The 432,036-nt window shown below is 36.1% G+C and overlaps 21 protein-coding genes and 3 long non-coding RNA genes across 53 annotated transcripts; 9 read left to right on the forward strand and 15 right to left on the reverse strand.

Moving 5' to 3' along the window:
* The first annotated feature begins 3,452 nt into the window (after positions 1 to 3,452).
* ier3 (immediate early response 3) lies at positions 3,453 to 5,050 on the forward strand. Its single transcript, XM_051895179.1, has one exon. It carries the CDS (start codon positions 3,536 to 3,538, stop codon positions 4,145 to 4,147), a length of 612 nt encoding a protein of 203 aa, XP_051751139.1. The 5' UTR covers positions 3,453 to 3,535; the 3' UTR covers positions 4,148 to 5,050.
* Positions 5,051 to 21,157: 16,107 nt separating this feature from the next.
* Positions 21,158 to 60,415, forward strand: ddr2l (discoidin domain receptor family, member 2, like). The gene is made up of 17 exons (XM_051894119.1): positions 21,158 to 21,323; positions 35,326 to 35,433; positions 35,526 to 35,628; positions 37,004 to 37,232; positions 39,228 to 39,375; positions 40,354 to 40,459; positions 42,769 to 42,955; positions 44,168 to 44,414; positions 45,115 to 45,207; positions 45,512 to 45,660; positions 48,086 to 48,290; positions 51,337 to 51,581; positions 52,558 to 52,685; positions 54,079 to 54,276; positions 55,281 to 55,515; positions 55,866 to 56,015; positions 58,294 to 60,415. The coding sequence occupies exons 2-17, from the start codon at positions 35,373 to 35,375 to the stop codon at positions 58,429 to 58,431; spliced, it is 2,622 nt and encodes an 873-aa protein (XP_051750079.1). The 5' UTR covers positions 21,158 to 21,323; positions 35,326 to 35,372; the 3' UTR covers positions 58,432 to 60,415.
* Positions 60,416 to 61,374: 959 nt separating this feature from the next.
* On the forward strand, positions 61,375 to 66,383 carry pheta1 (PH domain containing endocytic trafficking adaptor 1). Of its 4 annotated transcripts, none has more exons than XM_051894868.1 (3): positions 61,375 to 61,469; positions 62,668 to 62,768; positions 64,821 to 66,383. In XM_051894868.1, the coding sequence occupies exon 3, from the start codon at positions 64,841 to 64,843 to the stop codon at positions 65,627 to 65,629; it is 789 nt and encodes a 262-aa protein (XP_051750828.1). In that variant the 5' UTR covers positions 61,375 to 61,469; positions 62,668 to 62,768; positions 64,821 to 64,840; the 3' UTR covers positions 65,630 to 66,383. The 4 variants fall into 4 exon arrangements, with proteins under 4 accessions (XP_051750828.1, XP_051750827.1, XP_051750829.1 ...); XM_051894867.1 differs by having other exon boundaries at positions 61,387 to 61,454; XM_051894869.1 differs by having other exon boundaries at positions 61,387 to 61,454; positions 62,673 to 62,768.
* A 3,884-nt stretch (positions 66,384 to 70,267) lies between these two features.
* On the forward strand, positions 70,268 to 121,234 carry sh2b3 (SH2B adaptor protein 3). The gene is made up of 8 exons (XM_051894839.1): positions 70,268 to 70,380; positions 87,102 to 88,091; positions 105,032 to 105,136; positions 106,278 to 106,372; positions 109,074 to 109,159; positions 109,553 to 109,767; positions 112,429 to 112,600; positions 117,056 to 121,234. Exons 2-8 carry the CDS (start codon positions 87,129 to 87,131, stop codon positions 117,406 to 117,408), a joined length of 1,989 nt encoding a protein of 662 aa, XP_051750799.1. The 5' UTR covers positions 70,268 to 70,380; positions 87,102 to 87,128; the 3' UTR covers positions 117,409 to 121,234.
* Positions 121,235 to 125,070: 3,836 nt separating this feature from the next.
* On the forward strand, positions 125,071 to 176,826 carry gak (cyclin G associated kinase). Of its 5 annotated transcripts, none has more exons than XM_051894828.1 (29): positions 125,072 to 125,428; positions 130,078 to 130,139; positions 130,820 to 130,879; positions 131,740 to 131,854; positions 133,760 to 133,902; positions 134,479 to 134,604; positions 135,523 to 135,612; positions 136,779 to 136,914; positions 137,041 to 137,153; positions 137,616 to 137,666; positions 142,637 to 142,712; positions 148,020 to 148,140; positions 151,657 to 151,706; positions 151,804 to 151,952; positions 153,753 to 153,875; positions 156,398 to 156,531; positions 159,127 to 159,321; positions 159,433 to 159,550; positions 160,921 to 161,000; positions 161,107 to 161,300; positions 163,435 to 163,599; positions 166,963 to 167,388; positions 168,157 to 168,291; positions 168,833 to 168,973; positions 170,125 to 170,211; positions 170,298 to 170,570; positions 172,875 to 173,041; positions 173,123 to 173,299; positions 174,764 to 176,826. In XM_051894828.1, exons 1-29 carry the CDS (start codon positions 125,284 to 125,286, stop codon positions 174,863 to 174,865), a joined length of 3,954 nt encoding a protein of 1,317 aa, XP_051750788.1. In that variant the 5' UTR covers positions 125,072 to 125,283; the 3' UTR covers positions 174,866 to 176,826. The 5 variants fall into 5 exon arrangements, with proteins under 5 accessions (XP_051750792.1, XP_051750788.1, XP_051750790.1 ...); XM_051894829.1 differs by having other exon boundaries at positions 125,073 to 125,428; positions 172,893 to 173,041; XM_051894832.1 differs by lacking the exon at positions 168,833 to 168,973 and having other exon boundaries at positions 125,071 to 125,428.
* Positions 176,827 to 179,871: 3,045 nt separating this feature from the next.
* Positions 179,872 to 195,490, reverse strand: LOC127513199 (UDP-glucuronosyltransferase 2B15-like). 3 transcript variants are annotated; one of them, XM_051894844.1, is made up of 8 exons: positions 193,399 to 194,340; positions 189,254 to 189,255; positions 186,099 to 186,723; positions 182,030 to 182,178; positions 181,437 to 181,568; positions 181,143 to 181,230; positions 180,723 to 180,945; positions 179,872 to 180,572 (listed from the first exon to the last, which is right to left on the reverse strand). In XM_051894844.1, the coding sequence occupies exons 1-8, from the start codon at positions 194,105 to 194,107 to the stop codon at positions 180,290 to 180,292; spliced, it is 2,211 nt and encodes a 736-aa protein (XP_051750804.1). In that variant the 5' UTR covers positions 194,108 to 194,340; the 3' UTR covers positions 179,872 to 180,289. The 3 variants fall into 3 exon arrangements, with proteins under 3 accessions (XP_051750804.1, XP_051750803.1, XP_051750802.1); XM_051894843.1 differs by lacking the exons at positions 179,872 to 180,572; positions 180,723 to 180,945; positions 181,143 to 181,230; ... (3 more) ...; positions 189,254 to 189,255; positions 193,399 to 194,340 and adding exons at positions 190,394 to 190,871; positions 190,950 to 191,172; positions 191,550 to 191,637; ... (3 more) ...; positions 195,180 to 195,283; positions 195,445 to 195,490; XM_051894842.1 differs by lacking the exons at positions 179,872 to 180,572; positions 180,723 to 180,945; positions 181,143 to 181,230; ... (2 more) ...; positions 186,099 to 186,723; positions 189,254 to 189,255 and adding exons at positions 190,394 to 190,871; positions 190,950 to 191,172; positions 191,550 to 191,637; positions 192,282 to 192,413; positions 192,753 to 192,901 and having other exon boundaries at positions 193,399 to 194,317.
* LOC127513198 (UDP-glucuronosyltransferase 2C1-like) lies at positions 194,655 to 199,488 on the reverse strand. Of its 2 annotated transcripts, XM_051894841.1 has the most exons (7): positions 199,351 to 199,484; positions 198,434 to 199,217; positions 198,203 to 198,351; positions 196,165 to 196,296; positions 195,889 to 195,976; positions 195,445 to 195,664; positions 194,655 to 195,283 (listed from the first exon to the last, which is right to left on the reverse strand). In XM_051894841.1, the coding sequence occupies exons 2-7, from the start codon at positions 199,140 to 199,142 to the stop codon at positions 194,995 to 194,997; spliced, it is 1,587 nt and encodes a 528-aa protein (XP_051750801.1). In that variant the 5' UTR covers positions 199,143 to 199,217; positions 199,351 to 199,484; the 3' UTR covers positions 194,655 to 194,994. The 2 variants fall into 2 exon arrangements, with proteins under 2 accessions (XP_051750801.1, XP_051750800.1); XM_051894840.1 differs by having other exon boundaries at positions 198,434 to 199,488.
* Positions 199,489 to 203,553: 4,065 nt separating this feature from the next.
* On the reverse strand, positions 203,554 to 204,792 carry tal2 (T-cell acute lymphocytic leukemia 2). The gene is made up of 2 exons (XM_051894847.1): positions 204,539 to 204,792; positions 203,554 to 204,441 (listed from the first exon to the last, which is right to left on the reverse strand). The coding sequence occupies exon 2, from the start codon at positions 204,424 to 204,426 to the stop codon at positions 204,097 to 204,099; it is 330 nt and encodes a 109-aa protein (XP_051750807.1). The 5' UTR covers positions 204,427 to 204,441; positions 204,539 to 204,792; the 3' UTR covers positions 203,554 to 204,096.
* Positions 204,793 to 205,229: 437 nt separating this feature from the next.
* LOC127513194 (protein shortage in chiasmata 1 ortholog) lies at positions 205,230 to 228,391 on the reverse strand. 8 transcript variants are annotated; one of them, XM_051894823.1, is made up of 29 exons: positions 227,208 to 228,391; positions 226,808 to 226,928; positions 225,449 to 225,539; positions 225,116 to 225,306; positions 224,691 to 224,850; positions 223,682 to 223,787; positions 223,429 to 223,573; positions 222,953 to 223,048; positions 222,719 to 222,851; positions 222,271 to 222,365; positions 221,922 to 222,173; positions 221,731 to 221,760; positions 220,560 to 221,096; positions 219,889 to 220,056; positions 219,164 to 219,334; positions 218,940 to 219,032; positions 218,583 to 218,758; positions 218,280 to 218,343; positions 218,130 to 218,199; positions 217,860 to 218,035; positions 217,373 to 217,487; positions 215,014 to 215,122; positions 214,802 to 214,929; positions 213,925 to 214,012; positions 213,615 to 213,746; positions 212,452 to 212,601; positions 211,470 to 211,653; positions 210,651 to 211,031; positions 205,230 to 206,521 (listed from the first exon to the last, which is right to left on the reverse strand). In XM_051894823.1, the coding sequence occupies exons 1-29, from the start codon at positions 227,301 to 227,303 to the stop codon at positions 206,370 to 206,372; spliced, it is 4,410 nt and encodes a 1,469-aa protein (XP_051750783.1). In that variant the 5' UTR covers positions 227,304 to 228,391; the 3' UTR covers positions 205,230 to 206,369. The 8 variants fall into 8 exon arrangements, with proteins under 8 accessions (XP_051750783.1, XP_051750782.1, XP_051750780.1 ...); XM_051894822.1 differs by having other exon boundaries at positions 219,889 to 220,053; positions 220,560 to 221,126; XM_051894820.1 differs by having other exon boundaries at positions 217,373 to 217,484; positions 220,560 to 221,126.
* A 121-nt stretch (positions 228,392 to 228,512) lies between these two features.
* susd1 (sushi domain containing 1) lies at positions 228,513 to 244,021 on the reverse strand. 5 transcript variants are annotated; one of them, XM_051894833.1, is made up of 20 exons: positions 243,755 to 244,021; positions 243,181 to 243,338; positions 242,218 to 242,361; positions 241,889 to 242,038; positions 239,906 to 240,058; positions 237,303 to 237,482; positions 236,941 to 237,120; positions 236,675 to 236,854; positions 235,421 to 235,600; positions 235,127 to 235,306; positions 233,634 to 233,813; positions 233,260 to 233,439; positions 231,866 to 232,030; positions 231,669 to 231,760; positions 231,386 to 231,572; positions 230,530 to 230,623; positions 229,812 to 230,067; positions 228,909 to 228,948; positions 228,709 to 228,802; positions 228,513 to 228,613 (listed from the first exon to the last, which is right to left on the reverse strand). In XM_051894833.1, the coding sequence occupies exons 2-20, from the start codon at positions 243,233 to 243,235 to the stop codon at positions 228,568 to 228,570; spliced, it is 2,736 nt and encodes a 911-aa protein (XP_051750793.1). In that variant the 5' UTR covers positions 243,236 to 243,338; positions 243,755 to 244,021; the 3' UTR covers positions 228,513 to 228,567. The 5 variants fall into 5 exon arrangements, with proteins under 5 accessions (XP_051750793.1, XP_051750797.1, XP_051750795.1 ...); XM_051894837.1 differs by lacking the exon at positions 233,260 to 233,439; XM_051894835.1 differs by lacking the exon at positions 243,181 to 243,338 and having other exon boundaries at positions 243,755 to 244,014.
* A 170-nt stretch (positions 244,022 to 244,191) lies between these two features.
* Positions 244,192 to 250,158, reverse strand: si:ch211-12e13.12 (uncharacterized). The gene is made up of 2 exons (XM_051894846.1): positions 249,302 to 250,158; positions 244,192 to 247,552 (listed from the first exon to the last, which is right to left on the reverse strand). The coding sequence occupies exons 1-2, from the start codon at positions 249,327 to 249,329 to the stop codon at positions 246,900 to 246,902; spliced, it is 681 nt and encodes a 226-aa protein (XP_051750806.1). The 5' UTR covers positions 249,330 to 250,158; the 3' UTR covers positions 244,192 to 246,899.
* Positions 250,159 to 252,639: 2,481 nt separating this feature from the next.
* On the reverse strand, positions 252,640 to 257,663 carry si:ch211-12e13.1 (uncharacterized). Its single transcript, XM_051893516.1, has 5 exons — positions 257,278 to 257,663; positions 256,610 to 256,773; positions 254,810 to 255,049; positions 254,495 to 254,674; positions 252,640 to 254,222 (listed from the first exon to the last, which is right to left on the reverse strand). The coding sequence occupies exons 1-5, from the start codon at positions 257,523 to 257,525 to the stop codon at positions 254,020 to 254,022; spliced, it is 1,035 nt and encodes a 344-aa protein (XP_051749476.1). The 5' UTR covers positions 257,526 to 257,663; the 3' UTR covers positions 252,640 to 254,019.
* A 570-nt stretch (positions 257,664 to 258,233) lies between these two features.
* Positions 258,234 to 281,746, forward strand: lrp13 (low-density lipoprotein receptor related-protein 13). 2 transcript variants are annotated; one of them, XM_051893512.1, is made up of 21 exons: positions 258,234 to 258,369; positions 259,519 to 259,692; positions 260,082 to 260,294; positions 263,707 to 263,937; positions 264,054 to 264,260; positions 265,014 to 265,243; positions 265,350 to 265,479; positions 267,329 to 267,516; positions 267,904 to 268,087; positions 268,448 to 268,660; positions 269,142 to 269,325; positions 270,799 to 271,000; positions 272,190 to 272,354; positions 272,501 to 272,701; positions 274,935 to 275,478; positions 275,916 to 276,035; positions 276,139 to 276,246; positions 277,147 to 277,380; positions 278,576 to 278,897; positions 278,973 to 279,081; positions 280,403 to 281,744. In XM_051893512.1, the coding sequence occupies exons 1-21, from the start codon at positions 258,315 to 258,317 to the stop codon at positions 280,427 to 280,429; spliced, it is 4,041 nt and encodes a 1,346-aa protein (XP_051749472.1). In that variant the 5' UTR covers positions 258,234 to 258,314; the 3' UTR covers positions 280,430 to 281,744. The 2 variants fall into 2 exon arrangements, with proteins under 2 accessions (XP_051749472.1, XP_051749473.1); XM_051893513.1 differs by lacking the exons at positions 263,707 to 263,937; positions 264,054 to 264,260 and having other exon boundaries at positions 280,403 to 281,746.
* A 7,484-nt stretch (positions 281,747 to 289,230) lies between these two features.
* rchy1 (ring finger and CHY zinc finger domain containing 1) lies at positions 289,231 to 295,625 on the reverse strand. Its single transcript, XM_051893518.1, has 8 exons — positions 295,529 to 295,625; positions 294,992 to 295,111; positions 293,385 to 293,500; positions 293,145 to 293,223; positions 292,964 to 293,067; positions 291,768 to 291,797; positions 291,402 to 291,522; positions 289,231 to 289,950 (listed from the first exon to the last, which is right to left on the reverse strand). The coding sequence occupies exons 1-8, from the start codon at positions 295,580 to 295,582 to the stop codon at positions 289,765 to 289,767; spliced, it is 810 nt and encodes a 269-aa protein (XP_051749478.1). The 5' UTR covers positions 295,583 to 295,625; the 3' UTR covers positions 289,231 to 289,764.
* Positions 295,626 to 296,120: 495 nt separating this feature from the next.
* Positions 296,121 to 301,732, forward strand: kcnv2b (potassium channel, subfamily V, member 2b). The gene is made up of 2 exons (XM_051893520.1): positions 296,121 to 300,302; positions 301,293 to 301,732. Exons 1-2 carry the CDS (start codon positions 298,995 to 298,997, stop codon positions 301,563 to 301,565), a joined length of 1,581 nt encoding a protein of 526 aa, XP_051749480.1. The 5' UTR covers positions 296,121 to 298,994; the 3' UTR covers positions 301,566 to 301,732.
* LOC127512539 (uncharacterized) lies at positions 300,184 to 302,666 on the reverse strand. Its single transcript, XR_007930209.1, has 3 exons — positions 302,585 to 302,666; positions 301,743 to 301,830; positions 300,184 to 300,300 (listed from the first exon to the last, which is right to left on the reverse strand). It is a non-coding gene; the product is annotated as an uncharacterized LOC127512539 (long non-coding RNA).
* On the forward strand, positions 302,641 to 303,987 carry LOC127512538 (uncharacterized). Its single transcript, XR_007930208.1, has 4 exons — positions 302,641 to 302,774; positions 302,989 to 303,043; positions 303,379 to 303,477; positions 303,601 to 303,987. It is a non-coding gene; the product is annotated as an uncharacterized LOC127512538 (long non-coding RNA).
* Positions 303,988 to 304,775: 788 nt separating this feature from the next.
* idua (alpha-L-iduronidase) lies at positions 304,776 to 316,726 on the reverse strand. Of its 2 annotated transcripts, XM_051893514.1 has the most exons (14): positions 316,407 to 316,726; positions 315,799 to 315,939; positions 314,549 to 314,631; positions 314,202 to 314,309; positions 313,946 to 314,041; positions 311,402 to 311,604; positions 310,916 to 311,095; positions 309,791 to 310,007; positions 308,680 to 308,889; positions 307,653 to 307,774; positions 306,324 to 306,449; positions 305,786 to 305,862; positions 305,607 to 305,707; positions 304,776 to 305,525 (listed from the first exon to the last, which is right to left on the reverse strand). In XM_051893514.1, the coding sequence occupies exons 1-14, from the start codon at positions 316,565 to 316,567 to the stop codon at positions 305,425 to 305,427; spliced, it is 1,926 nt and encodes a 641-aa protein (XP_051749474.1). In that variant the 5' UTR covers positions 316,568 to 316,726; the 3' UTR covers positions 304,776 to 305,424. The 2 variants fall into 2 exon arrangements, with proteins under 2 accessions (XP_051749474.1, XP_051749475.1); XM_051893515.1 differs by lacking the exon at positions 316,407 to 316,726 and having other exon boundaries at positions 314,426 to 314,631; positions 315,799 to 315,918.
* A 531-nt stretch (positions 316,727 to 317,257) lies between these two features.
* si:ch211-155m12.1 (uncharacterized protein LOC567653 homolog) lies at positions 317,258 to 319,031 on the reverse strand. The gene is made up of 3 exons (XM_051893519.1): positions 318,978 to 319,031; positions 318,850 to 318,897; positions 317,258 to 317,929 (listed from the first exon to the last, which is right to left on the reverse strand). The coding sequence occupies exons 1-3, from the start codon at positions 319,029 to 319,031 to the stop codon at positions 317,258 to 317,260; spliced, it is 774 nt and encodes a 257-aa protein (XP_051749479.1).
* A 5,225-nt stretch (positions 319,032 to 324,256) lies between these two features.
* tnksb (tankyrase, TRF1-interacting ankyrin-related ADP-ribose polymerase b) lies at positions 324,257 to 349,764 on the reverse strand. 7 transcript variants are annotated; one of them, XM_051894254.1, is made up of 29 exons: positions 349,257 to 349,764; positions 347,931 to 348,155; positions 346,225 to 346,320; positions 345,577 to 345,613; positions 343,988 to 344,063; positions 341,899 to 341,919; positions 338,787 to 338,881; positions 338,190 to 338,243; positions 337,615 to 337,681; positions 337,298 to 337,484; positions 337,100 to 337,218; positions 336,921 to 337,012; positions 336,763 to 336,841; positions 335,754 to 335,925; positions 335,557 to 335,636; positions 333,799 to 333,944; positions 333,536 to 333,701; positions 332,700 to 332,919; positions 332,510 to 332,619; positions 331,558 to 331,746; positions 330,506 to 330,743; positions 329,653 to 329,732; positions 329,437 to 329,557; positions 329,244 to 329,341; positions 329,080 to 329,154; positions 328,274 to 328,379; positions 326,761 to 326,947; positions 326,513 to 326,669; positions 324,257 to 324,681 (listed from the first exon to the last, which is right to left on the reverse strand). In XM_051894254.1, the coding sequence occupies exons 1-29, from the start codon at positions 349,753 to 349,755 to the stop codon at positions 324,595 to 324,597; spliced, it is 3,879 nt and encodes a 1,292-aa protein (XP_051750214.1). In that variant the 5' UTR covers positions 349,756 to 349,764; the 3' UTR covers positions 324,257 to 324,594. The 7 variants fall into 7 exon arrangements, with proteins under 7 accessions (XP_051750214.1, XP_051750212.1, XP_051750213.1 ...); XM_051894252.1 differs by having other exon boundaries at positions 336,733 to 336,841; XM_051894253.1 differs by lacking the exon at positions 341,899 to 341,919 and having other exon boundaries at positions 336,733 to 336,841.
* A 2,839-nt stretch (positions 349,765 to 352,603) lies between these two features.
* LOC127513162 (uncharacterized) lies at positions 352,604 to 357,096 on the reverse strand. The gene is made up of 3 exons (XR_007930355.1): positions 355,377 to 357,096; positions 353,607 to 353,824; positions 352,604 to 353,192 (listed from the first exon to the last, which is right to left on the reverse strand). It is a non-coding gene; the product is annotated as an uncharacterized LOC127513162 (long non-coding RNA).
* Positions 357,097 to 358,013: 917 nt separating this feature from the next.
* On the reverse strand, positions 358,014 to 364,540 carry LOC127512899 (uncharacterized). The gene is made up of 15 exons (XM_051894259.1): positions 364,411 to 364,540; positions 362,829 to 363,884; positions 362,385 to 362,479; positions 362,075 to 362,122; positions 361,510 to 361,885; positions 361,190 to 361,366; positions 360,927 to 361,015; positions 360,619 to 360,655; positions 360,359 to 360,453; positions 360,029 to 360,076; positions 359,462 to 359,840; positions 359,147 to 359,326; positions 358,893 to 358,981; positions 358,457 to 358,611; positions 358,014 to 358,338 (listed from the first exon to the last, which is right to left on the reverse strand). The coding sequence occupies exons 1-15, from the start codon at positions 364,538 to 364,540 to the stop codon at positions 358,014 to 358,016; spliced, it is 3,279 nt and encodes a 1,092-aa protein (XP_051750219.1).
* Positions 364,541 to 366,934: 2,394 nt separating this feature from the next.
* Positions 366,935 to 382,099, reverse strand: agpat9l (1-acylglycerol-3-phosphate O-acyltransferase 9, like). The gene is made up of 13 exons (XM_051894926.1): positions 381,931 to 382,099; positions 381,509 to 381,692; positions 380,265 to 380,331; positions 378,007 to 378,301; positions 376,552 to 376,626; positions 375,609 to 375,698; positions 373,879 to 373,972; positions 372,120 to 372,235; positions 371,354 to 371,409; positions 371,145 to 371,230; positions 368,628 to 368,756; positions 368,418 to 368,497; positions 366,935 to 367,371 (listed from the first exon to the last, which is right to left on the reverse strand). Exons 2-13 carry the CDS (start codon positions 381,650 to 381,652, stop codon positions 367,272 to 367,274), a joined length of 1,332 nt encoding a protein of 443 aa, XP_051750886.1. The 5' UTR covers positions 381,653 to 381,692; positions 381,931 to 382,099; the 3' UTR covers positions 366,935 to 367,271.
* Positions 382,100 to 384,272: 2,173 nt separating this feature from the next.
* adamts12 (ADAM metallopeptidase with thrombospondin type 1 motif, 12) lies at positions 384,273 to 424,267 on the forward strand. The gene is made up of 24 exons (XM_051894925.1): positions 384,273 to 384,921; positions 385,519 to 385,877; positions 395,630 to 395,810; positions 395,940 to 396,187; positions 396,307 to 396,390; positions 396,580 to 396,704; positions 397,895 to 398,044; positions 399,554 to 399,697; positions 399,831 to 399,975; positions 402,135 to 402,227; positions 402,312 to 402,457; positions 404,559 to 404,728; positions 406,502 to 406,635; positions 408,613 to 408,733; positions 408,906 to 409,150; positions 409,856 to 409,997; positions 410,178 to 410,304; positions 411,887 to 412,097; positions 412,397 to 413,311; positions 414,779 to 414,931; positions 415,005 to 415,178; positions 416,914 to 417,060; positions 417,607 to 417,760; positions 421,336 to 424,267. The coding sequence occupies exons 1-24, from the start codon at positions 384,810 to 384,812 to the stop codon at positions 421,449 to 421,451; spliced, it is 4,596 nt and encodes a 1,531-aa protein (XP_051750885.1). The 5' UTR covers positions 384,273 to 384,809; the 3' UTR covers positions 421,452 to 424,267.
* The last annotated feature ends 7,769 nt before the right edge of the window (positions 424,268 to 432,036 follow it).

Raw genomic sequence — 432,036 nt, forward strand, 5'->3', positions numbered from 1 at the left:
CGTCAATGTCCTCATAGACAATCATGGCACATTGGACAAAGACACCGCATGCCAATTTTCAAGCCAATCAGACTAACAGTAAAGTAGTTAGAGTCATTTTCATGTTTTTTTTTCCTGTTATAGCACCATCAAGTGGCCAGTCGCCACGTGCTTTTTCACACGACCACAGAATGAGCTCTTACATATGTGCGCTGAGTTTGGTAAAAAATATCTCACTCCGTTTATGAGTTATAGCCATTTTAGTAAAAGTGGCTCCACCCACTTTGAATGTTTTGGCGGCCCTTAGGGACCGTAAATCGAAATTTCAACTTTTTTTTGATAATTACTGACTCAGACTCCGGAGGATCTTGCTGCGCTGGTTTGGTTTCAATCAGCCCAAAAACCTAGGAATAGTTTGCAAAAGTAGGTTTTTCAAAAAATCCAAAATACCCCGAAAATTTCGCCATAACGACGAGAAATGAATTTTGTCCGTCTTGAGCCAAGGATTCTAATGAAATAAGACATTTGAGCCTACGTCTAACAGTTTGGGAGTTATGAGCGATTTTGACCGCTGTAGCACCCCCTTCAGGTCGATTGGGGCGAGCCTTGGTGACATTGTGGACGGTGTGAGTACTACCATCCCTTAAAGTTTCAAAAAAAAAGTTTTTCCACAAAAAAAAAAAGTCTTGAGAAATCTTACAATGCATTACATGCTGTAACTAGCATACAGGAAACAAGACAACCGGGTGAAAATCAGGTGAAGCAAGTTTGATCATAAAAAGATTTGCCAAACTCTTACTTTTAAGTGCTGTGTAAAGTATTGACTCATAATCACGTCAAACATATTACTGTCGAAGTAATAAAAGTCTTGTTGTGGTGAATATTCTTAGGAACACTAACTGTATAATATTCAGAAAACAGTGAGTATAAATGCACTCTTCTGCAAGTGAAGTCTTTGAAACAACTCTTACTCATAAATTGCTAATAAATTTTACAAATAATTACAAAGAAACAACATGTGACACATTGACTTAAAGGGATTGCTCACCAAAAAATAAAAATTCCGTTGTCATTTACTCACCCTCATTTTTTTTCCAAACATGTATGAATTTCGTTCTTCTGTTAAACACAAAAGAAGATATTTTGAAAAATGTTGGTAACCAAACCCCATTGACTTCCATAGTATGAAAAAAAAAATACCAGAATGGGGATCAGAAACAGTTTGGTTAGCGACATTCTTCAAAGTATCTTCTTTTGTGTTCAACAGAACAAAGAAACTCATACAGGTTTGGAACAACTTGAGGTTGTCAGTGATGACAGAATTTAGATTTATAGGTGAACTATCCCTTTAAATGTGAAGTTTTGAAGTAGAAAGATTGAATTTGTATTTTCTTGTAAAACAATTTAATTTTTTTTTACAATGTACATGCTACAAGAAACAACTTATACGGTACTAATAAGGTTTATGAGAAGAGCCGCTCTTCAGATAAACCTTATTAGTACTGTGTGAGTTGTTTCTTTCTGCCTGTGTTTTTCAGAATATGCTGACGTTTAAAAATACACTAATATGCTGTTGGACATGCTGCTTTTATATTAATTATACTGAATGAGAGGTTATTAAAAGAAATTATTTCACTCATCATCTACAACTGTTAAAAGACTAATTAATCAGGTGAATTGAATGATTAAATAAAATTGCTTTTAATTTATGTTGAATTAAATACAATAATGCCAAATTGAATGGATCAATCAATTGAAATATGAATATTTTGACATCACAATTGTTCATTTTAAGTCAGCTGTTCATATTAAACTGTGTGCATATGTGGCTGAATGATGTGATGCTCTATTAAATGCAATTTGTACATATTTATTTAATACACCTCTTCTATGATTGACATGTTTTCAAATTAAAACTCATTTTGATATTCTTTATGGGATCTAAAAGTCAAGGTGTTGTAACTGTACAGACAAAAAATAATAAATAAATAAAGAAGAGGGAAGGCTGAAATTAGCTGCTGGAAAAGTCTTGTTCTAAAAAATATTATTTTTATTATTTATTTTTATTTTTTTGCTCTTGGTTTTTATTTTGAATAAGTAATTATTTCGCGACCACTTAAGTATATTCTATATAGTATAATTGTGAATGTAATCTGGATGTACTATTCGCCATGTTGTCACTGTCATGTGACCTATCAGCCTCAGTTGCGTCGCTTCACTGCCCTTCACAAGTCCTCTCCCGTGGCCTCATGGGATAGTAAAGTAAAGGCTGCATCCGAATTAGCATACTTCCCTACTATATAGTAAGCTATAGGCGAAAAACAGTATGTGACAAAAGAATTATATGTCCGAATTCACAGTACTCATAAAAAAGTAAGCAAAAAGTCCCCGGATGACCTACTACTTCCGGCGAGATTCTGAAGTGTGCATACGATGGACACTTTACTATCCCATGAGGCTACAGGAGAAGATTTGTGAATGGCGGTGAAGCGACACAACTGATGCTAGGTATAATTGATAATGACAGCATGGCGAAAGTAGTACATTCGGATTACATTCATACTACACACTTTCATACTATATAGAACATATTTTTTTATGGTTGTAAAGTAATTACAGACATTCTACTTTTGTCACATATACTGTTTTTCACCTTTTATATAGCAGGGAAGTACGTTTTCGGATGCAGCCAATGTTGTCATTTGACGAGAAATGGCTTCCTTCCCCTGAAATGAACCAACTTAAATTAAAAAATTAAAAATACATATTTATTCATGCAGGTAGGCATGGGTTTTTAAATGTCTCAGTAACTATAAAGATTCGATTATAAGTGCGATAAATAATAGCGAGCAAAAGTGTTCGCCTGATGAGGTAACTTTTCCCGCTTAATGAAAAAAAAAAAAAAGTATGAAAAAAGTAGCTAGTATATAGTCTTAAGTATGGTGTCAGATGACAGTTTTCGCTACGCAGACGATTGTCAAAAGATTGTAGCATGAAATGTAGCCTACCTATACATTACATATTTAACAGATGCTTATAAATAAACAAATAAATAAACAGAACTTATTAAAAGTCGACACTCATTGTATAATTCACACATTTAAAGAATAGGGGTTTAAAATAAATAAATCAAATTACTTTGTGGAACAAATGATCCTATGATTTTTGTTTGTTTTTTTATTTAAAATATAATTTGAAAAGTGTAGCTATCTTGTTTTTTTTATATAGGCTATATAATCTTTTTTTTTTTCTTTTTCTTTTTTTTTACTGAACTATCATTTTTTACTGAACTATCTGAAGTCAAGCATACTTGGCTCCCCCGAGAAGCTGTTGTCATATGCTGAGCTCATATCTTAAGCTAAAACCTGGGAATTTTTGGTTAAAAGCATGTAGCATATTTTCCGTCTTCAGAAAACCCTCATGAAGGGTGTGGCCATTTCTATGGGCGTCTCTTAAAAGCAAAATATATAAACATCACGCTGAAGTTAGAGAAGTCACTTTTGAGAACCAGAGACACAGAGCAAGTAACGCATACTGGAACTGACCTGAACTAACAATGTACACCAGATCAGACAGCCTGGTCCTCTCATTACCGAGAAACACTTTCTTCCAGCCGCAGTCGCAGTTCGATTTCAGACCGGCGACGATGCAGCGCAACACCGAGCCGGAGATCTTCACTTTCGAGCAGATCCCGGAGCCGCAGTCATTCTCTCACCGCGGAGCTCCGCTGCGCCCGCGCAAAAGAAACACCCGCGTCATGTACCCCTCCAAAGTGCGCAAATATCTGCCACCGGCCGAGAAGAGCCCAGCCAAACGCTGGCTGCTCGCGCTGTGCCTGGTGGTTTTCCTGCAGATCTACACGGAGGAGGGATCCGTTGAGACGACGCAGAGCGAAGGACCAACCTTCACCGATGCCACAGCGTACAATGTTCTCCCTTTCCAGTCTGCTGAGGAGCAAGCCAGACAAATGATGGGCAATTGTCCTGAGGGCTTCAGCCAGTCTAGCAGCGAGGGGGAGAAGAAGGAGAATTCTTGGTTCCTGAACACTACATGCCCGAGCTCAAGCCTGGAGGAAGACTTCACTACTCTCTACCAGCAGAGCCGGAGGAACGGATACGTGGTGGCCCTTCTCTACCCTGTATATCATAGACTCGGCACAGAGAACTAAATGAACTCTGAATCAAGTTTGTGGACTAACCAAGACGAGTTAATGACTTTGAACCTTCTTGGAGAAGAGAAATAGGCTCCTGTGGTTCCTAGTGATGACTGGAGAACTCATCTGCTCCAGCTGGGCGAAGTGATGAAAAACACAATCTGAGGAGACATTTGATGGACATGAATGATGAACAAACTTATAATGGAATGAAACTTGAATGGCTCATTTAGATTTACTTGAAAATGTTTCACTTGAAGTGTATAGATTTACATTGTAGCCTCACAAGTAGACCTGTTATATGTCTAAACTAATGAGAGTGTCACAATGATTATTTGTGTTGCTGAACGCTGCGCTCGCAGAAATACTTGAATCTCACATTGATCATTTTATTTTATCATGTTATATATGAAGAACTATTTGTTGTAGCTATTTATTTAATGTTATTTATTTATTGTTATTGATTTATTTATTTCCTATTGCCTTGTGAAAATAAATTGACATTTGCATCTTCAATTCTTATTTACTTTTTTCATTGTCTTCTCGTAATATTATTAGTTCATAAACTTGGTTCAAAATACAGTTGTTTCTCTGTGCCAACTCTGAGAGTACAATACTCAAACAAGAGATATAGAAAAATATATGATTTATAACATATGTTGTACATTACACTTATAAGTGCATGAACAATAATGCTGATATGGCTCTTTAAAAAAAATATGTTTGTGGATTTGATTGAAATATTAGAACAGATATACTTTGCTAACTACTCTACAATTTTGAGTTTATTGTTCAAGTCCTAGAGATAATCATTGTAATATTAACACCAGTACTAAATAATACGATCATTTATGAGCAGTATAAAGATTCAAATGTATGATGTTCATATAATGAATAAAGTTACAATGATCACTATAATACTTTGTGTTCTGCAGTTTCATTACATGAGCATATTCAGATCATGTGTTTCATGATTATTTAAAATGACTGAACTACTCTAGCTTCATTAGGGTTACACTATTGAATGGGATTTTAAAGGGACCAGATCATTCATAAATAGCTCCTTAAACTGAATATGTTACATTTTTAGAATGTATTTTTAGCAAAACCTCACTGGCACATTCTAAAAGATTACGTAATGAGTGAGTTTTAAGAGAAAATACAGTGTTTTGTCACTCTAATGCCTCATCTTAATATGGAGATGGGTATTAGAGTGGAAATGAATAAGGGAAATGACCAGATTAGTCCTGCAAAATGAGGTCAGCAGAAACATTGTTCTACATTTCTACTTTTACTATTACAATCTTTACTGCAAAAATTGCAATACTATAAGAATATATATATAAAAAAAAATAATGTGATACACTGTGGTACACTGTAGAGTACACTGTAAAAAAAAAAAAAAAAAAAAAAATTTTTGGCAGCTGTGGTTGCCAGAACTTTTATGTTTCAGGCATAATATCACTTCATTTAAATGGCTTATTATAAACCTATATATATACCATATATATACTGTAAATATGTTAGATTATATATATCAACATCTGAAGTGGATCAAAACCTTTCATCAAAGTTGTCCTAAAACCTAGTTCTTAGGACAACTTTGATGAACTGTTTTGATCCACTTCTACAGTATGTATATATATACACACACACATACATACATACATACATACCGTATATTAAAAATTCTCTCTCTCTCTCTATATATATATAAATATATATATATATATATATATACAGACATTTTTCATATTTTTGATATATTTTTACTAGTGGGTGCAGGACACTATAGTTCATTTCTGTAAGTGAGGATAGCAAAATAAAGTAAACTGTGACATATTATACCCAAAAATTCTTCATACAGTGGACTACCAGTGAAACTGATAAAAATTTGGAACCAAAAATTATTCAGACACTTTGACCTGACTATGTTTTGCTTAAGTGTTATCTGACATAATTAAGATTCATTTTTTCTGACACAGTTTAACTCTGAGATCTTGTCATATTTTATTACCATTTTTAAAACTATAGTGAATAAACTGTATTAATGAATGAAATGTTCAAGGTGTCTGAATACATTTTGGTTTGACTGTAGTGTCATTATGAGAGAATCTGCAAAATGTGCTCTCTGATTTTGTCCATTTAGGATCGGGGGTCAACACTCTTAACAAATATGCAGTTCATTTACTCTGCGTTGTCTGAAATATTACTCTAATATGACCTGGTCTCACAGACAGGGCTTAGATTAAGCCAGGATTAGGCCTTAGTTCAATTAGGATATTTAAGTAGCCTATCTTTTATAAACATGCATTAGAAAAAAACATTACTGATGTGCATCTTGAGACAAAACAATGACACTGATATATTTTAAGATATGTCAGTGCAAGTTGCTTTCAGTTAAAACAGCTCAAACATGCATTTTAGTCTAGGACTAGCTTAAGCCTTGTCTGTTAAACTGGGGATATATATTTTATTATTTTAAAGTTGCATCTTTGCATGCTTTAAAGACTAAATTATGTTGAAAATCTGCGAGCCTTACATGTTTCTGTTACTCTTAGAATGACACGATGCAACAGTTCTTTGAATTGCAGTAAATGGACTATATGACAGCAAGTATCATCAGACATATTTGTGTTTACAAATATGTGACTTGTCGGAAGTTGTGGCCAGCAGCCCACGAGGAAGCCTTTCGGGAGATTCCCCGATACACTTCCTCTCCTGTGCAACCACTTACTTTCCACAGCCGCAAATTCAAATGCACGATGTGGTTTACATTTCAACTCCCCCGGACCAAACACACACTCTCCCTGTGCACGCAAACCTCCTGGTTTTTCCTTGTTTTGTCCTTTAATCTCTGCCCTGTCTCTCTCACTGTATGCCTCTGTGAGCTGGCATTCCAGAGCCGTGAGTCAGATGACATCACATGCTCTGAATGAATCCCGCCTACTGCCCTGAAACCAGAGAGCTAAGCTGTATGAGAAAAATACTGTGAAGAAAAGAAGAATTCCTCACATGGCCAAGGTGTGTTCAGCCTGTTGGGGCTTGATCAAAGAGAGAGTGCACAAAAAGTCTATATCCTGACAAGCACCTGTTTGCTCACGCAAGAACACACTCTGGCTGTAGAGAGGCCTGAGGTGTTCTTCCAGAAAACTGAGTATGAATTAAGTGCACGTGTTTGCTTCAACTTTGTGAAAAGTTGTCATTTCCTGCTTGCCCAAAAAGACCTCAGTGCGAACTCGAGAGTGTAGAGATACTTTGGAGTGCATAAACAAATGCTTAGTTTAAGAGGTTTTTTTATATAAATAAAATACATCTCATCTCATTCATCCATCCATTATCCAAACTGTTTTGTCCTAGGGTCGCAGGGGGCTGAAGCCTAACCCAGCAGCTTGGGCCACAGGTGGGGAAACACCCTGAATGGAAGGCCAGTATATTCCATGGCTTACACACAGACACATTCACAGATTTAGTGTCCCCAACTGATCTGTGCTGCATGTCTTTGGATTGTGTGGGAAACTGCAGCACAGAGGAGGTTGAGCCAGAACTCGAACTAGGGACCTTCTTGCTATGAGGCAACAGTCCTACCCACTGAGCCACTGTGACATCGAAGCGCAATTTTAGTCAGTCATGGGCCATGAATATAAGCACAGGAATGGGTTTGTTAACATAAAACTCAAATAATGGTCATTCACAATCATAAATTCATTATTTCAGAGTGAATCATGCTCTCAGATCGTCTAGCTTTGTAAGTCAAACAGTATAGGGCATTCTGTAAGTGATACCTTGTTTGTGGGTTCAAATCCCACAGAATCCATGATAAAAAGTTGCTTTGGATAAAAGTGGCTGTTAAATGCATAAATATAAATCATTTAAAAATATAAATAATAAAAAAAAAACCTTTCGTATACAGCTATTCACTGAATGGAATGTATTTTTGTAATGATTTTAAAGGTTTATGATTGTATTGTCGAATAAAATTCTTTACTAAACTAAAATTATAATAATTTTTATTAAGTTGGAATGGATATAGTGAAAGAAAATCAGTAAAATCAGTCAAAGAAATGTTTTTTGAGCAGCAATTCTGCATATTAGAATGATTTCTGAAGGATCATGTGACACTGAAGACTGGAGTAATGATGCTGAAAATTCAGCTTTGATCACAGGAATAAATTACATGAATAAAACGGTTAGTTCCTGTCCTTGATTCTGATTGGCCAATAGCCAATAGATAAAACACGGCTATGACCGCTTCACCCAACAGTTCTGTGTATCACTACACAACACCCTTAGCAACCACTCTTAGCAACGTAAACTGTTTGTTCTCAGTCGATATTGTTCATTGAAGCTAACTGTATTATGTAGATGAGTATTGTGAGAAAAAGATAGAGTGAGCAAGTTTATTACCTGCATTCAGATTTAGCATTTTCCTTCAGGTCAGTCCTGTGTTCACAATAAAAAATCAGTTTAAATGTCCGATGTATTATCTTGTCCTTTTAACATTTAAGGGGTTTTCCCATGACTGACAGCGCTAGTCAAAGCATTTGTCAGTTGCGTCTTGTTCCGTGTTCACGACAATTCAGTCTTTTCAATATAAAAGTCTTCGCTACTGACTGACTCACTCATAAAGACAGTCTTTGCCATCATCTAATGCCGTAATAATGTAACTTCTGTTGCTGTTCACTGTCAGGTACTATTTTTACCGGTAAAAGGAAAGTTTTTAGTTAAAGTTTAGTTCTTGAAAGTTGAAAGTTGCATTGATACATATTTCTGGCTTTAATATTTTTGTGTGGTAACCGTTTTATAAAAGCAAGGTACTCGAGGCTAGTGCTGTATCGTGAGTAAGTCACGGCTGAAGGGGTTACTCCGCTTCGCGTCATGCCTAACAACGCCCTTCAGCCGTGACTTTTTCATGATACAGCATAGTCTGTATTACGATAGAATACAGTTATTTTACATTTTAATAATATTTCACAATATTACTGTTTTACTTGGTCAAATAAATGCAGCCTTGATGAGCGTAAGAGACTTCTTTCAAAAACAGTAAAATTTGAAGGTTTTTTATAGACTTTATGTCTATATAGGCTAATTAAACATAAAAATGAATGTGAGTTTATGAGTAATTTTGATTGACTATTATTTAGGTTTTATGTTACCAACTATTGTTCTAGAAATATTACAAATCTAGAAATGATAAGAATCTGTTCAAAAGGGAGGGGTCTGAGTAACCTGTGAACCAAATGAGTGAAATCATTCCAGATGAATGACAATTATGTCATGACAAACTTAGTCTGTGAAAGGTGTGAGAGAATTTCTGTCATTCATTTGCCACTCTCACTCACTCTCACCCACTCTCTCTCGCTCTCTCTCTCTCTCTCTCTCTCTCTCTCTCTCTCTCTCTCTCTCTTTTTTTTTTTGGAATATCAACTGGGAAATGTGCATCATGTGCATCTCTGTATGTGAGAGAACAAGAAAGACATTTAAACAGAAAAATAAGCCAATGAAATATACACGCAAAATTATGAAAGCCCATTTCTGCCACATAAGAAAAAAAAGTGCTCTTGTAAGTCATAATTATGACATAATTCATTGATTTAAATGATTTGAAATTGAGATAAAAGTCAAAATGATGACGTTAAAAGTCATAATTATAAGTTGAAAAGTTGAAATGATGACTTAAGTCAAAATTATGACCTAAAAAGTCGAAATTATACCAGCAAAATTATGATAATTATGATTACACCTGTCAAAATTATAAAATAAAAAGTCGAAATAGTGACATAGTGTCATAATTTCGACTTTTAATCTCATAATTATGGCTTGTGTCATAATAATGTCAGAACATGATTTGTTTTCTTATATGGTGGAAATTTGCTTCCATACAAAATATATTTGAGGTTATGAGTAATTTCGATTGACTGTTGTTTCTTATAAATTATTAGACGTTCTGCTGCTTGTCCTGAAGTCGCTGCCGTGTGAATTGTGCTGTTAATGCATGATTTGGTGTTGTAATTTGTACCTGCATACTCATGGTAGTTTCAGATGCATGATGTATGGCATTTTTTAAATGACTCATGAGGCTCTGAGGTCTGAAGATGGCCGCTTAAGGAGAAGGATGAGAATACTGTTTCACGCTGATGGAATGGTAAATATGCAGCGAACGGTTTCCGTATACTGGAGCAACAGTGTGAACTGATACAACACAGCTTTTATGAATGTAACTACTGTTCTATACAAATGTAAAGAATTAGAAAACTTTAGGAAATGATAAGAATCTGTTAGGAAGGTGAGTTGAGTCTGAATAAGCTGTGAACTGAATGAGCGAAATCATTCCGGATGAACGCCAATTATGACATGACAAATTTAAAGAATGAGGCGAGTCCCGTGATTGCATTTAATGAGTTTCATTTTGATCAATCAACAGAGCCCATAGGAAGGAAACTGATGTAATCATGACTTTTCATAGTTACACTGCCTTTCATAATTTCTTGTGTCATCATGCTGTACAGTTGTAAAACCACTGAAGCTAAACGTACAACCGCAACCTGAGTTTCAAGTGTAGCATAAAGGCCTGAAATCATCCGTGAAAGGTGTGTGTGAGAATGTATGTTATGCTTTCATTCACCGCCATCTCTCTCTCTCCCACACAGGTTACTGCAGGAATGTTAGAGAGATTTTTGTTGCTGTTGAGCTGCTGTACAGCTGAAACAAACTTTGTCTGCATAATTTATCTGTAATCACTAAAGCTACTTTGAAACAATCTGCATTGTAACAAGCACTATATAAATAAAGGTGACTTGACTTGACTTGTAATATCAACAGGGAAATGAGAAGATAGGCCTACATTCGCATCTGTGTAGGAATGTGAGAGAACAATGAAGCTCATTTTCGGCCCGAGCTCAAGTTCCTCCTCAGATAACTTTCCCGATCTCGTCCCTCTCTCTCTCCCCTACTTCTCTTCCTGTCAGTTCTTTTATCCTATATCAAGGATACTGGCAAAATGTCAAAAAATAAATAGGTCAAGCTATGAAAAAGAGAGAGAACAAGAAAAAGATTTAAACAGGAAAATAAGCAAATGAAAAGAGGTATAAGGCAGAGCCAGCATGCTAGTTATTCTGAAGAAAATATTAATGCTGTTTGTCTATGCAAAATTCACAGCCATGATTTCCAGGGTGTTCTAGATGGTTGCTAGGATGTTCAATAATTAGAAATGGCCAAATTGTCCCCCCAATAGGCTATTTGCTATTCTTAATGCTGCTCTGCTGAGCTTCATTACGCATAGCTCTGTTTGTTGTTTAGGATGACAAAACGTTTTAAAAAGGTGCAATGTGTAAATTTTAGAGAATCTACTGATAGAAATGCAATATGTAAGCAATAAGGTACTCGAGGCTGTGCTGTATCGTGAATAAGTCACGGCTAAAGGGCGTTGTTAGGCACGAAACGAAGCGGAGTGCCTGCAACCCCTTCAGCCGTGACTTATTCACAATAGAGCACTAGCCTCGAGTACCTTATTGCTTTTATAAAACGGTTACCACACAATACAAATATTAAAGCCAAAAAAAAAATATGTATAAATGCAACTTTCATGAAGTAAAATCACTAAAAACCTTCCTTCCGCCGGAAAAAAAAGTCCCTGCCCGTGAACAGCAACAGAAGTTACATTATTACACCATTAGATGGCGGCAAACACTGTCTTTATGAGTGTGTCAGTCAGTAGTGAAGACTTTTACATTGAAAAGACTGAATTGCTGTGAACACGGAACAAGACGCAACTGACAAATGCTTTGACTAGCGCTGTCAGTCACAGGAAAACCCCTTAACTGAAAGGACAAGTTTCAGTTTTTGGCCGTTCATTTACACGACAACAGCGTTTTGGTGGCCTGAAAACGCAAACTTTTGAAAACAATACCATTATCATATCCTTGTAAACTGCAAAAACGCGAATCTGTAAAACGGTGACGCATACACATGCGTATTACATGTTTAATCTATCCACCTTATTTTTCAGCGCAGAAATAAGGTGTTTTTAGCCGTTTGCATGGATCCGTATGAACAGGGTTTTGATAACGTTGTCATCTGTACAAAGAAAAAAAGTTTCGGTTTTTAGTACATGGTTTTTGTGTAAACGTACCCTCAGTTTCCGGTTACTCATCTATTGCCATGGACACTAACTCAATCACAGCTGTTCATCCTTTAGTTCACCATTGTGTATTTAAGTTCCTCCCTGTGCACTCTTCAGTTGTCTGGTCATGTTAATGCTGGTATTGTGTTTGCTCGCCTGCCTTTTGTTGTTTGCTCATGTGGATTACTGAAGACTTTCTGAACCTATTCTTCTTCATCATGTATTCTTGCAACCCAGCATGACAGAATGTGTGCATATTTTAAAATATTATTTGCAAATAGTTTAAATTGATTAGGCTACTTTGTGACTACAATAGACCTGGAACATTTACCACTCTTATTTCTTTTTCTTTATTCCCTTAAGTGGATAGTTCACCGAAAAATGAAAATTACCCCATGATTTACTCACCCTCAAGCCATCCTAGGTGTATATGACTTTCTTCTTTCAGACGAATACAATCAGAGTTATATTAAATAATATCCTAGCTCTTCCAAGCTTTATAATGGCAGTGAATAAAGGATGAATTTTTGAAGCCAAAAAAAGTGCATCCATCCATCATAAAAGTAATCCATACGGCTCTAGGGGGTTAATAAAGGCCTTCTGAAGCGATGCATTTGTGTAAGAAAAATATAAATTTTTGAAATTTCGATATAAGAGAAGAGGAGCTTGAGTTTGTTGTCCAGCTCTATTTGTTTGAACAGCGAGAGGCGTCAAAGCTTACGCTACTCCTACATCGCCTCGGGTTACTCTTGGCGTAAGTCGACGTGCTTACGGCCAGCTAGTTATTTTAGTTTAAAGTTTTAAATATATATTTTTCTTACACAAACACATCGCTTCGCTTCAGAAGGCCTTTATTAACCCCCTGGAGCTGTGTGGATATCTTTTATGTTGGATGGTTACACTTTTTTGGGCTTCAAAATCTCATGCTCTATTCACTGCCATTATAAAGCTTGGAAGAGTTAGGACATTATTTAATATAACTCCGACTGTATTCATCTGCAAAAAGAAACTCATATACACCTAGTATGGCATGAGGGTGATTAAATCATGGGGTAATTTTCATTTTTGGGTGAACTATCTCTTTAAATCCCCTCTAATCCATAACCCTGCATGATTCTGGCCTTACAGTATACACTCATGGCATGTATATCCTGAAAATCTACTTCATCAGCTGGAGGCAGAGCAGGAATAAACTGGTTTGGCAGATGTATGTCCTGTCGGGATGTTTCCATATGCAGGCATGAACCAGCAGGGATTAAATGAGGGTGAATGTGTCTTCCTGGGCATGTCTGAACCCATAGGAATCGTTGTTTCTGGGTAGGAGAGAGCGATCTAGAAAGAGGGAATGGCATCTAGGAGTGGGTGGCAAAGAGGAAACCTCCTTACATCATACACCCGTAACATTGTCATTGATTACATATTGTATATCTGATAACATGCTCATGGGCCCGTCAGGACTGTTGCCATGGACACAAAACACTGAACCAAGACATATAAGATCTCTGTTATAATGATGTCATAGTGATCACTTTGTTGAGTAAAAAAGAATTTTTTTTTTTTTTTTTTTTGGTCATATTAGTCAGATAGAACCATAAAAATATATATTATAATAATAATAAAAAAAAAAATATATATATATATATATATAGATAAATAAAACTATACATGTCTGAGTTGTAAAGATTCTTACAACTGTACTGGATTGTGATGTAATTTCCTGTATGTTGTAAAGGTATGACACATTACATGATATTGTATCACCACACTGACATCACCACATTGACTTTGACCATTTATAGTATTATTTAAAACATTATTTATAATATTATTAATATTTTATATGTTATATGATTGATAATAGTATAGTATTTATAATAATAATAATTATTATTATCTTTACACCAACTAGTCAATCAACTAGGACTCATATCATAATTCATAATATACATTTTAATGTACTTTTAAACATGTTTATCATAGAACGTTTATTCAAGTCATTGTCTGAATTTGTATTTTTGTATACACTTATAAATCTAAATAATTAAAAATATCATCAATCCATAAATAATCATCAATCCTTTTCACATTTCAGAATGAGTCCTTTTCATTTAAATATTAAACCTTCTGTTATGAGCAAACCAGTGGAAACAGATCATCTGAGAGAAGCCTGTAAAGGTTTTTACTGAAAACTAGTTTTTTTATGTAAAAGACCTTTACATTGAGCTTGTTGCACATTTACGCAGTCTTTATAATCATCACATCTATCATATCTCATCTTGGTCCTAAAAAAAACACAATCTTGTACCTAAAAGAGAGTAACGATCACACTCCAGGAACTGTAGATCACTGTCTGGTGGCAGATATCTGGCGGCGGACCCAAAATGTCAGGCTAAATATAGAATGATAGTGATCTTGTTTTATTTGTTTCTTTAGAAGAATGAATGACAGAAGGAAGTTTACCGGTTAATAGTGTAAACTGAACCGTAGTAAGGAAAATCTTTGCTGCTTTTAGTATATCCGCAGGAAAATCGCACGTGCATCTCCGCCTCTCTGTCGCATCAGTGCTGTTGGAGAAATAGTTTCTGAAGAAAGCTACTGAATTGTGATTATCATGGAATGTTTGACTCCTATAAAATTGTCATGAAATGAGTGTAAATATTAGATATTTATAAAAAAAATTAAGTGTGTATTTAAATGTCATTAATAAACATTAAATATAAAAATTTGCCATGATAAAATGTTTTTCATTGAATTGATTAATCACATTTAGCCTAAATAAAAAACATACATTTAATAAAACAGGATATATTTTTAAAAACAATTCCATTTCATTCATTTAGCTAGATTAAGAAACCACAATACAGCTTTTTAAAGGGTTAGTTCACCCAAAAATTAAAATTCTGTCATTTATTACTCACCCTCATGTCGTTCCACACCTGTAAGCCCTTCGTTCATCTTCAGAACACAAATTAAGATATTTTTGATAAAATCCGATGGCTCAGTGAGGCCTGCATAGCCAGCAATAACACTCCCTTTTTCAATGCCCAGAAAGCTACTAAAAACATATTTAAAACAGTTCATGTGACTACAGTGATTCAACCTTAATGTTATGAAGCGACGAGAATACTTCTTGTGCACCAAAAAAACAAAATAACGACTTTATTCAACAATATCTAGTGATGGGCGATTTCAAAACACTGCTTCATGAAGCTTCGAAGCTTAACGAATCATTTGTTTCGAATCAGTGGTTCGGACAAACAAAACAAGCAAACAAAATCATATTTTGCTAAATAATTGTATTATTATTCATTTTGTCATGAATTGTTTTGGGTTCTATAATTGTTATACTGTCTAGCCATTATGACAATTTATCTCATAGGCTACAGTGTGACAACATGCCCCACAAGTGGGTTGTTTTCCTGGGCAATGAAGACCCGTTCACACCTAGAGCGATAACTATAACGATAACAATAAAGATATAGTTCTAAAATCGTTCTATAATTGCAGAGTCCACACCACAACTAAAATAACTGCACAGAGAAATGAAATCATAATAACTTTCAGAACGATTTTTCCCATTTCCAGTTGATGAACGGTAAAAACAAAGTGACAGACAATCAGAATCCATTCTTGAGCATTTAAAGCAGCAGACGACAAAACTGCACGAAATCGTCCGCTGGTGTGGACGCTAATATAGCTAGTTATTGTTATATTTATATTTATAGTTAACGTTTTTGGTGTGAACGGGCCTTTAGGATATGTGTGTCAATACAAACATTAACATTTAATTTATCTTAAACAAAAATGTATCTTTCCAAATGCAAATTGAAAACTCACAAATCATTTCAAATTGTGAATCAATTTAAATATTACAGAAAAGTGAACAATCCCCACTCAACCCTCAGTGTGTTTTCCAAACTTCCTCTCCAAGATCACTCCCTCTCTGTATTTCCTGTGTTTCTCACATGGCTCCTCAGCTGCCCGAGGGTTTATTTTCCTCTGCTTCTCTCTCTCTGGCCAGCAGAGGAGAGGAAATTGTTACATCACTCAAGTGTTGTTTAATGGAGGCCTTTCCGAAATACTTCATCACTTTCACGTGTCACAGTAATGGTCATCCAGCCAAGCCACTCATGACCGGTTGCTTTGAATGTGAAGAGGCCAATATGCCACAATGACAAAGCACTTCCTGTCAGCGGTGATGTTTTATAAGTGTGATAGATTTTGCCGGTTGTGAAAGCATTACAACTCAATTCATGTCTGGAAATTTGTATTCAATTTCCCCCCTTTTTTTTTGCTATAATGATTAGCTGACTGTATGTACATATATGAAACATATATTCCATATGGATTTAAAAAAAAAAAAAAAAACTTGTATACATACAATAAGTTTGTACTGCTGTCTGATTTAACCATTATGGTTAAAATTATGGTTATGTGGAAATTAATTGAACTAACTTTATATATGTTAAAATAGCCTATATTGAAGTACTTTAATATATTTACTTTTAATATATTAAAGTACAAAATACCGCATTACAGAATAGAAAACCATTTTAATAATGAAACATAATAATGAAACATTTAAAAATGAAACTCAATAATTAAACATTTTGTATAATGAAACAATAATGACACTGTTTTAATAATGAAACATTTATTAAAGTAGCCTATATATATTGAAGTACTTTAATATATTTACTTTTAATTAAAGTACAAAATACGCATTACAGAATGGAAAACCGTTTTAATAATGAAACATTTTGTTGACATTAATTGGAGTCTTCCTGGCACGACCCAAGAAGTCATATTTCCCCAGAATGCCAGTAAGCCATGCTGTATCACTCCTTCCTAAATGCAAAAAATGGAGACAAATTTTCAGGAATTTGCTGAAACAGCTGAGGCACCGCTGTTGTCAGAGAGGCCAAAAAATGAGTCTGTGCTGTCCCCTGATGGGCCAAATGGGCAACTACGGTAACTGCCTTAAATAAAGGATCTTTAAGTAGCCTATTGCAGACATAAATTAAGTAATAAAATAAATAATAAAATAGAAAATAGAATAAAAAGGTAGGCTAATACTCATATTTAATACTCAGAGTAAAGTAAAATCTATTTATGAAACATTTTCATCAATTTCATCAGAAGTTTCTTTCTCAACCCATAAATCATGTCTTGTCTAGCTTTATTTTCACCAGCCCATCGTCTAATTGCACAACTAGCTCATCTACACTCTAAAAAATAATGTGTTGGCTCAACAAAAAAAAAAAAACATTTTGCATCAATTTTTTTGAGTTATGACAACTCTGAGTGAATTTACATGCAACCAACAAGCTACGCTGAGTTAGAGGAACTTTGTAGCATAAACACATTTTTAAGTTGATTACTCAAAAGAAATTAAGTTGCTCCAACTACTAGAGTTGTACCTGGAACCAATTAATCTCATCTATTTCAGTTCAAACCCACAGCTATCAAAGCATAACATAACTTATTTAACATATTTAATGAACAAGTATGATATTAGCACAGTCATTGTTTATAGAGTCAATAGTGTGTGTATCTACTCTTCAGCACAATGGTAACCTCAAAAACTTCAACATTACAGAAACTTTTAAATGTCAAACATAACAGCATTAAACTCTAACAGGTCTTTCCTTCACTAAAAACAAATAAATTACCACTTAATTTCAACATTTATTCTTCCTTATCCAGTCCTATGCAAAGCATGCTGGGAACTAGAAATCCACTGCCTAATTTCCGAAGTTATCAAGACGATTTCATTAAGTTACTACAACCTATTTTTTTTTTATTTTTTTTTTTTTTAAAGACAGTTAACACAGAAATGTGAGCTTAAATTACAGATATTTAAGTTGATGTAATGATCAACATTATTATCTCAACAGAACTCGAATAATGTTTGCAACTTAAAAGGTTTAAATAAAACAATAAATTTGAATTTTTAACTTGCAACCATGCATTTATTTAAGTTGTGATAACATGTCCCCTGAATTACTTTTTAGAGTGTACTTGTCAGTCAGATCCAGCATCTACCTCACTTCTTAAACCTGATCAGCTGCTCTATTTCCTCTGGGTCTGTCCCTCTATCATTACTGTTACTCCTATTTTGAAGAAATCAGGACTAGTTTCTTCTGCTATGAATAATTTCAAACCTATATCCAATCTACCTTTCATTTCTAACCTGCTCGAAAAAGTTGTTGCCTTTCAGCTACAATCTCATCTTTCTGTTAACAACCTTCTTGATCCCTATCAATCTGGTTTTTGATCAGACCATAGCACTGAAACTGCACTGCTAAAAAATTACCAATGACCTTCTCAATGATCTGCTGATTCTGGCTGTCGTTCTCATCATGATTGATTTAACAGCCGCTTTTAACACTGTATCACAACATGTACTCATCTCTCGACTTTCAGCTATAGGCATCACTGTTAGTGCTCTTTCTTGCCTTGGTTTACATCCTATCTCACTGACAGACAATTCTTCATCGCTGTCCATAACTTAAATTCTTCCATTGTTCTCTCTCTCAAGGTGTTCCTCAAGGCTCTGTTCTTGGACCTCTTCTTTTCAGTATTTATTTGTTACATTTTGATCATATTATCAAATGTCATGTTTTTGCCATCATTGTTATGCTGATGACCTGCAGATTTACATATCTGCTTGCTCCGTTTCTGGTCTTCCTTTTGACTCATTCAATGCCGACTTTAAATTGCTGACATTAAAATTTTGTGGCATTGCAATTTTCTGAAATTTAATAATGATAAAACCGATGTTATTGTATTTGGTCCAACATCCCCTTTAAAAAAGTCTGAACTGAGTTTTTCAATTGATGGGGCTCTATTAATTCCATCTCAAACTTCACTTACATTTCAATCTCATATAAACTCTATTTCCAAGACTGCATTTTAGCCCCAAAGGCTTTGATAGTCTTGCATAACTCGCTTCTTATTGGACTGCCCACTAAAAAAATTGCTAGATTACAATGTTCAAAATTCTTCTGCCAGAGTCATTTCTCAAGTCAAGAAGTCTAAACACATTACCCCTTTGCTCTGTAATCTACATTGGTTGCCTATTTCTCTCCCTATTCATTATTAAATTCTCCTTTCAACCTTTAAATGCCTTCATGATCTTGCTCCCCATTATCTGTCTGAACTGTTATTATTCACCCCCTCACTCTCTTCGGTCGTCTGACTTAAAACTGCTTACTGTACCTCGCTTTCGCCTCTCATCAATGGGTGGTATCAGTGCGATGGCACCGAAACTCTGGAATTCACTTCCTAACTCTTCGAGGCACCTCTGCTATATCCTCATTCAAATCAAAACTAAATCTATCTTTTCTCAAAGTATTTTCAGCCTACCTCTGTCTAGTGTTTTACTGTGTTTAGTTACTGTGTGTATATGTACTGTATACTGTATATGTATGTATGCTTGTAGATATGTCTTTATGTTGTTGATGCCATGTTTACTTCATTATATCCCTGTACAGCGACCTTGAGCTTGAGAAAGGTGCTTTATAAATAAAGCTCATTATTATTATTCATATTTATGCTATTATAGTTTATATTAAAGCTGCAGTCTGTAAGTTTTGCCTCTTTGTCGCCATCTCTGTTTGAAACCTGCAATTGCAGTTACTTGAGGAATTATCATCTTTACGTGGGTTGTGCATCAGCATGGCTCCTCAGCGCGATTAATCTAATGTTTGCTGTCAGCCATCGCATCGGTGTGGATACTGTACTTGGGAATCACGTGAAAATGTCATCTGAACAAGTAAGTAACATGTCTGCCACTTTTGTTCTGACCAACTGAGAAAAAAAGCATTACAATATTTTGCGCTGCCAATGGTGATTAAATCTAACGATCGTTTAGCTCGGATCACGTCAAACCGTGCAAATTATTATTATTGTTATACTTTGTTCTCAAATTGTTAATGTTAACAACATCAGCATTGCGTGACTATGTGTATTTAGTGTGTATAAGCATTACCTGTAGATTTCTGTAGCCACTCCGCAGTTGAAGTCTTGACTACGGGTGAATCTCCAGTTGTCACTGATGATTGTCATTTGGACCTTTCTGGATTACAGTCCGCCATCAAAATGATAAGTTTAATTATTCCTGCTGGTGTGAGAAAGGCTGTACCAGCAGCATCCTCACATATAGCTAGCTGGGACTATTTCTTTCTGTTTACAGACGTGACGCAAAGACGAACGGCTGCATGCTTGAATTTCCCGCAGAAACCCACCAGTACCGATTTTATTATAAAACATTATTACAAGCTTACCTTAAGTTAAGGAGAAAGTTTTGAACACTGGCTGGTTACATACTTGCTCAAAAATTGATTTTGAATAATTTTTAACCAAAATAAGTTACAGACTGCAGCTTTAATGTTGAATTCGCATTCATTTTTATATTTTTAGTTTAATTTTTAGTATTTTTGCTGTGTGCTTTTTCCATTTTTATTAGTTTTGTTTTTATATTATTATTTAGGTTTACTTTATTACTTGATATTAGCCTAATCTTTTATTTTTTATATTTAAAATTAATATTTTTACTTTAAATATTTTTATTTTTCGTTAAATAATTTTAGTTTACTTTAAGTTTTAATGTTAATTAACAAAAAAAGTTTTAATAGTTTTAGTTTTATTTACCGATAATTACCCTAATTTGGACTTAAAAACAGTTAGTGAGAAATAGCCCTTGGGAAAACTTGCCTGTGTGAAAGCCAGTCTCCCTTATACATCTTGTTTTACAGCATATTTTAGTTAGCATATAATATAATATAATATAATATAATATAATATAATATATCTATTTTAAGTGTATTCCTTCATTTGTTCAGTGTTACATTCATTGCTCTCCTTCTTCAAGTGGCCGGAAGAGGGATGTGATGTAAAAATCACATTGAACCGTTTTTTTTTCTTCCCCTGTGCAGCAGATCTTCCGATGCATTGTAACAGTGTTGAAGAACATAAACTCCTGAACACAATGCCTCGACATCTGTAATGGCGTGCTGACTTTCGGATGTGACTTCGGAGAAACGATTGTCAGGATCCCGAAAACAGGTAATTTGTCAGTTTAAAGCGAAAGATAGAAAAGTTTCTGAAGACAAACTGAAGTTTTTGATTTTTCTGGACTCTTTTGTTGCGATTGAGAAACACTCTTGCGTTCAGACAGATCAGATGTGTGTTGCTGATGAACTCGAGGTGATTCACAGATGCTTGAAACGTTGTTTTGTCAACTTTGGACGCTTTTTTAGACGTCAGCACAGGTTTATCCTCTTTCAATTACAGTCGATTGTGTGGAAAGTTTTGAATACATTGACAGTATCATCCACATGGTCCTTTTTGTTGTTTGATGGGTATATCGGTAGAATGGTGAAATTTTTTGTGACTGTTATTTCACTTTATTATCTTGATGAGTTTGTTTCTGTATGAAGAAGTTGCTGCTTTGTGTTTTCATTTGTCTCCTTGACGATCAGCTTTATAAACCAGGCCGCAGTGCGCATGTCCAACTTTTACCTATAGTAACTGATCGCCGTTACCATGACTACCCCTAAAAAGATCTGTTAAATGTTTTACCTTACGGATTCTGCACGAGGAATGTCGAGGAATCGTTTTTCGAGTCGGTTCACAAACAAACCGGTCTGAACGATTCGTTCACGAATCGGACTGAATCAGTCCAAACGGTTATATGGAGTGCAAAAGTGTCCGCCCCCTTTTTCAGCGGCGCTGGTTCCTTAAGTTTTTTATTTTTCATTCATTTTTCCCATTGGGATTTTAAAGAGTCTTCGTTAAAGTCTTCATTAAAGAGTTGAATCCCATGAAGCATTGCAAATAACATCATCGAATTAAAAACGATTTAGAAATATAAAAATACTCATTTACAATGTTGAATATATATATATATTCAACATTGTAAATGAGTATTTTTATATTTCTAATATATATATATATATATATATATAGGCCTATACACAAATATTTAAGTATTTTGAGACTAGAGACTCGATTGTGTCATTTGCAGTGCTTCATGGTAGTGGGCGGAGTAAACAAGATCTTTTGGCGCGTGTTGCTTTTTTCAACTCTCTGATTGATGTAATTTTCTGTATCATTGTGTAATTTTCAGCATCATGGGTAATGTAGTTTTTCATCAGGAATTCTGCTGTTAAACACTATTTTAAAAAATAAGCTGAAATAATGTGTTCAACAGAAGGAAATATTATCAGTTAACAACCTAGCTCACAGTAGGCCTGTCTTTAAAGGTTTATAAGTTATAGTTAAAAATCAATTTCCCTATGGAAAATAAATTGAGTTTTTACCAGAACCTGACTGTTGCAACTTGTTAACTTGGTAAACTGAGAGTCGAATCTTTCCAACATGTCCGATTCATAATTGAGAACAATTTATTAATCACAACTCTTTTATTAAAAACAGTGGTTTCATGTTTTTGTTACATTTTCAATGTTTGATGTTTCATGAAATGTTTTGTGTTTTTTCATAAATGTTTTACTGTTTAAATTGTGCAGAAAAGCCTAAAATAGACTATTTAACTTACTTATTATTTAACTTACTCCTTTAAATGTACCCTGCTATTGAATTGGTTTTAAGAAGTATGCTAAACTTACTCTGAGAAATATTCACTAGAGTAAGTGTGACGACTAGCCCCAGTGTATTAATAGGAGCGTATATCAGAAACTTTCATAAAAGAAGTACAAGAACAACACAGCTCATTGGATTACTGTCAGTGTCTATTGATTATTAGGAATTGGTGATGGATTGATATGTTGCTGCATTGAAAAGTGAAAAGTCTTCATCAAGTTCACCTGTTGCATGTGAGTTGACAGGTTATTGATATTTATTAACGATAAAGCATTTGTAACTGAGAATCCGAGGCATTTCATCTCTGAGTTTAATCTTCATAAACCCGGTTAGAACAGCGATTTCCTCTGTGTTTTTTATTAAGCGCCTCATGTGCTGTTTTTCTTTCTCCTGTGATGCAAGAAAGTGTTGTGTGCCAGAGCAGAGGTCAGATGTTGCCTAACAAATGAAACATGCCTCAAGCGTAAATTCTCATAAATTCGCTCATGCTCACAGCTCTTGTTTCTGTCTGTGTCTGATTATCAGGCTCTCTGTTCAACGTTTATCTGTGAAAGTTACTGCAGACCTTAACGCTTGGCACTATCAGCAATAACCCGATTGCTGAAGCCATTTTAGGTTGATGAAGAAAGGGTTTTGGTTATGTCATAATGGGGATGCAAGAGAGGATGTGTTTGTTATAGAGCCAATATGAATTTGATGAGAGGGGTTGAGTGATGTTTAAAGGGTTAGTTCACCCAAAAATGAAAATTCTGTCATTAATTACTCACCCTCATGTCTTTCCAAACCCGTAAGACTTTCATTCATTTTCGGAACACAAAAGAAGATATTTTTGATGAATTCCGAGGGTTTCTGAACCACACATAGGCAGCAACGTCATTGCATCTTTTGAGGTCCAGAAAGGTATTAAAGACGTCGTTAAAATAGTCCACATGACTACAGTGGTTCAACCTTAATGTTATGAAGGGACGAGAATACTTTTTGTGTGCAAAAACAAAAATAACAAAGCGCTGCACTGCGTTTACTACGTCAACATCTCTGTCTGACAGGGGAGAAAAGAAATTGTTGAATAAAGTCATTATTTTTTTTTTTTGTTTTTGAGCACAAAAAGTATTCTTGTCGCTTCATAACATTAAGGTTGAACCACTGCAGTCACATGGACTATTTTAATGATGTCTTTAATTTCTTTCTGGACCTCAAAAGGTGCAATGTCGTTTCTGCCTGTGTGGTTCAGAAACCCTCGGATTTCATCAAAAATATCTTAATTTGTGTTCTGAAGATGAACGAAGGTCTTACGGGTTTGGAACGACATGAGGGTGAGTAATTAATGACAGAATTTTCATTTTTGGGTGAACTAACCCTTTAAGTACCACAGTAGATGTAATGAAGCACAGAGAAGACTTATTCTTATATATAGCCTGCATAAACTACTGTACATAGAGTTCAAGAAAAAGCTCATTATTTACAATTTTGTTCTTACCCAAGTGATTTCCCAGAAGTAAGAACAAAATATATTTCCTGATGGACTGTAGGAGTCTGGGAGATGGATAGGCTTTGCAAGCTGATGTCGTCTTTTTGCAAAATTTCTGAATTTCATTTTTTAAAAAGAAATTAATACTTTTATTTAGAAAATAATATGTATTAAATTGATCAAAAGTGATAGTAAAGATATTTGCAAAATATTTCTATTTTAAATAAATGCTGTAAACTTTCATCAAAGCATCCTGAAAAAAAAAAAAGTATTACGGTTTCCACAAAAATATTAAGCAGCACAACTGTTTTCAGCATTGATAATAATAATAATAATAATAATAAATGTTTCTTGAGCAGCAAATCAGCATATTAGAATGATTTCTGAAGGATCATGTGACACTGAAGACTGGAGTAATGATGCTGAAAATTCAGCTTTGCGTCACAGGAATAAATTACATTTTAAAATATATTCAACTAGAAAACAGTTATATTAAATTGTAATAATATTTCATATTTTTACTGTTTTTACTATATTTTTGATCAAATAAATGCAGCCTTGGTGAGCATAAGAGGCTCTTTCAAAAACATAAAAAACAAACTTTTGAACTGTAGTGTATATGTTAAAACTGCACACTTGTTAGCACAAGTTTCTCATTTAATAGCAGCAATAATAGTAGTGATACAAACATCAGTCCAAGCTATTAAAAAAATGTGAGAAACTGTGACACTGATTCATTGCTGTTGTGATAAGTTATCTTGAGTTTACCAATCCTCTCAGCTATTCTCAGTCTTGATAAGTGCAAGAACATGAAACAAAAGGCTGTTCAAGGTCAATATTGTGCAGATACACATTTTATTCGACTTATTCCTTAACTGAATTCAGAATTAGTCTGGAAGAAGTTTGTATTAAAGCTCAGGAGAAATAATGGCATTCTCAATGTTTTGTTTAAATCAACTTTTTTCTCTTATGTTTTTTTCCTTCACACTCTTTGAAATAACATTAGAAACAAATGAAATAACAATAGAAAAAAATGTACATAGGCTAATACAATCTATATAAAAAATCAGAAGAATTCAAAGAGAAAAGTTTGAGTTCATATTGAGACCTCTGGTTTGTTCATTTGTTCATTTTATGCATTTTACCCAAAGCAACTTATATTGCATACAAGGTATACGTTTTATCGGTTCATGCATTCAGAATATTCTGAGTTAGAGACTTCTAAACATTAATATCTATATTTGCTTGCCATATTCAAAAGATCTCAGTTGTGTTTTTTCCCATGGGTTCTTTCCATGCTCAGAAAATATATAGGTCTTGGCATGAACTCCTGATTAAGGACTTGAAGTTTTCTTCAACTACAATTGTGTGGCCAGTGGCCACAGGAAGTTTGTCCTTGAGGCAACAGCATTTGGCTTTGGATACATTGAGACTTCTCAGTTTTTAGTATCCTGTTTTATCCCCCCTGTGTGGTGTATCTGAAGTACATTTGAGGTCTATCTAACCTAACTAACTGACTGTTTAATGAGATTATTTACAACATTAATGACTGTGGTTTTGTTCAGTCTCTCTCTATCTCTCTGGTGAGCTGCCAGCGACTCTTTCTCGGTTTTGCTCAGCACATTGTTTATTGTGTTGCATAATTTGAGATGTTTGGCAGTAAGACTCATCAGAGGCCGTTGAGTGAACTGTACTACATTTCCCTAACACCAGGATGTAGGAATGTGAGTGTGAAACATATGTTTGTGTGTGCGAAACGTGTAGATGAGAGTAAACAGTACGGGTTCCTGTCTCTCTTGGTCCTTTAATTCTAGCTCAGTAGGACAAACACGTTCCTGCATGCTTGCAGAGGGTTCACATGTTTGTCAGCATGCATGCATGTACATGCTAGGTGTAAGAGTCTGGAATTTGGGAAGGTTAGACTTTCTCTCATGAAACAGCCTGTTCGTTGTTTGCACCACTGTGTAGATACAACATCTTTTTTAGGAAAGGTGCGGTGCAAATGCAACATAATGTTGCTTAATTCACTGATTTACTGTATGTATGGCCTACTGAAAAAAATGGTGTACACTCACTGTAAAAAAAAATATTTTTCGAAGTTGTAAATAAAACAATAATCATTGGAGTAGGTTTTTTCCACTTCAGAATTTCATGTTTAATCCTGGCTGTTTCTTTGTAATTGTTTCTGAAATTTACGAGCAGTTTCTGAATGAAAATTTCTTTCTGTGCACTATAAAAAATTATTTTTCTACTATTTCAGTCTTTCTACTTCAAAATTTAATTAAACGTCTACTTCAAAGTTTAATTCAGTCTGTTACTTGCCATTTCTTGGTAATTATTTGTGAAATTTACTAGCATTTTCGAAGTAAAACCAAGTAAAACCAAGTAAATCTTGGTGAGTAAATGGTTTCATAGTCAACTTTAGCTTAAATAATTATTTTTAAGCTCATGTGTTATATAGTTTCATCAGTGTAAAAAAATCCGTAACATGTTAGTGGAATTGTATGCTGCATTTTGGGCAATTTTCCCATATAAAAATTGGGTAATTTTGAAATATAGTGGTGTCAAAAGTTCAGTTACTTCGGCTTCAATTTGGTTCTAATTAAAGCACATTACTTGGTTGACAAATACTATTTATTTGCTAATAATTATATTAATATTAAACCTCAATCAAGGAATGTGTTCAGTAGCATATTAATTTTTGCTGTGGCGCTCTAGGCTAGTTTTTAACCACACGCTCAAATGCTCATGAAGAAGAGCGCCTGTGCATTCAGCTGAGTCTGAGAATGTATTTGCACCTCAGAATGCTTTTGTGATGTGAGATTAATGTAAACAGCCCACTGCAGACACCCTTGTAATTCACCTCGAACTTTATAAATGATTATTTTATAGAAGGTTCAAGTGGTGTGTGTAAGGAACTAGAAGCAAGCAGAGTACGGCTGTTTCTAAAGCACGCATTGCCATCTGCTGTTAAAAACTAAGCTCAGAATCGATTTGAGAGATTCGTGATGCATTTGGAAAATCTTGATGATTTATTGGCCCAGCCCTAGTATTGACTACTGAAGTTTTGGGTAGACTACTAAAGTTTACCTAAGGTTTATTGACTACTGAAGTTTTGGGTTAAAGTAATTGTGGCAACCCTAACCCAGCAAATATTGGTCTGACGGCAACGTCGTGTCCCTGGCCAAAAATAGTCGTGGTAGGACGGCATAAATCTGTAAAAATATGTAACAAAACATTTCCTAAAAATGCAGTCTACTACAATTCTCTGGGGTTGCATGTATAATTGTTACTTTGACTTTTAGCTACATGTAGTTCAATATATAATGCTTAATTAATTAATTACATTTCATTTTGGAACTATTTTTCAACCATGATGGGACGTGTCGGAGGGATGTCTTTTTCAACAGTCATTAAACGTCCAAATGTTTGCTGGGAATATATCATGTAAATTGTAAACTATTTACGCGTTATGGTAGGTTTGTCATACTTCCTTTAATTTAGGCTGAATTTAAAGAAAATAGATTGTATTGCATGGTTTTTATTTTATTATTTTTTTTTTTTAGATTCTCCCTGTTAGCAAAGGGTCTGTTAGTGCTGTTAATGTTTTGTTGCTTTGCTGTGTTTCCCAGTCGGTCACATGAGGCCCCTTAGAAAGATGAGCAAGAAGGCTGGAATCCCGGCACTGGACAGGCCTTTACATGAGCCAAACATTACATAAACCATCTGCAACCTCCATCCTCTCCCTCTACCTCTCTCTCTTCTTCCTTTAGTATGCACATTATATCTGCGGCCCCCTATCATGCAATAGCAAAAAAGTATCACACAATTTTCTTTAAAAAAGTTTTATTTGCACTCCAGAAATTTTAGTTCGATTATGTGTGTGCGTGTGTTTTTGTTCACTGTAAAATACAAGTTGGGAGGAATATGTTCCGTTCCTGCAAATTATGTAATGGCTCATGGGGTATTCTCATCAACACACTGAGAACATGCTGTATGATAAACACATGAACCTTCACAAATCATGATTGTGTTTACAAGCTGTAATGATCAAAAGCATGTTAATACACTACCGTTTGAAAGTTTGTTTGTAAGATTTGTTTAAAATGCCCCTATTATGCTATTTTAAAAATTCTTACTTTTGTTTTAGAGGTCTCCTACAATAGGTTTACATGCATCAAAGGTCAAAAAACACTTTAAATTTCTCGTAATAGCTATACATTACATCATCACCCGTTTTCTCACAGTGTCAGAAACGGTTTAAAAAAGAATTTGGTCTCTCTAAACCCCTCCTTTCCGTGAGACTACTCTGCTCTGATTGGTCAGATGGCCTAGTCTGTTCTGATTGGGTTACCGATTACAGTGCATGTCGGAAACAAAAAGCACATTGCCATATCTGAATTTCAGCTCTTCCTGAGAACTTGTACACACAGTGATACGAACAGTATCATCGGCGTCAGTTTTTTTGTGTTATAGAGTTATAGACATATGTATGAACACATAAAAATTACCCACACCTGACATTGATTGCATTTTTTTGCCACTTACTATCAAAATTTTGACATTTAGCTATTAGCGTTTAGTCAATGACCCATGTTTCCGATTTTTCTACAGTGGTTTCGTCTTGATCTGACTAATGGTTTCTAAGATATTCGCGAATGTTGTTTAAACGCTAAATCACAATTTTGCACTAACCATAAGGCGAAACCTAGTATGTTTGGTATCGTTGGACTCGGCAAGGTTTCAGGATAACTCCCGTGACAATAAGTCAACCACATCCAAAGTTATAAGCATGTAAATAATTTTTTACCACTAGGTGGCGCTGGTCTGAAACTTCTCAGACTCCTTCAGGGCATTGTGCTGATGACCCCAGTGCTTCCCACAGGTTTGAAATATACTTGCGGTGGTAGCCGGGTGAAAAATCCTCCTATACCCACGGCACAAAAATGGTCTACTACATGTGACAAACAACAAATAATGTGTGATTTTTAACAGTATTTTTATTTATTGAAATTAATTTTAATTACATAGCATACTATTACATTTAATTACATACTAATATTATGCATTATTATGCATTGTAAATTATGCAAAATTACAGCATTTAAATGGTTATCCTTTTCCTATGTTCTCCTTGCTATGTCATATAGTGTCTCTCTCAGTGAATGGGACATAGATTTTACAAGTAAAATTTATATAATGAATATACGGGTCAAATAATGTTCTTAGTCTTTTCTTCCTGTGGTGGAGACTACAATAATTTACTATGAATTAAATGGAAATCAAATTAAATACAATTTATTGTGTAACCAAAATACCAATAATGCCCAGAAGAAGAAAAAAAAAACTTAGCGTGTGACTTTTAGTTATAAACAAGCCTGAAATACACCAGGACTCTTATTTTGAAATGTCTACACAATTGCAGGCTGATCCTTCAGATTCTTACAACCGTCTAAAACATATTATATAAAGGCCATAAAGTAGACATTGTCATAATTCATCAACTTGAGTTCATTAGCAATCGTTGCGTGAGCCTGTAGAAGTGTAGAACGCGCAACAGCGCCGCCTTGTGACTTTGCAACATGCAGCACTCTTTGTGAAATATCCACCGTGCTGCAGCGCACGTGGCAATTAGCGGGAGTAAACAGTTCTCGCGCACAGAACGAGCAGGTATGAAACGCGTAGGGCCAGGGGAGATTTTCCACTAGTTAATCGATCGCGGATGGTTTCATTATCTTGGGCCGATACAAAAGTATAAGAAGATAAAAATAATAAAAGCATAAATGTGTCTCCAAATATACTTGGGCAGCCATTAATATACCTGGGCGGCCCGCCCAAGTAAAGTCTATTGCTGTGTCCGAGATCGCCCCCTATACCCTCATTCACTATTCCCTACATTACTTCACTAATATAGTCCACTTGAAGGAGTGAATGAAACGAGTGAGTGAATTCGGACACTGAGTGCGCCGAAAGGGCTGCCATTTTCGCATAGTTTGTGCTTGCTGTATAATAATAATTTGAAACATAGCAAACTGGCAGCTCCAGTAGTAATGAATATTTATGTTGAACTCTGCCATGGAAACTAGCATGTACAAACCTTAATTAAACGATTTAATGATCAATTTAAAAAATAATTTATACTATGTTGGACCAGCGCGGTTTGGAAAATGAATGGATGATTGATTCAGCTGCGGGCGCCATCTCCTGGCGAGACGCGGGAATTCATTCAGCGCGCGACTCTCACCGTGCATTATGGGTATTCTCAAGCCGTTGAGCGTGCATCAGCTGTACACTCGTTATTGCGGTGCATTGTGGGATTGAATGAGTGCACTCAACATTGTCCACTATGGTTTTGGACACCACTACAAATGGCTGTCCCTTCAAATAGTGCCCTATTTAAGGGTATAGGGGGCAATTTCAGACACAGCCTATGTGTGGGAAGCACTGGACCCATACTGAGTGGGTGGAAAATTTTTATTACTGAAAATTATGTCATAGAAAATAAAGTCTCAGAGTACAGGAGGAGCCAAACCATATAAAATTGTGTATACAAGACATAAATTTAAACAAAAAAAAGTCTAAAATTGTTAAAACTCAAAAGATTGTTTCTCCAAAATTGAGGGTGGGTCATAGTAGATGTTTGCAGACAGCCAATGAAGATCATAGGCTGGCATTATGCAAATTTGTTTCAAAGTTTTGTGCAGGAAGTAAGACTAGAATTACTGACGACTCGTTTCAGACAGTTCAGAATCAGTTCTTTCTTTTAGGAGACAATAACTCGATTTGTCGTGCACTTTGATCTTTGAAACTTTGCAGACCTTTTACACTTTTTTCACAAACAGCTGTATTACACACTACATGAAAGGTGATATCCGAAAAAGCATAATGGGGGCACTTTAAATCAGATCTCTCGGATAATCAACAGCACAAGCAAAATTATTTGAAGTACAGTGTCATTAAAGTCTGTAGCACAAATAATCTGAGTAATCAGCCGTGATCGGTTGTCTGTGATGTTGTTTTGTAACGACCAAACTCACTGAACTTGTCATAGTTGTAAGTAATGGCTGATGATGGTTTGTGTGTAATTGTCTCTGGGGTAATGGCTGGGGCGTGATACAGTCATGAAATCAGACACATTCCTGTGGTCTGAGGTTTGGGGAAAAGAGAGAGACCCTCCACAGTAATCGCACTGCAGTCAACACAGTTTCAAACATGAAGTGCACACTGTCTGTCCTAACAACAACACTAACATTTATCTCAGTCTTTCCAGCGCTGATACTCACTGCTCTCAGAGGGGCCCTCAGGATCCCAGCTCCAGAGAAGAGCGGTGAAGTCTGGCTCAGGCTTTTGATGAAAGTTTTGTTAGGCTTTGTTCTTCAAAACACTGATTTGTCATAATATGTTCAGTTTCTTGCAAGTCTGTTTGGTTATAATGTGTCTGCAGGCACATAAATGCATGTAAACTAGATTCAGAGGAAGGTGTGAGTGGTGTTTGCCCATGCAGAACACTGCACCAATGCTAGGATGGTTGTTAGGATGTTGCCATGTTGGTAATATATGATAAATAATGTGATTTTGAAAAGTTTTTTATGCTCCGGGTTTGATGTGCCCTTTTGTAGGTTTGCACAATTTTGCTCAAAAGTTTGAGAATATATAATAATATGACTATAGAATGATTATTATTATTATTATTATTATTACTAATAATAATGTATAAGACTGTTGTAAATATTAAACTGTTGTACTATTTCATTGTAAAATTAAAAAATATTAAGTATTTAAGAAAAATAATAATAATAATTATTATTATAACAAAAACAACAATAATAGTTGTTGTCATTTTTATTACTACTACTACCAAAAAAAAAAAAATTAAACTATTGTACCATTTCACTCTTAAATAAAAAAATCAATATATACTCTGATATATAGCGGCGTTGCGCTTCGAGGGACCCGAGTTCGAGTCCCGGCTCATGGACCTTTCCCGATCCCGTCCCCCTCTCCCTTTCCCACTTTGCTTCTTGTCTACATACTGTCCTATCATAATAAAAGGCAAAAATGCCAAAAATAAATTTTATTTTATATATATATATATATATATATATATACAGTATCTCACAGAAGTGAGTACACCCCTCACATTTTTGTAAATATTTTATTATATCTTTTCATGTGACAACACTGAAGAAATGACACTTTGCTACAATGTAAAGTAGTGAGTGTACAGCTTGTATAACAGTGTAAATTTGCTGTCCCCTGAAAATAACTCAACACACAGCCATTAATGTCTAAACCACTGGCCACAAAAGTGAGTACACCCCTAAGTGAAAATGTCCAAATTGGGCCCAAAGTGTCAATATTTTGTGTGGCCACCATTATTTTTCAGCACTGCCTTAACCCTCTTGGGCATGGAGTTCACCAGAGCTTCACAGGTTGCCACTGGAGTCCTCTTCCACTCCTCCATGACGACATCATTATGTTAGAGACCTTGCGCTCCTCCACCTTCCGTTTGAGGATGCCCCACAGATGCTCAATAGGGATTAGGTCTGGAGACAGTCATGCAGCCCCAGACCATGACACTCCCACCACCATGCTTGACTGTAGGCAAGACACACTTGTCTTTGTACTCCTCACCTGGTTGCCGCCACACACGCTTGACACCATCTGAACCAAATAAGTTTATCTTGGTCTCATCAGACCACAGGACCAGTAATCCATGTCCTTAGTCTGCTTGTCTTCAGCAAACTGTTTGCGGGCTTTCTTGTGCATCATCTTCAGAAGAGGCTTCCTTCTGGGATGACAGCCATGCAGACCAATTTGATGCAGTGTGTGGCGTATGGTCTGATCACTGACAGGCTGACCCCCCACCCCTTCAACCTCTGCAGCAATGCTGGCTGCACTCATATGTCTATTTCCCAAACACAACCTCTGGATATGACGCTGAGCACGTTCACTCAACTTCCTTGGTCAACCATGGCAAGGCCTGTTCTGAGTGGAACCTGTCCTGTTAAACCGCTGTATGGTCTTGGCCACCGTGCTGCAGCTCAGTTTCAGGGTCTTGGCAATCTTCTTATAGCCTACGCCATCTTTATGTAGAGCAACAATTCTTTTTTTCTGATCCTCAGAGAGTTCTTTGCCATGAGGTGCCAAGATATATTCACAAAAATGTGAGGGGTGTACTCACTTCTGTGAGATACTGTGTGTGTGTGTATATATATATATATATATATATATATATATATGTATAGTAATAATTATAATAATTTTATTTTACTCTACAATAAAATTACCATATTATTATTAATTGCTGTCCTAATTTCTTAAAAAAAACAAAACATTAAACCATCAAGATTTTATTTTGGTGGAAAACCACTGGGAGCGCTTCTCATTACAAGTTTGGGAAGATGGTTGTTGCATGTTGCGTTCCCAAATGCACGTTATAATGCACCCAATTTGATAATCACACCAGGTCATATTGTGATTTCAATTTTATTTTCCTTTAACGCAGGTCCAAGTGCTTAGAAAAGTAATAGGAAAACTCCTTTACTCAATAAGCTTTATGATTTGAGGAATCATTCATGTCTGGGACAAGTTTCAGAACAATTTTTTCCAGCTGATGAACAATAAAGACCTTGACAGGCAATCAGAATCCACCCTGCTTTAAAGAGCTCCAGCATTTAAAGCTGCAAACGACAAAACTGCAGCGCGTGCTTAGAATAAACAGAACAATATCATCGACTAATATAGTTATCTTTATAGTTCTCCTTCTGTGGTGTGAACGGGCCTTAAAGGTTAGTTTTCACGAATTAAGAATTTGTTCTCATGACTTATTAATTAATTTCCTTCTTTTTAGTAAATTGTCCATGTGCGGGGCTCCATAAGAGAGCTTTAAAAAAAAAAAAATTTATTAGGTGATCATGTCACAGAGTTCATGTTAATCAAACCAACTTTTATTCATAAAGTGCACAGTAATATGGCATGCATGAGTAACTGCTGGCAATAAAACATTATTGTTCACATGCAAATAATGACATGGTATTTTATGTAACAATACTTGTTTTTACAATTAGAGTCTCAATGAGACTGTGCGTTTTAAGAAAGAGCCTCTTTTATTCATCATTATTGAGAATCCTGCCCTGAATGAACTGGAATTCTCAGTCATTCCCGGCCACATCTGCTCTGGCATAGTTTGCATAGCTAGCATAGAAGTGATGCTAATATGACCTGTGGGTTCCCACAGGACTCGGAAAACCCAGAGGATTGTGCAGCTGCGGCCTGCATGAAAGCATCAGGGTGCTGATTTGTGTTGCATTTACAGTCGGTTCTCTGACACGTTTTCTTCAATGTTTGACAGTGAGTGCAAATTGTGTTCCAGTTAAAACACAAGCATCCTTTTAATAAAGCACAGAAAATCAGTGTCTCATGCTCACCAAGGCTTTGTTTATTTGATCAAAAATACAGTAAAAAGAGTAAAATTGTGAAATATTATTACAATTTAAAATAACTGTTTTCTATTTTATTTTGTGTAAAAGTTTAATTTATTCCTGTGATGCAAAGCTGAATTTTCAGCATCTTTACTCCAGTTTTCAGTCACATGATCCTTCAGAAATCATTCTAATATGCTGATTTTCTGCTCAAGAAACATTTCTTATTATTATCAATGTTCGAAACAGTTGTGCTGCTTCATATTTTTAAGGAAAGTCTTTGAGTAGGAAGAACAGCATTTATTTGAAATCGAAATCTGTTGTAACATTATGAATAATAACAACAACAACAAATGTCTTTTCAATTAATGAACTGAATGTGTCCTTGCTGAATAAAAGTATTAATTTCTTTAAAATAAAAAAAATGACCCCAAACTTTTGAATGGTAGTGTTTATTTAAAGAATAGAGTCTAGTATTTTATTTTTCATTTTTAAATATTTTGGTTTACAAAAGGGGTATCTGACTGGAAAATTAGTAGATGCTGCATTACTGTTGTTTCTTTGTGTTTTTCAGAGATGTAGTCTGCACTCTGGTCTGTTGGCAGACTCTTAGGTCTCACTATGCTGCTTTATCTGCTGCTGGCCATCTTACTAACGAACATCAATGGCCAGATAGACCCAGGTAACGCTACATGCACATTGCACACCTACACAACACATATGCATCCATACAGACAGGGCCAAAAACATTCACTGTCTCATTTTGTCCTTCAGCTCACTGTCGTTATCCTCTCGGTATGGAGGATGGGAGGATCAAAAACGACGACATCACTGCCTCCAGCCAGTGGTATGAAACCACAGGCCCTCAGTATGCAAGGTAATGTACATATGACAGACCACACTGAAGTCCAGAAGTGTAGTAGATAGGGCTGCATGATATATATATATATCAAAATAAAATCGATATGGCTTAGCCTTAGTGTGATTGTCAGGCTGCAATTTAATTAAGTGAATATATATATATGTTTTAGAGTGAAGTGCATCATTTACACACGTGTAGTTCATGATACAGAGTCTCAGAACAGCTTGTTTCAGCTTACTGTGAATCAAGTTGTTCTGAGATGCTGTGAGCTGAACGCGTGTAAATGAACAGTGCCTTCACTGTGAAACTGTAGGCAAAAACTGGCAGTACATTTATTTATTTGCCAGCAAATATAATAAAATTTTAAAAAATAAAATAAAAGCTTGATAGACCATTTGAAAATGAAAAAATTAAAACTTAAATATTAGTACTGTTAAAAATAAAATTAATTTTATAGCTGTATTTATTTATTTTTTACTGTACAATAGTATTATTACTGGCATGAGGGCGGGACAACCTGTCACTCACATGAGATCGACCAATGGCAAACCACAACCATCCAACAATCCGTACAATTCCCCATCGACAAAATCAAGTCCCGCCCTACTTTTTTTTTCTTGTATAAGAAGCCGTTTCACTCAGATATGTCACAATAAGGGGAAAAAAAAACATCACGACTTCTGTTTCATTCCGATTTTTTAAAAAAAGTAAATTTGCGGCTCTTTTTTTTTTTTTTTTTGCTGTCATAATAAAATCACCCCACTCACTCTAGAATGATTAATTCTGTCCAAATAGAGTTATTTAAGTCATCTGGTGAAACTTCCTGTTGTTTTTCTAGTGCTGTCAAATGATTAAACGTGATTAATTGCATCCAAAATTAAAGTTTGTGTTTACATGATGTATGTGTGTGTACTGTGTATATTTATTATGTATATATAAATACACACATGCATGTATATATTTAACAAAAATATATTTATATATAAAATATAAACTATATGTAAATATAAAAATGTCTATATATATATATATATATATATACGTAAATATTTCTTAAATATATACATGCATGTGTGTGTATTTATATATACATAATAAATATACACAGTACACACACATACATCATGTAAACACAAACTTTAATTTTGGATGCAATTAATCGCGATTAATCGTTTGACAGCACTATCGCATTATATATTAAAATATCTCAATATCAGTTTTTTTCGAATATCGTGCAGCTCTAGTAGTAGATAAAGCTTGGGAGTGTTTTTATAGTGCATCAAGCTCTATAATTTCATTCCTCATGATCTGACCTGTTTAAATAAAGCTGTAGGCCTCTTAGAGTGTGTAATGACCGTTTATAATTTGCATCTGTCTGTTGTTGCATCAGGTTAAACCATGAGGAGGGGGACGGCGCCTGGTGTCCTGCTGGTCAACTGCAGCCCTCAGATGTTCAGTATCTTCAGCTTGACCTTCGTCAGCTCATCTTTCTCACAGTGGTTGCAACGCAGGGTCGCTATGCACGCAACTCCGGCAACGAGTATGCACGCAAGTACCGTCTGGAGTACAGTCGTGATGGACGCCGCTGGATCTCCTGGAGAAACCGTCTTGGCAGTGAGGTAGGAAAGACAAGGGTGTATTTTATAGATACTATAATGAGGTACTATATGATCAGATTTTAAATAAATGACCTGAATGAACTAAAGTTTTGGTATTAAGCTATTATTAGTAAATGTGTAGTTATATCTGAAAGCAATTATGCTATACACTACTGTTCAAAAGTTTGGGGTTATTGAGATTTTCTTTTAATGTTTTTGAAAGAAGTCTCTCATGCTCACCAAGGCTGCATTTATTTGATGAAAAATACAGTAAAAACAGTAATATTGTAAGATATTATTTAAATTTAAAACAACTGTTTTCTATTTTAATATGTTTTAAAATGCAATTTATTCCTGTAATAACAAAGCTGATTTTTCAGCAGCAATTATTTGGGGAAACTGTGATTATTATTTTTTTCAAGATTCTTTGATAGAAATGATTCTTTGATTTGATTCTTTGATTCTATTCAAGATACAGAAAGAATCTTTTGTAACATTATAATTAACTTTACTGTCACTTTTGATTAAAATAATGCATCCTTCCAGAATAAAAGTATTAATTTCATAAAAAACCAAATCAAACTTTTGAACAGTAGTTTATATATTGCATTATACTGTATGTGCAGCATATAGTTACAGTAGTTGCAACTATAATGCTTCATCATAGAAACCAATAATAGTTGTCGACCGATATTGTTTTTTTGTTTTTTTTGATTGCTGATGCCAATATCCTAGAGAGCAGGGTGGCCGATATATACACTGCCGTTCATAATTTTGGGATCAGTAAGATTTTTAATGTTTTTAAAAGAAGTCTCTTATGCTCATCAAGGCTTTATTTATTTGATTAAAAATACAAAAAAAACAACAACAGTAATATTGTGAAATATTATTACAATTTAAAATAATAATAAGAAAATATTTTAAAATGTAATTTATTCTTGTAATGGCAAAGCTGAATTTTCAGCATCATTACTCCAGTCTTCAGTGTCACATGATCCTTCAGAAATCATTCTAATATGATGATTTGCTGCTCAAGAATCATTTATTGTGTACAATTGTACAAAATATTTGTGTATAACTATAAAAATAAAAATATTAAAAAAAAATTAGGATTCTTTGATGAATAGAAAGTTCAAAATAACAGCGTTTATTTGAAATATAATCTTTTGTAACATTATAAATGTCTTTACTGTCACATTCGATTTCTTTAATTTCTTAAAAAAAATAATAATAAAAAAATCTTACTGACCCCAAACTTTTGAACAGTAGTGTATAATGTTACAAAAGCTTTGTATTTCAGATAAATGCTGTTCTTCTGAACTTTCTATTTCATCAAGGAATCCTGAAAAAAAAAAAAAAAAAAAGTACAAAACTGTTCTCAACATTGTAATAATAAGAAAATCAGCATATTAGAATGATTTCTGACACTGAAGACTGGAGTATTGATGCTGAAATTTCAGCTTTGCATCACAGGAATAAATTTCTTTGTAAAATATTTTCAAATAGAAAACAGTTATTTTAAATTGTAATAATATTTCACAATATTACTGTTTTTACTGTATTTTTAATTAAATAAATGCAGCCTTGGTTAGCAGATGAAACTTCTTCTAAAAACATGAAAAATCTTACAGATCCCAAACTTTTGAACGGTAGTGTATATACTTTATGTGAATTAATATTTAATAAATTAAAAAAAAAAATAAATTGAGAATTTAATTCAAAAATATATCTCTAAATTAAACACACTTACTTTAGATGGCAACTTCTTGATTCTGTAATCGTCCGATTTTCAATACTGGCAGGAAACTGGGTGCTGCAGCAAAATGGCTGCCCACTGCTCTGGGTGTGTGTGTCCACGGTTTGCTGTGTGTGTGTGTGTGTGTTCACTACTCATTGCTCCTCATTGCACTAACTTGGGTTAAATTCTGAATATGGGTTACCATACTTGGCCTTCAAGACATGTCACTTTAGAATATCTTGTATCTTATTGTTTAACGAACTTCCTCTGCACTTCAGATTATAATGGGCAATATAAACACCTACGACTCAGTGGTGAGAGACCTCCATCCTCCCATCATCACTCGGTTCTTGCGCTTGATTCCTGTCACCGATGCTGTACACACTGTGTGTATGAGAGTAGAGCTGTTTGGATGCGCCTGGCAGGGTGAGTCATGACAATTACCCATAATTAATGATTTTTTTTTATTTATTATTATTATTATTTATGAGTAAAATAAAGCCTGTGGTAAACATAACTTGACAATACTTTGATGTTTTGTTCTAGAACGTGAACTGCACAGACTGTCTTATCTCGTTATTTATTAGAAATATACGTTTTCAAAAATAAACATAACTGCTTCAAAATTTGCGGTATGTTTTCGGTCGATTCGTATGGATTTATTTCATGATCTCTTTATGAATGTTTAAACTGTCAGAGTTTTGTGTGAATAGACTTTCAGTGGAGGGGCAGAAATCTCACAGATTTCATAAAAAATATCTTTATTAGTCTGCGCCAGTAGCCTTGTGGCCAGCACCGACATATAGCGCAGTTGCTCTTCGGGCGTCCCAAGTTCGAGTCCCGGCTCGTGGACCTTTCCCGATCCCGTCCCCCCTCTCTCTCCAACTTTGCTTCCTGTCAACTTACTGTCCTTTCATAATAAAGGCAAAAATACACCAAAAAAATCTTCATTTGTATTCCAAAGATGAATGAAAGTCTTATGGATCTGGAATGACATGAGGGTGAGTAAATGATGACAGAAATGTCATTTTTGGGTGAACTAACCCTTTAAGCTGCCGAATGGCAACATTTATAAATGTTGACTTGACAAGCTATTACAATCAGATTGTGCACAAGCTTATAGACATGTGAGTTATGCATGATCTCATGCGGTTCATGCTAATTCAGTTTCATACTTACATATGGGATACAGACTGAAGCCGATCGTTTTGGCAGTCACATTCGAGCAGCTGTGGTCTGTGTAGATTTGCCCCCTAGTGTCTGATTTGCTGCGAGTTAGTTTCATTTGACCTCAATTACTCCAGTGCCTTAAACATGAGCCAAGAGAAATGAGTAATTACATTCTGGAGCTAAAACAATATTAAAGTTTGGGACCTTTCTGTTTCTCTTTCTCCTGGAGTGCAGATGGCCTGACGGCGTACAGCTCTCCAGAGGGCCAGACCATGATGGCTCCTGGATATCCCATCACACCTCTCAATGACTCCACGTATGACGGGGCCCTGGAACGCAGGTGAAAGTCTAATCTAATGCTGAAGGATTCAAAGAATATGTTTAGCTTTTAGGGATGCACTGATGCTAAAATTCTGTCCGATACTGATTAGCGCAAAATTATGATCACACTTTAAATCCAATTCTTACTATTAACTAACTGTTAACTACGACTTTTGCCTCAATAAACTCCTAATTACTGCTTATTAATAGTTAATGTAGTTGTTAAGTTTAGGTATTGGGTAGGAATAAGGGATGTAGAATATGATCATGCAGAATAAGGCATTAATATGTGCTTTATAAGTACTAATAAACAGCTAATATCCTAGTAACATGCATGCTAATAAGCAACTAGTTAATAGTGAGAACTGGACCCTAAACTACAGTGTTACCATAATTATTTATGTCATAGTATATCTGATATTCTTAAACATATCTCACAAAAGTTAGTGTTTATTAAGTTTACTGTCTTTACCGGTTAAGTTAAATATTCTATATAACTTGGCACAGACAAGGTCAGCATGATGTAAGCACTTTCATCACATAGTCTCATGTAAACACAGACTTTTAGCCGATAATTATTTATTATCATGTTATGGCTGATAATCAATAAATAAAATAATTATTTTAAAATAAGTTGATTTTAAAACTCTATACTATTTTGTCTAAATTAAAATCATTAAAACATGAAAAACTAAAATCAGTCACTTTAAATGACTGTAAAGTACATTTAGGCATCACAGCATTGTAATGTTCAAATTTAAAATGAAAAATTAAAATTCATTATGAGATTTCCTAAAGATTAACAGTGTTGTTAAACTATTAGTATTTTTAAAGATTAATTTTAAGTGTGTTTTAGATGATGGGAAAAGTAATCGAAGTATAAAAATAATACAAATAAGAAAGATACCATTAAGAAGTTTGCGGTTAGTACATTTTATCTTTGTTTTTGAAAGAAAATATGTTTATTCAGCAAGAATGCATTAAATTGATCAAAATGACAGTAATGTTACAAAAGATTTTTTCAAATAAATTCTGTTTTTTTATTCATCAGAGAATCATAGAAAAAATGTATCATAGTTTACACAAAAATATTAAGCAGTACAACTGTTTTCAGCTGATAATAAAAAGAAATAATAATAATTCTTATAATAATAAGAAATGTTTCTTGAGCGACAAATCATCATATTAAAATGATTTCTGAAGGATCATGTGACACTAAAGACTGGAGTAATGATGCTAAAAATTCAGTTTTGATCACAGGAATAAATTACATACTCGAATAAAAAAGTTATTTTAAATTTGTATTAATATTTCACAATATTACTGTTTTTTACTATATTGTTGTTCAAATAAATGCAGCCTTGGTGAGCAGAAGAAATTTCTTTCAAAGACATTAAAAGTCTTACCAACCACAAACTTTTGAACAGTAAAATGTGTACAATTAAATATCTAATATTGGTTGATACTAGAGATGCACTGATACTAAATTTCTCCACCGATGCCTATAGCCGATTATTCAGAGTGATATCTGCCGATGCCGATACCGATAACTATAGTTTGGGGGTTTTGCCATTTATACCTTCTTTTAAATTAATGATAATTTCATTATAATTAATAATAATTAATTATTTTTAATTATTATATTTTGAAAGAAATGCAAATAAAAAGTTTATTCTCTTCATTTAATCAACTTTCAGCGTTTCAGAATAACTGGTATCAGTTATAAACCAACACATTACTCAAATTAATATTAACACACATTAACTAAATTCTGAAGATTAAATTAATATTTCTTAACTTTCTGAATGTTATTAATTCATATAATTACTATTAATATTGAACATCAAACTGGTTTCTTAGCATTTTCTTTACACAAAGCCCAAATACCGTACATTTTCCTGCCCTCTTTTGATTGACAGGATATATCAGCCCTGACTATCGGCTGTTTTTAAACTATCGGCCGATACCGATTATTGGTCGATTTATCGGTGCATCTATACCATTTAAATAATAATAAAAAAAACTTGAATGATTTGAAGAAAGAAAGTTGTACAGGTTTGGAATGACATGAGTAAATGCTGACAAAAAATTTTTGGGTGAACGATCACTTTAAATAGGCTTTATATGTAGTTTGCAGGTTGTCTGTTTCTTCACATTGATTCTACATCCTCTTTTTCCTGTCTTGCCGGTTCTAGCCGACTTTGGAATTGTGGAGTTTTCACGGTCATTCTGTGGCAGAACAATCAAGATTGTATTTAAGTTCTAGAATGAATGCTAATCACTCCTCGCCCAAAGCTGAGTGCTTCCTGTCTGTCTCTGTTCCCACAGGAAGCTGTCTGGGGGGCTGGGTCAGCTGACGGATGGTGTGATTGGTCAGGATGACTTTGTACAGAGAAGGCAGTACCGGTTGTGGCCCGGATATGACTACGTGGGCTGGAGGAACGACAGCTTGGGCCCTGGATATGTAGAGATGGAGTTCCAGTTTGACAGACAACGAAACTTCACCTCTATGAAGGTGAGAGTGGAGGAAGAGCTGTGTGTGATTACAGTGAGGCACTAATGAAGTAAACAGGACCAGCGGTTTAATAGGGTTGGATGATTAATTGAAAAGTAATCGAAAACGAAATTCAGAACCTCTAACCAACGTAATTTTCCCATGCCGATTATTTAGGTTTTTTTAATCTTGTTAATACTTTCCTCTTAAAAACATACTACCGCATATGTAGTCACGTGACTCTAAAATTCTTTAGTGTTACTTTTGATCAATTTAATGCATCCTTCATTGAAAAAAATCCTACTGACCCTAAACTTTTGAATAGTAGTGTGTATAATATTTATCATCTCATTTTGATACTCTTGAAACTCTGTGGGAACAATGTTATTCATTTATGACCATAATTATTTTCTATTGTAATTGACATTCAGCCAATAACACTGTCGATAGAACTTGTACCAAACCTAAAATATTCCTATAACCATGTGCATGTGTTCTGGGTATCATCTGTAATGTGCATAATTTGAAGTTGATGTGCTTTGAAGTGTTTGTTGAATGACAGCTTTAATGTAGCACTAATTATACACCATATTTCACACATAATAACACATAATTATATGTTGGAGCAAGATTGTTTGCCATAATAACGATGCTTATTGTGTCTGTATATAATCATGTCAGTGTCTGTGGATTGGGTGGTTTAGGTGCTTAATCTTGAAGTAATGATTTTATATTAGAAATCACATGTTTATTAAAGCTTGGGCACTTTGTTTTAGTTGCTTTGTATCTTAAAGTCAGCATGAAATCCGAGTATAAGTCTCTTATGCTGTGTTTATACATTTTTATATGTGATACATTTTTTTCAGGGATTTTTTGATGAATAGAAAGTTCAAAAGAATAGCTTTCATTTAAAATTGAGACATTTTGTAACATTATAAATGTCTTTACTGTGACTTTTGATCAATTTAATGTGCCCCTCAATAAAAGGATTCAACATGCCTACTGTTCACAACACAATACAATCAATTCCCAATGGGTAAAGTCTTTTCCATTTCTTTTTCATTGAACATCCTGTTTCACTTGAGATATATCACTTTATGAAAGAAAAATTATAGTTATAAATGTCATTCATGACTTTAAATGGTGCAGATTATACTACAAAGAAGCTCGATTTATAGTGAACACAGAAAGGCTTCAAATGTTAATGATGCTTATTTATCCTCTTTTTAACAGGTTCACAGTAATAACATGTTCTCTCGGGGTGTGAAGATCTTCTCGTCCGTGTTCTGTGTGTTTAAATTGCATCTCATTTCTGAGTGGGAAGCAGAGCCGGTGGAGTTTCACACCGTTCTAGACGACCGGAACCCAAGCGCTCGTTATGTGACCGTCCCGTTAAAGCACAGATCGGCCACGGCTCTGCGCTGTCGCTTCTACTTTGCTGACACTTGGATGATGTTCAGCGAGATCTCATTTCAGTCTGGTATGAAATAAGAACAGCTCACCTCTCCCTCCCACTGGTATTCCCAGTATTTCCTCATTAAAATGCAGACAGAATTGTGAAATGCTTTTCATATCGTAATTCCTAATTTCTTAATTTCCACTTACACTATCATTAAAAAATTTGGGGTAGGTGAGATATTTTAATGTTTTTAGTCTTTTATCCTCTCCAAGGCTGCATTTATTTGATCAAAAATACAGTAAAAATAGTAATATTGTGAAATATTATTACAAATTAAAAGAACTGTTTTCTATTTGAATATATGTTAAAATGTATTTTATTCTTGTGATCAAGGCTGAATTTTCAGCATCATTACTCCAGTCTTCAGTGTCACATGATCCTTCAGAAATAATTTTAATATGCTGATTTGCTGCTCAAGAAACATTTCTGATTATTATCAATGTTGAAAACAGTTGTGCTGCTCAATGTTTTTGTGGAAGTCATGATAACAACATTTATTTGACATAGAAATCTTGTGTAACATTATAAATGTCTTTACTGGCAGTTTAGATCACTTTAATATTTTTATTCAGCAAGGATGCATTAATTTCTTTCAAAAGCATGTTATGGAAATGCATGTGAGACCAATTGCTTATTCACATTTAGAGTGATAAATGTATTTTAAAGTGGGTGTTATTTGAGGTTTAGTGATTTCCTGTGTTTTAATTATTTTCCATTGCAGCAACTAATGTGCTTCCTACCCAGAGGCCTCCAGTGTTGACCCCTCCTTCATATGAAGTTAACAGCAAAGTACCAGAAACTACACAAAAAACAGGTAAGGAGTTGCAGTGTTTTTATTGTCAAATTGAAACCAAATTTGATAGAATTTTAAACTTTTACTTTCTTAATACATGTTATTCCATAGAAAATGAAATGTTTGTCCAAACGAATCATATAGAGACTGTTTTTCGTGATTTAGTCAGTTTCCGATTAATACAAATGGAGGAAATGTGTCACATCATGGAAATAAAATGGGTTGCATACATAATTTCCTGTTGACTTAAAATGAATACACCTAACTACTGTACTAACTTGCATTCTACACACTTGAACTTTAATAAACCGTCTGTGTTTGACAGAGGACCAGACGACGCCATCAAAGACGGGCTCACCTGAAGAGGGCAGTACATCGATTCTGATTGGCTGTTTAGTGACTATTATTCTCCTGCTGGTGGTGATCATCTTCCTGATTCTGTGGTGCCAATATGTGTGCAAAGTCATGGAGAAGGTGCGTGTGTGTGTATATTGTGTTTGTATTGATGCAACGGCTTATAAAGCTGTTCAACAATAGATGAAATATTTGGGATGTGCGTATGTGCATTTACATGTACTTACAGTGTACTTAGCTAAGAAAGTACTGGGTAATATAAGGTAACTACATGGGTTAAGGTTAGTTTTAGGAGTAGGTTCAGGGTTTGTACTTAGTTTTTATTACCCAGTTATTGTAATTACTGTAATAGTACATAGTATGTAAATGGGGAACAGGACTGCAAAATAAAGTGCTACCAATATTTGAGTAGTGTAAAGTACCTTGGTCTACCTTACTGAAAAGATGAGCATAGCTGAATTTGAAGATGTGACGTCTATGAGAAGTTGCCTCTGAATTTAACCCTTTGAAAGCAAAAAAAAAAAAGTTTGCTAAAAATATATTAGCCCTCCCACCAAAATAAAAAATATAATGGTTTTCCGGCATAGAAGTAGCATTTTTTTTTTTATCCCCTGAAACGTGCTGCGGTTCATATTTCAAAGTGACTTACATAATCGAGTTAACGTCAAGCACGCTAAACATGCTCAAAGCAGCCACATTTGGATTTGTGATGAATGAGAGAGATACGTGCGCTCAATTTTATTTGTATAGCGTATTTCCCACACAACTGTAGTTTCATTTTCACTTTATATCTATCTGTTTATTTTTACATGCTGATTGCTTGAGTTCTCGCAGTATTTTGATTGGTTGACTCCACGCAGCATTTTATTTCAACCACTGTCTGTTGTGGTGCGTGCAGTACGAGTTGTTTGCAATTCAAATCAATAATAGAGTTTCAGGCTTTATGAAGCTTAAATACGGAGGACGAAATCCAGCGGGAACTGGAAAGTTGCGTGCAGTCCTACGTCACCGGACTATCTTCTGTGGAGTTAATATTGTGCCATAATTAAACAAACAAATCCAGCATTTTGCAAACAAACACGATCTGCTTTGCAAAGGAAAACTCGACTTGCAAACAAACAAAGTGATGTGCAAATACAAAGGTCAGTTTGAGCGAAAACAAATATATGTATTGTTTTACAAATATAAATAAATGAGCCAAATAAATACAAACCATCCTACAAATGGCATGTAACCTTTGAACAAATACCAAATCTAGTGCATACAAACACACACCTGTCTGTTACGATTGTAAGACACTTGCCTTTTTATGAGATCTCTTGGCTTGATTTTCTCACAGATGTGTGCAGGTAGATTTTCTCACAAATGCAGTTGAGCAACTTCCTCTTTCAAACAGCAGATGGCGCTTTGCCATGGGTCAATTTACGCTAGTCTCCCGAGAGAAGCCCCAAAACATGCGTTTATAATAATAATAATAATAAACTTTATTTTATAGCACCTTTAAAAGTTGCATCTCAAAGCACTTTACAAGAACATACAAATATATATAGTCTTGAAATGTGTTTTGATGCATGTTTCTATCTTTTATTTCCCCTATTCCATTATATTTGTATGTTCTTGTAAAGCGCTTTGAGATGCAACTTTTAAAGGCACTATAAAATAAAGGTTTTTTTTTAAATTATTATTATTATAAACGCATGTTTCAGGGCTTCTCTCGGGAGACTAGTGTAAATTGACCCAAAGCAAAGCGCCATCTGCTGTTTTGGAAGAGGAAGTTGCTCAGCTGCATTTGTGAGAAAATCTGCCTGCACACATCTGTGAGAAAATCAAGCCAAGAGATCTCATAAAAAGGCAAGTGTCTTACAATCGTAACAGACAGGTGTGTGTTTGTATGCACTAGATTTGGTATTTGTTCAAAGGTTACATGCCATTTGTAGGATGGTTTGTTTTTATTTGTGTAGGCTCATTTATTTGTATTTGTAAAACAAAATACATACATTTGTTACTCCTCTGCGTTTTCACTCAAACTGACCTTTGTATTTGCACATCACTTTCTGTTTGTTTGCGAGTCAAGTTTTCCTTTGCAAAGCAGATCGTGTTTATTTGCAAAATGCTGGATTTGTTTGCTTAATTATGGCACAATGTTAACTCCATAATCTTCACGGTACTTTAGACTGCGATGGAAACGCAGACAGCAATAGATCTGGGGGAAAAAGTTCCTGGGACAAATTGTTCTGGGTAATTTTGATGGAAAAGCAGCTTAATTTGTGTGTTTTATCCCTTTTTTCATTCCTGTTCTTTTATGGATACTGTTAAATTTAAAGGATTTGTTGTAAAGTGAGAGAAACTAAAATACATATTTATAGTGTTTATAATGTTTGTAAATGTTTCATTAATTTACCTGTATTTTACATTATTTCTGAATGTAGTGACTTGTACAATGATTCAATTTATTTCTTTTTTCTCAACAATGCAATTTTGACCCAGTGCAACTTATTTTTGGAGATATGGTAATACAAAAAGTCTCTCTCTATTTCTGTCTTAGGCTCCCAGGCGTATTTTGGAGGAGGAGGTGACCGTGCGTTTGTCCTCTAGCAGTGACACTATAATCCTGCAGACTCCCCCGGTGCCCCCGCGTGTCTCCCTCGACCCCCCTTATGAGAGGATCTTCCTTCTGGACCCCCAGTATCAGGATCCCGCTGCGCTCAGGAACAAACTTCCAGAGCTGTCTCAAAGCGCAGAGGATTCTGGTACCATTCATTAAACACAAACACACACATTAGCTCAGTCTCAAATCCTAGTGAGCTGCCTCACTTTTTTTTTCATCCGTAAATACACTACTGATCGCTTGAAACATTTTTAATTATGTAATTATTTATGTAAATTATGTAAGGAAAGCCAAATATAAAACTATTGCAATAAAAAAGTATATTTTACATTTATTTGTGAAATAATCAGATATATGTTAATATATACACTACTGTTCAAAAGTTTAGGGTCAGTAAGTTTTTTTTTATTTTTTTTTTTTATGTCTCTTTTGTTCTCTTCAAAACTGAATCTATGTAAAAACAGCAATATTGTGTGTTCTATTGTAATATATTTTTTTATTACTTTGTTATTACTATTTATTACAATTTAATTTATTCCTGTGATGCAAAGCTGAAATGTCAGCATCATTACTCAAGTCTTCAGTGTCACATGATCCTTCAGAAATCATTCTAATATGCTGATTTGCTGCTCAAGAAACATTTCTGATTATTATCAATGTTGAAAACAGTTGTGCTGCTCAATGTTTTTTATTGACACCATGATACATTTTTCAGGATTCTTTGACGAATAGAAAGTGTAAAAGAACAGCATTTATTTGAAATAGAAATATTTTGTAACATAACAAATTGCCACTTTTGATGAATTTAATGCATCCTTGCTAAATACAAATACTTAAAAAAAACAAAAAAACAATTGTATTCACCCCAAACTTTTGAACAGTAGTGTAAGTACCTGTACCTGTAAGGAAAAAGACTCATTTGCATAACTAGATGTTAGTGTTAATTTTGCAAAGCATTCTGGGATTGTCTAGGATGCATGCAAAGCTGCCTTATAGTTTGAATAAAAATTATGCATCTTATAAGACTATAAGCATAATTTTGTTGCCTATTGGAGCAGCCTTCATGTCAGGAGCTCAACTTCGAATCCTAAAAATAATGCCTAGGTAGGTAGCCTGCTAGGTTTTGGACCAGAGCTACTGTACTGAATATACCTCTTTATGATGTCCTTTTTAAAACTAACCTCTTGTTCTTTCTCTCAATTCTATCTTTCACCCTTTTAAAATGAACTAGGTTTCATTGACACTTGTTTCCTCAGTAGTTTGCATGCTGCCTGCCAATGCACTTTTTCCTTTCTTCCTCCTCTAGTCTAGCGTTCTTTAGCCTTTCCTCGCAGTCTATGAACTCCATCTGACCTTGTTACCAGACAGACGGACTGTGCAAGGGTAAGAATTGATGCTAGATTTTCCTTTGCTCTTATTTGACACCCTGCAGTTTCTTGCACCCGGTCACCTCAGTGTTTTGGTTGAAATAAAATAACTGAAGTTGACATTTTCCTCTCTTCTCATCTTCTGCTTTTTCTGTCTCTTTCTTCCTCTTTCTCTTACTCTCAGAGTCAACAAAGCTTTAGTGAAATGATTGTCAGCATGTGAAATATTGCAAATAGATGATAAATAAGAATATAAATAGGGTGACCTACGTAAATAATGTGTGAAATGAAGGATATACCAAAATGGTAGCACTTTAAAATAAAGTAATGCAGTGAACTGCATTAGTTAACATGAATTAGCAATGAAAAGTAATTTTTATTAAAGATAATGAAATTTTAAATGTTCCTAATTGTGTTTTGTTTTCTACAATAGGTTTACATGCATCCAGGGCCAAAAACCACTTTAATTTTCTCATAATATACATTGCAGCATCATCTCTTTTCTCACAGTGTCTGAAACTGTTTGATAAAGGATTCTGTCTCTCTAAACTCCTCCCTTCTGAGAGCATACTCTGCTCTGATGGGTCAGATGGCCCAGTCTGTTGTGATTGGTCTACTGCTTACAGCACATGTTAGAAACGTGAACCAAATGAACCAAACGTTGTTCGCGGGCAGCCGATGAAGACTATAGGCTGGCATTGTGCAAATTTGATTTAAACCTACATAGATTTGTGCAGGAAGTAAGACTGGAATTACCGACAACTCATTTCAGGCAGTTCAGAATCGGTTCTTTCTTTTAGGAGACAGTAACTTCATTTATCCTGCACTTCTATTCTTTGAAACTTTGCAGACCTTTTACATTCACAAACAGCTGTATTACACACTACATGAAAGGTGATATCCGGAAAAGCATAATAGAGGCACTTTAATGGATTTGAGCTAACACGAACAAACAATGAACAATTGTGTTTTTTTTAACTAATATTAACAAAGATTAATAAATACTGTAAAAAAAAGTATTGATCATTGTTAGTTAATGCATTAACTAATGTTCACCGAGTCCTTATTGTAAAGTGTTAGCATTAAAGTATTAGCTCACTTCAGAATTAAACCCCCATGTCATCCAAGATGTTTATGTCTTTCTTTCTTTAGTCGAAAAGAAATTAAGGTTTTTGAGGAAAACATTCCAGGATTTTTCTCCATATAGTGGACTTCAACAGGGTTCAACGGGTTGAAGGTCCAAATGTCAGTTTCAGTGCAGCTTCAAAGGGCTCTACATGATCCCAGACGAGGAATAAGAGTCTTATCTAGCGAAACGATCGAAACACTTGCTCGGTACTTCCGCCTACGTCACGCGTGACCTTTCCAACGTAATTACGTAATGTTTGGCGCATCCCAGAGCAGTGCAAAATGAGCATTTGTGTTTAAAAAGTATTTTTTTTTATTGATTTATTTTTTTAGAAAATAACCGAACGTTTCGCTAGATAAGACCCTTATTCCTCATCTGGGATCATGTAGAGCCCTTTAAAGCTGCACTGAAACTGACATTTGGACCTTCAACCTGTTGAACCCTGTTGAAGTCCACTATATGGAGAAAAATCCTGGAATGTTTTCCTCAAAAACCTTAACTTCTTTTTGACTGAAGAAAAAAAGACATGAACATCTTGGATGACATGGGGGTGAGTAAATTATCAGGAAATTTTCATTCTGAAGTGAACTAATCCTTTAAAATAAAATAAAATAAAAATGAAAAACAATGGGTTGATATAAATTACAATTAGTCATGTGTACTGACATGCTGCCATCTCTTTCTTTCTGTAGCCTGTAGTGGAGGATATGCCGAACCCGACGTTACCCTTTGCACCCCACACCAGTGTTTTCAGAGCAGCGTGCCGCACTATGCTGAAACTGACATCATTAGCCTGCAGGGCGTCACCGGCAGCAACATGTACGCCGTTCCGGCCCTCACCGTAGATTCCCTGACACGGAAAGACATCTCGGTGGCCGAGTTCCCTCGAGAGAGACTGCTGTTCAGAGAGAAACTGGGAGAAGGCCAGTTTGGTGAGGTGAGTCTGGATAAACCACAGTGGGGGGTTTATTGCCGCTTCTGTTGTTGTTTCATATACTCACTTCTGGATGTTCTTGGGTTGTCTTTTATTCTGAGTTAGTTGGGATCTTTTTACACACTGTTTTCGCTTTGTTTTATGCAAACAGTGCTGCAAAGCCTGAGTGTTTGAGTGTTTTCCAGAAAACCCTGTTATTAGTGACCACACATGACTGTTATGTATGACTTTATTAAGAAAAACATTGGAAATCTAGAGTGAGAGCCAAGGATTTTTTTTGCAATAGTGTTACTAATACTTTTTAGCTCAGTTGACCCTCATTGTGTTACAATGGCCACACCATGGTAGCAGATAATAATACCATAGTGCTGTGATATACACAGTACTACCATTCAAAAGTTTTGGTTTGGCAAAAATACAGTAAAAACAGTAATATTGAGAAATATTATTACAATTTAAAATAACTGTTTTCTATTTGAATATGTTTAAAAATGTAATTTATTCCTGTGATCAAAGCTGAATTTTCAGCATCATTACTCCAGTCTTCAGTGTCACATGATCCTTCAGAAATCATTCTAATAGGCTGATTTGCTGCTCAAGAAACATTTCTGATTATTGTCAATGTTGAAAACAGTTGTGCCGCTTTATATTTTGTGGAAACTGTGATAATTCAGGATTCTTTGATGAATCTTTTGTAACATAAATGTCTTTATTATCACTTTTGATCAATTTAATGCATCCTTGCTAATTTGAAATATTAAAAAAAAAAAACATACTGACTCCAAACTTTTGAAAGGTAGTTTATATGCTGTTACTGTGACACATTTTGCAATCAAAATATAGCATGATAATACAATAGCACGTTATGGTATTTTTGTTGTTAGCGGAGCCCATGCAAGTGTGTTTGTGTTCTCATGCTGTTTAAGTTTGATGGTTCACACATGTTCATACTCTTGTCTGCTGGCGTTGCTGTTTTCAGGTACATTTGTGTGAAGCCGAGGGTTTGGCAGAGTTTCTGGGAGAGGGTGCACCGTTACCAGAGCAGGATGGCAGGCCGGTGCTGGTAGCAGTTAAACAACTCAGAGCGGATGCCACCAGTAATGCCAGGTTTGAGAAACAAACAAACAAACAAAAACCCACTAACATTTGATTGAAAAGTTGCATCATGGATGAGGCTGCCTTAAGTATTTCTGGGAAGTTCCTGCTTAAAAGTTCAGAAGTGGTTATGTAATTAGGATGTTTTGTGTTTGGTTGGAATAAAATTGATTGGCACATGCATCAGCCAATCACATGGCAGCAACTTAGGCATGTAGACACGGTCAAGATGATTTGCTGAAGTTCAAACTGAGCATCAGAATGGGCAAGAAAGGTGATTTAAGTGACTTTGTACGTGGCGTGGTTGTTGTTGCCAGACGGGCTGTCTGAGTATTTCAGAAACTGCTGATCTACTGGGATTTTCACGCACAACCATCTCTAGAGTTTACAGAGAATGGTCTGAAAAAGAGAAAATATCCAGTGAGTGACAGTTCTGTGAGCGAAAATGTCTTGTTGATGCCAGAGGTCAGACAAGAATGACTGGTTCAGCTGATAAGAAAGGCAACAGTAACTCAAATAACCACTTGTTACAACCAATCTGCAGAAGAGCATCTCTGAACACACAACACATCCAATCTTGAAGCAGATGAAGACACACCGGCGCCACTCCTGTCAGCCTAGAACAGCAAACTGAGGCCACAATTCAAAGACTCAGCAAAACTGGACAATAGAAGATTGGATTGGTCTGATGAGTCTTGATTTCTGCTGCGACATTCAGATGTTAGGGTCAGAATTTGGTGTAAACAACATGAAAGCATGGATCCATCCTGCCTTATATCAGCAGTTCAGGCAGGTGCTAGTGGTGTAATGGTGTGGGGTTATTTTCTTGGCACACTTTTGGACCCTTAGTACCAATTGTTAATTGTTTAAAGGCCACAGCCTTCCTGAGTAATGTTGCTGACCACGTCCGTCCCTTTATGACCACAGTGTACCCATCTTCTGATGGCTACTTCCAGCAGGATAACGTGTCATGTCACAAAGTTCAAATAATCTTAAACTGAATATTTCACTAAACTCAAATGGCCTCAGAGTCACCAGATCTCAATCCAATATAGCTCCTTTGGGATGTGGTGGAACAGGAGATTCACATCATGGATGTGCAGCCGACAAATCTGCAGCAACTGTGTGATGCTATCAAGTAAATATGAATCAGAATCTCTGAGGAATGTTTCCAACACCTTGTTGAATCTATGCCATGAAGAATTAAGGCAAAAGGGGTTCAAACCCAGTCCTAGAAAGGTGTACCTAATAAGTCCTCCATAAAATGTCTAAAATTGTTTCAGAATACATAGTCATCAGTCATTTTCACTATTCAGTATTATTTCCACATCAATATTTAGTGATGGATGCTAACCTTTAATCTTTCACCTAATCCCATGATAACTTCTGATTTTTGTCTGTGTAGAAATGACTTCTTGAAGGAGATAAAGATCATGTCACGTCTGAATAACCCGAACATCATTCAGCTGCTGTGCGTGTGCGTGAGCTCCGACCCGCTCTGCATGGTGACGGAGTACATGGAGAACGGAGACCTCAACATGTTCCTGTCCCAGAGAGAGATGGAGAGCACACTCACACATGCCAACAACATTCCGTCTGTCAGGTGTGTGTCCATCATTATGAAGAACCCTGACAAGTACAGACTTTCATCTCCAGACAGGGGTCAATATCGCTATTCTACAAGTCAGAGTCAAGCTTAACATTCTTAACCTTTGAATTCTTCAACTTAACCTTCAAGTTTCAAGTCAGCTCTCAGTTTATGATGGAAATGTTTCAGATTACAGGGTTCAGTGAAGCCAAGTTTTCAAGCGAGACCTCTCGAGTCTTCAAAATCGTAATAATAATGTATGAATAATATGTGATTTTTATCTGTTCTTTTTTGAAAAACCAAAATAAAAACCTACTTTTTAAAATGAGAACTTGTAATAAGATTTTAAAAACCAAATACTAGCCCAAAAGGGAAAACTTTTGTATCTTTTACTCACCCTCATGTTGCTCCAAACCTGTTCTTTTTTTGTTGTTGTTTAACGCCAGTGTTATTTTAGTATTTTTATTACTATTAATATTACAGTATTTATTAATATTTTGCATTTGATTTTATTTGTATATTTTCATGTCTATTTTTTATGTCTATTTAGCTTTTATTTATTTTTTTCAGTTTTACAGTAGATTTAGTGATTTTAGCACTTCAGTTTCGGGGTTTTTTTAGGTTTAAATTCTAATTCTAATATTTTATTTCAGCTTTATTGCAAATAACGAAAACCATTTTAATAGTTTTAGATAACAATAACAACACAGTTTCACACAAAATACATTTTTTGAAATTGAATGTTATGGGGCTGTTGAGCTCCAAAACGGACAAGAAAGCACCATAAATAAGATCCATATGAATTGTACATTATTTCAAAGTCTTCTGAAGCCAGATGATATGGAAAAAAGATCAAAATTTAAATAATTCGCTGAAAATGTCCCTCTCCCTGGTAGCTTTCAAATTCTTTTGTGCTTGCACACATTCAGAAGTGGTGCCAGTTGAATTTGATACTGATTCAAAGTCATGTTTTAGTCCACATCTTTAGTCATGACTCTTTTATTTCCGTTTCTTTGCAGCATTGCTGACTTGTTGCACATGTCGGTGCAGATCTCTTCTGGGATGAAGTACTTGGCTTCTCTGAACTTTGTGCATCGTGATCTGGCCACACGGAACTGCCTCCTGGACCGCCATCTCACCATAAAGATCTCTGATTTTGGCATGAGCAGAAACTTGTACAGTAGCGATTACTATCGTATACAGGGGCGCGCTGTGCTGCCCATACGCTGGATGGCCTGGGAGAGCATCCTACTGGTGAGGGAAAGAGAAGCTGTTTATAAAAGCAAAGGCACATGCATGTACATTACCGTTCAAACATTTGGTGTCAGTAAGATTTTCTTTTTTAAAGAAACGAATAGTTTTATTCAGCAAGGATGCATTAAATTGATCAAAAGTGAAAGTAGAGACATTCATAATGTTACAAAAGATTTCTATTTCAAGTAAATGCTGTTCTTTTGAACTGTATTAATCAAAGAATTGAACGGTAGTGTATGAATTGTTTCAAAGCCATTTCTTTTGACTTAACAGTTGGGTGGAGACATCTGCCTGCAGTGTGTTCTTTCTTTGTATCGGAGCATTATGGGATACATGTGTGTGTTTTCTAGGGGAAGTTCACAACAGCTAGTGATGTGTGGGCATTTGGAGTAACTCTGTGGGAGATCTTCACTTTATGCAAGGAGCAGCCCTACAGCCTGCTGTCTGATGAACAGGTCATCGAGAACACCGGCGAGTTCTTCAGAAACCAGGGGAGACAGGTACACACATGGCAAAGTTCAACTTATTGTATTGTTCCGAATATAAGACAATGTTTTTTTCTTAGAAATACATCTGAAAAATACGGGTTTGTTTTATATTCACAGTAGCCCCTCACTGCAGAACACACAAGATCCAGTGGGTGCAGGTTAAGGGATATGTAAAGTGGGAGGAGTTGGATCTAGATCCAGGGGGTGGAGACGGGTAGGTTTAGATCCAGGGGGCGGAGACAGGTAGGTTTAGGGATATGTAAAGTGGGAGGGGTTGGATCTAGATCCAGTGGGTGGAGATGGGTAGGTTTAGATCCAGGGGGCGGAGACAGGTAGGTTTAGGGGTATGTAAAGTGGGAGGGGTTGGATCTAGATCCCCCTGGATCTCATGTTCTGCAGTGAGGACCATCTCCCAAATACACGTAAAAAGAGTGTGCCAAGAAATACGGTGTGTCAGAGTGTAATGTTAGAAGATCAGGAGCGCAAAAAGACAGTTAAAAACGCTAACAGTCAAAGAAAAGCTTAATAAAAGAAAAGCTTTGTGTGCCTCGCTGATGGGACCAAACTTCCCACGTACATGATTTTAAAACGTAAGACGGTACCCAGACTTCAAAACTAAAATAAGATTTCAATTTTACTTTTAATGAAATTTTAGTAGGCTACATGGTTTTCACTATGAGATGGATAGCCTAATTGTTATATAATTCAGATGGGCTACAGGTTATTTTTAAATGTGATCGTTGGTACATTTTATCAGTATTTACTAGGGGTATGACGAGACAGCTTACAAGATGAGACAAGACACGAGATTGAGTTCACGAGACAAGATTTTTACACAGTATTTTTAAGAAGTCCTCAATGACGAAATACATGAGTAGAAAAATAGCCTGCAGGTACATTTGAAATGTTTTAACTAATCATCTTGTAATGAATGTCATTTAAGTTCTACTTTCTGAGTATGAATTATCATATGCAGTCAGTGAAAGACAACAATACTCAAGCACTGAAAAAGGTTTTGCCACAAACACAACTGACTGGCTTCTCTCCTGTATGATTTCATATGAATCACTTTACTGTACATGAATTATGAGCTTCTACAATGTTTGACTTCCTAACTGACCCCCTTTCCACAAAAATAAAAACTTAGTCTTAAGTGCAAACAATAAGTTCAACCATAATCAAAGTACTCTCTCAATATGCAAAGGGCAAAGAGAGACCAAATTTTTCTTCAAGCATGATACAGAGCTGAGAGATGGTTACAACTACACAGCCCAGCCTAAGTCATTTCGGTCATTTCGCAAACGACTTTGAAATGCAACTGGTTTATTTTTGCCGCGGTGGCTTTGTCGCGGCGGGTAACTCGGAGGTAATAGGCATTCTGGTTGACTACCATGTGTAGCTTTCATATTGGGAGTTATTGGCATGCATCAGGGAGCCGCTTTTAAAATGGGAGGTATTGAAATCGCGTTTGAATGCGCATTCACGTTTTACTTTCGCTTTCGTGATTGCACGTACTCTGTGAATTTTACAAGATAAGACATTTTGTCAGACGCTTAGGCTCTGTTGTGCAACGAATCCTCCGCCATGGTCTTGTCAGTCATCTCGTCACTTGATCAGTGAACTCCTGATCCTGGCTGCACTATGTACGACTCTGCAGCTCGTGTTGGATTAGCTGGATGGGATTGAAGCGACCATTATCCAACTGAATTAAGTTAATTAAATTTTATTTATATAAAAAGCAAAATGACAGTGGAAGCATAATGTAAACGCAGCGGTGGCATATTCTATCCTAAGATCACCTTCACACTCTGTCATGGCAATATCGCAAGACAGCTTTTCACCTCGACGAGACATTCTCGTCATATTTTAATCTCGATCTCGTGGCACGAGATCTTGTCACACATTCCTGGTATTTACTTTCAATACAAAAATGTAAATAGGAAAAATATGCAATATGAAAATTTTAAAATAAAAGCATTTTCTTTATAAAAATTTTCTTTATAAAACACAAGATTTAGTCTTCAAAAAGCCTTTTTCCAAAAGGTCGTCTTATAATCAGGGTCGTCTTATATTCTGAACAATACGGTACTTTGATTTTGGTTGTGATTTGATTTTGAAGTAAATGAGTCCCAAATAAAGTGATTAATTTTTCCTGCAAACTACAGAGAGTTTGAATGAATGCATACTGTTGCAGGATGAAAACCTTCACATGAAATGCATAAAGTACATTATTTCTGTGGAGGTTTCATCTAAAAAGACATCTGACCTTCTTATTTTTCACTCTCCCTAGATCTTTCTCTCCGCCCCACCACTCTGTCCATCCTCTCTGTTCGAGCTGATGATGCGCTGCTGGAGTCGTGACATCGCAGACCGGCCCTCTTTTCACAGATTGTATCAGGCCCTGCGAACTTTTGCGCCCCACTCATGACCGATACAACCTGGAGCAGAACTGTTAAATAAGTACTCTGACTGCTTGCCAGTCAGGGAAGTAGAGCGGAAACATTATAGCCATAATGTAGCGTCATCAGAAATCCAATGGAGGAGAGATCTAGAGATGAGATTTCACAAAAGGCATTGATTCATTCATTCATTCACTCACTCATATATTCATCTCCATTGGGACTCAAAGAGCTTCTTTCCAATCCATAGACACTTGAGATTTTTTTTTTTTGTACTTTTCGTTGTTAATATTTCCTTTTAGTACAATCATCTTACTTTTCTTCATCATAAATGTTACTTCTGTTTGTTGTTTTCCCAGAAGAACAGTGACTCTTAAGCCTACTGTGTATTCTAGGCAGAAAGAACCAACTGGACGAATGTCGTATTTGTCAAAACTGTGGTCGTGTATCGTTAAGCACTGCTGTCTTTGGTTATTATTTCATTTTTGTCCTATTTTTGTTCCTTATTTACCCCCACACTGGAGTTACTGTGTCTTGTTATGATATTAAGTGTTGTTTTGCTCTCTGAATATGAATGTTTTTACAGGTTCTTTGGATATAGCCGGGTCAGAGACTTGCTCTGTCTGGATCTAGCAGAACTACTGTTATAGTTAGATTTAAAAACCCTTTCGGAGGGGAGATGGAGAGGGTTATAGAGCCAACAATGGACTGACGTGCAATTGCATGCACTGTTTCCTCCCCCAACTTGTAACAGGCCACTTTAAAGTCAACATGAGATCAGAATGGACTCTGTTTGCTTTCTTCAAACTCGTTTCTGGTCTCAGTGAATGACTCATCAGTGCAAATTTCCAAAGAAGACAATGTTTGTTATTGTAATTTCATCACAATGTAGTAACTTGTTTCTGGTTTAATGTTAAAAGGACAAGAAGCATTTCAGTCTAGATGCATCAAAATGTTCTTTACACCTTCATTTTCTGCATGCAAGTGTCAAATTATGGGAGTAAAATGGGTTGTTAACGCCATTTCATGTTGGCTTTAATATCCAGCAAAAAAACGCAATATTGCACCATCACAGCCAACTCAAATTGCAAAGTTAAACACTACAACTCTGCAATCTCAGAACTATATGCCAATATTACATTGTTGTTGAATTAAGTCTGGCTGAGGATGACGTATAGGACCAATAATATCAATATTATAGAGATCCATATCTTCGATCTCGGTAAAAGGCACATGGTTTTAGGGGATTATGTATGTAAGATTAAAAATTATTCAAAGCACATTTTTCTTTCTCTCTTTTAACCTACTTTAATGTTTTATACAAGTTCTTTAATGTCATTTAATGCTTTTAGTAAGTGTTTGTGAATGAGTTGCATCATTCTAAAAAATGATTTGGTGGACTACAGTGTAATCAAAATCTAGTATTTCTGTCTTTGTACTAGTTTCTACAGCATTCCTTTTGTGTAGTTTGTGTTTACTGTATTTCAGAAATTGTCATCAAATGTACAGGAGACGTTTTATTGTTTGGCTGCTGAAAGGTTTGGCTATGCAGGACGTTTGAAGAGTCCTCCGATAGCACTGGGATTTCGGTTGAATGTTGGTGGTAGGAAAGCTAGGAGCTCGACGCGGTTCATCGAGAAGGGCAACCACTAAAACTCAATTTCCCAGAAGCCTTTGCTGAAGTGAGCCTGAGGCAATTTCTGTTATTACTGATTGGTTTTTTTTTTTTTTTTTTTTCACTACATATTTAGAGACCAAGAATGCATGTCTGTGTGAATGCGAGATACTGCGAGTGTGGTTTTGTTTCAAGTGAAATTAAATTGACCTTCTTTAGCATTTAGTACTCAATAACAGTCTTTCATTCAAACCTTTTAACTCTCTGTATATGTCCTTCATGTACATTACATAAGCAGAGAAGATACTGTATGTATAGTAATATATTGGGGACTAAGTAAGATCTTTTTCTTTCATCTTCTTTCTTATTTTGCATAATAAATATCGATTTTGCTGTAACCAGTGTTTAGTGTGTTTTTACTTATTCTGAATACTTTATTTTTCTGAATATCTTGAGTAGTATGATTTTATGTAATCATTATAATTATTATCATTATTATTTTAATGTGACATTGATCCCTGGTTTCACAGACAAAGCTTAAGCCTAAAATGCATGTTTGAGCTGTTTTAACTGAAAGCAACTTACACTGACATCTGTTTTGTCGTCAGATGCACACCAGTAATGTTTTTTCCTAAGGCACATTTATAAAAACTACTTAAATGATCTAACTGAACTAAGGCCTAATCCTAGTTTAATCTGTGAAACTAGGCCTTTATATTTGACTTTGGTTTGACTATAAACTTGGTCACTGCAGTCCAAAGAAATGGATGATATATTAATGTGTGCTGGGCCTACGCACACTCCAAATGTCTACCTTGGCAAACAATAACACTTTGACTACAATAATCTGAGCAAGGCCATTTGTCAATGCCTTTGTGTTAGTTTGTGCTTACTGAATGTATTTGACACCCTATACTTCTCGCATAACTAGCAAATACAAGTGTACCATGGTACTCTCATATTCTTTGAACATGTACAGTGGTAGGGTATTGTGACTTATTGTAAATACTATGGTATATTTCAAAACACCAGCATTACTACTTACAAAACCACCTATAAAAACTAACCAGTACCCTATTAATGCTATGTTGCTTCGGATATGTACCGTACCATGGTATTACCGTCTGATACCGTCACCGTGCTACTACCACAGTACCAAAAAGAGCAGATAATTTTGACAAAACGAAATAAATATAATCTAAATTCACATAAAATCATGTATCCGTTTTTAAGATTAAGTTTAAATATGTGAGAAGCGCGTGGGACTCATTATGATCTTTATAATAACCGATTGTGTGAGTATATTATTGCACACATGAGCGCGCGCAGCTCTGCTGTTACTAGAGAGATTCCTGCAGGGACACGTGATCATCAGTCAGGAAAGGAAGAATGAAGGGAGGAAAGCAGTCTGCTGGCGTCCAATAACACACTCAGAAGGCAAGTTAAACATCGGTAAATGCTCGAAACGACGCACCAGTTCTCTTAAACCTTTCTCTTCACGAGTTTTTCTATCTTTATAAACCGGCTTTAGCAGTTTTACGCTAGTAACAAGGCTGCATTTGATGGTTTAATGTCAAGCAAACTGCTCGAGCTTAGTCGAGAATGACAAAGACTGTATTATAAGTCATCATGTTGACTTCATTTCCACATGCTGTGCTTATGATGATTGATGATTTCCTGTTTTTACGAGTGTAAATGAGTTTGATACGGTTATATTATCTTTTGTTAACACCGCATTGGTCGTGGTTGTGTGTTGCAGATGTGATCTGACAGTATATTTCTGCAGCATTCCGATGCTCACTTGAAATGTAGTGTATATATCATTTACAGTTTCGCATTGGTATAAAACTGCTGTCTGGATCACTAAAACTTTTGTAGTAGGCTGGATTAACGAGTTGTGCCACTAATAACCCTGTTTTGTTTACTGCGGCAGTACCATGGAACAGTATCAGATGGAAATACCATGGTATTTTGATGTATACATGATACTGAAATGCATGTATCATGGTGTTTACGTGATATTAAAATCAACTTCCAAGAACACCATGAAATATGTCTAGAACATGAGACTACCATGGTGCTCATTGGTTGCTACTTTGTAAATGTAACCTTAAAAAACAAAAAAACAAACAAGTGATCAGATATCAAAGGGTAATGCTATGATACTTTAAAATGGATGTACTATGGTATTTACCATAGTAAATGTCCTAAGTATTACTTTTTTTGTATATAAGGTATTTAAGAAAATATGTTTTGTATTATCCTTATAAAAAGTGTTGTGGTGGTACTATTGTAAAGTGATGGTATCAGATGGAATATCCATGGAAAACATGGAAACAGTAAGGATATTTGGTTACTTTCAGGGCTGGAAAAGTCATGAACATGAGTCATGAATATTTATATATAAAAACAAAGAAAAGAAAGAAAAAAAAAAGATTTTTTTTTTTTTTTTTGTCATTTGGTTTTGATGCTAGGTCTGATTCATGTATAGTTTAGTCACTTCACACAGACCTTTATTTATGGCACTTGTTTTAAGAAAGAGGAATTTGCTTGTTTTAAACCAGGTCAGATGTATGAAGTGGAATGTTCCTGTATTTATGACACCTCAGTCGTTGACTTCGCTGTGTGTGGCTGTTTCTATATTTTTTAGAGCAGAAATGGGATGGAGATGTTCTACATGTGCTGGTGTTTTGATTGACGGTTGGAAGCAGGCCACACGTGAAGGGTTCGCAGAAGAGCTTTGAAAGAACGGTGAATTTAGATCTGTTACTGTTCAAAAGTTTGGGGTCGGTATGATTTTTTTTTAAAAAAGAAATTAATACTTTTATTCAGCAAGGATGCATTAAATTGATCAAAAGTGACAGTAAAGACTTTTATAATGTTACAAAAGATTTCTTTTTCAAACAAATGCTGTTCTTTTGAACTTTCTATTCGTCAAAGAATCCTGAAAAAAATCGTGGTTCCCACAAAAATATTAAGCAGCACAACTGTTTTTGGCATTGATAATCAGAAATGTTTCTTGAGCAGCCAATCAGCATATTAGAATGATTTCTGAATGATCATGTGACACTGAAGACTGGAGTAATGATGCTGAAAATTAATGATGTTTTATTGTAGTAACATTTCACAAAATTACTGTTTTTACTGTAAAACAGACCCCAAACTTTTGAACAATAGTGTGTTTTCATTCTTTCACAATGTTTAATATATTTCTTAATCTTCATGTGTTTGTTCAGGAATCATCACTGTGAAATCATACAGCCTTTGTAGCCTAGTACAGTAGTAGCTAGGTGTTTTAAGAAGTAAAACACCTATAAAAATAATAATCAAAGCACTATTTTAAGTTTTTAATGAATGTAAGGGGAAAAAATAATCTTTTATCAATGCATGAATATGACAAAATAAGCAGCATTTTTACCTACATATATTTTATTAAATCTTTTTAATACATAAAAAAAATTTCACACTTCCTTGAACATTACATATTGACCTTAATTAATTGCTGAATCAGTTTAGAATTGATTCATTGGAACATACATATTCAACTAATCAACAGAAATTATCTTTAACTCTTTATCATCTTTGTAATATTGGATTGCAAAACAAATCTAATTACACAGTCTTTAAAGGGTTAGTTCACCCAAAAATGATAATTATGTCATTAATTACTCACCCTCATGTCGTTCCACACCCTTAAGACCTTCGTTCATCTTCGGAACACAATTAAAGATATTTTTGATAAAATCCGATGGCTCAGTGAGGCCTGCATCGCCAGCAATAACACTCCCTTTTTCAATGCCCAGAAAGTTACTAAAAACATATTTAAAACAGTTCATGTGACTACAGTGGTTCAACCTTAATGTTATGAAGCGACGAGAATACTTTTTGTGCACCAAAAATAACAAAATAACGACTTTATATCTAGTGATGGGCGATTTCAAAACACTGCTTCATGAAGCTTCGAATCTTTACAAATCATTTGTTTCGAATCAGTGGTTCAGAGCGCCAAAATCACATGATTTCAGTAAACAAGGATTCGTTACGTCATAAGAGTTTTGAAACTATAATAGTTCACGTGACTTTGGCAGTTTGATACGCGACCCGAACCACTGAATCGAAACAAATGATTTGTAAAGATTTGTAAAGATTCGAAGCTTCATGAAGCAGTGTTTTGAAATCGCCCATCACTAGATATTGTGGAATAAAGTCGCTATTTTGTTATTTTATATTTCGCTTTATAATATTAAGGTTGAATCACTGTAGTCACGTGAACTGTTTTAAATATGTTTTTAATAGCTTTCTGTACAATGTAAGTGTTAATTATTTTGCTGTCAATGCAGGCCTCACTGAGCCATCAGTGAAAATCAAAAATATCTTAATTTGTGTTCTGTAGATGAATGAAGGTCTTACGGTGTGGAACGACATGAGGGTGAGTAATTAATGACATAATTTTCATTTTTGGGTGAACTAACCCTTTAAGAAAGCTAATAGCCAAATAAAAAGTGCATTTAAATCATTGCAAAAATCGGTGTTGAATAACATTACACATTGGCTGATAACTGATATGCAGAACACATTTTTATTGTATTATTTTTTCTATTTGCCATTGTAAAAAAAAAAAAAAAAAAAAAATTACATTTAGATTGGGTTCTCTTTAGAGATTATTTATAGACCCAATGACAAATAGAAAATTGGGTTAAATCAATATTAATAAAAATTGCTGAGTTAAATACTATCAGTCTGTCTCTAATGTTAACTGTAAATGTGTGTACTGTAAACTCATTTTACTGATTTCTGTTTCAGAGACGGGTGTCCTCGCCATCATGAAGTTGAATGAGAGGAGTGTGGCGCATTATGCCACATGCAACTCTCCTCCAGACAAGACAGGCTTCCTCTTTAAGAAAGGGGAACGAAACACGGCGTACCATCGCCGCTGGTTTATTCTGAAGGGCAACATGCTGTTCTACTTCGAGGAGAGGGAAAGTCGAGAGCCCATTGGCGTCATCGTCCTGGAAGGCTGTACGGTGGAGCTCTGCGAGTCTGAGTCCGAAGAGTTCGCCTTCGCCGTTAAATTCGACTGCGTCAAAGCGAGGGTGTACAAGATGGCTGCGGAGAGCCAGGCCGCTATGGAATCGTGGGTCAAGGCTCTGTCACGAGCCAGTTTCGACTACATGCGACTGGTTGTGAAGGAGCTGGAGAGGCAGCTGGAGGAGGTACAAGGAGAGAGATTGTTACAAGCGAAAAACAAGGCGAAGAAACACCAGTCGCAAGTGCAGGGAGCAGAAGCGGGCCTCCGAACCGCCGCCCCGTCCCTACAGAATGCCGCCATAACGGGGCCTTTGCAGGAGGGGCTGTCTAGCAGAGAAAACGGGGTGTCTTGGAGTAAAAACAGTGGTGTGGCAAATGGTGTCAGCGAGGGCTGCGCCTGGGACGGGGACTGCAGCGCAAAGGCAGAAGGAGTCAGACCACCTCCGGTACCTCCGCGGAGGAAGACCAATGGCGGGTCACTCGAGAGCCCCGTTTCTCCTGGCACAGGCTGCTTCTCCAAACTTCATGACTGGTACGGCAAAGAAGTGGCTGAACTGAGAATAGAATGGCTGCAGAGCAAATGAATGAAGCTGGACATCTGGAAGAGACTCTGAATATACATCCGCACTCGTACCGTGTTTAGTGTGACCTCGGTTTTTAAGACATAATAGGTCAAATTCATCTAAAAACGGAGAGAGCATCAGAAATCAGAAAGATAATCGCTTGTCCACTGTTACTGATTTTTTTTATGTGACCATTTTTTTAAAGGAACATTCTGCCATCATTTACTCACCCTCATGTCATGTTCCAAAACTGTGAAAAATCTTTTTTTTTTTTTTTTTTTTTAAATACAGCAAGTGACCAAAGTTAGAAAAAAATCATTTATTAATTATATATGCAGCAATATTACAAAATAACCACAATATTTACTTGCATATATTTTTACTAATACATGAAAAACATTGCATTTCCTTGAACTGTTTAGGGTGGACCTAAATGAATCTTTGAATCAGTTCATTGGATCACACAGTTTGAACTGATGCACAAAAACTAATTTGAACTCTTTACGCAATTTTTACTATTGAAGTTTAATTCAGAAATGCTATTAAAATCATCCTAACATTCCTGTACTCACAAGTAGTGAGACAAGGATGACAGTCTTAATTTTCAAATAAAAAGTGCATTAAAGTCATCGCAATAATCACAGTAGAAAAATATTATACATTGTCAGAAAAGTCATTGCAATATTGGTATATCGTCCAACCCTAATGATTACAGATTACTAGAGATTTACTGATACAGATGATTATTTTTTTGTTTAAATTTTCTATTTACCAATGTAAACGAAGGCCTAAATTATGATTACATTTAGATCCTGTTCTTTACATTTATTTGTAAACCCAATATGACATAACCGCTGTGAAATATGAAAATATCCCATAATTTACTCACCCTCAAGCCACCCTAGGTGTATATGACTTTCTTCTTTCAGCCAAAAACAATCGGAGTTATATTTAAAAATATCCTGGCTCTTCCAAGCTTTATAATAGGAGTGAATAGGGCTCGAGATTTTGAAGGCCAAAAAAGCGCATCCATCCATCATAAAAGTAATCCATACGGCTCCACAGGGTTAATAAAGGCCTTCTGGAGCAAAGCAGTGGGTTTTTGTAAGAAATATATCCATATTTAATCTGTATTGACGAACTCGTAAGATAGAGCAAAACAAAACACCGGTCTCAAATTAGAAGTCTAAACGACAATTTTTAAAGAGAAATGTTGGAGGATTTTGATTTAAAGGGATAGTTCACCCAAAAATGAAAACTCTGTCATCATTTATTCACCCTCAAGTTGTTCCAAACCTGTATACATTTCTTTGTTCTGCTGTACACAAAGGAAGATATTTGGAAGTATGGTTGCAACCAAGCAGATCTCTCCCCCCATTGACTTCCATAGTAGGAAAAAAAAACATTTTGAAAGTAAATAGGGGGAGAGATCTGCTTGGTTACAATCATAATTTTTAAATATCTTCCTTTGTGTACAGCAAAACAATGAAATTTATACAGGTTTGGAACAACTTGAGGGTGAGTAAATGATGACAGAATTTTCATTTTTGGGTGAACTATCCCTTTAAAAGAAGAAGATCTTTAGCTTGTTACCCAGCCCTATTTGTTTGAACAGTGAGAGGCGTCTACTCTCACCTAAGCTTACGCTACTCCTACATCCTACGTCATGTGTCAGGTCAGAGTTCACTCTTCTGCTGGAACTCGTTACTGAAAGCCAGTGATTATAGTTTATAAAGTTTTAAATATGGATATTGTTCTTACAAAAACCCATCACTTCACTCCAGAAGGCCTTTATTAACCCACTAGAGCCGTATGGATTACTTTTATGATGGATGGATGCATTTTTGGGGGGGTTCAAAATCTCAGGTACCATTATAAAGCTTGGAAGAGCCAGGATATTTTTTAATATAACTCCGTTTGTGTTCGTCTGAAAGAAGAAATTCATATACACCTAGGATTCACCTCGGGTGAACTATCCCTTTAAGTATATACGTGTGAATATGAGTTAAAACAATGTTATTAAATATTGCTAAGTTAAACATGAGTCTACAGTGCTCTTTTCCATATTACAATTAAATAAATGGACACTGGGGCTCAAAAATGACAAAAAGCACCATAAAATATCATAAAAATAGTCTAAACAATTTGTGTGAAAAAATTTTAAGTTCAAATGAGAACTTTAAGAAAAGCACAAGGTTTGGCGTTGTGATGTCAAACATTGGTTCTCATGTTTCGTCGTTAACATAACTTGCGTCATGTGTCTTGATGCACTGTTTTTAAAGATTTCTGAGATTTTCAGTTAAAAAACAAAAAAAAAGACAATATGTGGTGCACAAAAATGTGACTTCAATTCGGTGCACAGGTTGTACAGACTACATTTATGGAGCTTTTTTTAAGCTTGACAGCCCCAGTCTTCAATGGGAAAAAGAGCATTCAGGACGTTCTGCCAAACTTCTTCGTTTGTGTTCATGGAAGTAGGAATGTGATGTGGGTTTGGAACGACATGAGAATGAGTAAATGATGACTGCGTTTTCTTTTTTAGATGAACTATTCCTGTAAAGTCCCGTACTTAGCTTCATGTTTTGATTTTCCTAGAAACTCATGTTGAAGTGGCTTGCCATTTCCTTCTCATTTTTTTTTTTTAAATTGACGTCTTACTTGCATAACAACACTGTGAATCCTTTTTCACAATGTTGGACTTGATAAAAAATAGAATAGCGGTACAATATCTGTGTTTTCAGAATCAAAAACACCTGGAATGTTAAACATTACAGTGCCAAAGCTGGTCTATGGTCATTTGTAATCATTTTTTTTTTTTTTTTTAAATACTGTAGCAACAAAATATTGATTAGATGCATCAAAACAATAATACATCTAACCTGAGAAGTGATTTCACTGCAAACGTCTTGGTGGTGAATTTTATGCTGAATTTTAGGATATCTACAATCGAACCTGCCAAAAACATAATTGCCAAAATGATTTCTAACTTTCAAATGCATGTAAAAGTGTCTGAGACCATCTAACTAGCCAGCTAACATATAATCTTCGGTTAATGGATCTTTTTTTCTAAGCAGCTCTAATACAAGATGTTATTCATTTTTAGGCTAAGCTTTGCTATGCTTGATTATATATTATCATACTTGCCATTAAGCATGTCAATGCTTTGCCTTGCCTTTTCAAACTGACCAATTATAGTAATCATACTGTGACCAACATGTAATGCATTATAGAATAGTATATACAGACAGCTCTTGAATTTATTTATGGCATTTTTAATGGTACAAATTGTGTGCAATCCTGTAATCATATCTGGGGAGATATTACCTACAGTTGGGTTAGACACTAAATCAACCAACCGCAGTGCCTTCAGATTTCATAATAAACACTGTGTTAGACTGCACAATAAAATAGGGATTAAGAGATGAATGTGTTTTTAATCCTAACAGCTTGAGTATTAACCACTGATCGTAAAATGACAAAAACTGCAATAGAATTTACTTGTTGTAAAGGCAATAACCAGTGTGTCATACCAGGCACTAAAATTACATTGTGTAAAATATTTCATTTGAAGGAAACAAGAATGTAAGTTGAACGTTTTTTTAATGAGTCAAATAAAGATGATCATCAGGATAAAATATGTATTAAGAAGTTGTGTTTTGTTCTTCAAAATGTGAACTTGCACAATCTCACCACAAGGTGGCTCAGCATTCCTTTGTATTGCGAGTAGTTTCATTTGATTAAAGACTGAGGGGTTCATTCACAGATCGCGTGTCATTGCATTAGTTAGATATGTCCATGTATGGATTGGAGATGCATTGAATTTTTATTTGATGGTTTCTAAAATTCAATGATCTTGACATTTCTGTACATTTCTCTTCTCTAGCGATGTGCATAATAAAAAATACACTATGAAACATACACTTTTTACATTTTTATACGCCCTTCATGGCCTTTTCAAGGACATGGCAGTAAATATTAAGTTTTGAGGGGATTGTTACTACTGTGAAACGTCTTTTCTACACTGAATATTTCATTGCTTTTTCATAACACAACCTGACAATTTCATATTTCTCACAGCTAGTAACACGCTTTTAATAGACGGCACACATTTGACAGCGGAAACTACAAAATTTATCATGTGAAGCCACAAAAAAAGCACTGAACTGAAGCTGTTTTCAAAATAAAAGTCCCAAAGCGCCAAAGTTGACATGACGTCAAATAGTTACAGCATATAGAATTGTCCAGTGTGACATACTATACTTCCAACTATTTTAAACATTATTGTTTACAATTATTATTATAATAAATTATTATTATTATTATTATACATGCAGTTTGTGTGACTTAATATTTATTGATATATATTGATATATATATATATATATGTGTGTGTGTGTGTTTATATATATATAATATTAATATTTCAAAACAAGGAAATTATGTATAAAATTTTTTATTATTTATTGCTTTATTATATATATATATCAAGAACCTCTTGAATGTTTCTCGGAATAAAGCATTTTTAAGTATTATTAATATTATATATATTGATGTAATTGTATGAGAAGGTTACAAAAACTACACTGGGGCTTTTATTTTGCCGGAAACTCAGTGTGTCTCGCCACATCAAGGATTTTTCGTCGCTTGTTGTCGCCGTGTCCATGGAAAGTTTTTTTTTTTTTTTTTTTTTTTTCCTTCCTGAAAGTTTACGCAGGACTGTTGTTGCGCGCATCCAACATGACAGAGAAAGTAACGGACATCACGGCTGGCAGGCAAGTCATGTTTAAACATTACCATAGCTCTCTCTTGTTGTAACTTAAGATGTTTAATAGGATTCAGCAAAATATTAACTGTTCGTGATATATATCCCGACACTTTGGGCCAGAAGTTTCTTGGTCAGTGAAGATAACGCAGAACGTGAGAGTTTGAGTCGAGAGGGGGGGTCTCCCGTTTCTGCTCCCCTGCAGTTATGACACCGCAGTAATTATTATGAAAGTTTCATATAACTCATATATTGGCTGTTGAGGTTTTGCGCTGCTATCTTCCCTCTCAAAGTTTATTGCAAAGTTATAATGAACTTGACACTCGCACGCGAGGCGCAGAAGAATGTTTAAAGGGATCACGCAGTTTCACAGCGCGTGCCTGGCTCGGTCCGAAAGATACGTGAATTACGTACGGATTCTTAGAATTTGCGTCATTTCGAATGGGCAATTAAAGAAAGCATCGCAAAATTATTATAATAATTTGAAAAGATTAAACTGCACGTGCTCGTGCGTTCACACCCGCTTACAAGTTTCTTAATAGCATCGAATTAAGGCCGGTGATTACGTAATTTTTGTTACACAACATAAACATTATTATTATTATTGTTATTATTATTATTATTATTAATTATAATATTGTGACCCGAGCTAATTTGCATACTCATGCGAAACGGGCTCGTGAACGTGTATACAAATCCGAATTTATGGCAAACTCCACCTTTACTTTAGTTTATGATGTTTTTTATTATTAAAAATAATAACGAGCTCACTTGCATACACATGTGAAATGGGCTCGTGAATATGTGTATACATACAAATGAGTTTATGCCAGATGTGCTTTTCATTATCTAGACCAAGCGACCGGAAACCCTTCTTTTAATACTTCTTGATGTATTTTAATAATAATAATAATAATAATAATATGCCATGCTCATTTGCATACACATATGAAATGGGCTCGTGAACACGTTTATGCAAATGAGTTCATGCCTTAATCATCTTGGCATCTGGATCAATTTGTGATGTTTATGTCAGACAGATGTTATAGCCCTGCAGCTGGAATACAAATCGTAAATTGTGAAGTATTTAGGTAGCATCTATTGAGTGTGTGACTCGTCTTAGTTCATGTTGTTTGACTTGGGAATATAAATTTGACTTTTTATAAATCGATATTAGGGGACCTGAATGTTCTTGCAGTGGTGAAATTATGTTCAAGAGTTTCTTAACAGTAAAGAAGAAAATAATTCATTTATTTTGACCAATATTTATTAAAATGCATTAAAATATATATATTTTTAAATGTGCATTATCTATTAATAAAGGTCAGTATTTTTTTTTAACTATCACTTCTAGTAGTGGTAGTTCAACACACACACAGTCAGGCAACAATGCAAATCATTGGCCTCAGCATGACCAAATATACTCATATCTCTAGTCATTATAGATCATTAACACATAATCCACGTCTAAAAGGCGAAATAAATCACTCATAACCTACCTTTCACTAAACTGCAAAAGTCTAGTCCATAATTCAGCTTATTCTGCAGTCACCTGGACGAGAAGATCATGTAAAGTGACCCACCACAGATCGTTTTGTTTTTTACATTTTATTTAGAGGTGGGTTCATCGGAGATATAAATAGGTTAGATTATACCTCAGTGATCAAAACAAATCAAACTTTGTCAAGTACATTGATTAGCCTTAACATGACAAGAAAAAAACAATTTATGTAAAATTAGCCAGTCAGATTTGAGTTTAGTGGAACAAGAAAGTCAGAAAGGCCTCAGTTGCACTAATTTTGATGCAAAATGTGAATGTGTTTCATTGGCTAACTTTTTATTGTACTTTTTTATGTTTTGTACGTTTTATTGGTGTGGTCAGGGTCCAAAATGAACTGTTTGCCACACCTGGCCTGTAGGCTATTAGCTTTCTGAAAATATTTCTTATAGCCCACAAAACTGTATTTTGCATATATTTGTGTCCCTGTGACAATGGAGCCATTTAGTTTCCTTAAAGGTGCAATGTGTAAAATTTGGGAGGATCTATTGACAGAAATGCAGTGTAATATTCATAACTATGTTTTCAGTGGTGTATAAAGACCTTACATAATGAACCCTTATTTTTTTTTATTACCTTAGAACGAGCCATTTCTATCTCATACACCGCGGGTCCCCCCTCCATGTTAAGACGTCATTTTGCGCCGGCATGTTTCTACAGAAGCCCTATGTTGTTCTTATTCTAAATCGCTCAAATTTTTAGAGGCAGCTTGCATCATCACTACGTTGAATATGCACGAAGAAGTAGTAGTAGTAGTTGTCGTCATCTGGTTTATTAGAAGCAGAGACCGTTCTTTTATAGAAGTAAGAAGAAACCTCATTGCTTGACTGGCTAACGTACTGTCTGCTGTCTCAGACGACGACATCTTTGACTTGTGTCGGCCGGGCGGCCACCGTAGCTTCTCTGTTTTGCTTCGAAAAGGAGGGGTGAGCTGCTGTTAGTTGCAGTTCACAAACTCACCGCTAGATGCTGCTACAATTTACACACTGCACCTTTAAAAAGACCTGAAACAGCAGATAAATAAATAATAGAGATGCACCGATCGTCCGGCCAGGGATCGGAACTGGCCCGGATCGGTGACCGGCTGGTCAGTCTCACTTCTTTCCATCAGCTTTCCATCAGTAACGTCAGCTGCACGTTTTCGCTCTCTTCTCTCCGACGGCGAAGTGACACACAGTCGCCTCCTCTGGCCCTGTCCCAAATGGCACCCTAAACCCTCACGGTCTTCCTCTGAGTCCGCACTTTCACGACGTAATGCCGCTTTGACTGCCGGGTAAAGTCCTCTGTGTAGCTCACAGTCTTGTGGGCTCAGCAGAAGTGCGCATCGAGGGCGCATAGCAGCCGCAAAGGGGGCGCTCACGAGCACTTTTCTTTAAGCTTAAATGACGAATGGGACACCCTGTGGTCTTAACGGACATGCGCACGTAGCGGCCATTGTAAGTCCACAAGACCGAAAGTGCACATAAAGTGTGCCATTTGGGACAGGGCCTTCCTCTCACTCATCTCATTCGCTCCGGTTAAATAGTTCTTGTATTGCGCAAAAAAATAGTAATTCTCGCAGGTTTCGCGCTCACACCAAAAGCGCGCGCAGCTGCACACCACTGATCTATATTAGAGGAGCGCACAAACTGCCTCTCAGTCTCAAACAGCGACAAGTAGGCTACCAAAGTGAGTGGCTTACTGGTTGAACGGTCAAATACATACAAAAAAACATACGTCTTGGCGAGTATTTAGTTAAACACAGTCCGTTTTGGAACATTAAATAGTTACGTAAGCAAGTTGTGTAACAGTATTTTGGGTCCATGCATAAACTCTTAAAGTGACAGGAGTCCAATATTCCTGCTGCTGTCTGTCATGTTAATCAAAGAACAAAAGACAAAGAAAATCACTTTCTGCTCTTGACTGAATAAGTTTAATAACTTTAATTGTAAACATTATCCTGTATTTAATTTTTACAATGAAGACTATCCAGTGTTATTTTACATTTGAATACTTTAATTTCTGTAGTACTTCTTACCTGAATAAAAACCTACTTAAAGGGTTAGTTCACCCAAAAATGAAAATAATGTCATTTATTACTCACCCTCATTCCGTTCCACACCCGTAAGACCTTCGTTATTCTTCAGAACGCAAATTAAGATATTTTTGTTGAAATCCGATGGCTCAGTGAGGCCTGCATAGCCAGCAATGACGTTTCCTCTCTCAAGACCCATAAATGTACTAAAAACATATTTAAATAAGTTCATGTGAGTACAGTGGTTCAATATTAATATTATAAAGCGACGAGAATATTTTTGGTGCGCCAAAAAAACAAAATAACGACTTATATAGTGATGGCCGATTTCAAAACACTGCTTCACGAAGCTTCAGAGTGTAATGAATCAGCGTGTCGAATCAGCGGTTCGGAGCGCCAAAGTCACGTGATTTCAGCAGTTTGGCGGTTTGACACGCGATCCGAATCATGATTCAGTACGCTGATTCATAACGCTCCGAAGTTTCATGAAGCAGTGTTTTGAAATCGGCCATCACTATATAAGTCGTCATTTTGTTTTTTGGCGCGCCAAAATGTTCTCGTCGCTTTATAATATTAATATTGAACCACTGTACTCACATGAACTGATTTAAATATGTTTTAGTACATTAATGGATCTTGAGAGAGGAAATGTCATTGCTGGCTATGCAGGCCTCACTGAGCCATCGGATTTCAACAAAAATATCTTAATTTGTGTTCCGAAGATGAACGAAGGTCTCACGGGTGTGGAACGGCATGAGGGTGAGTAATAAATGACATTATTTTCATTTTTGGGTGAACTAACCCTTTAACCTGAAAAAATAAAGGCCTGGTTTCACAGACAGGGCTTAGCCTAAACAAGGATAAGGCCTTAGATATGTCAAGGCAAGTTATTTTCAGTTAAAACAGCTCAAACATGCATTTTAGTCTAGGACTATCTGAAGCCTAGTCTGTGAAACCGGGGGATAGTTTCATAGCTCTTTTTATTTTATTGCAATTATTTGTGCTGCTATTTGCAATTTGGCCAAGAAAATTGCAATCGGTGCATCTCTAATAAATAACAAAATGAACATGCAATGCGTTATATTTTCTAATGTTTATTTCTATAAAATGCTCTTACTCTCGTATGGACTTTGGCAAGTGTTAAATTTTGACCTTGTTGGGTTTGATATTTATAACATTCATCAGTACAGTTTCGGTTTTCTGTGTATTATATGGATACGAATTTCACACATATGTCAGAGCACATCTGAAAACCTTTAAATGTATGAATGTAGAGAAGCACTGAGGCCGACATGTGCATGTTCTCGTACAGAACAGGGGATTCCGCTGCATCATGCGTTCGTCTCAAGCTGTAAGAATCCCCCCGTTCCCACACTCGCTGGCCCTTGATCTCCCACCCCTACATGGGGGAACAGTGTGTCGCGATGTGACTCTGTGATATGGTCGAAGGAGCCTTAAATGCTCAAAGCAGCGCGCTACTTGTGTGGTGTGTGTGTGCACGCATGTGTGTACATGCACTTCCTTTTGATCAACCTCCTCAGGCTGTGCAGTCTCATAAAAGGGCGCAAAGCTGTACTTTAATGTGTGTTTTCTGCCCCGGCATCAGTGTTTCTGTCTGGTTTTTGTGCATGCTAGTGTCAGGGAGAGAAAGAACTACTATTGAATGGGCTTGTGCAAACAGGACAGGGGAACATTACAAGGTAGCATTGTATCTTGCTTGCGGTCGAGTCAAGAATGCTGTCATTGTGTGTTTGGAGATGCAGAATATTTGTCTAGCAGATGCACAGACGTCCTTGAGTGCCACTGAGGTGTTGTAATGTGTTTTTGCTCATTTGAAGGCACACTTTGGAATGCCTCCCACAAAGTATGTATAATTAGTGCTCTGTGCTAAAGCAAGTGTCACTAGCAGTATTGCTCACGCTTAGAATTAGGGGTTTGTTCACAGATTTGGTGCCTAGCTTATGGGAGTTTGTGCTACGAACCTCAAATCAATTCTAAGCAATCAGAATTACATTTTTTACATGGAAGGAGGAACCTGAGCCATATTTAGGGACCAATTCATGAAAATCTTCTTAAGATTCTTAAGAAATAGTAAGAATTTTTTTGAAAAATTCTGAAAAAATATTGTGTGGTTAATATATCTTTTTTGTCGAATATGAAATATTCTTAACTTTATACTTAAGTTAGGAAAAAAATGGCAGTTAAGAAGAATTTTGTGTTTTGTGTTGTGAATCCGGCCCCAGAATATTGTAGACTTGATTTGGGCCAGCAAGCAACCACTCAGAACACCCCAGTAACCACCTAGCAACTGCATGCACAGGCAAACGTTACTTATATTCTATTAGAAAATGTAATATTTTGCTGTTTAGAGCGGGGTAATCCTGAGTGTTGTTGATGCCGGAGAGAGGAGGGCAACCAGCATTTCATGTCTTATGGCAATGTTCAGATGTCCAGTATTTTTGGAGATAGGTGCATGATTATATTTTAAGGATATCACAGACCCAGTATGATCTCTGTCCTAGTTTATACATTCTTTGTGACCCTTGGCCTTTAAGTCATTTAAAAAAAATCACAGTGGATACAGATTCTGCCACGGAATAAAAAAAATTAAAAGATAATTGCGACTTTTAATCTCACAATTCTGTTTTTTTTTTTCTTCTCACAATTACAAATTTACATCTCGCAATTCTGACTTTTTTCTTGCAATTGCGAGTTTTCTCAGAATTGTGAAAAGTATAAACTCGCAATTCTGACTCTTTTTTTTGTAATTGCAAGTTTTTATCTCGCAATTGCGAGTTTATATTGCAATTCTGACTTTAGAACTCGCAATAGTTTATATTAAAGTTTATATCACGCAATTCTGAGAAAAAAAGTCAGAATTGCGAGAAAAAAAGTCAGAATTGTGAGATTAGCCTATTTTTATTCAGTGGCAGAAACAAGCTTCCATAGAGCTGCATCATGTTGGGCAAATGTGTGATTGTGAAAATCTTCCGGAAGGCCTCAGATTTTTGAGTGGCTTTCAGATCTAGGGCAGGTGGCAGCCCTCAAAACTCTCTTATAGTCTGCATGGGAAGATTGATATTTATTTTTATAAATGGGGAAAACATTTGCATTTCTGTAATCCACACTAGTAGCAGGCTTGTGGGACGAGACTAAAATAATTGTCGTGGTAAATATGATATAGTTCCTAAGAACTTATGGTGTTGGAAACAACCCTGCCCCCCTTTTTTAGTTTACTTTTACTATTTTTTTTTTTTTTTACTTATTACTTATATTGTTACCATTTTATTGACTAACTTTTTTTTTGTTTTTTTGTTTTAGTGATTAGTTTATGTCAAGTAGGCCTACATGATTGTTTATATTTCTTGTTTGTGAATTAAAAAAAAAAATCAATGAAGTACAAATCCTTAAAAAAATAATGATTTTCATTTATCTTTTTAAACTTCTCTGAAATTAAATGAAAAAAATATATATTTTTCTGTATTTCTGAGCTCAGTGTGTGTGGGAATGCACGAAATGGTGGGCATAAACAATATCTGGACCATGTGGTCAGCTAGGTCACCGGAAATGTGACATGAACGCACACATACGCAATGGAGGCAAAGGGGAAAACAATCCCAAGAGCCCCTTCTTTTTTGTATCCTGCTGCTCTGGCTGTTTGAAAACCATTCCTCCCAGTCCCATGTTGATTACTTTGATTTAACGTGATATGCTGATGAATTAATCAAACAAATCACAATTAATCGCATACATCAACATTTAATGTGAAAAACCATGATTAGGCATCATCGCGGTAGCAGTAGACTAAATAATCACTGAATAGATATTAGAAAAAGTGTCTTTAGAAGTCAGTATATTGTTTGTTTTATTTCATATTAGGGCTGAAACAAACAATTATTTTGATAATCGATTAATCCACATATTATTAGAATGATTAATCGAACAATCACCGATTATTTGATTGATTATTCAGCTTATGCAGTTAGTTAAAATGTTGAGTTATATGTATTCTAACTTATAAATAAAACAAGGAAACCACTTCAGCTTTTGAAAATGTCTTTTTAATGAACTTCGGATATAGATAAATCAATTCAATATTGATTAATTTGTATATATATCAGGTACAGTACATAGGTTTTCTCAAGGAAAAAACTTTTAAAATGATGTAAACTCTACAGGGAACTGGTACATTACCATAATATTAAAGATTAAAATTAACAACTTATCTGCATACAATTGCATATAATGCTATTACGTTTTAATAATAATTAGTAATAACTCTTAATAATAAATAGTAATAATGTTTAAATAATAACTTTTTAATGAGAGTAAAAAAATGAATGTAATATTGTGCATATTTTTGAGTCTAGAGTTCATTTTCTAACTAACTATCGAGTTTATGGTCATTGAATGGAGGTAAATGTAACAATATGTGACATTGTTTACAAACTGTTTTACTGACGTCTTTCTGCGGTTGAAACTGTGACTGAGCGATTACATGAGACATGATACTTTTCAGTAAGTTGTACAGTATCTTTCAACATAACTTCTGATGGTCATTCATGTTTATTTCATGCTGCAACTAGCAGTAAAGAGGAAGAGGATAATTATGAGAAGAGGTTTATTTCATAAGGAAATTTATTGTTTGAATTTTATAGTAAAAATGACAGAATTTAAAAGCTGAAACTTCTTCATATTAATAGTAACCTGCTCTGTCTTGTCTGTCAGCACATTGTCAGTGTCCTCCGCAATATATTTTTCACTGCATGAGAAAATGGACATGTGGCATGAGAACAGCATCAGTCTGTATGCGTGAGAGTTGGCAGCCCTGCATATGGCAGCTTTTTTTAAAACATTTTATGTAGTTATGCTTAATTTTCCCACACTCTATTGGTTCGGCTTCATTTGCACTCTGATGTGCTGTGTCTTCTTCTATTGTATTTCATCCGGGAGGGCAGCATTACAGTATTGCGCTACAGTGCCCCATTAGTCACACTGCATTATTGCAGGCCCTATTCAGCCCTATTTCATGTCATTGAACTTAAGCTGATCACTGGCCTACAGTCCACATCGTTCCATTTTACAGTCGAGTTTGTCAGTCTGTTCCAGTTGACATTTAACACTGGACGCGTTCATGCATCTTTGGCTATTGAGTTGCGTCTCGCTGTTTTTCAGCATCTCGCGCCATGAGTGTTTTGTTATTAAGTAGTTAAAAGCAGTTAACTTAGAAAAATGTGTCTCGCTCTGTTGCAGTTGGTTTGATTACGGTATTTAGCCTACGTTTGTAAGAAAGTGGTGATACTTGTTAAATTTGGTGAGGTTAGTTGCGTGCGGACTCTCAAAAAGATGAAGGTGACACTTCAAACTGAATTGCTCCAATGAACAGTTTTGGAAGGCATATATTTAGTATGGAGTTATGTATGAATCAGGGGGCATTATAAATTAAGGCCCCGTTTACACTTGTGTGTTTTCGTTTTAAAACACATAACTTTTGCTACATTTACAGCTGTCGTTTACAATACGACCCTTAAAAACGGAGACTTTCGAAAACGCTGCAGAGCCTGTTTTAGTTTGAAAACGCCGGGGTTGCGTTTCAGACCCTGTATATTAGTGCGTCCCCTCATCTATACTGGCGTTTCCACTGTGTTTGAGAAACAATCTCCATTTTGGTCTGTTTACACACAGTGTGCATGAATGGTCATGTGACATGCATTTTCGGTCGTGTAATGTAGGCGGAGATCGTTTCTGAAACGCTGTGGAAACACCAGTGTAGACGAGGATTGTTTTCATTTTAAAACACCGTTTTAAAACGAAGACGCACTAGTGTAAATAAGGCCTGAGTAAATGTTTTATTGTTGATATTTCTTGTAATAATTTAATTGCATTAAATGGAATGGAGTTTAAAAGTAAACACATGGCCTTTTTCTTTGGAGATTTTGTCATGTGACATCATCCCCTTCTTGACATCATATTTAAGTTTTGCTTTAGCTAGCATACCTGTCACGGCTAAAATTTTGAAGTCAAAGTTCATATCTGCATGTGAACGGTGTGTGTATGCGTGTGTGTGTATAAGTAAGTGGTCACTAAGGCAGGGCAGGGTTTCCTGTCTCTGTGAATAAGCCCACGGCCTGTCTGCTTCCCGCACTCTTTATTTTTGAGTCGTTATAAAGAAGTTCTCATGCTTATGCGAAGTGTTTGTTCCTTGTTGTCTGCACGCTCATTGAGTCATAAGGAGGAAGCAGGCATGAGGTTTGCAATTTCTCTGATTCAGCAAAATTACGTGTATGAAATCAGTTTCTGAGACTCTGTATCATCTGGGCACTGCTTTTATTATCACGACCCTACAGTACAGGAAACTCGCTGTGTGTCGAGCTTCCAAAGACCCCAGCCGGGGAATTAGAGGTTGCAAATGTAATGGACTTAAAGTTGAATTGGAATACAAAGCACGGAAATTACACCAGTGCACCGAGCTGAAGAAGTGCTTGGCTTGAATGATGATTTTGAACTGTGTGTGTTTGATTTGGTTAATGTTAATAAAGCAGTTGATTTATAGCAGTTTCTTCAGTCCATAATATCTGATAAACTTACAAATACATCAGCTCGTATTTAATATAAAAAATTAAACTGATTTTTGATTTAAATTAATTTTCATTAGTGATTTTTCATCAGAATTTTTTTTTTTAAATGAATTTTTGTGAAATGATTACTGTGGAATTGATACTGTTGTTTATTTTCTCCATATTATAAGAGTAAGGTTACAAATCATGGTAAATTTCTGATTTTTTTATACACAAACTAATTAACCCCACATTTACTTTTATGCTGAAAAGTTGTGTTTATGAAATACTAGCAAGTATTTTAGGTAACGTTAACAGTAGGCATTGCACGATTAGATTTAAACCTTTTAAACACCATAGCAACTACATTGCAACAACTAAAAATCAGGACACCTTATCAACCACATAGCAATGACGTGGAAAACAACCACAGCTGCCAATCATGGTTGTGACTCTCATCGTTCACATTCAGGTGCTAGATAGTATACATCGGTTTTTGAATGCTGTTTTTGAGTCATTTGATTTTAACTCAAGTCATGTATAGTGTGAAGATGCATTTGTTCTGATGCAAGACTTATTGACTGTTCACACATAACACATTTTTGCATTCCACTGCACTGCTTTTCCATTGTTTTTCTATGTAAACAACACTACATGGACATCTTTGACCGTTGCACTTACATCTTTTGCAGCCTCTTGCTCTTGACACAGCGTTCTAAAAATGTTACAAGTAAAAGTCTGTAAAAGTTACAAGTTGTTTGTCATTTTAAATGCAAAAATGCATTTTGTGTGAACACTCCTGCTCATTTGCTCTGAATAATCTTGTCTTTTGATATGCATCCATTAAGTTCCAAATACAAATGGAAAATAATCAAATGAATTGTCATTTTTATTGGTAAAATATTTAATCCAATGGATTATCAAAATTTGGCTTTACTACATGGTTATTTAATATCTAAAAAAATTCATTTATATACATATATATGGGGGAAATGGTGGCCTAATTCGAGTCTTAGTACCGGCAGGAATACCGGTTCGAGTCGTAATACTGGCAAGACCTGGAGCAAGGTGCCCTTGAACTATTGCTCCCCGGGCGCCACAGCAAAATGGCTGTGGTATATATATATATATATATATATATATATATATATATACTCACCGGGCACTTTATTAGGTACACCTTGCTAGTACCGGGTTGGACGCCCCTTTTGCCTTCAGAACTGCCTTAATTCTTTATGGCATAGATTCAACAAGGTGCTGGAAACATTCCTCAGAGATTTTTGTCATGATAGCATCACGCAGTTGCTACAGATCTGTCGTCTGCGCATCTATGATGTGAATGTCCCGTTCCACCACATCCCAAAGCTGCTCTATTGGATTGAGATCTGGTGACTGTGGAGGCCAAAAGTGTGGCAAGAAAATATCCCTCACACCATTACACCACCAGGCACCAGCAACAGCCTGAACCATTGATACAAGGCATGATGGATCCGTGCTTTCATGTTGTTTACGCCAAATTCTGACCCTACCATTTGAATGTTGCAGCAGTTATTGAGACTCATCAGGCCAGGCAATATTTTTCCAATCTTTTATTGTCTAATTTTGGTGAGTCCGTGTGAATTGTAGCCTCAGTTTGCTGTTCTCAGCTGACAGGAGTGGCAGTGGTGTCTTCTGCTGCTGTAGTCCATCTGCTTCAAGGTTTGATGTGTTGTGTGTTCAGAGATGCTCTTCTACAGATCTCGGTTGTAACAAGTGGTTATTTGAGTTCTCCTCTGACCTCTGGCATCAACAAGGCATTTTTGCTCACAGAACTGCCACTTGCTGGATATTTTCTCTTTTTCGGACCATTCTCTATAAACCCTAGAGATGGTTGTGCGTGAAAATCCCAGTAGATCAGCAGTTTCTGAAATACTCAGACCAGCTCGTCTGGCAACAACAACCATGCCACGTTCCAAGTCACTTAATTCACCTTTCTTGCCCATTCTGATGCCCAGTTTAAATTCAGCAGATCGTCACTCTTGAACATGTCTAAATGCATCGAGTTGCTGCCATGTGATTGGCTGATTAGATATTTGCATTAAGCAGTTGAACAGGTGTACCTAATAAAGTGGCCTGTGTGTGTGTATTTTTTTATATATATATATATATATATATATATATATATATACTGTATATGTATTTTTTTAAACAAAAATATATGCAAATTAAATCATACTGTGATTTAAGACTTTGGTCATACCGCCCAACTCTAATGCCAGAAAGAGCGTTATCAGAGTAGTAAAGGCTACAAAGTGCGAAGTATATGGAGAGGGGAAAAGACAAGTGAGGAAAATGAAAATGCTAATGGTGTGAAACAGGAAATGGGTTAAAGTGGCTATGTGGGTATGTGGAGGTTTGAAGATGGAGAAGTAGGGCAGTTAGGATGAAAAGAAAACACGATGGAGGTATTGCAAGAACGGGAATTTAACATGCACGCATGTGAAGGATGAGGAAGGGGAGAATGATGGGGAGAGAGAGACGGCCGGAGAGGAAGTGATGTTAGTCTGTTTGGAGGTTGCTGAGTCATGAGTGGGCCGGATGATCACTGATAGAACGAGCAACCGGGGGCCAGCGCAGGGGGCGGGACTACGTCACGCGGCATGTGCGCTGAACAACAGCACGCGCTGTGCAGGACGGGCCGTGCTGTAAACACGACGTATGTCTTGAATTCTGCTGAAAATATCAGCTTATGACTTTCCAGGCTGGTTAGGTGCTAGTCTGGTGCTGGTTGACTGAGAAAGTCTCTTGCTGGTTGTAGAAATAGTTCACCCTAAAATGAACATCATTGCGTGACTTTCCAAACCTGTATGATGTACTTTCTTCTGTGGAACACAAAAGTGGCATTTTGAACCATACGGGTTTGCTGTGACAAGAGGGTATATAAATAATGCCAAAATCTTCTTAAGAAAATGTTTTTCTATTATACTGCGTCTGGCGTTTTTAAATGCAGAAATGCATTTTGTGTGAACATTCCTACTCATTTGCTCTGAATAATCTTGTCTTTTGGTTTGCATCCAAAAAGTTCCAGATACATCTGGAAAATAACCAAATAAGCTGTCATTTTTATTTGTCAAATATTCAATCATGGATTATCATAAGAAAATGGCTTTGCAACATGCTTATTTAATAGATAAAACAATTTGGGTTTGATGTCCATCAAAAATATCCAATGGACCCTTTTTATAGACTGTGATGACACGTTTCCACAGTTATTAACTTTGCAAATCTAGCAAAGTTTTGTATATTTTCATTTTTAAAAAATGTAATGTACATTTATAACACTATATTTTGTGTTATATTACGTTGACATTAAATTACATTCTTCTGACCAACATAATCTCTCTATATTTTTTCCTGCCTTTTGTAAAGTCATATAAATGCTATATGTGTATTTTTTTCTTTTGCTGTTGTAAATGAAAATAAATCATACTGTCATTTAAAACTTAAAAACTACCAGAGTTTGCATTTTTGAGCAAACCATTTCTTTAAGCAAGTTAGGAAGCCTTGTGTGCAAACCACCAAACCATCAACACATCTTAAAGACGTTCGTGACCAGCTTTGCTCGTCTTGTCAGAAAGGACTTTGCACACCAAAGAAAACAGCTATACGTGTGATGGGTGTTCCTCTCCCTGTGTAGGTTAATGCTTCCTGTCACCCAATAAAAGAGCAGAGCGCATGGTGCCATCTATAGAATGGCCCCCTTCTCTTTCTTTCTCGCTTACTATGCGAGTGTTGTGGTTTTTCTGATCTGTTGCTCTCTTCATGTGCTAAACCTTCATTTTGTCATGCTTCAGGGCTTCCAACGGAACTTTAAGAACAGTCCTCTAAAAAAAGAGCAGCCGCGTTTACTTCTCACGCAGAGTTAAATACTCACAGGCGTCCGAGAAGGCTGTGTGCTTGTGAATGAGGATGTGGGGAACGAGAATGGGGAGATTGGCTCCAGTTGTGTCGCAACGCGTCTGGTGCAGCACAGCACCCATGTGCAGATTTTTTTTTAGCCTCAAAAGAAAATTTCCCCAGCTGCAAATGGCGACTGTGATCTGATTCCGAAGGTGGTTTGCACCACGTGTGGAGGGACTGTGCACATTCACAAGCGAATTCCGCATCGAGAACCGCGGGCCCGTCAGGGACTGGTATCAGATGTTTCTGACACTTTCAACTTCCTCAGTCTTCCTCTTCACATCAAAGATGGCCTCAGATATTTCTGCGTTTGACCTGTGGCGCATTTTAAAGTGGCATGAGCGATATTAGTCACTCTCTTCCTGTACTGGAGAGCTGAATGAGTGAGTGAGTAAAAGTGAAGAATCTGTATTGTGCCAGCTGAGTTCAGAAGACTGCGTCAGCCCTGCAGTGATGAGCTAAACTGATACACTTTGTTAGCGTTCATTGAAAGTTTGATTCATTGAACAGAACAGTTTCCGTACAGAGATTGCTAAATCAGTAGATGTGTAGCGTAAACAAAGAGACCTTATATAATATGATATTAAAACACAATCTCTCACAAAACACGTTCACCTAGTGGCAGATCTTTATTTCCGTATTGTGACACAAGTGAAACGGATTATTGAAAAGACAAACTCTTGGGTGGGACTTAGTTCAATTTATTGGTTGTTGGTTGAATGAAAGCAGATCTTAGGACCTGTTTACTCCTGGTATTAAGATGTATTGTGGTCGCTCGGATCACAAGTGGACGACGCTAAATACAGGTCTAAACAGGGTCTAAAACATTTTGAGCTTGTCTACGTTCGGCCACTTCCAGAGGTAGTCGAAAACACGGATTGCTTTCGTAGTGTAGACGCCCATGTGGTCGAATGTGGTCAAACAGTGCAAAAGACCGCCTACTCTCTGCCTGCTTGACCTAATGCGTAAACATTATGGGAAGCGCGCTAGCCAGATGGGTTTTAAACTTTGTTGGCTGGAGACCCAAGTTTGGTTTAAAGATGAAAAACGTACCAATCACAATGTTCTCTCACCATTCCTGATTTCTAACATGCACTCACAGAGCAGAAATGAAAGCTGATGCTCTGCGTATGTTTCTCCATCGTCTCCAGTCATGTTCATATGTAAATTGCACAAGCTTATTTTGTTCATTAGATCGTAAGATCTGAAAAAACCCATACATTTACCTGCCCATAGACCCTCCCTTCGAAGAAATGCGGACAGAATTGGTTGAAAGTGGTCAAAAGAGACGCAGGTACCGATAGCCTTGTGGGCAGCGCCGACATATAGTGCCGTTACGCTTCGGGCGACCCAAGTTCAAATCACGGCTTGAGGACCTTTCCCGATCCCGCCCCCCTCTCTCTCTATCTGACTTCGCTTCCTGTCTACAAACTGTCCTATCATAATAAAAGATAAAAACAGCAAAAATAAATCTTAAAAAAAATACCTGGTGTAAACAGGAATGTTTCTCCCCGATCTTACTTGTGATGCGATCGACCAAAAATACCAGGTGTAAACAAGGCCTTAATGTGAACTTGCAGTTGATTTTAAGAAAGGGGTGGGGTTTAAGCAGACTAAATGATTGGAGAAGTCCGGCATACATCACCAGAGAGAAGTCTGTCTTTTTCACCGGAAAATTGACTTCAGAATTTGTATTTCCATTTCTTGCCACTTTGAGCGATCACACTGACCTGTTTATATGCACTTATGAAATCACTGTCGAAAGTCTGATTGGTAGTCCGTAAATGTTGCTGCTTTATTTGCATAAAGTTGCACTCTGCTCAACTTTGTTGAATTGTGTTCAATGATCTTTGACACTCGAATCAGTGGAGATCAGCAGTTTTATTAGGTATATTTATCTGTTGTTTCAAAGGTTTGTTTAAATATACCACAAACTTTGCAGTCACATTCGTTTATGTGTGCATTACATCTGTTCTGAGCAAAATTTCTGCGTAAGCAGAGCCCAGTCGCCACAATCAGAAACAAAAAAAGCCAGCACGAGAATGTCACCAGAGCTACCGTGAGCATAAATATACGCACATTTGCAAGACGTAATATGTATATAAACACACATCAAAACACCGCATGTGCACAACACATTTTTTAAGCAGTTTGAGAAAGCAGTCAGATTAAAAGATTTACAAGGCTAAAATTTTCCTGTTAAACAGATTAAGATCTTCACCACCCCTCAATTGGTTAGAAATTTCATTTGAAATTTGAGCTCATTCAAATCGATTGAGGTGTTTACATGAAGATTTTTCAGTCCAATTTAGCCATCAGTCCGATTATAAATGAATTATTAGTTTGCATATAGTAAATGAAGCTTATGAAAATGAATCATATTTGGTTGCCTTTCTATATTAATATGCAGCACATAGAGTCTGGAGACCTTAGCTTACATGTACTGAAGTAGCTTCACAAAATAAAGCTTAAATGAAATGTGTACTTGATATTTTTTATTATGCAGTAAGCGTTTTAAAAAAGCAATTTGAGGCGGTGTTATATTTCAAATCCAGTCATACACAATACTGTTTAGCAATAATACTCTATCACAATATAGCACAGCCTCATAATTTCTTGTGCATGGATGCAATATTGTGATGTTGTTCATCTGTTTTTCACAGTGATTTCCTGCTGTGCTGGTTACTGCAATGAATGGTAACACTGTCCAGCAGACCACAAGCACTGCACCATCCGTAGCACCACCTTGTGGATGGAGGGAGTTCTGCGAGTTGCATGCCAGCACCACGGCCCGAGAACTTGCCCAGCACTACCGGCGCTTCATCAAAGAGCGGCCGGTACAGGATGTGGTCCCGCCGGAAAGTTTCTCAAAGCAGTTCAGTGCCCTGTTCCAGCACCACTTCAGCTGTGAGGTGGCTAAAGATGCAGAACCCGCCTTGCGGCCCCCGCCGCCACCGCCCTTACTACCCATGACTGGCCGCTTACGCATCACTTCCTTCTCAGGGGTGCTGGATTACCGGGAGACCGTGCGGCCGGGAGTGGCTCCGCTAGTTGCCGTGTTTGCGCCCAAACCAGATGCCAGTGGCATCCCTAGGGAACAGGAGCAGTTGCAGCGCTGCTCTCCTACAGACACTACACGCAGAACGCGGCCACATAGCCAGGAAGATGAACACCCGGAGCGGAGGACTGGGTCAGAACGATACACGCCCCCTGCGTTTCCCTTCCCTTCCCGTAGTGAGGTAACCCACATTTCCTTCAGGCGCATTCGAGAAACCGTATGCCAAGTCTTTAAGAAATCTCCACAACTTGATGAATCTTCAAGTGGTTACCCAAGGGACGATTCAGTCCAGGTGGGCGGACCATCTGCGACTGTTGAATGCACCTCTCAAACCCCACCTCAGACTGCGCAGGTACCCGCCCATCGCACCTCAAAGAGGGCTATACTGTGGGAACGTTGGAATCCATTGCGAACTGTGAGACGGAGACAAGAGACAGGAAGTGTTTGTAAAGAGGGGCAGCTGCGGTACCTGGAGGTGGATGACACTATCTCAGACACAGCCCCGCATTGGCTGCGCTGCCGCCTGCAGGTCAGGAGGACCAATGAACCCACTGCTAGCGAGAGGTACCAGCTAGAGCTCTATGACCCACCCAAGGTAAGGAGACCGGTCGAAATGCATTTTTCAAGAGTGACTACTGTCATGTGTTTATTTTTTTCCTAATTTGTCAATTGTATCTCTCAGAGTTTGTAGTTGTTGCTGGCTAACTGTAACTTGATAAATTGGTCAGATCTTTTAAGGCGCTTTTCCACTGCGTGGTACGACTCAGCTCGGCTCGCTTTACTTTGGCTTGGTTTGCTTTTCCACTGCAGTTTAGTACCGCTTCAAAGTCTTGTTTTGCAAATCCAATGACGCTGGTAGTGATGATTCTCTCTGAGCAATCAGTGATCTGCAGTGTTTACACGTCACATTTTAGTATCGGTACGGCTTGCTTGGAACCTCAACCGAGGTGGTACTAAAAAAAGTACCAGGTACTAAGTACTGTACACAGTGGAAACCGCCCAAAAGTGAGCCGTACCGAGCCATACTATGCAGTGGAAAAGAAATTTTAAGGTATATTTCATGGAAATTTGTTAAATTGTCATCATTTACTTGCCTTTACAGTATGTTGCACAAAACATATGAATTTCTTCCATGAAACACAAAATGAGTTTAGCAGAATGTCCTGGCTTATTTGCATTCATGTAATGAGATTGTGAATGAGATTTGAGAGATACGTCGTATTTTATTTAATAAAAATGTAAATTTTATTCACACATAGGATTTTCAGTAAATAACAACTTTTAAAATAAGTTTAGAAAAGTAGTTCTTGTAGCTCTTACGTTCTGCTAAATTTATCCTGCTACATTGAAGAATTCAGATGGGTTTGAAACATCACGAGGGTGAGTAAATGATGAAAATGGTTTTGTTTTTTTTGCTTTAAGTCAAAACCAATGATAGGCATGATTCATCTAGTAAGTGATATGTTCATAGTAACACTAATTTAACCTAATTATCCACCCGCATGCAAGACAAACAGCCTATTTGAAACAGGGTATGATTGATGCTATCGTACGGAATGAAACTACTAAGGACACAATTATTGTTTTGTCTGCATTTTTCTCCGCCTCACTCCATTTCTCCTGGTCACACAGCATGATAGCCTAATTGGTAGTTTTGTTAGTTCATTCAAGCAGCAAATGACGTCTGCTCACTTGAGAGGTTACGGCACGGCTATATCAAGGCACTGATTGGCTGCTGAGGAATCTTGGCAGAGATGTGAGGACTTGCTCTGAATGTCTATATAAGGGAACGACAACGTAGACCAAGAAAGTTCAAACACTTAAAGTTTATACACTCCAATAAATGTCAGAAGCATGCACACACATTTTAGCTTCAAATTAGCAGCGCATTAATTGGTTCTTTATTTTGACATTTTTTAGTTTCATCATTTTGAAGGGAGAGAAATGTAAATGCTTTTTGTGAGCATGCATCATACTTTATTTCACAGTATCTAATGTACTGTATGTGTGTGCTTGTGAGCATTGGTGTGTGAGCTTCGAGGCTGCATCACAGAGCACATACTAGTCCATGCCTTGATTCTGTAATTGTACGCTCTATGTTTGGTGTGTTCGCTACAATAGCAGCAGCGAGGGCAGCTATGCTAAGAGAGGAAGCTGCAGGGTAGCTGATAATTTCTTTGCGTGAGAAACTTTGTTTCAGGGAAGTCCTAACTTTAAAACCAGCCTGTGCACAGCAGATAAATTTGTTTGATTATCTGCTTTCAGATTTCACAGAAGTGTTGTATTATTATCAAGTTAAATGACAAGATAGGCCAGAGACAAAGTGCTAGAATATATGTATAAATATATGTTTACTTGTGTATCTAGGGCTCAACATCAAGCTTTTCCAAGTCTTTTAGAAAAGTAAAACTGATATAGTTGTAAAGTGCATGAAATAAGTGCATAACTCACTGAAGCTGCTAGATGAATCATAATTGCTGGATCTTCATGAAGTATGTTCATTTTAGCTTAAACAGATTATTAGTTACGGGTTTCTACGTAAAAATTGTCATCCATCCATCCTAAATATTTTACTCTGGAAAGCCACGACTGGCCAATCAAAATCAAGCATTTCAAAGAGAGCCTTGCAATATATGGGGTCAAAATCTGCTAAGGGGTGATTAAATGTAACTTTTATTCGAAAATGAAACATTTTATCAAACTTTGATAATTGCCTTTAATCTTTTAAACAACTAAGAAAGTGATCAAACTACAATTTATACAAATCACCTGTCAAGTTCCAAGAGTCAAAATGGACGACTGCAGGGACTCATCTCAAGATCACTCATTTAACATTTCATCTATTGCCAAAATTATGTGAAAAAAAAAAAAGATAAGTAAAGAATAGAAAATTATTGAAAATGTTCAAATCAGGTGCGTCAAAATCAGAATGCTTGGTTCATGCATAAAAAATGTCTGTCAAAGTATAACATACAACATGTTGAACAATGTTCACTAACCCTAGGTTTTCAATTGGACTGGCGTTTATTCTCTGTAGCATGCGGTGTGAAGTATTTCACTCCGTTCCCTGATCATTCCGATTCAATTTCAGCAAGTGAAGAACAAATTTATACGCATGTTTGTTATGTATAAGGGACATTATCATCTCTGACAGACACTAGGTTGAAGCTGCTCAAACCGCCATTTTCTCACTCTTCTTGGAAAGCGATGATGTAGTCAAAGTATCTGGTAGTGTGGTTTTTCTAAGTACTCTGCTTGTAAATACTACTGTTTATTGTGCACATTATTTTTGGACAGACATCAATGTTGTGATATTCAAGTGATGTGGATATGGAAACAGATTGTGAGGTAATAATTATTTATTTCTTAGCCGGCAAGTATTTAGTTAAGTGACTAATGCCCATGAGTGTGTTATGTTGATGTTTTTAGTTTTAATATTTCAACCAACAGCAAGCCTAAGTTTTTGACAGACATGATAACATGCATAAGGGGTGAACTGTTTGATTTTTGGGTAATTATAAAACATTCTGGAGATGTTCGAAATGCTTTTTGCGTAGTTCATTATACTTATTTTACGGAATTAAGTTTATTTTGTGACTTAAATAACATGTTACTCAGAGACTAACACGTTTGGCTTGTCAAAAATTCATTCAGCTGTCGCAAATTTGTTGACTTTAGAAAATCAAGTTAAATTTTTTTACTAGAAAAGGAGTGGTTTTGATGTGCAAAATTATTGTATTGTCTCTTATAACAAAAATATTTTATTAAAACCCATGAAAATGCAGATCCTGTTGCAAATAATAGTGAAAAGTCAGTTTTGTTCCATTATTACCCCTCATTACCTTGAGATTTTGACTCAAATATGTGTAGCAAAACTGGCCTGTTTCTTGCTTGTTTATGTGTATGTGATGTTGTTTGGAAGGCTTAAGAAACATCTGTTTTGGGCCTCAAATGGTAGTGTTCATTAAACAGGGCTTCGAGGGCTGGAGACCACAGACCTTTAATTGCTGATGTAGTCTGAACAAGTTTGGTCAAGCTGTGCTTAGAAACATTAAATCGGAAAGAAGACATACTCTGACTCTTATATACGGATGCCAGCATAGCCAGCAGTGTGCAATGCATTTGATCCAATGGGTATGGATTAGATAAGACCTTGTGTTTGTGTTGTATGTTGATGTCTTCTGATGTGGCTTTTTGGTGTGCAAGCAAGCGAGAAAGAAGACATGCTATAATAAAGTTAGAGTTCAGATTTTGTAATATGTGTTGGAGGTGTAATCGTGTCTTGTTTTTCTAGTATTATTTGCTGTACAGCAATCGCATCCAGTGCTGTGGAAAATATTTCTAATTCTAGAAAACCGCATCCTCCCATCTGGAGCGTGTTAGAGCTTCACGGTGACCTTATGCACATGCAGATGCTCACACAACTACATCCAGAGTCGTTTCAACTCTTTAACAAGCCACTAACAACCAAATCAGATCAACAACACAATATTTAGTGTAAAAACACTGCAACAGTCTGCACAGATTTACACAGAACCTAATATCAAATTGCAAAAAGTATACTATGATAGTTGTTTATGTTTATTATGTTTTATGCTAGCATTTTTTTCCGAGTGAAATCTTGATGGCTAATTTTTTTTTTTAGCAGCCTTAGTTCTGGAAGTGTTTTCGCCTATTTATTTTCTCCATAGGGATTTTAGAAAAATTTGATAAATGAAGCAATGAAGCAAACCAGCCAACTTTGAGATGAATCACAACATTTGCAAACTTTTATTTTAAGCAAAACAGTTAAAAAAAAAAACAGTAAAAAGACAATTTTCTATGAAGAAAATGAATGGGATTTTGAACTATTGGGCTCTATTCATGTGCCCTCATTTGTTTTTCATTTGCTTTTTGAAGAAACGGTTTGAAACTTGACTGAAACCCAGTCTGACTCAAAGTTTCATTTCTTAACGTGATCAAGCAGCTTTGACCTTGTACCCAGGTTTATCAATATAAAAATCTGCAGATTGATAAGTAGGCCACAGTCATCAGTCATAACGAAATCAGACATGTCCCTGTTTCTCCGAAAGCATAACACTTGACAATTTAAAACCAAGAATTATATCACACACAGAGATGCACACAGCAGCAATACAAGCTGATGCATTTTCAAAGATGTACACACACACACATACAGTTGCAGACCGTGCACTGGTTCACATCAGAAGTGCAAGTAATAATTTTCTACTTGTCAGTTTGTTTGTTTTTTTATAATTTGCAAAACTAATTTATTGATTTATTGCATGCATTGTTTTAAATGCATCCGGTTTTTTTTTCTGTTTTGTCATTTGGAAATGCATTATTTGAAATTGTATTTTCATGTCACATATGTACAGTATTTAAGCGTTTCTCAACCGGTCTTGGTAATTATTTTGCATATTTTTGGGCCTGCATAGTTCATGATAATATTAATATATTTCATGCCTGACTTGTTATTAGTTTTTTTACATTAATAAAACGTTCGGTCCTGATTCAAAACCACCTGAGAACCAATGCTCTATACAGTTACGGAAAAATAAATGATTACTGATAAAATCAGTGAAGATTAATCAATACAAGTTCTAAAAATAGTTGTAATTTTGGAGACATTATAATTCGAATAGCCTAAAATAATGTTAACGTCAAACACCATTAGATTTTTTTAAGGACATGAATTTGTAATGCATACCTTATTTATTTATTTTTAAAATAAATAAATGAAATAATAAATTAATTAATTATTTGGGGATTTTAAAAATCTGTTTTATATATTTATTTATTTTGGGATATCTGAGCACATTGTTTGGCCTATTTAATAATTTAGTGTTTTTACACCGCACGGTTTCCATTAACTGACTGGTTTGTTTTGCTAGGTTTGTTTTGTCTGTTAGCTTCTACTTTATTTATTTACTGATGTAGTTCAATCATTAGTAGTAAAGCAAATCTGTCAACATTCACACTGGCACAGACTGTCCAAAGCCTCCGCATCTGCAGCATCAGGACTGATATAAGATCCATTGTGTGCTTTGCATATGACAGTTCCTCATCTTTGGGTGGTTGTGTTTTTTTGTGTAAAACACATTCACCCAATACCTCTGAGAACTGTGCGCTCAGAGGACAAACATGCCATGTGGGTGGTGGGTGTGAAACAGCCCCTGCTCAAAATATTGACTGTGTAACACTGCAGCGTCGCCTGTAATTCAACAGTACAGCCCCATGACGCCTGTGTTATGCATCATTGAGTGCTTATTTTTTTGGACCCAACCACTGTTGAAGGCCCCCAGTGTGAATATTCACAACAGCTGTGCAGTGTGTGAAATATACAATGAGTTTTGGGTGAATTTCTTTAGGACTTTTTACTCAAAACTGGTCCTAACTACACATTAAAACCTTTTTAAAAGCTCTTTTTGAAACACCTTTGAATGTTTTTAATTAAATGATTGTGTCTCTTTCGCAATCGCTTCAAATTGTCCTAAACATCCAGTCAGCGAGTGAGTGAGTGTAAATTCAGTAACTGACAGATTCAGCGAGTGACTCATACCGATGAGTTTGAGAGTGCTTTTGACTGATTCATTCAGAGAACTGGCTCACGTGAGTCATTTGTTCCTGAATTGGACGTGCTATACATTTGTTGTTGTGTGCAGCCAACGAAGATTCAGCGTGTAATTCGTTACTTTGTTTTAGACCGATAACTTGTGAGTTTGATAGATTTATTGCTATCAAAAATTAAACTTTTTAAGTTGTAAATTGCTGTCAGTGTGAACGCCTCTTTTAAGTCTTTTAAAAGTATTTTTGTAATCTTTGATTTACAAATCTATTCTAAAATGATAATTTATGACAGTACTTTGTTTTGGTGTCAGTCGATCCTATCAAAAATCAAGCGACCTACTGTTGTTTTGCTCACTGAAATGTAATTTGAAAACACTTTTGAACCAATTTATGAAATAAGCAGTATAAAAACTTTGTACTGTGTACTAGATAAACTGTGTAGTAGACATACTTTTTAGTGGCATCAGACCCGTCCAGATGCTGTAATTTGCATCCTGCAGGTTTGAATTTTAATCCTTTTTTTTTCATACACTAGTGTGAAATTTCTCTAAGATTTCACCTCTAACTTCATATGGCCCCCTTTACACCTGGCATTTTCAATCTGACTGTACTAGATATGCATTAGAGTGAAGGTGTAACTGTAAATGCAATATGGCTAAAAAAAAAATAAAAATCCAGATATTATACAAATACACAATGCATGTTTATTGTTAATGCCAGGTATGAAGGGCCTCTTCCGTCATCTCTGCATCCGTTAGGATGAGCAGAGTCCATCTCAGAGGCAGAGGCATGCTTTTGTTTTCAGTTTTTGTCCCCTGACATGAGCAAATGGTGTTTAGGTTTCAGAGTGTGGTTTTTCAGTGTGTGTTCATGTGGAAAAAAGCATGCCATGGATCTTTAATTTGTTGTGCAGTGTGTTTTTCTCTTAGCTAACAGCTGTTTTTACACTGCAGGTGGCAACAAGACAGTCCAGTTGTGTCGCGTCATATCAGCGTAGACCGTTTCGGTGTATAGATACAGCCAATACAGTATAGATATGGTCAATTATTGCAATAAGTATATTCTAGACATTTTCGCAGTATATACTGCAACATAATAGGGATATATACTGCAGTTGGAGTATAGAGGGTATGCACGTGATGTCACTGCCGACCATTGTGACTGCGGTTACGCCCATTGAGTGGCAAAAAGACTGAGTGGCAGCATTGGTTTTCAGCGTGAATGCCGCGAAAAACACAAAACGCATCCAAAACGGGAAAGAGCTTTGCGATTGACTGTATAACAGATTTGACACAAAATCTGAGGTATATTTTTACAGCTACAGAAAAGATAAGCAAATGGATCACTGCAATTCACAGAAACAGCTGGACTCCATGCAGAGAAACGTGGATTTACAGTTATCATTTTGTCAAAATTTTGGATTAAACCATACCCTATATATTGTATTGTTATATATTGTATTGACAACTCATCAATTAAATATTTACCATCTTATATTCTGCATAATTGGGTGTTTTTAAATAAACACTGACAAAAACTATACAAGTTTTAGGGCTGGACGATATGACGATATATATAACATTGATTTAAGTGATCACTCCGATTTAAACATACCTATGTTGTAGTTATATAAAACGTTCACAGGCAGATTTGCTTTATGCTTTTTCCCGGCGTCGAAATCTACAGTTACATCTAAATGTCAGAAAACACGATTGTCAGTATTCATGGATTAGGTTTCTTTGACAAGTTATAAGGAACACTATCGAGCCCAACCTTTAGTGTAATCGTTTGTTTTACTTGCGTTTTCGCAGTTTCCCCTATTAAATCCCATCATGCAGCAGGCTCTTTTGCCACTCAGTCCGGCTGAGGGAGCGTGTTCTGGCGGGAAAGTGACGTCAATGCGTCATTGATTCTGATGAGAGCATTTTAATGTGTCGTGTCAGGTTTGCAGTGCAGTGATCTGCATTGATTTTAAAGGTAACATTCTAGTTTTGTCGCATACAGTGTTTCTCAACTGTTCTGAGTGGGTCGCGGCGTGCCTGAGAAAAACTTTGTCCCGATTCAGTATCTTTCTGCGGTTGGATGATATGTTGTCAGGCTATATTCTAACATTAGTTTCGTAGCTTGTTACGAGTAAAAAGTCTCTCACTTCAGAAAACCGAACTGTTATACGGCGGCGCGCGCTGTCAATCACTTCATATATAAAGCGCAAGAGAAACTACGAACATGCAACGTTACGTTGCCAATTAACTCATGAAATAATAGTAAAGTACCAATAAATCACGTAACTGGTACGTTTGTGTGTTAGCTGGGAAGGATTTGCATTCAGTTTATGTTCATTCTATTCATCAGAAGCAGTTTCCATGTTTCATTAACAGTTCAATGCTAGTATTGTGTATTTACCATGGCAACTGTTGTATACATAACCCCAAAATGACACTTTTATTTTTTAACTTTGTGTTATTTTGTATATTTATTAAATTACTGTGGTGGCTCATGCCAACTTACAAACTTTATTTTATTAAAAATAACTAGTTTGGGACTGCTATTTAATAGCCCTACCTTATAGGCCTTTTTATTCATCAGTATTAGTCATATTCGTACAATTTATGTGTATGTTAAATAAAGTGGAACAGTACTGTGTGTTTGTGTGTGTGTGTGTGTTTTAACAATTTTTGTGAAATAAATTTGCTTGTTTTGCTTGTTCACACACACACACACACACACACACACACACACACATATATATATATATATATATATATATATATATATATATATATATATATACACATCATGTTTGCAGTCTAGACAGCTTTGTTGATTATAATGGGCAGAGAGGTGAATAATAATGTATATATTGGAAGAATAAACGATAAACCAATTTGCTTCTGCATAAAAGCTCAAAATAAAATAAAAATATTTCATTTTTAATTTTTTTAAATTTTTAAATTAAAAATTGTTCATATTTGATAATAAAATATATAGTTAATAATAAGTAAAAGTCTATTAAAAATGCCATATTAATAAATATTAAAATTCATTTGATTAAGTTATTCATTTATTTAGTTATAAATTATTACAGAATATTTTTATATTTTATTTTACAGAATAGTCTAGGATGATTACATGTCAAAAACAAAACAACAACCAAATAAATAAAGAAAAATAACATTTATTTCTGTAAATTTGCAAGATGAAATAAAGAAATAATAAAGTAAAAACAAAAAACTGAATTATGATAGTCCTACCTTTAATTTGGACATTGTTTTAAAATGATATTTCATTATTATTATTATTATTATTATTATTATTATTATTTTTAGTTTTTGAATTACTTTCTCATACAAATGTTCTATTTTTCCATTTAAAAAAAAATGTGTATATGATATATATATAGCATATTTTTAGCATATCGAAAATTTTAAGAGCATCATGATATAATTTTCTTTACTTATTGCCTACCCCAAATGGGAGTGTTTTAGTTTCTCTCATGCATCAAATCTCTAATAGTGCAGACTGGGTGTGAGTGGATTATATAGATTCTATATTTCGAGCATGTGTGGGCATTGTTGCAGCTCTTTATGTTAAAACCTGCAACCTCTGCGCTGGTATACCTGACCTCACTAAGCTACCCATGGAAAGCACCGCTCGCTCCCCCTCAATCTCTCTCTTTCTCTCTTTCTATTCGTCTCTTTCTCTCTCGTTGTGTGCGTGTAGGTGCTGTGGTTCACCTTCTCTAGTCCGTAAACAGGATGCTCGCTCGACCTGTGTGAATATGAAGTTGAATATGAGTAGCTGTGTGTGTGTTTTATCACTAGTGTATTTGTATTGTGCCGTGTTGTGTCATTGTACTCACACTTTCCAGCAAGCCAAATTGCATGTGTATTTATGGTGATTAAGCCAATAAATCTCTTGCTGTAATTCAAGGGCCGGTGCAGTTTCTCAACATTATTGCAGGCGAACGGATGTTTTTGAATCTATAGCTACAGATATACTGCTGAAGCTGTGATAAAGATTGAACTAAAAAGGGAGAAAAAAAATGAACTCTTTTTGCTTGATGCATTAATGCACTTTTTTTTTTGTCCTGCAGAGCATTAAATGCAATAAGCACATGTAGCATCTTTACACAGCTAGCGGTGGATGACAAGTGGTTTTCTTGCTGTTTCAGATTACTGAAAACATCCCTTTTTTAAAGAAAAGTAAGATATTTGTCCATCATCGGGAGGTTTTGACTGACACAGGAAACCTGCTCTTTTTTTCATCTGCACTTCTCCCTCTCCCTCTCTCTATCTCTGTGTCTTTCTTTCATGTGTATTTTCTCAGTACTGCTGTGGTGGGGCTTTCGAGAGCAGCAGTAAAGGTCAGAGTGATTGAAACTCTATTTTAACAGCATACAGGGAGGGAGAGGGAGGTAAATAAATATAAGGAGTGTAAAAAAATAAAGGTAGTGAAAACCATGAGCAAACCATTCTGACCTAGGAAAGGATCAGTCTTTAACCCACCATGCACGTGCGTACAAATGTGTGAGTTTGTGTTTTAAAAGCTGGTAAACTTGGGTGTAAAAGAAACTTTTACATGCTGAAAAACTGTAACTACTGCAAAATAGCATTGATATGATTATTATATTCATTGTATATCCATATATATATTATACAGTACTGTGCAAAAGTCTTAGGCATGTTAGTATTTTCACCAAAAAAAAAAAAAAAAAGGTTTTAAGCCAGTTATTTATATCTTTTGCTGTAGTGCGTCAGTAGGAAATATCAGTTTACATTTCCAAACATTCCTTTTGCCATAAATTGTAATAATCCAGTGAGATTTTTGTATGCACAAGGAGTCTGACAACAGCTGGTATGCTCCACACAGAGATCTGATCTCACCATCAATTTTATTAATATTTATTGTGTGATGCTCTGCTAAATATTTTATATAAAGTGTATTATTTTATGTATTATTTTATGTGTATTATTATTTATATATATATATATAGAAACTTGAATTTTTAGATTACAAATGTGATATTGATTTTAACAGTTTAATAAACAAGAAGTTAATATTAGGTGACTTATATTTTAGACTATTTTTAAAAAAGAATATTGTCTTTTTTGCTCCATTTCGCCAACAGAAATGGTTTCAAATAAATCCACATTGCACTTCTCCGAGCAACATAGTCATATGTTTTGTTATATTGAATGAATCCGCGTTTTTGACTCAATCATAAAGATAGTAGGGCTGTGTCTGAAATCGCCCCCTATACCCTTAAATAGGGCACTATTTGAGGGGACAGACATTTGTAGTGGTGTCCAAAACCATAGTGGACGTTATCGAGTACACTCATTCAATCCCATAATGCACTGCAATAACGAATGTACAACTGATGTACACTCAATGACTAGAGAATACCCATAATGCAATATTAGAGTCATGCTTGGCACCCGCAGATTAATCATCCATCCATCCATTTTCCAAACCGCTGGTCCAATGTGGGTACGGTGTAATATCATTCAGCTATAAATTCCTTTTTTTAATTGATTATTAAATTGTTTAGGTTTATACATGCTAGTTTCTGATGGAGAGACTCAGGAAGAAGTTACAACATTTAGAATGCATCTGGACGTTTCTGAATGGTTAGTGGAGAAATTTATGTAGTTGCTGTGGAGTTGATTCAACTCATTGACTAGCATGTGCCGTCATGTTAATCTTTTGTGCAAATCCAGCGTTGAATTGACCCTCGTTTGTGAAGCAGTCCGGCGTAAAATGACGGCATGGTAACAACACTCTACTACAACAACTCTTCCTCTTCTTTAAAGCAGCCCAACATGGCCTCACCCTCTTTGTTGCGTGTTCCCGGGGACAGGGTTTATGTAAATTTTGGGGTTTGTGATGTTGTAGTCTTTAAAAAGTGATTTCTGTAAAAGAGAAAAAAAAAAAAAAAAAGAAAGAAAGAAAAATCTCCCTTTGCATTGAACTTTGAGCATCGTAACTTTGCAGATGTTGTTTATGCTCAAACAGCAACATTACACACTAACTGAAATTAAAAAAGTGAAATCATAATCAAGGACCCCTTTAAATATATCAGAGATAGTAAAGTAATTGCAGTTGCATTGCATACAATGTTTTTGTCTGACCTTCTTTCTCATTGGGTGGCGGGGGCCTTTAACTGTTTCTTTGAAACGGGCCTCTGAATTGCAAAGGCCACCTCTGAATCACAGCTGAACATCACTGAGACATCTCTTCCTAGTGTCATTGTTTTGTGTTGTTAACGTCATGTTGTTCTTGATTCCTTTGCAATTGTTATTGCTAATTTCATTATGTGACTCATTTTGAAAGGTTGTTCTGAGAATGTGACTAAAAGCAAAAGTAACAATTAGGAAGTGGAGTTATTCAGATGAATGGCATGGCTGTTTGTTGTGGCATTTTATATTGCACTCATACACAAACACGTGCACAATTAAACAGTGTTTTATGCGGTAACACCAGAGAACATGTGTGACTTGAAATGAAACTTTTTAATGTGAGGATGAGCCATGAAATCCTTGCACAATATAAAAAAAACAATCAAGTGAATATTGAATAGACCGTGTTGTTGTACCGCAGCCTTACAGGTTTCCAGTGCATCTCATGTGTCTCCACATGGACTGCCTACTGTTATTACGCGTTGAAACTCAAGTTGGCTGGACTCAGAGTTGCAGGAAATGCACTACAGAGTTGTGTCAGAAAACAGATAAACAACATTCTACACAGCCTAGCGAACGTTTGTATTGTGTAGAGCGAGGGTAAATATTCCAGGCTCCGACAAACAGAAACAGGGACCAAATATGGTCATAGAAATCGAGCCGATGTGGATTTCTTCGTTTTTCGCTCTTTAGTTTAAGAGCTGTCATGATTTGTCACACTCAGCAGTCTGTAGTTTAGACTAGAGTGCGGTTCTGGAACTCATTTCACAACAGGGTTGGGGAAGCTAGTTTGAAAGTGTAACTTGATTAAGTTACTCATAGCTTAAAGTAGTCAAGCTACCCTTATAAAAAAAAAAGTAGGTACATACTCTACAAACTACTAACAAACAGTATCTAACCACCCTGAAGCTACTAGACAATATCTTTTTAAATGTATGATTTGCAATGATAGCTATGCATATTTTTCTGGCACAAAAACAATGAAATTTTTGAATGATTGGAGATAAATTATACGAGAGGATAACCTTCATTTGTCTGTTTTGTTTTTATTTTTGATGTGCATCACAGCTGCTCCAGCCACTTTATTAATTTACACTTTATTACTAGTTTAAACAATTTTCATTCATCTTTTCTTTGCAATCATATGTACACTAGTTTCAATTATCTTTTACATGCATATACTAGTTTAATCACCTTTATATAGCGCTTTATACAATAGACATTGTTTCAAAGCAGCTTTACAGTGATAACAGGAAAATGATGCATTTCAGCTGTTGTTCAGCTGAAGTCAGTTCAGTGTTGATTGAGTTCTGTTGTAAAGATCATCAAGTAATAAATTAGTTAATTTAATCTATAAGCAGTTCTGCAGAAAATGTCATTTTTAAGTAGCTCAAGCAGTCATGTCATCATTAGATATGTGCCGATATTCGGTAATGCGATATATCACAATAATGAAAATGCACGATATTGATATCGTGGGCCCTTAAAAATACCGTGAATAATTATTTATTATGAATTATTAAAATTTTTATAATACATTTTAAGAATACTTTCTCCATCAATGCACAACGGCACTGTATTCTGCGTCAAAGGGACACGCGCGCTCAGATGTAAATAAACCCAACGTGCATGAGAAGCACATGGCGGAATGAATGAAGGAGACGCGCTGAATGAAAGTGCACATTCACTCTCTGACAGCAGAGGGTGCTGATGGAAAAGCAGAAATGCAGTGGTTACCCCGGAAACCCCATAAACAAAGCAGCTGTGCTACTGAACAGTATTTAAAATGCTTCAACTCATCATCCAGCTCTGTTCAGTTCTCATACAACAGCGTCAGTGCAGTCAGATCAATAATAATGTTGAACATTAAGTGTCCCCAACTAAGCAAGCCAGTGGCAAGGAACCCAAACTCCATCAGGTGACAGAATGGAGGAAAAAAAAACCTTGGGAGAAAAAAGGCGCAGTCGGTGGGCAAGTTCTCCTGCCAATGAGCGAACACGGTGTGATTATGATTCAGGCTGCGTCACAAGTCATCAAATATTCATCCAGTTCCTTTTGATTGAAGATTGGATTCATCACGCCGGTATGGAGCCGAAGCCGGCCATTGGTTCTCTGTGGTTCTTGGCGTCTGATCTGGATATGGATCCATCAAGTACATCGGGTGTGATAGGAAGTGTTCCCATCTCCGGTTGACCTAATTTATACAGCTTAACAATCCTTTAACGGATTTGAATAATAGAAATTGATAATGTGTCATGTGTATGCCAGGTTAAAGAGATGTGTTTTTAGTCTAGATTTAAACTCTGTCTGCTCCCCAAACAAGGCTAGTAAGACAATTCCAGAGTTTGGGTGCTAAATTTGAAAAAATGTATGCAATGTTTAATAGGGGGTCAATGCAGTGTTGACAGAACTGGGCTAATATGGTCATACTTCCTGGTTCTAGTAAGAACTCCAGCAGCTGTGTTTTGGACCAGCTGGAGTTTGTTTACTAAGCGTGCGGGGCAACCAACCAGTAGAGCATTACAATAATCTAGCCTTGAGGTCATGAACGCATGAACTAACTTTTCTGCATTTGTCATTTAGAGCATACAGTATGTCGTAATTTAGATATATTTTTAAGATGGAAAAATGCGGTTTTACAGATGCTAGAAATGTGGTTTTCAAATGTAAGATTGGTATCAAAGAGCACACCCAGGTTCCTAACTGAAGACTTGACAGTGCAGCCATCAAGTGTTAAACAATATTCTAGGTTATTTCACTTGGAGGTTTTTGGGCCAATAATTAGAATCTCTGTTTTTTCAGAATTAAGTAGTAGGATTTTTTTTAAATCAACTATGCATTCCATTATTTTTGTGTTTCATCAGGGGGCGAAGAAATATAGTGCTGAGTATCATCAGCGTAACAGTGAAAACTAACGCCATGCTTCCTAATGATATCTCCCAAGGGTAGCATGTATAGGGTGAAAAGCAACGGTCCTAGTACTGAGCCTTGCGGTACTCCATACTGAACTTGTGATTAGTGTGACATCTCTTCGTTTACTACTACAAACTGACAATGGTCAGATAAGTATGGTTTGAACCATGCCAATGCAATTCCACTAATGCCAACATAATTTTTGAGTCTATTCAAAAGATGTTGTGGTCGATAGTGTCACAAGCAACACTAAGATCCAGTAACACTAATAGAGAGATACAACCACGAGCGGATGATAAGAGGAAATCATGTGTAACTCTAATGAGAGCAGTCTCAGTACTATGGTACGGTCTAAATCCTGACTGGAAATGCTCACAGATACCATTTCTTTCCAAAATTAACATAGTTGTGAGGATACTTTTCTAATATTTTTGACAGAAAAGGTAGATTCGAGATTGGTCTCTTCATTACCATGTATACAGCAGTTTAAATCATATATTATTTTTCACTAATATTTTGTTTCCAACTGTATGTGTACTACTAGTTTAAATAATTGTTTTTTGTAGCCATATGTATACTAGTTTTAATAATCTTTTGTTCGTAAACATATGTTTGTATATGTATGTGTTGTTGTTCAACGATAATGGAGTTGCTCCTGAAATTGAACAAGAAACAAGGATATCAACAGCTTAACAGTTTAAGACATTAACATCCAGCAATTTGTAGTAAATCTTAGTTGGCAAGTTGATTGGTCTGTGGTTCGTGAACTCAACACTGATTCTCGGACACAGTCTTCTTGAGTATTAAATATATTATAGAATCGCTTTTGTGGAAATCTGCTCTGTAAGTTTCATGCATTTGAAAATTGGAGAAGAGAAACAAATCATCTGCTTTACTGTGTGTGTGTGGTGATTAATACTTCAATCACTTCTTTTTCTACTGGAATTAGAGCAGAAGTGTGCAAATGTGCGTGTGTAAGCATGTGGATGTGAATGAGTCAGTGGTGTTTTCTCCTCGCCTCTGTGTGAGGGTTGACTGCAATTCAAAGAGGAAAGATTGTAGTATTACGGCACCGTTACTTTGGCACAAGCCAGTGCGTGTGAAGCTATTTTAAGCCATGGTTTAGCCTGACTCACTCAAAATGACAGATTTTGTTTGAGAGAGAAAGAGCTTCTTCATTCCTAAATCTTTGATGTGTCAGAACTGACGGGATACACGCTGGAAATTCCTGCAGCTCAGAGCGTCCGGATTCATTTGCAGCTCTCACAACTTCCCGGAATCCGCTCTCATTTTTTCCCAAGGAGATTTGGTGTGTGTGAGAGTGTGTATATGTGTGTGTGTAGGCGTAGGTCGAAGGTTTCAGATCACGGGTCGTAGCTCTATTCTCTCTTAATTTCCAGATGAACATTCTTAGCTAATCCCAGTAGATCAAGAAAATCATCCCCCTCTCATTTTCCTCTCTCTGCTCAAACCCACACTGGACGACGTTCATGGAGTGTGTCATGCACTAAAAAATGTGTTTTATCATCGATGACAAAGTTGTTATTTGTCATATTGTATCTGAGTGGTACATTATTATGTTTTATTGACCTGTAAAGACACTTGTTGGGTTTTGTTTCAGTATGTGAGTCCAAATCACAGTTTATTGCACGGCATACAATTTTACATTTAAATATTTAGCAGACACTTTTATCCAGAGCACCTCAGAAATGAGAGTAATATAAGCAGAAGTGATCAATTCAAGGAGAAAACATTTATAAAGACAATATACAAGCACAAAAGGAGATTTTTGAACTTGTAAATGTTTCTAAAGACATTATGTAATAGTTATATGATTATTTAATAAAGTTGTTTTGCTTTGTTTGTGTTTTAGGACTACAAAACGCCAAAGCTTACCGTACACTGTTCGGACATCAAAGAGATTCGACGCTGTAATCGCCTAGAGATGCCAGACAACATGAACACATTTGTCTTAAAGGTGAATGAAGACACACACTGGTTCATGATCTCTTGACCAGGCCAATTAATTTGGATGGTATTCGGCCATTTTAAGATGATCTGCTTTGGCCTGATCTTCATAGTGCACATCCTATTTTCAAAATGGTTTTAGTGCAAGTTTTAGTAAATATTGCATGCAATAAAGGTTCATTTAAATGTATTCAATTTATATATAATTATAGAACTATATAATATATAAAGTGGGGTCCAAAGTTTTAACACCACATTGAAATTGGGAATTTTTGTTTTTCATTTGAACCTGGAAATCCACATGTTTATAGGACTTTCATGTTTTTAAAACACTATCTGAAACCTTATTAAAATGAATATAAAATATTTCAGATTGTGCACTATTTCTAGGTGACTAATCAAATGTAAGTAAATGAGTGTCATTGATCATGTGACTTTCTATACAGACGGTCAGATGCTCCTTTGAACAACTCAGATCAAGATCAGAACATGAGCATCATGTTTTACAATAAAAAAGGAGAGCAGTCTTCGATTTTTATCTTTTGCTTTTTGCTGAAGTCGTCATGATTAGTGGTCGACCAAAATGGGTTTTCCTTTGGTCTATGCTGATATCTAGAGAGCAAGGTCACTGACAGCCGATATAAAGCAGATGAGTAGTCGACGGCAGCGCTCTGTGGTGTGACATTAGCTATTATCTATCTAAAACCATTCAAACTATCTTTATAATTATTATGCATGCAGTTTTTATGGCCTCATATTACAGACCATATGGAATAGTAGTTGTTATATATTAAACTGGTGAAAAACAGGGTGAAAATTGTGTATATATTTATGTATTTATTTATGTGACTAGCTTGTTTTTAAATTACCATATATATATAATAAAAGTATGTGTGTATTTTTTATATTCTTATAATTTTATTGTAGCTAATGAGGCATTGTCGAAATGAAACAAATTAATTTTTAAAATTTTTCACTCACTAAAATATTGTAAAACAGTATTCATTAAGCTGTCTTGAAACTGACACAATTCAACAACGGTTCATCAACTGATGCTGACAATCACAAAATAATCAGCTATGTTCATTTCTATATCTTGTATTTTTTTGTGTTCTCTCCGTTCTCTCTGTTCTCTTTCTCTCTCTGCTCAGGTTACTGGTCATCCGGGTAGTTTTATATTTGAGGCCGATAATGAGCAGCAGGTGAGCTCTTGGACCACAGAGCTCAGAGAATGTATCACCAGCAGGTGAGAACGGCGCTTTCTGCATTTGAACTAAACTTACTTCTGAAGATTCCAGACATCTGCAAAAGTTCCTGACATTCCCCTACTGAGAAAACCCACTCACTTCCTCTTACACACACACACACACACACACACACACACTGGGTTTTTATTGTTTTATGGGGTCATTCCATAGACGTAATGATTTTTATACTATACAAACTGTATATTTTGGATATTGCCATCCATGTCAAAAACAAAATGTCCCCACAACGTAGGGTTTACTGAAACCACACACAAACAGGAACACAACAGCTCTATTTTAACAAGATTCAACTTAGTACTAAAAAAGTTCACAGAGTTTGGTTTCTCATGTATTTTAGTAGTTTTAAAAGTCTTAATTTAGATGTCAGTCTGTTTGTTTACTTGCAGACATGTCTGTACATACCATCTATGTGTTCCCCACATGCTATGTCTGTCATAAAAGGTGTGTTTGTGTGTGTGCACATGAATGTGTTTCATTTCCTTTTATTGGTGTGAGGGTACTGAGAACTCAAGCCTGTGTGAATATATCAATGTGAGTTTTAGGAAGAGAGAGAGAGTGAGGTCTTCCTGTTATTCTGATTACTAAGAATCTCAAGAACTCGACTCAGCACATCTCATGGCCTCCTTTCTCTCCATGCCCCCTTCTCTCTTTTTTTGTCTCGTTTTGTTTTTTTTATGTTTCTTTTTTTACCCGATTTTTTCGGTCCACCCTGTGTATATATGTTCGTCTTGACATAAAAGCATCAAATGCCGTTTTTGCTTCTCCAAGAATTACAAGCAACATTTCCTGACTTGAACCAAAAGCTTTTGTGCTGCTTTCTCCCGCAACTTCCCCAAACGCCCCTCCCTGAGTCTTGCTTCTGCTCTCTTCCTCTGTTCTTTCCTTCTTTTTGTCCCTGTAGGTTTTAAAGTGACGTCTGTTTTTCTGTCTAATTCTCGTCCTATAGCGTATACTCTCCTCACGACCCAGTTTCTCGCTGTATTCATTGCATTCATATTTGATTATTTTTTTTATTTATTTTCAATTAGTCACAAATTTCATGATAGATAGATAGATAGATTTCTCATGTGTAATATGTATAATATTCAGATGTGTAATATACACACACAGGGGTTGAACAATGAAACTGAAACACTGGCCAATATAGTGTTGGAGGTTTCACGCCTATATATGCGCGGCCTGGTGGCCAACCTTCACTGATTTTACATTCCCTCAGTAAGAGCAGAGTGTGAAGGTTGAATTAGCAGAGCAAGGCCACAGCTGTACATAAAAGTTTCAGTTTTTACAACATAATGGGAGACATATCAGATGAAACAAAATGGGCTCATCTGTGACCAGAACAGCAAGTCTTTGTGGTTTATCGAGATCTACAGTAATGTAATGTCGGACGAACCACATCCAACAGAAGTAACTGTCAACGCAAGAGGAAGCTGTCTGAAAGGGATGTACAGGTACTAACTTGGATTGTATCCAAAAAACATAAAACCACAGCTGCCCACCTCAATGCAGAGTTAAATGCGCATCTCGACTCTCCTGTTTCCACCAAAACTGTTCGTCAGGAGCTCCACGGAGTCAATATTCATGGTCGGGCTGCGATAGCCAAACCTTTGGTCACTCGTGCCAGTGCTAAACGTTTGTTTCATTGATGCCAACAGAGCAAATCTTGGGCTGTGGACAATGTAAAAAATGTATTGTTCTCTGATTTCGCACATCTGTGGGAGTTACGGTGTGGAGAAGCCCAAAAGAGGCTTAACACCCGGACTGTTGCTGCCCAGAGTGAAGCACGGCGGTGAATCAGTGATGGTTTGGGCTGCAATATCACTGCTAAGGACTACTGAATCATTCTGGAGGACCATGAGCACATAATGGTTTAAACATCGTACCCTGAAAGGGGTGCAGTGTTTCAGCATGATAATGCACCAATACATACAACAAGACTTGTGACAGAATGGTTTGATGAACATGGTTTTATGAACATCTCCAAGTTGAACATCTCCCATGGGCTGCACAGTCACCAGATCTACATATTTTTGAGTCACTTTGGGGTATTTTGGAGGAGCAAGTCAGAAAATGTTTTCTTCACCAGCATCACATGGTGACCTGACCACTGTTCTGGAAGAAGAATGGCTCAAAATCCCTCTGGCCTCAGTGAAGGTCTTTATCTCTCATTCCCAAGATGAGTTGGTGCTGTATTGGCTGCAAAAGGAGGCCCTACACCATACTAATAAATTATTGTGGTGTCAGTTTCGTTGTACAACCCCTGAATAATATAATATAATATAATATAATATCTCTGTTTTGGTTATTTGAAGAAATTTTTACACAAAATTGAATTAAAAATGCAAATAACTTTCTATTTTATTTAAGCACATTTAATATTTTATTAATTACAACAATTACATTTACTTAAATAGAAATAAAATAATGTATTTTAATAATTTTCTTTAAAATAAATGTCAGCTGGTTTGATATATAGCATTCACACATTTGTAAGTGTGACATAAGTGTCCACATACTTTTAGGGCCTAAAAAAAATAAAATTGTTTTGCTTTTTTAGTTATGAAACAATGCCAACATGCCTTAGCATATGTGATGTGTTGTTATTGACAGTGTGACATTCTGGGACCTCTTCATCATGCAATTTTATAGATGTTTATGAGAGTGTGTGTGTGATTCCAGGTCAGATAGTGGGGATGGAGAACCATTTCCTGTTAGTGACTCGCTAAATACAGCTCATAGAGGGAGCACAGAGCCCAGCGGCCAGGGTGAGTCACACACACAAACACATATACACTTTCTGTCTTCCTCTCATTTTTCTCTCCCTTTTATATCCACATTTATATTAATGCAAACAGCTTGAAAAAGCATTTGTTGTCAATTAAATCGAAACGGATCTTAATACCTGGGACCAAAACTCTCAATTTTGTAATTTAATGATGTCTTTATTTTTCATATGTTTTGGTTATACATTTGAAACAGTGTGACAGTTACATTCGCTGCATAGATTTCCACTGCAACATGTTTTTCATTCATTTTTACAAACTAACAGATGAGATGAAACTATTTTTCATGGTAATCAACCACTTGCTTTTGGTTGAAAATCAGATAAGAGTCATATTTAGATGTCTGTAAACACACTCTCATGTGTGCCTCCGCAGGCTCTCTGGGCTTTGGACTCACAGAGCACGCCTACAACAAAACGGATCACTTCCTGTCCTCTTACCCATGGTTCCATGGACCCATATCACGAGTGCGGGCTGCCTACCTTGTACAGCATGCTGGGGTCAGCGGTCATGGGAACTTCCTGGTGAGACAGAGCGAGACACGGAGAGGAGACTATGTCCTCACGTTTAACTACCAGGGCAGAGCAAAGGTAATGAACTCAACATCATCATTATCATGAATATTATTTTTATTAGGGATGTACAGTATATCAGTGACCAAATGGGTATTGCTCAATTTTTTAGAAATGTATTATTATTATTATATATATATTTAGGGGTTGTAATCGTAAGTGTTAAATTTTCCAAGGATCAGCATTCTCCCCTAAAAGTGATCGGGCAGACCAAACCGTAAGTCGTAGAGACTCGAAACTTTGAGGGCTGGTAAAACTCATACCGCCTACAACGTCACCAAGGCTCACCCCGATCGGCCTGACGGGGGCGCTACAGCGGTCAAAATTACGAAATGGCTCATAACTCCTGAACCGTTAGGCCCAGGCTCAAGTGTCTTATATCGTTGGAATCCTTGGCTCAAGGCGGATTTCTAGGATTCATTCGTCCCTCTTGGCGAAATTTTCGGGTATTTTTTTTTTTTTTTTAAAAACTACTTTTGCAAACTAGTCCTAGGTTTTTGACCCGATCGGAACCAAACCAAACCAGTGCAGAAATGTTCTCTGCAGTCTGAATATCAATAGTTATAGAAATTTTGGTTCACGGTTGCTAAGGGGCGCCAAAATGTACGATGTGGGCGGAGCCACTTCTACTAAAATGGCTATAACTCGAGAACGAAATGAGATATTTGCACCAAACTCGGTTTATGTGTGTATAGGCTCAATCTTTGGTCAAAATAAAAAATTGTGTCGATTGGACACTAGGTGGCGCTGTAACTTGAAAAAAACCATGAAAACAGCTGTAACTACGCAACCGTTAGTCCGATCGACTTGACATTTGGCATGCAGTGTCTTGGTCCAAGGGGGCATGAGGACATTGGCATATCTCAAAAAACATGTCCGCCATCGGCCAATGAATTTTGAGCACCTATTAGACAAGGTTAACAGAGGCCGACCAGAACGAAACTCGGTGGGCATGTTCGATTTATGGTCCTAGAGGTCTGTAAGAATTTTGAAAGAAATCGGCCACTAGTTGGCGCTAACAAGTTTTATGCCTCAGTAATCACTGGGTTTTTTACAGATTCACACAACATGCATATCATTTGATAGATCTCCTCATGCTGAACAACTTTGCCTCAAGAACAGATGCTGTCAATCAAATCGTTCATTAATTATTCACGAATAGCTGAAAACCTACTTTTGCGAACTAGTCCTAGGTTTTTCACCTGATCGGAACCAAACCAGTGCAGGACAATTCTCTGGACTCTCTAGATCAATAATTTTAAAAAAAAAAGTTGAACTTTACCCTTTGGGTCTCTATAACAGGGTCCTTTAGAAAATGGGCGTGGCTAAATATACCCAAAAGCCTATAAATCCTAAAAGAAAACTCAGAACTTAAGTGGAATTAAGGGAGCACATGCAGCAAAAAAGACTCTAAAGAAGCATGCCAACTTTTATGGAGATCGGACCATTGGTGGCGCTATAACTGTTAAAAAGCTGTATGTTTTTAATGGTTTTGGCTGAAAATATATATAACTCTGGGTGTGGTTGACTTATTTTCACAGGAGTTATGTCTTTAGACTCCTGAAACCTTGCCGAGTCCATCGATACCAGACTTGCCAGGTTTTGCCCTATGGTTTGTGCAACGTGATTTAGCGCTTAAAAAACTTTTGTAAATATCTTCGAAACCATTAGTCCGATCGAGACGAAACCACCGTAGTACACCTAAGTTGGTTTGCAAAATGTAAATGCCCAAATGTCAAAATTTTGATAGGAAGTGGCAAAAAAAATCCAATCAAAGTCTCTCATGGGTCATTTTTTATGCTCTCATATATGTAAGTGTCTATAACTTCTAAACGAAATTAGATATTTTCATCAAAATTAACACGCATATGTACGAACACTCTCTGAGGACACCCAAAAAAATTGGTGGAGAACGGGCAATAGATGGCACTCTAACTGTCAAAAAACCTTTAAAAAACATGTTTTCCCTTACTAAATTGCCTGTATTGGCTGTAAATGGTATTTCCATCTATGATCCAAGTGCTTACATGCTATAATAATATATAAATATAATACCTTTTTATGCATGTGCTTAAAGGCCTTAAAGTGCTTGAACCCCGATGATTGCTGCTCGCAGCTATAATATATTTTAGAATTTATTTTAAAGGCATCCTGTTTAGACTACTACTGGAAGAAAATTATATCAGGGCTTATTTTGTCCTATTCAGTCATTATAATGTTTTTTTGATGGTTTTAAAAGCATTAAAAAATTATTAATCTTTATTTTTTTTTATTTTTTTTTATTTTTACTGTACATTATACGGTTTTATTACAAAAACACATGCACACACACTCAAAAAAGCCAGAAAATGTTTATTTAATTTATTTTATAAAACTATCCCACAATGCAGTGCTCAACTTAATCTTCCATTATCTGTTTCATTATTATTAGACATTTGACACAAATTTTAAATAAAAATGCAAAATAACTTACTTTCTATTTAAGTGCATTTAATATTTTATTAATTAAAACAGTTATATTTGCTTAAATATAAATACATTGAAATAATGTATTTTAAAATAATTAAAATAACACATTTTATATTTTATCACTATTCACATCAATATTACTGTTGCTCATTTTTTTCTGTTTATGTCTGTATTTATATTGCATTTTCCACTGTTTTTCTTCCTTTGCAGCATTTGCGTCTATCTTTAACCGAATGGGGTCAGTGTCGTGTGCAGCACCTGCGTTTCCCATCAGTCATGGACATGCTGAGTCACTTCCGCAACTGTCCGATCCCGCTGGAATGCGGCGCCGCATGTGACGTTATGTTGGCCAGTTATGTGCGGGTAAACCCCACTCACACAGGTGAGACTAGAGAAATGTATACATATAAATATATATATCACAGCTTTTTACCCGGGGTTATGAATCCCTGCTCCTGAGTCTGAAAAGATGCAGTGTTAGAATGTTATGACTAGATGCTTAGCAACCGACAACCAGTCACGTGCCTCATATTCACGTGCTTTGGACCGTCACAGAAACACACAGAAACTGTTAAATGGCGACAGAAAACATGTCAATTGGCGTGAAGAAGAGGCCGCTTCATTCTTATCTTTATAGTCCGAAAAGTCCATTCAGTATAAACTTGGTAGTACAGTCTGCTAGGGGTGCAACGGATCGCAGTTGATCCATGATCCGTACGAACCAGGCCCCACGGTTCGGCACGCATGTGATTCACGCATGAGTAAAATTTTTATCATTTGCATGTTTTTTTTCTTGACAATTTACACATTCAAACGATTTTAAACCATTCAAGCGCAAGAAGTGGCAAAAGAGAATTGATACTGCATTAACAAAGTATGCCGCACAAGTCCTGAAAAGTGAAGCCAAAACGTTTCTATCGCCCCCAGGTGTCTGGTCCCAGTATAGATCATAAATCCCGCCCTCTCTATGTAATCTTATGGGACATGAGACAAACTAAACAATCAAATTATTAGGGCTGGGATAATACTGTTTGCATCATGATTCGTGGATCGTTTCTGATCTTTTCCAGATGCATCGCAAATCGATTCTGAGCTTAGTTTTTAACAGCAGATGGCGCTCTAAGCTATTTTTAACAGCATGCTCAAATGCTCATGGAGAAGAGCGCTTGTGCGTCTGGCTGAGTCTGAGAATAATGTAAACAGCCCACTGCAGACACCCTTGTAATTCGCTTCAACCTTTTTGAACTTTTTGAATGATTATTCTATAGAAGGTTCAAGTGGTGTGTGTAATGTTAAAATACCCGTCTCAGTAAGTATTCTCAGTAAACACAGTCAGTTATGTCTTAAGTGAACGTAAACAGTTTAGATGTGTATCATTATATTGAATCTGTTCATTCATTCTTAAAGTGACAGCAGCCTATAAAAATGTCATTAATGTTAATAAAACAACAAAACACATCTTGAACAAAGATTAATCTATTATGTAATCCATACAGTGAACACTATAGTGTTATTTTACATTTAATGATTACATTTCTGTACCTTAATACTACTGTTAGACCTTACTTTATTTGTAACTTTGTTGTATTGTATTTATCTATGCTTGTAATTTGTGTATAAGTTCTTATATTTTTACTGACTGTTCACTTGTGTTTAATATTGTTTAATTATTAAAAGCTAGATTTTTGCTGTGGTATCGAATTAATTAAAGTGTACTTAAAGTACAGGTTGCGCACTGTTCTCCTCCAATCAATGACACCGACGCCGCAAATATGCAAATAAGGACGTTAACCCAGGGTTTAGGAATGTAGTGAGAAATGTCAGTTTATGTGAATACCTAAGATTAATTGTTAACCCCGGGTAAATTGTGCATTGTGAAACATTAAGCAAGATAACGCAGGATTTTGTTTACCCAGGGTTCACAATGACCCTGGGTTAACTATCTCAAGTGTGAAAAGCCCTATTGTGATTTTGCTCCTCATATTTTTGTTCTGTTGGCTTAATGCAAGCAATATAACACATTTGGAGGGAAAAAGGCATCTTTTTGCACATACAATAAATTGTTGCTTGAGTCGCAACAGATGTTTTTTTAGACGACTTGATTTGAAACACTTCTAAGTCATTTTTACAGTTTGATGTAAACCATCTGATGTTGCAGATCGTAATAGTTATCGGCCAACTGGCAAGTAACCGTGTTTGATTTAGTCACCAAAGCCAATTTTTTCACACATTTGGTGCTTGGCAAGAATTAATGTTGGACTTTGTGTGTAAACCACATTAAATAGCATAATAAAAATGTATAAATAATCTTTGACTAGTTTATGTGATCATACACTGTTTAAGCAGTGCCAGTAACAAAGGCAATTTTATTGCACTGTTAAAATATAATATAGAATAGTATATAATAAAAATTTAATAAAATATTACATTGCAGTTATTGATCTGGAAATGTTCGGGCAGCTGAAAACATGCATACAATTTCTTTTTTGTCTCTGTTTGTCGCACACACACACACTCAGAGCTCAGCAGGAGCGTTTCCCTCTTGTGCTTTGTGGTTTAGATGGGTTTTAGTAGTTCTGAGAGACCTGACACAAGGAAACATGCACTCTCTCAAACACATAAACACATACGCATCCATACACTTTTATGCATATCATCACAACTACAGACTAACCTGCCATCAAGTATATGTTTCCTGCTTCCCCCCCCTTACAAGCTGTAATAATGTGGTCAAACACACACATATACACAAAGCCTAATACTGTGTTTTAACACACACATTTACTAACATGCTCTATTTTGTGCACCCACTTCTATACACTCAAACACACACACTCTAACTGTTCTACTAGCAGAGGATGCAGATGTTGTACATGTGAAGACGATGCCCTCTATGGGATACAGGCAGTATTGTATGGTTATTGAGGAAATATTTAATGTAATAAAATACTGTAAAAAAAATTATAGTCAAAACTAGTCAATAATTTATTTATGTGCATAATTGTAGTATACACTACCATTCAAAAGATTGGGGTCGGTAAGATTTTTTCATGTTTTTGAAAAAAAAAAAAAAAATATATATATATATATATATATATATATATATATATATAAATATTTTTTTAAAGTGTTTTTTTCCCATGATGCAAAGCTGAATTTTCAGCATTATTACTCCAGTCTTCAGTGTCACATGATCCTTCAGAAATCATTCTAATATGCTGAGCATAGCTGCTCATGAAACATTTATTAATATTATCGGTTGAAAACAGTTGTGCTACTTAATATTTTTGTGGAAACCGTGATACATTTGTTCAGGACTCGTTGAAGAATTGAATGGAAAGTTCAGAAGTACATAATTTATTTGAAATAGAAATCTTTTGTAAAAATATATGTCTTTACTGTCACACGTGATCAATTTAATGCATTCTTGCTAAATAATTGTATTACTTAGAACGATAGTGTAATAACAGTAATATTAAAGGGGACCTATTATGCAAAATTCATTTTTATAAGGTGTTTGAACACAGATGTGTGTCCACAGTGTGTGTAAACAACCAGCCTATAATGGAAAAAATCCATCCACTCTTTTTTATAATCTCCATAAATAATAAATAGTCTTTCCAAACGAGCTGTTCCAGATTTCCCCTACTCTTACGTAAGAGTAGGAGGAAGCTCCGCCCATGACTGGTGACAGAATCTGCCCTAATAGCTTAGCTCCTCCCCTGAGTGAGCTGTACACAGTCCACCATATTTATCTCCTCGCCAGAGCATTTAACAGCAGCATTCAAGTAAGAAGTGTATTCTTATTAAAGCTAAGTCAAGAGCAGTGAGTGATTTTCTGTTGTTCTTATGTTGTTTGATTCATATTAACAGCATATATAGCAGTAGGTACTGTATATCATGCTGCTTTCACTTTAATACACAGAATATACACAAGATTTCTTTCCCTGCTATTTACATTCACAGACATAACCAACTGTGTTTGTGAACTTTGTGTGTTTTTGACATAACCTTGTGTGTATCTGACAGTGCAATGCAATAATACTCACAGGATGTGCCATCTGACAGAGCTTTTTTGTGTGCGTGCCAAGTGTAAACTGTTTAAATGCATGCAAATAATTAACTTTCATAATGACAAAGAACTGCAATGTCACGCGAGCGTGACCATGATAGAGATAATAATCAAAACCAAACAGATGTTTTGTTAGTTTTTGGCAGAGTATCTGAGGCACGAGCTGTACAGGCTCCTCCCTCTTCTGGAAAGCGAGGGTGGAGAGCAGCAGCTGATTTGCATTTAAAGATACAAGATTTTTTCTTCCACTCAAAACGGGCATTTACAACATGGTATAATAAATGATCTGTGGGGTATTTTGAGCTGAAACTTCACAGACACATTCTGTGGACACCTGAGACTTATATTACATCTTGTAAAAAGGGGCAGAATAGGTCCACTTTAATAAAATATTTAACAAAAGTATTATGTGTTATTTAGAGATGTTCAGCTCTAGAAATTGCGTTTTGTAAATGCCATTCACAAAAAATTCATAGAAAGTAATTGGTCAAAAGGTGTGGTAACCGTGAATTTCACAAATAAAAGCGTTGAACTTCTGAGTGTAGTGTTCGTCATCATAGACAGATGAAGCAGTTTGTGTTTCTACATTTTATAAGTGTTCAACCTAAATGAAAACTTCATCTACCTATAAGACTAAATAAAATTAAACTGAAAACTAAAATGCCAAACAAATTTAAACTACTGATTTTTTTTTTTTTTTTTTTATAACAACATCTGTGTTCTCTCACTGTTGAGCTGATGAAGTGTGTTCTCTGTTCTCTCTAGGTCAGAGTTCGGCTCATGGCTCTCCGGTATTGGTGCCCTTCTCTCGCTGGAGCTCAGAGCCGAGTCTGGCTCACTATAGTCCAGATTCATGCCCTCACTCCAGCCCTTCCATGGCCCAGTCATGTTTGCCTCCATCAGCGTTAGCCGCGCTCCCGCACCGCATGCCCCCTTCCCTTCCAGATCGGCCCGTTCCCGTACCCCTGCGCCGGAGCGAGTCGGTGGGCCGCAGAAACCTGCTCCGCCACCCCAACCCGCTGCCGCCCCTACTGCCCAACCGGGACTCTGACTATGAACTAGAGCCGCTCGACAGGGGGCGCAAGAGAGCGATCGACAACCAGTACATGTTCTTCTGACAGAAACGGGATGAAAAAGCAAACAAAAGAAGCCGCAGAAGAAAGGTGCTCCAGAATTCTCGCCCGGATGGAGAGCATTCGGCAGACAAACAGAGAAAAGAGTTGTGCACAAGACTCGGGGTAACCGTGCGATGCACAGGTGTCTGAACGATACTGCCAGAGCCCTGACACCTAACCATGACAGCTGTCTACCTTGTGAATGTATTATACAGATGTTTCACTATCAAATCTGTGTGTATTGTAGAACAACTAAAATAGGAAGGCGAAGCAGACAGCTGCTCATGGGGATACAGAAGATTTGTTGGAGATAGTGGAATGGGAAAGTTTCACAATGGCTAGTCAGTAAGTTGAACACAAACCAAGGGTCTATTCAAACACGTCTGTGTCTACACTGGAAGTGGCCGACATTGCGACAACTTGAGGTCGTCTACACTGGAAGCGTTCACAGACCATTCAGCTGCAAGCTTGAGACTAGACTTAAGCGATTAGTAAAATGACAATAAAATCAGCTGAAAAAAATCATTATTTTCAACAGAGATCTGTTATAAAATTGATTTTGCGTGTGATAATATTATACTTAATTTTATATATGTTAGTATTCTTACAACTGCAGATGCATATGGTTAAATAAAAAATGATTAAAATTAGCACATCAGACCAGAAACATCTCGAGCTGGCTTTGATATAACGGTCAGAAGTTATTTTAACATGTAAAGAATACAATTTATAGATTTTAAATAAAATCACATCATTTTAGATGTGGCTGGAGTAGTCAGAAATAGAAATAGAAATGGAGAAACGGGGCATCCGCATCAAGTGCTTACAGTGTAGACAGCTCTGTTCATTTTAACCAGAGCGATATAGTTTTGTCGTGTTGCCACGTGCCGCACATGTCCGATGTAGATACTGTGTTAAACATTTAAAAGATCCAATAGTTTAGTCTGGCCACACACACACACACACACACACACACACACTTTCAGATTGTTTAATTCATGTTCAGTTGTAGTAATACACAGGTTTCTAAATGTTTTGTGTATTAAAAGACTAAATAATACAGACCATAGAAGCACATTTTGGTCGCATATCCGAGGCCTAGATGTAGTACGTCTCTCAACACAGTGAGCCATGTCATCTTGGATTCTAGAGGTTTACAATTTAACTGACCAAAGAGTAAAATTAACCAAACCAATCCAGCAATAACTAGAATTTTAGGCAATAAGTTTTTTTTTTTTTTTTTTTAAGCCTAAATTGTCATATTTTATAAATTAATTTGTTTTAACCTGTGAATTCATTTTTTCTATCTGTTTTAACACATTTTAACCCTCATGTGTTTCATGGCTTCATAATCTGTGGAAATACTACTTTTAAACTAACAGCTACCAAATCTGACACCATAAATAGATTTTAAGCTATTTGTCTGTCATTTTTCAGTAAATGCATTACAAAAAAACAAAAAAAACAAACAAAAAAAAACATTGCTCGACGTTTTCAGAGCTTGTTCTCCTTTGTGTCTCTTTGAATCATTGTGAATGTCTTTCTTTGTGGCTTAACACTACCACAGTAGTCAAATCTGTAGTGCAGATACCCAAATTACTTTATATCTCATTCATACATAATTTGGCAGATCTCACATTTCACCCCAAGTCAAAAGAAAAAAAAATTGTGTATATATATATATTGTATATGTATGTATGTATGAATGTGTGTGCGTGCGTGCGTGTGTACCTGATAAACCAATGCCATCTCACGACCAGTTAGTATGTATTTTACGAGGTGGCTAATTCGTACGAATTCGTACGACCTCACTCGTACAAATTCATACGATTTGTCTAAACCCCAGTGACGGGTAGGTTTAGGAGTGCTGTGAGATCGGTTTGGATAAACCCTACATTGTGATGACCAATTAACTATGCAAGCTTATTTCCGCCATGAAATAAAAAAATAAAAAAGGTAATTGTGACTTTTTATCTCACAAATCTGACTGTTTTTCTCGCAATTGCGAGTTTATATCTCACAATTCTGACTTTGTCTCAGAATTGCGAGATATAAACTCACAATTGCGTGATATAAAGTCAGAATTGTGAGATATAAACTCACAATTGCGTGATATAAAGTCAGAATTGTGAGATATACACTCGCAATTGCGTGTTATAGTGTCCAATTGTGAGGGGAAAAAAGACTGACATTTTTTCTCAGAATTACGAGTTTATATCTTGCAATTCTGAGAAAAAAAGTCAGAATTGCGTGATAAAAACAAAATTGCGAGAGAAGAAAGTCAGAATTGTGAGTATATCTAATTCTGACGTTATATCACACAATTCTGACTTTATAACTCGCAATTTTGAGGAAAAAAAGTCCGAATTGTGAGTGTGAGTAGTGGCGGAAACAAGCTTCCAGGAATGACCCCACAAGGACAGTAATACCGGTCATTTTTAACCTTGTGGGACATTAGTTTTTGCGTGCGCGTGTGTGTATGTATGTATGTGTGTGTGCATAATAATATATTTACTAATATATAATATTTTTTACTATATTTATTTAAAAAATTTTAATTATATTTTTCATAAAATTAAGAAAATTAGGCCTGATTTTTTTAAGAGCATAAATAATTCTCATAATACATAATGATTATTTGCGATTATTTGTACTACAGTAATTTTCTACAATATTACATTTTAAAAAAATGTAATGTACAGTTTTTCTTCTGGTTGTGGGGTGAAATATGACTGACATATTACAGACAGGTTTTGTGAGATTTACGCCGTTCACAAATCCAATTAAGCGATTATTAAATCAATTAATGATGCAAAGCAAGAAACCTTTCTATACTCTCTCCTTCTCATATGCTTTGCTGCAGAATTCGGTCTCTGCTACAGTACGTCCTATTCCTCCTACTCTTCATCATCCGTTGTTTCTACGTTTTTGTAACAAACCTCAATACCACAAAGAACCGTTTCACACTCAAAGAGTAGGCGACCACATTCTACACTCTATAATTATATTTTTTAACATGATATGAATGAAAGCGTGAACTGTACCTGTGTATCACTACCTCGCATTGCATTGTGGACTGTGTGTTGCAGGTGGACTGTTCTTTTTTATGATTGGACGGTGTCAGAGCAGCATTGAGCAGATGGAGTTAGACTATTCAATTACTTGTGTCATTGACATGCATGTCCACTAATAAGTGATGTGCTCAATTCAATCAGCAGAGTATTGTTTAAATGACTATGCTGCTTTGCAAATGACCCAGAATGTCCTTTTGTAATTAGAAAACACTTGTTTTTATGCAAATACGTTTCTAACATGATCATTTAATATGTACAGATTAAATTTCTTATTGCTGACTTTATCAGAAAAACAACCGCTGCATTGTCTGGTAATGAATTGCTTACTCCACATGTAGTGCTCAACGGGCCATATTGACAAAGTACCTCTCGGAGTTATTTGCGCTGTTGTATAATGTGATTGAAGTGGGAAGATCTGATACTGAAGCTGTGCTGTGTACTTTGAGACACTTTGTACATACATGCCCTGAACTGCACCACTGTGCTTTATAGTTGCAAATGAACCCCTTCTGAGGTCCCTCAAAGTTGAACTGATGAATGTATGTCTTCTCTCTCTATACTGTTGTTACTATGAGACGTATAAGAGCACTGTAAACCCCTGGGCTTTACCCTCAGCTAGTTTAACCACTCCACCATGGCTTTTTTGATCAAACTTTCCAGTTACTTTCTATGTAGCAATATGCATATTAAATTATATCAACTGTATATTTGATCTTTTTTTTAGGAAAAAAAAATAAAGATAATATTTCAGTCAAGTATTTTTGCTTCTTTATGATGGCTATATTAAACAAAATATAAGAAATACTGTTTTAAGCACACAATATTAATTTCATAATTCTTAAGAATGCATGTAAATCTTTACTAATTTACTTTCTAATTTGTGTCAGAGGTATATAATATTTTGCACTAAAACCTTCTGCTAATTGAATACATGTAAATGTACTATGGTTATGTTTGATTAACAACACTTAAAAGGTATCTAAAAAAAAAAATATATATATATATATATTTGTTACTACTGAAACACAATAATAAATAATTTAATAAGAAGAGTTACATTGACCTAAGATTTTGTTTACATCTACCTTGTAAATATATATATATATATATATATATATATATATTTTTTTTTTTTTACAGGTGAATCAATAACAGTTACAATTTTAACAATATTTCAAGTGTAATTTATGAGATTTGTTGTATTTTGAATCCAATCTTTTTTTGTAAAATGCATAAAGTTTATCATACTGATTTCAAAGTTAAGGATTCATTAGTTTGAATATACATTGAACCAAACACCATCATAAAATCTTAGTTGATAATTCAATATACATTATTTTTGACAAAAAATCCCGTGTTTCAGTCGTGACGGCACATTTTCGGTAGTGACGATAATGTGTTGGTAGTGACCACATCACATACTAAAACACTAATGATTTGCATAATAAAACATACTAAAATTCTAATGATTTGCATGACTGTACTAAAATTTTGTTTATTTCCTCAAAATAAACGATTATGTGTTTCCTTTTGTCATTACCAAAACAATGATGTCACTACCAAAACAGTCACAACCGAAACATGTGGTGAAGTTTTGGTTGTGACAATTTTAGATACTTTTGAGTCTAGCTCAAAGATGCTAATCAGTACATGGTTAGCTAGCAGAGTTCTGAACAGTTGTACACACACAAAAACTAATTTTATCAAATAACCCCCCAAAAACGATGTTGTTGTGGTTGTGACTGTTTCAGTAGTGACAATTTTAGATACTTTTGAGCCTAGCTCAAAGATGCTAATCAGTACATGTTAGCTAACACAGTTCTGAACAGTTGTACACACACAAAAACTAATTTTATCAAATAACCCCCAAAAAACAATGAGGTTGTTGCGGTTGTGACTGTTTCAGTAGTGACAATTTTAGATACTGTTGAGCCTAGCTCAAAGATCCTAATCAGTACATGTTAGCTAGCAGAGTTCTGAACAGTTGTACACACACAAAAACTAATTTTATCAAATAACCCCCAAAAAACAATGAGGTTGTTGCGGTTGTGACTGTTTCAGTAGTGACAATTTTAGATACTGTTGAGCCTAGCTCAAAGATCCTAATCAGTACATGTTAGCTAGCAGAGTTCTGAACAGTTGTACACACACAAAAACTAATTTTATCAAATAACCCCCAAAAAACAATGAGGTTGTTGCGGTTGTGACTGTTTCAGTAGTGACAATTTTAGATACTTTTGAGCCTAGCTCAAAGATCCTAATCAGTACATGTTAGCTAACACAGTTCTGAACAGTTGTACACACACAAAAACTAATTTTATCAAATAACCCCCAAAAAACAATGAGGTTGTTGCGGTTGTGACTGTTTCAGTAGTGACAATTTTAGATACTTTTGAGCCTAGCTCAAAGATGCTAATCAGTACATGTTAGCTAGCACAGTTCTGAACAGTTGTACACACACAAAAACTAATTTTATCAAATAACCCCCAAAAAACAATGAGGTTGTTGCGGTTGTGACTGTTTTGGTATTGACAATTTTAGATACTTTTAAGCCTAGCTCAAAGATGCTAATCAGTACATGGTTAGCTAGCACAGTTCTGAACAGTTGTACACACACAAAAACTAATTTTATCAAATAACCCCCAAAAAACAATGAGGTTGTTGCGGTTGTGACTGTTTTGGTAGTGACAATTTTAGATACTTTTGAGCCTAGCTCAAAGATGCTAATCAGTACATGTTAGCTAGCACAGTTCTGAACAGTTGTACACACACAAAAACTAATTTTATCAAATAACCCCCAAAAAACAATGAGGTTGTTGCGGTTGTGACTGTTTCGGTAGTGACAATTTTAGATACTTTTAAGCCTAGCTCAAAGATGCTAATCAGTACATGGTTAGCTAGCACAGTTCTGAACAGTTGTACACACATAAAAACTACATTTTATGGAATAACACCCAAAAAAGTTTGCTTGATTGCAGAAAAAAGGTGTTTGGTAGTGACGTTCCTTAAAGTTACACACAGATTTTCAGACTTTTAAACACATTTAACTCAAAATGATGGACCTATCTACTATGAAAGAGAGGCTATGAGAGGGAGGGACAGAAATATTTCCTGATCAAAAATGTAGAAGTGTGGTTAAAATCAGACTCAGCCAATGGACTAAAACAAACACTGTTTGGGTAGTGACATGAAAATGCGGGACACATTTTTTTACATAAAGTTTTATGATTTAAAAAATAAAATATACATTTGTTTTAACTTCACTTAAAAAAAAAAAAAAAAAAATCTAAAATATATTTTTTAAAAACAACAATGAAAAGAATTGCAAAAATTATTTCAATATCATTTTCACAAGTTGAAATTTAGGGGTTAGGGTTCGGGACAGCCACCTCCCAATTGAAAGCACCCAATAAATGATGATTTTATATATATCTAGCTTACTGATATTTTAAATATTATTGTGGGATTCAGTAGATAATAGAAGGATCTTAGTAAACATCTAAAATTTTAACACTTAAATGATTTTTAATTTGTGTTATTTGGTTGTGGGACAGCAGTTTATCTATAGCGTTTAAGGGCTATATATATAGCCCTTAAACGCTATAGATACTGTAGATAGATAGATGGATAGATAGATAGATAGATAGATATTTGTTTAAATATATATATATATATATATATTTTTTTTTTTTTTTTAATTATATATAATTATGTTTTCCATAAAAGTATAATTAAGCCTGATTTTTTAGGACCATAAATATTTGTCATATTTCATGACTCATGACTGTAATACAGTAATTATATACAATATTAGAAAACTACATATTACAAAATGACTGTTACACAATAATCTTATATCAAAACATAAATATATAATTAAAAATGTTAATATTATATACTGTTTTGCAGTATGGTAATTACAAGAATTATGTGGGTGAATTACAATGCAAATATTAAAGACTTTATGTGACGGTAAAACTAGGATATATGGTGTCAATATTGATTGATACAGTATATGGTACATGCATTTATCACCCCAATTTACAGCCTGTTGTTTTCAATCACTGATAATTGCACTATATTCATTTGTAAGTCAATAGATAAAACCTTCTGCTAACTGAATATATTTAAATGTCTGTGGTAAGTTTGACTAACAACACTTCAAAAGTAAAGGACCATGGTAGGCCTAATCTGCCATAATACAAGGTACCTGATACCACAACTGTATCACCAACACAAAACTTTTTTGTAAGGATTTAGTACCAAAATATGTTTAAGGTATGGTATGCTACGTGTACTATGAGAGTACCATGGTATTCTGGGAAGTAACTTGTAGTAGGCTTACCATGTAAATACCATGGTACATAAATTTCAGTACCATCTGATGCATCACTGTGCCACAGTATTGTAGACTTATTCTAAACATGTTAGGTATATACGTCAATTAACTTTGATGGATGAATAGAATACATTGCACTTCAAAGCCTACAACTCTCTGACTTCCAACCATCTTAGTCACGTAAATTTCAGATATGACAGACAGACCTGCCAAACCAGAGGAGAGTTTGAAAGCATCTCGTGTGCGTGACGTCACCGCCCCACGTCAGCACCTTGCGGAAATACTGCTGAGAGAGAACAGGTCGATCGGAACCAGTACTCGAGATGTTTTCATACTCGAATTGAGAGTTTCAAATCTAAATTAACGAATCATTATCTAGTTACGCCACTAGTTGAGTTAGTGCCCTTGTTCTCCCATCCGGTGCCGGTTCCGGTTAATAGGCGCAACAGGAAAAAAAGGGACAAAATGTCCCTCTTCCAGTCAGCGCTCGATTTCCTGGCCGGGCCCGGCGGATCCGGCGGCGCCGCAAGCCGGGATCAGAACGACTTCGTCGGGCAGGTTGTGGAGCTCGGAGAGCTGAAGCTCCGGATCAAACGAGTCATTGCGGAAGGTAAAAGATTCATTCAAAATAGCATCAGGCTAGTCATGCTAACCTGTGTTTATGTTACTAACATGTATTTTATTTACAACAGCTCTGAATTTGACTGTAAAATGTTCATAATATATTATTATTCACATATATAAACACTGACTTTAGTGCATGTGTGTGTATTTGGGAGTTTAGTGGAATGACAATGGACTAAAACTAGCTGGCTAAGTTGTTAGCAAGTCACTTGGCTCTGAAACACCTGACATGAACCCATATATTTCATATGCTTATCTGTATGTGCTCAGACATATGCATTTGTATATAGGCCTACAGTCATTCAATAGCACATCTGTATGAATGGCCACGTTAATAATAGTTCATATGTGTATTCCATAAGTTGGTACTTTGAAATATGTCCATAAAAACATGACATGACCATGGTATGTGTAAAAAAAAAAAATGGTGGTACTATGGTATGTTTTGTTTAAAAAGTACTATGATAGTACTATGCTATCACTATTTAGTGCTGTGGCACATTGGAATTTATTATAGTGCTGAAATTCACAAATTTACATCAAACCCGAAGTACTATGGTACTTGTTTCTATCAAGTCTAATGTGTTTCATATGACACATTTTAGTGTCATTTAGTGTCATGTATTATATATTTATCTCTCTATTTCTGTGTTCATTTTTGGGGGGTGGCATACAGATAGGGCTGCACAATATATCGTTCTGGCATCGATTTTGTGATGTGCGCATTCGCGATATTAGTCACATCTCACAGAATGTGCAATATCAAGTAGTATAGGGGTCATAGTTGATCCATACAGACCAGCCACCTTTGTTCGAAATGCACATGATTCTCTGATTAATTGCAAAGTTTAACCATCACAGAGCAAAAGTTTATCATTTGCATATGTTTAGGTCCTGTCAGTTTAAACATACAAGCGATTTTAAAAAATTCGATCGCAAGAAGACGCGAAAGAGAACTCAATTCAGAACTCGCGTGCTGTTTTTACACACAGAGTCACACACGAACACCAATTTCCGTTCTCTTCTGTGTCTGTTTGTGCTTGAATGGACACATACACTCAAAATTATGTCAAAATGCCCGTCTCGGCGAGTATCCTCATAATGTCATAAACGCAGTCACTTATGGCTTACAGATGCCTATCATTACATTAGATCCATGCATTCGGTCTTAAAGTGACAGCAGCCTAATATTCCTGCTGCTATCTGTGTCGTTAATGTTAATCAAAGATTAATTATATTTAATTTGTACAGTGAAGACTACGCAATGTTATTTTACATTTGATAATTCAGTTTCTGTACCTGAATACTGTTAGACTTACCTGAAAAACATAAAGCACTGTTTAACTCATTTGCTTTTTTATTCTATTATTATTATTATTATTATATATGCTTGTAATTTGTTTATTATTTTCTATGCAGATTCAAAATCACCCCAATTACGATTAATTCTTTCCAAATAGAGTTAATCTAGTCATCCGGTGAAATAGTTTTCATATTGCAGAAAAACAAAATATCGCAATGTCAGTTTTTTCCAATATCGTGCAGCCCTAACGTATATAAACTTTTTAATAATGTCAGTCTATATTGTTTATGAACTGTATAAAATTATACACACAATATACACTATCGTTCAAAGGTTTGGGACTGTATGTTCACCAAGGCAGCATTTATTTGGTGACATACAGTAAAACAGTAATATGTAAAATATTATTACAATTTAAAATAACTCTTTTCTATTTGAATATGTTTTAAAATGTAATTTATTCCTGTGATGCAAAGCTGAATTTCCAGCATCATTACTCCAGTCTTCAGTGTCACATGATCCTTCAGAAATCATTCTAATATGCTGATTTGCTACTCATGAAACATTAATTATTATTATCAGTATTAAGGTTGTGCTGCTTAATATGTATAGAAACTGTTATACATTTTTTCAGGATTTATGAACGAATAGAAAGTTTACTTTGACAAAGAAATCTTTTGTAACATGACAAATGTCTTTACTGTCACGTTTGATCAAATTAATGTGCCCTTGCTGAATAAAAGTATTATTTTTCAAAAAAAGTGCAAGTAGTTGTGCTACATATTTTATGTATGTTCATATATTGACTTTATATTCATATAGCCATGTTTATATATTGATTTTCTGTCAAAGTTGTGTATTTTGCTCAGACCATTTGAAATCTGTTGGATTATGGCAGTAAGATCGGTGTCCATATAACTAGTTTGGCCCACTGGCTCAGGTGTTTGTTGATATCTACAGGCCTTAAATGGAAACAGAGGGCATTCTGGGTAAACAGGAATGATTTGCATAGTGGTGGTGAGGCATAGTGGTTAGAAGATCTAGTCTGGTAACCAGAAAGTTGGAAGTTTGAGCACTGCAAGCTTTTTGTCTGTGTAATAAGTGCACTGCAAGTTGCTTTGGGTAAAATCATCATTTAAATGACAAAGTATCTGACTCAGTATTGTTTACATAATAGTTGTATATTCATTACACCATGTTCTTTGTATCATATGACATTTCTGGACTGCAGTGTTGGCCAGTGCTATTTCGAAATTTTGAAAATGAAATGTTTGGGCTCAGTATACGTCATATTTACCTGAGGTCTCTTGCTCTCCTTCTGTTACTGTGTTTTGCACTGTTCTTTGCAAATTTGTGGTGCGTGTGAATGTCAGTGCACTGTAACGTGAAACTCGAAAGCTTCTTTTGATTCGTGCAGCCTGACTCAGGCCTCCACTGGTATTCATTTACCCATTGCCATGGTTACATGCAGTTTTGGTCGCTTGAGGATTGTTTCACAAGTGTCCATAAATACCTGACATTGTCACTTTTGTTTATCTAAAGACATACACACCTTTGCATGCATAGTTGACCTGATACAGTCAGTCAACATCTGTTCATGCAGCCATACTTTCAATATTTTATTATTGTTCATTTTAATAATCAGTCAGGTATGTTCTATTCAAAATGTTGAAGCAGAACAACAAAATTCTTGGAAGACGAGAAATGGACATTTCTTATTTTTATATCTTCATGTATAAATAAATTGAAATCCCCTTTTACTTTCTTAATACATGTTCCTGGCCATCAGTGCGTGCTTTTCCAAAGAAGAAAAAAATTGTAATCTTTCTTCATATAATAACTTGTTCCACCTTTAAAATTACTTGCTTTTTTAACTACAACATTTCCTATGCTGTGTAGATCAGGGAACTTTTTAGTCAGCTGAACACCTTTGACCTAAAATATTTACTTGAAGTACCCTGTGAAATTTTAATATTTCATTAATTTAAAGACACATTTTTAGACACTTTTTTTTTTTTTTTTTTTATGGTTTGGGGAACACATATTCACTATTAACTATGACTTTTGGCTCAATAAACTCCTATTTTTTTATCTTATTAATAGTTAGTAAGGTAGTTGTTGTAGTGGTTTAGGTATGTGGTGGAATTAAGGGATGTAGAATATAGTCATGCTGAGTAAGTTATTATTAATATTTGCTTTATAAGTACTAATAAACAGCAAATATTCTAGTAATAAGCAAATAGTTAGTAGTGAGAATTGGTCCCCAAACTAAAGTGTTAGCTATTTTATTTTAAAGTCATTTATTTTAATTTTACATTTTTATGATTTAATTAATTATTAGCTTTTCACCAACCCGTGGAGGCAATTAGTTAATAGTTAATATTAACTAATTGCCAAATATGTATTAGGGAGATGATAACCTGGTCGATATTCACACTTTCCTACTTTTACATATTTACACTTTTCAGTAATTAAAGAATTAGTTCACTTTGAAATTAAACTTAGCCCAAGCTTTACTCACCCTCAAGCCATCCTAGGTGTATATGACTTTCTTCTTTCTGATGAACACAATCAGAGAAATATTAATAAATATCCTGACGCATCCAAGCTTTACAATGGCAGTGAGAGTGGATGGAAGCATTTTCTTCAGCTCATACTCGTTGGTCCCATTCACTGCCATTATAAAGCTCAGACGTGTCAGGATATTTATTAAAATATCTCTGATTGTGTTCATCAGAAAGAAGAAAGTCATATACACCTAGGATGGCTTGAGGGTGAGTAAAGTGAGTATAATTTTCATTTGAAAGTGAACTAATCTTTTAATTCAATATTGGGTCTAATGATAAATTGTGAATTAATTTTTAGTATTTTCTCCACAGCATTGAGTCTTGGTGAAATGTTGTGTAAAATGGTTGCTTGCGCTGTGCAATGAGACAAAGATCATATCAGTGATTCATTAACGTTGTGTTGTGTCATCGCTGCAGTCGTAATGAGTTAATTCTGTCTTTGTCTGTTTGTTGAATAATAACTGCTGAAGGCAGACGTTTTTCTGTGTGAATGTTACACAAGTACTCTGGAAGACTAACTCATTCATTTACTTCTAAAGAAGTTTTTATAATATGTTACTGACTCTCATGTGCCACCCCAAAAAAAGTTTCTTTGCTTTTTATAGAGTAGTCTACTTGTCTTTTCGGAAATCAGTCTGTCTCACGTCCTGTTTATGCCACAATTCCAAGTCAGCACAAAACTGAATCTGCCAAAATCTAAATCTGGTGTCATCACAGTGAACCTAAAATAAACTTAATGATGAAAAATGTTCCCTCTCTTTATAGGTGGATTTGCATTTGTGTATGAAGCCCAGGATTTGGGCAGCAGTAAGGACTATGCGCTCAAGGTATGATGATCTCATCACACATAAAATGTCTTAACATTCAGATTGTTTCAGTATTGAATGCCATTATATGTGCTAATGAAGTTAAATATGCTCTACATAGCAGTGAATGAATTAACGTGTTTTCAAAGAGCAATATTTAACCACATGGCTTTTTGGCCATATATGATCATATAACAGTGTTGTTATTGTAAACTTAAACTATTAAAACTTTTAAAAATCTTTGGTAATTGAAATAAAGCTAAAATAAAATAAATATTAGACAAACTTTATAAACTTAAACAGAAATAAGAAATGTTTTCTCGGCAATTAACTGAAATAAGTTAGTTATGAAATTTAGCTAATACTAAAATTAATATAAAATGAAATAAAAAATAAATTAAAGCTACATTTTTATATTAAAATAATAAAAATGACAAAATGATAATAAAATTACTAAAACTTTAAAATATGTGATAGTGTAAAATATAAAAAATACTATATGAGTATATTGTCCATTTGTCTCAAGTACATAACACATACACAAAATGAGGAAATTCATTAGACACATTTATTTGCCTAATATTTTAAGCATTTGGGGCATTTTTGTCACTTTTTCTGGTAATTTTGCCTTTTGCCAACAGGTTTAAAAAAAGATTTTAAAAGTTCCTTTTTAATTTATTTGTTTGTATGTTTGTGTGCAGAGACTTCTCTCCCATGAAGAGGAAAAGAGCAAAGCCATCATTCAGGAAGTCTGCTTCATGGTAATAATTAAATGTCTTTAATTCTTAAATGTATGAATATTTCGCTAATCATTATTACATTTTCGTATTTTAATAACAAATTCAAAAGAATACCTTTTGGAACTTGGAAGTTTCAAAGTATATTCAGTACATTACCCAGTACATTCAGCATCTGGCTCCTATTCACTATCTCAACCATATTCTCAAAACTATTGTTTTCAATGTCTTCAAAATCAATATTTTGATTTCTGATATCTTCTTCACCAGATCCACTATCAAGTGACTAATAGACTAGTGTGACTAATATTTGATTGCGGTACAGTACTTGCTCTGCAGTAAATCGCTGAGCCATTTCAAGTTTTGCCCATGATAGTTATGTATTCTTTTGTTTTCTGCCTCTGGTAATTATGAGCGAAACATCACGTCATCATTTTGTATCAGACATTGCCACCTTGAGGTGTAAAGGTGAATTGCAGTTATTGAGTCAACGGAAATTCAATTATTGTTGCACAGAAAAAAAAGTGATCCTATACACTTTTTACAAAAAATGAATTAGAAAACAATCTTTTATAATTTTTTTTCTTGTTATATTGTTTATAATGAATGGATTGAGAAATACTAAAAAGGTTGATGTCTTACTTTGAAAAAATGAATGAGAGGGAGGGTAGTGAATGACGTCCCAGGTCAATAAAGACCCAAGGCATGGTTTTTTCATACCTAGTTAGGCAAAGATGTTGCTGGCCAAAGCATCTCTTGCATTTTTCTGTCAGCAGTTTGTAAAAAAAAAAAAAAAAGGAAAAAAAAGGAGCATTTCCCAGTAAATCAAACCCTTTCTAAAAGCTATTGGATGCCTGATCTGCTTCTCCATGTGCTCTGTGTAGAAAAAGCTGTCTGGTCACCCCAATGTCGTGCAGTTCTGCTCCGCCGCGTCCATCAGTAAAGAAGAGTCGGACACGGGCCAGGCTGAGTTCCTCATCCTCACGGAGCTCTGTAGAGGTACGAACACATCATCGCATACACACAGTTCTTGGCTCTCGTTTATTAGAAAATCATGGAGAAAACCTTCGTAATGGCAAATTAATTTATCAATCAAATTCAAGTCACACTTTAAAAAAAAAATTTTGTTGTTATTTGCAGGTATCATATGCGGGGCTCCAGACTGCGAATTTGCAACCTTTTTTTCTGCCAGTGCGACTAAAATTTCTTAAAGATCGCACTGGTGCAATCACCACGTTGCACAACTGATAAGAGCTGCCATTTCTGTTTCATATGAGAAACATCAAATGGCAAATGAAACGAAAGTGAAACGAAAGAGCGGTACTCGTATGAGATGTGCAGCGCAGACCGTTTATGAGCATGGAGCAATAATAGACAGCGCAGCGCGAGCTCAGCGCACACCGATCTTGATTACGCAACACTACTTACTACACACTGCTGGGTAATCCAGTGAGAAAGCGTTTGAATTCGCTGCAAAATTAATAACATTGCTGCGAGATATAGTGGAAAGCATTCAAATTCAGCGCAGAATTATCTGCTATAAACCACAGATATCAGATCAAATAGCATTGACTTGGAAACCAGGAGAAACACTATGCCACGAACAAGTTAAGGCTGCACAAATCACCATGGATTTAATGTAGTAACGATTAGTTAAATCTATGGAAGTGTGGCTGAAATACTTGAATGCTTTTACAATATTCGTTTTAGGGTTCATGCAAACTTTTGAGAGTGAAATTTAAGCACTTTTCAAGGACTTTTTAAAGTGCTTCACACTTTTTCCAGCACTTAAAAGCTCTAAATATTATCCATATTTAATGTTATTTTTTTTATGTGCTGATTGGTAAAACTAAAAGTTAAAAGATGAAGGAAAACTAGCACTTCTAGGCAAACAAAACTTAAAAAAGACATGAAATTACCAATAGATGGCAGCAGAGCAGCACTTATTGACTCCCTAATATATGAAAAAGTCTCATGAAAAACAAAAACTTTTTCAAATTGTGACTGAATTACACAGAAAGCAAGTAAAGAGCACTCCTTTTATAATCACTGAAGCTGTTGGTCAGTTCAGTATGGTACATTTAATAAGAGTAGAATATTTAAATTTTTCCCTATAGAAATGTTTTTGCATGTAACTGTTAATAATAGCTTAATTTTATCTGCATCTCAATTCAAGCTTAGTGCTTTACTGTCAAATTTCCAATAATTAAACATGTAATATTATTAGTAACTGCACTTATTAATGCAAAACAATAGTAATATGATTAAATTACCTTTATAATTAAAAAACAAAAACAAAAACCTAGTCCCACCAAATCAGGTGCGCTGCTCTCAAATGTTAGTCTGGAGCCCTGATATGACGAAATTTTTGTATCTCAAAAAATTATTTATTTTAAATATGTAATATTTCTAATATAAATATACAAAATTGCAATATTTTTAAAATTCTTTTATAATAACGTTTTTAAAGAAATTGGAAAAAAAAAAAACTATTTCTTCTCTGCATTTCTCCTGTTCTCTCGCTTGCTTCCTAATCTAAACCTGGCATTGTATATTACGAATATTGTTGGACCTTTGACAAATTGCCTCTTTTGTAAGTCGCTTTTGTAAAGTGTCTGGTAAGTGAATAAATGTAAATAAATGTTAATGTAAGAAGATCATGGCATTGTTCACGATTTAACTGACAGCCCTGTAACACACCTTAGCACAGTTTGGTCTTAGTTACTGGATGATCTCTGATGTGCATTTAAACTCATATCTTGGTAAAAGGCAAAGACGTTTTTTTATAAAAGTGAAAGGGAAACTCTTGACTGACATAACACATTTCACCCTTTCCTTCTAATTTTGTGGCACTGGTGTCGGTTTCCTGTGTTCATGTTGACCTCCACCCTCTTTTTCCTGCAGGCCAGCTGGTTGATTTTGTGAAGAAGGTGGAGCAGAGAGGGCCCATGTCATGTGACACAGTGCTGAAGATCTTTTACCAGTCATGCCGTGCTGTGCAGCACATGCACAAGCAGTCTCCACCAATCATACACCGTGACTTGAAGGTGAGGCTCCTCCCTCTTTCAGACTGCAGGCTAAATCCTTGAATAATGATTTATTTACAGAACATCAAAGTAAGATATGAACAAAGAAGTGTTTATTTATTAGATTACATGTAATAGGACTTAATAAGCAGTAGGGTGAATCTCTAGGAAACATTTAACTCCAAAATCAAAGGAAAAAATGTTTTCATGATTGTTAATTTCACTTAATAAGAATTTACTTTTTATTTTATTTTATAATAATAATATATTTTTATTACATTTTAATTATTTTTATACAATTGTTTTTATATATTCTCAGCAGATAATTTTTATTACTGTATTTTTTTTTTGTTTATTTATAATTAATTTTATAAATTTAATTTATATATAAATAAAATGTTTTAATCTAAATCTGCATTATGCAGTACAATGAATACTACCATAGTGTTGTGTATATATATTGTGGTAAAAGCACAGTAACACATGGCCTCGGGTGACTTATTGCTTTAATAAATATGCGCAGCAATGTGTATTTTATCATTTGACCTGTGCCAAATGATCAAGTACATTGTTTGATAACATTTCTTCTTTTTGTAGATCGAGAATTTGTTGATCAGTCACCAAGGCACCATGAAGCTGTGTGACTTTGGCAGCGCCACTACTGTTGCACATTACCCAGACTACAGTTGGTCTGCTCACAAGAGATCTATGGTGGAAGATGAGGTAAGAAATGCAAAAAATTATCTTCTCCAAGCGCCCATCCAGCTTTATGCTACATAAATATTAGCACCAGCTTAACATCATCATGACATTGTTGTCCTCTGGTTGCTTTGTTTTGCCATCATTTTGATTGTGATTTGTGGATTGTCACAATAATTGTGGAAATGATTACATGGCCAGAGAGAAATATTTTGCGGTGATTATATTAAAATCTCTGGCTATTTCCCGTGGAAGCATTCACTGATTTAATTGTTTTGTTAATTAAATTAGTTTGTTTGGTTTCTGGTCCTCTTAAATCAGTTATTTGTAGTAAATTGAAACCCACACAATGCACAAAGCCCGCCATTTCTCTATACATGAACGTCTGTTTGTGCTTCTTCAGTGGAAGTGCATTTTTGTAAGAACTCAATGAGGACCAATTTTTAATTTTCATGTTTTTGTTTAGTTTTGTAGACATTCTGTTATGTAGTGGAATATAAGAATTTAATACTTTTATCCCACAAAGATGCATTAATTTGTTTGCAATAAAGACATGTTACAAAAGATGCTTTCAAATAAGGTCGATTTCAAATGCTGAACTTTTTATTCATCAAAGAATGTGTAAGAAATCCTGAAAAAAAAAAATTTGCGGTTTCCATAAAAATATTAAATGACTGTTTTCAATATTGATGATAATAATAAATGTTTCTTGAGCAGCAAATAAGCATATTAGAATGATTTCTGAAGGATCATGTGACACTGAAGACTGGAGTAATGATGCTGAAAGTTCAGCTTTGCATCACAGGAATAAATTACATTTTAAAATGTAATCAAATAGAAAACATATTCAAATATTTCATAGTATTTCATGCACATCTTTTAACATGAAAGCCAACTAAATTATAAATGATTTCTCTTACTTATTCTCTTTTTATCTCTCAGATCACTAGAAACACGACTCCAGCATACAGGACACCAGAGATGATTGACCTTTATTCCAACTACCCAATAAATGAGAAACAAGACATATGGGTGAGTTAGTTTATGAGTAAGTATAGTTATAAGCAGACCCAGGTAAACATTTTTTGGAGGGAAATCCTGCAGAATTCTTGGAATGGCTGGGAAAATAAGAAGGCTGAAAAAGAAAGTTGATTTAGAGATGAAGCAAGTTTTAAAGATCAAGTTTTTAATGTTGTTTATATGTCTTTGTGGTGTTTTTAATATGCTTTAAGACAAACCATGTGCAAATACCATTGCTGAGTATTTTTTCCTTAAAGGGAGAGTTCACCCAAAAATGAGAATTTGATGTTTATCTGCTTACCCCCAGGGCATCCAAGATGTAGGTGACTTTGTTTCTTCAGTAGAACACAAATGATGATTTTTAACTCCAACCGTTGCGGTCTGTCAGTCGTATAATGCATTGAAACGGTAACACCATCTATGAGAATAAAAAAAAACATGCACAAACAAATCCAAATTAAACCCTGCGGCTCGTGACGACACATTGATGTCCTAAGACACGAAACGATCTGTTTGTGCGAGAAACCGAACAGTATATAATTTTTTTACCTCTAATACACCACTATGTCCAACTGCCTTGCGCATCCAGTTGGTGAGGTCTGAACGCGCTCTGACAGCGCCCTCACCAACCGGATGCGCAAGGCAGTTGGACATAGTGGTGTATTAGAGGTAAAAAGTTATATAAATACTGTTCGGTTTCTCGCACAAACCGATCGTTTCGTGTCTAAGGACATCAATGTGTCATCACGAGCCGCAGGGTTTAATTTGGATTTGTTTGTGCATGTTTTTTTACTCTCATAGATGGTGTTACCGTTTCAATGCATTATATGACTGACAGACCGCAACGGTTGGAGTTAAAAATCATCATTTGTGTTCTACTGAAGAAACAAAGTCACCTACATCTTGGATGCCCTGGGGGTAAGCAGATAAACATCAAATTTATCTGCATTTATCAAATTTTCAACAAGTGTCACACAGCAAAAGTACATTTTGTTTGTTTCTCCACATATCTCTATATTAAAAAGTAAATATGTTCTGATTGGCAGTTTTTGATTGATTTTGGCGCATTAGCGTTACTTGTCACATAGCACCTGGTTAAGGCGCAGTGTAACGCTATTTTTCTATCTGCAGTTATTGTTAGTTGTGTTTTTAAAGAGTCTTGTTTTTTTCCCCTGTAGGCTCTGGGCTGCATCCTGTATTTGCTTTGTTTTAAGCAGCACCCATTTGAAGAGGGAGCCAAACTCCAGATAGTAAATGGCAAATACAACATTCCACAAAATGACACCAAGTACACAGTCTTTCATCAACTCATCCGTAAGTATCCCGCAGGAGCTTAACTACATTCCCTCTTCCCAAAATCTCTCCAAATTCTCTCCAAATTCATACTGTCGTTTTGTTCCTGAATGCAGTTGCGTGAAAATCCTTGTGTGTTTGTTCTAGGATCTATGTTGAAAATCAACCCAGAGGAGCGGTTGTCGATCAACGAGCTTGTTAACCAACTGCAGGAGATCGCTGCAGCCAGGAATGTCAACCCCAAATCTCCCATTACTGAGGTACTACCCATGTGTTCTGAGGGTCTTTTAGATCAAGTCTTCACTAGTCATTCATAGGTTGCTAAATATGTGATGCAAGAGTTTATAATGGTCAACCAAAATGGGTTTTATAATGGAATGACATCTTCTGTTAATCTGCCAAGTCAACACGGTTATTATAATTTAAAAATGGCCGAATACTGGAAGAATAATTAATTAATCAGCCAAACTGATTAATCTGTCAGTATTTAGTCATTTTGAGATCATGGCATTAGCCAATAACCATATCCACTTTGCGGATTAACCAACGGCCTGTTTACAGTCCTGGTCACTTCATGTGATTTTACTGATCGTATAGCTATCTGATTTGTTAAAGTGGTTCTATTTACATTTGGCCAAATAAATGTCTCCGGCAAACGAATATAAATCCGATCACCTATTCCCACGCTATATGCAAATTCGCTGCATTTTATTTATCATCAGCGAATTTCAAGATCAAAGACCGCAATAGGAGAGAGAGCGGCATCAACACTGGTAAGATCATTTAGTCTCAATACATTTAATGAAGATGATTGTGTGCTGAGCGTCTGTTAATTACTTTCAGTTACATTCACGGCAGTTTGTGCGTCTGCTTGCTGTAGAGATACTCAGCTACTCATCTCCGGTGATGCGTGTTGCAGTAGCGTTGTCATATCTGGCTATAACATGTCATATAGCCTATAACACGCTCTCATATTTATGTTTTATACATGTTTTAAATATTTACTCATATACATGTGTAAATATTTTACATATGTGGTTTCAACAACCAAATGCATTTACACTTGTCCAGTTTCATTTGGAATGCGTCTAAAACGAAACAACTAAGTGGTTTGAGCGATCGGATTTAAATCCGTTTCGGAGGGCATTTACACCTGGTCTTTTCACGATCGGATAGCTATCTGATCAGAGAAAATGCATGAAGTGACCAAATGTAAAAAAAGGCCCCAAGATGTAAGCTGGTCTTATGTCAGATATAAAAATAACAGCATTTTAAATACATAAAGTATGTTTTCTGGTGAATTAAAAATTTGAGAGAAAAAGTTTGTAAAAGCAGTACTTTTCTTACAATTTACTGTGTGTGCATGTGCATTGTGTTTAATATATGAAATGTATTTATTTATATAATATCGTGTGTATGTATGTGTATATGTGTATATGTGTGTATATATATATATATATATATATATATATATATATATATATATATATATATATATATATATATATAACACAGACATGGACAAAATTGTTGGTACCCTTGATAAATATGATCAAAGATGACTGTAAAAATAAATCTGCATTGTTTATCCTTTTGATCTTTAATTCATAAAATTAGCAAAAATCTAACCTTTCATTGAAGGAAAAGAATTGAAAGTGGGGGGAAAATCACATTATGAAATAAATGGTTTTCTCCAATACACGTTGGCCACAATTATTGGCACACCTAGAATTTTTAATGTAAAATATCTCTGAAGTATATTCCCATTCATATTTACATTTTTTTTTAGCACACCAGGGTGACTAGGAGCATGAAATTGTCCAGCCATGACTTCCTGTTCCACAGGAGTACAAATATGTGTAAACACAAAGGCCAAATTCCCTTAATCATTCATCACAATGAATAAAACCAAAGAATATAGTTCTGATGTGCAGCAAAAGATTGTTGAGCTTCACAAAATAGAAAGTGGCTGTAAGAAAATAGCTGAAGCATTGAAAATCCCCATTTCCACTATCAGGGCAATAATTAAGAAGTTCCAATCAACTAAAGATGTTACAAATCTGCCTGGAAGAGGACATGTGTCTAAATCATCCTAATGCGCGGTAAGGAGGAAAGTTTGAGTGGACAAAGACTCTCCAAAGATCACAGCTGGAGAATTGCAGAAATTAGTTGAGTCTTGGGTCTCAGAAAGCCTAAAAAAATTATCAAACAGCACCTGCATCTCCACAAGTTGTTTGGGAGGGTTACAAGAAAAACCCTCTGCTCTCATCCAGAAACAATCTCCAGCATATTTAGTTGTCAGACACGACTGGAACTTCAAACGGGACTGGCTTCTATGGTCAGATGAAACTAAAAAAAAAGCTTTTTGGCAGCAAACCCACCATGGGTTTGGTGCACACATGGATAAAAAGTACCCCATGCCCAAGGTTTGGTTATTCTATCAAATACCAACAGATAAAAAATCAAAACCTGACCACTTCTGCTAGAAATCCAATAATGGGCCGTGGTTGGATCTTCCATCAGAACAATGATCCAAAACAAACATCAAAACCAACACAAAAATGTGTCACTGAGCACAAAATGAAGCTTTTGCCATGGCCGTCCCAGTCCCCTGACCTGAACCCTAAAGAAAATGAGTGGAGTGAACTGAAGAGAAAAAGCACCAGCATGGAGATGGGAATCTGAAGGATCTGGAGAGATTCTGCATGAAGGAATGGCCTCTGATCTCTTGTCAGGTGTTCTCCAAACTCATCAGGCATTATAGGAGAAGACTCAGAGCTGTTATCTTGGCAAAAGGAGGTTGCAAAAAGTATTGAATAAAAGGGTGCCAATAATTGTGGCCAATGTGTTTTGGAGAAAAACATTTATTTCATAATGTGATTTTGCCCCCACTTTCAATTCTTTTCCTTCAATGAAAGGTTAGATTTTTGCTAATTTTATGAATTAAAGATTGAAAGGATAAACAATGCAGATTTATTTTTACAATCATCTTCGATCATATTTATCAAGGGTGCCAACAATTTTATCCATGTCTGTGTGTATGTGTGTTTGTGTGTGTGTGTGTGTGTGTGTGTGTGTGTGTGTGTGTGTGTGTATATATATATATATATATATATATATATATATATATATATTAGGGCTGTCAAGCAATTACAAATTTTAATCTAATTAATTACAGGATGTGGCGATTATTTAAGCTAATTAATCGCACATTAAATTTGGAAATTACTCCCAAAAAATAATTTAAAGCCATTATTGTGCTAAATGAAAAAAAGCATCAAATAGACATTACAAAAAGTAGCTTTAGGAAAATAATATTTTATTTGATTCAACATAGAATATATTACACTAACTTTTAGGCTTCAACGGCCATGAGGGTAAGTACATGTTGACAGAATTGTAATTTTTGGGTGACCTATACCTTTAATTTTTTTATTAATATGAAAAGATGATTTTTTTTTTTTTTTTTTTTTTTTTACGAAATGATAATCTAAATAAGAAACTAAAACTGCCAGTAGGTGGTGGTAAATTTTTAAACGAGTAAGTAATTGAGTCATTCATTCATTCATTCATTCCACTGTTCTGCTCTGGCTTTATAGGTAATATTTTCATTGGCAAAATTGAGCAAAAGCAGATAATATTGTCCAAAATATAACACAATATTAACTTCTTATTTATTGAACTGCTGTATAAAATCAGTATCACATTTGCATTTGTGCTATTCTGGACAAAAACAGCACTCCTGTGATATTGTTTAACTAGCATGATATAAATATGAGACGACAACTCATACAGGAGGGCATTTTTGCCCTAATATCTTGTTTTTTTTTTGTTTTTTTTTTAATGTATCCTATGTATGGATATATAATTTGTGTCTTATTTATTAATATTCAGCATTTTTATATTTATTTATTTATTTATTTATAAAATGGTTAGTTCCTGTCCTTGATTCTGATTGGTCAATAGCTGTTTTATTCACGATAAAACACTGCTATGACCGCTTCACCCAACGGTTCTGTGTATCACTACACAACACCCTTAGCAACCACTCTTAGCAACGTAAACTGTTTGTTCTCGATATTGTTCATTGAAGCTTACTGTATTATGTAGAAAAGTATTGTGAGAAAGAGATCGAGTGAGCAAGTTTATTACCTGCATTCAGATTTAGCATTTTCCTTCAGGTCAGTCCTATGTTCATAATAAATAATCTGTTTAAATGTCCGATGTATTATCTTGTCCTTTTAACAGTTAAGGGGTTTTCCCATGACTGACAGCGCTAGTCAAAGCATTTGTCAGTTTCGTCTTGTTCCGTGTTCACAACAATTCAGTCTTTTCAATGTAAAAGTCTTCACTACTGACTGACACACTCATAAAGACAATCTTTGCCGCCATCTAATGGCGTAACAGTGTAACTTCTGTTGCTGTTCACGGTCAGGGACTTTTTTTTCCGGTGGAAGGAAGGCTTTTTAGTTACTTCATGAAAGTTGCATTAATACATATTTTTGGCTTTAATATTTGTATTGTGTGGTAACCGTATTATAAAAGCAATAAGGTACTCAAGGCTAGTGCTGTGTCCGCTTTGCGTCGTGCCTAACAACGCTCTTCTTATTCACGATACAGCACAGCCTCTCGTACCTTATTGCTTACATATATATGTGTGTGTGTATGTATGTATATGTGGTGTTGTTATAATACATAATAATGCACAATACATATCATATTTCATATATAAATACATATATTACACAAATATTAATATATATTTTGATATAAAATAATATATAATTTGCAATCATTTAATTATTGCAAGTAGTATGTGTATATATGTGAAATCAAAAATCGCCCTCTTGGCTATTTATTTATCAGCATGAGCCATTGAAAAATGCACTATGATCTACCACTACTGTCAATTCATCTTGATTTTAGTAACCTCTCCTTCAGAGCTCCTGTTTGATCACCAGACTGGTTTGGTTGGTTGAATGAGGCTCTTTTGGTGCTTCATTTGAAACAGACCCCTCATTCTTTTACACTTACACACACACACACACCCGCAGAGCCGAGCAGAGTCCCACATACTGATCGCAACTCTCTGAAGGGCCATTTAGAGACACCGCTGCACTCTTCCTTTCTTGTTCTGTCCTTCTTTCCTTTCCTCCCTCCCTCCATGACCTGGAGACAAAGGAGCATCTCATCCCTCTTTTTCTCTCTGACCTAATGGCCACTGATCTCACTACATAAGACAGAAACAGGACTGGTAAACAAGTAGGAGGACAAGAAAAGGATTGGGCTGTTCCAGCCATGTTTGGTCGAAGAACGACTGATTTGGACTAACAAATCATCAGTTCTTGGATTAATAATTATGCATGTGTATGATCAAGTTAAGAGCATCCATACAGCATTTGTATGAGTGTTTGCATACAGAAATCAGTGTTATGCTCCTATGTGCACACATGGTGGAGAGGGCGGCTTTAGATGTATCTGAACTGGGTTAAGAAGGGGTTTCTCTCTGGATTAAAGTGATTACCACCAACAGCCAGAAGCAGAGAGACACACAGAGCCTGCAGCGATTGAGTCGTCTTGATGTACTGCAATCATTGAATAGCGTTCAGATCCATGAGTATTCTGCAGTCTGGTGTCCTGCTTTTCTCCTGATGTGTGTGTGCATCGGACTGTTGTCCAGATGAGTCTGTTAAGTTCTTACTACTGTCTGAAGTCTGTGTATGACGGCTATGAATCCCTACAGCTCCTGGAGCAGAACGGAGGTTTCGGGAACAACAGTGCACAGCTTCCTTCTCAGATCAACAACATACACAATGCTGGTGAGTTCTGCATTCAACTCATTCTTTTATGAGCAAGGCATTTTCTTTGTAGGTTTCTGTAGATTTGACATGTGGCTTCCTTCTTATTCAAATGCCATTCTTTCTTTGTAATTGATGTGATCTGTTCTCTGGAGGGATTTCACACTACCTTAGAAACATACTGAGTAAAGGTGAATAGTAGCAGTGAAGACCGTGCTGTTTGATCTTATCCTGTCGTAGGATCTGTTGATGCACTGACATCCTGTGTTTACATGCATTACATTTTGCAAGTTTCTCCTTGTTTTGTGATGCCGTTTTGCATTTTTAGTTCTGTAGCATGCATATAGTTTTCATTATTTATTATGGTTGGTTGTTGTTGTTTTTTTTATTATTGTTTCTTATTTATTTTAGTAAATGTTATTTTTTTTTCTTAATTGTTAGTTATAATTATTCTTGTTAGATATTATTGTTTGATTGGTTAGTTATTTTTTGGTTTGTTTGTTAATGTCTGAGTGTTTATTTTTTTGTTAGTTAAAGTTTGTTTCTTTAGTTAGTCTTGTTTGGTTGGACAGTTATGTTTTATTCGTGTTTGTTGCTTTTAGTTTAGTTTTTTTTTAATGATTTGAGTTATTAGTTGTTGTTATTAGTTACTATTGGTAACTTTTTCTTTAGTTTATTAATGTTTGTTTGTTGTTTTTTATTTATACTAGTTAACTTTAGTTACTGTTTGGTTATCAATTTTTGTTTGTTAGTCATTTAGTTATTTTTGATTGTTTTGTTGGTTAGTCTTGTTGGTTGGTTCTTTTTTTTTTATTCATTCGTTTGTTGGTTGATTCTTAGTTTTCGCATTGTTACTTGATTTTGGTTTTGTTTGTTATTAATTTTTTGTTAATATATGTTATTGTTATTCTTAATTATTAGTTGGTTAGGTATTTTTTGGTTTGTTAATGTTTTCTTAGTTATTTTTGTAGTTACAAGTTATAACTTAAGTTATTGTTTTGTTTGTTAATGGTTGTTAGTTTTTTAGTTATTTTTGGTTGTTTCTTTAGTTAATCTTGGTGGTTGTTTGATTAGTTCTTTTTGATTGTGTGTTAATGGTTTGGTTTAGTTAGTATACATATACTCTGCTGTGAAATATTTCATCGCCTGTAAACCTTGCTTTTTGTGAGTGCTTGTGTAGAGTAAAACTATTAGCCTCTACAAATGGTAACATGCAGTGTATAATAATATGGACAAGTAATATCCGGAACAGATGTACACTTTGTTAAACTGCTAACAATCTCTTAATGCTGCACATTAATGTATTCAGGAACTGGCTGAGTTGTGTAAACAATGATTTCTGGCTTTAGACCCACCAGCTTTTGTGATAATAAGAAGTACTTGGTTTGTGAGAGATTCACATCAAAGGGTATTGAAGATTTTACAGGATACAGCTGCATCAGTCATGTCATTATACTTTTGTTAAAACCACACACACCGTTTGAATGAGCTCTTCACAACACCTTCGAGTTCATAAGTGTGACTTTTCACCTGACAAAAATACACACACACGCACACAAAACTGCATTAAAGTGCTTATACATAAAGCTCATACCTGCTCACACCACTAGACTTAAAGGGAACAGAGACGTGTTTCATCCTATAGGGTGCTGCTAGTTAACTTCAACAGCAGTGGACGGATGCATCAGTAAGAACCAACTTAATTTTGAAAATTTAGCTAGACATTATATTTCAGCCAACATGATGTTTCAGGAGTGTAACCCTCCACTTACCATCATGCTGCCATAATACTGTACACAAACAGATAATGCCTCGTACGCACCCCTGCCCCCATATTTACCCCATGGGATGATTTTTCTCTCTCCATGCTCTAAGAGGATTGACCTCTAGTCACCATCTGCTGAGTTTACTCTGATTTTCTGAGTGAACATCGTCAGAAAGTGATAATACTACTCACGAAACCGCACATGCAATCCCGTGTCAATTTCAGTCCATTGAAAGGATCATATTCTACACTTTTGTAGCATTTCCTTTTTTCGCCTTCAATCCACTTGTAATGTTAAGCAAGGTTTGTTACACCACAAAACCTCTGCTTACTTTTATTCTTTCTGACACTGAGAATTAAACAAGCTGTTTTTGCTACTGTACCTTAAAACTTCTACATCTAAATAGCCTCTGTTATCTTTGCATATTAGTGTAGTTCACAACGTTTTGGCTGGTTTTTGTTTAATTTTGTTAATGCTAGCTAAAAATACAGTTGTTCATTGTATGTTAATTTTAGTTATTTAGAATTTAGAAATTAGAATTAACTAAGATTAATAAATGCTGTTTGTTCATGTTAACTAATGTTAACACAAATGAGACCTTATTGTAAAGTGTTACCAATTATTCGACATGCTGCAAATACTCACGACGCAACCAAACTCAACCGAATACAGAAACTCACTGCAAACACTCACAATGCAACCAAATACAGAAACACGCTGCAAACACTCAGGACGCAACCAAATACAGAAACACGCTGCAAATACTCACGATGCAACCAAATACAGAAACGCGCTGCAAACACTCACGACGCAACCAAACTCAACCGAATACAGAAACTCACTGCAAACACTCACAATGCAACCAAATACAGAAACTCACTGCAAACACTAACAACGCAACCAAATACAGAAACGCACTGCAAACACTAACAACGCAACCAAATACAGAAACTCACTGCAAATACTCACAATGCAACCAAATACAGAAACTTGCTGCAAATACTCACAACGCACATACGGTCAGGATGTTAAAATAAACAAAAAAACTCACTTTTCAGGTCATCGGCAACACCACTGATGAGTAAACATTGAACAATAAGCATGTCCCAGCCAGGTTTGACACTTGTTGGAGACCCCTTGAAACATTTTCGTTGTGGTCTGTGCTATTTGCAGCGTGTTTCTGTATTTGGTTGTGTTGTGAGTGTTTGCAGCACGTGTTTTCAAACTGATGAAGATGTTTTCTTAATTTGCTGGTGTTTTTTCTATTTGCATGTATTTTCTTCAGTTGCAGTGCGTTGAGCTCTCTTGGCCACCATACATTTGATATGTATGGGTTTTATCTCCTGTTACTGAATGTTAGGTTCAAATGCTAAGATGATGGTCATGTTACATAAAGCTATAGAGTGTATGTACGTGATGTCACCATTGGCCGGAGTTACTGCGATTACGCCCACTGAACAGCAAAAAAACTGAGTGGCATCATTGGTTTTCAGCGTGAATGCCATGAAAAACACACAAAACACATCTAAAACGGGAAAGAGCTTTGCGATTGACTGTTCAGATAGATTTGACAAGAAATCTGAGGTATATTTTTACTGCCAAAAGCTACAGAAAAGAGAAGCAAATAGACCGCTGCATAGGGCTGGGCGATTTTCTTTTTTTTTTTTTTTTTTTTTTTTTTTTTTTCCTGATTTTTTCGTTTAATTTGAATTTAATGTTTTGCCTCGATTTTATTATTTTTTAAATCGAGAAATCGCGATTTTGAATAAAAATGTTAGCAAGCGTTACAATTAGACATGTTGACAATACAATCCGACCTCATGATGGCACTGGCGCGCCTGATTAACCGCTCTCATGGGACGCTCTATATGTACGTAGAACACATCACTATTCTTAAGCGGCTGTTCATTCAGAAATGCTTTATTACGTTATAAAAATGAGATGCAGACAGTGAAATGAGAAGAAAAGGCAAAGATATTAAAGCTGAGTTGAGTTTTTTTTTTTTTTTTTTTTTTTAAACTTGACCGCCATGTTTTAGAATGCTGTTTCATGGGTGAGACGCTGCAAAATACGCAAGACACAAGTGCAACACCTAAACATGTCCACCAAACATAAAAACAATAGGACAAATAGCGCAATGGAATGCAAAAACCTGTAAACCTGTTTGATATTTCATGTTTGCATGATGGTGACAGGCTGAAAGCTGCTGTTGTTTTCTGTTTTTACAAAGCATTTGCTGTTAATAATAGCCTATTACTGGTGTTATTTATTGCTATTACTTTTTGGCTAAGAAATATTTAGCATTTTCTTATTTTATATTATTTCTGTTTAAGATAAGTTTGTACAACATTTGCCTTCATATTTCAGGCATATTTTCTGCAAACATATTTAACAAATTGTTTTACATTTACACCACGTTCACTTCATGTGTGGTGCACTTGGAATGGAATTTTTTTTTAACCAGATTGTTAATAAAGAGAAGGTTACTTAAATCATATTGTAGTTAAGTTTTTAAGTTGACTAGTTAAACAGTTAAAAAAAAAAAAAAAAAAAAATCGAAATCATGAATCGGTCAATCGTTCTGATTTTATTTTTTTGCCATATCGCCCAGCCCTACCGCTGCAATTCACAGAAACAACTGGACTTCAGGCACTGAAACGTGGATTTGCAGTTAACATTTTGTCAATATGAAGAATTTGGGGATAAAATAACACCCTATATATTGTATTATATATTGTATTGACAACTCATCAATTAAATATTTACCCTGTTATATTCTGCATAATTGGGTGTTTTTAAGTAAACACTGACAAAAACTTATACTTATTGATATAAGTGATCACCTGGATTTAGATCTAGTACATATATTGTATTTATATAAAACATTCACAGGCAAATTTGCTTCATGTATTTCCCCGGCGTCAAAATCAGGCACATATAAATGTCAGGAAACACGATTCCTGGCTGCATGCCAATATTCATGGATCACTGTCTGGATCTTTGATAAGTTGTAAGGAACACTATCGAGTCAAACCTTTAGTTTAAACTGATAGTCACTTGTTTTATTCACGTTTTCACAGTTTCCCCTGATAAATCCAGTCCGGCTGAGGGGGGCGTGTTCCGGCGGGAAAGTGGATATGTCAATGCATACTCTCTATAGCAAGTCTGGTCAACTTTGCAGCTTTTTCTGATTAAAGGCAGCCTACTTAGACTGGAAGAGACCATCAGATGCCCATGCAAAGCTACCAACCTCAGTTTGCATGGTTTAAAATCTGTTATAACTGTGCACTAAGAATACCTTGCGTACATAGTAGTGTTTGCAAAAATCTTGAATATCATATGGCATGATCCTCATAAACTTTGGCATTTTTGACTAAACTAACCCCTTAAAATCTGATAATTTAAGAACAGTTCTTTGAGACGTGTTATGAGATGATTGTGAGTCATTGCATTGAAATGTTTCTTGTGTGCATATGTCAAATATATTATGCAAAACTATTGCCCTGTAAAAGCACTTTTGACAAATGTTGGCCTGCGGTTATATGCGTGTTTGAATCTCCAGGTGTGTATGACACAGACCCGGCCATGGGTGGAGGCTTCTTGGATATCCTGAAAGGAGGAACTGAAAGATTTCTCACCAACATCAAAGACACTTCTTCCAAAGTCATCCAGTCGGTGGCCAGGTGAGCGACTCATTCAGACAGCAGTAAAACTCCCCTGCGGCTGTCGCACACTAACTAGTGCACACGCCTTGCTCAAGTATGTTTTGGCTTGCCTTGGTTTCGCTATGATGCATCACTTTCCGCTGAACCATTGACAGATTCAGCCGAATGAAGGAAGAGGTCGTAGTGGTGTAGTAGAGAGTACTAGTAATCTACTGGTGGTTAATCTGATATCACCTAATCTAGCTCTCAAGCAATGCCACCCGCTGCTGACTTTGAGCATGTTTTCTGTTTCTGTTACAAGTCTGTGCTCTATTCTTGGTATAAATAGATTCAGAGGCTTTTTTTTCATGAGCATTAGACCTCAAAAACATGCTGTCCTGACATGAAGGCTATTTAAAAAGGTAGGCAGAATAATTAGGAAACCTTCCTTTGACCAAATTCCAAGATGGAGGACGAAACAAGACTAATGTTATAATTAAATAATATATATATTATACACACAGTCAAACCAAAAATTATTCAGACACTAGATATAATTTTTTTACTAGTGGGTGCAGGACACTATAGTTCATTTATGTAAGTGAGGATAGCAAAATAAAGTAAACTATGACCTATTATACCCAAAAATTCTTCATTCAGGGGACTACCAGTAAAATTGATAATTTGGGACCAAAAATTCTTCAGACACTGACCATGTAGGCGACACATATACAGTATCTCACAGAAGTGAGTACACCCCTCACATTTTTGTAAATATTTTATTATATCTTTTCATGTGACAACACTGAAGAAATGACACTTTGCTACAATGTAAAGTAGTGAGTGTACAGCTTGTATAACAGTGTAAATTTGCTGTTCCCTCAAAATAACTCAACACACAGCCATTAATGTCTAAACCGCTGGCCACAAAAGTGAGTACACCCCTAAGTGAAAATGTCCAAATTGGGCCCAATTAGCCATTTTCTCTCCCCGGTGTCATGTGACTAATTAGTGTTACAAGGTCTCAGGTGTGAATGGGGAGCAGGTGTGTTAATTTTGGTGTTATCGCTCTAAATTTGGTGTTATGAAAAGATATAATAAAATATTTTCAAAAATGTGAGGGATGTACTCACTTCTGTGAGATAGTGTGTGTGTGTGTGTGTGTGTGTGTGTGTGTATATATACACATTTTTTGCTTAATTTTCCAAAAAACTGTATAATATTATAATTAAAAGGAGAGTATTTTACCCAAACATTGCAATATATGTATTTGTATTTCTCAAATCGTTGTATATATTAAAACTAAAATAACATTATAGTAGTTAGTTATTAATATTTTACATTTGTTTTTATATTTTCAGTTTTTTTTTTTTTTTTTTTTCAATTTTATGTCATTTTTATTATTTTTGTGGGGTTTCTAATTATTCTAATTTTAATTTTAATTATAATTGTTAATTGTAATTATATTTTAATTCAGTTAATGAAAGCGTTAATAGTTGTAGCATTTTAAATAGTTGTAGGTGATTTGGGATAGTTTTAATAGTTTTTTAATAGTTTAAACACACTGTCTCAAATGCAAAAAATAAACATAACAAAAAATAAAAACAAAAAGACATTTTAAATCATCTGTATTTTAAATCTTGTTGTGGTTTCATCAGATACCTCATTCGAATGCATACTGCACAATTATTCCTGTACGATGAACGTGTGATCCATGATATCCGGTTTTACAAACAATTGATTCGTATGATTTCGTTTGTCTGGAGTGCTGCTTTTGTATGTTTTTTTCTGTAGAATAACAAATGCTTATGCTTCATACATTTTACACTTATAAATATAAATGGGTCAATTCTGAGTCCATTCTGATTTGATCATCAGAAGGTAAATTTGATCTGGCTAATTGTAGTGACTGTATGTTAATCTCTTGGTAAACTCAATCAGGGTTTTGTTTATGACACACACTGGTCTACCAGATCATAAATTCCCCTCCATAATCCGTTTGCATTTATTAATCATGTTTAATAATTATCCCCCTTTCATCCCCACAAGTCTGTCATGTTTATTTTCTCCTCAGTTGGCCCAATTTGCTTTTAATTTTTTTTTTTTTTTCATTGTCTTTTGTTCATTTTGTTCCTGAATCACATTTCTCGGTCCCAAATCACCAACCCCTTTCAGCTCCAGGTAACTATGGGACAGCGCCTGTGTGTCCGTGTTTGCGTTACACGCGTGTATGTGTAGAGCTGTTGTGTGAACTTCACTCCACCTTCATCTCATGCCTTTGTACTCTGTTTGTTTATAACCACAGTCTGCTCCCATCAGCACAGCTTGACCAATAGAGTTTCTTAACAGTTTGAACAGCTTGCATACTAAATACACATGTGTGAATGCTACTCTTTGAAATGACTTTAAAGGAATAGTTCACTTTATTATTCTATACTACAACATGGTATATTCAAAGTCTTCTATATATACAGTATAAAATATAGACCTTATATAGCCCCGCCCCTTTTCAGCGCTGCACTCATTGTGTTCCGTCTTCCGGTTTATATTTCCACAGCGTGAAGGCAAGATCTTACAGATTTATGATTGAACCGCTCGTTTTAAAATCTTCCCGGTCTACTGACATTTGTTATGACATCGGCTTCAAACATCGCAATGCTCATGATAACTTTTGTTTTGTTTAGTAAATCCACTTCACCAGCTGATTATTCTTCGTCAGCAATGCCATAGAAATATACAGAACTATTGTAAAAACGGAAGTTCAAAGACAAAATTCTAAAGATGGCTGCGCGCTTGTTTCTCTGACGCATAAGGTCTATTCAGTACCTTTCAAAAGTGTGGGGTCGGTAATGTTTTTGAAAGAAGTTTCTTATTCTCACCTAATCTGTTTTTATTTAATAATAAAAACAGTTAAATTGTAACAATATTTAATAATTTTTTAAAAACCTGGTTTCTATTTGAATATGTTTTAGATTGTAATTTATTCCTGTGATGTCAAAGCTGAATTTTCAGCATCATTACTCCAGTCTTCAGTGTCACATGATCCTTCAGGAATCATGTGCTTATTTGTTGCTCAGGAAACATTTGGGTAACACTTTACAATAAGGCCTCATTTGTTAACATTAGTTAATGTATTAACTAACATGAACTAACAATGAGCAATACATTTGTTACAGTATTTATTAATCTTTGTTAATATTAGTTAATAAAAATACAGTCGTTCATTGTTCATGTTAGTTCACTTTTGATCAATTTAATGCATGCTTGCTGAATAAAAGTATTAATTTCTTTCCCCCAAAAAAAATCTTACTGACCCCAAATTTGAACAGTAGTGTATATAACAGACTGAATGTAAGTAAGTTAGTTTTCCTTTTTTGGTGAACTATCCCTTTAATTGTAGTCTTTGCTTTTTGTAGTAAAGTTTGATGACCCTTGAGTTTTGATACAAGCCGTTACTCTTATTCCTGTTGACAGATTTTCTGTCTGTAATCTAGATGTTCTTCTTGCTTTGCTGTTGTGTTCATACATTTAAACATTTGTCCTCTCCTGTGTCAGTTATGCTAAGGGAGACCTGGACCTGTCCTACATCACCTCCAGACTAGCAGGTACGATCACCTGTGAAATAGGAATTTAGATTCATTTTGGATGTCTTAACCCTAATGGTTTAAAGTTAATTACTTGTCTGTTTGTGTGTTTTTGCAGTTATGTCTTTCCCAGCTGAAGGTGTTGAATCTGCTATTAAGAATAACATTGAGGATGTGCGTCTGTTCCTGGATTCTCGTCATGCGGGTCATTATGCAGTATACAACCTCTCCAAACGCTCCTATAGACCAGCCAGGTTTCACAACAGGGTGAGAGCGGATAGCAAAGCATTTTGCTTTTTCTCGAATGCAAATGATTAACAGCTAATATCATCCAAATCCAGTATTGTAAATAAAACTAAAGCTATTAAAAATAGTTTTATTTAGTTGAAATAAGCTGAAGTAAAATGTAAAAATAGATGTAAAAATAGATGAAAAAAAAACATTTAAAAAAAAACTTAAATGAAAACTTTAAACGTTGCCTTGGCAAGTAACTGAAATAAACTAAACTCTCTATATATATATTGCCAAAAGTTTTGGGACGCCTGCCTTTACGTGCACATGAACTTTGATGACATCCCATTCTTAATCCGTAGGGTTTAATATGGAGTTGGCCCACCCTTTGCAGCTATAACAGCCTCAACTCTTCTGGGAAGGCTTTCCACAAGGTTTAGGAGTGTGTTTATGGGAATTTTTGACCATTCTTCTAGAAGCGCATTTGTGAGGTCAGGCAGTGATGTTGTCGAGAAGGCCTGGCTCGCAGTCTCCGCTCTAATTCATCCCAAAGGTGTTCCTCCTCACCAAACTCGCTCATCCATGTCTTTATGGACCTTGCTTTGTGCACTGGTGCGCAGTCATGTTGGAACAGGAAGGGGCCATCGCCAAACTGTTCCCACAAAGTTGGGAGCATGAAATTGTCCAAAATGTCTTGGTATGCTGAAGCATTAAGAGTTCCTTTCACTGGAACTAAGGGGCCAAGCCCAACCCCTGAAAAACAACCCCACACCATAATCCCCCCTCCACTGCTCTAGAGTCCAGTGGTGGCATGCTTTACACCACTGCATCCGACGCTTTGCATTGCACTTGGTGATGTAAGGCTTGGATGCAGCTGCTCGGCCATGGAAACCCATTCCATGAAGCTCCTTACGCACTGTTCTTGAGCTAATCTGAAGGCCACACGAAGTTTGGAGGTCTGTAGCTATTGACTCTGCAGAAAGTTGGCGACTTCTGCGCACTGTGCGCCTCAGCATGCGCTGACCCCGCTCTGTGATTTTACGTGGCCTACCACTTCATGGCTGAGTTGCTGTTGTTCCCAATTGCTTCCACTTTATGATACCACTAACAGTTGACCATGGAATATTTAGTAGTGAGGAAATTTCACAAATGGACTTTTTGGACAGGTGGCAACCTATCACGGTACCACGCTTGAATTCACTGAGCTTCTGAGAGCGACCCATTCTTTCACAAATGTTTGTAGAAGCTGTCCGCATGCCTAGGTGCTTGATTTTATACACCTGTGGCCATGGAAGTGATTGGAAAACCTGAATTCAATGATTTGGAGCGGTGTCTCAATACTTTTGGCAATATAGTGTGTGTGTGTGTGTGTATATATATATATATATATATATATAACAAAAACTAATAAAAATGACAAAAGAACAAATGACACAATTACTAAAAATTTAAATGAAATGAAAATTTAAAATATGACAAAAAATATATATATATTAGTAAATACTATAATAATAAATAAATAATACAAAATTAACTAAATAAATCCAGAGTAGATGCCATACTTAATTTGATTAAAAATGAAAACAAGGCTAGATAGAAGTACAGCAACATTGATTCAACCTATGGCATGAGTTTGTGGCGGGGTTGTTAGATGAGGAAACCTGTTCATAAATAGTCATTATTCTTGCCATTTCTTTTTTTATATTATTGGCAAGGTAATGACACCGTTGCCCTTTTAAATATGGTGTCTACTCGATCTATTGTCAACACATATTGTAATTGTTTTTCTGTGCTGTACCATATTTGATAAAACTCATATTTGTGTTGTGTGTGCAGGTATCAGAGTGTGGCTGGCAACCTAGACGAGCTCCTACTCTGAAGAACTTGTACAGTATATGTAAGAACATGCATCAATGGCTCAAACAGGACCAGAGGAACATCTGCATTGTGCATTGTCTGGTGAGCACACACACACACATGGCCATTTTCCGCCGATATTACTGTCTATGTTACTTTATAACATGTCCACAAACAAACATTATATTGTTGTCTTTGTTGATAAGTCATAATCTTAGTTTTGAAAACCTATTTTAACATCCCAATTAATTTAACACTGCATCTTCAGAAGAAAAATCATGTGGGGGTATCCAAGTGTGTCTTGTCATCTTCATATTGTGGCTTGTCATCTTCGTATTGTGGCTTGTCATCTTCATATTGTGGCTTGTGATGCTCCAGACGATTGGCCGTAGATTGGTATCGGCCGATATCACATTTTATGACTTGATCAGAAGTCACTAAATTTGGCCAACCGATCGCAGTTTTGATGACGCATTTAAATAGAATACAGATGAATCTTTTGCGCCATGTTCTGCTTTGTAACTTCATGAAAACATTAGTAAACTATAGTAAATCAGTCATCTTTATGTAGAGCATTTTGCCTAGATTCAAACGAGCCCACACACAAGACTTCAGTGATCTGATCGCATCGTGATCATGACGCAGTGTTTTCCAACATAATTTGAAAGTTCAACCAGTGGAAACTGGATCTCGGGTATGGTGTGTAGGGACGATGTGTCAAGACCAATCGCATACTGTTTTACAGCTGAAGCTCGCTTGGATTGCTCGCCCTTGATTTACCGTACACCATAGAATAAGAGCTAAAACAGCGCTGGAAGATCATCACTCATCAATCAGGATCTTATTACTTGATACTTATTCTGTGCATTTATAAATATTTTTATGCTTTGTGGCTTTTACACATGCAAGTAGTTATTATGTTCAGTAAAACACTCAGATCATTTGTTTGAAGAGGTTTTTGGACTTTAGATAAAAAGGCTACCATGGTTCCAAATGCCATAACTTGAGCTATCAACACACAATTTGGCCCAGATGCAGTTGACATGATTGTGAACAAGCCCAAACTTGGTTTAATGAGCAGTCATATACTTTCTAACAGTCATCATGTCATGCATGAATAACAAAAAAATAAATCACATACCTGCAAACTAGTTGCTTTTTGGCGAAATTCACCGTTTTGAATCAAAATATGTAATTTATGTAAATCGTGCAGATCTGAAGAGGTTTTTTTTTTTTTTTTTTTTCCGGGGGTGGGGGGTGTCAGGGTGAGTTTGCAGGCACAATAAATCGAAAATGGGCTACTTTCCCATAGATTGAAGTGAGACCATAAACGTCTCTCGAGCTGTCGTGATCTTTTTTGGCGCTCTGTGGTGTGACTGACATATCGCTGTGGCGCTTCAGTTCAAACAGAGGCAGAGCGCACGTGAACCGATCATCTCTTCTGCTTTACAACACGAAATAAACATGAATGAATACCGAAGGTATGTGGAAAGATCCAGTACAACTTACTGAAATCCGTATCATGTCAACCGCGGAAAAGCGCCAATAAAATATCTTGTAAAAATGTCACATTTACCGTAACATTTACCTCAGAAAAGCCGTTCAATGTCAAAAAACTTGTTAGTCAGCTACAAAAATGAACTTAGAGAGGAGCATTTTGATATATCCACTGTGACTATAGGCCATTGCATATTCATGTGCTTAACATGTGCTTCAATACTGAATGTACAAAACCTTTTTAATGACAGCCACCATTTAAATGTTTAGGCCAATATTAAAAACGAGTAGAAACAGTATTAAAAACGAGTAGAAACATAATTATGTCATTAAAAATGTATTATAACGTCATTATAAAAACTTTGTGTAATTTATATGTAAGTACAAATCAATTAATTTTAACCTTTAATATTATAATGATGTACCAGCTGTGGTTCCCTGTATAGTTTACAGCATTAGTTGAGAGATATTTTTTCTTTGAGGAAATTTGCCATGTACTGTACCTGATAGGCCCCAAATGAATCATTATTGAATTGAAGGTAGTCAAATCGAAATCAAATCGCAAGCGTCTGAATCAAAATCGAATCCAATTGTGAAATTTGTGTCAATGCCCAGCCCTTGTGTCAATAAATGTTTTTTTTTTTGTTTTTTTTTTTACATGAAGCAAATGTTGTTGTTTTTTTTCATTTATTTTCTTGTGGGAGTGCACCAGACTGCTTAGTTTATATGTTAAAATCACGAAAATTTTCTCCAGGGGGAGGATGCCCCCAGACCCCCCTACTACTATTTACTCTGTAAACATGTCACCTTTTTCACCACTTTGGAGTTTGCAGGTATGAAATCAATAAATTGCATCACCTTATCTTGGGGTTTCTCAGCAGTGTTGTAACATAACAACCTCCAAACATGATCAAAATCTATTTTCTTCTAAATTTGAAAGGTTTTCTATGAAATGACACCATGTACTTGATGATGGCGCTTTTTTTTTTTTTTTTTTTTTTTTGCCTGAATGATTGGATTGGTTTTGGCGTTGGCCGATCATAATGACAAGAAATCGGTAGTCTGTATCGGCTGAACAAATCCTGATCGGAGCATAACTAATTGTGGCCGTGTGTTTTTGTACGTAGGATGGACGGGCAGCGTCGGCTGTGGTGGTTTGTGCGTTCCTCGGTTTCTGTCGTCTGTTCTCTACGGCCGAGGCTGCAGTTTACATGTTCAGCATGAAGCGATGCCCACCGGGCATCTCGCCCTCACACAAACGGTAACAACTTCTTTTTCTCCTCTTTTTCTCACTTTGTTCCTTTGAAATAAGACACACCGCACAACAAAATGTCAGGACAGGTTGTTCTAGAACAGAAATAGATGCTCGGTGGATTAATTCAGCAGCTCAGACACATGAACATGAGCAGTGAACCTCAAGTGTGATGGTTCTTTGGTGCTGAGGTCACTTCCTTCCACAACTGTTCATTGGCTCGCCAAGAGCTTCTGCTGAACTTTGCAAGCTCATGGGACTATTTTGACTCTTTTGACTCTAACCAAGTGTGAATGTACTAGATGTAAAGGAAGTGACCTAACCTCGAATAGAGCGTTCAGTTCTGCTGCTCACTACAACCGAAGCCATTAAAGAAGCATCTCGGGCAGTGTTATTTATTATTATTTTTATACTATTATAGTATTTATCAATACTTTGAATTTACTTTTACTTTTATATTTTTAGTTTCATTTTTATTTTAGTTTAGGTTTTAGTAATTTTTTATGTGCTTTTGTCATTTTTTTTTTTTTTTTTTTTTTTTTTTAAACATTTCTGTTTAGCTTGAATGATTTTTCTTCAGTTTTAGTAATTTTAGTACTTAGTTTAGTACTTAGTTGCCAAGGCAACATTTATCATTTATAAGTTTTTCATCAGATATCTATATTTTAATTGATATCTGATTTCATCTGATATCTAATGATATCTAATATTTCAATGAACAAAAACAAATTTTAATAGTTTTAGTTAACAATAACCAGTGTTATTATCGTTAAATAAAACTAAAAGCATAATGAAAACATTTTCATTACTTGAAATTAAATAAATTATAAAAAGAAAACCTTAAACTTATTTTATTTCATCTGTTTGCAAAGGCAATATTTCTGATTTTCGTTTAGTTTAAGTTGAAGTGCAAAAAAAACTAAAACTTTATAGACTTTTTTTTTTACAAAATAAATTAATAAAATTCAAAAATCTAAATTAAAAAATCTATTAAATTCAAATCTAATTCAAAATATTAACAAAAACTACAACAGTATATAAATAATACTAAAATAACACTGACAGTAAGAACACTAGTTGTGAAGTTAAATAAAGTTTTAAAGCTTTTGTATTTGATCATAGAAAGTCCTTCCGTTTGGGAAAATCAAAATCATGTTTACACTAATGCACTTACAATAGAAGTCTAGGAGACATTAGACCAGGATAAATATTAAAATGCATAAGTATTGCCTCAAGACTTAATCATTATATAAGTGTTAACATAAGTGAGATGGCTTACTAAACTAGTCGGTGCAAAGTTAAATCCAACATTTTTTCCTGTCATGATCATATAAAGCGGGTAAACCGAGCGAATTGCATAATACATGCAAAAATAGACTGGTTTTATTGGGGGGAAAAAAGTACAAATATTCACCCCAGTAATGCATAAAAGGACTAAAAGTTTAAAATGACACTTTTAAGGAACTTTACAGCTCAAGCAACACACATTTTTTGTACATATCTCATGTATGATATCTCCTGATGTGTGAGATCTGCTTGTGAGGATGTGGGGTTCACAGCAAAGATCGTAATGATCTCCGTTTTCACGTTTTCACTTTTTCATATTGAAGTGGTACAGTATATTGAAATATTTTTGAAGCCATTATATTCTATATTCAGTACTTTTTTCCATTTAAGAAGTTACAAATGTGTTGAATATTGCCGCTTAAATAGTGTTTTGGCTCAAGAACAGAAGTGTCATTGTTTAGCTGTAGATTTACACTACCAGTCATATGTTTGGAATAATTACAAGTCTCTTATGCTCACCAAGGCTGCATTTATTAGATCAGAGATACAGTAAAAACAGTAATACTGTGAAATAATATTACAATTTAAAATAGCTGTTTTCTATTTGAATATATTGTATATATTGTATATATTGCTATATATTGCTTAACTGCTTTTTGTAGAAACTGTGATAACCGCCATTCAAAATATTTATTAAAAAAAAAGAATAAATTAATACTTATTCAGCAATAATGCATTAAATTGTTCAAAGGTAAAAACATATTTGATGCAAAATATTTTAAATAAATGCTGTTCTTTTGAACTTTATATTCATCAAAGAATCTTGAAAAAATACATTAACGTTTAATTTTTTTTTCCTTTCCATTATTTATAATTGAGGACCAATAATAATTCATAACAATTAAGCACCAAATCATCATATTGCAATGCAATAAAATATTACTGTTAAGTATTTTGCATAAAAGACTTTGGTAACACTTTAGTTTAGGGTTTAATTCTCACTATTAACTAGTTGCTTGTTAGCATTCATATTACTAGGATAGTGGCTGTTTATTAGTACTTATAAAGCACATATTAATGCCTTATTCTGCATGACCATATTCTCTACCCAATACCTAAACTTAACAACTACCTTACTAACTATTAATAAGCAGTAATTATGAGTTTGAGGCAAAAATCATATTTAATAGTTAGTTAATAGTGAGAATTGGACCCTAATCTAAAGTGTGACTGAGACTTCTTTTAAATAAACTGGTAGTGTATGACATAACTCTGTGTTAATGGATTGCATTAACCAGTGACTGTTGTTGTTTGTAGGTATATTGAATACATGTGTGATATGATGGCAGAAGAGCCCATAATCCCCCACAGCAAGCCTATAACCATCCGTTCCGTCGCCATGACACCCGTACCGCTATTTAATAAGCAGCGAAATGGCTGCCGGCCTTTCTGTGAGGTTTACGTCGGGGACGAGCGCATCGCAACCACCTCACAGGAGTATGACAGAATGAAGTAAGTCACTTCCACACTGTGATGAAACTTATGTCACATGATCCAGTGCTGATGGACATGATGATAACCATGTAACGAGTGTCTTTATCTCTAACTTTGCCGTTTCTGCAGGGATTTTAAGATGGAGGACGGGCGAGCAGAAATTCCTCTGAATATAACTGTGCAGGGTGATGTCCTGATAGTGATTTATCACTCCCGCTCCACACTGGGCGGACGCCTGCAGGCCAAAGTAAGACATGTAATGACCGATATGTGTGTATATTGTCCCAGTACATGTTTATAACAAAGATCTGAATTTAATAATTGCAATCAGAGTTACTGATTAGTTGGCCTGTAACTTTATTAGGAACGGCATAATTATGATATAAACAGCAACGTAAGAACAATAGTTTGACCCTTCACTAAGCAAATCAAATCAAAGACAAACACACCATTGCACATTTTTAAAAATGTTTTTTATTTACAAGAAAGAATTTAATTATTTGTATAGAACCTCTAAAACTAAAACCACTATCTCTCCCCAAATAACACAGAACAAACTGTCTTGGAAGAAATTAATTAAAAGTTATAATAAATAAATAAATTTAAGTAAGTAAATAAATAAAAAATATAACCATTCTGCATCTTCAACAAATGTACCTCATTTGTCATAATTCCACCAATTTTAAGACTCCATAATGAAAATACAAGGAACAAAATTAAGATGAGAGAGTTTCTGCTTGTTCTGTAGTTTCTATTTCCACAAAAATGCAAGTGATAGACGGGCAGAGAATTCATTTGTCATAGGGATAACATATAGATTAATATATACTATTAATGAAACAATTAGGGCTGTCAATAGATTAAAATTGTTAATCATGATTAATTGCACACTTACCATGGAATTAAGCATACGTCATTTATCTTTTTTAACATGTTTATTTTGTCATGATTTGATATATGCCAAATTTTCTGCAAGCTTTTTTTCAAGGTAAATTTAAGTATCTTTCCAAAAAAGGACACTTGGAGACTCCAAAAGGACACCTAATAACCAAATGAGTTCAAAGGAGTCCATGTAGCCTAGTTTATAAATTTATGCACACCAAAGCGCACACAGACAAAAAAAAACATTACAGAACAAAACTTTCCAGAATTCAGTGTACAGTATGTCTACAGTGAAACAGATGTAGTGTGACAAACTCCCGACTTCTAAGATCATCTAACTGTGTGACATAAATTACGTACATGACACAATTTCGCTTGCTTCATTAATTTATTTGCATTAAATTATATGATTTTGAATTAATTGTATATTGTATCAGGTTTGTTTATTTATTTATTGCCCTGAATATAGCCTTTGAAATGATAAAAAATAAAAAAAATAAAAAAACAGTAAAATAAATAGTTTTGGACAATAAAAAATATTAATGGGCTGGTAAATGTTCTCATTTCAGTCTATTCTATTCCATTTTATTCTATAGCTTGCTTCCAACAGATCTTCACACGTGAAGTTCCTGAAACCTGACCATAGTTCAGCACGAGCCATGACTGTTCGTATTTTGTTAGTGCTTCTTAGTCATTGCCAGTCGTTGTAGACATGTTGTGTTGTGGTTTTTGCAGATGGCTTCCATGAAGATGTTTCAGATTCAGTTCCATACAGGCTTTGTGCCCAGAAACGCCTCCACTGTCAAATTTGCAAAGTAAGTTTCAGATTACTCTTACAATGATCTCATATCAGTTTCGCTTTCAGTTATATGACAAAATGTGATGCTCTTTTAAAATGATGATGCTGTATTATATTTGCAGGTATGATCTCGATGCGTGTGACATCCAGGAGAAATATCCTGACCTCTTCCAGGTACATGTAAATGTGGAGGTGGAGCCTCAGGATCGCCCTAGCAACAAGACTGCGCCCTGGGAAAACTTTGCCACAAAAGGACTAAATCCCAAGATCCTTTTCTCCAGCCGAGATGAACAGCAAGAGATCCTGACAAAATTCGGTGAGTTTTCTCTCTTTATTCGGTTGTTGTTGTTTTTTTTCTTCAGGGTCCTAAATTCTTAATGGCTTAAATCCAGTTTGGTCAAATTTAAGGTCATAAACAGTTTTAAATATCTTAAATGGTATAGCAAATGTCTTAAATATCATTTTTGGAGGTTTTTGGGGATGGAAAAACAGGAACCATGACACTGCCTAATGTGATTATAATCACAGTTATAACTTCAGAAGGCTATGATTTCATTAAAATGATTGTGATTTATTGCTGATCTAATGTTGATGAATTATGGCAATGTATACTTCATTTAGATACATACATTCCAAATTTACAGTCTCTCACTTTCGCCAGTATGGATCAGCAATTTTGATGACATCATTCTGCACTTCAGCTTCTCATCAGATTTTCTGTCCAATCTAGAATCTAAAGTGTCCTGCCCCCACATTATAAATAAACACTAAAGCGCAAGTGCACTTGGGGCGTGTCTGAATCCACTTTTGCTAGTTTAACGACAGGAAAAATGGTCGGGATTCCACCAAAGCATTTTTATCTTTATGCACATAACAATAATCTTTTACATTGTAATCCTTTTATTTGTAATATTTGGCATGTTTGTGTGCTGCTGCACATCCCTATGTGTGTAACAAGCAGAGTGTACACGCGTTGTGCACCCGCCTATAGGCACGTATTACTAACGGTCCCATTTAAATAACAAAACAAATATTGTGCCATTGACTTTAGACCAGGTTTCAGTTGGTCAATGGTGCAGACTATTTCAGTTGCCTCAAAATAGCAACACGCCAACAATGTACCTGAACACACCTCATTTTCAGACCAGCACGCCCATGGGCGCGCAAATGCATTTGCTATTTAAACAACGTGGCGCAGGACATGAAAATGATAACTGCGTCGGCCTGAAACTAGCAAAAAACACTTGTATTGTGCCTGGCACCGCATTGTGCTGGGTGTATGATAGGGCCCATTTACTATTTTCTATATGGTAAATGGCACATAGTGCACTATATAGGGGATAGGGGATGATTCAGACAGTAGCTGCGTCTCCATTACCCTTCAAATTGCGCAAATTGAAATGGCAAATTGAAAATACGCCCAACGGAAACACGTCAATTTCGCAAAAACTCCCATATATCGCAAAGTTTTCACATGATGTGGTTTTTCAGGCAATTCGAAAAAGGAATATTTCGCAAAACTGCAATGGAAAGAGTTTTTTTCGCATTTACAGGTCATCTGGTGTACGTAAAAGTTGATCATTCTTTAAAGGTGGTGCGGTATGTTTGGACAGAAGACGAGACAGAGTTTTTTATTAAACTCATATCAACATTTTTTATCAACATTTAGAAAATATTGCAAAAGTTTTGCACAAATCTGTAATGGAAACCCAGCTAGTGTAAATATGCTTTCCATTGGGGCAAGTGATTTATGGTTTTACATCAGTGTCACATGAACCACTGCAGCACGCACACAGTGTGTATCGATCCAGAGATATGATACCATAGAGCGGGTCATACACGCGAGTCGCCGCAGATGACAAAACACATTTGAATTCTGCACAGAATGTTGTATTTTTAAAGCGATATGGAGGAGATTAGGAGGAGAACCGGTTAGACAGACACCTGCATTGGAAACAGCACTGATGAGTAAAAGAGACAATACAAGTGTCATGCAGCAACATAACTTACACACTTTTCAAACTGCACATCCTCAGTATGATGATGATCACTGTTTTGCTTTAGTAATAGTTTTATATTACATGTAAAAGAGGAATCTATTAGACTTGATCTATTAGACTGTGACTGTCATAAGCTGTCAAATGCGGCTTTGCCAACCACAGTGGCTCTGGCCAAACTGTGATATAAATCAAATGCAATTGGCTGTTTAAAAAAAGGGAAGGATCTGCTTGATAAGTCCCACCCTGTCTTCCTGTTTCAGTGGAAATTACATCAACAAACTGAATAACACTGCGCATTTCAAGGCACTTCAGTGGCACTTTAAATTTCATTTTAAAAACTCTGAGATACCCTGCATTCTTGTTTCTTGTCTACATTATGATGTTACACATTTCCTATTAGTTTTAACGTTCTTAACGAAGTTTTTGTTCCTAATCTTTCTGGTTGATCAGGTAAACCAGAGCTTCCACGTCAGCCTGGTTCAACAGCCTGCTACGCCTCTGAACCTTCCCAGCCGGAGCATTCGCCTGAAGGGACACAGAGTGAACCAGATTCCCCTTCTCCTCAAAGCACTGACACCAACGCCAACAGCTTCTTCCAGATGCTTGACTGGGAAGGTATACAGCACATTTAGAACATTTTCAGTTAATAAGAACACAAAATCCATGCACGTTTTCATGTTTTCCCCCTGATTGTTAGTTGCTTCTGCACATTACAGGTGAAAGATGTAACTTTTGAAATGTTAAAACTAGGGCTGTTGTGATAAATTAGAGTGCTCGATTTAAAAAAAAAAAAAAAAAAAACCTTGATTGTAGGGCTGGGTAAAAAAAAAATATCGATTTCTCGATTTTAATCGATCCTCATTTTTACAAACCGATATCGATTATTAAATCCAAAGAATCGATTAGTCTAGTCTGTTTTCAGATGATGAATGAACAGAACATTGTAGCGCGCCTCCCATCCAAAAAAATCACAATAATCTTTGTGCTTTGTTTCTTTTGATATGAAGCAAAGTCTTTCAAATGATGTCCATCTTATTATGAGATTCAAAAAATAAACACCGTTTTGGCGCTGTTTAATGTGGCGTGACAGATCGCTGTAGGCTAGCGCCTCAGTTAAAGAGAAGCGGCAGCACGGAGCGCATGTGAACATCCTCTCCTCCGCTTTAATACCAGTTACAGCGCGAAATAGACATGAATAAACATCTGAAGGTATGTTAAAAGATACAGTACAACTTACTGAAATACATATCATGTCTCGTGTAATAGCTCAATCAGTGTTTCAACCTCGGAAAGACGTCAATAAAACAGCTTGTAAACAATGTCACGTACCGTCACATTTACCTCAGAAACTATATTCAGTGACCATAAACTTGTTAATCAGCTAGAAAAATGAACTCTAGAGAGCAGCATTCTGAAATATATGCACCATTATATATTTATTATAATTTTTAATGTTCTTCAATATTTAATGCATGTTTGAATAAATCAGTTATGACAGTACTCGAGTAATCGACCGTTACAGCGACGATCGATCATGTAAATGATGATCGAAATGTTTTTCTTTTTTTCTTCTTCTTCTCCTGATTGGTTATAGCAGTACTTTGGGCAGCGACCTGAGCTCTGATTGTTTAGCTTGCTACAGCATGCATCAAAAGACATGAGAGAGAATGTCTGGCTTCCCTTTGACAAGATCGATGAAAATACAGTTCAATGCAAGCTGTGTAGCACCAAGCTTTTATCTTGTGCTGAAAATATCCTTTAAATTATACTCACAATTAATTTAACAATAATCATCAGCATAGGCGCCGAGCCCCCGAGCACCCACGGAAAAACACAAGATATTCTCATTTCATTTCAACCAATAAAAATTGATCGAAGCCTTCAGACACGGCTTTCTTTTCGTTTTTATAGTCCATTTGAGGCAGTTTCTATTTCGTTAATGTCGAGAGCGCATTTGTAACGCACGTGAGAGCGCATCCATGTAATTCACAAGCACGAATCTCTCTGTTCGGACACGGATTTCTTTTTGGACACGCTCAAACTTTGTACTGTCACAAATCTCAATGTGCTTTTTCTCATGGAGACTGGGCACCCACCAGCAGAAACATAAATCGGCACCTATGATCATCAGTGATTTTCATACTGTAAAACAGCATTTTGGTTGATCAGAAAGTGCAAATTGAATCCAAAATATTGCTGAAATATTAGAATAAATAAAAAATTACAATAGTGACACAATTGTAGCCTAATAGAATGTGAATTTGTTGTGCTTTCGTTTCGTTGGCTTTCGTTTTAAAGCGCAATAGGAGTTACGCTTTCGGTCAAGCTCACGTTTGCATTTGTGAACTTTTTGCAGATGAAAGTTGTAATAATAATAATGTAGATGAAAATAAAGCACAAATCTGCCATAAACATAGCATTATAATGAGAACTTTATAGAAATCTATAGTAAATTCTGTCCTTGCCCGTGTTTCAGCGCGCTGTCGTGAAAGCGCATCACGGCGGGAGCTCTCGCTCTCTCTCTCTCTCGCTATAGCGCATAACTTAAAGTTCACTGGCATTTGCATCCTTTTATGCAGATACAAGTCTTTGTTATGTATCTAAGTTATCTGATTAATATCATAGGATGTGTCATAGAATGGGCTTCAGTTTATTGGCATAGCCTAAAGACACTCTTCACCTCAGGCAGCTATTCCTTTTAGATGCTTCTTAATAACATTGCTGCGTCATAATCATAATCTAAGTGTTCTAATCACGTGTTCATGTTTTCATAGACAGGTTTTCATGTCATATTTTTATTTTTAACATTCATTTTCATACATTCATTATCTCCATGACGGCTATGCCCCGCCCCCCGAGTACTCAATTACTCGTTTTTAAAACCTATCGATGATGAAATGAAAAATTGCCAAAAATGCACATCCCTACATCCAAAATAATCGGAATCGAATCGAATCGCTAGCATGTGAATAGAAATCGAATTGAATCGTGAAAATTGTCAATATTTAGCCCTACTTGATTGCAATTAACCAGCAAAATACCAGAAGTGGCACATTCCATGAATGAGAATCCATGACCCGCATTATTAGACATATATATGTATATAGAAAAAGAAAAAGAAAAAAAAATCCGTTTGAATGTCAGCTGCGATATCTTGTCCTTTTAACAGTTAAGGGGTTTTCCCGTGCCCTGGCAGTGCTAGTGTTCACAACGGTATCAGTCCTTTCAAAATATAAGTCTTTGCTACTGACTGACTCATTCAAACAGTCTTTGCCACCATCTGACTTTTCCTAGTCTGTTTTTAGTTGATCTCCATGAGGTGAAGCATTCTGTCGCTATTCATGGTCCGGAACTACTTTTTCCAGTGGAAGGAAGGCTTTTAGTGATTTTACTTCATGAAAGTTGCATCTATATATATATATATATATATATATATATATATATTCGCTTTAAAGGGTTAGTTCACCCAAAAATTAAACATTTATGTCATTAATTTGTCATTATGTCACCCTCATGTCGTTCCAAACCCGTAAGACACATATTAAGATATTTTGATGAAATCCGAGAGGTTTTTTTATCCTTTATTGAAAGCAACGAAATTACCACATTCAAAGTCCAGAAAAGTAGACGTTGTTGTGTTGATTGTGTCTCATTATACTGATCCGGCATGTCATAAACACTGATGCTCTGCAACATAAATTGCTTAGCAGAATGACAGGGAAGAGATTAATTTGTTGAATAAAGTTATTTTTGTTTTGTTTTTGCGCACAAAATGTATTCTTGTCACTTCATAACATTAAGGTTGAACCACTGTAGTCACTATCCTTTTTTGAATGAGCAGCTGAAAGTACAACTTTAGACAATTTGTTTGCAGACCATCATCATCCTTTTGTGACATCTGCCAAACAAAGCAATTCTTTTTTTGGATTTAATATGATTTAAGCACTTAATAGTTACTGTGTTGTCTTGTATTTACAGATGGTGGACGGCAGTTTGATCACTCTGACAGCCAATTGGATGACCAGGAGGATTTGAGTGGTGGCTCAGAGGAGGAGTCAGTGTCGTACTCCGCCCCCATTGACGGGACTCTGTCACGTGACACCAGTGAACCGCTCTTCGAGGCAGATTTCACAACCACACCACCTGACCCCCAGCCAGACACAGAGGACCTGCTTGGCCTGAACTCTGACCCCTCTCCTCCGGCCGATACCTCTCAGCCGGGCATTACTACGGAGACGGGTTTGAAAAGTTCTGCTAGTAACAGTGATTTACTGAACGACCTGTTCGCCCCTCCATCCAATGCTGCGCCTCCAGCTGACACAGAAGACCTGCTGGGAGAAGGTACAGGAGAAGATCTGTTCTTCTCCAACACGTCCAGCCAACCAGCACCAACGGCTAATAAAGGTAGAAGAGACTTTCTACAAGAGTGTCTAAATATAGTGTTCAGTACCAAAAGATTGCAAGTTTGACACCTGAAAGGCGTGATTCACCTGTCATTATAAATACATATAATAAAGATTAAAGATAAAGTCAAAAATCCAAAGAAATTAATATTTTAATTAAAGAAAATGAATCCTGTTAATATTATTTTTTTTTTCCTTATGACTTTTTTGACAACTGTTTAATTAATTAATTTTTCTTCTCAAATTCTCATTACTGTAATGTTAAAAATTTATATTGTATTTATAAATGTTGATGTTATTTGTACAAAATCTTTTATGTATCATGCTGATTTTAAAAAACATTTTTTGTTTTTCTTTGTAATTTATTTATTTTTATGAAACATACAGGTTAGGGGAAAAAAGCATCAACATCAGCAATAAATTAAATTAAATTAAATTGAAAAGGGAGGTAATGATGAAAATAATGCAATAGTATTATTTTCATTATTATATTACAGAAATGAAGAATCATCGATGAAATAAATGAAAATACCAGATGCACTTATAATAAAATAATTTGACCAAAATTAGCTGTTTTCTTTATGCAGAATAAACTTTTTTTTTTCTTTTGGTGTTGGGGTAAATATCGACCGGACATATTCTTTGATATTTACCCCCATAATATTATTATCATTATTATTTTAGAAAAATATTTGTACAATATTTTTTTTTTTTTTTTTTTTTTTCTTCCCCTCAATTGTTCTAAATTACAGTGACTTTCTTTCTGTAGACTTCTTTGACCCGTTTGGAGTGGGATCAGCATCTTCAGGGTCAGATCTGTTTGGTGACCTCCTGGGGTCAGACGGTGGTAGTAGTGGCTTCAAAGCTCCGCCTCCTGCATCCAACTCCAGCCTTTTTAACCTCAGTGAGTTCTGCTCTGATTTACATATGAATCAAGGCACTGTACTATCATTGTTTTATTATTTAAAAAAAAAGACACAAAATTTGTTGTTATTGAGAGCAATGTTTGTTTTGAGTTAAAGGGATAGCTCACCCAAAAATGTTCCAAACCTGTATGAATGTCTTTCTTCTGCTGAACACAAAAGAAGATATTTTGAAGAATGTCGGTAACCAAACAGTTGATGAGCCCCATTGACTTCCATTGTATGGAGAAAAAAAAAATACTATGGAAGTCAATGGGGTCCATCGACTGTTTGGTCACTGACATTCTTCAAAATATCTTCTTTTGTGATCAGCAGAAGAAAGACATTCATACAGGTTTGGAACAATTTGAGGGTGAGTAAATGATGACAGAATTTTCATTTTTGGGTGAACTATTCCTTTAAGCTAAGTTATTTATTTTGTATTACAATTTTAAGTACAAATTAAAAGTTAATGTCGGGGTGTCTGAAAGTGTTTCTCATAAAATATTTCATAAAATTCGTATTTATAAAATATTTTGCCAGATAAGTTAGCAAGCGAGACTCCGAAGATGACATCATCAGCGAGTCAGCCTGATCTGTTAGGTGGGTGGGACAACTGGACCACAGGTGGAACCAGCACGACTATTAACATGACCACCGCTGCCAGCAAACCTACTATGAGTGGTATTCAAACATTCATTTATTTATTCAAATAACCAGACCTTAAATCAGTCAAAACAGTTACTTGGTTAAGATGGTAACACTTTACAATAAGGTCTAATTTGTTAATTTTAGTTAATGCATTAACTAACAATAATATCAGCATGAAAAGAAAATTGCAATAGTTTTTTTCCCTATAGTTTTTTATGCCCTATTGAAGTATATCCGAGTGAAACAGCTTCCCGAACGAAAAAATGTAGGGACTTGATTTTGTTCATGGGGTGGTTGATTAGATGGTTGTGGTTTGCTATTGGTGGATTTCATGTGAGTGACAGGTTGTCCCGCCCTCACGCCAGTAAATACGTCATCAGAGAAAAGAAGAGATGTCAGTTATTTTGATTAAAAATTACGAGGGCACATTAATTTAAAAAAATTAATATGTTGACAGATAAATCATTTATAATAAACACTGCAATATTTCATTAAAAATGTTAATTGTCCAATTTGATTTCATGGAGACTTCAACAAAGAAATATATTTTATTATATTAGTTAATAAAACATGTTCTTCTTGAGAATGTTGGTATTGGTAACAGATATGTATGGAAGCTTGTTTCCGCTATGAAATAAAAAAATAAAGTAATTGCAACTTTTTCTCACAATTCTGACTTTTTTTTCTCGCATTTGTGAGTTTTTCTCACAATTATGATATGAAGTCGAAATTGCGAGATATGAAGTCCGGATTGCAAGTTATAAAGTCAGAATGGCGAGATATAAAGTCGCAATTGCGTGTTATAATGTAACTCAGAATTGTGAGAGAACAAGTCACAAGTTTTTTATTTTTTTATTTAGTGGCAGAAACAAGCTTCCATAGATATGAGATTATCATTAAGATTAATAAATACTAGATAATAGAAGTATTGTTCATTGTTAGTTCATGTTAATTCATGTATTTAAAGACTTTTAACAAATGAAACCTTTCTGTAAAGTGTTACCATTAAATTTGACAATTACCCTGGTCATGCAATTAAACACTTCCTATCATTACCAGCCAATCAGCTAATAAGATTTTCTGGTTAATTGTTTGACTACTTATAAACCAGTAAACTCATAAACCGTAACAGCCCCTAAAGTGTTTTAAAAAGTTTATTTTTGAACCCATCTTTCTTTGTGCAGCCTCAGGACTCTCATCTTTCTCCAAGGCCAAATCTCAGAGCTTTGACCCCTTCGCAGACCTGGGCAACCTGGGCGCAACACTACCTGGTATGTTTTACTGGGTAAAATGTCTGTATCAGACTACTTTGTCAAATGTCATTCATATCATGTAACTAACACTGATTTGTGTCTAGGCTCGTCCAGTGCTGGTTTCTCTGGTTCAGGTTATAAAGCGGCACCCTCTGCGGGTGGCCCAAAGGGTGGCCCAAAGAACTCAGGTCAGCAGTGGCAGCAGACTCCTCGGCCCTCATCTGGTCCGAACAAACCCTGGATGCCTCCAAACTCAGGGTCCAGGCAGCAAGCCCAGCCCTCCAAACCTGTTGCCCAACCGGCTAAACCAAACTACATCCCCAGCTTCAGTGTGATTGGTGGACGAGAAGAGAGGGGGATACGTGGACCGGCCTTTGGTAAGGCTTTTGAACAAATGCATGAAAGTTGCAAACACAAATGTGAAATTATGCCATTTTGCTAATAATTGTTTGAGCAAAAAACAAGATATTTAATTATGTGTAATATAGCTGTTTGCATATTTCTGCAAAATTACAAAGCGCAAAGTTCGTGGCAAAATAAGTGAATCTCTCCAATAGAAAACACTTGCCTAAAATGCGGCTTAGGCCCTGATATACTCATGACTAGGGATGGGTATCTAGACCCAGTTCCAAATTTCCAAGAACCGGTGATTCGATAAGAAATGCGCATTTCGGTTCCGCTTTCACTTATCGGTTCCTGTGTGTGCCTTTTAATGTGATTTAAATGTAGTTCCAAACGTAGGTTCGGGAGGAGCCTAAACATTCAGTCCTGTAAATCATCATTACGAGCATATATAAGCAGCAGTCACTGGGTCATCTCAGCGACAGTTCTTCCAGCATCCCCCCTCCTCCCCATCTCCTCCTCTATTTCTCTTATTCTCCCTCTATGCAGTACTGTTATAGGGGGGGGTTTAACTTGGAGCTCAAGCCGAGCCTCGGGTTCGAGCCTCCTTCGAGGACAGCAAGCCAAGTTTGTTTTACCATTAACCATTCAGACTGAATGGGCAGGCGAACTTGTGAAGCCATTCAAGCGCAAAAGACTCGCGCACTGTTTTCCGTGATGCACACACATTCAAAGTGAGCTCAATGACGCACACATGCAGCACAGACAACATCGTGCGAGTCGTCTTGCGCCTGAATGGTTTAAAATAACTTTTTATGTGAGCGCTTTGGATGTGTGTGCAACACGGAAACAGCACGTGAGTTGTCTCATGCTTGAATGGATCCATGTAGCTCTTAAAGTGACAGCAGCCTAACATTCCTGCTGCCGTCTCTAATAACACTAATCTACAGAGCCCCACATATGACATTCAGGAAAAAAATAGTAGGCTAAATTGTGCGCTTGATTTAGTAATTCGTTCCATCAATTTGCTAAATCATGTGAATTAGTAAATCGTGCACATGATTTATAAATCGAGGGAACTAATTAGTAAATCATGCGCATGATTTATAAATCGAGGGAACGAATTAGTAAATCTTGCACATGATTTATAAATCGAGGGAACGAATTAGTAAATCATGCGCATGATAAATAAATCGAGGGAACGAATTAGTAAATTGCGCACACAATTTATAAATCAAGGGAACGAATTATTAAATCTTGCACACGATTTATAAATCGAGGGAACTAATTAGTAAATCTTGCACATGATTTATAAATCGAGGGAACGAATTAGTAAATCATGCGCATGATAAATAAATCGAGGGAACGAATTAGTAAATTGCGCACACAATTTATAAATCAAGGGAATGAATTAGTAAATCGTGCACGCGATTTATAAATCGAGGGAACTAATTAGTAAATCTTGCACACGATTTATAAATCGAGGGAACTAATTAGTAAATTGCGTGCACGATTTATAAATCAAGGGAATTAATAATTAAATCGTGCACACGATTTATAAATCGAGCGAACTAATTAGTAAATCTTGCACACGATTTATAAATCGAGGGAACAAATTAGTAAATCATGCGCATGATAAATAAATCGAGGGAACGAATTAGTAAATTGCGCACACAATTTATAAATCAAGGGAATGAATTAGTAAATCGTGCACGCGATTTATAAATCGAGGGAACTAATTAGTAAATCTTGCACACGATTTATAAATCGAGGGAACTAATTAGTAAATTGCGTGCACGATTTATAAATCAAGGGAAAGAATTAGTAAATCGTGCACGTGATTTATAAATTGAGGGAACTAATTGGTAAATCTTGCGCACGATTTATAAATCGAGGGAACGAATTAGTAAATCATGCGCATGATAAATAAATCGAGGGAACGAATTAGTAAATTGCGCGCACGATTTATAAATCAAGGGAATGAATTATTAAATCATGCACACGATTTATAAATCGAGGAAACTAATTAGTAAATCTTGCACACGATTTATAAATCGAGGGAACTAATTAGTAAATCATGCGCATGATACCACTATTTTTTTTATTAGTTGTTTAATCATTTTAATGGAACCGGAACTGGAATCATTAGGCGGAACCGGAACCGAAAAATTTCTTACGATTCCCAACCCTACTCAAGACGCAGTTCTTTTTTGTTCTTCGCTTAGGGATAAAAAGAAGTTTGAAATACCTGAGCAGCAGTATACTGTTAGTGAACATCCCAGTGCCGCCCACACTGCTGAGAGCGGCATTTAGATGAATTGTCTGCTTTTGTTGTACAGAATCTTTCTGTCCTTTAGGTCCAAAGCCCAAAGTGAAGGAAGACGACTTTGAGGATCTTCTGTCCACACAAGGTTTCGGCTCCAAAACTGACAGGAAGATGCCCAGAACTATTGCTGAGATGAGGAAGCAGGAGCTGTCTAAAGACATGGACCCTCTCAAACTTCAGGTATAGATGACCGTTTAGCACATATTTACTGGCGGATGTTCTTTGGGCTTGATGATGCTGATTATGATGTTTGTATGTTAGATCTTAGATTGGATCGAGGGGAAGGAGCGGAACATCAGAGCACTACTCTCCACGCTGCACACGGTCCTGTGGGAGGGAGAAACCCGCTGGAAGCCCGTCAACATGGCAGATCTAGTCACACCTGACCAGGTGAAGAGGGTCTACAGGAAGGCTGTGCTTGTTGTGCACCCAGACAAGGTATGTGTCAACATTACAACAATGTTCAAAAGGCAAGAAAGTAAAAGACATATTTCATTTTTTCATCAAAATTTATAAACTTGGTCTCTGAATTTTTTTTCTGCTGACACAGCTGCAGGCTGTACGGGCAGAGAAAATCTTTTTAATCAATAATAATACAAAGTCAAGTCACCTTTATTCCTATAGCACTTTATACAATACAGGTTGTTTCAGAGCAGCGTTACAGTGATAAACAGGAAAATAATGATTCAATGATGAAAACAGAAATCAATTCTGCTGTAAAGCAGCTCTAAAAAGACAATAGTAAACAGTCATTATTCAGTTGAAATCAGTTTAGTGTTGATTCAGTTTGCTTCAATAACTGTGTCAAATACATCAATTATGAAATGAGTACAATTCAGCTTAGGAGAAAACAATGATGTCATCATCCAGCTAAGTGGAGTTCTCATCCCAATAGTGTCTGTGCAGTCAAATCAGAAACATTTCTGAATATCAGGCCAAAGGCGACAGTGGCAATCTGATTCACAATCCAATCGATTTAAATGTTTTATTTATCGTTTGTATGGATGCATTTTTATTTATTTGTTTATTGTCTTTTTTGTTGTTGTTTTTTTTTTGTTAAGAAAATAATAAAGCAATATGTTGATTATTATTTAAAGCAATATGTGAATAGTGATATTCACATATTGCTTAAAATAATAATGAAATTAAATAAAATAATATGGATACAAATATGTATTGACAGTAATACAAATATAAATTAATATTTTATATATTTAATTAATATTAAGTATTGTTTTCATATCAGACATGATCATTTCGGGGTTGTCAAGAAAATAACTAAAGCAATATGATAATTATGATTCATATATTAATTATTCATTTAAAAAAATATATATAAGGATACAAATATTTATTGACAGTAATACCAATATTAATAAAAGTATTGTTTTCATTCCAGACATGATCGTTTGGGTTTTTTTTTTTTTTAAAGAAAATAATAATTAAATCAATATGTTAAATATAATTCATATATTAAGCAATATATTTTTAATTATTAAAACAATATAGTAATAAATAGTATGGATACAAATGTTTGACAGTAATACAAATATGAATTAATATTAATAAAAGTAACAATTTTTGTCTTTTTTCCCCCCTGAACATGCTCTTGACATATTTTGAGTTTCACTCTTAAACTGTTGACTAGAAGCAGTTTGAAGTTGCTTATTTTGATTAACGACATGGTCCAAAAAATTATGGAAAAAAAAAAGCATTGATTAATTGTTCACTATAAATCCATTTACCTGCATTACAAAAATACATTTCAATTTTGATTTCATTCTGACTGAAATTCACCACTGAAGAATTCCACTTCCGACATGTTCTGTTGGTGTAACTCTCATCTTTATGTCCAGGAAAGATAATGGAATGGAAAAATGATTTTTTTCTCTGGTCTTCCAGGCTACAGGTCAGCCGTACGAGCAGTACGCTAAAATGATCTTCATGGAGCTGAGCGATGCCTGGTCTGAGTTCGAGAACCAAGGATCCAAAGCCCTGTTCTGAACGCGCTCAGTGAGCGTCTGCCAGGTGCAGCGTGCCCCCTACAGGCAGCCTGAGGCACTGCGCGCTCTCTCCACACACAGACACACTGCCACTGACAGTACACACACACACACACACCACGGCTCTGAGAGAGAGGCAGATCAATCACAGGAAGAAAACAGACCTCTTTCTGTTTGAGGCACGGACAGATCTCTTCCTGAACTACCACACGCTCTCCTGAGTGAAACCTGTAGCGTTGGATTTCTCCTCCTTCAAAAGGGGACCATGCTAGCATCCTTTTGGCATTTGTAGACGAAATAACCACACACACGCGCACACACACACACACACACACACACACCTGAGACAACAGTCTGTCTCGCACTTCTAAAGAGCTTGAAAACAGATGGTTTCTGGGATGAAGACAGACATGATTATTGCCGATCTATTTTATGCCATCATTCTTTTGTTTTCACCTTTTTTGTTTTTCAATCAGTGTGGTTTGTCAATTACTGATGTAAATATTCACTCGACTCGTGTGTTTGAGGGTGGATTGTGTTCATGTGAAGCTAAAGCAGAGGTTTTGGCTTCTGCACTCCACGATGTGAAGTTTCTGTTGGACTTTTCATCACTTTTTTTCTTCAGTTTTATCATGTTTTCACTGATCTCAAGTGTTAATTCTCTCCAGGCGCCTCGTTGGAAGGTGCGTTTGTGTATTTGTGGGTTCAGGGCTCATTTTCTGCAGTCCAAAGGGTATTCCGGTTACCGAAAAGAAACTTAACATCAACAAAACCTCTGTGCTTTCCATATTTTTTTCTTTTTCTCAAGGACCAATCAGAAATGTCTGTCTTATTTATTGTTTTGAAAGCTGTACATGGCTGATGGATATAAAAAAAAAAAAGGACTAAAATATCAAATTTATTGTAAACGATGAAACAAACAAGCTGAGCATTTTGCAAAACTAAAATCATTCCAAAGCATCTACTAATATGAATGTGCTTTTTAAGATTATTGCTGGCAATTTGGAATGTAAATCTTTTTTTTTTTTTTTTTTTTGTATTCCTTGTACTATTATCCTATTTTCAATGTGTTAGCAAGCCTTCACAATATTTTATTTGATGTTTCCATAATCTCTTAATAATGACACTAGAAAGTTTGCACCAATCCCTCAGGTCATCAGGCCAAATTCAGATGCACCCATATTCAAATTTAAAAAAAATAAATAAAAAATGTCTGATACAACTTATTAGACAATGACTTTAGGGTGGAAATTAATTAGTATTGTTTATATATATATAGACCTATAGCTTCCCATATTTTTTGTTATAGAAAAATCGAGGCCTCGAAGAAAATGCTGATTCATTTAGACTTGGCGAGTTGAGTTTCAAAACCTGCTGTATTTCTGAGATTATTCATGTACGAGGCTTGCAGCACAGGAGGCGATACAGTCAGACTGAACAAAACCAAATCTGTTACTGGTGTCCGAGAGCTCGTCCATTATGGAGCGAAAACATCTGCTGTTAAGTTGACTGATGGGCTGGTTCAGATTGTCAGTGATTTGGGAAGTGGTTCAGCTTATTCACTCTCCACCAAAGTCATAAACGGTCATAAATGTTTCAAACTGGAATGTGGCATTTCTGTTCAAAATCATTATTGGTTGTATTTAATGGGTTCTGATTGAAATGAATGGCTTTGTTCAGTCTAAATAAATTTCCTTATTCTTATTCTGTGAATATATACTTATCTTCCCTGTAAGTATATGTAAGAAAATAACAATGCTGCTGTATTTTGGTGGAGAGTGAATATTTTAATAATGACACCTTTTCTTTCTCTTGCCCACTCAGCTTTCCTTTGGATGTCAAACTAGTTTTTCTCACCAGCTGTCTCCTGCAATGGAGAACAAAATCATAACACCACGGTCTTAAAGATATTTTTGTCATATTTTCTTTTGACCAATAAACCATAATCATGGTTTGGGTTTAGATTGTCTCTTATTTTATTTTTAAGCAATAATCTGCATGTCACCTAATGATAAAAAATGTATTTACATAAGTAAAATTCCTGTAAGAGAATTTACGTCTGCAGATGTGGCGATATTATATGCATTTTTTTTTTTATACGGTGAAATGTATCTAAAATTGTGCACGCACTTTGTCTATATACATGAACTATATTTCAATTTACCTCGGTTGATCAGTTTAACCATTTGCCATTCATTTCAAATAGTATGCAGTACCAGTACAAAGTCGTGGCTGTGTCAGAAATCGCCCCCTAATAAACCCTTAAATAGGGTACTATTACACTACAGCCATTTGTAGTGGTGCCCGAAACCATAGTGGACATTCCTATGATGCACCGCAATAACGAGTACGTACAACTGATGTACACAACCATAGACGTATAAAATATTTTGTGTCTTCGACGGCTAGAAAACACCCATAATCGTGCCGAATGAATTCCCGCGTCTCGCCAGATGATGGCGCCCGCAGCTGAATCATCCATCCATTTTCCAAACCGCTGGTCCAATGTGGCTAAAGCACAATATCACACAGGTTGGTATAAATTCCTTTATAATTAATTATCAAATTGTTTAATTAATGTTTATACATGATAGTTTACAAGACAGAGTTTGCTAATTGGCCCTTCGCCGGAGTTTGATTGACAGGCGACCTAACCAATCATAACGCCGAATTCGCCATTTTGTCCAACAAAGCAGTCAGGGTAGTTAGTGGATTAACGTTGGTGGACTTGAACTTGAAAAATGATATGTACTGACATTTCTGTGGTTGAAATGTGGTTCATTCATGTTTATTTGATGATATAAATTAACTAGTAAGAAGAGATGATTGTTTCATGAGCCGCTTGATCTGTCACGACACTTTAAAGAGCCACAAAACGGTATTTATTGTTTAAATTTCTTTAAAAATTACAAAATTTGAAATTTGAGACCTTGTTTCATATCAAAAGTAACCTGCTCTGCCTTGTCTGTCGACGCGTTGTATTTTTCACTGCATGAGAGCACCATGGCTTGTCGGATATAGCAACAGTAACTAAAGGGGGCGGGCCTTCGTGAACGGTCAATTATTAAAGTTGCGATGTGTAAATTTTAGCGGTATCTAGCGGTTAGGTTGCGAACTGCAGCTAACAGTGCGCACCCCTCCCTTTCGGAGAAGCTACAGTGACCATCTGGCCTACACAAGATGTCGTCGTCTGAGACAGAAGAGAGCCTGTGTGAAGCAATGAGGTTTCTTCTTCTAACAGAACGGTCTCTGCTTCTAACAAACCAGATGACTACTACTACTACGTGTGTATTCAACGTAGTGACGATGCAAGCTGCCTCTAAAAACACAAATGATTTAGAAGAACAACATAATGACTAAACGCGCTCTGTAGAGTGTTTGTCCGTTTGGGGCTGCTGTAGATGGCGCATAATGGTGACTTGACATGGACCCGCGATGTACTAGATAGAAATGGCTCATTCTAAGGTAATAAAAACATAACAGTTCATTATGTAAGGTCTTTATACAACACTGAAAACATAGTTATGTTTATTATATTGCATTTCTGTCAATAGATCATCCCAAATTTTATACATTGCACCTTTAAATAGGGAACTATTTGGGGGAACAGCCATTTATAGGTGTCCGAAACCATAGTGGACATTATCGAGTGCACTCATTCAATCCCACTCAACCATATACTTATAAAATATTTTATATGTCCATGCACTCAAAGGCTAGAAAATACCCATAATGCACTGTGAGGGTCGTGCCAATTATGTCTATTGTGCCAAATGAATTCCCGCGTCTCGCCAGAAGATGGCGCCCGCAGCTGAATCATCCATCCATTTTCCAAACAGCTGGTCCAATGTGGCTAAAGCACAATACCATACAGGTTGGTATAAATTCCTTTTAAATTGTTTTTTAATGTGTTTAATTTAAGTTTATACATGCTTGTTTCCAAGACAGAGTTCAAGATCAATCTTTTCAATACTACTGGAGCTGCCAGTTTTCTGTTTTAAATGATTAATAAACCGCAAGCACAAAAGCGGCAGCCCTTCCGGCGCATTCAGTGTCTGAATTCGCTCACTCGTTTTCATTCACTCCTTCAAGTGGACTATATTAGTAGAGTAACGTAGGGAATAGTGAATGAGGGAATAGGGGATGATTTGGAACACATGCGTGGTCTCAGTTTTTATTTTTTTTATTTTTTATGTGTGGTCTCAGGTTCACGCAGCATCTCACATCAGTTGCGTCAGAATGCGATCTGTAACATCATCATTGACCACAATGCTCTTATTATGAAACTACAAACTTTCCGAAGCTCTAAAGACCTACATAATTTAGTCAACATTAAATTGATTTAAACCACTTAACCTACAACAAACATAATTTAACTTTAATCGAAAACTACTGCAAAATTATAATACTAACTCAAATGTATAACATACATAGGCTACAGTTTAAAAAGTAATAAGAATTTGATTTAAGCTTGGATGATTGAATTACCCATTCTAATAGTTGCGCTAGAAGTCTATCAATTGCTACCCATCTAAAATGGACTACAGTTAAATTTTAGACCATCATCCATGCAGCAAATCTCGATCACCAAACCTGTTCTAATCATCTCGGGATTTAACCGATCATATAAGGAAAATTGACAGGATCACATAAAGAGTTCGCTTGCTTGTTGATGGTTGACCGGATGTTTGCGATGTGTGAAGTAAACTACTAAAGCAGGCATTAGGCCTTTAAAATAAAAGTCCCTTTGCAATGATTTACAACGACCACTGGGGACAGTCACGAGTTACTTACTGAAGACTACAGAATAAATAGAACGAGAGCATTTCCCCCCTCTTCATCGTTTGGCGTTAAATAGCTTCTAGATCAAAAGTTGTTAATGTTTGAAAACTATATATTCTGATTTATATCCGTTTTAAAATCGTAAACGTAAAAATACATGTGGACATTTAGCAGCCAGTTTTATCAAGTGACTCACAAATGAAAAATAAATGCAAGACCAAACAATATTAGTGCTACAAGATTGAATTTCAAGAGTAAACCACAGTACAAACGCTACAGCAAAAGTAAATAGATCAAATAAATAACTCAATTCAAATGTATTGGTATAGTGCTTTTTACAATATAGACAATTTCAAAACAGTAAGAGTAGTTGCTTACAATCTCAAACCAATCAAAACAAGGTTACAGAAACAAAGGGGGAAAATAAGAATTATTATACTTAAGAATTACTGCGTTCAGGTTTTTTATTGTAAAATGAGAGCCCATCCAAAGTTGAGTGATGAGGTAATGAGGAACATCCCATTGACAGCTGAAGTTAGAGATGGAAATGATGGGTTGATAGGATATTTTTTTGAGCTACAGGACCTCAAGAAGGACATCCCATGGTGCGGGTGGAGACAAAATGTTTAGTGCAAAAAAACTGTTACTCTTTTTTGCTTTTCCGCTTTGATCTAAAACAGCACCGCATTATGAAGAATTTGCACAATTTGAAGAAGACGTAGAGGACTACAGTCAGGATGGTGAACAGAAAAGCGAACACATCCAGACAGTGGTACTGGTACCAGGTAAGGTTGTGCGCTTCTACACGCAGGTGTTTAGCACCTTTATTGCGCATGACGAACTCAATCCAGAACACAGACTCATCCAAAGGCTTTATTGGTCTGTCATGATGAATCCTGGACAAATGCATAGTGTTCTCTTTATACCTGTGGAGATGAAGACAAATATTCAGCATGTCTATACTCTATCTGTGTAGTGCAATAGAGAACATAGAGCCCTTAAAATATCTAGACTGAAGTCCACAGTCCTGTTTATGCAGTGACACCAGTGTAAGTCAAATGATATGAGTGACTTACGAGGTGTCATTAATGACAGCATTGAGTCCATCCACCAGCTCTTGCGGCTGCATGTTCTTGATGTTGTCCATGACAACTGCAACCCCTTTGGCCTTCATATGAGCCAAATTATCTGGCTGGTCACCGAACAAGGGGATCCCGACCATCGGCACACCATGATATATGGCCTCGTATATGCCATTAGTGCCCCCATGAGTGATAAATGCTCTGGTTTTGGGGTGGCCTGAATCAAGAGATAAACATGGATAAACAAACAAGGAAAAGCCATTGGGACAGTTTACATGGAGCAAACTCGAAACTACACAACTCAAAAAGAACAATTTAGACAGCTCAAATTATAAATTGTTGTATACTCAATAATTCTTTTTTTTTTTTTTTTTTTTTTTTAAATAGTATACAATCACAAATTATAATACAAACCCAATAAATCATTCTGAGGGATCCACTTATAGATTCTGGTGTTTTCACCCAGAGTATCTGGCTTCTCTCCACCGTATCGCCACAAGACCTGCAACACATGAGCACAACCACACTCTCAACTGATCAGTGATAATGACAAAGAGATTATAAAAAAAATCACTACCTGAGTAAATGTGAAAGTTTACATTGAATTCTGAAAAATTAAACTACTTTCCCTCATTCCAATCACATAGAGAAGCAGTGCTTATGTGTTCATGATATTTGGGTGGAAAGGATGTAAAAATGGTCAGTTACCTTCTGTGGGATCTGTGCCAGTGCAGAGGCGATCTTGTTGCTTATTTCTTTGGGCATTTTGTCTATCAAAGACCCCAGAGTGAAGACCACAATCCCATCATCCCCTGAGCTCTGTACAAACTCCTCCATGTCCTACGCATAAAACGACATCATGAACTTATGGTGTGAAAATTGACTCTGAAATATGCTGTCGCACTACTGCAGGTACGATTCACTGCAGTTTCCAGGTACAATAATGGCACTACTAATGGTGCTAAAAGCAATTAGTTTCCCTCACAAATTTCAGGCAAACAACAACATATAACGTGACCAGCGCAGTCCCAATTCAAGTACAAATGTCTCTTGAGTCATTTCTTTTTAGTAAATCAAAAATATAGAAATACTCCTTTTACGTGAACTGAATCGATTCAGACTGGTCACAGAGTCATCATCTGACTCACTGAACTGCAAGTTATCATTATTTTCAGTAAAATAATGATAACTCCTCTTGGACTTATGATTCAAATCATGTGTACCCTGTTTGTTTTAAGAAATTCAGATCAACTATCGTCTTAACAGCAAATGAGGTAGAATCTTTAAAAAGACAGATGCACCTTGGGTAATGGCTTGGCAGGGGTGCAGTGAAGCCCTCCAATGTATTTGAAGTTGGGCAGGAATGGCCGTGGAAACTCAAAATCCCAGTAGGTTCTGATTAACCAGATATCAGCTTTACCCATCATCTCACAATAGGAAGTGGGTCGTCCTGGAATGAGGAGGTTAAATACAAGATGAGCTCTTTCAACAGCATTTGTTGCATGTTGATTACTACTGGAAATAATTTAATTTTGTTCCTCAGATGAAACAAAATGTGTTTATTACAGTAAGGCACTTTAAATAGCAAACATTCGTGCATTTTTAAAATTTAAAGGCTTGTATTTTGTGTCAGCACATGATTCCTTAAAATGTTATTTTTGCAGCAGAACCTGTTGATCTAGGGCAATGAATAATCAACATATGAGTATGGAACTACACAAGATGAATAAATAATGGCAATGAAAGTGAATTAGCACTTTCCCTTACAAGTTTATTCAAGTGTGCTATTAGAGTACTTCTTTTAAACTAAAAACAAGAAAGTTTACTTTCAGTCTGCTCTTATGTAAGCTACTTCTCAGAAATATACTTAAAATTACACTTAAGTATAGTTGACTTGTACTGACAGAAAAGTATTAGTATATTTGGCCCGATATACTCCCTAATTCTGAGTATGTGAATTTTGGTGTAGTCCACTGGTAGTGTACATAGGAATTTATTTAAGTCTTTCCCCAGCATTGATAGAATTTTCCATCATTTATGACATACCGCCTCCCTGCCATTGACAGAATTTTTCGATGTTGTGCCAAATTTTGACTCCCTGCTTAATTATTACCCCCCTTGTTGAATCTGCTACCTGATTGGCTAATCCGAACCCCACCCTTAATCCTAACTCCATCCCCACACCTAATCCTAAACCTACCAATACAAGGGGGGTCATAATTTGGCAGGGGTCAGAATTCAGCACAACACCTGCATTAATCACTTTTATATGGTAGGGGGCGCTATTACGCATCTTCAGAAAGAGTACAGAATCTCTGGATCAAAACAGGTGAAAAAGAAGCAGCAAAAAAGAATAGAAGCATTGCTTATGCGCATGTAAAACAACGCGATCATCAAACATTCAACAGCATATCAATCAGAACGTTATCTAATGAAATGTCGAGCCAGGAAGAGGTATAAGACTGAAAAGCTTTGGGGGTGTTGATGGACTCGATCTACTCCATCTATGTTTTGATCAACGTTCTGAAACCGATCCGTACATAGTCTTTAACAAAAACACGATTTTCTCAGCTTTTTGTTCAAAACGGTGCTTTATTATGAAACTTGCCTACATTCAAGTGTTGATAAAAAAAAAGAATGCATTAGAAATTTTGTGAATATGATAAAAAAAAAAAATGCTGATGCTGGCTGGCAACTTTAAAAAAAAACAGCTGTGGGAAAGAGTTTAAGTACAGTTAACGATATATTTCAAGTATAAAAATAGGAACATAGCAGTATGCTTAGGGGCCGTTTACACGACATCGTTTTCAACTAAAAACTGAAAACTTTTTATGTGTTTTGGGCGTTCATTTACAAAACAGCTGCATTTTGGGGGCATTTGAAAACGGGATTCAAATTGCAAATTTTTGAAAATGATACCGTTATCGTCCCCATGTAAACAACTAAAATGTGAATTTGTGAAAATGGTGACGTCATCCACATAATTACGTGTTCAGTCGTGTTTCTTTACAAAGTGACATCGCCAACTACTGGCCTGGCAGCGTAACACAGCTTTTTTAGTTTTCGCTGACTTCCGTGAATGGGGATTGTTTTGATAACGTTTTGTTGTCTGTGTGCGAAAAAAAGCAAAGGAAAAACGTTTCCATTTTTAGTACATCTTTGTCATGTAAGCGTACCCTTAAAGTGCAAAAATAATATATAAATAGTAAACTATAAGTATGATGTTACGTTCACTTAAAGAAAACTTAAAAGTATACTTGCCGTAGAAAATGAAACTAAACTAGTAGTTGACCTAGTTCAAAGTGTACTTTCATAAACTAAAAAAAAATTTGATATCTAGTAAACTATCAGTATACTATGGAAGCCCGTTTCCGCCACAACTGAGTAAAAAAATATATTTCTGTAAGTCATAATAATGAGAAACTTTCTCGTAATAATGACTTAGTTTCTCATAATAACGAGAAACTTTCTCGTAAAAATGAGAAACTTTCTCGTAATAATGATAAACTTTCTCATAATTATGACTTAGTATCTCATAATAATGAGAACTTTCTCGTAATAATGACTTAGTATCTCATAATGAACTTCTAAACGAGAAACTTTCTCGTAAAAATGAGAAACTTTCTCGTAATAATGATAAACTTTCTCATAATTATGACTTAGTATCTCATAATAATGAGAAACTTTCTCGTAATAATGACTTAGTATCTCATAATGAGAAACTTTCTCGTAATAATGACTTAGTTTCTCATAATAACGAGAAACTTTCTCGTAATAATGAGAAACTTTCTCATAATTATGACTTAGTATCTCATAATAATGAGAAACTTTCTTATAATAATGACTTAGTTTCTCATAATAATGAGAAACTTTCTCGTAATAATGACTTAGTTTCTCATAATAACGAGAAACTTTCTCGTAATGAGAAACTTTCTCATAATTATGAGAAACTTCTACGCATGCGCAGAGCAGCGGAGCAGAAGGGCGTGGCACGCTAGCGACATCCGCTGGTCAAAGTCTCGTAAATGCGAGAACAGCAAACATGGCACGTTATGCAAAACAGTTGTTTTCGTTAAAGTAATTTACAAAGTGCAGTCTATCTATAGTATCATTAAATAACATCAGTTATTATAAATTATCAGTATATCTTCAATACTTTTCCATACGCACGAGAAGGTGGAACGCAAAGAGGTTTCCGTGGTAACGGTGGAAACTGTTGCATGAACGCGACGGCTTACAAAGCTATCAGATTAACGAAGGAATAGGACATGTATTCGTTAAGTTTAAGTGCAGCGTCTTCATAAAATGTGTGGGTTTATGTGTTAACGTTAACACGTATTTCGCGGATGAGTCTAGGCTATTTGATGTGCAGGTTTGCCTAGACAAGGCGCTGGAAAGCTTTTCTAATATAAACCGGGTCCTAAAGCACTTGCCCAGTCATAAACCTTCATTCCAGTGATATTCCTACAGAAAACACCTTTTAAGATGTTTATGACTCATTAGAATGTATGCAAAAGACAGCTTTCCAGGTGAAGCGTTCTTTAACAGACTTGGATATGTGTGTGCTATCTTATCATTCCTCTGTCTGTTTGAAATCCATGGATCACCACTCTGTGTTTCTGCTTGTTCATACACAAAAATACAAATGAATGTTACAAATGAATAAACGACTATATCCCGTCTCATGGCTACTGATAATTTATCAATAATGTTATTTATTTAATGATATTATAGATTACACTTTTGCAGAACGTGCCATGGTTGCGGAGTTATCGCAGTTGACCAGCGGATGTCGCTAGCGTGTCACTGCTCCGCTGCTTTGCGCATGCGTAGAAGTTTCTCATTATTATGAGAAAGTTGCTCATTATTATGAGAAACTAAGTCATTATTACGAGAAAGTTATTATTATGAGATACTAAGTCATTATTACGAGAAAGTTTCTCAATATAATGAGATACTAAGTCATTATCACGAGAAAGTTTCTCAATATAATGAGATACTAAGTCATAACTATGAGAAAGTTTCTCATTATTATGACTTACAGAATTATATTTTTTTACTCAATTGTGGCGGAAACGGGCTTCCATAGTATACCTATAAGTTCACTTGCAGTATAATTGTAGTACAAATGAAAAACGTAGTTGTAAATTAGTTGTGTACTCATACTACTGTTACACTTAAAGTACTTAAAAGTTTACTTTTAAACACTAAAAGTGGGCCAATTTAGTCCCAATTAGAATTGAAATAGCACACTTCCAAGTATACTACTGTTGCATGATATTAGTATACTGCATAAGGTATACTTAAAATACTTGAACTTTACTTATTATACTTCAACCCTTACTTTTGTTAAGGGTTACTTTAACTCACCAAAATATTCAGTGTAATAGTTGTCAATTTTTTTCCAAGCAAAAATGGCAAAAGCATCTTGAGAAAGGTAGAACAGCATATTGAAGATTCGCTCTGTGAAGCTCATCTTGTCAGTGAGTTTACTCATGGCTCCAGGAACATATGATGGTGGCGCTGGTATCTGACCACACATCCGCTCTGCAGCGTGAGCGATGGAGAATCTGAACGTGTAAACCAAGGGAATGCCCAGCTCTTCAGCCACAATATCGCTGCACTGGTAGATCGGATCTGACAGAACAACATCAAACTTTCCATTCCGCAATTTGTCCATCAACTCCGGAGATTTAAGAATGCCGTCACAGTGCGCCAGAGACATATTCATAAGTGTGTAAGAAAACTCGAAGATTTTCTTCTGAATCTGCAGTAAGTTTAACTGATCCATCTCATACACTGAGAAATACAGAAATTCATCAAGGAAGTCTCGCATCTCCTGTTCATCAATGGACACGTTAAAGGGCTGGTAGGAGAAGCGATCCGAATCTTTAGCTTTCATGAAGAGAGAGGCGTCAGGCACCAGCACTGTGACATCGTGTCCCTTGTCAATCAATGTTTCCAACACGATCTTCAGATTGATCCAGTGACTGCCCTCAGTATACCAAACTAAAATATTCCCACACTTTCCAGGGCCAAACACAGTGAGCAGAGAAAGGAAACAGACTATGAGTCTCATGATTGCCAGCGATAGTGTGAGATCAACAGTGTTCGCCTCAACACGTACTGTAACTATATAAACCGGTGCAAAGTCATAGCGTATCAATAAAGTATTCAGATAAAAAGGTAGAGGCCAATGAGAGCGGTCAAGCAAGTTCTTACTTCTTTTGTGATTAGAATACCTGGGGAAAATTACCAACCACGTACAATCTTTCAGCGTATTTGTTGTATTTAGACTTGTTTTGTTTTGTTTTTTTAAATCTGATTAAGGGTAACTGAAAACTACGTTTCTCATTGTAGTTTATGTATATTCAAATTTCGCACGGCGGACGGGCCAATGAAGTTTAAGCTTTTCCCTTTTCTCCTTATATGGCGTTGCGCGTTGGCCTTGAATGTAAACAGAGTTCGCGGAATTATCAGTAATTTGAACGGGCAGAGCAGAGAGCAGTTTCTGTGAGTAATCCTGTTCCTCACGCAAACCTATTTTATGGCTTTAGATTCTCTGTATTTCAAGTCCTGCAGCTTATGGACTACTTTTATGGTAGATTTTTGTCCTTTTCTGGAGCTAGACTGCAGTATTATAAAACTAACAACAGCAGTCGGGGGGTGGGGAAGTGGATCACTCACTAGTCATTTAAATTCTTAAGCAGCCCTTTTAAGAAACAAAAAAGACAAATGATAAAATTTTTTTAAAAAAAAAAGTCTGATAGCATTGTTCTCATCTGCTTTGAGTTTATGTATTGTATAGTTGATGTATCACCCAACACTGAACTTTTAGATTATGTACATCAGTATTTTAAGCCTAACATTGTACTTTAAAAGCTGCTGAAATATCAAAATGACAAATATAAAACTAGATTTATACATTTTCTGCTTAACCATACAAAATTTCAGTTATATTATGTATTTAGATTCATTCTTTTAAGCCGCAGGTGTCATGGAGCCCCTACAGTCCCAGCTGATATAAACCAATCCAGTTCAAACTCTGCCCCACAGTGAAATCTAAAGATTTTATGGGTCATGTCAATCACAGTGCTGATTGCCTACACAATGCTACAACAAATACTAACCCCTAACCCTACTCTACTCTACACCCTCACCTTAACCAATGAAATTGGTTTCTGGATGGGATTTCATATCATTTAACAATAGGCTTTTGTCAGGGTTGAAACCATATTGAATTTCACACAAATGAAAATGAGTCTGTGAGGCATAGAGTTACAGTCTTTACAATGGCATGCACTTAAAGGTCCTAGATCACATGTAACTTTCAAGAGTTTTTGTAGTTTGATGGAGTTTTTGTCTACTATTTTTTTTTTTTTCTTTTTTTTTTTTTTATAAAAGATGTTATGTCAGCTGAACATTTGGCATGTTATTAAAGTGCCCCTATTGTGGATTTTTGAAAATGACCTTTCATGTAGTGTGTAACATAGCACTTAGTGAATGAAAACATCCTGCAAAGTTTTAAATCTGAAAGTGCACTGTATATAAAGTTATTGTCTCTCAAAAGTAAGAGTCAACTCTGAGTCAATTAAACGAGTCGTTATGCAAAACGAATCCCAAGCCGTTTCATTGTGACATCACAACGGAACATTAACATATTGCCCGCCCACTTATTGCGCGCACAGACACCAGGGAAAATTCATTTTTTCAACAATATCACAGCAGTACAATCTTTTGTTGTGTTCTTATCATTACTGACGACTGCTTCTCAAACCTCGGGGAATTTAACGCAGGATTCACAAAACGCTTGGTCTTAAAATATGCCCAGTTTATTTGGACCAGCTTGCTCCTCTGAATCTCAGCCTGTTAGTATTATTAATAATTGATGTTTATATTTTCTAGCGATCGTTCAAAATTCATAGCTTTGTATGTTATGTTGTGTAACGTACACCCTAGTCTGTATATCTCCAGCTAACTGGCTAACTCACGTTTCTGTAGTTCTGCTATTCAGATGTGGGTCCAATATTGTCTAGTAATGTGTCGATTAATGCAGCTTGTCTGAATTATTACTTGGAGTAATGATCAAGGATGGAGCACGACTTTTGTTTACAAAGTGTAATGCATTATCAGCTATTCACGTTTGTGCTCCGCTAACGTGGGAGTTTACAACATAGCTGTAGGCCCGGTTCGCTTACATAACTGTAAAACAAACTTTTTTTTTTTTCCTCTGCGTTTTTATTATTACAGTAGAGTGGAGCTCTATCTGTATTGTAATAGGATGTTAAGATGCTAGTCTGTGCTAACTAGTTGAAGTATTCTCTCCGTAAACGGTAAACACTCATTGTAATGTCAAACAATGGTATAGCCATTTTTTACTTTGTTAATAGTTATGACAAAAAAGTCTGTGTACACATCTGGCCTAAATGTTTATCTAATGTTAGAGGTTTTCAGGTTCGCTTGGCATTCTGATACAGTTCCCACAGGTGCACCTACATAAAGTATAAAAGTGACGCTGCTATCACGTCTTATAAATAGCTAGGTGACACTTACCATAGAGAAAAGTCCTACTCCAGTCGTGATTGCGAATCAGTTTCTGGCTGATCGACTACTTCAGACATTTCATCGTCGGGCTCGAATTGAAATGGTAAAATCGATGTAAAATCTTTTCTGTCCATGCATTGTATACAATGTCTTGCGAATTGATAGCTGTCATTCAGTTATGGCAATGGGCGCGCGGTGCACAGAGTGGACCAATAGCAAAGGATTGGGCCATCTGACCAATCAGAGCAGTGTAGGCTCACAGAAAGGAGGGGTTTAGAGAGACTAATTCTATGAACTGCTTCTAACGAATCGTTTACGAGGTGAAATTCATTGAGGTGAAATTAAATGTATATTATGAGAAAACGAAAGTGTTTTTTGACCTTGCATGCATGTAAACCTGTTGTAGGAGACTCCCAAAACAATATTAGGAACCTTTAAAAAGGCATAATAGGGGCACTTTAAACAACAGTACAATCCACTGAACACATTATACTTCTATCCCTCACAGCCTCATTTTCATTTGTGTCAGAAATTCAATATGGCACTACCCTGACTAGATTTTTCCTTGTAATGTTGTAAATGCTACGCAAGTAGTGTGTTATTAACTTTCATAAACCTAGGCAATTGATTTTTACATGCCCCATGCTGCTAGCTTTAGTCAAAAAGCATAATATCACAATAAAAAACTCAAACTAAAACCACTGTTGTACAAAATGTAACTTTTAATTTGATCATATAATTACAAAACAAGTACATATTTATTCTTAGTTTCAATGTCTGAAAAAAATCTTTTTTTTTATTTATTTATTTTTTTTTGTATGACTCAACAGACTTAAAACAGCCAGAGCAGACTAACAAGGTGGTCATCTGCCACCTTGTTAGTCTGCTCTGGCTGTTTTAAGTCTGTAATTATACTTAAATATATTATTACAAATGTTAACCTGGGGTTTGCAAATGTACAGTGTGAAATCTTTAAACATGAATACTTAGGATTAATTACCAACCCAGGGTAAAATTTTAACAGTATGAGAGATGAAACAATTATAATTTTAAGTGTGAAAAGCACAATGGATACTGAAGAAAAAACAGACACCTTGTGTATACAAATAAATCATGAATAGTACATGACTTCATTTTTAATCTAAAAAAAATTCAGATAGATACAGTGTAAAAAATTATCTAAATTAAAATAAAATCTATGTAGGTGGGATGGTTGCATTATTTTTTTAGAATAAAATGCTTAGACGTTTGTAGTTTGAAAACATTTAAAAATGAATACATGATACAGACTGTTCAAAGCAATGAAAAACATTTTATCACTCTTTTTTGCTTTTCCGCTTTGATCTAAAACAGCACCGCATTATGAAGTATTTGCACAATTTAAAGAAGACGTAGAGGACTACAGTCAGGATGGTGAACAGAAAAGCGAACACATCCAGACAGTGGTACTGGTACCAGGTAAGGTTGTGCGCTTCTACACGCAGGTGTTTAGCACCTTTATTGCGCATGACGAACTCAATCCAGAACACAGACTCATCCAAGGGCTTCATTGGTCTGTCATGATGAATCCTGGACAGACGCATTGCATTCTCTTTATACCTGCAGAGATGAAGAAAAATAAAGTAACATGTCTGTGTATACTGTGTCTGTGTAAGTCAAATGATATGAGTGACTTACGAGGTGTCATTAATGACAGTATTGAGTCCATCCACCAGCTCTTGCGGCTGCATGTTCTTGATGTTGTCCATGACAACTGCAACCCCTTTGGCCTTCATATGAGCCAAATTATCTGGCTGGTCACCGAACAAGGGGATCCCGACCATCGGCACACCATGATATATGGCCTCGTATATGCCATTAGTGCCCCCATGAGTGATAAATGCTCTGGTTTTGGGGTGGCCTGAATCAGGAGATAAACATGGATAAACAAGGAAAAGCAAAAGTCATTGTTACAGTAACACACTTACTGTTGAAGTATACAGACAATAAACATTAAAATACATACTCAATTATAGCCAAAATATATTATATGTGTCATTATAAATCTCTTACTGACCTATCAACTTCAATGTCATGACTTATGGCTTGACACGTGCAAGAACACCGGAAGGGAATGGTTTATAAGGCATTTAACTCCCAATTAAAGCTTCACTTTTTTTAAAACCCACCATTGACCCCATTTACTCCCATTGTCAGAGTGTTAATGTAATTTTTATTTTTTTTATATTTCGATAAAAGTATAAAAAGTAGTATACAATCATAAATTATAATACAAACCCAATAAATCATTCTGAGGGATCCACTTATAGATTCTGGTGTTTTCACCCAGAGTATCTGGCTTCTCTCCACCGTATCGCCACAAGACCTGCAACACATGAGCACAACCACACTCTCAACTGATCAGTGATAATGACAAAGAGATTATAAAAAAAATCACTACCTGAGTAAATGTGAAAGTTTACATTGAATTCTGAAAAATTAAACTACTTTCCCTCATTCCAATCACATAGAGAAGCAGTGCTTATGTGTTCATGATATTTGGGTGGAAAGGGTTAGTTCACCCAAAAATGAAAAATTTCTGTCATTAATTACTCACCCTCATGTCGTTCCACACCCGCAAGACCTTTATTCATCTTTAGAACACAAATTAACATGTTTTTGATGAAATCTGAGAGGTTTTTTATCTCCCATAAAAAGCAATGAAATTACCACATCCAAGGTCCAGAGAAGTAGTAAAAACATTGTTAAAATTGTCAACTTGACTACAGTGGTTCAACCTTAATGTTATGAAGTGACAAGAATACTTTTTGTGCGCAAAAACAAAACAAAAATAACGACTTTGTTCAACAATTTTTCCTCTTCCCTGTCAGTCTCCTACGCAGTTGATGTAGTGAACAAAACGAAGGTCTTACGGGTTTTGAACGACATGAGGGCGAGTAATTAATGACAGAAATTTCATTTTTGGGTGAACTAACCCTTTAAGGATGTACTGTAAGAATGGTCAGTTACCTTCTGAGGGATCTGTGCCAGTGCAGAGGCGATCCTATTGCTTGTTTCTTTGGGCATTTTGTCTATCAAAGACCCCAGAGTGAAGACCACAATCCCATCATCCCCTGAGCTCTGTACAAACTCCTCCATGTCCTACGCATAAAACGACATCATGAACTTATGGTGTGAAAATTGACTCTGAAAAACTATATACTGCTGCCACACTGCAGATTGTTTTTAGTCAATTAAAAACAGTGACCTGTTTAGTTTGATTACCGAATTGCTCTTATGAGCTGGTTCTTTTAATATATAGTTTAGAATTACTCTGTTTACTTGAACTGAATTCATTCAGACTTGTCACTTGGTCATCATCTGACTCACTTAACTACTTTCATTTATTAACTATTTTCAGTAAAATAATGATAACTCCTCTGATAAATTCAGACCTCTTATCTTCTTAATAACAGCAAATCTTTAAAAAGACAGATGCACCTTGGGTAATGGCTTGGCAGGGGTGCAGTGAAGCCCTCCAATGAATTTGAAGTTGGGCAGGAATGGCCGTGGAAACTCAAAATCCCAGTAGGTTCTGATTAACCAGATGTCAGCTTTACTCATCATCTCACAAAAGGAAGTGGGCCGTCCTGGAATGAACAGAGCTTAATAGCTTTACACAAAAGTTTTTTGCACACTGTGTATTTAAAACATGCTTCACAAATCTTGCATCTGCAGTATACGATTCAAAGCTGTAAATGCCATATGAATAAGTCTGAAACCGCAGGAAAATTGAAGTGTGACATAATGACAAAATTGATTGATTGATGGCACAAGAAGTCCGAAACCCTTCATTTGGTGACTATCAGCATAACTAAATTGAAAGGTGTCCCTTACGTTCTTTACATGCAAGATGTGATGGTGGCAAATGTCTGCACTGTGCACTGATCATTTCTCTTTCAGAGAGTTTGAAGGCATTCAATACAAGATGAGCTCTATCAACATCATTTGTGGCATGTTGATTACTCTCAAAATAGCCCAGAGTCATGCTTAGGCCAATGATTTATTAGCCTACAAGTTTGAAACTACATGAGGTTGCAGAATTCATTTGTTAGTGAACTCTCTCCAGAACTTTTCTTTAACTCACCTAAATATTCAGTGTAATAGTTGTCAAATTTTTTCCAAGCAATAATGGCCAAAGCATCTTGTGAAAGGTAGAACAGCATATTGAAGATTCGCTCTGTGAAGCTCATCTCGTCAGTGAGTTTACTCATGGCTCCAGGAACATATGATGGTGGCGCTGGTATCTGACCACACATCCGCTCTGCAACGTGAGCGATGGAGAATCTGAACGTGTAAACCAAGGGAATGTCCAGCTCTTCAGCCACAATATCGCTGCACGCATAGATCGGATCTGACAGAACAACATCAAACTTTCCATTCCGCAATTTGTCCATCAACTCCAGAGATTTCAGAATGCCTTCACAGTGTGCCAGAGACATGGCCTGATGTTTTGAAGCTAACTCATAAAATTTCATTAGAATCTGCAGTAAGTTTAACTGATCCATCTCATACACTGAGAAATGCAGAAATTCATCAATGAAGTCTCGCATCTCCTGTTCATCCATGGACACGTTAAAGGGCTGGTAGGAGAAGCGATCTGATCTTTTAGCTTTCATGAAGAGAGAGGCGTCAGGCACCAGCACTGTGACATTGTGTCCCCTGTCAACCAGTGTTTCCAACACAATCTTCAGATTGATCCAGTGACTGCCCTCAGTATACCAAACTAAAATATTCCCACACTTTCCAGGGCCGAACACAGTGAGCAGAGAAAGGAAACAGACTATAAGTCTCATGATTGCCAGCGATAGTGTGAGAGTGTGAGATCAACAGTATCCTGCCTCATGTGCTGGACTGTCTGGTATAATTATTAACCTAGTATATAGATTTAAAAAAGTCATGCCACTCATAAATCAACAAAGTATTAGGGTAAAAGGTAGAGGCCAAAGAGATATGTAAAGCAGGTTCATGCACATAGCTTAAAGGGTTAGTTATTTCACCCAAAATAATGAAAAATCTGTCATCATTTACTCACCCTCATGTCGTTCCAAACTCCTAAGACTTTCGTTCATCTTTGAAACACAAATGAAGATATTTTTAATGAAATCTGATTGATTTCGGTCCCTCCGTTGATAGTCCATGGAACTATCACTTTGACGCTTCAAAAAGTTCATAAAAAGTAAAACTAATCCATATGAATTGAGCGGTTAAGTCTAAATTTTCAGAAGAGACACGATTGCTTTATATTGGTCTAGGGGTATGATTCTCGCTTGGGCGAGCCACCATTTGTTACGTCCTCACCTTTAGTCTAGGGGTAAATAGGGAACGAACGAACAATAAAAACAGATTTAACTTAGTCTTTTATTCACATAAACATTCATCAACTCACATATCAGATGTGGTAAACGGAAGCTTAATCATGCTTGCTTGATGTGTAAGACTGAGAAATGCTAAACTGCTTTGATAAAAGGTACACACTTTAAGGCAATATGGTCCAGTATTTTACTTTTTCTTCATTGAAATAGTATCAGGATTATTACAATTAACTGGAAACATAAACAGATATTTCTTACTGGCACACCAAAGCAAAAAATATAAATAATCAGCAGTTGTGAGAAATCTAGCGTGCCCAAGATGCATATATACTGTATATGAGCTGTATTTATTTATCAGTCAAAATCAATCACTCGTTTTTTCTTTTGCTTTTCCGCTTTGATCTAAAACAGCAACGCATTATGAAGAATTTGCACAACTTAAAAAAGACGTAGAGGACTACAGTCAGGATAGTGAACAGAAAAGCGAACACATCCAGACAGTGGTACTGGTACCAGGTAAGGTTGTGCGCTTCTACACGCAGGTGTTTAGCACCTTTATTGCGCATGACGAACTCGATCCAGAACACAGACTCATCCAAAGGTGTCATTGGTCTGTCATGATGAATCCTGGACAAATGCATAGTGTTCTCTTTATACCTGTGGAGATGAAGACAAATACAATAATATATCTCTTTATACTTTATAAACTTCATCTATTCATTGTGTCAATGTTGAATATTAGTAATTGAACCAGCATAGACTCCTCAAAATATCCACACTGAAGTCTTGTCATAGTTGTACAATGACATTCAACTCACGAGGGGTTGTTAATGACGGCACTAAGTCCATCCACCAGGTCTTGAATCTGCATACTGCTGAAGTCCATGACAACAGCAGCACCCTTGGCCTTCATATGAGCCAAATTATCTGGCTGGTCACCGAACAAGGGGATCCCGACCATCGGCACACCATGATATATGGCCTCATATATCCCATTAGTGCCCCCATGAGTGATAAATGCTTTGGTTTTGGGGTGGCCTGAATCAGGAGACAAACACAGAAGATTGTGTTGTTTGGCAAAAGGTAACAAACCTCAGTAGGGGGTGCTAAAGTTTCATTCAAATGCATGTGCTATTTAACTGAGTACAGTATTATTCAGTTAGCTAGCTATTAATTAGTTAAACAGTTTAACTAATTAGGTCTTCAAATTGTTGCTTTATTTTTCTTCAAATAAAAACACAATCACAAATTATAATACAAACCCAATAAATCATTCTGAGGGATCCATTCGTATATTCTGGTGTTTTCACCAAGAGTATCTGGCTTGTCTCCGGCATATCGCCACAAGACCTGCGAATAAAACAAAAAACATACACAACCACACTCACAAATTATATGTGTATAAAGAGTGAGACTTAGAGAATCACTAGACGGGCTGATATTAAATATAGTACATGTCAAAGTTTCTATTTTTCCCTTCCAATGAAATTATAAAGAATAAAATATGGAAAAGAAGAATGTAAGGATGGTAAAATAACCTTCTGTGGGATCTGTGCCAGTGCAGAGGCGATCGTATTGCTCCTCTCTTTGGTTATGTTGTTTACCATGGACCCCAGAGTGAAGACCACAATCCCATCATCCCCTGAGCTCTGCACAAACTCCTCTAGATCCTGCACGAATAAGGATGCTCAGTACTTTCTCTTTTTGCTACAGTGTTTTAAATATCAAGTACTACCTAGGCTAGTATTGTAATGGCAATATCAGTACTCAAAAATAAAATCAACATTTACAGAAGGATCATTTAGGAAAAAAAGTTGCTGCATGTGACCTTTTCTACCAGTGAGTGCACATTATCATCCCCACCTAAGTAATTTATAACCCTACAGTACCAACTATTCATGGTCTCTAGGAACAAAGGTACATACTGTTTCTCATGGCAAAGATGTGAAAGGTAAACTTGGTAAGTAGGTGAGCTTTTCGATGCATAATCCTATTCCTCTTTTGTTTAGTTCTTATTTCTGTAAGCTTAATGTTGATTGGCTGCCAAGAGGAATTCATTCAATGTATCAATCATCTTCTATTTCGAAGGTGTGAGTGTAAAACACTAGTGACAATTGGCTTAATTTCAGCAAAAACAGCCAATAATTGTCACTGTTAGCAAGGTGTTTTGAATTGGTAAGTGGGCACCCAGTTTCAGCAACTGGAAATAAACAGACTGACCCCAATAATTGATTAGATATTTGGGAGTCATTTGTGGGATTAAGCTTTGTTATGATTATACCAGTCTAGTTTACCATACTATTAACAGTTTATTGTTTTTTTCTCTCAAAATACTTAATTGGTTTGAGTAGGACAAACTTAAATTAAACAAATTAGTTCAGTTAAATTAACTGTTATTAGAACTTTCTTTTTCTTTTGAGTTCACAGCACTGACATATTTCAAGTAAACTGAACTGTTTCATTGTTTTGAGTTGCATGAACTAATTTCTTTTAATTTAGGCTAACTTAAGTTTAACTGAAACTGGGCTGGGATTTTTTATTTCTCAGCATGCTTTGCTAACCCTGACCCATGGCACTCGAAAGGGAGACTAAATGCTAAAATTAAGTGTTATATGATGTTTTTTGTGGTAGATTAATGGTAAGGGAGATTTAGTAGTGATGTTTTGTTATGCTAATTTAGAAGAGTTTCTGTTAATGTGGGTTTTTGGAGAGTTACCATCAAGGTGACAAGTGGTGCATGCTGCTTGGTTTGAGAGCAGGTAAGTTATATGTTTTAAGTTGCTGTACTCATTCAATAAGTACTATACCATGCTATTGTTAACATGTTAGCAAATTAGCAAGTTGGCATTTTCTGAATTAGTTTGTTATGGCTAGCAAAATATTTACGTTGATATAACCTGATAATTTTAAGTTAAAATGTATATATTAGTGTACTCAAATATTTCAAGTTAAGAACAAAAATGTACAAAATAAAAATCTTACTTAAATTTTGAGTTTCTTAACCTAAAAAATTCTCAATTCTCTGACAACTTATTAGGGTTTTCAGTGAAGTAAATAACTCATTTGATTTGCAAGAACTCAAAATAAAAAAGTTAATTAACTAAATCTTTTATGTTAATTGCTATCAAAATATATGAGCTAACTCAGTACTTCAAGTTAGGAGCAATTAACATGCATGAGTACTACAAACTCAAAACTCTATAGTTCTGCTTATTTAAAATCATAACTTAAGTCGATGCCGATAGCCTAGTGGTTAGTGTGCCGACATATGGTGCAAATGCGTTCATGGCGACCCATGTTGATTCCCGCCTCGAGGTCCTTTGCCGATCCTGCCCCCCTCTCTCTGCCCAATGCTTTCCTGTCTGTTCTCTACTGTCCTCTCCAAATAGGCACAAAAAGCCCATAAATATAACTTTAAAAAAATCATAACTCAAAAAATTTGATGTAACTGATGACCTCAATTTTTTGAGTTACCCCAACTTTTGATGATTCAAAGCATGTGTCTCATGAATTTCATATTTTGTGCTGGTTTATTTTGACAGCAAATGGGGTAGGCTATTAAAAAGATAGATGCACCTTGGGTAATGGCTTGGCAGGGGTGCAGTGAAGCCCTCCAATGAATTTGAAGTTGGGCAGGAATGGCCGTGGAAACTCAAAATCCCAGTAGGTTCTGATTAACCAGATATCAGCTTTACCCATCATCTCACAATAGGAAGTGGGCCATCCTGGAATAAAAGATTTTAAACAACAAAATTATTTTTAATTTGAAGTATAACAATTGTTTCCCCTCTAGCATATTCAACTCACCAAAATATTCAGTGTAATAGTTGTCAATTTTTTTCCACAGACTAATGGCCAAAGTATCTTGTGAAAGGTAGAACAGCATATTGATGATTCGCTCTGTGAAGCTCATCTCGTCAGTGAGTTTACTCATGGCTCCAGGAACATATGATGGTGGCGCTGGTATCTGACCACACATCCGCTCTACAGTGTGAGCAATGGAAAATCGTAATGAGTACACTAAGGGAATGTCCAGCTTTTCAGCTAATGCCTCACTGCATGGAAAGATTGGATCGGCCAGCATGACGTCAAACTTCCCATGCTGCAATTTGTCCATCAACTCTGGAGATTTCAGAGCACCATCACAGTATGCAAGACACAAATCTTGATCTCTGGAGACAAGCTGGTAGAATCTGATATGAATTTGCAGCAAGTTTAACTGATCCATCTCATACATTGAGAAATGTAAAAAATCCTCAAAGGAGTCTTGCATGTCCTGCGCAGACATGGACACACTGAAGGGCTGGTAGGTGAAGCGGTCTGATTCATTGGCATGCATGAAGAGAGAGGCATTTGGCACCAGCACTGTGATATCATGTCCTCTGTCAATCAATGTTTCCAACACAATCTTCAGATTGATCCAGTGACTGCCCTCAGTAAACCAAACTAAAATATTCCCACACTTTGTAGGGCCGAACACAGTGAGTAAGAAAAGAAAACCGACTATGAATCTCATAATTGCCAGCGATAGAGTGTGTGATCACTCAGTGTCCCACAATCATATACTGTCAGTTACAGTATAATCATTAACCTAGAAGAGCAAAGTCATGGTTGAGATCAATCAATAAACTGTTCAGGTAAAAGTTATCTTTAAAATATTTTGTGGTAAAATTATTTGTAAATATGTAGTTGACATGAAATTTCAAGCAGTGAATGATATATACATGCAAGTTTAGAAAAAAAATATTGAGAAAAACATGTTTTTTCCTGCTTCCTGTGGGTAATTTTGTTCCTGCACCTCGTCGCTCTTCCCTGGCCCCACGAAACACACTTTCACATTTATGGCCCGAAATAGTGGCTGACCGTACAAAGATGGTATGCACCCTCCCTAAAACACTTGTGAAGATTTTCAAAATAAAAGTAGTCAGTCAAGGTTCTCCAGTAACCACTAGGGGCAGTAATGTTTAGTACTAATTATATAAAATATAATTCTTATTTTTATGTATTAAAATACTTTTATTAAAATATATTTTTATATATTTTTTACTTTTACAAATGTATTTTTATATAATATATTAATTACATATACTAATAATATGAATATATTTAATATTATAAAATATAAATATATACACAAATAAAAATGATCAATTTGAAAAGGACAAAAAATGCATGAAACTATCTTATCTATCTATCTATCTGAACGGATATTAAAACACTAGATATCACTGCCAACTTTGTAAATGGTTACAGAGAAAACTTGGCATCATACAGTAAATTGTACCGAAAACAACAAACTCGCACAGAAATATGCACCACGTTGCTAGGAGACGCATGGCAAATGAAAACAATGTGTTCTAAATTCAGCTCAAAATATAAAACATGTTTGATATCCTCCAACTGGCTGGATTTATAGTCTAAAAAAACTGCAGTATGTGCCCAACACCACGATTTTCTGCAAAATCTGTCAATCCTAACTGCCCAAAATCGGACTCTCTGCAACTACGCTATAAATAGAAAAAATAGTGTAGGATTTACTTTGAAACAATTTAATTACTAGTACATTTTACAAATAATTGCAAAGAACTTGCAAGTAACACAATGAATTAAACATGAAGTTTTAAAGTAGAAAGACTGAAACAGTATTTTCTTTTAAAACGTACTTCACTAATCTTTTGATGAATCTTAAATGATCAAAAAAAGATTTTTGCCAGTGAAACGTCAACTCTTCCACACTGAATGTGTAGTGTATTCCCGCCTTAACGCATTACACTGGAATGGGAGGACATATTCATCAATAACATCTAAAAACTACAACATTTATAGAATTTGTGCTTCTGTTTCAGAGGTTTTACATTTCCCCTAATCCAAAATGTTCAAACTCTTCTTCCTCCGAGTTACAGTATGTTGCTTTTTGAAGTATAGATTTGCCTAATCTGATTACAGATCATTGGATTGTCAGTGTGCCATAAAAAAGTGCTCTAGAGGAGAGAGCCGCTGTCCTGCCAACAATGGCCGTCCCTCCAGCCAGCAATGCACCTGCCTGCACTCTAACCAGCTCTCCTGTCTCCCACAGATAACACTTTCTACCCTCTCTTCCATGCTTTCTTTTTTTTTTTGGGGTGGGGGCACATATAAGGATTTATGACCCCTCCAGCCCTTTTTATTTTGGAGACGGGGGCTCAGACAGAGTGGGAAAAATTTAGCATGCAGCATGTGAATTGGTTTAGACGTATAAAGAGATCAGGGCTAATCGGTTGGCACCAGAGACACTTCTGCATTCAGCCTCCTTTCGGGGAGGGCAACGGAGCGCGGGAGTGAATGCATGTGAGAGAGGGAGGGAGGGAGAAGCCCATGATCTGCTCCATTGTGATAACAGATTTAGGCAGAGTGTGGGGTTCCGATAAGGAAAAGCATACTCAATAGAAGATTAGCCGCATACTTGGAGTAGAACAGTGAAGGAGAGGAGGACACTTGGAAAGAAGAGGAGACGTGGGATGTGTTAGTCATGCTGAAACAGGATTCTGTTTATTATTTATTATTAATAATTTACTCTCTTTTCATCGTTTTAAAATTTGCTTTAAATATCAGTTGCTGTGTTATAGAGCTTGAGTCTAATTTTAGCAGATTCATCCATTTAAAACATGGCACAGCACAATATATTGATGAAAGAAGTCTTAGATATGGATCAAGTCAGATTTATTTTTATAGCATTTTTCACAATATGCATTGTTTTAAAGCAGCTTTACAGAAAATCATGTAAGTGTTTTTTAATATCTTAATGTATATAATGTATACAGTCTAATCATTTAGCAGATTAGAGCCGATTTCGTTACAATACAAGCAATCAAGCAGTTGAGATTTGCTATATAGTTTCTTGTATCGACCTATGCGAGTATAATGTATTTATGCAGACCCTTATATAAACAACTTTGTATAATGAGCTGGGTGATAATATAGTTACCTTTTTTTTGGCAAAATAAAAAAAAATCAAGCAGTTTAGTTTTGCTATATAAGGCCTAGTATATAGCCTATGACCCTATATGAGTGTACTGTATGTATGTGGATAAAGTTGAACATACTTACAGTATATATTCAACTTTATATAAAAAGATGGGCAATCATTTTGCGCCGAAATAAAAAAATCAAGCAGTTGAGAATTGCTTTATAGTATATTATACGCTTTATTGGGTGTATTGTATGTATGAAAAAAATTTTAAATTTGGGCATTAAATAATGGTACAAATACCAGTAAATTGACTAGCGCAAACATTAGTAAATCGCATTGCATGGTTAATTTAAATACTCTCCTCCCATAAATTTTGCGTCTGAAAGGGAAACTTTTCCTTTTCAGCGCTAATTTTGCACTGTGTGTCTTTAGTAAATGCCGATGGTAGTTTTTTAATGCTAATTTTGCACTGGCGCAAGCTCTTAGTAAATCTGGCCCTATGTGTGGTATACATTCTAAATTACACATTGTTAGTAGATGTAGCATTCAAAGTTTTGATGCATGATGTGTGTTTGAACATTAGATCTAAAACAGAAGGGTTAGTTTAAATAAGCATTAGCAACCATTCACACACTCGCCAGATGAGCTTTGCTTTTCCGTGTTTGGTTTTAGGATCACAAAGTTTCCTTTTTTGTGTTTGCAGTTGTGATTGTGTGTTGTGTTAAATGGTGATTAGTACAGAGGGCGGTCAGCTGCTGATTTCGAACGGGTAAAGTAGTATGAACAGCTGTCCAAAAATACACTCTTCCTCCTTGATGGCGATTCCAACACGGCTAAGCGGGATTTAACTGAATATTTTTTACGCTTAAGGTCAACTGTGTCCAATAGACTAGAGTGATCTGAACATAAATGATGGATATGCTTATTTGCAGTTACATGCATTTATCCAAAATTATCTTATAACAGGCTGAATGTCACAAAGTAATAGGCAGGTCATATTTCAACCAAAAAATTAAAAGGAAATAAAAAAGAAATTTTTTTGCATGGGGAAAATCAAACCTTTTTTTATTTTGACCTCCTGACTTTAACACATTTATTCCCCCTAAAAATATTAATTAACATAATGCTAAAAAAAAATTAGTATTTGAAAATAATTTTTTAATTAAAATAAAAAAAAAAAAAAAAAAATCTGCATAAATTACATTCAAAACAACATATATAACTATTGACACTGAGATTAAGTGCTTATTTGGCATAAACATGTTACAATGCAAAATAAAAAAAGAACAGTCCTAATTTAGACTGTATTTTCTTCATGCAAAATACAATTTCTTGTTTTTGTTTTCTTGGTTTTGGGGTGAAATATGACTTGGACGTGTTCCTTGCATGTTTTATGAGATTCAGCCAGTTACTAAACATTTGAAATAGTCATCAGTGTATATGAATCATTTTTATTAATCTTGTCACTCCTTTAAATGTCTAATTAAAAAAAGATCCATTATCTGCACTGATGTTCGATTGTAACACAAACATACATACCTCTTTGTGCACCTGATTGGTCACTGACGAGTGTGGATTTTGACTCCAAGATGACCTCTGGCCTCAGACCAAAAGTTAAGCTGTGTCTACAATCCCCTCTCTCATGTGGCTTGGACACTTCCAGAGGTCATCGCTATGGTCACACGGTTCCTAAACTGCCGCTGCAGAGATCAATTATCTGACCACAACATAAAAGCCAATCAGAGTCTTCAGAGCAGACCAATACATGCCAACAGGAAGACGAAACCTCTTTCGCCAACCCGATGATGTTTGATTGAAATATTTTAGTGAAACGCCTGAATAGGACTTTGTACTTATTTTAATATCAAATTGACGAATAAATTAATACAATAAATAATCATTTTCAAGTAACACAATTATTTGATTCATGAGGAAAAAACATTCTACAATTTTTAATAACGAATGCACAAAAATAATCTTTGGCAAAACATATTTTGTATTTGTGAATGCAGAGTAGTTCAAACAATAACATTTTCCATTTAATAAATTACAATTTAATGTACAACAAGTTGCATGTGCTGAATCCATTAATAGCATAAATATTAAAAATATTAAATAAAGACATTAAATACAATCAAATAAATTAAAATTTGAAATCTGAGCTTGTTACTGGCTTCAGTCTCAAACAAAACATTCTTGAGTTTTTAAAATAGTAAATTATATTAATACTAAAAAATATTGGGGGAGATGCTTCCAAAGTGCATTCTTGACAATGCTTATGTTGTTCAGGGTTTCCGCTTGATTTGTAGTACTGGTGAATAAAGTGTCTCTGGGTTTCCACAGATCATTCATTTCCAAACAGCATGGAAAAGATGAGTGATTTTTATGTCATAGTGAACATGAACATTCCGAGTTCCGGAAATCCACTCCAGCTTTGTCTCTCCATGGCGATGGAATTTTCAAAAATGTCACAATCACAGAATCCTCTCACAGAATGCTCATGCCTCAGTTCAGTTTAATTCTACCATGCTTCTGAACTGTCGCAGCTGGACCCGGGAGAGGGTGGGTCGGTGTCGCTGGTCCAGGTGCGGTCGGTGCGCAGGTTCTGCATGTTCCCCGTAAGCAGCGTGAGGAGTGCAGCTTGCGAGTGAGTCGACGGCTCTCCGCCCTGGCTCTCCAGCAGAGTCACCAGGAAGTTGATGTAGCGCATGGCCAGCCGCAGGATCTCGTTCTTGCTGAGCTTTTTCTCAGGCGGGTGCGTGGGAATGAGTTTCCGCAGCTCTGCGAAGGCTGTGTTGACATTATGTTGGCGCCAGCGCTCCCGTGTGTTGGTGAACACCTTCCTGGTCATGATACTGCAGTACTTCTACAAAAAAAATAAAACAGCCGGTTAAGCCATTGTCTGGATATTACATACTGGGGTAAAATGAAAATCATTTTGTTACAAACAAACAATTTCTTACCACTTTCCGTTGTCTTGAAGCTCTATGAATGTTGGGGCATCAGGAACAAATTTTCTGGCATGAAAAATCCAAAAATAGTCCCGACGGCAGGTGAAAGCAGCAGTGAGCAGTGTTTAGGAAAGATAAAACGCTGTCAGGTAATTGCAGACGTAATAAGTCCGCATCCGTCCTCTCACTCTCACTGAACTCCTCAGACAGAAGACAGGGTGAAGGAGAGAGAGGATGTGAGGGAGGGGTGGGGTTTGGCTTGTGCCTCTCGTTTTTATAGTCATGCTGCTGTGTGACGTCGCAGGGTGTGAGTGGGGGGAACGATTTTTACATCTGCCATTAATGCATTTAAACTGATTAACATAATGCATCATGTTTCCATTCACAGCTATAGCATTCGGGGGCTAAATACAAGGAAATCCAGCTTTTGACCAACTGAACATGTAAAACAAACTGCAGTCTAGTGTTTAAACCAAGCAGGGCACATTAATATAAAGCTTTTGTCTCATGCATCATATCCTGGACTTAATATAGACTTCAGAGCAGTGTCAAAAACACTTTATTCTCTTCTTCTATCTTTGTTCTATTCTTTTATTTTTATATCATTAAATGTTTAAATTATATGCATAAATATTATTATTTATACATTATATTAATTTATAATTCATACATAATTCATATTTAATCTTGACTTCACAGCAGTTGAAACTATATATTAAATACTAAATAATATTAATATTAAATTACATAAATATAATACATTTTAATGATATTTATTTTAATTTTCAAGGCAATAAAAAAATACTAAATTACTAATTACTTTACACTGCCAGTCACAGTCATATAAACAGGTTAGACAAATTAAAAGGAAGGTATAATCCAATGATTAACACTCTAACATTGTATCTTAAAAAAAGTCAAGCTTCACTATGCTTGACAAATATTTTTTTTATGTGTTTTGATGTTCTCATTTTAATCCACAGAATAATATGCATCAAAATACTTTGCATATTTTCGACTCTCTTTAAATGTCAGCTTATAAATCTTCACATTGCAAATCTTTTCTAATGGCACTTAATGACGTGAGTGAACCATTTTTATTGATGCGAGTTTAAGTTTATTCATTATTATTATCTTAAACACTTCCACATTCACCCCATCGGGCAACAACAGAAACGACGGACTATTCAAAGCAGACTTATTGCCTATGAGCTCTAACAAATACGTGGCTGTTGTACAAAATGTGTTTCTCTCTATTGTTGGGATGCTGGACGTCCACCTGCTAACAGATCTATTACAGCGACTCTTTCCAATAGTGAAGTGACATCATAATGAAAACCTTCCTCTGATTGGACAACACGGTGCCAAAAAAACCAACAGCATATTCACCCTGACAGAGTAATAATATAGGTTTTGTCTGAATGATGGTAATCTTGTTTAGCATGTCCTGGGGCTTCACATAAATTACACTAGGTTATGACAGAGGCAAGCTTGTGGATCAGCACATTCTTTGGGGCCAAGGTCTCCGAAGCCCCCTCTCGCTCTCTCCCGCACTCTCAACCTCCCTTCAGATCAAAAGCTGGTGTCTCGCTGCAGCAATTGTTGCGTTAAAAGTCTCTCTGAGAATTGTGGGGGATTTGCATAATGGGATTATGGAGGGATTAGGAGTCAGGCAGAGGACAGACACGGTTAGAACGGAGTTGAATTCACGACTCCATTCATACAGACTCGACCGCTCAACACTCCCTGCACCTGCAGAGCTGCCTTTCAGATTGGCCAAAAACTTCAACAACCCGCAAACCTGCCCGAAACTAAACTCTCAACCAATACACACTCAAACGTTTCACCTACCTGAGCTCCGGTTTCCTATAGGAAAGAAATGTGTCTTTAATATTGCAGTTGTTTCTTCAGCAATGCAATTCAATGAAGACTTCTGCTGCACAGATGTTTCTCCTGTGAAAACACTCCAGTAATCTCTCAGATTTGGTCCAAAGTCTGTAATCAAAAGTTACAGTTGTCAAAATGAATTAAAATATTTCTCACCAAATTCTTATGATACCAATGATCAGAGCTGTGCAATCCAAATTAACTATCAAATGTGTCTGTTTTTATTTCGTTTCAAGAAATTCCAAGACAAAGCTGATATTAATTCATGAATTAAATGTAAAAAGAACTAATTTCTCATGAAATAAGAGAAAAAGAGCAAAATATAAGAAATAGAATTTTGCTTTAAAAATATTATATATATATATATATAGCTACAATATATTTTATTTTAAATAAATAATATATACTAAAATAATATAAATATATACTAAAAAGTATATATATATATATACATACACACACTTTTTAGTATATATTATTTAGATTTAAAAAAAACTCATATATATATATATATAACAAATACATCTAATATTTATATTATATATTTAAACATTACACACATAATTTGAAATATATACATTTTATCAAATGTTTACTTATATTTAAATTATATTAATTTTATAATTCAGATTTTTACATTTTCAGGCACACACACGTGTATATTTACTTATATATATATATATATATAATATATATATATATATATATATTTGTGTGTGTGTGTGTGTAGCTACAATATATTTTTATTTTAAATAAATAATATTTATTAAATTATATATAAATATATATACTAATAAATAATATATACTAAATGTATACACACACACACACTTTTTTGTATATATTATTTAGATTTAAAATATATACAGTATATTATTTGCATTATATATATATATATATATATATATATATATATATATATATATAAAATACATCTAGTATTTATATTATATTTAAACATTACACACATATAATTTTAAATATATACATTTTACTAAATGTTTACTTATATTTAAATTATATTAATATAATTCATATTTTTACATTTTCAGGCACAAACACACGAAAACATACACACACACGACATATTTAAAATAAAAATATATTGTAGTTATATATATATATATATATATATATATATATATATGAGTGTGTGTGTGTGTATATATATAGCTACAAAATATTTTATTTAAATATAAATAATATATACTAAAAAGTATATACACACATTGTAGTATATATATTATTTAGATTTAAAATAAAAATATATATTTATATTTTAAATATAGACAGTATATTAGTTGTGTGATATATATATATATATATATATATATATATTTTGTTCAGACTGCCTCAGCAAGGACCTATTACATGCAGGAACTGTTACTATTTGAGCATTTAGTACATTGTTGACAGTGCAGTAAGAGTGACAAGAGATTTGACCCAATGCTTGCAATAAAGAGAGCGGTTAAAAAGGGTCAGATTTGAACAGCATGCTCTGTTCTCACAGCTTTTTTCCATCTGAAAGAGCGCTGTGATTACGGTCACATTACTGACGTGTTTATTTAAAGCGCTGTGTTTTACTGCCTTAGACTGGACACACGTCTTCCCCCTCACGCCCTTGTGTCCGAACGCTGTCTTAAAACTGTGGTTTTATTTGCTTTTGTTTGTGTAGGCAAACAGGGCAGTTCAGATGGTGTTGGAGTTATTTATGGAGGCTGTTTGGTGTTTTACAGAGGCTGAGACTAACAGGGGGTGCAGAGAGAGTGAAAGGGAGTGTGATGGAGGGAGGAAAATGCCCTATGGGAGTGTCTTTTCTCGAGCTCATTCCTGCGAGGGGCTGCCGTCAGACTGCTGGCGCGCTGAGATAAGCCCCTCCGACCCCCATCACTCTCCCTCTCTTCCTCCTCCTCGCATCGTGCGCTGCTTTCTCTCTGCTCTGACTGTCAGCGATAAGAAGATTGTCCTGTAATTGAATGACTATCTTTCTATCACGCTCATTTAAGAAAATAGCGAGGGGCTGGAAACGTGTGGTGTGAGAGATAAATTAATGGCCACTGTCACCAAAGTCGCCAATCAACATCCAGACCGGTAATTTAGAAAATGTTTTTTTAACGCCAATCAATTCAGCTTCACATACCGAATGATTTATTCAGTTTTCCAGACCAGTACACCAATGCGTAGCCGCAGCGTGACCTCCTCTAAATAAGCGATGCCGCAGGAGTAACGTGTAGCAGGAAATGTACGCAGTCGCTTGTTTGTCAATACAGTGCCACATTTGAATAGAACTCTTGCATCTGAATGCAGATGCTTTCTTCACACCTGCTTCTGTGTGCATACTATATGTGTGCACACGTTCTCTCTAAACTGTAGGTTAAAGGTCAGTAGATAAAGGAGCCACGTAATACTGGGGTCTTGTAATTAGAGGAAAAAAACAACACCACACTAAATACTTTTGAACAATCAGAGCTCAAACACTCTGCAGTGTCCTGCGTACATTTAAAAAGATAAATCTTGTTAAATCTAATAAAAACTTGCAATTATAAAAACAAGGTTGGGACATTTTGACCAGTACACTTTCCATGACATTTTTTTAATACGATTTCTGAAAGATATTTAAAAAATGTTACAGAAATTACATTAATACTAATAGTTATTAATAATCAATAATATTACAGTATATTATAATATTCAAAATTACTTTATATTTGAACATTAGAAAAAATATTTGAAAAATTAGAAAAAAAATACATATTCACTACAAAAATGTTCATGAATTTTCAACATTTTTGCAATTGCCATGTCATTTCCAGGCTTGGAAACCAATTTTTTTTAACCCAATGACTCTGAGACCCCTTTGAAAAAAAACAATAAATACAAAAATAATTAATCTAATTTAAAAAATCTACTATTGTAAAATAAATAAATAAAATCTAATAAAAATCTGCAATTGTAATAAAAAAAAAATTAAATTCGATTAAATAAAAATGTCAATTTATAATATATAAATGACAGAAATGTTTGATTTTTTTCTTTACTGTAAATTCAGTTAACAAAAAATACTATAAACACACCTAAAGGATGATAGGTTAATCTTTAATATGAACAATATCTACAACATAAAAATATATGTTTGTATATCCATACGAACATATGGATGAACTGTATTAATTTCACATTATATTCTACATAAAAATTTAAAATACATATGAACATGAGAAATATTCTGGAATTTCACTCAAACGAGTGATAAACCTAAGAGAAAGAAGCAAAACTTTCTCAGAAAAATCTCAGTCTGGTCTGTCCATCATTCCTGCCTGGAACTCGCTCACATAGCAGTTTTCCTCTCTTGCAGTGCGGAGGCACTGGGAATAAACAGACACAAACTAATGGAGCAAAACTCTCCTGTCCTGCATTTCTTTTAACATTTCACATGACATTCTGTCATCATTTCCTCACTCTCATGTTGTTCCAAACCTGTATGACTTTCTTTCTTCTGTTGAACACAAAAGAAGATATTCTGAAAAATGTCTGTTTTTGACCATACAGTGAAAGACAACAGGATCCATATGGAGCTAAATTAATTCATTAAGAAAATGTGATTCACAAATGCACAAGTTAATTCACATTCACAAAAAAAGTAGTTCACAAACTCAACCTTATTAACCAAATTAACAAAATACAATTTTGTTGCACAACCAAATTTACAATCACAAATGCAAAGCACAATTCATAAATATGCAAATATGTATGCACATTTTTGATGTTTCGTATTTTGTGAATATGAATTAGGTTATGTTTTTGTGAACTGCTGTTTGCAAATATATAAACATTTTTTGTGAATGTGAATTAGCTTATGCATTTGTGAATTATGTTTTCTGAATAAATTAACTGAGCAATTAATTTATTTATATATTATAATTAAAAAACATATTTTTTGTGTTCCGCAAAAGAAAGGAAGTCATACATGTTAAGATTCACAAATGCAAAGCACAACAATTTCAAAAATAATTTCTGAATGTTTTGTATTTTGTCAATATGAATTAGATTATGAATTTGTGAATTGCTGTTTGCAAATACATAAACTTTTTGGTGAATGTAAATAAGCTTATTTAGACTATTTTAGCTCCATAGATCTAATGTTGTTCAAAATATCTTTTTTGTGTTCTGCAGAAGAAAGGAAGTCATACAGGTTAGTAATGTGTATGCCGCTGCGTGTGTGTGTGTGTGTGTGTACCACTGTGCGCGTCTTCTCCTCCTCGCCTCTTCCTCTCCTCTCCTGTCGTGCGAGGCGGATCGTTCTCAGGTGAGCTCCGGTGAGTCTGACCCTGCGGCCTAGAGCTGAAAGCACACGCAGTGTTCCTGAACCCCAGCACTTCAGAAGTGGGCAGAGGAGCCAGGGGAACACGGGCAGACCCTCGGGGAACAGCTCGGCCTGGCACTAGATTTGGGTGTTGAATAAATCCTTCACCCTGCGGCTGCCAGACGCTCACTGTAGCTGAAGCTTGGCTGAACTGACTTGGCAATAAGGGGTTGAATGAGTGAGAGTGAGTTGAATCTGGAAGAGATAATTCATTTTTTCTCCATGTTTCCTCTCCTCTTCTTCTGTTATGACCTGCTAATGTGATGAACAACAAGAAGTTATCAGGAAAAAGCACACACTGACTACAGCATAATCAATTAATATTTTGTTGGTTTTTTCATTTTTGCATGTTGATAATTTCTTTGTATGACAGCCTGGCCAAAAATTATGTCCGCACAATTTAGCATGCTTCATTGCGTTATCACAAATAAAAAATTAACTCCAAACACAGCTATGAAATAAGCTTACAGAATCTTACTAACATAAACATTTATTTTATATATTTAGACATTTGTTTTAAATATTTATTTATAATCTAATCATTATTTTATCATTTATTTTCATAAACATATAAATAATAAAGTTATAATGACCAAAGCATTCTTTTCTCACATTTGGTGCTTGGCAAGTATACATTTTGGATGCTGTCTGTGAGATTTAAGCAATTTGTCTTCTCTAAACACTAAGACTGACCAATCAACTGTGTAAACTGGCTATATGGCGTCTTATCCTCCAGGTCTAACTGAGGTTTATCAAGATCCTGAGTCCAGGGAGGCAGATGAGGATGAGCTGGGCTGTTTATGTCTGAGAAGGGTGTATTCTCACTCTTCAGGGTGGCCTTTTTGACTTTGGACTCAGCTGTAATATCACTGAAAAGCTGCGGAAAAACAAAGAGAGTGTGAAAATAGCCATGTTTGCATTCACCCATTTTTAAGCAAATTTTGGGATATTGCATAAAAAACACTGGATGGAAACGCCAAGATGTGCATAAATTCTAAAAATGTGCATAAAAAACCTATGCGCTCAATTTGAGGCGGATAATTTTTTTATCCAAAAAGAAGACACTCATAAACTACGATGGGAACACATTTACTGAATAAATTCCTTTGATGTGCACCAAAAAATCTCACGTGACTGCCTCAACAAAGGATGTGATTGGATAACTGGACTAACCAGCAGATCAATCTCATCGCACAGCATCTCAAATGTTGGTTTGGTCATTCTGAAATGCCTGAGCCAAAGTCTGTCATCAAAATGATTTGGTATAATGACCATCCAGAGGCATCTCACATGATTGTGTTCCAAACAACAAACATCCGCCTCCGAATGCAAGATAAACATGACAGTGTTTATTCTGTTTTATCTGCTGTGCGCTCTGAGGTGGAAGTCATTTATGATGCACAAAAAAGAGCCACAGTGGCTTCCCCAATTGCAGTACCTTTAATTTTTATTACAGCCATTTTGCACAAATTTCCCAGGAAGTGACGATTTTGTTCTCTTAAACACATGGGATGGAAACGGTTTCATTAGCAAATGATTTATGCAATATCCCAATTTTGCTCAAAAGTTAAATTTGCAGCTTTGGATGGAAACATAGTTACTGTCAACAAGACTGATTAACCAACAATGTGCCCTGTGACAGTTTGATCTTGGATAGTAGTGAAACTAGTAGTACCTTAATGACTTTGTGAGGGATCTGTGGGAACATTTCCTGCAGCTCAAAGAAAGAAGCTCCCAGCAGCCACTGCAGTGATGGAGCTCTCCTCAACATCAGTTGAGCAATCAGAGGATTAATGCAGGGAAAATGCAATAGGCAATGCTCTGCCTAAAACAAACACACAGTAATACATCAGTGAATTGAGCAGACAATGATATTAAACTTTCAGCTTCATCTATTGAAGAAAATCTTGTGAGGTTGACAGTTGTTGATAATTCTGCATTTGTCACACACACACACACACACACACACACACACACACACACACACACACATTAACAGCAAAAACAGTTTTTCTGGTGTTACTAGCTACTGATTGGACATACTTAAAATCAGGGAAATTTTCTAAAAATATCAAACTTTTTCCTTTACAATTTGGGTAATAAATTGAAAAATCTTTGTTGTAACAGCAAATAGGCATAATTATCTAAAATGATTAAAAACAAAATAAATATAAACAACAAATGATTTTGTTGAACTCATTCAGAAATAAGAATGACTTTGACATTGTCTGATTTTATGAATGTTAACACAGTGTTGACAAAAAGTAGGAAAACATTGAAATCTTATGAATATCTTAGGTATGTTTTAATTTAATTGAAAGTAATTTTTGTTTTATTTTGTCAAACTGTATAAGCCTACCATGGTTCCAGAGACATGGCTCTAGTTCTCATTCGAAAGTGCGGTTGAAACAATATTTCTAATTTGGTCAAAGACAACTTGTAAATCAATATTTTTTCAATATTATTTTGTGCATTTTATAATGCACATAAAATTATTGCATAAAATGTTTAATAAAAGAACTTAATATTTAACTTTGTGTTCACAGTTCTAATTTAAATGTTGGTTTTCAACAGCATTTAAAAAAAATTAAACAAGTTATTTTTTTATTTTTCCCTTATGGTTAAAATAGAAAATTCGAATGGACACAAATGCACAGGGACCATTTATATTTATCTTTTAATATATATTTTAATCTACAGTATATGAAGCACTGAGTTATAGTCGGAAGTCAGATGATTTTAGGGAGACTGATGATCAGTGACAAAAAGTCATAATTTTGATGAAAGAATAAATATTACGATTTTCTGTGCAAGGAACATTTAAGACCTGTTGTTCACCTCTGTGGGCCGCACACTGAGCCAATCTCTATCCAACCAGCTCAGTCCATCTCTCTCTGAATTCATCAGAGTATGTAAGGAGATCTGATAGATGTAGCTCGCTATCTCTTCTTCCTCACACACCATTAACACCTGAAACACACATACACCACATGCCATGGTCAATAAATATACACAAACTTTGAATGCAAAATACTTTTCAATAGCATAAAACAAGAAATGTCAAACCTGGCCTTGGTATAACCTTTAGAAACTTTGACATTTGTTTTGATGTTTGTTGTCTACTATTAAACTACTATTAAGATTATACCTTGACATCAAACTTCTCAGACTTGATTCCGAACAGCACAGATGCAGAATAGATATGAACCAGATTTATATAGATGTTACTGGAAATCCTAAAATTGGGGAAAATAGTGTTTAGTCTTTGAATCTGGTTGCTGTTTTCTTGGCAAGAGTTTGGCTATGCACAGGAATCAACACATAATGCTTCATAATACAGCTACAGATGGACTTATAGATGCTAATAAGAAAAAAGCACAACCACAATTCAGCATGCAAACATTGCAATACTGAATATTATGTTATATAATGAAAAGTGACAGCCCAATACATCGACCAGGCAGATTAATTAGCTGATATTTGGTCATTTAACAGAAATAGTCGTTCCATGTCAGTTTCAATATCTATCAACAACCTATCAACAGAAATATTCATAGTATATTAATATATTTGTATTTTGAGCAAATATAGTGTAAAATAAATGTTTGTTTAAATTCAACTATTCTCTGTAAATCATTAAAATGTATTACATAGCATTACATCAGTCACCCTCTACTCTGTTATTGGCATCGGCCATTATGGCAACTAATCAGGGTTCAGCAATAAATATGACTTGTACAATTTCCAGTTATGCAAATTATTAAATATTTTTTGTAAAGAATTTTTACAAAATGTTTAATGAAAGATATTCATCTGGCATATATATCTAAAATACAAGGCTAACAATAACATGTATACAATAATTTTGTATATAATTTTGGGGTCAATGAAAATCAGAATCAGAAAGAGCTTTATGTTGCCATTGCAAGTAAAAAACTGAACTAGCTGCCCAATCATTATTGTTGAGCCCTGATAATAATGAATGGTAACATGATCAGACAGATGTAAATGTATTTCAAACTGACAATGCCCTGTGGTTCTCGGCACAGTGCAGAATGAGCCAGCAGCGGCTGAACTGCAGAGATAGTGCTGAGAGTCTCATGACGACACGCTCAGATGCTTGTCCAATCTTCATGTCCAACTCACTCAGCTCCTGAACACACACAGGATTTACATGTTCAGGCCAGGGTCACTTTGTGAATGGTGGTCTGGTGAGCAAGTGAGTATTGGGCATCACCTGGATGAGGATGGCAGTGGTCTCATCCACAGTGATGACATCAAAATGGGTTCCGCCCAGCTTCAGTGCAGATGGAGAATGTTTCCTCTCCAGCAGAACAATATTGTACCTGCAAATAACAGTCTCTGTACATCAGTGTGCGCTCTTTTAAATAAAGGTTCTTTATTGGCCTCAGAACCTTTAACATCCATGGAACATTTCTGTAGTAGAAAAGGTTCTATAGATTTTTAAACTGTTCTACACACCAAGAAAAAAATGGTTTAAGAACTGTTCACTGACATTGGTTCTATGAAACTCACCTTTAGGAACCTTTATTTTCAAGAGTGTACAGTACATACAGGTTTTTGAATGCAAGAATAGAGTGCTGCACGGATGAGTCCTAAAACCCGGAAAAAAGTTCACAATTTAGGGTGTACTCACACTAGGCGCTCTGAGCCGTGCCCGAGCGCTTTTGACCCCCAAAGCCTGGTTCGTTTGACTAGTGTGATCGCTCTGTTCCATGCCCGGGCGCAGTTCATTTAGCTGTCCCTGGCCCGCTTGGAAGAGGTGGGACAGAGCACGGTTCAGTTGGGCTCGAGCGCAGTTCACATGCAGTGTGAGCGCTAACTGTGCCGGAGCACGGAACAGCTGCTAATTTTGTGTGCACGACGGCAAACATCTTTATTACTACTTGGATAGTACACTTTTCAATTAATGTAATTAATTTGAGTGTATTTGGGTTTATAACAGGTCTGGTTCTCACCTTATTGATGAACAGAAATTGTAGTTGGCGAGTTCAGCTGCAAATTCCTCCATTAACATCAGCTGCCTTTGTAATAATCCTCTGATACGTGTAAGTGAAAATTGCTGCGCGGCATAAATGATAAATCTATTAGGCAGTTTCTTAGCGAAAGTGCTTTTCTTCCTGTTTTCTTCCATACAAAAAGTAGCATCGTATATGACGTAAGCATGCTCTGGCCCAGAATGTAAGTGCAATATGAGTGCAGGCCAGCGGGGGAGTGGGGAGGGGGGACAATCGCGCTCTGGCTTGGTTCAAGGCAACCGTGCCTAGTGTGAGTACAACCTTAGAACTTCCAGTTCTATCGTCCTGATGTCAATGGGGTTTTAATGGGTTGTTGGTTAAATGTCAAGACACTGTAGATGTACACCTGTGAAAGAATTCTTGATATCTTGAATACTGTTGTTATGGCAACGTGTCAAACTTTACAGAATAAACTAAAAAGAATAAACTTTTTGGGTGTTTTTGAGGCTCTAAGATTGCTTCAAATTGCATGAAACTTGACACACACATCGGGGTTGTCAGACAGAAGACATGGGCAAAACCTTAGAAATGGGCGTGGAGGAGGGGCTCTATAGCGCCCCCTTTTGACATAAGTAGGGGGGTTAGTTTTGCCTACAGTCACCAAACTTGGTACATATATTGCTCTCATCGAGCTGGACAACTTTCTAATTTACAGTCATTAGCTACAACCAACAGGAATTCGGCTATTTTGGTTTGAATGTGGATTTTTTTGAAAAATCAGGCTCTGAATTTTTAACTACTTCTCGTGGGAGATTCTTATGATTCACACCAAACTTTTTGAACATAATGCCAAGACATTGACGATGCTACACTGTGAATGGATATTGGATATCTCGAACGGTGTTGCCAAGGAATTAAATTAATGACAAAAAGGGAAACAGGAAGAGTCTCACATCTTGACAAATTCCTTTCATCTTTTACTCACTCTCTTGACGTCCCATATATATGACTTTCTTTCTTCAGATGAACACAAACAAATTTTTTTTAGAAAAATCATTCATCTCTGTGAGTCCATAAAATGCAAATGAAAAGTCCATACAATGCAAACAGTACACCGTATGAATTACCATTGTGTTTACTTTGTGTGGTTTTTGAAGCGTCAGCTTTGGGGTCCCATACACTTGCATTATATGAACTCACAGAGATGTTCATCTTAAGAAACATTGTCATATACACTACGAGTCAAAAGTTTGCATACACTAACACACAAAAAATAAAAAACAGTATAAATGTAAGAAATGTTTCTTGAGCACCAAATCAGCAAATTAGAATGATTTCTGAAATCATGTGACACTGAAAACTGGACTAATGGCTGCTGATAATTCATCTTTGCCATCACATTAATAATTAAATTTTATATTAAAATAAACAAGTTATTTTAATTAAAATATTTTACATTACTGTATTTTTGATCAAATAGATGCAGAATATATTTATTATTGCAAAACCACCACAGCTTAATGTATCAAACTACATGCGCTAACCACTAAGGCAAAGCACTTACATTTTTTTAAAACAATGACATAGAAGTTTCTAACAACTACTTGAGTAACTCACATTGTCTCCAGTGTGAACTGTATCTTTAAGCGGTTCAGTAAACCATCCGTGATGAGCAGCACAAATGGAACAGTGTCCAGATATGATTTAGCAGTTGATTCTTCTGAGATATCTGCTAATGAATGATTCAAATGTATAACAGATGAAAATGCAAGGATCATGCAACACTGCAATCATAAATAACCTTATTATAGAATCAATCATCAATAATTTAACTGTAATTGTACTTCAATGTTTGAATGCTGTGTTAAAATATAGGAAAGATATCTCATTTTTTGTTCAAACCAGCCATAAGCAACAGGACATTAGACCAAACACTTGCATTCTATTTCTGCAGTGTCAATCTGAAAAGGCACACTAACACTGAAATCTCATTGGTCCAGAATCCCGCTCTATATAATTGTGCATTAAACATCAAATATGTTCTTATTGGCTGTGATTACTGACATTACAGCATCATGTGAGCATGAAGGATTGTTGGACTGACTGGATTCAGGCACTGCAGTGGAGAAGGAGATAAAGTCGATGTTTCTCTCTGAACACACACTGCCGAAGGGCGAGTGACCCACACAGTGAAGCTCAAACACCACACTGAAACTCTGCCATGGGAAATCAGGACCAATGTGCTGACTGCACACAACGACACACCTACTGTAGGACAGTCTGAGGAGAAAGGAGACAGACACATTAAATCAGGCCTTATATCCACACCTCATGTATTCAGTTTACACCTGTAGAGATAAGGACAAAAAGAGACCTGTCCATCACTTCTCTGCTCACTACTTTATGCTTTCCTTCACCCGGGACGATTTCAGACACAGAGTTTCCTAAACACAGGCACACACACACAGAATCAGGCAGGACAATAACTGCACCGTAACAATCTTGTTTTTGAGAAATTAATTACCTGATACCTGGTTGAGAGCTGAAAGCAGCTCTTTGTTTACACCATTCACTGTTAACACTAGGACCTGCTCACATGCAACAACAGTCATTAAACATTCACATTCTGTAAAATTTGCTTGTTTGAACAGAACGCTTAGGTAAGTTAAGTCAACGTTATTTGTATAGTGCTTTTCACAATACACATTGTTTCAAAGCAGCTTTACAAAAAATCATGATGTTAATTTTTATAATATCTCAATATCTTCACACTAGTTAATATCCAAGCACTAGTTTTAACTCTAAACAACTCTGTATTAAATCTCACTCTAGTGTTGTGGTTAGCGTGGGAGTTCATCCATGTGTTGATTTGCTCCTGGAGCTCCAGTAGTTTAGGGTTGGGCTCCTGCCTCTTCTGACTCAGATACTGCAATACCTCAAACTTCCTCAACAGCTCATTCAAACAGCTAAGAGTACAGGAGTCCTTCGCCTGAGCCAGGTACTCTATTCAAAGATAGATTTTGCAGGTGTGTGAGTAAAGATATATTAAAGATACGATGAGATCTCAGTTGTTGAGACCCCCCAAATGGGGGTTCATGAGGGAATAATTCAATCATATATAAAATTACAATAAATAAATGTGGCTGCACAATTAATCAACATGAGGTTTTTTTCTAATATTTACCAGCAGCTGCATTGAGGTCACATCCGAAGAGGACGTGTTCCTTCAGTGTTACCAGAATATGTAGCAGTGGCATCTCATTAACACTATCTGCATCTGCCACAAAAATAATACAAAACATTTCTTATTTAAAAACCATCATGTGGTGAGATATGGATGCTGCGGTGCAGTTGAACATCTAGACTTCTGTGCATTCCTATAATATGTGAGAAAGTGTCTCTTCTGACCCTGTTCTGTCCGAAGCATTCGCTCCTGCTGCTTTAGAAGGAATCGTGTGAGTTCGGAAGACAGAGTGCCAAAGTCTCTGTTGTTCAAAGCAGAGATGCCCAACTTCTGCATTTTACTCATAGAGGGCAGAGCCATCGCATGCAGTTCCCTATAAGCATGTCTCTGACTCTCTACAGCAATAAACACAGAAATACAGTGATTATTTCTCAAGCTAAACAAATAAATAACTAAGGATATACAAAAAAAACATGTAGTTTGTGCTTACAACAATTTGTTAAAAGGTTAGTTCACCCAAAAATGAAATTTCTGTCATTAAGTACTCACCCTCATGTCGTTCTAAACCCGTAAGACCTTCGTTCATCATGACAGGGTGGAGAAGAAATTTTTGAATAAAGTCGTTATTTTTGTTTTGTTTTTGCACACAAAAAGTATTCTTGTCGCTTCATAACATTAAGGTTGAACCACTGCAGTCACATTGACTATTTTAACAATGTCTTTACTACTTCTCTGGACCTTGATTGTGGTAATTTCGTTGCTTTCTATGGGAGATAAAAAAAAATCTCTCGGATTTCATCAAAAATATCTTAATTTGTGTTCTGAAGATGAACGAAGGTCTTGCAGGTTTGGAACAGCATGCGTGTGAGTAATTAATGACAAATTTCATTTTTGGGTGAACTAACCCTTTAATCTAATGTTTATGCAAATATTTCAGATCTGCGGATACCTGTGGCTTGGACGTATACAATCTTGCTGATGATCTCTTGCTTCTCTTCACAGGGAAAGCTCTTCTCAGAGGCAATGACACTCCTTCCTGCATCTGAGGCGTGATTCACTACATTTATCCTGTTATCGGGCAAGGCTTTTCCAATAGAATTCTGATTCACGGTTACTTCTGAAAGATATTAGACTTTTATCACTTTAAGTCAATTCATGGCTTAAATAATGCAATAATGGTTATCTCATTTTTTTAATGTTTTTTTTTAATGTACTTATGTCAGTATATTCAATTTAACATTCAGTATGCAACCCCTCCTACCAAAAATTATTAAAATTGCTAAGCAAGCAGAATAAGATACTGTTCAAGTTATGTAACTACCAATAAAAGATATCGGGTAAGACCTTCAAACACTCTGCTGTTCCTAGACATCAATTGTTCAAAAATATTTGTAAAAAAATATGTTTGAATCCCTTTAACTTTAATATCAACATGAAATCAAAATAGAATTCTTATTTTTTATGGAATATGACTGGACAAAATCAAGTCCCGCTCTACATTTGCTTCTCATTCAAGAAGCCCCTTTACTTGGACATGTGTAACAATAGTGAAGAAAAATAACAATTTATGTTTCATGCCAACTTTAAACACTATTAATAAAAGTCCTGGATTCACTCTACCTGCAGATGTTGGACTGCTCTGTTGAGGTTTTTGCATTGGACTCATCTTTCTTAATGTCACAAAAGACATTAAAGTGTCTTCGTAAGTATGAACTACTGAATTGTTTCCCTTTCTGCCTCTAAAACAGTTTGATAACGGAGATGATTTAGAGATTATGTTTTCTCTTCTCTGTTCTGACTTCTCAGGAAGTTTACGTATAGTGGATATTACTTCAATATCTTTAACACCGTGCTTCAATGGAGATGACTTAGACATCTCGACCAAACTGTGTTGTTTCTCTGAAAGACATGTGGAGGAAATTGTCTGGCTCCCAAAGCATCTTTCTGCTGGACTAGACATGTGTTGCTCTATCTCTACAGCTTTACAGTCTATTCCTCCAGTTGTTGTCACTGTAGAACTGTCTCCTTGGTGAGACATGCGCTCCATTATGAAGAACTTCACAGTCGTCCCTCTCTCCACCTGTGTAGGTACAGCTGACTGCAGAGGCTTACTCTGGGAAGGGTGAACTGCAGTGGGACGGCCTGAAGATGGCAGTGCTGAGGAAACAGAGTGATTTTGCTCATTTCCTGGACAAAGATTAAAGGAAATCGACAGATTCAGTACAAGTTAAGCTCAATCAACAGCATTTGTAGCATGTTGATTACCAACTTAAACTATATTAATTGAGCTGTATAGTTGTTCTTGTCATGTATACGGTCATTTTATGGTTTATGGTGTCGTAAAGTTGTAAAATTCAATATACCTTTACACGGAAGGGGTTAGTAAGTAATTTTATTTTACACTAAAATCATGTTAACATTCATATTGTTTATGTCATGTTGCTATACTACTGAAAGAGTCAGTGTATATTTAATGTTAATTTATTGGCCCCTTTCATTTCAATTATAAATGCTTTACTGTAACCCAGATTTTTGTCATTTTAAAATAAAAGGAGGCTGGAAGAAAATTTTTGTGGTAATCAAAATTATGTCAGTTAAAAACTATAACAGTTATAAAAAAAAAATAAAAATAAAAAAAAACTGTCGACTGAACTTTAAGCTGGAGTCCGTAGTTTTGCCTCTTTGAAACCTACAAGTTATTTGTGGAATTATCATCTTTCATGCAACTGATCATGACTGAATATATATTTAGCTCATAATTGAAATGATGAGAGAAACTTCAAAAGCTCACCAGCATTTGAGGCACACTTACTCAGCAACTCTGTAAAAACACAACATTACCACACAGAACTTAAGAGTAATATTGCATTCAAACAAAACCTTCAAACCATAAATATATATTTTTTTAAAGAGTAATATTGCATTCTGACTAAAATACATCTTACATAGATCATACATGCATAGTTCACAATAAGATCTTACCATCTATTTTCACAATAGACAGTGGTGAGAATATTTCATCCATGTGTGATTCTCTCACAGCTCTCTTGCATTTTTTTGTGTAAATTTTCTCAGTGTAGATGGAGAGATTAGGCATCGTCACTGTACTGTCCGTGAAGTGAAACTGGCCCATATTATCTTTGGGTTCTGGGACTGGTTCCATCTCCACCTTCAGCAGTGTAAGAAGCTCTGAAAGTGACTGAATGTGGACCAAGGGCTTAGTTACCTGTGGTTCTGTACACACAACACAATGGAGTTTAAGGACTATACACACTTTATGGATAGAAACCAGTGAAAGTTTGTCACATTACCATCTATATGTCCACATTACCAGCAAGTAAAAACTTAGACGCGCATTGGGGATGTTTCTCTGCCATCCAAACGGCTTTTTCCATATTTTCACAATCACTGTCTGACATGAAATGCCTAGGAAAAAGTATAGTACATGTTATTTTCTTTGTCATATGGATAATTATGAGTAGTGTTTTCATTGACATAAAGTCAACATGATATAAAAATTGACTTTATTACACATTCACGGTCTTACTGTGAACAATTCATCAGAGAACATTATTCCCCCCAAAAAAATCTTGAATATACTATTTTACTTGAAAATATTTCACATTATGGAAGCAGAATTGATTGTGAATGCCATTTCATGTTGGCTTGAAGAATGAAAACAAACCTGTTGTAGATGTCATGGAACATCCTAAGACATATTTACTGCAACAAATATTCACAGCCTTCCCTTCTTGTTATAACAAAAGCATCAAACTCACTGCTTATAAACTGGTGACAGGATTTCAGCTGACAGAAGTCTGCTGGGCATAAACAGGTCTGGTAGACACAGCGTATGATTACATGGTGAAAGAGGCAGGTCTAATTCCATCTCAGCATAAGACCTCAAAGCAACTGCAATGAAAGGTTTTGAAGTCACTGGAGATTAGCAGAGCAACCTACAGCAGGAAACACTCTTTGATTGTGATTAAATATGAACAGTCAATTCACATTACCTGGAGATTTTGGCTCCTTAAAGGTGACGTTAGCTAAACTGCTTTCAGCCATTTCCAGGATCTCCAACTCAGTCGTGAGTTTATCAGCGAAGGTGGCTATTTTTTAAATAAAATGATTGACATTTTATGAAATACACTGGCCCCCAAAAAAGTCAGTTATAAATGTAAATGTCTGATTGTAATTGCACTAGATAACAAAATATAAAAGTGGCATTTGCACTTTACTGAGAATCTTTTGCAATGACTTTCAATCAACTGGTGTTTGAACAATGCATATATTGTTTTATTTAATCCAAACAAATGTCTTTTTGTCAAATGTTCTGCTTGGAAGGTGTACTTGTGCTTCTTTCTTTAAAATAAAAACCACCTCCTTTAATATTTTGTTATCTAAAGCAATGACATTCAGACATTTTTAAGTGTGACTTTATTTTCAAACTACTCTTTGTGGCCACTGTATATTATTTGCTATGTATTACCTTCTTTAAAAAGATCTTTCAAGGGGAAACGTTCTTCTATTGGTTCTCGGGTGACATTTAGAAAACCTTGCAGTTTTGCAAAAGAAAAAATTGGCTCTTGTCTTCGGGATGAATCCATATGAAGTTCAACAGGCAACATTAGTGACTGTGGAGAAATCACAGCTGGTATTTGAAATACTAAAACTGCTTCCTAAGCTCAAAAAGCACAACCAATGGATTTTTTACTGAAACATGATTCAGTTTTGTAGATTACCTCTTCATTCAGTGCTGCCTCTTTTTTGAACACCTCTATAACATTTCCTCCAGTAAATGTGGCACCCGTTTCTTCGTCTAAAACTGCATCATATGAGGCACAGTGTCTAGGAGAAAGAAATATGAGTGAGCTGAAAATATCATTTCAGTGCATGCATACTTATGCAAAATACATTTTTAAAGGAATTTACTCACCCCCATGTCATCCAAGATGTTTGTCTTTCTTTCTTCAGTCGAAAAGAAATTAAGGTTTTTGAGGAAAACGTTCCAGGATTTTTCTCCATATAGTGGACTTCAATGACTACCAATGGTTTGAAGGTTCAAACTGCAGTTTCAATGCAGCGTCAAAGGGCTCTACTCAATGGAAAGGTCACGCGCAACGTAGGCGGAAGTATCGAGCAAGTGTTTACAAAGCGAACGTTGCAAAGACTAAGTCAAATAACCTTTACAAAAAAAAGGTAATACAACGATGTCGGACGATTTTGAAGTTGGAGGAGAAAATGAGTTTTTCACCCTACCGCGGTACTTCCGCCTACGTCACACTTGACCTTTCCAACGTGATTACATAATGCATGGCGCATCGCAGATCTAGTGCAAGACGAGCATTTGTGGTTAAAAAGTATATAATTTTTAATCTTTTAGAAAATGGCCGATCGTTTCGCTAGACAATACCCTTATTCCTCAGCTGGGATTGTGTAGAGCCCTTTGAAGCTGCATTGAAACTGCAATTTGGACCTTCAACCCAATGAACCCTGTTGAAGTCCACTATATGGAGAAAAATCCTGGAATGTTTTCCTCAAAAACCATAATTTCTTTTCGACTGAAGAAAGAAAGACATAAACATCTTGGATGACATGGGGATGAGTAAATTATTAGGAAATTTTTAATTCCGAAGTGAACTAATCCTTTAAAGTAATGATCCACTCTTCCCAGACTTTTCTTTGGGGCTTTTTTTTTTTTTTTTTTTTTAAAGTTCTTTATGGGAGAAAGAAATATATTGTGTTTTGTACCTAAAAACAAGCCCTTCTAAGAGATTTACTGATGAATTGAGAACAGGATCCGAGACAGTCATGATCTTCAGCCTCTGAAGCATCGTTTGAAATGGAGGCAGGTGGCTTTTGAACCGCTGCAGATGGTCACCGAATATCACCTCCTCTGGCAGAGTGAGATCTGAGATTTCATAGACAAGTTAAGGAAGGATTATCATCTAGAGACTTTCCATTGTGAGGCCATCAGAAGGACTTCTGAGGTCCAAGAACGTATAAAGATCCTTTTGAAATCCTTTTGAAAGCAAGCCGTGTGATGTGCTGGGTATTTTTAGCACACATCTACCCCTTTTTTTCACATCAAAGCCAAAAATCTGATATAAAAGTGATGCAGTATACAGAAACAACAAAAATATAAACAAAATATTACTAAATACTCCAGTTCCCACCATCACAGGTAAAGCAACATGCATCTGGTGTACATGGACTGAAACTCTCTTCCCAAGGTGACCTGATGGCACTGCTCTCAACTCCATCTAAAAGCCAGAGGACTTCTGCAGTACCAATACTGCACTGAGAGGCAGGATTAGAGCTGGGAACCACTTCCTCTAGTCTTCTTCCTGTCTGCAACACACTGAACCTAAACACACCACAGCTCAATATGAAGAACTTGTATAATTAAACACAACTGAGAGAAATTTACTCTCAGCTGGGTGTGGACACAATCTAAAGACACAAATATGAAAGCAACTTTTAAAGGGCATTATAGAAACAGTTCAAACCTTTCCAAACAGTCACTGAAATGTATGTTGGCCTTCAAGTCATCCATTACAGATCCAGTCATTTGTAGAGTACACATGGATATTTTGTTCTCTGTCATAAATGACATAAGTCAGTGTTGATATGCTATCACAAGACAGTTATATTAACAGTACATTAGTTTAAGAACAAAGCTGTTCTTTTCCATACAATGAAAGTACATTTCTTATTCAATAAAAATCTTCCCCCCTTGTGAATCACTAAAAGAGCAAAACATCTTCATTGCGTTACACAGAAAAAAGAAAATCATCTTGAATGAGTGAGTATTTTATGTCACAATTCTCATTTTAAGGCAGAGGGCACATGGACTATTTTAATGATCTCTTTAATACCTTTCTGGGCCTTGAAATTGGTAATTGCATTTCTGTCTATGGGGGATCAGAAAGCTCTCAAGATTTCATCAGAAATATCTTAATTTGTGTTCCAAAGGTTTGGAACTAAATGAGGGTGAGTAATTAATGAGAGAATTTTTATTTTTGAGTGAACTAACCCAACTGTGGGATATCAAAGGCAGCGAAGGATACATCTACGCTGACTTCAATGAAGATGAAGTTACTGTATCTCAGGAGACAGGAAGTAAAGCTAACACTGCCTTCCTAACTTGTAATGCATCTTCTGAAGGCAGCGTTTTTAAGATTTCGGACGCAACCTAGATCAGTGCTGGAAACCTCTAGCCCTCAAGATCCACTTTTATGCTAGAGTTGCCCATCCCTGTACTAGATACACAAACTTGCCACACTTACTCCATGGTACCCAGTAAGCAATGTCTAACAGGTGTCCATTGTGAGGGCTTTTATTCACATACATTCATCAACGCACACATCAGTTGTGGTAAACAGAAGCTTGAGCATATTTGCTTGACATGCGAGAACCAGTGAGGTTCATTCTCATGTGTTACGCAGCAATTATGAGCTTCGTTAAGAACCAAAGAGGTTTGTTCTCACGTGTCAAGCAGGTTCGGTTGAGCTTCTGTTTATGTTCGCTGATCAATGTTTATATGTGAATAAAAGCCTAAATTAAATCTGTTCATCATATAAAGCGATCGAGTCTCTTCAGAAAATTTGGACTAAACCGCTTAATTTATATGGATTAGTTTTATGATCTCTTTATGAACTTTTTGAAGCATCAAAGTGTCAGTTGCGTAGCTGTCAATGGAAGGACAGAAATCTCTCAGATGTCATCAAAAATATCTTAATTTGTGTTCCAAAGATGAAAGAAAGTCTTACTGGTAGATCAGTGCTGGAAACCTCTGGCCCTCAAGATCCACTTTTATGCTAGAGTTGCCCATCCCTGTACTAGATACACAAACTTGCCACACTTACTCCATGGTACCCGGTAAGCGATGTCTAACAAGTGTCCATTGTGAGGGTAGATGTTGCCGTCTAGCTGGAATGGAACTGGAATTTCTAACACGTTCATCATCAGTCTGCATCTGACTGAAGCCTAAAACACATGACATCTCAATATTTAAAAGTTTGTAAGCATTTCAATTTATTTTATATTTTAATATCACACGTTTGTATCCTTATTCTTATTTTTATATTATTACCCCCTCAAGCACTTTTGAATTATTTTATCTTACACACTTTTCGGTTTTATTTTTGTTAAATTGCTAATGTTTATTCAATAAAAATACATCTCAATAATGTTGTCCAGTAAATCCTCTGATATAGAATAACTAAATATGACAGTGCATGAATGGAAATCAGTGTAGGAACTCACCTCAGAGATGTAATCAATACCCTTATACCTGACAGTCTTGAAACTTGCACTTTGTTGGGTTCGACCACATGAATTAGACACGGTGTGATTATTCATATTGAAACCACACGAACGGATATTAAACAACCAAAACCTAATAAATTACAATATATTAAATACCGTCTCCTTTGTTGTGGATTATTCTGAAATCTTTAAGCGCATCGGAGTCCACTGTCAAAGAAAAGTCAATTTTTTTCCTCAGTCGCACGGAATTAAGTAAAATGTTAAAACGGCTAGCGAAAACTCACTTTGATGTGGCCTGTCAAACGATATTATAATGTATCGTGAAATGTCGGTTCTTTTGAAATTGCGAACGATGACTAAAAATGAAAAGTTTCATTACATCAATTTATACAAGATTATAGAGTTAAACGGTCGGCTGTGCACTTACAACTGGTAGTCACTAATAAATCTAAAGTTAAAATGTCTGAGGTAAGACTTTCCTGTCGCAGCAGCAATTCACGCGCCTTCACTCAGTGATTGACAGGATGAAGAAGCTACAAGACCACGCCCACTACGCGCCTACTCTCATTGAAGTTCGTTTTTTCCCTTAAAGGGATCCCCTGGTGTTAAGACTCGTTAATGTTAATATAACGTAAATGATGTTTTTTTTACTGAAATATGTAGTAGAAAACCCGTGAAAGATTTACGTAATTTAAAAAAAAAAATCCATAACATATTTGAGCAATGGGCGGCGCCATTTTGTTTGCGTTCTATGTCGATAACGTCAAATGGTTGCACTCTGTCAGCTACTTACATTACTCTATGGCTATTTTTACCGCAACATAACTCTCTCTCTCTCTCTCTCTAATATATATATTTTCTTTTATTTTAATATTCCAGACACCCATTTCATTGTCATGCTGAAGCTGAAACATTGGTAGTGGGAGAAAAAACTGTGGTAGTGCACTGCCATCTAAAGGATATATTTATGTTTTTAAAAATCCTCATTGCATATGTGATCCATCCTTTTCAACACTGTGCTGTCTATGTGCACTCTGGACGTATTTAATTGTTAAATAAAGACACTGAGAGACATTAATGCTTACACCTTGATGAATTCAACTGTAATTTTAATTTACTTTTCTTGATATTTTTGTATATTATTTTTCAATTTTTTTTTTTCTTAAGTATTTCAGTTGGTTTTCATTATAATAAAATATCCTTCTGAAAATTCAGTATCTTCATCTACTATGACTGTAAAGTGAATACTATGGCAGGATGTTTCTGATCGCATGTAAAGATGACACAACATAACTCATCAGAATCACAAACAGTTCGGCTTTATTTCAGAACAAAGGAATCAGTGTGTTAAGATGGTTTATAAAACTGGAGAAAAATATCTGGGACTGGACTTTTTACAGTACCTGTAAAAAAAAAGAAAAAAAAAATTAGAAAATAATTAGACAGTGCTTAAAGGAAATACAAGGCACAAAATTTGATCCTGTCAATGCAATCTCACCAGCTGTACCAATATCCTATGACAATGACTGAGCCAACAGCACTTATGAATCCAACAGTTACAAGAGCAGATATCTTCATGATGTAGGGTGTTCCTAATGCGAGAAAAGAAACCACGTCGGGTTATTTTTATTTGATTTTTTTTTTACATAGAATTTGTAGGTGGCACAAAGCAGTGTTAGATAGATTTATGATCTTTACCTCTGGTTTTAGCCCAGATTACACAAGACTGTGTTCTAGACTACCAAAGAAAACACAAAGACAGAAATTAGAGAAAATTCAAAGAACTTTTTAATGCACTAATTTTACAGGTTTTCCTAAAGGGATAGTTCACTCAAAAATGAAAATTCTGTCATTAATTAGTCACCCTCATATTGTTCCAAACCTGTAAGACCTTTGTTCATCTTCGGAACACAAATTAAGATATTTTTGAGAGCTTTCTGCCCCTCCATTGACAGTCCATGCAACTAGCACTTTGACGTTTCAAAAAGTTCATAAAACTAATCCACATGAATTAAGTGGTTTAGTCTAAATTTACTGAAGAGACTCAATTGCTTTATATGATGAACAGATTGAATTTAGGCTTTATTCACATATAAATATTGATCAACTCACACATCAGTTGTGGTAAACAGAAGCTCAAGCATGTTTGCTTGACATACGAGAACCAATGAGGTTCATTCTCGTGTTACGCAGCACGTTTGAGCTTCCGCAAACACCAATGGGGTTTCTTCTCGCGAGTCAAGCAGGTTTGGTTGAGCTTCTGTTTATGTTCACTGAACAATGTTTATATGTGAATAAAAGCCTAAATTAAATCTGTTCATCATATAAAGCGATCGAGTCTCTTCAGAAAATTTGGACTAAACCGCTCAATTCATATCGATTAGTTTTACGATCTCTTCATGAACTTTATGAATCGTCAAAGTGGTAGTTGTGTAGACTGTCAATGGAAGCACAGAAAGCTCTCAGATTTCATCAAAAAGATCTTCATTTGTGTTCCGAAGATGAAAGAAAGTCTTACGGGTTTGAAACAACATGAGGCTGAGTAATTAATGACAGAATTTTCATTTATGGGTGAACTATCCCTTTAAGATGTTTTCCCACCTTTCCCCACTGGCATACAGTGCGGAGGATAATATAATAGTCTTTTCCATTTTCCAGAGGTGCGTTGAAGAAATCTCCATACAGCTGCTGATCCCCTACGGTGAAGTTCAATTCTGCACCCAGACCGCTGAGCTGTATCTGGGCCGTGACGTACCCTTGGTCACATCTCTGCTGCGAGAAGAACCGCGGACTTACAGACGAGCTGCAGTCAAACAGCATCACACCCTCGACTGGTAACACGAACACCTGGTACATACTGAACACATGACACACAAAAAGACATTCACAGCAACTCAATACTGAATTATCTATAGCATATGCAGTGAGATCAAATAGCAAGTTTTTTTAAACCTGTAAATAAGCAGTTTTAGTATTTCTGACTTTGAGCATCTGACCTCCTTTGTACAAATGATTAAAACATCTCAAATCGTGCTGAAGAACATGACCATCAGGTTTTGTTCACATCAGCTCAAGTGTCATTAAAGCACAAGAGACACATCAAAAACATTAATTTTTCACTTTCAAAAATTCTTACGCTGATAACATAATTTGTAATTACCGGTAAAATATTAGTTTTAAATTACAAAAGAAGGCAAATTAGAAGCATTTTCAATCTGGTCTCAGATGTTTGAATCCACTGCATATGCCCATATGGCATTAACTTTTTATTAGGCATTATTTGGCATTAAATCTTTCAAGAAATGTTAAACGTCCTTACCATATTGAGTCAAGTGTGTTGATTGATCTCCGTAATTTGAGAGTGGGCGATAAAGCCTCTACTTCACTGTATTTGATTTCTGGTGTGGGGGGGACTAACAAAGCACAAGAAGTTCAGTGTACAAATCAAAATATAAGTACAGCAAGAACTAGTTTTATTGTTTGAATGTAAGAAAGCACCATACAACTGAAATCAAAATTTTAGTTTCTTAATGCATGTTCCTGGTTTAATTGTCAACAATTCAACAGTGCACATTGGAATTAAAATTAAGTTGGTTTATGTTGGTTAAGTTGGAATTACTTAAAAAAGATACATTAAAATTATCATTTCTGCTGAACACAAAAGAAGATATTTTGAAGAAAATACTATGGAAGTCAAAGTGGCCCATCAACTGTTTGGTTACTGACATTCTTCAAAATATCTTTTGTGTTCAGCAGAAGAAAGAAACTCATACAGGTCATACAACAACTTGAGGGTGAGTAAATGATGACAGAATTTTCATTTTTTGGGTGAACCGTTCCTTTAACACAGTAATTTAATGCCAGTTAATGTAATATAAGTTGCATATACTCTATGCAATAATGTAAAGTCAAGTCAACTTTATTTTTATAGCGCTATATACAATAGAAAATGTCATCAAATATTAGACAGGCAATGGCAAATAACACTAGATTAAAAAAAATGAAGCATTACAACTTGATCTTGACCTGCAGTGAATGTTTTTCACTGAATTTCCTGTTTCACTCAGAAAATGTCACATTACACACAAAAAAATTAACTGCAAATGCCATTTCACCTTGACATTAAATGTTTGTGGATTATGGATGTTTGCACGAAAGCAGCTTTTGTTTTGTACCTGGTATGCTAGTGTTTGCTGTCACTGTAGATGTGGCTCGTGTGGACTCGGCTGTAATGGTTATGGTGTAGTTTGTAGCAGGCAAGAGATTTAAACAGAGGACAGGCAACGGGGCCGTGGAGCTGAACATCTTTTTTCTCCTGTCACTGAACATCTGATCAAAGTCTCGCAATCCAACGAACGTCACCTGTGTTGAGATGTTACATACAACCTCATTTTATGATTGAGAGACAACTTTGGGAATGCAACAGGACATAGCTGAAATGAACTGATGAATACTCACTGTGTATTTCTCCCTATTTCCCTCATTCTCTGCATTCCAGCGCAGACATCTTTCATGAATCACCACCAGATCGTTAATTGTCAGTTTCAGCTCTGGAACACACAAAATCAGATGCAAATTAGACCAGATTTTATGTCAACAGCCACTCTTTTGGCTATGTGGCACTATTTTGCTGAACAATGACAGTGTGTGTTTACCTTTGCAATGCAGAGTGGCTATCTGCCACTTTCCTGTGATGTCACATATTGAAATGTTACTTCCTGAGTGTCTATAGTGTCCTTCAGCACAGCGGTGGATCACTGCAGTGATGTTGTCCCATGCTACCTCTGCGTGGGGCACCTCTGGTGCAGGACCACAATGTGCTATAGAGAGAAAAACACAGAAATGGTTATGAATATCATTCCAGATATTGTTCTGAAATATGTTGATCCAAATATAGGACATTTGTGACAAAATATAAGGATGGGATTTTGTTCTCTTTTTCTCATTGTAATTTGTCCTTGTGAATTAGTCGTCATACTGTAGGGATATTTGTGACAGTCAGTTTAGCTACAAAAAAAAAAATCTATCGAACATTTCCACTATTATTACCCAGGGAAAAATAGATTCATTTAAAAGTTGGTATATCACTATAGACAATAAAAAAGTCAATTTCCACAACATTCTGTATTTAAAATTTATTATAGGATATTTCATGGTTCTTCAGCTAAAATTAAACACTAAAACAATTATAAAACACAAACTAATTCCAGAAACAGCAAAACAGTGGAAAAGGCAAAATAGAAAAGCATCGAACCATTCTTTTTGCCAACAGAAATGTTAATGAATGCATTGAATAAAATTATAAATATAAAACTTGTGATATAAATATAAAACAGTTCAGGAACAGTCATTTTAGTTAGCTCTTACTTGAATAAAGCTCTGTGTGATTTTATTGTGTTCATTTCAGTTTTTGAACTAGTTACTAAAATATAGACCTTGTAATCACTTCCCACGTGACAAACAACTCCTGTGAAAATACAGTATTTATGGTATTCGTGGTATTTACACTAACGTTCAAAAGTTTGGGGTCAGTGATTTTTTTTTTTTTTTTTTAAGGTTTGGAAATAAGTCTCTTATGCGTACCAAAGAAATACAGTAAAAACAGAAAAACTGTGAAATATTATTAAAATTTAAAATAACGGTTTTCTATTTGAATATATTTTTAAATATAATTTATTCCTGTGATGGAAAGCTAAATTTTCAGCACCATTACAGTCTTCAGTGTCACATGACCCTTCAGAAATCATTCTAATATGCTGATTTGCTGCTCAAGAAACATTTCTTCTTAATATCAACGTTGAAACAGTTGACAAAAAATTATGTGGAAACTGTGACATTCTTTTTCAGAAATCTTTGATGAATAGAAAGTTCAAAAGAACAGTGTTTACTTGAAATATAAATCTTTTTTTTACATTAATTGACTTTACTGTCACTTTTAATCAATTTAATACATACTTGCTGAGTAAAAAAATTAAATAATAATAATAATAATAAATCATTGACCCCAAACCTTTAAACGTACTGTCATTATAGGAATTCAATTGTTTACCTGTACATGTTACAGACACTTTTTCCCATGTTCCATCTGATGTGCATGTTGACATGTTTTTGTCACCCTCCTGTTTGAGTCCATATTTACATTTGTACTGAACCACACTGCCCAGTGTAGATGCTTTGTTCCAGTTTATATTGGTTAGTGGGAATTCTGGGGGAGGCCCACAGTTTATCTCTGTTCATTGAGATCAGTGTAGAGTGTTAGAAATAAAGACCACTGCTAAAAAAATGCTGCATATTTCCTTATTTCCAACTGTTGACCTTAAAGTGTAAAGCAACTTGAATGTTTTTCCTTTTGTGCTCCACGAAAGAAAAAAAAGTTTTAAATGATGTGAAGGTGAGTAAATGATGACAGAATGTTGCCAGTACCTTCACATCTCATGTTAACTTTGCTCCATTTTGCATTTGAGTTACACACTGACACATTCCCTTCACCCACAGTGCGATATCCAGCTTCACACACATACAGGGCCACAGAGCCCAGACTGGAGCTGTTATTCCACAACACAACTGAGTGAGGCAGTGAGATGGGGACGCCACAGTCTACTTCTAAACGAACACACATACAGACACACTGTACATGTGCATACATATTATCAGCTTATTAAAGAGGACAGCACTGAAATATCACATAGGTCATTCTCACGAAATGGTCAACCTTAAAGGTGCAGTAAGCGATTTCTAAGAAACAACTTTTAATATTAGAAATTCAGAATTAAAATTTCCTGATAATTTACTCACCCCCATGTCATCCAAGACGTTTAAGTCTTTCTTTCTTCAGTCGAAAAGAAATTAAGGTTTTTGAGGAAAACATTCCAGGATTTTTCTCTATATAGTGGACTTAAACAGGGTTCAACGGGTTGAAGGTCCAAATTGCAGTTTCACTGCAGCTTCAAAGGGCTCTACATGATCCCAGATGAGGAATAAGGGTATTGTCTAGCGAAATGATCGGTCATTTTCTAAAAACAAATACAAATTTATATACTTTTTAACCACAAATGCTTGTCTTGCACTGCTCTGCGATGTGCCACGCATTACGTAATCACGTTGGAAAGGTCACGCATGACATAGGTACCGCGGTAGGGCGAAAAATTATTTTCTCCTTCAACTTCAAAATCGTCCGACATCGTTGTTTTACCTTTTTTTGTAAAGGGTGTTTGACTTAGTCTTTGCTCGTTCGCTTTGCAAACACTTGCTCGGTACTTCCGCCTACGTCACGCGTGACCTTTCCAACGTGATTACGTAATGTGTGGTGCATCACAGAGCAGTGCAAGACGAGCAATTGTGTTTAAAAAGTATATAATGACCGATCGTTTCGCTAAATAAGACCCTTATTCCTCGTCTGGGATCGTGTAGAGACCTTTGAAGCTGCACTGAAACTGCAGTTTGGACCTTCAACCCGTTGGTAACTGTTGAAGTCCACTAGAGTGAATTCAGGTTGATTGGGACACTTTTTCCAATTCATCTCAATGGCAAAATGTGTCCCAATCACCCTGAATTCACCCTATATGGAAAAAAAAAAATCCTGGAATGTTTTCCTCAAAAACCTTAATTTCTTTTCGACTGAAAAAAGAAAGACATAAACATCTTGGATGACATGGGGATGAGTAAATTATCAGGAAATTTTAATTCTGACGTGAACTAATTTACTTTACTTTTTTAGAGCTGCTTTATAGCTGAAATTGTTTTCATTTCATTAGTGAAGAACAGTAATACTCTTATTTTCTTGTTTATTACTGTGAAGCTGTTTAAATATATAAATAAATGTGACTTCATCTGACTTGACCGAGACATAAATTGCACCATTTCTTGAGAATGACACCATTTACATGTACACAAGAAATACAAGTGCAGAAATATACCTTGACACAGAAAATCAGGACGACTCCAGATTCCCTCTGAATCACAAACTGACGTATCTCCTTCCTTAACATTATGAAATCCTTCAATGCACTTATAAGACACACTAGATCCAACTTTAGTGTCTCCTCTCCATATCATAACAGAGAGGGGGAGAGAAGGTGGTATGCCACAGTTCACCTCTGAGAAACAACAAAAACCTTGAAAATATCTTCAATTTACACATTAAAGAAATAGTTAATTTATGTTTAAAACAATCTTAACTTTGAGGGGAAAAAAATCATGCAAACAATTACCTTCACACAACAGAGTTGGTTTTGTCCAATAACCGTTCTCAGCGCACACAGATATATTATGTCCTTGTTTAGGATAGTAACCCTGTTTGCAGTGATATGTTACAGTGCTGTTAAATGTGACTCTGCCATTCCATATCTGTACAGTGAGGGGCAGTATAGGAGGCTCCCCACACACAATCTCTGTTGAGAAGGAAATGACATGTCATGGTTATGACCAAATCACTGCAGTAAAGAGAGGAATAACATTGCTTATACACTCTTTGAAATAACTGTTCTTTATTAGCATTGATGGTTCCATAAAGAACCTTTAACATCCATAGAACCTTTCCACTGCTCAACAGGTTCTTTATAGTGAAAAAAGGGTTCTTTAGATTAAATGATGCTCATATTAAGCAAAGAATTGTTTACTGAAGGTTCTTTGGGGAACCTAAAATGGTTCTACTATGGCATTGCTGCATATGCATATGCAGAATCACACTCAAAGCACTTCATATGTCCTCAGAAGATTTGAATAATAGCAAATAGAGTGATTAGTGAAAGGACTACTTTGTGTTAATTGTTTAAAGTACTTTTTAGTCATTATATTTTCCATTTGACCATACTGCAAAAAATGATGTTCTTCCTCAGTATTTTTGTCTTCTTTTCCAGCACAAATATCTAAAGGTTCTTAAATCAAGATACATTTTGAGAAGCAAAATGACAGATATTAAGTCTTTTTTATGACATATTTATCAAAATTGAGTGAGTTTATGCTTAAAACAAGACAAAATATCTAATTAAAGGGATAGTTCACCCAAAAAATGAACATTTTGTCATCATTTACTCACCTTCAAGTTGTTCCAAACCTGTATAAAGCCCCCCATTGACTATCATAGTAGGAAAAATAAAATACTATGGTAGTCAATGAGGGAGCGAGATCTGCTTGGTTACAGACATTCTTCCAAATATCTTCCTTTGCGTTCAGCCGAACAAAGAAATTTATACAGGTTTGGAACAACTTGAGGGTGAGTAAATGATGATACAATGTTCATTTTTGGGTGAACTATCCCTTTAATATCTAATTAAATTAAGTTTATTTTTCTGACCCCACTGCCACATACTCACTTCATTTTGATACATTTTTCAGAAAACAAGACTAAATATCTGATTTCATTTTTCTTTTAGGGTAGAAAGAAACTTGAATAACTTAAACTTGAATAAATGTGAATAAATTGTGACAATTTTATTTTTTTGGTGAAAAAAAATTCTCTGTACCTTCACAAGAATAGTCTGGGTTACTCCACTGACCGTCGGTTTTACACACGGACACATTTCCTGTATCCAAACTGTGATATCCAGTCACACAGTTATACAGAGCCACAGAACCAATCTTACTGACACCGTTCCAGAATAACACTGAGTGGGGCAGGACCGGAGGAGAACCGCATTGTATCTCTGAACACACATAAACAAACTCTACAGATTCTTTGCTTGAGATACGCTGTCATATTTCTGTCAACATAATAAACAGAAGCAGATACCTTCACACTGGAAGTCAGGACGGCTCCATGTCCCATGAGCAGTACATACTGACACATTCTCACGTCCACTGTTATAAAACTGTGGGTCACACACATACAGCGCCAATGATCCCATTCGAGAGACGTTATTCCAAACCATTTTTGACTGAGGTATAACATGAGGCTCCCCACAGTCCACTTCTACGTAGAAATTGATTATATTTTATCAGTCTGGTGACAGGAAATTATGCAATGAATTTGTATAAGCCTGTTTGTGAAAAATTTTTGAGTTTGTGTGTTGAATATCCTGTTTCACATGGGTAGCAAATGCTGTGTCATAAACCTAATGTGGTATTTCTATTTTGCTCAAACGTAAATATTACCTTCACAGACCAAACTTGGTCCGTGCCACTTTCCATCCAGACCACAGACGGAGGAATTCTGTCCTCTCTTCCACTGAAATCCCTCTCTGCAGCCGTACTGGAGTTCACTGTTGTAGTGTGTGATGGTGGAAGAGAGCTGCTCGGCGTGGAGGACTGAAGGAGGAGACCCGCAATCTATCACTATAGGAACCATACACACAAAAACAGATCCATTACTTCAATAGAATTTAACATTAATATGAACAACATTATATATATATTGTAACGGTACAAAAACATGACAGTTAAGTACGAACCTCAGTTCTGAAGTCACGGTTCGGTACGGGTTCAGTACAGCAGGGGTGAGAAAACTAAACATAATATTGCTTTTTTTTTTTCTCAAACTGTTTTTTTTAACAAATGTGTCTCTGTGTTTAAATAAATTCCATTCTAATTAACTTTCTTAAGGATAAAAAGCTATCTTAGCTAATGCCTTAAACTATATAGGGAGCCCTTACTTGCACATTTCTATAATAATATTAAAGGTTACAATTAACAAGAGCCCAAATTATTAAATTCAGTTGCTATTTATTTTTAGATATAATAAGCACGTAAATTGCATTAACTTCTAAGTCTAACTATAAAGCTAATTTTCTACTCCATTTTTGAAATATAATCATTTACACAGTGGCTGTCATAACTTGTTTTCATGACAAATTTATTTAAACATACATTAAATAATCAAGACATTACTAACAGGTTATGTAAATATAATGAATAGGCTAATATAGTGCATATACGAAATGCTCCTCTCTAGAATTCATTTCTGTCGACACTAAATACCTGAGATAGATATATTGCTACTTGAGACTATTCTTAAGCAGTTTTATTGATATATATCCACAGCTGAAACACTGGTTGAGAGATAACATGTAAACATATTGATTGATTGTCTCTTCTTCTTCGGTAGCAAACAGCGTTTCATTACTGCGCACGCCCCCTTCTGGATTGGAGTGTGGATTGCCTGTGACTGTATGTATTCAGTGGCCCCTCACTGCAGATCACAAGATCCAGGGGGCAGAGACGGGTAGGTTTAGGTATATGTAAAGTCGGAGGAGTTGGAACCAGATCCAGGGGGCGGAGACGGGTAGGTTTAGGTATATGTAAAGTCGGAGGAGTTGGAACCAGATCCAGGGGGCGGAGACGGGTAGGTTTAGGGATATGTAAAGTCGGAGGAGTTGGATCCAGATCCAGGGGGCGGAGACGGGTAGGTTTAGGGATATGTAAAGTCGGAGGAGTTGGATCCAGATCCAGGGGGCAGAGACGGGTAGGTTTAGATCCAGGGGGTGGGGATGGGTAGGTTTAGGTATATGTAAAGTCAGAGGAGTTGGATCCAGATCCAGGGGGTGGAGACGGGTAGGTTTAGGTACTGTATATGTAAAGTCGGAGAAGTTGGAACCAGATCCAGGGGGTGGAGACGGGTAGGTTTAGGTATATGTAAAGTTGGAGGAGTTGGATCCAGATCCAGGGGGCGGAGACGGGTAGGTTTATGGATATGTAAAGTCGGAGTAGTTGGATCCAGATCCAGGGGGCGGAGACGGGTAGGTTTAGATCCAGGGGGTGGGGATGAGTAGGTTTAGGTATATGTAAAGTCGGAGGAGTTGGATCCAGATCCAGGGGGTGGAGACGGGTAGGTTTAGGTATATGTAAAGTCGGAGGAGTTGGAACCAGATCCAGGGGGTGGAGACGGGTAGGTTTAGGTATATGTAAATTTGGAGGAGTTGGATCCAGATCCAGGGGGCGGAGACGGGTAGGTTTAGGGATATGTAAAGTCGGAGGAGTTGGATCCAGATCCAGGGGGCGGAGACGGGTAGGTTTAGATCCAGGGGGTGGGGATGGGTAGGTTTAGGTATATGTAAAGTCGGAGGAGTTGGATCCAGATCCAGGGGGCGGAGACGGGTAGGTTTAGGGATATGTAAAGTCGGAGGAGTTGGATCCAGATCCAGGGGGCGGAGACGGGTAGATTTAGATCCAGGGGGTGGAGACGGGTAGGTTTAGATATATGTAAAGTCGGAGGAGTTGGAACCAGATCCAGGGGGCGGAGATGGGTAGGTTTAGATCCAGGGGGTAGAGATGGGTAGGTTTAGGTATATGTAAAGTCGGAGGAGTTGGAACCAGATCCAGGGGGCGAAGACGGGTGGGTTTAGGGATATGTAAAGTCGGAGGAGTTGGATCCAGATCCAGGGGGCAGAGACAGGTAGGTTTAGGTATATGTAAAGTTGGTGGAGTTGGATCCAGATCCAGGGGGCGGTGACGGGTAGGTTTAGGGATATGTAAAGTGGGAGGAGTTGGAACCAGTTCCAGAAGGTGGAGATAGGTAGGTTTAGATCCAGGGGGCGGAGATGGGTAGGTTTAGGGATATGTAAAGTGGGAGGAGTTGGATTTGAATCCAACCTCGCCCCCTGGATCTCGTGTTCTGCAGTGAGGACCACCTCTATGTATTCGTCGTGTGACTGTATGAACCGTACCGTACCGTGACACCCGTACCATACGGTTCGTCAACTAACAGTCTATTAATACTCTAAGTTATTTGTTAATGCAAAGGACATTGGCTCCATACTTACTCTTGCAGTAAGCTGCGTCTCGGTTTGGATTAAAGGGTTCTGATCCATCCTGGACTGTGTAACCAGTCTGACAGGAGCAGGTGAAATCTCCCTCTGTGTTTTGACAGAGTCCTCCTTCACCACAGACCCCCTGCACACTGCACTCGTCTATATCTATATACAAAAACAACATCATGGCGTGAGAGGACAAATGTGCTGCATGAAATCACCAGAACAGATTCTATTATGACAGCATTTTAGTGCCACTGTAACATGTAGTTCGATGTCTGTTTAGTTTTATTGCGCTTTGGTTCTGTTTTCCCTGTTCTGGTTTGGCTGAGTTCCCTGTGCTTATTAGTTTCCATAGTTCCTAATATAAGCACCTGTTCCATTTTCCGTTGATTACTCAGTCTGTGTATTTAAGCCTTCAGTTCATTCATTTCTTGGCTCGGTCTCGTTTATGTTTATGTGTAGTGGGTTTACTATTTCTCCTACATTTGCCCTGTAGTTTCCCTGAGTATTTGTGATTAAAGATTGTTCTTTGTATTCTCCATTGTTGTGGGCTTATTTGCAGCCACTCAACTCTGACAGCCACAAGAAATAAAGGAATATATCTAAGAATATGAAAGTAAAAAGGTGCAATTAAAGAAACTTAACTTTTTTTTGAGAAAAGTCAAAATTACGAGAATAAAGTCATAGCAATATAAGATTTATATTATATAATGTTTGAAAATATTACTGCTTTAATGTCATATTGCTCTGACTTTATTCTCGTAATCATAGGTTTTTGATTTTCTACTTACAACAATACAACTTTATTCTCATAATTTTTACTTTTTTCCCCTTAAAATATTACAACTTTAATCTCATATTGCTATGACTTTATTCTCATAATTGTAGAATTTTTTACTTGACACTAAAACGATTACATTGCAATCTATAACAAGGGTTTCCAAAAGAGTAAAATCTGTATAAAGCAAACTTATACGATGCCCATAGAAATAAAAAAACAAAAAACTTTTTTTTTTTTTTGATGAATCACTTTCTTAGCCTGTTAACTGTCAATAAACACTTGGTGCACTTTCTCATTACCTTTTTTCCTATCACATATTTTAGTAATAGTCCAATGCATCATCATAAATTATGTATCATTCGAAAGCCTAAACACTCAGAATTCATCCTGTGAAAACTATATTGAAGTTGGACATTATGTTGCCATGGTACTTAAAAAGTACTTAAAATCCTCAAATATCAACTTCAAATTTGTAACACAAATTGTTTGCTTTACAGTGAACTTAAACTTTTATAACTTTTTTACATTTTCACTTTTTGAAGCTTTCACTTCTGCAATAATCTGCTGAGTGTCTTTATGAAGAGACTATAGGTCTGTATTCCAAAGCATTCATAAATTACAACCATTTAAGTTCAGATCTATGCTCAAAAAGGGAGGTGACAGTTAACAGGTTAATGTGGTTTGTTTTCTGATATAGCATTTTAAGCTGCACTAGATGTATGAAATGTGTTATGCAAATAATTATTCAATATGATTACTATAAAAGGTCTGTTGATCAGGATGGTGATCCCAACATATAATGTGGCAGTAATTAGTTCCAAATGACTGTTTCTTTGTGCTCTGCAGTTAATTTCTCAGTTTTTAAATGTTTTTTAGTTTGTTAGGTTTTGTTGTTGTTGTTCTTCTTCTTCTTCTTCTTAGCAGGAGAAGTATGTGTCCTTGAATGTATGTTGACACATTTCACATGAAGCAACTCCCGTTTGACATTTTTGAGCCACAGTTGTGCAATAAATTTTAACAGAACTTGTTAGCAAATTATGCCATTCAGGATATATCACTTGCCACACCATGTTTACACCCATCCTGTAACATCTCTGCACGTGTTTCAGAAGCACAATCAGCAAAACAACAATGCTATGGGGAAGACATGCTGGGGCCCAATTTATGATATGGCTCCACAAATGCATTCACTTACTGAACTGAAAACTCACCATGGCAGTACGTTCCATCATTGGGTATGAATGTGTTCATGTGATTGGACGGGCTGTAGCCTGCAAGACAGGTGCAGTAATAGCTGCCGTACGTGTTGTGACACCTGGTGTGATCGCCACAGATTCTGCCCAGCTGACACTCATCTTTATCTGTAACATGGGAGCAATAAATACGGTTATCAATTGATGTACAGATTTGCGTAGTTACAGAAGCCCCACATAGAGTACATGGCATACCTGCCTAAGAGTCCTAATTGTTATTAAAACAAATATAGGCTAAAATATGAAATCTGTTTGTCAATCAAAAACAGTACTCAGGATAATCATACCTTGGCAATAAGTCCTTCCATTGCCGACAAATCCATACATGCAGTTGCACACTTTCCCCCCAGATCCATCAGTTTTATCATCACAGGTAGCGTTTTTATGGCAAGAGGCACAAACATCCACTGTGTCTGCCTTCACTCTTATATCTGAGGAGAAGAGTGAAAAAGCTGGATTAACATTTTGAAATGAGAATACTGACATGCACACTTCTAACATTCTAGATTGACAGTATCATTTTAGATGCATATATATATGCACTGTATATAATATTGAGATTAATAAATAAGTTGAATAAATAAGCTTTCTATTGATCTATGGTTTGTTAGGATAGGACAATATTTGACCGAGATACAACTGTTTGAAAATCTGGAATCTGAGGGTGCAAAAAAAATCTAAATATTGAGAAAATCGCCTTTAAAGTTGTCCAAATGAAGTCCTCAGCAACGCATATTACTTACAAAAATACATTTTTGATATATTTACAGTAGGAAATTTACAAAATATCTTCATGGAACTTGATCTTTACTTAATATCCTAATGATTTTTGGCATAAAAGAAAAATCAATAATTTTGACCCATACAATGTATTGTTGGCTATTGCTACAAATATACCCGTGCGACTTATGACTGGTTTTGTGGTCCAGGGTTATATATATATATATATATATATAAAAATGTGTGTGTATGTGTATGTGTGTATATATATTGGATTGACATTTCCATTTTGGAATGATGATACTTACTAACTAGCATACTTCTAAATTGTAAGATTTAGACCATTTTAGATATACATTACTTTAATATTATAAAAAGTTTATGATATAAAATGACAATGATATAAGAAGTTTCTTTTTTAATGTTATCCTTGTTATGCTGATAATATCTAAATCTTGTGACTCTGTATTTGAAAATATTGTACAAAAATTGTGATTAGTATAAGTCACCTATAATTGTTTGATACTGACCTTTAAAGATGCTTTGAATTATCAGGAAGTATAAGGCCACTCTTTCGACTGTCATTGCTGTTTTGCTCTCCTCTCTTCTTGTGAACTCAATGTATCACTGTTCTGTTCCACATTTATCCCAATTTCCCCCTAAAGACCCTCCTCCTCCATTCTGAACTCTGTTGATAGTGGTGAATGAGTGGGGCACAGAACGGTTAGTTAAGGTCAAGCACATCTCCTCTCAGCTTTCTGAAGGACACAGCGGTCTGTGCGGTTTGTAATGAGCGTCTATTATCATCAGCGCTGACACATTCAGTTAAATGTCGCTCTGTATGAGAGGGGACCTGCTCATTCTTATGGCCACAGGAATTGCACCATCACTGGCCACATGCTGATTATGGCTATTTTTGGCTGCTGTTTATGAAAGCTGCCAAACTGCTGTGAATACACCCATCTTTAATTTCCGCTGATGGGCTATCTATATAAAAATCCTTTGTGTTATCGGTGTCATGTTATTTAAAAATGTATTATCATGTGTGTGATTAAAGTTGGCTTCTAATATTAGTTGCATTAAACATTAAATTCATTGTCTTACCTTTCTGGAGGCGTAGCTCTGGTCTACATATTTCTGAAGCCTACTTTAAATAAAACAAAATTAAGTTCTTTCCCAAAAATGTCACATTAGAATTAGTCTTAATAAGAACAAAAATAGCATCATATTCTTCATAAGGTCATGACAAAAAGAGTACAAAAATAAATGAACGTATACAAGTGCGTGACACATCTACAGCGCCAACTCTAGTGGATGGTGAGTTAACCCAGTTTGGAAATGAAAGATAAGACTTCTCTGCCCTATCACCCTCCTTACACACTCCTCAAACACACACACACACTCACAACAACAACCCCTCCCAACAAAACACACACCCTCGCTCAGCTCATCCGGAAACCTTCACTAAGATGAGAAAGCATTTCCTCCACCTGACTGCTGCACATGTGAGACAGGAGAGAAACAAAAGCAAAGTATGCTGCTGTGAACATATGCACTACTTTTATTCAAATGTACAAAACAGACACCATTGTAGCCATATGAAGAGATAGAGCTCACTGTACAGAAAATGTGCCAGTTCTGCCATCTGAGATGTTTATAAAACTAGTGCAAACTGCACAGTACACACTTAATATTTTTTAAGTATGTGAAAGTATATTTTTTAAGTATATGTGCTAAACGTTTCAAAAAGTAGTACGCAACATTGTTACAGCATTGCATGCAAGACAACTGGACGCTATGCTTTGAATTAAGCCTCTTAGAAATTAGAAGCTTTTTAGCCTAATTAAGCATAGAAATGTTGTGTGTAAAAAGTTTTGGCAGTCCGATAAAACATTTTAAAAATTGCAGCTAATATTACGTCAGGCTCATTCGTCACACTGGCAGTGGAAAGGTGCTGTATTTTCTTTTAAATACTGGTACCAAAATTAAAACTACTTTCAAATGTCATTTAAACAGTTGTTGTTTAAAAGTTTGGAGTCAGTAAGATTTATGTTTTTGAAATAAATTAATACTTTTATTCAGCAAGGACGCATTAAGTTGATCAAATGTGACAGTAAAGACATTTATAATGTGACATAATAAATGCTGCCCTTTTGAACTTTCTATTCATGATAGAATCCTAAAAAAAGATTTCCTTTAAAAATATTAATCAGCACAACTGTTCTCAACATTGATAATAATAAGAAATGTTTCATGAGCAGCAAATCATCATATTCGAATGATTTCTGAAGGATCATGTGACACTGAAGACTGGAGTAATGATGCTGAAAATTCAGGAATAAATAACAGGAATAAATTATGTTTTAAAATATATTCAAATAGAAAACAGTTATTTTAAATTGTAATAATATTTCACAATATTACTATTTTTACTGTAATTTTTGATTAAATACTTACAGCCTTGGTGAGTACAAGAGACTTCTTTCAAAAACATTAAAAAAAAATCTCACCAACCCCAAACTTTTAAATGGTGTATCTAGTAATAATCATGCTCTTAATGCAGGTTAACACCCACTATAGCACCTCTGAAGGCAAATCGTACTTACATTGTGTTTTTTTTAACAGTGTTCTGACACATTTTGGTCACCGACCGAACACAATTGAGCTTGCCTAGCTAGAAATATCGGAGTTTTTCCTCATGTTTTGTGCAGTTGATTGTACCTGCACATTTCCAGCAGTGCTCTCTGACCTCTTACAAACTCAGCTCAGCACTGAATATTTCACAAGCCCAGGGTTACGAAGCAACTGCGATAAAAGACAAACACATACAAAATGTATAATTCACAAAAACACTATTGTGCCAGACGCACAGGAAAAGCAGCCCAAATCAAAAATAAATACAAAATCTGGTTAGGTTTAAACTAGCTATGACTGGCAGCATCAGCTTTCAAAACCTTAAACTAGATCCTCACAGCAACTGTGCTCATGCAGAAACAAATTTACTCCTTCAGAAGGCATATCATGGAAAACAGGCTTTTTCTTCTTCTGATGTAAAAGAGCTCCACTTTTCATGATCCAATAAGTAAATCTGAGTCCTTCCCTACCTTTTTTTTCCTCATTAAAATATTCTTTCATTTGGAAATATGTCATATTATGGAAGTACAGGTTACAAACATCATTTTATGACTTTAAAAGGAAAATGGGCTTGTTTAATTCGAAGTGTTCAAGAGAGATTTAAAAATGGTCATGAAAAATTTGATTATGACCTTGACTAACATTATAAAATGTCCTTCCCTACCTTTTCCTCATTAAAATATTCTTTCACTAGGAAACATGTCACATTATGAAAGTAAAATAGGTTACGAATGTCATTTTATGACTTTAAAATGACAATTAAGCTTGTTTAATTATGAGGGTCAGAAAGAGAGATTTAAAAGTGGTCATGAAAAACTTAATTATGACTGTTTTGGGTGCAAGAAACCTTTACTAAAGGTACGATCACACCAAGGACGATAACTATAACAATAAAGATATTAGGGCTTCAACATTAATCGATAAAATCGATTATTATCGACAACGAATTTGATTATCGATTAGTCGCGTCTGCGCGCTGTGCTCGGAAACCATTAGCCAGTCACGACGCTTTACAGTAGTGAATAACCCATTTCTATAGACAAACCGCATATGGAAAAATAGCGGAGGACACAGAGAGGCCTGCTCCGTGAAGGGTACATGATCCAGGTTGTCCGAAACTTGCTTTATATTTATAAGCACTTCAAACAAAAGCATTAGCGTTTACCGTGTCTTCCCCTCTCGTGCTCTGACAGATGCGCGTGCTGTTTACTGCCTTTGACACGTGTTTTCCTCAGCACGTAACTTACATTTTATGGGTTTTTTTTTTTTTTTTTTTACTTTTTTTCTTTAACGTATATTTGTATCCTTCTCTGTAAATGTTAGAAAGTCCCGCGAGTATTTTCTATTTTGCATATTCTGACAATAAGCATTTTTTCCAGCTGATGAAACGATAAAAAAATTCAGAATCCATCCTTCTTTAAAGCGCTCAAGCATTTAAAGTGACAGACGACAAAACTGCAGCGTGAGCTCATAATAAACAGAACGATATTGTCTATTATAGTTATAGTCATCTTTATTGTCCTTGATGTGAACAGGCCTTAACATTATAAAATTACCTTTAAGAAAAAAAATACTGTTTAAAAAGTGTATAATATTGCCCCTTTTTAGAGAAACTTCATATGATAACACAGAGGCAGCAGGAGCGTTTGTGTGTTTTGGGCAGCTCCTGCTCCTCATGAGGCATCTCCATGGTCGAGCCCTGCTCTTGACTCCGCCCATCACACAACGAGTGGGAGGAGTCAGAGGAGATTGACTGGAGACGCCCACACACAAGCTCAGCCGCATTCCCGTCTGTAGTAGACATGTCCGTCACTGTCCTCTCCCTTAGGGACATATCATCATCATCCTCATCAATCAGTACCACGTCCGTTTTAATGTCCACCTGGATGCATGGAACGGTCTGAACATCCTCCGAGCTCTCCAGGTTACTGGAGTCGATGAAACCCATGAGAGACGACTTGTCCATGTCCAGTGACGCGTCGATTAGGCTGTCCTCGGCCTCGTGGTGCAGATATTGCATCTCTTTCAGATTTTGGAGATTGGAAACGTTCCATATATTACATGTCTGTTCATTCACAGCATTTTCTATAACACCATTTGCTGCGACCTCTGTCGGATTTGATTTCCTTCCATCATCAGCCGTGACCTCTAAGGTCAGTTCAGGTTCAAATATGGTCTTCTGCGGGTCCCTGAAAAGCTTCCCAGCCTTTTGAGAATTGTTCATCATACACTTTTGCTTCTTCACACAGGTTGTCTTTCCAATAGAGCCTAGGACAGTGAAAAAGAGGACGCATATATACATTTTCTATATACACTTCTCCTTAACAAGCCACACAATTTGAGGTAACATTCATGTCAGGGATGAGTTATATGTTTAGTTTAAAGGGATAGTTCACCCAAAAATAAAAATTCTATAATTAAATAATCACCCTCATGTCGTTCCAAACCCGTAACACTTTCATTCATCTTAGGATCACAAATGAAGATCTTTCTGATGAAATCTGAGAGCTTTCTGTCCCTCCATTGACAGCCTAAGCAACTACCACTTTCAAGCCCAAGAAAAACAGTAAAGACATTATTAAAGTAATTCATGTGACTCCAGTGGTTTAACCACAATTTTATGAAACGACGCGAGTGATTTGTTTGCACAAAAAAACGTAATTTACCACTTTATTTACAAAATATTAATCTCCAACACGCGTTCACCAGAGCACGACGCATGCGTGAGGTGTTTTCACCAGAGCGAACATTGTTATGTGAATGCATGTTGGAGATCAATATTTTGCAAATGAAGTGGTAAATTATAATTTTTTGCGCAAACAAAGCACTTGTGTCACTTCATAAAATTGAGTCACATGGATTACTTTTTTTTTTAAAGATTTATTTTTGTCGTTTTTGCCTTTATTATGATAGACAGTAAGTAGACAGGAAGCGAAGTGGGAGAGAGAGAGAGGGGGGATGGGATCGGGAAAGGTCCACAAGCCGGGACTCGAACTAGGGTCGCACAAAGCGCAACGCCATTATATGTGGGCTTGCTGCCCACAAGGCTATCGGCATCAATCACATGGATTACTTTTAATGTCTTTACTACCTTTCTTGGGCTTGGAAGTGGTAGTTGCGTAGACTGTCAATAGAGGGACAGAAAGCTCTCAGATTTCATAAAAAATATCTTAATTTGTGTTCAGAAGATGAACGAAGGTCTTACCGGTTTGGAACGACATGAGCGTGAGTAATTAATGACAGAATTTTTTCTTTAACACTTAGTCTTAGTGGTTCGTTCAAATCACTGAACAATAGTAAAAAATATGATTAGCAAACTAATAAAAATTAGAATTTATCATGAATTTACAATCTGACTGTCTATACTGCCTTTAAATAATTTGGGGTCGGTAAATTTTTTTTAAAATGTTTTTGAAAGAGCCTCTTATGCTCACCAAGGCTGTATTTATTTTATCAAAAATATAGTAAAAACAGAAAAATTGTAAAAGAAATTGCAATTTCAAATAACTGATTCATATTGTATTTTAAAATGTAATTTATTCCTGTGATTCAAAGCCGAATTTTCAGCACCATTACTCCAGTCTTCAGTGTCACATGATCCTTCAGAAATCATTCTAATATGATGATTTGCTGCTCAAGAAACATTTCTGATTATTATCAATGTTGAAAACAGTTGTGCTGCTTAATATTTTTCTGGAAACGTGACATTTTTTCAGAATTCTTTGATGAATATAAAGTTCAAAAGAACATTTATTTGAAACAGAAACTGTTTGTAACATTGTAAATGTCTTCACTGTCACGTTTGATCAATTTAATGCATCCTTGCTGTATAAAAGTGTTAACTTCATTAAAAGAAAAAAAAAAAATCTTACTGACCTCAAACTTTTGAAAGGTAGTGTATGAATATCTATCTCAGCCATATCTTATATCTTACAAATCTGAATAAGAAAATGTTTCTATTATATAAACATTATGTTTTTGTGCATTTAAAGTGTCCTGAGATCCTTTTCTACTCACCAGAGTTAGCGTTGTCTTTGGTGACCATGGCAAGCCCTTTCTAACACACCTTGGAGAGCGCTGGTCCAAGAGACAGGTCACATCTGTACCGTCAAGAATACGAAAAGAAATAAGATCTTCTCTAAATCCTCTACGGATTCAGGATTACCACAAAAAAGTAATTAACCTTTTGCCCTTCGACTACCACACTAATACCTCAACATCCATCCCTTTACTTTCAGTATCCACAGATACAGCACCATTAATGCTCCAGATGTTGCAAACAAAGAAAAAATGCAAAACATCCAACCACAAATGCACTAAGACACTTTACGATATTGAGAGAACAGAAAGATGAAGAAACAGGAGTGGATGAGGGAATGGAAATGGGAGGTGGGCAGTTTTTTTCCCCGGTGCTCTCCACAGGATGAATACAGACATGAAGCCTTTAAAAGCAGCAAAAATAACTCAAAGTTCCCAAGAGACTTCAAGGCATTTTCAGAGGAAGAAAGACATTCTATCTGGCGTGGCCGTCACTCGTGAGGAACACAAAAACAGATGCATCTGCATTTCAAGAGTCACAAACAATAAAGCACAAACTACAGAAAAGATCATACTTCTTTTAGAAATAAAATAGTAAAGTCTTACCAAAGCTTATTAGACAGTACTGAACTTACACTTTCATTATTTTCCTCTTTGATCACAGCAGCGTTTCTACTCGCCACTCCAAACACACCGATTACACTTGACTGCACATTACACACGACAGAATCAGGCCTTTATAAATTAATGATGTCTATTAGGCCATATGGGTAGTATAGTCAAGAATTTACTACAGTCTTAGACCAGATATTAGTTTCCCTTGTCTAAGACTGTATATACTCTGTGTGTGTATATTATATATGTGTGTATAATATACAGGTGCTGGTCATATAATTAGAATATCATGAAAAAGTTCATTTTTTTATTGTAATTTATTTTAAAAAATGAAACTTTCATATATTCTAGATTCCCTACATGTAAAGTAAAACATTTCAAAAGTTTTTTTTTTTTAATTTGTTGATTAGAGCGTACAGCTAATGAAAGTCCAAAATCCAGTATCTCAAAATATTAGAATATTTACATTTGAGTTTCATTAAATGACCATCCCTACAGTATAAATTCCGGGTATCTCTTGTTCTTTGAAACCACACTAATGGGGAAGACTGCTGAATTGGCAATGGTCCAGGAGACAATCATTGACACCCTCCACAAAGAGAATAAGTCACAGAAGGTCATTACTGAATGGGGTGGCTGTTTACAGAGTGAAATATCAAAGCATATTAAATGCAAAGTTGACTGGAAGGAAGAAATTGGGTAGGCAAAGGTGCACAAGCAACAGGGATGACCGCAAGCTTGAGAATACTGTCAAGTAAAGCTGATTCAAACACTTGGGAGAGCTTCACAATGAGTAGAATGAAGCCGGAGTCAGCGCATCAAGAGTCACCACACTCAGACATCTTCAGGAAAAGGACTACCAAGCCACTTCTGAAACAGAAACAATGTCAGAAGCATCTTACCTGGGTTAAGGAGAAAAAGAACTGGACAGTGAACAGTGGTCGAAAGTCCTCTTTTCAGATAAAAGTAAATTTTGCATTTCATGTTGAAATCATGGTCCCCGAGTCTGAAGGAAGACTGGAGAGGCACAGAATCCAAGCTGCTTGAAGTCTAGTGTGAAGTTTCTGAAGTCAATAATGATTTGGGGGGGCCGTGATGTCTGCTGGTGTTGGTCCATTGTGTTTTATCAAGTGCAAAGTCAATGCAGCCATCTTCCAGGAGATTTTGGAGCACTTTATGCTTCCATCTGCTGACAAGCTTTATGGAGATGCTGATTTCCTTTTCCAGCAGGACTTTAGCACCTGCCCACAGTGCAAAAACCACTTCCAAGTGGTTTGCTGACCATGATATTACTGTGCTTTATTGGCCAGCCAACATGCCTGACCTGAATCTATGGGATATTTTCAAGAGAAAGATGAGAAACAGTCGATCCAACAATATACAGATGATCTGAAGGCTCAATAGTGCCTCAGCAGTGCCACAGGCTGATCACTTCCAGGCCACACTTCACTGATGCTGTAATTTGTGCTAGGAGCAAGTCATTTGCTGTAATATGTGCTGCCGACCAAGTATTGAGTGCACAAATGAACATACTTTAAAGAACTTGAACTTTTCTGTTTAGCAAATCCATTTTTTGATTGATCTTAGGAAATATTCTAATATTTTGAGATACTGGATTTTGGACTTTCATGAGCTGTACGCTCTAATCATCAAAATTAAAAAAAAAAACTTTTGAAATGTTTTACTTTACATGTAGGGAATCTAGAATATATGAAAGTTTCATTTTTAAAAATAATTTACAATAAAAAAAATGAACTTTTTCATGATATTCTAATTATATGACCAGCACCTGTATATATATATATATATATATATATATATATATATATATATACACACACACACACACACACACACACTTAATACACCTATGAACTACTATGATGGTTATTTGTATCTTTTGATGTAATGTGCTAGTGGAAAATATCAATTTTAGATTTCCAAACATTCCCTTTGCAAATGTATCATTTCCAAAAATATGCAATGTAAAATGTATATTTTAAAGCATCTATCACAAAAAATTAAATGTTAAAGTCGCCATAAAAACAGACACAAGAACACAAGAATTACCATCAATAACTGATCCTTATAACGGAGTATTTCCTAACTAATTATGATTATGTTAAATGTGCAGCACTAAGTAAACAACAAATTATAATTTTCACAAACATGCAGCCATTTACAAGTACACTAAAAAAAATTACTGCCATAAAATTTTAAGTACATCAACTTGGCTATTTAATTCATTTCAACTTAAATTACATTAAACTGACTTAAAAAACAAAATTATTGAATCTTGTATAACTTAGAAAAAAAACTTGAAAATTGCTTAGCTTATTTTGATTAGTTAAAGTAATGTAAAAAATAATTGTTATTAAAACTTAGTGGTCATATCATTTTTTAAAGTGTACAGCTGCATGCATAAAAATCCATCTGTCCACCAAATTCCAATGAAATTAAGAATGCATTTACAATGAGAAAGAGAACACAATTAACATCAATAGCTTAATTACGTTTCAGCGCTAACTAGGGTTATTAAAACTCTTGTAAGTAAACAAATTCAAAGTAAACAACATTAGATTATTTTCTGAAAATGGGTGCATGAGCTGGTTAAATTGATCTGAAAAGTTATGATGTAACAAATTAACAATCAAGATCATCAAAACATGAAATCAGAGAAAAGGAATAATTACGTAGATAAGTAGATATAAAAGTTATATATATTTATCTTGTTCTGAAAAGAGCTTTTGTGAGAAACCCCCTCCTCATATACGCTGACAACATACTAATGAATAATACACATGGAGCACTTACACACATGTGTGTATGCATAGGGAAGGGGAAAGAGAAAAGAGGGGAGAGAGTGAAATATTCATGAGAAACAGCCCTTCACTCACAGGATACAGATCTACAGCTCCTCCCCCACTGATACAGACGCCAGTTAAAAGTGATTTCACTGCACATGTACAATGCTTTAAACATTGTACAATATTGTGAGAGAAATGCAAGCCAATTAGGCTGAATTCAAAACAAAAATATACAATAAATTCATGTGTAAATGGGCAATATTTAATACTTTTGTAGCAATTTATTTTATTTGCTTTAAGTCCACTTTTATAAAACTATTTATGGTACTATTTATCAAGTTTCTGAGCACAAAAAATACATAATTGAGTTCTACGTGATGAAGGATCTAAAGATTCTCAATAGCAACCTGTGTGTGTTACTTTAAGAGAGCAACCATATATCTGTGTTTTATTTTCTTTTTTATGATTTAATTTTATAATCATTTATATTCGTTAGTCATTTATGTATTTGTCATTTGATTTATCATTTAATCATTTATTCATATTAATATTTGATTGATAACATTTATTATTTATTCGTCATTTTATTGTTATTATTCATTTATGTCTTTTTATGTTTTTATATTTTATATTATATTATTATTTTACTTATTTCCTTGCTCTTGAAATGCCTGCTATGTTGTTTAATCTTATGATTGTATAGTTTGAAGGGATGTTGGTTTTCATGAGTAGGAGTTAAGAGAATGTTTCCATTTTAAGGTCACAGGACGATGTTGTGAAACACAATTTTCCATTGTTCTTGCTGTGGTATAATAACACGTTGGATTTGTTGGAATTTGTTGGTCATACGAAGTCTGAGCATCAGCATTGAGACATTCAGACGAAGTCTGAGCATTGAAACATGCTACTAAGATTAATCAATAAACTCTGCTCTTTTTATTATCACTTCGTCTCCTGCGTCTGCTCTTCCCTGGCTTTCTCAGTCACACTCCTAGGCTGATAGAAGACTGATATCTTCTGGCATGGATTCAGAGTCTGGGGTCCAGATACATCTGATATCTCTGATGTGGGATCCATCCGATCTAACAAACATTTTCCAAGGTTTCTCCAGTCTTTAGAAATAATCAGTATTCCACCAGACAACCTGACACTCACATGAGATCCACCAATAGTAAACCACAACTATCCAATTAATTCCCCATGAACAAATATAAGTTTCATGCCAAAACAGAAGTTTAAGCGGTTAGTATCCTTTCTGTAAGAGTTACATCGCCATCATTCTGCCTTCTCCTTTGACTGTTGTTTTATCTGTCCTGAGAGGTACAGTGTCCTGGTTCTGTGGTCGTCTACTGAAAATGATGCTGTGCTTGAAGTTTCAGTAGTGTTTTTACTGACTCTGATGGTGAATTTCCTTGGAAAAGACGCAGGCTGTTTGTAACAGACTGACACAGTTAGAGGAGCTCTCACCACTTCAACTCCTACAGGTACAGAAAAAGAGGATGAAATGAGTTGTTTATATATATATATATGTATGTATATATATATATATATATATATATACATGTGTGTGTGTGTGTGTGTTTGTGTGTGTGTATATTTATATATTAAAAAGTCAGAGACAGGCTATTTACACAATGCAAAATTTTGCAGTGAAAGACATTTTAAATTCAAGCAGTGTATTCCTATGGACCTACAAAGACATTTATGCCGTTCCACTGCTGGTGTGAATAGCCCTTCAAACATTACTTACCATTGTGCTTCTCCATTTCTGCCATGCATCTGGAGAACATCCACAAGGCGTGTGCGGTGGGACGGGTAAACCTCAGCCAAGAAAATACATGCAGAGGGCAGAGGTCACCAAACACCCAGGCACAACTCACACCGGTGGACCAAGGAACAGCCAGGCTGATACATCTCTCCGACACAGGATCTGGGGAAAAACACAGGTTTAAATCATTCAGCAACTGAAAGTGTCTCATGAAAGGGTCCTGCATTAGGACAAACACCCTCATGTAGAGTAAAACAGCTTTTCACGGCCACTGATACGAGCTATTGGGTCCCTTACCATGGGTGATCTCTAAGTCAGGCTGAGCCTCATGCCTGAATTTATTTTTAGGAGAAAGTAGAGTCAGTGTGCTGCTCCATACAGTCTGCTGAAGTCTGGATGCGGTTAAAGTGAGATCCACCTCCACTCCCGCACTAACAGTCCTGTAGTCCAGCACTCTGGCCTGCAGGGAGAATGTCCCTCTCTTCAGCTCATCCACGGGCTCAGTCAGACTCAAGGTCTCACGGACTCTCAACAGACCTGCAGAAAAGAGTAGAGATTCTTATTAGAGTTAACTTAAAGGGATAGTTCATCCAAAAATGAAAATTCTCTCATCATTTACTCACCCTCAGGTTGTTCCAAACCTGTATGAATTTCTTTGTTCTGTTGAACACAAAAGAAGATATTTTGAAGAATGTGGGGAACTGAACAGTTCTGGGGCACCACTGAGTGCCATAGTATTTATTTTCCTACTATGGAAGTCAATGGTGCCTCAAAGCAGCCTGGTTACAAGCTTTCTTCAAAATATCTTCCTTTGTGTTCAGCAGAACAAAGAAATTTATACAGGTTTGGAACAACTTGAGGGTAAGTAAATGATGAGAGAATTTTCATTTTTGGGTGAACTATCTTTTACTTAACTATTACTTAATATAAAATAAACGTTAACTGAAATATTGCTATGTATCCTAATCATTTTTTAACTTGTATTAATTACTTTAATGAGCTCATCTACATCACATTAACACATTGTTTAAATTAATACATTGTTAGCTAACTGCATTATTTGTATGTGTACATTTCTAAAATTATATAATTTGGACACAGTCCCCTCTGATAACAGATCACTGTAAATTGTAATGTTGACATGCATTTCCTGTAAAGCTGCTTTGAAACGATATGTATCGTGAAAAGCGCTATACAAATAAATGTGAACTGAATTGAATTGAAATAAAATATTTAAAAAATATGTTTAAGGTTTTTTATATTTTATTTTGCAACATTTCTCATTTAGTTTAACTTGATGTACTAAAAAAAAAACTAAAAATTGATAAGGACTATATAGACAGGAAACAAAAATGATTAAAAAAACAATAGGGTTTTTCAGCACTTCACGCTTGGACCCCTAATGACAAAAACACAACAAAATAACCAAAACTTCAGCAGAAATTACAATGGAAACAGAAAATATAATAATAAAAACTAATTCAAAATATTAATAAAAACTATAATAGTGTCTCAATGACCCTAAAATAACACTATGCATATGAACACACTGATATTCATGCTTATTCTCATCTCTTGGGTTAAGAACATTGAGCATTAAAAATATTTTATTTGTAATATCTGATGTGGATTATTGAAGTTTATTATCAGTTATATAATATTACTACAGAGTTATCTGGAAAATGTGATTCCGATTGATCAAAATAAGACTTTCTGGGGTCTTTTTTTTTTCATATTTCAAATGGCTGTTTATTTTGCTGACTGTACATTATCTCTGACTTATTTGTATATGTACATTCCTGAAATTACATAATTTGGACACAGTCCCCTCTTGATTCTATATTTCTAAAGGAATTATGAATTAGAATTGTTACTGTAAATGTTGAAGAGGTCAAAATAAAAATCATATATGAATAAAATAAAATCAGACTGGACAACAGATTTTGGGACAAATACATGCAGTAGGATCTTATTTGATTCTTAGAAGATTACTGTTTGATCCCAGTAGGACTGATTCCAAATTATGATTTTTTTTTTTTTTTTTTTTGGGCAAGGGTTGTGCTCAACCCACATGCTGAAAAAGCCATAAGATCTTACCCAAAGGGCTTAGTTTGAATCTCTCTGAGCACACAATCATGGTGAGCAGTCTAGTGAAGAGAAACTCAGGATAGCACAAGGGAACATCTCTGAAGACGCTGTCAGGATAGTCCCAACCATAACCCGAAACACTGCAGAACCTCCTCAAAGACACAGCATCATACCTGCAGATGATTACCAAACAATTACAATGAGTTTATAATGAGTTTCATTAAGATTTGTAACATTATTATGACAATATATAATGCTTGACAGATGTTCAATAAAATAGACATGTACTGTATATTCATTTAGAGAAAAATAATATTAAATATATATATATATATATATATTATATATAAATAATATAATAGCCTAAATATTTGTTTAAAAATGTTTTTCTGAATGTACATTACTTGGTAATCATATACTTTAATCACTCATATAAATTAAATTAAAATTTCTTTAAAGGGATAGTTCACCAAAAAGTTGTGGGGCACCATTGACTTCCATAGTATTTTATTTTCCATACTATTGAACTAAATGGTGCCCCACTAAACACTCTTCTAAATATTTTTGTGTTCAGCAGAACAAAGACATTTATACAGGTTTGGAACAACTTGAGGGTGAGTAAATGATGACAGAATTTTCATTTTTGGGTGAACTATCCCTTTAATAAGTCAACTTACCTGCAGTTGATCAAAGTGAAAACAAGCTCGTCATTTGTGTCTTTGTTTTTCCACATTTGTCCTCGTTTTTTGCGGAGAGATTCATGAACGTATCTGGTCATAAGATAAACAGAACCAGGCAAATGTCTCCGGGAGTCAAAGACTGTGTGAGTTTTAAAGGAGATGTGAGAAGTGTAAAAGACTGAATGAAAGAGGTACACCACAGATACACCTGACACCACAGCGATAAATGTGCTAAAATGATCCATATTCCGGTTCTTTTCAAAAACATGTAAAGAGAAATACTGTTTATGGTGTGTTCAAAGTTCAAATTAATTTCACGCTACATTGTTGCGCGTTTCTTCTTTCTGTTGATATTTGTGATCGTGATTTTAAAAGAGAGCGCAGCGCTTTATCGCCCTCTAGTGTCTGGGAATGTACTGCAAAATCACAATGGTGCCTAACAACATTGACATGATGAACTTTACTTTTATTAATTTTTAACTTTTAGTATTAACTAACTAAATAAAATTATATAATTATAAATAATTAAAATAATTTAGTTATTTGAATTATACAAATGAATGAATACTAATGAAAATTATACAAATGAATGAATTTATGAAGTAGCCTAGCTTGTATTAAAGTTAATAAGCTAATAGGCTAGCTATAAATTAAATTATGGAATTTAACAAATTATGAAATATCAGTTACCATATTAATTGTTTTTAGTTATTAATGTATTAATATCTTAATAATAATAGCTAATAATTATGATGATAATAATAGTAATAATAGGCTAGTTGATATTAGGCTAGTTGTGACGTTTTAATAGCCTATTAACTCTAATAAAAAAAACATAATTATAGAAATGAATTCAACTACACAGTTTATTTTAAGTCTATTAAATCAAATGTATTTTCAGTAATAAATCTGACATCACTCATGGGTCAGTCTGCTGTCATCTGATCAATTAAACCACATCGATCTCAGCTGTTCACGCGATTAAAGCGCCACATCTCGAACTGAGCCGGTTTGACTCGGTTTTCCCTGCAGTCATGTGTTTATTTGTGTTGCTGAATGTCGCTTCAGGGATCTTTTTGCTTCTGAGAGGTCAGATGAAAGTCTCACAATTAACTTTGGTGTAATATTTTTGTCCTTCGCTAATTTATCTAGTCCAGATATTGAGAAACTGGGGCAGTAAATAGGTGGCGATGAAGTTACTATACGGAATTACAAACGAATACCAGACCATTTTCTCCTGTCAGAATAAAGCACTTTATTTTCAAACACTTTTATCTTAGTCGTTTCAGTTTCATAGATAAGTGATTTAGTTAACTTATTCCTGAACTTCATGTTACTACCTTTGTAATTTACTTATTAGGCAATATTTGAATTTGCAAACATCTTAAATACAAAATTATTTTGCTAAAATTGCAGACTGTGTGAATCTCAGAAAGACTTTCAAGAATATATATATATATATATATATATATATATATAATTATTTTGGATTGTGGCATTACTTTCATGACAATTAACCCTCTAGTCTAGTGCTCTTCGGTCATTTAAAAAAAAAAAAAAAAAAAAAAAAATCATAAATGGTCTTAAAAAATGGTAACACTTGTATTCCTTGCGGTCAAAAACTGCACCCAAACAAAATCTTACTAAAATTTTTTTTTGAGCTATCAAGCTCAATTTTTTTTTTTATTTTATTGCAGATTTTGAGTAAAACGTGAAAAATTGAAAATAATATTTTTGTGCATTTTTTCATAACATAAAATTCTATAACTTGTTCACTATTTTTTTTTTTTTTTTTACTTAAGCAATAATCTGCCAAGTGTCTTTAAAAAGAGATCAAGCTGAAGTCTTTGCTCCAAAGCATTCAGGAGTTATGACAGTTTAAGCTGGAAATTTAATTTTCAGGTTTATACTCAAAAAGTGAATAAATGGATTATAACTATAGGACCTACTGCATAAATATAATTTAGTACCATAAAATCCCCTTAAAAAAACAAAATATAAAAAAAAAAAAAAAAATTATCAAACCAAAAATATACATTCACTTCATTGAAAATAAAAAAGGTAATTTTTGACTGCAGCAGAGAGCACCAGAGGGTTAAACACATTTCTCCCCAACAAAACACTGATGTATAAATTGTGCTTTTTGGTAGTATTTGTTGTAATGTTTTTGTGTTGATTTTAAAAAATGGCTGCATTATAGTAATGAGAATCTAATGTTGTGCTGTGTCTCTGCTGTAGCTGAAGGTGTTCTGGCTGCAGAGGCTGCTGAACATGTTCCCCTGCGCTGCAGATTGGGCTTCACACCCTGTAAGGATGGATCAGAGTGTGTGCTCTACAGCCATGTGTGTGATGGAGAGAGTGACTGTTCTGACGGCTCCGATGAAGATGAATGTGCCTCTGTCTGCAGCATAGGTACGGTTTTAAACCATTTTAGTAAACATTTTTATTTATGTCTGCCCCTCAAATTAATTTCCAGAATACAGGGCTAATAAAATATAACAAAATGCATCAATATTAGGGATGCGTGCAGCGACGTATCAGCAATAATCAGTGTCAACAATTATTAATTGTTTAAAAACAGCTGATGATCAGGGCCGATTATATCCTGTCAATCAAAAGGGGACATACAGAAAATTAAGAGTTACTTTACTTTTTTCAAGGGAAAAGTAATTCAATTACAGTAATTAATTACTTAGTAATGCATTACACCCAACACTGGCTGCCTGATTAATTTATTGTGCTATTTATTGTAGGCTTATAAGAATGCTGTAACAGAGCATTGTATTTCCATCTGTTCTCAGGTCAGTTTCAATGTGCACATGGTAAAAAGTGCATTGAGAATCGGCAGGTGTGTGACGGTGTGGCTCAGTGTCAGGATCGCTCGGATGAAGTCGAATGCTTTAAGCCGGAGGAGGGCTGCGCTCATCGTTGTGACAAAAATCGTTGCATCCCAGAATCCTTCATCTGTGATGGAGACGCAGACTGTGCGGACGGCAGCGATGAGGCCAGCTGCGGTAGGGGTTTTGTTTAGATTTAAATGTATACTGCATACTATTATTTCATAATGGTAAGTGAAAGAAACAAATAAACACAAGAAGTATATGCGGACAGCTCATCATGCAAAGTTTCAGACATTGCTTAGAGTAGCATAAGCTGGAAATAGGGAGGGATTAAGGGTAAGCGAAAGCATAGAATTTTTTTATTTGAATGATGAGGTTAAGTGCTCACAGAAGAGATGAGATGAGTTTTCAGCGGTCTTTTGAAAATTGTAAGGAATTCTGCATTCTTGATGATGGTTGGGAGATCATTCCACCAGGAAGGAACTGTGAACGAAAATGTTCTGGAGAGCGATTTTGTGCCTCTCTGTCATGGTACCACGAGCCATCGCTCACTTACCGATTGCAGGTTTCTGGAGGGGATGCAGACCTGTAAGAGCTAGTGGAAGAAGGCAGGTGCTGAGCCTGTGGTAGATCTGTAAGCAAGCTTGATGTGAGCAGCAACTGGTAGCCAGTGCAGAGAGATAAAGAGAGATGTGATGTGGACTCTCTTGGGCTCGTTGAAAACAAGACGTGCTGCAGCGTTCTGAATCATTTGTAGAGGTTTGATTGCACATGATGGAAGTCCAGCCAAAAGAGCAACGCAGTAATCACAAGCCTGGAAATAACCAGGACTTGAACGAGAAGTTGTGTTGCTTGCTCTGTTAGGAAAGGCCTGATCTTCCTGATGTTGTGTAGTGCAAACCTGCATGACTGAGCTGTCTTTGCAATGTGGTCTTTGAAGGTCAGCTGGTCATTAAAGATTGCTTACTCCCAAGTAGAGCTGTCAAAAGTACCGACTTCGGTACCAAGTCGGTACTGAAATTTAAAAAATGTGATGCTTTGAGCGCTGTTGAGCGGATTCGTAAAAACCTCTGATTGGCCATTAGGGATGGGACAATACATCGAATCTCGATTCGCGATACAAAGAATCTGGAGCGATTCTGATATTTTCAGATGTATCGCGATTCTCTCTCGAATCGATTCTGAGCTTAGTTTTTTAAAGGGATAGTTCACTTAAAAATGAGAATTTGATGTTTATCTGCTTTCCCCCAGGGCATCCAAGATGTAGGTGACTTTGTTTCTTCAGTAGAACACAAATGATGATTTTTAACTCCAACTGTTGCGGTCCGTCAGTCGTATAATTCTTGTCAATGGTAACTCCATCTATAAGAGTAAAAAAAAAAAAAAACATGCACAGACAAATCCAAATTAAACCCTGCGGCTCGTGACGACACATTGATGTCCTAAGACATGAAACGATCGGTTTGTGCACCTCTAAAACACCACTATGTCCAACTGCCTTGCGCATCCGGTTGGTGAGGTCTGAACGCGTTCTGACAATGGAAGTGATGTCTCGCACTCATTGAAGTATAAGGGCGAGACATCACTTCCGTCATCAGAACGCGTTTTCAGACCTCACCAACCGGATGCGCCATCTGCTGTTAAAACTAAGCTCAGAATCAATTCAAGAGAAAAATATCAGGATCGATCCGAGATGGTCCGTACTGCAGAACATGAGATCCAGGGGAGATCCACTTTACATATCCCTAAACCTACCTGTCTCTGCCCCCTGGAACTAAACCTACCCATCCCCACCCCCTGGATCTGGATCCAACTCCTCCCACTTTACATATCCCTAAACCTACCCATCTCCGCCCCCTGGATCTCGTCTGTTTTTGCTACTGATTGATCCAGCACTCATCAGATATGTCTGTGATTGGCTACAATGATCAACGCATGGGAGCATTTGAAAGCACACGGAAGTGTTTGAATTTGAAAGCGTTTTGAAAGCGGGAGCATTTGAAAGCAGGCGTCTATAGTAGACTGGTCCACGAAAGATGCCTGCTTTCAAATGCTCCCGTGTGTATCTGTGTAAGCGCTCTGTGAAGAGTGTCATAGATAACTATTTTCAATATGTTTTTGAAGCGTTGATCATATCCGATGAGTGTGTGAACACAATGGCCAATCAGAGGTGCTCACGAATCCAATCAACAGCGCTCAAAGCGCTCACATTTTTAAATTTTAGTATCGAATATTGCAATATTCAGTACTCTACTCCCAAGATTTTTGACCGACCTTGATAGGGTAATTGACGATGAACCTAGCTGGATGAAATCGTGCTGTAGAGTCGGATTGGCAGGGAAGACGAGAAGCTCGGTCTTTGCCAGGTTGAGCTGCAGGTGACGCCAGACAGCTTGAGATTCGCGCAGCTACTGTGGGATCATCTGGTTAAAATGAAAGGTAGAGCTGTGTGTCATCAGCATAGCAATGGTAGGAAAAACCATGTTGCCTGTATGATGGGTCCCAGCGATGTAGTGTATATGGAGAAGAGGAGGGGTCCAAGCACTGAACCCTGAGGTACCCCCGTGACCAGTTGATGAGCTTTGGATACCTCCCCTCTCCAGGCAACCCTGAAAGACCTTCCTGTGAGATAGGATTCAAACCAGAGAAGTGGAGTTCCTGTGATTCCCAGTGATGAGAGGGTGGACAGAAGGATTTGATGATTCCAGTGTCAAAGGCAGCAGATATATCCAGCAGAATGAGAAGTGATGACTTGGAATCAGCTTTCGCAACCCGCAGGGCTTCAGTGACCGAGTAATGCAGCCTCGGTTGAATGGCTGCTCTTGAGACCAGATTGGTTAACGTCCAGGTGGTTATTCTGTGAGAGAAAAGATATCTGGTTGAAAACAACTCGGTAAAGTGCTATGAATGGTAGGAGAGAGAGAGAGGTCTGTAACTATCTACAAGTGACTTGTTTAATGTGGGTTTTTTAAGCAGTGGGGTTACCCGAGCTTGCTTGAATGCGATAGGGAAAATGCCAGTGTGGAGTTATGTGTTGAGAATGTTTGTAAGTAAAAGTGTAGGACAGTTGGCTTGTAGAAGGTGTGACGGGATGGGATCTAGAGGATGGGTAGGATAGCTGGAGAGGAGAAGTTTATACTTCTGTCTCAGTGAGAGGAGAGAAGGAGGAGAGAAGATTTGTATCTGTGGATGTGGTTGCTGTGTGTGTGTGTGTGGAGGTAAGAACTGACTGCTGATGGCTGAAGTTTTGTTAATGAAGAAATTAGCAAAATCATCAGCATTTAACAAGGTGTTGGGATGTGGTGGAGGAGGACAGAGAAGAGAGTTGAATATTTTGAAAAGTTTGTGTGTGTCTGAAGCACTGTTGATCTTTTTTTGGAAATGTAAAGATTTTGCAACATGAACAGAAAAAGATGAGAGCAGAGATTGCTACTCAGATCAGATGGGTCTTTTTATTTGTGCCATTTTACTTTTGTCACATGATGTCATTACATTGCATACTTAATTTAGAGAGTGGCAATTAATGGATATATGGATATAAATAAAAAACATGCCTTTAGCCCTCAATTTCCTCTTGTCTTCTCAGACGTTAACCCTGATGAACATGATGAAGACAGCATCGAGGAGGAAGAAACGACAGCGGAGGATGAAGTCTCAGAAAACGCTCCTGTAACTAAAGGACCTCTGCATTGTTCTTTCGGCTCTAAGTTATGTAGAGACGGGACGGACTGTGTGCTGTATAATCACATGTGTGACGGCGAGTTTGACTGTAAGGACAGGTCTGATGAAGACGAGTGCCCTGTGCAGTGTGAATCTGGTGAGGAAACCACACAGCAACACTCACATTTATGCACTTTTACATGTTCAGAAAATGTAAAATTTAGAGTCCTCAATTCTTGCTTCATTGTTAATATTCCATCTATCTGTTCTCAGGTCAGTTTCAATGCGCACATGGTAAAAAGTGCATTGAGAATCGGCAGGTGTGTGACGGTGTGGCTCAGTGTCAGGATCGCTCGGATGAAGTCGACTGCTCTAAGGAGGAATGCGCTCATCGTTGTGACAAAAACCGCTGCATCCCAGAATCCTTTGTCTGTGACGGAGACGCAGACTGTGCGGACGGCAGCGATGAGGCCAGCTGCGGTAGGGGTTTAAATTCAGAGGCAGCAACTTTGGTTATTGTTAACTAGAACAATTTAATAGTTTTCGCTCTTTGAAATAAAGCTTTTTTTCACTGAAATAAAGTTCAATTAAATAAAGCTAAATGAAATAAAATATACATTTTTAGATGTAAGACTCGGTATTAAAAAGCTAAATTAGTAATGTTGCCTTGGCAACTAACTGAAGTAAAAATTGTAAACCTAAAACTGAAAATATAATAATAATAATAATAATAATAATAATAAAAATAAATAAATAAAAAATAATTGCATAAATGACAAAAGCACAGTACAAAATTAAAATTTAAAAACATTTCTACATTCGAAATGTTGCCTTAGCAACTAACTGAAATAAAATGTTTAAACTAAAACAGAAAATATAATAAAAATAAAGTAAAATTAAAAATAAAATATTTTAAAAAAAAACTAATAAAATAACAAAACACAAAATTGCTAAATATTAATAAATAATATATTAGTAAATTAATACTATAATAATAAATAATACTAAAATAACACTGCTCCATTATGCACAATGTTTCTGCAAGTCTGAGATCAGCCTTACAACAAAGCATGGTTGCGAAAAGTAAAAATCCAATTAATTTTCTTCATAATTGTTTTAAACAATAACACCATGACAGACAGATAGTCTGAAAAAAATTATTGCCATTTTTTCATTTAATTTAACCATGATTAAAAGCATGTTTTACATCCCCTTTCCTGTCCCATCCTGTAGGTGAGGAGAGTTGCAGCAGTGCCGAGTGGCGGTGCGGCAGCGGTCAGTGCGTGTCGGTCAGCATGCACTGCGATGGACACCCGGACTGCAAAGATCATTCCGACGAGGAGGACTGCGCTGAACCTCCACCATGCAGCACGCAGCGCCGCTGTCCAAAGAGCCAGGAGTGCCTGCTGGACGAGTGGATGTGTGACGGAGAGATGGACTGCAAGGATGGCACAGATGAGAAGGTGTGCATTATATGACCAAAAACACATTATTAGAGGAACGTTGCATACGAAAATTATTCGTTTAGTAGTTGTAAACCCATTTGACTTTCTTTCCCATGTGAGACAGAACTGTAAGGAGTCTCCAGTGCAGTGCGGTGAGTTCCAGTGGCTGTGCTCCTCTAACACGCAGTGTATTCCTCAAGCCTGGCGCTGTGACAGCTCTGAAGACTGTAGGGATGGAAGCGATGAATCTGGTTGTGAGTTTCTGCAGTTCTGCAGGCTGAACCCAGCTCTGACCCCAATGCAAGATCATTTCCAAATGCTTTAAAGGGCACCTATAATGCCCCTTTTACAAGATGTAATATAAGTCTCTGGTGTCCCCAGAATGTGTCCGTGAAGTTTCAGCTCAAAATACCCCACAGATCATTTATTATAGCTTGTCAAATTTGACCCTATTTGGGTGTGAGCAAAAACACATTTTTTGTGTGTGTCCCTTTAAATGCAAATGAGCTGCTGCTCCCGGCCTGCTTTCCAGAAGAGGGCGGAGCTTTAACAGCTCACGCTTCAGTTGCTCAGCAACAACAAAGCTGGAGAATCTCACGCAGCCAAAATGAGGATTGTCAGTAACAGTGTTCAGCCTTACATTGTTCAAACCGGAGTCGGACACTGATGGAGAGACTCAGGAAGAAGTTACAACTTTTAGAATGAAACTGGACGTTTCTAAATGGTTAGTGGAGAAATTTATGTAGTTTCTGTGGAGTTGATTCAACTCATCGACTAGCATGTGCCGTCATGTTAATCTTTTGTGCAAATCCAGTGTTGAATTGACCCTCGTTTGTGAAGCAGTCCGGCGTAAAATGACGGCATGACAACAACACTCTACTACAACAACTCTTCCTCTTCTCTAAAGCAGCTCAACATGGCCTCACCCTCTTTGCTGCGTGTTCCCTGGGGATTTTTTTTAATGTAAATCTTATGGTTAGTGATGTCACTAACCTGGGAAGAAGCTTGTTGTAGTCCCTACCAGCCGTTTGTTGTAGTCCTTAAACAACGAATTCTTTAAAAGAAAATATCTCCCTTTGCATTGAACTTTGAGCATCGTAACTTTGCAGATGTTGTTTATGCTCAAACAGCAACATTACACACTAACTAAAGTTAAAAAATCAATTCATTCAACAATTCTCCAACCACATTGTCATAGAGATGCTTTTAACAATTCCCCATAGATAAAATTATTGACTCTGAAATATTATAAAATGGGTTGCAAGGGTTTTGTGTTGATTATAAGGATCCCCACTTAGAAATTGATTTTGTGAGTCACTTCTCAGGAATAAGTGACAAGACGACTGTATAGATTAAAATTAAGGAAATATACTCAACTATTCAAAAGTTTGGGATTGGTAAGGTTTTTATGTTTTTGATCTGGCTGCATTGTATTTGATCAAATATACAATAAAAACAGAACAATATTGTGAAATATTATTACAATTTAAAATATTTTATAAATTTAAAAATATTTTATAAAATATTTTATATTACAATTTAAATTATTTTCTATTTTAATATATTTAAAAATATAATTTATTCCTCTGATAGTAATTCTGAATTTTCAGCATCATTACTCCAGTCTTCAGTGTCACATGATCCTTCAGAAATCATTCTAATATGATGATTTGCTTTTGCTGCTGAGACAGGTCATCAATGTTGAAAACAGTTGTGCTGCTTAATATTTTTATTTTAATATTCAAAAGAGGATCATTTGAAATACAAATCTTTTGTAACAATTTATTAAATTAATTTTTTTTTTTTTTTTTTTTTTACCAACCCCAAACTTTTGAATAATAGTGTAAAATAATTCAATCACTTTTGAAAACCCTGATTGGATATTGTTTATATATGTAAATGGCATTTCTGTCCACGTTTTCATTTTGATACTTTCCTGAATTTTACAGTTTTGGGACAGTCACACCACTGGACAATTTCCAAATTTTACATAAAATTGCCCCAAAATAATTAAAACCATTTCAGTTGGATTTTATCTGGGATTAAACTTAGTTTCACCAAATTTGATCTGCATTAACGAGTGTGTGGTCTGTGTTTTAACAGGTCCGAGTGTGTCCTGTCCTCCTCATCTGTTCCAGTGTGGTAGTTCGGAATGTGTGGACCCGTCTCAGCTCTGTAACGGAGTTACTAACTGTCTGGACGGTTCTGATGAGGGCGCGAGCTGCCAGACAGATAAATGCTCTGAACAGTCAAAGTGTGCACAGGACTGTCACAGTACACCTACAGGGACGGTATGACTTCCTCTTTCTGTTCTAATGTCATAAAATGTCTGTTCTGAATATTAAAATCTACCAGCCTCATAAAGTTTGACTAATAATATTGATATGCACTAGGTCAGTAAGGTTTTTAATCGTTTGATGAAATTCAAAAAGCAGAAAGATAATATGGCTGATGTTGCAAAAATGGATGTCATTGTACTCAGCATGACCCATTGGTATACATTAAAAGCATTTTATCAATGTTGACCAGTTGGTGGCACTGTCCTCAAACTGCATGGTGTTTAGTTTCAATATAGTAGTACACCAATATCAAGATCCAGCCTCTCTCACATTGGTGTTTGGCCTCTTATTGTTTACTGTGTTGTGCTTCCTTTCACTGATTTTATTTTCTTCCTGTAGCGCTGTTGGTGCAGGATTGGGTACAAGCCTGTAGATGACGGTCTGGTGTGTGTGGATGTGGATGAGTGTGTGGACCGTCCAGACTTCTGTTCACACTACTGTAACAACACTCAAGGCTCATTTGTGTGCTTCTGTAGTCAAGGTTATGTTCTGGAACCTGATGGTCGCAGCTGCAAAATCACAGGTATACGTTACGAGCAAAAGTTTATAATGCAAATGTTTTTTTTCTGGTTGTAAAACAGGCTGTTTTGAATGGCATGCATACTGAGCAGTATACACTTGATATTTTATTTTTTAAAAATGTTGTGCAAGGCCATGTGCATTATGCAACTAACATTTTAAACAGTTCTATGTTACATTTTTACATGACCTAATTGCATGCATATTTAATTCAACGAGCGCCATCCATTTATCTAAAAAAATGAATAAAGCTATTTAGCATTTCAAAGTGATGTTAAAAATTGCTTAATTAAAAAAAAAAAAAAAATGTAATTTGATACGCTGCACCTTTCTTTACACAAGTTTAATTCTGCACCTGTCTCAGGTGAGCCATACCTATTGATGTCTGTGCAGTCCGAGGTCTTTCTACTGGGTCTGAGGAGCTCCAGTCTGGACGTTCTCCTCTCGTCAGAGAAGCGCTTTGTCCTGTCGCTTGACTACGACTGGCAGAAGCAGAGAGTGTACTGGATCAACCTCAACACTGACAACATAAAATGGCTGTCACTGGATCAGAAGAGCAAAGGAACCATCATTAAAGGTCAGTTGTTTTTGTTAACTATGAATAAAACTATTAAAAATTGTTTTCTGTAACTGAAATAAAGCTGAAATAAAACATTATTTCATTAGATGAAACTTCAATGTAAAAAAAATTAAAAATTAGAAACTGAAATGAAAAATAAATATGAATAAATACTATGATAGTATATAAATAATACTAAAATAACACTGTTAAAGAAGCTATTTACATTCTTATGTACCATTTTGTCCCTTTAAATCCACTTATAGTGTTAGTCAGGGTTATTTGCACAAAAACGTTGTCATTTAGAACTTAATTTAGTACATAATTTGAACCAAAATGACAGGCATTAAAGATATTTTTGCTACTGCCTGACCATGACTAGACTGGTCATGTTGCAGAAACACACTATAAGGTGTAAATATGGCTGGTCATGTGTTAAAGTATTCATGTTTTTAAAATCACAGAATTGGGAATGTAAGTGTCTATCTCTCTGTGTCAGGGATCAATGTAGACAGTCTGGCTGTGGACTGGGTGGCAAGGAACCTCTACTGGGCTGACAGCGTCAACAGCCAGATCAATGCCGTGGGACTGGACAGTGATGCCGCCAAAACCACAGATCGTGTGATGATCCTGGGTGAAGATCTTGGGCAGCTTCGCTCCATTGCTCTGCTGCCACAGAAAGGGTTAGAATAATCATTTTATGTCACATTATTGGTTATCAAACATTTTTTGAAATCAGACAATCACATCAAGCAACAAGACATTCTGCTGGTTGATTGGCTTTTCTTTCTGTAACATTGCCCGTTGTGTCACATGATCCTTCAGAAATCATTCTAATATGCTGATTTGCTGCTCAAGAAACATTTCTTATTATCAATGCTGAAAACAGCTGTGCCGCTTAATATTTTTGTGGAAACAGTGATACATTTTTTTTCAGGATTCTTTGATGAATAGAAAGTTCAATCCTTTGTAACATTATAAATGTATTTACTGTCACGTTTGATCTATTCAATGCATACTGGCTGAATAAAAGTAATTTCTTTAAAAAAAAATCATACTAACCCCAAACTTTTGAAAAGTAGTGTATATTAAAGGGGTCCTTGATTATAATTCACTTTTTTAACTTTAGTTAGTGTGTAATTTTGCTGTTTGAGCATAAACAACGTCTGCAAAGTTACGATGCTCAAAGTTCAAAGCAAAGGGAGATATTTTCTTTTACAGAAATCGCTTTAAGGACTACAAAAAACAGCTGATAGGGACTACAAAGAGCTTCTTCCCGGGTTGGTGACATCACAAACCCCAAAATTTACCATACCAGTTGCCATGCCGTCATTTTACGCCGGACTGCTTCACAAACGAGGGTCAATAACCCTGGATTTGAACAAAAGATAAACATGACAGCACATGCTAGTCGATGAGTTGAATCAACTCTACAGCAACTACATAAATTTCTCCACTAACCATTCAGAAACATCCAGTTTCATTCTAAAAGTTGTAACTTCTTCCTGAGTCTCTCTATCAGTGTCGACTCCGGTTTGAACAATGTAAGGCTGAACACCGTTACTGACAATCCTCATTTTGGCTGCGTGAGATTCTCCAGCTTTGTTGTTGTTGAGCAACCGAAGCACGAGCTGTTAAAGCTCCGACCTCTTCTGGAAAGGGTGCCGGGAGCAGCAGCTCATTTGCATTTAAAGGGACACACACAAAAACAGCATGTTTTTGCTCAAATCCAAATAGGAGCAAATTTGTCAAGCTATAATAAATGATCTGTGGGGTATTTTGAGCTGAAACTTCAGACACATTCTGGGGACACCAGAGACTTATTACATCTTGTGAAAATGGGCATAATAGGTCCCCTTTAAGAGGTTTAGGTTTAAAAGTTTTTTTTTTTTTGTTTTTTTTATTATTTTTTTTTTATAAAGAAATTACTTTTATTCAGCCAGTATGCACTGATAGATCATCAAACGTGACAGTAAAGACATTTATAATGTTACAAAGGATTGAACTTTATGTATAGTTTTACTATTATTATTTTTTTTTATTTACAGAGCTGCCAGTGGGCACTACAGAGTTTTAGTACCAATGATTTAGAATGCCTTATAATGTAAATGTAACTTTTTGTAATTTGTTGACCCTGATATTTGTCATCCTTTCAGAATAATGTTCTGGTCAGAAACGGGGGACGAGGCTCAGATAGAAAGAGCAGGAATGGACGGCTCAGACAGGCGTGTGCTGGTCAGTCACTCTCTCCGGTGGCCGGTCAGTCTGACTGTGGACTCCATTCATCACAGAATCTACTGGACAGATGAGAAACTCAAGTGTATAGGATCAGCCAATATTGATGGAGGAGATATTAAGGTAGTGAATGTGTCCACCAGGCAGTTTGAGAACTGTAGCATTTCAGAAAATGCATAATAGAGCAAAATAGTAGCTTAATTTAGCTCGATTTAGTAAATCAAAGCATGTTATGCTTTGATTTACTAAATCGAGTTAACGAATTCCTCCAGGAAATTCAGATTAGTACGGATTAGTACGGAGCCCCGGACATGACATGCAGGAAAAAAATAGTAGGCTAAATCGTGCGCACGATTTATTCGTTCTCTCGATTTACTAAAACGTGTGCACGATTTATATTTCGTTCCCTCGATTTATAAATCATGCACAACGAAATAGTAAATCGTGTGTAAATCGTTAAAGGGCCATTTTATTCTAGGACTAGGCTTAATCTCTGTCTGGGAAACCACCCCTTTATTTTATTACCAAAACTTATATACTATCAAAAATAAATAAATAAATAAACTTCAATATGCCAAAAATATCAATTGAAGTTTCTGATAATTCAAATGTGCAAATAAGTGAAATAGTGTAAAAAAAAAAATTGTGTAAATATGTGGCAATAAATATAATATACAATGTACAGATGTTACATGAGGCAAAACGCGTAAACATTGTAAGAGGAACGCTATGCGAACATTCAATTTGATCATTTGAAACTGCTACAGATGGGGAGACAAATGTGAACATGTCCACATTAAAGCATTTCATTGGGCTTAAAAGGCTTTAGTTTCATAAATAACTGAAAGTCTTGACCTAAATATGATTTTTATTAACAATAATCAATAATAAAATTCGACTTTTGCCACATCCGATGATATCCCATTTCTCCTGACTGGATTGTTGAATCTGTGAGTTGATTTGTTCGTCGCGAGTGAATCGTTCAGTGTGATTTGTGAACCAATTCAACAGGTTCACCGGAATGAATAGACTCGTTCATCTCAGAGGGTGGCAATATCTTCTGTTCAAAATAGGAACAATATGTTGTTATGAAATGTTCAAAAGTATATTATGCTTTGGAATGTAGTGAAATAAAAGAGAAAATTTCCCAAAATAAAAATAGTCTGATAAACAGATACATGAAGTGTACGTACTGTCCACCACTGGATAGATATGGGTCCTCAATGAAAGAGAAATGCACTAGGAGTTGAAAATATTAGAATCCAGAATCTTTTAAAAACATTAATCAATCATTTCCCCCATAATTTTGCAGCTTTTGCAGCTGATGGAGACCCCTAGTCCATTCTCAGTGTCTGTATTCAATGATAAGGTCTACTGGTCTGATACCAAAAGAGGAACCATTCAAAGAGCTCACAAAACCACGGGCAAACAGCGCCAAGTCCTGCTCAAACGTCCTGGACAGCCATTCGGATTGAAGGCAAGTATTTCTGAGCACTGTGATCATTAAAAACTAATTAAACCCAACAGACATTTTTAAAATGTATACTTGCTTGATTTGAAACATGCATGTGTAAAATGTAATGAAGTTTAAATCAGTTAACTGGTGCTTGTGTGCCTTTGCAGGTCATTCATGCTCTCTTCCAAGTGGGCGTCTCTAACCCCTGTGTTTCCCAGCACTGCTCTCACCTGTGTGTTTTAGCACCAGGGCTGAAGGCCGTTTGCAAGTGTCCGACTCAGTTGCTGCTGGATGAAGATGGACTCACCTGCTCCAAACCCAAAGACTCCTCCTTCCTGCTGTTTCTTTCTCCTGCTGCAGTCACACAGGTGTTGCCGTTAATACCTGATGGTCAAAATTAGATGTTATAAGTCATAAATGTTCATACACTTGATTAGTAATTCATAATAGTGCAGTTTCTATAAATTCATCTCGTGAATTTATCTTATTATGATTTTGCCCAAATATGATCAAAACGTTGTCTCTTTGATTCTAGCATATGGTCAGGAAAAAGGTTAGTTAGGACTGTGTTTGACAGCAATGTTTTGATGCATTTTCAGCCAGCTTCCCTTATGTACGTGTGTTTTAATACACGGCATATGATCCAGTTAAAGGTGAAGCACACTTCTAGTTGCACCAAACGGATTTATGAAAGTAATGATTTTTAATAAATTCATTAACGTAATTTTCGTCATAATTTTCGTCAACGACATTTTTTCATGGACGAAAACGAGACGATGACTAAATAAAAATGCATTTTGAATGACTAAAACTATGTCTAAAATCTACTCTAATTTTCGTCAACGAATAAAAACGAGACGAAAATGATAGAGAGGGACGATTTGGGAAGATATCCAGACTGTTGTCCTGTGTGGAAGATGAGCACATTTGAAGTATAACATGCTGTTCTAACCATGGGAAAACGCGGTGCTGTTACGTGCTCTACAAGCTCGTCCAGCAGTCAGACTGCGTCGCAATTATTGAATAGTGCACGTTTATGTCAATCGATTGCTAATGTTGATGACAATGTTGACTACACAACGTTTATATGGTAATGTTTTAGACTGTTGTAAGAATGCGTATTTTATCTCCCTCATCTGAACTTAAATGAGCAGCCTGCTACAGTGCAGACTGTACACATTTGAGAAAGAGTCTGGTTTATAATTATTATTTTTTCCTGGTCATTATTGTTATTTTGTTTACACAATAAACTGTATTTAATTTAATTTAATTAAAGGAAAGACTAACAACATTATTTGACACATTATTCAATATATTTCACAAGTATAAGGGTTATTATAGTTAACTAAACCTAAAACCATAAAAAAAAAACTTCATTACTTGAAAAACGTTAACTGAAATTAAAAAAATAAATATATAAAAAATGTAAACTTATTTTATTTCATCTAGTTTCCAAGCTTTAGCTTAACCTGGTGTACTAAAATAACTAAAAAAGAAATAACTATATAGACATTTAAAAGCAAAAACTAAAAGACATAAACGCACATAAAATTACTAAAACTTTTAACTAAAATTACAATGAATCTAATCAAATTTAAACACAAACTGTAATAGTACCTCAATGATAAGTGTCAATCCCTGACAAGTACTGAATTGAGCTCTCTTTTGTTCTTTTTTGCACTTAAACGGTCAAAAACCGTACGCTTTGGTGAGTAAAGTACAGTTGGTTGTCTTAAGTGAACATAAACAGTTTAGAGAGAATATCAGATGTATATCAGTGTTTTGGATCTGTGTATTGTTAGAGAAATGCTTACTTAATGCATTACAATTTAACTAAGTTAGATTTTAGTTGACTAAAATCTTTAGTCGACTAAAACTAGGCTAAAACTGAAACAATTACCTATGACTAAAACTAAATGGCATTTTAGTCAAAAGACTATGACTAAAACTAAAATTTGCTGTCAAAATTAACAGTTAAAAAAGAAAATATGTGCTATGGAGGTTTTTTTCCGCCACTGAATAAAAAATAAAAACCGGTAATTGTGACATTTTCTCACAATTCTGACTTTCTTTTCTCTGAATTCTGATATAAAGAAACAATTGCAAGTTTCAAAGTCAGAATTGCATGATATAAACTCTCAATTCTGCCTTTTCTTAGGATTGTGAAAAAATCTCAGAAAAAAGTCAGTCTTTTGATAAAACCATCTTGGATAAAACCAAGTCCTTGCCCCACATTTTTTTCTTTTTCGACAATTCAAGTGCACTCGGATGTATGTCACAATATGGAAGAGAAGATCATTTGTCACCAAGATAATAATGTGATCTAGCTGGCTAACACAGATGAGGTGTTATCAAATATCACAAATGACTGGTGATACTCTTGAAAGCATCAGTAAGAATGTGATAAACCCCAAACCAATAAGTAATGTTTTGCATTATATGCCACTGTTTTCCAGAAAAGAAATGAGTTTATGGATTTGAGTTACATTTATAGCTGTTTAAAAAAAGTAAAGGAAGAAAGAAAATAAAATCCTTACAATTGAGCACTTCATACATCAAGTCTTCTATTAAACTGATTAAGACAATTTGTCTTTTTCTCAGATTTATTTACAGAACAGACACAGTGGCGTGAACTTACAAAACTGGCCTGAACATCGCCGTTTAGACCTTCCAAACATGAACAAGCCAACCATGTTAGATTTGGTGCTGCGTGACCTGACCCTGTATGTGTCCGATAGCAGTAAACCCGTTGTGGGACTCTTCAAGATGAAGGACACCACGCTGGTGCCTCGTGGGAAACTTCTCCAGCTACATAAAGACTCACTGCGTGTGTTCGCCCTGGACTGGATCACCCTGAATGTGTACTGGAGCAGCGAGAAGCTGCCTGGGCTGCAGGTCAGCTCACCGGACGGCACGCACACTAGTGTGTTAATACGGGACGGTGTCGGAGCCATTGAATCCATTGCTTTGGACCCACCCAGCGGACGCCTCTGCTTTTCAAACAAATTCCAGGAAGGTCAGATGACTAGGATGGAGTGTGCCTATATGAATGGACAGAACAGGACAGTGGTGTGGAGTAATTCAGTCCGGCCAACTTCACTGCTCTTGACGGATGAAGGGAATAAACTGTACTGGGCTGACACTGGTATGCCTTTTTTTTTTTTTTTTTTTTCTCCTCGTATAATAGAGTAAGAACATTAATATTGTGAAATATTACATTTAAAATAACTGTTTTCTATTTTAATGTGTTTTAAAATGTAATATATTCCTGTGATGGTATCATTACTCCAGTCTTCAGTGTCACATGATCCTTCAGAAATCATTCTAATTTGCTGCTCAAGAAACAATTATATATTATCAATGTTGAAAACAGTTGTGCTGCATAATATTTTTTGTGGAAACCATGATACATAATTAGGTTAATATATTATTGTTCAAAGGAGCAGCATTTGAGTTATAAATCTTTTGTTATGTAAAAGTCTTTACTGTAACTTTTGATCTGTTGACACACTGTTGCTGAATAAAGGCATTTTAGTTTTTTTATTGACCCCATATAATGTAATATAATGGTCTTTTCTCTAGGTCTTGCAGTAATTGGTTCAGTTGGCATAGATGGTTCTGGATACAAGGAAATAAAGACAGAAGGCAGCTTGATGGCATTTGCTTTGGTTAATAAAGTGCTTGTTTGGATTACTAAAAAAGGTACATTTGTGTGGGGAAGTTTTGTGCTTTTTTTCTGTGGGGAAAAACAGGTCATACCAGCTTAAGGTGGTTTTTACCTGATAATCTGTCCATTATTGTTTAGACTCCACTAGGTGTTGGCTCAGTGATGATGAGCACACAGGGAAGCTGTGGTTCGAAGTGGACACCGAGATCGTCAGTCTGAAAGCATTCGCAAAGTCGAGACAAAAAGGTGGGCAGGAAATAATTTCAAACCTGGGTAAATTTCAGTTAAAAGGTTAGTTCACCCAAAAATGAAAGTTCTGTCATTAATTAGCCTCATGTCGTTCCAAACCCGTAAGACTTTCGTTCATCTTCTGAACACAAATCAAGATATTTTTAATGAAATCTGATAGATGTCTGTCCCTCCGTAGACAGCATACGCAACTACCACTTTCAAGCCGCAGAAAGGTAGTAAAGACATCATTAAAGTAATCCATGTAATCCAGTGGTTTAACCTCAATTTTATGAAGCGCATAATTTATCACTTTATTTACAAAATATTAACCTCCAACGTGCATGAGAGCACCATGGCACATACGTGTTGTTGACACAAGAACGAATGTGAATTGGAGATTAATATTTTGTAAATAAAAAGGTACATTGTTATTTTTGCACAAACAAATGCATTTCATAAAACTGAGGTTAAACCACTGGAGTCACATGGATTATTTTAATGATGTCTTTACTACCTTTCTGCGGCTTGAAAGTGGTAGTTGCGTATGCTGTCTACGGAGGGACAGAAAGCTCTCGGATTTCATCAAAAATGTCTTAATTTGTGTTCCAGAGATGAACGAAAGTCCTTACGGGTTTAGAACGACATGAGGGCGAGTAATTAATGACAGAATTTTCATTTTTGCATGAACTAACCCTTTAAGATAATTGTGGGCAATTGAGCATTGTAGGAGCCATGATGCAGTGGTAGCAGAGTCTTGTTGCTCAAGTGGAGACACAGGTTTGATTCCGGACTGTCATTTCCTGATCTCATTCTTCCCTCCTTCCCTCCCCTCTCCTCTGTCCTGTCCAAAGGCATAAAAATGTATATGTAAAAAAAAAAAACCATGGAATTTAATTAGTCCGTTTCTTATTTTAGGCACTAATCTCTGCTCTAATGGTAATGGAGGCTGCAGTCACCTCTGTCTTGCGTTCCCTGGAGGAATGACGTGCCATTGTGCCCATGATCACCGCCTGGTCAACGGCAAAGACTGCAGCTCAGACCCCCGCTGCCCTGAAGGCACCAAACCTTGCCTGAGTGAAGACATCTGTCTACCTCTGGAGCAGTTCTGCAATGGCGTCGCGGACTGCCCAGATCATTCTGATGAGAACTGTGAGGAATCACAAAGCCCAACCTTTTGTCTTACATTTTTAAAACATTTAAGGGAGAAAAAAAGTTAGCTTTACTAACAACGTGCATTATGCTGATGCAGTTGAACATTTTTGCTCCATAAAGAAGAGAATCTCATGAACCTGTGAATCTCATGTCACATTTGACACCCAAATCAAGAGAGAAAAATAGAAAATTACATTTTTTTCATAATGCAAATAATCTTGATGGTCCTAAAAATATACATAATTTTATTTTAGGATACTTTCTTGACAATTACATTTTTATGATGATTATCCATTTCCCTCTCATTTTTGTTATAATAATAAAAATAAAGTCAATTGAAAAATAATAAAATAATAAAATAAAATGTGAAGTATTAAGTTAATGGATTTAATTCAATAATTGTATACATTATAATGAGTAATGTAAAATAATTGGAATGGTCCTAAAATAGGCCTATAAATCAGTGTTACTTTAGGGTACATTTACACAACAACGATGTACAAAAATGGAAACGTTTTTCACGTACAGACAACAACGTTGTCAAAACAATTACTGTTCACACAGATTTGCGAAAATGACTAAAAATGCTGCATTCTGCTGCCAGGCCAGTAGTTGACGTCACTTTGTAAAGAAACACTACGCACCTATAGACTTAACACGTCACCATTTTCACAAATTAGCATTTCTGTAGTTTATACGATAACTGTATCGTTTTCAAAAACCTGCACTTTGAATCCCGTTTTTTAAAAGCTTGCATTCTAAGGCCCCGAAAACGGCGTTGTCAAGTAAATGAATGGCCAAAATGCATAAGAGTCCAGTTTTTAGTTGAAAACGGTGTTGTATAAACAGGCCCTTAGTATCCTTGAAATAGCCTACTATTATAGTTTTATTAATATTTTGAATCAGTTTCTATTTTTATATTTTGTTTTAATTTTAAAGTTTTAGCAGTTTTGTTGTTTTAGCATTTGTAATAGTTTTTTTTTAATGTCTATATAGTTAATTTTTATTTTAGTTTAAGTTATTTTAGTACATCAAGTTAAACAACATTAAAATGAGATGTTGCCTTGGCATCTAGCTGAAAGTTTCCTTTTTTTTTTTTTTTCCCAAGTAACAAGTTGTTTAAATTTAAGTTGTTTTAGTTAACTATATCAACCCTGATATATCAATTTGCTCTTCTGTTTTGTCTTCTTAGGTCTCGAAGATAGACAACATAAAAATGTTCGGATCAATCCTAAATCGTTTCGTCCAGGTTTGAGTGAGAACGTCATACCAGAGAACGTGGAGTCTGAGGCGTGTGGCGTTACGCTGTGTAACGGCAACGGTAAATGTGCGACCCAGGGCGGAGCGACCGTGTGTGTCTGTGAGGCGGGTTATGGTGGAGAGCGCTGCCAGGATGCTTCGGGTGGACTCTCACAGGGGCCGGTTCTGTACGGAGTAGTTGGACTGTGTGTCGCTGTGGTCGTCCTGGGGGTTACCGTCGGCATCATTCAAAAGAAAAAAGCCACAAATCGGAGGTACACTGTAATCTGCTTGCTTTCATTCACTCAGGAAGGTTGGTAATGAGGATTAAAGCATGTTTGTGTGTTTAGGCAAGCAGCACAAGCAGTGCATGTGCAGGAAACGGGCATGAAGGAACTAGAGAGAAGACGTGAGCCGTCTTCAGCAAAACCTAATGGAAAAGACACAGAATTGTCAGAGGTAGGAAATAACAGAATGGTAATTATATTAAAGGCACAATATGTAAGATATTTGGATTAAAATATCCAAAAACCACTAGAACAATGTTACATATTTTGTTGACTTGTGTACTTAGATTATCCCAAATGTTTCCAAGAACGTTTAAATCCAGAGAAATAAGCAATTTTAACCAGGACACGGACCATGTCCGTGCGTCGCCTATCGATGACACCATACCCGCTTTACCCTCGATTCCCGGTTGTATTTTGTAGAAACCATGGAAACACCAAAGACGCTTTAATATATTATGTGTTTTATCAGACAGGTGAGCAACTGTTTGGATACATTAATTGACAGAAAACTAATCGTTATATAGCTCAACACGGTTAGTCTAATTGTTTAAATCTTGATTTACAGTGAGTACCATGTTTTACCATGACTAATATTGATCTAGCTTACTGCAGTGTGCAAAAAGTGTCTCATAGCAGCATCCGCCGAGCGAACGCAGATTAGCACTATAACAACTTTCAACACACAAATGTATCTAATATGATAAAACAGCGCTGTTACACCCCACATACGCTTGACATACGGAAGAAGCGGAAGCGCTCGTCTGTGGCATAAAAGCTCCACTGCTCTCGAGCCGTGTGTCAGGCTCGTCTCTCATTAGCAATCGCTCCAGCGGCTTTCAGCCACACCCTGCTTCATACAGCAGTAAAATTAATAAATCTTTATTACATTAGCTCATCCATGAACATGATTTCTGCATGAGTCCCTTTGGATTCTTTTCCATCGGCTGTAGATGTGAAGACAACAGCTCACATGATTCCACGAAATCAAGGCAGCATCAAGCTACGCCTTTGTTTTGAATAAGCAACCTCTAGTGGCGAAAATTACATATTGTGCCTTTAAACATATCATTTCCCCGAAAATGAAAAATGTGTCATTTACTCACCCTGTTTTAATTCCAAAACCATATGACTTCAGTTTTTCCTGTCATTGCTGTTGAAAAATATTCCCATGAGTGAAGATGGTGTAATATTTGCTGTGAAAATGCTTTAGAAGGTTTTGAAATAACTCAAGCACTTTGGACCACTTTGTCAATCTTTTTTTTTTTTCTTTTTTTTTTGTCTTTGTGTACATGTGTTCATATGGAAACATTCTACAAAACATCTACTTTTGTGCTTCACAGAAAGAAATCTATATATTGCTGTAGAACGACATGAGGGTGACTGATTGACAAATGTCATTTTGGGTGAACTATTCCTATAGCGTGAGGAGAGTGTTTTAATTTAAATCAATGTACAAGATTTGACATGCTTTATCTTCTTTCTGTCTTTAGGAAAACGTGGTAACGTCTGTGGACTAGCTTCATCATGTCAGAATCTTGGTTTCTTTGAAATAAAGTCGTTGCATTTTGAAAAGTCAAATTCACAGTTTAGTTTGCATAATTAACTTTGCCATCTGTATTCAAACTGTTTTATAACTAAAATTCCATTCTTACTCAATGGGTCTAAATGATGAAACTTCCTGACTTAGATGACGATATCTTGGTTCACCACATAAGTACAGCAGAAATTAATTTTTGCCACAGCACCACATTGTGTACCTGTCAAAATGAAAGATTAAAGTCAATTTTTTAAAAACCTGTTGTGAAATGATCCTCTTGACCACAAAAGTTTGGGTAGGAAATTAAAGGGATGGTTCACCCAAAAATGAAAATTGTCATAATTTACTCGCCCGAATGTTGTTCCAAACATGAGTTTCTTCGATTGAACACAAAAGATATTTTAAAGAATGTTTGTAACCAAACGGTTGAAGACATAGTATTTTTTTTTTCCTACTATGAAAGTCAATGGCTACTGTCAACTGTTTGATTACCAACATTCTTCAAAATATCTTTTTTTTTTTTTTTTTTTAATTCAACAGAAGAAAAACTCATACAGGTTTGGAACAACATAAGGGTGAATAAATGACCATTTTCATTTTTGGGTGAACTAACCCTTTAATTGGCAGGGCTGCAAGGAAAACTTTGGCTCCACCTACAATTACCTCAACAAAGAGGTTAAATGGTCATACTGTAAAATAACAATTTGGTTGATCAGAAAGTGCAAAATTTTCATGAAAGCGCATCATGACGGGAGCTCTCTCGCTGTAGCGCGTAACTATATTCATTTGCATTTGCATCCTTTTTTTGCAGATACAAGTTGTAATGTTACGTCTATGTTATGTGGGTGTATATTACTATAAAGTGCCTTTTGGTGTCCTCATCAGAATCGCTCAGTCATCATGAATATAATGCAAAATAATGAAATTCTGAGGTTATAAATGGCCAAACATTTACACACAAGTACAATGATAAGTCTCTTGAAATGTGTTTTTCTCATTTTATACCATTTTCTTTGATTGGATGTATGTGATTATGGCATGTCCAGACACTGCTCAGCTAACTTCAGTGAGTGTAAAAACAGTAAAATTCAAAAACTTTTTGAATGTTCTTATTGTCCTCAATTTATTTGATAAAACAAGTAATTTTGATCATTTATATTCTATTTTCATAATAATATTAAGCACTTTGCACGTGTCCCTGAAATTGCTGTCCACCCTGTCATTTTGGAGTAAACGCCCCTTTAACAAACCAACTGATGTAGTCAGTGACATCCCCACCCCCATTTGGTCTTTCTTCAATGGAGATTAAAACATCTGCTGCAAGTACACTGAGTATCTACACTTATATTTCCTAATTTTCATATTTTGTTAGTTGGATGTTGTCAAGCTTAGCCCTGTCATAGTGAAATAATTAATATAAACACTTTTCAGAAATTTAAAATATATATTTTAAACAGTACACCGTCAGTTTCAACAATGAATCACTTTGCTAACTGAAGGTACACCATGTGTCCATTAAATGCAAAATTCATTGTCATTGTCCACCCTGTCATCAAGCTTTCCATGACAGGGTAGACATGGTACATGAAAGGGTGGACACGTGCATAGTTTTTGCCACATTCTGATAATGTTTTCACTAGGGCTGTCGGTTTAACGCGTTAATTTGGTGCGATTAATAATGGAAAAACTAAATAATATATTGAAATTAACGCATTTAGTGCACCCTGCCCCGGCCAAGACCTGTACGCCATCTTACATGGCATGAAGTTGCATATGATGAAATGTGATGTAATACAACGACTCACTGTGTGATGTAGCCTGTTAGAATGTAGTTAGAATGTGCCTAAAATTCAAGATATGAGGATAAAAAAATGCCCCGAATGGGTTTTTGTCTTATATTTTATATAGTATGATATAGTTAAGCAGTCACACAAGAAAGTGCTGTTTTCCTGAATATCTGCTTGATTTGAAAATGTCATATTTATTTTATACAACAGTAAAATAAAGACGTTAATAAACACAATATTGTCAATGTTGTCTGTTTTTGTTCTATTTTGACAACAAAAATATTTCCAAACAAAGCCACAGCAGAACTGTTGTGCGTCTCTGAGCAACACAAAGCGGTGATTCATCATGAATGAAGCCACGGTTTTAAACAAATCAAGTGAGCAGTTTTAGTTTAATATTTAGAGTATCATATATTGCTTAAGGGTTTCTTCTTGTTCCTGTTGTTTCTCTGATATTCCCGTTTTATTCACCCATTGAAGTCTTTGTCCATCCTGTCGTCCACCCTGTCATCTTCATCTTTTATGAAGATTAGCAAATTATTTTAACAAGTTAGCAAAACCTTTTGTGTTATTTAGAAAAGAAAGTGCAACTATTGCATATTTTATAGGGAAACAAATATTTTTCAATAGTTTCATTATTATCAAAAGGCTTTTCTGATTAATTAAAATGTAATGTTGAGAAAGGGACCAAATATCTTACTGAAAATCTACATTTTATAATCACTATGCAATGAAAATGTATTTAAACTACTTTGATTTTGTCCATGACAGGGTGGACATATTTTGTGGTTTGCTCGTACATTGTCTGCTTGCAGTTAATTTATAAAAAGTGCTGGAGCTTGACCAACAGGCATTTCTAACAGCCTAAGGTCTCCTTAATACAACAAATATAAAGTTAAATGGAAAATCTCAGTTTTTTATTTTGGAAATTGTGATGTCTCAAAGGCACTTTAGAGTGATTTTGACCCATGTATCTGAGTTATCTGATTAATATCATAGGACGGGCTTCAGTTTATTGGCATAAAGTTACACTTCCTTTTCCGCTATTCCTTTTAGATGCTTCTTAATAACAATGCTGCATCATAATCATAATCTAACAGTGTTCAAATCACGTGTTCATGTTTTCATAGACAGATTTTCATGTCATTTTTATTTTTAACATTTTTAAAAATGTTATGATGGACGAACATTTCGGAGGCAGCGTGTAAACGTGATTGACACAACGTGAGGTCGTATTTATTTTTTAACATGAATTTCGGACGTGAATTGCAAAGACCTTTATTTTAAGGTGTCTTTGTTACACTATAATTATACCTTTAAGTATTAAGTAACTACATGTACTTACTATAGGGTTAGGATTAGGGTTTGGTTTAGGGTTAGTTGCATGTAATTATGCATATTTTATAGTTATTACTATAGTTATTACTACATGTAACATGTGCAACACTGATACTGTATAAGAAAGTGTTACCAAAAACACCATTAAGTAGTTTATATAATATTGTATTGCATATCCCAATTCTTTTGAAGCCATTTTCTTTGACAAGAAGACTGAAATTTATTCACTTTAATGTCATTTCAAACCTGTTTGACTCTCTTCTGCACAACACAAAAGATACAATGGAAGTCAATGGAGTCCGATGATGTAGATATTTTTTGTTCCACATCAGAAAATCATACAGGTTTGGAACGACATGAGGCTGATTAAATGGTGACAAAATATTCATTTTTGGGATAACTATCCCTTTAAATATTTACAGTCTTTGTTTGTGGTTTTAATCCGCAGTTTGTACTTTGTGTTGATTAAAAATAAAGTTTTGACTGTTTTCCTGCTGTGTTTTTGTCCTTTGACTGGAATCTCTGCTGTAGGCTGTTTCTGTCATGCTGCGGCTGGTCTGGTCTGATCATGTTTTCACCACAGACGTGATTCATGTGTTTTCTTATAAAAGCATTTGAGGGTTTTAGATAAATTCATCATCACCATAAATTCACGCCCTTGGGTGTGTTTTCAATTAAGCTCATCCAACCAAACCAAAACATGTTTACTAGAATTAACAAACTTTTTTGTAAACCATATGATCTCTTCAGTGGAGGTGTGACTTCCGTCTAAAACCTTGCAAACCAAATGGGAAATTACAGAGAAAAGGAGCATAAACAAATCAAAGATTTGACGCCAAACGTAAATTTGTCCGTGTGTGAAAAATTAAATCTCATATAAATATACTCAGTTCTGTTCCACTTTCAGAGCAAGACTGTCGCACATCAAGTATTCTTGCATTTTTCCGAGTAGTCTGAACGAGGTAACATTTTACCAATTTATACTTTTCATATTGGATGATTTTTAAAGCATGCGTTACTTTTGTAATGTTAACTAGAGTAATTTTTTTTTGTCCATTATTATGTCCACATTGTGTTGATCAATTTTCATTCTCTAACAGGGAGAGACATTTAATAAGAGATGGATGGTTTGGGACCAGCACTGTTTGGATTATTTTTAGTGTCTTTCACAGTTTCAAAACCGGTAAGGACGCTTCATATTTTAATATTCACAACCAGACTGACTATGTACTTGTGTCCTCATATTAAGCATGTTTACTTACATTTCTACAGTATTTCTGTCCTTACTTGCTTTTATTTTTTAATCAATTTTTGTTCCCTTTCTTATTCCCTCTTTTCTTATCCCTTTATCATGTCTGTGACAAACACTTGACACTTTGTTTGAAACTTACTTGCACATTTATGATTAGCTGATTTATAAATTTGTGAAATGGATTACCAATGGTTATAGATCCTTTAAATGTTTAAAACTTGTCTTAAGACACATCTGTTTAAAGAAGCCTTCACTACTTTATAATTAGGTTTGAACCAATCCCTTTGGCATTTTATTTAAAATTATTTTGATTTTCCTTTCCATTTTTTTTCCTTTTTATATATTTTCTTTGTGTAGACCTAACTGTACAGCGCTCTGTATAGTACTTTACGAATGAATTGTGATCTGATGATTATCTATGTAAAATCCTCTGACAGGTTAGTCTGCATCACCAGCTGACATTATCCAGTTCTGAATCCTCTGAATCAAATGAGCCGAGCTCTTCGGAGGAGATCATTTTACCGAGAACGACCATACAACCCATTGCGCTGAAAACCATGACACCGGACAGCCTGCACCAAACCATTGACCATACTGTACTTCCAGGCCTGGCGCAGACTACACCTCACCCTGCCAACACGGTGCAAAAAATTGTGGAGTTGGACCTGAATACAAGTCTCGGTCCTCTTCCAGATCTTGTGGTTCCAGACGTCACCACCCCAGAACTACGATGTTACACGGCAGACCTCACCAGTGAGCCAAAACCTGCCAGAGGAGATAGCATTTAATTATCCAGCATAATTGTGTTTTACTAGGCTTGTCTATTCTTAAAAAAAAAAAAAAAATGTGATGGTGTTTGTTGCACCTTGTATCCTTGTAGCAGTTGAATTATTTTCAGAATTACACAATATAACTTTCATCTGTTGCATTTATTAAAATGGTGTTTTTCATTTGCATTTTCCATTATTACTATTATTAGTAATAAAAGTAATTAAACAGTATTTTAGAAATATGAAATGGTTATACAAAGACAAATGCATCCTGACGCTTATAAGGGACAAGAGGTTTTTCAGGAACTTTGCAAATTCAAAAAGTAATAAAAATGTGCAAAATAAGTGTCAAATAATTTCATATTAACTAATAAAACATTGGGTTAAAGAATTATGCCATTTGAGTTTTTTTCACATTTAAAACATAACACCACAATTTGGCAATGACCCATAATGGGTCAATACAAATTAAGATAATTACACAAAAATAATTCTGACATCCTAATTTATCATCCCTTATTCTGGAGAATTTAAAAGCATAAATGCAGCTTATATTTTTGATAAATCACTTTAGTCACAGTCACTTTTCTATGCGTATTAACTAATGTATTACTGATTCTTGTGGCTAAAGTTGGCTACATGTAAACTGCTTGGCTAGTCACATAATGTGAATGAATGAATGCTAGTCTAATGTTAACATTTAAGCCTGTTACATGTAAAATGAGTGAAATAATTCACGTTTACCAAGTCACAATAATGAGATGAAAACTCGAAATTATGACGTATAATTATGACTTACTGGAGCATGATTTTTAATGCGGCGAAAATGGGCTTCCGTAGCGTCTTGAATTTTTAAACTCAAAAATATGTGAACGGACACTTTTTAACTTGACACGTTTAAAAAACGTGTATTCATCGAAACATGTCTGCCTAGCATGTTTAGAAGTTGAATGCAAAAACGTTCTGTGTGAACCAGCCCTAATAACACTGCTGTTGACGACGTTTTCTCATGCTGCTCATCACAACTAACTTCTGTTAAAGGGTTAGTTCATCCAAAAATGAAAATAATGTCATTAATTACTCACCCTCATGCCGTTCCACACCCATAAGACCATCTTCGGAACACAAATTAAGATATTTTTGTTGAAATCCGATGGCTCAGCGAGGCCTGCATAGCCAGCAATGACATTTCCTCTCTCAAGATCCATTAATGTACTAACAACATTTTTAAATCAGTTTATGTGAGAACAGTGGTTCAATATTAATATTATAAAGCGACGAGAATATTTTTGGTGCGCCAAAAAAAACAAAATAACGACTTATTTTGTAACGCCGATTTCAAAACACTACTTCATGAAGCTTCGGAGCGTTATGAATCAGCGTGTCGAATCATGATTCGGATCGCGTGTCAGACCGCCAAACTGCTGAAATCACATGACTTTGGCGCTCCGAACCGCTGATTCGACACGCTGATAACGCTCCGAAGTATTTTGAAATCGGCCACTAGTTTCTATGGCAATATCAGCTGCTTTGTTTAACAAAAAAAAAAAAAAAAACGTACATTAAAGCTAAAATTCAAACTGAATGATGACAACACAGAATAAAATACTATCGCTAGTGATCATCAAACCCTTTTAACAGTTTATTTTACAGACTTTGTGCTTAAGTCTTCCACTTTTTTCACAAAAATTTGCTCTCTAGAAACCCAGTCAGTTTGGGTTAAAACTCTGAAGTTGAAGTATTAGCATTATAAACACTGAATTAATACCAACATATTAAATTAAGGACATGCATCAGAAAAACTGGGAATGTTGGACAATAAATATATAACAGAAAATAGCAGCTTGTTTTTGCAGTGTTGTATGTTAAAGCAAAAGTGTCCAAAAGTGGGAATTATGCGATAACGGACACAGCAATGCATCATGTATTATAAGATCATTATTGTTTTAGCGTGATCCATTAAAACGTACAATATATATATTTCAATTCAGATATGGAGTAATACTATTATTATTCCAGGTCTGATCTATATTGTTCGTTGCAAACATGATGATCTTAAATGTATTAATTATTAATTTACTATTAATAAATGTGTAAAGTTTTATAAAATGGAAATACTCAATAAAGTAGGCTAACTACGTTACCTCAGATGGATGAATGGTTGGATTCCACAACTGGTAAAATAAAACATAAGACAATACAGCATTTACTGTAGGTGCCATAAAATTTACTGATGACTTAATTTGAAAAATGTTCTATTGCGCTTTTGATCTGGTTGTGAAATTCGCCGATTTTGGGTGCGTAAGATGTGAAGGGTTCTATGGTCCAGTTGGCATTTTCACCCCATAATGGCGGCCGCGCTACCGGAGTTTCCCAAAAAGGCTAAGAGTTTCGCCTCTTGGGTTCTACACTCTTTGCCCGCGGTGAATGAGATAGAAATGGCTCATTCTAATAAAAACATAATGGTTCATTATACACCACTGAAAACATAATTATGTATATTATATTGCATTTCTGTCGATAACTTTTACACATTGCACCTTCAAGTGTAAATACATCCCTGTATTCAGAGCTGGGCATAAATACATGAAAATGTATTTAAAATAAAAAAAATACCTCAGTTGAAATGTATCAAAATAAAATACCAGATAGTGTGTGGGTGGAAAATATATTTAAATACAAATACAGTATTTTGAAAATAAATACACAAAATACATGTGAATTTGGCCATTCATTTTGGGGTTTACATTTTGGGGTTTACAACTGCTTAGAAACTTTTTTATTTCACCTACCTCTTCTTTTCCCTTGCACAGTAGGAAATAAAACATTTAAAACATTTTTTTCTTTTTCCAAACATTTTTCATTTTATTTTTTCATCACCATCATTAATTCTCACTCAGTAACAATTACACAGTAACACAAAATCAATTATTTTTTGAATGACTGATGACATGGTGGAGTGCATGTATGTTTCAGACATCTATCGATTCAATACCATTTAGCATCACCAACTTTTCAAAAAGACTGGGTTTAAGATGTCATCTGTGTGCAAAATTCCAAAGAGAAGTCATTTCTATAATTATTTCTGACCAGGTAACACTGCAGCCTATTACTTGTAGTGAACACCACTAAATAAATAACATGTAAAACTGTGGGAACATTTCCTGTAATCTAGCAAGGAGTAGGACTAGGTGATAAGAGTTGACAAAACAGTGATAAATAAAGACCTAAAGGTCTGTAGACTTCAAAAAAAACAAATGAACCACTTGTCTGCAACATGTTTTTAAAAAAACAGCAACTTCAAAATTCACATTTGAGGTTATATTGAGGTTAAAACTATTTTGAAGGTAGTGTCAACCAAAGACAATGTCACTCGTAAATCCAAAAGCGCTTCTCTAAAAACCCAAAGGAAAAAACTGCAAGAACTTGTATTTCACAACCCTTTCAACAATGAGCTCAATATTCAATGCTGCCTGCAAAACACAAGAGCAAACATACGTGAAGGTGACAAAAATTCATTCTCAAAATGCCTGAGAGTCTGTCCTACAAATATACAGTATCTGGAGTCAAAAATCTGGAGTCACACTCAATAAAACATGAACTTGTAATAATAAAAAAAAAAATAATAGGAAAATAAGATGACGTCCGTTTTTTATTAAATGGAAAAAATATATATTATGCAACATGATCATTTGATTTTCTTTTTGCAATACAAGGTTTGTTTCTTGCCTAGCATTAACCAATAAACAGCATTAAATCATTTTAAAATTAACAAAAGGTCGGCAATGATGTCAACTGTCCCCGAGCTCATGTTGATACTTTAAAATAAAAATCTTGATAAATAATGAGGATTCAGTCAAAGAATTCATTCATAAAGCAGATAAGTAATAGTTTATCCTCAAAGCACAGAATTATCTTTAACATTCGTTATGACAAAATGCATGTGAAATATTCAAAAAATGTGAAATATATGTTGCAAATCTTACTGTGCTAGATAAGTCGGTTTCCATCACAGAAAATTAAAAAAAGGCTCAAAAAAAGTTCTCATCCAGTTTAATCCAGCAAAAAAAATGAGAGCAGTTGTACAAGCAGTGAGTGAGAAGAGTTTGTATTTCTATATGTCAGTTCTATAAAAGCTTAACTGGGAGATGATTTCTGAGCCTAAACGTCACTCGTGGTGCTGCGTGTCGGTCTCTTCTTCAAGCGGCTGCTCCGCAGGCTGTCGTGCGTCTACAGCAGGGGGCGCAATCAGCCCGCCGTCCTGTGCCGTGTTGTAAGAGCCACAGGTGCTGCACTTCATGCCCAACACGTGGAAGGCAACAGTGCAATGAGCCTGGCAGTCATTGCATATGATCTGTGAACAAGCACATAAAGTGAAGTTATTGGGGAAAATCTCACTAAATTTGTCATATTTCACATTAAAATTGAAGGAAAAAATAAGTCATTTTTAAAGGTATACTATGTAAATAAACAAAAGTCACTGAGGTACTGGGATACTCCGCAGCACCCGGTCTAAAATAGTCAGCACATAAACGCTTATTATAGGTATTAAAAAATATATTTAATTTAATACTTTTTATAGGTATTAAATAAAAAGACCCAGGATAAGACAAAAACATGGTTTGGAAGGTGGATTCATTATGTTGAACAAAAAAAAAGTTACATAGTGTACCTTAAAATAAATAAAGTGTAAAGAAAATGAAGACAAATTAAATGAAATAAGCCAATTTTAGGGACATTTAGAATTGTTGCATTGTGACCCACTTTTTTTTGTCACTCCCATTATTTCAATCATAATTCTTATTTCTGTAAAACAGTGAAAAGTACTATATCAATTTGTTAATTAAATCAGTATAAATTGAAGGCAAATTCTACCATGAGGTAAAAACAACATTTTTTTTTTGCATAACAGCAATGAGAATGCAATTTTCATTTCATAAAATAGAACAGGGGAATAAGAGGAAATGTGTCGTCATGAAAATAAAAATAAAAATTATAATGTTCCTACAAATTGGTGCAATTTTATTATGCAATACAATTATGCAATATATATTATATATATATATATATATATATATATATATATATATTATATATAACTATTTTGAAATATGACCGGAAAAGTTCAGGACAGGTTTTAAGATTTTCTCCAGTGTTGTTAACTAAAACTTGAACTTTTAAAATAATTTCCGTTCATTGAAATACAACTGAATAAATAAAAATAATGATAATTTTTCAGTTGTATATCAATGAACAAAAATTATTTTTATATAATATATATATTATATATATATATATATAAAATGCAAACAGAATTTAGAAATGTTGCATTGGAAACAAAAAGTATTACTTTACTAAAACTAAAATGAAAATAAATTAAAGCTAAATAGAATTTTTTTTTGAACTAATAAAAAAGAAAAAAGCACTAAAATTAAAACTTAAAACATAAAAAGCAAATAATATTAATAAATGCTACAAAAAAAAAAAAAAATACTATAATAGTATGTAAATTAAAATAAAATACAAGAGATTCACTCTTTAAATGCCAGGGGGAAAAACTAAATTACTGTGGCCACATGTTCCAAGCTAAAATAATTATTTTGAGGTTCACATTGGAATGACTAAAGTAGATTTCTCCACATCTGAGCTGAACCGTCATCATTTTACAACTGCAGGGTATGAGAACATCTTACAGACTCATAAGCGAATATTCACATCTGCTTGTGTTTGCATTACTCCTCATTTGCATGTCCGTTTGGATAATGTGTCTGCTTAGTGAATCCAAGCAAATGAAGGCTTTGTTACCTTTACTTTAGTGTCCTGGTACTCTGTGGGCATGGGAGACTGGGCAATTTCCAAATCTCTCTGTTCCCAGAACTCCTCCATGTTAAAGGCAGAGTGCATACAGAGGGGACAGCGGTAAGCACTGCAGGACAGACCGCCAGATGTAAGCACATCTCTCAACTATTGAACATTATCCTATTCAAGTCTATGACTGGTTCATGGAGTTCAAAGAGAATCAAAACATGTGAACAGCTCAGAGAGGCTGATATTGATCAGATGGGTGTGACTTCTTAAGTTAGAGAAATGTCAGTATGAATATATGCAGAATTAGCAACAAGTTATAAGAAAACAATAATACAGTAGTTACAAAACAACAATATTTCTTACCCAGTTCTGCACATGTCCTCAAAGCATGTTCTGCAAGCAAAAAAGAGTGTTTTTACATCAAATCACATTCATTTGATAGCACATAGGTTTAGGGTACCAGTACACATGCAGTGACCTTAAATATATTATAGAAATCAAATATATTTTACAAAAAGTTATAGTGGCCATTTCATTTATGCATTATGGCAGACACTTTTATCCAATGCAATTTTTAATAACACTTTACAATATGGCTTCATTTGTAAACATTAGTTAACTACATTAGTTAACATGAATTAATGATTAACAATACTTATTGACAATAATTATTTATCTTAGATAATCTCAACATTTACTAATACATTTTTAAGATCAAAAGTTGTTAACATGATCAAAAATCTGTTAACATGAGTTAATGCGCTGTGAACAAATGAAAGTTTTTATTAAGTGACATTTTTACAAAGGTTAACTAACGCATTAACTAATGTTAACAAATGACATCTTATTGTAAATAATCTATCATGACTGTAAGATTTAGGGAAAAAGGCCACAGGCAATATGTTCAGCAATTAATTAAATTTTAGACACACCTACTGATTCTTCACGGCAGCTTCCACATTTTAGAATAATAGTAAAGTCACCAAAACTATGAAATAATGTGGCAAGTATGGGGATTTTGCAGTGACAAAACATTTAAAAATGTTCATATGATGGCAACAATTACTATATTGAACAATTGAACAATTCAATTATGTCCAAACCTATAACTGGTAATGAATATTATTAGTGAATTATGTCTAAAGCCTTGGTCCCACTAGACTTTGATCATGCAAAATTTCTACAGGAACTGCAACACTCACAAAATGACATCACACTCTGCAGCCTCTTTTTAAAAAACATAATTCAACATAATATAGATAAAAAAAAATGTGAGAATATGCAATCTACTCCTCTTTACGGCAACCTTGCAGATTTAAAGTTTGATTTCTTTAATTCAGCTGAAAGGTCAAGCTGTGCCATGTCAATGTTCTTTTGGTCACATGATACGATTTCGCAGGTCAGAGTTCACCAAACTTGAACTTTGGATTGCAGTGAAATGTGAAACTTCTTCGCTTGAGCATGCGTTTCCAGTCTCCCGCATTCACATGAATGGAAGTCAATGGAATGAAAAGTGTAGTGTGACCGCCCCTTTACACAACAGATTATCAAACACTCACTTGTGTAGCAGATGGCCGCAAGAGAGCACATGAGCCCCTATTCTGGACGTGTGGATGTCCTCCATACACACAGGGCAGTTCTGCCTGGAGACGTTCTCAACACACTGAAATGACAAGCACTGCTTAATATTTCACAAAACGATCAAGTAACGTACAAGAATCAAGAGAAGACTTTTCATACCTTGTGATTATCTTTAAGATCAGTGGCTAAACATAAATTGCACTTCGTACAATGGAAGTATTTCTCTCTTGGGCCAATTCTAAAAGTGACAGAGGAGACGAAGAAGGTCAATGAGAATCTTATTAAAAGAATAACAAATGTATTGCTTCAATATTGTTCAATAATGAAGGCACCTCTCATTTGTAAGATGCATTGCATGAAAGCGTGTGCTAAATTAATAAATGTAAATGCCATGCAAACCTGCATATCCCACAGGGCTGGCAGTGGTACTGCTTCTTGTCTTTGTCAAATAGATGGCAGATGTTACAGTAATACTCGCCAAACTTCACTTCACATTCTTTACACGTCTGTTGAGCCTGATGGACACAGAATGAGCAAGAGTTTTAAATGTTATCAGAACTGAAAACTATTTTTTTTAAAAATCATATTTTGCATTTTTAAAAGACCATTAAAATGTGCTGCATTCTGACATTTAATGTTTTATACAACAAAAATCACCATGATGTGTAATTAGTAGGGATGCACCGATACCAGTATCGGGCCCGATACCAAGCTCATGTACTTGTACTGTTAAAAATACCCCCGATACCGAAGACCGATACCTCACGTGCCGTAACTGACAGAATTTTCCGTGCACAGAGACACCGGCGGCAGCAGCAGAAACAATGTCAGCCTCAAGGGAGTGGAAATACTTCAAAATTAATGATGACAACACACACATTGCGAACTGCATGCAAATCGCGTTGAATGACAGACCAGAAGCATTCTGCTCCTTCTTGCGCGCGATCCCAGTTCTCTCAGACAGCGCGCGATCAGTTCTCCTTGCGCCTGAATGGTCAAATGCACAAATAGTTGTCAAAATGTCCATCGTGTGGAGTATCTCATGTAAATACAGCCGGTTATGGCTTAAGTGGACGCAAACAGGTGGGTGAAAACAGGATATGTGTCAGGATATGGATTCGGTCTTAAAGGGAGAGTAGCCTAATTAAATATTTGTTTGTCATTAACAACAAAAGATGTTAAATGAATGTGTGTATATATATATATATATATATATATATATATATATATATAAGATGTTAAATGAATGTGTGTATATATATATATATATCATGAAATAAAATTTCTCATATCATGGTCATATTGCCCACTCGTCCCGTATTCCACCATGAGAAATCTGGTCACTAGGTTGTGTTTACACAGGTTAAAAAAGGCAGGTTAAAAAAGACTTGATTTTTTTTAAATTATTTTTTAAATTATGAATTTAATAATTATGCCCTTTGAAGGTTATTGGACATTGTGAAATTTGTGCTTTAAGTTTGTGACAAGAACATATAAATTATTATTCATTGGAGTAATAATAAAGAAGCTGTCCTACATTCATTAGTCTCACAGTGTTGTACTTGGAAAACTGCCACATTACAAAAAATAATAATAATAATTTAATAAATGTATAGCCATCGGTATCGGTATCGGCGAGTACCAGAAAAAAAAGTATCGGTACTTGTACTCTGTTCTTAAAAAATGGTATCGGAGCATCCCTAGTAATTAGTTTAACAATTACTTGTTTTGCATTACAGTAAGATTTTATTAGATGATGACTGGAATTGCAGTCATTAGATTTGCTTGGAAAAAAGTTGTGCGCATGCATGTATATATATGACAGTTAATTATATATAATTATAACATATTTCAAAGATATGCTTTATTTATTCTTTCTTTTGCTAGTGCGGTGAAATACTACCCAGAAATAACACCCAGATATTCTTGACAGATTTTGTGAGATTCATCCAAGCAAATTCTATGATGTGTTTAAACTTTAGAGCCAAGCTTAAATATGACTTTACCTCTTGAATAGTATTGCACGCTGCACATTTGACTTCTCGGACCTTAAATCGGTCCATTTGATGGTTCTCTTCACCATCATGACAGAGTCTGCAAACATAAAACTTCCCACAGCAGGGCGCCTGCAGAGAGACAGACCACAAATATATAATCCATCGCCATCAATCACATCAAATATGGCTCACAGCATGAGTCTCTACTGACTCACATCAGAATATGTTGCAAGTGCAAATCTATAACAAAACCCAAAACTGCCATTTCTTTGACCCTACCGAGCAAAGAAACAAGTCTAAACTAACATATCTTATTTGTTGCATTTAAACCAACAATAATTAATTTCATAAAATAATCTTATATTACACATTAAACATAGTAAATGGGTGTTCAGTGATGTATATTTCATACAGTTAGCTATATGCTAATAAGACTTGCTTCAATCACACGTTGCAACCAAGGAAAGTATTTACCAAAACAATCATGCTAACATTGGCAAGAGTATTTAAAATACAACATATACATGCAATTAAAATGTCGCTCACTTTTAACAAACAGCTGCGAACATAATGCTCACACCCGACTTCAGTGGCGGCCATGTTTCATTCAAATGCGAGAAAACTTTATTTAACAGTCCTTAACTGACCAGTGTGTGTTTATGTATCACGTGTCTATTCCCTCATTAAAAAAATACAAAAAGAAAGAAAGAATGAAGTTTTTCCTGTTATCCAAACTTTTCATTTTTGATTTGAAAATTAAGTTAGGTTTAGTGCTTTATCTTTATGAATTTTACATGACACAACTTTGATGTAAACAAAGATTACCATGTAGGAGTACATAATGATGTAGATGAAGGTAAAATCTACTATTTGTAGTCTTATGATGAAATGAAATTATGTAGAATTACTTCATATCTCATGTCCAATTTATAATCAATATATGTTTATATCACAGAGAAGTTTTATATAATCTCAGGGTTTTGAGTCGAACATCCAGCTAAACAAATGTTTGGTTTCTTATCAACATCTGGTTTTAATTCACCATCATATTATTGTTACAGCATTTTGAAAACAAATGCACAAGTAACTTTAATAACATTCTGTCCTCTCCCTTATGGAAAGAAAATATATTTCCCTATATATGAATGATCAATATATTACATGATTTAACAGTATATTTGAAAATATATTTGTATTATTCAATGAATTACAATATATTGAATAATACATAAGGAATTGCCGCTTTTCATAAATTGAAAAATATGTGATAATATATTTACTAATATATCATAATGTATGTCATTTTATATTCAGTAATATACTTCATAATATATATATTTATGTGATCAGATATGGTACTGCATGCATAATATATTGCAGATATATTTACTCATGCAGTATAAACACATATATGGTAAAATATATTATTCTTATATTTTATACTTACTTACATTTTAAATGTTTCATATTTTCAAGTTAGTTAACAAAAGTACAACTGCATGTACTAAAGTTTCTACCAAAGAGACTATCCCTGTGTTATAGTGTGCACAGTTGTTACTTTTTAAATAAAGTTATTATAGTATTAATGCTGTTCAGCCAATCATAAACCTAACCTCAGGCTCTACTCTTCAGCACAATGGTAACCCCAAAAACTCACACATACCAGAAAACCTTTTAAATTCCAAAATAATACAACTTTAAACACTAACAGATCGCCCCCTATATCAATATTGAGCAAAACACATAAAATAGCACTTAATTTTAACATTTACTCTCCTTTAACAGCCAGAAGCAAAGCATGCTGGGAACTAGAAGTCTGTTGTAACCACTGATTGTAACTCATTCCTAGAATGTGTGCATATATGTGTGTACAATACATTCACATTTATATGGGAACATGTATGTGCAATATATGTACACAATAAAGGATAAAACTTTATGAATGTAATGCTATTTTTGTCTTCATTTATACATATAGCCGTCAATGCATATATAGAAATGTATTATGTAATATATCGCATTATATTTTGCAGTATATTCCCATATATTTTTGTTCCGTAAGGGCTAGCCTTATCTTATAAGATTAGATTTGTATTATTGATATTGTCCCTTTGTTTTTTATATAAAATCACCATGCCAATAACATTTGGTGGACAAATCCTTTATTAGAACTGCAAATAAAATCACACCCATTTGTGGGGGGTTTGTCACGAACTGATCACAGTGACAGCCGGTGGCAGCATCTGCCCCTTTAAGATTACAAACTTGCCCATTGTCTTTCCCAAAATTACTGCTAATCTGATCTACTGTGGATTTAAGACCTTAAGAGTCTATAATCCACTGAACATGATGCAAGTATATTCATGTTACATCTGAAAACATGATTTATTAAGCTCTGCTTTTGGACTTGATGTTGTAAAACTTGCTAACATGCTCAGTATGATTTTTTTTATCTCTCTCAGACGCCCTTGAGATCTGGAGAGATGTGGATGTGTTTGATGAAGCTATTATTTGTTATACAGGATTATTTATGTCATACAGGCTTTTATATGGAAAAATCAGTTTTTAAGATATAAAATAACGAGATATAATAAGAATCAAATCAAATTGAATAGAAGAGAATAGAGAAGTGTATATGTATTGTTTCTAAAGAAGAGAAAATCTAGTAGAGGCCTAGCCTAGTAGATGTGGATGATGGCAACACAAGTTACTGAGTAAATAAAAAATTCATTCTTTTATATATTTCCTATTAATATTCAAAGAACAATATGGCAATGAGGAAAAAGTCATAAATTATACAAAGCACATGCCAAGAATATCTTCAGAACCCTAGAAAGTTAATAAGAATAATTTCCCCAGTAACTGAACTTAATACACTCTTATGGCAATTTGTAACTATTTTACATTTTGGTAACGAATTGGTGGCTAATTCGTATGAATTTGAACAATCTCATTCATAGAGCTCATCTTACGCCCCATTGACGGTTAGGTTTAGAGTTGGGTACTTTCTAAAAATCTTACTTTTCCATACGAATCACATTGTACGTTTTCTCATGAGATCAGGTTGAAACCTAAATCTCGAAGGCCTTATTGACCCGGTTACCTTAAGTGACTTTGCATTATCTGTCCTGCTCTTTCTGATGTTTACAACCCTAGATTCATGCCCATTTGAATTTGTTTTGTTTCTGAAAGCAGATAAACAATGCATATGTTATTCAAAGAAATTCATAATCACATTTTTGAACCTGCATTCATCTTCAATAGTTTTATATTAAGTTTATATATATCTTTGATTATTAAAATGTTCAAAAGAACATTGTTTTTTTTAAATAGAAATATTTTGTAACATAAATGTCTTTACTGTCAATTTTGATCTATTTAATGTGTCCTTTCTGAATAAAAGTATTCATTTGTTTTTTAAATCATATACCTCAAACTTCTGAATGTAACACAAAAGTATTAAGCAGCAAAAATGTTTTCAACATTGATAATAATAATAATAATAAATGTTTCTTGAGCAGAAAATCAGCATATTAGAATGATTTCTGAGGGAACGTTTCCACGCCTAGTAGTTTCCTTCATTCATGAATTCCTTCATGTCCACTAACTTCTGTTTGGCTGCTTGTTTAAATGTTACTATCATTATCCTCTTATAAATACCTGTTCTATCATAAACTAGATAAAGATGCCCATAGTTTAGAAGCAGTTTATGAATAAGCCTTTGGATGTTGAAAGGGGTCTTGTCTGGGTAACCTGGCAAGAAGAGCATTCATTCATTGACACATGCCATTTCAAAGAGTTCAGACGCAACCCTCAAGCAAAAGCTTAACGGATAATGGCATTTAAGTTGAACTCTTAGCTCCTTATAGACGGCATTAGAGCACTGGTGCTTCCTCCTGCCTGTCTCTTTATACTTAAATAGGGTAGATTTAACTTCAATAAAGCTCTGAGATTTACAGGCGCGCTGCACAGTTGCTATCCTCCTCTAGGAGGATAGTGGAGGACTGAGAGGATGTTCAGCTATCAGAGTAACAGGAGACAGAGCCTCTTTCCCAACTGCAAACTAGCAACCTCTGAGTCAACAGACGACGCCGTTCCCTTCGCCAAAGAGTGTTTGTTGAAACAGTGGAGCTCTTTAGGTGAACTCCAGACGGATATCTATGACATCTTTGGTGAAGTTGACGATGGGGAGGTTGAGAAGCATTCGGAGCCTTCGTTATGGTTTACCAGCATATCGCCAAGCAGGAATTGCACGCTCAACATCAACGTTGGAGGAAAGTCCTACCGCATCACCTACAAAATGGCAGCGAGATACCCACAGAGCAGAATTGGTCGTCTGGCCACCTACACCGACCATAACATGAAGCTGAACCTCTGCGATGACTACGTCGTGAAGGACAACGAATATTTCTTTGACCGAGATCCTGACGTCTTCAACAGCATCTTCAACTTCTACAGGACCGGTGTGCTGTGGATCAAGGACGAGCTTTGTCCGAGGAACTTCTTGGAGGAGATCAATTATTGGGGCGTTCGGATCAAATACTCTCAACGGTGCTGTCGGATCCTGCTCGAGGAGAAACATGACGAGTTGTGCGAACAGCTCAAGGTTGAGAAGGAACTGGAGGCGGAGCTGGAAATCGAAGAACACGAGGAGGCATTCGACGACATGTTTCTCGGCAAGATGCGACGGTCACTTTGGAACGTCATGGAGAAACCGTTCTCCTCGGTACCGGCGAAACTCATGGCGGTCGCCTCCAGTATGTTTGTGCTTGTGTCGCTGGTTACGATGACTCTGACTACGGTGGAAGAAATGGAGAACATGGCATCTACTAACCAGCTCAGTGACAAGACATACGGAGAGTTTGTAGAGACTCTGTGCATAACCTTCTTCACCGCCGAGTACCTGTTGCGTCTGGTTTCAACCCCAGATATCAGTCACTTCGTTAAGAGCATACTGAACACGGTAGACCTCATGGCCATCCTACCGCAGTTTCTGCAGTTCGTGCTCGAGAGCTTTGAGACCTTCGGTTCTGGGAAAGAAAATGCTGACATGGAGACTGTAGGTCAGGTGAGCAAGGTTGGACAAGTGCTGCGAATCATGCGACTCATGCGTATTTTCCGGGTTCTGAAACTGGCACGTCACTCCACGGGGCTGAGAGCGTTTGGCTTCACGTTGAGGCAGTGCTATCAGCAGGTGGGATGTCTCTTTCTCTTTATCGCTATGGGGATCTTCACATTCTCTGCCATGGTTTATAGTGTTGAACACGACGTCCCAAATACCAACTTTACCAGTATTCCACATTCTTGGTGGTGGGCATCTGTAAGTAAACATTATATAAATATGTGATATAGTTGATGTTACTCATTACTCACCCTAATGTCTTTCCAAACACATATCACATTCTTTTTTTCTGTGGAAAACACAAAAGGAGATCTTAATAGAGTGCAACAGTCAGGTTCTGGAGGTAAAATACCATTCATTTTCTCCATAGGGGAATTGATTTTGAACGATAAACCTTTAAAGACAGACCTACTATGAGCTATGAGGTTATTAATTGTTGGAATATGCCATGGAATTCCTGGTGAAAAATAACTTAATAATGATTCTGCAGAGAATTCTCTACCAATCAGAGAATCGCAACAAGCAAATTGCGTCAAAATAACTCTTTAGCTCCGCCCACTACCATGAAGCGCTGCAAATGACGTGATAGAGTCGGTCTTCTTTCGCTCTCAAACCACTTAAAAAAAAAAAAATGATGGATAATATTTGTATGCAAGTCTGAAAGATTTCACTAAAAAGTCACTGCGAATCATGTTTAACAAACATGGTTACCATTCACTTTTATTGTATGGAAAAGAGCAGCTTGGATATTGTGCTACAGAGAGCAATAGTGCCCATCCACTTTTTAAGCGGCCTTCGTTCCATAAGTATTTTTCCCATAGGGATTTTTAATTGCTCCATTGCTCTTTTTAAAAAATCCCTATGGGGATCCTTCTTTTCCGTACAATAAAAGTGAATGGTAATTGGTAACCATGTTTGTCAAACATGATTCGCAGTGACTTTTCGGTTAAAGTTTCTCACACAGATCTATTATACGTCTTCTGACTTGGAAAATGGTCATTTTAACTACTTTTATGAAGTTTACATGGTGTTTTTGGAGCTTGACCACTCCTGGTCCCCATCCACTTTCATTGTGTGATGTTTTGCTACAATTCTCCTTTGGTTTTCTATGGAAGAAAGAAAGTCATAGGGGTTTGCAACAACATGAGGTTTTATTTTTATGAGTTTACCAATAACTTCTCATTCCAGGTGAGCATCTCTACTGTAGGCTACGGTGACATGTATCCTGAGACCCTTTTGGGGCGGATATTTGCCTTTGGCTGCATTTCCTTTGGGATCATTTTGAATGGCCTTCCAATCTCCATCCTCTTCAACAAGTTCTCAGATTACTACGCCAAACTTAAGTCTCACGAATACACTTCCAACATGAAGAACAGAGGGAAGGTTAACTTCATCTTGAGAGCCAAGAAGAAACTAAAAGAGTGTGGCTGCATCGAAACTAATGACACTGATGTTTCGTAGACACTTGAGTTCCCAAAAATGTGCACATTATTTTATTGTTGGCGTTGTTAAGATGTACTGAATCTTGTCTGAATGGGATTATTTTCTAAAAAGCCTCTTATGTAAAAGTGCCAAATGATTCAAACACAAGTATTAAGTAACACTGATTTACAGTAAAAGATGAAGAGGTATACTTACAGTCTGTTATTCCTCATCTCCTGTTCCTTGTGCATTATCGATTGTTTAGTTTTCATGGCATGAACACATCTTTGGTAATGAAGGTGTACTACAGCAATAAAGTACATTTTAATGTTTGGACATCATGTTTTTGTAATTCGTTACCACTGTAGTTCTGCTCTTTTTAAATATTTTCTGCATTTCGCCTAGTTACAGAAGCACATTTAGCCACATAACACTGACGCTGACCTGCATTATCCTCACAGTTGATGTGTTACCTTACCTGCCCTTTTGAACTCGACCTGACCGACAACCACAATAGAAGATTAATCTAATTTACAAATAGCATTAATCTAATTTACGAAGTTCCCATGACGTGTCCAATTAACTGAATTAATACTGTATTTAGCCTCCAGAGACCCAGCAACTCCTTATTTATTCCCAGCAATTTCTCTGATACCATACAAGCCTTTGGGTTCAGTTTGGTCTAATTGTCACAACACTTAAGTGTGACATATAGTGACTTAATACTTAAAAAATTGGAGTAGGATTAACTTGAAAAAAGCTAGGAAACAATTTCCCTCGGTAATTGTTAGTAACTTTAACGAAAGATTACAAGAAAATTAACACATTGAATTAAACGTGAAATTCTGAAGTAGAAAGACTGAATTAGTACTCCAAAAATCTTTGTTTACAACTTTTTGAAAATCATGGTTTACAGTGCAGTGGCTATATGACAAAAAACTCCCCAAGATGTGAGGAAGAAAACATGGTTGGGAGGAATATACTCTCTCAAGACACATTTTAGGTACACATATTTATAATATTACATATTTTATAAATAAATAAAAAGAATGACAAACCTCTTTTTCTGACTCGTCGACGATAGCGCGGTTGCACTCCAGGCCTGTAGGTGGCGGTATGAAGTCAGCGAGCTCATAAGCGTGACTTCTTCTCGTTGTGCTCTTGCGCTTCTCTGACCTCTGTAGACTGAGTACGGTCCTGAAGTCCGGCGAAATGGTTCCTCCAGTGCAAGTGTCGCCGCTGATTAAGGTTTGTCTTCACAAATTCATTATTCTAGGTGTTTATTACTCGATTTAAACGAAGAAAGGCGTCTACAGGACTCTCTTTCCCTCCCGTCAGAGCGGGCTGTGATGTGTTGACGTCTGTTAAAATGGCCTGCATGCTGAAAGTCATGATATTTCCTTCCTTCTCTGTTAATGAAAACAGAATTATTGATATTACTGAGATTTATTTTGTCTTTTAGACAGCCAGATGGTCTGCATTGCTTGTTGGCATTATCTATGGAAAGCGCAGATATGGTAAGAACGAGCAAGTTGATCTGAAATAGTGACAGGTGTTCAAATGACATTTAAATATATATATATATATATATTACACACCCTTTTTGCAGATGACTTGTGGAAGTCACATTGATTTGTCTTAGAGGTGCATTCACACAGATATTTACACAACTCTAGAGTGCATGTTTATGTAGGTCTGAACTACATATATTGGTTTAATTCATTAAAAATATATATAGGAATGAAAGATGGTGGCCAAAATGGTGCTGTATCTGTTGCTGAAAGTTTAAAAATGCTTATACGCTTGATGAAGACCATGCATTTGAGTTTAAAACTCTATTTTTTGTCTCCAGATAATCTGAAACCAATCGCAGAGGAGGAGAGGAGAATAGAAGAGGAGGAGAAGAAGGTGCGAGAGGAGAAGGAACGCATTGCTAAACAATTAGCAGAAGGTAAGGTTTCACCTTAACATTTTAATAGTGACTCTTCTGCATATTCATCAGTTGAGCTTTGAATTGTTTGCTCATTTGGTCATCCTGACTCTTATTTATTTATTTATTTTTTTTATTCAACAGCTAATGAGGACACAATCCTGAAGTGATCAGCCCAAAATGTCGGCTATATCGTGTTCATTGTAAAGATCTTGTTATCGCTCTGGATAAAGAATGATACTTGTTTTCTGCCATTTTGGATTTACAGTGCCCTTTTCACACCTTTCCATGTTTTCTCTAATAAATAATGACAGACGAATACCTCTTTTTGTGAAATAATCACTGAATACATGCAAATATGTGTCTATGACCTTGTATAAATTTCCTCTGATCTGACACTGTTTTGTTCTTTCATTGAAGAACCTTTATACAGGTGTAGTATATGCAATGTAATGTTAAATATACCCTGAATCAGAGTTTCACTTTGGTAAACATCCACACCAATATTTATTAATAAACTGTTAATCCCTATTTCTTTGTGTTTAATTTTGATGTATAAAAATAATTGGAATGTCCAGGTTGTTCTAAGTGTGAACTAAGACAGCAGCATTTAATATTAGACAATCATTTTTCTGTTGTAAAAGATTAATTACCAGGAAATACTGTAAATAAAACTTCAGGTTATTCAAAAATTCATTATACAATCAGGGTCTATTCAAACATTACCCAATCCATTTTTTTATATCTCAGATGGCATATACCTGTGGATTCTCTTTTATGCATACTGCAAACCAATTCTTCATGTGGCAAGCTCTAATCTGATTGGCTGGCTTTATGCAACTTCAGTTTTGTGCTCTTTACAAACTAGTTACTATATTTGCCAAAGTTTGTTAGGTTAGTGCATCAAATATTTGATATTCAAATTTTGTTTTAGGAACTTGGTAACTATTATGAGTTTTTCTCCACAGTCTATTATTGTGGTATCAGGTAAACACCCCTAAATGACATGTAAAAACAAAATGAACTGTGGTTGGACACTTTATGTTGGTCAAACCAATCTCATCTTGTATTAGCGAGTGTTTTTGGTCAAAATAAGATACAAAGTGAACTTTAATGTATGTGGAGAGTTGTAGTGTCATTGAGATACTTTTATAGTTTTTGTTCATATTTCGAATTTTTTATTTATATTTTCCAGTTTCATTTTTAGTTGGTTTTAGTAATCTTGTGGTATGTTTTTTACATTAGTTTTATTACATCAAGTTCATCAAGAAATCTTGCCTTGGCAACTAGCTGAAATAATACAAGTTAATTTTTTTGTGTATTTTTATATACATTGTATATTTTATTTCAGTTAACATTCATTTTATTTCATGTTACAAAAATGCTTTTTTTTATGGTTTTAGTTTTACTTAAAAGGTTAGTTCACCCAAAAATGAAAATTCTGTCATCATTTACTCACCCTCCTGTCGTTCCAAACCCGTAATCTTCGGAACACAAATTAAGATATTTTTGATGAAATCTGAGAGCTTTCTGTCCCTCCATTGACAGCATACGCAACTACCACTTTCAAGCCCCAGAAAGGTAGTAAAGACATCATTTAAGTAATCCATGTGACTCCAGTGGTTTAACCTCAATTTTATAAAGCAACGTCGTGAGTGCTTTGTTTGCGCAAAGAAATTATTTACCACTTAATTTACAAAATATTAATCTAAAATGCGCATTCATGAGAGTACTATGATGCGTGTTGTGTTGGCGCGTGAGCGGACGTTTTGTGGACGCGTGTGGGTGATTAATATTTTGTAAATATTAATATAGTGGTAAATTATGTTTTTTTGCGCAAACAAAGCACTCACATTGATTCATAAAATTGAGGTTAATTGAGGGTGAGAATTAATTTTCATTTTTGGGTTAATTAACCCTTTATCAATAATAACCCTGGTGGACAATCAAAAGTCTGGCTGATCAAGACTACCGGTTCTCTGGATATTTCTCTGTGACAGAATATTCTCCATTTCTTCCCCAGTAATCCACGGCTCTCACTCTGTAGTAACCGCTCACCTCCAGACTCTCTGTGGAGGGAAAAACTCAAGCAGGTCAATATATGTATCAGAGCTTGAAGTCATACATTTCAAATCCAGATGAATTCATACCTGGAGAATAAGTGAAGTATGTGAAAATAGTGTCTCTGTGATTAATCCTCTGGAAAGTGGTCTCGTCTTTGGAAAATTCCACTTCATATGTCTTTATACACCTAAAATGACATGCAAATTACATTTAGAACCATTAAATGAACTGCTTTGATGAACTGCAGTAATTAAACAGTTATTACTTCGTGCCGATGCAGTGATCCTTCCAAATGATCAGAACTTGTCCTTTGGTGACGGTGATGAAACGCACCCCGTTCACCTGCAGAACGATAACTGCAATATTAAAACCAAACCACAAGGTTTCTAAATCTCTGCAAAGAATAACATGCACCTGGAATGCAGAAGTTTTGCAATCACACTTAAATTAATTTCATGCACAGACAGACAAATGAGATTAGCAATATTGGAGCGTAGGTAAACAAAATATGCTATAAATTCACTCCACATCATGACAGGTCCAATACTTAGATAATAGTGCCTTACTATGCTTCATGAGGTGCATCCTGGGATGCTTTTAAATCATATTAAAGGAGTTCACATACATAAACATTTATATTTGTGTACAAAAGTAATTTTAAGTATTTCAACTTTAAGATCAAAACGTTTTTAAAATCATGAGAAACGAATTCAGTCAAATGTGATTGGTAGTGTAACCTTTTGGTGTCAGATGCATCTAATGAGACGCCTGTGATGTCAATGTTATGTCAAGTTGCCACTAACCTGGTTGGGCTTTTCTTTAGACTGGGCACACACGTGTATGAGCAGCACAGAGGGGACAGGAAGGACTGTCTTGAGCGTCAGAGAGCCACCAGATGGGACCGGTAGAGGTCCATCAGTCTGTGGATCCTACGACATACACATTCATTTAAAGACTTCATGGATTTTTTTTTTTTTTTTTTCTCTTTTGATGTGCGATTTTTATGTTTTATGTAGATATTTATTTAAACTAAGCTGCAAAACCAGCTCATTTAGAAACCATAAAGGTTATGAAGTCACAATCATAAGCTCATTAACATATGGCCTGGGTTTAGAAAGACTAAACTCACAGGAAAAAGCATACATTGATTACAACATAAACAGTTATTAATATTGTGTTGGTTCTCTTTTGTTTTTGCATGTGTTCATAATTTCTTTGTATGACAGCCTGGCCACAAATTATATCTGCACAAAGTGACATCTTCACTTTTTATTCAAATATTATTAAAAATTTGTTAAGGATTTTGTAAGTGTAATTGTGCCTGGAGTTAATTGTTTTATTTGTGATAACAAAATGAAACATGCCAAATTGTGCAGATATAATTTGTGGCCAGGCTGTCATACAAAGAAACACATGCAAAAACAAAAGAGAACAAACACAATATTAATAACTGTTTATGTTGTAATCAATGTATGCTTTTTCCTGTGAGTTTAGTCTTTCTATGAATTTTTTTGCATAGTAAAATAAAACTAGCTGTTGTTTGCCTTTTTTTGCCAAATAATTTTGTCAGATAAATACCTTAACCGAGTTTAGTGTTTCTTCCCTCATATTTAAAATATTTGAATGATATTTTGATGGTTTAATTGAACTTGTAGGGTCATTAAAAATAAATATCCCATTCAGACATCACTTTTGGTCACTAAATAAAAAAGGTTCCTGGAGTATGTTTTACTGAAAATTACTATTTCAGTCTTTCTACTTCAAAATTTCACATTTAATTCAATGCGTTACTTGCTGATTCTTTGTAATTATTTGTGACATTTACTAGCAATTTCAAAAAGAGTGAAATTTGTGTCTACACCAAATTTTTTTTCAGTGCATATAAAAAACATAAAGAAGTCTTAAAGGTACAATAGCAAAAACAGCCTGTTTAACACTCAAGGTCAGATAAAGGGTGGAATGTGGTCATGAAAAACTAAATTATGACTGTTTTACATTTACATTTAGTCATTTAGCAGACACTTTTATCCAAAGCTTTGGCGCAAGAAACCAGTAACATTATAAGCAAACTTCATGGAAGTCATCAATGTGTGTTATGAAGGAGTGTGCATGTGTGTGTGTGTGTGTTGAACCTCTTGGCTCCGCAGCTGTGTGAACTGCTGTGCAGTGGGATAGTCAGGGCTGCCCATGCTCTCCCACAGTTTAAATGGGTTTGTCACGTTATTATCCATGTAGTGTGTCACATACATCAGACCTACAAACACAGACAAGACAGAACTATAAATACAAGCATATTTAATGAGCGCTTTTCACAATACACATTGTTTCAAAGTAGCTTTAAAGAAAATCATGATGTTAATGTTTATAATATCTTAATATCTTCATGTCTTAAAGTCGCATTCACCAGATTAGAGCTGGGCGATAATGTAGTTTACATTTTTCAATGATATAAACAATCAAGCAGTTGAGATTTGCTATATAGTATATATCACCCGACGCGAGTATACTGTACGTATGCTGATAAATTTGGACATACTTATATATACAACTTCATATAAAAAGCTGGACGATAATATAGTTACATTTTGCAACGAAAGCAAAAAAAGTTGAGATTTGCTATATAACAAATATCGCTTTATGTGAGTGTACTGCATGTATGAGAATACAGGTATTATATATATCAAACTTTATATGTAAAGCTGTGCGATAATTTAGGATACATTTTACGTCGATATAAACAATAATGCAGCCAAAATTTGCTATATAGTATATACTGATTTATGTGAGTATACTGTATAGTATATGCAGGTAAAATTGAATGTTTTACAAGTAATATATACTATATATCCAACTCTTAATATATCACTAGGCAATATTATAGTTTACAAGAATCAAGCAGTTAAGATTCGCTATATAGTACAAACTGCTTAACGTGAGTGTACTGTATGTATCCAGGTAAGGCTGGATATACTAATAGTTGTATAATTCGTTATTAATGATTAAATTGTTAATTCATTATGTGGCGATATTGAGTATTATGAAACCTGTGAGGTTTTGTTCAATTTATAACATTTTGGTGTAATGTCAAGCCTAAGTTCTATTCAATTGTGCATTGTTGAGCAAATATAATAGTGTATTGTTTTTTTTGTGGTTACTGACCCACACGTTGAGGTATTCCAGTGAGGCGCAGACTGATGATGTCAGCAGCTGAGGAGGTCTGGTTATCTCTGCTGTTATACAGCAGGACGGTGGTCTGCCAGCTATCGGCGGTGTATGGTACCTGAGGGACGTGAACGGTGGCCAACACACCCACTGATGAATTCACTTCAGAGCTGTCAGTCAACACCTGAGCCTGCACCTGAGTCTCACCTGAGGAACAATAAATGAATATGAGATTATCACAAACTCTCATAAATACAACTGTGTTTATCTGCAGTGCAGGTTTCGGTCATTTCATAATCGACAGCAAAGTCCAAAAATTCTGAACAATTATACACTGACGTAGTCGGTGATATAAGCATTATTTACTTTAAACTATTTTATTTCTTTTTATATAATATAATATAATAACTGAAGTTAAATATAATATTTTGGTCAGTATATCACAATATGCACTAGTGATGCACCGAAATGAAATGTTTCCTGAAACACTTAAACCGAAGTTAAGTTTTCATTTAGCTGAAAACCGAAAAAAGTTTTGTTAATTCAATTAAAGAGCTGAACTCTTTATGCTATTCAGGGCGTTGTTTTCAAGTGATAAATTAAACCAGTCATAGTAAAGTTCTTCTGCAAATTTGGTAAAATTTGTTTGTTCCACTCAGGCACTCCAAAACAGAAAATTCAGCCAAATATTTTCAGTTGTCAAAAATCACTAATATATACATTTTTATAGCAAACTAAATTAACATATTAAACATAAGATATAAAAAAATAAAATAAACATATTACATATTAAAGTAATATAATATATAACAATATTATACATATTATAATATAAACATGTAGAAAATTACATGAATTATGTATATGTATATGTGTTTATGTTCAAATAGAATACTGAATTATATTAACATTTTGGTCAATTTATCACTATATACATATTTTTATAGAAATGTAATTCAAAGATTCAGCACATTTTTTTCTTTCTTCTAAGCTTTAAAAAGGCATTTGCCATGATTCTATAGAACTTCTTTAACCAATTATACAGTTTGATATACTTAACTGGTATATCACCCACTAACACTGAAGATTCATTATACACTTTCATTACCTAACAATGCCAACAGGCCCATCACAGTCAGGACCGGTTTCCGTAGTAACTGCACGTGTGGCGGGTTTGTGTTGTTGATCTGGAATCGAGCGGTGAGCGTGCGCTGGGTAAACGGGTGTGGGTGGTAACTAAGGAAAGCATTGTCGTTGCTAAGCAGAGTGTAGTTGACGGTACTGTTCTGGTCAGCGATGAGCAGGTTCTGATGCTGTGAGATGACCTACAACACACCAGAGGCATGAAAGGAGAATACTGCACCAAATATACCTGACTCACTAAATTAACAAGCTTTAATGAATCTTTAAGGAATGCAAAAAATTTAAGAAATAAAAATTAAGACCCCATTAAAAATAAAAATATTTTGTGTCTTTAGGTTTGAGGTAGGGCTGCACAATTTGGTGGAAAAGTGTAATTGCGTTTTTTTTTTTTTTTTTTTGAAAATAGTAATTATATATATATATATATATATATATATATATTATACTAATAGTTATTTGATTATTATTTAATAATTTTACTATTATATTATTTTATTATGATTATCATTATGTGTGTATATAATATATATATATATATATATATATATATATAAATGTGTGTGTGTAATTTATTTTAAATATTTAAAATATTATAAGTTATTATTTTATTATTATGGTTTTTATTATTACTAAATAGAAACATTAAACAAAACAAGAAATATTACTATATTAATAATTACTATAATAACTATAATAATAATAATATTAATAATAAAAATAACAGTTTTGTTTTACAGTACAAGTGTATTTATATTATTTATAGCTTTTGTTTTAATTTTCAGACATTAAACAATTTCGGTTTTCAGTACCTACTGGCTAATAAAAATGTTCATTTGTCCTGCCCCAACTTTCTGTTTTAATAGGAAATACATCAGCTGAGGAATAACAATATTATTTGTCAAACCATTTAAAGGAGTTTTTGCTATTAAGGAATGGGCTCAGGACAATATGATTGGCTGACTGCAATTCTGCTCCAGGACCAGCAAAGCATGTTGAATGTTGTCCTCATGTAAAACACATTCAAGTACTGAAACAGATGGTGAAATGAGATATTAGAGCGAGAACAGAGAAACACAGAACTCTCGTCTACCTTAACCACCATGGCTGCGTAGGTGACATCCGCTCTCCAGGCGAGCGGTTTGTTCCAGCCAACCAGCGGATCAGCCTCGTCATTGAAGATCGGCACAGCATGAAACTGTGGAAACCGCTGCTGGATCTCCCGCACAGTGGCCACTTCCTGCTGCAGGATGGGTAACGAGCTTCCACCTCCCTGAAAAACAAAGAAATGCATACTACAATTATCAAAAATATAATTACTCATTTGTCATTTATTTGACAGGTTTATCATAAGCGACTTGCAGTATACTAATTAAAGGAACAAGATTAAAGTCGACATGTAAAACTTTCTCTACACATTTTACTTCGGTTCTGGTATGTAATGTGATATTCAACAAGGTCAGGACTTGATTTCACATGGTATATTAGCATTTTATTATCACTTTTTACATAGCTCTTGATTCTGATTGATCAGAGTTTATTTTGCAGCTGGCCTTACTTATCATAAACTTTCATGTACCTTCTTGTGTAGTGCGATGTAGTCTAGCCTTACGTCGGTCTCTCCAGTAAAGTAGTTTGTGCCGTTGTAACAGTGCTGTAGCATCTCCCAGCAGTACGGCGAGCGGGGCGGAGAATGACAGGAGTCTCCCGGACCCCCGAACTTCAAGACCGGACTCGCTGCACGAAGGCCCTCAGAGCAGGCATCATAATAGTTCAGAAACCCTGGAGGAGTGGAGCAGGAAAATTCACTGTCACCACAATGAGACTGTTCTCAGCAGAACCACTAATTCTTCTATGAGGTAGCATTAAATTAAAACTTGTCAGACACTTTCTTGTTTTGTCCACACCACAAAGGCACATAATTTGTGTGTTCGAGAACACCATGTGCGGAAATACAACACAAAAACATGCTATCTAAACTGATCAGTAAAGACATCTGTAGTGTTACAAAAGATTTCTATTTCAAATAAGTGCTGTTCTTTTTATGCTGTCCATCAAAAAATATCTGTTTCCACTAAAATATTAAGCAACACTACTGTTTTCAACATTGATGATAATAAGAAATGTTTCTTGAGCAGCAAATCAGCATATTAGAATGATTTCTGAAGGATCATGTGACACTGAAGACTGGAGAAATGATGCTGAAAATGAAAAAAATGAAGCCTATCTGAGAGCAAGACAGGAAAGAGAAGTTGGTGTGCAGGTGGGATAGTGTTGTGTGACTGCTGTGGTCTCAGAGTTAAAGTTTAAAGGGATAGTTCACCCAAAAATGAAAATTATCCCATGAGTTAATCACCCTCAAGCCATCCTATGTGTATATGACTTTCTTCTTTCAGTCAAACACAATCTAAGTTATATTAAAAATATCCTGGATCTTTCAAGCTTTATTATGAGAGAGAATGGTACCTTTTTTTTATTTGGAGCCCAAAAAAGTGCATCCATCCATCATAAAAGTAATCCATACGGCTCCAGGGGGTTAATAAAGGCCTTTTGAAGCAAAGCAATGCATTTTTGTAAGAAAAATACCCATATTTATATGACGCATGACGTATTTGTTTAAACCACGAGAGGTGTCTACTCTCACCTAAGTGTTATGACCCTGCCTTTTCCTTCTTCGCCTGGTGATGGCAGTGTGGCGTCCGGATGTGACGTCACAGTTAAATTGGATAACTTATGGGTGGAGAGTATAAATATTTGGCTGATCTACCCAACAGTACTTCCTCTGGTAGAACGTAGTTCTCCAGAGAAGTCATTTGCTCCAACTTGTTTTCTTTTGTTCTTAATTACTTATCAACCTTTCTTACCCATTGGATTCTTATTTTCTTTTGTTTATTTAATACCCTAGACATTGTGTTATTTTGTTTGGAACAGACAATTTTCTAATAAATAACCTTGCAATTCAAAGAACTCATTTGTTTGTGTGGTCCTCTTTATGTGACGGTCAAGAACGAGCTGGCATACGCTTACGCTACACCTACATCATGCGTCGGGTCAGAGGTCACTCTTCAGACGGAACTCGACTTGTGTACAGATGTTACCGGAAGCCAGTGATTATAGTTTATAATGTTATAAATATGAACATTTTTCTTACAAAAACGCATTGCTTCACTTCAGAAGGACTTTATTCACCCCCTGGAGCCGTGTGGATTACTTTTATGATGGATGGATGCACTTTTTGAGCTTCAAAAAAAAAAAAAATTGGTACCATTCACTCCCATTATAAAGCTTGGAAGAGCCAGGATATTTTTTAATATAACTCTGATTGTGTTTGGCTGAAAGAAGATACACATAGGATGGCTTGAGGGTGAGTAAATCATGGGATAATTTTCATTTTTGGGTGAACTATCCCTATAAGGCTGCTCAATGGGCTTAATTTAAGTAGAAATTTTACATTTAACACTTCTCCAAAACTTCATATACAAATTTCCCCAAAATACAGACATAAACATGGACCCTAGTTCAGTTTGGTGCAAATTACATGTCTATTTCAACATCTTCCCTCTACATGGTACAATAAAATTGTTGATTACCAGTTAACATATGAACATAAAAAATGCAGCTGCAATTACAGGGCCTGAGGTTATGGTACCCGCAAGACAAGGTCCCAGTGGGTCTCAAGACATTTTTAAAAGTTGGGCATCCTGGACTATTATTAACTTGACATGGCATCTTAAATATGCAGCACTCAGTGCGGGATGTTTAAAGAACAGAGCAAGAGATGCAATGCAACATGCATGCCTATAAGAACACTGATATAAAGAAATTCCTTTTATGATCGACTCAGATGTAGGATTTCGAAACGGTATGTTTAGACAAAATTCAAAATGTCAGAAAATATCATTGTTGCAATTAATTCAGCAGCATGACCCAAAGAATCTAACATTTTGTTTCTAGCCTATTTGGATTAAAACTTATAAGCAGAAATGACAAACTTACTGCAAGAGCAGCTTTGACTTTTTGGTGGTGCTAGATGCTTGAGACCACTAATTAAAATCAATTCCAAATGATTGAGACAGACTGACAGGGTTTTGGCTCAGATAACAAAATATATATTAGACTGTACCTTGGATTGACACAGTGATGTTGTCAAAGTCGTGGTTGTTGGGCTCATTCCACGTCTCGAAGTTCCACTGAGAGACAAAGCTGAGGCCATATTTCCCTGCACACATATAAAACAGCAGAAACAAACACAGTCAGACCTTTTGGAGATTTGTGGTAAAAGATCTGGGCTAGTAAACAAAAGGGTTAAAACTGCACAACAAGTGCTTCATGATCTATCATCACCATCTAAGACATTACAACTTCACTCTCATACTCACATATGTATCTTTTGGCGATCAAATAGACCAAATTTCTCCATTCAGTAACTTGTCTTTTGTCTTCAAAGTTGCTGAAGGTGCTGGACACACTGCCCATCAGTTCAAACCCTTTAAAAAGAAGCAATCCTCTTTGGCACAATGCAAAGTTGTGTTAAGTTAACCCTAGTGGCAGAACCTTAATGCAAGCATGGGTTTAACTGTAATATTTAGAATTTGAAAAATACCATTTGAAATCTTAGTCCTAAGACAGTAAAGCCAGTAGAAGATGAATACTTCTTGATCTCAGCCTTCTTGCCCGTTTCACCATCTCGTGCTCCATGTGCACCTGTGTGTGTTGCATTACATACCCGGCTGCAGTCCATTCTGCCAGAGAAGGTCAATCAGCTGGTCTAAGTGAGTGAAGTTGTAGTGATATTCTCCATTGTAAACTCTACATGAAAACCAGAGACAAATATATTAGTACTACAGTACACTACAACCATATAGTTTTCAAGGAGAATATAAATAATGCATTTAAGTAAAGATTATTTGTTGATGCACAAACAAAAAATCAGATAGTATGTCAAAAGCAGATTCCAAGAGAGATTATATGAGACATTTTGTAGCATTCATGTGATACAACGTACATCATCCACTGAAAACTAATGAAATCTTGGTTACACTTTACAATAAGGTTTAATTTGTTAACATTAGTTAATTATGTTAGTTAACATTAACTAATAATGAACAATACTTCTACAGAATTTATTAATCTTAGTCAATGATCATTTTAATATTTACTAATACATTTTTAAAGTCCAAATTTGTATTTGGGCTGTGAACTAACATGAACAAACAACGACCAGTTCGATTTTTACTAACTAACATTAAAAAAGATGCTTTAAAAATATATTGCTCATTTTTAGTTCATGTTAGCTAATGCATTAACAAATGTTAACAAATATTGTAGTGTTACTGAAATCTTTAATAAACATCTGCACGATAAATTCTTGAAAACATAAATACTGCAACTTAAACAGTAAATCATTTGAATTTTCTCTTAAAACGTTGAATTTAAATTAAAAAAAAAAATCTTTTGAAAACATCACTGCTTACTTGCAAGGTCACAGATTTTTAAACAGTGTTGGGTAAGAAATTAATTACTAGCTACTAATTGCATCTTCAAAAGTGTAATTAGATTACTGTACTAATTACTCTCTCTAAAAAGTATTGGATTACTTATTGCTAATTACTTTCTAAATCCCATATTAAAATCGAACAGTTGAACAATACAAGGATAGACAGGAGACATTTTAACATTACATTTTGATGTTAAATCCACTATTGTTTTATATAGAATTGTTGTATAGTCTATACAGTATTTAATGCAATTACATCAGTAATAAAGTAACTAATTAAATTACAGTAATTATATTACTTAGTAATTAATTACACCCAACACTGTTTTTAAACAGAAAGAGATGAATGAGCATATTAGATATTAATATCAATCTTAATATTTGCATATTATTTTTTGTGTATGTTATTTATGAAAATATTTCATAATCACCAAACAGAAGAAGAGAAAGTCTCTCTCTGGGAATATGGAGTAACTGACCGTGCGGAAACCAGCTCCAGCATCCAGTGTATCCGCACCTGCTGGATTCCTCTGTGCGGCACAGAGCCGATCAACGCCAGATTCATCTGCTGGTCTGGACTGAGATCATACAGGTGTGCATCAGTGTGCGGCTGTGGAGGGCTGCAAAAACACAAGACAAAAGTGAACGTTGTGCTTATTCATATTTACCCACTAAAACAATTACATAGACAGTGTTTTCCTGGAAATGCTGGGGTAGATGTCACTAACAAAAGAGTACAACAAGTTGCCTATAATGGTATAATCACATTTAATTCATTCTTTCATTTATTTATTAAATAGGGTAGCAGTTCAGGCATGTACCATAGTACTACTACTACTAGTGTATTACTACTACTTCTTGTGGTTTCCCTTAAAATAGTGTGTCAGTACCATTGTGAAAGTGATTGAGGTAATACAATGATAATTCATAAATGTGCACGGTATTTACATAAATTAATGGTAATTCATATAACACGGTATTTAAATGGCACTCCAATGTCCAAAGTAGTACCATGGTACTTTTTTGCCGTAATATCAGCTGATACTCGCAGGCCAGTTTAGTGTATAACATTACAGTTTTATCCTACCAGAATCCAGTGCTTCTCCAAAAGTGCTTGAAGTTTCGTAGCGGCTTGTCAACATTCACTTGAACCTCCAGAGATGAAGATATAACAGACTGCTGCTGTTTTATCATCAGGAATAATATAAACACTGTCCATTTGAACGAACTGTGTTTACATCTATACATGCTGCTGACGTCACGTATAAACGTATTGATATATTATCTCATGTTTAAAATTTCGGAAATCGTATTCGGTGACGTTAAAAAATACTTTTCTGTGCTCATAAAATATACGAGCTTCTATAAGCTCTCTTCAGAAAAGTTGGTGCTCTGACGTCATTGACTGGCGACTTTTGTTTTTAACAGCTGAATGTCGCGGCCTGCTGGTCTAAATGTGAAATGACTTCAATGAAAGGCACTGAAAAATACTTTTTTTCCACATCTACACTGCATTTATATTCATATAGTATACAGTACAATATAGTATAGTGACAATATAGTAGCCCAACCAATATATACACTCGTGTTAATGTTTAAATGTCCTTGAGTCCTAATGTAAAACGCTTTCAAGGACTTTTATTTTGTTATTATTTTATTTTGTCAATCTTTGTTTGTTTGTGTGTTTTTTGAAAGCATCTGAAGCAACGTGACTTTTAATGCTTTAGGATGATTCAGAAAAGATGTGGAAGACTTTGTAGGTCTTTTTTATTAGGATCAATTAGTTTTATTTTAGCAAATGTTGTTCTAACAGGCAAGACTTAAATATTTATATAGCACATTTAATACAAAGTGCATAATATCGCCAGAAGAAATAGAAAATTATATAAGATACAGGTTACAATCTTAAAGTGTCATATACAGGTTACAATCTTAAAATTACCCCTGTGTAGTAAGTGTCTGCCCACGCTCCCTGAGTATGATGGAGGGTGTTACCGCCACATTAGGCATACCATAGTTAAAATAGGGATTAGGAGGATACATCTGTGGATAAAAAGGGTACGGACCAAAAGTTTGAGAACCTAGAAGAGGATTTACAGGCTGAAAGTATGGGTTAGTCTCTGGGCCGAAGAAAGCAGGACCGATCATGTGTGGATATCCCTGAGAGGGAATGCTGAATGGCATTACTATGGCATTCTGAGGCAGAATGGAGCTGTACGGAGCCGGAAGTGCCACAACCTGAGCAGGATTTTGAAGAGCAGGCATTGACTCTGGATTGGCCAGCATTAGCTGCTGTGAGGGTGCTTGTTTAGGAGGTTCTGCTGCTGTTGCCCTGTCCTGCTGGGGAAGGCCGGAGATGAAAAGGTTAATCTGTGGCACAGAGGGTTGCTGTACTGGTTTGGGGTCTACAGGAGGGCCAACAGGAACAGGAGATAGTGGATTGAGGATGTATGCTGTCTGGACCTGCGGAGAAGGTTCTTGTAGCTGGAGACCTGCTGGTTTTGGGGTTGGATCAGCGATTGGGTGGGGTGGGGTGGGGGGCAGTTGGGTTGGGGGTTTATTGACACTCGCTAGAGTGTCCCTCATCTGATTAAGCAAGGCTTGCATCCCCTAAAGAGGGTAAAAGCAATATATTGTAATGCTATTGTTCACCCAGAAATGAAAATTCTGTCATTACTCACCCTCATGTCATTCCAAAGACTTTCGTTCATCTTCGGAACACAAATGAAGAATTTTTTGATGAAATCTGAGAGCTTTCTGTCCCTCCACTGACAGTCTACGCAACTGACACTTTGACACTTTAAAAAGTTCATAAAGAGATCTTAAAACTAATCCATATGAATTGAGCGGTTTAGTCCAAATTTTCTGAAAAGACTTGATTGCTTTATATGATAAACAGATTGAATTTATGCTTTTATTCACATATAATCATTCATCAACTCACCCATCAGTTGTGGTAAATGGAAACTCAAGCATGTTTGCTTGATGTGCGAGAACCAGTGAGGTTCATTCTTGTATTACGCAGCACGTTTGAGCTTCAGCAAGAACCAATGAGGTTCAATTTTTGTGTTATGCAGCACAATTCGGTTGAGGTTAGGTTGAGCTTCTGTTTATGTTTGCTGATCAATGTTTTTTGTCAATAAAACCTAAATTCAATCTGTTCATCATAGCGATCGAGTCTCTTCCGGACTAAACCGTTGGATTCATATGGATTAGTTTTACGATCTCTTTATGAACGCCAAAGTGTCAGTTGTGTAGCTGTCAATGGAGTGACAGAAAGCTCTCAGATTTCATCAAAAATATCTTCATTTGTGTTCAGATGATCGAAAGTCTTTGGAACGACATGAGGGTGAGTAAATAATGACAGAATTTTTATTTTTGGGTGAACTAAACCTTTAACAATGGCTCAGCAAATACTGGTAAAGCTGTCAGGTTTAGCAAGGGAAAGTTTTTATTATCAAGTTTAATGCACAAAATGTAATGAATTTCAGAAATAATATGAGGTCTAGTTTAATTAAATGAATACTCACCTCCTCTTCACTCGCAGATCTGGCTTCTCTGTCATGATGCTGATCCAACTGTGAGACAAACACAGGCTCTTTAAAAACACCAGGGTTTCATGCATGTTGAATATGAAATGACTGAAATATGCATTTACTGGTGCAGCAGTTATCAAGAATAAGTTGCGTATTATCAGCACTATTGTCTTCATTCTTCCAATATATCTGCAATAATATTACAATAGTATGCATATAAAAAACCTCTAAATGAACAGGTGCTGTTAAACAAACAAATAAAAGCATCACATTTTTTTTTTTGTATTAATTGATTGATTGATTGAAAGCAAACATCTGATGATCAGCACTATTGTCTTCATGCTTTCAATATAGTATCTGCAATAGTATTATAATATTATGCATATAATAAAACCTTGAAACACACAAGTGCTGTTAAACAAACAAATAAAATAAAAGCATCAGATTTGTATTAACAGTTTATGTCTTACACAACCAGCTAATAAAATTCGTACCTTAGTTTTTCCCCCCAATATACCTGCAATAATATAATAATATTATGTATATTAAAACAACTGCAGCATCAAATTTGCATTTATGCCCTACAACCTGCTAATAAAACTCTCACCTTAGTTCAGTGAACACGTGAAGTGAAGCTCCCTCAGGTTAGAGTATTAATGGTGTTGAAGATGCTTTTAAGGCCTCTTAGTTAGGAATTGGGATTCATCCAATCAGTGATGCTGTTTTTTCTCATTTCCCCCAAAACGGCAGAATGTCTCAATATTAAACACCATTACCACTAAAAACTCCTTATAATTAAACACAGGTTATTGGTTTCCAGATGGGTTTTAATATCATTATTCTGATGCAATGTTTGTAGTGCAACATGTCTGAGTATGTTACGCTAGTGGCTTTTCCTTATATTGAGGAAAAAACAAAGATGGTAAGGAGTAGGAGGAGAAATAGAGGAAAACACCCAGAAAACCCTCTGTTAAACACATGCTTATTGCATTGACTACCTGAAATCAAATGCTACGGCAGGGGTCTTTTTTATTTATTTATTTATTTATTTATTTTTTAGAAAAACTTAAAAATGCATTAAACAAAAATAAAAGACAGAGTCAACTTTAACCAAAGCTGAAGAAGTTGTTTCATTGTCCCTTGAAATGTAAGAAGCAAAATTAAAATGCACAAGTATATGATTCTGTTCATCAATAATGGCTTTGCTATTTATAAGAAAGTATATGGTTCTTACACATTATTTTAGACCAGACTTAAAAACTTATTGTGAAATGTTGTGGAAACTTGAGGTAACTGTCACAAACCAATGCAGCGAGGCATTTCTTAAGAACTCAAATTCTTTAATTAATTTCAAACCACGTAGATTCATTTAAAAGATTAAGCCAAATTATCTGTTCATCAAACTCCACAGCACTTACTTGTGGGAAAGAACCACAGAATTTTATGGGGCGAATGAGAGAAGGTTGTCATATAAAAACACAAGAAGAACTGGGTGATAAAAGATATTGACAAAGCAGCATATGGGAAATGTGAAAAAGATGAAAAGGTAAGTGAAAATATTATCTTTATACAGTAGTCAACATTTGAAGTGGATCAAAACCCTCTTTGATGAACTTTTTTGATCCACTTCAAATGTTGACTACTGTATATATTATAATTATTAAATAAAATATAAAATATCAGACATATATTATTATTATATTAATATTATTTACTATTACTATTTTATCAAATAAAATATTTTATATAGCATGTATTATATATATATATATATATATATATATATATATACAGGTGCTGGTCATATAATTAGAATATCGTGAAAAAGTTCATTTTTTTATTGTAAATTATTTTAAAAAATGAAACTTTCATATATTCTAGATTCCCTACATGTAAAGTAAAACATTTCAAAAGTTTTTTTTTTTTTAAATTTGTTGATTAGAGCGTACAGCTAATGAAAGTCCAAAATCCAGTATCTCAAAATATTAGAATATTTACATTTGAGTTTCATTAAATGACCATCCCTACAGTATAAAATCCGGGTATCTTTTGTTTTTTGAAACCACACTAATGGGGAAGACTGCTGACTTGGCAATGGTCCAGGAGACAATCATTGACACCCTCCACAAAGAGAGTAAGTCACAGAAGGTCATTACTGAATGGGGTGGCTGTTTACAGAGTGATGTATCAAAGCATATTAAATGCAAAGTTGACTGGAAGGAAGAAATTGGGTAGGCAAAGGTGCACAAGCAACAGGGATGACCGCAAGCTTGACAATACTGTCAAGTAAAGCCGATTCAAACACTTGGGAGAGCTTCACAATGAGTAGAATGAAGCCGGAGTCAGCGCATCAAGAGTCACCACACTCAGACATCTTCAGGAAAAGGACTACCAAGCCACTTCTGAACCAGAGACAATGTCAGAAGCATCTTACCTGGGCTAAGGAGAAAAAGAACTGGACAGTGAACAGTGGTCGAAAGTCCTCTTTTCAGATACAAGTAAATTTTGCATTTCATGTTGAAATCATGGTCCCAGAGTCTGAAGGAAGACTGGAGAGGCACAGAATCCAAACTGCTTGAAGTCTAGTGTGAAGTTTCTGAAGTCAATAATGATTTGGGGGGGGCGTGACGTCTGCTGGTGTTGGTCCATTGTGTTTTATCAAGTGCAAAGTCAATGCAGCCATCTTCCAGGAGATTTTGAAGCACTTTATGCTTCCATCTGCTGACAAGCTTTATGGAGATGCTGATTTCCTTTTCCAGCAGGACTTTAGCACCTGCCCACAGTGCAAAAACCACTTCCAAGTGGTTTGCTGACCATGATATTACTGTGCTTTATTGGCCAGCCAATATGCCTGACCTGAATCTATGGGATATTTTCAAGAGAAAGATGAGAAACAGTCGATCCAACAATATACAGATGATCTGAAGGCTCAATAGTGCCTCAGCAGTGCCACAGGCTGATCACTTCCATGCCACACTTCACTGATGCAGTAATTTGTGCTAGGAGCAAGTCATTTGCTGTAATATGTCCTGCCGATCAAGTATTGATTGCACAAAAGAACATACTTTAAAGAACTTTAACTTTTCTGTTTTGCAAATCCATTTTTTGATTGATCTTAGGAAATATTCTAATATTTTGAAATACTGGATTTTGGACTTTCATGAGCTGTACGCTCTAATCATCAAAATTTAAAAAAAAAACTTTTGAAATGTTTTACTTTACATGTAGGGAATCTAGAATATATGAAAGTTTCATTTTTAAAAATAATTTATAATAAAAAAATGAACTTTTTGATGATATTCTAATTATATGACCAGCACCTGTATATAATTTGATAAAATAGTAATAGTAAATAATATAATATTAATATAATTTAATATTATCAGTATATATATTTACTTTGCAGGTCAGAACCAGCTATGACAACCCTAATCTTGGTTTTCAGTCTCCTGTCTGCAGTCTGTCTGAGTCTGGCTGTTCCTGCAAGTTGAAAATATGACTTACATAATGTAAATATGACATATATAATGTTACCTGTTTAAGGGATTTTGTCTGTTGGATATACAGTCAAATGTATATCCAGTCAAACCAATATTTAGTCAGACACCTTAAACATTTCATTCATTATTACAGTTTATTCACTATAGTTTAAAAAAAAATGGTAATAAAATATGGCAAGATGTCAGAGTTAAACTGTGTCAGAAAAAATGAATCTTAATTATGTCAGATAACATGTTCAGGTCAAAGTATCTGAATAATTTTTGGTCCCAAATTTTTTATCAGTTTTACTGTTAGTCCACTGTATGAAGAATTTTTGGGAATAATATGTCACAGTTTAATTTATTTTGCTATCCTCACTTACATAAATGAACTATAGTGTCCTGCATCCACTAGTAAAAAATATATAAAAAATGTCTGAATAATTTTTGGTTTGACTGTAGGTGGAGAAAACCAGGGGCAAAGAGATTTGAGTTTTGAGGTAATTGTTTTCAGTTCTTAGTTCAGTCTTCAGTTCAGTTAACATTCAAAATGCACTTTTTAAACCCTTATTCAGAAAAGATGTTTGCATGTTCAACAGCTGTGAATCATAACTTCTATAGCCCAGTCTTTCCAGTTCAAACAATGCCTTCATTTCCTTTTCTCATGACTATGGATCAGTTCCATGGTCTGCAACTTACACCCTACAGGTTTCCAAGTATCATATGCTCCTGTCCACCTGGCTTCTACCCATATCCACATCCACACTTCTTCCGCTTCAGGCCTCCAGTGGCTGTGCAGCCGCCCATCATTGTTCTAGAGAGGGTCCCACCCACTGCAGCCCCTACAGCCAGACCTCAAATCACAGTCATTCCCGTAGGATGCTGACCATCTATCAGGAGCCAAAAATAATCAGCTATGACAAAGCCCTTATTTTGAATGACTTGATTTTGACTCAGACTTGATTTTGATATATTTTTATTTGATAATCTTTTCTTTTTGTTAATTCTCAGATGGTGGTAAGTGCTATGTCACACAACCCTGGATATTTTAAATATACATATTTTTAGCTATACACATTCCATTTTTTACTGTAATTTCTGATTTACAATCTGCTTAACCTTTGTACATCTAATCATTTAGACTCGGTATTAGCTCAAAATATTGCTCCATGTGTTCAAGTGCATTTATTTGTACTGAAATATTCATTTTTCATATCATGTGATTGCTCGAGTTAAATAAAGCTGAGTAGTGTATTAAAATCCCTGTTGCATTTACATTGATGTGTAAAATGGCTGTGCAGACAACACTTTTTGCAACCCAAATTCCTACATTTATGTAGAAATAAAAACTTTTCTACATTTTCATGGAGATTCACAATTTCCTGTGAGGTGGTGTCAAAGTAGCATTTGAATTACATAGTCTTTACAGTAATTTTTTTTTTTTTTTGTAGAGAAATTTGTAGATACTGTTCAAAAGATTTTTTATTTTATTTTATTTATTTATTTTGAAAAAATGAATACTTTTATTCAGCAAGAATGCAAAAAATTGGTCAAAAATGCTGTTCTTTTGAACTTTCTATTTATCAAAGTATCCTGAAAAAAATGCAGAGTTTTCAGCACTGATAATGATAAGAAATGTTTCCAGCAAATCAGCATATTAGAATGATTTCTGAAGGATCATGTGACACTGAAGACTGGAGTAATGATGCTATGCCATCACAGGAATAAATTACATTTTAACACGTTAAAATAGAAAACAGCTTTGATAAATTGTAATATATTTCACATTATTACTATTTTTACAGTCATCGCTCATTTTTTTATCCCCTTTGCAATTCCAGCTAATAATGCTGAGACTAAATATAATGAAGGCAATACCGTTTAATATGAATAAACAATCAAAAGCAAGTGAAATGAATGAGTCCTGTTGATGAGATTTATTTAAAAGAAATGAACAGACTCAAAAAAAAAAAAAAGTTCCATTAAAATACAACTCAAATAGCATCGTTAAACAGTCAGTTTTACATGTTTTCTTTATACTACCTGTACATTAGACTTCACAATTGCAACTATTTTCAAATAACTTAAGTAACTTGTTTTTAAAAGTGCAAATTCATAATTCATACATGGGAATTCCATGGGTAAGACGTGGGTACATGGGAAAGTTCACATTTCCTTTGTGCAACAAGAGAGTGAGAAAGAATGAGTGACTGTGTGAGCGAGTGAGTGAGTGAGTGAGTGTAGAAATGCAGTGTGCTGACTATGACTTCTGCTCTGCTCCTGTGGAGGACTGAGGCGTGCTGTCCGGCTTTAATATCTGATAAGTGATGAGATACTCTGGGTAGGCCTGGAAAAAAACAAACAAATATTAAGACAACACAGATTGCGTTTTTCCATTCCACTGCTCTACTTTTCCATTGTTTTTCAATGTAAACGTGCTAGACGGACATTTAACCACTGCGCTCAAGTCTTTTGCTGCGTCTCGTGTATGACATGCAGTTCTAAAAACACAGCGCTCAACTTTAAGTTCAACATTTTAAAAATGCAACTGGCCTGTGGCTCATGTTTTGAACAGCAAAAATGCGTTCTGCGTGAACCGACCCTAACACCCCACGGTTACACTAAAGGCCCTGATATACCAAAATTGAAGAACGAACTGGTGTGACGTTATTTCCAACAAAATCAGGCTAAAATGAAGTTTGTTTTGGGAGTTCAAAACAACTTACCAAAGCAAACTTTACAGAAAAGTTCACCCAGGCTGGGTAACACCTTCAAACTACCATTGGTCCTTGGTGATTATGTATTAGGTAGTTGTGGCTCTGAGGCTAGTGTTCATTTATCTATTGAACTAACATGCTGTGGACACTAAATGACTTGCCTGAGGTAAATGTAATGCTACATGTGATATTATTCTCAAGCTGATTTATTGATGTCTTTTTGCAGTTATAACACTGGTTGAGAGATTACACCAAGGCTCCAGGCTCCGTCCACACAGAAACGGCGTTTTGTCCAGACGGATCCGGCGTTTTCGGAGCCTGAAACTGCTATTTTTTGAAACTGGGTCCCAGAGTGGATAAATCTGAAAATGATGCCCTTGTGTTTTCGTGTGCACAGCCAATCCGTATATTTTGTGAAATGGTGATGTCATTATCCCACGTGTCGACCCTAGTCAGACATCGCTATGTCACGTAACAGCAACAACAACGGCGGACTACATGCTTGTGTTTGTGCTGCAGAAGCTACCGAGCCTATTAGCTTTATTAAAATAAAGCTTTATTCCTAAGTTTACTAAAGTTTGTATACAGCGCGCAAGGTTTATGCGCATGCTCCAAGTCTTATTCTTTGTTTTTAGTGTATCTCTGTGGCAGAATTACAGCGCCTCATACTGATCTGGCATGTATACTTCATCGTTTTGAGTCGGTTTCAGTGGTTTCGTGTGTATGCAGATATTTCTTGAGACGAGGGGGAAAAAAAAAAGATCGGATAGGGAAAGCTCTGGCTTCGTGTGGATGTAGCCTAAATGGTCGCGTCTGACTGCATGCACCGAAACTGTGACGCAGTGTTACCAATTCTGCGGTTTTCCTGTGGAATTGGGCTAATTTAACACTGTTGCCGCAGGCTGTTTTTCATGTCCACAGGTTGAAGCAACCCCAAATAACATGATATTTAGCCCCTGGAATGCAAATTTTACCAGGGGAACCCCACCATAAATGCAGATTTTACCCCCCGGAGTGCAATTTATACCAGGGAACCCTCATGAAACGCGATTGGGCTAATTTTGAGTAGCAATTGGGCAGGTTTGAGGTGAATAGATGTACCGTTACACACCAAGTATAAACGCTATATAAATAAACGTGACTTGACTTAATAGAAAGCGACACTGACACTGTTTTTCATATTTAATACTGTAAAGCTGCTTGCTCTAAAGCAATCTATTGTATAAATTGCTACATAAATAAACGTGAAGCAACTTGACTGGAGTGCCGAGCTGGTGCAAATATATCAACAATCCTATGATCAGATGCTTTCTTAAACGCTGCTCAGGTATTTCGAATTTCTTTTCACTCCTAAGCGAAGAACTTCGCTGTAAGTATATCGGGGACTTTATACATCACAGTCTGCGGTCTATTTCATAATGGTGTGAATTTAAATATGTAATGTTTATTTTTCAGCAGTACCTGTTCTCCGCGGTAGATCACATACTCCGCGTAGGCCAGGCCGTTGACACTGGGACGGCCGATCACAGAGTGATGCCCAGGGGGAGCGTGGGCCATCTTCATGGCGCTGAACTGCAGAAAGGACTTTCCCAATGTCACACGACAGAACAACATTTGCCTGTGGGAAATCAACAAAGAGGAAAACATTAAAAAAAAAATCCATTTGTGCATATGTTGCATGAATCTCTTTCAGGTGTGTGTTCATGTACCTGTGGCACACGTAACAGGAACGGTCTTTGTGAGTGGGGCAGCCAGTGCCGCCACCAATGCCATAGACATACTGGTTACTCTTAGAGGAGTTCTCTGCAAAATATATGCCAGCTCCAAACATGCCACCAATATATGCATGACGCTCATCGAATCCTTTATGGATGATGGCATTTATGAACGGAGATCCTGAAAAACAAAACATGCTTAGGATTATGATAATGAAAACTACTAATATTAAACCAAAACTACAATTCAAACAAAACTAAATGCAATTCATGGCTACATATAGCAGCAATTAAGCATTTATAGCATATTTAAGTACTTTTAACTTGAACTTTAAAGGTCAGTTGTGACCCTGGACCACAAAACCAGTCATAAGTCGCACGGGTATATTTGTAGCAATAGCCAACAATACATTGTATGGGTCAAAATTATCGTTTTTTTCTTTCATGCCAAAAATCATTAGGATGTTAAGTAAAGATCATGTTCCATGAAGATATTTTATAAATTTCCTACCGTAAATATATCAAAAAATTATTTTTGTGAGTGGATATGCATTGCTAAGGACAACTTTAAAGGCCATTTTCTCAATATTTTGATTTTTAAGTACCCTCAGATTCCAGATTTTCAAATAGTTATATCTCGGCCGCGAATACTGTCCTATCCTAACAAACCATACATCAATGGAAAGCTTATTTATTCAGCTTTCAGATGATGTATAAATCTCAATTTCATAAAATTGACCCTTATGAGTGGTTTTGTGGTCCATTTGGTAATAATGATGTAATTTGTATAGGCAGATGGTAAGGTTAGTGGTCTTATAATGGATAAAAAACATTAAAAAAAATAAAAATGATTGCCTACCAAAACTAAATAACAATAAGCAGCTCAAATATTAGAGCATGGTCGGTAAGATTTTTCTAAATGTTTTTGTCTCTTATGCTAATCAAGGCTGCATTTATTTTAACAAAAACACAGTAAAGACAGTAATATTTTGAATTATTTTTTACAATTTAAATGTATTCTATTTCAATATATTTTAAAATGTAATTTTTCAGCAGCAGTCAGTGTTTAGTGTATATATATTATGATGCTGTATTCTTCATCTTCTTTTTAGGATGTTTTTGATAATTAAAAAATTCAAAAGAATTTAATGCATCCTTTTTAACTTTTTTAATATTAAAAAGATATTAATACTTTTATTCAGCAATGCATTGATGCATTAAATATATATTAAAAAACAGCATTCTCAGTCTGAAGATAAAGATAATTACATTGGGGCAAAAAGGTAAATCTTAGAATAGACCATTTTCTTTGTGTCAAGATCATTTATTGTTTATAATCAATGAGCCCCACTATTTATGCACTATAAAAACTAAAATGAAACTGAAATTGAAAACAAATTAGCAAACACTAAAAAAAAAAAACCGTATAAATACATAAAAACAATGATATTTATTCTTTACATTTCATTTGTTTTCAATTCATAGGACAAGTGAGTTCAGCACTTACCGTGAAACAGCATTCGCTCATTGTGGTGATTGTGATTCTCGTCCGCAATCTCTTTCTGCCTGTGTGTATATCGCTCTCTCAGCTTCTTATTCACCACCTTCTGGATCTACGTGACAATTTCAGTTAAAACAGACATACTTAAAGGGATAGTTCACCCAAAAATGAAAATTCTGTCATTAATTACTCACTCTCATGTCGTTCTAAACCCATAAGACTTTCGTTCATCTTCGGAACACAGCAAACAATGTTTACAGTATTCAAATACGGTCACGGAAGCTCAAGCATGAGAACCAATGAGGTTCATTCTAACGTCACACAACACATTTAAGCTTCCGCGAGAACCAATGAGGTTTATTCTCGGTACGGTTGAGCTTCTGTTTATGTTTGCTGATCAATGTTTATATGTGAATAAAAGCCTAAATTAAATCTGTTCATCATATAAAGTGATGTCTCTTCAGAAAATTTGGACTAAACCGCTCAATTCACATGGATTTAATTTACGATCTCTTTATAACCGCCAGAGTTTTGGGTAAACAGACTTTCAATGGAAGGAAAGAAATCTCTCAGATTTCATTAAAATATCTTCGTTTGTGTTCTGAAGATGAACAAAAGTCTTATGGGTCTGAAATGACATGAGGCTGACAGAATTTTTATTTCTGGGTGAGCTAACCCTTCAAGATATCAAAAAAAAAAAAAAGTGTTATTAAATCATACAATATGTTTTATGTAACACATATTTGGACAGCAATACCTATTTTAGATCAGTTAAATATCACTAATGTTGAATAGATTTGGTGTGTATTTACCTTGATGACATTATATCGACTGAAAACGCCACCCGCGTTTCCTCCATCCCTGTGCTCCCGAATTGTGCTTTGCATCTGTGACCAAAAAACAAAACACCAAACACCCATCACACAAAGCCAAGCAGACAGGCATATGAAACAGCCCAGAAGTGTTCATGTTTTACCTCTTCCTCAACGGACTGAAACTCTTTATCATCCACAGCCAAGTCAATCAATACTGTGCCCTGATTGGTGCAGTGGAAGGTCAGGTATGGGTTGGCACCTGCGGCGTTACAGATAATAGGATTCAAATCGAATAAAAATATACCGATGCAAGCAGGAGCAGCTGAACTGATGTTTTATGAGATAGACACTCACCCTGCTGTCCTCCCAGCAGCCTCTCAATGCCTTTGATGAGTTTATGACGGTGTCCGTAAGCATTGATGCCGATCTCTTTGAGCTCCTCGTGACCCATATCAGCCAACACGTCCAGAGTAATCTAATGGAAAATAGACACACCGTTACAAACACGATGAAACCTTGAAACATCGCGTCAGAAGAAAGAAAAAAGTTCAAAGATGGTCTCTTTCTCACCTGTTCTCTCTCAAAGATGTCCCTCAAATGTTCAAGCCCCAGACTCTTCAGGAATTGTGAGATGTTCATATCTAGGACAGCTATGGAACAAAATGACATTTTAACAAAATAAAAGTGACAAAAATATGACATATTAAAAGAATTTAGCGCAAATGATTTTAATGATATAAGATTTAATTAGTGGTACTTAAACTTTCGTTCCTCTACCAATGCGGATGAAACGATGATCTAAAATAGCCTGACAGTGTTTACTGAAATACTATTCAGCAGCAACCCAACACCATTACTGAATTCCAGAATGAATGACTCTTATGAACTGATTCTTTTTAGTGAATCAGACCCATATAGCACAATCAGTGTGGTCTGATTCCTGAACAAATGACTCTTATGAGCTGGTTCTTTTAGTGAATCAAAGCCATACAATGCTATGAGTATAGTTTGACTCCCAAATGAATGACTCATGAGCTAGTTCTTTTAAATGAATCAAAGTGCGATCAGTGTAGTTTGATTCCGGAACAAATGCTTCTTATGAGTCAGTACTTTTTAGTGAATCAAAGTCAAACAGCGTGATCAGCAGTGTTGGGGAAAGTTACTTTAAAAGTAATGCGTTACAATATTGTGTTACTTTTTATAAAAAGTAATGAGTTACAATGAGTAAAGCGTAAACCCCAATACTGGTGATCAGTGTAATCTGGTTAAAGAACAAATGACTCCTCTGAAGTGGCTCTTTTTAGAGAATCAAAGCTATACTGCGCAATCAGTGTAGTCTGATTCCTGAATGAATGACTCTTATGAGGCGGTTCTTTTGTTTCATTTCACTAACTTCTTTTCATAATATCTTCAACTTTCTCACCATCTCCTTCCTTCCGCTCAGTTCCGGAGGCTCCATCAGCGGGTCCTGTAGCCCCTCCACTGGCCCCGTCGCAGAGGGGCCCGGCCAGGTTATCGATGCTGGAGGCAGCGGAGAGGCAGGAGGGCGTGGAGGCGGGTGATATCAGAGCAGCGCTGAGTACGGTGGCCTGCGGTTTGAAACAGCTGGGAAGGGCATCAGGAGGCATTGCGTCCATCAGCAATGCACGAATGTCATCGGCCTGATAAACACAGATGAATGACAATGAACTTGATACTCCAGTCAACACGAAATTCAAAAGTCAAAATACACCTTTTTGACTTTCTTACAACATGTTTCTGGTCGTATTGTGCATGATTCATCTGCGTAATAAAGTAATGTTGGTAACAATTTACAATAAGGTTATATTTGGTAACAGTAGTTAACTATACTAGCAAACATGAACGAACGATGAAGAATACATCTACATTATCTCAGATGACACTTACTAATACATTTTTAAAGTCAAAAGTTCTATCTAGTTAATGTACTGTGAGGCGTAACACACGAGAATGAACCTCACTGGTTCTCGCACATCAAGCAAACATGCTTGAGCTTCTGTTTACCACAACTGATGTGTGTTTAAGAATGTTTTTATGTGAATTAAAGCCTAAATTAAATCTGTTCATCATATAAAGCGACAGAGTCTCTTCAGAAAATTTGGACTAAACCGCCTAATTCATATGGATTAGTTTTATGATCACTTTATGAACTTTTTGACGTGTCAAAGTGGTAGATGAGTAGCTGTCTATGGAGGGAGAGAAATCGCTCAGATTTCATTAAAAAGATCTTCATTTGTGTTTCGAAGATGAACAAAAGTCTTAAGGGTTTGGAACGACATGAGGGTGAGTGAATGATGACAGAATTGTCATTTTTGGGTGAACTAACCCTTTAGCATTTTCAATGCAATGCTATAATGTTTATCTTTCAGGATCAATCTCTTATCTTAAATTCAAGTCAACTTTGATCTTTTCTTTACTGGAGTATTATCTAACAGTTCTGGTAGGGTAGTTTACCGTGGCCAGGTCCAGAGCTGTCTGTCCCTCCTGGTTCTTCATGGTTGGGTCAGCGCCGTGTGCCAGCAGCAGTGCACACAGCTGTGTGCGGCCCTTCTGTGCAGCCTCATGCAGCGGAGTGAACGCCCACTTATCCGTCGCATTTACGCACGTGTTATACTTGATCAGGAGGGCAGCGATATCCACATGCTGGACAGAACGAGAAAGAAGGCAGTTGAAGCAGTTTTAATGTCATGATTACGCCACAATATTGCTGTTCAGCACTGGGTACAAATTCATATGATCTACTGCTAGACAGACCAATCACCTAATATTTAACCATTTTGAAAATATGTGCATTTGCTAATAGCTCTGACCACTTGAACCATTTACAGAACTTGCAGACGTTTTGTGTTTTCACATATATAACTTGAGTAAATACATAATATTGTTAATGCTTAAAAATGTGAGAATATTATGTAAAATTGTTCATATTTGTGCAACTCTAAGCAATCTCATATGTTATCATTAAATTAAAATTGTAATATAGTATATAGGTATTACACGCACTATTGTTCTCTAATGAATTTGGGGTCAGTAAGATTTTATTTTTTTAAAGAAATTAATACTTGTATTCAGTAACGATGCATTAAATTAAACAAAAGTGAAAATAAAGACATCTATAATGTTACAAATTGTTTTCTATTTTAAATAAATTCTGTTCTGAACTTTCTATTTGTCAATTAATCCTGAAACAAAAAAAATGTATTACTGTTTCCACAAAAACATTAAGCTGTTCTCAACATTGATCATCATCATAAATGTTTCCTGAGCAGCAAATCAGAATATTAGACTGATTTCTGAAGGATCATGTGACATTGAAGACTAGTGTAAGTATTCTACAAAACCTCATCCTTCATAGATAAATTCATTTATGCAGACTAAAACCTTCCCACACCCCCAGTTCTCTCACCCCATATGAAGCAGCATTATGCAGAGGGATCAGTCCTCCTTTATCCTGAGCGTTCACATCAGCTCCGTGCTCCAGGAGATACTCGGCCACCTCCAGGTTATTATAACCAGCTGATTGAAACAAATTAATTCCATCATTAAAACACAGATAGACGAGATGAATGTGTGTTCAATGTGAGTAAACACGTTACCTGCAAGGTGCAGTGGTGTGGAGTTCCTGCCCTGTGTGTCTCTGCAGTTGATGTTTTCAGGGCTGCAGAGTTTCTGCACTCGAGCCAGACAGCCCTTCTTGGCGGCATCCAGCAAGGCGGCGTCTCCACGCAGCAGGTCCTGGATGTCCGTGTCTCCGTCCTTCACCATGTCCAGAGCCATGTTGCCATCGCGGTTCTTCTTAGATGGGTCAGCGCCGTGCTAAAGAAAGAGTATATATGTTAGTGCAAAGGGGCTGTGTTACGCTCATAATAATAATCATTAATATTTATATCATATATATTTATATATATATATATATATATATATATATATATATATATATATATATATATATTTGTAAATATATTATAATTTTTACAGTCTCATTTTTTATCTACAATTTGATATACATTTTGAATAAATAAATAAAAAATTTCAAAGAATTGCAACAAATCTATTCAATCTGAATCCAGACAACCAGTCCTGCAAAAACTGGATTTTAGGTCACAGTTTTTGGACATCAACAACAACAATAATAATAATACATTTAAATAAAATATTTAAAATTAACAGACATTTAATATATTTAAATATTAATATATTATAATATTTATAGAATTTATATATTCCAAAACTTTTGGATTTCATCCCAATGTATCTAGAATTTTGTACAAGAATTAAAATAAATTTTGGTGCATAAATAATAAATTATTATTGCATAATTATAAACTTATTAACCACTAAACATCATTAATATTATATGAAATTCCCACACAATCACGATATTCATTATGAGACCAACATGTGCATGATTTCTCCATCTGATGAATCAAACCTTGAGCAGTAGTTTGCAGATCTCATATTTGCCCTTGGCTGCAGCTTCATGCAGTGGTGTGAACTTCCAAAGGTCTGCCACATTCACAGACGCTCCATGTCTCACCAGCAGCTCTGCCACCTCATAGTGACCATACGAACATGCGTTGTGCAAAGGAACCAGACCACTGATCAAGAGAAAGAGAGAGAGTCACCGACAGTTAGATAATGCCAACACGGCAATGATAGTCACGCTAATGAGGATTCAGATGAAGATGATTGTACCCTTTATCTTTAGCGTGCACATCGGCCCCATGATGCAGCAGGTATTCCACCACAGCCACGCGGTTGTAGCCTGCAGCAAAATGCAGCGGGGTGGAGTGACGGCCCTCCAGATCACGACAGTTCACGTTTTGAGGGGAGCACAGTTGCTATGGAGGACACACAAACATTTTCCATCACAAACCGCCATCAAATGAATGATAATAATTTATTAGGTATGTTTACATGAACTAATTTCCGTCAATCTGACTGATCATTCACATATTTGTTTACATGTACATTACCATTTATTCCGAACAAAACAGTGCAGTGTCCTTTCACCGTTTATGTCAGAAGAGCTTTTTAGCAAATATTTAGTAAACATTCAGTCTCATCCACTGACCAGTTCATAAGACACGAAACACATGTTTGCATGACGTAAAACTTATGTAAATTACGACAATGCGCATGTGCACAAGTAATTTTTGAATCCAATTGAGGAAATGCAGATGAAATTTAGCTCTGTAGCTAATTCTGAGGCAGTATTCTTTTATTGTCCATTATCCCTGTCAATTAAAGAATTAAATAAATAAATAAATATATAAATAGTCAGATTCATGCTTAATTTTTTCCAATAGATAGGTGCAGGGATGACGTCAGAACCCGGAAGACTAATTCGACGGCCTAAAGTAATATATTCCTCTTTCCAGAAGCAATTAAAAAATCCTTTATATCTTATGTAATAATTTTGTTTTAAAGGGGACTCATTAGGCCCCTTTTATAAGATGTAATATAAGTCTCTGGTGTCCCCAGAATGTGTCTGAAGTTTCAGCTCAAAGTACCCCACAGATCATTTATTATAGCTTGTCAAATATGACCCTATTTGGGTTTGAGCAAAAACATGTTGTTTTGGTGTCCCTTTAAATGCAAATGAGCTGCTGCTGCCAGCCTACTTTCCAAAAGAGGGCGGAGCTTTAACAGCTCGTGCTTCGGTTGCTCAACAACAACAAAGCTGGAGAATCTCACACAGCCAAAATGATGATTGTCAGTAAGATAGTCAGTTATATTAATAAGCTATTTAATAAAATGACACAATCATTAGTAATAGTCTAGTGTATTAATATAATATCAATAAACAAGATACCACAATTGCATAAATAATGCTATGAGTTTAATGTTTTAAAACAGTACTTTAAATAGTAAAAAAAATTAATATATACTTTTTTTGCTACCCTTTCTTGGGCCAGTGCTGTGATGCATGCTGTAGTTTGCTGTGCCGACTCCTTGGCTTGCACATAGTTTGCAAGAATAAATATTAACAATACTTCACAGCGAGATTAAACAGTGCGTTTCAAAATACGTCTCTCACGTGTCTCTCACCTTATTTTACTCAGAAATTGAAAAACCCTATTATAAAACCCCATAGGAAAATCTCGAAGGAACCATTGGCGAATTAGTCTCCCGGGTTCTGACGTCATACCAGCACCACTATATTGATCAGATTATTAATTTAAGTCCACAGCATCCCTTTCAATCCAAACAAAATTTCATTCAAATCGAGCTCAATCAGATTGGTCAAGGTGCTTATATGAAGGCTTTTCAGTCCATTAAGCCATCAATCTGATTATAAACAGATTATTTGAGAGCAAGTAAACATAGCTATTGATTTCCTGATGGATAAAATCTTTTAAAAAAGTTCTTTTTATCATTTAGCATCCTGTTTAACGTCACATTGCGGAAGTGAAATGGATTTTGAACATGTTAACTTTAATTGTTATTTACCTTCACTGTGTCAAGGTCTCCGGCTTTAGCAGCCTCAAGAAAGCGGTAATCCACATCCGAATTACGGGGAGGAATGTTCTCTGGAGAAATAAATGCAGGAAAATCATAACAGATTAAGGACATCTTTAACGTTTAGTGACAGAAAATTCACTAATCATACTCCAAATAAAGCTCAGAGCAATAGATGTAGATAGTACCATTTAGTATCTGTTGAATGGCTTCATTGCCCATCTGTGAGGCGGTGAAGCCCTGCAGTGAAATGATTGACGGGTCGGCTCCGTAACTCAGCAATAGTCTGCAAGTCTGGATGTGGCCAGCAAGTGCCGCCCTGTGCAGAGCTGTCTGTCCCAGTGTGTCCACAGCATTCACCTAAACACACACACACACACAAAACTCAGTGAAAAAGGTTTATTATAAAAATACAGTACCGTTCAAAAGTTTGAGGTCAGTTAGTAGAAGTATTACAGTTTCCACAAAAATATTAATCAGCACAACCGTTTTCAACATTGATAATAATAAGAAATGTTTCTTATTCAGAAAATCAGCATATTAGAATGATTTCTGAAGGATCATGTGACACTGAAGACTGGAGTAATGATGCTGAAAATTCAGCTTTGCATCACAGGAATAAATTACATTTTAAAATATATTCAAATAGAAAACAGCTTGTAATAATATTTCACAATATTTCAGTTTTTACTGTATTTTTAAACAAATGCAGCCTTGGTGAGCAAAAGAGAAATCTTTTTCTTAAATACACTTTATTTAACAGTGACAAATTACAGCAGTAATATTTCTTGTTTTTATTTAGTCATTTTTATATTTTAGGAAAAATTTTTTTTTTGCCATATTTCATATATGATCACAAAAATTTGGCCAAATTGTGCAGCCCTACAAACAAGCATATCAAACCTGAAAAAAAAAAAAAAAAAAAAAAAAAAAAATATATATATATATATATATATATATATAGTAAAGTATATAATTTTTAATGTATCATTGTTTTATCATTTATAATTTGATTTATTAAAAAAGGAAGCCATGGAGTGTGACATCACATCCTGTTAAAAATATCTTGTGTAGGGTCTGAGATGATAGATAAATTTACATGTTTAAAAATATAGTTGAAGATGAAAGCAGCTGCCTTAATAGACGGCATATAGCAAAGTAGCTCACTAGATCCTGGAACACATCCCATGCTGGTACCTTTGCTCCATGTTTCTGCAGGACTTCAAGCACATCATTATGACCCCGCTCAGCCGCTACATGGAACGGAGTCATAAAACTAGGAGAAGAAAGAGTAAGTGAATGTGAGAAACAGCAACCAAGAGATTCAACTGTATCTAACAAAGTCGAACACTCACTCCTTGTTCTTCTCATGAATGTTGGCACCTTTCCGTAGCAGCAGCTCTGTGACCTGTTTGCGTTTGGGATGAGGAGAGGCTACAGCGCAGTGCTGTGAACAAAAACGGTTAGACAGAGATCTTAATAAACACATCATTAAAACCCTCAGGATTCAGAGGAGATCATGTCCTGTGCTCACCAAAGCAGAGTCGTGGGAGTGAGGGTGTTTGAAGCTGATGATCTCTTGAGCCGTTTTCTTGACCTTTGCCATGTCTGCCTCGCGGGCCGCTTGCAAAAGCGTATGTCCTTTAAACTCATCTGGACGAACGAAATAGCAAAAGGTTAAATGATTGAAACTAATATGGAAATAAGCAGATGCACTGTGAATGGCACGTACAGGTGAGTCTCTCTTTAAGCTCAGGTGTGGGCGCCACATCCACCGCGCTCTTGCCGTGGCAGTTGAGCAGTGTGGGATCGGCGCCGTGACTCAGTAGCAGTGAACACACCTCCACTCGATTCTTACTGGCCGCCTCGTGCAGCGGGGTGAACTGCCACAAGTCCATGGCGTTAACGCACGCCCCATGCTGTGAGAGAGACATACAGGAAACCATCAATCACAATAAAGAGAAACTAAGAATCAAAACAATAAAGTATCTGGGCTGGGTGAGCAAATATATTTCAATCAGTAAGTACTGCCTAGATTATTTTACTTACCTTCAACAGGAGCTCTGTGACCTCGTAGTGACCATAAGAGCAGGCATTATGCAGAGGAACCAGACCACTGAGAGAGAGAGAGAGAGAGAGAGAGAGAGAGAGAGAGAGAGAGAGAGAGAGAATTTATCATTTCAAAAGATCATGATAAACGCTGATGACCTTGTTTACCTTATAAATATAGTTTACCATATATATATATATATATATATATATATATATATATATATATATATATATAAATAAAACATTACAATTTAAAATAACAGTTTTCTATTTTAACAAATATATTTTAATGTGTAATTTATTCTTGTGATCAAAGCTGAATTTTCAGCATCATTACTCCAGTCTTCAGTGTCACATGATCCTTCAGAAATCATTCTAATATGCTTATTTGCTGCTCAAGAAACATTTCTTATTATTATCAATGTTGAAAACAGTTGTGCTGCTTAATATTTTTTGAATAGAAGTGTATTTATATAATATTAAATATGTTTTTAAATGTGTGTCAAATTGTAGAAGTAAAAACAGGTTGCATTTCATGTTGGCTTTTAGGGGTGTAACGGTACGGTACGTACCTCGGTTTTGAAGTCGGAGTTCGGTACGGGTTCGGTACAGCAGGGGGGAGAAAACTAAACATAAAATTGCTTTTTTTAATTAAACTTTTTTTTTTTTTTTTTGAACAAATGTGTCTCTGTGTTTAAATAAATTAAATTATAATTAGCATTTTTCTTAAAAATAAAAAAATCTATCTTAGCTAATGCTGTAAACTATATACAGGGAGCCCTTTCTTGCACATTACTATAATATTAAAGGTTACAATTAACAACAGAGCCCAAACTATTACATTCATTTGCTATTTATTTATTTATTTATTTATTGAACTAACATGCTGTGGACACTAATTGCCTGATGTAAATGTAATGCTACGTGGAATATTATTCTCAAGCTTTTTTACTGGTATCTTTCCGCAGTTGAAACACTGGTTGAGAGATTACATGTAAACACATCGATCGGTCGTCTCTTTTTCTTCTTTGTCTTCTGACTGTATGCACCGAAGTGTGATGTCCGTACCATATGGTTAGGGACGATTACATGTACCGTTACACCCCTATTGGCAATACATACTGGACACAACATGTTTAAGAGAGAGACAGGAAGTAGTAGTTGCTCACCCTTTGTCTTTGGCATGGACGTCAGCGCCGTACTGCAGCAGTAGCTGCACTATACGCACACGATTATATCCAGCGGCCAGGTGAAGAGGGGTGGACTGCAAGAGAGGAGAGAAATATTAATAATCTATCTGCATATATTTAGTTCATTTAATGGAGCTAAATTAATGATCATAAATGTGCTCATCGCACATAACCCAACCTCAAATATAACTACAGTAGTCAACATTTGAAGTGGATCAAAACCTTTCATCAAAGTTTTCCTCAAAACCTTCTTCTTAGGACAACTTTGATGAACTTTTCTGATCCACTTCAAATGTTGACTACTGTATATAAACCTGCTTGAAACCCATCTCAACATTAGTTAGACAGTTAACTTTTTATACAATGAGCTATTCTGTGTAAATGTACTTCAGTTTTGAAATTACGTTCTTGATGTTTCTGTGATACAGAAGCGGTGCCTAAAGACCCATTCATATCAAGTACGATAACTATATCAGCGTCCACACCAACGCACAATATCGTTCTGTTTATTCTAAGCGTGAGCTGCAGTTTTTTCATCTGTCGCTTTAAATGTTTGAGCTCTTTAAAGCAGAATGGATTCTGATTGGCTGTCAATGTTTTTATCATTCATCAGCTGGGGAAAAAAAAATCATTCTGAAAGCAATTCCAACGATATTGTTTCTCTGTGCCATTATCATTATAGTTGTGATGTGGACTCTGCTATTCTTTTATATTTATAAAGATTTTTAGAACGATATCTTTATCATTATAGTTATCGTCCTTGGTGTGAACGGACCGTTAGTACCCTTAAAATCTGTTTCTACAGTCCACATTAAATTGTAAATATATGGACTTAAAGAACATGTAAATGCCTACTTGCACCAAGAACAAAACAAAAAAGTGGAACAAATCACAAACAAAAGATCTAGTCACACCAAAAACGAAACAGGTCTTGGGTCAAATCACATGCCCTAAAAGGTGATGAGTATTATACTTTCTTAGCCATAATATATGCTTTTCTAGAAGCTGAAATTCAGTGTCCCTACCCATAATCCTAGAACAGTCCAATAATAAGAAAAAATAACTACTGTTACCACAGAAACAGAAATAAAGATAGGCAAAAGAGCTCAGCACCAACAACAAACTTCCATGCAGCACTGAAAATATGTACGTTTCCAACATTATTTTGCATTAAAATGCAAACTGTTGGTTTTATACTTATAATCAATGATTCTAAGCCAATAGTTTTATATTTTACCTTTTTTTTTTTTTAATTATTTCATAATTTGCACTGCATTGCATTGCCTTAAGTACACAGACCAGCACGTTTGCAATGTCAACAACTCAATTGTCAGTCAGAGCTGGTTGGATTGGTTCATGGCTTAGATATCTTTATTGAAAGATTGTTGAAATGGGAGGGGGGGGGGGAAATGGGAATACTTTCTGGAACCACTAAAAAAGTGAGCAGTCACTATTGTGCACTACTGCCTCTTGGTGCAAATAGGCCTTTACAGCTGCAATCTGCTTAAAGGGTTAGTTCACCCAAAAATGACATTTCTGTCATTAATTACTCACCCTCATGTCGTACCAAACCCGAAAGACCTTCGTTCATCCTCAGAACACAAATTAAGATATTTTTGATGATATCCAAGAGGTTTCTGACCCCCCTATGAAAAGCAACTTAATTACCAATTTTAAGGCCCAGAAAGGCAGTAAAGACATCGTTAAAATAGTCCACGTGACCACAGTGGTTCAACCTTAATGTTATGAAGCGAAGAAAATACTTTTTGTGTGCAAAAACAAACGAAAATTAGCGACTTTATTCAACAATTTCTTCTCTTCCCGGTCAGTCTCCTATGCTGTTGACATTGTAAACAAATTGCAGCGCTTCTGGGTTCTACGTCAGAATGCAGACTCAGTATTGGCCGATACTGTTCACGTGAGCAGCACGACGCATACGTGCGATGCTGACGCAGGAGCCGACCAATAATGAGTCGGCGTTCTGACGTAGAACCCAGAAGCTCTGCACTGTGTCTTCAATGTGAAAAGTGTAGGAGACTGACCGGGAAGAGAAGAATTTGTTGAATAAAACTTGAATTGTTTTTTTTTGGAGCCTAAAAAGCACTAAGGTTGATGTCTTTACTACCTTTCTGGACTTTGAAAGTAGTAATAACATTGCAGGATTTCATCGAAAACATCTTAATTTGTGTTTCGGGTTTGGAACGACATGATGGTGAGTAATTAATGACAGACATTTTATTTTTGGGTGAACCAACCCCTTTAAGAAGAGATAATTATAAGTGACTCAATAAACCACTAGTAACTTAAATAGTCTGAACACACAAAAAAAAAAGTTACAAATTCATTGAGTTCATGCAGTGAACAATGAAGAAATAATGGTGACATGCCCTTATGACAGCCTGAACACAACCACAGCAAAACAATCAGCATGACAACCAATCTCAACAACGCAGCCATTTAGTAATGAAGATCTGCCTTAAAAGTATGACGCATTCTCTGAGAGAATTATATTATTCAGTGCAGGATGGAGAGGCAACATTCATCTTCATATCATTATTAATGAGGACTGAAATAGAGTACAGCACAAGCAATGGGCAACAGTGCAAGTTCTAGCAAACACACAATGGATCTAAACAGGACAGAATGTCATTAAGAAATCAGGAATTAAACACCACGTTCGTGGAGAGCATGCGTGCTGATCACAACAAATCAAACAAACGGATTCAAAAACGTGAGCAATGATGCATGGATATGGAGGTGGGGTTTAGGAATGGAAACATGGAGTTCTTGCATAGGAAGACAGTTTAGAGAAGTTTTGTAAAAGAGTAAAAAAAAGACTTAGAAGAAATAGGTAAATGAAAGCCTTGTTTTCAGAACCTGCATGAATCATCAAAACATTAGCAGAGCTATAGGTTGATTGATGGATTGTGACCAGCAGAAAATAAGGCAGGTTTCTGTGCGTTTTAAGTGTGAACCAGCGTATGGATGAATTTTTAGGGGCAAAAATTAACAAAAACAAATTGTAAGAAATTTTTTTTTAATAAAATCACAGAAGACCAAAACTAATTTCTGTTTCACAAAATAAACTTACCAGCATTTTTTGTGATGTTGACTGAATGTTGCCAGAACAAAAAAACAAAACAAAACAAAAAATTAGCTATAAACTAACATATTATCCATCAGAGCTAACTGTGGTGCTTGAAAGCTAAAAATTCAATAGCTAAAGCATCCTATAAGAAGCACAATATCTTAAAAATATTTAGCTTTTTTTTTTTTTTTTTTTTTTTTTTTTTTTTACAAACTTTATTTCTGTATATTCTCTATATTATTTTTATTGATTAGTTCACACAGGAAGATAAATGCTAAAATCAATTCAAAGGCTGATTTAATACTTATATACACACTACCTTTCAAAAGTTTGGGGTTGGTGAGATTTGTTAATGTTATTGAGAGTTTTTTTATTAAGTCTTTTACGCTCACCAAGGCTACATTTATTTGATGAAAAATACCATAAAAACAGTAGTATTGTGAAATATTTTTACAATTTAAAAATAACTTTTCAATTTTAATATATGTTAAAGTGTAATTATTCCTGTGATCAAAGTTGAATTTTCAGCATCATTACTCTAGTCTTCATTGTCACATGATCCTTCAGAAATCATTTTAATATGTTTTTAATAAACATTTCTCATTGGTATCAATGTTAACCAGTTGTGCGTGGAAACCATGATAAATATTTTTTCATGACTCTTAAAAATGAAGAGAAAGCTAAAAAGAGCAGAATTGAAATTAAATTTGAAATAGAAATCTTTTGTAACATTATAAATGTCTTTACTGTCACTTTCGATCAATTTAATGTGTCCTTGCTGAATAAAAGTATTAATTTATTCAAAACCCCAAACTTTTGAATGGTACATACACACAATTTAATGACAGAAAATGAGAAACAAAATTATTTAATTACTTTATACAACATTTCTTTGATATTCTAAACAAAACATATGACAACAGAAAATGTTTATTATTGTATTGGTGCATCCCTTAGGTCTATAAACATTTTCTTTGCTCATTTACCCATTAAAATTATATCAAAAACGATACCATTCAGCATATATTCTATGTTTGATGCATAAATGTTGCCACGCAAAAAAACTCCGGCTGCAAAACAAAATGTCAGCAGATCAGAGATATTTCTAGGTTTATAACGTCTATGGCATGATTTCACTGCCAATATTCATGTCTATGTAGAGTACATTCAAGTATGTATTATGTTTGGTTATCAACTATAGTGTGCTGCATTTGATGTGAATTGTGGTGTTGACAGTTCAAGAAAACGCTAAACACAGTACTCTCAAATTATCAGTCCAAATTATATCACTATACAATTTACAGGTATCAAAACCAGTACAAAAATGAAAGTATCAGCCTCTAAAAAAAAAAAAAAATAGTAATAACACAGCATGAGTTACAGTATATAACTCAAAATCCTCTACGAGACAATCAGTAGACTAACAGAGCAGCAAGAGCAAATATTTAAGAAAAAACACCAAAGTGAACTCAAAAGCCCTTCTAATATAAAGACACAGAGGTCTGGAGAGAGATCTGACTTATGAAGTGACCTGAAATGATCAGGGATGACAGAGGATTTGAGGGGGAAATCAAGGTCTTGTTGTGATTAGAGAAAGAAATGGATCATAAAAGATTTGCCTAAACCTTCATAAAGTTCAGATGTGCATCCAATAGACATCAAAGATCAACTGAAATCCCTTATAAAAATGATTGACATCAAAAAGCAGCCCAGAGTGAACAAAGGGGCAGTTAAGACTTGAAACAAACATTATAAAATGACATCAACCATACGTCCAGACTTAAACTCATTATGGGTAAAACTAGGTCAGCACTGTTTACTCTAAACACAGTGTTACGGGGAAAAAAAAAACTCAAACAAGGGGATTTAGTACTGTCTTGACCTACATCTATATCATTTACATGACCAATGAAATACATAAAATCACATCCTGTGTTTGAGTTTGAACAGAACTTGAGTATAAAAACAATGTCAGACATACTTTCTAAAATAGTCATATTAGGAATTGACATCCTATAAGGTATATCAAATGTTCAAAGCAACATTACGGAACAATTCATGCAGATTAAATAAAATAATTCTGATCTGTTACCTTGCGTCCATCGCTGGCATGACAGTTGACGTTAAGTGGGGTCAAAAGCGCCATCAGCTTTTCCTCGTTTCCGCTCCTAAGAAAGACGTTTTCCGAACAGAGGGAGACAAAACACTGTTAGGAATGGCAACTTAGAGAAAAGACATTTCTGGATCTGTGACATTCAGAGAAGATTCCAATGTACTTAAAGGGACCACTACATCTTTTGAAATGCACAATGTAAACTTACTGTAAACTCCCCTTCTACTCTAATTATTGAAACATAGCTGCAAAAACGGCTTGCTTTAGGATTGTTTTGAAAGCTGTAACTAAAGGATGGCGCCACTGCAACTATGCTGGACTTACTCATTTCACATGCAAACAGAGCCAATTTATGTAGTCACAAGTCTTTAAAAACACAGTTACAAGAAAGTGATATTTAAATTCTAAAAGATAAGAGAGGGAATTAAATAGTAATGAAAAAATAGATTTTGGGTGCAAGAAACCTTTAAAAGGCTCATGCGATATATTTTTATAATATAATATAATATAATATAATTAGTGTTGTCAAATTTAACACAAAAGTGTTTACATATATATATATATATATATATATATATATATGTCTGTGTATACATATACACACAGACACACACATACATACATATAACATAAATATAATAATATTGTGTAAACACAAAACTTTATGTTAGATGCGAGCACATAGGGGGCTCCGAAAACTTGGTCCATATATCAAACACGCTTGCACGTATTAGTATGAAACTCGGTACACATAGACCTAATCGGGCCTAACAACTTTCGTGCTCTAAGTTATACGCCACCCCAACAGGAAGCCGACTATTACGGGTTGTTTGAAAAACTTATGCTCTGGAATTTGATATACTCCTCCTAGGCGATTAATCCGATCACCACCAAACTCGGTCAGCATGAAGTCAAGACACTGAGGATGTAAAATTGCCAGCGGATTTTTGATATCTCGGACGGTTTGGCCGTTGCGAGGCAACAAATTTATGGCGAGAAAAGGGAAACAGGAAATGTGTTATAATGTCTGCATACGTTGATTGATTTTTATGAAACTTCAGCTGTGTTCATTGTAGGAGTCCGATCACATGGATGTGACTATTGTGAGTCAAAGTTATAGTGCCACCAACTGGCAGCAAGATTAATCGATTTGACAGCACTGAATATAATATACCATAATATAACTATATAATATTCAATGATATTTTGAGATATTTGAGATATTGTACTAACACTACTAAGAAAATATTCTGTAACTTTAAGATTTAGGATTCTGTAATCTAGGGGACAAGTTTACTTAAATTGTCCCCAGTCCAAAAAACATTTATTGAGGCAAAAACGTGATATTCTTGACGTTTTCTAAATATCAAAATATGACCAATATGGCCTGTGCCAGACTGTGTGTAGCACCTACAGCTCTGCACATTCTTCCCAAAGGACTCCAACAATCAAAACAAGATGTTGAAGTATTTAAACAACCATCCAAAATTCCCTTGAAAGCACTTACAGAAGTGTTTATTTTAGCAACACATTGATATTCAATTATAGTTATAGTGCCATAAGCTCACCTCGCTGCCTCCAACAGTTCATCCTTCTTATATTCACCTGAGGAATAAAGACAGACAGCAAGTGTCAGACAGACTCGATTTGAAAGATGCATTATAGTATTTGAGTGGATATTTTTAGTGTTACAATAGCTCTTCAGACTGGAAAACTAACATAATGTTTGTATTATGCAGTACTTGGCACTTTTTTAATTAATAAGTGAAACGGTATGCAATATGCATTGATTAAAGTTTCAAACGGAAGTGTGCTGCTGCAAAAATCACTAAGTTTAATTTGGCGAGTGGCATCAAGGTGTCATTTTAATCAAATTTTGTGTACAAATGTTTTAACATTTGGCCATCCAATCAAATTATGGATAATGGAAATGTGGTGGATAATGGCCTTCACTTTTCAGACTGGAGTGCCGTGCATTGTGGCACTCTTGTTATATAGTGCACATTTTGGCATATGTAGTAAATCATATAGGCATTCTGTGCAGTCAAAAATCTAGGGAAATTTATTTACTGTGAATAACATACTGCATACTACAAAAATAATATCGATGCCACTGCAGACATACCCAATGTGCATTTACATGTCTGCTCATCAGATTGTGAGTGTGTGTGTGTTTGATAATGACTGTAAAGCAGATGTATGTACGCATGTCTCACCAGTGAGGACGGTCTTAGCAGAAGGGTCTGCCAGGTCCAGAGCTGATTTGCCGTCAGTGTTTCTAATGTTTGGATCAGCACCGTGCTGGAGCAACACTGTAAGAAACAGAATCAAGCAATACAGTCAAAACAAGGGATGCACCTACTGAAACTGACGATATCAAAGGCAAATGTTTTACACTTTGGCCAATACCTATAATTATTTATACTGTTTTGCCACCTAAAGTGTTCATACTAGATCTGCAATTTGAAATTTTAGTACAACCAGCAATTGAAACATTTTAATTTATAGTATATATATATATATATATATATATATACATATACACACACACACACACTTTTACTGCCATGCCAAAAAAAGTCACTGTTTGAACATCATTGGGATGTGCTGGAGGAGACTTTACAGAGTGCTCACCTCTTGCATTGTCAATACAAAATCTTGACCAAACTTGATGCACATCTTGATGGAAAAAAAATGTTTTGATGTTTTTTTCTATCAAGAGGTGCATCCATTTTTGGTCAAGATCTTGTGTTGACAATGCAAGAGGTGAGCACTCTGTAAAGTCTCCTCCAGCACATCCCAAAGACTTACAATGAATTTAAGGTCTGGACTCAGAAGGGCCAATTCATGTGTGAAAATGATCATTTATGCTCCCTCCCAACCATTCTTTCACAATTTGAGCCTGATGAATATTGACATTGTCATCCTGGAATATGGCCATGATGTGTCATACATGGCTGTTTAATGAAAAGCTACACTCTCCATCAATTAGGGTTTCAAATTTATCAAACATATAACATGCTAGAAACATAATAATCACTGCAATAATGATCCAGTCATAGGCTCTTAAGTATTTGCCTTTTTAAATCCAAACAGTGACTTCATATATAAGTCAATGTTTGGATTTAAATAGGCAAATACTTAAGAGCATATTTTATATTATATATATAAATAAAACAGTTATCAATCCACTGTATAATATAAATATTTTTGTAACACTTTCCAATAAGGTCCCCTCCATTAACTTTAGTTAAGGCATTAGCTAATATGAACTAACATTGTGCAGTATATTTTTACAGCATTTATTAATCTTTTTTCAAGACAAGACAATTCACAGTACATTAACTAATATTTAAAAATCCTGATATTATCTCTTTCTAATATCACCATAATATCACCCAAAAAAATTATAATATTGACCAAAAGTGATATTTTCACCAATATATTGCACATCCCTAACAGTCACTCTCCACACTTCGCCAAATAACTCTGAAGAAATAGTTTTACACAAAGTAACACACCGTACTCAGACAAACACATTCATTGTGCAACTAATGCAAACATCAGAGATCCTGTCAGTTTTTCTCACACATGAGTGCTGTCTCAGCACAGAGGTATTCAGTCGGACACTATGACATCAGGCCGCAGGAGAAAAATACTGCAGGACAACAACATTACTATCACAACACAGCAATACTGCAGCATGCTGGAACAGCTCTATAGACAACCGCTGCAACTCCACACAATGGTGACTGTGACTCATTAGACAACTCATTCACTGACTTTCAGCAAGGGATGTACAATATATCGGTGACCATCAATTTGTTGTTATCATTAGAGCTTTTTTAGTGATCTGTATTGGTCTGATTAGACTATAATTGAAAACAGATGAAAACACAAGATTTCTCATATTAATCCGTACCAATGCACACGTCTATTTTGCCCTTGATGGCAGCCTCGTGTAGAGGTGTGTAGTTCCAGTTATCTCGTGCGTTGGGGTCCGCGCCGCTACACAGCAGCAGGCTGACCACCTCTGCATGCCCGAACGAGCAGGCGTTATGGAGCGGGATCAGACCACCGTCGTCGCGGGAATGGACATTTGCTCCGGTTTGCAGGAGATGCTCGACCACATCCTTTCTGCCAAAGCCTGTCAAACATCACAAATGACCATCAGTTCAAAATGAATTGAATATAACATGATGAAACAAATAAAAATCAGATCTTATTACACCTAATGAGTCTATTGAAAAGATTTTAGGTTAAATAAACGATATAAGCGTATGTTTTTAGATGCAGCAACTCTCTGATCTGAGGCATATCTTTTAAATGATAATTCACCCAAAAATGAGTGAACTACACTTTTAAATGATTAATAATTATAATTTTTAAAATCAACTTTAATAACTAGCTGTCATTGATTAGCCAAATTAATGGTCCTGCAGATTGACATGCATTTTAAAAAGTGCAAATAATCCATAGAGTCTCTACGAGATCATGAAAACTGCATGCTTATGGTTACTAATGCTGAAAATCTCATTATATAGAGGTATCAACATGAGTAATGTTTATGTGGAACGAAAAAAGAGGTAAAATATAACAGCTTTTTAAGCGTATAGAAAGGTCATATTTACTTGTTTTGGACTCAAGCAAATTGCCAGGTATCCCTAATTATAAATTGATTTAGTCAGTGTATATGACTCACAAAAGTTAGTTTTAAGGAAATATGTAAAATCATAAAACAGACCTTTTTAAAAACACACCCTAATAAGGTAATAACAGTAGATTTAATTCGTATTTTTGTCCACAAGGTTCTTTTTTCCCCCTATTTTTACTTTATAGGCCTACTAGAAATTATTACAGTGAATAGACATTTTTTACAGACATTTTTTTGGGGGGAGGGGGGTAAAATTACAATAATGTGCAAAATTAGTCAGTTTCGAATTTATATCTAAAAAAAAAAACACAAAAAAAAAACATATTTTACACATGCAGATTTGATTCAAATAAAACATTATGTAAGATTATGCCATGACACATAACCGTTGTGATATTCAATTTACAATACATATTTTTTCTATGAAAACAGTGCGCACTCTCTACTTTTATTGACAAATCTCATGCTCGTTAAAAACTCCGATTATAATGGAACCAAAGACCACAAAGGTGACGTTGTGTTGTTTTATAAGGTCACAAAACAAAGCAATATGATTAAAAACACATTGTATATGGCAAATACATAAATATTGACCTGCAGCGAAATGCAGAGGGGTTGATTTTCGTCCGGCCATGTCTTTGGCGTTCACATTCACCGAGTCCACCAGCCTCTTCACCCGCGACACATCTCCGTTCCGACAGGCCTCAAATAGCTCTCTGAACGCCCCGCCAGCACCGCACACTCCTTCACCGGGACTGGTCGCTCCTGAGCCGGGGCTCTGGCTGCCTGCGGTCGCGCTTGAACTAATGCTGCTGCAGCTGGAGCTCCCGGCTGCTGACGACGCTGCGGCGGCCACTGCTGTTGCTGGGGAGGGCCGGTCCGGGGAAGAGGCGGAGGAGGAGGAGGCCGCTGCGGACTCCATCGTCGCTCCACCGCATTCCGCTGCGCCAGTGGACGAGGGGCTCAATAAACTCGTCGATTCGGGAATAATCGCGGACGGCGATTCAGGAGGGGGGGACGCGATCACGGCATTCCGCGGAGACGGCTGCAGGCTGCTTTGTTGGTGCTGTGAGGATCGACGGGACACCGCCATTTTCCCCCCGAAGCTCCGTCTGTCAACAATAACAGCTGGAGCCGCTGCGCTTCCGCTCAGTGCGAGAAGGCTTCCGGTTGGAGGCTATGCACTACTGATGCACTGCAGTTAAATGTCTTAATTTCTATGACTACACAGTTAAATTAATTATAACCTCGCATTAAATTATTAAAAAATTGAATCCAGAAAAATTGCAGTTACAAAAAAAACACGTAATTTGGGGGAAAAAAAATAAAACTTATTTCATCTATCTATCTATCTATCCCTTTAGACCAGGTGTTTTACTGTGTTGTGGAAACTAAAAACATTGTTACACCCAAACTTTTGGCTCAGGGTGAGATCATCTGCCTCTTTATGTGACACACCTCTTTGTGGACATTCAAATGGTCTGTTATATGGGGCCCTGTTACTATGGAAACAACAACAAAAACCTCCTGTTGCACTAAAACAAGGACCAGCAGGTTATTTGGGTGGATGGGAATGATATCTAATGCATTTTACCAATTCATATATTAGTTTAGGGCCAACTTGTGAGCTGTTTGCACATTGTGAGTGTTTTAGTGTATTGTGTGGTTAATATGCTGGAGAGATGCCCATTTCCTCAGGTGCTACGGATGGGAAGCAAGATTCCTATCTGAAGAGGTGAGTTAAGCTTATGCACACATTTTTAATGCATTAGCCAGTTTTTCATTATAATCAAGTTTGGCAGACTGGTTGGTAGCCTATCTGTAAATAAGAGTCGGCCACTTAAAGCAACTTCTTGACAAAAGGTTACGTTGCAAATTATATAATTCCAGTGCCCATTCACAGGTATTACAGAAGTCTTCCTATGGAGGAAAGATTGATGATTGAACAGTCTTTGATGGTATGTTGCATACATTAAAGGAATAATTCAGATATAATTCTGTTATCATTTGAATTGAATGATGAGGACTGAAGCTGTCAAGCTTCATCATGAGTCATTTGAGCTACTTTTATTAAAGTCTTTTCATTTTTGGAGCTCGACAGCCTCAGTCCCCCCTCATTATATATGGACAAGGACACTTGGGAAAGTAAATCATACAGGACAGGTTAGGGTGTGTAAATGAAGACAGGATTTTCAGTTTTAGATGAAATATTCTGATATATATATATATATATATGTTTTGCAAATTATATGAGGAATTATAATGACCAATTGACCATGTCTTTTTCATCCAGAATGCAATTAATGACCAAGCACATGTCAGTGGTCTAGAGAAGGGGCATGTGGGTGGTCCCACACAAGGTAAGATGTCAAAAACATATTGAGAATCAGATAAATTAAAAATCCAACCTGAACTGATCAGATATTTGTAATGTTGATGGCATGTTTCTGTGCGTGTAGTTCCTGATCCACAAAAAGCGGCTATCGAACACAGGAATGGGGCAGATGTTGAAGATTCTGATGCCAATAATCCCAAAGAGCCTTCGTCCAAAAAAACCTCCACATGCATCGTGTTATAACATTCCTTATAAATTCAGAATTACCTCACTGATAAACATTTGCCAGTCATAATCATTTCAGTGTATTAAACTCACGGGAAAATGCAAATGTAAATTATGTTGTATTAGCAGTATTATTTTTATTTCTGAATATTTTTCTCTAGACGTTTTCTGAGAATTAATTATGATGAAATGAAATCTGCATTACCTACTGGGACATTTTCTATTGCATTAACCAACACTGCTCATCATCACTTCATAAGTGCAGGTTTGAAAATAATTATGCATGAAAAATTCTCTTTGAATTTATATTTCATTTCAAATCAAGAATGAGTGTTTTATTAATTAGCAAGTTGCATCCTGTGTGCAACAGGGGTTTATAATCAGCACTAGCAGATCCAATGCAACCAGTCTGTATGGTATATAGAAATATGGTGCTTATTTTTATTGTATGTGACTGTTCAAGAAACAAAGAGGTTTATTCTTGTATTTTTTGCAGCACGTTGAGCTTCCGCAAAAACCAATGAGGTTTATTCTCGTGCGTCAAGCAGGTTCGAATTAGCTTGTTTATGTTCACTGTGTGAATGTGAATAAAAGCCTATAAATTCAATCTGTTCATCATATTAATGCATTGAGTCTCTTCAGAAAATTTGGACTAAACCACACAATTCATATGGGTAAGATCTCTTTATGAACATTTTGAAGCACCAAGGTGGTGGTTGCATAGCCATCAATGAGGGACGGAAAGCTCTCAGATTTCATTTCAGATCCTATCTTTAAATAAATGATAACATGTTATAGGCAGTTTTAAGTAAACATTTTAATTCACATGCATTTTAATTTCATAATTTAAAAATGTACTAAATATTTGACTTCTTACTATTTTTTATTATAGACAATATTCAAGGTGTAGAGAGATACTTTTCTGTAATTTTCCATCAAATGTTATTTTTTTTTTATAGTTTGTAATTATAGTCTTAATGACTCTCAAAGTCTCTTAACAATAGTGTTTAATTTAGGAGGTGGTGGATGAGTCCATAACCAGATCTTTCGGATGTTTTTTAATCATAACTCATCAAATTTTGGTCATGGGACTGAAAACCTCTTACATTCTTCAAGGTCAAAAATTGCACACATTATCATTCTCTCTGTGATCTCTAGATGGAGGAGAGGAATATATGTATCTCTTTTTCCTATTCCCTCAGGGCAGCAGACAGAGCAGTATGTAGCTCTTCAGATATGTATGAATGAATTGTTTCCACAAGTATTCCAACAGCCTTTTCAAAGTTCTGTTTATTAGACCTTCTTGATGATGTCAAGTCACTAAATCACACACATACATATTCACACAGTGTGAATGTTATTTTTCATCTAGCTGCAAGATGTGGCATTGCTGACTTCAACAGCAAACTAGGACATAAAAATTGTGTTTCATTGAAGCTTAATGTGTTGGACACTAACAAATTCACATGTTTGTACTGTTGCAATTGTGTCCTATCAGTTTATTTGTATAAGATGTTTGATATTTTGCATTCTGCATTTCTGATTTCAAATCTCAAATTGACTTTCTTAAAATGACAGCTGAAAACTAAATCTTAACATTTACTAATACATTTTTAACATCAAAAGTTGTATCTGTTAACACTAGTTAATGCACTGTGAACAAACATGAAGATGATTATTTTTAACAAACATTAACAATAAGTGCTATTTATAAAAATATATCGCTAATTGTTAGTTAACGCAATTGTTAACAAATGAGAGGAACAGGGTGAGGCTGGAGGAACAGGAACATTAATATGATCATACTAAGAGCCTTATAGCCTGCTTTCTCCAGACATTACAGGACAACTGACCTTCAAATTGGATTTACTGTAGCAGGGGTACAACTCATCCTTCCATATAGTGGACTTCAACATGGTTCATTGGGTTTGACGGTCCAAATTGCAGTTTCACTGCAGCTTCAAAGGGCTCTACACGATCCCAGACGAGGAATAAAGGTCATTCAGTCATTTTCAAAAAAATAAAAATAAAAATGTATATACTTTTCCAGTACTGATCCAGTGTCTACAAAACGAACGTGCAAAGACTAAGTCAAACTCCTTTACAAAAAAAAAGGTAAAACAGTCAGACGATTTTGAAGTTGGAGGAGAAAATGAGATGGAGTTTTTCACCCTACTGCAGTACTTCCGCCTACATCATGTGTGACCTTTCCTATGTGATTACTTAATGCGTGGCACATCGCAGAGCTAGTGCAAGACCAGCATTTGTGGTTGAAAAGTATATACATTTTTATATGCTGTTTGTGTAAAGGTACACAAACAGCATATACTACATTATGTGTTACTATCAAAACACATCAAAATCAAATCATACCATGTACCTACCTGTCCAAAAGAAATGCTGCAACCATAGCATCATCTTTCAGACCCTTTGACTCCCGCAGTTTTCTCCAGTGTGGAAAAGCAAAGCAGATATTGATTTGGGGTTTTAGCTCTTTTCTAAGACTGCCTTTCTTTTGGTCGATGCTTTTCCAGTGCCACTTGTTGTCGGTTCAGAAGAAAAGTTAGGTTGTTGCTGTTAGCCCATCATTCTCGTACTGACTCTGCACAGCATACAAGAATATATATTTATTTACAGGCTGCGCAGTGGTATGCAAACACACGTTGACAGACAAGGAACAGATGCTATTATTTCATTCGGACCGAACTCAATGATTGAACGAACATTTTATGGTCTTAGGCCATCCACAGTTGCTATATATTTATAAAAATACATTTAGATTGCTATCAGGATATGAGGAGACTTTCAACCAGCATAACAAAAAATGTTTCTGAAGAGAATCACCTATTGAACCTTTAAGATACATTTACTTGAGAAGCAGTTACTCACTGTTCCTGTTTGATCATTTTATAGCTTTAATAAGGATTAATCTTATATTTGATTACTTTATAAAATTTCTGTACTATTTTTACCTTAATATTACTGTTAGACCACATCTCATTAATGTTCAGTGTTTAAGAATTCTTAGAAAAACTCTCAGGAAAATACAAATTAAGCCCTAGATATCTATTACCATGGGGAGTTTTACCAGTGAAGAAGTGCTCATCTAATTTACTGCAAGCCACTTCCCGGTTTTTCTTCCAGCTCGTCTATTTAATTTGGCCACCGCACGGGTCACAACTCCAAGCAGCTCCTCATAAGCGCAAAAGGGAGGCTTCTGCTCTTCTGAAACCCCCGTAACCATTTCTACATCCAGCTCCTGGACTGGATGCAGCTAACAATAGGTCTTCATTTGGATTGGAAGAGATCGCCAAGCGAGCTTGGAGCTGGATCCAATACGAAGATATCAGAGTCAGGGGATAGAGTGAGAGAAAAAGGAACACCCATCTCAAGCTCTGTTAACTCAACCAGTGACCCACATGATTAAAACCACTGTGCCGCCTCAGCAGACGTGTAACCCGAACCATGACGGGGTGCAGATGCCTGACTTCCATCCCTTGAGAAGAGAGCCAGGCGGGAATAAGGCTTCGTCAGTGTGAAGTGCTTGCAATGAGGGAAGCCAGCTCCCTCGAGAGCTAACTGAACGTGCTCCGCTCCCAGACAAAGCAAAACACAGATCATGTGTGTCAACCCTGGTTAAAAAAACACAAGGGCACGGCAACGCACAACTCCTAAACTGTCTTGTTGCCATATTTACTGGGCTAATTTGACACAAAATAGATGAACAATATGACAAACGATCTGTTTTCACACACAAATACTGCGGCTTCCTAAAGACAAAGAAGCTGATGACTGTAAAATGCAGATACCGTTTTATAGACTTGACACACTACACTACGTCACCTGACCTGACGACAGCCAATGAAATTGGCGTGATTGCACATGTGCTTTACACACCAGCACACGTGAAGCATTCCCATAGCATCAACATGAAAGGGAACCTCAAAAGGGAACTGTTATTGCTTTGGTCCTTTTAGCACTAATTTTTGAATTTTCTAACTGTTGTACTTATCTGGCAAAGACATACCTAGGCAAAAGATCTTGGTGTATTCTTTGACTCCGAGCTTAACTATATATAATCAACCTACCAATAAAGTAAAACAGCCCCCTGCAGACCATTATGAATAAGCATGAGGTACAGTATGAGAACTTACCATACAGGAAAAGGTGCTTTAGTTCTTTATGTTGATCCCTAAAAAAAGGGGGTAGAAGTAGTTTGTGAAAGAACAGCCTGTACTGTGACATTTATTGCATTATTTTCCTTGATCCATTTATTAACAAGCGAGTCTTTATACTTACCAGAACTGTACATCACACAAGGAAAGGTCAATAAGTCTCTTAAAATATCAGATAAGGTAAGGTTATGGTCAGGATAAGGTTAATTAATGTTTTAAAATGTCATATGATGACTCCTCAACTACCGATATTTACAAATGAATTGTACAAAACATTTCATGAATTCAAAAATAAATTGTTTCTATGAAATTAGTATGTGTGTTTTTAACTACATTTTAAAAAGATTTATCCTTTTCTATATTGTGGACACTCTTAAATGTCAGACCCTTCATCTCCCACTGACTCATGTGGATGTCATCTTTATTACTGCTCTCATTTGTTTTTTCTGGGAGAGTGTACATTTAAAGATCCAGCAAAACCCTTTTCTTTCAGTAGTTATAAATTATACTATTGTTGTAGAGAATATCATTTCATTTCATGCATCTTTTTTATAAAAATGTTTTTATTTTATTTTTTATAAAATATATTAAATAAAAAGAGGACTGTAATGTCATTGCATAATGTCCCATAATATACACACTGAAAAGCCAAAAAATTATGACCAGTCATAGGTGAAGTGAATATTGTTGATCATCTCCTACCCGGTGGAGGGAGTGAGATGATCTGGGCAATGTTCTGCTGGGAAACCCTGGGTCCAGCCATTCATGTGGACATCAATTTGACACGTGCCACCTACCTAAACACTGTTGCAGACCTGACCTCCAAATTTCCCAGATCTCAATCCAATTGAGCATCTGTGGGATATGCTGGACTAACAGCCACCTTGCAACCTATAGGACTTGAAGGATCTACTGTCAGATATTACAGGACAGCTTCAGGGGTCTTGTAGAGCCCATGCTTCAGAGGGTCGGAGCTTTTTTGGCAGCACACGGAAGAACAACAGCATATTAAGCAGGTGGTCATAATGTTTTGGCTCATTGGTGTTTGTGTATATATTCTGAAATAGTTCTGGGATTAAATATAGCCAATCAGTATTAATATGGGGATGATTAGTAGGCCATGATGATGGATAGAGGCCAATGGGCAAATTTGGCCAGGATGCCGGGGTTATACCCCTACTCTTTTCGAAGGACATCATGGGATTTTTAATGACCACAGAGAGTCAGGACCTCGGTTTAACGTCTCATCCGAAGGACGGTGCTTTTTTTGACAGTATAATGTCCCCATCACTATACTGGGGCGTTAGGACCCACACAGACCACAGGGTGAGCACCCCCTGCTGGCCTCACTAACACCTCTTTCCAGCAGCAACCTAGTTTTCCCAGGAGGTCTCCCATCCAGGTACTACTGACCAGGCTCAACCCTGCTTATCTTTAGTGGGCAACCAATCTTGGGCTACAGGGTGATAGCTGCTGGTTGTGTATGGGGGGGCTGTAGGTGCCCATGAATATTTCCATCAGGGTTCATTTCTCCACTTCTGCAACCTGGAAGAACACAGAACTCAGATTAATGTTTAAATACAACATACTTAAAACAGATTTGACTTGGCAACTTCCTTGATTTTCACTAAAGACAGAATCAAGATATTACAAAAATCTATTACCTCAAACCACTGAAAAATATCTGATTGTCCCCTTCAAAAAAATCCAGCATTGCTGGTCACTGGCATAAGGTATGCATGCTGGTCCAGCATGGGGTGCTGGTTTGCTGGTCCAGCATGGGGTGCTGGTTGGTGGTCCAGCACAAGGTGCTGGTTTGCTGGTCCAGCATTCCATGCTGATTTGCTGGTCCAGCATCCCATGCTGGTTTGCTGGTTCAGCATCCCATGCTGGTTTGCTGGCTCAGCATGGGGTGCTGGTTGCTGGTCCAACATCCCACGCTGGTTTGCTGGTTCATCATGGGGTGCTGGTTGCTGGTCCAGCATCCCACACTGGTTTGCTGGTCCAGCATCCCACACTGGTTTGCTGGTCCAGCATGGGGTGCTGGTTGCTGGTCCAGCATCCCCACGCTGGTTTGCTGGTCCAGCATGGGGTGCTGGTTGCTGGTCCAACATCCCACGCTGGTTTGCTGGTTCAGCATGGGGGTCCTGGTTGCTGGTCCAGCATCCCACGCTGGTTTGCTGGTCCAGCATGGGGTGCTGGTTGCTGGTCCAACATCCCACGCTGGTTTGCTGGTTCAGCATGGGATGCTGGTTTCTGGTCCAGCATGGGGGGCTGGTTGCTGGTCCAGCATCCCACGCTGGTTTGCTGGTCCAGCATGGGGTGCTGGTTGCTGGTCCAACATCCCACGCTGGTTTGCTGGTTCAGCATGGGGTGCTAGTTGCTGGTTCAGCATGGGATGCTGGTTGCTGGTCCAGCATGGGGTGCTGGTTGCTGGTCCAGCATCCCACGCTGGTTTGCTGGTCCAGCATGGGGTGCTGGTTGCTGGTCCAACATCCCACGCTGGTTTGCTGGTTCAGCATGGGGTGCTAGTTGCTGGTTCAGCATGGGGTGCTGGTTTCTGGTCCAGCATGGGGGGCTGGTTGCTGGTCCAGCATCCCACGCTGGTTTGCTGGTTCAGCATGGGATGCTGGTTGCTGGTCCAGCATGGGGTGCTGGTTGCTGGTCCAGCATCCCATGCTGGTTCAGCTGGGGATGCTGGGGTGCTGGTTGCTGGTCCAGCATCCCACGCTGATTTGCTGGTCCAGCATGGGGTGCTGGTTGCTGGTCCAACATCCCACGCTGGTTTGCTGGTTCAGCATGGGGTGCTGGTTGCTGGTCCAACATCCCACGCTGGCTTGCTGGTTCAGCATGGGGTGCTGGTTGCTGGTCCAACATCCCACGCTGGTTTGCTGGTTCAGCATGGGGTGCTGGTTTCTGGTCCAGCATGGGGTGCTGGTTGCTGGTTCAGCATCCCACGCTGGTTTGCTGGTTCAGCATGGGATGCTGGTTGCTGGTTCAGCATGGGATGCTGGTTGCTGGTTCAGCATGGGGTGCTGGTTGCTGGTCCAGCATCCCACGCTGGTTTGCTGGTCCAGCATCCCACGCTGGTTTGCTGGTCCAGCATCCCACGCTGGTTTGCTGGTCCAGCATGGGGTGCTGGTTTGCTAGTCCAGCATGGGGTGTTGGTTTGCCGGTCCAGAAAGCTATTTTTGTCATTCTCCACATCATCCATCTGAAATACAAACAGAAATCAGGTTTATTGTCTAAAAACATTACACAAACTGCATAGAAACAAATGCACAACAAAGAGAGGCAACATTCATTAAAAAAATGGAAATTTAAGAATGCAGGTAAAAATATTTCAGGTCTACACATACTTGTTATATTGATTGACTAGATGACAGTTAAGCCCTAGATGACATATAGCACACATTGAAAGGTAGCATAAGAAAGCTGATATCTACAGACTGATAAATAAACCAAATCAAAAAGACTTCAAAATGTAATTAATACCTTAAACCAGTCGTGGAGAAGAACATCATCCAGTTTTATCCGCTTTTTTGGGTCCAGACGCAGACAACAGCCAATAAAATCGCAGCATTCTGTGGAGAAAGATGGGAGAGACATCTGATTATTACCTTAAACTTCACAAATATCATTATTTATTAAGCCACTAGGTTCAGATGTTCCTTTTCCTGCATTGTTGCTTTGTTCTATCTAGTAAGATTAAGAATTAAAATTGTCCTTTGCTGAAATGAAGATCTTACCTTGTGACAAGCCATTTTTGGTCACAATATTTTCCTTAAATATCTTGTCCAGGTCAGAGCTCCGTGGAAAGTTCCAACACAGCATTACGAACAACAGCACCCCAAGGGACCACACGGTTGCTGGCTCCCCGTGATATTTGCCATCTATTTTGTACTCTAGGGGGCAGTACTCTTCTGTGCCTGGAAAAAAAAGACATCTGATTCATTAGTTTCTGTTAACACAGCATTTTGACTAGAATATTCATTACTATGCAAGAAATAATTTGATGCTAACAACAGTGGATCCCATTTTTGACTTTGAGAAATCATACATACCAGAAAAGTACGTGTATCCCTCGCTGTTGAGGAATGTACCGCATCCGAAGTCAATTAATTTGACTTGGAGGGTGTCGGGGTTAATTAGCAGGTTTTCCATTTTAATATCCCGATGGAACACTCCTCGCTGGCAGCATGTTTGAGCTGCGAGTACTGCCTGCCGCATTATAACCCGTGCCAAGTCCTCCTCATCCATGGGGCCCCTGTAGCTCTGTAAAAAATCATCCACGGACTGACAGGGCATGGGCCGCTCTAACACCATGATGTAACAGTCAGCCTCGTCCTTCCAGTCCAGAAGCTGGATGATTTCTGGAACCCTGGGCTCAGTTGCAAGAATATGCAGCGCGACCTCCAGTGGAATTGGTCTGGAATAACCATCCTAGAAAACAAACAGGTGTTATGAGGAGTAGATGGATATAGGATTTAGACCAGTCCTGAACAAACTGTTGACAGTGGTAATTTGTCTATTGAAAAACCATTTATAATCTGTGATTAATGTTAATATGAGATGTATGAAATTGAAAACAGCGACTGAGAGGAAAAACAGAGAGAGCACGGACTACTTACAACGCTGACATATTCTGCATTCTCTTTGGGGGCAAATTTCATCGCCACCTGATAAAAAAAAAGAAAATGGATTTGCATTAGAATTATTTACAATTAATTTGTTCAAAGTTCACATATTTCAATCATAAAACCTGAACAGACATGTACAATTTCATGAATTAAATTTTAAACATGTAGAGCATGTCTGACTATTTAAACAGGTCTGACAGGTCAAGTGCACTAAATAGTGAATATAAGACACACTAAGAGTGCTTGGATAAGAGAGAGTCAGACGAGTATAATACAAGAATAATTATCTAGATAGATATTGTAAGTAATAAAAATTGATACCTGAACGTTATCTTCCAAACGAGTTGCTTCAAAGACGGATCCAAATCCTCCTTCACCCAGTTGATCGCCGATTTTATAGTTGTAGGAATTGATTTCTGTTAAAAGAAAAAGAGGTGTTGACATGAAATGTCAAGCAGTGACAGCATATACTTTATCTAAAACTATTTCAACAAGATTTGTCTGATTCATATTAACTGAATATAGTTGCTTTTAAAAATTCAAGTCGTGTGTGTATGTTGAGCTGACGGTACCAGACTTACCCATAATTGATTCGTCGTCATTCTCCACGTCACCAGTCTGAAATACAAACAGAAATCATGTTTATTGTCTAAAAACATTACACAAACTGCACAGAAAACAAATGCGCAACTAAGAGAGGCAACATTCACTAAAAAATGGAAATTTAAGAATGCAGGTAAAAAATATTTCAGAAGGTCTACACATACTTTTCATATGTATGAGGATTGACTAGATGACAGTTGCAGCACACATTGAAAGGTAGCATAAGCTAATATCTACAGTCTGATAATTAAACCGAATCAAAAAGACTTCAAAATGTAATTAATACCTTAAACCAGTCGTGGAGAAGGACATCTTTGAGTTCAATCCGCTTCTCTGGGTTGATCTGCAGAAAACTGCAAATAAGATCACAGCATTCTGTTGAGAAAGATGGGAGAGACGTCTGATTATTACCTTAAACTTCACAAATATCAACAAGACCATCATTTATTAAGCCACTAGGCTCAGATGTTCCACTTCCTGCATTGTTGCTTTGTTCTATCTAGTAAGATTCAGAATTAAAATTGTCCTTTGCTGAAATGAAGATCTTACCTGGTGACAATTTATCTCTGGTCCAGATTTTATCTTTGATGAGGTCCAGGTCTGAAATCTTAGGAAAATCCCAGCAGAGCATTTCAAACAACAGTACCCCGAGGGACCAGACGGTTGCTGGCTCCCCGTGATACCTGCCATCTATCTTGTACTCTGGGGGGCAGTAATTTCGTGTGCCTGGAGGAAAAAGACATCAGATTCGTAAGTTTCAATTAACACAGCATTTTGACTAGAATATTCATTACTATGCAAGAAATAATTTGATGCTAATTGATTCACAACAGTGGATCTCATTTTTGACTTTAAGAAATCATATATACCAGAAAAGTATGTGTATCCCTCGCTGTTGAGGAATGCACCACATCCGAAGTCAATTAATTTGACTTGGAGGGTGTCTGGGTTAATTAGCAGGTTTTCGGGCTTTATATCGCGATGGAACACTCCACGCTGGCAGCATGTCTGAGCCGCGAAAACTGCCTGTCGCATTATAACCCGTGCCATATCCTCATTTATGATGCCTGTGTAGTTCAGTAAAAAATCATCCACGGACTGACAGGGCATGGGCCGCTCTAACACCATGATGTAATAGTCAGCCTCGTCCTTCCAGTCCAGAAGCTGGATGATCTGCGGAAACCTGGGCTCCTGATTTGCAATGATTTGCAGCGCAACCTCCAGTGGAGCGGGATTGAAATCATCCTAGAAAACAAACAGGTGTTATGAGGAGTAGATGGATATAGGATTTAGACCAGTCCTGAACAAACTGTTGACAGTGGTAATTTGTCTATTGAAAAACCATTTATAGTCTGTAATTATTTGTTAATATGAGATGTATGAAATTGATAACAGCGACTGAGAGGAAAAACAGAGAGAGCATAGACTACTTACAACGCTGACATATTCAGCACACTTTTTGGAGGCAAATTTCACCGCCACCTGAAAAAAAAAAAAAAAACCAGAAAATGTGTTAGAATTATTTACAATTCATTTGTTCAAAGTTCACATAATTCAATCATTAAACCAGAAGGAACATGAATTAAATTTTAATAATAATCTGACTATTTAAACAGGTCTGACAGGTCAAGTGCACTAAATAGCGAATATAAGACATACTAAGAGTGCTCAGATAAGAGAGTCAGACGAGTATAATACAAGAATAATTATCTAGATAGATATTGTAAGTAATAAAAATTGATACCTGAACATTATCTTCCAAACGAGTTGCTTCAAAGACGGATCCAAATCCTCCTTCACCCAGTTGATCGCCGATTTTATAGTTGTAGGAATTGATTTCTGTTGAAAGAAAAAAAGAGGTGTTGACATGAAATGTCAAGCAGTGACAGCATCTACTTTATCTAAAACTATTTCAACAAGATTTGTCTGGTTCATTTATTAATTGAGTTACTAAATTGAATACTATTTCAATGAACTGTAATAGTCAAAATATACAACTTCACCCATCCATATACACACATTTAAATGAAATCTTGTTGAATGTTTAAAAAAAAAGTTAATTTCTGTGTTATTTGTCAACTACCCTTAAACAAAGTATGTTATAGAGTCAATTTAAAGTATAAACCATTGAACAGCTGATTAAGGAGAGTGTGTGTTGGGTTATGTTAGGATTTTTTAACAAACTGACCGATAATTGTTTCCTTATTATCCTGCAGCTGGCTCAACTGAGGTGACACATTGTCCTCTGGTAGACTGTAGTAGATGTCTTCTCTCAGGTCATCATCAACTTGAGAGTCACCAGGGACAAATTCATCCAATGACTGGTAGTCACTCCAGTCATCATCATCTTGAGGGTCACGAATGACAGGTACATCCAATGACTGGTAGTCATCATTGCCTTCAGGGTCACCAATGATTGGTTCCTGTATTGACTGTTCTTGACTCCAGTCGTCATCGCCAACAGGTGGTTCCTCCAATGACTGGTGCTCACTACAGTCCTCATCCACTTGAGGGTCTCCAACAGTTGGTTCCTCCAGTGACTGGTACTCACTAAAGTCCTCATCAACTTGATGGTCACCAACAGTTGGTTCCTCCAATGACTGGTGCTCACTACAGTCCTCATCAACTTGATGGTCACCAACAGGTGGTTCCTCCAATGACTGGTGCTCACTACAGTCCTCATCAACTTGATGGTCACCAACAGTTGGTTCCTCCAGTGACTGGTACTCACTAAAGTCCTCATCAACTTGATGGTCACCAACAATTGGTTCCTCCAATGACTGGTGCTCACTACAGTCCTCATCAACTTGATGGTCACCAACAGTTGGTTCCTCCAATGACTGGTGCTCACTACAGTCCTCATCCACTTGACGGTCACCAACAGGTGGTTCCTCCAATGACTGGTGCTCACTACAGTCCTCATCAACTTGATGGTCACCAACAGTTGATTCCTCCAGTGACTGGTACTCACTAAAGTCCTCATCAACTTGATGGTCACCAACAGTTGATTCCTCCAGTGACTGGTACTCACTAAAGTCCTCATCAACTTGATGGTCACCAACAGTTGGTTCCTCCAATGACTGGTGCTCACTACAGTCCTCATCGACTTGAGGTTCACCAATCACTGGTTCCTCTAATGATTGGTCTTGACTCCACTCCTCAACTTGAGGGTTACCACCAGTGATAGGTTCTTCCACAGTAGGAAGGACTACAGGGTCACTGGGGATCTCCTGAGAAGTCTGACCTAAAGAAGGTAATTACATCAGTATTACCATATTAATAAAATACTCATATAACTGTGCCTCTAAATCTTTGACTTTTAAACATAAAAAGTAAGTGTAGAGCCAGTGCAGACTCCAATAAACAAAAAGAGTTACAGTCAAACCAAAATTTATTTAGATACCTTGAACATTTCATTCATTATTACAGTTTATTCACTATAGCTTAAAAAATGGTAATAAAATATGGCAAGATCTCAGAGTTAAACTGCGTCAGAAATTTTTTTATTAATTATGTCAGATAACATGGTCAGGTCAAAGTGTCTGGATAATTTTTGGTCCCAAATTTTTATCAATTTTACTGTTAGTCCACTGTATGAAGAATTTTTGGGAATAATATGTCACAGTTTACTTTATTTTGCTATCCTCACTTAGATAAATGAACTATAGTGTCCTGCACCCACTAGTAAAAAATATAAAAAATTATATCTAGTGTCTGAATAATTTTTGGTTTGACTGTACATATTCTCATAACATGAACATCTTATTTACCATCATTATTCTCCAGAGGTGGAAGATCATCACCCTGGTCCACGTTGTCATCTTGACCAGGGTGGTTGTTGTTGCCGTTATTCCTTTCTCGCAGGAATAAAGCGACTAAACCTAGTAAAGTGAATAGCATTTTGCTGGCTTTACTAGGCAACCGTAAACTGCAAGATGTAAAATCAGGTCAACGGTTTGTTATTTATCTGTGCAGATATAAATCGTGTACAGATAAAAAACGGTGTAATATTGGCAAATATATTGCACAATAAATGAAATGCAAGCAAGTTGTAGACTCAAGCAGGAATCAAGTGAGAAACACAAGAAACACTAGAATAAGCAACTGACAGCAAAATATGCGAAATAAGCATAGTCTGCTTTTTATACCCGGCTGCTGTGACGTCACGTTCTAATTGCATTCCAAAGCTGCAGAGACGTGATTGGTCCATTCTGCGCTTCTGTGTAGCCGCTACAGAATGTATGCACGTGACGTCACAGTCGACCGTTGTGACTGCGGTTACGGCCACTGAGTGACAGCATTGGTTTTTAGCGTGAATGCTGCGAAAAACACACAAAAACACATCCAAAATGGGAAAGAGCTTTGCGACTGACTGTACAAATAGTTTTGACAAGAAATCTGAAGTATATTTTTACAGACTGCCAAAAGCTACAGAAAAAAATGGATCACTGCAATTCACAGAAACAACTCCAGGCAGAGAAAATGCAGTTAGCATGTTAGATTTTGGGGTAAAAGCCATACCCTGTATATTGTATTGACAACTCATCAATTAAATATTTACCACCTTATATTTCTGCATAATTGGGTGTTTTTAAATAAACACTGACAAAAACTATACAAGTTTTAGGGCTGGCCGATATCACGTATTGATTGTAAAGGCCTATTTTCAATTCAAAATGGCCTATTAGTTTGCTAGATTATTTTTGTCGGTTGTTTAATATTTATGACCTATCAAATATGAAATGTTTAATTTAGCTGTACTTACATCTATCTCGCACTTTATGACCGTTGAAGCGTTGTGCCACTTCTGTGAACGTGAAGCCCGCATACTTTGATTTGATTGGTCACCCCAAATATTTTGACATGGACCCTTTTGACAAACTGTGAAGATGACGCGTTTTAACGGTTATCAGCATCGTGAATCCTGCATTTTTAAAAAAAATATTTTTATTAAAAAAATATGTGCATTTATAACGCTATACTTATACTTATAATTGCAGCAAATTACAAAAAAAAAAAAAAAAAAAACGCTGCTGTGACGCTTCTATTTTCTAGTTTTGTTTTATTCGCTTTGGTACTTTTTCAAAACTCTTAGTACAAAACTCCAAACTGCTCATATTTTTGATTTTATTAATATTTTATTTGTAGAAAGACTAACATAAATAGTGATGAAAGACAAAATATTAAATGTCACAGATGTATGTTTACCGATTAATCCATTTGTAGAGAGAGGTCAAAATGACAATTTGACAAAAAATGACAATACCTGAGATTTGGAGCCAAACTAGAGGGGTGTAAAAGTACTTTAGAAAGATGGCAGATGGCATAAAGATATCTTAATATCCTTTTAGATTCTGGTTTTTAACAAACTAAAGGCCCTTGGTCGTTCAGTCCCAGAGATACGGACATGTTAATGTGGCTCCATGAGTAAATTGGTAAATTGTACACATTTTCAGCTGACTTTTATTCTGTTAAAGAGGAACACACTTTAAAATGTGCACACACTTTGAACATAATGGTTATCATCTAAGATAAATCACTTATGTAAAAATAATTTATTACATTTGGATATCCATATCGGAAATTGCAAACAAGTTCAATAGAAACCGTCTAGTATCAATATAGAAATCTATAGGTGTACCAAATGATTCATTGATTAATCATTAAGTTCAGTTGGAATAAATAATACACAAATGTATTAAACTGAATGAGAAGAGATGCAAATGAAAAGTTTGATAGTAAGAGCTTTATGAAAGGTATTTACAGCGAATGAAACATTAGATGAAACACTTATTTTGTGTAGTGAAAAGGTGCTTTGTGATTTTGTGTATTGTACGAACACAGTTGAAAATATGCTGAAACGCTTGAAAAAGTGTACTTTTGATGATCTGTTGTGATAGTACAAAGAGCTTTGAAAAATGACCAAATGCTTATGAAAATTGCGGCAAAGCAATTAAAAAAAATGATAATTATGTGTACTGTTTGCTCAAGTATACATAGATGTGATAGACCTGATCACATGTGAAAAAATCACAAGTGCCCACACCTTTTAAGAAAGGAATTTTCCTAATTTTCCATTAATTAGTTATTTAGTTTTTTGTTTGTTTGTTGTTTTTATTTTAACTTTTGAGCAGCATAACTAGATTTTTTTTATTATATAATAAAAATATATTTTACAATTTTACCTTCATCACTGACATTTCCAGCATGACTGTGTGGGGACCCTGAGTTTTAAACAAGAAGCATTTTTTTCAGCAAGTAATCATGATAGTAGACATCTGACAAGAACAAAACTTAAAAAAGCACAAACGTTTATTTGAGAAATAAATTAGCATACACTGAACTGAACATTAACCCTAATCATGCATTTACTTTTTTGTCCTTTTTACATATTCTGAATTTCAAAAATGAACTCTCACAAAGTGGTATCAATAAAACACAAAAGCTTTTTTCTGGGATCTATAGCATTTGCAGTACAATTATTGTTTTATTTCTATTTATTTTTTAACCTCATTTAGTATAAATAGTATCTAGTATAAATAGTCCCTCCTGTATGTTTGTCAACAAGTTGACATATTTCCAGTGATTGGTGAATGAGAATATCAAGCTCTTTAGTGATTGGTGTTTGTGTTCAGTCACTGCTGTCATCGCCCACCACCATGTGACTGTACTTCTTCTGCTGTTGTTCCTTAAACGAATCCTTCACCTTTGCCCTCTTCAGACCACCATCCCTGTGAAACACACACACAAAAACACACAGTCATAAACCTTTAAAGAGGACCTATTACAAAGCACTGTTTCTGAACTCCCTGAAACACCTTGATTGTAATCTTGAGTTTACTTCCAGAAACAAACACGTCATAATATTCCTCATTTAAATAATTATCCTGCCTTAGGCATAAACAAAATAAGGGTCGAGGTCTGGATGAGTTGCGTTAGTAGTGTGTTGAAATTCGCAGTTCTCAATCTCGAACTAAACAGAGTGTTACTGACAGACCGGAAAGAGAGGTGCTGCAAAAAATGTACAATATGTAAAAAAAAAATAATAATAATAATGTTTTTTGAACATTCAAGCATGAAAACCTATTCTAGTAAACCACAAAATCAAGACTTAATTAAAGGTGCAGTATGTAGGATTTCTGTCCGCTAGAGGTCGCTAGAGGCCTATTCAAAGCAAAGGTGTAGCTTGATTACGCCAAGTTTAAGCGCGGAATCTTGGGACATGTATTATTGTTACTAAAAATAAAGCTGCATCTGATTATGCTATGTTAGCTACTTGACAAAATAGTGTTTTTTTCTGAGGCATGGTAAAGCATGGCACTCGCAAAAAAATCAAGAAAATTAGATTTAAACAATAAGAGTAAATGTTTTGAGCTATATAACAATAATTAGTTTTCTGTCTATAAATATATCAAAACAGTTGTTCCCTTGTCTATTAAAACATGTAATATATTAAAGCGTCTTTGGTGTTTCCATGGTTTCTACAAAATAAACCAGAAACTGAGTGTAACGCAGGTATGACGCAATTGACAGGCGACTCTTCACACGTCCCGGAGCCTTGGTTAAAATTGCAATTTTCTCACGATTTACAAATAGTTGGAAACATTTGGGATATTGTAAATACTCAACTGAACAAAATATATAACTGTGGCCTAGTGGTTTTTGGATATTTTACTGCAAAAATCTTACATATTGCACCTTTAAGACATAATATAGCCTCTTTAACTTAAATTCAATCAATTTAGGAAGGCAGCTGAAGAAAAACTAATTTACACACCAGGCCAAGTCCACTAAACCTCCTTGTTGTGCAATGGTTGATTTCACCCTGTTGGCAAACTGCACAGCATCCTCTCCTTCCTGTGCACACAGGAAATGAGTCAGTGAGGGTGTAATCAATTACATCAACATCGTGGCACAAAAATGCTGCAGCTCACTAAGTTTTGGAGCTGATGACAGTAATTTTACAATTATCTACTTGATTTCTCACCTTCTGTGTCATTGGAGGCAGATACCAGACGTTACACACGATCGCCCAGCTTGTCATCATCCGCAGCAAATAGCTCACCATGCTATATTTGCTGCTGTTCCAAAATGCATCTCCAAACTGAGGGTCGTACTATATATAACACACACAGACATTGAATGAGGGTCACAGTAGGCCAATATGCAAACACACACAGTATGAAGATTATTGCAACACAGAATTAAAGCTTTATACTACCAATGTATTTTAAATTGTATGTGAAACTGTAGGTGTTATTTCATGATAATTTATTTTATTAAATGTAATTATGCTACAGGAAATATTGTATATACAAAATAAATGAAATGATACATATCAAATATTATACATATATATTTACACACACACACACACACACACACATATACAGTATCTCACAGAAGTGAGCACACCCCTCACATTTTTGTAAATACTTTATTATATCTTTTCATGTGACAACATTGAAGAAATGACACTTTGCTACAATGTAAAGTAGTGAGTGTGCAGCTTGTATAACAGTGTAAATTTGCTGTCCCCGCAGAATAACTCAACACACAGCCATTAATGTCTAAACCATGGCCACAAAAGTGAGTACACCCCTAAGTAAAAATGTCCAAATTGGGCCCAATTAGCCATTTTCTCTCCCCGGTGTCATGTGACTCGTTAGTGTTACAAGGTCTCAGGTGTGAACGGGAAGCAGGTGTGTTAAATTTGGTGTCATCGCTCTCACTCTCTCATACTGGTCACTGGAAGTTCAACATGGCACCTCATGGCAAAGAACTCTCTGAGGATATGAAAAAAAGAATTGTTGCTCTACATAAAGATGGCGTATGCTATAAGAAGATTGCCAAGACCCTGAAACTGAGCTGCAGCACGGTGGCCAAGACCATACAGTGGTTTAACAGGACAGGTTCCACTCAGAACAGGCCTCGCCATGGTTGACCAAAGAAGTTAAATGCATGTGCTCAGCGTCATATCCAGAGGTTGTGTTTGTGAAATAGACGTATGAGTGCTGCCAGCATTGCTGCAGAGGTTGAAGGGGTAGGGGTCAGCCTGTCAGTGCTCAGACAATATGCCGCACACTGCAACAAATTGGTCTACATGGCTGTCTTCTCAGAAGGAAGCCTCTTCTAAAGATGATGCACATGAAAGTCCACAAACAGTTTGATGAAGACAAGCAGACTAAGGACATGGATTACTGGTCCTGTGGTCTGATGAGACCAAGATAAACTTATTTGGTTCAGATGGTGTCAAGCGTGTGTGGCGGCAACCAGGTGAGGAGTACAAAGACAAGTGTGTCTTGCCTACAGTCAAGCATGGTGCCGGCACTGGGGAGCTACAGTTCATTGAGGGAACCATGAATGCCAACATGTACTGTGACATACTGAAGCAGAGCATGATCCCCTCCCTTCGGAGACTGGGCCGCAGGGCAGTATTCCCACATCATAACGACCCAAAACACACCTCCAAGACGACCACTGCCTTGCTAAAGAATCTGAGGGTACCTAAACCCTATTGAGCATCTGTGGGGCATCCTCAAACGGAAGGTGGAGGAGCGCAAGGTCTCTAACATCCAACAATAATATGATGTCGTCATGGAGGAGTGGAAGAGAACTCCAGTGGCAACCTGTGAAGCTCTGGTGAACTCCATGCCCAAGAGGGTTAAGGCAGTGCTGGAAAATAATGATGGCCACACAAAATATTGACACTTTGGGCCCAATTTGGACATTTTCACTTAGGGGTGTACTCACTTTTGTGGCCAGTGGATTAGACATTAATGGCTGTGTGTTGAGTTATTTTGAAGGGAACAGCAAATTTACACTGTTATACAAGCTGTACACTCACTACTTTACATTGTAGCAAAGTGTCATTTCTTCAGTGTTGTCACATGAAAAGGTATAATAAAATATTTATGAGGGGTGTACTCACTTCTGTGAGATACTGTATATATATATATATATATATACTGTTTACACACACACACACACACACACATATATATATATATATATGGTTTTTTTTATGTGTAAACAGTATATATATATAAATAAAAACAAATTCAAAATTTTAATAAAAACTATAATAATATCTCAATAATACGAAATAACAATAACATCCCAGCAAACATTTAGAGGTTTAATGACCGTTGAAAAGACGTCCCTCCGACACGTTCCGTCATGGTTGAAAAATAGTTCCAAAATTAAATTTGAACAGACGTCTGACGTTATCTTAATTATATATTGAACTGCACATAGCTAAAAGTCAAAGTAACAATTATACATGCAACCTCAGAGAATTGTAGACATGAACAAACGTATCTGAATGCATTTTTAGGAAATGTTCTGTTTTACATATTTTTACCGATTTATGCCATCCTACCGCAACTATTTTTTGCCAGGGACACGACGTTGCCGTCGGACCAATGTTTGCTGGGATTATATGACCCCATAAAATTATAATTCACTTTATAATGTGCATAAAAGACAAGTACTGATATATTACCTTTATAGCCACAGGGTAAATAGTTCCTCCAATTTCAAAACTTCCCTTTTTAAACATCATTACTGATGTATTATTGATGCAAGTTCCTGCAGGGGCAACCAGGTGCAAGCATTAGACTTTTAACCATTGAGCTTTAGAAACAATGTTGCATAGCAGAACCTGACTGAAATTGTGCCTCAGTGCGTTTCTCACTATTATTATGCACTTACCCTCAGGGAAGATGAGTATTGGCAGCTTTTTTTTGTCATTTACGTGGTCTTTTAACCTGTGAAGGATGAGAAAACAAAAAAGATGAGCAGATTATGATGTTAACAGAGACAATATGTCCCCCCCACCCCCATACCATCTATCTATTCCAATCCATTGCTGTCAGATTTGATTGACCATTTAAAATATGTTTGAAATTTGTTGTAAGTTTTGGAAATTCTCATTCAAGAAACAGGAGCTGTACTGACACGACTGTAAAATAGCTCCCTGGAGCGCCACTGAAATGGCCATGGACTGAACTTACTTGCTTTAAAACGGCATTATCTGAGCCCAAAAGGAAACAGACTGACAACAAAACCCAATGAGATCACTGAGGAGGTCATCTGTGCATGAAATAATATTAAATTGGGACCTACATTAGACACCATCACTATGTATGAAAATATATTTGTGTGTGCCTGTAATTTCCAAAACTGCTTGAGTCCTCAATGCATGTCAGAACACTTTGTGTTGTTTTTAAATAAACGTGTTTCTGTAGTGCTGTGAGGCACATAGCACCTGACTCAGAGACATGACCCAGCATGAAACAGGGAGGTATTTTGTCTAAGAGTATGTAGAGAAATATAAACATTAGTTTATGCATATTTGCAGCTTTATGAAGAGGAAAGATGAAATGAAATAGACATAGAATGTTCGAAAATCATGAAAATAATTTGCAGTGCTTTGTACTTTATTAACAATAATAGAACATCGTTATTGTTGTTTTACCTTTGTGTCACTAGGTGGCGGTCTCTCATCTCTGCTCTCTCAAACCAGATATGAGGGCAAGATCGCTCCATGGCGCGCTGCACTACTCCCATTAAACCACCATGAACCTGCCCAACCTGTTTAGAAAAAAAGAGTTTGTTCACAACATTTCACTTTTGAACAAAGAACTCATCATGCAGAGAATTAATTCCTCTTTGACTAAAGCAGAGGTGCTCAAATTATTTGGGTGACACCAAAAAAACAAACAAACAACATTTTTTTTTACATGATTTAATTTAACTGATACTTACAAATGAAACAAAAACAGTTAATAACAGTTATGTTCATAATATCAGTTATGTTATTTTATTATTGAAAAGCATTCATTTTCTGTATTTTCTTTATATATTTTTAATCAAGTCAAGGCAACTTTATTTATATAGTGCTTTATTCAATATAGATTGGTTCAAAGCAGCTTCACAGTGATAAACAGGAAAATACTGATCAACTACGCAAATTTCATCAAATATTCATATGATGAATTACGAAAAATACTGGATAAATAATTTTTGTTGAAAATAAAATACAGAACAAAACATTTTAAGTATTCTAAAATGGCTTTTACAATTTCTCAAAAATAAATAAGTTATATTGGCTGCTTTGCAGAAGCAAAATGAAATGCCCAAAAGTATTCGTGTCTCCTATGACTTTTTTATTTGTTATACACAAGAATGAGAGGTTTGTGACTGAAAATGTCAAGCTCCAAAAAGCACCGTCTGCTTAATGTGAAAATCAAAGTCAAATTCATAAATCATATTCACTCAAAATTGTTTTCTACCCCATTCGAATACCCCATACTGAGATCTATATACAAATAAAAAACCTGATTGTTTTTTTTTGTCCATCGTAAACGTGAACAAAAAAAGTGAAACAAGATTTAAGAACCACTGCACTAAAGTGTTAAAGGATTAATTCACTTCAGAATTAAAATTTCCTGATAATTTACTCACCCCCATGTCATGTTCATGTCTTTCTTTCTTCAGTCGAAAAGAAATTAAGGATTTTGAGGAAAACATCCCAGGATTTTTCTCCATATAGTGGACTGTCCAAACAGTAGTTAGTTGAAGGTCCAAACTGCAGTTTCAGTGCAGCTTGAAAGAGCTCTACACGATCCCAGATGAGGAATAAGGGTCTTATCTAGCAAAACGATCATTTTCTAAAAAAAAAAAAATATATATATATATATATATACATACTTTTTAACCACAAATGCTCATCTTGCACTGCTCTGCAATGCGCATTACATAATCACGTTGGAAAGGTCATGTGTGACCTTAGTCTTTGCACGTTCGCTTTGGAAACACTGGGAAACACTTTCACCTACGTCATGCGTGACCATTCCAATGTGATTACATAATGCGTGGTGCATTGCAGAGCTAGTGCAAGACAAGCATTTGTGGTTAAAAAGTATATGAATTTAATTTTTTTTTTTTATAGAAAATGAACAATCGTTTCACTAGATAAGACCCTTATTCCTCGTCTGGGATCATGTAGAGCTCTTTGAATCTGCATTGAAACTGCAATTTGGACCTTCAACCCGTTGAACCCCAGTGAAGTCCACTATATGGAGAAAAATCCTGGAATGTTTTCCTCAAAAACCATAATTTCTTTTCGACTGAAGAAAGAAAGACATGAACATCTTGTATGACATGGGGATGAGTAAATTATCAGGAAATTTTAATTCTGAAGTGAACTAATCCTTTAATTCTGTCTCACTCACCATGGCATAACAGCCGTCATTAGCCAGAATAACAACATCAATTGGCGAAGTGTGATTAGCAACACAAATGCCTCCTCTCTTAGGTCTGTTCTGTCTGGAAAAAAAGAATTAGCATTACACAGACTCATTACATTTACACAATTTACACATTTGATACAGATGTTCGTCAACTAGGTCCTGGTGGTAGATACAGTTTTCTCCACTGACAGCCATTCTAAAGTAGTCATTGTACTTTTACAAAACATAAAAAGGCAAGTAACATAAAAACTACTACATAATATTATAGGTGTCTAGATGTAGTGACATCTACAAGGAGTTCAAATAGAGTGATCAGTCACATGACATTTACAGCTCAGGTGATTGGCTAAAAAATGTCTCTGGAAATGCACATGAAGCAAATATGGCAGCATCTACTTTGTCAGGGTTCCCACTCTTTTTCAGCGATCATTTTCCAGGACTTTTCCAGGACATTTTCAATTTTATGATAGCAGGAATAAAAGACAAGGATCACACTCTAAAGTAATATATTGCTCTCTAAGTCTTTAAAAGGTGTAGCTACAGTTTGTTGCCATAACTTAACTATAAAATTAGTGACTTTATAATCTCACAATTCTGACTTTATATCTCACAATTCCTACTTTATATCACAATTGCGAGTTTATATCATGCAATTCTGACTTTATATTTCGCAATTCTGACGTTATATCATGCAATTGCAAGTTTATATCACAATTATGTAAGCTCGCAATTGTGAGAATTTTTTTGAATTTGTGAGATAAAGAGTTCCCTTTTAAATCACAATCTCACGAAGTTCTGCAATGTTGTGAAAAGCAGTTAATAGCATTAGCTAACTGCTGCAAGTGGCAACACAAGACTAAACACTATTGAAAATAATACTCTCACATGTCAAACCTCAGCATTCCAGAACATCGCACTTTCTGTAAGTAATTTCTGCAGGTAATTGTTTTTGGCCAGTGATAAACTCTTTGTTCTTGGCTAAGAAAAAACAGGACAACAACAAGATTTTCCAGGACATTTTACATTTTCTCTCATTTTCCATGTGTTTTCCAGGACTGGAAGGTTTGTCATCAATTTTCCAGGTTTTCAAGGTTTTCCAGGATGAGTGGGAACCCTGTTTGTGTACATGTGCTGTCTGAACAACAACCATAGAGATGAATGGGATTATTCATCTCCATGCGTGGACGGCATGTGGATGTTCGTTAACAGTATATCGCTGCAAAGGTATTTCCAACTTTTTTTTACTTCTAAGCAAAGAACGAAAAAGAATTTTGCCGTGAGTATATCGGGGCATTGAATCACAGTGCAAGTGCTGCTTGCTGGCTGCAGTTCACTTAACGGCCACCGGTGTCGCTAATAACAAGGGTTTCTGAATTCTACATAAACCCTGTTTACAGTTTGCTTTTTTTAAATTCAGCTATGGGGTCATGCTGTTGCGTTTCAATCTTCTATTGGTCAGACCTCTTCAAGTGATACAAATTCACAGGTCGGAGTTCAACTTTGAAATGCAGCGAAATGAGAAACTTCTTTGCATGAGCTTGCGTTTCCTGTCTCCAGCATTCGTATGTGTATAAATGGAAGTCAATGGAATGAAAAGTGTAGTGTGCAGCTGCCCTAATTAGAAAGGTTTTAGAACAGAGCCACAGTGCCTCTGTACAAGTCTAAACCATATTATTGTTACTTGATTAGACTGGTTGAAGCCTTGAACTCACTTGTTGTGGTAGTGAATCGTAGCTGAAAGACCTCTTGCACAGATCCTGTAGCACATGACGTGAACTAGTTCACTCAACCAACCCTTCACTCTGAAACAAAAGATTGTGATGAATATAATTAGGGTTAAATTACACTTTAATGGACACACACAGAAAAAGACATAAATGAGCTCAACAGGTGTTTTTATTATGAGTTGCCCATTGTTAAAATGGTTAAAGTGCATTTTCTTTATCATTCTGCATAGACATTTGTCATTTACATGGAGTAAACACATTTCTTTTAATGTAAATTGTTTTATTAACCATTTTTAATAGTATTACTTAGAATAAAACTGTGGTAACAGTGATTAGCCATAACTGTCATCATGTTTATATATCTAAAATTATTTGATATATTTGAAAACTAAAAAAAATAGTTTTTTTGTGTGTGTGTAAATCATTGATATCAATGCACTTCTTAGCTGTTGGACCTTTGGATGTCGCAACTGTTTACCCATAATCATTACCCACTCATCAATTATTTTGTGAGAGAAGTTGATTGATCTGTTCATCAAGCCCACTGAGACTATACTGCATTAAAGAAACGTGCTTGACATTGAAAACGTCCTTAAAATGATCCCACATGTTATGATGGATTTAACTGCATCCTGAATTATAGCTTATGATTTGAGTTGAATAATTGAGAAATATTCTTTTAAACTGGTTTTTGGCTAAGTAGTATAGCAAATTTAGACATTTGATCAGAATTTGTGTGGTTAAGAAGCCTAGTGGAGACCAGCACACCATTATCTCATATTGGATACACCGGTATCCAAAACATAATATAGGCTGGCGGTCGTAATATAATGCTGGTCTCTTCAGCATGAAGTGATATCAACTTGGTTAAGTGCAATCATGAATAATTAACACATTTGTAAAGCTGATAACATAACCAAAGCATTACCTGAAATTAGGGAGGAAACCCACCATCGTTGTGCCAATTACCAACCAGCTCAGCCCTATAGTTGTCAGCGTAATCCTGAGACAATAACAGGAGGACAGATGCATGAAAAAAATGCATGGGAAAAAATACTACTATACTATTTATAGTATACTGTTCTTTGACACATAATTGATTCAAATTGAATTGAAATTGAATCAAATAATGACTTTTTTCAACAAATATACTGACAACAAAAGAACAAAGCACTGAATCTAACTAATATACACTACAATTTAAAAGCTTTTTAAATGTTTTTCAAAGAAGTATATTCTGCTCACCAAGGCTGCATTTATTTAATCAAAAAATACAGTAAAAACAGAAATATTGTAAAGAAATATTGTGATATATTGTTACAATTTAAAATAACTGTTTTCTATTTTACTACATTTTAAAATGTAATTTATTCCTGTGATCAAAGTTGAATTTTCAGCATCATTACTCCAGTCTTCAGTGTCACATGATTCTTCAGAAATTATTATAATATGCTGATCTGCTGCTCAAGAAACATTTCTGACTATTATCAATATTGAAAACCGCTGTGCTGCTTAATGTAATTTTTTTTTCAGGATTCTTTGATGAATAGAAAGTTCAAAAGGACAGCTTTTATTTGAAATAATTTTCCTTGCTGAATAAAAGTATTAATTTCTTTGAAAAATCTTACTGACCCCAAGCTTTTGAATGTTAAAGGTCTGCTGAAGTATTTTGGAATGCGCAGCATTTTTCAATGTGTTGAAGTAATTTCAACTGAAACAGGAAGACAGGGCAGGACATATCAAACAGCTCCTCCCCTTTTTTAAAATAGCCAATAGCGTTTCGCTTATATCACAGCCTGGCCAGAGCCGTTGAGCTTGGTAAAACCTCAGTTTCCTTCTAATCTCTAACCATTTCTCCTCCTAATCTCCTCCATTTCGCTTTAAAATATAGCATTCTGTGCCGAATATGATCCGCTCTGTGCTATTGTGTCTCTGGACTGGAGCTGACTGTGTGCGCTGCGGTTCACATGACACTGACATGAGACCAGACTTCATTCACGTCAATGGAAAGCATATTTACACTGTCTGAATTGTTCCCTATCCCCTATATAGTGCATGTGTGAACAAGTGACCAATTTCAGCCGCAGCTTCAGCGTCTATTTATAATGTAGGGGGCGGGACACTTTAGATTCTAAAGAGCATTTGATTGGACAGAAGATCTAATGAGAAGCTCAAGTGCGCAGTGATGTCATGAAAATCCATGATCCATTTTAGCAGAAGTGAGAGACTGTACGTTTTTAATGCTTATATGTCCTAAATGTGAATTTTGTCATTGTTTTGGAAGCTTATTCATAACCTTAAGGCTAACATATTCATACTAAAAGCTAAAAAATGTACATTTTGATTTCATGGGGACTACAGTATTACTGAACTGGTACACTACCGTAGAGGAAGCAATATGCAGTATCTCACAACCACGCCAACCCCCCACAGTACAGTGAGCCTGAGAGAGATGTACTGGAAGTTGTAGTTGGTTCGGGTGAGGAGGTTCCAGGACACCAGCTCCTCTGAGGTGAATCTCTGCGTGACATCGTCTTCCACTATGCTCTCAATGCCTTTCCTGGTGAAGTACAGGACGTCGCTCAGAGTGAAGTCTCCGCGCTCGGCCGACTTTGGCCTGTTCCGACGCAACTCCTCAATCTCCTGCTCCAAAGAGGAATTATCCCGCTGAATTAAACCTGAGTCACACAGACAAACGTCTTGGTTAACATTATAATGACATGCACAGCAAGACTGTATTTATTTGGTTAAAATAACAGTATTATTGTGAATTATTTAAAATAACTGGTTTCAGTTATTCCTGTGATCAAAGCTGAATTTTCAGCATCATTACTCCAGTCTTCAGTGTCACATGATCCTTCAGAAATCATTCTAATATGCTGATTTGGTGATCAAGAAACATTTTTTCTCATTATTATCAATGTCGAAATCAGTTGTGCTGCTAAATACTTTTGTGTTTTATTTAGATGCTTAGAAAGGTCAAAAGAACAGCATTTATTTGAAATAGAAATCTTCTGTAACATTATAAATGGCTTTACTGTTTGTGTCCATTCACTTTCCTTATATGGAAAAGAACAATGAGAACATCTCTTTTTTATATTCAAGGGAAGAAATAAAGTCACACGTGTTTGTAGCAGAATGATAGGGAGTTAATGATGACATTTTACTTTTTCCTTTGATGTAAGCACAGCGAACACAGTGCCCATTCTGTGCCATCTTAAGAAACGCATTCAAACAAGAGACACTTTATAACCAGGTATAATCAGTAACACTATCATCAGCTAAGATGTTGATTAATCAGTGAAGATCAGTGAGGTATTGATAAAGAGCATTTATAAATCTAATGGAAGGTGGAACTGATAAAGACAGACTAAAGTCCATCATGAATGTGTGAGAGCAAGAGCAACTGTAATCATTGTGTAACACGTGATTGCTTAAGTAGACAGATAAGCTGAGAGCCCAAGAGATCTCAGAGCTCTGCTTGCGTCTTGGGAAACAACCATCATGCAGCTAAACTAAAAGGCAAAGAAGATGTCCACTTTTACAAGAACCTGGGGATTGATATAGAAAAGACAGAAGCTCTGTTTTCATTGAAAGAAAAGCCGAAATACTCAATCCTTATACAATGACAAACAGACTGATATTTAAGTCATTATTCATTTGCATGTGATGCATATCAGTGATGATTTGCATCACATCAGTAATGTCCTGTCAACAACTTTAACATCATTGTGAATGACTTTTAAATTTCAGCTTGTTCCTCATACAAAGTTGTTGTCATATACTTTATTTGAGTTGGAATATAGTCATATGGACCACTTTTATGGTGCTTTTTCATTATTATGTTTTGTCCTTTTTGAAGTAAGCTTGACAGTGACTGTTATTGTGTTCCATTGTGTAATATACACTACTGTTCAAAAGTTTGGGGTCAGTAATTAAAAAAAAAAAAAAATTCTTAAAGAATTTGATACTTTAATTCAGAATCAGCAAGGATGCATTAAATTGGTCAAAAGTGGCAATAAAGCCATTTATAATGTTACAAAAGATTTCTATTTCAAATAAATGTTGTTCTTTTGAACCTACTATTCATCAAAATAATCCTGAAAAGAAATGTTTCACAGTTTTCACAAAATTATTACACAATGGATTTGGCACAGGTTTTACGCTGGATGACCTTCCTGATGCAACCCAGCACTGAGAGTACTGGGACACACTCACACACACTCCTATGGCCAATTTTTAACATATCCAATTCACCTAAACTGCATGTCTTTGGACTGTGTGGGGGAAACCGGAGCACCTGGAGGAAACCCACCCAGGGTTAAAATCGGTGTTTAGAACGACGATAACCCGGGGTTAAAGGATTAGTTCAGTTTAAAATGTAAATTACCCCAAGCTTTACTCACCCTCAAGCCATTCTAGGTGTATATGACTTTCTTCTTTCTGATGAACACAATCTGAGTTATATTAATAAATATCCTGAAGCGTCCAAGCTTTATAATGGCAGTAGAGCGGGACAAACGAGTTTAAAGCTCAAGAAAGTGCATCCACTTTGTAAATCTTGTGAAAGTGAGTAAATCTTGGGGTAATTTTCATTTTAAAGTGAGCTAATCCTTTAAGCCCTTATGTGTGTAAACTCACCATTTGATGCAGAATGTTTCAGTATTTCCTCTGCTCTACTCGCTCTTTGTATTCTGTGTGTTGCCCACTGTAAAAACACAGAGTAAAGCTTAATACAGTACATATTGTATGATTCTATTTGCTACTGACACTAGGCTTTCAACTTGCATAATGAATCACAATTAAGACCAAAGGGCACTTATCATTGTGATGATACAGCACATTTCAGTTTAAGAAATATATAATACCATCTGATTATGCCACAGTGTTCATTGGTCAACAAAACTGTTTCTCTTCCCCTTGGTGAGTCTTAAAGTTTGTCTAAACATTTGTCTAAGTTGGGTATAATTAATATACTGTACATGCAGTTTTTATAAGCTCATATCAACAGAGAGACTTTGTGCTTTTATTAAACAATTTGTCCCTGCAGAACTTTATTTTTAAAGCAGGACTATTACAGGACTACCTTTTGAAATGCTAAAGAGTGATTCAAAATGGTGACAAGCACAGAGTCAACATGAATTGAATGGCTTCGTAACCCTTTTACTATACAAAAAAATGTAGGGTATGACTTGATTTTATCATTTGGGAGCTGATAGGAGGGAAATTGGGTGTTACATTCTAGAACGGAGCCAGACAGAATGTGAAATAGCTATTTGACTATCAGTACAGATTAACTTACATCAGTAAGAAAAAGGAAAGATGTCTCAGTGGTGGAGGAAGTTACAACATTTTGATTAAGGATTACATGGATTTTTTTTTTTTTCTTTGGAATTATGTGCAGTTGTGCACAATCAATAGTTCGTATTAAAACATTCCATGTTTTAGGAAAGAAAATAAGGATGGTTTTATGATATATATATATATATATATATATATATATATATATATATTAAAATCTTAAGGTCATGGATATAATATAGCCCTAATGTATATGTAAATATGTAGGTCTTACAGTGTTATTTTACTATTGTTTATATACTATTATAGCTTTTATTAATATTTTGAAGTAACTTTTTATTTTTATATTTTTAGTTTTCATTTTTTTTTTCGTTTAATATTTAGTCATTTTTTTCAGTTTTAGTTTTATTTCATTTTACTGTTAGTAATTTTAGTACTTTAACTTTAACACTTTAGTACTTTAACATCTCTTTTAAATTTTCATGTAATATTTACAGTATATTTTATTTCAGCTTTAATTACAATTAACAAAAGTGATTTTAATAGTTAACAATAGCAACACAGGTCTTACGCAGAATACGCACCTCTAAGGATTTGATAAGGAGCTTCATGTAGCTCTCTGTGATGCCTAGAGAGATGCCAAACATGGCAGGCAGCATGATCAGGACCACCACGCTGGTGAACCAGATCCTCAGCACAGGGAACACCACAGCCCAAAACCCCTCCATAACCACACGTACTAGACACCACTTTCACTACGCTACAACACTGGGGGGAAATGAAATTAAATGCATTTAGAAAACTGTTGAAGCACAGACATCTATGATAATAATAGAACTTGATTGGAACAGACTTTTGATGTTGTGATACAGCCCTGAAAGTCTTAATTTCACTTTTAAGCTTCTATCAGACAAGGCAACATGGAGTTTAAGCCATAAAGCAATATAACACTAACAAATCAGTCAAAGTAGCTTTCATTTTCTCAATGAATTAAGCTCAAACTCACCTGGGTTCATGCAATTACAGCAGCTCTACAGGACAGAAAGAGAATGTTCCTTGCCGTCATACTCCTCCGACCCCTAACATGATGGCGACTGTAACTGTAGGTGTTTAAAAGTCTGTTTGAGGAACTTCTGCAGCCTTTACACAGAGTGATTGGGAAATAGCAATGCTGGAAGACGTCCTAGACCTGTAAAATGTAGAACAAAGTTCAAAAGCAGCAATAGAAAACTGTGCCACCGTGAGGAAATGTTGTGCAGTGCATTTATGCACAGAGATGGGTTAAAAACAAAAGTAGTAGACAGGGACACAACCTTTTCTCAACCTCAACAGGTTAGAATATATTAATATATGTTTTAACATGTATGTTTTAATATTTAACATGTAACACATGTATAACATGTGCATTTACATTTAGCAGACACTTTTGTAATCAGTTTACAATAGAGGAATATAAGCAATTTGTAACCGAGCCAACAATATTTGTAGTCTACAATCTTAAATAATAATAATAATTTTCATTATTAATTAATAAGAAATAAATAATAATAATAGAAGCAATAATAAAGCATCTCTGTTTTCATTTTTCAGAATCCCAAAACTTTATATTTTGAATCCCAAATTTCCAAATGTTCACTGTAAGGGAAAGTCTACATTTTAGGGGATGTAACTAGTCACCTTAAAGCAATAGTTCACCCAAAAATGAATTAAATTAATCACCCTCAAGCCGTCCTAGGTGTATATGACTTTCTTCTTTCCACCGAACACAATCTGAGTTATATTAAATAATATCCTGGCTCTTCCCAACTTTGTAATGGCATTGAATAGTGCCCGAGTTTTTGAAGCTCCAAAAAGCGCATCCATCCATCATAAAAGTAATCCATATGACTCCAGTCCAGTGGGTTAATAAAGGCCGTCTGAAGCAAAGTGATGGGTTTTTGTAAGAAAAATATCCATATTTAAAACTTTATAAACTATAAATCACTGGCTTCTGGAAACGGCCATATGCGTGTTCGGCATGAGACAGTTACTGCTTGAAATATCACAACTACTTGGTTAGTTAAATGAATGAATGAAAGAATTCAGTTAATTCCTCAGTTTTTCATGACATTAATGAAGAATATAAGAAATAATGTAGGAAATTAAAGGGTATATAAAGTTAAAACATCTTAGTGCTCTTGATAAAATCTGCTTGCAACAGAGCAATTTTGGCTGTACAAGGGTGTGAGAGCATGTGTGATCCATATGGGTATGAAATCTTCTCTAAAATTAGTCTTCAATTAAATAACCATATCAAGATGAGACAAGGAACTAGCCCAAAAAAGTTTTCTTCCCCGTAAAAGGATGTGCTTTAAAACAAGAGGAAGGGGATTTGCCTTTGGATATTAGTTCTATTTAAGGGGCCGCTCACACAGGGTGCTTTTTCCATTCCAGTGCGCTACTTTTTTTATGTAAACACGTGCTAGATGAACATGTATGACCGTTGCGCTCATGTCTTGCGTCTTTTGCATCTCGCGCATGACGGCGTTCTAAACGCGGCGCTCAAGTTAAAATGAGTTAAACTTTTTTTTTAAAAAAGTCTTGAGACCTTGTGTTTTTTTTCCCATTCCACTGCCCGCGTCTTGCGTTTTTCAAATCAAAAAACGCATTCTGTGTGAATGAGCCCTAAGTCAAAATATTACTGAGTGTACCAAAAATTTACAAATTTAAATTTACCTAATGAGCAAAATGTGACTTATCCCATAGAACAGTACAGCAATGCCAACGCTATCTCACGACCAATTCGTACATATTTTACAAGGTGGCTAATTCGTATGAATTCATACGACCTCACGATTTAGCAAAAAACGTATGAATTTGTACAAGTGAGGTCGTATGAATTCGTACAAATTAGCCACCTCGTAAAATACGCACGAATTGCTGTGAGATCGGGTTGGCAATGCTAGAAGTTTTTAAACTGTCACAATTTACTCTGGAATGCTTGATTCTGATTGGTCAAAAGCACCATCCAGCTGTCAGGTATTTCCTAATATTCGTTGTCATCATGGTAACGCGGTATACCGTTCATCCGCGTAGCAAAAATAACGCAACTCAACGAGTCTAGACTTTGCGTTTTTTCATCCCACTGCCCTGCGTCTTGTGTTTTTATCACAAAATTGGTTGTTCACAAAGAAAATGCGTACAATGGAAAGAGAAAAAACGCAAAATTATTTTTTTTAAAAAGCTTAATTTTAATTTGGGCGTCTGCGAGCACGACAAAAAAACGGCGAGCTCAGCGGTTAAACACGTCCGCCTATCGCATGTTTACTTAGCTTTATTTATTGTGGTACCTTTAAGACATAAACATGTACAATAATTAAAAAAAAAAAAAAAACTTAAAATCAAATCAATATTTCAAGTCAACCATTTGGTGTGCAGCCGTGGAGTAAGCAGGATTATGTAGGCCTACAGTCAGCTGGTCATGACATGATCGCAAAATAAACCCCTCAGGAATAATGACCATACATTATCCCTTACTTAAGACACGTCCCAAATTCTGGGTTGCACCAACATTTTCTTATGGATAAGCAGCTTTTACAGTCTATTTTTGAAAAATAAAAAAGTGCCATTTGAGCGTGTAGTACCCTTCGCGCGTTGTTTTTAGAGTCCTGAGTTGATCTCCTCTCCTCCTGCGCGTGGAAACAGGAGGAAAGTCAGTCACTGGAATCTCTCCTCCCACTCCACATCATAGTCCTTCATTCTCCGTTCACTTTCTTTCTCCGACTCGCTGACCCCAGAGGTCTCCTGCTTTCACCAGAAACTCCCCTCAGGACTGACTTTAACCAGTTCTTCGGCGTCAATGCAGCAGAACGTTTATTTACCGTTTTAATTTTGCGTTACAGAAACATGCCAAGTCGGGTCAGCATTGCGATTTTGCGGTTCAATTGTGTTTTCTTTCTGGCTGCGAGCCACGTCAAGAGCTCTGAATCGGACTACCTCTTTCCAGACACAGAACAAGGTTTGTGTTTTCATGCAAAGTTATTATACAAGTGTGTTCAAGTATATTTTACTTGCAACTTTTAGGCTGTTTTATCTACAGAAGGAGCTGGTAAGCCCTTCTGATATGTCAAGTGTTTCACTGAGGCGAGTGGTCAGCTGCTGTAAAGTCCATGTTTCTGTTTCTGGAGCCCTGAACTTTACACAAACTCATTCTATCTATAAAAGCACATTTAACCCTTTAATGCATGAATGATTCAATTACAAAGTTTTCAGTATAAACATTCTCAATCTTGCATATGTATTTTGAGAATTTACCACATCTGTTCATTGGAATGAAAGGTAATTGGTCTACAATTTCATGAGTCATTTTGTCTGTTTTATGTTGTATGACATGAAGAGGACAGATATATGTAATTATGGGTAAGGATCAAAGGTAATCATGGTGGTTTGGATGTAACATAGCTCTCTGAATGGTTAAAATGGCTTGAATAAATAAATGCCTGGGTTATATTTCACCCTATCAAAAGGAAACTATCCTCTGGTAGCTCTCCAGAAATGATTGTCTGTTGTAATATGTACTTAAATATAAAGTGAACTGTCTTGTTTTCATTCCTAGACCTCTTCTTCAAGCAGCACTCTGAGTTTTATGTGGATCATCCTGAAAAAGTGGACAGGGATGGGAAATTCATCTCATACGCTTTATCACATCACTTCACTGACAGGCGACATAAGAGGGACCTGAATTCAGCGGAGAGGCGGGTGTATTACAAACTCAACTACAAAGGTCGGGAGTTCACTCTTAATCTAACCACCAATGACAACCTACTCTCCAGTGAATATGTGTTGGAGAGACACAACGGGAGTTTAATGGAAAAGTGTCCACAAACATCTGGGAACGGCGCCTGTCACCTTCTTGGCACAGTAATGGATGATAACGTATCCGGGACCGCTGCCATCAGCACCTGTGAGGGACTGGTGAGAGATATTTGACTTGTTGTTTAATGTATATCATGCAGTTCATTTCTGGGGCTGGTTGCATAAACTGCATCATTTAGACTTGTCTTTCTTCAAGGCTGGTCCTAACTTTTTAAAGTCAGTTACATAAAAAGGTAGATTGGTCTAATTTGAATCAGAAAAGCAAGACTGATTACCCCTTGACAAATTTCTAGTTGATCAAATTAGTTTTTTAAGACACAGTCTTAACATAGTGGCTAAGTTTATGCAACTGGCCAGTGGAATGAATTTACATACTTGAAGTAGTGTAGATATTGTCATCGGCTGTTATATTCAACATCAAATTTGACCCTATTAGTTTAATAATGGATATTCCTAGTCTAATTTTGAACAAAAGAAAGGGGACATATCATGAAAATCTGACTTTTTCCATGTTTAAGTGCTATAATCAGGTCCCTGGTGCATCTACCAACCCAGAAAACGTGAAAAAGGACAACCCAGCTTTGTTTTGGCAAGCCTTTCTCTGCAAGCATGTGAAAAAAACGAGTCCCCTTGTGACATAGGAAGGGGATCTTATTATAATATTACCGCCCCTTAATCTGCATGTTTCCACCCACAGCGCTGTCATTTTGTTTTCGCAAGCGAAAAGTGTACCAGTTCTAATGCCATGGCAAAAGTTTGAGCAAAGCAGGCTAACTGTTCTGTCGTTGGCTGCACAGACGAGCACTGAACACTATTTAGAGTCTCGTTAGCTTGAATAGCCTGCAAGTTGACCCTGGCGAGCTCGATTGCTAAAAAAGGAGCGTTTCTGTCCAAGCGATATTTTGGAAAAAATATTACACCTTTCACAGCATTTGATTACAATCATAAACGTTAGCCTGGTGTGTATGGCTCTGTTTGGCAAATAGGTAAGCTATGTGCATCCATATGGGTTTTGCACAAAAGATTAATATGACGGCACCTGCTAGTAGATGAGTTGAATCAACTCCACAGTCCACAGCAACTACATCAAAAGTTGTAACTTCTTCCTGAGTCTCTCCATCAGTGTCCGACTCCGGTTTGAACAACGTAAGGCTGAACACCGTTACTGACAATCCTCATTTTGGCTGCGAGAGATTCTCCAGTTTTGTTGTTGTTAAGTAACCGAAGCGCGAGCTGTTAAAGCTCTGCCCTCTTCTGGAAAGGGGGCCGGGAGCAGCAGCTCATTTGCATTTAAACTTGTTCTCCCTTGGTAGAAATCGTGTCCCCCCCCCCGACCCCCTGTGCATGCCACTATAAACAGGAAAATAATGATTCAATGATGGAAACAGAATTCAATTCTGCTGTAAAGCAGCTCTAAGGACAATAGTAAACAGTCATTATTCAGTTGAAATCAGTTCAGTGTTGATTCAGTTTGGTTCAATAACTGTGTAAAGTCAGTTATGGAATGAGTTCAATTCATTCAATAGTGTCAGTACAGTCAAATCAATTTCTGAATATTAAGTGTCCCCAACTAAGAAAGCCAAAGGCTGCAGTGGCAGGAAACCCAAACTCTCCCTTAAGCCTGACATTACCTGTTGTCATACTCTCAAATTGTCATAGTTTTATAAAATTTTGATTTTTTTTTTCTGTCTTCTTGTCCAGCCTTACATTTTTATTTTGAATATTCCATTTCAATCTGAAATTGGCCACGTTATTGAAGTAAAATAGGTTGCTAATGCCATTTCATGTATTTGAAATTAATCTGACTGTTTCATTCAGAGGCCACTAGTAAACATATTTTGAATTACTTTATATTTTGAATTTTTTTTTATATTTTCAATTTTAATTTTAGTTTAAATTTTTGTAATTTTGTTGTGTGCTTTTGTAATTTTTATCAGTTTAAATATTTCTATTTAGCTTTAATTTATTTGTATTTTAGCAATTTTAGTACTTAAACATCTATAACATTTCAACATTTATAAATATCATTTTCAACATATTTAAGTTTTTAAGTTTGTGTTTCACCTAATATTTATATTTATTTCAATTACTAGAGTTTTAATAAACTATTAAAACTCTGGTAACAATAACAATAACCACACTGCTAGTAAAGAGCTCCTGTAAACCTGGTGGTCCCAGACTGAACAAATGCCTGTCTGGAGCAACATCAACGGGCCCGTTAGACACTTAACTCTTTGGCCTCTGTTTTGTTTGCAAAAATAAGTTAGTGTTTGGCCCTCGGAGTGACTCTACAAAGAAACAGCAGCGTGTGGGCCGTCTGTGTATTCAGCAGAGTAGATATGAAAGAGTTTATATTTTCCGATAATGACTGTAAATAATCCCTCTTATTACATGACTACTTACCAAACAGATATACAAATGCACATGAAATATTGCTCTGAGTTTAAATTATTTTATAATCTAGGAAGGAAGAGAGCTTTGCAGGACAGTCAATTAAACTATTTAACATTCATTATACAACAATATTTCACTGCAGAATGCCACTTTTGACCAATCAGAATTAGCTGTTCCAGAGACCCATGTAATAAGATCCAATAGTAGCCTGTTATTCAAAGTGGATTCTCATAAAAAGCAGGGAACTTGAGAAGAACTGTAACCAGGTCAGTGTGTCAGCACATAACATGACTCATTCTAACTTGGCAATTGAACAAGAAGTTGCAAACGGGAAAAAAGAGGAGATGCAGAGAGAATCAATAGTTGGTGAAAGCACAGGAAAGAGTTCTGGACTTGAAAATGAGCTTTGATTTATTAGGTGCATGCATAATTTGCAGAAGTTTGCCTGCAGTACTTGCACTAAATGCTCTCTCTGTCTGTCAGTCACTGCCTGAGCATGCAGGCCCCTCCTGTAAGGTCGCGTTTGTGTCAGTCAACAGCGCTTCATTCCGTTCTCATGTTATCTTCTCCTCCAAACATTCTCTCTCAGTCTCGGGTGCTATTACACTCACATTCCATTAACTTTTATGCATTCACTCCTCAGAGACTCCGGTGTTTAATGTATGAATGAGAGAGGCAGAAAATAAGACAGAAAGACCTCTGTAAAATTGCTGTTTAGGATGCTGAGATGATTCCAGGTGCTTTTGCTTTTAAAGCGGACAAAGACAGGATTCTGTGTGACCAAACTAAAATATAATGAGGTGCAAATGGTCAGTACAGAGCATTTATGCACTACAGCCATGCACAAACGATAAAAAACAATGTGCTAATGTTTTGTGCAATGCAATTGGTGGTGGAGCAGAGGCCAAAAACCACACATGTTCAACACTGCAGAGCTTGTGGAGAGTTTTTGAAGGAATAGTTTAACCAAAAAAAAAAATTCTGTCATCATTCTGTAATTTTTGTGTGGAACACAAAAAGAGTTTTTAATTTTATTAATATTTTTCCATACAAGGCAAATTTATAGTGATCACCACTAGTGTCACCAAACATGTTTGCAAAAACATTGACTGTGTTAAAGGGGGGGTATAATGCTATTTCATGCATTCTGACTTATTTACACTGTTAAAGAGTTGGATTCTCATGCTAAACATGGCCAAAATTTCAAAAAGCTAGTTGGATGTATAACGGAGTATTTCTGTGCCAAAAATACTCTTCAGATTGCTCAGAAACTTCGGACATTTTTTTCGAGTATGGCCCTTTATTATGTAATAAAGGATGGTATTCCTTGTACAAGCACTTCTCCCGGAAGAGTGTGCATGCACACATCGACCAGAGCGAGAGAGCAAGAGCACGCCCATCATCGCGCTTCGTTCAGCTTTACGGAAGTCGTCGGCAGCCCTGCACAGGACTTGCTTGAGAAAGATTTGTCACTTTGTTTTTAGACTACGAAATCAACAATGTCACCAAAGAAGTGTGTTTTTGGTTGTGAGGGAAAGATAACCTTGCTTTCCAAAGAACCCAGCGTTAAGTAGAGCTGAGAGTTTTGTGCGCACACATTACATTGATGCGCTCTCGATATTTGTTATTAAAATAACCATAGAAACTGATAGTTGCAATCACTTTTTTATTGGTCAAAATGAATGGAGAATATCTTGTGTTTTTCCGTGGCTGCTCGAGCCCTCAGGATCGGCGCTTATGGTTTTATAAACAAGGCCCAGTTCTACGCTGGATTTACAGATCGTTTGAAACTGAAAGATGGAGCGGTCACAGCGATAATGATCCCGGTCATGAGTCGGAACCGTGGTGAGTAAAACTGCTTCAAAGGTCTGTTTTGTTGGCAATAGGCGCCTAAGTGTATATAATGTAAACAACACGAACGTAGTGAATTCATAAATTCATTACTCGTCATTCACTATACGCTATATTCATTATAGTGATTCAAAAGTTATCCATGGATAATGCGATGGTGTATTGTGTGTGTTTAAATACATTTGTTTAGCTGACCATTGATAGCTTGCAGACAATCGCTACACAAAAGCTGCACGTGCTCATCACTCTTTAGCTCCACTCACACGGCATGCCTCCAGGCGCTCGGCTGTTTTCGGAAAGACTTGGTACAGCGTATGTATCTTTTATAAATATGATAAAACTACAGACTTTTCGGAGATATGAAGGATGCACAACTACTCTATAGGTACTTAAGATTAACATGAGATTGGCAGAAACTGTGTGTGATACCCCCCCCGGACCGCTCAAACAATACACTAGTGTTCAAAAGTTTAATTATGAAGTTTAATCAATTTAAAATTAAAAAAAATTATGTTAATGTATTTTAAAATGTAATTTATGCAATGCAAAGCTGAATTTTCTGCATCATTACTCCAGTCTTCAGTGTCACATGATCATTCAGAAATCATTCTAATATTTGCTGCTCAAGAAACATTACTTATTATTATCAATGTTGAAAACAGTTAATATTTTGTGGAAACCAGATTTTTTTATTTTTTTTTATTTTTTTTAAATTATGATTCTTTGATGAATATAAAGTTCAAAAGAACAGCGTTTATTTGAAATAGAAAGCAATTTAATTTGTCCTTGCTGAATAAAAAAATCGTACTGACTCCAAACTTTTGAACAGTAGTGTATCTTGAAAGCAGTCCAGAGCCACAGTGTTTATAATTATAATCATCTCACACATTAATCTAGGATGGGACAAAGTATTTTAGTAATGTGGTGTATTTCATTTGCAGGATAAACTGAACTTTAAGACTGTTTACTGTTTGGTTTATGGTCCTTGTGAAAAACTCAAAGCACTGAACTCTGTTGACTCCTTTTTTCCCCCAATTTTTATTTCAAACCAGAGCAGTTACAGATAAACAAAACTACCCGTCACCGACCCGCTCTGCAGTAGTCATCAGATCCATACATGCTTCCTGCCCTCCAGAGGACGTATGGCTGGTTTTGAAGTACTACACTATAGTTTGAAGTCCTTTACATAAGATGGAAGTCCTATATAGTATCCTGTTTGAAGTCCTACCAAAACCTGCAGGAACTCTGGAAGCCGAGCAACACACACATGGCTTCTGGATTTAGCTTTTGTTTTCACAATGCCCCCTGACACCAAAGCTCGCGTTTCTGCTGTGAGGAGCAGATAAGGAGAGAGAAAGAGAAGACTGGCCCACAAAAAACAGAGATGGACTTAAATGCCTTATGGGCTTGTGTAAACTACCTTGCAGTAAAATGACACAGCAATTGTATTGTATTTTGTGTGTGTGTGTATATATACACACACACATACTCATATGCTCATACACTCATACACATATCATGGTATTTTGTCAGTACTAGGTTGCAGTTATAGCATCAGATGATACCACAGTACTTTAAAGGGGACCAATTATCCCCGTTTTCACAAGATGTAATATAAGTCTCTGGTGTCCCCAGAATGTGTCTGTGAAGTTTAAGCTCAAAATTCCCCACAGATCATTTATTATAGCTTGTCAAATTTGCTCCTATTTGGGTGAGAGCAAAAACATGCCATTTTTGTGTGTGTTCCTTTAAATGCAAATGAGCTGCTGCTCCCAGCCCCTTTCCAGAAGAGGGCGGAGCTTTAACAGCTCGCACTTCAGTTGCTCAACAACAACAATGCTGGAGAATCTCACGCAGCCAAAATGAGGATTGTCAGTAACGGTGTTCAGCCTTACATTGTTCAAACCGGAGTCGGACACTGATGGAGAGACTGATGGAGGAAGAAGTTACAACTTTTAGTTTTCTGAATGGTTAGTGGATAAATTTGATTAAACTCATCGACTAGCACGTGCCGTCATGTTAATCTTTTGTGTAAATCCAGCGTTGAATTGACCCTCGTTTGTGAAGCAGTCCGGCGTAAAATGACGGCATGGCAACAACACTCTACTACAACAACTCTTCCTCTTCTCTAAAGCAGCCCAACATGACCTCAACCCCCTTTGTTGTGTGTTCTCGGGGGCAGGGTTTATGTAAATTGTGGGGTTTGTAATGTCACCAACCTGGAAAGAAGCTTGTTGTAGTCCCTACCAGCCGTTTGTTGCAGTCTTTAATATGCAATTTCTGTAAAAGAAAGTATCTCCCTTTGCATTGAACTTTGAGCATCATAACTTTGCAGATGTTGTTTATGCTCAAACAGCAAAATTACACACTAACTAAAGTTAAAAAAGTGAAATCATTATCAAGGACCCCTTTAAATATATATTGGTACTGAATGATTTCCATTTTCATATTCCATAGTACCAATATACTTCAAAGAATATTGTAGTATTATACTACTGTATCAACATAGTATAATACTACTGTATCATATGAAAATTTTACTGTATCAATTATACTGTATCATCATCTGATAATACTAGTATTTTCATTATAAATGCCCAAAAACATGGTATTTCCATGGTACATGTCTAAAATCTAGATATTTTTTTGTAGCATGAAGATTTAAATTAATGATTTGCTTTGACTATAGGACTCTTTTTTATTGGACTCTTGACTATAAGAAACTTGTATTGCTCAGCCGTTGCTCTTTCTACATAAATAATGTTTTAACTTTGACTTTGCCCAGATATTAAGAGAAATAAAAATCATATATATATATATATATACACACACACAAATGAGACACTTGTTGACATACAGTAAGAGTATAGCAGCTCAGATTATTTGGTTTTGGAAGTATTCAATGAGAAATGTTTGAGTTCGTATTGAGATCTCTGGTTTTTGATGTCAGACTTTGCTATCTTGGCAAATCTAAGCACAGTTTGAGATCTCTTCTGAAACTGTAGAGGAGACACATAAGATTACTGGGTTCTTTTCTCAGGAGAAAAATCTGAGAAGCAGGAGACATAAACAAATCTCTGTTTACTCTCCATTTTTGTCTAGGGTAAGCAATTGAGACACTAAACAGATCTCAGTTGTGATTTTTCTTTCATTTGAGGAGATATGTGCTTTCAGAGTCTCACGCCATACCTATACGACACAGTTGTGAGTGTTGCAGTGGTTAGTATTGTTTAGACTCTGTGGATGATCGACGTGGCTGAGTCAATATTATGACTGTGTCTCCAGCCCCCTGGAGAATTCATGGTGTATTCCTCTGTCTTTCCACAAATCCTAGTATCTGTTTTGCATTACGCACAGCCCAGTTTCGAAACATTTGGAATGTTTTTCTGGTCACAGTTTATTTAGTTTGTACTGAACACACACACATGCATACACACCTGTTTTTGGCCTGTGGGACTGATTCATTCAGCATGGCGGTGAATGAGTGCATGAGTGCGGTGAAGCAGCTGGGATTTCATTACAGTTCCAAGAATGAACGGCGATAAGAGAAAAATGGCTCGTTTCAGAGGTGTTTTTTGCCAAATTAAATCTCACAGGTTGAAGTGTTCAGAGTCCAAGACATACAGAGAAACACACTTTAAGAACAATGTAAAAAGTGAACATGCAACCTGATCTGACCCTTAAAATGTGAGCTTAGCAGTTGGGATTATGAGTTTGTTCAAAACTCTATCCTTAAAGGGATAGTCTGTCATTCAGTTTTGAACAAACTCATAATCCCAACTGCTAAACTCACATTTTTTAAGGGTCAGATCGTGTTGCATGTTCACTTTTTTACAATATTCTTAAAGTGTGTTTCTCTGTATGTCTTGGACTCTGAACACTTCAACCTGTTAGATTTAATTTGGCAAAAAACATCTCTGAAACGTGCCATTTTTCTCTAAGGTGCAAATAGGATTGAATTCATTTTAACACACATGTCAAACTACATGGATGTGTGACATTTAACGAATGCATTGAATGTGTTATAATGTGATTGTTTTGTGTTTTAGCATGTGCACGTGACACGTTTGAGCACACCGGGTGGGTAATCTTACTAAAGCCCCCATAGTGTGGAAAAAATGCCAGGACTGGCAAGAACTTGCAAGGAAAATTAACAAACAGAGCGAGTGTGACAGGGAAAATACCTTCCCTGCATTCAGTGGAATTCCAACAGATCTAAATAATGAGGCCCGACACCTGAAGTGTCATTACAGTACAAACTACTTTAAACGATTTGAACAAACCATCAATGCGTAACGCGTCCCATGCTGTTTGGGCTACAGACATGAATGACACCTCAAACTGAGTGGCTTGTTAAGGAGAAATGGGCTGTAAATTTGTTGGGTGTGCCATTTCCAACTGGTGGATGTTAAAACAGGTGAAAAATTACCATAGATTTACACTGGAAAAGTGTGAACCCATGGGATCCCTAAATTTTAGATACAGGATGGTAGACTCTTTTCATTTGAGCAATGTACTGAGACCCTATTTCACAGAGACAATAGACGACCCCCAAAACAGGAATGGTTTTACAGGCGGAGGCCACTGACATTTTTTTCTCTACTCATCTTTTCTGACTGTTTTTCACTAGTTTTGCATTTGGCTTAGGTCAGTGTCACTACTGGTAGCATGAGGCGATACCTGGACCCTACAGAGGTTGCACAGGCAGTCCAACTTCTCCAGGATGGCACATCAAAACATGCCATTGCCAGAAGGTTTGCTGTGTCTCCCAGCACAGTCTCAAGAGCATGGAGAAGGTTCCAGGAGACAGGCAGTTACTGGACAGGGCCGTAGAAGGTCCTTAACCCATCAGCAGGACCGGTATCTGCTCCTTTGTGCAAGGAGGAACAGTATGAGCACTGCCAGAGCCCTACAAAATGACCTCCAGCAGGCCACTGGTGTGAATGTCTCTGACCAAACAATCAGAAACAGACTTCATGAGGGTTGCCTGAGGGCCCTACGTCCTCTAGTGGGCCCTGTGCTCACTGCCAGGCACCGTGGAGCTCGATTGGCATTTGCCATTGAACACCAGAATTGGCTTGTCTGCCACTGGCGCCCTGTGCTTTTCACAGATCAGAGCAGGTTCACCTTGAGCACGTGACAGACGTGAAAGGGTCTGGAGAAGCTGTGGAGAACGTTATGCTGCCTGTAACATGTTCAGCATGACTGGTTTAGTGGTGGGTCAGTGATGGTCTGGGGAGGCATATCCATGGAGGGACGCACAGACCTCTACAGGCTAGACAATGGCACCCTGACTGCCATTAGGTATCAGGATGAAATCCTTGGACCCATTATCAGACCCTACGCTGGTAGGGTACGCTCGTACGCTGCTTAATTTTTTGAAATTTGACTTTTTTTCCACGCAATTGCGAGTTTATGTTTCACAATTCTGAGAAAAAAAGTCAGAATTGTGAAGATAAAAAGTCGTAATTTTTATTTTTTATTTAGTGGCGGAAACAAGCTTCCATAATTAAAAGTATTAAAAAAATTGTACTGCCCCCAAATGTTTAAACGGTAAATGACATCTGTTATGATTTATGACTAACTGTCTTGTTTTTTACTTATAGAGAGGGCTGTTAAATTTACCGGAGGGGCCGTTATTGATCGAGCCGGTCCGTGGCCACACCCCAAATGTCACTCATCCACGACACCCACATGTGATCTACCGGAGTTTAACCTGGAGCGGCCTCAGGCGGCGACGCAGCACAGATGCGCACAGCGTTCGCTATAGTCCTTGTGGGGTCAAAGGTCAGATAATAAAGAAATTATGTTAGATGCATAATCTTTAGATGGTATTAAAAGGATACTTTGGGAAACTAAATTTTTTAATCACTGTAAGCTGTGGTGCATGAGCAGAATTTGTGTGTGTTTGTGCAGATGGTTCCAAGTATTCCCAACAGGTGGAGCAAGAGAGAGAGCGCTGGGAGCAGGAACAGCAGGGTGGGGATCATAATCACGATCCAAATCGGGAATGGAGTCAAGAGTGGGAACGCCCTCGGAGGATCTCCCCTCGCTCTATCAGCAAAGAGCGCTGGGTGGAGACCATGGTGGTGGGCGACTCCAAACTCGTGGACTACCACGGAAGTGGAAACGTTGAGTCCTACATCTTTACCATCATGAACATGGCAAGTGATTCGGTTTGAACTAAGACTTTCATTGTATAGAGAAGAGCAGCTTGGTGAACTGTTACTTCGATTGCAGCTCTGACTTTCTTATGTAAATATTTTATTTTACTTTCTTGTAGGTGGCAGGAATTTTTCACGATGCCAGCATCGGTAATGCAATCCATATCGTATTGGTCCGGCTCATTCTGCTACAGAGAGAGGAAGTACATATGAATTTATTTTGATATTCATATATTTATTTTGCCAAACTGATTTATGCTGGTTAGTGCTGGTTAAACAGACATCAGTGCTTAAGAAGTCTGAAAATAAGCACAAAATAACATTTGCTATTTTTAGCAGGGTTACTGGGCACCATATAAATAAAATTAGTTTGGACTTTTGTGTGCTTTCAGAAAGGGCTGAAGATCATTCACCACGCTGATACGACTCTCACCAGCTTCTGTACCTGGCAGAAAAACCTCAATCCTCAAAGTGACACTCATCCTGCACACCACGATGTCGCTATACTCATCACACGGTAAAAACACTGCGGCCCGTATATGCAAACATGCACAATACATACATATAATTTAATATCTTTTATATTTAAATATTTTTTTATTTATTATCTTTTATATTTGTTATATCTTATATATTTAATTTTTTATTTAGGTTTTTATTGCAGTAATTTCAACAGTTGGATGGTACCTGAAATCTCAGACAGTAAAGACAATCAACAACTGAATGCATTAGTAAAAAAACATTTACATAAATAATAACAGTAATAAATAAATGATGCTTTTACAATAGTATAATAAAGACAATAAAGACATCAGTTGTTAAAGACATCAACAATGCTATAAAAATATAAGCTAATTCAAAATATTAATAAAATCTATAATGGTATATAAATAATACCAATTTTAGTTAATTTTTAAAGCTTTTAAAGCTTTATTTCATTTAATGAAATAATTTCTGAAGGATCATGTGACTGAAGACTGGAGTAATGATGCTAAAAATTCAGCTTAGATCAAAAGAATAAATTACATTTTAAAATATTAAAATGGAAAAGTTATTTAAAATCATTTTAAATAAAATAATAATTTTTACTGTATTTTATTTTATTTTATTTTTTATATTTATTTTATTTTGTTTTTGTTTATTTTGTTCAGATAAATGCGGCCTTGGTTTCAAAAACAATATATACATATATATATAAATGATCCAAATAATATCTAAATATCTTTATCTAAATTAACTGGATTTATTCAAGTCCATGAAATTATTTAATATTGCTGAATAGACGTAAATACATTGGAATGCACCGCTGAAACAACTGCACATATACAGCTACCTATAGTAAAGGACTTAATAATACCATTACGAGGGGATAAAGTGCTGTCAAACACACACATGAACTCGTTCACTCTCGTTTATTATCATAAATGTCAGTTTCTTGGTTACAGTAATGGGGCTGTCTGTCTCTGAGGTTTTAACATCCCCTAAACGCCCTCTTTTCAACCCAGAGCTCCACAGATTGAATGACCTCATCATGTTCTGATCCAAGGCTTTGAGATTCTCCAGAGCTGTTTTGCATAAATGGCAAAGAATTCAACCCATGGCCATAACTCTTCTTCAGCAGTTTTACCCCTGCAGCACAACTTTAGTAGCCTATAAAATGAATGTTGTGCTCTTTTGTGTCTGACCTGGTGTGATCTCTCTTCTCAGGAAGGATATCTGTGCAGGCATGAATCAGCCGTGTGAGACGCTAGGCTTGTCTCACCTGTCAGGCATGTGCCAGCCGCATCGCTCCTGCAATATTAACGAGGACTCAGGGCTACCGGTCGCTTTCACCATCGCTCATGAGCTTGGACACAGGTACGTTTGTATGAAATGGTGTCATTGGTGCCTGAATATGGCATTCATTTTTCATCCATCATTTGGAAAGATCACTGATTATGAACTGTGAAATAAAATCAATAATTTAGCCACAATGCAGTAAAAACACAGACACCAAGGAAGGGGTTACACTCTAAAACATCGAGAGTATAAAACAGACACACCCACTCACAGACTCACACACAACACACTATTATACACACAGAAATGAACAATATGGCAAAAGACACACAAATAAACAATATGGCCAGAAGACTCAAATTAGAGGTTGAAATCAGGTTGATTAACCTCTGATTAAGCATTTGTTTTCATTTTTGTTACATTTTTGTTGCATTTTGATGTTATGCATAAAAAATATCTTTACTTCACAAAAAGTTGTCTTTGAGGATATCTAAATATATATATATCCAAATCCACAACCTAATAAAAATACGTATTTATATCTAAAAATAAGTATTTATGTCTAAAAACCACTAGTTTAATTGTTTTTAATTGAAAAGTAATAGAAATATTAGATTTTTTTTGTATTATTTTTAATTAGAAAAAATCTTAATTATTGCATAAATATTAACTAATTATACTATAATAAATGCATGCAAATTTAGTGCATCTTTATAAAATAAAATTGTTTTACATTGCACATCAAAAGTGTTATATCAAATAATGTGACTAAATTAATATACATTTCTGCATGGTGTTATATGTCAATATTCATTCATGCATTTTATTCCAAAGAAAATAAAGTTTTATTTTCATAATCTTTCATCAGAATATTATAACTTTCTTAGCTTCTGAAATGACTTTTCAACTGATGTCACAAAACTTTTCACAATCCAAACAATTCCTGATCCAATCAATCCCTCTCTATATTTTTTTTCCTTGAAATACACTGCCGTTCAAAAGTTTGGGGTTGTTTTTTTTTAAATTAAAACATATTTATCAAAGATGCATTAAATAGATCAAAAGTGACAGTAAAGGCATTTGTGATGTTACAAATAATTTCTATTTAAAATAAATTCTGTTCTTTTGAACCTTCTATTCATCAGTATCCTGAAAAAAAATATTTTCCACAAAAATATTGAGCAGCACAACTGTTTTCAACATTGATAATAATAAAAAAATATATATTTCTTGAGCAGCAAATCATCATATTAGAATGATTTCTGAAGGATCATGTGACCTGAAGAGCAGAGTGATGATGCTGAAATACAACTTATCATCAGAGGAATAAATTACATTTTAAAACATATTCAAATAGTAATTGGTTAACAGTAAATTTGCAATAATATTTCACAGTAATACTGTCTTTACTGTGTTTTTGATCAAATATATGCGGCCTTGGTGAGCAGAAGAGACTTCTTTCAAAAACATTAAAAAATCTTACCAACCCCAAAACTTTGAACTGCAGTTTGAAAGGAAATTCTGGAAGATAATTTGAAAGGAAAAAAAGGTGACTTAAGGAGTGACTCAGCTTGTTTTGTGTTGTAGTTTCGGAATCCATCATGACGGTCAAGGGAATGACTGTGAGTTAGTGGGGAGACATCCCTTCATCATGTCCCGCCAGCTCCACTACGACTCCTCTCCTCTCACCTGGTCCTCCTGCAGCAAGGAGTACATAACACACTTTCTCGAGTGAGAACACGCACTCATGTACAGGAACATGTAATTGCATGCTTTATATCTTACGTCTTGCCACTAATTTTTGAATATTCCAGACTATGATCTTCATTCATAAAGCTCTGTTATCTTCCTTTCACCTGCTCAGTCGAGGTTGGGGTTTCTGTCTGGATGATCGTCCATCTAAGAGGGACCTCAGCACCCCGGTGGCGGCACCTGGAGTGCGATACACCCCCCAGCACCAGTGCCAGCTGCAGTACGGACCCAACGCCACCTTCTGCTCAGAAGTGGATGTAAGGAGTGCATTGTTCAAAAAACAAGATAAATAGAAAGGGCAAGATCCAGGTTCAAATCAAGTTAAATATCTAAATAAATAAATAATCATTTACTGCAAACTATATTATCACCCAACTCTTTATATAAAGTTGAATATATAAGTATGTCCAACTTTATCTGCAAACATACAGTATACTCACGTAGGGCGATGTATGCTATATAGCAAATCTCAACTGCTTGATTGCCTGTATCATCGCAAAATGTAAACTATCACTGCGTCTGAGTATGCTTACTTACTTCCATATTATATAGTATAGTATGTGAGCGTAATATTATATCCAAATTCATAGTATTCATAAAACAGTAGGCGAAAAGTACCCGGATGACCTACTACTTCCGGTGAGATTCTGAAGTGTGCATTCGAAGGGCACTTTACTATCCCATGAGGCCACGGGTGAGGAGTTGTGAATGGAAGTGAAGCAACGTGACTGACGGTGTGGGTCACATGACAATGACAACATGGCGGATGTAGTATGTCCAATTTTCAATCATACTACACACATTAATACTATATAGTACATACTTTTTTAACGGTTGCGAAGTTTCAAACCAAATCCATCTTTTTTTCAGACGCAGCAATTATTGTCGCCCAGCTCTAATCTGCTAAATGCAACTGTAAGGCATAAAAATCTTAAGATATTATAGACATTAACATTGTGATTTTCTCTAAAGCAGCTTTGAAACAATGTGTATTGTGAAAAGTGCTATATACATTTAAAAAAGTGCTACATACATTTAAAAAAGAGGGTTATCTACCCATGCAGAAGTCACCAACATGATAACATGTTCTGGGTGGATGCCAGGACGTTGCAATGCGGATGCTAGGCGGATTTTAGTGGATTGCTATGCCGTTTCAGAGCGAGTGTGGTCCTGGTGGTTGTTTATTGCCTCTATTTAAAGGACTCTACTCTATGCCCAAGTTTCTGTGTTATTTAGGTTCCTAGATTTGGATTGGGACACTTTGTGTAATTTTTTTGGCCATTTTATTTTCTCCCAGGCAAAAATTGTCCAATCAAAACATTGTCAGATTTTCAGAAAAAAAATACATTAAATCACTTGAATATAATAAAATAATTTCACAATTCTCTTCAGTAAGCTGTGTGATTTGGTGCTTTTACACCAGAGTTTTATGATTTAGGTGTTTGTTCAAAAAGTTGAAATTATTTTTTGTGGTAATAGACACAGGCAGGGCTTGCCATTAACACCCGCCAAATGTGGCGTGTAACGCAGTCACTCCTACTAGCCACTTTGGCGGGTTTAATTTTATGTATAATATATACATTTTTCAATTGCAGTCTTTCAAAAAGGCATCTGAAATAATAATCTAAGTGCAATGTAGTCATTATTCAGTTATTTCGATACGATAACTGAAATATCTGAAACGCTTCCAATACTTATTTTCTGTAGAATAGATACATGATACCAGCTGCGCTTTATCTCTCTCTTCTCTCTGACAGCGAATTGAAACACAAACCCACCTCCCCTCACTCGCTCCTTTCATTTGCTCCGGATGAATATTGTTGGTGTCACAGAGCTTGAATTTCAGCGTGGGATTGCGCATATTGCGCATAATTTTACACATTCCTGCAGATTTTGTTCTCGCACCCAAAGTGCGCACACATAAAGCCGCCTCTCAGTACTAAATTTAGTTCTTTTTCAAACAGTCAAATACACACAAAATAATGTCAAAATGCCGGTCTTGGTGATTATTCACGTAAACACAGGCAGTTATGTTTTAAGTGAATGTAAACAGTTGAAAAAGAAGACGCATGTGTAACAGTATAGTGGATCCGCGCGTCAGGTCTTAAAGTGACAGCAGCCTAATATACCTGCTGCCAAATATGAGATAATATTAAAAATATCTATATGGCAGTTTTTCCCCATGGTATCAGTGTCAGAATTGTGGCCAGTGAAAATGCTGAGTGGCTAGTAACTTTTTTGGAGCAAAAAAAGATCATGTCAAGCCCTGGACACAGGTACAGTTTAGAGTTTAAGTTGTATTTATCTAAGAAGATTACTTTGATTTTCTTCTAAAATATAATGTATTTTCTTGTCTCAAATAACAAAGGGGTTCTTCAGGTTGTCAAGTAATTAATGCTGGCCCTTTTGTTTCCAGAATGTGTGTCAAATTCTGTGGTGCTCTGTAAATGGTTCATGCCGCTCCAAACTGGACTCGCCAATCGACGGAACCAGGTGTGGACCTGAGAAGGTAGGAGAGATTTACATGTAGATAGAAGAACACAAAGTATTTTTTGTATTGCTATATATTTAATCATGTATCTGTGTGTGTCAGTGGTGTATCTCTGGTGAGTGTGTCATCGTAGGAAAGTTACCGGAAACAGTGCATGGAGGCTGGGGTCCCTGGAGCACCTGGTCTCACTGCTCTCGGACCTGTGGAGCCGGCGTCCAGTCAGCTGACAGGGAATGCAACCAGCCCAAGTACCACAGCCACTTCTTCTCTTCATTATTCCTCAGTGCTTTTCTTTTTTTCATTCATGTTTTGTTGTCAGTTTGGGGTCAGTAAGATTTTTAAAAATGAAATTAATACTTTTATTCAGCAAGGGTGCATTACCTTGATCAAAAGTGACAGCATCAGAAGTTGATCAAAAGTGACCAGATCAGCATATTAAAGGGTTAGTTCACCCCAAAATGAAAATTATGTCATTAATTACTCACCCTCATGTCGTTCCACACCCGTTAGACCTTTGTTCATCTTCGAAACACAAATTAAGATATTTTTGTTGAAATCCGATGGCTCAGTGAGGCCTGCATAGCCAGCAATGACATTTCCTCTCTCAAGATCCATTAATGTACTAAAAACATATTTAAATCCGTTCATGTGAGTACAGTGGCTCAATATTAATATTATAAAGCGACGAAAATATTTTTGGTGCGCCAAAAAACAAAACAAAATAATGACTTGTATAGTGATGGCCGATTTCAAAACACTGTTTCACGAAGCTTTGGAGCGTTATGAATCAGCGGTTCGGAGCGCCAAAGTCACGTGATTTCAGCAGTTTGGTGGTTTGACATGCGATCTGAATCATGATTCGATACGCTGATTCATAACGCTCCGAATCTTCCTGAAGCAGTGTTTTGAAATCGGCCATCACTAAATATGTCGTTATTTTTTTTTTTTTTGGTGCTTTATAATATTAATATTGAACCACTGTACTCACATGAACTGATTTAAATATGTTTTTAGTACCTTTATGGATCTTGAGAGAGGAAATGTCATTGCTGGCTATGCAGGCCTCACTGAGCCATCGGATTTCAACAAAAATATCTTAATTTGTGTTCCGAAGATTAATGAAGGTCTTACGGGTGTGGAATGGCATGAGGGTGAGTTATTAATGACATAATTTTCATTTTTGGGTGAATTAACCCTTTAATATTATAAAGCGACAAGAATATTTTTTGTGCGATAAAAAAAACCTAAAATAAAGACTTTTCAACAATATCTAGTGATGGCCGAATTCAAAACACTGCTTCGGAGCTTTACAAATCAAATCAGTGGTTTGGAGTGTCAAAGTCACATAATTTCAACAGTTTTGATAGGAGATTTGATAGGAGATCCGAATCACTAATGTAAAACAAAAGATTCGTAAAGCTCAGAAGCAGTGTTTTGAAATCGACCATCACGGGATATTGTTGAAAAGTCGATATTTTGTTTCTTTAGTTTTTTTCTGTTTTAAATATGTTTTTAGTACCTTTATGGATCTTGAGAGGTTCAGTGGCTTTGCTCTCAATAGTGGCCTCACTGAACCATCAGATTTCATCCAAAATATCTTAATTTGTGGTCTGAAGATGAACGAAGGTCTAACAGGTGTAGAACAACATGAGGGTGAGTAATTAATAATTAATAATTAATGACATTATTTTCATTTTGGGGTGAACTAACCGTTTAGAATGATTTCTGAAGGATCATGTGACACTGAAGACTGGAGTAATGATGCTGAAAATTCAGCTTTGATCACAGGAATAAATTATATTTTAAAATATATTAAAATAAATTGCAATATTTCACATTATTACTGTTTTTAGTGTGTTTGATCAAATAAATGCATCATTGGTGAGCTTAAGAGACTTTCAAAAACATTAAAAAAATCTTACAGATCCCAATCTTTATATATATATATATATATAGTATATAGTATATAGTATTCTGTGTGCAGATATAGTATTTATTTAGTATATATTTATGTATGTATTGAGCCATTAATGGGTGGATATTCTATGCATACAGATAATTTACATACTTGCTACAATAAACATACAATAGCAAAAATGTTATTCTGACAGCCTATTCATGTATTTCTGCATATTATCTGTACTACCAGCAGAATACACTAGAGGGCACACCTGTACCTATTTTGCAAACGGCTGCCTTTATCGCTGTCATAAATTGAGTAGCATCTTAAACCACAACATGTTGAGTCTTTAATTAACCACGGTCTCTTTTTTTTCTCCCCATTTCAATTCTTACCCCTTCTCAGTCTTTTCATATGATCTGTAGCGTTATTTTTGTTTCTATGTACAGACCTGAGTTTGGAGGGAAATATTGTATGGGTGAGCGAAGGCGCTACAGGATTTGCAACACAAAGCCGTGTGCCAGAAAACAGCCCTCCTTTAGAGAGATGCAGTGCAGTGAATTTAACACCGTGCCCTACCACAATGAACTCTACGACTGGATACCTGTTGCGAGCACCTGTAAGATCACTTTGCATCACATGCATCAAATTATTCAAACTCAAATTTACATATGCATGGTACAAGATCAATATTTGTGGTCTATTTGTACTGTTCAAAAGTTTGGGGTTGGTGTTTTTGAAGGAAGGCTGCATTTATTTACTCAAAAATACAGTAAAAATGGTTATATTGTGAAATATTATTACAATTTAAAGTAACTGTTTTTTTAATTGAATATATATTTATAATGTAATTTATTCCTGTGATCAAATCTGAATTTTCAGCATCATTACTCCAGTCTTCAGTGTCACATGACCCTTCAGAAATCATTCTAATATGCTGATTTGCTGCTCAAGAAACATTTCTGCTTATTATCAATGTTGAAAACAGCTGTGCTGATTAATATTTTTGTGAAAACCAAGGCACATTTGTAGATCTATCTTAACTTTCATTAGTACATTAACTTAAAGATTAAAGATTAAAAGAATTTCATGGGTCATGAGGATCTGTTTGAGAAATAATTTTTGCAAATTTTCCTTTTAGTCATTTATGTACAGTGTTAAATCTGTAAGCCATAGCATGTAAGCCACACATAGTTGACTGTTTTGGGCCTGTAAGCACCCTAGCATTATGGTTTTCTTTTTTGATTATATTTCTTAAGAACTGTTTGAATAAACACCACTGGCTACAGAACTGTAGTGCTTTTAATGTTTGTTACACTGAAGACTTGAGAAATGAAAACATGTGCTTTCTACAACTGAACAGCTGAGCCAAGATACTGAGTTAATGCACGCCGCGGCGGGTCGAGGCCTGTTGACATTAACATAAAACTTCTTACACGTGGCTGCTTACAGTTTTATAGAGTTTGTTGGTTCACTTTCAAGAATGCCCCACTTTTATTAGCCAGCTTTAGAGGCGCGTGGATTCCTGACACAAATGTTTAGTCATTGTTGTTTGCTCTGTTTAAACAGTTGGAGCACAGCAGGAATTTTGGATTGTACATTATAGCCTAAAGATCATTTGATGTTTGCATGGTAACAATATCTATTAATAATAAACTTATGATTTTTCTGGGTCTTTTGGTAACTTAGATTTACAAAAAAGTTCTGTGGTAGTACCATGGTATAGTATCTACGCCTAAACTACTGCTCAAAAGTTTGGGGTCAGTAAGATTTTTAAAGAAACTAATATTTTTATTCAGCGAGGACACATTAAATTGATCCAAAGTGACAGTTAAGACATTTATAATATTACAAAAGATTTATAGTTCAAATAAATTAGGTTATTTTGAACTTTCTATTCATCAAAGAATCCTGAAAAGTGTTCTCACAAAAATATTAAGCAGCACAACTGTTTTCAACATTGATAATAATAAGAAATGTTTCTTGAGCAGCAAATCAGCATATTAGAATTATTTCTGAAGGATCATGTGACACTGAAGACTGGAGTAATGATGCTGAAAATTCAGCTTTGATCACAGAAATAAATTACGTTTTAAAGTACATTCACATATAAAATAAAATATTTCACAATATTAAAATTTTTACTGTATTTTTGATCAAATAAATTCAGCCGTAATGAGCATAAGACAACTTTCAAATTCACTGGCCTCAAACTTTTGAACAGTACATAGTTCTAGGTTATACCATGGTACTTCTTTGTACTTTCCATATTTCCATTAAATCTATTAAATGTATTAGTATAAAGGATTTGACAAACTCTATAGTAAAATGCTTCACTGTATCTTACAGTAAATAACAGGCCTGTCTCTCTTTCATTCTGTCTCTCTTAAAGGGCGTCCATGCGAGTTACACTGCAAGCCTGTGGATGAGGATTTTTCTGAGAAGATGTTGGATGCGGTCACAGATGGAACGCCCTGCTTCATGAACAACAACAGCAGGAACATCTGTGTCAATGGTGTGTGCAAGGTAGTATGGCTGGGTATGTCTTATTCAACCCATTTTTGCTTGTGTGTACGTCCGTGTATTGATGTTTAGCTGTGTTTGGCTGTACAATAAGGGCGTTTTCACACCTGTAGATCATTTGCTTTGTTCCAAAACAAGGATTAAAATTGTTACAATGTTGCGATGTCTTCTTTGTCCTGTTCGCTTTCACAAGGCAACAGTTCTAAATGGACCTCTCATTGGTCAGCGTGCAACTGTTTATGTTCCAGGATTCGGCTCATAGCGGTCATCATCAGTCAGGATGGACAGACAACAGCTTCGCGGGCTGATTGTGGCTTTCTTTGTAGCCGTCATTATATTACTTTATCATTTTTAGCAAGAATGAAGGCTTTGTCTGTTTTTTAATGTGTTTTGGATAGATTGCCGTGTTCACATATGTGACCCTGGACCACAAAACCAGTTATTAGGGTCGATTTTTTGAAATTTAGTTACTATTTTTCAATATAAATATTTGAAAATCTGGAATCTGAGGGTGCAAAAAAAATCAAAATATTGAGCAAATCACCTTTAAAGTTGTCCAAATGAAGTCCTTAGCTATGCATAGCCACTCACAAAATTAAATTTTTGATATATTTACGGTAGGAAATTTACAAAATATCTTCATGGAACATGATCTTTACTTAATATCCTAATGATTTTTGACATAAAGGAAAAATCGATCATTTTGACCCATATGATGTATTGTTGGCTATTGCTACAAATATACCCGTGCGACTTATGACTGGTTTTGTGGTCTAGGGTTACATATGCCTAAACGAACCAAACTAAGGGAGAAAATGTACCAGGTTCTGAAACAAATGCTCCAAATGAGCCAGGTGTGAAAACGCCCTAAGTGTAACAAAGTATTTGTGCACTTGAGTGACACTTTCACATGTCTGAACTTCATTATATATCAAATGAGTGTCTGCATCTGTGCTGCACAAGCTTTACTAACATCATTTTTTCTTCATTATTCTTGTGCAATGTCTTTGAATCAGCTGGAGCTGGTGTTTAGGTGATTTTTAGTGGATGTATGAAGTCAGTTCTCCTCAAGTAACCGCAGGTCTAGTTCATCACACTAACTAGAAGCATGTTCCACTGATGTTTCACAAACGCAAAGTGGCGCAATGCTTTTCAGCTTCATTTTGAACTGTATGCACTTCCATTCAAAAGTTTGTGGTTGGTAAGATTTTTACAATTTTTTTTTTTTTTTTTAAAGAAGTCTCTTATGTTCACCAAGGCTGCAATTATTTGATCAAAAATACAGTAAAAACAGTAATGTGAAATATATATTTTCTATATTAGTATTAGTAATTTTAATGTTTTAAAATAAAAAAAAAAACATTTCAAAAATGTAATATAATTTTAAATTATAATTTGTTCCTTTAATGGCAACCATGATATTTTTTTTCAAGATTCATTGATGAACAGATAGTTCAAAAGAACAGAATTTATTTGAAATAGAAATCTTTTATAACAATATAAATGTCTTTGTCACTTTTGATCAATTTAATGCCTCCTTGCTGAATATAAGTATTTAATTTCTTTCAAAAAGAGAAAAAAAATCTTACTGACCCCAAACAGTAGTGTATATTATCCAGATATGTCACCTACAGGTCCATTTACAGATAAATTAACCTTAAAGGAATATTTCATTCAAAAATTAAAATTCTGTCATACTCACTGCCTTAACAAAAAACAAGTCATACAGGTTTGGAACGGCATAAAATTATGACATTATTTTCCTTTTTTGAGTGAATTATGTCTTTGTTTTTACAAATACATATATTGGTTGGTCAACAACATGTAGGTGCATTTTTGTCTCCTAATATTGACCTTTCAAGTTATGAGAAAAGTAAATTCTGAGTTATGTTTTTGTGCCATAAAGAACAATTATATTTTGTGTGTATGTATGTGTGGTGGTGTTTTTGTATGTGTTTAATTTGTGTAATCTTTTTCCAGGAGGTGGGTTGTGATTTTGGCATTAATTCTAATGCTAAAGAGGACAGCTGTGGCGTTTGTCTCGGTGATGGATCCACTTGTGAGACGGTGAAGGAGAATTTTGTGAAGCAAGATGGATTTGGTGTGTAGCACACGTGACTTACTGTATATATTTATATGTATATTTACGTATATTATTGATTGAATTAGATTTAACAAATGATAAATAAAATTATATATGTCCAGATGTGTGTTGAAACTGCAGTGTTTGAATGATGCCTTATAGGGTTTATAAGTGAGATCATGTGATTTAGGTTACATGGACCTGGTTTTGATCCCTAAGGGAGCACGGGATATCTTCATACAGGAAGTAGAAGAGGCTGGGAATTTCCTTGCGATCCGAGCGGCTGATTCAGAGGAATACTACCTCAATGGGAATTACATCATTCAGTGGAACGGAGAGTATGAGGCAGGTGGCACAAAGTTTTACTACGAGCGGAGCGGTAATATGGAGAATCTCACCGCTGCAGGACCAACAACTGAACCTGTCATGATCCAGGTACTGACCCTCACGCACGTGAAAATGCACAAATATTAAAGGAATATTCTGGGTTCAATATATCTTTTAAACTCTATAGACACCATCAGGTTTATAAAAACAAAGGAAAATTGTGCACTTACATTAAAGTCTATACGGCAAGAAATTCTGAGGTTTGTAGTAAGGAAAAGTAAAGCTAAAAAACAATAATTAAAAAATAATGATAATAATTAAAATAGCGTTTATGGGTAGTTGCACCACATCCCTTTCTGGCACAGATATCATTTCTGTTGAGAGCAGAAAAGGTTGGCAAATGAGTTTATAACGCCATTGTCATACAATTTTTGTTTGTATTAACACATTGAGTAAATAGTCAGTGTTATTTACTGTGATAATCAACATGTCACAAAAAGAGCCCATTGTATTGAACCTGAAATATTCCTTTAATGAACCAATGGACAATTTTCCCAGAAAGCATTTTTGTTAGAATACCAAATTTTGATTTAATTCAGTACTCACTCTGGTGAAAAATAATTTTATTATCATAGCAGACGCAGAGTGGTTTTGATTTATCAGTCTTCTTCTGACATTATTTATGTGAGAAAGCATGAAAAGTAGCTTGACAAATAAAGTTGTTGAGTCTAAGACTGGCGACACTTGCAGAAGATGATTTCTTGAATACTGTCAGTAATGATGGATGTTTTTGTTTTAATGTGAAACATTCAGTTGTTGTTCCAAGAGCTGAATCCTGGTGTCAAGTATGAGTACACCATTAAGAGGAGCCGCCCACTGGGGAATGAAATTCTGGAACCAGAATACATCTGGAAATATGGAGCTTGGACTGACTGCAGCACTACCTGTGGGCTTGGTATGGAGGTTTTCTTCACTTTTCGGTACAGTCCATAGTTAAATTGACTCATAATCTTTTTTTTTGGTTCCAATCAATTGAAATGCAGTAGTTACTGGGTTTGTTGTTGTTTAAAATGTTCTCCCATCATTTAGATATCTTTGATAGCGGGTAGGTTTGACCTTTTTTCTCTCTGTATAGGTGAGCAGCATCAGCCTGTGCGCTGTTTTGAGGCAGAGGTTGGCGTGGTTGAAGAAACACTGTGTGACCCCAGTACACGTCCTGATGACAGGCATCGCAAGTGCAAGAACATGGACTGCCCTGCAAGGTACGGTTCTGTATAAATAATGGCTATGTTCAGAATGGCACACCACCATACTAGTCTTATTTATTATTTCCTCAGTGTGTGGTATGTGTACCGTGCATAGTATGCAACTTTTCTGTATCCAGAGGACCTACGACATTTGCAAAAATGGGCATTACACAGCAGAGTATACTGTGCTGATTGCTGTATCCCATAACACAGAATGTCATTTCCAGTGTGACGAAAGAACCATAAATCATATTGAGGTTTTTAAAATCCTTTTCTTGAACCTAAATTAAAAATGCTATTTAATTCCTTAAAGGCACAACATGTAATTTTCGCCGCTAGAGGTCGGTTATTCAAAACAAAGGCGTAGCTTTATGATGCTGTGAATGAACGTGGAACCATGGGAGTTGTCGTCTTCACCTCCACAGCTGATGGAAAGCAATCCGATGGACTCAGGCAGAAATCATGCTCATGGATGAGCTAATGTATTAAAGTTTTATTAACGTTACTATGGTATGAAGCAGGGCGGGCCGAGAGCCGCTGGAGTCCAGCTGAGCTTTTATTATGCTTATGCTGCAGTTGGCCGCTTCCGCTCTTTTCGTTGCGTATGTGGGGTAAAACAGTGCTGTTTTAAAACAATCATACTAAATACATTTGAGTGTATTGAAAGTTATGTTATAACGTTACTCTGCGTTTGCTCGGTGGCTGGTAGAAAATGGAAAAAGCTCTCTCTGATTATGCTATGTTAGCCACTTGACAAAATAGTGTTGCTCTGAGGCATGGTAAAAACATGGTACTCGTGGTAAATGAAGAAAACAAGCAATTCAAACAATAAGACTTCTTTTGATAAATATATCCAAACTGTTGCTCACCTGTCTAATTAAACACATAATATATTAAAGCATCTTTAGTGTTTCATGGTCTTTCTATGAAAGTAAAAATCAAGGGTAACATCATTGATATGCGGCGAAATGACATGGTCCGTATCCTGGTTAAAATTGCTGATTTCTATGGATTTAAATATTGTTGGAAATGTTTGGGATAATATAAATACACAAGTAAACAAAATATATAACATTGTTCTAGTGGTTTTTAGATATTTTAATCCAAAAATCGTACATATTGTGCCTTTAAATAGGAAACTTTTATCTTTGCGTATTGCATACCGTTTCACTTAAAATATAGGCCTTAAAATAAGCTAATACAACTAAAAATCAAGATATTTATTAGTATTTAGTTATTTTTATAACGAATATACATCTTTCTAGTTCTAAAATATTTTATTGGGTAGAAACCGTGAGTGGATATTAATGTGGACAATATGATGTTGCGGACAATAGACCTTAATTAGGGTAGTGCTATATTTCATTTTTCACAGGAATGAAAACAAGGCTGTGAGGAATAGAATGCAGTGCATTCAATGGATTGTATAAAAAAGTTTTGAAAGTTGTGAGTTGTAAAAAAATTACATACCTAGGACCTTTATTCAGTCAGTGTAAAGATCTTTATTCAATTATAAAGACTGTAACTCCATCCCTCACAGCCTCATTTTCATCTGTGTTAAATTCAATATGGTGTCTAAAATCTTTGCTGGCTTCAGGTGGTGGGTGGGAGGATGGCAGACATGCTCGGCTACATGCGGTCCAAATGGAGTGAGAAAGCGCACCATTCTGTGTGTGCGAACGGTGGCCGGAGAGGAGCGGGTTCTGCACCCTGGGGACTGTAAGCAGCTGCTCAAACCCAAACCTGTGGTACCTTGCAACCGAGATGTACCGTGTGGATCAGAATGGACTGTGGGGAACTGGAGCGAGGTGGGCTGTTTTATTGTAAATTAACCTGATTAATGTTCTTTGTGTTAGAGCTCTTATAAGTTTACAGAGCTCCTAAAGGGACATGGGAATTGTAAAAAGATGGAGATGGTAGGGAAAATTATATATCAATGCTTTTGTGTTCACTTGCAAAATTTTCACCTTCCCCCAAGAAGCATAGCTTTTGCTTGCAAGACTTTTGCTTTTGCTTGCATGACTTTTGCGTTCCCCCAAGAAACTTTGCGTTCGCAAAACTTTTGAGCTGGAAATAACTCATAATCACTCATTTATTCATCCCACAGTGCTCTCTGTCTTGTGATGGAGGAATAAAGTCCAGAACTGTCAAGTGTGTGGCAAAACATCCCAGCCTGTGCAGTCCTTCCAGTCGACCTCGTTCCACAATCCTCTGTAACCTCCAGAGCTGCTCATCCACTAACAGATGGACGGGTTCTCCGTTCCGACCACGATTCCGACCTAGAGTCCCTCCTAAAATCCCAACACAGGCCCCCGGGACCCAAACACCAGGATATAGTACCACTATAGTGCCTCCTAACACTACTTCCATTACGACACACACCAATACTTCCCCAACATCCACAACATCTGACATCATCCATGAAGATGACCGAGACTTCATCTTGGTGAGGGATGGTCACAAAGACAATGGTGGCTGGGGAGAGGTTCCCACAAATACTAAAGACCAGGGAGCTCCTGAGGATGAGGAGGGAAGCACAGACCTGCAGCCTCCGAATAAAAGCTACACAACCGGTTATGATTACATAGTCGAAGATCCAACTGGAGAAGAAAGGGCACGTGATGATGATATGTTTACTAGCACACCCACATCCACTGTCCGACCAACCACAACTCGAGCACCAATGCATACTAACATTGGCACAATAAAACCAACCACTACCAGCAGAACCCAATACATTGATCTGACAACACATCAATACACTAAAACAAGCCCATACGAACTAAATACCACCCCAAACTCAGTGCCACATTTGAATACTCAAACTCCACTAGTAACTTTGCCTACAGTGAAGATTCTGAAAAAGGCCTCACAAACACCGAAAGGTCCCAACAAAGGCAAGACGCCTAAAGCTCTCAGGCAGAGGCCGGAGACGGCGACCACCACCGATGACTATGGGAACCTGAATGCACGAGATCCTGTCAGTAGGAGTGCATTTTGGGAAGTGGGCAACTGGAGTGATGTAAGAATGCAAACTTAATTAGTCAATGTCTAATGTGATCATCTGCTTCTCGTTGCATTACCTGCAAAGAATTATGACTAGATGTGCATTTCCAGAAGGAGATGGCAATGCTTGTGTGGCAGCAAAAGAATAGTGTTAAAGGTTTAGGTGACTTTAGGTTTTAGACTTTGGATGACATGATGCTGTTGACGTTGTCATGAATTTCTTCATCAGTATTTTTGTCTTGTTTTTTCTTCAAATTTCTAAATATTCTTGAATCAAGATATATTTACATGAGAAACAAAAAGAAAAGTCTTGTTTACTGATAAATATATAAAAAAATAAGTGAGTTTATGCTTAAAATTAGAAAAAAATATCTGCCATTGGGTTAAAAAAAAGTTTAGTTTTTTAATGAAAACTAAAGTTTAGTTTTTGAATAAAGTAAAGTTTTTCTTATCCCATTGGTAATTATTTTTTCTTTTTTAATAAATTAAATTTTTCTTACCAATTATTTTTTCTTGTTTTAAGCACAAATTTTTGATGCATTTCTCACAAAAAGTTCAGGATTTTTTTTTTTTCAGGATTTTTTGATAAATAGAAAAGTCTTCACTGTCACATTTGATGAATTTATTAATAAAATATTAATTTCTTTACAAAAAACTAAAAGAAAAATAGTTTTGACCCCAAACTTTTGATCATTCACCCCCAAACTAGTGTACCTGTTTATTTACACTTGAATCACTTTTCCACCTGGTATTAAGACGCGTTTTGGTCGATCGGATCACAAGTGGACAACGCTAAATACAGGTGTAAACATTTGAGCTTGTCCACTTTTGACCACTTCCAGAGGTAGTGGGAAACGTATTCGACCAGATTGCTTTCGTAGTGTAGACGCTCATGTGGTCGAATGCGTTCAAACAGCCACAAAAGACCACCAACTCTCCGCCTACTGACCTAACGCATAAACATTATGGGAAGCATGCTAGCCAGACAGGATTTAAACTTTGTCAGCTGGAGACTTGAGTTTGGTTTGAAGACAAAAAACATACCAAGCTCAATGTTCTCTCCCCATTCCTGATTTCTAACACACACTCACAGCTTTCAGCTGGTCTTGAGGCTGTCAGAGCAGAAACGAAAGCTGTTGTTCTCCATTGATATGTAAATTGCGCAAGCTTATTTTGTCCATTAGATCAAAAGATCTGAAAAACAAACATACATTTACCCGCCCATAGACCCTCCCCTCGAAGAAATCAGGACAGAAGTTGTTGAAAGTGGACAAAAGAGACAGATTAAAACACCAGGTATGAACAGGAATGTGTCTCCCTCGTCTACTTGTGATCTGATCGACCAAAACGCATCTTAACATCAGGTGTAAACAGGGCCTTAGAGTATCCCATGTACATCTGAGGTAATAAAATGCAGTTATGCAGTACTAATAATTCATTCAATGCACTCACTCTAGTCTCTAATGTGTATTCTTTGTCCCAGTGCTCTACTACGTGTGGTCTTGGAGCGGTGTGGCGGTCTGTAACCTGCAGCTCAGAGCGTGAGGAAGACTGCGCCAGTGTGAAGAAGCCAGAACCTGCCCAACGATGCAACCTGCGACCCTGTGCCATCTGGAAGAGTGGTAACTGGACCAAGGTAAAGCCACATTTTCAAAAGAAACCTTCATTTCTGTGTGCTGTTCTGAACTGTGAGATCTCCCTCTTCTTAGTGTCCTGAAGGCTGTGTGACTGACATGAAGCATCGAGAAGTGCAGTGCATTGACACTCAGAACAGACGTCCATTGAGGCCGTTTCACTGTCAGGCTCTTTCATACAAACCACCCAGCAGTCTGCCCTGCAACAGCCGGCCCTGCCTGCAGTGGACGTACTCACCCTGGGGAGAGGTACTGAACTGAGGATGCACATACTAATGTTGCATTATGGAAAATTGTCTAGTCTAGATTAGGCATGTGACTGTATGAAATTTTCATATCATGATAATTGCTGAAGCTTTTATTGAATTAAGTTATAAAACTTTAGTGTTGTCCTCATAACAGGTTTAATAACTTTTTTTTCTTATAACAAAAAGAATCAGAACATTTTCAGTCCCTATCTAGGGAATGTTTTAGTCCAGATTAAAATGTAAAAATGTTTAAGTTTGAAAAGAAATAGCATATTAAGTTTTTAGGTATTAAGTATTTGGTGCTGCAATGAACACCATTGCGAATACAAAAATCTGAATGGCTGTTTAAAACATTTAAAGGGTTAGTTCACTCAAAAATGAAAATTCTGTCATTAATTATCTCTCATATATCTATAATCTATAATCTATAATTATCATATATCTCTCGGATTTCATCAAAACTATCTCAAGTTGTGTTCTGCAGATGAACGAAGGTCTTACGGGTGCGGAAAGACATGAGGGCAAGTAATTAATGAAAGAATTTTCATTTTTGGGTGAACTAACCCTTTAAAGGTGCATTTTCATTTTTGGGTGAAGTTTGGGTGAACTAACCCTTTAACCCTTTAAAGGTGCAGTAAGCGATTTCTGGAAAAATGAGAGAGAGGAGAGAGAGAGACTTGAAGAAAGACTGTAGAAAGAGAGATGGCTGAGAGACATTACAAAAGAGAAAAGGACAGAGGAATTTCACTGGAAAAAGAAGGGTTATGATCAGACAAGAGCTTTAGGACCCGCGTTAATATTAGAAAAGCTTTCCAGCGCTGGAAAACCTGAAAACAGACACCGATGTTGTGTTGTTTCTGCTCCATACTTAAGTAACATTGGTTTTTCTGTTTCACAGAACCAAGATGCTTTTGTTGTAATGTTAGCTATAGTAACAGGACAGTTTTGAGTGTGTGCCACTCTGGACTAACAATGAACTCTTGCTTGTATATACTCGTGTACTGTATGTTCATTTTTTGTTCTTCCTTGTCATTTGTTCATCATCTTTATTTTTTGAGAAGCTTTATTTCACTTCACTTCTGCCATGATAGAGACATCCACTCTGTGCATTTTGTGGGTGGAGCAATGAAGAGAGGGGTGTGTTTGTTTGGTTAATTTCAAATATCAACTGTGTTCAACAATGATTCTCAGAAATCACTTACTGCACCTTTAAATACTGTTCAGAAACAGAAAGTAGCAGCCTTCATTGTTTACATGGGTTAGTGGGATAAACTGCATTTCTGCAGTTCAGTAAGCGCCATCTACTGTCAGAGAGTGAAAGTGCATTTTCATTCAGCACGTCTCCTTTACTTGATCCGCCATGCTTCTCATCCTTGTTGGGGTTGTTTACATCAGAGTGCGCACATATCTCTTTGAACCAGCACAGATGCAGAGTTGTACATTTTAACCGGATGATGGAAAAGTATTTTAATGCATTCTAAAAATCTAAATAATTTGTATTATACCATGGTCTGTCTGAATACTCTATTCTGATTGGCTAGAAGGTGTGCATTCAAATCTAGTCAGTTTAATTACCATTCCATATTAATGCGCTGCTTTCATTGAAGTTTTTATTGTATTTTGAAGTGCCCACAATAACAATACCGTGTATGTTCATAAACGTTGTTATTATGATATATTACCGTATATGAACACATGTCTAGTCTAGATCAATGTTTTTCATCTGTGATTGACAGTGCTCTAAAAGCTGTGGGCAGGGAGTGAAGGAGAGGCTTGTGTACTGCCCCGAGTATCAGCGCTGCAATGCCACGCTCAAACCCAGCAGCACTGAGTCCTGCCATCTGCAGCCCTGCACCAGCTGGGCAACTGAAGCCTGGGGTCAGGTAAAACACTGCACAAACCTCACTGTTCATTTATAGAAAGGAGTCAGTGTAGTATTTGGCTTGAGATCATGATGAATGCAATGTGTTGACACAGTATTAGTAAGATTTATTTTTTTTTTAATCAGCAAAGATGCATTAAACTGATCAAAAGAGACATGATGTTACATAAATTTCTATAAATGAGTGCTATTCTTTTAAACTTTCTATTAATCAAAGAATCATGAAAAATATGTATTACTGTTTCCACAAAAATATGAAGCAGCACAACTGTTTTCAACATTGATAATAATCAGAAATATTTCTTGAGCAGCAAATCATCATATTAGAATGATTTCTGAAGGATCATGTGACACTGAAGACTGGAGTAATGATGCTGAAAATTCAGCTTTGATCATAGAATTAATTACATTTTAAAATATATTACATTAGAAAACAGTTATTAACAGTGTTTTTATTAACTAACGTTAAAAAAGATTAATAAAAACTGTAACAAATATATTGCTATTTTGTCACCATGATGTCATCAAGGTTTTTATTGATTGACAGTGCTCCAGAAGTTGTGGTGGAGGGGTTCAGAAGAGAGCGGTGAGGTGCATAAACCAGGAATCCGGCAAGGAAGAAAAGACGTCACTGTGTGGAAATAACAATAAACCTGACGGTGTGCAGAACTGCAACCCAGAGGAGTGTAAAATTGATTTAGGTAAACTCAGTTATATGATATTCTGTCCTGTTTGTTTCATAATATATGATAAACATACAGTGGCCCCTAAATGTATTTGGACACTTAAAGGGTTAGTTCACCCAAAAATGAAAATAATGTCATTAATTACTTACTCTCATGTCGTTCTACACCCGTAAGACCTTCGTTCATCTTCAGAACACAAATTAAGATATTTTTGATTAAATCCGATGGCTCAGCGAGGCCTGCATAGACAGCAATGGTACTTCCTCTCTCAAGATCCATAAAGGTACTAAAAACATTTTTAAATCAGTTTGTGTGACTACATTGGTTCTACCTTAATATTATAAAGCGATGAGCATATTTTTTGCGCGCCAAAAAAACAAAATAACGACTTTTTAACAATATCTAGTGATGGCCGATTTCATAACACTGCTTCTTGAAGCTTCGGAGCTTTACGAATCAAATCAGTGACTCGGAGCGCCAAAGTCACGTGATTTCAGCAGTTTAGCCGTTTGATATGTGATCCGAATCACTGATTCGACTCAAAGGATTCATAATGCTCTGAAGGATTCATAATGCTCTGAAATCGGCCATCACTAGATATTGTTAAAAAGTCGTTTTTGGGGTTTTTTTGGCGCACAAAAAATATTCTTGTCGCTTTATAATATTAAGATAGAACCACTAAACTCACATGAACTGATTTAAATATGTTTTTAGTACCTTTATGGATCTTGAGAGAGGAAGTACCATTGCTGACTATGCAGGCCTCACTGAGCCATCGGATTTAATCAAATTTATCTTAATTTGTGTTCCGAAGATAAACAAAGGTCTTACGGGTGTGGAACGACATGAGGGTGAGTAATTAATGACATTATTTTCATTTTTGGGTGAACTAACCCTTTAATAGTCCCTGAATGTCATTGCATTAGATAACAAAATATCAGACAAATACTGCAAGATCTTTTCTTTTCACTCTTAAACTTTCTTCATTATTTTTGCTCAGTATCTTTTAATCTTGATTCAAACACCCAAATGATCTCATTCCTAAATGAGATCGGCCATGTCTATTAAACCTTTGACAAAATCACACAGGAACATTCAAATCTGCGTTTGCACTGTCGCAGACCCACAGAGAGCAGTTAGGCTATCTAGGTATGAAACGGCTTCACAAACAATCTTTTCAACCACACAGTATTATTATTTCCATCCTTGTTACAAATTTTCAAATTATCACAGAAGTACTGCCATACAAGTTCATAGTTCAGATATAAACACTGATGTCTACAGAAGCGATTAAAATTGAGTGAATCACATTTTGAAAGCAACTTGATGCCAGGGTTGCCAGGTTTTCACAACAAAACCCGCCCAGTTGCTACTCAAAACTAACCCAGTTGCATTTCGGGGGGTCCCCCGGTTAAAAATCATGTTCCAGGGGGTAAATCCGTGTTTTTACCAGGCTTTCCCCTGGTAAAATTTGCATTCCAGAGGCTAAATATCATGTTATTTGGGGTCGCTTCAACCCTCGGACATGAAAAACAACCCGCAGCAACAGTGTTAAAAGTAGCCCAATTCCACGGGAAAACCACAGACTTGGCAACACTGCTTGATGCTTCAAATAACAATTGTATCAATTACATTCTTACGGCACCAGGTGGTGACAAGTGACTGCTAAATATGTATTTGTCATGGAATCATTCATTCAAGAGATTTGTTCAGAAATGCTGATTCATCCAGTAATGAAACAAGTGAATATTTATGAGTGAGTCATTGAATCATTCATTCAAACTGACTTTTTTTGCTGTTGTTGTCAGAACCCCCTAGTAAATTACATGTTATTTATTTTGTTTAGCTGCCTGTTCAGAATCATGGGAGAATCATTATCTCTATTTGAAACAAACAAACAAACAAAAAAATCGTGATTCTCAATTTATCCAGAATCGTGCAGCTCTACTTTTAGTGCTTAATCCTGTCTTGTACACACAACGTTCTGCAATTTACGGGAGTGACAACTGGATTAACTCCTGAAAAATGCAGGCAATGACAACAGCATTTACAAAAAAGTGAACAACAAGATGTTAATGATGTATTGAAATGCACATCAGGGATGTGTCTCTCTTCTGTATGCGCTGTGCAAGAAAACCACAGGGAACGAGGTATGAGCCTTGCCTCATTCATTTTGCCAGATCTTGCTAGAAAAAAGATAATTGCTATTTTTAGATAAATCCAAATGCTCTACATCGAAAACAAAACCTAAATATTGCGACCTGCATCTGCCTACTTTATTAACTCCATAAACTGGATCGTTTTATGAGCCAAGCGCTAACAAGTCGTAAAACACTTCAAGTGCGCTCTCTGCGTAGCAGCCCTACAATCATAAACAAAACATGATGCCTCTGTAGGTGGTTTAGTTAAAATTGCAGAACATAACAAGTCTTTAGTTGCTGTAATATTACTTTTGTCAAAAATTGCTGATACTAAACACGCAAGATGCCAGAACACTGCTATGGTGACCACACTGTCAATCACTGCAATTTCGGGAGTGAGCCGTGTTCCGTACACACACACAACGTAATTTACTCCTCTATTAAAGGGATAGTTCACCCAAAAATGAAAATTATCCCATGATTTACTCACCCTCAAGCCATCCTGGGGGTATATGACTTCTTCTTTCAGCCAAACACAATCAGAGTTATATAAAAAACAATCTTGGCTCTTCCAAGCTTAATAATGGGAGTGAATTGTGCCTTTATTTATTTATTTAAATCCCAAAAAAGCGTATCCATCTATCTATAAAAGTAATCCATATGGTTCCAGGGGGTTAATAATGGCCTTCTGAAGTGAAGCGATGCATTTTTGTAAGAAAAATATCCGTATTTATAACTTTATAAACTATAATCACTAGCTTCCGGCAACGACCGAGTCTAGTTCCGGCTGAAGAGTGACCTCTGACCTGATGCATGACGTATTGACAAACGCGGAAGCGCAGAGGATAGAGCAAAACAAAACACCGGTCACGAATTAGAAGTCTAAAACAAGAAGTTTTCATTACCATTTCATTATTCATTACCATTATAAAGCTTGGACGAGCCAGGATATTTTTTAATATAACTCCAATTGTGTTTGTCTGAAAAAAGGTAGTCATATACACCTAGAATGGCTTGAGGGTAAGTAAATTATGGGATAATTTTGGGTGAACTATCCCTTTAAATGCGGTTGAAACTCCAGTCTACATGTTATTTTAGTTCTAACTTCTTTTTCTAAAATGTTTTGCTTGAAAAGTGTGCTTGAGTTGTCTTTCTACAAAATAAGTTATTTGATTTAATGTTTTGCTCTCTAATGCAATGACAGTTTATAAGTTTTCAAGCATGGCTTACGTGTGCCATTGTATGAAATCTTTTTTTGTGTAAGACACCAAAAATGGATCTCTTTTCCCTAGATATACGTATACAAAAAGACATTCTGGAAAACATATTGTGGTCTCCAGTGGTACCGTAGATCCCTTATTTTAATGTGCCGTTCTATGTCTTTATAGTTTATTTTTAATGTTAAAGCCCCTTAAATATTTTTTGTTGTTTTGTTTCTCTTCTTTGCAGGTCTGGTTTGCAAGAAAAACAGCATGTCGACACTTTTCTGTGAGAAACTCAAGCTGCTGGGTCGCTGCTCCCTGCGCTCCATCCGCAAGCAGTGTTGTGTCACTTGTATGATGTAACACTTGCAGAGGTCAGGCTTGGGTCATCGACCAAAAGCGCAAACTACTGGACATGCTGCAGGCAGGGTTCATGGTGCTCTAGAAACGCAGACATCCCTCTCAAATATATGAAAACATGAGGTTTTTACTTGAACAATGAATCCTGGAAATGTTTCCCTCCATTTGTTTTAAAGTGCATCATGAAATGCATCCGGACACATCAAGCTTTAGTTACAGGATTCATCATCAGTTAGACAGTTAATCTATATATTATTTTTTGCACTCATTTTGGAAAATTTTATGTAATTTTTATTTTTTTTTTTAACCCAAAAAGGTGTGTTTTGACAGGTTTACCTGTCAAGAACTGGTTGAACACATAGCAAGACACCTGTTTTTACGGAACCATTATTTTTAAAATCATGGATCAGTTGAAAACTTTTGCACGTACAGATTCAGGTTATTCATTAAAAACAGTAGTTATTATCTGATGTGTCATGTGACCACTGTCTGATGAACATTAACATTTTCAGTCTAAAGGGAACATGTTTTCCCCATTCTACTGTGCTGATTTTCCATTGTTTTTCTATGTGCTAGAAGGACGTGTTTAACCTTTGCGCTCGCATCTCGTCTTTTCGCAGCGTCTCGTGCATGACACGCCATTCTAAAAATACACCACCTAAGTTTAAAGTTTAAAAAAAAACGTCTCTAGACCATTTTTTCCCCCCACTGACCTGCATCTCGCGTTTTTAACCAACATGTTCTGTGTGAATGGCCCCTAAATGTGCAGTTCTTAAATGAGTGTAGTTTTATGAGCATATTTTGCACAAACCTAAAGTTAATACAGGGTTTCTGCAGGTTTTATGAAGGTAAATTTAAGACTTTTTAAAAGACCTTTTTGAGACCAAGTAAAGAAAATATAAGGAATAAACTGAAAGGAACACAATACATCAATATTTTCTATTAGTTCTATTAGAAAGACTTCAGAGTTTGAAAAAATACAACTTCCAACAGATGTCCATTACTTTTTAATTCATTTTACAAACAAATAGCTTGAACCACTAGAATATGGAAATATCTTTTACTGATCACACTGCAAAAAAAGTGATGTTCTTACTCAGTATTTTTGTCTTGTTTTCCAGTGCAAATATTAAAATAAGTTCTAGTTTTAGGCATAAACTCACTTAAAAGTGCAGTGTGTAAATTTTAACGGCATCTAGCGGTGAGGTTGCGAATTGCAATATAGAGAAGCTACAGTGGCCAACACAGGACAAAGATGTCGTCGTCTGAAACAGCAGAGTAGCTACTCTGTAGAGTGTTTGTCCGCTTAGGGCTACTGTAGAAACACGTCGGCGCAAAATGGTGTCTTAACATGTAAGGGGACCCGCGGTGTATGTAGATAGAAATGGCTCAGTCTAAGGTAATAAAAACATAACGGTTCATTATGTAAGGTCTTTATACACCACTGAAAACATAGTTGTGCATATTATATTGCATTTCTGTCAATAGGTCTTCCTAAAATGTACACATTGCACCTTTAATTTTGCTCAATTTTTCAACACTTCATTTTACATTTGCATCTCAAGTAAATGTATCTTGATTTAAAGATGTTTAGATATTTGTATTAGCAAACAGGAAAACAAAATTGAGGAAGATATTAATTATTTACAATGCATGTAACATTTAATGCCATAACTTTATGAATTTAAGACTTTCTGCTCTTATTTAAGGCCTTAATTTGTGCAAGTGCGAATTAAGTCTTTTAAAGACCTTTTTAAGACCCATAGAAACCCTGTAATGCAATAATTTGCAAATATGTGAATCAGTTTGTGTAGAATTATTAACAGATTAACCCAAGATATTATTAGACAGCATATTAATAAGCTGCATGAAAAATTGAGGACATACATTTGGTTTCAGCGAGTTGTGGTCTCAGGTTGGATTTTTTTATATTTTTTGTTGCAAAAATTGCTTTGAAAAATTGTATTAAAGCAAATAACATCACTAACATCTCAACATAACTTGAGAATTTTAACCCCTTTTTTTTCTCTGCTACATTTGTTGATTATCGTTTTCATTCGGTGAAGATACTGTCATAAAAGCGTTTCACCCAAGCAGTTTATATTTCTTGCTATAAACATGTGATGGCCTTAGATTCATTATTATAAATGAACCAAAAAATACAAAATGTAAATGACTTTAAAGTAACAAAAATGCGGAAAAAAAAGCAAATGACTGTGAAGTAACATGCTGCTTTACTTTATTCAAATAAGAGAAATGGTACTTTTAGCAGTATGTATTTACAACTTCATTCTCCAACCCTTAATACAGTAAGATTTCTTGTCATCCAGTGAATAATTTTAAGTGTTGTGATGAAATGCAGGTCAAATATTTCAGGTACATAAAAAAATTGGGTTCATTTCCATTCAACTATTATTGTTATTTTAATAATAATCAAATTTCTTCTTAACAAAACACAACCGTAACTAGATTTTTTATAAGTTGTTACACAGGATATAAGATTTGTGGTTATCTGCACTGTATTTGTGGTAGGTTTTCTAGTTAATGTATTTTAGTTACAGTCATTGTGTGAATATTGTATTCGTGTGGCTCACGGGAGCTTCGTGGTGCTGTAGACTGTTGGTGCTCTGTGCTTGTGAAGCTTCATCAGGGTGCTCAAGCGTTTAAGACATTGTTAACAAGTTAAGTGCACACTGTCACTGAGGATGGAGGTGTTGCAGGTCAATCCTCTTTGGCCTTTAAAACAGGCCTGAACATTTTATACTGCTCATCTGTACTGCTGTTATGATTATAAATAAATGCGGTCATGATGTGCGCAAGATCTTTTGTCTGTTGGTTGATGATTTGCCTAATTTCTTTCAGATCATTCTGAGACCATGTGTGAGATCCAAGCTCTGTTCCAAAACCTAGCAAGCTGTCCTTTAAGGGGTGATTATGATTTTTAACTTTAGTGTGTAATGTTGCTGTTTGAGCATAAACAACATCTGCAAAGTTACGACGCTCAAAGTTCAATGCAAAGGGAGATATTTTCTTTTACAGAAATTGCTGTTTAAAGACTACAACAAACAGCTGGTAGCGACTACAATAAGCTTCTTCCCGGGTTGGTCAAGTCACCTTTATTTATATAGCGCTTTTTACAATGTAGATTGTGTCAAAGCAGCTTTACATTGATAACTGGTATATTATTTGGCTGCACAGCAGCTCTTAAAAGAATAGTGTCAATGCAGGCAGATCAAAGCACTGTTGAATATCAAATGTCAAGTCAAATGTCAAGTGTCCCCAACTAAGCAAGCCAAAGGCGACAGCGGCAAGGAACCCAAACTGTGTCGTGGCTGTCGTGCCGATGAGGCCCTCAGAGTGGATGATCTAGTTGACTCAATCTCTGCTGATACTTCAGGGCTGCGTTGCGGTCGTGTCAAGGCGCAGGTCCTTGGTCTCACCTGGATACGGCCTGGATCCGGTTGACTACGGTGAACCTCGGGATAACCAGAAAGACTAATATTAGCGTAGATGCCATTCTTCTTCTGATGTAACGAGTACATCAGGTGTTATAGGAAGTGTTCCCGGTTCCGGCTGACCTAATTTATGCAGCCTAATAATCCTTTAACAGATTTGAAAATATAAATTGGTAATGTGTTATGTGTATGCCAGGTTAAAGAAATGCGTTTTTAGTCTAGATTTAAACTGACAGAGTGTGTCTGCTTCCCGAACAATGCTAGGAAGATTGTTCCAGAGTTTAGGTGCCAAATAGGAGAAAGATCTACCGCCTGCGGTTGATTTTGATATTCTAGGTATTATCAGCTGGCCTGAATTCTGAGATCGCAATAGACGTGAAGGACTATAATGAATTAGGAGCTCGCTCAGGTACTGGGGAGCTAAACCATTTAGTGCTTTGTAAGTAATTAGCAAGATTTTAAAATCTATACGATGTTTAACAGGAAGCCAATGCAGTGTTGACAGAACTGGGCTAATATGGTCATACTTCCTAGTTCTAGTAAGAACTCTAGCTGCTGCATTTTGTACGAGCTGTAGTTTATTTATCAGGCGAGCAGAACCACCACCATGTTGGTGACATCACACATCCCAAAATTTACATAAACCCTGCCCCCGGGAAGACGCATCAAAGGCGTTGAGGCCATGTTGGGCTGCTTTAGAGAAGAGGAAGAGTTGTTGTAGTTGAGTGTTGTTGCCATGCCGTCATTTTATGCAGGACTGCTTCACAAATGAGGGTCAATTCAACGCTGGATTTGCACAAAAGATTAACATGACGACATATGCTAGTCGATGAGTTGAATCAACTCCACAGCAACTACATAAATTTATCCACTAACCATTCAGAAACGTCCAGTTTCATTCTAAAAGTTGTAACTTCTTCCTGCGTCTCTCCATCAGTGTCGACTCCGGTTTGAACAATGTAAGGCTGAACACCGTTACTGACAATCCTCATTTTGGCTGCGTGAGATTCTCCAGCTTTGTTGTTGTTGAGCAACCGAAGCTCGAGATGTTAAAGCTCTGCCCTCTTCTGGAAAGGGGGCCGGGAGCAGCAGCTCATTTGCATTTAAAGGGACACACACAAAAATGGCATGTTTTTGCTCAAACCCAAATAGGGGCAAATTTGACAAGCTATAATAAATGATCTGTGGGGTATTTTGAGCTGAAACTTCACAGACACATTCTGGGGACACCAGAGACTTATATTACATCTTGTAAAAGGGGCATTATAGGTCCCCTTTAAAGATCTGTATAATACCGTTAGCATTTCCATTCATTTCAATGGCAGTTGCTTGACCCCTGTGGCAGTTCTGTAAATGGTACTGTAGGCAACAACATTGTGATGACTTTTAAGACCTTTTTAAAGTCTACATCCTAGGAGGTATTGTGACCAGCTCCATTAAAAAAATCATACAAGATGGCAAATGGAATAATGGATAAATGTTGATTGCAAATATATTTAACTTTTGGCCCTCTAGTGGTTAAAAAATAAAACTGCATGTATTTTGCGGAGGATCATTGTTTTGGTTGTGCTTCGGCTCTGTGTGACTGTGCGGATGAATATGGTTATCCCGAGATTTTGAAACCCAAAAAAGCGCATCCATCCATCGTAAAAGTAATCCAATATGGCTTCAGGGGGTTAATAAAGACCTTCTGAAGTGAAGCGATGCGTTTTTGTAAGAAAAATATCCATTTAAAACCTTTATAAACTATAATAACTGGCTTTCGGTAACGGCCATTCGCAAGTCGCATTCTTGCAGTTCAAACAAATAGGGCTGGGCAACAAACTTAAGCTCCTCTTCTCTTATATCAAAATCCTCCAACATTTCTTTTTAAAAGTTCTCGTATTAGATGTAAAATTTGTGACCGGTGTTTTGTTTTGCTCTATCCTCTGTGCTTCCGCGTTCGTCAATACATCATGTGTCGGGTCAGAGGTTGCTCTTCCGCTGGAACTCAACTTGCGTACGGCCGTTGCCAGAAGCCAGCTATAATAGTTAAAAAAAATTAAATATGGATATTTTTCTTACAAAAACCCATCGCTTTGCTCCAGAAGGCCTTTATTAACCCCCTGGAGTTGTATGGATTACTTTTATGATGGATGGATGCGCTTTTTGGAGCTTCAAAAACTTGGGCGCCATTCAATCCCATTACAACGTTGGGAAGAGCCAGGATATTTTTTAATATAACTCCAATTGTGTTCATATACACCAGTCATATACCCCTAACGCTGTATTCACACGGGGCGTTGGTGTTAACGCTTCTCGTTTACTTTGAATGGGTGACGTCACGCGTCACCAAACTGAATTGTGGGTTCCGTCGCGTCACTTCACTCGTGTTGCTCGCGGCAAAAGTTGAACATTTCTCAACTTTTCAAGTGCCAACGCAGGCGTCAGCCAATCAGATCGCCTTATGCAAATACCCTAGAGCAGTCGCTAGCCAATTGCGTTCATGCAACACCGGAAAGTAATGTGATTGGCTGTTGTCACTATGAATGTCGTGTCAGCACCAAGCTTCAGACACGCCCTCCATCAAGCGTTGACGCCCCGTGTGAAAGTAGCGTAACTGTGCGTTCACACCGCCAAAGTGGTGACAGGAAGTCATTCATTTTCAATGTGAGCCGGCAGCGAGTTCCGGCAAGCAGTGGCGCGTCTTTGACGGTGTGAGCGTCGAGGATAGTTGAAGTCAGGTCAACTTTATGTTAATGAGCTATGACGCGGTTCGGCGGCAACCAATCGGAATGCAGAGGCCCTTCGCTTGAGAGGATTCCGATTGGCGCACAGTAAGATGGAGAGAGGGAGAGTAAATTATGTGATAATTTTCATTTATGGCTGAACTATCCCTTTAACCAGGTTTAGTATTTTGTTTTTAGAACGTTGCTTCTCCTCGACAAGACATGATTTAAGGCGTCATCCATGTTTGTAGCATAAACAGTCAAGTTATACACAAAAGTTTAAAACTTAGATTTAGGGCTTTGTTCAAATCTCTAATATTGAGTAGATTTTAACCTGGCTCTGAAATCTCTGTCTCTGAACGCTCAGTTCATTTTCGTCCATTCTGGCCATGAGCAGTTTTGCCAGTCACTAAATGTAAATATTTTATGAGGCGAGTGTCCACTGAAGGTGTCGGGGTGTCCGTTTGCAGCAATGGTTTCTTGTTTTCCTGCTTCAAGAAATCATTGATGAGTTGACCTGAACTTACATCATCTGTAAATCAACAGATATAAAATAAACTCAACCTAACCCATGTCATAGCCTGTAAACTGTCTCATTTAACACTGAATTGAACTCGTTGACTCTACAAGGCGCTGTGTGGTCATGATATTGCAGTGCGTGTGCCTCCACTGACGTGCCACCATTCGGTCCAAGGTGTAAAGCTAGACAAGTTGTTCTAGTTAACTAATATTATGGAGTGATCTGCTTTTAGTTTAATCAGGACCGTTGAATCAGGTCTCTTACTCTGACTGGATGTCTGAATTATTTAGTGGTACACAGGAAAGGGAAGTCGCCTCGCTGCCATTCAAGAGTCGCAGTGTGTGTTCGGATCTCTTTTGCTGGAAGTGCATTACGGTAATGTGTGATTATATAACTGAGCTAAAATCAAGGCTAAGTAATGCGCTTTGTCATGAAACGCATGAAATCTAGGGCACTGACATGGTGTGACACTGCTGACAAATGTGATCGTTCTGTGACCTAGCTGACAGCGCTGCGGTGCCAAGTGGGTTTCAAGTTATAAGGGATAGAAGAACCTGCCAAATCTGGCCTAATTTAACCCGACCTCTGTAATGGAGCCTGATTCGGCACGGTTTGGATTGCAGAGTCACCTCTTCCCATTTTACGGTGACCTGAAAAAGTGTTACTAGTAAAGAACAAACAGTGGGTGAGTGGCAGACTACATTTATGGTGTAAAGTTTCTTAAAACCACAATATTTCTGCATGTCCTGTCCAAACCCCTAGATTTTAAGAGTTACCAATACTTATATTGGGGCCAAAGGTCTGAAGCAACATTGAAAATCTGGGAATTTTTATTTAGACCATTTGTTCAAAAGTAATATGATCAGATTTCGGCTATCGGATTGGATCAAATCTTGATAATGGGGCGTTCAAAATTTAATGCATCCTTGCAGAATAAAAGTATTAATTACTTACCCCAAACTTTTGAATGGTAGTCTATGACTACACACAAGAATTAGCTCAGATTATCCATTTTATTTAGGAATTAACATTTGTAGAAAATATTTTCAATACTGAATTAAAGGTACACTATGTAACTTTTTATGTTCAAAATTAACAAAATTTAAATAACGAGTCAATAAATCAACAATCCTTCCAAAACGTGTTTTTTTTCTTACCTTGAAGTGTTTATTTTTTAGACTAATCAGGATGATTATTCACTCTCATTATAAAGCTTGGAAGAGCCAGGATGTTTTTTAATATAACTCCCATTGTGTTTGGCTGAAAGAAGATATTCATATACAACTAGGATAGCTTGAGGGTGAGTAAATTATCCCATAATTTTCATTTTTTGGTGAACTATCCCTTTAAGATATTTATCTGACAAAATTATTTGGCAAAAAAAGGCAAAATACAGCTACAGGTTTTATTTTACTATACAAAAAAAATGCATAGAAAAACAAAAAGCTCACAGGAAAAAGCAGACATTGATTACAGCATAATCAGTTATTAATATTTCATTGGTTCTCTCGTTTTTGCATGTGTTCATAAATTCTTTGTATTACAGCCTGGCTAAAAATTATGTCCGCACAATGTTTCATTGCGTTATCACAAATAAAACAATTGACTCCATGTAATATGATTACAAAATCTTTAACAAATTTTTAATAATATTTAAGTAAAGGTTGAAGATGTTATTTTTCAAGGCTGGACATCACTTTTGGCCACTACTGTATATATTTTATATAAGAAATTATGTATTTTTTTTTTTAGTTTGTCAAAAAACACACATGTACTGTCATTCAATATTCTTTGTGATGCTCTTATTTGATGTAAGTCTCTCACTGGAGCTTGAGTGTTTCTAACTCTGCGCTGGATTTGAGGGGCATTACGTGAGATAGATCTGCCGAGATAAAACTAACCGTTAAAAATCAGATCACAGAGAAAGATAAAACTCTAGCTTCCGCACAAGTCCTCTAAATCTTTCTTATATTACATGTGGCCCGAAAAAGGAGATGGGAAAGGCCACATTTCAATTGCATTGACTATTGCACGTTTTTCAAATAAAATCCATGACCGTGAGATTGCATATGGAGCAGTTGTTGGCTACTGCAGCATTTGACTTTATTTGAGTTTTATCCGTGGGTTACGAAAACAAAGCCTCACAGAAAGTGAAGCATGTTGCACACTCACTGCATGTTAAAATGCAGGAATGTGTGACTAGGACTGGATAAGGTTTACAGCACTATGACTTTTTATGATTGCATATTTCAAGAAAAAATAAACACATTAGGCTATTGGTATGATCGTAAGAGGGGCAACAAGTCAACCTCATTTCCAGCAAAGGCTTTTGGGGGGGGGAGGAAGTGCAGATAAGATAGTAATGTTTGAGCAGATAAACCAAACCACACAAACCATTGGTCACTGGCAACACATTTCAGTTCATCAATACTCCATAAAAATCTGGTGGGTGAGATTTCCACTCAGCTGATTACTGTTTTGTGGCTCTTTAATGTGTCGTGACAGATTGCTGTAGCGGCTCGTGAACCGATCATCTCTTCCTACTAGTTCATTTATAGTATCAAATAAACATGAATAAACAACATAAGGAAAGTTGTTTCAATCGCGGAAAGACGTCAGTACACACCATTTTTCAACTTCAAGTACACCTACATTAATCTGCTAAGTCCCCTGACTGCTTTGTCGGACAACATTATGATTGGCGTTATGATTGGTTAGATTGCCTGTCAATCAAACTCCTGGCGAAGTGTCAATTGGATCATCAAAGGTCAGCAGCAATAAAGTGAGATTAAATACATGATTCATTTGTACTATTTAACATATTTAATTATTGCAGGTTTGCATAATATTCTGAGTTGGCATTTCACTGTTTTTATTCCTTTTGAGGAATACTGAATCTGTTTTTGTGAGATGAGTAAATGCATCTTCATATTTACAGTAGTCTAGAACTACATCATGTTCACACAGCGCACACAACACCTCTGCACTCGCTCCTGATTTCTCTCAACATGGAGACAGGAGAGCTGTCAGTCAAATAAATGGGAAAACAAAGTAACTTGCGTTACTTATTTGAAAAAGTAACTCAATATTTTGTTGTAAATTTAAAAATAATGCATTACTAGTTACTTGAAAAAAAGTAATCAGATTACTTTTTTCATTACTTGTTACTCCAACACTGCTGAAAACTATTGCCAAATGTACTTTTTGTTTTATATATTTCAGGTCTTTGAAGTCATATAATGGCTTTTGTGTATTTAACAGACCGACATTTACAGTAAATGTTTCTTTCTGCTGAAGCTCTGAAATCTCATTCTCTGTCCTTTATATTTGAACTGGCATGTTTGGTTGCAACATTTATGAGAACTAATCGTTCAGGTGTCAGTGATGATAAACCTGCCGTGATGCTTCAACTTGAATGAGATTTCAGATCTTCGAGAGCGAAGCTTAAATGTCTGTTTTTCCAATGCTATCTCATGACCAATTTGTACGTATTTTACGAGGTGGATAATTCATACGATTTGTCTAAACTCCAGTGACGGGTAGGTTTAGGGGCGGGGTTATGGGTAGGTCAGTCGTATATGAATTTGGCAACTCGTAAAATATGTATGAATTGCCAGGACATTGGGTTGGTTCCTCACACAAATCTATATCGTATGGCTTCAGAGAAAGTGCTTAAGTCATACTTATATGATTTTTTCATGGTGTTTTTGTCATTTTTAGAGCTTGACATCTCCAGTAACCATTTAGTTTACTTGAAAAGAGAAAAAACTCTGGATATTCTCCAGTCTGTATTCTTTTATGTGAGTTTGTGTGAGCACTATGAGTGTTATTACTAGGTACTATGGGACTACTTTTATGCTGTTTTTATGTCTTTTTTAAAGCACGCTCACTATGAACTGTCACTC

Source organism: Ctenopharyngodon idella, chromosome 5 (genome assembly GCF_019924925.1).
Source record: "Ctenopharyngodon idella isolate HZGC_01 chromosome 5, HZGC01, whole genome shotgun sequence".
NCBI classification, from domain to species: domain Eukaryota; kingdom Metazoa; phylum Chordata; class Actinopteri; order Cypriniformes; family Xenocyprididae; genus Ctenopharyngodon; species Ctenopharyngodon idella.

Bases quoted from the DNA above. Each gene is read 5' to 3' on its own strand.
- ier3 (XM_051895179.1), top strand. From the start codon at position 3,536: ATGTACACCAGATCAGACAGCCTGGTCCTCTCATTACCGAGAAACACT.
- ddr2l (XM_051894119.1), top strand. From the start codon at position 35,373: ATGCTGCTTTATCTGCTGCTGGCCATCTTACTAACGAACATCAATGGC. The intron at 45,208-45,511 runs GTAAGGAGTTGC...TGTGTTTGACAG, and splicing joins AGAAACTACACAAAAAACAG to AGGACCAGACGACGCCATCA. The intron at 55,516-55,865 runs GTGAGGGAAAGA...TGTGTTTTCTAG, and splicing joins CCTGGGAGAGCATCCTACTG to GGGAAGTTCACAACAGCTAG.
- pheta1 (XM_051894868.1), top strand. From the start codon at position 64,841: ATGAAGTTGAATGAGAGGAGTGTGGCGCATTATGCCACATGCAACTCT.
- sh2b3 (XM_051894839.1), top strand. From the start codon at position 87,129: ATGAATGGTAACACTGTCCAGCAGACCACAAGCACTGCACCATCCGTA. The intron at 109,160-109,552 runs GTGAGTCACACA...GTGCCTCCGCAG, and splicing joins CACAGAGCCCAGCGGCCAGG to GCTCTCTGGGCTTTGGACTC. The intron at 109,768-112,428 runs GTAATGAACTCA...CTTCCTTTGCAG, and splicing joins ACTACCAGGGCAGAGCAAAG to CATTTGCGTCTATCTTTAAC.
- gak (XM_051894828.1), top strand. From the start codon at position 125,284: ATGTCCCTCTTCCAGTCAGCGCTCGATTTCCTGGCCGGGCCCGGCGGA. The intron at 153,876-156,397 runs GTGAGCACACAC...TTTTGTACGTAG, and splicing joins TCTGCATTGTGCATTGTCTG to GATGGACGGGCAGCGTCGGC. The intron at 168,974-170,124 runs GTATTCAAACAT...TTCTTTGTGCAG, and splicing joins CAGCAAACCTACTATGAGTG to CCTCAGGACTCTCATCTTTC.
- LOC127513199 (XM_051894844.1), bottom strand. From the start codon at position 194,107: ATGAGACTTATAGTCTGTTTCCTTTCTCTGCTCACTGTGTTCGGCCCT. The intron at 182,179-186,098 runs GTGAGTTAAAGT...TCCTCATTCCAG, and splicing joins CTATTACACTGAATATTTTG to GACGACCCACTTCCTATTGT. The intron at 180,573-180,722 runs GTAAGTCACTCA...TCATCTCCACAG, and splicing joins GCTGTCATTAATGACACCTC to GTATAAAGAGAACACTATGC.
- LOC127513198 (XM_051894840.1), bottom strand. From the start codon at position 199,142: ATGAGATTCATAGTCGGTTTTCTTTTCTTACTCACTGTGTTCGGCCCT. The intron at 198,352-198,433 runs GTGAGTTGAATA...CTTTTATTCCAG, and splicing joins CTATTACACTGAATATTTTG to GATGGCCCACTTCCTATTGT. The intron at 195,284-195,444 runs GTGAGTTGAATG...TCATCTCCACAG, and splicing joins GCCGTCATTAACAACCCCTC to GTATAAAGAGAACACTATGC.
- tal2 (XM_051894847.1), bottom strand. From the start codon at position 204,426: ATGACCAGGAAGGTGTTCACCAACACACGGGAGCGCTGGCGCCAACAT.
- LOC127513194 (XM_051894819.1), bottom strand. From the start codon at position 227,303: ATGAATAATCACACCGTGTCTAATTCATGTGGTCGAACCCAACAAAGT. The intron at 223,574-223,681 runs GTAATCTACAAA...ATTTCTCCACAG, and splicing joins AGGCAGCACTGAATGAAGAG to TCACTAATGTTGCCTGTTGA. The intron at 223,049-223,428 runs GTAATACATAGC...TTTAAAAAATAG, and splicing joins GAAAGATCTTTTTAAAGAAG to CCACCTTCGCTGATAAACTC.
- susd1 (XM_051894833.1), bottom strand. From the start codon at position 243,235: ATGACAGTCGAAAGAGTGGCCTTATACTTCCTGATAATTCAAAGCATC. The intron at 235,307-235,420 runs GTAATTGTTTGC...GTTGTTTCTCAG, and splicing joins ACCAACTCTGTTGTGTGAAG to AGGTGAACTGTGGCATACCA. The intron at 230,624-231,385 runs GTACAAAACAAA...GTGCTTTGTTAG, and splicing joins AGCAAACACTAGCATACCAG to TCCCCCCCACACCAGAAATC.
- si:ch211-12e13.12 (XM_051894846.1), bottom strand. From the start codon at position 249,329: ATGGTCACCAAAGACAACGCTAACTCTG. The intron at 247,553-249,301 runs GTGAGTAGAAAA...TCACTGTCCTAG, and splicing joins CAAAGACAACGCTAACTCTG to GCTCTATTGGAAAGACAACC.
- si:ch211-12e13.1 (XM_051893516.1), bottom strand. From the start codon at position 257,525: ATGGATCATTTTAGCACATTTATCGCTGTGGTGTCAGGTGTATCTGTG. The intron at 254,675-254,809 runs GTAAGGGACCCA...GTTTTTCCCCAG, and splicing joins TGACTTAGAGATCACCCATG to ATCCTGTGTCGGAGAGATGT. The intron at 254,223-254,494 runs GTAAGTAATGTT...CTGTACCTGTAG, and splicing joins AGAAATGGAGAAGCACAATG to GAGTTGAAGTGGTGAGAGCT.
- lrp13 (XM_051893512.1), top strand. From the start codon at position 258,315: ATGTGTTTATTTGTGTTGCTGAATGTCGCTTCAGGGATCTTTTTGCTT. The intron at 264,261-265,013 runs GTAGGGGTTTAA...CCCATCCTGTAG, and splicing joins CAGCGATGAGGCCAGCTGCG to GTGAGGAGAGTTGCAGCAGT. The intron at 272,702-274,934 runs GTGTTGCCGTTA...TCTTTTTCTCAG, and splicing joins CTCCTGCTGCAGTCACACAG to ATTTATTTACAGAACAGACA.
- rchy1 (XM_051893518.1), bottom strand. From the start codon at position 295,582: ATGGCCGCCACTGAAGTCGGGTGTGAGCATTATGTTCGCAGCTGTTTG. The intron at 293,501-294,991 runs GTAAAGTCATAT...TGTGTCCATCAG, and splicing joins CGTGCAATACTATTCAAGAG to GCTCAACAGACGTGTAAAGA. The intron at 293,224-293,384 runs GTTTGCATGGCA...TGTCACTTTTAG, and splicing joins CAGCCCTGTGGGATATGCAG to AATTGGCCCAAGAGAGAAAT.
- kcnv2b (XM_051893520.1), top strand. From the start codon at position 298,995: ATGTTCAGCTATCAGAGTAACAGGAGACAGAGCCTCTTTCCCAACTGC. The intron at 300,303-301,292 runs GTAAGTAAACAT...TTCTCATTCCAG, and splicing joins ATTCTTGGTGGTGGGCATCT to GTGAGCATCTCTACTGTAGG.
- idua (XM_051893514.1), bottom strand. From the start codon at position 316,567: ATGTATAGATGTAAACACAGTTCGTTCAAATGGACAGTGTTTATATTA. The intron at 314,042-314,201 runs GTGAGTATGAGA...ATATGTGTGCAG, and splicing joins GATCGCCAAAAGATACATAT to GGAAATATGGCCTCAGCTTT. The intron at 310,008-310,915 runs GTAGACGAGAGT...GGTGTGTTGTAG, and splicing joins ACGCAGCCATGGTGGTTAAG to GTCATCTCACAGCATCAGAA.
- si:ch211-155m12.1 (XM_051893519.1), bottom strand. From the start codon at position 319,031: ATGAAGACAATAGTGCTGATAATACGCAACTTATTCTTGATAACTGCT. The intron at 318,898-318,977 runs GTAAATGCATAT...TTTGTCTCACAG, and splicing joins TCTTGATAACTGCTGCACCA to TTGGATCAGCATCATGACAG. The intron at 317,930-318,849 runs GTGAGTATTCAT...TACCCTCTTTAG, and splicing joins GATCTGCGAGTGAAGAGGAG to GGGATGCAAGCCTTGCTTAA.
- tnksb (XM_051894252.1), bottom strand. From the start codon at position 349,755: ATGGCGGTGTCCCGTCGATCCTCACAGCACCAACAAAGCAGCCTGCAG. The intron at 345,614-346,224 runs GTGAGACATGCG...TTTATTCCTCAG, and splicing joins TGCTAAGACCGTCCTCACTG to GTGAATATAAGAAGGATGAA. The intron at 341,920-343,987 runs GTAACAGATCAG...GGCAACATTCAG, and splicing joins ATGCCAGCGATGGACGCAAG to TCAACATCACAAAAAATGCT.
- LOC127512899 (XM_051894259.1), bottom strand. From the start codon at position 364,540: ATGCTATTCACTTTACTAGGTTTAGTCGCTTTATTCCTGCGAGAAAGG. The intron at 363,885-364,410 runs GTAAATAAGATG...TACCTTCTTTAG, and splicing joins ACCTCTGGAGAATAATGATG to GTCAGACTTCTCAGGAGATC. The intron at 359,327-359,461 runs GTATGTATGATT...TTTTTTTTCCAG, and splicing joins GGGATACACGTACTTTTCTG to GCACAGAAGAGTACTGCCCC.
- agpat9l (XM_051894926.1), bottom strand. From the start codon at position 381,652: ATGGAGGGGTTTTGGGCTGTGGTGTTCCCTGTGCTGAGGATCTGGTTC. The intron at 380,332-381,508 runs GTGCGTATTCTG...GTGTTTTTACAG, and splicing joins TCCTTATCAAATCCTTAGAG to TGGGCAACACACAGAATACA. The intron at 375,699-376,551 runs GTAATGCTTTGG...CTTTTGTTTCAG, and splicing joins GGTTTCCTCCCTAATTTCAG to AGTGAAGGGTTGGTTGAGTG.
- adamts12 (XM_051894925.1), top strand. From the start codon at position 384,810: ATGCCAAGTCGGGTCAGCATTGCGATTTTGCGGTTCAATTGTGTTTTC. The intron at 385,878-395,629 runs GTGAGAGATATT...TTTTACTTATAG, and splicing joins TCAGCACCTGTGAGGGACTG to AGAGGGCTGTTAAATTTACC. The intron at 409,998-410,177 runs GTATGGAGGTTT...CTCTCTGTATAG, and splicing joins CAGCACTACCTGTGGGCTTG to GTGAGCAGCATCAGCCTGTG.